General features: G+C 40.2%; 6 protein-coding genes and 2 pseudogenes across 15 annotated transcripts; 3 read left to right on the top strand and 5 right to left on the bottom strand.

The window, feature by feature from the left end:
• Positions 1 to 93652: 93652 nt before the first annotated feature.
• KCTD12 (potassium channel tetramerization domain containing 12) lies at positions 93653 to 95801 on the bottom strand. Its single transcript, XM_062195299.1, has one exon. The coding sequence runs from the start codon at positions 95609 to 95611 to the stop codon at positions 94628 to 94630; it is 984 nt and encodes a 327-aa protein (XP_062051283.1). The 5' UTR covers positions 95612 to 95801; the 3' UTR covers positions 93653 to 94627.
• Positions 95802 to 137502: 41701 nt separating this feature from the next.
• On the bottom strand, positions 137503 to 137934 carry LOC133762061 (protein lin-28 homolog A-like). Its single transcript, XM_062195159.1, has one exon. The coding sequence runs from the start codon at positions 137932 to 137934 to the stop codon at positions 137503 to 137505; it is 432 nt and encodes a 143-aa protein (XP_062051143.1).
• A 40335-nt stretch (positions 137935 to 178269) lies between these two features.
• On the top strand, positions 178270 to 194710 carry ACOD1 (aconitate decarboxylase 1). The gene is made up of 5 exons (XM_062195298.1): positions 178270 to 178343; positions 188985 to 189146; positions 189831 to 189920; positions 192070 to 192275; positions 193151 to 194710. The coding sequence occupies exons 1-5, from the start codon at positions 178332 to 178334 to the stop codon at positions 194124 to 194126; spliced, it is 1446 nt and encodes a 481-aa protein (XP_062051282.1). The 5' UTR covers positions 178270 to 178331; the 3' UTR covers positions 194127 to 194710.
• Positions 181899 to 182730, top strand: LOC133762542 (ZW10 interactor-like; annotated as a pseudogene).
• Positions 194711 to 210903: 16193 nt separating the features above from the next.
• On the top strand, positions 210904 to 218357 carry CLN5 (CLN5 intracellular trafficking protein). Of its 2 annotated transcripts, XM_062194072.1 has the most exons (4): positions 210904 to 211071; positions 214064 to 214229; positions 214804 to 215029; positions 217540 to 218357. In XM_062194072.1, the coding sequence occupies exons 1-4, from the start codon at positions 210920 to 210922 to the stop codon at positions 218049 to 218051; spliced, it is 1056 nt and encodes a 351-aa protein (XP_062050056.1). In that variant the 5' UTR covers positions 210904 to 210919; the 3' UTR covers positions 218052 to 218357. The 2 variants fall into 2 exon arrangements, with proteins under 2 accessions (XP_062050056.1, XP_062050057.1); XM_062194073.1 differs by lacking the exon at positions 210904 to 211071 and having other exon boundaries at positions 214141 to 214229; positions 214773 to 215029.
• Positions 218358 to 224444: 6087 nt separating this feature from the next.
• Positions 224445 to 253842, bottom strand: FBXL3 (F-box and leucine rich repeat protein 3). Of its 4 annotated transcripts, none has more exons than XM_062194069.1 (5): positions 253670 to 253842; positions 247240 to 247588; positions 244262 to 244384; positions 238881 to 239052; positions 224445 to 226978 (listed from the first exon to the last, which is right to left on the bottom strand). In XM_062194069.1, the coding sequence occupies exons 2-5, from the start codon at positions 247585 to 247587 to the stop codon at positions 226335 to 226337; spliced, it is 1287 nt and encodes a 428-aa protein (XP_062050053.1). In that variant the 5' UTR covers position 247588; positions 253670 to 253842; the 3' UTR covers positions 224445 to 226334. The 4 variants fall into 4 exon arrangements, with proteins under 4 accessions (XP_062050053.1, XP_062050055.1, XP_062050054.1 ...); XM_062194071.1 differs by having other exon boundaries at positions 253488 to 253763; XM_062194070.1 differs by lacking the exon at positions 253670 to 253842 and adding an exon at positions 252930 to 253045.
• Positions 253843 to 273487: 19645 nt separating this feature from the next.
• Positions 273488 to 575362, bottom strand: MYCBP2 (MYC binding protein 2). Of its 6 annotated transcripts, none has more exons than XM_062194062.1 (84): positions 574770 to 575362; positions 541055 to 541130; positions 524795 to 525010; positions 514302 to 514455; positions 508803 to 508999; positions 504502 to 504744; positions 504216 to 504287; positions 503452 to 503548; positions 499648 to 499721; positions 499372 to 499510; positions 498087 to 498163; positions 497085 to 497289; positions 494246 to 494410; positions 493172 to 493330; positions 490808 to 491012; positions 483871 to 484016; positions 483117 to 483218; positions 476350 to 476457; positions 468958 to 469077; positions 467943 to 468024; positions 459897 to 460014; positions 454154 to 454358; positions 453378 to 453531; positions 450681 to 450853; positions 449141 to 449266; positions 448924 to 449051; positions 446040 to 446131; positions 437386 to 437520; positions 435737 to 435820; positions 434543 to 434639; positions 431205 to 431397; positions 430444 to 430718; positions 427000 to 427221; positions 423175 to 423366; positions 420238 to 420444; positions 418931 to 419062; positions 417063 to 417241; positions 413201 to 413343; positions 411502 to 411602; positions 410705 to 410923; positions 406645 to 406870; positions 405473 to 405591; positions 404822 to 404909; positions 404250 to 404299; positions 400039 to 400211; positions 398318 to 398462; positions 392713 to 392928; positions 388037 to 388092; positions 382546 to 382661; positions 379338 to 379435; positions 378503 to 378619; positions 377138 to 377278; positions 362657 to 362881; positions 361663 to 361795; positions 356465 to 356587; positions 353746 to 353925; positions 333273 to 334916; positions 331772 to 331941; positions 330487 to 330731; positions 328313 to 328480; positions 323690 to 323847; positions 322421 to 322620; positions 320714 to 320863; positions 316598 to 316758; positions 315445 to 315601; positions 314360 to 314584; positions 311631 to 311696; positions 310028 to 310267; positions 309629 to 309727; positions 304368 to 304448; positions 302746 to 303012; positions 302015 to 302298; positions 298846 to 298942; positions 297241 to 297360; positions 295267 to 295368; positions 293992 to 294120; positions 293483 to 293615; positions 291166 to 291269; positions 290040 to 290228; positions 289136 to 289243; positions 287693 to 287902; positions 278703 to 278810; positions 277945 to 278110; positions 273488 to 274576 (listed from the first exon to the last, which is right to left on the bottom strand). In XM_062194062.1, the coding sequence occupies exons 1-84, from the start codon at positions 575069 to 575071 to the stop codon at positions 274461 to 274463; spliced, it is 14217 nt and encodes a 4738-aa protein (XP_062050046.1). In that variant the 5' UTR covers positions 575072 to 575362; the 3' UTR covers positions 273488 to 274460. The 6 variants fall into 6 exon arrangements, with proteins under 6 accessions (XP_062050046.1, XP_062050047.1, XP_062050048.1 ...); XM_062194063.1 differs by having other exon boundaries at positions 309638 to 309727; XM_062194064.1 differs by having other exon boundaries at positions 353746 to 353901.
• LOC133762704 (U2 spliceosomal RNA) lies at positions 303527 to 303679 on the bottom strand (annotated as a pseudogene).
• Positions 575363 to 576716: the final 1354 nt, after the last annotated feature.

The raw sequence follows: 576716 nt of genomic DNA, 5'->3' as shown, positions 1-576716 counted from the left end.
TTTGTGCCTCAGCTGCACCACTTTCAATCCAGCTCCCGCCTAATGGCCTGGGAAAAACAGCAGAAGGTGGCCCAAGTGTTTAGGTTCCTTCCACCCATATGGGAGACCCAGCTGAAGCTCCTGGCTTCGGTCTGGCCCCACCCTGGCTGTTACAGCCATCTAGGGAATGAGCCAGCCAATGATGGATCTCTCTCTCTCTCTCTCTCTCTTTTTTTTCCAACTCTGCCTTGCAAATAAATAAATAAATCTTTAAAAGAACAAGGTCAAGATAGTCAATGGGTCTATTCCAAGTGGACAACACTGGAGAAAAGGAATTAAGGAGACAAATTTTTTCTTTCTAAACACTGTGAAGCATCTCTGTACTGTGAGATAAGAATCACATTGAATTGTTACTTGTTTTTGCTGTACTGAGACTCTTACCATCTGTCAATGTCCCACAAATCTGTTAATACCTAGCATAAAAACATTAAGAACCTGTTTCCATTTCTTAATTTTTCTACATTTCCCTCTTTGTCCCATATTAGCTGTCTCCACACATTTCCTTCTCTTTCCACATTAGCCATGTCCCACATGTAGCCGTCACTATCCCATGTTACCCATGGTTTCATTTTTAAGCATGGATCAAGTGTTCCAGCTCCAGCACCAACCTCACTAAATGCTATCTTCCCTGTTTACTAGTTGCTAAACTCAGTGCCTATCCAAAGATGAGAATTGCAGACTTGGCTATTTGTCTCACATATATGGGAAAATGAACTCCAGCCAGGGTAGAATAAAATCATCCAGCTTTACTTGAGAAAAGTGATCTTGAGAGCTTGAAACTGCCTGTGACCTATGGAGAAAACCTTGCCCAGGCTGTAACCCCCAAAACTTCTGTGTAGCCAGAACCCTAGACTGTGACATCTGTTGGGAAAGTATTCAAAGAGCTGCTAATACTAATACCCACCCCCCACTCCCACCAACAGCTAAGCTTCTGTAAAAATTCACTTCTCAGGGACTTTTCCAACCCAGAGAGCCAGAAATAAACTCAGGAAAGGTAGAAGTCTGGGAAGCTGCATAATGAAAGGGAAGGAAAAACTTTCCCAAAAAACATCATCTCTTGTGTCACTGTGCCTGGGGGGTCGGCCCTGTGACTCTACTCTCCACAGAGTTCCCTGCAGCAGGCCCACAGATGACATTTTGCATAATGTAGGTGACGAAGATGGGAGCCACAAAGTAACAGATCCAAAGAAATATTTTCTCAGAGAAAAAGAAAACCATGTCTAGGTAAGGAAAATGAGGGAATTACAGAAATCTGAGACAAAGAAATGGCGATATATTCTACTCTTATTCCAGTGGCCAGTTCTTCTGCCCTCTACCACCCTCTTTTCTAACCTGCTACCATTAAGTCCTCCACCTCTGATCCTGAAGGCCAAGTGAATGCTATGGCAGAATCTGAGACCCCAGGCCACAATGACCTGCATCCACTGTCCACAGGAAAGCTACTTACGAAGGTATCTCCCCTGCTCTACTGAAAACTGTCACATGCAACAGTATACTCCTGAGGAATAGTGGTTTTTCTTTACTTAGTGGAGGGTTTAGCTTGTGGTTATAAAATAAACTCAAAGTACATCATTGTAAAATTAAAATAAAAAAAAATGAGGAGGGAAGGGGAGCATGGGAGGGAGGGAGGTTTGGGTAGGAAGTATCATTATGCTCTTAAATCTGTATGTACAAAATACATGAACTTTGTTCACCTTATATAAATTTTTTTAGAAATCAACAACTAAAAACCAATTAAGAGCCTACTAAGTTAATATATGAGAGGAAAATTCTAGAAATATGAATGGAGTGAGGCTGTATCTCCTGACCCAGCCTTTACAATCTCCTCTTTCAGAAATCTCCTTCCTAATTCTCTTTGCAGAAGACACCAGCCAGACTATCTCAGCCACTCGGCTGGTGCTGTTCACTTTTACAAGATGCCTTAGTGCTACCAGGTCAATTACATTCTCAGTGTTTAGGTGCAGCAAGACCACCTTATGGCAGACACCAGCAGCCACCTCCCTCTTCCTTCTTGGACACACTGCTAGACCTTGGTTCCCAACTACCCCCATCACTAGGTATATCCTAGATACCAAATTCTAACAAATGGAATTCATTTGTATAATGGATGTGCAGTACTCACAGGTCTGGCTTCTGAAAATTCCGCTTTGTTATTCTTGCTCTTTTATATTCCATCATCATGATGCAATAAACACAACTACATTGGAAGCCACATGGCAAAGATGGTAGAGCCACAGAATAGAAGGAGCTGGGGTGCCCAAACCATCACTAGAACCTTCCAATCAAAAAACACCCATTAGAGTGTGACATAAGCAATAAATAGACATTGATTGTGTTTGAGCCATTTTACATCCTTTACTCATATTTGTTACAGCAGTAAATCTACATTAGCATGCACCTTCTTTCTGAGGTTCCCACCATGGCGGTTACATGCTTTCCTAAACTTCTCTCCACTAGAGCAATTTCACTGAGGTAATTGTGCTTCTGAAAACACCACAGGTGACATAAGGGAACCCATCCCTTATGGATGATAAAATTTTACTAATTGACAGACTTCATATTATTTTGCAATGAAACGAAGCGAGCTGTAGAGTGAGACAAAGTTTGGATCTTAATATGGTTTGAGTATGTCCCTGAAAGGTCCATGTATTGGAAGCTTAGTCCCCAGTTTGGCAATATTGAGACGTGTAACCTCACGGAAGATAATTAGATTACTAAGGGCACCATCCTTGGAAGGGATTAATAGATGGTCTCACCGAGGGAGTTAGTTCTCAAGAGTGGGTGGAGGCCACCTCACAAGCTTAGTACCTTTTGATCTGTTTCCTTTCCATTTCTCTGCTGTGCATGGCACAGCCAAGGGGGACCCCAACAAGAAGCTGAACAAATGAGACCACCCAGTCTTGAATCTTCAACCTCCCAAACTGTGTGAACTAAATAAATCTCCTTTCTTTACAAAGGTCACAGCCTCTAGTGCTTTGTTAAATCAACAGAAAATGGACTAATACAGATCCCAGTTACATAATATCATGCCCCATTGATCTCGACTCAACGTTAGCTCTGACTAAATCCTTCTCCACAACTGGGATAACTCATTATCACCATTAATTGTCAGGATAGAGTGAAGAGCAAAACTGTACAGAACACAATAAAAGCACTTGGCACAGGGGCTGGTATATAGTAGATGCTCAACAAATACAAGTTATTATCATTATTACTCATATATACTATTTATATGATTATAACCTTTAAGTACAGGACCTGCATCCTTCTACTTGTGCAAATCAACTCCCATGTATTTCAGTGTTTGACCTTCAAGTTGACTTTGTGAGGTAAGCTGGGAAGGCTGTACTGCTTAATTAAACAGCATCAGGCATGATGTTGAGTTGCCAGACCATGAATTCCTACATGACATATGGCATGGCTATTTATATTTGCCCACATTTGAAACAGTGATGATTACTTCAGTGAAGGGAAGTTCTTAGTAGCAAGATTATTATTTAATACCTGCGACCTCCAAAGCATGGATCATGTCTATAAACTTTTCTTTACCATCGGCATGGCTGACTTGCACAGAGTAAGCCCTCAAGAATGGCAGTTAGTCAACTAATTTCTCTCTGATATGTAGGTAATGTAATTCTGGTTGTGGAGATTGGTGGGAGGCAGTGGTTGTTCTGTGGCTAATGAGTATGTGAGAGAACTTAGATTCCAAACTGACAGTAGCCTAGAATTCCAAAGCCTCCTACAGTGAATTCATGGCATCACTGCCTATTCCCACCAGAACATTTGTTTAAGGCTAAGAAATCTCCAGTTCCAAGATGCACCATTAAAGGTAAACACTGTAGCCTTCCCCGTTCACCTACAAAGTTGTCACAAAGACCAACACTGTAAGTGGCATGAAGTGAGGTGCATCAATGGAAGGACACTATTATTGTTATGGCTACTACTGCTACAAAGCCATCTTTATCACTGGCACTCATGTGCTTCTGATCCTTTCCCCTGTTCTGGTAGGAGACCCTGTGTCACAGTCTTCCCCTGTGGTAAGACTTTGTGGACATTAAGGAATGGCCATAAAGTAAAATATTGTCATCAAGACACAGTTCACAGCCGGCGCTGTGGCTCAACAGGCTAATCCTCCGCCTTGCGGCGCTGGCACTCTGGGTTCTAGTCCTGGTCGGGGCACCGGATTCTGTCCCGGTTGCCCCTCTTCCAGACCAGCTCTCTGCTGTGGCCCGGGAGTGCAGTGGAGGACGGCCCAAGTGCTTGGGCCCTGCACCCCATGGGAGACCAGGAGAAGCACCTGGCTCCTGCCTTCGGATCAGTGCGGTGCACCGGCCGCAGCGCACCGGCTGTGACGGCCATTGGAGGGTGAACCAATGACAAAGGAAGACCTTTCTGTCTCTCTCTCTCACTGTCCACTCTGCCTGTCAAAAAAAAAAAAAAAAGAAAAGAAAAAAAAACATAGTTCATATATTACACAAAGACAAATATATCCCATAAAGACAAATTTATTTATTATTAACTGATTCTTGGAAATTTTCCCAGAAATGACTCATTTCTCAAAAATATTGTAATATAGCATTACATTTCATTCAGCATAAGACTGTAATATGTAAGTAAGACTAGTAGGTGATAAGTCACATTTCTCTTTCTCAAGAATAGTTCAATGAATAGACTCATCAGCAGCCTTTGAAATGAAAAGCAACAATTGGCAAGAGAAGGCAGAGCAAAAGCCTAGATGAGAAAAATAGGTTGAAATTAAGTTTTTACATAGCTGGAGGTAATCCAATTACTCAGTATATAAATAATTGTCCTGATTACATCTTAAGTTTTGAAGAAGGTTCAGTCTAGCTAGAAGTGTCACCAGGAAAGCTACCAGGCTTATAGCCCAATCACCCCCTCAAAGTGACATTTACCTTGGGGGATTTCTCCCTCAGACAAGACCAGATTCTCCCATGTGGAGATGCTGATATTTGATGTGACTGGTACCCACAACTGAATGTATCCCTTGAGGGTTTAAGCTCCAAAGATAGAGCATTAAACAAGAAAACCAACATACTCATCTATACCAAGCCATGTAAGTGGTCAGATATCCCCATTTTGTTTCCAATATAGTTGTGTTTATGGCATCAGACTTGGATAGAGAAAGAGGAGGGATTACAGAAAAGGAAAGTTTCACAAGCCAGATCTGCAACTGGTGCACATACATGTCTTGTACAAGTGAATTCCACTTGTTCGAATTCAGGCTCAGGGCCATACCTAACAACAAGGGTAGCTGGGCATTGATGTCTACCAGTGTGTCCAGGAAGGAGGAGGGTAGTGGCTGCCAGCCTGTTTCCAAAAGCCATCCCAGTCTCTGTGAACGTGACTATGACATACCTGCACCTAGGAGCCAGCACATTGAGTCACGGACAGTATGAACTTTTCACCTTCCAGGAGAGAGCGTAAGTGGGCTTAGCCAGCTTTAGCCTCTCTGTCTCTTGTTTTCCTGCATCCTCCATTCTCCGGTCCTTCATTTCCCCACCCACACCTGAATGGTCCATTCTCTCTCCTTCATTATATCATTGATAACATTCTTAAACTTCCTGTTGACAGTACATGAAATGTCTTATTTTTTTAAAAAAAGATTTATTTATTTATTTTAAAGTCAGAGTTACACACAGAGAGGGGAGGCGGAGAGAGGGAGAGAGGGAGACAGGGAGAGAGAGGTCTTCCATCCAACTGTTCACTCCCCAATTGGCCGCAATGGCCAGAACTGCACCAATCCAAAGCCAGGAGCAAGGATCTTCTACTAGGTCTCCCACGTGGGTGCAGGGGCCCAAGGACTTGGGCCATCTTCTACTGCTTTCCCAGGCCATAGTAGAGAGCTAGATCAGAAGTGGAGCAGCCAGGTCTCAAACTGCACCCATGTGGGATACCAGCGCTTCAGGCCAGGGTGTTAACCCCACTGCACCACAGCACCGGCCTGAAATATCTTATTTCTAAGATGCATTTTGCTACTATCTGATCTCAAGAATCACATGCTATTTTATTCATGCCACCTCTGCCTGTAAAAATTAGGTTATTTTTCTCCCAAAGAAGAATGTTTGTCCTGCTTTAGATGCAAATGTTACTCATTTGAAAATTTTCTCTCCAAATTGGTATTCAACTTTTATATGAGAGACAACGATTTTAGTACTTAAATTGACCTCATATGTACAAATTCCTTCCCATGCTAAGAGTCTAGAATTGCAGATTTTGTAACAAAAGTAGCAACTAGTATTTGAGACACACTGAGGTAGTTGAAAGAACAATCGACTGGTCTTCAGATCACAGATTCTTGACCCTGTTTGGTCACTAAAGTACTGGGAAACTTTGTCTGGTTTTTGGCATACCTTTTAGTCTCAGTTCATTATCTGAAAAGTAAAAAGAACAAATGAGATGATTTCTAAGGTTCCCTTGAGCTCTAACTCTTTATGCTTTAAAAATACAGAGCTGGCCTGCTATAGTACCAAATAAACCTTGTTAAGAAGAGAAGGAAGAGAGCTACAAGTGACTGAGCCTTTGTCAAGCTCTAGGTACTTAGCACATACCATCTCACTCAGTCCTTACAACCTCCCTGAGATCAGATCCCATCATTATCCACATTTCTCAGATGAAGGAATTCAGGTCTAGAGAAGTGACTTGCCCAGTGTTATTGTCTAAATGTCTGTCCTCAAGATCCATCTTAAATTACCAACTCCAATGTTACAGTATTTGGAGATAGAGCATTTGGGAGGTAATAGGTTTACATGAGGTCATGTTGATAGGCTCCTCATGATTGGATTAGCGCCCTTAAAAAAACTAAGAGCAGAGTGTTCTCTCTCCTGTAAGATCACAGTCATCTGCCAAGGAGGAATAGAGTCCTAACCAGGAACAAAATTTTCTGCCACCTTGATCTTGGACTCCCATCCTCTAGGCCTGTGAGAAGTGCCTGTTGCTTAAGCCACTAGGGCTATGATATTCTGTTACCTGGGCTGATTAAGATGCACAGCGTCCCATCATTAATTCCAGGTCTGAACTGTGTGAAAAATAGAGACCACAGGAAGGCAGTGGAGGATGGCCCAAGTCCTTGGGCCCTGCACCCACATAGGAGACCAGGGGAAGCACCTGGCTCTTGGCTTCGGATCAGCATGGTGTGCCAGCCGCAGTGCGCAGGCCGCAGCGGCCATTGGAATGTGAACCAATGGTAAAAAGAAGACCTTTGTCTCTCTCTCTCTCTCTCTCTCTCTGTCCACTCTGCCTGTCAAAAAAAAAAAAAAAAGTAGAGGCCAAAGAAAATTACACCAAAATACCTGAAGAAAGTGTCCCCGGTGCAGCCTACTAAATGCCAGCAGTCCCATCCGAGTGCCACTATTCTAATGGCAGGAGGAGAAATTACTTTCTGTCAGTGCCAACCCTACCGATGAATGCACAGCAAATGACCTGGCTGGTCTGAACTGAAGAACAGGCACTTTAGAGTCCACTTTGTTCCAAAGTATCTCAGTGGCCCAAGAGCTAGCATCGCTGAATGCCTGTTCAGTCACCCACTACAAATCCATTCTTCTGAATTAAGTGCTTGTGTCTTGTGTCACTTTCTACTGCTTAACAAATTCCACTGAGTTGGGAGTTAGAAGCTCATTGTTCCCAGCTGGTCCTCCAAGGCAAGAGAGCACCAGATGCCCAGGGTGGGGGATGGGTATTGCAAGTAGAGAACTGACAAAAGGGAAAAGGAAGCAGAGGGAGGAGAGGGAGAGGACACAGATGAGGGCAACAAGCTACTTCCCCTTTTCCTGAGACTTATCCTAAAGAGAGGAAGGAGTCCGCTCTTGCTTGAGCCAGAATGCTGAAGCCATTATTTATAGTTTTCAGCTTCCCAAATGAGACAGCACCACTCACACGGAAGGGTCAGCAGAAGCAGCAGGGGGCGTGTCTTGGTGCGGACATTACTACAGCAGACGGTGGCCATGGGAGCTGTGGCGGCAGCCAAGGGCTTCTCCGGAGTGGAGTCTGCTCCGCTTTAACAGCATCTGTTTCCAGGCTTGGGCTGAGCCTTAAGATCTGCTGACACTGTTCCTCAGGAAACCCAGTCAGTGACTGGCGCATCATCCCGACCCCTCAGCCCTCGGGGCCCTCGGGCAGGCTGCATTGAGTTCAGGCAGCAAACTGGTATTTCCCCTTCCTGCCTGCTTGAAGGAAACATCAAAGTTCCTTTCCCTCCTAGGAGCAATTTTGCCTGAATGCAGTCTCAAGCAGCATCCAATCCCATGATCCTTCCTCTGTCTGGGTAAGGAATGTGCTGGAGTAAGAAAGAAGTTGCTGCACTTGTCCTTAGTCACCGGGGCAATGTTGTCACTCCATCTGCCACTTCACATGCTAAGTGCTGAGGAGGGCAGTCATTTCAAGGAAGGCACGGAAAATTTTTACCAAGCCTGCTCTGCATTTGAGCCTTCATTGAGCACCTCGGGAGCAGGCAGGGCAGACGCCGAGTCACAGATCTCATTGTCTCTACTGGAGAAATCGGGGCATTCAGAATCTCCAGATAATGCAGCGATCACCTGGAGGGAGGTTTTCTCAGGACAACCCCCTTAACTTGCCATTGTATCTGCCAAGCATTGACCCAGCTCGAGATCTGTCGTTCAACAGTGGCCTGGAAAGAGGAAACTAGGAAAATGAGGTCATAGGTCTCCCTCAACCCCCACTGTCCCAAAACACAACGGCTTCTGGCAGCGAGGCTGGCCTGACAGGAAGGCCAGTAGCTGAGGAACCCTGCCAAGCCTTGAACCGAGTCCTCTGTGTTGAAAGGTTTGGTGCACAAGTCCTGAAGCAGAGTCGTCAAACTTGTAGGCAATGGAGCCCCCACACACACAGGTTGCGTCCCAGAAACAGGGTTTATTGGATGATCTCTGGCTCTCAGAGGCCAGGTCTCCATGTGCATCAAGCAAGGAGAAATTGCACACATTCTGCTGCCCATTCCCCACCCACCCCATCCCCTCCCAAAGCGTCGCAAGGTTTCTAGTTCCTGCGGCAGGCAGGCTCCTCTCACTTCCTTCCTGAGCAACGGCTCTCGGCACCCTCTGCTCCACACAGAAGGCGGTGGCCAACTGCAAACCTCTGTGGCTCTCAGGGGAGCAGAGGAACTGGACAGCAGAGCCCTGGCCTCGTATACCAGGCGTACGCACCCCTGTGGAGTGCCAGTCTGTGTGAACTACCCCAAGGGGCTAACGAGTAAGTTTCTACATGCCCTTCATATGCGAAGTCCAGGGGCCAGCGCTGTGGTGCAGTAGGTTAAAACCCTGGCCTGCAGCACTGGCATCCCATAGGAGCACTGGTTCAAGTCCTGGACGTTCCACTTCAGATCCAGCTTCTTGCTAATGCGCCTGGGAAACCAGCAGAGGATGGCCCAAGTCCTTGAGCCCCTGCACCCACACAGGAGGCAAGAAAGAAGCTACTGGCTTTGGATTAGCCCAACTCTACTGGCTGTTGTGGCCATCTGGGGAGTGAACCAGTGGATGGAGGACTCTCTCTTTCAAATAAGTAAAATAAATCTTAAAAAAAAGTGAAGTCTAGACACTTAAGTGTACAGAGACCTCTGTCCACCTTCCTCATTTACTGCTAAAAATACTATGCTGGGGTGGAGGGGAGTGCTAGGGACCCAGGATTACACAGGGGAGAGCCAGGACTGCATTCCGGGTTTTCTGCTGACTCCCTATCTACTCTTTTACTGTCCTTGCGCAGCGGGTGAGAAAATAAAGGAAGTATGGCAAACCTTGAGGCAGAAGAGTTTGGCAACCTCTAGCCTCAGTGTTTTCTGAATGAGAGGTTGTGAGCTCTCATCTGTCCTGCCCACACCCATCACAAGACACCTGGTTGGTGGTGCAGAGATATGGCCTCATTGCATTGTGCCAGCCGAGTGCTATGAGGCAGTAAGAAAATAGCTCGGCCCCCAGGGACAGAGGAAAATCCTGCTGGGGGCCAGAGCCTCTTCCCTGCAGCCTGAGCTACCTGTTGCTCCAGCGGAACCTTGTGAAACTTGCAGAGGGGAAGCTGCGGTGCAGCGCCGGCAGACAGCATGCAGAGATACGGAGCTTTCGAGTTTTGTGCAAACTTCCCCATCCTACCACCTCCACAGCCGCTGTTGGAAGGCTGGCGTGGAAAGCAAGGGTCTCCGCTGATGGCAGACACACAAGTAAATCAGTTTTATGGTTTTGACATTGTGGTTCTATCACGGCACAAAACCTCAACACTGACGCAGGGTCGCGCCATCTTTAGGAATCGTGTATTCACAGAGAATTCCAGAACGCCAAGATTTTTCATGTGGGTTCCTCAGATATTGTGCATGCCTTGTCCCCACTGATGTATCAAGGTAATAATTACCCTTTGTGGTAGTGCCAGAAATTTCCCGCACATCAGACAAAAATGTTATTCCCATTTCACAGGTGAATACGATGAGACTAAGCATTTCTGGTTATGTGAGTTACCCCAGATCATACAGCTCCAACAGGACTTTCAAACTCCGCCCTGACTCTGAACCTGGATGCCTCGCACAGTGCTATTCCTCCCTCTCATCACTGGTATAGCCGGCCAAAGCTCACATAATCAACACTTGCCTCCCCCTCTAAAGCCAGGCACCTAGAACCCCAGTTCTTCCACTCTCATCACACTCCCTTTGAGCAGGGAGACTCAGCAAATGAGGACTCTACCGCTTCAGGCCCCAAGAAATTCCAACCAGAGAAGTGCAAATGACCTCCTTTCCCTGGGGAATTCTAAACGTCCTTCTGATACACGGGGCACAATACTTCCTGAAGGTTGTGACTTCAGTCTCATAATCTGATACGCCAATCCCAGATCCACTCTGCAGTGAGCGACCAGCTGCTAGCAGGTCTCCTGTTCCTAGTATGCCTAATAATGGATGCCCATTTCAATGTGTCTGCTTTAGGTTATTATCTTAAACAGAAGAGATTTGGACTATATTTTTTAAAGATCTATTTTATTTATTTGAAAGAGTTACTGGAGGAGGAGGATACAGAAAGAGAGGGAATCTTCCATCTGCTGGTTTATTTCCCAAATGGCCGCAACATCCAGGATTGGGCCAGGCTGAAGCCAGAAGCCTTGAGCTCCATCCAGGGCATATGAGTGGCAGGGACCCAAGGACTTCGGCACATTAGCAGGGAACTCGATCAGAAGTAGAGTAGCTGAGACTTGAACCGCTGCTTATATGGGATGCCAGCTTTGCAGACAGTGGCTTAACCTCCTGGGCCACAATATCATCCCCTCAACGACATGGTTTTTGGTTCCACATCTACTATGGCTTGTCCCCACTGAAACTCACATTAAGACTTTGTGCTGGGGCTGGCGCTGTGACGTAGCAGGTCAAGCTGCCACCTGCAGTGCTGGCATCCCATATGGCCGCTGGTTTGAGTCCTGGCTGCTCCACTTCCGATCCAGCTCTCTACTATGGCCTGGGAAAGCAGAAGATGGCTCAAGTCCTTGGACCCCTGCACCCACATAGGGGACCTGGAGGAAGCTCCTGGACCCTGCCTTCGGATCGGTACAGCTGCAGGTGTTGTGGTCAATTGGGGAGTGAACCATTGGATGAAAGACTCTCTCTCTCTCTCTCTTTGCCTCTCCTTCTCGGTGTGTGTAACTCTTTCAAAATAAATATTTTTTAAACAAATAAAAAAAAAAAACACTCTGTGCCCCCTGTGGCAGAGGTAGCAAGCAGAGTTTAGTGAGATGTATTCAGCTCATGGAGAAAAGTCCCCATGAATGGAGTAATGCCTTTCTCATGTGAGATGTCACTCCTTTGCAGAACTGGATTAGTTACAAGAGTGGGATGTTATAGTGAGTTCAGCTTCCTCAACTTTCTCTTTCTTCTCTCACATACACCTACTCACCCATCCACTTTCTGCCATGAGTTGAAGCAGCATGAGAATAGCACCAGAAGCTGAGCAGATGCTGGCACCCTGTCCTTGGACTTCCCAGCCTCCAGAACAAAATGAAAACTCTTTCCTTTATATATTGCCCACTCGCGGGTATTCTATTCTAACAGCAAGAAATGGACTAAGCATCAAACAGAAACTCATCCGAGATTAGATACATAATGAATGCTTGCTGTCTACAATGAAGATGATGATGGATAAAGACCCAGGAGGGCCCATCATAAAAGCATTCAGAACTTTTCTTTGAAATTGGCCTTAGAGATTTCCCAGTGTGCTACAGTAGAGGAACCGGGAGACATCGGGCAGTAGATGCTCTATGAACTGGATTTCTCTGGTAGTTTCAGATAAAGGTTTAGTGTTTTCTTGTTCCAAGGATACTGAATGTGGCAGTGGAAGAGGCAACAGGGGCTGACTGCTTCAGGGAGAAGTGCCTGTGAGCAAACAGAAGCATCACCTGCTTTCCATACAGGGAACCAACCATCTCCAACCCATAGTTTATGAGACCCAAGGCAAATGGACAAGCTGGAGAAGGAAGACAACCAAACTTTCCCCGGTGCAAGGGATTACTTGTTCCTCCGATGACATCCTGAGCATGACTCCGAGTTGGGGAAGCCAGTGTAAACAGTCGGCTTCTCGGCTGAGCCAGCTGTCTTGGCTTTCCCCGTCTATGGGGCGTGCTCTGTGTCCCACTGTCAAGCCCTCTGAGCAGGCTAAGTGGGATAGTCCAGAGCCTCAGCCCCTCAACAGTGACAGCCAGAGCTTTGATCTGAACCAGAAACAAGGGCAGAAACAGAGACACAAGCTATGACAACACTTAGGGCAACAGCATGGTCTTCCTCAAAAGGCACTCAGACCTCTGAATATCTTTTAAAATGCTCAGAAACTTTCCCCTCCAATGGCTTTCTACATAAATCAAAAACTACCTTTAGTTTCTAAAGCAATTAGATTTAAGTGATTGTGAATAAGGAATATAAACAGCTGATGTTAAGCATTGAGTCAATTTATCATACATCCCAGACTAATAGCTGTTGCCTTGCTTCCATCTTGCATTGAGGAGTTCATTTTTTTTCTTTACTGCAATCAACGTTTGCTGAGTGCTTTCAGGGAGAATAAATAAAGCTTTGAAAGAATAACACAGGAAATTTATAAATTGGAAGTCTTTTATACTTTTAAGGTAATTTTACACTTACAAACAATCGACTGTCAAGGCATTCCCACCTTCTGAGGAGCTGTATATTTTTGGAAAGGAAATCCACCTTAATATAAACACTTTCTAACTTGCTTTAGAAAGAGGACACAGAAATCCATCAGCAGACTCATCTTTTAACCGTCTCTTGTCACCTTTGTTCTTCTATTCCACAGCGCAAGGAGATGAGAAGTGGAAAAGAATAAAAATGCACTTTTTGACTCATATATCCTTACTTTAATTGCAAGAAAAGATGACACGTCATATTGAAAACATTTTATTAAAACTCAGAAAGGAAAAGGTTGAGTTGAATTATGAGCTGTATAGGACAGAGGCATTGAAAGATGCATGACAAGGAAATTCAGAAAAACCTGTCCGTCCCTTGTGTATGGTAGTGCAACAAGTACATCTGAGTTATGTTGTTCAAGACGCCCACTCAGGTAAATAGCATTGGCTATAAATGCTGAAGGTTTCCTTTGTCTTTTACACCAGAGTACACCTCAGTAATGAAGCCACTGTTTCTGCATGTGAAATCAAGTGAAGAGACTAGCGTGCCAGCTGCTAAGAAGAAGAGCTCTGGCCATTTCTGCAACACTCACATCCAAACAATCACCACGCCTGCTCCATGACCTTAGAGCTTAGGAGAGGGATGCGGGGAAGAGCAGAGTCTGAAGCCAACCTAGCGTCCGATCCTGACTCTACCACTTACCAGCTCTATCACCTGCATAGGCTGGTTAGTCACTCACTCCCTGGCCTCAGTCTGCTCATCTGTACATTGGGAAGAGCAACATGTCCTGTTGGGAGAATTTGATGAATTATATGGAAGCCACTTGGAGTCTTGTCTGGCACATAATAAATGCTACCTAAACATTAGCTCTTCTATGTCAGTGGTGCATTCCTCCACCCCTATATTGACCCCTTCCTTAGTATCTTCTATTTCCACTTTCCGCCAGCCCAAACTGTCTCTTCCTGTTGAATTCCAACAAAAGGATGTGAGCAAGGCTTCCTGCTGCCATTGCATCCCATGTCACTCACCTCCAGTTCATCCTGAATATCCCCCTACTTTGAAGGACACTCTACCCAACAGACATTTCTATCACAGCACCTACTGTACTTGGCACTATATTTCTGTGTGCTGGGACTAAAAAACAAATACCTATTTTAATAACTGATATCAGAAACCTATCCAGGTAAGAAATGGTCTTTGGTTAGGAGATACCTTGATGGGTAAATTATGGCAGGAAAGAGGAGTTCCAAAGACGCAGTCTGTAAGAGGAAGAGAGAGAGAGCAGACTCTAAGGCTTAGCTTCAGTGTGAGAGGGACACTGTATCTGGGGGTAGCAGTAAGAAGTGAAGAATAAAATGAGCAGATAGGGAAAGACACCAAACAACACTAAAAACCAAAGAGAGGGAGGTTGCTACTTGTGGGGTCAAAGAGAGATGCCTGGTGGCAGGGGCTGAGGAACACTCAAAACTGGAATGAGGCATGTTTAAATTCAGACCACTTTCCCGGCTAAGACACGAAAAAGCCTCAAAACGTAAGTGAAGCCCAATGCAAAGATAAAGGGTTTATAGTTAGTTTGGAAAGAAATCAAGGCAAGGGGCTGAGGTGATGAGATGAAGCAGAGAGGAGAGAGGAGCCATTCCAGGTAGTACAAACCACGATGTGGGTGTCCAGGAGCTTATAACTTTAGAATCAGAAGCAAAACCGGAATATTTGCAATTTTTAGAAACATCAATGATGGCATTGAGGTTTCATGATTATGCTCAATGAAAAGGCTAAAGACTGTATTATTTAAGTCCCACAGCCTAAGTGTGTTAGTTGGGTCAGGCAGGGCTAGATGTATAAGATATATTTTCTTGGGAGCACACCTGCAAAGATTTAAGAAATGAGGGACCTAAGTGGAGAAGGTGAGGAAAGACTTCAGAAGGTGATGCTGGCTGGACTCCTCTAATGGAGGGGGGAAGAAAGCCTCCCATCACAGAGCAGTTCTAAGAAAGATACAGCCACCTCTTCTTAGCACTGTTACTAAGAAGTGCTGAATACAGGCAACATGACACCCCTCCTCTCGGGAGCTCCATATGTTACATACAAGCTACATACACATCCATGAAATCATTTGTCAGTTCTACTTCAAATTAGATCTCCCCATTGGAGGTTGAGAGGTAAGCCTGGTGAGCCAGCCTGGGTCTCTGAGACTGACACGGCTTCTTTGCTCAGTCATGAGCTCTGGTACATGGGGGAATACTAGGACCAAGTGGCATATCTGTGTGGGCTTCAGTGTGGGAGCTGGGCACTGTCCCATTCCTAGCAGGGCTGGTACAGCAGGCTTTCTCTCACTTCCTGGCCCTGGAGGTGGGCCAGGCAGGCTCCTGGCTATGCAAGGATCTCTGGGAGCAGGCAGATGAGGGTGGAGAGTAGATGGGGGAAAGCAATGGATTTGTTCACCTTGTGCACCCAGGGGAGACCTTGGAATCCATAGGTGCAGGCGAGTGTTACCTCCAGCCTCCACCATGTTCTCTAATCTCAAAATAAATGTTACCACAGTTTCAGAAAGGCAAATAAACAGAGAATGGAGGGGAGTGGAGGAGAAGAGAAAAAAAGATACAGCCAGGTCAACATGAAGTCCTTGGCATCCCACGGCTTAACAAGTAAAACCACCACCTGTGACATTGTCATCCCAGGTGGCACTAGGTCATGTCTCAACTGCACCACTTCCAATCCTGCTCCCTGCTAATGACCTAGGAAAATCAGCAGAAGATGGTCTAGATATTTCGGCCCCTGAACCCCTATGGCTGACTCAGTCCTGGTTGTTGCAGCCATTTGGAGAATGAACCAGCAATGTAATCAATCAATCTCACTCACTCTCTCTCTCTCTCTCTCTCTCTCTCTCTCTCTCTCTCTCAGTACCCACCCCATAGCTCTGACTCTCACATAAATAAATCTTTAAAAAGAAAAGAAAAAGTCCTGGAGCCAAAATCACTGTTGGGGGAGAAGTTATGCATCTTATGGTAACAGACCAGCAATGTTATCTCCAACATCACCTTTGGGCTCAAATATTGGCCAGCAACTGCCCTTTCAAAGTACTGAGTACAAACGTGGCAGGAGGGCCAGAGGGCAGCAACTGGGTCCCACCCTGCAAACAGAGGAGTGGAGGGGCACACTTTCATCACCAGTAGCTAGGGTCACTGCAAGTGATTAGAACAATGTCTAACGCATCATTCAATATTCAACTCTTCAATGTTTGTTAATAACTGTCTACCCTGCCCACTAAATAATCATTCTGAACAACTGTCAAAATCAGATTTTGTGCACATAAGAATTCATTATACCATACTTACTATTTTGGTGCATTTTAGTTTCATAATAATAGGCTTACTTAAAATATTATTTGAGACACTATGGTGGCTTCCTCAAAAATTAAATATAACAAATCCACTTCTAAATATCTACCTCAAAGCTGAAACTCAGAGTGTCCACACCTATGGGGCTTACAGTACTATTCACAATAACCAAACAGCAGGAACAACCCAAACATCCACTGACAGATGAATGGATCAACAAAATATAGAAATCCTGACACAAGCGCAATACAGATAAATCCTGAGGAGACAATGGGAAGTGAAATAAGCCAGTCACAAAAGGACAAATATTGTGTGGTTCTGCTACCTAAAACAGTGAGAGTACTGAAGACAGAAGGTAAAATGCTGATTTCCAGGCCGAGGGGAGTGGGGAATGGGGAGTTATGGTTTAATGGTATAGAGTTTCAGTTTGGGATGAAGAGAAGTTATTGATGATGGGAATAGTCTCTCAAAAACTGAGGTGCATATCTAAAAGGGATTAGATGGTAAATTTTATGTATATTTACTTTAATAAAATATATTATGTAGAGAACGTATCTAATAAGAGAGAAAAGAAAATAGGGACACACTTCCATCTGCATGAATTCTTCTTTGGCAGAACAGAGAGAAAGAGAGACAGACAGACTTACACACACACACACACACAGTGAGAGGGAGATCGTCATCCACTGATTCACTCCCCAAATGGCCACAATAGCCAGGAAGGGGCAGGGTAAAGCCAGGATCTGAGAAATTCATATAGCTCTCCCACATAGGTAGTTAAGAACTCAAGTGCTTGACCCATTGTCAGTTGCTTCCCAGGCACATTAGCAGGAGGCTGAATGGGAAGTAGAGTAGCCAGGACACCAACCAGCACTTCTATATGGGTTCCAGGTACGGCAAGTGGTGGCTTACCTTGCTATACCAGACTACCTACTCATACCATGCATTCTTGTGCCCCAATCCTGACTGCCTCAAGATCCCCAATGAGGTCAGGGGAGGTAACAACCTGTCTCAGCCCAGCCATCTCCCTGGCAGTCTGGTTCCAGTGTTTTCTCTAATTGTCCTCTTCTCAAAGCCCGCTTGGAGCAATTTCTCAAACTCCACCCAGAAGTTTACTCCTAGAACAGCAGTGGTCTTAGGCCTGTGCCCTCAACATAAGAGCTGCTGGGTATTATCTGGTAGGTCTCTTTAGTGGAGAGTTCTCCAAACATGAGCACAACATGCACAGGTGTTGGGTGGCCAAAAGGATGAAAACATGGCCCTTGGGGGCACTGCTGTCCAACAGCCTACTCTGCTATTTCTGTTGCTCTAGTCTACCCCAGTGCTTCAGGTAAAGCTACCTAAAAATCAGATTCTGTCTTTGCTAAGGAAATGAGAAAGGTCAATGATGTATGATCTAAAACCCTCAAAAGTACCAAAAGTACTCTACTGCCTTCATGGTAATAGGTAACTCCTTAGACCATGGTTGAAAATGTAACACATAGGGTACAAGCTACCTTTCTAGCATTTCTCTAATCGCTTTCCAAAATCTTCAACCCTTCTATAGCCATGCTGGTCAGCTCCTGCTCCCCATCCCGTGATCCAGCACAAGTTTTCACTTTAGCACTGTTGCTCATTTCAAACCCTGAAGGGCCATCCCCCATCCTCTCCAGCTACTTGCAATTCTGTACCCTTAAACACGTGGCTCTGAATAGGGATGCCACACTCGTGAGCCTGGTCCTATTCCATATGCTAATATTCAAGCCTTTTTTTTTTCTTTTTTTTTAAAGATTTATTTATTTGAGAGTCAGAGTCACAGAGAGAGGGAGAGACGGAGAGGTCTTGCATCTGCTGGTTCGCTCCCCAAATGGCTGCAATGGCCAAAGCCGGGCCAGTCTGAAGCTAGGAGCTGCTTCTGGGTCTCCCACATGGATGCAGGGGCCCACGGACTTGGGCCATCTTCTCCTGCATTCCCAGGCCATTATCAAGGAACTGCATTGAAAGTGGAGCAGCTGGGACTCTGGGACTCAACCAGCACCCATATAGGATGCTGGTGCCACAGGCAGAGGCTTAACCTACTACGCCATAGCACAGACCCATCGTGCAAATTTTCTTAAGTAGGACTTCTTCTTAGAGGAGACAGAGAGTAGAAAATCAGCAGTTAAATCTTTCCCCAGCAATCATGCCAGCAGAAACAGACGTTACAGCTCTGCTCGCTCATCTGAGGACTTTGGAACAATTTTTATCTGAACAGTACTGCTTATGTGTTTCACGCATTCTGAGACTTACAATCCTTAAAACAACTTCGACAAATAAATGTCATTCCTCCCATTTTTCAGATGGGAAGCCTGCATAATACAACTGAGATCAAACAGAGTAAGTGACAAAACCAGGATTGAAACCAGGCAGACTGGCTCTAGTAAGAGCACTCTTAACCACTGGCCAATGACTGATGTATCTCTAGTTTGTAATGTAAACTTAACCATGAGCTCTACAGAAAGGATGTAAGCTACGGATTTTCACAAAACGTTTCAACATCAAGAATGGTTCAGAGGGCCGGTGCTGTGGCATAGCGGGTAAAGCCACCGCCTACAGCACCAGCATCCCATTTGGGTGCCAGTTCGAGTCCCAGCTGCTCCACTTATGATCCAGATCTCTGCTATACCCTGGGAAAGCAGTAGAAGATGGCCCAAGTCCTTGGGCCCCTGCACCTGCATGGGAGACCCGGAAGAAGCTCCTGGCTCCTGGCTTCGGATTGGCAATGCTTCAGCCATTGCAGTCAACTGGGGAGTGAACCAATGGATAGAAGCCTTCTCTGTCTCTACCTCTAACTTTCAAGTAAACAAATAAAATCTTAAAATAGATAGATAGATAGATAGATAGATAGATAGATAGATAGATAGATAGACAGACAGACAGACAAGAAAGTTATGTGGGAAGGTTAAAATTTTCTAGCAACTCCCAACAAAAACCCTTCTACTTTCTTCTTTTTCATTCTATTGTGCTTTCTTCATCCAAAGAGGACATTTTTGTTCATCTGTTACTACGTGTTTTATTTTCAACCATTAGTGTTCTCCAGAAAATGAACAAGACAGACATATTTAGATTGGGGCTGGCATTGCTGTGCAGTGAGCTAAGTGGTCACCTGTGATGACAGCATCTCACATCAGAACACTGGTTTGAGTCCCAGCTGCTCCACTTCTGATCCAGCTCCCTGCTAATCTACCTGGGAAGGCAGCAGGGATGGCCTAAATAATTGGGTCCTTGTCACTCAGATGGGAAACCCAGATCCATCACTGAACTCCTGACTTCAGCCTGGCCCAGCACTGGCCCTTGTGGCCATTTGGGAAGTGACCCAGTACATGGAAGAGCACTCTCTCTCCCCCCCTCTCCCTCTCCTTCCCTCTCTCTCTGATTTATTTATTTGAAAGTCAAAATTTAACAGATAGGGAGAAAAAGAAAGAGACCTTTCATCTGCTGGTTTACTCCCCAAGTGGCCACAATGCCCAGGGTTGGCCCAGGCCAAAATCAGGTACCAGGAATTTCATTTGAGTCTCCCACAGCACCTGGGCCACCTTCCACTTCTTTTCCAGGTACGTTAGTGTTATGTGACAATGAAGGCAATATGGGTTCTTGTCTCACATTGAAGAATTTCCACATGGTCAAGGACAATCAGCAAAGCAAGATTTACTGAAGTGAGAATCCTCCTGCTTCAACAGCAGTCAGGAAGGGGACTCCATGGGAGGAGTTGCCCAGGAAACCTAGAGGTGTTGGCTCTTTTATGCACAAAAGTGGCTACCTATATTTAACCAATCAGGAGGAACAGAGTAACAGCTAACAACCAGTCAGGAGGCTAGAATAACAACTAATCAGAGGTTTGGGATAACACCCAGTCACGGGCAGTGATAAATACCCATCAGAAGGCTGGAATTTATAATTATATCTAGCCTATTGTCATGATAAAACTAAGTGTCGCTATAGGCAGCCTCTGGGAAGAAGCAAGCACTTTGTCTACTCTTGAAGGGACTCTGCCCCTTTTCTAAGTCTGGGACCTGATCTAACTGCCAATTAGCCCATCTAACTCCTCACATTAGCAGGGAGCTGATCGGAAGTAGAACAGCCAGGACACAAATTGGCACCCATAGGAGATGCTGGCATCACACGGGGTGGCTTTACCTGCTACACCCCAATCCTGGCACCCCTCCCTATTTTTTTTCCCTCTCAATCTATCACTCTGGTCTTTCAAATAAAATCTATCTTTTTTTTAAAAGACATGAAAAGGTTTATTATAGGGATTCACTCACACCTGTAACTCCCAGGATCTTCCTAATGTAAGCTGGGGAACCAGGGAAACTGGTGGAGTAATTCAACCTATATCTAAAGACCTGACAACCACAAAGCTGCTGGGGCCAGAGACATAAGAGTGGAGGTGGGGTGTCTCTGACACAAGCCGGGCCAGAGGTGGACATCTCAGCTGGAGAAGCCAGGGAATTGGCCCTTCCTCTGCCCTTCTGGTCTATTCCAGCCCTCAAAGAATCAATGAGATCCACCCATATCAGCAACCTTGACTTTCTGTACTCAATCTACGGATTCAAATGCAAACATGTTCCAGATACACCTTCCCAGACACAGCCCGCAGTGCTGCCTCACCAGCATCTGTTCTACCAGTCAGGTTGAACATAAAATTCATCATCATGGTATCAGATAAATAGTAAGATTCAGTGAATATATTACACTTCCAGGTTTCACCAAGGTGAAATATAAAATGATCAAAGTTTTAAAACCCATTTGTTGGGGCCGGTACAGTGGCGCACTAGGTTAATCGTCCACCTGCAGCACCGGCATCCCATATGGGCACCGGGTTCTAGTCCCGGTTGCTCTCTTCCAGTCCAGCTCTCTGCTGAGGCCCAGGAGGGCAGTGGAGAATGGCCCAAGTGCTTGGACCCCTGCACCCACGTGGGAGACCAGGAAAGAAGTTCCTGGCTCCTGGCTTCGGATCAGCACAGCTCTGGCCGTGGCGGCCATTTGGGGAGTAAACCAATGGAAGGAAGACCTTTCTCTCTGTCTCTCTCTCTCACTGTCTGTAACTCTGTCAAATAAATAAATAAAAGTCTTTAAAAAAATTTGTTTTAATTTTAAAGTGATTGCTACTGGGAGTTTTGTTCCCTTTTTCTTTCGGTTCTTTCTGGAAGCAGGACCCACTTGAAAATTTTTTTCTGGATCTTTATGCTAGAAAATGTTTTGTCTCCCCCAAGGAACTGGAATTATTTACCCTGTAAACAGTGAAACATTGGTCCTGTTTCTTATTTTGCTTTGGCCCACAGGAAACTTGGTGCCAATTTGCAAACCAGTTAAATTTGATTCTCTATTGCTTATAACTATAAATTGAATATATGTATAATTGAATTTTACAACCCAAGAGGCCAGATGGAAATCTACTGCTTCTCAACTTTTTTGCCTGCTCTGTGAAAATGGATATGGGCCTTTACATGTGTCTCTGTGGGCGGGCACTCTGTCACCCTGCTAGTGGTTGGCTCTGTGGACATTACGGAAAGAAGGGATGCCATTTCCTTGTTCGGTGCTTGCTCTCCAGGCTCCTGCAGAGTTCATAGCTTCCCCAGGGTCCAGAACCTGCCGCAAAGGCAGCTTCTCTGGACCCAGATCTTAAAAGGCTTGGTGGCCAAAAGTCACCCAGAGCCCACAGCCTCCCCCAAGGCAAGTTCCTGTAAGAAAACTGCACCTTGTGAACAGTTTTCTCCAACAGCTTTCCAGCAAGCTCCTGAAGGGTAAGTGCTAGATGATTCTGCCATCATAGTAACACAGTGACAATTCTGCTACCCCGTCATCCATAGCTGTACCCTCTCCAAGGATGCCTGCACATGGGCTCTGACACACTTAGTGTTTCTACTGCCTCCCTACCCTGACACCTACTCAAACCCAACTTAGCCCTTAGCTCTACTGCTTAGCAAATTCAGCTATCACTGTTTTATTTTACTGTGTATATTTTTACCTTAATCTACTTGAAACAATTTGTGGAACTTAAAGAATTAATTAATCGAAGTGTGTATGTAAATGGGGGTCATGCCTAATTAACTTGCTGTGCACCATTCCCAAAAAAGAATGGGACTCAATGCAGTAAAGCAATTGTCTCTGATGAGATCCTGAAGCTGATGAGTCTATGTCCTTCCATCCTGGGTTAGACTCCCTCCAACTGATCTAAGCCCCTGTGACATTCAATTGTTATCACAAAAAAACAAACAAACAAACAAAAAAACCTGTTAAAGACACCCAAATCAAAATCTCATTTTCCTAAACAACTCCTAAATTCACGTGGCCTGCCTGAGGCTAGGAACTGATTCAGGAGACACTAAGCCCTGAGGGGTGAATGGAGACAGATGTGGAAAACTGTAATGAGAGAGAACAGAGGTTTCAAATGAGTAACAGAGTGCAGGATAATGGTTCTGGATTAACGTGTGATGATGAAGCAGTTAGGTCTCTAACTAAATTCCCCAGGTAGCCCCAGACTGAAAACTTCCCAGCCTAGCCATCACTTCAATCACCACGGCCCAAACGATTGACAGCCTCAATGTGGTGGATGTGGTGAGAGGAGCTCGCGCTTTGGTGAGAAACCCAGGTTCGCTTTGTACTAATGACCTGCTCTGAGCGATTCCTTAACCTCTGTGTCTGACAATGCCTACCTCCAGGGCTGCATTCAAGATAAAAGGAAGCACTGGGGTTGCCCAGCAGTGCCTGGCACACAGGAATTCTTGCCAAATGCCAGTACCTTCTCTTCTTAATGATTCTTAGGGATGCCACACACTGTGGTGACTTAGGACAATAGAAATGCAGTGTCTTTCAGTTCTGGAGACCAGAGCTCAGCATCAAGTGTCAGCTTGGCCAGGTTACTTGCAGACCAAAGAGAGGGCACCCTTCCTCACACCCCAGCTCGTGTTCCTTGGCCGTGGCAGCAACACTCAGTCCCCGCCTCACCTTCCTGGGCCCCTGGCCTCTTCACATCATCCCTCCGGCACATCTGTGCCTGTGTCCAAATGTCCTCTTTTTACAAGGACGCCAACCAACTGAGATTGGGATCCACCTTGATAAGGCTGATTTTAACCTAATCAATTCTCTGAAGACCCTATTTGCAGTAGGGACACAGTCAGAGGTACTGAGGGTTAAGAATTCAACATTGGTTTTCTGCTCAGTGTGGCAACCTAGCATTCTCCCTCATGGTCACCTGTTGGCTACCTATACAGAGTGCCATTTGCACCACACCCATTTCTGTAATGTAGGTCATAACACACTTATCTGGGTATAGCACAGGTAAGCGCACAGCTCAGGGACCTCTTTTGCCTTCTCCACCCCCCATTCTGGACACCGGTCCTTGTGGCTGTCTGTGGCCTCTCTCCCCCAGCCCCTGCCTCGCATTGCCAGTCCTGCACTCACAAGATGCTCATCTCATACCCTCCCTTCCTAACCTGCTTTCTGAAGCTCCAGACACAGAACCACAAAGCAGCTGCTATAACTAGGCTCTGCCAAACAGGTGTCATCTACAAAAACCAGCAGCAACATGGAGGACATCATTTTTAGCTCGTCTAAAGGAAAGTGCCACACAACTGTATGCAGAAGCTCAAATCTTCACCCAAGAGGTAAAAACCTTGGGGAAATAGAGTACATTTGGCCACTAACTCTTTTGATGGAAGTACAGGGCACTGGGCTCCTCTGTGCAGCAAGAAGACTACGGTGGGGAGGCACTGACAGCACCCATGTGTGTGTGTGCACTGAGGTTTGGGGGCAAACCAACCAACTGAAAGGAGACCTTAGGTTTTGTTACAAGAGAAAAATCTTGGGAAGTCAGGAAGCATTGTCATCCTTTGCCCACCTCAAAGCACGTACCTATCTCCCACTCTAGAAATTCCAAATAGAAAAAAAGCAGGAGATAGATGGTATCTGAGAGCCAGCTATAGTAGGCAGTCACAGGCATATTCTACTTTAAAGGAGAACCAAAGATTCCCCTCATACAATATCATCTCCCCGTTACTCAGTGCAGGGCCCAAAGTTCTTAGCACTAGGATCACCCTGAAGTTGAAGACATCTGTCTTCCCGAGACAAATGGTAAGAGTAAAACAGTTCTTAGGGAGAGAAACACCATATCCTTGGGGCCATCTAATATTTTCATGAGCCTTGCAATTTATATTTACCAGGTGTCACCTTAGACTGCTGTTCCAAGGGAATAAATCCAACCATAGTCATGTTTGCTTTGTTCCCTGCCATGTCCTCATAGCTATGCAGATCCCTGGACATAAACTATGACATGAATCTGCCTCTATTAAATGGAAGACAAGATTGGACCTAAAACATTGTGTTGCTAAGGAGAGCAAATGAGCTTATATACCTAAAATGCACACAGCCTGGCACGGAGTCAGCTGCTGAAAAATATTGGCTATTATTACTCTCATTAATGATTCAGAAAACATGCAAGCAGTAGGGGAAGAGAAAAGTCTAGGAAACTGGAACTGGAAGGGCTGAGTTGGTGATGCCAAGGGGAAGGCCTGGGAGGAAGCAGATGGTGACTGAAAGAGAACACAGTGAAACCTGCTTCTATGATGCGAGTGTCCCAGGCACATGGAACTTAGCGAGGGCCCCGCACTGAAAGGTTGCCATGTCTGTCTTGTGTTGAGCTAAAGGCATTCTTCTAGCTGCTTTGCTGTGGCCAATGAGGTATGGTATGCATAACAACATAGAGTGGGAAGGAGCCCCCATAAATTAGAAGAGATTATGTCCTGGAATCTCAGAGACTGAACCAGATAAATCCAGAACTCATAGCACTCACTGCAAACGCGGTGTCCTGGATTCCTGGCTTGGACCCACGGGACATCCTACAGCCTAAAGGAAAAGCAAAGTGCTATAATAGCTTCCTAAAGTAGGGTACAGGTGGTCTCAAAAACAGTATTCAAATTGGATTCTGGGTTAAACAGTGAAAGAGACATCTTTAGAATAATTATCTTAGAACTCTCAATATGCACAAATGCGTTGTAACTTTCCAGTGTTGGATACTCTATGCCATGTTTTCCAAATGCATGAGGGTACTCCAAAAAGTTAGTGGAGAATGATGGCAGGCAGTTGGCCTAGCTGTTAAGATGCCCACTTCCCTTGTTCTACAATAGAGTAGTTCGATTCAGTACTTGGCTCTGGCTCTGGATTCCAGCTTCTGCTAACACAGACCCTGGGAGGCAACAGGTGATGGCTCAAGTAGCTGCATCCCTGCAATCCATGCGGGAGACCTGGATTGAGTTCCCAGGTCCTGGCTTCAGCCTGGAGCCATGCCTTGTGGATATTGTCAATTGGGAAATGAACCAATAAACAGAAGCGTTCTCCCTCTCCCTCCCCCTCTCCCTCTCTCTCTCTCTCTCTCCCTCCCTCTCTCTCTCTCTCCCCCCCTCTCCTCCCTGTTTATAAATTAGAGGAGAAATAGAATTTAAAAGTGAGTTTATTTTCTTGCAAAAAAAAGTTTTGAAATGTATAGTTTTTTCGGGCCAATGCCGTGGCTCAATAGGCTAATCCTCCACCTGCAGCACCGGCACTCCGGGTTCTAGTCCCAGTTGGGGTGCCGGATTCTGTCCCGGCTGCTCTTCTTCCAGTCCAGCTCTCTGTTGTGGCCCAGGAGTGCAGTGGAGGGTGGCCCAGGTCCTTGGGCCCTGCACCCGCATGGGAGACCAGGAGGAAGCACCTGGCTCCTGGCTTCGGATCAGCACAGCGCGCCAGCTACAACATGCCGGCCATAGCAGCCACTTAGTGGGTGAACCAACAGAACAAGGAAGACCTTTCTCTCGGTCTCTCTCTCACTGTCTAACTCTGCCTGTCCAAAAAAATAAAAAAATGAAATGTATAGTTTTTTCATAATGCACATTTTCCTTGAACATTTTGAAGACCCTTGGTATATGGTAAGCCAGGCCTGCTTTTAATGCAGTATCCAGACACAAGTGTCCTCTAGAAAGCCAGAGGGCTGCAGATGCATGCTAAACAGAGTGTCTCCTAGACAAAGTAATCTAGGCTTGTCTGAACTCCATCAATGGTCCTTAGCTAATTGTAAGTCAAACACACTGTAAGAAGCTGGTAAAGGCTACAGGTCCTCTAACAAGGTATATATCTGCCAGACCTTCATATGATTTCAAGGAGTCCTAAGTTCCTTAACTGTAAGGTGTTCTAGGAACTCTTCCATCTCTGAAGTGGTAAATGAACCTGAATTAGAAGGGTGTAATTGACCTCCAGTGCTTCCACTGCCCTGTATCCCTTCCCTTTCCTTTATTTTTTTTCATTTATTAAACTTTTATTTAATGAATATAAATTTCCAATGTACAGCTTATGGGTTACAATGGCTTCCCCCCTCCCATAACTTCCCTCCCACCCACAACCCTCCCCTTTCCTGCTCCCTCTCCCCTTCCATTCACATCAAGATTCATTTTCAATTCTCTTTATATACAGAAGATCAGTTTAGTATATATTAGGTAAAGATTTCAACAGTTTGCCCCCATATAGCAACACAAAGTGAAAAAAATACTGTTGGAGTACTAGTTATAGCATTAAATAAGAGTGTACAGCACATTAAAGACAGAGATCCTACATAATATTTTTTTAAAAACTAATTAATTTCCTATGCCATTTCCAATTTAACACCAGGTTTTTTTTTTTCATTTCCAAGTATCTTTATATACAGAAGATCGATTCAGTATATAATTAGTAAAGATCTCATCAGTTTGTACCCACACAGAAACACAAAGTGTAAAAATACTGTTTCAGTACTAGTTACAGCATCACTGCACATTAGACAACACATTAAGGACAAATCCCACATGGGATGTAAGTACACAGTGACTCCCGTTGCTGATTTAACAATTTGACACTCCTGTTCATGGCGTCAGTAATCTCCCTAGGCTCTAGTCATGAGTTGCCAGGGCTATGGAAGCCTTTAGAGTTCGCTGACTTTGATCTTATTCCGATAGGGTCATAGTCAAAGTGGAAGTTCTCTCCTCCCTTCAGAGAAAGGTACCTCCTTCTTTGATGGCCCCGTTCTTTCCACTGGGATCTCACTCTCAGAGATCTTTCATTTAGGTCTTCTTCTTTTTGATTCTTTTTTTTTCCAGAGTGTCTTGGCTTTCCATGCCTACAATACTCTCATGGGCTCTTCCGCCAGATCCGAATGCCTTAAGGGCTGATTCTGAGGCCAGAGTGTTGTTTAGGACATCTGCCATTCTATGAGTCTGCTGTGTATCCCACTTCCCATGTTGGATCGTTCTCTCCCTTTTTGATTCTATCAGTTAGTATTAGCAGACACTGATCTTGTTTGTGTGATCCCCTTGATTCTTAGACCTATCAGGGTCATCAATTGTGAACTGAAATTGATCACTTGGACTAGTGAGATGGCATTGGTACATGCCACCTTGATAGGATTGTATTGGAATCCCCTGGCACATTTCTAACTCCACCATTGCACCAAAGGGGAAACCTGTTGAAATGAAATGGACACTATAAGAAACAATGACCTGATCAGCTCTTGTCCTGACTCTAGTTGTACAATGTAATACTTTATCCTTTTTAGTATTTGTTGTTGTTGTTGTTCTAGTACTAGTGGTTGAACTCTGTAACTAACACACAATTATTCTTAGGTGTTTAAGTTTTAACTGAAAAGTGATCCCTGTTAAATTTAAGAGTGGAAAAAGAGAGGGAGGAGATGTACAATTAGAGACATGCTCAATTGGACCTGCCCCAAATGGTGGAGTTAGAAATGTGCCAGGGGGTTCCAATACAATCCCTTTCCTTTATTAACAGCACTGCAGTTTCCCTATGTGAAGCCATCTCTTCCCACTCTCAGTCCATAAGTTTTAGGGAGAGGTGATCAACTCCAGAAATGGACATGTCACCCAACTGTGGCCAATCGGAGGGCCTCATTCACCTGATGGCAGTGAAGGAACAATGGAAGTGTAGTGATAACAATTTTCTCTAGGGCATATGCTGGAGAGGGAGGGAGGGAGGGAGGGAGGAAGGAAGGGAGGGAGGGGGAGAAGGGAAAGTGTTTACCCTGTGGCTTCAAGCCAGCAGAATGAAAAGCTGCAGTCATGGTAGCCATCTTTGTCTTTAGGCAAGAAAGCAATACCTAATAACACTGGCTAAATCACCCCGAAATCCTCAACTTCCTCCAAACTATCCCGTTTGTGTGAAGCAATAAATATTCTCTTCTGTTTAACATGCAGCTGAAAGAGTGCTGAATAATTCAGACATCAATCTCGGGACTCCCAGGGCTGCTGTGAGGCTCAATTAGAGGCTCGCAGTGTTAATGCTGAGTCTACATTCAACAGAAAGCAACCATGTGCAGACATTAACAGATGAGTGTGCGGTGGTGAGTGCTGGCAGGACCTGACTGTTGACCCATGTGAGCTGTGCACCACTAAGGCCCCAGAGACCTGAGATAATTTCTTCCACCTGCTACCTACTGCCTGAAATGCCATCAAGGAGCATCTGTGGTCTTGGTAGGGGGTGGAGGGGAGGTGTGGAGGGAGCTGCAGAGCCTTTGGAGAATCTAATGAAAGCTATCCATCTTCTCCCATGAAAAACAAGCAAAAATATGTGCAATTTCAGGGGTTTACACACTCCCTGAAGTCCAAACAGATTTCTTGCTCACTCTGGGTAGAGAAGAACTCCTGGACCCAGTCTCATGAGAGATCTGAAGACTTCAGGTGGAAAGGAAATGGAAAGGGAAATCACTCCCAGCAGGAGAAGAGACAGAAGCGTAGCCCTGGAGTCTGCTCAGACTGCCACTTGAACAGCACGAACTGGACACACCACGCTCCACCTTCCCATTGGGGAAGTTTTCAAGTGAGGAGCAGGGAGCCAGCATAGCTAGCACCCCCTGTGGTCACAGGCTTCATCTGTTGAAAGCATTTCCTGGTGGGGCAGGCATTTGGCATAGAGTTAAGATGCCACTTAGGACATCCACATGCATACCAGAGTGCCTGGGTTCAAGTCCCAGGTCCTCTGCTTCTGATCCCATTGCCGGCATAGACGCAGCCTGGAAGACAGCAGGTAATGGCTCATGTGGCAGACCCAGACTGAATTCCGGCCTCCTGGCTTTGGCCTAGCCCAAATCTAGCTGTTGTGTACCTTTAAGAAGTGAACCAGAGGAAGGCATCTCTCTCTCTCTAACACTTCAAACTCCTATCTGTCATTCAGACCTTCCTAAGGTAACAGATTTTAATAAGGAGGATCATGGGCTCTTTAATAAAGTTGAAGGCAGAACTGGGAGAGCAGATGTCATCTGCAGTCTGGCTCTGTCTGGGACTGCATGATAGAACTAGTTTCTAAAAAAGGGAATTTATTCTAACCTTTGAAACATTCTGCTAAATCATTGTTTTAAGAGAGGATATGTTCTTCCCCATGGCGGGAAGTTTTCTTAAAATTAGCCAAGGCTTCACAACCGGGAAACTACTTATAGTTGCCTTAAATCTAATAACAGGCTCATGGACAATTCCTCACCCACTTTTCTTTGACCTTAAAAAAAAAAAAAAAACACAACTATCCCATGGAAGCCTAACTGTTCCCTTCCCAGCACCCCTCATGAATCCTCCCACTCAGGAAGAGAGAAAGGTATGGAGGTGGGCAGCTCCTGTCCTCTCAAACCACAAGGATTTTATCCTGCCCCCTGAGATGTCCTGTCTAGGGTCCTGGGTTAGAAACACTCAGATGAATCTCTGAGAACAACACAGTAGAATCCTGAGGCTTTTCTAGGAGTCAAGTCTCCTTTCAGTCTCCGATGGAGAGCAGACACTAATTTATGCGTTTGCCTGATTCCTTCACAGCCTGGAAGTGTTGTTCCTTTACCCTCCCATCTGTCTGTTACACTTGGGACCCTGGAGGAGAACCGGTACACTAAATCTGCTTCATAGCAACTGCATCTCTCTTCTGTCAACATGGTCCAAGGAGTCATCATTTCTACCCATACAGATGCAGTCTGCAGGTGGCACAGGGTCCTCAAGTTCATGGCAAAGATGTTGGCACTCAGAGATGTGAATATTTTTGAATGCTTGCCACCATGAATATTCATAAATTAAGAGCAATTTATTTCTTATAAGAAATAAGATGTTGGGACCGGCATTGTGGCACAGGAAGTTGGGCCACTTATGATGCCAGCATCTCATATGGGTGCCAGTTCCTTCCCAGCTGCTCCACTTTCGATCCAGCTCCTTGCTCGTGGCTTGGAAAAAGCAAAAGATGGCTCAAGTGTTTGGGCCCCTATCACCCACATGGGAGACCTGGATGAAGCTCCTGGCTTCTGCCTGGTGCAGCCCTGGCCATTGGGGCATGAACCAGTGGATGGAAGATCTCTGTCATAAATAAATAAATCTTAAAAAAAGAGAAAGAAGCTATTTGTATCAAAAAGCCAAGATTTAAACCAAGCCATCTAATTTCCATTTCGCTTTGAAAGACTTGCTTCAAGATCAAAATCACTGAATCTGGTATATAATAACACCAAGTTCATTTAAAGCTAAGCAATGTCTTTGCAAATACCCTATCCCTATATCCCATCTGATATAAACACATGGCAAAGTCCTGCATACTAAGAGCTGTCTTTCATGAATGACCAGACCCTGGCACAGCCATAGAGTGGACTTCACTGCAGTGTTGCCAAATAAAATTTGCATTTGGTAACTTCTCTGTTTTAGGACTCTCTCTTTTGGTAACTTCTCTGTTTTAGGACCCTCTTACACTGTACCGGATCCCCTGGAAGCATCTCTTTGTTCTCACAGACCCCTGCCTGATCTGGCTGGCTGAAGCCCGTGCTTTGGGAGCCAAAGCCCATCCACAACAAAGGACCCTGGGCTCCGAACTACCTTCTAGAATGGCTCATTTCAAATGCTGTGCTGCAAGAACAAACTCTGTTTGATAAAAAGAGCTCCATGCCGTGGCAATGTCAGGCACCATCTGCCAGGATGCGGCTGTCTCTCCCTAGCAACTGCTCCCACATCCCCATCTCCCGGTATCCTGCCTGCTTCCCTAGTTACCAGCACTCCCAATCCTAGCACACCTCTCACACAACCCCTGTGCACAGCTTCCCAGGTGAATCCTCAGGGGGACAGCCCAGTGAGTCTTCCTCTTGCATTGCAGACTAACTCTGAGCACCAACTCTACTTTCAAATCCTGCCAAATGTATGTTATCAGCTCGCCAAAACCTCCCGTCCCAGCGCTTTAATTCAGTGTTAAACAATCAAACCAATCAACTCAGTGGATCTCAATCCTGCAAACCACTAGTGAGCTTTTAAACATTATTAACCCTTAGGCACCAGTCCCAGATATTCTGATTTAATTGGTCTGGAGTAGAACAGTATCTTTTTTTTTTTTTTTTTTAAGTTCCAAGGGTGATTCAAAAGTGCAGCGAGAGTTAAGAATCACTGATTCAATCCAAGAAATGCAAGTTGAGTCCTTTCCACATGCAAAAAATTTCTCATTCAATAATGACTGGACACAAATACTAAATTAACCCAGCTTAAGTAAAACAAGTAACTCCTCCAGACTTATTATTTTGTCTAACATGTAATAAAATATGATTTTTATGTAAACCCAATTTTCTTCTCTTCCAGGACCACTCCATGGAATCACCCCATTACCCACTGAATATAGACTTTTTCTCTGTGACTTCTTCATTGAATATTATGCACCTTTGGAAAAAATAACTTTCACACCTCCAAGATGCTATGTAAAACACTGAAATAATCAGTTATATAATAATAATGTCATTTGCCATTTTTCCAATTAGATCATCAGTTTTTCACCTCGTCCTCCAACATTTGCTGTATAAGGTGAGGTTCAGGAACCAGTAGCCCATTAGAAATGTAGAATCCATGGCCATACTGTAAATAGGAGTCAATATCTTTCACAAGATCTCCAAGCGTACCACTACTATATTCAGATCTGAGAAGCACTACCCAGTAGAATGCTTTTACCACCTGTTGGTGTTGGAATCACTCTTTTCAGGTTTTCCTTTATGGTCTTAGCCCTTTCTTTCACCAGATTTCTTCCCATGGATGTTCTTATCCAATCAAAGCAACCCCCTATAGCTACCAAGCCTGTGCTCTCCCCTATGCCATGCCCACAATCTGCAAAGCCCTCTCTCCTCCTCTCCACCTCCGGGCAGTAGTCTCACTGCTCAAAACCCCAGTAAAGTCTCTCCCCTCCATAATCTGCAGAGGCTGCCCCTTGACCACAGTGGTGTTGCCTACCAACTCTATAGCACTTCTATACAATGTCATTCAGAACACATGGGTTCCTATGCTACTATCGAACACTTATTTTGGCATTTCCAAATACTTCAAATGTATTTTAAATACATTTGCCTTTTTTTTTTTTCTTCAACTAGCCCACCACCTACCTGTCTTGGTATATGCCATGGGATTTTGCACATAATAGATTCAACAAACATTTGGTGTTTGGCCTTGCTTTCTATCTCTGATGGCAAATTATGTAACACATAAAACCCATCAATCTAGACACCATGGAGTCTAGACACCAGTAAAACATTTAGAGAGCCTTTAAGCTGTGCTGGCATTAAAACTTCTACTATGCTGAACACATGAGTTACAGACAACATATTATGTGAGCAGATAATGGACTATTTTAAATAGCTAGAGAAAATAGGTATCAAAAATAAAAGCAAGACTATAAAATATCTGGGATCAACTTGAGCAGAAACATTCTGTATAATGTTCCTAAAGATAACCAATCAAAAGTCCCTTAACTATCAAAAGCTCTCACAGGAATTAGCAACCAAAGCCAGGCCTACAATGTACACAATAAAGCAGAAAGGCCTCCTGACCTGAATCATCTACATCAGGGCAGGGGCAGTGCCAGGACTGGTCCCATTCACCCCTGGACAGAATGGCACCTTGCATAGCAGCAAGAATATTCACGGGTGTTTTATTCTAACTCCTTCCTTACTCCTTTCATAGAGTTCATAAATATTTATTGAGAATTAACTGTGTGTCCTGTAGGAAGCCCTAGATAACTAAGATATTGTCCTTGTCATCAATTGCTCACAGTCTCAGCAGAAGACCTAAGCAGGTCATTTTAACACAGGATAGAAAATGCAATACTAGGATGCTGTATTCTAACTCCTACAGACTGAAGCACTATATAATACACCCAGTACTAATGGAACACAAGAAAGAGCTGCCTTACTCAATGTGCAGCTCTCAAGAAGCACTCTGTGGAGGTGGTGAGGCCTGAGCTTAACCTTAAAGTAGGCAAAGGGGTTAATCAATTAAAGAATGAAGAAATCAATGCCTAAGTCAGGGCAAAGTATATAAACAAAGGTAGGAACTAACTGATACCATGGTATGTGGAAGTTACTTAGATGGTTCTGTATTTTAACAGGGAGGAGATGAAGGGGTTTCCTCTACTGAGGTCGTAACCACTTACTAGTTGGTAAGTTTGGATGCAAAAGTCTTTGAACTTTATCCTAAAGAATCGTGGAGACTACCTAGGCCTGAAAGAATCAATGAAGTTTCTACATTTAATATACCAAGTAAGATCAGCTCAGACTATACATGATCCACAACCACAAATGCCATGGTATCCTAGTCAATATAGCTAGACCTGGATGAACCTCTCACGGGTTGTTGCCTCTGCAGACAAGTGTTAGAGGAAATGATCTCTCAGAAACCAATGCCTTTCAGCCAAGATTCTGACTCCAAATGCTAAACAAAACTCTAGTCCTATGACATGGTTCTGGTCTTTTGAAGGAACCAAGCCATGTCCCAGGATGAGAGCCACAGTTTTGTCAAGTATAAGAAGAAAATGAGCAGAGCACTGAAAGTGACATGGAATTAAAGACCAATGGAGGTGGATGCCTACTGCTCACTCCCAGCTAACTTTTCTTTCCAGAAAAACAGTCTCTCTCCCATTGCAGCTCATCATGTTAGACAAATAAATGTGCTTATTATTCCTTTAGTCTTTGTATTTTAAAATATTTAATAATTTTTATTTGCAATCAACTAGTTCATTTCTTTGCTTTATACTTGCATAGACTCCTACTCAATTTTTGATAGGTGAGAAACCAGTAATTTGAATATTGGCATTTTGTGAAATTTTATCTCAGTGTAAAAGATAAATTGTTTAGTCTGGATGTTCAAAGCCATTAACACAGAAGAAAATCACTAGCAGGAAGTGATTTCTATTTGGCTCAGTCAGAAGGCAAAATAAATGACACCTAGAGTTATACATAGCTGAAATAATTTGCCTGCCTTTTAAATTAGTCCTATATCTCCAACCTGAACCATGCATACTGCTTTCCCTAATGAATTCTTTTTTTAAAAAAAAATCAAATTTTTTTTTATTTAGTAAATATGAATTTCCAAAGTACACTTTATGGATTACAATGGCTCCCCCCCCCATAATTTCCCTCCCACTCGCACCCCTCCCATCTCCTGTTCCCTCTCCCATTCCATTCACATCAAGATTCATTTTCAATTATCTTTATATACAGAAGATCGATTCAGTATATATTAAGGAAAGATTTCATCAGTTGGCACCCACACAGAAACACAAAGTGTAAAATATTGTTTCAGTACTATTATAGCATTACTTCACATTGGACAACATATTAAGGACAGATCCCACATGAGACGTAAGTACACAGTGACTTCTATTGTTGACTTAACAATTTGACACTCTTGTTCATGGCGTCAGTAATCTCCCTAGGCTCTAGTCATGAGTTGCCAAGGCTATGGAAGCCTTTGAGTTCGCTGACTTTGATCTTATTCCAACAGGGTCATAGTCAAAGTGGAAGTTGTCTCCTCCCTTCAGAGAAAGGCACCTCCTTCTTTGATGACCTGTTCTTTCCACTGGGATCTCACTCGCAGAGATCTTTCATTTAGGTCTTCTTCTTTTTGATTCTTTTTTTTTTCCAGAGTGTCTTGGCTTTCCATGCCTACAATACTCTCATGGGCTCTTCAGCCAGATCCGAATGCCTTAAGGGCTGATTCTGAGGCCAGAGTGTTGTTTAGGACATGTGCCATTCTATGAGTCTGCTGTTATCTCCCGCTTCCCATGATGGATCCTTCTCTCCCTTTTTGATTCTATCAGTTAGTATTAGCAGACACTTGTCTTGTTTGTGTGATCCCTTTGACTCTTAGACCTATCAGAGCCATCAATTGTGAACTGAAATTGATCACTTGGGCTAGTGAGATGGCATTGGTATGTGCCACCATGATGGGATTGTATTGGAATCCCCTGGCACGTTTCTAACTCCACCATTTGGGGCAAGTCCGATTGAGCATGTCCCAAATTATACATCTCCTCCCTCTCTTTTTCCAACTCTTATATTTAACAGGGATCACTGTTTCACTGTTCAGTTAAAATTTAAACACCTAAGAATAATTGTGTGTTAATTACAGAGTTCAACCAATAGTACTAGAAGAAAACAAAAAAAAACCTAAAATGGATAAATTATTACATTGTACATCAACAGTGAGGACAAGAGCTGATCCAGTCACTGTTTCTCATAGCGTCCATTTCAATTCAACAAGTTTCCCCTTTGGTGCTCAGTTAGTTGTCACCAATCAGGGAGAACATATGAAATTTTTCCCTTTGGGATCTACAGCCAACTTTTTTAGATCAAGGATCTAAAACCAATCCCTGGAGTAAGGACAGTCTATTCAATAAATGGTGCTGGGAAAATTAGATTTCCACGTGCAGAAGCATGAAACAAGAGCCCTACCTTTCACCTTACACAAAAATTCACTCAGCATGGATTAAAGACTTAAATCTATGACCTGACACCATCAAATTATTAGAGAACATTGGAGAAACCCTGCAAGATATAAGTACTGGCAATGACTTCTTGGAAAAGACCCTGGAGGTGCAGGCAGTCAAGGCCAAAATTAACTATTGGATTGCATCAAATTGAGAAGTTTCTGTACTTCAAAAGATACAGTCAGGAGAGTGAAGAGGCAACCGACAGAATGGGAAAAAATATTTGCAAACTATGCAACAGATAAAGGGTTGATAACCAGAATCTACAAAGAAAGCAAGAAACTCCACAACATCAAAACAACCCACTTAAGAGATGGGCCAAGGACCTCAATAGACATTTTCCCAAAGAGGAAATCCAAATGGCCAACAGACACATGAAAAAATGTTCAAGATCACTAGCAATCAGAGAAATGCAAATCAAAACCACAATGAGGTTTCACCTCACCCCGGTGAGAATGGTTCACATTCAGAAATCTACCAAGGAGAGGATGTGGGGGAAAAGGGACACTAACCCACTGTTGGTGGGAATGCAAACTGGTTAAGCTACTATGGAAGTCAGACTGGAGATTCCTCAGAAACCTGAATATAACCCTACCATACAACCCAGCCATCCCACTCCTTGGAATTTACCCAAAGGAAATTAAATTGGCAAACAAAAAAGCTGTCTGCACATTAATGTTTATTGCAGCTCAATTCACAATAGCTAAGACCTGGAACCAACCCAAATGCCCATCAACAGTAGACTGGATAAAGAAATTATGGGACATGTACTCTATAGAATACTATACAGCAGTAAGAAACAACGAAACCCAGTCATTTGCAACAAGATGGAGGAATCTGGAAAACATTATGCTGAGTGAATTAAGCCAGTCCTAATGACTTCTAACCTAACCTATGCCAGACTTTTGAAAATGGATGAGACTGAGTAACAATCCTTTCCTGCCAACTTTCCCACATTTGGATTTAGTGCCTCATTCTGCCATCCCACCTGTGCAGGGATCATTTTCCCAGCAGTGGTATTATTTATTGGAGATTGCGAAATGTCCCTATTTACATTGTCATTAATCTTTGTAGGACCATATGATTATATAATTAGGAAAAATAATGACAAAACTTAGAATAATTGGAAAGGGTGTGATGCTTTCAAAAGAAAAGGAGGGGGGGAAGGGGTGGCGCTATGGCACAGCAGGTTAAAGCCCTGGCCTGAAGTGCTGGCATCCCATATGGGCACCGGTTCTAGTCCTGGCTGCCCCTTTTCCAATTCAGCTCTCTGCTATGGCCTTGGGAAAGCAGAATATGGCCCAATCTTTGGACCCCTGCACCTCCATGGGAGACTCAGAAGAAGCTCCTGACTCCCAACTTCACATTGGCTCAGCTGCTGCCATTGCAGCCATCTGGGGAGTGAACCAGCAGATAGAAGACTTCTTACTCTGTCTCTACCTCTCTCTATAACTCTTTCAAATAAATAAATAATAAATCTTAAAAGAGAAAAGAAACAGAGCAGCAGTGAAGAGACTGGGGTCCAACTGCAGGGTTTGACTGATTACTGGTTTCTCCACCTGCTAGACTTCGGTTGTTGACTATTTTTAATTTTTTAGAATGTAAAAATTATACCTACTTAAGAGGTGCCATGTGCCATTTCAATGCAGGCATTTATCATGTAATGTCCAATCAGCATAAGTATGTTCCTCTCCTCAAAAATTTACCAATTCTTTGTGGTTACTTGAATTTGAAAACACTCAAGACCTTCAGATAGGTGGACTTTCGATGGGTTACCAAGCCATTCAAATTTCTAAATAACTCAGTGTGTAAAATGGGGAAAATAATAATAGTCCCTGAAACTGGCATTTAGACAAGTGGCTAAGATACCTGCATTCCATCTTGAGGGCCTGGGTTTGATACCTGGCTTTGGGGCTTGACTCTAGTTTCCTGCTAATGCAGATCTTGAGAGGCAACAGCTATGGCTGAAGTAATTGAGTTCCTACTACCCACATAGGAAACCTGGATAGCATTCTCAGCCCCTGGCCCAGGTCCAGCCAAGCCAATACAGGCCTTAGGGGAGTGAACCAATGGATAGAAGGGTGTGTCTGTCTGTCTGTCTCTCTCTCTCTCTCAAGTAAAATGATAATAATAATAGTTCATAGGTCAAAAAGTTTTAAGATTTGTTTTATTTATTTGAAAGCCAGAGTTCGAGAGAAAAGCAAAGACAGAGATTACCCATTCACTGGTTCACTACCCCAAAGGGTTGCAATGGCTACGACTGGGCCTGGCCAAAGCCAAGAGCTAGGAGCTTCTTCTGGGTCTCCCACATGGGTGCAGGGTCCCAAGGACTTGGGCCATCCTCTGCTGCTTTCCCAGGCACATTAGCAGGGAGCTCAATTGTAAGTGGAGCAGCTGAGACTTGAACCAGTGCCCATATAGCTCAAAAAAATTTAAGTAATTTATCTATCACAACAAATCAGCTGGACACATAGGAAACTCCATTGCTAGCTATCATCATCATCATCATCATCATAAGGCTCTATAATTCACTGACTTAATTTTCAGTAAGCAGTTTCATGAAACATCACAGGATAGTCTATTTCTCACACCCACACACCCTTTTCCTGCATTCTGGGAATGTCTGAAGTACAAGAGAGAAATTCTCAAGAGATCATATCACAAAGATAGCTACCTGGAAACTCCAACCAGCAGACAACGCAGGTCCAATGACTGAGCCTACTTCCAGCCTCGTCCCTGGTCCTCCTCCAGCTTGGAGTGGCCCTGTGACACAGTTTAGCAGGACGAGACTTCACTCTTCTTCTTGCTGACATGGTGGCTGGCCCCATCAGCCTTCCTGTGGCCATGAAGGAAACCCCAAAAGAACCAGAGACCTCAGTGCTAACGTTGCTGAGCCCTGAATCAGTGCCAGAAACCACCGATCTACAGATTTATTTATACTTCAGGAAAGCAAACTCTTTAACAATTAAAACATAAGATGCAGGGTTTCTTTTTTTTAAGATTTTATTTTTTATTTATTTGACAGGTAGAGTTACAGACAGTGATAGGGAGAGACAGAGAGAAAGGTCTTCCATCTGCTGATTCACTCCCTAAATGGCCACAACAGCTGGAGCTTGAGCTGATCTGAAACCAGGAGCTTCTTCTGGGTCTTCCACATAGGTGCATGGGCCCAAGCACTTGGGCCATCTTCCATTGCTTTCCCATGCCATAACAGAGAGCTGGATCGAAAGAGGAGCAGCCGGGACTAGAACCGGAGTCCATATGGGATGCTGGGGTGCAGGTGGAGGATTAACCTACTGCGCCACAGTGCCAGCCCCCAGATGCAGGGTTTCTAACAGCTCCAGCCAGTGGTGTTCCTAACAGCTCTATTACTGGGCTTCCATAGGTCTTGAGGCATCTGTCTACAGCACTCATGCCTTTCCCATGGCCCATAAGACCTATTTATTTTCCAAGTTTTTGGTGTTCTTGTGTCTCTGCACTTGGCCATCCAGGGAGCCCTTCCTTCCTGATCTCCCACATGCTAATCTCACTTCCAGCTGTGGTGCTGCTGGCTTTTACTTTCTGGCCTTCCAGAAGGCCCCATGCTATGTGGTCAGTGTGCCTTCCAATGGTGCTGCACCACACCCACAGGACAAAGGACCCAGGATTTCCCTTCGGTGTCACCCAAGAATACCTGCACTTGTCCTCCTGTAGGCAAGCGACCCCTGTCCCTCTACACCTCATCACTTTATTTTGTTGGCCATATTTGTCATTCTCCCAACTGTCGCAAAAAGCCTCCCTGCCCGCTCAGTCTCTTGCCACTGCTTGTTCTCTGCAGAAGCCTCTTTCTGGCTGTAGACACGATAAAATTAGTTAACAACTATGCAGTTCGTGAGCAGTGCTTCCAAGCAGTGTTTCCAATTGTCATTTTGCATTATCGCTACTTCAACAAACTGTTCACTTAGATAAATACAATATTAACATAATTTTAATGTCTGTGAATTTATTTAAGATAGGATTTCTGAGACAGACATTTGGCAACGTGGTTAAAATGCCACTTGGGACTCCCGCATCCCGTTTTGGAGTGCCTAAATTGGAGTCCTGGCTATGCTTCCGATTCCAACTGCCTAATAATGTGTACCCTGGGAGATAGTGATGATTGCTCAAATAGTTGGGTCCCTGCCCCGCAGGCATGTGGGTGATTCAGATTGAGTTTTAGACCTGGGCCAGCCCCAGCTGTTGCAGGTATTTAGGGGGTCAACCAGCAGATGGGTGATAGATTGATATATTCTCTTTCTCCCTCCCTCCCTTTCTCCTCTCCCTCCCTGACTTTCAAACACATAAAAAAATTAATGAAAATAAATTTTTAAAAGATAGGGCTTCCTCAAATATAAAACTTAATGATTTTGGAAACAACACGGAACAATGGAATTTGGACTAAGTGGTTGTTACCTTTTCTTCATAGAATTAGCCCATATTTTGAAAAACAAATGTTCATTCTGTTAAATATCCTGTGAAAAGTCATAGTTATCTCCACTATGACATCAACATAAGACATCAGCAGTAAAAACATACATTTTGTTGGGTTTGAAAGGCAGAGGACTAACCAGTGTTTGGGGGTGAAATGTTCTGGAAGATATAGAACCTGTCACATATTCTGCTTTGGGCACTAGTGTCAGACGGGAAAGGCTGCCATGGGTGTGGCCAATTCTCTGATAACAAGTGGAGCTTGTGAGGTTTGAGCCAAAGAAACAGCAAAGATCACTTTGCATTGAAAAACCACATATTCTCCTGCATCAAGCTTACCCCTGACAGAGAGCTAAGATTTGCAGGATGTGGGGAACCACATCATTCCCAATACACTGTGATGCAATGTAAGATCTGGAATTGTATAGAGACTGCATGCAGGGGTTGGGGGCCTTTGACACAGCAGTTAAGATGCCACTTGAAATGCCTACATCCCCTCTCTGGGTGCCCGAGTTCAAACCCCAGCTCCATGGTCAATTTCAGCTTCTTGCTAATGCAAACTCTAGGAAGCAGCAGGTGACAATTCAAGTAGACTTGAGAGACCTGGGTTAAGTTTCAGGGTCCTAGCTTCAGCCTGGCTTAGCCTTGGCTGTTGTGGGCATTTGGGGAGTGAACCAGCAGATGGGAAAACTCTGCCTCACTATTTACCCATCCCTCTACATCTCTGCCTTTCCAATTTTTAAATGTCTCCCTATCACCTTATACTCAGCTGTCAGTTAATAAAACCGAATTTTTAAATAAATAGCATGGATTATGAAGGAAGCAGTGGTGAGAAACATCCTTTTTCTTTAAAATTCAATATAATCTTCAAATGGAAGAAGTTGAGCTGATAAAATGTGAGTACTAAAATCATTCAAATTACTAAATGAAAATAATTTAGGAGGCAGGGAACAAAAAAGCAACATTTTAATTTACTTTCTAGAAAAATACATCAAAAAGATTGTAGGTGAGTCAGCAACTCTTCCTAGGTAAGTGTTATGACTTTAAAGTTTCTCTTAAGATAAAAGTCATTTTCAGACAACTACTCAATAACACACTAAGAATGGAGCAAACATTCTTAGTACATAGAATTCAGCTGTAAATCTGTAAGTCTACAGAATCTAGCCTATGTGTGGGTCCTGGCTTTTATTGCTAACCTGGTAAGTTATTTACTATCCCTGTGCCTCAGCGTCCACATCTGTAAGATACAGAAAATGACTAATTCGTAGAGTTTTAAAAATAAATGTGGAGTCTGTATTCATTCACTACTTAGAATAGTACCAGGCACCTAATAAGTAATCTCTAAGTATAAATAACAAATAATAATAGATGAGTAGCTTAGCGGATCTGATAAATTTGGACTGATCTATCAGTGGAGAAACTGGGGAAACCTCCAGCCTAAACCCTTAGCCTATACAAGACGAACCCCCTTGACACACTTCCAGCAGGGGTAAACGAGCTTCCCACAATTCACTCCTTGAATTTTAAGTCAGAAACAATAGGACAGAAAAATTCAGGTTCACTTCCATGTGTCAACCCATCACATATGTTAACCCATCACCGATCTCTTTCTCTTCATCAACCCAAGCGTCCTCTATCCTGTCCCCAACACCTGCCTCCACAACACTGAGTTGTTGTGGTCTCCCATCAAACCCCATTCAATTGGGGTAGAAAGCACCCAGATGTGGTCAATGTAGAAAATCTAGACTCCCATCAGCACACTTGACTTCAACTAACTGCACTTCAGTCGTTTAGTGTCCCTGTCTCCCTCTCACCTTGTACTCAGCTGGCAGTTAATAAAACTAACCCCGGGATCTGCTAAAGCCAAAGCTGCAGACTCATGTTTCCAGGTTTAAACTCAAACTCAGAAATGTATATTTATCTAGATTAACTAGTTCCACTTGGTTATTAACCAGAATAAACATGTGTGTGCATGTGTGTACAATCTGATTAAGCACACCAAATCAGATTTTAAATGCCCTAGGGGAAATTGGAATTTTTTTAACATAAATAGTATGATGAAAGTTTTGTAAGGAAATAACTATGCTCCAATTGATTTTTTAATGTAACTATCTATTAACATTAAATTTGCCTAAAGCAGGATACAAACATATTAAGCTTTGGATTATACCATATTATGTTATTACAGAAGATCTGCCTTCCTGTATTTTGATTAGGCTAATACTCAAATTAGTTTATTTTTCCCAAATACACCATAAGATTAGCACACACAATGCAAAGTCAGGAGGCCATAAGATAATTCAAAAAACTATGTTTATGTCTAAAATTTCCATAAAACACAATCTTCACATGGCAAATCAATGGTGAATTCTTTGGCTTAAACACTTTTTCCCATCCCTTTTACCTAAGTGAAATAACATTTTGAAAGAAAAATAGTATAACTAATTAAAATAAATATTTTATGTTTATTCCATTTCCATGTAATTTGATTCCACTCTTTTCAAGGGCTCTCCTGCAGGTAAGGCCTCCAGAAAAGCCTTCCACGGGCTGACCCCAAAACTACTTCTCTCTTGCCTCATCTCTGATGACACCCCACACCGTGATCCCCTGAGTTCCACTGACCCCACCCTTGTACTTGCAGTTCCATCCATTCTCTGAACTGATACTGACAAAGGAGGCAGTTGTTAAGGTCTCAAATCAGCCCTGCAGTAAAATGGCCAGTATCTTCCTTGCCTGTATGAGTTTCAGAAACCAAAGCTGAGCTCAGACCTTGCAATACACTAACTTTACCCTACTGCTGAGCGCAGTAGGTTTGGCCTGCTCTCTCACTTTCTATTCACTAAACATAGAAATTTAACTGGGTTTAACAGTTTTCCCAGCCCATTGCCAAATCCCTGTTGTTTGGTTATTGCCTGGAATCCTGCCATATACCAGAAAGATCTCTATGCACCATCATGCCATGTCCCGCCAGAATTCTTCCCATATCTGCACTCATGGGCAAGCCATCTCCCATGAGACTGGAGATTGGGGCCAAACTTACCATGTATCTTTCAATATCATATCCCAAAATTGATCTAGATGTAGATAGAATGGGTGTGGAGAGCCTAGGAAACTTACAAGAGGAAGAGTTTCAGGGAAATTGCATAATGATATTTGGGAACATATTAAAAAGCCTTAACATGGAAATCATCGGGGTACCAACTCGAGAATATCAAACAAAAAGTTGGGGAGGGGGTAGAGGACTATAAGAATCTTTAGTACATGAGAGGTCTTTGTTATACAACATATGTGGGATCACAAATTAGATGGAAGTGAATAAAACAGTCAGCAATGTATATTGGGAAAATTAGGGGAAAAATTATGTGGACCTTACTGCATATCTCCTATGAAAATAAATTCTGTACATATTAAGAAAGTGTGCTTCTAAAAATAAAACACAAAGTACTGTAGCAGAAAGTATATACCAGGATATTTGTGTTGGTGGGGTGGAGTGAGTGGGGGAGGGGGTGGCAAGGACATTTGAAATGGAAAAACAGTAGCAGTAATCACCAAGGAAGAGGCTGATAGATTTTACACTACCATCAGGAACACTGAAAGCATTACTACTGGGGGCTAGCGTGGTGGTGTAGCAGGTCAAGCCACTGCTTGTGGTGCCAGCATCCAATATGGCTACTTCACTTCCAAACCAGCTCTTTGCTAATGTCCCTGGGCAAACAGCAGATGCACCCAACATGGGAGACCCAGAAGAAGCTCCTGGCTCCTAGCTTCAGATTGGCCCAGCTCCAGCTGTTGCAGCCATTTGGGGAGTCAATCAGTGGATGGAAGACCTTCCTTTCCATCTCTCCTTCTCTGTATGTAACTCTGCTTTTCAAATAAATACTTTTTAAAAAAGTGTTACTACTGGAAAAGTATTTGCAAAATTTAAGTGATAAAAGGTTATTATCCTTAGTATACAAACAGCATTTAAATGTCTATTAGGAAACCCAAGATCATAATAGCTATATAGACAAAGTATAGACAATTCTTAAAAGCAGAAATATTGATCAAATAAAGTTTAAAGGTTTAAGGCTAACCCTTAATGAAATGTATATTAAATTAACAATGAGGTCATTTAAGAGATCAGAAAAACCTAAAATAGAAATTCAAGAATTTTACAATGAGACAAATGAGACTGAAAATGAACCATTATATTTCAAACTATCTGAGCTTGGGCAAATTATTTTAATTCTTCTAAGCCTTGATTGCCAATCTGTAAAATGGAAACAACAATTGAAACTTGTATGGTTGTTTTCAATATTAAATGAGATGACCCAGGTAAAGTGTGCAGAGTGATGCCAGCCCACAGTAAGCACTTAGAAAGCATCAGTTCTGTGGCCTTCCATCAATGTGCATTCATGCAAGAATTATTTACAGATTTATTAATGAATGACAGGCATTCTACTAGACACTGAGGATACTGTGATAAAAAGAGATCAACATTGTCCGTACTTCACTGACATTAAAACCTCTTTGTGGTAGCAGACAATTTAACCAACAGTTATAATTAAGTAGAACAAATGATAATCAAGTATCATTTCCTGAGACGTTCATAGGGCGAGAGCTATCAAATCTAGGGTGGGGCAAGGGGTCAAGGCCACAAGGTGCAGTCACTGCCGCATAGCAACATTTTGGTCAGTGATGTACCACACATACAACTGTGGTCTATAGGATCATAACGAAGCTGAAAAATTCTTATCACCTGGTGACAGGGTAGCCACCATAGCATCATCACACAATGCACTACACGTGTGTGATGATGCCAATTGTATGAAAATATAACACGTACACTCATGTATAGTACATAATACCTAAAAATGATATATAAGGCTATGTGGCTGCCTTATGTATGTACTGTACTATATTTAACATTTTAGAGAATACTCCTACTTAGAAAGATAAACAACCTATTGTAAAATAACACATTGTGTTATGACAGCAGCAGCCTCCACCATCTTATGTTTACTATGTCTCTTTTTGTTTTTAAGATCTATTTATTGTATTCAAAAGGTGAAGTTACAGAGAGAGAAAGAGAGATCAGTCTTCCATCCACAAATGGCCACAACAGCCAGAGCTGAGCCAGTCCGAAGCCAGGAGCTTCTTCTGGGCCACCACATAAGTGCAGGGACCCAAGTATTTGTGCCATCTTCTACTGTTTTCCCAGGTGGATTAGCAGAGAGCTAAATCTGAAGTGGTGCAGCCGGGGCTCGAACCAGTGCCTACATAGAATTCCAGCTCTGCAGGCAGCAGCTTTATCTGCTATGCCATAGCACCAGCCCCCACTTTATCTTATTTTCATAATTTTCTCTTATACTTAATTTTGTGTTGTTTTGCTCATCATGCCCCTAGAAGCAATACACTATTATATACACACAAATATATATTTATATATATACACACACACATACACCACGTAGACCAGATATGTAGTAATGTAGGAAGGTCTACCATCTAGGCTTGTGTAAGTACCCCTGATGTTCACACAACAAGGAAATCACCTAAGCATGCTTTCTCCGAATATATACCCTTCAGCATATGACTGAACCGAGGAGCCAGCTAACCGCATTAAACCTTCAATTGCATCACTCTACTTGCTGGGAAATTTTTCTAGTCAGCAAAACTTAGGTGTAGAAGACTACTGATTACATTCATCCAGACTCAGAATTTTTCCAAGAGCCATAAAAGAAGTTCCATGGAGACAAAGCATTGATACTGTGAAAAGAAGACTGGAGTGATGGAATGTGACATCTAAACAGGTGGGGAAATGGAGATAGAGGGTATATGACAGAGAAGGAGAAAAACAGAGCGATCAAGGATCTGGAGAGCCTAATTAAATAAATGCAAGATGTATGGCTATCCCTATGGCCAAAGGACAAACATCTGAATAGTGCTCAGTCAGAAAACAACCAAGAGTTGAAGCAAGTTGTAGTTGAAGATGGTAATGCATGAGTCAAAACCCTTAGAAGCCAGAGTCGTGTTGTAAGGGCAGATACCAAAGTCTCCTAGTATAGGACATGGCCTGGGAGTCCACAGAAGACTGAAGACAAAAAAAAGAAAAAGAAAATCTTAGAATGGTGGGAGGATTGGCTCAAGGAGGTAAATAGAAATCAGAATTACCTTTAAATCTTTCAGTTGTAGGGATATAATATTTACAAAAAGGAAGGAAAGAAAAGTTCTTAGCCTAATTTTTCTTATTAATTCCATAAACATAAGCTTAGCCTCACTTAGAAAAGTTATCAAACAGAATTCTTTGCTGGTAGAACACCAGTAAGGCCATATGGTACGGTACACAAGCTTTCGGAGATAGTTATTTCAACTCTAATGGAATAGAATCCATCCTAGAATTGCCTTTAGCATGAAGAGAAAATGAACTCAGAGGATAACCACTAAAACTTAAAATGGAAAAAAAAACCCTTTGGCATATTTATTTCATTAGTTTAGAAAGCTATTTCCAGATCATTAAAATTCTTTAAACCTATCACTAAAAAGAAAATGGTGGGAGAAGGCAGTGCAATTGATTTTAGGATAGAGAATAAGAAATATAACACATTTGTAGAATATTATAAAAAATGAGTATCATAGGAAAATTTCAATCATTTGTAGCCTCTCTATATCATCTATTAATTACCTTGGAAAGGCATTCCATTTTAACAAAGCAATTCCAAGAAGATGTACTTGAAACACCGAAGTTCTAATATCAAACAATAAAACTCAGATATGTAAAAGCAAAAGAGAAAACCCTACTGGCCCTGATTCCTTTGATAAATAACTAAATAATAAAGAAAGAAACTGAGGGACCAATTTCACTTTCAAGGTTCTAGCTTATCCAGATAAAAAGCCACTATCTAAAAATGGCATAGTTGTGTGGGCATGTGGCAATAGTTAAGATGCACTTGGGATGTGTGTCATTCCATATCAGAGTGCGTGGGTTTGAGTCCTGGCTCCACTTCTGAATCCAGCTTTCTGTTAATGTGCACCCTAGGTTGCAGCAAGTGATGGCTCAAGTAGTCAGGTCCCTGGCAGCCATGTCAGAGAACCAGACTGAGTTCCTGGCTCTTGGCTTTGTCCTGTCCCAGCATTGACAACATGTAGGGAGTAAATCATCAGATAAAGGATCTCTCTCTCTTTCAAATAAAATAAAAACATTTAACATTTTTAAATAAAAATGGTATGCCAAATGCTTTTGTTTGGGGGGTTCTAGAGCTTGCTTGATCCAAGAAAAACGTCCCTTATTGTTTTGTCTAAAGTAAGTTTCTCAACAAATACTTCCTATGCATTTTTCTGACTACTACCCACATACCAAAAACACTTGGAAATAATACACTATTAGATTGGGAGGGGAAAGACTGGACAAACGGCAACTGATGTGTTGACATTTAATTTCTCCTACAAGCTAGAATTTTCCCTAAGCTATTCATTCCTGTTTCAGACTACCCCCCCCCCAACACTTACACCCTAAAGTCTTGTACCATATGTAACATCCAAGTGGGAACACAGGAAGGAATCACTGTGGTTACATTTTCTACTTCCTCAATAAGTTCAAATCAGTTTCACCATGGGTTCCTTTGCAATGGAGAGTAAGACTCTCTACCAACCGATCTGGTAGGACTAGAATTTTGCACAGGAAATTAATTTTTGACTAAATAATGTTTTAATATTAATCTTTCTAGCCTAGTCTCACTTTTAAATTTTGTTATTTTTCTTTTTATTCACCTTTTTATTTGAAAGGCAGAGAGACAGAGAAATCTTCCATCTACTGGTTCACTCTGCAAATTCACACAACAGCCAGATCTGGTCCAAGAAGAAACCAGGAGTATGGAACACAACCCAGGTATCACACATGAGTGGCAGAATCCCAAGTACTTAAGCTATTATCATTGTCTCTCAGGATGTGAATTAGCAGTAAACTAAACCAAAAATGGAGCCAGGACACAAATCTATGCATTCCGAAGTGGGATTCAGGTGTCCCAAGCAGCACCTTAACCCTTCAGCCAAATGCCCACTCCTAAGTGTTATTTTAAATAATAAACATATTACACCAAGTCGTTTTTGTTTTTCAGAACACCAGAGTAAAATTGTGCAAAGATTTAGCAGTAGTCACTCTGGAGATAAATTTACCAGGAGATAAATTCACCAGGAAAATCTTATTTTGGTGAGATATTCAAGAAGCAATGCAAAGCTGCAAGTATTCATTTGTCCTTTTCCTCCCTGACAAGTGGGATACCATTCAGCCTTTAAAAAAAAAAAAAAAAGAAAGAAAGAAAGAAGGTGGGGCATTTGTGACAAAGTGGATGGAATTGGAGCACATTATTTGAGTGAAATAAGCCAGGCACAGAAAGACAAGTCCATGATTTCACTTACACGGGCAATCTAAAACAATGGAAGTCATAAAAGCAGAGAATAAAATACTGGTTATGAGAGGCTTGGCTGGACAGAGAGAGAGAAGTTCAGCAAAGGGTTCTCAGCTTCAGTAAGACAAGAGGAATATGGTTTTGTAAGTCTATTGCACGGCATGGTGAATTTAATTAATAACAGTTCACTATACATTTAAAAATCACTGAGAAAATCTCAAATGTTCTCACCACAAATATAATTTTTGAAGTAATGGATGTGTTCATTAGCTCAATTATTATATCTACATATTTTAATTTTATGCCTCAAAAGTATATGTAACTTGTCTACTTACACTATAAGTAAATAAATATGTAGTTTGACCTATTATTTTTGTCAATTTTAAAACCAATTTAATTCATCCTGCTCACATAGGTTGACATAGAAATTGAGGCCTTTAACTGAAACTGATTTTACATTTTTCTGAAATGCTCATAATGTAATATGGAAGGCTCAGAAACCTTAACAAAGTCAACATTTAATACTGATATTTGAGATGATTTTCTGTTTTAGCATTTTAATAAAATACGTAAAATTAAAAGGAAAAGAGGAAAACAATCAAGTTTTGATTTTTCCAAACACAAAAGTGAAGTCAATCTTATCAGTTTATTTTTGAGTAGCATAAAAGTATGTCACATCTTTTTCCATACTGAATTTGGTTTTTTTAGAGAACAATAGGGGCCGTTGCCTTGGCTCACTTGGCTAATCCTCCACCTGCGGCACTGGCACTCCGGGTTCTAGTCCCAGTTGGGGCGCCGGTTCTGTCCCGGCTGCTCCAGCTCTCTGCTGTGGCCCTGAAAGGCAGTGGAGGATGGCCCAAGTCCTTGGGCCCTGCACCCGCATGGGAGACCAGGAGGAAGCACCTGGCTCCTGGCTTCGGATCAGCGAGATGCGCTGGCCGCAGCGGCCATTGGAGGGTGAACCAACGGCAAAAGGAAGACCTTTCTCTCTGTCTCTCTCTCACTGTCCACTCTGCCTGTCAAAAAAAAAAAAAGAAAAAAAGAAAAAAAGAAAAAAAAAAACGCACACACACACACAATAGGTATTTTTTCCACCAGCTTCAAAAATTCATGGAAAAATTGGGGCAAAAAAAAAAAAAAACTGTCCTATCAGTACTTCCTGCTTTTAACAGAACAAAATATGTTAAAGGAAGGGTTAGACAGTTCAGTGTTGTAGTATTGTGGGTTAAACCACCAGCTGAGATGATGGCATCCCCCATCAGAGCACCTGTTTGAGCTGACTGCTCTACTTCCCGTCCAGCTACCTACACTAGTGTCCCTGGGAAAGCTGCAGAAGGAATCTTCTGTCTCCCACAAGGGAGACCCAGAAGGAATTCCTGGCTTCAGTTACAGCCATCTGGGGAGTGTCCCTCCCTCTTTTTGTTTGTTACTCTTCCTTTCAAATAAATAAATCAATCTTAAAGAGGGAAAAAAAAAAAGAAAGGGACAGTGTGTGCAACATAAAAATCACACCACCCGTCTCAGAAATTAATTAGAATATTTTTTCACTAAGAATTAATCTTATTTTTAAATGGACAAAGCAGAGCAGAAGCAAAACAGTGTTCATTCCTTGTTTCATTCTCTGAAATAAATAACTTAACATACAGTCATTGTTCAACTTGACAGAATAACAGTTAAACCATCACAGATCCCAGTTCTGTAAACTCTGTCTTCATTTGACAACCTAATCTCCAAGACTAAGTCTGGAACGCTTGCTGACCAACATATTTTATGAAGTATTCCTGGAATTATTCAAAAGAAAATAATAAAAACATATCACACAGAGCAATTTTTCTTTTCAGAATCCCAGGGTAAAATCTTGCAAAGACTTGATTAAATAGCAGTTGCTCTAGAGGTATATTTAGCAATGACGCTTTGACCAGGAAAATCTTTTTCTGGTGAGATATGTAAGAAGGAATACAAAGCAATAACTGTATTCATTTGTCCTTTTCCTCTGTGAAGTGACAATGTAAGAAGGGGTTATCTATCTTTATTCTGTGTGCAATATTTAAGATAAGCTGCTCCCCCTGTGGACAATCCACTTGTTAGGGAGGCGCAGGCACTTTATTCCTCCAAGTTACTGCTCTCCGAAGAAATTCTTCGTGCACCAAGAAAATTTGTCATAAAATGATACATAAAGTATTAGTACAATTCAGTAATTTTTTCCTTAAAAAAAAATCAGTCATTCCAGAAGACAGGTCAAATTTGTCCTCAAATATCAAAGGATTTATTTTAACAAAAATTTTTAAGATATCTCAGTGAATCAAAGTTGGTAACAGAGCTTAAATCAAGAGAACTACAAAGGATTAGCCGAGTGCTGGAAATCAAAGAAGAGATGACTAGATAATTATCAGCAAAAATTCACAAACACGTTTTCTTATTTTTATGAAAGCGCCAAATATAATGTCATACTAATTCATTTTATTTAAATGAGTTTCTGTGCACATGAGAGTAAAAAAAACGATATAATAGTTCTGTCTTTGTATATATTTTTTCCCAGAAGTTAGCAATATATCCCTTTAGCCTTGGAACAAGATTGGATTTTTCAAACAAAAATATCTCAAAAATTCAAGAAGAAAGGTTTCATATCCTCCTTGACAGTATACCACTCAACTTTCACTAGATTCCCTGCCTTAGCTTTGTTCTTGCATTGGTGAAGCATTTAATCTTGTCTGACTGCCGTCAACAAAACCAATGAAATAGTCATATGGTCTTGCAAGAATTGTTCCTTAGAAAGGTGAGGCCTGGTGTCAAATCAGCCAGAACATGTGCTCCTGTGCTTAACTAGAAATCCGCTGCCAAGAGGATACAATCTTTCTTCTGCAACAACGCTTGCCCTTCCTCCCACTCCAGAGCAGAGCCCTTTGTGACTTTGTGGAGCAGAGAAAGACAGGCTCAGATTAAAACGCAAACTCATGCAGTTTTTGTACACAGACCTATCATTCTATAATATAGAAATCAACTTTAGAATTCAAAGTTTAGATTCAGAATTTGAGTATAAGAATCAAAGATTTTTTTTTCTTGTTTCAAGTACTTCTTGCCCAAATTTTTCAGGAAATACTGCTGGAATATAATCTATGAGTTTAAAATATTGAACTACTTTTCAAAAAAAAATATTGAACTACTTTTCAGTACAAATAGTTTCTATTTCCCATGTATTACCACCTCTCATGTGTCTTCCAGTCACTCCCTGTTAACTTTCTCCTGCCTTCTCTTTTTTTTCCTTTATTCTTATCTTAGTGTAAGAAAGCTTCCAGGATTTCTTTCCTCATCATCCAACTTCTCTCTCCTCAATTTATTAATTTAGGTCATTGCTGAATAGCACTTTTTATGTTTTACAACAGTTATCAGCATTTGACTCTCCAACTCCACGTGATATAATCGCAAAAGATGTTATCACTTTCCATTCCACATCTACCTGAAAATCATACGTCTAATAAGAGGTAACATAAGGTCTTACAAAAACCTTCCAATGATCTGAGTCCCCCTCCAAATAGATCAAGGAGACAGGGATTACATCTTTTTCATCAGTGAGGCTCCAGTAATTAGCATGGTCCCTAGCATACATTAGGTTCTCAATACATGAGTATCAAATGAATGAATGAAAAGTAGCTCTATTTCTTGCAGTTGTATGAGAACTTACACTTTTCAAGGTGCATTATTAAGTCCAAAGGCTACCCAGAATGTTCATGGAAATGCATATTATTAAAAATTATGCACAGATTTTTAAAAATTTGCAAAATAAACTTGTCTTTTATTTGCAATTTTCTAGAAATGTTGTGAAATACTCGCATATAAACTCTGCCCAAAGAAACATTTTATGGATTAGAAAGATCAGCCAACATTGGTCCTTCAAGCAACTGTGGCTCAGGCAAGCTAGAAAACTTATTCATAAATATTAATGGTGTCAAACTAAGAAGCTAGTGCCAATATGATAATTTATGTCCCCATATAAAGAACCCCATGTCCTTTACTATAAGGTTACAGATAGGATAAGTGAGTAATTTCCAGTTATTTTCATGATTCTACATAGTCTCAATATTGGTGTGTATATGTATGCAAATATAATCTTATCTGTTTATGTCACATGTGCTAGGTTATTGGAATATGGGGGAAAAACTCACATATTTTTACTAGCTGATTACCTCTAAGTGTATAGTAAATTAAACCCTATTATTCAATTCCTTCCAAACTTAAAATATGTAACTCAAAGATAGAGCCTAACAATTATTTAAGCTAATAGTTCCTCCTGTCATTATTCTGTATTAATATCACTTTAAATAACAAACTTTCTGGACCTGAAACATTCCTAACCCATGACATGCATGTTCACATGTGTGTGCATGTACATGCATTGTTCTTGGAACGTTCATCATGATTCACAGGCCTGCCTGTTAGCCCTCCAGATGGCCCATTGGCTCTGCTCAAGCTGAACTCCGAGATTCCTCTTGCCTAATTGCTGGCTGTCAGCAGGAGCTGGTTGTGGCAGCTGTTCCCCTGCAGGCAACTGCAACATCGCATTGCCTGGGCCTATGTCTCAGTGCAGTCTTCAGGCTCTTCCCCCACCTACGTAACTAGTCCATAATTACCTATGCAGAAAGGGGAAAGGGGCAATATGAATAATTGAAAATATCATCATCAAAGGAAATTTATTTGAAAGAACAGGATTTATCGTACCAAGTGATACCTATCTCCATTTTTGTCCTCTGTTAGCAACAGCAAGGCTTGTGGAAGGATTTGCTTGTCAAGATAAAATGTGTTTCTCTTAATATTCATTCACTTATTCAATTAATTTTTATAAACAGTATAGAAAATATAAGACCTTATTTAAGTGACAGGGAGCCTGGTGGAGTACAGAGATGCAAAAGAAAGAAGGAAAGAAATGCAAGTCACTACATCCAAGGAAAATAAGCCAAGACTCCCAGTTAACTTAAAAAAAAAAAAATACATGCTCTGCTCTCCTAAGCTCTTTCTGTACCTATTGACCAATCTGCCTGTGTTATTCCTCATGTATTTTTTTTTCAATTCCCTCTTCTAAGAAGTACTTAGATTGCAAAATCCAGTTAAAGGCAAAAGAGGGCCAACTACTAGGTCTGGCAGGTAGGGCTAGGGATGGCAATGTTGGATGTCAGATTCAAGGATGAATTGGCATTAATGAGGCAGGAAGGGAGGGTGTTGTACAGTATAAGGAACAGTACAAGATGAGGGATGACAGGGCTGGCATTGTGGCTCAGCAGGTTAAAGCCCTCACCTGCAGTGCCGCCATCCCATGTGGGTACTGTTGCAAGTCCTCTCTGCTCCACTTCAAACCTAGCTCCATGCTAATGTGCCTGGGAAAGCAGCAGAGGAAGGATCAAGTACTTGGGCTCCTGCACCCATGTGTGGAACCTGGATGAAAGTCCTGGCTCCTGGCTTTGGCCTAGCCATTTTGACCATTTGGGGAGTGAACCAGTGGTCTCTCTCTCTCTTTGTAACTCTGCCTTTCAAATAAATAAATCTTTAAAAAAAATATGTAGCTTTGGACCAGCACAGCTCCAGTCATCGCAGCTATCTGATGAGTGAACCAGTGAATGGAGGACCTCTCTCTCTGCCTCTGCCTCTCTGTAACTCTGCCTTTCAAAAATAAATAAATATTTTATAAAAAAAAAAACTATAAATCATTGATGAAAAAAAGAAGACACAAAGAAATGAAAAGATATCCATGATCACAGATGGGAATCAGTGTCATCAAAATGTGCATACTACCCAAAGTGATTTACACATTTAATGCAATTTACACATTTACACAATTTACACATTAAATGCAATGCATTTAATGAATATGTTCCAAAGACACATATTCAGAATATATAAGGAACTCAAACTCAATGGCAAGTTAATTAATTTATTGAACATGAGCAGTATATCTAAACAGATATTTCTTAAAAGAATATGTACAACTATCTAACAGGTACATGAAAAAAATACTCAGCATCAGTAATCAGGGAAATGCAAATCAAAAACAGGATGCAATATCTCCTCACTCTAGTAAGATTGGCTATTATCAAAAACACAGAAGATAACAAGTGTTTGTGAGGGTGTGGAGAAAATAGAACTCCAGCACAATGTCAGTGGGAATGTAAATTGGTACGATCATTGTGGAAAACAAGTATGGAGATTTCTCAAAACACTGAAAATGAAAGTACCATATGATCCAGTAATCTCACACCTGGGTATATATCCAAGGGAAATAAAATCCATCTGCCAAAGCGACATCAACACTCCCATGTTTATTGCAGTACTATTCACAATGGCCAAGAAATGGAAACAAACTGATGCATCCATCTGCCAAAGGGAGAAAATATGGTACATATACACAATGGAACACTACGCAGCAGTAAAAAGGATGAAATCTTGTCATTCGCAGCAACATGAGCTGAACCACAGGTCATTATGTGAAGCAAAGGAAGTCAAGCACAGGGAAAAAAAAAAAACACATGATTTCACTCACCTGTGGAGTTATTTTTTTTTTATTTTTTATTTTTTTTTTGACAGGCAGAGTGGACAGTGAGAGAGAGACAGAGAGGAAGGTCTTCCCTTTGCCGTTGGTTCACCCTCCAATGGCCACCACGGCTGGCACGCTGTGGCCGGCGCACCGCGCTGTTCCAATGGCAGGAGCCAGGTGCTTCTCCTGGTCTCCCATGGGGTGCAGGGCCCAAGCACTTGGGCCATCCTCCACTGCCCTCCCTGGCCACAGCAGAGAGCTGGCCTGGAAGAGGGGCAACCGGGACAGGATCGGTGCCCCGACCGGGACTAGAACCCGGTGTGCCGGCGCCGCAAGGCGGAGGATTAGCCTGTTGAGCCACGGCACCGGCCTAACCTGTGGAGTTTTTAAAACTAGGTGTTCTCATAGAAGTTAAAAATATAATGTGGCTACCAGAGGCTGGGGAGGAAAGTTGGGAGGGAGGAATGGGGAAACTTCGACAAATACTAGCTTATAGCCAGATAGGAATAAGATGTTCTGGGATTCTGTTGCACAGTAGGGTAGCTGTAGACACTGCTAATGCCCTATTTCTCTTTAAAAAACTACAAGATAGAATTTCTTGATGTCTTCACTATAAATAAGTGTTACACGTTTGAAAGGACAAACATAATTACCTGATTGAACATTTCACAGTGGCTGCATGTAAGGAAATATCACCTAGGACACTAGAAATATGATTTTTACATCTGATAAAGTTTTTAACTGTAAAAAAAAGATTAAAAATGATGTCCATTTTACTTGTGACTAACAGCTAAATGAGTAGATCAATTAAAACAGATTACCCTCCATAATGTGGGTAGGCCTCATCCAACCAATTGAAGGTTTTAAAAGACTGTGGCTTCACACAAAAAAACAACTCTCCTTGAGGTGGTTACACGGAAATTCTGCCTAAGTTCCTGAGCTTCTAGTTTGCTGCCCTGTGGAATTTGAAGTCCAGACTCTGACATCATTTCTTATATGAATTTCAAGATTTCATACCTTACAAATTTCAGACTTTCCCCTCTCCATAATCCTTAAAATCAACCTATTTCCATAGATAAATAGAATATAGGATATATAATTTTACAAATGATTTCTAAGTATGGTATAGTATGAAATGTACAACTATATAACATACTCTGATGTGTGTAATATTGGTACTACCTCTCCAAAAACTGACTGGCACAGATATGTACTAGGGGACCCAGGAGAAGCCACCATCCCTGCCTCACATGGAAAGGAAAGCTGCAGTCAGCCTCACTAAGACCAGGAACATTCTGTTGCCCATTTACCTAGGACCTTTTATAGCAGGAGTTTGAGGCTTCTCATTGAATTTGCCACCAAAGTGGCTGTGCCACTGCCTTTATGTCTCTACCCTTCTCCAGTGACTAGAGATTGGGCCCCTCCTTCACTAATCTGTTTTACTACTTTCTGATTTGGATCAGTTTCCTCCTCGGAAACTCCTCTGGTTCCAACAATGAGAAGGACTGAGTCAGAGATAACAGCAGTATTCTCAGCGCTAATAAAAATTCTATTCACATAGTGCTTTCAGCATTCATAGAATTTTGGTAAGCCCTACTATTATATTCCCACATTGTTATATTGGAAAGTCTGCAAAAATGGTTAAAATTTTATGGGGTGATTTTTGACCAGCAGTAGTCCAAATTCTGGTGCAATGTTCATCTACAACATAAGCTGATCCATCCCCTCTTGAATTCAACTACTTGATATTATGGAAAATGGCACTAAGACATTTAATTGGTCTCAGTGGGATTAATGTAGATCCTAGCAGATCAGTTCTAAATGGGAAATATTGCTGAACTGGACTGCAGCAGGGGCATCACTGAATAGACAGATTTTATAGCCACTGGGTTGACACTGAGTTGCACCATATCAGACAGTCACCACTCACTGTAAGTAGCCAACTACATTTAGTTTAACTTAGAGTAAGCCAAAATAAAATTTTAATTCTAAGTCAAATTGGTCGTGCCTCAAGTACCCAACAGCCAAATTTGGGAAAAGTCCATCATATTGGGCAGCACACATATAGAACATTCCCATCATCACAGAAAGGTCAAAGAGATGGTACTAGTGTGGCACGCACACTGGGATACAAAGGGTGAAGGAAATGGGGAACATGATCTAACAGAGCTTTGCTTACACAAGGATAATCTTAACATTTCCATGGATATACCTGTGGAGACAGTTGCTAGGCAAAGTATTTTTGAGTCCCTTGTCTCAGATATTGAATCTGTAAAGTGAGGATCCATTTCCTAGAGGAAGTTATCACCAAAGCACCAGAATAGTAAATCACCTTGAAATCCCATGACCAGTTGTATCATGAAAAAGGAATACCCAGATCCTGGGGCTAAGTAAGATACTTTCTTTAACAGCTCCTTGAGGAAAGCATACAAATCAGAAAATAGCAATGCTCTAGAGAGACCTGAAATACAAGTCCCTGAAACACAGACATTTTGGAAAGTTTGAGGAAGAAAACCCACAGAATTCAATGGAGAAGTCATGAGTCCTTCTTGTAAAGGCAGCTATGTGTTCAGAAAATACTGAGGATCCTTACCCATATCTTGGAGAACGTGGGAAAGTTAAGCAGAACAATGAAAAAAGCCTAGTAACATTACAGGAAAGATAGGAGGAAAATCATCTGATAAATAACTGGAGATGGGAGGAAAGCTTCCGGGTCTACCACTTCCAGCATGGACAGTTCTAAGAATTATCCCAAGAATTAATCATAGGTGTATAAATCTAATTGGAAATAGATCCCAGTGAAAAATAGGAGTGGGAATAAGAGAGGGAGGAGCTGTACAGTTTGGCACACATTCCCACGGAATTACCCCTAAGGTAAAGCTAAAACTTTTCATGGGACTCCAAATCCCATTAAACTAGGTGGTACTAATGCCATCTTACATGTTAAAGTGGTCATCTTCAGTGTGTAATTGATCATATAGATAGGATTAAGTGTTAAAGGGGTCACATAAATAAGACCAAGTGTCTGCTAATAATGATAGAATTAAAAAGGAGAGAATGTTCCAACATGGGAAGCAGTCCACACAGAATGACAAATGCCCTAAATAGCACTCTGGCCTCTTTAGCCTAGTGAATCAGAAACTGGGTGTCCAATAGTGTAGCCTATGACCAAAGCAAACACATATCCCAGGTTGTCAATGGTTCCAGTTTATGTTGTGTCTTAATTAATGATTATGCCTTTTACTGAAAAAAAGTTCCAGTTGGGACAAAAAATAACATGGCTTACTACCCATTATGCTACTCTGTAGATGTGTTCCAGAATGCCAAGGACAGCATGTGTTGCTTTTCAGAGGCTAGTGGTTTTAGGGCCACTTTCCACCCACAAATGTCACCTTGAATGGAAGACATTACTTCACCACATTGGCACCGTTAACCCATTTTAAAACTACCTCATTTGGATGGCTTTTTTTTAACCTCTCTGTATTTTCAAATTCAATTTTAGTGTCAATTTTGTTTACCACAATCTTTATCCTGTCCTTCATTCTTCAAGGTATTTTTTTTAATTTGGCTTTCTGTGTTCTTATCTCTGTTGTCTATTTTCCACAGTTACTATAATGTGTGCCTTGTTTTTAGTGTCCATTCTTTCCATTTTAATTCATCTGTTGTGTTTTAAATGACTATTTTTTGAGTTAAGGATAGCATTTCACAAACATCCACTTGTACAATCCCTCCATATCCAATAACTAAACTTCTACCTCAAGTGTGTTGTATTGAGCTTCAGTCTGATAGGTTAAAATTCCTGGTGCCTATTGTAATGTCTAAAAAGCAACTGTTTACTGATAAACATTTACCAACCATCTCTGAGGTGGGGGGAGTCCTGATTTGCAGTGTTTTCTAGTTTACATGGAGAAAGAGCCTCATCAGGGGAAAATTTCTGGATAACCACATGAACTCCACCAGTTCACAAAATGTGTAAAAAGTTAACAATTGGCTGTGCTGAGCCTCTCCAGCAGAGTACTTCAAAACCACTTGTAGAGACCCAGAAAGTAAAGTTGCAAAAGCAAATCACATAACAGGTCATTATTCCAATTATTTAAATTTTGTTTTTAGCATAAAATGAAAACAAGCTAATGTTTTAAAAAGGAACACACAAAGTTTTATTTAGTAATTAAAAGGCTCAATAAGGGGATATTTCTGGTAGTTAAAAATGTCAGTGAGTTGAACTAAAGTTTTCCTTCCATTACTGCTCCCCAAAAGATTATTCTCATATCCTAAACATATTACTACACAAGGTTAAAACTCTAGCCTCTACAGTTGCCACACTAAAGCAAATCCATGGACCGGAAAACTTCCATGAACTGGAACTGAGCCCCCAGGGCAGAAAGCAAAAACTTCAGAGGCTCTCAGAGCTGAAGATCAATTTACTAGCTATTGAAAATCCTTTGGCATTCAGTAAAAGCTGTAAGATCGCCTTTTCTCTGCTGTTTGAGGATTGCAGAAGGCCTAAGGTTATATCTGGGATCAGTAATTTTTCACAGATCTAAGCATTATTTCTATTCAAAGCCAATTAATAACCTTGTTTACTTCTAGTGGCTTAATATAAAGACTAAAGCAGATAAGAGGTAGACAAATCCCCTTGAGGAATATATAATTTAAGTACCACTCACATCATTTCAAATGTTTTCATCAATTATGAGAGATCCCATACAAAATCCACTAGCTGGGGACATTTAAAAAGAAGCAAAATACACATTTTTTAGAGAATGTTTTATGTACAACCCAACATAACCTCTAAATTCAAAACACTTGATTCCAGAAAAAAAAAAACTAAAAACTAAATATATTCTGACCCTGCATTTATTAAGATAGTGATATGCTATTAAATAAATATGATTATCTGGGGGCAAACTGTTGAAATCATTACCTAATATATACTAAACTGATCTTCTGTATATAAAGAGAATTGAAAATGAATCATGATGTGATTGGAAGGGGAGAGGGAGCGGGAAAGGGGAGGGTTGTGGGTGGGAGGGAAGTTTTGGGAGGGGGAAGCCATTGTAACCCATAAGCTGTACTTTGGAAATTTATATTCATTAAATAAAAGTTAAATTAAAAAAAATAAATAAATATGATTATCAAATACAACATATTACTGTACATATTTTAAAACCCTTATGGCAAAATATGGTGGTTCCATAAACAATGAACTACTGAAAGAAATCCTGTCATTTGAGACAACATGGATTAATCTAGAGAACACTATGTTAAGTGAAATAAGCCAAGTGGAGAAAGAAAAGTTTCACCTATATGTGGAATCTAAAAGAATTAACCCCAAGAAATAGAGAGCAGAATGGTGATTATCAGACGTCTAGTATTGCTGAGGAGAAGTTGGGTTGGTCCAAGGATAAAACATTTCATTTGGGAGGAATAAGTTCAAGAGATTCATTGTACAAGATGGTTACTACAGATAATAAAAAGGTATGGCACATTTGGTTTTTATTTAATTTTTTTAAGGTACACAAATTTCATACATACAGATTTAGGAACATAGTGATACTTCCCACCCTACCCTCCTTCCTGTCCATGCACCCACTCTGCATTCTTCCTCTTCTTCATTTTCACAATGATCTACTTCCAGTTTTTATTTGTTTTGTTTTGTTTTGTTTTGTTTTTGATAGGCAGAGTGGACAGTGAGAGAGAGATAGAGACAAAGGTCTTCGTTTTTCCGTTGGCTCACCCCTCAGTGGATGCTGCAGCTGGTGTGCTGTGGCCGGCCCAACGCACTGATCTGAAGCCAGGAGCCAGATGCCTCCTCCTGGTCTCCCATGGGGTGCAGGGCCCAAGGACTTGGACCATCCTCCACTGCACTCCTGGGCCACAGCAGAGAGCTGGACTGGAAGAGGAGCAACCGGGACAGAATCTGGCTCCCTGACCGGGACTAGAACCCGGAGTGCCGGTGCTGCAGGTGGAGGATTTTTTTTAATACTCATAAGATTAATTCTACACTAAGAGTACAAAAGTAGTAAGACAACAAAAACACTGTTCCTCAAGAGTAGAGACAAAGGCTATAAACAATCATCAAATCCCAAAATGTCAATTTCAGTCCTATAAATTACACTTTTTGGTACTCTATTAGTTGCAATGGAACAGGTTAAGCATATGGTATTTGTCTTTTGGGGACTGATCTATTTCACTAAGTATAATGGTTTCCAGTTGCATATATTTTGTTGCAAAAGACAGAATTTCAATTTTTTTACAGCTAAGTAGTATTCCATACTATACATTTACCACAATTTCTTTATCAAGTCATCAGTTGATGGACTTCAGGGTTGAATTCATATCTTAGCTATTGTGAATTGATCTACAATAAACATAAAGATGCACGGCCAGCACCACCATAGCTCACTAGGCTAATCCTACACCTGTGGCGCTGGCACACCGGGTTCTAGTCCTGGTCGGGGCACCAGATTCTGTCCCGGTTGCTCCTCTTCCAGGCCAGCTCTCTGCTGTGGCCCGGGAGTGCAGTGGAGGACGGCCCAAGTGCTTGGGCCCTGCACCCGCATGGGAGACCAGGAGAAGCACCTGGCTCCCGGCTTCAGATCAGCATGGTGCACTGGCTGCAGTGGCCATTGGGGGGTGAACCAATGGAAAAGGAAGACCTTTCTCTCTCTCTCTCAGTGTCCACTCTGCCTGTAAAAAAAAAAAAAAAAAGATGCAAATAACTCTTTCATATGCTGATTTCATTTCCCGTGGGTAAATCCCCAGGATTAGGTTGTGTGGACCTATGGTACATCTATTTTCAGATTTCTGAGAAATCTCCATTCTGTCCTTCCACAATGGCTGCACTAGTTTGCATTCCCACCAAGAGTGAATTAGGGTACCTTTCCCCCACCATCCTTGCCAGCATTTATTGTTTTTTGAATTCTGTTTGAAAGCCATTCCACTTGGACTGAGATGAATCCTCATTGTGGCTTTTATTTGCAGTTCCCCAATGGCTAGTGGTCCTGACCATTTTTTCACATGTCTGTTGGCCATTTGAATTTCCTCTTTTGAAAAATGGCTGTTCCAGGCCTTTGCCCATTTTTTAACTAGGGTTTTTGTTGTTGTTTTTTTTTAGCTCTTCGTAGATTCTGGATATTAATCCTTTATCAGTTTCATAGTTTGAAAATATTTTCCATTGTGTTAGTTACCTCTTCACTTTTTTAAGTGTTTCCTTTCCACAGCAGAAGCTTCTAGCTTCATGTAATCTCATTTGTCTATTTTTGGTTTGGCTTCTTTTGCTTCTGGGGTCCTTTCCAAGAAATCTTTACATGTGCCTATTTCTTGCAGAGTTTCCCCAATGTTCCCCTCTAGTAATTTGATACTATCACACTGTACATTTAGATCCTTGATCCATTTTGAGTTGATTTTTGTATACCATGTAAGGTAGGGTTGTTTCATACTTCTGCATGCAGAGTCCAATTTTCTCATCATGTATTAAAGAGACTGTCCTTTTTTAAGGGATTAACTTTAGCTCCTTTGTCAAACATTAGCTGGTTGTGGATGACTGGATTGATTTCTGGAGTTTCTATTCTGTTTCATTGGTCTACATGCCTATTTTTGTGTCAGTACCAGGGTATTTTGATAATATCTGCCCTGTATAAGTTTTGAAATCTGGTATTCTGATGCCTACAGCATTGTTTTGGTAGTTTAAAATTGCTTTAGCTATCTTGTGTTTCCATATGAATTTTAGCATAGTTTTTTCTAGATCGGAAGAAGATGCCATTGGTATTTTGATTGGGATCACATTGAATCTGTAAGTGGTTTTTATACTATGGACATTTTGATGATATTAACTCTACCAATATACAAACATAGAAGATTTTTCCATTTTTTGTCTTTTTTCTATTTTTCTTTTTATTTTCAACAGAGATACTTCACCTCATTAGTTGACTTTATTTCTAAGTATTTAATTATTTTAGCTATTGTGAATGGGACTAATGTCAGAAGTTTTTTTTCCCAGAGTTAAGGGATTGTCTGTGTATAAAAAGGCAGTTAATTTTTGTGTGTTCATTTTAATCCTCCAACTTTACCAATCTATCTTATGAGTGCCAATAGTCTCTTAGTAAAATCTTTTGGTTCTCCCATATATAGAATTATATCATCTGCCAACAGGAATAATTTGACTTATTCTTTTCCAATTTGTATCCCTTTAATTTCTTTTTCTTGTCTATGGCTCTGGCTAAAACTTCCAGGACTATATTGAATAGCAATGCTAAAAGTCAGCATCCTTGTCTGGTTCTAGATCTTAGCAGAAATGCTTCCAGCTTTTCTCTATTCAATATGATGCTGGCTATGGGATTGCCATTTATTGCCTATTTCATGTTGAGGAATGTTCCTTTAAGATTTCATTTATTTATCTGAGAGGCAGAGTTACAGACAGAGAGAGGGAGAGATAGCAAGAAAGGTCTTCCATCCACTGGTTTACTCCCCAAATGGCTGCAATGGCTGGAGCTAGGCCAAGCTGAACAGGGGCTTCTTCTGAGTCTCCCATATAGGTTCAGGGACCCAAACACTTGGGCTATCTTCCATTGCCTTCTCACACCATAGCAGAGAGCTGGATCAGAAGAGGAGCAGCTGGGACTTGAACCAGCATCCATAAGGGATGCTGTTGCCACAGATGGCAGCTTTTCTTGCTACACCACAGGACTGGGCCCAGAATGTTCCTTCTATACTCAATTTGCTTAAGGTTTTTATCATGAAAAGATGTTTTTTGTTTTTTGTTTTTGACAGGCAGAGTGGATAGTGAGAGAGAGACAGAGCGAAAGGTCTTCTGTTTTGCCATTGGTTCACCTTCCAATGGCCACTGCAGCCGGCGCATCTCGCTGATCTGAAGCCAGGAGCCAGGTGCTTCTCCTGGGCTCCCGTGCGGATGCAGGGCCCAAGCACTTGGGCCATCCTCCACTGCCTTCCCGGGCCATAGCAGAGAGCTGGCCTGGAAGAGGGGCAACTGGGACAGAATCCGGCACCCCAACCAGGACTAGAACCTGGTGTGCCAGCGCTGCAAGGCGGAGGATTAGCCTGTTAAGCCACAGCACCGGCCAAGATGTTGTATTTTATCAGATGCTTTCTCTATTGAGATAATCATATGGTTTTTATTCTGTAATTTTTATTAGATGTATCACATTTATTGATTTTGGGTATGTTGATAATCCCTGCATACCAAGGATAAATCCCCATTGCTCCAGTGTCTTTCTGATTTGTTGTTGGAGTTGATTAGCTAGTATTTTGTTGAGGATTTTTGCATCTATTTTCATCAGTAATGTCAGTCTATAGTTCTCGTTGTACTTTTTTCTGGTTTTGGAATTAAGGTGATCCTGACCTCATAGAAGGATTTTGAGATTTCCTCCCTTTACATTGTTTGTGAGAAGAATTGGAATTAGTTCTTCTTTGAAAGTCTGGTAGAATTCAGCAGTGAAGCCATCAAGTCCTAACTTTCCTTTTTTGGAAGGGTCTGTATTAGTGACTCAATCATTGTCTTGGTTATTGGTCTGTTTGGGTTCTCAGCATCTTCGTACCTCAATTGTGGTAGATTATATGTGTCTAGGAATCTACCCATTTCTCCTAGATTTTCCAATTTGTTGGCATATGGCTCTTTGTAATAATTCCTGATGATTCTTTTCATTTTTGTGATACCCATTGTTACATCTTCTTTTTCATTTCTGATTTTATTGAGTCTTCTCTTTTTTTGGTTAGTTGGGTCAATGGTATATCAATTTTGTTTATTTTTCTTCAAAAATCCAGCTCTTCATTTCCCTGATCTTTTGTGTGGCTTTTTCCATTTCAATATTTTGATATTTTCTTCTCTAATTTTTTCCTTCCTCCTACTAATTTTGGGTTTGGTTTGTTGTTTTTCTAGGTCCTTAAGATACATTGATAGCTCATTTATTTCTCTTTCCAATTTATTTATGTAGGCAGTAATTGCTATAAACTTCCCCCTTAACACTGCTTTAGCTGTATCCCATATGTTTTGATATATTTTATTTGTCATCTTCATTCATTTCTAGGAAATTATTTCCCTTTTAATTTCTTTTATGATCCACTGTTTTCAGGAAAATGTTGTTCAGTCTTCTTGTGTTTGCATATTTTCTAGACTTTGAGTTGTTGATTTCCTGCTTTATTCCATTATGTTAAGAAAAGATGCATAGTGTAATTTTTTTTTAATTTGTTGAGACTTGCTTTATGGTCTAGCAAATGGTCTATCCTAGAGAAAGTTCCACATAATAAGAATATGTATTCTTTAAATAACTATAGGATGAAAAGTTCTGTAGATATCAGTTAGGTCTGTTTGATCCATAGTGTTGATTAGCTCTGTAGTTTCTTTGTTGATTTTCTGTCGAGTAGATCTGTCCGTTGCTGAAAGTGAAATATTGAAGTCCCCCATTACTATTGTATTAGAGTCTATGTCTCCCTTTAGAACCATTAACATTTCCTTAAATAGGCAAGCATTTGGTGGATATACATTTATTACAGTCACACTTTCCTGTTGAATTGATCTCTTAATCATTTAATAGTGCTCTTCTTTGTCTCTTAACAGTTTTTTGTTACAGTCTATTTTGCCCAATATTAGGATGGCTACACCTACTTGTTTTTGCTTTCTACTAGCATGAAATATCTTTTTCTGTCCTTTCACTTTCAGTCTGCATGTATCTTTGTTGGTGTGGTATGTTTCTAATAGGCAGGAAATAGATGGGTCTTGATTTTTAATCCATTCAGCAAGTATATATCTTTTTAAAAGATTTGTTTTATTTAAAAGTCATTTATAGAGAGAAGGAGAGGCAGAGAGAGAGAGAGAGAGGTCTTCCATCCACTGATTCACTCCTCAGTTGGCAGCAACAGCCAGAGCTGCACTGATGCAAAGCCGGGAGCCAGGAGCCCCCTCGGTGTGTTCCACATGGGTGCAGGGGCCCAAGGACCTGGGCCATCTTCCACTGCTTTTCTAGGCCATAGCAGAGAGCTGAATCAGAAGTGGAGCAGCCAGGATGTCCATAGAGGATGCTGGCACTGCAGGCAATAGCTTTACATGCTATGCCACAGAACTGGTCCCCAGTCTATATCTTCCTTTTTTTTTTTTTTTTTTTTTTTTTTTTTTTGACAGGCAGAGTGGACAGTGAGAGAGAGAGACAGAGAGGAAAAGGTCTTCCTTTTGCCATTGGTTCACACTCCATTGGCCGCTGCGGCCAGCGCACTGCGGCCGGCACATCGCGCTGATCCAAAGGCAGGAGCCAGGTGCTTATCCTGGTCTCCCATGGGGTGCAGGGCCCAAGCACTTGGGCCATCCTCCACTGCCTTCCCAGGCCACAGCAGAGAGCTGGCCTGGAAGAGGGGCAACTGGGACAGAATCCGGCACCCCGACCAGGACTAGAACCCGGTGTGCCGGCACTGCAAGGCGGAGGATTAGCCCAGTGAGCCGCAGCGCCAGCCCCTATATCTTTCAATCAAGAATTTAGGCCATTTACATTCAAGGTTACTACTGTTAAGTAACGACTTGGCCCTGCCTTTTTCCATAAATGTTCCTATTGTTTGCTATGGATTTATTTCTACTTTTACCAGGAGATTTTCTGCCTTCACATTCTTTCATAATGATGACTATCTCGCTGTTGCTGTAGCACTTCCTTAAGCACCTTTTGTATGGCTCAATGAGTTGGGCCAAATTCTTTCAATTTCTGTTTGTTACAGAAGGTCTTTCACTTCCACTCATAAAAGAGAGCTTTGCAGCGTATAATATGCTGGGTCGATGGCTTTTTTTAAGACTTGATATATATCTCTCCATTCTCTTCTATCCTGTAGGGTTTCTGATAAGTCAGCCTGAATCTAATTTGAGATCCTCTGAAAGTAATATGGAATTTCTTTCATGCATATTATAGAATCTTCATTTTACTGTTGAAAGTTTGAATTATAATGTGTTGTGGTGAAGATTTTTCTGGTCATGTCTATTAGGAATTCTATGTACCTCATATATTTGGACATCCTTTTCTTTCTGTAAATTATGGATGTTTTCTCTATTTCACAGAATAGACCTTCTAATCCATTCTCTTTCCACAACTTCAGGAACTCCTAAGAACATATGTTGGATCATTTGATAATATCCTATATATCTCAAACTTTTAATTTTTCTAATATTTTAATTTCTTTGGTCTCACCTAGATATTTCCAAAGATTTATCTTCTAGATTGGCTATTCTTTCTTCTGTCTAACCTCACTGTTAAGACTGTCCACTGTATTTGACAAATTGAATTCTTCATGTCTAATGTTTGCCTGATTTCTCTTTAAAATCTCAATCTCATGGGAAAGTTTTTCTCCCATGTCATGTATGGATTTCTGTAACTTGGGAGTTTGTTTCTCATTGCTTCTGAATAATCCTATGATCATTCTTTTGAATTCCTTCTCAGGGATTTCATCAACCTCTCCATCTTCACATTCTTTTTTTTTTTTAAATATGCAGAGTTAGAGAGTGAGAGACAGATAGAGAGAAAGGTCTTCCTTCCATTGGTTCACTCCTAAATGGCCGCCACAACTGGCATGCTGTGCCGATCTGAAGCCAGGAGCCAGGTGCCTCCTCCTGGTCTCCCATGCAGCTGCAGGGCCCAAGCACTTGGGCCATCCTCCACTGCCCTCCCAGGCCCCAGCAGAGAGCTGGACTGGAAGAGGAGCACCCCAACCGGGACTAGAACCCAGGGTGCCAGTGCCACAGGCGGAGGATTAGCCAAGTGAGCCGCGGTGCCGGCCTCCATCTTCATATTCTAATCTTGAAGTATTATTGTGTTCCTTTGGGGGAGTCATGTATTCCTTTCCTTATTGTTTCTTAAATTTCTACATTTATTTTTAGGCATTTGTGGAAATACGTATTGGTTTTCTCCTCTAATGGGTTTTATCTTTCAACTGTACCTCTGTGGCTTAGAGGAGTGTCTGCTCTTTCAGTGAATACCAAGAGGCATGTGCTCAATGTGGCTAGGGAACTGTAGTCAGTGCTCCAGGATGGAGCAATTATCCATGGTGACATCCTAGTTGGCCATGGAATATCCTCCCTATTGTTAGCTGGCATGGAGGTCTGATCACCTCAGTAGGCATAATCACATCCTCACCTCCTCTCTTCCAAGGTGATCAATGCCCAGGGTTAGCCCACAACAAGTGCAACACTCACTTGTGACCTGTGCAGTCTTCAGTGTGAGCATAGATCCCTATGCAATGACCCACCCCAGGCAGTCAGGGAGCTTGAGCCCCTGGCACCAAACATAGTGATTGTCTAGAGACCCATCTACACTCTGAGCCCTATCATGTAGTCAGAGTTCCCACAGTGCACTAGACTTGCACAGTCATGAGGTGCACAGGATCTGCCTTGCCCCACTAGCCTGTCCCAACCACGGAGAAAGCAGAGATATTCCCAGAGCCAGCTGCCTGTGAGTACTCTGCCTTGGCAGTTTGAGCCCCAGAGCCTGGGATATGTTGAGAGGATAGGAGTACCTCACAGTCCTACATGGGTTCCCATCCCCCTTTCAACCCTCCCAGCCAGACTAAAACTCAGTGGGGAATATTGATTTTTCACTCTGGTAAAATCCCCTGATCACACATGTGTACAAGGGCCACCACAGCCTCTATTTGAGTCAAAATGATATCTTCTCCCTGCCTATTGCCCGGTGCCTTTATGTAGAGATGGGGAGAAAGAAACATGCTTTTCATTCACCGGATTAGGCAGGTAACCCATTAGGCCCCCATTAGGGCTCCAGGCCAGACTCAAAGACAGCGTGGTCCTCACGTCTCTTCTCCAGGTGATATCACCAGTCTCTCAGGCTGCCTCAGTCTGCTCTCACAAGCTTGTGTCTGCCTGGCTGCAGGGGCTGTCTATGATGTCCACAGCTCATTGGTGCATGTCCACACTGCCTATGCTTCTCTATGGCATCCCTCTTCCTTCTGTAGAATTTTCACTGCAAACTTTTCTCCAACTCCTGAAAATGCATGTCTTCTGCTTTTCCTTTGCTATTTTTCCCCTCATCGAATGCAGTACATCTTTTCCCTATTCAGCCATCTTGGCATTGCTGATATGTCTTTTTCTATCCTTTTAAATCCCATCATTTCTTTAGCATCTTCACTGCTTTTTAAGTGATTCCATGTTACTACTACCAGTGTGATGTTCTAATTATAGTGTTAGCTTTTCAAAATGAGGTTATTCACTTCTCAAAGCAAACAAGAAACAGATCTGGCATTTCTGGAATTATGATTTGTGGTTTTGAATTTGATTGGTTTGCCATGGTAGACCCTGTTCTTTTTCTTAAGATTTAATTCCTGTTTTCACTGAGCTCCTGGTAGAATACACATCTGTATGAATGGATGCCTGGGCAGGAAGAGGAGAGATATGGCCAGTAGAGGTGTTGGGTAAGCAATTCTAAGTGTAGGGCAAAGTGTGGCAAATCCAAAACCTATGATAGCCAAACAGGTAATATGAGCAATTATGAAAGGCAAGTGAGAATTATGGCCACTACTGCCTTTCTAAAAGCAACTATTTGCCATCAGTCCCTCAGGATTACCCTGCTGGGATGTTGCCAATCTTTTTCAAGAGATATCTGAATCCAGATTTGATACACAATCTATTAAGATTAAAAACTTTGCAGCTAATTCTGCTAACTCTATGTAAGTCAAGTAAGTTATATCTATTGCCTACATTTGCAAATACTCAACTCTACCTGCACATCCAGGAAGGGATTGCAGTTAGGAAAAGACAATAATTGAAGCCCTACCCCAACTCTGTTTATCATTTCAAATGAGCACATTCCTCTTTGGAAAGAGAAATCCCTCCTGAGAAATATTAGCTTTATTCATGTCTTAGGTCTGAGGCAATGGGTGTTGAAATCTGGTTGACTGCCACAAACTGCAGGATAGACTAATTCTCTGTGTGCAGAAATGAAAAATGATCATAAGAATGGTGCCCGCAAATGAAGGAATTCCCCCAAAAAAATGCTGCCAACATTCAAATTTGTACTAATCTCACCAAACTCAGTCCAGTTTAGTCTAGCTTAGAAACCAACTTTGCTCCACCTCTGTCCAGTTCTGTCCTCCCTGAGACAAAGAGGGAAGAAAGGGAGAAATGCCCCTAGTACCTAAATATGCATACATATAATGCATAATCAAGTAGCTTTAGGATATCCATGGCCACCAAGAGAGGAAAATTCAATGACCGGCTGAATATAGAGATTTTCTTTAAGGGAGGAAAAAAAAAGGATTGAACACCTAACTACTTACAAATAACTTTCAGATGATGTTATATGTTATTTTATGTAGTTCTCAAATGAAACTCTGAAGTACTTCCATTTTATAGTGAGAGAATTGAAGCACAACAAAGATAAATGACTTGCCAAGGTCACAGATTTTAATAAGTGTTAGTGCTAGGATTCCAAACAAGGTATCCTATATCAAAATCCTGTGTTCTCCACCCTATCACACCTTCTCTGGCTGACAACCAGAAGAGACTGTCAGTCCCAGAAGCCAGATTCTTGGAGAGCCAAGACTTCTGACAGCGTGGGGGCTGGCAGGTGTGGATGTCAAGAACTCAAAACTCTATGAAGTCAGAAATGAGCCGTAGGGCTCACAGCCTGCACAAATGAAGGGCAGCTGAAAGGTTGCAAGGAGAGGCTTAAATTTGATTAAAAAATAAAAACAAAACCAAAAATCCGTGACTTTTCACCTTCCCCACAACTGAGTCCCTGTTTCCTGTCTTTCCACACACAGACCAGGTACCCATATTACTTGTCTGAACACAAAACTCATTTAACTCCCAAGCTCATAGACATTCAAAAAAAGACATTTATTTCAAAGAGTTACACAGAGAGAGAAGGAGAGGAAAATGGAGGGTGGGGGGTCTTCCATCTGCTGGTTCACTCTCTCATTGGCCACAATCGCCGAAGCTGCACTGATCTGAAGCCAGGAGCCAAGAGCCTCTTCCAGGTCTTCCCAAGCGGGTGCAGGGGCCCAGGGACTTGAGCCATCTGCTACTGCTCTCCCAGGCCATAGCAGAGACTGGATCAGAAGTGAAGCAGCCAGGTCTCGAACTGGCACCCATATGGGATGCCAGCACTGCAGGTGGCAGCTCCACCCGCTACACCACAGCGCCAGCCCCCATTATTTTTCCATTCCCCTTTCCATCTCCTCCTACAACCCAATCAACTACTTGATTATCTTAGCTTTGCAAACTTCAACTGTATAGGAGGTCATTTCACTATTCACCTTGGTATTTTTAGTCTATTAAGTAGTTGGTATGTATTGCCTCTGTTAAAGAAAACATATTACCTATACAAATTAGAACAGTTTGGTAAACATTTGGTAAAAATTCTATCTACTTTCATCATAGTTTGTTAACAAAGTTACACATTTAAAAATACTAATCACATACAGCATGGATCTCTAACATATTCTGGTACATGTTTTGACTGCCATATGGCAATTGTATTGAACTAAATGTGGGAAAAAGACTGAATGTTTTAGATTTTTAAAAGTGAATGAACAGAGTGCATTATGAGATGCACTTTCATTCTTTCCAACATGATCAACAGAAAATTCTCAGGAAATTATAATAAGAGATTTCACCAGAAAAGAAAATCTGTCATTTATATGCTACCTCTCTGGTCAATATTCAGATTGTCTCTTCAGAGGAGCCCATGGTTGACCTTTAGCATTTTCATTACCGTGGGTTTATTTTATAAATAAAAAGGGTACATGTGAACCCCACCTTCCAACACGATGAGATGGAACATTCTGGGCTCTGTATGAGCAGAGGAAAATCATTTATTCTGCAACGAGTGGCTTTCTGCTCTCAATCTGCTCTCAGGCTCATCTTGCCCAAATTGCTTTGCAACTCTGGAAATTCATAAGGGCTTTAAAGAAATATTTAATGGCATAGTGTCTTATGTTCTTCATCCATATCTACTGCAGTGCCTTGGATGAATTATGGAAGGAAGTGAACAACTGTATTAAAACTGTAAATGCCGGCCGGCGCCGTGGCTCAACAGGCTAATCCTCCGCCTTGCGGCGCCGGCACACCGGGTTCTAGTCCCGGTCGGGGCACCGATCCTGTCCCGGTTGCCCCTCTTCCAGGCCAGCTCTCTGCTGTGGCCCGGGAGTGCAGTGGAGGATAGCCCAAGTGTTTGGGCTCTGCACCCCATGGGAGACCAGGATAAGCACCTGGCTCCTGCCATCGGAACAGCGCGGTGCGCCGGCCGCAGCGCGCTACCGCGGCGGCCATTGGAGGGTGAACCAACGGCAAAAGGAAGACCTTTCTCTCTGTCTCTCTCTCTCACTGTCCACTCTGCCTGTCAAAAATAAAAAAAAAAAACTGTAAATGCCTAGATACTTGCTCACCAACAAATATCAAGTATCCAGTGTAGATTTCCACTTCAAATGACCCAAATATTTATCTGAAGAGTTCTCCCAGGGCCAGCATTGTGGTATAGCAGGTAAAGCCTCCACCTGTGCTGCTGGCATCCCATATGGGCGCCAGTTTGTGTCCTGGCAGCTCCACTTCTGATCCAGCTACCTGCTAATGGTCTGGGGAAAGCAGTGCAAGAAGGCCCAAGTGTTTGGGCCCCTGCCACGTACATGGGAGACCCAGATGGAATTCCAGGTTCCTGGCTTCAGCCTGACCCAGTCCTGTCCATTGTGCCCATTTGGGGAGTGAACCAGCAGATGGAAGAAATCTCTACATCCCTCCCTCTTTCTGTAACTCTAGCTTTCAAATAACTCAAAAACAAAATTTTTAATTTAAGAAGTTTTCCAATTTCCCTAAGAAAGGTGCTGTAAAGATAGAATTATTTACCATTAACTCAGAATCTACTTAATCATTTTATTATGAAAAAAGCCTTCAAAAATATACTTGCTTATTGATATCTTTTGGCAAACACATGGCCACAGGACCTTACCAAAGTTTGCAAAAGAAAACCGTTTGTTTTTCCAGCTTGATTATAAAGTTCTGACTGTCCCCTGTGAGAAGCAGTTAATCTCTCATGAGGGGTCAATGGTTATAAAAAAGGATTATGTTTCTGTTTGTTCAGTAGAAAAACTCACGAAGTGCTTTTATGAAGAACATCTTTTAAAACTCCAGCAGTTTGCTTCATCCGTATTTCCATGGCCTTTGGCTGAGACTAAAAATCCTTTAGCTCTTCTAGAGCATTTCAGTGGGCATCACAACTTGTATAAAAACAGGTTCCCACGAGAACGCACATTATCTCCAGTGACACCTATATTTCACTGTCTGGTGACTCACAAGCTGGCCCCAGTGAATCACAGCCAAATAGCAGCAGAGGAAGGAAAAGTGAGGTCTCACCCTACTCTGCTGTTGACAAAAGAAAACAGGACATCCTGGTAGTATTTTCCCCACACCAGCCCAGAATCACAATTATCTGTAACTCATACCAATAGCCACTGTCAAGAGTGCAATTCCAATTCTAAGGTATCTTTTAGATCACTCTTCTATGCTGATAAAATACCGTTAGTCTAGCTATCGCATGGAAACCGGAAAGAGAAGTAAAATGGCAAAATGATAAATGTTCAATATGTAGCAGAGACTATTCTCTCTCCTCCCTGGAATATTAAGTCTAAGTTACATATTCACATGTTTTGTTCCATGTTTGGGGATCCCTGCAGCCAAAGGATCCTACAGCTTATCGACCCCCCACGTTTCCTCCCCACATGCCTAAAATATAGGACTCAGTAGAGCAAATGGATCATAAATGAGCCAACAAATGAAAAATATCAAGGAAACTAATAATTCCTTTCCAGGGCGGGGAGCAAATACTGACACAGTGGCATTGCTATACTATCATTAATTCTTTAAATAAACTGCCTGTCTAGCCATGGGGCAAACTCTCACAGATTATATTCGTTTCTTCTGACTGCTATAACAAATCACCACAAATCTGGTGGGCTTAGACAATGGGAATTCATTTTCTCACACTCCAGGATTATGGATGCAGATGGTGCATCAGAAAGTGGCCACGAGACAGGAACAGAAACCAGTACATCCAGGACAGGCCTTTCTTTAACCAGGCCAGAGTCTCCCATCCTAACACCGTCACGCTCAAACGGAACGGAGACTGTATTGGTGTCTTGTCAGACCTCCAATACCCAGAAGGCACCACCAGAAAACAGGAGTCGACTTATCAGAGGACCTAATGCCAAGTGGTCGGTGAAGAGGTCGAGCCGAGCCTCCCAGGTCGATGAATCGGGACACGGGGCCCTGGAACATCATCAGGGGGCGCCTCCCCTATGGCCAGAGCACCAACCTGGAAGGATCGGAGCGAGGTCTTCCCGGAGGTGGTCTCCATATCTCGCTGGGGCCTCCAAAATGTTGTACCTGAGCGAGTATGAACAAAGGAGCTCCACACATTGATAAAATTTGATGGTCCTTTATTTGCCGGCGGTGGAGAGTGGGCTCATGCCCTAAAGAACTCTCGACCCTGAAGCCTAAAGCAACAGGGTTTATAAAGGCAAAAACCGCAAAATCAGGAGGGGAATTCATGGTTGCTAGGAACAGGGGGGAATACATGGTTACCGGGGTCAAGCTGACCTAAAACCTATGGGAAACTAGTATCAATTATAATCTTGACAATACCAGTTACAATCTTATAATCCTGACATTAATCCAGGTATTGGTTTTAATTATATGTAGGACATTGACAAATTACATTTTTATCATTAACCCAGGTGCAACCTTTTTACTTTCAAGCTTGAACAATTATGCTAGGGGTTTTCTATGCTCTGCCAAGTGTGATGTAGTGGACTGCTATTGTTCTACTGTTTTAGATCATAGTTTCAGACCAGAGTCTCATGGGGGGGGGGGGGTGCTTTCCCAGAATGAAGTCTTAAGTGCTCCAAAATGGAGTCCCTACTGTCAAGGTGCTACTTCAAGATGTCCAAAATTACAAGTCTCCTGTGGTCTGCAAGAAAAATCCATCGCTTGTCTCTTACAGCTTCAGGTGGCTGCTGCATTCTTTGACATAGCGTCAACACCACTCCAATCTCAGCCTCTGTGGTCCGTGTCAACTCTCTCTCTGCCTCGCTCTTCTAAGGACACTTGGGATGGCATTTAGGGCCCACCTGGATATGCAAGTATAACCTCCTTATCTCAAAAGAAACAATTGACATCTGCAATTCACAATTACTACAAATGCCAGGATTAGAATTACAGGTACTAGGTGAATGTGCAGGCGCATTTTTCGCTTGAAAATTGCAGTTCAAAAATTTAAATGTAGGCAAAGAAACTAGTGAAAGGAAGGAAACCTGGTCGGGCTGTCTGCCTCCCAAAATCAAAATGCCCTTCTCATGGTATGGCTGCATAGCTTCAGCTCTTTGGAGAGTGATGCTTGGGGTTTTAGTCCCAGTGTTTACAGATTAACAGATTACCTACTTCCAATCATTCACCAGTTAAGAAGTAGATTCCCTTGCTGTTTATCTAACAATAAAGGTATTTATAAAGAGAGGGGACAATATTTTTACCTGACACTGAAGTAGGACCAAATACGTTATGATTATTCTTTAAGGGTTTTCATTTTTTAAGATTTTATTTATTTGAGAGGCAGAGCCACAGAGAGAGGGAGAGAGGGGGAAAGAGGTAGAAGGGGAAAGGGGTAGAGGAAGTGAAGGAAGGAGGGAGGGAGGGAGAAAGAGAGAGAGAGAGGTCTTTCCTTCACTGGTTCACTTCTCAAATGGCCACAATGAGAGGGAGAGAGAGAGGTCTCCCATGCACTGGTCCACTCCCCAAATGGCTGCAGTGGCTTGAGCTGGGCTCATCCGAAGCAAGGAGCCTCCTCTGGGTCTCCCATGGGGGCACAGCCCCAAGCGCTTGGGCCATTTTCCACTACTCAGAGGCCACAGGCAGAGAGCTGGATCAGAAGAGGAGCAGCCAGGAAACAAACCTGCACCCACATGGAATACCAGTGCCACAGGCAGAGGTGCAGCCCACTACGCCACAGTGCCAGCCTCTTTTAGGCATTTTAGAAAAGTGTTTCAGCTCAAAAGTTGCCTGGAAGAGCAAGCGGTTGGCCCTGTTGTGGGCATTTGGTCATTTGGGGAGCGAATAGGGGAATCCCTCTCTGCTCCCTTCCCAATCTTCCCACCTTTCAAATAAACAATGAAGAATTTAAAAGTTGCCTGGCAACCAACTTTTTTTTTTTAATTGTTCACAGAATATTGTCTTGACACAGATTGTTACAAATGAGGAAGAGTTTACTTCAAAAAGTCTAGTGAGGCTCTGAGAAAATATCTGGCCGGATTCTGGGATTCTGGGTTCCTGGTGCGTGGCTCTCAGCTGTGAAGGTATGTAAATGATCCCTCCCAGGGCCCAGCTGTTGTATGCTGAAATGTGCTGATGAAACTAAATTGGGATTCTAGAGAACACAAATCAAATTGTAAGCAAAATTACCAAAATACACCAGCCCTCCTTTGGAGCGTTATAGGCCAACCCAAGAAAAAATGACTAATGGGTAATAATACACAGTCCTGACAGGAATTGTAAGCTAGGAAGCAAGTTGCACGTAAAATCATAATAAAGGATATTAAATTGCCACCAGGCCCTGTCAGAGACAAATGAAATCACAACAGATTCTCACCACCAGTCATTTACTCCCTTTGAAAACGTCCCAGGAACCTGCAAAGAATGCTTGCACTCTCAATTTCCCACCTACTAGAAAAGCATGACTTCTTGGATTTCGAAGAGGCATATGAGGGAAACCCTACTGAAAAGGAGACCATGAGAAAAGCACCATCCTACCCAGTTCATTGTCCTTTCTTGGGCACCGAGGAGAAAACCTGGTTGACCTTCCCAGCTGTGCACTTTCCCCAAGATATCTATGCTTTGATGGCCTTACACTTCTGCTCTTAGGGTGTCTTTAGGTGAGTTAAAATAATGTGTAACTCACGTAGTGGTGTATTTCCTCCCAGGTGACTTCATTGCAAGATGGCACTCAGTCAATAGTGGACTACTGTCCTTTCGAGATGTGTCCCTAAAGGTTTATGTGTGGGAAACTTGGTCCCCGGCGTGGCAATGAGGGAGACAGAGTTTTCATTAGCAACCTAATGGGAGAACATGGGGGACACTGCCCTGAGGGAATAAACATCGTTCCTGTGGGACCCCATCCGTTCCCAAGCCCTGCCTTGATCTAGAAGAGCAATGCGGGCCCCTCCCTGCTCTCCGACTTCCTGTCTGACTGCTTGAGTTCTGGCTCTCACACACATTCCCCCCACAATGCAAAGAAGCTGGAAGAGGCTTCGCAGGAGCTGGTGCCCTGCTGTTCAGACTTTCAGTCTCCAAAACTGTGAGCTGCATAAATGTTCTTTCTCAAGTATCCAGACTCTAGTATTTGGCTACAGCAATGGAAAACAGACTAACTCAGGGACCCTCTGGAAGTTTAATCCAAACTCAGTCATTCATCATTAGTAAGAATTAAGTTCCCACCTGGCTGGCTCTGCCCCCTTCATCAGTAGAGTTTAAGGCTGGAAGGATCCTGTAAAACCCAGCCTCAACCTCCTGGCAAGTACGCGCTTCCAGTTGCAACGCACACGCATCCCTGCAGAGCACAAGCAGGGAAAGAGCAGGACAGAGGACAAGCAGCCCCTGATCTCAAGTGGCAGCTCGTTTAGAGTCCTGTTCTAGTTACTTCTCTTCTTCCTCCTAGACATGATGATCTGGGACGGCACTGCTCAACCCCAGCTGCCCATTAGACACATTTGGAAAACATTGAGAAACACACTTGAAGAACCCACCCCTCAAAAACTTGGATTCAGTTGGTCTTGATGTGGGTAGGCAGGTAGCCAGTGAGTAGCAAGGAACTAAGGACTGCAAACACCCAAGTTCCATGCACCACCAAAATCCCATCACCTTCAGTTCCAATTAAATGTGTCTGAAAACTCGGCACACCCACTCCTGGTCATGCAGCTAAGCCTCACTTTCCATGAAGCACCAAATGCCATGCCACCTTCCTGGAAATCAACATGTGTGCTGCAGGGCCCCTCCCTACCAAACCCTGTCTCCATTGAACATTCAATCAGGATCTGCCCTTAGCACCCCTGCCTTGTCCTATAAAAAGGACAACTGCAGCCTGGGCAATTCTCCCTCATGAGGTTACCTGCACTCATGTCTGAGTATGTGCTGTTCCTTTGCCTTTCAATAAATCCTGTTTTTCTGTTCACCTCTATCTACATCTCCTGGTTGTATTCTTAAATGCAGAAAGACAAGAACATGGACCAAGCCTAACAGGTGGTGTCTCCAAACTCCGGTGGGGCTCATGATCCCCGCAACATAATTTGGGGGTCATGATCTCCATAACAGTCTGAGATGGGGCCCAGGCATTGATCTTTCCTTTAATTCCCTAGGTGACTCCAATGTGCACACAGGTTTGAGGACAATTGTTCTACCCACTAGCTTTGTTGCTTTTTTCCGGCCCCTCAGATAAATTCCTTAAAATAAATTCCCACCCAAAGGTCTGCCCACCCACCCACTATTCTGCTTATCATTTTGGCTCATCTCAAACCTGAAAAGTCACATAACCTTTTCTTCTTGTGACTCAGTAACATTCAACACCTTGATCCACTTTGGACCAAATCCCTCACCATGCCGATTCCCTTGCCTACCCATACATTCTCCTTTCTATAATGGAGGCTCATAACATCAGAACTGTCACCATTTAGGACCAAGAAATTCACCGCATGTTGAGGGCAGGAGGGCTGTCTTGTATATTACTGGGATGTTTAGCAGCAACCCTGGTCGGTGTTCACCAGATGCCAGTAGCATCCTATCCCCAGTTGTGAGAATCAAATCAGTCTTCAGATATTGCCAGATATTCCCCCAGGGAAGGAGAGGAAGTGCCTGGCCCCAACCGCTGGAGAATTGCTGCTCTATCTGTAGGGTCCACTGTCCCAAACCACTTCAGTTGGTTCCCCTGCCATCTGGTATTTACAAGGGTACTTCCCAAAGTTCATGGAAAATGGAAGAAAAAGATAAGCTTATTTTTGTGCAAAAAGTATTTGAAATTCATGCATGGTTTTTCCATAACACACATTTTCCATGAACTCTCTGAAGACCTCTCATATATTCTTCCCAGTGTCCATTTGTATCCAGTTTAAAACCCAATACTGTGAAGCCTTCATCTTTCAGTCAGCTTCCCTCAGGATACCAACGTAAGGCAGCAGAGACAGCATCGTATCTGCAGGCCATCTTTAGCCTTCCCATCACAGGGGAACCTAGCCAAGTCTCTGCAGGGCCTGTCTAGTCACTGGGAATCTAGTTACTGTGAAAGCTCCTTACACAACACTGGGTGGAGAGGAAAAATAACTTCTCGTGTTCTCTAGCCCAGGAGGGTAACTATGGTCAAGAAATGCATTTCAAAACAACTAGCAGAGAAGATTTTCAATGTTTGAAGTGATGGATATGCCAGTTATCCTGATCTGATAATTATGCATTGTATACATGTGGTGAAATATAATATTATACCCACTGTATTCCATAAATATGTTTAATTATTATATGTCAGTTTATAATAAAATATGTATTAATAAAAAATCCAGGGGCCAGCATCGAGGTACCCCAGGTTAAGTTGCCACTTATGATGCCAGTGTCCCATATCAGAGTCTTGGCTGCTCTGCTCCTGATCCAGCTCCCTGCTAATGCTCCAGAGAAGACAGAGGAAGATGGACCAAGTAATTGGTCCCTGCCACCCACATGGGAGACCCAGATGGGGTTTTTAGCTTTGGCCTGGTCCAGGTCCCAACCATTGAGGCAACTTGGGGAGTGAGCCAGCAGATGGAAGATCTGTCTCTGTTATTGCCTTTCAAATAACTTTTTAATTCCAACTGTGATTTCTCTATTACATACCTTTGCTCCATAAGTACTGGCCTTATGCCCTAGACTCCCCCCAAAAAACTAGGTTAATTACATATCAATGAGAATGTTAATAAAGAGAATGCTAACTTGATTTCCAACTCTAAACACTAATTCTTACTCTCTGAACAATGGCTCATTCCATCCTCTGGAATAGGAATGATAATGTTCTTGGGGAGTCCTTTAAAATTCCAAATTGAGTGAGACTTCATTTTAGTTCAGTTTGAGCACCAACTCTTAATTATTTGAGCTAATGGAGAGAGACAGAACACCAAAAACAGAAAATTCATAGAATGCAAATTTAAGCACATACTAACACATGGACAGATTCTCAAATTTTCAGAAATTAAAAGGCATCCACAGGGTAGACGATGGATTATGTTATATGATACATAACCCTTAGAATGATGAGCTGCTCAAGTTTGGGTATTCTGTTGCTGGCAAAGCACAGCGTGAGGGATTTTCCACAGTTCCTCATTGTAATTGGAGGTCATTTCAATGTCAACTTCTTCTGGTAGGTTTATATAAGCAGTGTTACACTCTTTATAATTTTCTACATCTTGTGTTATGTTTATTAAACTCAGTATTTTTGTCTTGTGACAAAACGTCACCTAAGTTTACCATTTTTAAGTGAGCTCTCTCTGCAGCAGTACGCACATTCACATTCTCATCCAACCATCACCACCACCCATCACCAGAACTTTTTCCATCTTCCCAAAAATTAACTTTTTTAAACTCCTGCCTTCTGTCAGCTAATACTTTGCCAAATATTAAGTTGCATTCCTGTAACTCTTATGAAATGCATAAAACAATTATTCTGAAGGATGGTGCTGATATAGGTTTATTCAACTTTCTTCTATGAATAAAGAGATGTTTGTTCACACTTGTGCTTCATACATCTCCACTCAATGCCTGGTTAACCCCGTTCTTCCTCTATTTCTCTTTCAACAATACAACAGAACTGAATATGTACAGAGAACTTCTGGGTATTCATAAAAGCATACTTCAAAAAGTTGGTGGAAAATGGAATTAGAAGACAAGTGTGTTTTGGTACCCAAAAAAGTTTAGAAATCCATGCTTAATTTCATAATATGTGCTTTCTATGAGGTTTTTGAAGGCCTCTCAGAGTATCAAGTTGTTGACTAGACCAATATGTTTTTGCATCTCTAATTTCAAAATTCTTTTAACAAATACACTTCACTTTTTAAAAAGAAGATTATGTTCATTTTTTAAAGAATATTGGGAAAAAGGTAGGTCCATCTGGGAAGGGGAGAGGGAGTGGGAAAGGGGAGGGTTGCGGGTGGGAGGGAAGTTATGTGGGGGGAAGCCATTGTAATCCATAAGCTGTACTTTGGAAATTTATATTCATTAAATAAAAGTTAAAAAAAAAAGAAAAAGAAAACAAACAACTGATACTCTAAAAAAAAAAAAAAAGATTATGTTCATTTTTTAAAGAATATTGGGAAAGGCCAGCGGCGCAGCTTGCGGCACCTTGCGGCACCGGCACACCAGGTTCTAGTCCCGGTCGGGGCACTGATCCTGTCCCGGTTGCCCCTCTTCCAGGCCAGCTCTCTGCTGTGGCCAGGGAGTGCAGTGGAGGATGGCCCAAGTGCTTGGGCCCTGCACCCCATGGGAGACCAGGAGAAGCACCTGGCTCCTGCCATCGGATCAGTGCAGTGTGCCGACCGCAGCGTGCCTACCGCGGCGGCCATTGGAGGGTGAACCAACGGCAAAAAGGAAGACCTTTCTCTCTGTCTCTCTCTCACTGTCCACTCTACCTGTCAAAAATTTAAAAAAAAAAAAAAGAATATTGGGAAAAAAGTAGGTCCATCTGGGCTTTTCTTAAAACAAAGCCTTCTACTTTGATATTACACCATTTCTGTTTTGACAATTGCAAAATATTAACAACTAAGGAGAACATAAGTTTCATAAAGCTTTATTAATGAAGTTTCTTTTAGCTGCCCCTCGTTCATAAAGATTACACAAAATTCTTTGAAACATATCTAGAGCAGAAAGCTACTAAAAATACTTCACATTTCAAAATGAATCATCAAATACGTGTCCAACTGCCACAAAACTCTAAATTTTGGAATTGGGAAAAATATTCTGCAGTGATTTTGGTACTAAAGTCTCCGAAATTCTCTTCTTGTAAGAGAAAACTTCCCTATAAGGTAATGGCGTATTACACTTAAGAGTGCCTCTAGCTCCTTATGTGGCAATTTTAGCTTCAACCCTGTTGTAAGATAAAGTTGCTCCCTTCGGTCTGCTTTTCCATAGCTAATCATCATTGCCAAGAGTAAGGATACAGCTAAGAGAAAACTAATGTATTAGTCTGCTTGGCCTACCCTAACAACATACTGTAGGACCTAAAAACCCAAAATGGATTTCTCACAGTCTGGAGGCTGGGAAGACTTGAGCTGGTTGCAGAAGGGAAATTTCATTCTGAGACCCTTCTTTTGGGTTGCAGGTGCCCAGATGACCTCATCCTTATTGAGGCTCTGGTCTCTTACATTTCTTATAGAACGCTAATCCTATCAGATCAGAGCCCCACCTTTATGACTCCATTCAACGTTAATTCCTTCCATAAAGGGCCTTGCTATAAATACTATAGTCACACTGGGGGTCAGGACAACAGCATATGAATTAGGGGAGGGGGGACACAAAGATTAGTAGCTATTAATATCACCCTTTTAAGTTGGAAATCACTGGTGGATTTAAGTATGTCTAAGCCCATAAATTATAGGTGGATTAAAGACAAATGTCAAAGATTCAAGCCCCTCAAAAAAGTTTTTTCCAACTGTTGGATCCAGAAACTAAAACAAAAATGTTAATTTGTCTTATTTATTCCCCAAATGATTCAAACCTCTAATTAAACTACATAATGATAGTAGCATGAAACTTTTTTAAGAATTCTAAGAGTCTGGGGGAAGGAAACTATCTATTACAGAGAAGAAATACACCAACGATATAATCAAGTACCTTTGTTGTTTTTCGGGTTTTGTTTTACTCAATTTCTAAAAGGCAGACTCCCAGAACTACTCGTAAAAATTTTGACTACAGCTCTGTTTCTGACATTGGTGCAGAGAGAACTGTACTTTGAGCACATGTGGTTCTCAGCAGAGAAAATGAAACACCATATTCACCACTGTAGGTCAGAGCATCATTGCATAGGTTATTTCTTTTTAAAAGTCCTTCCAACTGTCATTTTAAAAAACCCACAACTCTCACCAGAACATTTGGTACAATATACTCCAGCGTTTCAGGAAGGTCAAATTTCTTTCCTACAACTCTTCGGGGCACCTTTTGAAACTTTCCAGTTAAGGTTTTCAAAACTTGTACCAAATAATAGCCCCAGAGGAAAGCTATAATACGGCTCACAGTGAACTTGACTTCCTTCAAAAAATGCAAACATTTCAAGCACTTTCTCCTTTAGCCAGAAATTCACATGGAGCTTATGAGCAGCTGCCACAAAGTATCTGTTCAGAAACAAATACCCAAGTCAGTTGGGTAATATTATCCTAATTCCTGTGACTTTCAAGTCAGATGGTAGGGTAGTCATTTTTATTTAATAAACTATACTTGTAATTTAGCAAATATATACATATTTAGGTATGACAAAGGGTTGTTGATTTTTGGTAGTGTTTTTCTTAAAAGTAAAGGAAGGCAAATTTATTGTTAGTTCTTTTTCTCCCTGATATGTCAAAAAGAGAATGTATTACTATAAGCATTCTTTCACTTATTCAGCAAGTGTTTATTGATGATCTATCATGTGCTGTGTACTGTGGAATCTTGAGGCAAAGTAAGAAACACTTTTTCTCATTTTATAAATAGTCAAAAAGACAGGAGCCAAGGATGGCTAAAGATTAAGACCACATCATAAAATAGAAGCAAGCAACACAAGTCAAAGTGTCCAAATGCTTAGTTGTATTTCTTTCAAACTCCTCTTAAAACCATGTGATGTGTTCTGTTCAATGCTTTCCAAAGAGGAAAGATAAAGCAAAACAATAAGATATTTCTGAGGCAGATGTTAAGCCTAGCTGTTAAGATGTCCAGGTTCCAACTCAGGGATCCTGGGTTTGATACCCAGCTCTGGCTCCTGACTCCAGCTTCCTGCTAATGCATGATCGATGACAGGTCGATCAAGTGATTGGATTCCTGAAACCCACCCAGGATACCTGGATTCAGTGTCTGGCTTTCAGCTTTGGCTTGGCCTAGCCCCAGTGGTTGCAGACATTTAGGAAGTAAACTAGTAGATGGGTGCTCGCTTCTCTTTTTGTCTGTATCTCAGATAAAAAAAAAAAAAAAAAAAAAAAAAAAAAAAAAAAAAAAACCCTAAAGAGAAATTTCCACTGCCATTTCCTTCTATACACAAAAAGCAGGGCTTACTCTAACCTTGGATTCTATCCTCCCTCACCTACCCTGAAAGCCAAATGGAGAAAGTTAAAAAGTGAAGAATCAATAGTCAATAACTTGAGAACTGTCAGTTATGATAAAAACAACTAGCTTCAGGATTCAGCATTACTGTGCTTCATCTTTCTCTTTGAAAAGAGGAGGGAATCACTCTTGATAGCTATTAAGTGTATTTAGAGTAATGGAGCAGGGAGAGATTGTGTTCATAAAATTCCAACCATTCGAAGTGTGGAAAGCCCAAAGATGCTAAGTTTTCTGGAATGTATAGAAGGGCGGGCCCTGTAAATTGGCCAGTTGACCACTCTGCTCTCTGTTGAGAGGGCAGAGGAAGCACACCTGGAAACAGAGGGCTGTATCTCAAATAGATTAAGGGCTCCTTCATTGGTTGCTGAAGCTGAGAGGCTGATTCAGTATTCAGGACTCTTTAAGGGTAACAACAGGTGCACAACAAAGTGCCCACCAAACAAACCATTAAGTCTCCCTAAAGACTGTGATACATCACTTGATGATGAGACATAGGGATTGCGAAGAATTTCTCATTCAAATATGATGTTCCCAATATGAACAAATCTCACCCAGGTAAAACTGCATAGCCTGAGGGGATCAAAGGGCAAAGAAGGGTGACAAAACCTAACCCCACTGTCACAGACGAGTGATCTGCACATGGCTTGATGTGGCCTTCTCAATCGTTTCCTGGCTATGCCTGTTCAACTCACCCCCTCAAACCCTCAAGTGGACTTTGCAAAATCAATTTAACCGATTATTGAGGATTTTAAGAGTTATTAAGTAAACTCTAAGAACTAAATTCTAACTCTTTTTGTAATTTGAGACAAACAGAAGACAAACATGTGCTGGTTCACTCACCAAATGCCCACAATATTCAGGGCTGGGCTTAGGCCCAACTGGGAAGCTCAGAATTCAATCTGGGAGTCCCATCTGGATGGCAGGGACCTAAGTAGTTGTGCCATCACCTGCTGCCTCCCAGGGTCTTCATTACTAGCAGGGAGCTGGTAATCAAACCCAGGCACTCCAACATGGGACACACTTGTCTTAACCAGTAGGCTAAACACTCCCTCCCAGCCCAAACCTTTAGTAGATGAGGCTCACTCTGATGGCTTAGTACCTCTCCATAGTTTGTTTGATTCATTATTTCTGTTTGGTTTGAGTTTTCAGTTCTTTTGGTAGGAGTAGGATTGTTCCAGCAACACAGAGCTCTTTCTGGTCCTGCCTCTCAGTCCCCTAAGATGGCCTGTGCTTGAAGGGACCACCCCTTCCCTTTTCTTTGCTCCTTCTTCCTCTTAAGTTCCCACCCTAGCATCTCCTCCTCTAGCAAAGCTTAGACATGAGCTAAACAAACCCCCTCTCTGACTTCTAATTCCTCAGACTGTCTCAGCTCTGCATTTCCAAGTTATTTTATCATGACTCAACTCCCCTTCTAATCCTTGTGTCCTAAAAATTTGTCACCATCAGCTTCACAGTCTGCCACAGAGTAGCTACCATGGTTTGAACATCCCCTCCCAAACTCCTGTTGAAATGTAATTGGCACTGACAGTATTAAGAGATGCAACTTTAAGAGATTATTAGGTCCTAGTAGGCTCTGCGCCTATGCGTAGATGGATGTGGTTACCTCTGAAGTGGGTTATTTATTATGGGAGAGACTTTGTGATCAAAACAAAACCAAAAAAAAGGAAGAGTTTGGCACAATTTCCTCTAACAGGCTTGCTTGCCCTTCTTCCATGTTATAACACAACAGAAGGCCCCCATCAGATGCCAGTACCATGCACTTGTGCTCCTCAGCCTCAGAATGGTGAGCCAGATAAACCTCCATTGTTAATAACTCACCCAGTCTAGGGTGTTCTTCTACCGAAGTAGACTAAGACAATGGGTGCTCAAGAGTTTGCATGAATGCATGCTTGTTAAATGGCCATTCGCGGGAGGAAGTTGCAGAAGTCAAGAGCTAATGACCTAAAGTTCGAAGACCTTTCTTAGCCCCATAGGCTGCTCTTGGATCAGCAAGTGGGAATAAAGACTCATTTGGTCCCTAGAAGAGCATTTACGTGTAAACTTCTTACATAAGCGGAGTAATACAAAGAACCTAAGAGTTTAACATTTTCTCTAAATGACCCACCATAAAAACAAGGCCAGCATGTATTAACAGAAGTGCTTAACTCTACCACCATGAGGTTCTCATGGCAGAAGAGGATGAACTTACCCATGGCTTTCCACAAGTTCAGTCTCTGTTTAACATTTAGGGTCTTCTCTTTTAAATTCACGTAAACATATTATTCCACAAAATGAGCTTTTGTAATCACCAGTTAAAGGACCCAATGTCCCAGCCCACACACAAACATTTCAGTGAAACTGGTGTTCCAGAAGGTGCCTCATATTTATCCTATAACTTCTCTTTCTTTTCCAACTCTCCTAGATTTGCCTCTTTAGGAAATACAGGATCCTGGGCCAGCATTGTGACAGAGCAGGTAAAGGTGTCACCTGCAATTCTGGCATCACATAGGGTGCCAGTCCTAATCCCAGCTGCTCCACTTTCAATCCATCTCCCTGCTAATAGCCTGAGAAAAGCAGCAGAGGATGGTCCAAATACTTGGGCCGCTGCTACCCATAAGCAACACCTGGATGAAGCTCCTGTTCCTAAATGGCCTGGCTCAGCCCTGGCCCTTGAGGCCATCTTGGGAGTGAATCAGTTGATCACAAAGATCTCTCTCTGTCCTTTTCTATGTGTCACTCTTTCAAATAACACATCTTTAAAAAATGGGGATCTACCATGGCTCTTCTACAGTCATATACAAGAATTACATTAATAAAAACCTAGTTATGGATCATGATGAAAAAAATTCTTAAAAAAGGATGAGGTATAGGAAAAAAGTGAGGGGTACATGTCCCAATATGAAAGCTACATCCAACTTCACACTAATGTACTTGATGACTATAGATTTACACACAGTCCCTGACCTACAAAAATTCAACTTAACAATCTTTTCAATTTACAACAGCACAAAAGCCATATGGAGTCACTAGGTATATCAGGTATACTTTGAATTTGTTTCTTTTTCCCCCAAGGGATGGCCATCCATGGCACAATACTCTCTCTCCCTATGGTGGGCAGCAGCAGTGACCCAAAGCCCCTGGTCAGCCACGCAGTCACAAGAGGAAACAACCAATACTTATAATGTCTACACTATCATGTTTGGTAGGTGGGGCATATTAAGTGCATTTCCACTTATGGTATCTTCAACACACAATGAGTTTATAGGACACAACCCCACAGGAAACCTGGGAGTATATGTATTTCATACCATCACTATCCCCATTTCCTCAAGAGCCTCCAATGAATCCTATTATTTCCATAGTCCCTAAAAAAAGGACAAAGTAGCTCCAAACCATTCCTCACCTGGCATCACTGTATAGGACAAAAATGCAAAACATGTATCTGCATAGTGAGCCTTTAAGAAGATATTCAGGGGCTAGCATTATGGCGGATAAAGCTGCCTGTGTTGCTAGCATCCCTGCTAATGGGAGACGACCCAAGCGCCTGTGCCCAACACCCTCATGAAGACACAGATGAGGCCCCTGACTTCGGCCTAGCACATCCCTGGCCATTGGAGCCAGGGAGTAAAACCAGTGAATGGAAGATTCTCTCTCTCTCTCTCTGCCCCCCTCCCCCTCCCTGTCTCTTTCCCTCTTTCAAAAAAATTTTTAAAAAGATTAAATACAGTGCTCTTTACAGAAGAACAATCTGGTGAATTAAGTGCCTACCAACAAAGGGGTAGTAAAACAAGCGGTAACCCATCTCGATAATGCCATATCAAGCAGAGTATCATGTAGGTATCAAATAAAATGAAACATGTCCATTGCTACATGTTCATGCATTTCAGGAGCTCCAAGATAAACAAAGGGTGAGAGAAGGAGAAAGGGGGAGGAGAGGGAGGTAGAGAGGAAGGGAATATTCTTAGAATTGTACCCACAAACCACATTGAACCTACTAAGAAAAATTTTTTAAATGAAAAAATTTAACAAAAATAGCAGGACAGGTTTAATTCCCACTGAGTAGAAGTGGGGAGGGTGAGTATATCTCTATTTATATAGAATGTCGCTGTAAACATACATCAACGGTTGCCTCTGAAAAGGACAGGGAGATTTCTTACTACATTCTTCTAGTAAATTTTTCAGCATATAAATTCAAGAAATAAATCTTGCATTTCTGTGTACACACATAGACTTTTAAAAACAAAAGCCACCCAGAGGAAGTACAGCCAAGAGAAAAGAGGAAGGGCGAAGCCTGGCTCACTCTACCCACGCCTTCCTGTGCCACAAACCGCAGGCTCCAGTTTCTGTCCTCTCCCAAAGTGAGCCACACTGTTTTCTTTCGAGAGAAGGGACATCAGGATGGCAGACAGCACAGGAAAGAGCTCCTATCCCAAATGTAGGCCCTCTCTCCCAGTGGTCTTTAGAATTGTTTTCAGGAGTTGAGCTTTTATTTAAAACTCAGCTTACAGCTACTATTTCATTGCTACCTACGTTCCCCACCGTCACAGCAGGAATAAGCTGCAGAGATGGAGATCAATGGAAATGCATGTGAAGGACTTTTCTTCCACTGACATCAACCACGTGTGTGTTCTTGAAAGGAAACCGAGGCACAGGGACAGGTTCATGCCTTGCCCAAAGGGCCAGTCACTCGGTGATGAGGTCCTCCGATGGCATCAACTCACCATCAGTTCCACACCAATTTGGGAAGCATTCCTCATACTGGGGGAATGCTTAAATGAAATTAGACCAGCATCCAAGCCAATCCATATCAAGAAGCCAAGAGAATAAAGGAGTGAATGTTTTATTCTTTAGTGTTTAATACATAACATGTCACATAATCAATGATTCATTACTTCACACACAGGGAAGAAAACAGTATCGAGTATTTCTGTTATACAACTGTTTGTGAACAGGAAGAACAAAAATCGCTACAGCACATAGATGATTGAAGAAATTCTCAAATAACTTCATTAGCATCTTTTTGAAAATAGAGAGGTGTGTGGGTTTTTTTGTTGTTGTTGTTGTTGTTTTGGCTTTCTGTTTTGTTAGAAAAGTCTGAAAGCATAGAACAATTTTTTTTCTTATATATTTAAGAAAATGGCCCAATAAACATTTTTCAACAACTTCAGAATCCTAGACAGCTCTGTAGGACTCACCTTATCTAAATGCTTGGAAAACTTTAAGCAACATATAATTTCCATCTTCAAAATTAATATCCACCTTGAAAGTTTTAAACCTTTGTCATTAAATGGTTACTAATAGTGGCCATAAGTGATCATCAATGATCATCATTTATATTCAACAGTAGCAAATTTACCTATCTATAAAGTCACAAAGACAGTTGTATAATAGTTTGCATTACAATTAATGTCCACATACTTCAAAACACACTTAGAATTTAAAAGCTGGCTTAAAAAAAAAATCACAAAACATGTAAGTGACAATTCTTGGTCAACTATTCAATCTGCCTATCACACAAGATTATATTCTAAGGTAAATATTCTGGTTCAATTTCTACTAAGTTTCAAGGGTCCCAGTAGAGAATCTAAATCCTCAAATGTTAACACTTTCAGATTTTTATTGTCCAAAACTATGACAAAAGAAAAGTTAGCTTCAACTTAACTTTTCCCTGACTGTAAGAAAACCTTTTACATGTAGTATAGGTACTGGAAATAAAAGTATTTTACTTCTTTCTCAAGAGACAGGCTTAGGACATCTAATAAAAGTAATTAGTTTTTAAGTGATACATATACTAAGTTAAAAAAAAAAAAAAGGGAAGAAGTCCAAATAAGGTGTTGATTCTGTTAAGTTACAATAAAAATACTCCATTTAGTATTGTAAAAGCTTAAGCCAATAGAGTACTTGTAATTTAGATTATAAAAAAAAATCTTAAGGAATTCAACACCCTCCAGTCAATACTTCTCTAAATGTCTGCATTGTAATTTAGCATTTTTCACACTGGAGTATAAAAATGAGTATTAGATTGGAACTTGCTGTAATTTGAAGAGTAAAAAATTATCAAAGCTTCACCTTACATGGCTTTAATGTAGTAACATTCCATGGAAAATTCCAATAAAAACTGGAATATTTTATGAGCACTGCCAGTTGCCCATTTTGTCTGAGTGTTTGCACATTATGCATTTTCTCAGAGAAGCAGAAGGCTATATGTACATATATGTGTATATGTCTAGTTTTAAAGAGAACATAATGTAGCTAGTATTACTAGCTCTCAATCCAATAAACATAAGAATCAAACAGTTTTAGAAGGAGTAAAAATGTAAGACTCACATCTTTGAGCAATATTTTCCACAATGTATTATTTGAAAAATCAGAATAGGGCTCATAGTCTACATATACTAAAAAACAGTGTGTCCAACATGGTACCTGTTTTTTTAACCAGCACAATCAACAACTCCTTTTTAAAAAATTAAAGTTTTTACTAAAAGCCTAATGTCATTCAGTTGTATTTCTAAACATTAAAAGGTAACCAGAGGAACATCCATAAATGCCTACCTCTGAGTCAGACTAATGCTGTTACAATTATCTGGAAAACCTGATGACAATATCCCACATTGTTTAAAATGTGGACCCTCAACACCCTGGTTCAAGCTCCCAGGTAATGACTAACACTCCAGCCCACCTTGGAGATCTGCTTCCATAGCTCAGAGCTCACAGAGAGCATCATTTTGCCTCAGTTGTACCACCTGTGCAACCTGTGCAATGTGAAATGAGTTTCCCACCCTGGCTCTGCTCTAGGCAAATAGTAGACAGTTTTCATTTACTGACTTCAACTTCAGAGCGAAACAGTCACCCACAGAAAACGGGGTAAGTTGACTGTATATAATCAAGAAGTTTTCAATCTTTTAAGCAATGTAGGGGTACAGGACAGTAAGGATGTGGTGGGTTGAGGGTTAAGATGCCTACGTACAAGAAAGTACAGTAGTTTAACTCAAAGTTTTAGAGGATGAATTCTGAAGACCTGGGTGGCAGAGATAAAACGTTAGTAGCTTCTCCTGACTCCTAGACTTGTGAAGATTTGACGAGAGAAATTAGAATCAGTGAGTGGTGCCATCTGTTAGTGGACTCAATCTGTCCTAAAATGTTCACAATCATTTGTTTTTTGTTGAGCAATCTAACAGGATGTCATACATGTTGGAGAAATCTCTGACACTCACCTCTGGCCAAGTGGGTGGCAATTCTCAATCATTTGAGACTTGAAACAGGGTTAGCTCTCTTGCATTACTGTGTCTGAGACTAAACTCACCACATGATCAAACGCCATTTCCTGGATTTCTGCTTCCATTTCCCTCTCAACTACAGTCTTCATATGGAAAACAACTTTTCTAAAAATGGAACTCTAATAAAAGATCTCAAATCTTTCTCAATTCAAAAAAGAAAAACTAGTGGATTAAAAATACAGGTACCTTGCTTTTAAGTAGGCAGCTAATCAACACTAAATCAGTGTACAACTAATATCCCCCCAGACCAAAAAAAAAAAAAAAAATAGCATGGAGTAAACTCAGTTTTGCAATTATATATTTTTTCCTAACTCAATCACTCATAAACAAGGACATAAGGAAATGCATCAAAACATGTTTCTTTAGAATATACATCATCTGATGCAAGTTACTGGGCATAGGCAATTTGATAACATCAGTAAATGAATCAAAAAACTAAATGTTCAGATATGGTATACGTAAGTTGGGACAGATGAGTCTAAGAACAAAACTGTTCCCATTCTTAACATCCATTATGAACACAGTAAGATACAGTACAAGACTCATAAAAAAAAAAGAAAAGAAAAATAGCACTGAACACTGAGAAGGACTTCTTACAAAATCTTTAAAAAGATACTTCAGAGAAAGGTGCCGAAACAAACGAAAGGGCTTCTCTGTGCTCAGAGTAACTGAAGAACACCTCACAGCCCAAAGCATGACAAGGATCTGTCTCCCTTCACTCACTCACGTGTACACAGAGTATGCACTGGGGACCGCGTCCACGTGGGAAGAAGGGGATAAGGCAACCAGGTCTCCTTCTGTTTGTTACAGTTTACCTCAAACACCATTTTATTGCTCAGCTCGCTGTTAAGTAGTTATTTGCCTTCATTTTAGAAATCTCATTTTACAGCTATCTACAGATGGGTAGCCCCTGGTGCTCCTACTTCTCAGCAGCTCTGTCACTTGAAAAGATTCCACTTGAACTTCAAACAAACTGCATGGGGGGAAAGTGGCATTCTCAGGTTTGCCCCGCAGTCAAGGTTCACTGGCTTTGAAGAAAATGAGGATTTTTAACGAGATCTGAAGTCTAAGAAGCCAAGAGCAAACTCCCTTTGCTCAAGTAAATAGATTCTAAAATCAAGATTGATAACCACAAGGAAATTAAAAGTTCAAAAACTAAAACCCTACTGGGTAACTCTTTGGTTAGATTAGATACCTAGTAGCAACTTCTAAGTTTAGGACTAAAAACAGTTAAATAAACTGCAGTTAAGAGCAGGTCTATTACTAATCTTCACGAAATGCTTAGCTGTGTTTGCATTTTACCATTCGGTAGTTTCAAATATGCACGTATTCAAATGGATGATTAAAACTTCTAACTTTCAAATAATAAGAGTATCTATCTGTCCCTCCCTTCCCACCCTCTTCTCCTACCTCCCCACCCCACCCCCAAAGTCCTAGCTCTAAGACAGGTCCTATTGCCATTCACTGCAAGAATACAGTTCTGCTAATGCCCACGAGCGTCTCCTGGCCCGGTCGCGTGTACAATCGCTTCCAGGTAACCACTCCCCACGGAGCGGAGGCCCGCACGGTTCTAATTCTTAGGAGACCAACACCCCTTCTCCCTCTTGCCCCCAAGGGCTCCCAAGTCACCCCAGGGAACCAAGGGCTCCTGGCACTGAAAGGGCGCCTCGCCAGGCAGGAGGATCCACGCTCTCCAAGTTTCAAGACCCTGTATCCCGTAGGGAAAAGACAGGACCCTTGACCATGTGAGCACCAGGTGCTCCTACGTCTACACCTGCAGCTTTTCAAAACCTCACTCCGTACAGCCGAAGTGCCTCAGCGACGCCCTCAATCCGGCTTCACCGAGGGTCAGAGATGGCAGTGAGCTGTTAAGACACCAACTCTCTCCCCAGGCGGGGTCACCATTCTGCGCCCTCACACCACACAGGCGTCAGAAGGGCTCGCGATCTCCAGGAATCTTCGCAGCACTGCACAGTCCGAACGGGTTCCCAACACCTCGGTTCTCCCCGCCTCCCCACCCCACCCCCCCCGTTCGTGCCGACTTGGTGACCACACTGGCCCGGTGGATCCAGATTGAAGTACAATCTGGGGGAGGAGAGGTTTGAGGCAGTAAAAAGAGGAAGCATTGGGTGGGGGTGGGGGTGGGGACTGGGACAAGCCTGGGCCCCCTGGGTTAGCCGAGTCCGAAGAAAAGCCCAGAGGATGGATTTTCCGCTGCAGATTCTGAAGGGGGGAGGGGGAGTCGGCGGCGGAACGGTCTGGGGCCGGACCGGGACCGGGGATTGGGGACCTCGGGGCAAAGGGAGACAGGGCAAAGGTTAGGGGTGGGGAGCGGTCTCTGATCCTCTCCCGCCGAGGGGTGGGGGCGGGCGCCGGAGCAGCGAGGGGTCCCGGGAGCTCACTCCCTGCAGAAGACGTACTCGGTGTAGCTGGTCCAGATCTTGTCTTCGCTCTGGTCGGTGCTGCCGGCAAAGGCGCAGGTACCGGTGGAACTGCAGGCCACCATGTGGAAGCCAGACTCAGACAGCTTGTCGAAGGCCTGCTCCAGGAAGTTGAACTTGAGGTAATAACGCGAGGTGTAGCGCTCCGGTGGCCGGTCAGGGTCCCGGCTCTCGTTCAGGGTGTCCCCGAACACCTCCTTGGCCAGGGACGTCTTGCCGCACACGGTGATGCGCGCCACCCGCCGGAACTTGGCATCTGCCTGCGCGTCCCGCCCGATGGTGTAGGAGCCGCGGTAGCCGATGGTGATGTAGCCCGAGCGCCGGCTGCCGTCCAGCGACTGGGACGGCGTGAGCAGCGGGCCCGCCGCGCCCCCGGACGGGCTGCGGCTGGCCGGCTCCAGCGTGGGCGACGGCGCCCCGGCCGAGGCGCCCTCCTGCTGCTCGGGCTCCGCGTAGCCCAGGGCCAGCAGCTCATCGCCCAGCGAGCCCTCCTTGGGCACCCCGCGCCGCGAGTGCGGTGGCGGCGGCCCCGGGCCGGGCTGCTGGGGCGCCCCGAGGCGGCGCACGAGCTCGGGCAGCTCGAAGTACTCGGCCTCCCGCTGCAGTCGGCTGCGCTCCGGGAAGTAGTCGGGCAGCACGAGCTGCAAGTCCCGCAGGTAATCCAGGATGTAGCGGAAGAGGAAGCCGTCCCGGTCCAGAAAGAAGCGGCCTTTGCTGTCCCGGGCCAGCTCCTGCGGCTGCTGCTGCGTGAACATCCGCCAGAGCAGCGAGTCCGGCACCGACACCACCGTGCAGCGCCGGGTCACATACACCTGGCCCCCCACGTTCAGCTCCACGATATCGGGGAAGAGCGGCGGCTCGGCGGACGACGATGAGGAGCCGCTGCCGCCCCCGCCGCCGCCCCCGTTGGGTAATCCTCGCGTGCTGTCCGCCAGAGCCATGGCAAAGAGGTGGCCCGGCTGGGGCAGTGGCAGGGAGCCGGGCTGCACTCGAAAGCGGCAGCCGCTTTCCCCGGAGCCCCTGCCCGGGACGCGCGCTCAGCCCTCCGCCCGAGCCGCACGGAGCCAAGTGCAGCTAGCACGCCCCGCTGTGAGCTGCGGGAGCTCCGCCGCGCTCCGGCTACCTCGCCCGCGAGCTCCAGGCGAGTGCCAGGTCGCAGCCCGCGCGCAGCTTAAGTAGAGACGCCCGCTAGGGCGCCGTGGCGCGCAGGAGGCGTGGGCGGCTGCTGAGCGGTGGAGCCAGGCTCCCCCGGCGGGAGGGTGGGGCGTGCTTTCGGGATCCATTTGCATCTTAAACGCTGACGCGGGGCCGCGGCTATGCTGCTGGCTCCACCCTGGTTCAGGCGCACCCAGGGGAGACCTCACTCCCTGCCCACCACACGCCCGGCTCCCTCCCATGCCGGCGCTGTGCTTTCGCCCGACTTTCTCCCTTCTCCCGAAGCGCAAAGAGCTCACGACTGCCTGCGTCGCAAGACAGCAGTGACCACTCTGATTCCCTCCAACCCCGGCCTGCACCGAGGACTCCGGCAGAGGACGCCAACTTTCTGGCGCTCCCAGCCCTGGGACTGGAAGTGAAGGGCCACCTCCAGCCCTGCCGCCCCCGGAATGGGCCCACCCAAACCGCGCAACCCGGGCGCTGCCTTCCCGGGCTATGGTAGTTCTAGAAACAAAAAATCTGGAGACACAGAGAAGGCTGCCCAACCCGGAAGGAGCCACACTGTGTGCACGGTGGCCTCAAAACGAGCCTTGGACACCAAAGGTTCACTCAGTGTCCTGTGCAGGACTCTCTCCCCGAGTTCAAGCTCTGGGTGCAACGCCAGAGGCGCTGGTCAGGGAATCTCAAAGTAGGAAGCTGTGAGCTATTACAGCACCAGGGACTTGGCTGGGCAAAGGGTGTGATGTGGGGGCTGCCGATGCAACCGCCATCCCTCCCCGCAGCGCTGTCCAGACCAGACTGAAGGAAGGGGGTGTTGTAAGGCCATGAGCCCATACCTGACATTGCAAATGATGCAAGAAATCCCAGTGTCTGCCTGATCACTCCCACGTGTGGATCCTGCCAGAGATCCTTGGGCCCCCCGCTCTCCTCCATGTCCCCGTCATTCCCTTCAGCCCTTCCCCAATTTTCCCGAGGGATGGATTTTTGTAGATGGGACAGCATCTTTTAGATCCTGTCTGGCTCCCCAACTCTTGTTACTAGACAGATAGCAGCCCACATGCCACCTCCCCCGGGAAGCCTTCCCTGGCTTCCCAAGAGGGTAGTCTCCAGACCGCTGCCTGCACACGCGCTTCCTACCGCCCCACAAGTCCGGAATGTATTTATGACTTTGTACACAAACAAATATATACGTGCACCTGAGCGTGTCGGGAAGCCAAGGAGAAGCCAGAGGAAGATAAGACGACACGGGTCAGGGTCAGCGAATGTTCGCTGGGCACCTGCTGTTTGCCGCTTCCAGGGAGAGGAGACTCCAAGGTTGAATAATCTCCGGGGCATTTCCCGCGTAGCCCAACAGGCAGAGTCAGGGGTCCGAGAAGCTGTCTGATCAGTTTGAGGTGCAGGCCATCCATCAGGACAAGGCGGCCAAGATCTTCCTTCTTAAATGTTTACCCTTTCTCTTAACTACCCAGCGGGCTTTACAGTCTCGTCACGGATAACTGTCATTTTCGTTTCGAAATGTTTATGTCTGCTGAGCAATTATGGTGCTCGCGTCAGTGTGCTGAAATCAGATCAAGCCCCAGACTGGCTCGCTCAATTGCAAGGACAGATTTTAATACCAAATATATTTCACCACTCTTTTCTTGTTTTGTTCTTTGGGATAAATAATAGATGACACAAAAGTGCTAAGTTCCAGTGCTGATTTTAGAGGTAATTGTGCTATATGTTGTGTAAGTGCCACAGCCCTGACAAAACCAGTCTTTTTTCTGCAAATCCTGAAAAAAAAAAAAAAAAGGCCTGCTGTGTTGGGTCAGTTTGGCTCATATTCTGGCATCAATACCTTTGTGCATTGTCTCAGCAAATCCTATCACATATACATCACAGTACTTCCATGCTACCTACAGGTTCCACCACCACCTGGTGACCAGCTTGTACCAAGCCAACACAACCTCCTGCACCTCCTGCTTGGATTATTGGCTGGGTTTCCTAACTGCTTCCACAGCAGCCCCCTATGGCCTTTTACCACCCCCAACACAAAGAGGGGCCCTGCTGAAACCCCCATAAGATGGTCACTCTGCTCAGAGCAATTCCAAGTATTCCAAGACTTTGTTCTGCTTGATTCATTGCTATAACCCTAGTGCCTAGAATAGAGCTGGCATACCACAGGCATTGGATAGGAGTCCGTTGCTCATTCATTTATTCCAGCAGTATTTTCAGGAGCTACTACTATGTTCTAGGCAGCACGATCAAAAAACAACTGCTGCCCTCTTGGTGCTTACAATTCTGTGAAGGAAATTTAATAAATACATAGATACTTATGTAGATATTTATAAATAAGTCCATGGAAAGTTGTGGAGAATGAGCATTCCACGCAGAAGGACAATCAAGTTTAAAACGCACGGGTCAGGAATGAGCTCAGTGTGCCTCACAGTAGAAGTTCGTGTATTGTTATCTGCTCGTATCCTGCGGCTCTCCACGGTACTCTTACAGTGATCATTTGAGTGTAAACTCACTATGAGAGATACTACACACTTATACACAACAGCACACTACTGCCAGTGCCTGCCTTTTGTTGTAACACCCACCACAAACCAGTCGACTACAGAAGCCAGGTTGCACATGAGACACACGGGAATAAAACAGTGAAAATCTGAGATGCAAGTAACAATTTTCTGGTTAATTTTGTGTGTTCTGTTTTTTGCATCTAGGACGGTATCATGAAATTCAAGAAGAAATGTAATTGGGGGACTTTGATGCTAGGACTTGCAGGCTTGAGTGTTTAAGGAGGAGGAAAAGGGAGTTCTAACTCTTTAGGATTTCCACTATGTTAAATACGCTGAATTGGAAGGGGCAGGGAAGGATTTGGAAAACCAATAACCAGTATTTAGTCTCTAGCCAGTTTCTACTGGATAAATTCAAGATCATTGGTCCCTTTCAAGTAATTTGTTGTCTTTCTTCAAATAAGAAACTGTGTTTTTCAAGTACTTTGTCCTTTGATGCCAAAGTGTAGGACATTGGTAACATCTCCTCTTCCCCCCCCCCCTGCAACTTCTGTTCCAGCCAGCCCACCCCTCACCAATGCACTTAGTCCATATCCTACACATTGAAGACTTGAGGAAAGGAATGAAGAACAGACAGTAAGAAACATGAAGTTCAAGAGGAGGACTATCTGGGGCAAAATGAAGTGAATGCCTCTGAGGACTGAATGAATTTAATGTATGTGAAAACGATCTGTAAGCTGTGAGACAGCATTCAAATGTCAACATCGTTACTTTCCATGACTTACCATGGTGCCTGGCAAGAATGCTCAATAACTACTGAATGAATGAATGAATGAATGGTAGAAACATTAAAACGAGTGCTATGGGGAGCAAGGGGAAGAGACACAAAATTAGAAATTGCCCTGAGCAAACGTTTAGTGCATTTATCATCCTCCTTATGCGTCCATCTTTTCTGTGTGCACGCTTTAAAAATCATTGACTTTTTACATTCAGAGGGAGGAAATAATTGGATATAGGGATTAAGTAACATTAAGTAAATTAAATAACATTAAAGGGTCAAAAGGATCTTAGTAAAGATTGGTTTTTTAAAATGCCAATATCTAATCCTAAGGAAAAAGAGGGGTTTGGTGTTAGGCCTAGGGATTGAGATGCTAGTTGAGGGGCTGACATGGTGGCACAGTAGGTAAAGCTACCGCCTGCAAAGCCAGCATCCAATATGGGCATTGGTTTGAGTCCCAGCTGCTCCACTTCAATGTGGCTCCCTGTTAAAAGGCTGGGAAAAGCAGCACAAGACAGCCCAGGTGTTTGGGTGCCTGCCACCCATGTGAGAAACCCAGATGAAGCTCTGGCTTTGGCCAGGCCCAGCAATGCCCATTGCAGCCACCTGGGGGAGTAAACCAGAGGATGAAAGCTCTCTGACTTTCAGAATAAATAAATCTTTAAAAAAAATTTTAAAAGATGCTAGTGAAATGCCCACACCTCACACTGGAGTACTTGCCTTTGATTCTGGGTCCAGGCCTTGATTCCAGCTTTCTGCTCATATAGACCATTGCCAGGGTGGAGGAGGGGAGAGCAATGATGGCTCAAGTAATTGGGTTCCTGACTTTTCTGTGACTGTTACGAGAGACCTGGGTTGAGTTCACGCCTCCAGACTTTACTCTCCAAATGCCTACAACAGTGGTGAGGGAGACAAACCAGGATATGGGATTGGTCGATCTCTCCTCTCTCTCCCCTTCAAGTAAATAATTAAGCTAATTTTTGAAAAAAGAGTGAAAAAATACTATATGAAGGGCTGGCATTGTGGCATAGCAGATAAAGTCGCTGCTTGCAATGCCGGTATCTCATCTGGGCACTGGTTCGAGTCCCAGCTGCTCCACTTCTGAAACAGCTCCTTGCTAATGTGCCTGGGAAAGCAGAAGTGTTTAGGCCCCTGACTCAGCCTGCCTCCCTCGCTGTGTGTGTGTGTGTGTGTGTGTGTGTGAGAGAGAGAGAGAGAGAGAGAGAGAGAGAGCGCGCGCGCGTGTGGGTGCCTCCCCCTAACCTCTTTTAAATAAATAAATCTTCAAAAAATTATGAGACATTGCCAAAATGCTAGGTCTAAAAAAATTAAATGTTCCAACATTGTTTGATTACCCCTATTATTTTGTACTTAAGAGAACCAAGTAAACAAAATTAATAATGTTGGAAATTTTTAAGTTGTTTCCATATCCTCATAGCCAATATTTGAAGCTTCTCCAGGAAACAAGTAATGGTATCCAGATGATAACAAGCATGTGTATAGTGCTTACTGTGTACCAGCCCTGTTTTCAGAACTGTATGTGCATTTAATTGCGCTTAGTCCTCACCAATAACTCTGCATGGTTGGTATTGTCATTACTTGATTTCTAGATGAGAAACCAAGATACTGAGAAGTTAATTCATTTACCTGCGATCATACACGTACAGCAGATAAGTGCTGGAGTTGATATCAGAACCTAGGCAGTGTGGCCTTGAAATCTGTTTTTCAACATGGCATTTCACAGCCTCTCACCTCTAGGAGTGTTTTGCCTATATGAAAAAGTAGGTGCCTTTATTTACCACATTCTACAGAAAGGAAACCGTAGGTACAAGGTTAATGGACTTGACCGAGGTAACGCAGCTATTTCTGCTGAGAACAGAACTGGTACTCTGAAGTCAGTATGATTGTGCCCTGAAGTGTTGTTGACCAGAAACTCAAGTAGCCACTGTGAAAGATCTAGGGTTAAGGCAGAGTTAAGCCCTTGACTCTCCTCTCTCGCTCAGCTTTTATGATGGCGCCTTCCTGCCTCCAGGAAGACTCTGGACACACCATTATCCTCCTGTTTGGCCAACTCAATCCTGGACACACAATAAGCATGATTTTATTTCTGGCTCCCTAAAATATCATTATGGTTTGCAAAGCAGCAGGTCCTTAGCATGGTCATGTGGCTTTGTTCTGATCTCATTAATTCTAGACAAGAATGAAGTGAGTCCACAGAAACTGCTGAGAGCTAGTTCTGGGATTCCAAAGCAAGCAGAATCCACTGGCCCTCTGGGTGTATGGAATTGAAGAAACGCATTCTACATGTGCCTTTCCATGTCAAACTGATCACAACAAAATAGCTGAACCTCACACACATGGCTGATTCTGGAATTTCTGACCAAGGCTAATTATTAACATCACTGATGCTTCATAAACATTTGAAGACTTTGGTCTCCAATCGTGATATTAAACTTGGTGGTAAACGGTACATGAATTTACCACATTCTAGTGCTTTGTTCTTTTGAGTGCTTTCTTATGTTCAGGTTCACTTACTTATCACAACTTCAGGGGGCCCTCTCCAACCTGTGTTGCACAGGAAGAAACTCAGGATAGATGGCCCATGGTACCTCTTGGGTAGAGCCGGAAGTAGAGTTGGGCCTCTCAGGGAGGGTGGACACACCTGGATGCTTCCCAACTCCACATTCAGGGCTCTCTGCATTCTTTGGCACTCACACTGAATTTATTCAATTTATTGCCCAAATGAGAGCTGACATTGAAAACAGCTTATACACTGTACACTTATTTCAGTGATGTTGGAATCACTCACCATTTTTGCCACCTCTGTTTAGGAATTTTTCTGTAGAGCCAGCTTGCCCAAGAACGTGTTTTCTGTTACTTTATACTTATGCTAAATTTAGAGTTAATCTCTTTTATAGGGCTCTAAAACAGGGCACCTCACTGCAAGACAGACCGGCATGCCCGAGAAGAAATTAGAACAAAACCAGTTTTCGTGAATGTGGAACTAAGGCGATGATTATCAGCCATTCACCTTTTGACCTTGGGTTTTCAAGAGCTCATCCCTGGAGTTCTGTTAAATGCTGAATAGTATCGAGTTTAGGTTACTCAAGGCTGAATCGGCTGCAGAGATTTTAATATGTGGTTCCAGAAAGTCTGCATTCTTTGCTGTGAGGTTTGGACAAGAAGCCAAGCCACTGGCTAGATGATAATGGCCACATTTTTATGTAATTGTGCAATCATTTGTTTGATATAATTAAAGGGGGAGACCTTTCCCCAAGCTGCTTTCCAGTTACTATAGAAATCTGCATAATATTTCACAGCAAGGAAATAGCCTTAAAACACGCTAACATTCAAATTTGTGTTATTTAATATGATGTTTAGAAAATACATTTCTTTTCTTACAGTAAAACACAGATGGGGAAATTTTGCACTTTGGAGACTGAAGACTCTATATTCCTCTTGGCTTTACTTAAATCTACAATGTTGAGGAAAATTACTTAAAAATATTCCAGATGTGGGACAAGCATTAGACTGGGCAGTTAGGCTGCTTCAGATGCCTGCACTGCAGATCAGAACGCTGGGTTCGAGTAGAGTCCTGACTGTTTCTGATTCCAGTTTTTTCTAATGCACACACCGGGAAACAGTAGAAGATGGCTTCAGTACTTGAGTACCTGCTACTCGCATGGAAGGCATGAATTGAGTTTCTGGCTCTGGCTTTGGCCTGGCCCATCGCCTGCCATCGCAGGCATTTGGTGAGATATCAGCAGATGGAGGAGCTTTAACTGTTTCTCTCTTGCTCGCTCTCTACTTTTCAAATTTAAAGTGAATAAAATATTCCAAATTTCACATTTTTATCTTAAAATTGAGCAAAACATCTACCTTTATCAGACTCTTATGAGGTTAAATGACATGTTGTAAGGCACTTCATTTCACAGTGTCTGGCACATAACGCACACATCAAGTATCCTTAGAATCCAAAGACAATGACTTCCACTCTGTGCCCAATCCTAGAGTTATAGGCAGGGAAATTGCTCAAAGCCAAGCCTAAAGAGGCAGGAGCACCCTCACTAACCACTGTAACGTTTCCCCCATCATTTCCAGCCTGCAACAGCTCCTTAAGAGGAAGAACATGTGTAACCTGCAAAGGAAACAGAGGTTTGCCATGGCTGCTGCAGATATCACCAGAAGAAATATCAGTGGTGCAGGAGAAACTTAGCCCCCTTTACACACACTCAACAACACTTCAAATATTTAAGATCTGCTATGTATCTGATCTTGCTGGAAGTCATGGATGGTTCCACCAGTCTGTGGCCCATGAAAACCTGTTTCATATCAAAAGTGATAAGCAATGGAGTGGCTGTAGGAAGTTCCACATGTCATATGTGAATATCACAGGTAGGGCAATTACTTCCTTGTAAGTCAGGAATCTCCAGAGAGACAGAACAGGCAATACAGATAGTCCACCCCAACGAAGTCAAGGTCATAAAAAACACTTTTCTTCAGCATTGCTAATCTCATGCACTGGAGCAATGTAATAGACACAGTTTATTCTATTTTTGCGAGATGTTTGACAGCTCATCCAGGATATCATTCTAGATTAACCAGACAAATGTAGGATGGACATTAACTTCAATTAGAGGGACATGTCAGCTGGTGCCGCGGCTCACTAGGCTAATCCTCCATCTGCGGCACCGGTACCCCGGGTTCTAGTCCTGTCTGGGGCGCTGGATTCTGTCCCGATTGCTCCTCTTCCAGTCCAGCTCTTTGCTGTGGCCCGGGAGTGCAGTGGAAGATGGCCCATGTGCTTGGGCCCTGCACCCGCAAGGGAGACCAGGAGGAAGCACCTGGCTCCTGGCTTCAGATTGGTGCAGCGCACCAGCCGTAGCAGCCATTTGGGGGGTGAACCAACGGAAGGAAGACCTTTCTAACTCTGCCTGTCCAAAAAAAAAAAAAAAAAAAAAAAAAGAGGGAAATGTCTCTGGTAAAACAGGAATATTCAGAGACTGATGAATGGAATAATATCAAATTAAAGAGAAAGAGCTGGGAGCAAACATTCATTTAGCTGTTTCTTGGACTTTCATCAGCAAACTAAATGATTATGTGGGAATCATGCAAATAAAATGTATAGGTGATGCAGATCCTGATGGGCTAAGTAATTTATCAAAGATGGGGTTAACATTTAGCAACAAAGAGAAAAGTACAAGAGAAGATGTCATGAAGGCAAATGTTAAGTCATGCAATTGCTCATGATGCATTTTAGCATTAGGTCACATAAAAAATGACCAGAGACTCTGCATCACCTGCAAGTTCAAGAAGCCAATAGGAGGATATGCCTGTAACACATGTGTGCATGCATGTACACACATATCAAATAGCTTTTAAAAGGGGAAAAGGATTCCAGAAATTATTCCAGTCACAGCCCTCAATGTTTAGATCAAAGCCGAGCATGTAATCATAGAAACAAAACAGCTAACAGTAAAACTACACCTACCATTTATGTATACTTGAGTCTAGGCATCATGATCTTATGAGTTATTTCAATAGGCAAAAATGTATTTAAAGAAGTTGTAAGTGAGATCGTGAATAATCCAAAAGTGATAGAATTGGCAAGTGTTTTTGATACTAGCCTAGAATATCATAGACTACCCTACGAAGGGAGTACTATTTTAGATATGATGACAGCTTGCCTTAGTCTTCTCAGGCTGCTACAACATACTACTGTAGACTGAGTAGCTTCTAAACAACAGAAATTTAATGTCTCAAGGTTCTTGAGGCTGAGAAATCCACAACCAAGTCTCCGGCAAATTCAGTGCCCAGTGTGGCCCAATTCCTAGTGCATAGAAGGTACCTCCTCTTCAAGTCCTTCCATGGTGGAAGAGGCAAATAACCTCCCTTGTGCCTCTTTGATAAGGATAATAATCCCGCTTGTGAGAACCCAATCACCTCCTAAAAGCCCTGACTCTTAATACCATCATACTGGGAATTAGTTGTCACAGGTGAATCTGGGGAGAAACAGTCCATAGCACTACTACATCTTTTTCCAACACCAAAGGACAAACCTGGGAAATGCACAGAGAAGGTATTTAAAGTTCAAGTTTACCTGAAGAAAATCTTTTGAACAACTGGAGCCACCCATTTGTAGGAAAGTTTACTTCAACAATAACTAAGTTGCCATGGATCTAAGCTGTAGACCCATCTAAGATAGGCATCTTAGAAGGCATATGCAGTAACTTTCCTTGCCAACCACTTAGGCAAAAAGTCATTTTTTCTAATCTTCTCTCTCATTTTCAAGACTCCAAACTTGATTTGATGGCCCTCATGTTACAGAACTCAGAATCACAATCAATATCTAGTGTCTCACAGCCTCACTATGCCCCAGGACCTGTGCCAAACAGCAGACCAATTATGCCTTAGATGTGCCAACACTCATCATGAACAGTTTTTGGGGGAAAACAGCATTATTCTTGTTAAATCCTCAGCTTAGTGTAAAGGCAATACTCTTGTCGCCATCAACGTTGCAAACAGTTTTGTTATCAGTTTTATTCATTTATTTCAATAAATCTAACCCAACAAGCCTAACAGTGAGAAGTTACTAATAAATCTGATTTTAAAGTATGTTACAGTGAAAGTAAAAATCTATTACAAAAAACAGCACGAATATGCATAATTTATATCAGTTTATCATGCAAATTGATTTTTACTTATTGGTGTCTCACCTGTCCATTCTTCTAAAACTTTATATTATGAATGAAAGTTGAATCAGTCATTGTATGCTTGGCAAAACCCATACAACTTTACAATAAGGAGTGAATCCTAATAAAATATGAATAAAATGAACCATATCCAATGTATCCATGTTAGTTCATCAGCTATAGCAAATGTACCAAACTAATGCAAGATTTAACAGGAGGAGTAGCTAGAAGAGGAAGGGAGTACCTGCAGGTTCTCCACACTCCCCCACCCATTATTCCGTAAAACTAAAATGACTCTAAGAAAGTTCTCCATTAATTTTTTTTTGAAAATTAAAGATGCTTTCAAAAGTCCTCTGAGTACTTACCCTTCCATAGAGTCTGTCACTCAGTATTCATTATCATTCACAAATACCTCATGCATAGACCTATAGAAAAATAAAACTTTTAGCACTGTCCCAATGTGTCACATTGTCACAATTGACAAGTTTATCTTACCCGATTCAATATAAGTATGACCAGATGCCCTTAATATATGCCAAGGTCATTGGGGTGGCTGTTCAGTGGTTAAGAACATTATACATATTTAGGTTATCCAATTTCCTTTTCTGAAACAATCTCCATCCTTCTTTCCCTTCTAGACTGGAAATTACACTGACCCACCCTAACCTGCTCTAAGTATTCAGGGATAATTTTTGGTCAGTTGAAGTAGCTATCTCTGTTGAGTATCTATCACATGGAAGGCACTGTGTTGGGTGCCGGAGACAAAGAGTTCTTATCTTGAGCAGAGGAAGCAGAAATTAAATGAATTTTACTCTAAATCCACAGCCCTGGGTCTATCACATCCATAACATACACTCAAACTGTTAAACAGATAAGCCTGCTGGTTTAAGAAATTGACCTGGGGGCCAGCATCATGGCAAAGCAGGTCAAGTCACTGCCTGCGATGCCAGCATCTCATATGGGCTCCAATTCATGTCCCAGCTGCTCAACTTCCAACCCATCTTCCTACTAATGGCCTGGGAAAAGCAGCAGCAAATGGCCAAAGTGCTTGGGCTCCAGCTACCCTCATGTGAGACACAACAGAAACTCCTGGCTCCTCCCTGGCCCAGCCAGCCCCAGCCATTATGGTCATCTGGACAGTCAACCAACAGATGGAAGATCTCCCTCCCTGTCTCTCCCTCTATCTGTAACATTTTTTTAAAGATTTGAGAGGTAGAGTTACAGACAGGGAGAAACAGAAAAGTCTTCCATCCACTGGTTCACTCCCCAAATGGCCGCAACGGCTGGAGCTGTGCCGATCCGAAGCCAGGAGCTTCCTCCTGGTCTCCCACGTGGGTGTAGGGGCCCAGGGACTTGGGCCATCTTCTACTGCTATCCCAGGCCACAGCAGAGAGCTGGATTGGAAGAGGCGCAGTGGGACTGGAACCAGCCCATATGGGATGCCAGCGCTGCAGGCAGAGGATTAACCTACTACGCCACGGTGCTGGCCCCTGTAACTCTTTCAACTAAAAAAAATAGATCTTTAAAAAAATAAAAAGAACCTAAGTTAAATTTTTCCTTTACACCACATAGTTTGCCCAGAAAAATTAATAGGTAAAACAATGAATGCATGTTTGACCTGATGAAAGTGAGTATCTTCAAAATAATTGTATAATCTCTTATTTGATATTGCAAGATTCAAATAAGCCCTGGCTATGTTTTTTAAAGAGTAATATCTTCAAATCTAGATAAACAGCAATTTCAAATAACTAAATGATTATCCCTGGAGGTGTTTCATTAGAGCGCTTAAGGAAGGCTAAATATATGTTGACTTTGTTAGGGATGTCCCGATCAAACCTTCAGATGTTCAATCAAGGGAGTAGGGAGCTCACTCTCTTTCCATCCTATCAGCGGGGTGAGGCAGTAATAATGCCCCCCTGTAAAGGAACATCAAAAAGCACGCCTTCTGTTCTTCAGCTATTTTCAGGTACTCAAGTGTAGCTAAGACTTGGATTAACCCAGGGAGAGAGTTGAAGGGGCAGACAAGGGAGTGATTAAAATGATGGAAGGAATCCAAGCTGAAAAATGAGGACAGAGTGGGGCTTTCTCAAAATAGCACTTAAAGAAGCCGGATTATTCTTCGATATTCTTTTCTTCTCAAAGGAGGAGTTCAGAGAGTTAATAGAGCATATAATGGGGTTTCTAACCAGGAGGGGATAATGGGAGGATGGCTTCCCACCTCCAGCCCTTACTGTCTCTGTGTCATTACCCCTTTAGCCTCCCTTAACAATATGTGACTCAATCCTGCAGTTTAGAGCCCATAGTGAGAGCAGAGCCTGATCAGCTTCTGTAGTAATCAATATTTCTTTCATTTAAACTCTTTTGACCTTCAAAGTCACCTTGCTTGGTGTCTTGCTCTCTTGCCTGTGTGTAAGAGGTCCAATAGCTGGGTTTGATCATTATTATGTTTTTTCTTTCTGTTTCAGTCTGGTTGAATTCCAATTTCCTACTTCCAACAAAAAGCACGTGTTTGCTCCTGTTATCAGAATGGGCCCTTACCTGGATAATTCAATAGCAATGAGAAAAACAATAACCAAGCGCTGGTTTTCTGCCCCACTTTCCCTTGACCCAACTAGATCGAATGGGAATCGATCTCTATGGCAAGTGCTATGGTCAAGAGGAAGGCAGGCAGCACCTAATACCCTCCCTGTCCCAGAAGTCCTATTCAACACTATCATGTAAATCTCTTCAGTCAAATGTTGGTCATTTGGCCACATCTACCTGCAAGAATATAACAAGAGTGAGCAGGTGGGAACAATCTACCTGGAAGGCTAATAGACCAAGGACAGCCAACAGGTTCAATACCTATTCAGACAATAGAACTTTTTTGTCTGCTCAACTTCAAGGTGTGTGAAGTCACAGGGAGACCCTTAAGCTCCCATCTGTCATCACACCCAAATGGAAGACAATCCCTTTAGCAGTGACTGTCAATTTTCTCTTTAGATACCTGACCAGCTCTCTTCCTTACCAGCCTAAACTCCAGGCTTTCAGAAACCAGAAGCCATTGTATTTGCTCTCTGTATCCAAGATACCTGAGCTTGCCAAGTTCAGTGAATAAATGAATGTCTGAATGGAAAACCAAGCTAGATAACTGATCCAAGAGAAATGAATGAATGTATTTCAAGCATCTAACTTCCCCCTGTTGACTATTTAAAAAAAAAAGACTTATTCGAAAGGCAGAGTGACAAAGAGAGGGATAACAGAGAAAGAGATCTTCCATCTGTTGGTTAACTCCCCAAATTTCCACAAACTAGGGGCCCAGGACTCCCATGTGGGTGGCATGGGCCCACGTAGTTGGGCCATTTTCTACTCTCTTCCCACATACATTAGTAGGGAACTGGATTGGAAACAGAGCAGTCAGGACTCAAATAAGGGCTTTGATATGGGATTACAAGTAGAGATTTAACCCACAGTACCACAACATCGATCCCTAAGATTTTTATATCTTTACTTTCATTTTATTTGGAATGCAGAGAGCCAGAGAGAAGAGACATATTTCCCTTTCATTGGTCCATTCCCTAAATACCCATGACAAATAGGGCTGGGTCAGGCCAAAGATAAGAGCCTAGAAGTCCACCAAGCTCTCCCATAGGGGTAGCAGGGACCCGAGTACTTGAACTAGCATCTGCTACCTCCCAGGATGTGCATTAACAGGAAGCTGGATCAGAGGCAGAGGAACCAGGACTCAAACCAGGCACTTGAGTATGGGATGCAAACATCTTAAGCAGCTACTTAACCACTCAGCGCACCTCTGTTTTAATTTTCAAATCACAGACATTTAGTTACTGCTTGTTTCCTTTTTATCCATTGAGGGGAGTAATATTTTTTAAATAGACTTATTTTAAAGAGTTACAGAGAGGAGGGGAGACACAAAAACAGAGATCTTCCATCAGCTGGTTCACTCCCCAGATGGTCACAATGGCCAGAGTTGGGCCAACAAGAAGCCAGAAACTTGTTTCAGGTCTCGCACATGGGTGGCAGGGGCCCAGGTACTTTTGCCATCATCCAATGCTTTCCCAGGCAGGGAGCTGGATCAGAAGCAGAGCAGCTGGGACAGAAACCGGTGCCCATACAGGATGTTGGCATCACAGATAGCAGCTTAATCTGCTGCACCACAACACCAACACCAAGGAGAGAAAATGTTAAAGTTTCAATATTTAGAATTGCTGAATTGAAAGTCATATGGCTTAGTAAAATGTATAAATATCTTCCATAATGGACCCAGCATCATAAATATAAAGGGAGTTTTGTCCTCTTAGTTTTCAAAAATGTCTGCTATGCATTCACAAGCAGAGATGGGAAAATGCTTCTAGACAAATTAAACAGGAATCCCTACCTCTTGGCTGCCTACCACCTGCCTCAAATGCCTCACATTTCCTCCTTCATAAATGTACACTGTGCAGATATAATACAATAGGGTAGCTAGAACACCGGAAGTGATAACTTGAGAGTTTCTGTCTTATTATCTAACATGTCAAACTGTTTAAATACAATATGCCACCTTTTGAGAGAAAAATCATAGGAATCTCAATTTTATATTATGATTATATCCCTGTGGTTTCCTTAGATCAATAATAAGTATCAGCATCTAGGTATGTTGATGTTTAATTTTCTTAAATGTGATACAGGGTGACACTATAGAAGGTAGATTTTACATATATATACATACACATAGATGTGTATATATATATATATATATAAACTTTACTTTATACAAAGTGTTGAATATGTAGCCCATTACTTTCCAAATAATTTAGTTACACTAATAGATATTCAAGATAAAGTCATGTCTTGGGTTTAAATAGCAGCCAGGAAATAAAGAACAAGGTTGAGTGCAGCTCCTCCCATAATAGAGGAATAGTACCACCTAGTGATAGAAAGCATCAACTGCACCCACCCAACGCCTGACCAATGTTTCCCTGAAGTCTTTCCGCCACATTTTTAACAATGCATTTCGGGAATTTCAAATGCTGGCGTGTTGGATTCCTAGGAAAGGTGTTTATCATGTCAACTACAGATCTGGAGTCCACTTTCTGTGCTTCAATATTTCCAAGAAAATGTATAGAATGTCAATTTATCCAGGAATTCTGACAAATAAACTTTCCTAACATGTTAAAGATATCTAAAGTATGTTTGGCAAAATGTGCAGATTATAAACAAACAAAAAAAATACAATAGAGGAAGAGAACTATAGACCAATACCCCTGATGAACACAGATACAAAAATTCATAATAAAATACTAGCTAATCACATCTAACACATCAGAAAGATCATTCTCTTGGACCATGTGGGGTTTATTTCAGGTATGCAGGGATAGTTCAACATTTGTGAATAAATGTGATACATCACATTAAAAAACTGAACAAAAACCATATGTTGTCTCGATAGATGCAGAGAAAGCATTTGATAAAATACAACATCCTTTCATGAAGAAAACCTTAAGCCAACTCATAGCCAGAATCTTACTGAATGTGGCGAAATTGGAAGCATTCCCCATAAGATCTGGAACCAGACAAGGATGCCTACTCTCACCACTGCTATTTAATAAACTCCTGAAAATTTTAGACAGAGCCATTAGGCAAGAAAAAGAAATCTAAGGGATACAAATTGGAAAAGAAGACAAATTATCTCTATTTGCAGATGGCATGATTCTATATAAATAGGGGATCCAAAAGACTCTATTCAAGACTATTGGAATGCATAAAAGAGTTGGGTAAAGTGGCAAGATACAAAATTAACACACAAATATCAATAGCTTTTGTATATACAGACAATGCCATGGCTGAGAAAGAACTTCTAAGACCAATCCCATTCACAATAGCTACCAAAAAATTAAAAACCATGGAATATGTTTAACCAAGGAGGTAAAGATGTCTATAATGAGCATTAAAATCATTAAAGCAATAGAAGACGGACTGGGGGAAGAGAACACTGGCCCCACCTCCCATGCATGTGCCCAGCAATAGCAGGGGTCGCCTCACCCCTCCCAAACAGTGAAGGCCACAACAATTCAGAATAATTCCATCCCACTCCATGCAAGCTGTACAGTGGCAGTTGCCTGGCAATAGGAGGGGAAGCACCGCCTATGGGAATCTCCCAACCACCACCATCGAGAAGTGATCCAGGCTCTAGTGGGTGGGGGCTCTGCACCCACGACTCACAGACCTAACCAGAGAAAAGACCCACCCCAGGGACCTGAGTCTGAGAAGAAGTGTGGCTAAGCCTGGGGCAACTACAGAGTGCCTCCCTGCACCACTATCCCATCTCCTTGGTTATGCATACCAGCTCATAACACAGAGAACTGTGCTCACAGGAAAGACTCCACAGATCAAAGAGGCAGTTCATTAAGCAGTGCGAATGAGTACTGAGCACACCAGGGACTAACTCTGGGGCAACCTACAGCTGTGAGGAGAAGGGTGGGTCACACCAACAGAAGTGACTATTCTTCATCCAGTCAGAGAGCTACCAAGCCCAACAGGGGTCTTTCCTTGGATACTTGCTGTACCATAGAATATTGAACAGAGCACCCAGGCCACACCTTTTGGTATTCACTGAAAGTGTACATGTCCCATTTGTCCCACTAAGCCAGAGACAGAAACCAAAGTCAGGTATGCAGTCACCAATTTTTTAAAAACTGTCAAAAAACAAAGGAAGAAATTTAAAGGCTGACACTGTGGTGTAGTGGGTAAAGCTGCTGCCTGCAATGCTGGCATCCTACATGGGCGCCAGTTCCAGTCCCGGTTGCCCCACTTCCTGTCCAGCTCTCTGCTGTGGCCTGGGAAAGCAGTGGAAGATGGCCCAAATCCTCGGGCCCCTGCACCCGTGTGGGAGACCCGGAAGAAGCTCCTGACTTCAGATCAGCACAGCTCTGGCCACTGCAGCCAGTTGGGGAACGAACCAGTAGATGGAAGACCTCTCTCTCTCTCTCTCTCTCTCTCTGTCTCTCTGCCTCTCCTTCTCTTTGTAACTCTTTCAAATGAATAAATGAATTTTTAAAAAAGGAAGCCTAAATAAGAATAAAGAAAATACTATGACCCTCCCCAAAAGAACACTACAACATTTCAACATTAGAAGGTGAAGATGAGGAGATTGAGGAAACGACAGAAATGGAATTCAGAGAACTAATCATCAGATTACTTCGAAGCAATCAGAAACAAACTCATGAACTAAAGAAAACTATACATGATATGAAAATTTCTCCCATGAACTTGAAATAAGAGAAATCAGAATTAAACACTAGAAATGAATTCAATACATCAAATTTAAAAATTCAGTAGAAAGTCTTAGCAACCTAGTAGTTGAGGCAGAAGAAAGACTATCTGGACTAGAAGATAAATCTGGAATTATTACAATCAGACCAAAAACAAGAAGAAATTAGAAAATTAAAAAACACTGTTGGAGATCTACAAGATAATATCAAATGACCTAACATACATGTCCTAGGAGTTCCTGAGCCGTGGAAAGAGAGAAAGGATTGGAGAGCCTTTTTAATGAAATAAAAACAGAAAACTCCCAAATTTGGAGTAAGTGACATCCAAGTACAGGAAGCACACAGAACTCCCAATAGACATGACCAGAAAAGATCTTCACCATGACACATGTAGTAAAACTCTCCACAGTAAAGCATAAAGAAAAGATTCTAAAAATATGCACGAGAGAAATGCCAGATTACATTCAGAGGAACCAAAATTAGACTCACAGCAGACTTCTCATCAGAAATCCTACAGGCTAGGAGAGAATGGTGAGATATATTCCAAGTCCTTAGAGAAAAAAAACCTGTCAATCCAGAATACTGTATCCTGCAGAGCTTTTATTTACAAATGAAGGTTAAATAAAGATCTTCCATAACAAACAGAAAGTCAAAGAATTTGTCACTACCCTCCCAGCCCTCCAAAAGATGCTACAACATGTGCTACACACAGAAACACAAAAAAAGGAACATCACTACAAAAGAAGGTGAAGGCAGAAAATTTCCCAGTGAAAGTACAAAGGAAATCCAAAGTAAAAAAATAGGACTGGCCGGCGCCACGGCTCAATAGGCTCATCCTCCACCTTGCGGCACTGGCATACCAGGTTCTAGTCCCGGTTGGGGTGCCAGATTCTGTCCCAGTTGTTCCTCTTCAAGTCCAGCTCTCTGCTGTGGCCTGGGAAGGCAGTGGAGGATGGCCCAAGTCCTTGGGCCATGCACCCCATGGGAGACCAGGATAAGCACCTGGCTCCTGGCTTCGGATCAGTGGAGGGTGATCCAACGGCAAAAGGAAGACTTTTCTCTCTGTCTCTCTCTCACTGTCCACTCTGTCAAAAAAAATATTTAAAAAAAATAGAACAGAAATATGGCAAGGTGAAGTCATTACTTAACAGTAGTCACCCTGAATGTAAATGGCCTCAACAAAACCATATGATTGGCCGGTGCTGCAGCTCACTAGGCCAATCCTCTGCCTGCAGCGCCGGCACCCGGTTCTAGTCCCGGTCGGGGTGCTAGATTCTGTCCCAGTTGCTCCTCTTCAAGTCCAGCTCTCTGCTGTGGCCTGGGAAGGCAGTGGAGGATGGCCCAAGTGCTTGGGCCCTGCATCCACATGGGAGACCAGGAGGAAGCACCTGGCTCCTGGCTTCAGATCGGCACAGCACGCTGGCCATAGCAGCCATTTGGGGGGTGAACCAGTGGAAAAAGACCTTTCTCTCTCTCTCTCTCTCACTGTCTAACTCTGCCTGTCAAAAAAAAAATATGATTATGTCAATAGATGCAGAAAAAACATTTGACAAGATACAACATCCCTTCATGATGAAAACTTTAAGCAAATTGGGAATAGACAGAAAATTTCTCAACACAATCAAGGCAATTTATAACAAACTCATTGCCAGTGTCCTATTGAATGGGGAAAAGTTGGACGCTTGGAAGCAATCCCTCTGAGATCTGGAACCAGACAAGGATTCCACTCTCACCACTGCTTTTCAAAATAGTCCTGGAAGTTTTACCCAGAGCCATTAGACAAGAAAAAGAAATCAAAGGGATACAAATCAGGAAGGAGGAAGTCAAACTATCCCTTTTTGAGGATGGCATGATCCTACACATAGGGGATCCAAAAGCCTCCACTAAGGGACTACTGAAACTCGTAGAAGAGTTTGGTAAAGTAGCAGGATATAAAATCAACACATAAAAATCAACAGCCTTAGTATACACAGACAATGCCACAACTGAGAAAGAGCTTCTAATATTAATCTCATTCACAATAGCTACCAAAAAAATCAAATACCTTGAAATAAATTTAACCAAGGATGTCAAACATATCTATGATAGGAATTACAAAACATTAAAGAAAGAAATAGAAGAAACAATAAGTGGAAAAATCTTCCACGTTCATGGATTGGAAAAATCATTGACATCAAAATGTTCATATTTCCAAAAGCAATTTACAGATTCAATGTGAGGCCAATCAAAATACCAAAGACAGTCTTCTCATATATAGAAAAAGATTTGAAATTCATATGTAAATACAGAAGCTATCAAATAGCTACAGCAAACTCATACAACAAAAACAAGCAGGAGATATCACAATACCAGTTTTCAAGACATAGTATAGGGCAGTTATAATCAATACAGCCTGGTGCTGGCACAAAAACAGATGAATAGACAAATGGAATAGAATGGAAAGGCCAGGGCTGGCGCCGTGGCTCACTTGGCTAATCCTCCGCCTGCAGCGCTGGCACCCCAGGTTCTAGTCCTGGTTGGGGCGCTGGATTCTGTCCCGGTTGCTCCTCTTCAAGTCCAGCTCTCTGCTGTGGGCAGTGGAGGATGGCCCAAGTGCTTGGACCCTGCACCCGCATGGGAGACCAGGAGGAAGCATCTGGCTCCTGGCTTCGGATTAGCACAGCGTGCCGGCCATAGCGGCCATTTGTGGGGTGAACCTGCAGAAAAGGAAGACCTTTCTTTCTGTCTCTCTCTCTCTCTGACTGTCTAACTCTGCCTGTCAAAAAAAAAAAAAGAATGGAAAGGCCAGAAATCAATCCAAGCATCTACAACCAACTTATATTTGACAAAGGAGCTAAAATCAACCCCTGGAACAAGGACAGTCTCTTCAACAAGTGGTGCTGGGAAAACTGCATCTCCACATGCAGAAGCATGAAGCAAGAACCTACCTTACACCTTTCACCAAAATCCACTTATAAGGGACAAAAGACCTAAGTCTATGACTGTCACCATCAAATTTTTAGAGACAAATTGAGAAGCTTCTGCACTGCAAAAGAAACACTCAGAAAAGTGAACAGACAACCAACAGAATGGGAAAAAAATATTTGCAAACTATACAACTGATAAAGGATTAATTATCGGAATATATAAACAGATCAAGACATTCAACAACAAAATAACCCAGTTAAGAGTTGAGCAAAGGACTTAAATACATTTTTCAAAAGAGGGAATCCAAATGGCCAACAGACACATGAAAAAATGCTCAGGATTGCTAGCTATCAGAGAAATGCAAATCAAAACCACAATGAGGTTTCACCTTACCCCTGTTAGAATGGCTTTCATACAGAAGTCAACAAACACTGGCAAGTATGTGGGGAAAAAAGGTATCCTAATTCACTAATGATGGGAATGTAATTGGTACAGCCAGTATGGAAGACAGTATAGAGATATCTCAGAAATCTAAATATAGACCTAGCATACGACCCAGCCATTCCACTCCTGGGAATCTACCTAAGGAAAATGAAATCAGCATATGACAGAGCTATCTGTACCCTCCATCTTTCTTGCAGCTCAATTCACAATAGCAACAACCCAATCACGTGAGCCATCACTGCTGCCTCTCAGGAGCTACATTAACAGCAAGCTGGAGTCAAGAGTCAGAGCCTGGATCAAATCCAGGCACTCCCAATGTGGTACTCAAACATCTTAAATAACACCATAACTACCAGGCCAAACACTCACAAGGCATTCTATTTTAAAATGAAGCATCAAACCTTCAGTATTTTAAATATAAATAGGAAGACAAATATAAATGGAGAAAGGAGAAGGGGGAGGAGGATGTATTTTAGGAAACCACAAAGATAAGATACGGACATTAACTCCAGACCTCACGGCCTTTGCCCACAGTGCTAGAACAAGTTGCAGGAAAGTTCCTGGGATTTTGCCTCACCCCTGCTGATGGCCACCAGGCCTTGTCCACTTCAGCCCTTCCTTTACCTGTTCATTCTGCACACATCATACACACAGCCAACATTTGCTGGCATTTGCTGGGCCCTGTTTCCTCATGTCCCTGACCCACTTCAAGTTCTTTGGGCTAGGAGAGATAGTCCAAGCTGGCCTTCATGTAGAAAAGATACAACATGCAAAAGTGGCTCTGGCTGAGAGCCTCCCTGTTCCTTCCAGGTCTTCTCCAAGTGGATCTCTGGGTAGCTGAGTCCCCAGGGCAATTGCACAAGACTCGCTCGTCCCCAGGCCTCCCTGAGACCAAGTCAGGGAGTGAGTCTCAGGCACACTCTCCTCAATCCACAATTTGAGAAACTCCAACTTCAAATGCCTGAGCCTCAGAGACTTTTAAGACTAGTGCTTTAGTGGTAGGGCCTAGGTCATTTCTTACATAAAGCCAATTTTTAAAAACTTAACACAGAAATAAATGGGAAGGCCAGGACGAAATCTTCAGAGCTCTCCAGAGAGGTGGGGATGGGATGTTCCTCCAGAAAGCTGGGCTAGTGAGATGCAGCCTGAGGAAGCAGCATAGGGGAGACAGTAAAATGAGGCCCAAATGGTCTAATCAAGGACAAAAAGAGCCCTGAGGAAGGAAAACTAATTTGAAAAATTATGCTAATGTGGAATCAAATGAAAGGAGGGTCCTAAGAACAAATTACAGAAAAAAACCTATTCAATAGGACTTCCCCTTCTTGCAGGCTCTCTCATGCGCATACACACACACACATACACACACACATTTCTCCTTTGCACCAAGCTCAACAAGATTTCTCTAAGCAGATCTTCTTCCTCCTTTGGGAATGAACTGTAAAATGGACAGGGGACTGTTTGCTGCGGGCTCAGACACTGAGCGTGCGCCCCTTTCAGATCAGCTCTACTCCAGTGTCCTTTATGTCATTAACCTGAAAGAGAAGACTGTTTACAACTAGTTGGTATGCATGCTGGTAATTTGGATTTAGTTTTAATAAGAATTTTGTGTGTGTCCCAGAGCGCCCTCGGGTGGAAGCAGTAATGCTGCAGTCACCAGTGTTGTGATAAACACTGCCCGCAGAGCCAAGACCATGGTCAGGGTCGCAACAGTCCTTCACTAAGGTGAGTACTCTGTGTGCCCCATTGTCCTCCTGGTTCCAACCTATTCTGCTTCCCCAGCTGACCAGCCCTCTTCCTTGTGCCCCTCTGCTATTCCATATCTTCTGCGTTTTCAGACTTGCCCTCTGCACTGGCTTTTCTGGCTGTAAATACATTCAGTGCCCCCCTCTATTGCACTTTACAAGGAATCGCCTCCAACCCCATGCAAATTGTCTCTTCCAGTGGGACACTTACACTCCCTCTCCATCACAGCAAGCTGGTCCCATTACTGCGTGTAATGCATTACTGAAATGTTTTGATGAAGGGCCCCAAAGGCCTTTTCAGGGCCAAATCTAATAATCCCTTCTTTCTAATCCTCAGCTTCCTACCAACTCTGTGACAGGCAATTCTGTGAAACCTTATCCTCCTTTAGCCCCTGAGAAAGCTCTCCCAATTTTGTGGGTTTATTGCATTCCTTCTCAGCTGCCTTTGCTGGCTAAACTTGCCATTCTCCTGGGCTCTGCTCTCCAACAATTCTACACCTGCTGTCAAACTGTGGTCTCCAGTTTTGTGACATTCCCATTACTAAGGAATGTGTTGCAATGCAAGTGTTGCCAAATAAAATACAAGACACCTAGTCTAATTTGAATTTTATATAAGCCATAAAAAATTTTATGATTTAAAAACTAATGATAATATATATCTCATGTAATATTTGGGATATACTTTCCCTTAATATAAATGTAGTTATATATGAAATTCAAATTTAATCAGATACTTTGTTTTAATTTGCTAAATCTGGCAACTCAGTGCAAATGACCTGTCCCTGTACCAGACCTATAAGCCAGAAATTCTGATCATGGGATCCATAGTCCGTGTGGTAACAAGCCCTCAGGGTGATTCGCATCTTTCCAGTTCAAGGAGTGCTGCTCTATATCACATGCTCACCTGACCACATCTGCTCCCACGACACTTGCCAAAGTGTAGATACTATGAAATACTGATTTGGGTACTTCCAAATGTTATTTAACCATATGGCCCACCCCACATGGAAAACCAGGAGGAATACAAGAACAAAGCTATCAAGTTCTCAGCTTTAGGACAACTTTTACCCGTCTAGATGTGAGACATAGATCTGGGAGAAGACACTGTCATGGAGAATCCACTTGTCTCTTCCCTGCTGTGCAAACCTTTGAACTTCAGCACAGAGTGAGAAAACAGTCACTGATGCACACTTCCTGCACTTTTCCCCACTCCTCCATATCCGCAAGTGAAGATGTTAGAAGTCTGTTTTAAGTCTAGAGATTCAAGATCAAAAGAACCAGTACCCTCCAGCCTATTTGGAGTTCCTTTGAGCCACCGTGGTGTGGGAAAGAGTAGGAATTGGACTGTGGGAAGCAAAGGCGGATGGGCTGGGCCAGCTTCACAGATAGTCCCCTCATGTGCCACAAAGGAAAGCAAGGGCAGATGGGACTTGGAAAACTAAATTTTTGTAAAACTCCAAAGCTGCTACAGCTGTACTAGGGGGTTTGGACAGCACTGGCCCTGTGGAACCGAGTCCAGATGGATTCTAGATGCTATAGGGAACGATTCTATACGTGTGGAGATACCCAAGGTCCACAAATCTATGCATCAACATAGGTCAGCACTAGATGCCCACAGACAAATCTGATTCCTACCAAACTGACTTTCAGAAGTTTCAGGACTTAAGAAAATGTATGTTGTGGCCGGTGCTGTGGCGTAACAGGTAAAGCGGCCGCCTGCAGTGCCAGCATCCCATATGGATGCCAGTTCAAGACCCGGCTGCTCCACTTCCAATCTAGCTCTCTGCTGTGGCCTGGGAAAGCTGTAGAGAATGGCCCAAGTGCTTGGGCCCCTGTACCCATGTGGGAGACCTGGAAGAATCTCCTGGCTCCTGGCTTCAGATTGGCACAGCTCTGGCCATTGAGGCCAATTGGGGAGTGAACCAGCAGATAGAAGGCCTCCCCTTCTCTCTCTGCCTCTGCCTTCTCTTCTCTCTGTATAACTCTTTCAAATAAATCTTAAAAAAAAAAAGTATGTGAGAAATCGGTGCCATGAATAATTTGACCTGGAGGAGACTAGATTTTTTAGATTTTTCTTATTATGTAAACTTGGAGGCTCAATCAGTTATAGAAAGTATCTTTCAGGATTATAAATGCCAGCATCTGCAACATTCCCTGAAATCTTGGTGGCTGGAAATATGGTAGTTTCCTGCTCACACAAAATTCAGTAAAAACCCAGCAGCCCTCCTCCATCCATGGTTCCAACTCTGGAACACATGGCCTCCACAGTTACCGAGGCTGGGCAAAAAAGGGAAGGAGACAGCATATGTTGGCTGAAGTGACATTTCTGCTCCCAGTCCATTGGCCAGACCTAGTCTCATGGCTCCAAACTCATGAGAAAGAAGGCAAGAGATGTAGAGGAACACTTGGATATTTAGCATTTACTAACTCTGCCATAAAGAAAAACAATGCAAGGAGATGGGGCTGTCGGCACAGTGGGTTAAAGCCGCTGCCTGCGGTGCCAGCATCCCATATGGGCTCCGGTTCCAGTCCTGGCTGCTCCACTTCCAGTCCAGCTCTCTGCTATGGAAAGCAGTTGAAGATGGCCCAAGTCTTTGGGCCCCTGCCATGTGGGAGACCCAGAAGAAGCTCCTGGTTTTGGAACAGCTCAGCTCTGGCCATTGTAGTCACTTGGGGAAGGAACCAACGGATGAAAGACCTCTCTCTCTTTCTGGATCTACCTCTCTCTGTAGCTTTTTCAAATAAATAAAATAAATTTTTAAAAAGGAAAAACAATGCAAGTTTACCTTCACTGTTCATTCAGACTGATGGCCATTTTGGGCTAATGGCTTCCAAATCTCTCTCTTCGTTGAATATCTCTTCTCAATTTCTACTTCTAACACCCTTCTAATACCTACCTCCTGGACCTCTTCACTTTCATACCCTACAAACATTTAAAGCTTTACAAATTTGAAACTAAACTTGTTTTGCCCCCAAAACTACCCCTCCTATGTTTTCTATCCTGGAGTTACCCTAAACTACTCTCTTCTCTACCCACTACAACATCCCATCAGTCACCACATTTAGTAAATTCTACTTCCTTGATGCTTTCATACCCATTTCTTCTATCTATAATAGGGTTTCCTAGCCTTGGCACTGGTTATATTTTTAGGTGACAAACTTCATTGTTATGGGTACTGGCCTTTGCATTGTAGGGCATTTAGTGGTGTTAGTAATCTGTTCCCATTAGGGGCCCGGCGCTGTGGCATAGCAGGTGAAGCCATTGCCTGCAACACCAGCATCCTATATGGGCACTGGTTTGTGTCCCAGCTGCTCCAGTTCTGATCCAGCTCCCTGCTGATGGCCTAGGCAAAGCAGCAGAAGATGGCCCAAGTGGCTGAGAACATCCTTGCCTCTTCCTCTCTCTTTGTAACTCTTTCAAATAAATAAAACTTGAAAAAATAAGTAAAACAAACCTAATCTTTACCCCTTAGATGCAAGTGTTACTCTTTTATGTATAACAATCAGGAATATCTGTAGGCCAAATATCTCTTAGGAGGCAAAATCTTCAACTCCCAATTGAAAACTGATCTGTCGCTTCTTAATTTCACTTTCTCATGTCTCAGAGCTATGTTGTTTGAATAATTATCTTTTTTAATTAGCATCCCTCCCAATGAAATCCATGCCAATACAGCACAATCCAGCCTCTTACCTCCCTTGTCCTCACCATGAACCCATGGCCCATACTACTCTCTGAATAGTCTTCCTGAAACTTAATCTGACCATATCACTCCCCCTACTAAAAGCCCCTTTTGTAGGAAAAAGTGAAAATTCCTTAAGAAGCCATAACAAGTTCTCCAGGATCTGGATTTAACCATTTCACTACGTGTCCTGCTGTCACCATTCTCTTCCTGCAACAATATTTTTAGGGGCCGGCGCTGTGGTATAATAGGTTAACAATCCACCTGCAGTGCCAGCTTCCCATATGGGCACCGGTTCAAGTCTATGTGATTCCACTTCTGATCCAGCTGCCTGCTGATGGACTGGGAGGGCAGAAGGTGGCAGGGGTTTGGGCCCCTGCACACATGTGGGGATCCAAAAGAAGAACATGGCTTCTCACTCCGGATCAGCATGGCTCCAGCTGTTGTGGCCATTTGGGGAATGAACGAGCAAATTAACGAACTCTCTCTCACCACCCTCAAATATGCCTCTCAAGTAAATAAATGAATCTTTTAAAAAAAATCTCTTTGACCACTTATGACTCAATGTTCAAGCTCATAAACTCTGTTTTCACTGAACCTTCCCAAAGAGCCAATTCTTCTCCTTCTCTTTGTGTCTCTAACATGGCTTCAGTAGAGTTTTAAGATTTTTTTTCTGGGGTCAGCACTGTGGCACTGTGGGTTAAAGCCCTGGCCTGAAGTGCCAGCGTCCCATGTGGGCACTGGTTCTAGTCCTGGCTCCTCCACTTCCAATCCAGCTCTCTGCTATGGCCTGAGATAGCAGAAGATGATGGCCCAAGTCCTTGGGCTCCTGCACCCACGTGGAAAACCTGGAAGAAGCTCCTGGCTCCTGGCTTCAGATTGGCACAGCTCGAGCAGTTGTGGCCATCTGGGAGGTGAACCAGTGGATGTAAGACCTCTATCTCTACCTCTCTTTTAAATAAGTAAATCTTTAAAAAAAATTTTTTTTCTGCATAGCTATTCCTGTCTACAAAACTGTGAGCTCATGAGGACTGAAACCAGATCTCTATGAATTCTGTATTTCTATTGACTAAGATGGCCCATAACATATGGAGGCCACCCAAATTAATTTTTAACAAATGATGGAAACAGAAAAGGAGGAACTTTTGATGCTGTAGAAAGAACCAGACAGCAAACTGGGCTATAACAGTTACCTCTTCTTCCCATTCCTCTGCCAAAAAAGCTTTACTCTCAAAGTGTGGAAGAAAAAGTAGCCTTAAATAAAAATCTGACCTTTCAGGGACTGGCATTGTAGCATAGCAGGAAAAGCCTCCACTTGAGACACCAGCATCACCTATGGACACCTGTTTGTACCCCAGCTGCTCTGCTTCCAATCCAGCTACCTGCTAATGTCCTGGGAAGGCAGAAGATGACCCACGTTCTTGGGCCCCTGACACCCACGTGGAAGACCTGGCCATTGCAGCCATCTGGGGGTTCAACCAACAGATGGAAGATCTCTCTAACTTTGACTTTAACTAAAACTCTTTTTAAAAATAGCATTTTTCAAACGTTTGTAGGTTATTGCATCAGATTGAAAACAATGCTTTCCTTCTACACTCAGAATTGAGTCAGGTACTACATAGAGTAACAGTTTTAATAGAAAATTATTGATAAAATAAGAAGTATTGAGAGCTAGATTTCAATTGATTTTAATTGTTGTACAAAAAATAAAAATAAAAGAATTGTGGTCTGTTTGAACATTACTATCATGAAAACAAAAATCTCAACAGAGTAGAGGTCGCTAAAACTAGCAGCATGATTAAGCCTGAGATATTTATACAACTTTAGAATGAAAATGTCAAGAAGGGAAAAGGGAAAATCTCACAAGCAGGAGAGGCAAGTATATTCAATAAACCAGTAAGGCCCCTTCTTAAAGTTTCATTTCGGGTGTAATTGGCACTTGTATGGAATTATGGGATACAATGTGATTTCAATACATGTTTTATTGTGAAATGAGCAAGCCAGGTTACTTAGCATATTAACCACCTCAAATATTGATCATTTCTTTTGGTGAAGACTTTCAAAAGCCTCTTTCAGTAACTTTGAATTACACAATGCATTAACTGTACTTCTCTTGCCATCTAATGGAGCACCAGAACTTAGTCCTGCTACATAACTCAAACTTTGTACTCGTTGGTCAATGTTCCCATTTACTCATTGCCAGACATGCCCTCCATCCACAGCCTTCATTCTGCTCATGGAGCTAAGCCCAGCTTTTTAAAATGCCACATGAGTGATATCATGTGCTATTTGTTTTTCTGTGCATGTCTTACTGAGCATTATGATCCCAAGTTCCATCCATGTTGCCACAAATGACAAGATTTTACCTCTTTCATGTCTGAATAGTGCTTCATGTACAATATATTCTGCATTGCATTTTTAATTCCATTCATCTATTGATAAACATTTAGATTGTTTTAATATCTTGAATATTGTAATAGTACTGCAATGAACATCGAAGTTCAGACATCTCTTTGACACAGTGATTTCGATTCCTTTGGGTATTATATCCACAAAAGAGATTGCTAGGTCATACTCATGGTGATTCTATATTTAGTTTGAGTAACTTATTGGTGTTTCCAAAGTGAGTGACTTATTCACAATACTGTTCACTGTGCTCAAATGGTTCCTTTTCTCTACATCCTCACCAACATTTTTTTATATTATTTATTTGAAAGGCAGTGTTACAGAGAGATAGACACAGAAATCTTTCATCTGCTGGTCCACTACAGCAGAGTGGCCACAATGGCCAGGCCAAAGCTAGGAGCCTAGAACTCCATCCTGGTCTTCCGCATTGGGTGGCAGGAATCCAAGAATTTGGGACATCTTCTGTTGCTTTCCAAGGCACATTAGCAGGGAGCTGGAGCAGCCCAGTGCTCATATGGGATGCTGGCGTTCCATTTGGTAGCTTAATCCACTGAGTTACAATGTTGGCCCTACCAACACTTATTTTTCATCTTTTTCACAGTAGCCAATCTAACAGGCATGAGGTGCTGTCTCATTGTGGTTTTATTTTGTATTTCTGATGATTAGAGAATTTTCACTAAGTTGGCCACTTCTAACTCTTCTTTGATAAATATATCCTTGTGTCTTTCCTCCATCTATAGATAGGTTTACATACTTTTTTTAATGATTTATTTTACTTGAAAGTCACAGTTCCAGACAGAGAAAGACAGGTCCTCCATCCACTGGCTCACTCCACCAGTGGCCACAAGAGCCGGAGCTGCAGCAATCCAAAGCCAGGAGCTTCCTCCAGGTCTCACAAGCAGATGTAAGGGCCCAAGGACTTGGGCCATCCTCCACTGCTTTCCCAGGCCACAGCAGAGAGCTGGACCAGAAGTGGAGCGTCCAGGATTCGAACGAGCGCCCACCTGGAATGCCAGCACTGCAGGCGGCAGCCCCACCCGCTATGCCACAGCGCCAGCCCTGCATACTTGTTTTGAGCAATTTGATTTTGCGTATTTTGAATAGTAGCCTCTCACCCAATGTATGACTTGAAAATATTTCCTCCTAATCTACGCATCGCATTGTCCCTTTATTAATTGTTTCCTTTGCTGTGTGCAAGCTTTTTGACTTTTTTTTTTTTTTTTTTTTTGGACTGGCAGAGTGGATAGTGAGAGACAGAGAGAAAGGTCTTCCTTTGCTGTTGGTTCACCCTCCAATGGCCGCTGCGGCCAGCACATCTCGCTGATCCGAAGCCAGGAGCCAGGTGCTTCTCCTGGTCTCCCATGCGGGTGCAGGGCCCAAGGACTTGGGCCATCCTCCACTGCCTTCCAGGGCCATAGCAGAGAGCTGGCCTGGAAGAGGGGCAACCGGGATAGACTCCGGCGCCCCAACCGGGACTAGAACCCAGTGTGCCGGTGCCGCAAGGCGGATGATTAGCCTGTTAAGCCATGGCACCAGCCTAATTTGACTTTATTTTAAGAGTGCTTGATTACAAGAGCATGTCAGACATTAGAATTTTTATCATCTAAAAAGCCCCGAACAGCACTCTGGCCTCAGAATCAACCCTTAAGGCATTAGGATTTGGCCAAAAAAGCCCATGAGAGTTTTGCAGGCATAGAAAGCCAAGACATTATGGCAAAAACAAACAAACAAACAAACCTAAATCAAAGATCTCTGTGAGTGAGATCCATTCGGAAAGAACGGGCCATCAAAGAAGGCAGTACCTTTCCTCTGAATGGAGGAGAGAACTTCCACTTTGACTATGACCTTGTCTAAATAAGATTGGAGTGTGTGAACTCAAGAGGGTTCCATGGCCTTGGAAGCTCATGACAAGAGCCTCAGGTGATTACTGATGTGATAAATAAGTGTCAATTGTTAAATCAACAACAAGGGCTGGTGCTGTGCTGCAGTGGGTTAATGCCCTGGCCTGAAGCACCGGCATCCATATGGGCATCAGTTCGAGACCCAGCTGCTCCACTTCCTGTCCAGCTCTCTGCTATGGCCCGGGATAGCAGTAGAAGATGGCCCAAGTCCTTGGGCCCCTGCACCCACGTGGGAGACCTGGAAGAAGCTTCTGGCTCCTGGCTTTGGATCGGCACAACTCCAGCCGTTGCGGCCATCTGGGGGAGTGAACCAGCAGACGAAGACACCTCTCTCTCTCTATCTGTGTAACTCTTTCAAATAAATAAATCTTTAAAAAAAAATCAACAACAGGAGTCACTGGGCACTTACTCCCCACGTAGGACATCTGTCCTTAATGTGTTGTACTATGCAAATTAACAGTAAAACTACTACTCAAACAGTGCTCTATACTTTGTGTGCCTTTGTGGGTGCAGCCTGTTGAAATCTTTACTTAGTATATACTAAGTTGATCTTCTGTATACAAAGATAATTGAAAATGAATCATGATGAAGAATGGGATGGGAGAGGGAGTAGGAGATGGGATGGTTGCAGGTGGGAGGAAGGTTATGGGGGGAAAGCTGCTATAATTCAAAAGTTGTATTTGAAAATTTATATTAAATAACAGTTGAAAAAGAAAAAGAATTTTCAGCATCTAGTCCTATAAGAGGTTTTAACTTAATAGATTTAGTGTATTGAGAAGTTAAGTGATTCACTTGCTTCCTCCCATTTAAGACTGGAAAACCAACTTGGTACAGTAGGTGGCACTGCTTGCCCTGGGTTCTCAGGAAGGGTCACCATGGCCATGGAAGGTATTGAGGACTCCATTGTCCTGCTGCACCTCCCAGTGTACCTCCAAGCTCACCCAGGGACACTATGCCCCACATAACCTTAGGTAGAGCTGTGAAAGGCTGTTCATGAGGCTCCCAAGTTTCCCTGTCAGTAACGGCTTTTTCCTCATTTCTACTCATTCATTTCTCTTGAGGTCTTAATGCAATGAAGCCTCTCCTCTGAATCCTGCCCAGGTCTTCCAACCAGAATGTGCAATCCCTATTTCAGTGGTTCCTGAGTTCTCTGTGCAGCACTCCCCTCCTCCTCTGTTGTGCTGCACTAACACATTATAGTCACTCATTTATTCCAGCAGATGCCTGAACTCTGCTCTCAGGAAACTGACAAGTCAGAGGGGGTGACAGAGACATAATTACAGAAAGGTGTGCTAAGGACTGACAAGGATGTGCAAGGGGAGTCTGAGTGATGCTGGAAGGAGGAACAAATTAATCAGCCTGGGGCAGGGCAAGATATCTGGCAGATAGGAGAGAAACCAGAAATGGGCAATGGAAGCAGCAGTCGGCAAAGAGAAGGCAGGGCAAGGCATTCTGGACAGAGAGGGCAGTGGAAAGACCCACAAGTGAGTTACACATGCACGATGTTGGAGAGAAACACAAGCAGCTGGATTCAATGCATAAGGGCATCTTAGAGTTTAATCAAAGATGAGGCTTGTGAGAGGACTAGAGACCCAGACACTCCCATTACTGTAGGGTGCTTAAATTTTTTCTTTTTTAACTTTTATTTAGTAAATATATATTTCCAAAGTACAGCTTATGAATTACAATGGCTTTTCCGCCCCCATAACTTCCCTCCCACCCGTAACCCTCCCATCTCCCACTCCCTCTCCATCCCACTCACATCAAGATTCATTTTCAATTATCTTTATATACAGAAGATCAATTTAGTATATATTAAAGATTTCAACAGTTTGCACCCACACAGGACATAAAGTGTAAAATACTGTTTCAGTACTAGTTATAGCATTACTTCACATTGAACAACACATTAAGGACAGAGATCCTACATGAGGAGTAAGTACACAGTGACTCCTGTTGTTGAATTAACAACTTGACACTCTTGTTTATGGCGTCAGTAATCTCCCTAGTCTCTTGTCATGAGTTGCCAAGGCTATGGAAGCCTTTTGAGTTCTCCGACTTCAATCTTATTTAGACAAGGTCATAGTCAAAGTGTAGTTTCACTCCTCCCTTCAGAGAAAAGTACCTCCTTCTTTGATGGCCCGTTCTTTCCACTGGGATCTCACTCACAGAGATCTTTCATCTACGTCATTTTTTTTTTGTCAGAGTGTCTTGGTTTTCCATGCCTAAAATACTCTCATGGGCTCTTCAGCCAGATCCAAATGCCTTAAGGGCTGATTCTGAGGCCAGAGTGCTATTTAGGACATGTGCCATTCTGTGAGTCTACTGTGTATCCCACTTCCCATTGGATCGTTCTCTCCCTTTTTGATTCTATCAGTATTAGCAGACACTAGTCTTGTTTATGTGATCCCTTTGACTCTTAGACCAATCAGTGTGATCAATTATGAACTGAAATTGATCACTTGGACTAGTGAGATGGCATTGGTACATGCCACCTTGATGGGATTGAATTGGAATCCCCTGGCATATTTCTAACTCCACCATTTGGGGCAAGTCAGCTTGAGCATGTCCCAAATTGTACATCTCCTCCCTCTCTTATCCCCACTCTTACATTTAACAGGGATCACTTTTCAGTTAAATTTCAACACCTAAGGATAATTGTGTATTAATTACAGAGTTCAACCAATAGTATTAACTAGAACAAAAAAATACTAAAAGGGATCAAGTATTGCATTGTACATCAACAGTCAGGACAAGGGCCGATCAAGTCACTGTTTCTCTTAATGTCCATATCACTTCAACAGGTTTCCTTTTTGGTGCTCAGTTAGTTGTCACCAATCAGGGAGAACATATAATTTTATCCAGATAGCAGAGTAAGAATTGCCCTGGGAGCACCATCAAAGTACACATCAGGCACACTAATCCATTGTCGGTGGGAATGCAAACTGGTAAGTCCACTATGGAAGACAGTTTGGAGCTACCTCAGAAATCTGAATATAGCGCTACCACATGACCCAGCCATACTATTCCTCGGAATTTACCCAAGGGAAATCAAATTGGCAAATAAAAACTATCTGCACATCAGTGTTTATTGCAGCTCAATTCACAATAGCTAAGACATGGAATCAACCTAAATGCCCATCAACAGAAGCTTGGATAAAGAAATTATGGGATATGTACTCACAGCAGTAAAAAAAAAAAAAAATGAAATCCAGTCATTTGCATCAAAATGGAGCAATCTGGAAAACATCATGCCAAGTGAAATAAGCAGTCCCAAAGGGATAAGTATATGTTCTTCCTGATCAGTGACAACTAACTGAGCACCAAAAAGGAAACCTGTAGAAGTGAAATTGACACCATGAGAAGCAATGAGTTGATCAGTCCTTGTCCTGACTGTTGAGGAACAGCTTACTGTTTCTTTTTTACTATTTTATTTTTCTACTTAATACCATTGGTTGAACTCTAACAATAATTATTAGGTGTTTAAATTCAACAGAACATTGATCCCTGTTAAAAAATAAAATTGGGAATAAGAGAGGGAGGAGATGTACAGTTCAGCACATTCTTCCTCAGACTTACTCCTAAGGGTAAAGCTAAAAAGTTGCCATGGGACTCCAAATCCCATTAAGTTGGCAGGTACCCATGCCATCTTACTAGTTAAAGTGATCAGTTTAAGTTCATAATTGATCATAAAGATAAGGAGTTACTGTGCACTTGCTCCCCATTGTAGGACATGTCCTTAATGTGTTGTACTATGAGAATTTACAATAAAACTAGTCTTCAAACAGTACTTTATTCTCTGTGTGTCTGTATGGGTGCAAGCTATTGAAATCTACTTAGTATACAGTTGATCTTTTGTATATAAAGATAACTAAAAATTAATCTTAATGAAGAATGGGATGGGAGAGGGAATAGGAGATGGGATGGTTTGAGGGTAAGAGGGTAGTTATGGGGGAGGGGATGACCGCTATAATCCAAAAGTTGTACTTTCAAAATTTATACCCGGGCTGGTGCCATGATGCAGTAGGTTAATCCTCCACCTACTGCACCGGTATCCCATATGGGTGCCAGTTCTAGTCCTGGCTTCTCTTCTTCCAATCTAGCTCTCTGCGATGGCCTGGAAAAGCAGTGGAAGTGGCTCAAGTCCTTGGGCCCCTACAGTCGTGTGGGAGACCCGGAAGAAGCTCCTGGCCCCTGGCTTCAGATTGGCCATTTGGGGAGTAAACCAATAGAGGGATGACCTTTCTCTCTGTCTCTTCCTCTGTCTGTAACTCTACCTCTCAAATAAGATCTTTAAAAAAGAAATTTATATTTATTAAATAAAAGTTTTGTATAAAAAAAGAAAAGAATGGTTGCACACATAAAAAAGTACACATCCCTAGGCTGCATCCCTGGAGGGCTGATTTCAGAGGTCTGGGGAAAGAGTCAGAAATTTACCATTTTAGCAAGTGTTCAGGTGGCTCTGATGCACTTGGCACCACACTTTTAAGGAAGATTTTCTTAAATGATGGGAAGCCTTTGAGGGACTCACAAAAACAAATCATAGCTGTGTGTTTTAAAAGAAGAGTCTTATGGTTAAAAGGAGGGTGGATTTAAGAGGACAAGACTGGAGGCAGGGAGACTACCTAGGAGACCTTTTCAGTGGTGTGTAAGAAATGGTGAGGACTCCAAATAGAGGAATAATCAAAGGGAGAAATGAAATCCCTCACATTTGGGGATTAGATTAGAAGATGAGTGAAAACCCAAAGATGACTGCTAGTTTTCCAGATGCATGTGTCCAAGTGAGATATGGAGTACCTAGGACAAGACATCTTAGGGAGAAAGGTGGTGCATTCATTTTCTTCCCCCCAGTTCCAATAAGTCTTGATTTATTCACTGTATTTTCCCAGGGAATGAAGAAGGGATGGGGAGAGTTGTTTCCCAGGGAATGAAGAAGGGATGGGGCATATGTGTTACAACACCATTGGGAAATGGGCAAAGTAGTACCTAGTATCACCAAAAAAAAAATCTTCAAATAAACACATGCCAGTGATGGGGTCTCCAAAGTCCAAGATGGTTCATCTCCTGTGGTTCAGGAATGAGGGAAAGGGGTGAAACACAGAACAGACACAAGCTTCCCTACCCTCCCTTCCTCCTGCACATTCAAGATTTCACACACAGCTCTGGTTTCTAGCAGTAAACATGGAGCTACATTTGTGCACCTCCTACCAAGCAATCTTGTGGCCACTCTGACATGTTTCTTGCACCTGCATGAAAAGTTCAAGTGACTTGAATATATATTCATAGTCTCCTTCTTGGTCTCCAAACTCCACTTTATACACAGAAGATCCCCAGTAGCTTCTCTTCTTTGGGATACAAGTTAAGTAGGTTTGATCCATCCAAACACATCAGAGTCATAAGTCTTTGGCATGAACCACACCAAGAAGCGGTCTTGACTCAGGAGGTTGGGAACAAGGGATGGAGGTTTCCTATTTTCTTCAGGACTTTCTCATGAATCCTTTAGATGTGTGGAGATACCCTAAGAACTAAGCATGTGTGGGTGTGTAGGTTTCCTTTTGTGGAAGGGGGAATGGAGAAGATGGTAGGGTAGGAGTTGAATTTTAAGGATACAAGATCCAGAACCAGGATAGGGAAGGAGAACACAAGAGAAAAGATGGATGAAGATCCCTGCTTCAAGAAGAGGGTCCCCCCAAACTCATGTTCAGATCCTGTTGCCTGGTGTAGAACCTTCTGTCAAAGCAGCTTTGGCTATTTTTTTTTCCAATATAGAAGTTTGTAAACCATAAAACCCAAAAGAACATGAAGACCAACACATTATATTTACACAAACTAGGCCACCTAGCAGCACCAACTCAGAGACTCAGTTAAGTCCTTCAAAGCCCCAACACAATTACTAAAGGTTGGGGCAGCACGTGGGGAGACAGGAATCCAGAACCAGACAGCCATCACCCAATGTGTTCTATTGCATTTGTTCCATTTCAGACAGTGAGGCAGGTTGTAGTGATCTCTCTGCATGTAAATGAAACCCCCTTTTGGGCCGGCGCCGAGGCTCAATAAGCTAATCCTCCGCCTGCGGCGCTGGCACACCGGGTTCTAGTCCCAGTTGGGGTGCCGGATTCTGTCCCGGTTGCCCCCCTTCCAGTCCAGCAGAGGATGGCCCAAGTCCTTGGGCCCTGCACCCACATGGGAGACCAGGAGAAGCACCTGGCTCCTGGCTTTGGATCAGCGCGGTGCGCCGGTCACAGTGCGCCAGCCCAAGTGGCCATTGGAGGGTGAACCAACGGCAAAGGAAGACCTTTCTCTCTCTCTCTCTCTCTCTGTCCACTCTGCCTGTCAAAAAAAAAAAAGGAAACCCCCTTTTTCCTATGACACAGTAATCATTATGACACAGTATGTCACAGGGCAAGACACTGGCTCCAGATACCACCAATGCCCTCACTTATGGGTCTCCCTGGAAGCCAAGAATTTGCAAGGGTTAAGGAGTTTTAGTTTTTGTTTCTTGTTTCTATTCATGGACAGCACAGAATGGGTACAGGGGTACTGGTCTTCAAACTCATCCTTGGCAGCTCACATTTTTCACACATGTGCATACATGCACATCTACATATATACACACACAGAGGGTTGTGCTTAGTAGACCTCGCCTCACCTGGGGAAGGATGGAATTGTATGCTAGGATCAGGCAACCCTAACCATGGCTTCCTCTCTGGGCCTTTCACCTGGCTTGGCCTGCCTGAACTTCTCAGCACCAACTTTTCCCATCCAGACTAATTTTCCATCTTTCAGGAGGAGGAGATAAAGTCATGGGGCAACCCTATTAACACTTCACCTCCCATGAAATATTTTCAAGGTGGAGGGAGTTTCAAGAGGACACTGTGGCAAAAAAGCCAGCTCCAATTGGCAAAATGAGGTAGTCCAATAGGCTGTGCACTCCAAATAGTTGCTCTCCATGGTGATAAAAGCAACAGAAAGCCTTCCTGCTGTGCAAACCCGGAGCTGCTGCAGACTTATCCCCAAAATTGCTCATGTACCTTAGAACACAGGGCAGGAATAAGGGCCTTCAATTAAAATATATAAAAATACAAACCCAGAATATTTATGTCAAGAAAAACAAGTTCAAATGTACAAGATACATCAGTCGTACACAGTGCAGTCAGTTGGCATCCTGGACAAAATGGGAACCCAAGGTGCAGTTATCCAAGGGAGCAAATAAATCAATCTCATTGGCCCAGAATTGAGTCAGGAGTCAGCTCCCCTCACCACCCTTTTTGCTGATCATCATAACTCATTGCTTGAGACAGTCCCCAGCACCCCGTCACAGGATTGAGTTATGAACAAACAAGATGTGGAAAACCCTGCCTTACTCTTAAGAGATTCCCTCCCACAGAATGTAGTCATTTGTCATGTTGTAATCAAACTCACCACAGTGAAACAAAGAAAAGATCCTAAAATGTGCAAGAGAGAAACGTCAGATTACTCTCAGAGGATCTCCAATTAGACTCACAGCAGACTTCTCATCAGAAACCCTACAAGCTAGAAGGGAATGGCGAGACATAGCCCAGGTACTAAGAGAGAAAAACTGCCAGCCCAGAATACTATATCCTGCAAAGCTCTCATTTGTGAATGAAGGTGAAATTAAGACTTTTCATAGCAAACAAAACTGAAAGAATTTGTTGCCACTCATCCTGCCCTGCAAAAGATGCTTAAAGATGTCTTACACACAGAAACACAGAAACATGGTCACCAATATGAAAGAAGGTAAAGGAAGGAAACCTCACAGCAAAAGATCACAGGAAGCTCAATTTCTCTTTGACATAGAATTAAACTCTGATGCTCTGTTAAAGCAATGTGTTAAAGTAATCTAGTATGTTCTCTTGATGTCTGTTAAATTCTAATTGTTCAAAAACAGCTGAATTTTTATTAAGAGCTATGGGTTATTTAAATATGTGCTTATTTTCAAAGATTTGAATAATCACCTTGTAACAATGATCAAATTTGGTCTATGTTACGTCATGATTTTAAGGAATCTTATTTCAACCAGATATTTTGGATTTTGAGCCTTCTTGGCATTCTTGACAGGCATTCAAAAAATCAAAGTTTCAAACAATCTGGTCTCTAAAATTTCCAGTAAATCCTGGACTTTGGTTTTTCCAGTTTGGGCCCAACTGAAAAAATCGAAGGACCTATGTCTCTCATCTTATAGAGACACCAACTAATCAGTCTATTTGGAGTATATTAGAAGGACTGTCAAGATGTGATGTGGTACCAGACTTTAAGTTTCTATAATGGAAAATGCTATTAATACAAATGTTTGAGAATTAAAAAGTCTAATGATCTTGTGTTACTAGACATGATAGTTATCTTAATGAGAAAACCCCAGAGGCCTAAAGGGTTAAATACTTGTAAAATCCTACAGGTGCTTTCAAAAATACTGTGAAGTAAGCAAGTGCCTCTTGTTGGTTGATGAGTTTATAATTTTAAACATGGCGACTTAAAGTCTTTTGTCATCCACAGTTATATATGATGTGCTGCTCATAAAACTAAAGCGTTGTTAGTTCTGTGTTTAGCTGTCCTCCTATAGGTTCCTAGGGACTTTTTCCAGCCACTTCCATTGTATTCAGTACTTTGGGATGGCTCTGTAAACAGATGAAGCCAATAATGTATTAACAGTACCAACTGAGAGAAAGTATGGTTAACTGAGGTTACTAAAAACAAAAAGCAATTCAAATCCATTGGCAATCTACAAAAAGAGTTAAAGATTTTAAAAGCTATTATTAAAATTGCTATATTGGTCTACTATGCTATGTTATATGTGTGTACATATTGTATGTCCACATGGGGAAATTTTATTAAGAGTTTTATTTTAAATGGCTTATAGATAAGATTGTCCATAAATTTAAGCTGCTAAAATCAATCAAAGATACATTTTAATTTGAGTGACCTGAATCTGTGTATCATATGTTTTAGACGTGTTGGTAGAAAGAAACTAAAAACATTTTAGATGGTTGTGCTTAAGTTTACTGGCTAAACAAACTACACCATGTTAGATATTTAAGAGGTGTTTTCAAATACATGATTCTTAAAATTTATAGAAGGCATTGGACCTTCTGGTAAATGTTTTCTTAAGTTGTTATCTAATGGTTGAAACAGTTTGCTAAGTATTCATGTGATATTGCTATTGTCAGCAAGCGATCTAGGACTTGCTCCCTCATTTCTCTATTCTAAGCCCAACTTGTTCTTTCATTTCTCTATTCTCTTCAAGGTAGGAAACTAATTCTATTATGAAGGAATCTGTAGGATGCACAATTTAATCTTTAGACCTTATAAAAGAGATGGCTAACATTTTTCTGTAATAGCATAGCCAAAATAAGAACTTAAATAATAATCTCATAGCTAGATTCACTTCGCCATCAGCGAAGTATACAGTAAGTAGAAAAAACCTCCCTTTCAGACCAAAGGGAAAGAAAGTTTTAAAGTGAGAATATAATTTTCCTCATGGGCATTGTCTACCTTAGAAAAACTACTACAGAACATGCCTGTGACTATAGACTTGTAGTTCAGGCCACAGAAGATTAGAGATGGGACTTGGGCACTCCCTTGACTTGCATCTTCTGGTCTGCTTTAACACAAACCAGGAGGAAAAGAAAGCTAGGCATCAGAAGCAATGGGTGGCAGGCCTATTAATGGCTGATCTGTACAGTGATCTGCCTCAAAGAGACCCAACAGGCCAGTCCACTGCAGTGGCTTTCAATGTGGTAAGCCAGAGCTTCAGCAGAAGTCAGCTTGTGAAGAGCCCTGGCAGCTCTGCCAAGAGTTGGATCACTGGAAATGGACCTGCCCTGGAGTCAAAGGATGCCCAGGTCAGAGCCACAGATCTTATTGGCTCTAAGCTGAAAAGCCCTTCACTCAGCCCAACTTCCAAAGTGACCACTGCAGCTGAGGGGATGGTCAAGTAGGGTCAGCAACATTGCAGGCAGAACTGTAAATTTCTTGTTAGAGATGCCCCCTGCCTTTACCTGGCCAGCTCTCCTCCCAGGCTAGCCAAGTAATGAAAGTCAACAGAGTGCCTTCCCCTAGGAGGTTCACACCTCCCTTAGGATATACCCCATGTGAAGAGATAGATAGGTCTGGGCCTCTGAATTTACAAGGCCTAAAGCCCACCAGATTATTATCAAGCCCCTTCTATCAGGTTCTATTTGCCTCTCAATCAGAAAAATTACTTGTAGCTTAGACAGCACCTTTCTTAGCTCCTCTAATAATGACTCTGTCCTTTGTTCTAGGCCCTGTCTAGTGCACTTGGGCCTCATTCCTTTGTAATCATAACCTCTACTCTACCACCAATGACTCTACTCCCAACCTGTGTGTACTGATGGTCCTCTTCCCCACTTAATGCTGTATAATTGTTCAAACCTGGTAAATGCCACTCTTAGGATCATTGGTTACTATCCTCTGTCTTTTATGACCTTGTCTAAATATGATCAGAGTCGGCAAACTTGGAAGGCTTCCATAGCCTTGGCAACTCATGACGACAGCCTAGGATGGTTACTGGCGCCATAAACTAGAGTGTCAATTTGTTGGGTCAACAACAGGAGCCACTGTGCAATTGCTCCTCATGTGGGATCTCTGTCCTTAATGTGCTGTACATTGTGATTTAATGCTATAACTAGTACTCCAACAGTATGTTTCACTTTGTGTTTCTATGTGGGTGCAAACTGTTGAAATCTTTATACTAAATTGATCTTCTGTATATAAAGAGAATTGAAAATGAATCTTGATGCAAATGGAAGGGGAGAGGGAACAGGAGAGGGGAGGGTTGCGGGTGGGAGGGAAGTTATGGGAGGGGGAAGCCATTGTTATCCATAAGCTGTACACTGGAAATTTATATTCATTAAATAAAAGTTTAAAAAAAAAAAAACAAAGAATGTAGTCATTTGTGGGTTGGGTCCAGTAATCTGATCCAGCAACCTATCTTCTCACCCTGGCAAGGAAAGCATTATTGCATATTCTTCCTTCAAAGGGAAACTTCCCTATCCAGGTGACTTTCTAAAGCTGGGGATCTTGCACACAGGGCCTCAGATAAAGCATGCAGGTCACAGGGTGCTATCATCCCACCCCCTTATTTGCATTTGAATACAGTGTGGCTGGAATTCCTTTCCATACTCTTTCCTTCCAGCCAGAGAGAAAAAGGAATGATGTTGTGTACCCCATCCTGGGATACACGGTAGTGGCCAGCTGCCCCAAACCCACGCTATCCCCACTTTTTCCACTCTGCAGTTGATGACTGCTTCTTGAAACTTTCAGATAGCAAATGAACAGCTGCCATGCATTGAGCCTCAATTCTGGGCCTCAGGAAGCAGGGAGGGACTGTGGATCTCTGATTTACCCTCCCAAAAAAATGTTGGCTTTTCCCTGGGAGCTGGGGGCTACAGGGAGCGCGAGGCCACCGTATGGCTCATGCTCTGGCAGAAGTGGCACTTCTTGGCCGGATGGCAGCTTGCACTCCTTGGCATGATGGTCTAGACCACCACTGTCTCCTTTAGGTCTGTGCTCTTCCATGTTCTTCCTCTGTGGCTGCCTCTCGCTCCCAATACAGAACACCCCACCAGGCCCCGTGACACAGATGGATTCCAGGCCCTTGTTGGACTTCTTGAATGTGAGCTCCACTGCTTCACTCTCCTTCAGGCTCCAGAAACTCTCCATGAGCAGATTACTGTGGTGCACAACCAAGTCCACCACAAGAGTTGAATGCGACCCTGGCACTGGCCGAACCAAGCTGAACCCCAAGCGCACAATGCAGCACCTGCAGCCCATCACCTGGGCCGTGTCCTCTGGCACCGCCTAGGGCTCCTTCTCCACAGTCTTGGTGCAGCTACTTGCTGGTTGGACACAGAGCCCATGATTGTTGGCAGAGCCTATAGTCCCGGGCACCTACTCAGGCAGCTGCTGGCCCCAGAGAAATCCAGAGGCACAAAGCGCATTCATTGTGGTTCATACAGTAAGCAGCTATGCACATCCAGGTCGAGATACCTAAGAGGCAGCTAAATTTGTAAGCCTGGAGGATGAAGCTACACAGCAAGCCCAGGAGACAGACCCAGGTGTCATCTCCCTGTGACTGGTAATGAGGGTCTAGGAGACCTAGAAAGAACCCCTGCAGAGGGCTCAGCATGAGCAAAGCCTGCACAGGGGTCTGGAAAGCACCAGGCGGAATGAGCTGTGTTATGGTTGGTTATGGATTGGACAGGAACTCGTCTCCCCAAACTCACGCAGACATTTAAACCCTGAAGTCTTTAAGAGTGGAAGGATTAAGGGTGGAGACTTGATCTAATTATAGCCTCCGGTAGGTGGCCTGGTGGGAGATCAGTTGTCATTAGACACTTGCCTTCAGAAGGTAGCGATCACTAAGAAGGATGATTGTATGAGCCAAGTGTGCTGCCACTTTGTTTCCTGGGTCACAATCTGGTTGTTCCTCCACACATGCTCTGCCATTACCAGCCTACACTAGATGCCAAACTAATGGGGCTACCCACTCTTGAACAGTGAACCTCCAAGCTATAAGCCAAAATAAACTTTTCTTCCCAAGGAACCCCAATTTCTGGAAATGAATGAATATGACAGTACAACATAAAAACCTATGGGATACAGCAAAAACAGTGTTAAGAGAGAAGTTTATGGGGCCCACACTGTGTTGTAGTAGGCCAAGCCTGTGCCTGCACTGTAGCATCCCATATGGGCACAAGTTCATGTCTCAGCTGCTCCCCTTCTAATCCAGCTCTCTGCTTATGGCCTGGGAAAGTAGCAGAGGATGATCCAAGTGCTTGGGCCACTGAACCCACGTGGCAGGCCCATGGGAAGCTCCCGACTTCAGAGTAGCCTAGCTCTGGCCATTGTGGCCATTTGGAGAGTGAACCAGCAGGTGGAAGACCTTTCTGTCTCTTCGTCTTTAACTCTGCCTCTCAATTAATCTTTAAAAAAAAAAAGAGCAACATGTGGGGGCAAACTGTTGAAATCTTTACTTAATATGTACTGAACTGATCTTCTGTATATAAAGAGAATTGAAAATGAATCTTGATGTGAATGGAAGGGGAGAGGGAGTGGGAAAGGGGAGGGTTGCAGGTGGGAGGGAAGTTAAGGAAGGGGGGAAGCCAATGTAATTCATAAGCTGTACTTTGGAAATTTATATTCATTAAATAAAAGATTTTAATAAAAAAAAAGAAAGGAGGGAGGGACTTGATTAAAAAAAAGAGCAACATTCATAGCAATTGGTGACAACATAAATACATTGAAAACACACCAAATAAATGATTTATCACTGCATCTCAAGGACCTAGAAAAACCACAAACCAAACCCAAAATTAGGAGGAGGAAATATATCATTAAAATAGAGAACGAAATTGAAACAAAAATACACCAGTGAAATAAAGAGCCCATTTTTTTTAGGAAAAAACAAAATTGATACACTATTTCCTCAACTAACCACAAAAGAGGATAAAGACCCAAATTAATAGAATCAGAAATGAAAAATGAAATATAACAACTGATGCCATAGAAATACAAAGAATCATCAGGAATTACTAACAAGAACCGTATGCCAAAAAATGGGGAAACCTAGAAGGAAGAAATGATTCCTGCACACAATCTACCAAAATTGAGTCATGAAAACATAGAAAACCAAAACAAACCAATAACCTAGATGGAGATTGAACCAGTAATAAAGACTCTCCCAACAAAGAAAAACCCAGGACTGGATGGCTTCACTGCCGAATTCTACCAGACTTTTAAAGAACTAACTACAATTTTTCTCAATATTCCTAACAAATGAAAGGAAGGAAATCCTCCCAAACTCCTACTATTAGGCCAGCATCACCTGAATTCCTAAACCAGAAAAAGAAACAACAGAGAAAGAAAACTTGACAAATATCTGATGAAAAATTCTTCAGAAAATTTTAGCCAATTGATTCCAACACATCAGAAAGATCATTCATCCAGACCAAGTGGGATTTATCCCTAGTATGCAGGGATGGTTCAACATTTACAAATCAATAAATGTAGATACATCACATAACAAACTGAAAAGCAAAAACCATATGGTTACTTCAATAGATGCAGATAAAGCATTTGATAAAATACAACATCTTTTCATGATGAAAACCTTAAGCAAATTGGGGTTAGAAGGAACATTCCTCAACACATCAAGGCAATTTGTGACAAACCCACAGCCAACATCTTATTGAATGATACAAATTAGAAATGAAGAAGTCAAACTATCCCTATATGCAGATGGCATGATTCTGTGAGAACCAAAAGACTCCAATGAGATATTATTGGAACTCAGAGTTTAGTAAAGTGGTAGGATATAAAATCAGCACAAAAATAGCTTTTGTATGCAAAGACAATGCCATGACTGAGAAAGAACTTCTAAGATCAATCCCATTCACAATAGCTACAAAAAAATTAAATAACTCAGAATAAATTTAACTAAGGATGTCAAAAATCACTGATTAAGATTACAAAACATTAAATGAAAAAAAAAAAACAGAAGACAACAAAGTGGAAAAATCTCCCATGTTCATGGACTGCAAGAATATAATCCAAATGTCCACATTAACAAAAGCAATTTACAGATTTGATGCAATCCCAATCAAAATACCAATGACATTTTTCTCTGACCTAGAAAAGATGCTAAAATTCATATGGAAACACAAGAGGTCCCAAATGGTTAAAAGCAATCTTAAACAACAAAAGCAAAGCTGGAGGCATCACAATACCAGATTTTAAGACATGCTAAGGGGCATTTATAATCAAAAAGACGTATGGACCAATGGAACAGAAATAGGAACTCCAGACATAAATCCACACATATGCAATCAACTTATCTTTCACCAAGGAGCTAAAAATCAATCCCTGGAGCAAGGACAGTTTCCAAAAAATGGTGCTAGGAAAACTGGATATTGCATGTAGAAGTATGAAATAAGACCCCCATCTTAAACAGAGATTCAGTCAAAAAGGAATCAAAGATCTAAATCTATAACCTGATGCCATTAAACCACTGAGAACATTGGGGAAATGTTCTGCAAGACATTGTCTGCAGGAAATGTCTGCAAGACATTAGCATAGGCAAATAATTCTTGGAAAAGACCTCAGGAGACCAAGCAATCAACACCCAAACTGACAAATGGAATTACATCAATCCAAGAAGGTTCTACACAGCAAAAGAAACATTCAGTGAAGTGAAGAGGCAACCAACAAAATGGGAGGGAATATTTGCAAATTATGCATCTTATAAATGACTAATATGCAAAATCTGTAGAGCTCAAGAAACTCAAAACAAGCCAGCTAAGAACTGGGCAATGGACTTGAACAAGCATTTTTCAAGAGAGGAATTTCAGTTGGCCAACAGACACATGAAAAAATGCTCATGGGGCTGGCGCCACAGCTCAGTTGGTTAATCCTCCGCCTGTGGCACCAGCATCTCATATGGACATTGTATTCTAGTCCTGGTTGCTCCTCTTCCAGTCCAGCTGTCTGCTGTGGCCCAGGAAAGCAGTGAAGGATGGCCCAAGTGCTTGGGCCCTGCACCCACATGTGAGACCAGGAGGAAGCACCTGGCTCCTGGCTTCAGATCAGCGCAGCGCTGGCCATAGGGGCCATTTGGAGGGTGAACCAACGGAGGAAAGACCTTTCTGTCTCTGTCAAATAAAAAATAAAAAATAAAATGCTCAGGATCACTAGCCATCAGGGAAATGCAAATCAAAACCACAAGGAGGTTTTACTCCACCCCAGTTAGAATGGCTCTCATATGAAAATCAACAAACAAGTGCTGGCAAGGACATGGGGGCGAAGAGGTACCCGAATCCACTGTTGGTGGTAATGTAAACTACTCAAGCCATTGTGGAAGACAATACAGAGATACCTCAGAAAGCTGAAAATAGATCTACCAGATGATCCAGCCATCTCACTCCTGGGAATTTACACAAACAAAATGAAATCAGCTTATGAAAAAGATATCTTTACCCCCATGTTCATTGCACTCAATTCACAATATCTAAGATATGGAATCAACCCAGATGTCCATCAGCTGATGACTAGATAAAGAAATTATGGTGTGTGTATATATACATATGTATATATATAAGTTATGGTGTGTAATATGTGCATATACATATATATACACTACAGAATACTACTCAGTGATTAAAAAATGAAATCCTTTCTCTTACAAAAACAGGGATGCAACTGGAAACCATTATACTTAGTGAAATAAGCCAGTCCCAAAAAAACAAATATCATGTTTTCCCTAATCTGTAGTAACTAATAGAGTACCTGAAAGGGCACATATAGAAGTGAAATTGACATTTTCAAATTTGTTTATAGCCTTTGTCTCTACTGTTGAGGAACAGTGATTTTTTTTCTTCATACTATTTGTTGAACTCTGGAGTTAAGCTTATGAGTACAAATTAAACTGAAAATAGATCTTTGTGAAAATTTAGAGTGGGAGTAGGAGAGGGAAGAGGAAGATGAGTTGGAGTGTGGGTAGAAGAGCGAGCAAGAGGGAGGGTAGACTGGGAAGTTATCATTATGTTCTTCAATCTGCATATATCAAATACATGAAATTTGTATACCTTAAATAAAATATAAGGGGCCAGTGCTGTGGCACAGCGGCTTAAAGCCCTGGCCTGAAGTGTCAGCATCTCATATGGGTGCTGGTTCCAGTCCTGGCTGCTCCTCTTCTGATCCAGCTCTCTGCTATGGCCTGGGAAAACAGTAGAAGATGGCCCAAGTCCTTGGGCCCCTGCACCCATGTGGGAAACCTGAAAGAAGCTCCTGGCTTCAGATCAGCACAGCTCTGGCCATTGCAGCCATCTGGAGAGTGAACCAGTGGATAGAAGACCTTTTTCTCTGATTCTACCTCTCTGTAACTCAAATAAATAAAGTAAATCTTTTTTTAAAAAAAAAAAAAACTTTTAAAAAACCATAATGTCAGAATGAACCAATTCTAAAGTAATTGGAAAGGCTCAAACAGCAGGAAGAAGTTGTTCAGAGTATCAATTGTGTGAGTTCTCTGCTCGTCTGTGCTGGTCGGGATTATTGACACCCGTTCAATCAGAAACGGGTGATCAGGACCATGAGGGGTTGGAAATTGGAGGGTTCACGTAAAGTTACAGTAATAAGGAGCCCTGTCACACATCCAGCTTGTGACCAACTGGCTCTGAGGGTGTGGAAGCACATTGTTCAACTTACACACTCGTCTTGTTGGTTTTTTATGTAGGTCTTCAGCTTGTCAAGACTGTTCAGGATGGCACAATTTGATGAGGTTGATCATCTCGGCCATCTTTTAGCTTGGTGCTATCTGTAAATTTGACTGCACTCTTTCCTACAGCTTCATCCAAAGTTCTCCATGAAGACAGCAGCATGGTCATCTGGCCCAGGAAGTCACTTTACCACTTTGATCTGCTGTTTATTTCTCTATAAAATTTGGTTGGGTGCCATTAAAACTAAGCACAGGATATGGCTTTACCCAAAGCTTTAAGAAGCTTCCTCTGTACAAGCAGACAATATTGTATCTCTGTGATTTTTATTGAAATCCACTGACTTCATGAACTTTTACGCCGAATTTTGGTGACTGAGCATTTTCCAAAGAACAGAGTTGCAATTTTCAGGAGATTCTCAATAAAAGTTCAAGAACCACTCCTGGAAGAAGCTGGCTATCCCAGCAGCCACCCATCCACCTAACTGCTATTTTGGCACACTCCCCATCTCCAGCTTGACCATGTCGAAGCAGGTCACTATTTTGATATAAATAACAGTGAATTCTTATACTTCTCAATGCCTTTGAGTTTCCTCCTTCAGGATGTAGTTGTGTTTTGTTTTTTTTTTTTTAAGTCTGCTCCTCTCCAAAGGGGTTGTCATGGAAGAACCAAAGATACAAATTCCTAGCATCTTGGGCTCAAAGCCTTTGAAAGCATAGACTGGAGGACTTAAGGCCTAAAGTTTACGCTACTAATATTAGATGTATATGGCTAACTGATCAAATCTAAGTTCCATCTCAGAACTAGCCAAATATTCTGCCAGTGAGAGTGGAGTCAGAGGAGGAGGAGAACTGAAATATTGAGCTATCTCTGAAATGGAGTCCCACTCATGCCCCCATAACTGGCAGGAGAGGTAAGTAGTGGGAACTCTGGATGGATGTGGCGCACCTGTAAACACTGGCAACAGTTCAGAAAGGACCATTGAGGTACCCCATATCCAGAATGGAAGCAATAGAGAAGGAATGTGAGGGTATCTGGGCAGACAGGCCTGAAGCATCATCAGAAATTCTTAAACCAAGCGAGACAGAGAGTAAGCTGTGTATTCCTCTTGTGCCCAAGAGGGAGAGGTAAATATCATAAAATGAGCCAACCACAAGGGCCTTTCACTTGGTTTAAGGATGACACAGCAAACACACTAGGGACCAGAGGCTGGGTGAGTAAAGATGTTTCTGCTGAAGCCAGCTTAGATTAACAATGAAAACCGAAGGCCAGATATCTTATGTGTCTCCCAGCCAATGCCCCGAGACAACCTAAAAGCCCTCCCACTTCCTACAATGTACAGGAGGATGGGTGATATGGTGTCACATGGGAAACCCCCATTTCTTATTAGGGTGCCCGGGCTCAAGTTCCAGCTCCACTCCCAACTCCAGTTTTCTACTATGTGCTCCTTATAGATAGTGGTGATGGCTCCAATACCCGAGTCCCTGTCACCCATGTGGGAGATTCTGTTCCTGGCATAAGCTCTTTGGGGCATCTGACAAGTAAACTAGAGAAAGGGAGCTCTCTCTATATATATTTTTCCCTGAGAGTCAGACAGAAAAAGCAAAGATAAAAGATTTTGGGGGGTCAGTGCGGCAGTGTGGCAGGTTAAAGCCACTGCCTGTGGTGCCAGCATCCCACATGGGCACCGGCTCGAGCCCCGGCTGTTCTGCTTCTGATCCAGCTCTCTGCTATGGCCTGAGAAAGCAGTAGAAGATGGCTCAAGTCCTTGGGCCCCTGTACCCATGTGGGAGACCTAGAAGAAACTCCTGGCTCCGGATAGGCGCAGCTCTGGCCATTGTGGCCAATTGGGGAGCAAAGCAGCAGATGGAGGACCTTTCTCTCTCTGCTTCTCCTTCTGTATGTAACTCTTTCAAATAAAATAAATAAATCTTAAAAAAAGATTTTTGTTCTCTTCGAACTTTTACATATGGTTATGTGAGGACTATTCCTTTAAAAATGTTCCTGTGACTTCTCCATGGCAATACTAATTACTGTTAAGCAGCTAAATGTTCCTCATGTGAACACCCAGTTGATAAATTGCTTCTTGAGTCAAGGCAAGGAAAGTCCAGTTTCTGGAAAAGTTTGCCTTCATCCCAAGGTGCACAATACAAATTGCATGACCCAAAAATTCCCCTTTTCCATATCTCTAGGACACACAAAAGTAATTGTTGCTACTGAGTGCGATAATTCATTTATCTCAAGGAACTGGTGACATTAGTTCATTTGTTATATTTATAAGGCCCTGGCCTAACTGTGCATTGTGTTTGATTTTGTCAACAGTTGGGATTTTTCCAAAAATAAGTGGGATGTCATTCTAAATAAACACATTTTAATTTTACCAGGAATTTGTTTCCTTCAAAATGTTTACCTCAATGTTATTTTTAACACTAATTTATCTCTTTGATGAATTTGTCATCTCTGTTAGAATTTAAGTTCCATGAGGGGCAAGACTACTAATTTGCTCAGAGTTCTGCCTTTGGTTCCTACTCCCGTGCCTAGACAGTGGTATCACCTGTATCAATCAAGACTAACAGCACTGCAGTAACCAACAACCTGAAAACCTCAGGGGCTTCCAAGAAAAAGGTTAGCTGTGGTTCTGCTCTTCCTCATAGCTACTGGAAGACTGCCATGGTAGAGAGAAAAAGAGACCTCAAATCACATGCTAGCACTTCTGCCTGACTAGCTAAACCCATCACATGGCCAGGAAGGGGATGTGTAACCTTCCCAGGGAGGGGCCCTGCAGGGTAGGAATGTGAGTGGAACAGTAACGCCATTCATGACAAACCCTAGTGATTAAGTCATCTAAACTTCCAAATTATAATTCTTAAGCTAGGTGCTTTTTGGTTATTTCTTCCCATGCACCTTTTACCTTTGATACTTGAGACTTCCTTGTGTTAGAAAAACATCCATTTCAGAATGTCTCATTTTACCTTCCCCTTCATTATGCTTAGGTCAAATGTATTTGATCATGCATAATACAAGGGTTTTTCCAAAGGTTCATGGCAAGTGCAATTAAAAGATAAGTTGACTTGAGTGCAAAACTGCTTGGAATCTTTGAGATAACATTTTTAATTTATGTTACCATCAAAGACTTAATGTTTCACTAAATATGCTATATCAGACAGAAACTAAAATGTACTATATGAACATTGAATATATGTGAACTTGAATATCTTCTCAAAATGATTATTGTTTATAGCCCTTGCCTAGTTTTCTCAAGTGTAGTCTTTTTTACCTTTTATTTATTGAACTCAACTCTTTAATGGAGCATTAAGCCTTTGTCTATAATGTAAATCAAAAATGTTCTCAAAAATACTGTATTTTTAAAACTTAAAAAGTTTGAAATCCACTCACGAGTCTTCAAAAAAGTTCACCCATATTATGAAATCCTTATGCATGTACTTCAGAAAGTGTTTCACACCAATATTGACTTATTTTTTTCCACTTCCCCACAAACTGTTCGAGATGGCCTCATTGCTCCTTGCACCTAAGAGTGTAACTCCAAGTTTAGAGAACAGTGCGGTCACCGTTCCCAACACTAATGTAGTAATAAAGGCCTCAGCTGTTACAGAACCCAACTCAGGGTTTCCATTTCCTGTGCTAGGGAAGACCCATCATCTGAAAGCCCCTCACTTCACAAAATCTGAAAATGCTGGACAAAATAATCAAGGGTAGGCATCTGTCACAGTAGTTAAAATGCTATTTGGGGAGTTGGCACTGTAGCATAGTGGGCTAAGCCTCCGTCTGTGGCACCAGCATCCCATATGGGCTCTGGTTTGTATCCCAGCTGCTCCACTTCCAATCCAGCTCTCTGCTATGGCCTGGGAAAGCAGTGGAGGATGGCCCAAGTCCTTGGGCCCCTGCACCCTTGTGGAAGACCTGGAAGAAGCTGTTGGCTTCGGATCAGCCCAGATACGTCCATTGTGGCCATATGGGGAGTGAACCAGTAGATTGAAGACCTCCATCTCTGCCTCTCCCTCTAACTCTACCTGTCAAATAAATAAAATCTTTTAAAAAATTAAAAATCCTGGGGTCAGCACTGTGGTGCAGATTAAAACCCTGGCCTGCAGCACCAGCACCCCTGGTATTAGTTCCTATTCTTCTGCTTCTGATTCAGCTCCCTGCAAATGGGTACCCTAAGAAGCAGCAGGTGATATGGGATAGGCAGGCAGCTAGGTAAGATCTGCTGAACTGGAGGTACCTGCAAGTCACAAGCCCCCAACCCCCTGTAACTCTATCGTACTTGTCAATTGAAACACTCCCTTTCCAGGGATACATCGGCTTCATCTGGGAGTTAGGGACAAGGGACAAAGCACCATGGAAATATGGACATTATACTCTATTTGGTATTTTATAGAGGTATCATAAAACTCCCAGACGGCTTTGCCCCTATGGAGGCACCCACCTCTAAGTTCATGTAAGAGTCCAATAACTTGGGGGAGCTTTCTCTTCCACAAGAGAACATGACTGGAAAAGGTGCTAAGTGCTCTCTGCTTCCTCTACCTGCCCCACCGGAAGCCCACTCATCATGGGTGTCTCTGCATATGGTGGAACCCATGTTTGTGTGTGTGTGTGTGTGTGTTCCTTTCAAATACAATTTTGAATTTTAAAAAATGAATTACAAGGCTAGCATTGTGGCACCACCTACAATGCTGGCATCTAATATTGGAGTGCTGATTCAAATGCTGGTTGCTCCACTTCTGCTCCAGTTCCCTGCTATTGTGCCTGGAAAAGCAGATGATGGGCTAAGTATGTGGGGACCCTGTCACCCACATTGAGACCCAGATGGAGCTCTAGGCTCCTGGCATAAGCTCCACCTCCAGCTCTTGTGGCCAATTTGGGGAGTGAACCAGCAGATGGAAGATCTCTCTCTGTGTCCCTCCCTCTCTCTGATACTCTGCCTTTCAAAGAAATATTTTTTAAATAAAAAATTAAATTTTAAAATCTTCAAATATATGTATTCTCTTAAATGCATGCCTAAACTTGGAAAACAGTAAGAATTTCAGGCACCAAAAAAAAAAAAAAGAAAGAAATTGAAATGCCCCAAACATAGCTGGCAGCCAGAAAGCCAAGAGAAAAACCATCAAGTGAATGAAGGACTTTCTGGTTCAATGCTGGCATTACAACCTCGAGGCTAAAATTTCATTGGCATCATGCAAGCAGGAGACCCCGCTTAAGTTGGAAAGTTACAATAGACACAAAATAAAACTGGAATCCACAAAGCACCTGGGCCTAGGTAAGAATTATGCCCAGACTTGCTAGCTTTAGCAAGAAAAAAAAAATATCCAGTTAAACTGGATTGAAAACATACAAGTTTTTAACATTAGATATGGTAAAGCTGTACGGGGGACACATTTATACTGGAAAATTATTTCTCCGAAATTCAAGTTTAATTGGGCAGCGTGTGTTTTACCTGACAACCTTAAGGACACCAGAGAAATTACCCACCGTAATACAAAGTAAGAGTGTTTGCTCATTTCCATGTGGGTTGTGAGTAGTGGGAGAGGGGAGACATTTCCCTACTCAAGAATAAATAGCATAGGTCCGCCCTTCAACAGATTTACAATTCAACATTTATGACTCACATGAGCTTCATTTATACCAAGTCAGAAATTAGTCTAAGAACTGCCCTCCAGACCATGATACCCCAGCACTCTGAAGATAAGCTCACAAGCCAAGATTACAGTTGGGTAGCCTGGGTACTGCAAGTGAAGTAGGCTCTGTGAAAATTGCTGATACAAAGACAAAATCCTTCTTGTCAGAGACAAAATTAAAGCTAGAAAATTAGGCAGGAAGGGAGTTCATGCCTGCCTGTCTGAGATAAGTACCATCTCAAGGACTTTCTCAAAACCCCATAAGAAATTCTTTGTTGTTCTACAAGCAACCCCATGGGGCTTTGCAAATATCACAGGTATGCATATATTTCTGTATCAAGGTTTATCTTCAGCATTCTTTCAGACTATAGCAATTGAAGTAAATTCTCTCACATTTGCCCAACAGAGGCACCTCCAACAATGAGCTGACACCAACTCCTGCCTCAGGTCTCCGAAACCAATTTACTGTGTATCCAACCAGTTTATGTGAATTTATTTTTTTTTCCAAACAAAAACTTTCCCTTGCCTCAAACACCTTGAATAATCCCAGAGTCTCCCATGGCATGTTGAAGTAACATGTTTACAGTAGGGACTCCATTTTGGAACACCCAAGACTCCATCCTGGGAAGGCATTCCCCCCCACACTGTAAGACTCTGGTCTGAAACTATGATCTAAAACAGTCAGACAGCAGCAGTTCACTATGTCACACTTGGCAAAGCACAGAGACCCCCTAGCATGATCACTCAGTCTTGGAAGCGGATAGGCTGCGCCTGGGTTAATGATTAAAAAAAAAAAAAAAGTCATGTCTATGTCCTACATACGATTTAAGCCAATACCAGGATTAATGTCAAGATTATAATTGAAATTGTTAAGAGTATTGTTAAGATTATAATTGATATTACTTTGTTAAGATTAAGATTACTTTGTTAAGATTAAGATTATAATTGATATTACTTTGTTAGGTTTTAGGTTAGCTTGAACCTAGTAACCACATATTCCCCTCCTGATTTTGTGGTTTTTGCCTTTATAAACTCTGTTGCTTTGGGCTTCAAGGTCTAAAGTTCTTTAGGGCATGAGCCCACTCGCCACTGCCGGCAATAAAGGACCGTCAAATTTTGTCAAGTGTGGTGCTCCTCTGTTTGCACTCGCTCAGGTACAACAATGTGTATTCCAATTGCAATACACTCCATTCTAAAACAAATTGATTAACTTTGGGAGATTAGTGTTAGTCTGATATATACTTTTAAAAAATTAAAAGACATGAAGACTTTCAGACATGTTGGTAGTGGGGGTGTTCAAAGGTGATTTCTTCTCTGTTGCTTCTTAAAGTGGGGACAACTCAAGGCATACCCATCCATGGCTTCACTTTGTAATTCTCATCAGGCCCATCATCTGACACAAATCTATCACCACTACTGAGCAAGAAGGGAATAAAAGCCCTTAAGAATATACCTTAAGATCACTTTAAAAAAAAAAATCACTTCAATACTTTTAGTTCCCTGTTGTCAAATTAGCCACTTGGACTTAACTAAAGCTGGAGAGACCTCCAGCAATCTGCCATTAGTAGCTTGCCCCAGCAGAGACACTTGGCCTAGCACAAAAGAGGCCGGTATTCCCCATGGGAGAACCAGGGTTCATTTCTCAGGTCTAGCTCCTCATTCCAGCTTCCTGCTAATGGGCACCCTGGGAAGCAGTGTGATAGCTCAAGTATTTAGCTTCCAGACATCCTTGTCTGGGACCTGGACTGAGGTTTCAGCTCCAAGCTTCATCCTCAGCCCAATCCCTGGGCTTGCAGACATTGGGGGTTGAATCAGGAGATGGGATCCTGATCCCTCTCCCTCTCTCAGAACCTTTAACATAGGCTTGGCCCCAAATCTTATTTCTTGGAAATCCCTGAAGAGTGGCCAGCCATTCCAGATTGTCTGGATCTTTCCTGGTTTTAGCCCTTAAATACCTCAGTCCTGAGCCAAACAAGAGAAACATACTACATTCTAATAAAAGACACATTATTTAAGTCTGTGATGGTTTTTCTCTTTACCTTGCTTTCACACACAGGCAAAATAAGCTAATTGTTGTTAATTCACAAGGTAGGTTATGTCGGGATCAGGCCTCAAAAGCACAGGAAATAAAGCAAAAAAAATTTTTTTAAACAGGATTTTGCACAGCAAGGAAAATAATCAACAGAGTGAAGAGACAATCTACACAATGAGAAAATATTTGCAAGCTATGCATCTAATAGGGGGTTAATTTCCAAAGTACCTGAAGAATTCAAACAACTCAATAACAAAAATCAACCCAATTAGAAATGGGCAACAGATCTAAACAGACACTTCTCTAACGAAGAAATACAAATTCCCTACAGGTACATGAAAAAATGTTCAACACCACTAATCAGAGAAATGCAAATCGAAACCACAATGAGGTATCACCTCATTCCAGCAAGACTGACTATTATCTAAAAGATAACAAGTGTTGGTAACGATGTAGAGAAATGGGAACGCTAAACCCCATTGGTGAGAATGTAAACTAGTATAGCCATTGTGGAAAACAGGATAGAGGTTCCTCCAGAAAACTGAAACTCCAACTACCACGTGATCCAGCAATATCACTCTTGGGCATGTGTCCAAGGGAAATGAAATCCATGTTGAAGCCACAACTGCACTCCCATATTTACTGTAGCAATGCTCGTAATAGCCAGGAAGTGGAAACAACCTAACTGCCCATCAACTGATGAACGGATTAAAAAAAAAAAATGTGGTGTAGCCAGCATTGTGGCACAGCAAATTAAGCCACCACTTGTGACACTAGCACACCATTTACTAGAGAGCTGGTTAGTGTCCTAGATGCAGTGCTTCTAGTACTGCTTCCTGCTCATGTTCCTGGGAAGGCAGTGGAAGATGGTCCAAATGCTAGGGCCCCTGACACCCAAATGGAGGGTAGGAGACCCAAATGGAGTTCCTGGCTCCTGGCTTTGGCCTAGCCCAGCCCTGGCAGTCAAAGCCATTTGGGAAGTCAATCAGCCAAGAGCTTGCTCACTCACTTGCTTTCTCTCTCTCCCTCTCCCTCATCTGACAGTCTGCTTTCCAAATAAGTCTTTAAAAAACAAATGTGGCACACATCCACAATAGAATATGGATGAAATGAAGCAACTTGACTGGAATTAGATATGTTGCATGAAAAAAGCTGATCACAGAAAGTATCACATGATCTCACTCATGTGTGGTCTAAAAATAGTGACTTCGTAGAAGTTATATATATATATATATATATATATATAGAGAGAGAGAGAGAGAGAGAGAGAGAGAGAGAGAGAGCCAGATATCAGAGGCTGAGGAGGAAAGAGGGTTGGGAGAATTTGGGGAAATGTTTTTTGGGTACTAGCCAATACCTAGACAGGAGTAAGTTCTTGGTTCTATTGACAGTAGGGTGAAGATAGATTATTTATTGTATATTTGTCTCTAAAAATAGAAGATTTGGGGTCAGCACTGTGGTGCAGTGGGTTAAAGTACAGGCCAACAGTGCTGGCATCCCAAGTGAACACCAGTTTGAGTCCTAGCTTCTCTACTTCTGATCCTGCTCCCTGCTAATGTGCCTGGAAAAACAGCAGAGGATGGCCCAAAGGAGACCCAGAAGTAACTCCTGGCTTCTGATCAGTCCAGTTTCAGCCATTGCAGCCATTTGGAGAGTGAACCAATGGATGGAAGACCTCTCACTACCTCTCCTGTCATTCAAATAAAAGAATTCTTAAAAAGTGTAGGAATTTTTAAAAACTTGATGTTTTTATTAAAAAACAAATACTTGAAAGGATGATTGTATTTACCCAGATTGGACATTACACAATTTATCTACGTAAAGCACCATCACAGTACATCATAAATGTGTATAATTTTTGTATGTCTGAAAAAATTTTAGTAAAAACATTTTTAAGGACAAGGGCTATATTACAGAGGGTCTATAATTGAAAAATGTGTATAAATATGCATGGATGCATATGCACACACAAACTTCTGAAGCTTCCATTTCCTTATCTGTAAAACACAAACGACCCTAAGGCCATGGTGAGGGTTGAGATTGTATACAATGTAGATACAGCACCTAGCTAAGCTCCTGGCACACGGTAAGCGCTCAAAGTGATTTTCCTAAGCTTCATAGGTTCATAGCACTTAAATCTGATATTTAGGAAAGACTTATTAATGCCTCTACTTTCACATTGATGGTTTGCTAGTATCACTTGATTGTTCTCACACAGCATGTCAATCTGTTGACAAATGCCAAATTTTTCTTGCTATCTTTGGACACTAATATAAACATATAATCTTTGACTTTCAAAATTCAAAAATCTTTCTTGAGACATAAAAGAAAAACAATCAGGTTAAAAAATTTATTTGAAAGGCAGAGTTAGAGAGTGAGGGATAGAGATCTTCCATCCACTGTTTCATTCCCCAAATGGCCACAATGACCAAGGCTGAACCAGGAGCTTCTTCCAAGTCTCCCACTTGGGTGGAGGGGCCCAAGTACTTGGGCCTTCTTCTGCTTTCCCAGGCCATTAGCAGGGAGCTGGATTGGAAGTATAACAGCCAAAACTCAAACTTGCTCCCATATGGGATGTCAGCCAGTACTTCGGGCTTAACCCACTGCAGCACAGCACAGGTAAAATCTCACAGGTTTTTTTTTGTTATTATTCTTAAAAGCTTGATGTGTTTTACTTCTTCTGCCTATCCTCTTTCGTACATTATAAAAGTAACAGTGAAGGTCATTTCTTATCATTAGTGGCCCAAAACTAACAACTTTCAAATAAACAAATAGTTTAAAAAAAGGGACAAAAGAGAAACAGGGCAAGACAGAGCAAGAGCGAGAGCATCTCTCATTCACTTCCCAGATTGCCATAATGGCCAGGGCGGGCCAGGCAAAATCCAGGAGCTTCATTTGGGTCTCCCACATGGGTCGCAGGGCGAAAACAATTGAATCATTTTCCACTGCTTTTCCCAGGACATTAGCAGAGAACTGGATTGGAAGTAGAACAGCTGGGACATGAACTGGTGCTCATTTAGGATGCTGGCATCACAGGCAGCAGCTTTACCTGCTACCGCACAACACCAGCCCCTACAACTTTCATTTTTCAATTTCCAAGGTATTGAGCCTCTAAACAACCTTTACATGAAATGTAGGTTTTAACTAAATCCATTGTTTTATGATTGAAGAGCTACCTACCCATCTTTCCCAGTGTTAGTGTGCACATGCTCAGGGCAGGCTAACAATCTTTCAGACTGCTAACATTGAAACATAACAATAATCCTGAGCCATTGAAGCCAATTGTGACTGACTTGCCCCACTCAAAATCTTACTTAGTGTCCTTGGTGGCCAGAATACAGCTTTCTAAGCACAAGTTCAGATTCTAAAGGACTAGCCCCAGCATTCTGCATTTCTCACAAGCTCCTAGGTGATCTTGGGGCTACTGATCTTGGACCATGCTTCAGTAACACAGGTCTACAGCAATGGTTCTCAGAATTGGCTTCACCTGGGAACTTGTCAGAAGTACCAATTCCCAGACCCACCCAAGACTTTTCTTCATTTATCACAACACAGCAGGTAGCATGAGCTTCACACTTTGCAGAGTCCCTTGCCCCCAACCTCCCAGGAAGGCAAGGCAAAGCAGGTGCAGGTGAATACTCAACTCCCTTGAATCTGTGTCACACCTAAGGCTTTAAACTCAGGAAACTTCCAGTCTTATAAAGAGCTACAAGAGAATGCAGGCAGATGCTACCCTTAGTCTTTCATTCAGAAAGTCTTGGTTTGTGAAAGGTAGTGTCCCAGTGTAGACTTTCTGAGCAAAAGCATCTGGGACAATTTGTGTTAGCACAAGGCCTCTGGGTGCTTCTGAAGCAAATCATGGAGCTGTGAGCCAACTGGCATTACACTCCAAGTAAGTAAATTTGCCTGCCTACATGACCTGTAGTTCCCAATAGAGAGGTAATCAAGGCTATCTTGCATCTTAGACAACCAGGATGATCAAGCCACGGCTACGTTACCAGGCTCCAGCTCCTGACTCCAGCTTCCTGCTAATACAGACCCTGGGAGGCAGCAGTGATGACCCATGTAATTGGTTCCTGCCTCCTCCGTGGGAGACTTGGATTGCATTCCTTGCCCAGTTACCACTGTTGTGGGCATTTGAGAAAACCAGGGAAGGTCCCATTGCACCCCTTCTCTCTGTCTCTCTGGAGCTCAGTATCACCCTCACCTCGACTGTCAGTTCTTTAAAAGAAGATCTGCCCAAACTTGGGAGTGGGCTCTGGAAAGACAGACCCTGCTGCTGGTGCTGGCTGAAACTTCACCATGCAGGTGCATTCTCTACATGCAAATAACACACAGGTAGCATTGAAACCAGCACCCACAGAGCCGCCGCAGTGGCACAGTAGGTTAAACAGTTGCTTGCAGTACTGGCATCCCATATGAGCAACTGAGTCCCAGCTGCTCTACTTGTGATCCCACTCATTGCTATTGCCTGGAAAAGTATGGTGGGAAGTGCTATTATGCTGTTAAAACTGTATATGTGAAACACAAAAAAAGCTTAAGTTTTTAATATTTATTTATTTATTTGAAAGGCAGAGTTACACAGAGGCAGAGGTTGGGGGAGGGAGTCTTTCATTCGCTGGTTCACTCCCCATATGGCCACAACAGCCCAAGCTGTGCCAATCCAAGCCAGGAGTTTCTTTCAGGTCTCCCATGTGGGTACAGGAGCCCAAGCACTTGGGCCATTTTCCACTGCTTTCCCAGGCCATAGCAGAGAGCTAGATCAGAAGCAGAGCAGCCAGAACCCAAACCAGAACCCATAAGGGATGCCAGCACTGTAGGCGGTGGCTTTACCCACTTCAACACAGTGCTGGCCCCAGTTTTGTTTTGTTTTTTTTTTTTTAATTTCAAATAAATAAAAAGTACTGCTGGGAGATCCAAGATGGCTGAGTAAGGAAAAGACATGCTGATTTTGACAATGGTAAGACAACAGAAGAAAAGGGAAGGAATTGCAATCCCAGAGGGCATCTGGAGTGAGACTTGCAGTAGAAAAATCTACAGAAAGATGACAGACGCCATGAAGCAGTGGGGACAATGCATCCACTGGCTGGGGGGACACCATCTTCTTGGAGTGACATGAAAGGAGCATACAGCAGCCCGTGGCATGAATAATTTCACTTCAGGGAGGACCTCGTGGACCCCACTGACTTTCAGTCCAGCGTGGAGCTCTAGCAGGGGGCAGGGTGTCCGCATGAACGGAAAGCACATTGCTTCCTTCCCATCCCCTGACAAGGGCACTTAGCAAGGAAGAAGTGCCATCTTGATACAGCAAGTAGAGGCTGCCGCAGCCTGGAAGTGACTGGGGGATTTCATCAGAGGAGTACTCAGTCCCCATTGACTGTGAGTCTGGCCTAGAGCGTTGGCAGGGGCAGGGGGAGCACTCATGTAGCCTGTCAAGTGCTCCCCTCCCCTCACTCTATCAAGGCATTCGGGCTCCACTAGCCAGAGCACTGACCAACTCTGTCAGGCAGACAGCTGGCTCTGGGAACACCGGCTCTCCACGGATGAGAGGGGCTCACAGGGCTGAGGGTGGATCCCCTGTTCTCTGGGTCTGTGGGAACCCTGCATGCTATGACTGTGGAAATTCTGTGACTGTGTGGTAGGACATGGGGTGTGACTAGGTCTTTAGGAAATCACTGTCCAGCTTCAGAGACTCAGAGTTCCAAATACCTGGCGTGGGTCATCACAAAGAGTTCCTCACCCACGGTGAGGAGTGCAGACACCTGCTGACACTCCAGACCACTGCCCCACCCTCAAGCCCCTTGGCCCTATCTAGAGCAAACCTCCAGATATCCGCTGAAGGTACAGAAACTCCACTAAGCCACAGTGGCAAATTTCAAAGGAAAAAAGCCCTCAGGAGAAAACCAACAGGTGCTTCCACAAATGCCTAAAAGCAAATATAGAAATACAGGAGACATGAACAAGGAGACAATATAACTCCCCAAAAGGAACACAGCAACACAATATTTGAATATGAAGAGAAAGATTGGTGAAATGCCTGAACAGGAATTCAAAAAACTGATCAAAGATTACTCAAAAGGGGCCGGCACCATGGCTCACTTGGTTAATCCTCCGCCTGTAGGGCCAGCATCCCATATGGGTGCGAGGTTCCAATCCAGCTCTCTGCTGTGGTCCGGGAGTGCAGTGGAGGATGGCCCAAGTGCTTGGGCCCTGCACCCACATGGGAGACCAGGAGGAAGTGCCTGGCTCCTGGCTTCGGATCGGTGCAGCACTGGCTGTAGTGGCCATTTTGGGAGTGAACCAACAGAAGGAAGACCTTTCTCTGTCTCTCTCTCTCTCTGTCTATAACACTACCTGTCAAATAAAAAATGTCATCTTAACTGTTAAAATGATCATATTAAATGGTAAAAGTCATATATAGATAGGTTTAAGTATAACATCAAGTGCCTGGTAATAATAGAATTAAAAAGGAAGGAAAGTCCAATAAGAGAAGCAGTCCACACAGCAGACTTCTAGAATGACATTCGCTGTAAATAGCACTCTGACCTCACAATCAACCCTTAAGGCTTCCTGGTCTGGCTGAAAGGCCTGTGAGAGCATTTCAGGCATGGAAAGCCAAGACTATGTGGCAAAAAAATGTACTACAGGAAGAATCTGAGACCTCAGTGGAAAGAAAGGGCCAAAGAAGGATGTACTTTTCTCTGAAGGGAGGAGAGAACATCCACTTTGCTTATGACGGTATCCAAATACCGATGGAATCTACGGTCACAAAAGGCTTCCGTAGCCTTGGCAGCCCATGGCAAGAGCCTCAGGTGATCACTGACATAATAAATAAGAGTGTTAATTGTTAAAGGAACAACAGAAGTCACTGTGCACTTACTCCCCGTATAGGACCTCCATCTTTAGCGAGTTGTACTTTGAGAATCGACTGCAAATCTTGTTCTCAAACTGTTCTCTATGTTGTTTGTGTGTGTGGGTGCAAACTGCTGAAATCTGTACTTAACATGGAGTTGGTCCTCTGTATATAAAATCAAACTAAAGATAAACCATAATGAAGAAGGGGATGGGAAAGGGAAAGGGAGGTGGGATGGGAGTGGGGGGGGGGGGGGCGGAGAGTGGGTATGCGAGAAAAAACCACTGTATTCCTAAAGTTGTACCTATGAAAAATACATTCATTAAATAAAAACTTTTTTAAGTAAAAACTTTAAGTTATATGTATGTCCATGTTTTAGTATCTCAACTCACAATAGCTAAGATATGGAGTCAACCTAGATGTCCCTTAGCTGATGACTAGTTAAAGAAGCTATGTATATATACATGATGGAATACTACTCGGACATAATAAAGAATGAAATCCTGTCTTGAACAAAATAGATGTAACTGCAGACCATTATGCTTAGTGAAATAAGCCAGCCCCAAAATGACAAATATGTTTTCCAATTTTTGGTAACTAAAACACAGAGTACAAAAGATGCAATATGAGTGAAGTTGACATTCTGAGAGTTGATTATTGTTTACAGCCCTTATCTACAATTCTTGAGGAAGAATGGTTTTCCAACTTAGTACTTGTTGAATTTGCTATTCGGTGGAGGATTAAGTTTGTGATTATAAAGGAAAATTGAAAGTATGTCTTAAAAATTAAAATAAAAAATTGCATAAGAAAGAGGAGGGAGGCTGAGAGTGAGGGAGGGAGGCAAGGTATGATGGGTAATATTATGCTCTTAAAACTATATAGGGGGGCCAGTGCTGTGGCGTACCAAGTAAAGCTGCTGCCTGAAGTGCTGGCATCCCATATGTGTGCCAGTTCAAGTCCAGACTGCTCCACTTCCAATCCAGCTCTCTGCTATGGCCTGGAAAAGCAGTAGAAGATGGCCCAAGTCCTTGGGCCCTTGCACCCCCATTGGAGACCCAGAAGAGGTTCCTGGCTTCCAATCAGCATAGCTCTGGCCATTGCAGCCATCTGGGGAGTGAACCAGTGGATGGAAGACCTCTCTATGTCTCTGCCTCTCTAACTCTGCCTTCCAAATAAATAATAATATTTTTAAAAACTCTGAAATATGAAAATATTGTACTATTACAAATTTAAAGGAAAAAAGGGTGAATTGAAGGATGACAAATATAGTTATCTTCTAAGAATTATATCTATGAAATACATGAAATCTTCTCTTTATATTAATATTAAAAAATAAATGAGTAAGTGACCACTTGGTAAAAGCAGAGGTACAAAAATTTAGATCTTGAAAGATTTTGCTCCCAAATGGAATTTCATGTGATCTCCTACTTTGCACAATATGCATTTGATTCTGCTTATTGATCAGATCTTCAAAATAGGAAATATATGTTATGAATAAACATTGATTTCATTTTTTGCACCAAAAAAAATTTTAATTCTCTTTAAAAAAAAAAAAAAGTATTAACATCAGTCCCATGCCAAAAAGTCCATTTCATTGATCAGGGGTATTACCTGGGTGTCTGATTTCTAAAATCTCCAAGTAATTTTATTAGATAGCAGAGTTGAGCATCTTACATCTTTCAAATTTGTCAATCTTGATCCTGGAAGCTGTGATGGGCAAGCTTTAGGCAACTGACAAACTCAATGGCTAGGACAACACAGCCCCCAAGATGAAACTTCTCCATCTTCTCTCCATTTCACATTTCTGCTTCACACTGACCCCCTACCACTCTGCCGTGGCTCAACAGGCTAATCATCCGCCTTGCGGCGCCGGCACACGGGGTTCTAGTCCCGGTCAGGGCGCCAGATTCTGTCCCGGTTGCCCCTCTTCCAGGCCAGCTCTCTGCTATGGCCCGGGAAGGCAGTGGAGGATGGCCCAAGTGCTTGGGCCCTGCACCCCATGGGAGACCAAGAGAAGCGCCTGGCTTCTACCTTCGGATCAGTGCAGTGCGCCGGCCGCGGCGGCCATTGGAGAGTGAACCAACGGCAAAGGAAGACCTTTCTGTCTCTCTCTCTCTCTCACTGTCCACTCTGCCTGTCAAAAAATAATAAATAAATAAGAACCTTGAACTTGGGGAACATAAATCTTTCATTGTGGCAGTAATCCTGCCTGCCCAGTGGCCCCCTCAGATATTATTTCTACCATCAAACTATTTCTATACACCCATCCTGACAAAGAGAAGTTGGAATAAAGGAAATCAATGCCTTTGTTGGCAAAACATGTGACCTGTGGAAAATCGCTTGCCAGCATACTTTTCTCTTATTATCAGAAACATTACTGTAACATGCTGATTACATTAGAATGAAAATGTTTATGCCAGGTAATGTTCATAATACATACGAAGGGGCAGGGCCTGTGGTACGGTGGCTTAGGCTACCACCTGTGATGTCAACATCCCTGAAGAGTACCCATCTGAGTCCCTGTGGCTCCACTTCTGATGCAGCTCTGTTGATATGCCTGGGAAGGCAGCAGAGAGTGACCCAAGTACTCGGTCTGCTGCCACCCATGTGGGAGACTGATGGTGTTCCTGGCTCCTGGTTTCAGCCTTGCCCAGCCCTGACTGTTGTAGCCATTTGGCAAGTGAACCAGAGGATGGAAGTGCTGTGTGTGTTTGTGTCCTTTCTGTAACTCTGCCTTTCAAATAAATAAGTCTTTAAAAAAAATCTTTCATGGAAAACTACAATGCTGACGCAGTTGGAGCCCTCTTAGACATGGTATCACTGAGCAGTTCAACATCCACACAGCTGGGCCCTGTGGCACTGTGTCTCAGCTGTTAGATTCTTATCTTGCTTCCTGTTATTAGTGTTCTTTCTGGAGCAGCCAAAACAAATACCACAGATTGGGCAGCTTAAACAGAAATATGTCTTCTTGCAGTTCTAAAGACTGAAAATCCAACCTAAAAGGTGTCAGCAGGTATGGTCTCACTTGAGGCTTCTCCCCTGACCTTGCCGATAGCATCTTCTTGCTGTGTCCTCACATAGCCTTTACTTGGAGTGCATTCTTGGTGTCTCTTCCTCTTGCCATATTGGGTTAGGGACCTACCCTTGTGACTCACTCAACATTAAATACCTCTTCGAAGGCCTTATTGCTAGTCACATTGAGGGTTAGGCTCCCATACGTTAGTTTTGGGGAGACACAACTCATTCCAGGTATTGCTCAAACATCATTTGGGGGCCCCTAGAGGTCCCTGCATTCAAGTCTTGGTCCCCAGATTCCTATGTGAATGTAAAATTCACCAAATTATGGTGTCTGAAGGTGAGGCCTTAAGAAGTGATTAGATTGTGAGACTAGGACCCTGTGGTAGCATTACTGTGGTTATATAAAGAGACACATGGATGTGAAGAAAGAATGTGCTCCCTGTCTCTCCCTGTTTCCCAACTCACGATGCCATCCTCCCTCCACACACATTCCTCATGAGACACCACACCAATGGAGCTACCCAATTTTGGATTGTGAACCTCCATAACTGTAGCTGAAATATACCTTCTTCCTAAGTAGCTCCTCACAAGTATTTCAGATGTGGCAACAAAACACTGACCAATCCCATTATTAACACTCTCCTACCAGATATTTGTTGATCCCACTTCAGCCTTATTTCCCTAATAATTTTCCTACTCATGTCCAACTTATTACTAATTACTCACCTCAAGGTTTTGATACTTTCAGAGAAGATCATTTCCATTGGCCCCCAGGCCCAATCCTTATTATTAGCATATTGGTGCAACCCAAGGCACCCTAGAACTGGGACACAAAATTCTCTCAAACTAGTAAAATCCACATAGAACAACAGAATTCTGTTCCAATGACCCATGCCAAAATGTAGATGAAGTAAAAAGGTTTATTTTGATTTTTAGTTATTTGAGAGAAAGAGAAGGCAAGATCCTACTCTCTAGTTTACTCCTGAAATGTATGCAAAAGCCAGGACTGGGCTGGGCAAGGAGCCAGGAATTCTAATATAGGTCTCCAATGTGGGTAGGAGGAATCCAACTACCTGAGCCTTCACTGCTACTTCCCAAGGTCTGCATTAGCAGGAAGATGGAATCAGAAACTCAAGTTAGCTATTGAACCCAAGTAGTCCAGTATGAGACATGGGAATCTTAATCACTGACCAAACATTCATCCCAATAATGGACATTTAAGGATTATAATGTGGTGGCAGAAAGATGTGACATGTCACCATGTCTGAAGTTGTACCACAGGTAAGCTTCTATCTTAGCAATTACACGAACTCAAACTCAACCCTACGCGGAAAAGGTGGCCTACCAAGTACATGTGGTCACATGTATGTCGCAACTTCAGCCAGATGATCAGTATGGAATTTTTGAAGGGGAACAAAGAAAAAAAAAAAAGAAGTAAATGATGGTGACTCAGGCTGAATTGCACCACCAGTTCTTCTGGTTCTCCAGCTTGCAGATGGCAGGACAGGGCATCTCAGCCTCCATGATTGCATGGCCCAATTCCCATAGCAACTCTCTTATAAAGCTATTGCTATAGTTTGAATATAGTTCAAGTGCATCCTTTAAAAGTTCATGTGCTAGAAACTTGGCCCCAAGTGTGGTGATGTTAAGAAGTGGTGAAACCTCTAAGAGAAGGGACTTCACAGCCTGGGTGGAGGCAGGGGGGAAGCTGGAGGCTTTGTTTAGTCGTTAGGAGTGTACCCTTAGAAGGTACTGACATGCTCCTAAAGGGACCCCAGTCACTGACTTTACATCTCATTATTTACATACTTCCTTCATGGTGATACCATCCATCACAAGGTCCCTACCAGGGCTTACCTAACACCATTCCTATGCCCTCGAACCTTCAGAACTATGACTTAAATCAACCTCTTCTCCAAGTCAGGTAGTCTATGTTGATATTTCATCATAGTAACATAGAAGAGACTAATAGATCTCTATATCCGTTCTATGGCTTATTTTTCTCCAGAAAACCTTAACTAATATGCTCTTCTGCTACTTCATTTCAGCTCCAACATTGGACAAGTAACATCTTGTTCCTCTTCTGGCTTCCCCAACTCTTTGCCGTAGAAAGGACTTTAGACCACAAAAGCCAACTTGTCCCATGAACTGAAGGAACATCTAATGTAAACTGGCACACTGAATTGTGATCTATGCATCAGCCTCTTGTAAATCTATTGGCGAGATCATCCCTCCACCTGTGGCAGATTACTTCTGGAGTCGAAGTACTCAGGGTTGGCTGCAGCATGGATGCTCACACAGGGGACCTCATGAAGGCATTTTCCCTAAAAGGCCGTGCTGGACTGGCCAACTCCTCCTCATTACATTCCCTTGGTGGCAACTGGTTCCAGTCTCAGCTTTCATGGTAGCCCCAGGCAAATTCCTAAGTTCAAGCTTTTCCTTAAAATTCCAGAGATCTGGGATAAGTATCCAGCATAATGGTTAAGATGTCACTTGGAACACCCATATCACATATTTCAGTGAGCAATTCAATGTGACCAATGCTGCTGTTGAGTCCACTTGAGGACCAGCCACTGTCTGTCTTGGAAACATGCACATAATGGTTGGTACCAGTCTGATTATACAAAAGGATGCAATTTCAATCTGCCTTTGCAATCTCTTACTAGATTGCCTGTGATGGGTGTCACAAGCTGGATTAATGTCTTAATATTAGTGTCTCAACAACAGTAAATGTGTTTTCTTTCTGAATTTCATTTATGGAAAGGATTTCTGAGGAGAAAATTTTGTTTTCAAATATATTCACCAAAAAAATCTCATTCTTCCACATCCATAGTACTCAGCGCAGTGTTTTCTCAAATATAAGAGGTTCCATATTGATTGTGACTATTCTGTTGCCCATTTTCACACATCTAAGATCAAGAATTTAACTGGTATTGAATGGAGGAACAGTGGAAACATTTCCACTGAGATCTGGAACCAGACAAGGATGAGCACTCTCACCACTGCTATTCAGTATAGTCCTGGAAGTTTTAGCCATAGCCATTAGGCAAGAAAAAAAAAAAGAAAAAGAAATCAAAGAGATTCAAGTTGAGAAAGAGGAAGTCAAACTATTCCTATTTGCAGATGACGTGATTCTACATGTAGGGAAGCCAAAAGACTTCACCAAGAGACTACCAAACTCTTTTGATGAGTTTCAATAAAGTAGCAAGGTGTAATATCAATACACGAAAACCAACAGCCTTTATATACAGATAATGCCACTGCTGAGGAAGAACTTCTAAGATCAATCCCATTCATAATAGTTCCAAAAAAATCAAATACTTTGAAATAAATTTAACCAAGGATGTCGGAGATCTCTATGAAGAGAATTACAAAACATTAAAGAAATAAATAGAAAAAAATGGAAAAATCCTCCATGTTCATGGATTGGAAGAATATCAAAATTTCCATTCTACCTAGAGCAATTTACAGATTCAATGTGATACCAATCAAAATACCAAAGATTCTTCTCAGATCTAGAAAATATGATGCTGAAATGCATATGGAGGCACAGGAGATACCGAATTGCTAAAACAATCTTATACAACAAAAACAAAGCCAGGGGCATCACAATACCAGATTTCAAAACATGCTACAGGGCAGTTATAATCAAAACAGCCTGGTATTGGTACAAAAACAGATCGACAGACAAATGGAACAGAATAGAAACTCCAGAAATGGGACAGGCATTGTGGCACAGTGGGTTAACACCCTAGCCTGAAGCACCGGCATCCCATATGGGTGCCGGTTCTAGTCCTGGTTGCTCCACTTCCAATCCAGCTCTCTGCTATGGTCTGGGAAAGCAGTAGAAGATGGCTCAAGTCCTTGGGCTCCTGCACCCATGTGGGAGACCCGGAAGAAGCTCCTGGCTTCAGATTGGCATAGCTCTGGCCATTGCAGCCAACTGGGGAGTGAACCAGTGGATGGAAGACCTCTCTTTCTCCCTGCCTCTCCTTTCTCTGTAACTACAACTTTCTAATAAGTAAATAAAAATCTTTTAAAAAAAAAGAAACCCCAGAAATCAATCCAAGTATATACAGCCAACTTATATTTGATAAAGGAGCTAAAACCAACCCCTGGGGCAATGAAGGTCTCAACAAATGGTGTTGGGAAAACTGGATTTCCACATGCAGAAGTTTGAATCAAGACCCCTACCTTACAGCTTATATAAAAATCCATTCAAAATGGATTAAAGACAAATCTGTGACCCGATACCATCAAAGTATTAGAAGACATTGGGGAAGCCCTGCAAGGCATTGGTGTAGGCAAAGACTTGTTGGAAAAGACCCCAGAGGCACAGGCAGTTAAAGCCAAAATTAACAAATGGGATTACATCAAATTGAGAAGCTTGTGCACAAAACACACACTCAGGAAAGTGAAGAGGAAACCAACAGAATGGGAGAAATTATTTGCAAGATATGCAAATGATAAATGATTAATAATAAGAATATACAAAGAGGCCGGCGCCGTGGCTCAACAGGCTAATCCTCCGCCTTGCGGCGCCGGCACACCGGGTTCTAGTCCCGGTCGGGGCACCGATCCTGTCCCGGTTGCCCCTCTTCCAGGCCAGCTCTCTGCTGTGGCCAGGGAGTGCAGTGGAGGATAGCCCAAGTGTTTGGGCTCTGCACCCCATGGGAGACCAGGAGAAGCACCTGGCTCCTGCCATCGGATCAGCGCGGTGCGCCGGCCGCAGCGCGCCTACCGCGGCGGCCATTGGAGGGTGAACCAACGGCAAAAGGAAGACCTTTCTCTCTGTCTCTCTCTCTCTCACTGTCCACTCTGCCTGTCAAAAATAAAAAAAAATAAAAATAAAAATTTGGAAAAAAAAAAAAAAGAATATACAAAGAGATCAAGAAACTCCACAACAAAAACAACCCAGTTCAGAGATGGACAAAGGACTTACATTTTTCTGAAGAGGAAATCCAAATGGCCAACACATGAAAAAATATTCAGGATCACTAGCTGTCAGCGAAATGCAAATCAAAACCACACTGAGGTTTCACCTCACCCCAGTTAGAATGGCTTTCATACAGAAATCAACAAACAACAAATGCTGGTGAGGATGTAGGGAAAAGGGTACCGTAATCCACTGGTGGGATTGTTGACTGGTAAAACCAATATGGAAGTCAGTTTGGAGATAACTCAGAAATCTGAATATAGACCTACTATATGACCCAGCCATCCCACCCCTGGGAATTTACCCAAGGGAAATGAAATCAGTAAATAAAAGAGTTATCTGTATCCCCATGTTTATTGCAGCTCGATTCACAATAGCTCAGACATGGAATCAACTCAAATGCCCATCAACAGAAGACTGGATAAAGAAACTATTGTATATGTACACCTTGGAATACTACACAGTGAACAAAAAAATGAAATCCATTCATTTGCAGCAGAATGGATGAAACTGGAAAACATCATACTTAGTGAAATAAGCCAGTCCCAAAGGGACAAATACCATATGTTCTTCCTGATCAATGATAACTAATAGGCCACCTAAAAGGAAATCTGTAGAAGTGAAATTGACACTTTGAGGAGCAATGATTTGAACAGCCCTTGTCTTAACTATTGAGGAACAGTTTTTTTTTCTTCTTCATATTATTTGTTGAACTCTTTACTTAAGATAGAGTTAATCGTATATGTATAAAGTCAATTGAGGATGGATCTCAGTAAAAAATTAAGTGGGAATAATAGAGGGAGGAGGAAGTTTTTAACTGTAAAGTTGTGTAATCTGCATACATTCTTACAGACTTACTATAAGAGTACAGTTTAAAAACTTTAAAAACATGGGACCCCCAAATCCCATTAGACTGGGTGGTAAAAATGCCATCTTAGGGTTAAAGTCATCATATAGATAGGATTAAGTGTTAAAGGGAACATATAAATAAGATCAAGTATCTGGTAATAATCATAGATAGAATTACAAAGGAGAGAAAGTCCCAACATGGGAAGCAGTCCACACAGCAGACTCAGAATGACAAATGCCCTAAACAGCACTTTGACCTCAGAATCAGCCTTTAAGGCATCCTGGTCTGGCTGAAAAGCCCATGAGAGCATTTCAGGCATGGAAAGCGAAGATAATGTGGCAAAAAAATGTCCTACGTGAAATATTTCCAAGATTGAGACCCCAGTGGAAAGAAATGGCCAAAGAAAGATATACTTTTCTCTAAAGTGAGGAGAGAATTTTCACTTTGCTTATGGCCTTGTCTAAATACTGATAGAAATTGTGGATTTAAAAGGCTTCCATAGCCTAGGCAGCTCATGACAAGAGCCTTGGGTACTCACTGACATCATATATAAGAGTGTTAATTTTTAAATTAACAACAGGAGTCACTGTGCACTTACTTCCCATGCAGGACCTCTGTCCTCAATGAGTTGTATTATGAGAGTTAACCGTAAAACTTGTTCTCAGTTTTGTGTGCACACGTGCAAATTGTTAAAATCTTTACCTAGTATAGAGTTGGTCTTCTGTGTACAAAGTTAATTGAAAATTAATCTTAATGGAGAATGGGACTGGGAAAGGGAGAGGGAGGAAGAGGTGGTGTGGGAGTAGAGGTGGGAGGCCAGGTATGGTGGGAAAAAAAATCACTACATTCCTAAAGATGTATTTATGAAATTTGTACTCATTAAATAAAAGGTTTCTTTGGGAAAAATGTTTCTTTTGGCATAAAATTTTTTAAAAAAAGAATTCAATTGGTAGAAGAAAGGAATAATTCAAGAAATGAAATCAGTTTGACAATGCTTACAAACTAGATTTTATTAATTATGTTTAATTTCAGTTAAAGAACAATGTTTTTCTAAGTATTGAAGAGTATAGGAGGAGAAAAGGAGGGAAGAAAGAGGCTAAGTAGGGACTCTGGAAGGCAGAAACAAAGCAATCATGGAAAATATCAAAACTCAGAAACATCACAGGACACATTAAATCTGTTACCATTGGGGAAAATACTCAGAAAACACAGAGAGAACTAATTTATAAACTCTAAGTGAATCATAGCAAATATATCAGCTGAAAGGAATTTCTCTCATTGCAACATAACCATAGTGCAACTTGCATTGTACCTTTTAACCCTAGGATTTTCAAACTGTCTGTTGTTATGTAATAATGAACTTGGAGGGTACATCTCTCATTCACTAACTGATAAAATAAGGGTGATGGGGCACATTTTGTGGCACAATAGGTTAAACTACCAATTGTCACACCCATCTCCCACATTATTATCTGGGATTGAATCCTGCCTCTGCTTCAATTCCAGCTCCCTCCTAATACATTCTGGGAGGCAGCAGATGATGGTCCTAGGACTTAGGCTCCTGTCACTCACAAGAAAGATCCAGGATGGACTTCTTGGATCCTAGCATAGCCTGGGTTATTGCAGCCATTTCGGCAATGGGCAAGCAGATAGACAAATAGATCTCTCTCTCTCTCTCTCTCTCTCTCTCTCTCTCTCTCAGTGTGTGTTTGAGTGAGAGAGAGAGAGAGGCTGCTTTTCAAATAAGTAAATATTTTTAAAATATGAAGTAGGTATGTTTGGGGTATAAAAATTTAATCTATGGGAATATCTGATTGCATTTTACTGTTACATAAGTAACATGATTTCACAGAGCAGAGATTAAAAGGCTGACAGAATAAAGATAATTCATAGGGAATAAAATAAGAATTTGACAAAGTACATCTAGGCAGAGAATCTGGGGACCTAAACTTTGTGGGCAGCATGGAGATGGAAAAATACTGTGGCTTTTCCATTCTCTAAGGTAGCTATGGTACCCACTCTTCCACTGATAACCAGAGGAGCATTGCTAGCTTGCCTTTTTTTTCACGTGTGAATTTACTCTATTCTCATGACAATGCATTAGGGCTCTATTATCCATTTGGCATACATTACTTCCCATTTACAGAGGAGCAAAACTAATTTCATATGCTTAAACAAATGATCTTAGACAATATGAAAAGTAAGTAGTAGAATCAGGATTTTTTTCAAGAAGGAAATAATTGTTAATAAAAGGCTTAGTTTATATCTAACATCATACTTTAATATGTCTGTTAATTTTTTTCAACTTTTATTTAATAACTAGAAATTTCCAAAGTAAAACTTTCGGATTATAGTGGATTTTCCCCCTATAACCTCCCTCCCACCCGCAACCATCCCATTCCTCATCAAGATTCATTTTCAATTATCTTTATATACAGAAGATCAACTTAGTAAATACCGAGTAAAGATTTCAACAGACTGCACCCACACAGATACATATAGAGTACTGTTTGAGTAGTAGTTTTACCGTTAATTCACATAGTACAACACATTAAGGACAGATGTCCTACATGGGGAATAAGTGCCCAGTGACTCCTGTTGTTGATTTAACAATTGACACTCTTGTTTATCACCCGAGGCTCTTGTCATGAGTTGCCAAGGCTATGGAACCCTCTTGAGTTCACACACTCTGATCTTATTTAGACAAGGCTATAGTCAAAGTGGAAGTTCTCTGCTCCCTTCAGAGAAAGGTACCTTCTTTGATGGCCCATTCTTTCTGCTGGGATCTCACTCACAGAGATCTCTCATATAGGTGTTTTTTTTTTTGGTTTTTTTTTTTTTTTTGCCACAGTGTCTTGGCTTTCCATGCCTGAGAAACTCTCATGGGCTTTTTAGCTGGATCTGAATATCTTAAGGGCTGATTCTGAGGCCAGAGTGACTAGCTTGCCTTCTTAGGCACCTTGATGCAGAGAAGCACCTGAAATGAAGACTCCCATGGACACCAGAAACTCTAAAATTCTAATTATTATAAATCAATAAATTGAAATTCTGATTGACTCATATGATATGACTTAGGATAGTGAGAATGAGTCCAAGATTCTAAGTCAGCTTTGTATACACTGATAAGAGCAACATCTACCAAGTTAATTACCAATCCTGGGAATGGGTTATCTACCAAGTTGAACCCATAGATTATACTTTCATGGAACCAGCATCAGCAATCATTTAAATCCTTGTCTCTCCCTCCCTCTCTCCCCTTTAATATGATGAAGCTTTTTTTTTTTTAACTCCGATTGCCCATGAAAATATACAAAAAAGAGTAGAAAATAAAAATCATTGTAATGTGGCTCCCTCTGAAGAATAAGTGACCACACAGTAAACTCCAGTGCCCCTACCCAGTAACAGACACTGATCTAAAAAAAGCAATTTATGGACAACCAGTGATCTTGTGGTAGTTCCATTCCAAAGTTCTACCAAAATAAGTTGACAGTAAGTAGCCTAAAGTTCTAAGTTCTGTGACCTATGGATATGTGGGTTTTTTTGTAATGTATATTTTTCTTTTTTATTGAAGGTGAACAAACTTCATGTTTTTAACATACAGATTTAGAAACACAGTGATACTCCCACCCTACCCTGACTCCCACTCAATAAAATGCTAGCTAATTGAATCCAACAACATATTAGAAAGATCATTCACCCAGACCAAGTGGGATTTATCCCTGGTATGCAGAGATGGTTCAACATGTGCAAATCAATATATACCACATTCACAAACAATAAAAGCCATATGATTATCTCAGTAGATGCAGAGAAAGCATTTGATAAAATACAACAATGTTTCATGATAAAAACTCTAAGCAAATTGGGTAGAGAAGGAACATTCTTCAATACAATCAACGCAGTTTATGACAAACCTCCAGCCACCATATTACTGAATGGAGAAAAGTTGGAAGCACTTCCACTAAGATACAGGTGTTCTTAACACTATAATGTGAGAAAATGGCTAAGCACATTAGCCCTGCTGTTTTTGTTTTCTGACTAGTACCTGTCACTTTAGATGAGTATGAGAGTCTCCTTAAGATCTAACCCAGGAGGCCCTGGGATCATGGGAAAATTTTCACCATTAAAACTGAGCCACTTTTGTCAAGCACTAACGAAAAAAAAAAAAAAAAAAAAAGGCTGCCTGTGGGTATAAAGAAGGGGGTCTCACGCCTGTGTGCCTGGAAATAAGAACAAGTGAAAAACTCGGCCAGAACCACAGCATTGCACAAAGGCCACTGCAACCTCACACACAAAAAAAAAAGACTTCCGAGGACGTCTGCCCCACACTTGTCTATCATGTGTAACAACACTCTTGTAGCCAAAAATATGTTTCAAAATAGCTTTGTGTAATCCTCACCTCACCTCTTCAAACTTCCCCTTGTCTCAACCTCCTTGAAAACGCCCATAGTTTACTATAACACACATACTCCCATTGCAATGATCTGCTATTCTCTAAATTCATATCATGACTATGTGGACAATCTATGGTTTTTACTTAGGTTGACAATCTCCACACCTAAGAGTGTTCATTCCAACCCGGGGGGTGGGGGAGTTGATCCTGCAGTTGGGAGTCAGGTCTCAACATCCAAGACCAATCTGATTAACATGGGATTTATCAGTATCAAAGTACACAGAATCACTTGGCACAAACAAAACCAACAGAGGTATCAAGAGGAAGAAACACTGAGGTTCCAAAGGAAACTGTTAGTGTTTGAAGTAGTTTTTTTTGTTTGTTTTTGTTTTTGTTTTGTTTTGTTTTTGACAGAGTGGATAGTGAGAGAGAGAGAGACTTCACCTTCCAATGGCCGCCACGGCCGGCGCATCGCGCTGATCCAAAAGCAGGAGCCAGGTGCTTCTCCTGGTCTCCCATGCGGGTGCAGGACCCAAGCACTTGGGCCATCCTCCACTGCACTCCCGGGCCATAGCAGAGAGCTGGCCTGGAAGAGGGGCAACCGGGATAGAATCCGGTGCCCCAACCGGGACTAGAACCCCTTGTGCCGGTGCCGCAAGGTGGAGGATTAGCCTGTTAAGCCACGGCGCCAGCCTGAAGTAGTTTTCTTGAAGACATTAAGAAGTTACAATATTCATAAAGTAAGAAAACACTGAACTAAAACCTTAACCAGAGAATAAGAAACAGTTATCAGATGAAAACATGATTGCCAAAATTAAAAACTCATTAAAAGAAAATAGCAGAATGGATACAACTGAAGAATTAGTTGGCAATTAGAAGGCCAAGTCATTCAGTCTTACCAGAGCACTGAACAGAAATGGTGAAGTATGGACATGACAGGATTCAAATGGAGATGTGGGGGATAAACAGAGTCCTAATATCTACCTAATGTATATTCAGAAGGAGAGAGAAGGAACTGAATCAAGACAGTGAAATAAAATTCAAGAAGAAAACAGGCTTGATCTTCCAGTAGTCTCTAGTGTGAAGTGGGATTGAAAAGCCTGTTAACTAGATGTTTACAGTATATGCTTAACCGTATTCCTTTTGTATTCCATGATAATTCTATATTTAACTTTGGCTTCAAAAGAGCAAGAACCATCTCAATTCTATCTGCTAAGTGTGCATTAGCAATTACAATTTCTGCATAGAACATTTTTAAAGCCTGTCAGATTTGTTCAAATAAGCCATTGAGCCCTTTTCTCCTACTCTTAGCATCTGCAAAAGGCAAGCCTGCCAATAGATAATCACTCAACATTTGCTAGGTCATTAAGAAACATGAACACAATGTTTTATGCATACAAGAAAGCTCCAACAATATTTTCCTTTGAGATACAGTGCTATGGGGGATAAATTCTAACTACCATATTCTTCCACAAGTACAAAGATTTCTTCACAATAAAGTATGTTGAGTCAATTGTATTTAAGCAATGTTTTTACAGCCACACATTCACCCAATAGTTCAATTCTTCAACTATGATTTCATAGTTCCTGGAACTTCATCTCTACCTGGACACTTAAAAACTTCCTTTCAAAGTTCAATAGATTGGTTTAGAAAAATTAGAAAAATAGAGACAGCATAAAAGAATACACACATGTACAAACATTGACTGTGTGAGGCATTCTTTATATTTGGGATTTCCCAACAGTATTATTTGAGATAACATTTTTAGTTCTCACGATAGTCAAAGGCTTAATACTCCACTAAATAAAGAGCTCAAATAAAAATTTTTATTTATGCTAATATACTTTTTCCTGATATCTTACTGATATGATGATTTCCTCTTCCTCACTGAAGTACCAAAATCTGATTTTGTTTTCTTGCTTAAGGGCTGAGGAAAACAGTAGTAAAGCAATGGCAAATAGAAAATGTTTAAGGTGGGTAAGACTTATGATTGGTATTTTAAGGGAATTCAACATAATTTACCACAAGTTTCATATTTTACAAAAAATATTCAAGGTAAATACATTTTATTTTATCAAATGAACAAAAAGGTAATTCAAGAAATGAACCCTGGTGGCTACCAGTGTGATTTCTCATAAAATGTCAGCTTCTTGTGAAAATGAAACTTAACTACCATGCTGAAGCTGACAGATGAGATTATTCCCAGTAATAGCACAGGAAGGGCAAGGCAGGAAGAGAGAAACTCAAACTCAAATATCCAACTCCGCCCTTCTGAACAAAATTAAGCTGATTAATGTTTTTGTCTTTTGATAGTAACAGCCTGCTTTCTCACAGTCCCAATTTGTTATTTCCAGTACTCCTAATTGAGTTTTTTCTCTGGTGGTTGACAGTCTCCCACAAACAATTCTTTATATCTGGAACTGCTGTTGTCAAAATGAAGATCTGCTCACCGTGTTCTATCTGCTCTCATTCCAGAATAGGATAAGGGCCAGTGTCATTTAAAAGAGGATGTGTTCCTCATACTTTTCCACCGAGAATGAAGTTAGGCTAAACTGGACTCATGCATTAGTAGGAATGACTGGAAGCAACAGGTTTGCACTCATTCAGACATTACATGTTCTTCTAGCACCTACTGTGTGGAGTCCTGTGTGAGACCCTGGGGCATAGTAGTTAACAGAGTATAACTGTTCTCTGCCTAGAGAAATTTCCTGTCTAATAAAGGATACAAAGAGGTCCTAGAGGAATGCACAGGTATAGCACTTAACCTAAGCCTAGAAATATGGAGGGCTTCTGGAAGCAACTTGTATACTTAGACAGGAGTTTCTCAGCTTTTGGGCTATTAGTCTTTTCAGCCAGTTTGTTTTGTTATAAAGGCCTCCTGTACATTTTAGGATGTTTAGCATCCTACTGTATGTCACAATTTGATGACAACCAAACATCTTCAGACATTGCCAAATGTCATCGAGGGGACAAGCTCATCCCTAGTTAAGATCACTATCTTAGAAGAGGAAAGGAATAAAGTTATGAGATGAGGGAAGAGAAAAAGGCACCCCAGAGAGAAGACCCAAGAAGCAAGAGGGAATCACAAGTATGAAGTCTCCTAAGCCAATACATACCATGGCCTCAGAGAGCATGAGCAGATGCAACTACAAAGCTTGCTATGAGAATGAAGTGATAACTAAGTCATAATCTCAAGGACCTACATAGGTCATTTTATCAGCTTGGAATCTGTATTAATTTTATGTGTCAACATAACTGGACACAGGGTGCCCAAATATTTTGCCTAATTTTATTCTGAATGTTCCAGTAGAAATAGTTTGGGTAAGTTGAGCGTGGAGAGTTGATAGGCTGGGTAAAGTGGTCTGACTCATCTAATTAGTTAAAGGCCTGAATAGGACAAAGATAATTCCTCCCACTCATTGCCTTTGAGCTGAGACAAGAGTTTTCTCCTGCCTTCAAACTAAAACATTGCTATTCCAAGCCCCTGGTTTGCTAGTACTTGGTCTGGAACCACACCATTGGCTCTCAGTTGTTTCTCTGGAGAACCCTAATACATTGTGTAATAAATTATCTCAGAAACCCTGCATTTAAAGCAACAAACATGTATTATTCTCCAAAATTTCTAAGGATCAGGAACCTCAGATTGGCTTGGTTGGGTGGCTCTGGCTTAATGTCCCTCATAAGGTTTACAGTCAAGCAACTGGCTGGGCTGTAGTCTCTGAAGCCTAAACTTACTTTGGAAAGGTCAACACTCAAGCTAGCTGTTCAAAGGAGGCCTCAGTTCCACCCCATATGGCTACGTACAGCATTGTTTCCTTCCTCCAGGGTAAGAGGCTCAAGGAGAAGATTTGTGTTCAAAAATAACAGAAAGTGACCTTAGGGGCAGGTGCTTGGTGCCGTGGTTAAGGCACCTCGGGATGGCTGCATTGCATGTTGAAGGGTCTGGGTTCAAATTCTGACTCCACTCTCAATCCCCACTTCCTGTTAATGTGCATCCTGGGAGGCAGTGGTGATGATTCAAGACGCTGGGTTCCCTGTCCCCCGTGTGGGAGATGTGAAATGAGTTCTAGGCTTCTGGCTTTAACCTGGTTTTGTCTTGGCTTTTGCGACATTTGCGGGGTGAACCAGTGCATGAGAACTCACTTGCTCATTCTCCCCCCGCCCCTCAAATGGGTAAAACCAAAAAATTTGAAAAATTAACTCTAGTTACAGAAAATCTTAGTAGTTGTCATGGTTCCATAACACTATTAGGTTTACAATTAAACTAGCAAGTGATTTAACTCTTTTTCTGAATTAACCTGTGGCAAAACCTGAGGCCTAGAAACTTAATGATACAACTCCCATTAAAGCTCAACTGACTTAGGGAAGCTCTTCATTTCTTTATAAAGCCTTTCCACCATGGATGGCTAAAGCCATCCTAGCCCACTCTTCAGTTTCAAGTAAAACTGGTCTTACCAGTCTCAACTCCTAACCTCACTCTGAACTTGAAAAAAATATCTATTTTACCTCTTGGGGTCTTGACTTTCTCTTGTTTAGATTGCAACTAATAACATTGGCAACTCTCAGTTTCTTTGGGCAAACCACAAGAATCCACTTTGTTAACTTGCATATCAGTTGAGTACCTAGATATGTAAGAAAAAAACACAACTTTTAACTGAAATAATAGTTGATTTCTATTTAAAGTGATTGTCAGACTGTATGTTTGTTTCCTTTCAACTTACGATTACCCCAAAACATCAAATTAAACAGATTAATTAGGAATATACCACAGAACCTCAAACTGATCATTCTTTCCCTATGGCCACAAAATATCCATCTTGCTCTTTGCATACTAGAATCCAAGTTTCTACTGATGGTGGCTGTGGAATCCACCAATATTGTCTGTGGATAGATGCTAAGATGCTGGTTAGAATGCCTGCATCCCACATCAGAGTGTCTGGGTTCGGGTCACAGCTCTAGATCCTGATACAAGATTCCTGCTAATGCAGACCCTAGGAGGCAGTGGTGATGGCTCAAGTAATTTTTTTTTCTACTACAGTCATGTTTTGTACATGGATGGATCTAGTTCCTGGTTCCCAGCCGTGAGCCAGCCCAGCCCAACTGCAAACATTTGAGGAATGAATCAGCAGATAAGAACATTTTTGCCTCTGATTTTCTCTCTTCCAATAAGTTAAAAATTAAATGTCTGAAATGGTACCTTGATGTCCACAACAACCATCTCTGCCAATACTGAACATGTGTCTGGGTTTCCTCAATCTGGACCACAGTTCAGAAGCCCACTTTAGGCAGCCAATGCATGATGACTATGATCTAAATATTCCTAAGAACTCATCCTTCCATGTCCCTGTCCCCTATACTATCCAAGTAGTCACAATGCTCACCCTAAATAGTTAAAGAGTCAAAGGGAAGAGTACCTACATTCCCTTGGTTGGCACTGGTTACTTCTCTGACTGGTAACTTCATTTCTCTCTAGTTCTTTTTATTCTGTGCATGAACAACTTCCTCTGCTTTCATTTCCCAAATCTTGGCTAACACTACCTTGCAGTATGTAGCAAGCTTTCCTAGGGATTTGAGGATAACTTTAGGGAACTGTGTTGAAAAGCCAAACTTTAAGTTAGGTATTTTTAAAGATTTATTTGGAAGGCAGAGAGAGAGGCAGAGAGAGACATCTTCCACTTCTGGTTCACTCCTCCAGATGGCCACAATGGGCAGCTCTGGGCCAGGCTGAAGCCAGGAGCTTCATCTGAGTCTCCCACCTGGGTGGCAGGGGCCCAGACTCTTGGGGCATCTTCCACTGCTTTTCCCAGGCCATCATTAGGGAACTGGCTTCAAAGTGGGACAGCCAGGACACAAAACAGCAACTATTTGGGAAACCAGCATCTCACATAGTGGCTTTACCTGCTGCACCACAATGCTGGCCCTCAAATTAGATATTCAATCTCACCATTTTTAAAATCTGTCTATTCTTGTCCTTTCACACAGAGTTCCCTGCTGGGCACCTCCTTCTGCAGCTCTTAACCAATCACCATGGTATTATCCCAATCCATGAGGGCTCCTACGGACCCTGCCCTTGGCCATATCTCCAATACCCTTTTTCCACAGGTTCTAATCAAGAGAAGCAAGATCAACCCACATTATCTCCCATGGACACTACTTGCCCTCAAGAAAAATAGCATCTTGAATTCTCATGCACATTAGTTTAGCTCTTCTTTTTCCTCTCAACACTCCCTTCTATAATAGGATTGGGGTAAAACCCCAAGGCTCATGGAGATCTCCTCTAAAATTGACATGCATTCTTCCCCAAAACAAATCCTGCCACTACATGTAGAACAGGTTCAGATTTTTAAGTAACCTGGCTTTTAGACCCATGGTGAATGCAAATCTGTTGTCCAGGACAAGGGCAGGCCAAGACACTGGCATGTACCAGGTAGGCAGAATTAAGGTTACACAAACCAAGCTATGGGGATGAATTATAAACCTGTATAACCCATGTTGAAGCAAACGCAGGGAACGGCAGGAAGCAATTGAGACAGGCAGTACATCCCCGAAGCCAGGCAGAGGAACAGGAACCAGAGATACGCAGAGAAAGAGTGATTCAAGAACGAGCAAGGATGCGAGCTGAAAATGCCCCCTCCAGCCTCTTTGTCAAAAACTCCCAAGAGCTTCTAATGGCACATTTCTCCCTAGACCAAGAGGATGAAGTATAAAGGGAAAATAGAAATATGCCTTAAATATTGTATATGCCACATCTTACTTCATCAATCCACTATTTGGGGGCACTAGTTTCCAATTTTTAATCTTATAACCAAGACTTCAGATTTTTAACTGTATGTAGCAGTTTTCCTAAGTTTTTTCCCATACATATTCCTTAAGATAAAATTTTTCAAAGTGGAATATTGCAGGAGTAAATATCATTCTGACATTGACATGTGGCATCTAGGCACAAGAAGCAATCCTTGTTTTACCACAAATTTACTTTTCTGATGCCCATAAGGAATTTCATGTGCATCATTAATGCCCTTCCTAGCCTTGTTTAGTTCTTCATCCACCAGCAAAAGCAGCAAAACGTTTCAGAGGAAGTTCAAGTGACTTCAGCCGGGAGGTGTTGAAATTGTGGAAATTCCAGAGTCAGAGCAAAGTGAAAGGGAATGTTTCAAGGCAGTGGAGGGTATAAAGGCAGTCAGCCAGCAAATGAGCGACTCGGCCAGCTCACTCCTGAGCTAACCTTCCTCTCTAGGACAGCATGATGCTCAAGGTACTGTGACATTTGATGCGGCTTACTCGAATTGCTTTTCCAGCAAGCTTTTTCCTTTCTCAATTTCCTTAGTTTCCCTTCCCTTAAGAACTATTGCTCTTGAAAGTTTCTGCTTCAAAAATGGCATTTGAGCTTTTCTCGTAACCTCTGGGCTACCTAATTAACTCCATCTTATTTTCCAATAGCATTGTACAAGAGGTTGATTGTCATACATATTAGGAATAAAATTAATCGTGCAAGTTCATTGAATTTTAATCTAAGTTTTATCTTTAAGGAGCACTCCTGTGTGCTTGTTTATTCTGCAAATGCTTGTGATAGCAGAAGTTGGGCTGAAACTGAGCTGGAAACCATAATCCAGGTTTCCCATGTGGGTAGAATCCAATAACTTGAGCCAACCTCACTGCCTCCCAAAATGTACATCAGTGGGAAGCTGGAGTCAGGAGCCAGAGCTCAGAATGAAATCCAGGTTCTACCAGGGGGCTGGCGCTGTGGCACAGTGGGTAAAGCCCCAGCCTGCAGCACCAGAATCCCATGAGGGCACCAGTTCGAGTCCCGGCTGCTCCTCTTCTGATCCAGCTCTCTGCTATGGCCTGGGAAGGCAGTAGAAGATGGCCCAAGTCCTTGTGCCCTGCACCCACGTGGGAGACACGGAAAAAGCTCCCACTCCTGGCTTTGGATCAGCTAAGCTCTGGCCGTTGTGATCATTTGGGGAAGAGAATCAGCGGAATGGAAGACCTCTCTCTCTACCTTCCTCATTCCCTCTACCTCCCCTCTCTCAACCTCTCTTTCAAATAAATAAAATAATTCTTTTAAAAAAAAAAGAAAGAAAAAGAAATCCAGGTTCTCCAACGTGGGGCACAGGCAGCTCAACTACTAAACACCCACTCCCATTAACCTCCGAGTTTGATGTGTGCCCATTTTGATGTTGCCAGGGTGCATTTATGATTAGGCATTTCCTGTCACAGTCCCCCGTCAAAGGTAAGATTTTTTTTTTTTGACAGAGTGGACAGTAGAGGGAGACAGAGAGAAAGGTCTTCCTTTTTGCCGTTGGTTCACCCTCCAATGGCTGCCGCGGTAGGCGTGCTGCGGCCGGCGCACCGCGCTGATCCGATGGCAGGAGCCAGGTGCTTATCCTAGCCTCCCATGGGGCACAGGGCCCACGCACTTGGGCCATCCTCCACTGCACTCCCGGGCCACAGCAGAGAGCTGGCCTGGAAGAGGGGCAACCAGGACAGAATCCGGCGCCCCAACCGGGACTAGAACCCGGTGTACCGGCACCGCAAGGCGGAGGATTAGCCTACTGAGCCGCGGCGCCGGCCAAAGGTAAGATTTTAAGTACCATACCGTTCTTGCTGGGCATTTTAGAGAGCTAAGGAAAGTGTCTGACAAATCAAAAGAACTTGTGGAATTTGCTGGTTAAATGACATTTGTTATGATTTAATTCCTACATTAATCATTGTATTGAACTAAATAGATATGTAAGTGCCATGAGAAAGGTAAGCTGACTGGGAAAATATTGTAACCACAGAGTGGCGTGAGGCTCCCAGACAGCAGAACAGCTGTTTTTTTTTTTTTTTTCTCTCTCTCTCTCTCTCCCCTCTTACGTTCCTTTCCTTCAGGGGCTAGGAGGAGACTATTTGTTCTTTGGCTCACGAGGTCATGTTCAGGATTTATCTGTTGGGGTCCCACCTTCATAAGTCACCAACAGCATGGTCTCATGTGGATGGATGCCACAGCCACCTCCCAGGTTCCATGTCAGCACCCAATTCCCACTACTCCCCAGACATACACCTTTCCCCATCAGGCAGCCCAGACCAGATGTAACCCGGAAGAGATGGAACATCTGTGGGAATTGGGAGGACAGGAAGAGACTGAAAAATAGGCTCTTTTACCTAATCCAAGGTTCCTTTCAATACTTGAAAGAAGTTTTACCTAGCAGATTGTCAAGCCTGCTATTTTTCCTTCCTACCTTCCTCCATCTGCCCTCAAAGATGTTTACCCAAGTGTCCAGCAGCATGAATGTCAACATTATCGTTATCCTCTCCCCAAATCAGAAATGTTTTTGCCAGCATCCCTTCTGTCTCCCGGCCATCTTCTTTCCATCTTTCTTTACTGAAGCTTCAGAGACATAAAAAGTAGCCTATCCTTTGGAGAAGGGCAGGCATCTGCCGAGTTCTTCTGGAGACTCTAGGAATAGGACTGTCCTGACTTCACTGAAGAATGTTCAAATGGGCCCTGGTTCCATCTCTAACTGTACCCTGGCCCCGAGCTCAGAATTGGAGAGCCTCAGCCAGCCTGGGCCCCAATCCAATAACCCCTCACCCTAAAGCTAACAGTTTAAAGGGACATACCTGATGCTCAGTAAGACAAAGGAAGTTGCACAATGATGTAATGTAACAGGGAGGTTAAGCAGCTGAAATTGACTAAGAGGTACTAAGATCTAGGTATATAGTGAAACATGACAAATCGATGTTTTCAGCCACACACAATAAATATTATCTCTTGTGGAGATGTACAGGAAACAAAATAGCTGTCTATGCATTGAATAATTTGATTTTAAGGCTGGAGCTTTAAGGAGACAGAGCAGGTTAACCCACCACCTGCAGGGCCAGTATCCTATATGGGTGCTGGTTTGACTCCTGGCTGCTCCACTTTTTTTTTTTTTTTTTTTTTTGACAGGCAGAGTGGACAGTGAGAGAGAGACAGAGACAAAGGTCTTCCTTTTGCCATTGGCTCACCCTCCAATGGCTGCCACGGCCGGTGTGCTGCAGCCGGCGCACTGCGCTGATCCAAAGCCAGGAGCCAGGTGCTTATCCTGGCCTCCCATGGGGTGCAGGGCCCAAGCACTTGGGCCATCCTCCACTGCACTCCCAGGCCATAGCAGAGAGCTGGCCTGGAAGAGGGGCAACCGGGACAGAATCCGGTGCCCCGACCGGGACTAGAACCTGGTGTGCCGGCGCCGCAAGGCGGAGGATTAGCCTATTGAGCCATGGCGCTGGCTGCTGCTCCACTTTCAATCCAGCTCCCTGCTAATGCACCTGGGAAAGCAGTGGAGGATGGCCCAAGTGCTTGGGCCTCTGCACCCACCAAGGAAATCCAGCAGAAGCTCCTGGCTCTTGGCTAGGATGAAGATTTATTTATTTGAAAGAGTTACAGAGGGAGAATGGGGGAAAGACAGATATAGAGCGCTCTTACATCCACTGGGTCACTCCAAAATGGCCTTAACAGCTGGAGCTGGGCCAGTTCAAAACCAAGAGCCGGGAGCTTCTTCTGATCAACTTTGTGAGCACAGGGGCCCAAGCACTTAGGCCATCATTCACTGTTTTCCCAGGCAAATTAGCAGGGAGCTGGATCAGAAGCAGAGCAGCTGGGACTCCAACCAGTATCCATTCGGGATACCGGCATTGCAGTCAGTGGCTTGACCTGTTATACCCCAATCTGGCCCCAAGAGTTTGATATTTAAAGAAATTTCGAAGTGCTCCCCTGCTTCTACAATGTAAATAACCCGGAATGCAGCACAGTTATGAAGGCAGCCAGGAGTGAGACTGAGCAAAGATGCTAGAGGTCCTTGATGAAGTAGCAGACACCCTGGAGCCTACAGGCCTGCAAGAGGCTGACCTGCCAGCCCGGGTCTTGACCTAGTTTGAGAGGAACTCACGAAGACAGACAAGCTACTGTGCAGCCAGCTTCAGGTAGCAGACTTTCTACAGGAGGACACAATCCAGGGCCTGGACCCCTTGGCTTCTGAAGACACAAGCCAACAGAAGTCAGTGGAGGCCAAGGAGCAATGGAAGAAGTTGACAGCCACATCCCAAGACAATGTGGAAGCCATCAGAAGTCATGGGACCCGCACTCTAACCCAGGTGGATGAAGCAAACCCAGCTCCAGGAGGCAACAGAGCAGCTCCAGGCCAAGAAACTGGTGGCTGTGGAGCAACTCTGAGCAGCCCAGAAGCAGTGGCAGCTACAACGGGGGAAGCACCTGTACCATCTGGTGGAGGTTTCTGCAGAGGTAAGGGAGCCCAAGACTGGAAAAGAGCAGGGGCTTGGACAGCTGGGTCAGCAACTCAGCATCTTGAAGCAGCAGGCAGGAGTGGTGCAGGATCAGCTGCGGAGGCACCAAGCCTCCCTTCAGCTGCCATATACCCTGCATGGTAAGCCACTGCTCGCTCAGGCTGAGGCAGAGCTCCCACAGGAGCTTCTGCACCTGAATCTTCCTAAGGAAAAGCCCCAGCAGCTGACCTGGCCCCCAAGAGCAGAGCAGAATACTGGAGTGGAACATCGGGGACACCGTGGAGAGAGACCGTGAAGTGTCCTCCAAGGATGGGCTGGGAACTCCAGAGTGCAGCCTGATTTATGACCTGGACTCATGTAGGTTCGTTGAATGATGCAAATCAACAAAGTCTTTCAGCAATTCTAGACCTTCGAAGCCTGTTGCTTTAAAAAATGCATACCTCAGTTTCTATTAACTTCATCTAAGACACACATTAGGCATGAATTAAATTTTCTCATTTTTCTTTGTGTATTTACTTCCTTTTGTATTTATCATTGTTTGTAGGTTGCTTTCTATATCCTTTATTAACTTGTGGTTAGCTAATCTACTTAACCATCAGTTTTTTGAATTTTTGTTTTTCATCAAGACTGTGTAATAGATTCCAATCTACTTTTTTGTATATTTTGTCATTCCAGCTCATGAGTATCTTTTCTTACTTTAAACATAATATGTGTATTTTGTTTATCTTTCTGGAAAAAGCTCATAACTTACCACTTTGTGGGCTCTGTGTTTCATACTGCCTATTTATTTGTACGGCTTATGTAGTTTTACTGTGGGATATACATTTTTCCTGAACTTTGTCATTTGTGCTACTTAGTGGCCTAGAAAAACTGACAGGAATTTTGTTTACTTCTGCAGATAGCTTGGGGGTACTAACATATAACACTTAAAAAATTTAAACTAGCATATATTTTAATACATATGTATGGTATATCTGTCATTTTCATTAATGTTTGTGGATTTTCAAGATTTTTAAAAATTCTCTCAATATCATTAGCTTTTGTACTGCTTTAATGTTTATTACTTTCATATTGTTTTGATTTTTTAAATTTTTAACATTTTTGTAGTTTTTAAACATGAATATTTGTTATACACATTTCTTCTTTCTCATATTATAATAAATGCATGTTTGTTTTAAAGATTTATTTAAAGAGTTAGAGAGGGAGAGCCAGAGAGATCTATTGGTTCACTCCCCATCTCTCCACAACGGCCAAGGCTGGGCCAGAGTGAAGCCAAGAGCTTCATCCAGATCTCCCACATGGGTGTCAGGAGCCCAAATACTTGAGCCATCTTCCACTGCTTTTCCAAGGAAATCTCCCAGCAGGGAGCCGATTCAGAAGTGGAGCAGCTGGGACTTGAACCAGCACTGATTTGGGATGCTACTGTCTCAGGCCTTGGCTTTACCTGCTATGCCATAATACTGGCCCAAGAAAATACATTTTAATTATATATTTTATTATCACTCTTAATAATAGATTTTAACATGTAGGGCATTCATTTTCATACTGATTTTGTTTGAGATCAAGGAAGTTTTATTGCTTTATTTCTCATATGTATTTAGAATAATGTTTAGTTCCAAAGTAGATTTAGATTTTTTAGTCTACCCGATTTGATTTTGTACTTATCAATTTTGATTTCATTTGTATCAAGCAATATAACACCTATTAGTTCTGCAAAAAAAATTTTACTAGTTATATATACAAATATATAGATAGGTCTATGTGGTTTATATGTGTATATGTAGTTATTATATGCTCTTAAAGAGGTTTTATTTTTGTATATGATTAAATCTATAGACAGAAGGAATATCCTTATGGAGGGTAGATACTCATTTATCAAAAATGTCATTGACTAAAAAAGGAACAGAACAGTCACATGAGTTATTCCAAGTTTTTAAGTATGACTTAGAGATTTGCATGAGAATTCACAGGAGTAATACCCAAAAAAGACATTATTGTGCTCTACCTTTTATCTCTTTTCAAAATATTCTTTTTCTGACAGAGATCAAAACACTGGAACTCCTATAACACATTGCATTCATTCTCTGTGAACTTGTCCATTTAACCAATTTTTAGGATAAGTTCCCCCCTCCAAAAAAAAAAAAAAAAACCAGTATGACAGTGATAGAACTTGTATGGTGTGCCACTGTAAAATTCTTTATTATCTGCTATTTTTTGAAAATCAGAGAGAGACAGAATGGTCAATTGATTTTCCATCCACTGACTCACTTTCCAAATGCCTACAAAGGTCTGGGCCAGGCTGAAGACATGAGCCAGAATATCCATCAGGTTCTCCTACCTGGGTGGCAAGGGCCCAAGTTCTTGAGCCATCTTTTGTTTCCCAAACACAGCAGAAAATTGGATCAGAAGTAGAGCAGCTGGGATTCAAACTGACACTCTGATACAGGGTGTCAGTGAAAAAAAGCAGCTGCTTATAACCTGCTGTGCTGCAATATTGGCCCCATGAGTGTCTTATTTTTAACATGACATTTCTGGCAGGCAAATATAAATCCTGGATAATTTCATCAAAGTCTATCCTTCTAATTCCATCAGTTCAATTTTGAAATTAAGATTTTGTTCCTTGTCCTGACTGTTGATGTACAATGAAATACTTTACCCAGTATAGTATTTTTTGTTCTAGTACTATTGTTTGAACTCTGTAATTAACACACAATTATTCTTAGTAAGTGTTTAAATTTTAACTGAAAAGTGATCCCTGTTAAATATAAGAGTGGGAAAAAGAAAGGGAGGAGATGTACAATTTGGGACATGCTCAAGCTGACTTGCCCCAAATGGTGGAGTTAGAAACATGCCAGAGGATTCCAAAACAATCCCATCATGGTGGCATGTACCAATGCCATCTCACTAGTCCAAGTGATCAACTTCAGTTCACATTCGATGGCTCTGATAGGTCTAAGAATCAAAGGGATCACACAAACAAGACTAGTGTCTGCTAATACTAACTGATAGAATCAAAAAGGGAGAGAATGATCCAACATAGGAAGTGGGATACACAGCAGACTCATAGAATGGCAGATGTCCTAAATAGCACTCTGGCCTCAAAATCAGCCCTTAAGGCATTTGGATGTGGCAGAAGAGCCCATGAGAGTATTGTAGGCATGGAAAGCCAGGACACTCTGGAAAAAAAAAAAAGACGACGACCTAAATGAAAGATCTCTGTGAGTGAGATCCCAGTGGAAAGAACAGGGCCATTAAAGGAGGAGGTACCTTTCTCTGAAGGGAGGAGAGAACTTCCACTTTGACTATGACCCTGTCAGAATAAGATCGAAGTCGGCGAACCCTAAAGGCTTCCATAGCCTCAGCAACTCATGACTAGAGCCTAGGGAGATTACTGACGCCATGAACAAGAGTGTCAAATTGTTAAGTCAACAACAGGAGTCACTGTGTACTTACGTCTCATGTGGGATCTGTCCTTAATGTGTTGTCCAATGTGAAGTGATGCTATAACTAGTACTGAAACAGTATTTTTACACTTTGTGTTTCTGCGTGGGTGCAAAATGATGAAATCTTTACTTAGTATATACTGAATCGATCTTCTATATATAAAGATAATTGGAAATGAAAAAAAAAACCTTGGTTATAAATTGGACATTGCATAGAAAATTAATCAATTTTTTAAAAATATCATGTAGGATCTCTGTCCTTAATGTGCTGTACATTGTGATTTAATGCTATAACTAGTACTCCGACAGTATTTTTCACTTTGTGTTGCTATGTGGGGGCAAACTGTTGAAATCTTTACTTTATATACTAAACTGATCTTCTGTATATAAAGAGAATCTTTATATATCTTTATATTGTGATCTTGATGTGAATGGAAGGGGAGAGGGAGCGGGAAAGGGGAGGGTTGTGGGTGGGAGGGAAGTTATCGGGTCAGGGGAAGCCATTGTAATCCACAAGCTGTACTTTGGAAATTTATATTCATTAAATAAAAGTTTTTTTTAAAAAAGCAAATATGTAAAATAAAACAGGGGAAAAACAAACAACAAAAAAAGATTTTGTTCCTAATAATCTACCCTATTAATATTCTTTGTAGCAAGAAAGACTATTTTCTATTACTTTTCATTTCTTATAATAAACTTACTCTTTTTGTACTGGTGCTAATCAGTGAAGGTCATACTCCTAAAAGAAATGCCTTTTATTCCCTGTAATACTAATACACATTCATTTAAAAGTTGGCTTGTATATTCTCTTTTGATATTATCATTTTTAAGATCTTGTTATGCCCAAGTAGAAAGAAATATCTATAAAATACCTAGAATTATTGGTTTAAGATTTTAAAAGTTTCTGTTAACTTTGGAAATAGAATGTCTAGTTCCACACAATGTGTTCATTTTAGAGCTTTTTCTGATAACAAACTCATTGCTCTTATTGAATTTATAAAATGTGATTATTTCTCCTCTGAGCTTCATTATGCCTTTATGTTTTGAAATATTAATGTAGGCTAAAAGTAAATATATTGGTTGTTATTAAAAAAAGGTAACCAACCCTGCAAGTTTTTATTTTCAGGCTTCTGGGTGGGAGCAGAATGTCTTTTCCATTGGGATGACCACAGGTCCTTCATAATCAACAAGTCCACAATGAGCCGATCTTTATTGCCCCAAGTCTGCTGTCTTCCTTCGTTTCTTCTCCAGAACCTCTCCTACTTCAATGATCTCTGTACTGTCCTGGTCTACCCCTCACCAATCAATGCTCTACATAGTTGAATGCAGAGATCCTTGCGAACAATTCTGATCAAACGTCTAACTTTCTCAAGCAGTACAATGGCTTCCCATCCAGGTCATCAACTTCAGAGTGACATAGTGTTTATCATTCAGCCCTAGTCTGCAAATTCACCTTCCTCCCACTACAGTCTCCTACATGCAAGCTCTACAGCTGAAATGTGCCAAACTCAGACTACCTTTAGTTACCTCTATAAACTACTTCTATAAACTCCATCCTCATCCTCTATACCTTCATCTGACTGACTTCCCTAAGCTTGTATAACCAGAGATCAACATCTCCAGGCAGTCTCCACCAATAGGGAAAAAAAGGCCATGGTTTGGGCCGGCACTGTGGCTCACTTGGTTAATCCTCTGCCTGCGGTGCCAGCATCCCATGTGGGCACCAGGTTCTAGTCCCAGTTGCTTCTCTTCCAGTCCAGCTCTCTGCTGTGGCCTGGGAAGGCAGTGGAGGATGGCCCAGGTGCTTGAGCCCCTGCAGCCGCATGGGAGACCAGGAGGAAGCACCTGGCTCCTGGCTTCAGATGGGTGCAGCACCGGCCATAGTGGCCACTTGGGGGGGTGAACCAATGGAAGGAAGACCTTTCTCTAACTCTGCCTCTCAAAAAAAAAAAAAAAAAAGCCATGTTTCTTAACTCATATTTATCTTCTAATTTTCTTATAGCCCTATTTTTAAAAAATAATTTCATTGAAACGATAGACCAATATTGTCATATTAATGATATCAATATGTTGAGTATTGATTTAGCATGATTTTATATTTTAAAATTCTTGACATGCCTTATGTTTTAATTTTATTTGACAGTTATAGACAGTGAGAGAGACAGACAGACAGACAGATAGTCTTCCTTCCGTTGGTTCAGCCCCCAAATGGCCGCTATGGCCGGTGCTGCACCGATCTGAAGCCAGGAGCCAGGTGCTTTCTCCTGGTCTCCCATGAGGGTGCAGGTGCCCAAGCACTTGGGCCATCCTCCACTGCCTTCCCAGGACACAGCAGAGAGCTGGACTGAAAGAGGAGCAGCCAGGACTAGAACCTGGCACCCATATGGGATGCCAGCGCCACAGGTGGAGGATTAACCAAGTGAGCCATGGCACCAGCCCTTGTTCTTTCTTCTTAAATCTTCAGATTTCAGTATTCAGTCTGACATGTTTAGTCTGAACTATCCACATTCCGATTCTTCATAGCCCCACATGGAGAAGAGCTACTATTCAAGAAATAACAGTGCCACAGCATGTAAAAGTCACCTAGAGATACTGAAGGAAAACTCATTCCTGTGCTAGGCTTCTGAAGATTCTAGCTCTGGGGAAGGTCCAATTCTGTTGTCTACAATGGGGGCCTGATACATTCATTCTCAATAGCATCCCACCCAGGTGGTTCTGCAATAGTCGTCTAAACTCCATTTAAGGGCTATGAAAGTCAGTGCCTTCAGCTGCATACCTGCAAAGTGATATTCTATGCACCCACCTAGAAATCTGTGGGTGTTAACTGGATAATGCATTTGAAATATTCCACATAGTCTGGGCATGTATCTTAAAGAAATGGCAGTTACTCCCCCTCCAATGTCAGCTATCTGCTTACTGGGAAAGTTGTTCCTTGCACCTGCTTCTCTTGACTTTCTATAATTACCTTCACTATTATCCATCACTGTTCTTAACTAATCTGAGCACAGAAACCAGCTACTGTGCATTTCCCCATTCTATGCCTCATGCAGAGTAGATGTTTAACACACATTATTTCTTAGAACCTGAATTAAACTTCATCTACTGGGTTTCCACTAATGGAGCCAAACTCCTTACTCAAAATTAGGAAGTGGAATGCAGCACTACTGATCATCTTCCCTTTAAAGTCTGTCACAGAAAGCTTTGCCAACATAATCCATGGCTTGAAAGTGGGACACCTGACAGATCCTGTTATTCGAAGGAGCAAGAGGATGATTCTGGATACTCTGGGCGTGGGGTTCCTGGGAACCAATACAGAAGTGTTTCACATTGCCAGCCAGTACAGTAAAGTAAGTTGAAAGTCTGTTTCAAAGATAAAAGTCAAGTGTGCACACATGCATATTTTGGGATAAATCCCAGGGAGGGGGGCACACATGTTTTATTTACTCTATACTTTGTTTTATAATATAGCATTTTCTACATGATTTATGATTTTCTATGCTTTATCACATTAGTTTTAATATTCATCCATATCCTTTACTAAGCCACTGCCTTAAAACCATACACTGGTAATACCTCAGTTTATTCTTATAGCTGAAAGCACACTTTATCCTGACTGTCTTAGAAGCAGTAGTATCTACCACCGACCATGTGTTTATGCAAAGTCTTTAAGATTATCTGAAGGAAAAGCTGCTCAGGTACCCAGAGCAGAAGATGATATGGATGTGGGAGATACACCATCCACTCTCCATAGGATACACACTTCACCTTCCTCAGTGCTTGTCTCTAAGAAGTAAAACATGTTGTGACTCTGGATCTGATCTGTGATAGAGCCACAGCATCTCTTCTCCTTCCCATGGACAAAGCTGCATACTCTTCTACAAGGAGAGTGACCCAGTGACTAAAGCTTCCAACTAGCACAAAGGGTTCAAGTGATAACCGTTAACATGACACCTCCAAAGGTAACAAAGCCTGAAACGGTGACTTGGTATACTGTGCTCACTCCCTGTCCCACTGGTGTTCTTCTCTTCCAGATCTACACTTCCAGTGTATCCAGCACTGTTTGGGGTCAGCCAGACATCAAGCTCCCACCTACATATGCTGCTTTTGTTAATGGAGTGGCTGTAAGGAGTTTTACATTTTCCCAACTACTAGATCATCATCCTAATTTTGGTGCCAGGAGATGTCTTAGGAATTGCCCCCAGCTTCCATATGGCATAGATGACACAGATACGAGATAACTGAAGTTCAGAGAAGAAATTGCCTGATCTCCATTGTAGACACTAATTTCAGCTTTCATGGTTTTTTCTTTTTTTTGACAGAGTTAGAGAGAGAGAGAGACAGAGACAGAGAAAGGTCTTCCTTCCATTGGTTCACTCTCCAAATGGCCGCTACGGCCAGCATGCGCCTATCCAAAGCCAGGAGCCAGGTGCTTCTTCCTGGTCTCCCACATGGGTGCAGGTGCCCAAGCACTTGGGCCATCCTCCACTGCCTTCCTGGGCCACAGCACAGAGCTGGACTGGAAGAGGAGCAACCGGGACTAGAACCTGGCGCCCATATGGGATGCTGGCACTGCAGGTGGAGGATTAACCAAGTGAGCCATGGTGCCAGCCCATGGTTTTTCTTAAAAGACTTACTTATGTTAAAGGCAGAGAAACAGGGAAAGGGAAAGACAGATCTTTTACTGTTGGTTCACTCTCCAAATGAACTCAACAGCTGGGACTGGGATACACAGGAGCCAGGAACTCATGGGTGTCAGGGGCACAAGTACTCAGGCCATCTTCTGCTGCTTTCCCTGGCACATGCATGGAGCTGGATTGGAAGCAGAGCCCCCAGGACATGAACCAAAATTCCAACATGGGATGGTGGTATCACAAGCGGCAGCTTAACTTCTGCACTGCAATAGCAGACCCAATTGTCATGCTTTTACAGTAATCTACTATTTAAATAAATCATGAAGTAGAAGAAATGCAAGAATTTAGATAAAACCCCCAATGGTGTTCAAAATTTAAACCTTTGAATGTGTATAGCAAGAAAATTATGTAACTCAATACCCAAACATAATTTCTTTTCAGTTCTTTGTTATGGGTGCTGTTTTCCATTTAGTAATATGCTCTTCATTATTCAATAGATATTAAGAAAAAATCCTTATGTATCTATTTTCTGAACAAAAAGTCAACCAGCAATTTTCATCCAGAAGATTATTTTGTGTTCTTGCTTTATGTCAGAGGCCGTCTGTAAGATGTGTAGTTCGGACATGAAAATATTGGGACTTCTGATATATTTTCAGGGTTTACGGGGATAGTACTTCAGAATGTTGAAAGTCAAACCCAGTGGTGCATTCAGGAGGAAACATCCAGCAAGCAGTGGGAAATCCACCAGCCATATCAAATAGACATAAAACTTTTTAAATGAACTTCTGGTTAGTACCAACTATTTCAAAAAAGATGAATGGCTGGGATAAAGAGGAGTAAAACCTTATAGCATAAAATGGTTTTTAAAACTGGGCTCCAGGGTTCCTGTGCTATAATTTCTCTGAAAGTTTGTTATTACTTTGTAATAAACAGGTACACAAATATGACAGGATACAGAATAAATGACAAACTTTCAGTGAGACTTGTTTAGAGGATGAGGTAGGAAGAAGGGAGTCCACTGATTCTGCAGCGTTCAATTTTATTTTCATTTAATTTGAAATGCAGAGAGAGAGAATGAGAATGAAAATGAGAGAATGTGTGTTTATGTGTGTGACAGAGGTCATTCATCCACTGCTTTACCACCCCAAATGCCCATGACAGCCAGGGCTGGGTTAGACCTAAGAAACGATCTACAAACTCAATCCAGATCTCCCAGGTGGGTGGCAGAGACTCAAGCTTTTGCGCCATCACCTGCTGCCTCCCAGCGTGTGCATCAGCAGGAAGGTCGAAGTGGGAGCCAGAGCAGGGACTTGAATACAGGCACTCTGATACGTGACACAGGGGTTCCAAACATTGTCTCAACTGCTGACCCAAAGGCCCCACCCCAGTTTTTTTAAGGGGAGAATATAGATCTTTGGTGGGCTGTGGCAGATAAAGAAGTTGCTCTCCAAGGTCCTGCCCTCCTCTGGGGAGAGGGACAGCGTTTTCAGTGCAATTTACAATCACAGCCAGTTCTCCTATTTTATGAGAATTAGATCAAGAAATCTCACATCAAAGCTGTCGCTGAACTAAATCCTTGCTGATACAAGAAGCCATTTAATTAAAATACGTTTTTTGTCGTTTATGTCTGTTTACCTAGATCCACTCAATGGACTTTGACGATACGTGGCACCCTGCCACACACCCTTCTGGGGCTGTCCTTCCTGTCGTCACAGCTTTATCAGAAGCCCTGCCTCAGAGTCCAAAGTTTTCTGGCCTTGATCTGCTGCTGGCTTTCAACATTGGAATTGAAGTCCAAGGCCAATTAATGCATTTCTCCAAGGAAGCCAATAACATACCAAAGAGGTATGGAGAGAATTTGCTACATCAAGAGATAGCCACGTTCGCTTATTCTGTCAGTCATGACCTCTGAAGAGCTTTCAACTTGGAAAACAGCTCAGTTGAAGGTGTTAACATTAGTGCTGACAGAAAAGCCAATTCTACTCAGATGCCAGACCCCATACCTGTACATAAAAGTATGACTTGGAGAATGCCTTTCAAATTTTTCCTTTCAGTCTAGAGAGCCAATCAGGCAGCTGGGACCATGAAGTAAACTGGGGCCGGTCATCCCAAATGACTCATGTCCTCTGGCACCCTGTGGTACTCTGAGTATTCCTATTCTCATCCTTGAGGCAGAATCTACTCTGCTACTCACAGGGTCCTTCAGGATGATGGAAACACTGAGAAAACCCTAACCAGACAAATCATCCTGTAGACCTAACGTTGGCTGCATGAGAGTCAACCTCAGCCTCAGGCTTATTTTGCCACTTGTTTTGGCCTCCTGGAAGAGGCCTGCACTGAAATATTGGTTTCTGGACTTTCACAGTTCCTACAAGGCCCTCACTTCTTACAGTCACTCACTGAGCTTTCGGCAATCAACAACCTTAGCTTTTCTGGCAATTATTCGCAATGACATTTTAAAAGAATTGATTACGTGTTAGGCACTACTGTAAAACACGTTAATTCCTTTAAGACTCAAAACTCTACAAGGTAAAACTCTATTATTAGTTTATGAAAGACAAGTACAGAAGTTGATCAACTTTCCCAAGACCACACAACTCTCTACCAGCCGAGATCTGAGCCCAGGCAGTAAGACTCCATGATCGATGTTCTCAACCACTACATTGTACTGCTTGCTGGTGGATAAGGTTTGTCTCCAACTCTGCTTCTTTGCTTTTCAGATTCCATCCCCCCTCGGTGGTAGGAGCTTTGGGTAGTGCTGCTGCTGCATCCAAGCTCCTAGGGCTCAGCCTGACCAAGTGCCAAGAGGCTCTGGCTATTGCCGTTTCTCACGCCGGGGCGCCCATGGCAAATGCTGCCACCCAGACCAAGCCCCTTCATGTTGGCAATGCTGCCAGGTTTGGGGTAGAAGCTGCTTTTCTGGCAATGCTGGGTCTTCAAGCAAACAAGCAGATCCTGGACTTGAAGGTTGGATTTGGGGCCTTCTATGACAATTATTCCCCCAAAGTCCTTCCAAACCTGGCTACCTACACTTGGCTGCTGGACCAGCAGGATGTTGCTGTCAAGCGATTTCCTGCCCATCTGGCTACCCACTGGGTAGCTGAGGCAGCCGAGTCTGTGCGAAAGCACCTTGTAACAGACAGAGGCCTGCTTCCCATTGACCACATCCAGAGAATTGTGCTCAGAATTCCGGATGTCCCATATGTCAACAGGCCCTTCCCAGACTCAGAGCATGAAGCTCGTCATTCCTTCCAATATGTGGCCTGTGCCATGCTACTTGATGGTGATGTCACGGTCCCATCATTCCACCATTCCCAGATCAACAGGCCACAGGTGAGAGAGCTGCTCAAGAAGGTAGAGCTGGAACACCCCCTGGACAACCTGCCAAGCTTCAACACCCTGTACTGTGAGGTGAGCGTCACCCTCAAGGGTGGAGCCACCTTTACCGAGCGCTGCGATACCTTCTATGGTCACTGGAGGAAACCACTGAGCCAGGAGGATCTACAGAAAAAGTTCAGAGCCAATGCCTCCAGGACGTTGCCCAACGACACAGCAGAAAGTATTGTAAAGGTAGTAGAAAAGCTGGAAGACCTAGAGGACTGCTCTGTGTTGACCTCACTTCTGAAAGGATCTTTTCCCCAGAGGCCTCTTCAAAACTATTCAGCCTATGATCATTCCATCCGCAATCTCTCCTGAGGCGTATCAACCTCTAAGCGATTTGGCATTTGGAAGGAAGCAGCGAGGATCTGCTGCTTGGTCTGCCCAGGAATATCTGTTACAAAATACAGAGACACCAGAAAGAGAATTACCTGAAAGGAATCTTGTCCATTAAATTCTGCAGGATAGTTCAAATTATCCAAAATCAAGAAAATAAATATCCAAGAAACACAGAAAGGTCGATTTGAAAAGTATTCTTAAGGGTGAAATTCGAGTCACCTGTGGCTTGCCTGTAAAATTAATCTTTTCAGAGGAATTATTTATGAACTTCATGAACCTCAAGGCTAGAGAAGGTGGACTTCGTATTTGCTGTCAATGAAGAGCTCAGATCTATCACGATAACAGATTGCCGAGACTGTGGTTCTTATCAACCACTCCATAGTGTGATGGACATGCTTGCTTCTGCAGACTGTATGCTCTAGTTAAAAAAGACTCTGAACTTTGTTCATGTTTATTAGCTTTATTCCTGTCTAGTTTACATATCATTAAATCATCCATTTCAAGTACTTATTTGTCTGTTTTACTAAGTTTCATGAAGTTGAACAAACATCACCATAATCCAATCTGGGGATACTTTCAATGCAAAAAAAAAAAAAAGACAATCAAAGATACATTTTAATTTGTGTGACCTGAATCTGTGTATCATATGTTTTAGACGTGTTGGTAGAAAGAAACTAAAAACATTTTAGATGGTTGTGCTTAAGTTTACTGGCTAAACAAACCACACCATGTTAGATATTTAAGAGGTGTTTTCAAATACATGATTCTTAAAATTTATAGAAGGCATTGGACCTTCCGGTAAATGTTTTCTTAAGTTGTTATCTAATGGTTGAAACGGTTTGCTAAGTATTCATGTGATACTGCTATTGTCAGCAAGCGATCTAGGACTTGCTCCCTCATTTCTCTATTCTAAGCCCAACTTGTTCTTTCATTTCTCTATTCTCTTCAAGGTAGGAAACTAATTCTATTATGAAGGAATCTGTAGGACGCACAATTTAATCTTTAGACCTTATAAAAGAGATGGCTAACATTTTTCTGTAATAGCATAGCCAAAATAAGAACTTAAATAATAATCTCATAGCTAGATTCACTTCGCCATCAGCGAAGTATACAGTAAGTAGAAAAAACCTCCCTTTCAGACCAAAGGGAAAGAAAGTTTTTAAGTGAGAATATAATTTTCCTCATGGGCATTGTCTACCTTAGAAAAACTACTACAGAACATGCCTGTGACTATAGACTTGTAGTTCAGGCCACCGAAGATTAGAGATGGGACACGGGCACTCTGTTGACTTGCATCCTCTGGTCTGCTTTAACACAAACCAGGAGGAAAAGAAAGCTCGGCATCAGAAGCAATGGGTGGCAGGCCTATTAATGGCTGATCTGTACAATGATCTGCCCTCAAGGAGACCCAACAGGCCAGTCCACTGCAGTGGCTTTCAATGTGGTAATCCTGGGCTTCAGCAGAAGTCAGCTTGTGAAGGGCCCTGGCAGCTCTGCCAAGAGTTGGATCACTGGAAATGGACCTGCCCTGGAGTCGAAGGATGCCCAGGTCAGAGCCACAGATCTTATTGGCTCTAAGCTGAAAAGCCCTTCACTCAGCCCAACTTCCAAAGTGACCACTGCAGCTGAGGGTGTGGTCAAGTAGGGTCAGCAACATTGCAGGCAGAACTGTAAATTTCATGTTAGAGATGCCCCCTGCCTTTACCTGGCCAGCTCTCCTCCCAGGCCAGCCAAGTAATGAAAGTCAACAGAGTGCCTTCCCCTAGGAGGTTCACACCTCCCTTAGGATATACCCCATGTGAAGAGATAGATAGGTCTGGGCCTCTTAACTTACAAGGCCTAAAGCCCACCAGATTATTATCAAGCCCCTTCTATCAGGTTCTATTTGCCTCTCAATCAGAAAACTTAATTGTAGCTTAGACAGCACCTTTCTTAGCTCCTCTAATAATGACTCTGTCCTTTGTTCTAGGCCCTGTCTAGCGTACTTGGGCCTCATTCCTTTGTAATCATAACCTCTACTCTACCACCAATGGCTCTACTCCCAACCTGTGTGTACTGATGGTCCTCTTCCCCACTTAATGCTGTATAATTGTTCAAACCTGGTAAATGCCACTCTTAGGATCATTGGTTACTATCCGCACCCTGTCTTTTATGACCTTGTCTAAATATGAGCAGAGTCGGCAAACTTGGAAGGCTTCCATAGCCTTGGCAACTCATGACGACAGCCTAGGGTGGTTACTGGCACCATAAACTAGAGTGTCAATTTGTTGGGTCAACAACAGGAGCCAATGTGCACTTGCTCCTCATGCGGGATCTCTGTCCTTAATGTGCTGTACATTTTGATTTGATGCTATAACTAATACTCAAACAGTATGTTTCACTTTGTGTGTCTATGTGAGTGCAAACTGTTGAAACCTTTATACTAAATTGATCTTCTGTATATAAAGAGAATTGAAAATGAATCTTGATGCAAATGGAAGGGGAGAGGGAGCGGGAGAGGGGAGGGTTGCGGGTGGGAGGGAAGTTAGGGGAGGGGGAAGCCACTGTAATCCATAAGCTGTACACTGGAAATTTATATTCATTAGATAAAAGTTAAAAAAAAAAAAGATAACCTTGTACCCGCTTGCCATCAATCTCTTTCCTGCCTCCAGTCCTTAGCAAATGATGATCTTTGTCTCTATAGTTTTGTCTTTTTTGGAATTTCATAAATGAGATTATATAGTATGTACCTGGCTTCTTTTACTTAGCATACTGGCTTTGCAGTTCTTCCAGTATCTTTCAGGACTTTTATCTTTCATTGCTGAGCAGCATTCCATTGGCTAGATTATATTTTGTTTACTCATATACTAGTTAATAGACAGTTGAATTGTTCCCAGGTTGTGGCATTATAAGTAGTGCTTCTACGAGCATTCACTTTCAAGCCTTCGTGTGGATATATATGTCCATTTCCCTTGGGTAGATTCCTAGTTGTGACAATGTTGGGTCATTTGGTAAATGTATGTTTAACTTTGTAAAAACCTGTTATCCTAAGTAGCTCTAACATGTTATATTTTCACCAGCAATTGATGAGTGTTCCGTTTCCTTCTTACCCTCACCAAAACTTGGAATTGTTGATTTATTTAAGCCATTATAGTAAATGTATAATTGTATCTCATAGTTTTAAATTTTTTCCTCTAAATGACCAATTCTTGCCCATTTCATTTTTGCCAGTTCTTTTAATTGGGTTATCTTCTTACTGTTGAGTTCGAAGAGTTCTTTATATATTCTGGATCTAAGACCTTTAATATTTTTTTTGACAGGTAGAGTTAGACAGTGAGAGAGACAGAGAAAGGTCTTCCCTCTGTTGGTTCACCCCTCAAACGGCTGCTACAGCCGGCGCTGCACCGATCCAAAGCTAGGAGCCAGGTGCTTCTTCCTTGTCTCCCACGTGGGTGCAGGCGCCTAAGCACTTGGGCCATCCTCCACTACCCTCCCGGGCCACAGCAGAGAGCTGGACTGGAAGAGGAGCAACCGGGACTAGAACCTGGCACCCATATGGGATGCCGGTGAAGCTGGCAGAGGATTAACCAAGTGAGCCAAGGCGCCAGCCCTGGAACTAAGACCTTTATCAGAAATATTTTGAAAATATTTTCTCCTACTTTATGGCTCATCTTTTCATTTTTAAAAAGTATGCATCTTGGAAAAGAGTTCAAAATTTTGATCAAGTCCATGCTACCATTTTTAATAATTGTATTCATCTTTCTTAGGATGTCATAAAAAGTTTAAAAAATCAGTTACAGATTTTATGGAAGACAAAGATACAGAAATGTACAAAACACTAAGAAATATGGATAACAAAATCTGGGATAAACATTAATATTAGACAATAGAAACCAAATGCATTAGAAATAAATTTGATCACTACAGAGTAAGTTCAAATTGCTAAATAATTAAATTAGTTTTAGACCTATATGTACCTTAATCATATTGAACTGCCAACAGATAAATCTACTATACTGAGAGATGTTTAACATGTTTCAGAAATTGATATTTTAAGGAGATCAAAAATATACTTTATATTCATTAAATAAAAGTTAAAAAAAAAATACTAAATTTCCAAAGTACAGCTTACGGATTACAGTGGCTCCCCCCCCCCCCCATAACTTCCCTCTCCCCTTCCATTCACATCAAGATTCATTTTCAATTCTCTTTATATACAGAAGATCTGTTTAGTATATATTAAGTAAAGATTTCAACAGTTTGCCCCCACATAGCAACACAAAGCGAAAAAATACTGTTGGAGTACTAGTTATAGCATTACTTTACAATGTATAGCACATTAAGGACAGAGATCCTACATGGGGAGTAAGTGCACAGTGATTCCTGTTGTTGATTTAACAATTTGACACTCTTGTTTATGGCGTCAGTAATCTTCCTAAGCTCTTGTCATGAGTTGCCAAAGCTATGGAAGCCTTTTGAGTTCTCCGACTCTGATCATATTTAGACGAGGTCATAGTCAAAGTGGAAGTTCTCTCCTCCCTTCAGAGAAAGGTACCTCCTTCTTTGATGACCTGTTCTTTCCACTGGGAACTCACATGCAGAGATCTATCATTTAGGTCATTTATTTTTTTGCCAGAGCGTCTTGGCTTTCCATGCCTAAAATACTCTCATGGGCTTTTCAGCCAGATCCGAAAGCCTTAAGGGCCGATTCTGAGGCCAGAGTGATGTTTAGGACATCCGCCATTCTTTGAGTCTGCTGTGTATCCCACTTCCCATGTTGGATCATTCTCTCCTTTTTTTATTCTATAGGTTAGTATTTTCAGACACTAGTCTTGTTTATGTGATCCCTTTGACTCTTAGTCCTATCAGTGTGATCAACTCTGAACAGAAATTGATCACTTGGACTAGTGAGATGGCATTGGTACATGCCACCTTGATGGGATTGAATTGGAATCCCCTGGTATGTTTCTAACTCTACCGTTTGGGGCAAGTCAGCTTGAGCATGTCCCAAATTGTACATCTCTTCCCTCTCTTATTCCCACTCTATATACTTTATTATTTTGTATTTAAACACAATCAACATGCTTATCCAACAGGATTTCTGCACCCAAAGCTAGAGAATTCAATTCAAAGTCTCACAGAACACTTATAAAAGGGGAACATCTTGTGAGCCACAAAGCAATTCAACAACTTTTTTTTTTTTTTTTTTGACAGACAGAGTGGACAGTGAGAGAGACAGAGAGAAAGGTCTTCCTTTTGCCGTTGGTTCACCCCCCAATGGCCGCCGCAGCCGGCGCACTGCGGCTGGCGCACCGTGCTGATCCGAAGCCAGGAGCCAGGTGCTTCTCCTGGTCTCCCATGGGGTGCAGGGCCCAAGCACTTGGGCCATCCTCCACTGCACTCCTGGGCCATAGCAGAGAGCTGGCCTGGAAGAGGGGCAACCAGGACAGAATCCGGCGCCCCAACCGGGACTAGAACCCGGTGTGCCGGCACCGCTAGGCAGAGGATTAGCCTGTTGAGCCACAGCGCCAGCCAACAACTTTCAAAAGACTGGATCACATAGATTATTTTCCCTCATCACAATGCAATTAAGTTAGAAATAAGTATTAGCAAGAATAAATGAAAAAGCTCACATTATTTGCAAACAAACATTCCTCTAAGTAACTGTTGGATTATAGTGTAAATTATTTGATACTTAGAAATGAACAAGTGTTTCATATAACAGTTAAGGTGCTGTTTGGGCCACCTGGTTTCGATTCTAGCATCCTAATGCACACCTTGGGAGGCAGCAGAATATGGATCAAGTACTTGGGTCCCTGTCACCCAGGTGAGAGACCTAAAAGATCTAGGCTCCTGGCTTCCACTCCATTTAGGGAGTGAACCTGAGGATGGGCAATCTGTACCTTTGAAATGAGTAAATTAAAACAAAAGAAAAACCAGTAACAAATGTACTACATATCAAAAATTGCAGGTCACAGCTAAAGCGCTGCTTAGAAAAGTATAGCATTCTCTTGTTGGCTTGTATTATTTGGATTATGCTGTTCCTTAGGACACATTATGTAACTTATTTTTTTGAACACAGTAGGTCAAATAGGAGGTAGAAGAGGCGATTTCTATTGTGGCCTTGAGGTGAAATTTAATTATTGTCCTGTCTTGTTGCACTTCAAGAGTTTTCAGGAACAGCATCTAGGAACCAGTGATAATATCCTCAGATAACCCCCAATGGATGTCACAAACCAACATCAGGAACTGTGGAAGCCGATCTCTCCTGAGGGGCCTAAGAGCACTCAGGGTGACCTTGGTATTGATTATCACGCCCATGGAGTTAGCTAAGAGAAATGGAGGGAATGTTGGTCTGTAGGGAGAGCTTGAGGCTTCTCTTTATTAACAGGCTTGCATCCCTACACCCTCAGGGAGAGAGAGACAGAGACAGGGACAGGTGCCAGGAGGCAGGGAAAGAGAGACGCCGGGAGGTGGAGAGAGACACGCCAGGGGCGGGGAGGAAGAGACAGAGACCTACACACACACACACACACGCTGGCGGGGGGCCGGGGTGGGGAGATAGAGGCACAAAGGTCTTCCATCCACTGGTTCACTCCCTAAATGACCGCAACAGCTAGAGCTGAGCCAATCCGAAGCCAAGAGCTACTTTGAAGTCTCCCTTGTGGGTGCAGGGACCCAAACACTTGGGCCATCTTCCACTGCTTTCCCAGGCTTTTAGCAGAGAGCTGCATCAGAAACGGAGCAGCTGAGACTGCCAGCCCTTCATAGCTGGTTCTGTAGGCAGCCTTCACCTAGCAATAATTGGAATTCTGAACTCAGAGACAGAAAGCAAGGGCCAGTTTCATGGCACAGTGGATAAAGCCTCCGCCAGCAACACTGGCATCCCATACGGGTGCCAGTTGAGTCTAGCTGCTCCATTTCCAATCCAGCTCCCTGCTAATGTTCTGAGAAAGCAGTAGAGGATGGCCCAAGTCCTTGGGCCCTTGAACCCATGTGGGAGACTCCTAGTTTCAGCCTGGGCCAGTCAGCCATGGCCGTTGCTGCCATTTGGGGAGTGAATCAGCAAACAGAAAATTTATCTATCCCTCTCTCTGCAACTCCAACTTTCAAATAAACAAGTCAGTCTAAAAAAAGCAAAGTGTTCTGCATAAATCCTATTGTTTGCAGTCTAGGCACAGCGAACCACTCCCTGAGAATGAGTCAAATATCAAGTTCCTAGACACCAAAGGGCAACCTTGTAAACCGCCCCATAGCAGCCATAGGCCTGCTGAGTCATTTATTTTCTACACAGCTTTTCCAACTCAAACTTCTCGCCTTCTTGTTCATGTGGTTTTTTAAGGCAGAAAACTGTTACAGAAAAATCGGACTTAACTTGGACACGAGCAACTGGCACTGTTCTATGGCCCTGGAGCCCTGTGAGCTGGGTGCTTCATCACAGTATTCAGTGCAACCTAACCTTCGGTAGGCACAAGGTTCTCACAGACCAAAGAGCTGTAATGATTTTATCCCAACCATTTAAAACGAGGACGTGAGTTTTCAAGGAACCCAACGTCTGAGAAGACTAACGCACAACATCTATCAGTTCCAAAGAAACCTCGCAGAAACCCGATGGGTAGACACAGGCTCAAGCTACTTACAGAAGGGATCCAGAACGAGCAGACGACGATCAGACACAGCGCCTAGGCTAGCGTGCACAGCCTTAAATAACAAGCAGTAAACAAGCAGAATTGGTCGGTCGGCAAAGCAACCGCGTGTGTTCCCCGTGTTCTACAAGGCTGTCAAGGCTACACAAGGCCCAGCTGTATTCAGTTTGCAGCTGCTCCCCCTCACCAGATTCTTCCTCCTATGTTTACCCAGGTGAGGGGAGGCTAGGCCAGAAGCCACCCCTAGGGCATAGAGTGCTCTTTCTCCTGGGTGAAGGGCGGATCATGAGCCTTCCCTACAAGGACTTTTTATAAATCATATTTTAAAACAATTTCATTTGGAAGGCTTTATCTTCAAAAGACATCACAATCAGATGAGTGCCTTGTGGTGGGCCCCAGAGACCACCATCAGGCCTATAACAGCTCATGTGAGGGACCCTCTTAGGGAGTGCTGGGTAAACAGTAGCATTTCATTCCAGTCAAGGGGTGCATGGAGGGCTCAGAATATGCCAGGGACATCCTTGGTACAGGAGATACAGCACTCAGCAAAACAGACAAGAGTTCCTGCTCTCGTGAGCTTCCAATCTAATGTGAGCAGACAGTCAGTAATGAAAACCAGGTAAATAGGACAAAGGCAGTGCTCTGTGCCTGTTCAGGGTGTGCTCTGCTTCCTGCTTTCTCCCCCATAGGAATGTGAGCTTCTGAGAGCTGAGCTGGGTACAAGGCCAAGAGAGTCCAATGCATGTGAGCCTTCTGATATGGCCTGGGCATCTTAATTTCTATTCCAGTTTCTTGGCCCCCACAGAGATAAGAATTCAAAGCAGAGGCTCTTTCCCCACATGGAGAAATACCCATCATGAGTGACCAGAGGGTTACTCATGAAAGAGAAAAAAAGAGAGAGTGTTACCTCCAAACACAATCCATGGTGAGGAGAGAGCTCTCCTCCATCCTCAGCCTCTTTTTATCAGGTAGGGAGTGGTGCCTTAATCATATATACAAATGGGGTGCAATCTTAGCATATACCCTGGTCCTGGATAAGACAGGTGCATCCTGGGGAGGCAGGAGTATCAAACCAACAGTTGAAGAGATTAGGTTACATTGCAGGGTTGCAAGATTCCATCTTGCCTAAACTTTAGTGAACTGCAAAGTTGAACCATATTATGTCTTTAATGAAATTAATAGTTATTCCTGAGCTGTGATATAGCTTATGACTATAAAAGCCCTATGGCACTGTAGAAACGTGGCTTCCTTGTCAATTCTAGCAGGGTTCCCTGCATAGGGCAAACTATAGGGACCCCCAAGGTAGGGAAGATCATGACAAGATGAACGCTTTTCCCTCCAGGTGGCAGAGCTGTGCATGTGTGTGTAGATATGTGCAAGCATCTGTGTGTGCTGGCTCCTCTCATCAACATGAAATCCACCTGCAACACTGCGGTTTTTTTATCAGTCACTAGCGAAAGTGTTTGGCTCGTCCCTCCTTCTCCAACCCTACATTAAAAAAAAAATAGCACAAGACTAGTGCACAAGTGGTAATTCAAAAGACCTCCAAAGCAGATGAGCATCTTATGGGCTGCTACCCTGGCTCCTGCTAAATGGGAGGGGGGGTACCCAGAATTTCACAGTACAGCATACCAAAAATATGTATGATGCATGGTAACTTGTAAAAAGCATCATAGCTTTATCTCAGTCATAAAAAACCACAATACTTTCAGAGAAATAACTAAAATTAGTTGAGTCTTTTTAGTTCAGCTGTAAATGCAGAAATCAGTATTCAGATATCACTGTTTCACATAATATTCTTGCTTTCTTTGTAGTTATTATTAAAAACAAGTCAATGCACCCTAGTTGGTGCCTGTGAAGGAAACAGCCAGGGAGTTCAGGAAAACTTTGAAGAGTCTCCTGAGCATCTGTTTGGAACATGCCCTGATAGCGTTGCTTCTGCCTTTAAACCATGAAAAATAGAAGTGAGAAGGTGCTTGTCAGGAAGCCATGGAGCCTAATGGTTTTTTGATTGTGAGTCAAGATCGCATTGAAAATATCTATCATCAAGTGATTGAGTATGTAATTCATTTGGTTGAAACTAAAATATTTTTATGTGAACAATTTCTTGTAAATATTATAGGAAGAGCACTACCTTTAAAACATGCTATACAATATCCCAACTATTTTGCCCATTCCATCAAAAACAGCAAGCAGAGGGGACAGGCCGTGGAAGCCCACCCTGGTGCCTTTTGTTGGTAGCACCCCTGGGACTGACATCCGTGATTACATCTCAGCACCCATGCCCCAGTGCCTCTGGCATCAGCAGCAAATCTATCCGAAGAGAACATTTGAGTGGGAGAAAATTTCCTAGGCACCAGACAGTATGATTTCGAAATGGGTTAAAATTATCAGTTCATATTGGCCTGTGCACGTAAGACATCTGTTCCAACATGAGGCTTTATTCAAATATCCAGTTAGAAATGAAGGGCTAATACACAAGGAACAATAAGAAATATTTCAAACAAGCACAATGTGATCCATTCAGGTGAATGCTATAATACAACAGAATTGCTACATTGACATTTTTTCTGGCTAGATAAGTTGCCTGGGTCCCATATCATAGTTCCTGGGTTTCATACCAACCCCAGCTCCTGATTCCAGCTTCCCACCAACAGGAAGACATCAGGTGACGGCTCAAATAGTTGGGTCCCTGCCCTCCATGTGAGATACCTGGATTGAATCCCCAGCTCCTGGCTCCAGCCCCAGCCAGAGGCCCAACCCCTACAGGCATTTGAAGAGTGAACCAGTGAATGAGCTATTCTCCACCCACCCCCCCACCCCCGCCTTTCCTGTCTCCTCTCTCTCTCCTCTCTGTTTCCTCTCTCTCCTATCTCTCCTCTAACTCTGCCTTTCAAATAAATAAAAAAATAAGAAGAAAAGAAAAGTCAGTTTGATGCTTTGGGAGGAAGGAAAAGAGGACAGTGCTGTAGATCCTGCTTCTCTGGCTGTAAGATCATCCTGCTCTTCTCGCCCTCCCTCCACGTTGGTTTCCAACCCCCTGGGACTTCACAAGTAGGCAGATTTCAACTGCCACCCTGGGAAAATGCAGCAGCTTCTGACAGGTTCCCTAGCATGGTGCAAGGCATGAAGAATCCTTCACAGAACTATGGCAGCATAGTCCTTCCCAGACACGGCAGTTCTGGGCCGCTTCAGAATCAGCTGCCAAGACAGAGGATCCGGGATTAAATAAGGCAGCTGACAAGAACGTACTAACAGTTTGTCTTTTTAAAATGTTTATTTGATTTTAAAGTCAGAGACAGAGAAAGACAGGACACAAGCACACACACATACCCAGGAAGAGAGAGGGGAGAGGGGAGAGGGGACAGGGGACAGGGGAGAGGGAGCAAGCGAGCAAGCTTGGTTGAGAATGAAAGAGAAATCTTTTCACTGGCCCACTCCTCAAATGCCCTCGGCAGCCAGGCCTGGGCAGGCCAAAGACAGCAGCTCAGAATTCAGTCCAGGTCTTCCATGTGGATAGCAGGGACCCGATTACCTGAGCCATTACCTGCTGCTATCCATTAGCAGGAAGCTAGAATCAGAAACAGAACTAGGACTCAAACCCAGGCACTCTGATTTAAGATGTGGTATCCTGAGCAGCACCTTATGCAAAGAATGAGGATATATAGAAACAATAATACAAGACAGCTTTGAACAGTCATGGAAAAATGGGCTGTAGACATAATGTGGGGGCCAGCACTACGGTGCAGCAGGCTAAGCTGGTTAAGGTTGCCTGCAATGCTGTCATCCCATACAGGGGCCAAATCAAGTCCCAGATGTTCTGCTTTCCACCTAACATCCTGTTAATGCACCTGGGAAAGCAGGGGAAGATGGCCCAAGTGCTTGGGACCCTGTCACCCACATTGGAGACTCAGACGGAGCTCCTGACTTTGGCCTGCCATTGTGGCCATTTGGGGAGTGAACCAGCAGATGGAAGATCCCTCTGTCTCTCCCTCTCACTCTATAACTTTCAAATAAATAAATCATTTTAAAAAATAAAACGTGCATTTTGAAGACTCCATGTGCATGTGGTTAGAACATAAAAATAACATTTCTTTAAGGTCTTCTGGGGTTAATAATAACTTTGAATTAATTCACTATTATTTTTAAAAGTCAGTATTGTAGCTTATAATTGTCAAAGTTTCTCAGATGTCCTTTTGTAAAAAAAAAAAAATGCTACAACACAGGCCCAATCCTTTGGGGTTTGGCTTCAATGCAGCCTCTGTAGCAGAACTTTACAGATAAGAACACGTTGACATATCCATCACCTTAAACATTTACAATGTGTTTGTGTTGGGCATATTCAAAATCCTTTCTACTAGCTCTTTTGAAAATACACACTGAAATGTTGTCCACTATAATGACCCTACTGCACTGTAAAGACATCAGAAGTTACTCCATCCCACTGCACACTTGCTCTCATTAGCCATCCTTGCTCCATCCCCTATGTTCTTGTCTATAAAACAAGGTTCTCTCTTCTCTCTTTAAAAGCCATATATATACATATACCTAAGTGTATGTATTTACATATATGTATGTATTTAAAACCAATGCTTCATCACCTGTGGGAGCGTTTTTCTTCCTGGAAGAAAAGGCCTTGAAAAGGCCCCTGTACCTTCTTCCTTGTGGCTGGCATTGTGATGTCTGTGGCTGGGGTTGTCCTGCAGGTGTACAGCATCGCTTAGTGGTTTGCTGACTTTCTGCTTTGGCTGAGATTCATTTACCCAATTGCTTTCATTGAGGCAATGACATCATTTGCTTTTACTTCTATTTTTGAAGGTGAAGGTATTTGCTTCTAACGCCAAACAGATGCACATCGTTAATCACTTGAAAGGGAGCCCAGCTGAAGAGGAGAGAAATGCGCAGGGGCCAAGTGCCAGGAGAGTCCGTGGGGAGGGACAAGACTTGGCCCACCTGAACTCCAGTGAGCTTGATGCTGTTATTATATCTGGTGAGTTAGCAGAATGCTGCAAAGCCAACTATTCGTTGTAATTAATGCTCTCTGAATTTGAAACCTTCTTCCTAGAAGGATGAATAGTGGATATGTCAAGTACCTCAACCTAATCGTTACACACTGTAAATGTGTACTTCAATACCACACTGTATTCTATAAATATGTGTAATTACTATGTGTCCATTAAATTATATTTTTAAAAAAAAAAGTGTAGGGCTCACAAACATGGGAGAATTATTTCCACAGACCCTTAAAATGCTTTGAAAGCAGTGATTCTCAACTCAGGCTAGCTGGAGAATTTGGGAACCCAGCAGAGCAACTCAGTGACGAGCCAGCCTGGGCATTCCCATGGCTTAAAATCTCCCCAGATTTGGTAACCACTGATCCAAAGCAAATGGGAGAGAAAATTCACAGTTCTGAGTTCAAAACCCAGAAGTCGTAATGTAGAGTCTGGAGCAGAATGTTTGACAGCCCTCATTGACAGATGTCCAAGCATCCAGCCCTACAAGCTCTAGGTTAATAGTTCACCCTCAGAAAGACCTGGCGTGTGTTGCGGGGAAAGAAGGGGTGTGATCCAGCCAATCTCCCTGCCCCCACCCTTACATTCTGGAGGAGCACCGATCTGGGGAAACAGGAAGACCTGGAGGCAAAGGAAGAATTTCAGGGGAGGCCACTGTCTACTGGGGTAGCGGGGGGAGTGTCAGTTCATTTTCTTTACTAAATAGGACCCCTGAGACTAGATAATGTATAAAGAAAAGAGGATTATTTAGCCCACAGTTCCAAAGGCTGGAAGTCCAAGATTGGCAGCCACATCAGCTCAGCTTCTGGTGAGGGCCTCCTGCTGCTGCTCCACTCAGCAGAAAAGCAAACAGGTGGGTGCACAGAGATCACTGCAAAGGAGGCAGCCCAGGAAGCTGAGCACACTTTATAGGCGCGCACTCTGACGATAAGAATCCAGTCCTACAACATGGCATTAATCCATTAATGAGGGCTCCCCCAACCATGACCAAGCACCTCCATTTGTTGCCACCTCAGCCTACTGTTACCATTCTGTGTATTTGAATGTTAGTGTACATTATCATTTTTAACATTCTCTCCTCCATGTTTTCAGTACTATAAAATGAAGTAACAGCTCCTATCTGACATATGTCTGAGACAGACTGTAAGCACATATATATCCTATTATTAGTAGAAACACGGAACATTTTGAAGGGCAAGAAAGATGCAAAGAAACATGGTTTTAGTTTTAAACCAGTAATTCTGCCAGTCGGCTGGCCTTCAGTTGCTTCGTGGAATTAATGGGATCCACCTGCCAAAAAGTCAGACATGTTTTCAATACTTGCATGAACTTTGGAACCTTTCACAAAGTGCTGAGGCATTTGCTACATTGTAATCAAGAGTAAATAAGTCCATCAACCTCCATGGGACTTCACCTCAAGGTCAGAGGCCCAGATTCAATAAACAACCACAATCCAGTGAATGTAGGCCTTGCCCTTTCCCCACTAGGAAGTCAGTACCTACTTGAACAGATTCATGAATGTCATCTGCCTTCAAATTTTAAGACCCGCAGACAAAAGAAAAAAAAGCTTATGAGTAACATAATTTAAGTTACCATTACAAAGAAAGATGTAACTCCTGTAGTGGCAGTTCCTCAAAAAGTAAATTATAGAATTACCAATTGGATCCAGCAATTCCACTCCAAAGCATATACCCACAAGAATAAAAAGCAAGGACTTGGATATCTGCGTGTTCACATTCACAGCAGCATCATTATACCCACAAGAGGACACCAGCCCAAATGTCCATCTAGGGAGTGAACCAGTCATCCAAATATGGCATAAACACACAATGGGCCATGATCCAGCCTTAACAGGAATACAATGTTGACACACGGCACAGCATGAGTGAACTCTGAGGCCATATGCTAACTGAGAGAAAGCCGGTGACAAAAGAACAAATACGGTGGGATTCCTCTTCATGAGGCAAATTCACAAAGCAGGACAGAGGTTCTCCGGCTGGGTGGCGAGGGGAGAGAATGGGGACTTATTGCTTAATGGCTGTGGAGAAGTTCCGGAGGTGGTGGTGGAGAGGTTGCACAACATTGTCAATGAACTGATTGCCCTGAGTTGTACACTTAAAAACGGTTAAAATGATAATGTTATGTCTATTCTTACCACCAAAGCCAAAAGCAAACCAAACACCCTGCTTTTGGCAGAGTGGCAGTGTAATTGGCTGTAAAATAACATAAGCTTTTTTACTTAAAAGTAAAGGCTGATGCTTCAGGGTTTGTCGGCTGGCTTCCGGCTTACCCATGTCCTAAGGCACAAACAGCCTTGTTCCTTCTTTTTTTTTTTTTTTTCCCCCCAAAGCAGGAGAACCTGGTCAGGCCAGACAAGCCTGGTACCCGACACCTGACACCAGGGCTTCCATGATTTCGCCATACCAGCACCTCTTTCTTTGTAGCCCCTTTTTATAAGCCCCAAATATCCAGCAACCAGTGGGGCTGCAGTCTTTGACACCAGGAAGTCTGCTAGGATCTCATCTGTCGGCAGATCAAATGTTCTCTCTCCTTCACCCCAAAACTGTGGCCTCCGTATTATGACTGGCACCAGGGCCAGAGATGGAGCTTTCGGTAACAGTAGCAGCGCGTGGGAGTACGGGAAGGAGGAACGAGAAGGCGTCTGCAGGTGTATGGGGCAGGGTGCTGGGGCTGGCCTTGGGCTCTCTTTCCAACCTCCTTGGTGGGAATCCTCCCCGCCCACCTTTTCTCCAAAGCTCAGTTCAGCAACTGGAACGAGGAGGAGCTTTGGCTACGGTTCTAAATTAGAAAGGCCGAGGGCAGGACTGAAGGCTTGGGGAGGGCCTGCGCTGGCGGAAACCGGCTGCGCAAGCACTGCAGAGCTTCCCGACCTCGGCCTTTCTAATTTAGAACCGTAGCTGCGGGCCAGGACGTGGCCCCGCCGAGCCTGCCGCATGACCAGGCGGCCTGGGCCGCGGCCCTCCTCCCGTCTCAGAGCGACAGCCGCGCGCCCTCTGGCGGCGGTCGGGGTTCTGGCGCAGGGCTGGTTTGTCCACCAAACCAGCTCTTCCGGATCTTAGAGGCTCCAGAGCCCAAAACATAAAGAGCATCACTGGGTACGGAAGAACAGATGGGTTTTGTGAGACAGCAGAGGCAAGGGAACAAAGTACCGACAAAAAAGTGGGTTGGCTCACATCAAGTTATTTCAGCACTGTCTTCATAAGGGGTAGAGCAGAGGATTCTGATTATCATGCTAGCTCAGCTTGTGCCGATTGGTTGCTGTGGATCTCCAGTTCTGGGGAAAATTGATCTGTTCGGGAATTTTCCTGTTTCCTTGAAGTTGCAGTTTGATTCCACAGGCACCTGGCATGACTGACTCCATGTGGGTCTGGTCTGTTGGGGCCTAGTGCAGGAGCTCAGGCCAAACAATGGCCTTCCATAACCTGTACTAAAACAACGTGAGAAGTCTGTCGTTCTGAGGCGGTTTTCTTGAACGTACTTGCAAACTGTTCACAATGGAAGTAAACAGATATGCATACTTGTGTATAAGTAATTAATCCAACAAAAATTAATTTTCAATAATTAATTCAACAAAAAAGATCTGCAGCCAGGTAGGCAGTGGGGGGCCCGTGGCAGCACCGGCTGGTGTCCACCATGGTTGTGGCTGCTGGGTCAGCCGGTGAGAATCAGTCATCCACTCTCCCACCCTGTCCTGGGTCGTCCTCAGGCACGCAATGTTCGGGGCGACGGGGGACCCGGTAAGGTTCAGAGCTCCGGGCTGCAGAACCCAAAGGAGCCCAGAAGCCGAATTTGGGGCTGGTTTGGGTTTGGCGTCGGTGGCGGCTGGGGGAGACCCGGGGTCTCGCCCCCGTCGAGGTCTCCACAATGAGAGACTTGAAGCCGCACTTCAGTCGGTTACTGAGCGGCGACGCCCCAGGGCCTGGCTGGAATTCGCTGGGAGTCCGGACCGGAGCGCCTTCCGCGTCAGCAACGTGTGGAGGCCGCCGGGGCGGAGAGCAGCCGGGGCCGCGCTGAGGCGTCGCGCGTGCGGCCGGGGCCGGGGCGCGGCTGTGCGCATGCTCGCCCCTCCGCGGCGGCGGGCGGGGCCGGCGTCGGAAGCACCGGGAGCCGCCCCATGGCGCAGGTCGGGAGCGCTGGGCGGGGGACGCGGGTCCGAGGGGGCGCGCCGCGGCGCTGGCTCCTGCTGCTGTGCTTGCTGACGGCGACTCTGGGCTGGCCGCGGGCCTCGGGCGGCCTCTCCCGGCGCCGCTGGCCGGTGCCCTACAAGTGAGTGCGCGGCGGCGCGGGGGCGCGCGGAGCTGAGCGCGCGCACGGCCGGGGCCGCGAGAGGGGCTTTTGGGGGCGGAACCTGGCGCGTGGGGCGGGGCGGGGGGGGAGGAGAGAAAGTCGCTGTCGCGCGGCGGCGCTCGGCGGCTGTCGTAGCACTGTCGTGAAGTGGGGGGGCGGGCGCCTGGCCTCGCTCGCCGCCGTAAAGGGGCTCGTGTAGGGTCATCGAGAGACTTTTGATACAGCCCCTGCGTCCTGGAAGACGATGTCAGCGTCGGGCGCATCACTGCTGCGGCGCACTGTCGTTACAGCCTCTCCCTAGCATTTGGCGCATTTACCAGGGCTGCCCGGGACCCGCCGCATTTGGCGTTTAAAAGCCCCGCATCCCGGTCGCGGGCCCCACGGGGCTGTGTTCCGCCCGCGGGGAGGCCGCAGGCCCGCGAAGCGGACGCGAGCCGCTGACCTGCGCGAAGCTCTGGCCTGACAAAACAACGCCCCGGGAGGCGGGGTTCCGGCGAGGTCGGGCTCCGGAGCTGCGTGACACTGGCACGGTTCTGCCCGAGGCAGGAGGAGGAGCGGTGGCCGCCAGGGTCAGTTTCGCACCTGCCAGCCTTGTCACGCCCAGGGCTCAGTGTAGTCTCCCGTGGTTGTGTGTGTTTTGAGGTTTCTTTTGTTTTGTTTTTGCCGGATATATGTAAAAAGGGCTACTTGAGGTTGAAGTTGATTTCCTTGAAAATGTTAATAAGATGTTCTTAACAAGTAAAGATCAAATGTTCAGAAGAGATCTGTAAACCCAAAACTCTTTAATATTAGAGCTAAATTTGACTATGACTTCTTACTGTATCATTGAAAGTTTCGTACTTTTCTTTTTTAAGCCAGAGCCAGAAACTGAACCCAGGTACTCTTTTACTCTTTTTTTTTTTTTTCTTTGGACAGGAAGAGTTATAGACAGCGAGGGAGAAAGAGAGAGAAATGTCTTCCTTCCGTTGGTTCACCCCCCAAATGGCGGCCAAGATTGGCACTGCGCCCATCTGAAGCCAGGAGCCAGGTACTTCTCCTGGTCTCCCATGCGGGTGCAGGGCCCAAGCACTTGGGCCATCCTCCACTGCACTCCTGGGCCACAGCAGAGAGCTGGACTGGAAGAGGGGCAACCGGGACAGAATCTGGCGCCCCAACCGGGACTAGATCCTGGGGTGCCGGCGCCGCAGGCAGTGGATTAGCCTAATGAGCCGCGGCGCCGGCCCCAAAAAGTTTCGTACTTCTAAGTGTATACTGTCTTCTAAGCTCCTCAGTTGAATGTAATATTTAACCTTAGTAAGTTTACACTTAAGTTTTGCCTCTAAAATCATCTTTGACCTAAAACAGACTTTGCTGTGGGCAAGGAAACCTACACATGTAGTTAGTTTTGTTTAAGCCAGCTAAGTGCCCGCGAAAGTGTTCCCCCAGTCTCATACACGTTTGAGAGAGTTGTTGCTGTTTTTAGTTACCATCATGGTTTCAGGTCTTAAAATGGAAATTTGTGTCGACGTGCTAGACTTGTAAAACAAGACATCTGGCTAGGAACCTGGGGATCTTGAACTGTTAGAGGACAGGGGCTGTCTGTCGTTCTGCCTTCTGTCGCAGTGCCCAGTGCTGATGGGGACCCGTGTCTGTCGAGCTGGATTCATCTGTAGCCCTCTAGGCCCTGTCTTCTTGCCTGCATTGTTGCATCACCTCATAACTCAGCTTTAACTTGGACTGGCTCCCCACTTCCTTTTAATTCATGAAGTAAGGTTTACTCAATAGCGAATTCACTCCTTTCACGTCTGCTACTTAAAACCCTTTCCAGCTCACTGTAGGGCTCAGCGCTCCCGGAGTCTGCCTCTAGGGGGTGCTGTTCACAGTTTCTTAGCAACAAAGTGACAGCCTTTGCTGAGCCCTCCCCTCTGCGGGCCTGCTGGAGTCACTTCAGATATGCCATTTCCGTCTTATATACTCTGTTTTCTCTCCTTTCTTCACAAGAACCTTAAAAACCCAAGCCAGGTCGCAATTTTTTAGCCTCCCTTGTCTACCCATCGCATATCAGGTAAAATGATGTCTCCCTCCTTTGTGCTGTAGCACAGGGCTCTGTGTCCTCGGTTTAGCAGTTACCACACTTCACCTCCTTACTTGTGTGATGCCCTCCCAGCCCGCACCCCAGGCTGGGTGAGGAAAAGAGCAGTGTCTTGCCCTCAATAAATATTGGTTGAATGCATGTTGGCTAGTTCTTAAGTAAGCTTAAATATATTCTATTTAGTCATAACTTTAATAACCTTCATGTATGGATTGTTTGGGAAACTGAACACACTGAAAAAATACTCCTTTCTTCTGTCAACTTTTGTACAATGTGTCCTCCGTGGTAAGATCAAAGACATGATCTGGTCTTCAGAATTCTCACAGTGGAACAGGGAGGCGGGGAGCATGTGGTCATCAGAGTGCTTTTCATTCATCATTTGTTATTAGGGACAAGACTGCAAGTTTGTTCACAGGATAACAAGGGCAATGGACACTGTTGTCCCTTAGTATCCACGGAGCATTGATTCCAGGACTTCCCACGGATTCCAGAATCCCCGAATGCCCAAGTCCCTAATACAGAATGATGTGGTGCTTACAGAACCTGTGCACGTTCTCTCATACACTTTGAGTCCTCTCCAGGTTACTTGAATCCTGACTGCTGTACATAGTCGCTGTCCTGTTTACGGACGAGTGACAGGGAAAGCAGAGTCGGTACACGCTCAGTACAGATGCGTTTCTTTTTCACAGATGTTTTCAGTCTGCACTTTGTTGAACCCAAAGACATAGAATCCACGGAGATGAAAGGCTGAGTGTATTTACATTTATTTACCAGGGCCCAACCTCTGAATATGTTCCCTAAAAACGTGCCTGATGGCAAAATTAGAACCAATTCTAAAATGTGTAAGGAAAAAAGATTCCGGTTAGAGTCTGAGCTGATGGTTTCTTTTTTCTGTGTTAGACGCTTTTCCTTCCGTCCAGAGGCAGATCCCTATTGTCAAGCCAAGTACACTTTCTGTCCAACTGGCTCGACCATCCCAGTGATGAAGGATGATGATGTCATTGAAGTCTTTCGTCTGCAAGCTCCAGTGTGGGAATTTAAATACGGAGACCTCCTGGGACACTTGGTAAGGGCGCATCTTGATCTGGCAATGTTGGATACTTGATTTGACTATTCGGTTTCTTTGAGGGAGCAATCACCTATCAGAGGGCTGATTTTACATCATATTTATCAGTGTTCCTCTTTGCATATTTCAAATGAGTAGTCAAAAACATCATAGTTTGTAAACTTGACAGCAACAAATATAATCCCTTTAATCCCTTTAAAATTATGAATCTAAACCCAGTCGCTAAAATCAGCTCCTGGAAATTGAGGTGGAAGAGGCCTGGAAGAAAGGGCAGAGCAGACGTCTTGGTTCCTGAGCACATCCCCCGTGAGGTGGCTAAGAGTTCCTTCCTGAGGCTGGCGAGGAGGCTTCTCCAGTTCGCTCTGAGCTGTGAGGGAACGAGTGTCCTTGTGGCATACGGCCATCCTGAGATGAGCTGCAGTCACCCTGCCCAGGGCGCACAAGGGACAGCTGAACGGCTGTGCTGCTGGATAGGCATCTATGGTCTACCACGTGTTCTACCATAGAAACCAGGGGTTACCTGGACTCCTGCTTACCTCACAGGTGCTTTTCTACACGTGCTATTTTTACGCAGAAAATTATGCACGACGCCATTGGATTCAGGAGTACGCTGACTGGCAAGAACTACACAATGGAGTGGTATGAACTTTTCCAGCTCGGCAACTGCACATTTCCCCATCTGCGACCTGAAACCAGTGCCCCTTTCTGGTGTAATCAAGGGGCTGCCTGCTTTTTCGAAGGAATCGACGATCTCCACTGGAAGGAAAATGGGACGTTAGTTCTAGTGGCGGCCATATCGGGTAAGTTGGAAGAAGGTGGCAGGGTAAGTACTGGGCGGTTGCATCAGCACCCAGACGTAAAGAATGGCTCCTCCTGAGGCGTTTCGGCAGGTTCTCACTTCCCACAGGTCAGCTGTCCACTGTGCTTCTGGAACACTAACCTCTGCCCCTTCTCACGCACGCAGAACGTCACCCGTGGCTGAAGAGGTGCTCATCTCTTGCTCTTTCCACTGTAAAAATGAATGAATTGTTAAAATGCTTTACACAATTAAACTTTCCAGATGAAACAGGGGAAGGAAATCCATACAATGCCCAGTTAAAGGACCTGTTAACTGTACCTCTTGGGTTTTTTAGTGATGTTAAAATATTATGTTGAGAGGAATCAGAGCTGCTGACCATATATTTTTCTGTGGGTCTAGCACTGTTCTGAGTTCTGTGTGTGTGTCATGTCGTTTAGGATCACAGCCAGCCCCCGAGACAGGCACTGTTATTTTACAGAGGGGAAAACAGGGACACACAAGAGGTTAGAGTTACACAATTAAGGAAGTGCAACTCCATCTGACAGTCAAGCCTAAGAGGCCATTCTCTAAACAGCCTTGGTACATGCTACCCAAATGAATATGGCCTCAGACACTGGAGACCCCCTTGAGCAGTTTAATTTCATGTCTCTGAGATTTTCTGTTCTTCTGGATTCACTGGAAAGTTGCTGAAATAGTTGGAACTTGGCTGCGTGTGCTGCATTGTTGGGTAGTGATGAAAGGAGTTCAGCAGAGCTTTCATTGGTAACTTGCTGGGTGACCTTAGGGCGTATTTTACCCTATGGGCCCATGGCCTTGTGTGTGGAATGGGGATGAAACGACCCTTCTCTTTCAGAGGTAGGAGCTTACCCAAGTGGTTTATCAAGCATTGTATTACAAATTGCTGTTCCCTGAAAAGTGAAAGCCTCTGAAATGACAGCACAGTTTGTGATAATTGTTCATTGAACCCGAGGACTTGAGGAACTGATCATGCCTTCTACTTGCAAAGCTTCTTATAAGTCATTTTGAGTTGTGTTAACTCACAGTTCAGTGGGGAGGATAAGATACCCTTCTTCCTTTTGCAAATAAGGATTTAAGGCTCAGCCAGGAAACCTCACTCTCAAGGTCATAGAGGTGGATGTGGTAGAAACAGGACTAGAATTGGGTCTTTTAAACTGAATATGCCACCACTATTCTCTAATCTTTCCTCCTGTTTTCTGATCAGTGTGCCCCAAATCATCCCAACAATATGAAATTCTCTCTTTTAACGATGCTTAGTAAACTATATATCTGCTCTTTAATTCCAAACCAAGTCACATCTTTCCCTTCTCCATTTCCACCTGAATCATTAGCTAAAATTCCTCCTTCTGAAGTAAATGCATCATCATGTGAACAAGCAATCAGAGTTTTCTGTAAAAGTTTATAATAAGCCAACACTTAAATCTTTTAAGTTGCCTATATGTCTTGTAATTCATCCTGTTCATTGACCTTTCTTCATGTTTACAGTGGTGGCTTATCTTTTAAGCACAGCAGTGTCTTTTCAAAGTTGACACTTCTAAGAGTAGTATCCCCAGTTCTAAGAAAATGGGCTTTAGATTATTCTGTAACCTTGATTTCATAAAATTGATAAAGACAACCAGTATCCATTTTACAAAACATGAAGTATTTTATGGAGTCAAGTTGTAGTAACCAAAGAAAGGTTTGCACACAGTGACAAAGTGAAATGCTACAATGCCCAGCTTTATTAGGGAGCATAAATGCCCAGATGAGGCTGTAACCAGACAGAGTATAATGTTTTCTAAGGTGGTAAGAGGCAGGATTAGACACCGTGGAGTCTGTATAATCCATGAAGCTGGCTAAAACCATTTCCTGTTTAGTTGATTCAGTGGAAGAATTTGCTGGGTGGGGAGGTGATTAGCAACATCCTACACAAGCTGCAAGCACAGGGAGACCAGGGAGGTAGCATATATTCAAGGTTGATGGGGCATGGTGCCTTCCGGAGTAGCTAATCCTCCTGCAGCCTTGGTGTACAGTGTGCACACCACACTTTGAGACCGAAAAATTCCACCCTTTGGCCTCTTCAGTTTTCCTGAAAGGCTCTTCTTCACCCATTCATCTTTTCTCTCTCTTCTTTCCTTAGTTTCCCTTTCTTTTGTGCCTCCCTGATTCCAAGACTGGTCGAGCAGGGTAGAGAAAAAGACATCCTTCATTTGTATAATGTCGCTTTGACTACAGACAATGATTATGAGTAATTATAATGATGAGAGAATCAGTATATAAGACTTGTCTGTATACCTGTTATATCTGATGTTTATGGTTCAGCAATGCCCTTTGCCTTGAAGAATGGAATAAAAACTGGCTGAACATGGATTCATGTTGTGAGATGTGCAATTGGAAATTCAAAAACTAGTTCTTACTCATGTGCATCCATGGTCTTAAGCAGGTCAGAACATTTTATTTAAAACTAACATAATTGGCTTTGTTCACACAGGTGATTTTTCTTTTTTTACCTAGGAGACACATTTAACAAAATGGCAAAGTGGGTGAAAGAGGACAATGAAACGGGGATTTATTATGAGACATGGACCGTCCGAGCCAGCCCAGAAAAGGGGGCAGAGACATGGTTTGACTCCTATGACTGTTCCAAATTTGTGTTAAGGACATACGAGAAGTTGGCTGAACTTGGAGCAGAATTCAAGAGAATAGAAACCAACTACACGAGAATATTTCTTTACAGTACAGAACCCACTTATTTGGGAAATGAAACATCTATTTTTGGGCCAACAGGAAACAAGACTCTGGCTTTAGCCATAAAAAAATTTTATTATCCCTTCCAACCACATTTATCAACCAAAGAATTTCTGTGGAGTCTCCTGAAAATTTTTGATTCCGTGATTATGCACAGACAGTTCTATTTGTTTTATAATTTTGAATACTGGTTTTTACCCATGAAGTTTCCTTTTATTAAAATAACATATGAAGAAATCCCTTTACCTGACAGAAACAGAACACTGCCTGCTTTATGAAACCCAAATTCTGGGGCCACTGCCTGCAGTGCCAGCATCCCACACGGGTGCCGGTTTGAGTCCTGGCTGCTCCACTTCTGATCCAGCTCCCTACCAATGCACCTGGGAAAGCAGGGGAAGGTGGCCCAAGGCCTTGGGCCTCTGCACCCACATGGGAGACCCAGAAGCAGCTGCTGGTTCCTGACTTCAGAACAGCCCAACTCCAGCCATTGCAGCCGTTTGGGGAGTGAACCAGTAGATGAAAGATCTCTCATTGTCTCTTTGTAATTCTGCCTTTCAAATAAATATATCTTTTCTTTAAAAAAAATATCCTGAATTCTACTGGTTTCTCTCCACTGCCAGCATCTCCCGTTTTTCAGGGGGAGTGTCTACACTCGATGATTCCTTAGCCTTTCCTTCTTGGGGCAGAACAGTGAAAAGTGCACAGCAGCAAATTGCTGCACATGAACTTCTCAGGACCTTTCTCTTGGAAAGAACGGAAACAGTTACCATCCTGCAGAAGTAAGCCTGCTGGGTGATCTAGATTTCAACTTCCAAGGCTTGGTTAATATGGAGAATTATGGCTCATATCGGACATGTAGAATCTTTGGATCCAGTATTTTGAAGTTGTGGATATTGGCGTGCCAAGACTGTTTAAATGCCCAAGTGACATTTTCATGGTGGGAGTTACATTTTTTTTGTGGAATGATAGTAGCAGTTTTTCACATAAAAGTGCTTTCACTTAAACTTTAAAAAACAAAGAGGGGGAGCTCTCCCAACTTAACTACTTTTACACATCTGATAGTTTGATTGCATTCCATCCACTTAGACTTGTGTGGACACCAGAGCTAGGGGGAGGGAGTGTGGTTCTGGATGTGGTAAATAGTGTTAAAGAGCAGAAACTTCTGGCTAGGATTTTGAAACTAGCTAGTTAACCAGCTTTTTATGATTTACACAGCTTATCTCTAAGCCTGTTTTGTTATTTCTAAAATGATTCACTTGTCAGGACGGCTATAAAGATTGAAGTCATGATTGGCATCATATGGTCGTAATCAGTGGTAGCAATGATTAATCAGAAAAACTGTCATTCTTGATCTTGTCTAATACAGTCCACATGCCAGCCTTTCCGGGGTTTTGTAATCACCTTGACTTTGAGATGATAGCATATCACTTTGGCAGTTCCACAAATATCCAGGACATGGAACTATTTGGCTGCAAACTTGTCTGGGTAAACAGGTAGCTTCTGACTCTTCCACTGCTTCCTCTAGTTCTTCCACCTACCACAAAAGCTGCCAGCACAGTGAGAGAGGCACTTCCCAGAGGAGTTTTTGATAAAGAATTCCAAGTAGCTGTGCCTCATTAGGGCCATCAAATGAGCTTTCAAGGTCCTTTAAGTGTTTGATGATCAACTGAACAGGTTTTTTCTTTTTCTCTACTGATGAAAAAAACACCAGTCAGTAAGATGACTGAGTAGATTAGAGAAGACAACCTATTTAATATGTAAATGTACCAGTTATATTGTTCAGTTTCAGCTATTTGAGTGCTTCCTAAAAGGTTAGTACATTATACCTTTGTTCTCGCAAAATGCCTCATCATCCGTATTTACCTGATCTAAATGAGTTGCAGCTCAGAAAGGTTAAGTGCCTGTTTCGTGGTTCCCCATCTGGAGGTGATGTAGTTGAATTTTGACCCAGGGTCTGCTGACTGAATCAGATGCACTGTACAAGTGGTTGTCCACTAAATGATACTGGTCTGTGAGGAGACACATGTGGATCTTTAAGTAGTTAATTTTAAAGTAATTTGTTGGAGTCTTTTTTTTTTTCTGTTGAATCTAATAAAATTGAGGCTCATATTTTGTATGCCTTTGTTCTTATTTAGGAATTCATGTTTCTTTCTCTCCAAAAGTCTAAGTCTCAGGAGTCTGAATATAAAGACCCAGTTACCACGGACAGCTTGAGAAGTGCTGTGCTGCACCATTCAGCCTGGCATCACTGCCTCCTGTGTAGCCTGTTAAGAGCGCCTGAATTAATTCCCAATTAATCTAATTTTCGGTGCTGGCACTGTAGTGTAGTGGGCGACACTGGCATCCCATAGTTCTCTTCCCGGCTGCTTCACTTCTGATCCAGCTCTCTGCTATGGCCGGGGAAAGCAGTGGAAGATGGCCCAAGTCCTTGGGCCCCTGCACCCATGTGGGAGACCTGGAAGAAGCCCCTGGCTCATGGCTTCGGATTGGCCCAGCTCTGGCCATTTGGGAAGTGCACCAGCAGATGGAAGACCTTTCTCACTGTCCCTCTCATCTGTAGCCCTACCTCTCAAAATATTAAAAAAAAAAGCCGCTAGTTGTCTTCAGGCCATGTCACAACAAAACTTGGATCTTTGCATTGGCTCCATCTAGTGGCTAAATATGGGGCAACACCAACTTCTACCACATTTTTAGAACTGCTCTTGGAGCTCTGGATTTCCAGAACCGCGGTGGAGTGACATAGATACCTACACCAAGTTTTTGTCAACAAGAAATTACAGAACTTAGTTCCACAGCAAAAACAAATGGGAGCCAGCACTGTGGCCTAGCGGGTAAAGATGCTGCCTGCAGTGCTGGCAATCCCATATGGGCGCTGGTTCTTGTCCTGGCTGCTCCACTTCCGATCCAGCTCTCTGCTGTGGCCTGGGAAAACAGTTGTACTTGGGCCCCTGCACCCATGTGGGAGAAGCTCCTGGCTCCTGCCTTAGGATTGGCCCAGCTCTGGCCGTTTGGGGAGTGCACCAGCAGATGGAAGATTTCTCGCTCTCTGCCTCTGCCTCTCTGTAACTCGGCCTTTCAAATGAATAAATCAATATTTAAAAAAAAAAAAAAAAGGATATCTGTCAGTATATGGAACTTGACTTTTTTTTGTAAAAGATTTATTTACTTGAAAGAGCTACACAGAGAAGGAGAGGCAAAGAGTGAGAGGTCTTCATCCGCTGGTTCACTCCCCAATTGGCCACAACAGCCGGAGCTCGCCAATCTGAAGCCAGGAGCTAGGAGCTGCTTCACTTTCTTTCCTGCGGCTGCAGGGGCCCAAGGACTGGGGCCATCTTCTACTGCTTGCCCAGGCCATAGCAGACAGCTGGATCAGAAGTGGAGCAGCCGAGACTTGAATTGGCGCCCCTATGGGATGCCAGCACTGCAGGCAGCGTCATTACCTGCTAGGCCACAGCACTGGCCCTGAAACTTGACTTTTAAAGCAAGATTCAAATAATTATATTAAAGGGGCAGCATTTGGCCTAATAAAGATGCCCACTAGGCATCCCATATCAGAGTACCTGAGTTTGACCACCAGACTCCGACTCCAGTTTCCTGCTAATGTGAACTCTGGGAAGGCAGCTTGGGATGGCTCATGTAGTGATTGGGTTCCTGCATCCCACATGGAAACCTGGATTGAGTTCTTGGCTTTCCTGGATTTGGGCCCAATGGGGAGCCATTACAGGCATTTGGATAGTGACCAGCAGATGAGAGCACACAAATGCTCTTTGCCTGCCTCTCAAATATTTAAAATTTTTAAAAACACATTCAAGATTTTTCATTGTTCCTAAGAATATTAGTAAGTGAAAGATTCTGCAGTTACCATACAGATTCAGGTTGGCTCTGACACAGAAAGCATGGCATTCACATGCGTATGCTTTAAGAATTATCTAACCTGTCAACTGTACTTAGATGATGAAATAGAGCTTTTGAGTAGATAAGGAGTCAAGAACATTTTCAAAAGAGTAGTTGGGAAACCAGACTGCACTTTTGAGTTTCCAAGTAATTTAAAGGTGACTTCTATTTTGCTATTGTTATAAATGTTTTAACATTTTTGTTTTTGTTTTTTTGACAGAGTGGACATTGAGAGAGAGAAAGGTCTTCCTTTTGCCGTTGGTTCACCCTCCAATGGCCGCCGGCACACCGCGCTGATCCCAAGGCAGGAGCCAGGTGCTTCTCCTGGTCTCCCATGCAGATGCAGGGCCCAAGCACTTAGGCCATCCTCCACTGCACTCCCTGGCCACAGCAGAGAGCTGGCCTGGAAGAGGGGCAACCGGGACAGAATCCAGCGCCCTGACCAGGACTAGAACCCGGTGTGCCATGCGCCGCAGGCGGAGGATTAGCCTACTGAGCCGCGGCGCCGGCCATAAATGTTTTAACATTTTCTCTAAGGAAAGCCATTTCACTAAAGTTCGAATTATGTTAGGGCGTTAAAACAAATACAAGGGGGCTTTCTAAAAGTTCATAAAAAAAAAAGAGGTAAGCTTGCTTTGATACAAAGGATTTTTTTAAATTCAAGCATAATTTTTTTCACATTGTCCACTTTTTATTGAAAACAATGCAGTTTCCAGTTTGTCTTGCACCAAAATAAACATCTCTTGTAAAAAATTTATTTGAAAGGCAGAGACATGTTTTCCAGCCACTGGTATACTCTTTTCACATGCCCACAATAGCCCACAAAGACAGGGACTCAACTGGGGTGAAGGCAGGAGCCAAGAACTCCATCTGGATCTTCCATGTGGGGGACAGAGACTCAATCCTGAACCATCATATGCTGCCTCCGGAATGTACATCAGCATGAAGCTGGAATCCAAATAGAGCCAGGACTCCAATCCAGGCTTTCAACATGGGATGCAGCTATCCCAAGGGGCTTAATAGCTGTATCACTAAAACTTGCCCTTTAATTTCATTTTTCCACAAATTTTTTGAACAGTCCTCATTAATCTGGCCCCATAATAGGTAAGTACATGTACAAAGTGTTATCTAATACACTACTGCAGGTGGAGAAAAAGTCAAAAGTGAAAATAACCACTGAATGCTAAATATTTGGAACCCTTAATCAGTACTGGAATCTCTTTTAAAAATGGGGGGGACCCCACAAGCCTTAGGGCGTTTTAGAGTCTATTCCAGTGGCTCTTCAAGATGACTGTTGCCATGTTACAAAAACTGCGATGTTCCAAAACCTACACACATACTGTTTTCTCCCTGTTCACAAAGGGAAATGGGCTGTCTGTTTCTGGCATCTTCAATTACTGTTCTTCAAATCTTCTCGATTTTTCTCTCCCCTGTTTAAAACAAGTTTGGGAGCAGGCAAGTGGCACGGCAGTTAAGTCTCCCACTTTGTGCACTCACATTCCATTTTGGGCTGCCTGGTTCAAGTCCCAGCTCAGCTTCCAATTCCAGCTTCCTGTTAATACACATCCTGGGAAGCAACCAATGATGGCTCAAGGACTTAGGTTCCTGCCACATGGGTCCCTGGCTTTGACCTGGCCCAGCCATGACTGTTGTGAGCTTTTGGGAAGTGAACCCACAGATGAACATCCCTGCCTTTCAAATAAAATGAAAATAAATAAATAACCTTTTAAAAGAAGTGAAGGAGTGGACATTCAGCCCACTGGTTAAGAAGTTAGTTCAGACCCCCATGTCACACATTGGAGTACCTGGGTTTGAGGCCAGCTCCAGCTCCTGACTCCAATTTCCTGTTAATGCAGACTCTGGGAGGCAGCAATGACTGTTTAAAGTAATTGGGTTCCTGTTATCCACCTGGGAGACCTAGATGGCATTCCCAGCTCCTGGCTTTTGCCCAGCCCAGGCATTTGGGAAATGAACCAGCAATGTAAACTCTCTTAAAATTTAAGAAGTTAGGATACTACTTGTATTTCTGTTGGACTGATATTCTAAGGAAAAGCACTTACCTTGGAGAATAAAAAGTTTTGTGGCATTTTAAAGGAAAGTTGTGGATCAGGAAGCAGGTGGATTTTCCTGACTGCTTGATAACATTAAAACCGGCCCCACAGAAAAAACTGGGGTTGGGGTTGGTGCAAAGACTATATAATGTGCAGGGGAGAGATTAACTCTAGCCTCCTAAAGGACCTAGTTTTGCCTGAACCTTCTTCATACTAACTCCTTCCTTCTAGCCTAGGCTTTTCTATAAATACAAAAAATTCTTAGATTGCAGTATATTGATTTACTTGTCAATCATGCCTGTTTTGTCAAAATAGCTCAATTACCAAAGTAAATAATGCCAAGAGTTTAAAAAACTATTCTGATTTATAGACATTTATCTTTAAAAACCTACTAGGCAAAGACCTTTTCAAGCAGAATTTTGTTCTAATGTTTTGTAACTTCTCATTCCCAGTGAAGAACCTTTCTGTAATTTAAAAATTTTTAAGTTCATTAACATTTCATGGTAGATTTTTAATTTTATAAGCATCAGAGCTTATTTCAAGAACAGATTCCACTTGCCTAATCTTGTATCTTCAAAAAAGAGAGCCTACTGTAAATGTTTCATGTTGAACATTATATTTATTAAATATGGATTTGAAGCTAACCCCATAAACTTCTAAGTTAACTAATTTTAAAATCAAATAATTAGTATATATTTTGGTAGTTTTTAAAAATAATACAACAGCATTAGTAACTATCTTTATTCTCAAACTGATAAAAGCATTTAACATATACTTTACAGTATAAACAAATTAAGTGCTATGCATTTTACTTTAAAGTGACAAAGTATTTCAAGCATTATATAATTCAATTTGTACAAAAACTAAATTTCCAAATAAAGCTTTGGTTAGTAGAACTGATTATGTACTGTGAAATCCATTTTCCAAAGTTGTTCAAGAGAGGAAAAATAAAATCATCCACTAATACCAATATGTCTTGTACAAACAAAGGTCTTTACTATTTATCAAGAAGGAAAATAATACAATAATTTATTTTACTTTTCAAGTCTGGATCAACCTTTTTTCTTTCTCATTTTTATGTGGCTACAGGGTAGAATACCATTACTTTTGAAAAGCATACTTTACACAGAAAATCACCTTTTATTTTATTCTTATAAAGGTCATCTATTTTAAGATTCTTAGCTTCCATAACTAACAAGACATCTTCTAAAAGTCACACTACTGAAGAGAGCCATTTCAAATATGACTATATTCCACTGGGGGTAAACTGCTAATTTCCCTTAGGAGGGGAATATTTACTAGCACTAGTGCCTGGAATCAAAGTTTATATAATTTCAAGAAAAAAAAACAAAAACAAAAACAAAATATAGCCCCAAACTTAGTAGTTTTACAGACTCTAAAATGCATGGCTTACCTTTATTCATATGAAAGTAATATAAAATACTACTTAAATAATATAAAAAATCAGCTCAACCAAATTAACAATCACGAAACTGCAGACATTTTTCTATTAAAGTTTTCCAGTTTACTGAGCAATATTTACTCAAAAATATGTTTATCAACTTAAACACAGCCTCTTTAAAATTCACTGTTTATGCTGAACTATACACTGGGTGCTCCTTTTATGGTTTTTAAAATTCTACTTACAATTATATAATTCCAAAATGGAAAAAAAGAGCCATCACTAAAATTCACTGGAAACTAATATTCTTTCATGGAAACAACGTATAAACATTTTAAAGTTCTACCCTTAATTATTTCAATTTGGCTTTTTAAAGTAGATAAGCTTTTCATTTTGATTACTGTGTAATACTTCAAACTAGTTTAAACAAAGATAAAGAAAACCAAGGAGAAATAGTAAAGCATTCCTTACTTTACATACAATGCCTCAAGTGCCACATAAAAAGTAACATCACAGAAAAGAACTTACATGGTTTAGCAGATTATAGAACAAACCTAAGAGTTTATACAAAGCTAAACACTGTCTCCCATTCCATTTATTTTCTTTTAATTTGATCTTGGCTCTGAGTATTATCTTTCTATAGTAACCATTGTGTGACACCTTTTCTAAGGGTTCCAATTATTCTTATGTATTTCTTTTTCTTTAAACTGCTTTGTAACATTAGAGAACATTCAACCAATCTTTTTCATTAGATAAGATATATTCTACATTTTTCTCACAAAATGCTCACTTTCCTGAGCTATATTAAACACCTTATAACAGGTGTATGTATAACTGAAGACCCTAAAATGTCAAGTTTACATTTTTAAAAAATGCATAGAGAACATAACATTTCAGAAAACCTATTAGTACTCATTTCTTGAATATTAAAATATATAGGTTTTGTTTCCTTCAGACTGTAAACTGTTTAACTTTTAAAACTGGTTATTACTTTCATACCTGAAACTACCTCTTTTTTGGAGATTTGATTGTTGTTATACTAAAGAAACAAATGGAGTTTTCTGAAACAATCCTTATATACTCAACTGAAGTTATCAAATTTCTGTGCCACAAAATAGTAGAATTATATCGTAACTACAGCAAATAAACTTTTATTATAATACATTTGCTTGAAGTTAAGGTGCTATTTGTCATGCCCTATTATCATGCGGTCTTTACCAAGTGGGCATCATGTCTGGAAACCATACCCTACCGAGATGCTTAGACACCTCCCAATGAATCTGCTCCAAATTATACTTTTGATCAGGAATTAATACTTCTTCCATAATGGATAACTGAGACAGGCGGCCACCACACATCTTCACAAACTCAACAAAGGCACTACATGAGACTTCACATTCACCTAGTCCAATGGCTGACAAATTTTTGCAACGTTCTGCAATGCGAATTAACTCTTCATCAAGTGGTCGTAATCCATTAGCACATACTACTAGTTCAACTAGCCTGGGGCAGGTCATTCCCACACGGCCAAGCACATCTTTGCTGACTGATCTCCCAAAGTAAAGATGGGTAGCAGGTATTTCATAACGAAAGAATGGGTCAAATTCCTCTTCATATAAAAAAAAATACATCACTAAGTTCACTTTGGGCGAATGTTTGATGAAAGCATCCCAGCTGCTCTTCTGAATAGTATGAAAGTGTGTTTGCCCAGGATTCTCACTGACTACATCAATGCGCAAATGTTCTAAACGAACGTGTTTTTCAGAAGACAAAGCAAGTAGCAACTCATCACTTAGTAAGTGGTAGTTCAGGGCCAGTTCTCGTAAGCCATGACACTGATCAGCCACACAAAGGATACCTTGGAAGAAAAACACAAAGTTACTTGCAAGTTTTTATACAAGTTCATCTGTTTAGAACTTTAACCATGGACACATCCCACAAAATGTTGCTGTAGTTCTCTTACCACACAGCTATACATAATTTAGTTGTATAATTGAATTAGTAGACAAGTCGAATCTATTACTAATTTTCTCTAGAAGAAAATGAAACCAATTCTAAATCCTAATAAAACTCACTTATCACCTCAGAAGAAACATAATATTAATAAGTGTGTCATTTATAATATATACCAGAGCTAATTTTATCCCATACACAGTGTTGTATTTTTTTTTTACTTTGTTAACTTAATTAACTACTGGTTAAAAAAATTCTAACACTAAACTTATAGCTGAAAATAAGAAAAATTACATGATCACTTTAAGGGTCTGAAGGAAAATCTTTTTGAAATTCAAACCCTAATTCTAATAGCTCCTGGCTTCAGATTGGCCCAGCTCCAGCCATTGTGGCCATGTCAGGATTGAACCAGCAGATGGAAGACCTCTCTCTGTCTCTCCCTCTGTCTGTAACTTTGCCTCTCAAATAATTAAGTAAATCTTTTTAAAAAAACTGATTCACATAACTAAATTTACGAAATAAAAAAGGTTTCCACCAAATAATTTAAAGTTTAATTGCTGACAGTATGTTTACCAAATGACTAAGAAAAAAAATAATTAAGATCTCACTAGGTAAGACAGTCAAAAATAACCAACAAAGTCTCATTAATGGAAATACATAGCGCCAGGCACGGTGGCACGCGCCTGTAGTCCCAGCTACTCGGGAGGCTGAGGCTAGAGGACTGCTCAAGTCCAGGAGTTCTGGGCTGTCGTGCACTATGCTGATTTGGTGTCCACACTAAATTCGACATCAATACGGTGACCTCCCAGGAGCAGGGGACCACTAGGTTGCCTAAGGAGGGGTGAACCGACACAGGTCAGAAATACATAGCATGACACTAGGAGCTCTAACACACCCAGAAAGCAGTCCTTTACAAAGTTTTCTAGGGGATTCTTCTTCTCTTAAAGCCCCACCACTCCATGCCACTCTGGCTGGAGGTCTGTGACTCTAATAAATCTTGCTTTTAAATCTCAAAAAAAAAAAAAAAAAAAAAAAAGAGAGAATGCTTTCTGTACTTAGGGCAACACACTTCATAACTACCCAAAACTGTTACCTAGCAACAGATGACTGCCAAAGATCAGTATTTGATCTTCAAAGTGACCTCATGTAAGAATTCTACCCACTTGGGGCCAGTGCTGTGCAATAGTGGGTAAAGCTACCACTTGCACTGGCGGCATCTCATGTGGGCTCTTGTTCGGGTCCCGGCTACTCTACTTCGGATCCAGCTCTCTGCTGTGGCCTAGGAAAGCAATAGAGGATGGCCCAAGTGCTTGGGCCCCTGCACCCGCGTGGGAGACCCAGAGCCCAGAGGAAGCCCCTGGCTCTGGATCGGCACAGCTCCGACCATTGTGGCCAGTTAGGGAGTGAATCAGTGGGTGAAGGACCTCTCTCTCTCTCTCTCTATCTCTGTCTCTGCCTCTCCTTCTGTGTGTAACTCTTTCAAACAAATAAATAAAGTCTTTAAAGAAAATAAAATTCTACCCCAAGAGGCACTCTCTACTAGCTAATAACCTACTCAATACATTCCTTTTTATGTTTAGAAACAAGGAAAATAACAAAACACACACAGTATTTTCATCTACTGTTTACTGTACAAGTCTAATATACTGGGTACTAGCTGTTTTCCCCCAAATCCTGAAAAAAGTTTTAGAAAACCAGTTATTTCTAATTTAGAAGTTGAGGCAGCCAGCTAAAAAAATAGCAAAGTTGGACTACAAACACCAGCTAAATGACTGTTACATTCATGCATTTAACTACTGGTTAAAAAGGGATAAGACAAAGGCCGTCAAAGGTCAAAATTTACAGCAATGGGAAAAGATACAACAGAATCAGAGAAAAGAAAAATTCAATCACCACAATGAGAGTCACCAGAAGAGGAAGTAATGGACAACAGTGCTTTACTATTTACTGCCAAGCTTCTGTCCTCCACAAGGTATGTATGTACTCTGAAATACACCCTGATCATCCTACAAGGTAACAGGAGCACATCATTATCCTTTTGCAGTCTCAAAAAGCTTGATAGAGACAACACATGGGAAACGGTAACCAAAGATGCAAATGAAAGAAACTTTGAGATGCCATTTATTAACTACTAAAGGTGCAGTGGAAGCATAATTCTACAAATGGCTCCCAAGATCCCACACGCTAACACCTGTCATCTGTGAATACAGTAAGATGCCATGTCCATAACTGTATTATGCTGTATAGTACAGTTGGCCCCATAGATTACCTGATCTAAACACATGAACCCCTTTAAAAGCAGTTTTCTGCTGCCACTGTGACACAGTAGCTTAAGCCACAGCTTGCAATGCTGGCATCCCATATCAGAGTGCTGGTTTGAGTCCTGACTGCTCTACTTCCATTCCTACTTGCTGCTAATGCACCTGGAAAAGCAGTAGAAGACAGCCAAATACTGAGACCCTTGTCACTCATGTGGGAGACAGGAAGGAGTTCCTAGCTCCAGGTTTTGGCTCGTCCACATTTGGATGTTGTGGTCATTTCAGGAGTGAATCAGCAGATCTATCTCACTCCCTCGCTCTCTCCCTGCCCCCCGTTGCTCTGCCTTTGAAATAAATAAATCTTTTAAAAAGATAAAAATTTTCTCTGGCTGGTTGCAAAAGATGGAGACTGAGAGAGGCTACAAGTGCAAAGGAGATTCAACATGTTACTCATGGCTTTAAGATGGAGAGGGCCAAGAAAAAAAAAATTGCAAGCAAGTCTGAGACAAAGACTCCCACACACAGCCTGTTGCTGACAGCAATAAGGAAATGAAATGCCAACCTATAACTGCAAAGAACTGAATTCAACCAACGACTTGAATGAGTGTCAGAGCTCGAATCCTTCTTTGTGCCTCCAAAGTAAGAGTCTAGCCTCCTTGCCACTTTGACTTCAGCCTTGTAAGCAAAGAAGGCAGCTGAGTCATGCCTACACTTCTGACCTAGAGAACTGTGAAGGAATAAATAGGTGTTGTGTGCTCACTTGGACTTACCCCTAATGGTAGAGCTAGAAATGTGCTAAGGGATTCCAAATCCCATTAAGGTGGCATGTACCAATGCCATCTTACTAAAGTGATCAGTTTAAGTTCATAATTGATCATAAATATAGGATTAAGTGTCAGAGGGATCACATAAACAAGACTAATAATAACTGATAGAATTAAAAAAGCAGAGAACGATCCAACATGGGAAGTGGGATACACCGCAGACTCATAGAATGGCAGCTACCCTAAACAGCACTCTGGCCTCAGAATCAGCCCCTAAGGTGTTCAGATCTGGCTAAAAAGCCCATGAGAGTTTATCAGGCATGGAAAGTCAAGACACTACAGCAAAAAAAAAAAAAAAATCTAAATTAAAGATCTCTGTGAGTGAGATCCCAGTGGAAAGAATGGGCCATCAAAGAAGGCGGTACCTTTCTCTGAAGGGAGAAGAGAACTTCCACTTTGATTATGGCCTTGTCTAAATAAGATCTAATAAGATCAAGAGGCTTCCACAGCCTTGGCAGCTCATGACAAGAGCCTTGAGTAATTAGTGACGTCATAAATAAGAGTGTCAACTGTTAAAACAACAACAGGAGTCACTGTGCACTTGCTCCCCATGTAGGATCTCTGTCCTTAATGTGTTGTACCATGTGAATTAACGGTAAAACTAGTCTTCAAACAGTACTTCATTCTCTGTGTGTCTGTGTGGGTGCAAACTGTTGAAATCTTTACTTAGTATATACTAAATTGATCTTCTGTATATAAAGATAATTGAAAATGAATCTTGATGAAGAATGGGATGGGAGAGGGAGTAGGAGATGGGATGGTTTGTGGGTGGGAGGGTGGTTATAGGGAGAAAAAAACCACTATAATCCAAAAGTTGTACTTTTGAAATTTACATTGATTAAATAAAAGTTAAAAACAAAACAAAACAAAAAAACACAACCAAATGGAACTTCTGGAAATAAAAAAAAATTGGAATAAAAAATAAATAATAAGCTGCTACATTTGTTAGTTATGTATCACTAGAAAACTAGTAAGGAGTTACAAGTGTTTACTTAACATAGTTACAAAGATAAAAGTGGTATACTATTAGAAATAAGTGATTAAAAAGACAACCCAATTAAAAATAGGCAAAGGATCCGAATAGATATTTCTCCACAAAAGGTATAAAAATGGGGGCCGGCACCATGGCACAGTAGGTTAATCCTCTGCGCGGCGCTGGCATCCCATATGGGCATCGGTTCTCATCCCGGCTGCCCCTCTTCCAGTCCAGCTCTCTGCTTATGGCCTAGCAGTACAAGATGGCCCAAGTTCTTGGGCCCACATCCACGTGGGAGACCAGGAAGAAGCACCTGGCTGCAGGCTTCAGATCGGCGCAGCTCCGGCCGTTGCAGTCATTTGGGGAGTGAACCAACAGAAGGAAGACCTTTCTCTCTCTCTCTCTCTCACTGTCTGTAACTTTAACACTTAAATAAAATAAAAATTTAAAAAAGGTATTAAAATGGCCAAAAAGCACATAAAAAATACTCAACATCATTGTCATCAAGAAAATGCAAATCATAACCACAATGACAGACTAGTTGACAGACAGGATAGCTATAATCAAAAGGATAAATATCAAGTGTTAGGATGTAGAAAAGCTGGAGTCTTCATGCACTAATAATGGCAATGAATGGTCCAGCTGCTATGGAAAACTACCACATGCAAAAACAGTTCATTTTTTTTCTAAAAAGTTTCCTGTTACGGACACTTTTTTTTTTTTTTTTTTTTTTTGACAGGCAGAGTGGATAGTGAGAGAGAGAGACAGAGAGAAAGGTCTTCCTTTTGCCGTTGGTTCACCCTCCAATGGCCGCTGCGGCCAGCGCATTGTGCTGATCCGAAGCCAGGAGCCAGGTGCTTCTCTTGGTCTCCCATGCGGGTGCAGGGCCCAAGGACTTGGGCCATCCTCCACTGCCTTCCCAGGCCATACCAGAGAGCTGGTCTGGAAGAGGGGCAACGGGTTAGAATCCGGCGCCCCACCCGGGACTAGAAACCGGTGTGCCGGCGCAGCTAGGCAGAGGATTAGCCTGTTGAGCCACAGTGCCGGCCTCATTTTTTTAAATCATAGTAAAAGGGCAGGCAATGTGGCGTAGCGGCTAAGGCCGCTGCCTGTAGTGCCAGCATCCCATATGGGCACCAGTTCACGTCCTGGCTGCTCCACTTCCGATACAGCTCTCTGCTATGGCCTGGGAAAGCAGTAGAGGATGGCCCAAGGCCTTGGGCCCCTGACCCACGTGGGAGACCTGGAGGAAGCTCCTGGCTTCTGATCGGCACAGCTCCAGGCATTACAGCCAATTGGGGATTGAACCAGCAACTAGAGGACCTCTGTCTCTCTCTGCCTCTCCTTCTCTCTCTCTGGAACTCTTTCAAATAAATAAATAAATCTTTTAAAAAATCATAGTAAAAAGTATAAACAAGTATACAATCTTAAAAGAACTATAATACAAATGTTAGCTTGTCAGTGAGGAAGAACATTAAATAACTGAATATTCATTTGTTCAGTTAATTCCCCAGAACATACACAATGAGAACCAAAAAACCACAAGACCAAGCAACAGAGAAAAGAAGGTAAGAATAGTATGTTTTCTCATAAACACTCAAATGAGAAAAAAACACAAGCATTCCAAGAACCAACGGAGCTCCAAACACAGTATGAAAGTAACAGAAAATCAAAGGATGAAGCCCAATAAACAGGCAAGGGCCAGAACATACCAACTTTCTAAGACTAGGTAAAGAGTATGGATTTTATTTAAAGCACAGTGATAAAATTTGAAGGAAAATGGAAGGAAAAACCAAATTCACACTTTAGAAGGATTACTCCGGTTGTAATACAGAAATTAGATTACAGAAGAATAGCATTGCAAATTAGGGAATCCATTAAGAGAGTACCATAGAAATATACTGGTGATCTAGACTAGAGTAGTTGTCAAGTAGAGATGGAGAAATGTAGAGACTGAAGGTCTATTTTAGTGATGGAGTTGCAAGACCTTGGTGACTGAGGATGTAGGCAAGGTAAGTAGGAAGAAACAAGGATGTCTGTGAAATTCCTGACAACTGGATCAATGGTGCCACTCACAGAAAGCAAAAGAGGAAGAGCAAGAGATCTGAAATAAAGGGAAAGTTCTTTAGTCCCAAGTACCAGTGAGACATTCTAGAGCACTGGGCTACTGAAAATTTAACACACAGCTCTGAAGTTCCAGAGACACACAGAACAGGAGGTATTAACATACATAACACACCTGAAGCCACTATCCAGAGGACTAAAAAGTCAAAGTCATATAGAATACAAACACCAAAAAGTTAAGGGATGAAAAAGAGAAACCAGCAAAGAGAACAGGAGGGCAATCAGAGAGGAAGGAAGAAATGTCAGGAGTGTAACAAAGAAGCAATAGTCGTTGGTGAACAGCCAGCGGGAGGTGGCGCCCCCTCTATGGCCCAGGGATGGCGGTGCTGCTTCCAGATCTGCTGATCTTCAGGAAGCTGCAGAGATTGAAACCAGAGCTCACCACTGTGCAGGGTGTCCTCCTAGGTATCCACATGACAGGGTTTACAGCTTTAATGGACAGGTGGAGCCTGACCTGCAAGTCGGACCATGACATGGACAAACTGGCCCCCACCTTCAGTTACTACATTAGTGACACTGTGGAGCAGAATGTGCTTCTGGCACTCTGGACAGTGAAACAGAATCCACTGAGTGACATCATTACCTTGGTGACAAAATGCAGTTTGAAGATACAAGAGAAATTTGCGATCTACCACATCAGAAATGGCCAGGACCTGCAGCTAAAGACAGGCAGTAGCTCCTAAAAGAGTGATCTAAGAAGAGAGGAAAAGATATACCTATAAAAATTTCAAAAGAGGCCGGAGCCGTGGCTTAACAGGCTAATCCTCCACCTTGCGGTGCCGGCACACCGGGTTCTAGTCCCGGTCGGGGTGCCGGATTCTATCCCGGTTGCCCCTCTTCCAGGCCAGCTCTCTGCTGTGGCCCGGGAAGGCAGTGGAGGATGGCCCAAGTCCTTGGGCCCTGCACCCGCATGGGAGACCAAGAGAAGCACCTGGCTCCTGGCTTCAGATCAGCAAGATGCGCTGGCCGCAGCGGCCATTGGAGGGTGAACCAACGGCAAAAGGAAGACCTTTCTCTCTGTCTCTCTCTCTCACTATCCACTCTGCCTGTCAAAAAAATTAAATTAAATTAAAAAAATTTTTAGAGAGAGAAATGACAAACCAGTGGAAAACTGTTATAAAGACAAAGGGTGAATTCCTCTATTATATAGAGAGCACCTAGAAATCAGGAAAAGACTAACATTCTAAGAAATATGGGCGAAGGACATGAGTAAATTGTACGCGGACAAAGAAATACATGTATTTTAACATGTAAAAAGATGGGCACCATCATTCATGATGAGAAAAATGCCAGTTGAAAGTACATTGATATATTCTTTCCTATATATAGACAATACTTCAGATGGTGCACAACACACTCCTGGCGACACTGTGAGGATTGAGTGTTCTCACACTGGTGGAGTGAACAATGGTACAACTTCTATGGAGGGTGATTTGGTAATCTTTATCAAAATTACAAACACATTTGTTCTTTAACCCAGCACTTCTGAACCACTTCTGAACAAATGTTCCTATGGGTATACGTGCAAATGACTGAAATAAATTATTAATTATGGTATGGTTTGTAATAAAAGATTGAAGACAACAAAACAACCCATGTAGAGAAGATTAGTTAAATAATAAGTCTACTCCGGGAGATTCTCTGCAACTTTAGAAAAGCTGTTCTAATATGGCAGTATTGCCAAATCTCGTTAAGCAAAAAAAGTAAAATGTAAAACACTGTTTAGGATGATTTCTTTTATATCAGGAGAGAAAATAACTTTTGTTGTTTATATTTGTATTAAACACAGGAAAGATGTAAGAAACTAGTAAAATTACCTTTAGAGGGAATATAGTAGAAACAAGACATTTTAGTGTATATTATTTATATAATTTCAGGTTTGGAGGGATTTATTTTATTTATTTGAAAGGCAAAGTGACAAGGATAGAAAGAGATCTTCCATCTACACTATATTCCCCAAATGCTCACAGCACCCAGGGCTAGTTCAGGCTGAAGCCTGGAGCTCCATCTTGGTCTCCCCACATGGGTGGCAAGGACAGAATTACTTGGGCCATCACACGCTGCCTCTGTAGAGTATACATTAACAGGAAGCTGAGAGGAGCCAGGACTTGAATGCAGGCATTCCAATTTGGGATGTAGGCATCCCAAACAGGTTCTTAACCCACTGTGTCACATCACTCATCCCTGTAGTTTTACTTTTTGAAATATGTTAATGTATAGCACAGTAAAAAATACAATCCAGTATAATAAAAATTAAAAAACCACATCAAGAATTTCACCCATGATAGTCAATATTATAGGAGAAGCTCAATACATGAATCTTCTTCACAGGAGTCTAGAAGCAAGAGTAAAAATTCATGCTCTTTTATGGCATTTGTCCTTTCCTGCCATTCATTTTGGGGATTTTTGCCCTTTTTTGTTTGGTTGTTTATTTGCTTACTGAGAGATTTTTGATACTGTACATAGAAATATTTGTATACTTTTGAAACTATCATCTTAGTCAAAGAACACATTCATTATGCACAAAAGTTTTTTTATACTCCTTGGTACATCTTTCCTCCTGCCAACTCCCTCCTCATCCCTAAGCAGCCACCAATCTCCTTTCTGTCACCAGATGTTATTCTGCATTTTTTAAAGAATGTTATATAAGTAGGGGTCGGCACTCTGGTCCGGCAGATAAAGCCGCAGCCTGCAGTACCAGCATCACATATGGGTGCCAGTTAGAGACCTGGCTGCTTCACTTCTAATCCAGCTCTTGGCTTATGGCCTGGGAAAGCAGTGGAAGATGGCCCAGGTGCCTGAGCCCCTGCACCCATGTGGGAGAGCTGGAAGAAGCTCCTGGCTCCTGGTTTCAGGTCTGCTCAGCTCTGGTACAGCCATTTGGGGAGTGAACCAACAGATGGAAGATCAATCTCTCTCTCTGTCTCTGTCTCTCTTTGGCTCTGCCTTTCAAATAAATAAATAAATCTTTAAAAAAAAAAAGTACTATATAATGGGATTGTACAGTTGTATTTTTTGGCTACTTTCACAGTAATTATTTTGCAATTCACCTATTTGTACTGTGTATCAACAGTTCATTCTTTTTTATTGCACAGTAATATTGTATTGTGTAATTATACTACAATTTGTTTATCCATTCTTATTTATGGGCATTCAAGTTGTTAATTTCTAGCTTTCACAAATAAAACTGTTATGACATCTGTGGGAAAAAAAAAGCAATAGTCATTAAGTGTCAAATACAATTCAGACAACGTAATGACTATATGAAATGGGAGAAAGGTTTAATAAAATGTTCACTGGAGTAGATAATAGCACCTACTTTCAACTTAGAGAAATTGTCTAAATATGCAAAACAGATAGAAGGAAAATATGTACACATGTTAAATTTTAGTATATGTGCTACTGAAGCAAGCACATGTTAATTTTTAAAATAAAATCTCACAGGGCTATAGTCTTCAACTAAAAAGTATTACAAATAGCCACTCTTTTGCCTTCCTTCCTAAACAACTACTCTGAAAGCCATTAGATGGGAGTAGCTTATACTACACTATTAGAACTGATATGCTTTTTTTTTTTTTTTTTTGACAGGCAGAGTGGATAGTGAGAGAGAGAGAGACAGAGAGAAAGGTCTTCCTTTTTGCCGTTGGTTCACCCTCCAATGGCCGCTGCAGCCGGCACATCGTGCTGATCCAAAGCCAGGAACCAGGTGCTTCTCCTGGTCTCCCATGCGGGTGCAGGGCCCAAAGACTTGGGCCATCCTCCACTGCCTTCCCGGGCCATATAGCAGAGAGCTGGCCTGGAAAAGGGGCAACCGGGATAGAATCCGGCGCCCCGACCAGGACTAGAACCCGGTGTGCCGGCGCCACAAGGCGGAGGATTAGCCTGTTAAGCCACGGCGCTGGCCCTGATATGCATATTTAATAGAATACTGAGCTCACAGTTTCACACAGACACCAGAGGCACTAAGGCTCTGATACAATGTGGCAAATGCTATCCATTATGTTCAGAGTACTGTGGAAACATGCAAGTAAGGGATCTAAACCAGAATGGAGGAGGGACAGTAAAACAGCTAATACCTAAGCTGAAATTAAAGGCTGGACTTCAGTCAGCTAAGGAGGCTTAGAAAATTTTAAGTGTTCCACAGTAAAAATGAATTAACCACACACAAAGGTACAAAGAACTGTAGTTTCATTTGGATCAAGTAAAAGCTGCAGGTGAGTGTAGCAAACAAGATTAAAGAGATGGGTGGAGGTCAAAGTACAAATGACCTTGTACAGTATGAAGCTCTGAGGTTTGGACTTTACTCTCATAAGCAGATCTATACAGTACACAGTAAATTGTAAACAAGGTTACATGGGAAGCAACTGCCAAAACCTTTTCTTCCTAAGTTCTACTTTTTTATTAATATCCTCATCAATACAACTTGATGTGGCAGAGGGCCGGCACCGAGGCTCACTAGGCTAATCCTCCGCCTGTGGCGCTGGCAACCCGGGTTCTAGTCCCGGTTGGGGCACCGGATTCTGTCCCAGTTGCTCCTCTTCCTGTCCAGCTCTCTGCTGTGGCCCAGGAGTGCAATGGAGGATGGCCCAAGTGCTTGGGCCCTGCATCCACATGGGAGACCAGGAGGAAGCACCTGGCTCCCAGCTTTGGATCGGCGCAGTGCGCCAGCCGTAGCAACCACTTGGGGGTGAACCAACGGAAAAAGGAAGACCTCTTTCTCCCTCTCTCTCTCTGTCTAACTCTGCCTGACAAAAAAAAAAAAAAAAGACAACTTGATGTGGCAGAAAGGGCTAGGAAAATACCACAGTGTACCCAGAGAATACCACCACAAAGACCTTTCTTGTGGGAGACTTGGGAAAATATGCAAGTAACTTCCATCCAAGAGAAAATCATTCCCTTGGTTTTCATTATGGCAAGGATTTAGAAAGTGTTTGTAAAGAGATCAAAGATGTAACATTGTCACTTAAAGAAAAAGTTTAACAAATGGTACAGCTAAAGATTGGGAAGGATGTCAGTGGGAAGAATTAAGAAGGCAGCAGAGAGTAATACAAAATTCATGTGCATACTTATTTTTGAATAAACCATATGGAATCAAATACATAATTTAAAACTGAATACTGCAGTGATGATTAGAAAATTTCATGTAAGAAAAGTTGAAAAGAGCTTTTATTTGATGGACTCTTGGCCCCTAAATTCAACTCAGAGAAGGCATTTGTTATAAAACACAAGACCACCATTTAAATACAGCTTTTCAGCCTTTACAGAGCGAGAAAAAAAAACAGCTATGTGGCTGTTCTGACTCAAAACCTACCCTGTTAGCTCAATTACAATTAGAGGAGCACCTCAGGCAGACCTCGTATTTAATTGTATTCATTTTCCAGCACATGCTGTATATAAATTGCCAAATAAGATGATTAGAAAATAAGCTAAAAGTCAGCATCAAGGTTACTAACACTAAATAATTTATAGTATTGTATGATGACACTGAAAATATTTTTATGCAAGAGAGAGGAAATAGTCACACTGACAACCCACCTTCAAGGTTAATGATCACAGTTCTACTAAATTTGATAAACACACCAATGTATTTTAATAAAATTTGTCTGATAAAAACATACAACGTACCTGCTGGAGAGACGTGAGGACAGCTGCTCATTTTTAGCAGCTTGAGTGTGTCACTGTTGTTAGCTACCAATACTTTGAGGGATGGATCATCTACAGGAGTATCATCTATCTTAAGCGAGGACAGGGACTTGGAGTTTACAAATACAACCGTCAGTGCAGAGATAAAATGAGACTGAAAAGCAAAAAGAAAAATTAAAAGTTTCAGTTTTCAGAACTGACAATTGAGGGTCTCCTCTTTTAACACCAATATGGTTCGTCTGAACCCTAATTATGTATTTCATGACTGTTTTAGGGATAGCAACTCTTCACTCTGCTGTGTTGTACCAACCAACACAAAAGCCATGAAAGACTCATTTGGAATGTAGAAGCTCATGTAAAATTTCACTCTAAAACTAAATTGTACTTAAATAAAATTGCCAGTTTAAAACTTTCTCAGTTATACTTATTATCTACAGTGTCTTCAAGATTTCTATTCGGTTTTAATGTACTCTGTCCACAAATACACCAAGAGTATCATTTAACATATTATATACAGGTATCTGTGGACACAGAATCTGACAAGAAACACTCTAGGGAAATAGGGGTTAAAGCATGTTCAAAACATGTGACTCTGAATCAGAGCAGAGACAAGAAACTCCAAGCAGTGGGAAAAGAAACCAGGAGAGTAAGGAAAGGAAGGACATCACATGCACCAGTACATTCCTCTACATAATCAACTTCACCTTCATGTAAGCTTTATAAATTGTCAGCAGAGAAAAAGGATCAGGGCTCATCAATCAAGAAACTACAATGAGACACTCATCTTCTTGGTCACTTTCACTAATGTGCTTTTTCTGCTTATGCTGATTAAATAACATGTTAACTACTGAAATTCTGGTTAACAATTTACTTAAATGTTAGTGTCTTCTAATATTTTCATAACGATTATATCTTTACAATCACATTTCTTCATTAATATGCTCATGTTTTGCATCAAGGATTTTGTTATCCATTCCCTTAGTTCTAGTCAAAAACATTTCTTCCACGTTCTCTTTAGTTCTTTCAGAATTTCCAAAATACAGCAACACCTTATTTGAATCTTCTACAAAAGCTATAAAAGGACAACAGCATAGGGGCCGGCATTGTGGCACCGCAGTCAAGCCGCTACCTGCAACATCAGATCCTATATGAGCATCAGTAAGTGAGCAGGAGTGCCAGTTCCAGTCCCAGCTGCTCCACTTCCTATCCAGCTCCCTGCTAACGCACCTGAGAAGGTAGTGGAAGATGGCCTAAGTCCTCTTTCTCTATCTCTCCCTCTCTAATTCTGCCTTCCAAATAAATTAAACACAGACACACACACACACACACAATTTAAGCATTTGGGGGCTAATTTAACAAGAAAAAGGGCAGTCCCAGATGTATCAATAGTTCTCAAACTAGTACCATATATATGCACAGTGACAACCATTGAATAAAAAGAAAAAAGATTACATTATGTTCAACCTATCTTTTAATATGGTATACAAGTTCAATTCAAAAAGTTCGTGGAAAATGGAATTAGAAGTATAAGTTTGTTTGGAGGTTAAAAAAAAAAAAACTTTTGAAATCTATGCATAGTTTTTTCATAATACATAACACTTTTTTCCAGGTATTATTAAAAAGAAGTTATGCACCAAAAGTTAACTTTTAAAAAAATATTTATTTGAAAGGTAGAACTGGGGGTGGGGGGAAAAATTTATCTTCCATCCACTGGTTTACTTCCCAAATGGCCACAATGGCTGGACTGGGCCAATCCAGAGACAGGAGCTTCTTCTGGGTCTCCCATATGGGCACATGCTCCTAAGCACTTGGGCTGTCTTTCTGCTGCTTTCCCAGGTACATTTAGCAGGGAGCTGGATCAGAAGAGGAGCATCCTGCACTTGAACCAGTGCCCATATGGGATGATGGCATCACAGGTAATGGCTTTAACCTTTATGCTACCACAGCCCCAAACTTTTTTTTTTTTTAATTTATTTATTTTTTAAGGAATACAAATTTCATATGTACAACTTTAGGAATAGTTATTCTTCCTATGATACCCACACTCCCATCGCTCCTCCTCCTCCTTTTCCCCTTGCCAGTCCCATTCTCCATTAAGATTCATTTTCAATTAACTTTGTACATAGAACACCAACTCTATACTAAGTAAAGATTTCAATAATTTGCTCTCACACATACACACAAAAAACTGAGAACAAGAATCACAGTTACCTCTCACAACACAACTCATTGCGGACAGAGGTCCTGCATGGGGAGTTAGTACACAGTGACTCCTGATGTTAATTTAAGAATTAACACTCCTATATATGACTTCGGTGACCACCCAAGGCTCTTGACATGAGCTGCCTAGGCTATGGAAGCCTTCTGAATCCACAAACTGTCAGTATTTAGACAACACCATGAGCAAAGTGGAAGTTCTCTCCTTCCATTAGACAAAAGTACATCATTCTTTGATGACTTCTTTCTGCTGGGATCTCACTCACAGAGATCCTACCTGTAGAATATTTTTTTGCCACAATGTCTTGGCTTTCTATGCCTGAAATGCTCTTACAGACTTTTCAGTCAGACCAGAAAGCCTAAAGGGCTGATTCTGAGGTCAGAGAGCCCCAAACTCTTTTAATTCCATTTTCCCATAAACACTAAAGTACCCATTTATTTTATGTAGGCCACATGTTGAGTGTGTATGTGTGTGTGTGTATATATATATATATATTTAACTCCTGAGTATAAAAATTTTCATTAGCACATAATAGTACATATGCATGGGGTGCCTTTAAGTTCCTCTCTTCTAGTGCTTCTCAAGTACATGTTATTGTGAACCGAGTCACTCTACTGTGCTGTAAAGCATTAGGATCTATCTAGTGGTATTTGGCACCTATTATGCAGCATAACCTTCCCAGTGTCTAATAATCACCATTCCACTCTCTTCTACTTTGACAGCAACTTTTATAACTTCCCCATCTGACAGAGAACACATGTCATATTTGTTGTTTCTGTGCCTGGTTTATTCCACTTAATGCTAACATCCTTTAGTTCCACCCAGTTTGCCACATGACAAGATTTCATTTTTTTATGGTTGAGTAATATTCCACTGTGTAAGTATATTTGCTTTTAATTATGGTAGGTACACAGAAAATCTATTCAGAACTTTTCATTTCCATATAAAGTCTTTAGAAGGTAATATATACCAAATAGTACAGTGCTTCTTAGAGCAGAGTTCTGGAACCATGTTAATTAGAAGCATCTGGAATACTTGCAGGAAGGGGAGGTTTGGAGTCATCCCAAATTTGGAATAAGGACAGGAATCCAAACTTTTGGGCATTCCTCAGATGATGATTTTTAGGCACATAAGTCTATGAACCATAGTGATCTAACTTACAAATTCAGAATCATCTTTTTAAGATTTTCTTATTTATTTGAAAGGCAGAGTGAGAGACAATAGATAAAGAGACAGGAAAAGATCTTCCATCTGCTGGTTCATTCAGCAAATGGCTGCCAACAGCCAGGTCTGAGTAGGCCCAAAGCCAGGAGCAATCTTGGTCTCCCACAAGGAAGGGGTCCAAGTACTTGAGTTATAATCTGCTGCTTTCCCAGGTATATTAGCAGGGAGCTGGATGGAAAGTAGAGCAGCTGGGACTCAAACCAATACCCCAATATGGGAGGCGAGCATCACAGCTGCTTAACATGATGTGCCACAACACAACTTAGAATCTTAAATCAAACAGATACTCCTGCCCATATCCTTGCCAATATACTTAATTTAACACATGAGGGAAACGCTAAGATTTAATAAAGCTTTTTTGTTTTGTTTTGTTTTGAGAGGCAAAGAGACCAAGAGAGAGAACACACAGGAAAATCAATTAAAAACTCTGAAATCAACTGGTTCTATATATGGCATTAATATTCCACTCAAACAACCAGCTGGGTGATAATATATCTCAATTTAGTAATATTCCTTCTTGAATCATTTCAGTAAATTAACCTGTTAGCTGTTTATAAAGGTATTTATATTTCAGTTCTTGGTGTCCTCAGAAAAAACTGTCAAATTACTATTGTATATTAACCTACTCAACATTAGCTCACATAATTTAGGGCCCTTTATCAGCTGCATTTCTATAAAATGTGCCCTACTAATTTTCCTATTTTAAGAGAATATTGCATGAGACTATCTCTATGTGTAGGATCATGTTAGAACATACAGGAATACACACACCTCTTCACAAAAATAGTTTTATTTGAAAGTCAGAGTTACACATAGGAGGAGAGGCGGAGTGGCAGAGAGAGAGAGAGAAAGAGAAAAAAAGAATCTGCTGGTTCACTCCCCAACTGGGTGCAACGACTGGAGCTGTGCCAATCCAAAGCCAGGAGCTATTAGCTTCTTCCTGGTCTCCCATGTGGGTGCAGGAGCCCAAGCATTTGGGCCATCTTCTACTGCTTTCCCAGGCCATAGCAGAGAGCTGGATCGGAAGTGGAGCAGCTGGGACTCTAACTGAAGCCCATATGGGATATCGGCACTGCAAGTGGTGGCTTTACCCACTATGCCACAGCGCTGGCCCCCAAAAATATTTATTTAAATAAAACCTCAACTGAAGTATACGAACTCTACTCAAGAATAAACATTTAGGGGCTGGTGCTGTGACACAGTAGGTAAAGCCACCACCTGCAGTGCCGGTATCCCATATGGATGCCAGTTTGAGACCCGGCCACTTCACTTCTGATCCAGCTCTCTGCTATGGTCTGGGAAAGCAACAGAGGATGGCCCAAGTGCTTGGGCTACCACATCTGTGTGGGAGACCCAGAGGAAGCTCCTAGCTCCTGGCTTCGGATTGGCGCAGTTCCAGCCATGGCAGCCATTTGTAGAGTGAACCAGCGGATGGAAGATTTCTCTCTCTCTCTGCCTCTGCCTTTCTATAATTCTACCTTTCAAATAAACAAATAAATCTTAAAAAAAAAAAAAAAAAGAATAAACCTTTATAAATATTTTGTAAGTAGGCTGCACCTGTTCTAGATATTAGCATTTTGACTCTAACTTCACCAATCTGCTCTGAATGCCCCAAAAGACTTACCTATAAAGTCTCTTTTTTTTTCCTAATATGTTTCTGTTTTACTACTTGTTTCCTTTTAGCATTTCCTAGAGAATTCTCTGTGAATTTATTTACCCTTTAACCTTACCAATGAAGAAGTACAAAGTAATTTTTAAAAATCATTCTAAAAAATATCATTTCTCAATATTCTAAATGGTAATTGGCTTTCCATCATATGTGCTACTGTTTTTTCTTTACACTCTCCTTGTCAACTCAAGAAATGGCAGGACTGCACTGGATTTCTCTGTTAACAGCTCATAAAACAAAATCAGTAGATACCTTTGGTAAATCCATAAAGCTTGGCCGAGCAGTCGAAATAAGTCCAAGTGTTTTTAAAGAACAATTCACAAGTTGCGATAATATATCACAGGCTGCTTCAGCAGACTCCTTGCTGCTGTCCACCTTAGGAAAGAAAACAACTTTTACTCCTGCACATACTTACATTTCTTTTGCTTAATTTTACAAAAGAAATACAGTTGTTAGTTTACTGCATTGTAATTTAAAGAACACTCTTTCAATCACCTTACAACTTCAGCTTTTTCTGAGTTCCCCTGAAAAATTTAAATATAATTGTCAAGACAGCTTTCATTATAACATATATATTTAATGTGGAAATGATATAACTTTTAAGTTGATTTATTCTAAACTGACTATATAAGCTAATGGAACAAATTTTTACTCTTTGAAAAATGATGAGTATCTATCTGGTAGTAGATCAAATAATACATGTAAATACAATGTCTATGGTGCACATTTCAAGGCACCAGAAATGAATGACTGCTTACTTAGATTGTTCAGATGCATCACCATATAGTATTCATCATTAATCTTTTAATGGAAAGATAAATATACAGTAAAATCAGGGTGTTCAACCAATCAAGCATGAAAATCTGAACCAAGTAGGTGCTTTCACATATTCTTCTGCCTACACATTCTCTGGGAGAAAGGTAAGATTATCAAAAACTCCATCATTATAAAGTTTAAATTAGTTGTTCCCTGGGCTAAAAAGCATCTCAAAACAAAACAGTTAAAAGGAATACCATTACTGTCTAGATTCATGTCCAATACCTTATCCCAAAAATGCATTGTAAAGCTAATGCACTAATTTATATTACAATTTCAGAACTTGTTCTAAGATTTTTTTTATATCAGTGGTTCTCCAAATATAGTCTCTAGATCAAGAGCATCAGCATCACCTGGATGCTTGTTAAGACATGTGCATTCTCACATTCAACCAAGACCATCTCAATCAGAAACGCTGAAGGGGCCAGTGCTGTGGTACAGCAGGTTAACACCCTGGCCTGAAGCGCCAGCATCCCATATAGGCGCCAGTTTGAGACCCGGCTGTTCCTTTTCTGATCCAGCTCTCTGCTATGGCCTGGGGAAGCAGTAGAGGGTGGCCCAAGTCCTTGGGTCCCTGCACCCTTGTGGGAGACCCGGAGGAAGCTCCTGGCTTCTGGCTTCGGATCAGCGCAACTCTGGCCGTTGCAACCAGTTGGGGAGTGAACCATTGGATGGAAGACCTCCCCCCACCCCGCCTCTCCTCTCTCTGTGTAACTCTTTCAAGTAAATGAATAAATCTTAAAAAAAAAAAAAAAAGAAAGAAAGGCTGAAGGCAAAACCCAGCAGACTTTGTCTTAACAAGCAATCCAGGTGATTCTGTGCACAAAGTTTGAGAACCACTGTTCAGACTAATAACTGACTACAAGCCTCTTTGGCCTATAGTCAGTCCATGGTAATTTAAATATTATCAGGTGAGCCCAGAAGAATCCTGTGATGTGGCTCTTTTCTGGTATGTAAATCAGAAACTATTTCTCCAGGAAAATAAACAACCCCTAATAAACATGTTCAATTTATAGCACCAATGGTTTTATGAGGGTTATATTGAGTTAGGTCCACGTGAATACTGTCACAAGGCTATAAAAGAATAAAACTGACTAGTCAATCTACCGTATGGGATCAGTCTTAAAGATCTACAGAGCAACATATTACGTTCTTTTTATAGCATTACATTATAACACTCTTAGACAACTCATGAACGACTAAAACCAAAGAGAAGGCTTTTCAAGTTTCTTTCCTGGGGACCGGAAAATGAGGGGTTCCTGAATGTTTGATTTCTCCACCACTGCCCAACCCTTGCCTAAAGTTATAGTTGCCAGATAACATACAAGACAACCAATTAAATTTGAATTTCAGGTAAATAACAATTTACAATAAGTACATCCCAAACATTGCATGATATGTATCCATACTAAAAATTACTTAAATCTCAAACTATCCATTGCATATTTTGTTGTTGTTGTTGTTATACTTAGTAATCCTATTCCTAGTGGCATAAATGCCTTTGTGCATTTTTCTGGGAAGGTCACAAGATACCCAACTATTATCATTACCCCTTGGGCAGACACAGAGAGATAAGCAGGTAATCACCAACTAAGAGGAAATGACATTCATGGAAGGAAGACAAATCTTTAGTTATGGTGAAAACATCTAGTTTAAGTACCATTGTTTTATGCAGGTTTAACTTGAGTTGCTTACCAATTGCTACATATGAGTATTGTACAGTTTGTTACCTTTCAACCAGTAATTGTCAACTGTTTGCTACAAAAAAATCTAGAGTTTAGTTAAGGATTCAGGGAACATACTCTTATTTCATTATTCATCCCCAAAACAAACAAACAAAAAATAAAACAGAAAAACCACTGTTTTGTTAAACTATTCTGGACATCTCAAAAATCTACCCTACTTCATTTATCTCATCACTGCATGATTTCCAATGCTGTCCTTTCCAACAATGAAAAGAAACAATTCTCTTTGGCATTTTTCCATGTACCTTTTTCTATTTCGAAAATATATTCATCAAAACTTTTTACATGAAGTTTCTATGCTTCCTTTATATTAAAGATCTCATATCAAAAACCATCAAAGCACGCAAAATTAGTTCCTATTTAATAGAAGTGGCAATCAAGTTCTAGTCAATCAAAATTTTGTTGCTGACAGCTTTGGTCAATGATTTATGCTTATTTAGCAGTCATCTTTGCTCTTTCAAGAAGTTATTAATAATTATAACTGAATAATTTAGCTCCATCAAATATCACAATATTTTTGACTGCTTTTAAAGAATATAATAATTCTAAATCTTCAAGTACCTTCCCCAAAAAGGCAGGTATTTTAAAAACAGAGATGTATTGGTTTAGATCATAAAAGTCACAATATAAAGATGGTTTATTTTCTAAAAGAAGGAGTTGAAGTATTACCTTGAAGCTGACATACTGTAGATGGTTTGAGTGTCTTTTAATAATCTGTTTGATCAGCTCTGGATGGGTGGCTTTCAAATAAGATGTGGCTGGCTGATTCAGTTCAAATTCAAAACATCTCCACAAGTCAGGCATGTGAAATACCTGGTTCCAGCTGCGGCAAACTTGTGAAGCATGAGCCCGGTCAAGAAGAGGCAAATATTTAAACACATGGAGAATAATGTCCTGAAGGAGATTACCCCAATCACAAGTCTGAGAATGCTCATTTGTAGTCCTCAGTTTCTTGGATTTCTCGGCAGGACCTTCCTCTGATGAATTACGGTCACTCTCTCTTCCTCCTCGTTTCATCCTGTTCAGAAAAATAAATCATTTTTTTCTTCATTCCACCTAACTTTTGAACATACACCCAAAACTCAATCTTCTGTCACTGAGATATTTGTGTTTACATATACAAACACAAATATGCAGAACAGGACCAGGAATTCAAGGAGATTACCAAAACAAAAATAATGAAAAATACCAATGAAAACCAAGAAAGATTTTACAAATTCCCTACATTTTTGGCAGGTGTTTTCAAGCAGTTACCTTTATTCTGTACTACCTGGAGGGAAAATTTATTATGGCTTTGAAACTACACCAAGAATCTGTATCTCAAACACCATAATCAACTAACTCGTTAGGGAACCTAAAATGGAATTTTCCAAAGGTTTCTTTTTCTTTTTCTTTTTTAAAGATTCATTGAGTTTACTTGAAAGTCCCAGTTACAGAAAAGGAGAGGCAGAGAGAGAGGTCTTCCATCCACTGGTACACTCTCCAGATGGCTGCAAAGGCTGGAGCTGTGCCCATCTGAAACCAGGAGCCATCTGCTTCTTCCAGGTCTCTCATGAGGGTGCAGGGGCCCGAGGACCTGGGCTATCCTGTACTGCTTTCCCAGGCCATAACAGAGAGCTGGATTGGAAGCGGGGCAGCCGGCTCTCAAACAGGCACCCATATGGGATGCTGGTACTGCAGGTGGCAGTTTTACCCACTATGCCACAGCACCAGCCCCTCCAAAGGTTTCTTAAAAGTCATCTGAGGATATCTGCTATATTTCAGTTCTTGATTTCAAGGCAGGCCAGGATCCCTAGGCATCTCCAGAGAGGCTGTGAATTAAGCGGGCAACAGATCTTGCCACATTGATTTGTCTGTGATATGTGTTACTGCTAGACTTTTCCAACTTGTGTTTAAAATAAACCCATACCTACTACACATTGTTTAGTCTTGTTTGTAGTTCTTTTCATTTTATTTATTTATTTTTTTTTGACAAGCAGAGTTAAACAGTGAGAGAGAGAGACGGAGAGTTATAGACAGTGAGAGAAAGAGAGAAAGGTCTTCCTTCCATTGGTTCACTCCTCTAATGGCCGCCACAGCCGGCGCTGTGCCGATCTGAAGCCAACAGCCGGGTGCTTCCTCCCGGTCTCCCATGCAGGTGCAGGGCCCAAGCACTTGGGCCATCCTCCACTGCCCTCCTGGGCCACAGTAGAGAGCTGGACTGGAAGAGGAGCAACCGAGACTAGTACCCAGCGCCCCACCTGGGACTAGAATCCGGTGTACCGGTGCCTCAGGCAGAGGATTAGTCAAGTGAGCCACGGCACCGGCCTGTAGTTACTTCTAACGCATCATTTCCTATTGCAATGATCCCGCACTTTATTTCTGAATGACACTTTTTTGTGTATTCTTATTACCTTCATTTCACCTGTTTCTTTGAAAGATAATCTTTTCAAGGCCGAATAGCATTATGATTAAAGAAAACAGGTGGGGGAGGCTCTTTCAACTGGCTATGTAGCCCTGAGTAAATCACTCAACTTTCCTGCGCTTGTTTGCAAAAGGGGAATAAGGTGTTCCTGTGAAAAATGAAATATTATGGTTATTAAAAGATGCTTATTGAGGGGCCGAAGCTGTGGCATAGTGGGTAAAGCCGCCGCCTGCAGTGCCGGCATCCCATATGGGTGCTGGTTCAAGACCCGGCTGCTCCATTTCCTATCCAGCTCTCTGCTATGGCCTGGGAAAGCAGTGGAAGATGGCCCAAGTCCTTGGGCCCCTGCACCCACATGGGAGACCGGGAGGAGGCTCCTGGCTTCGGATCGGCGCAGCGCCGGCCGTGGTGGCCATTTGGGGAATGAACCAACGGAAGGAAGGCCTTTCTTTCTGTCTCTCTCACTGTCTATAACTCTACTTGTCAAAAAAAAAAAAAAATGATTATTGAACTCTACTGCAGAAAAGCAGTTTAGTATTAAAGAGTAAAACAGAGGTTACCGGCCGGCGCCATGGCTTAACAGGCTAATCCTCCACCTTGCGGCGCCAGCACACCGGGTTCTAGTCCTGGTCGGGGCGCTGGATTCTATCCCGGTTGCTCCTCTTCCAGGCCAGCTCTCTGCTATGGCCCGGGAAGGCAGTGGAGGATGGCCCAAGTCCTTGGGCCCTGCACCCACATGGGAGACCAGGAGAAGCACCTGGCTCCTGGCTTCAGATCAGCATGATGCGCTGGCCGCAGCGGCCATTGGAGGGTGAACCAACGGCAAAAAGGAAGACCTTCCTCTCTGTCTCTCTCTCTATCCACTCTGCCTGTCAAAAAAAAAAAAAAAAAAAAAAACAAACAAACAGAGGTTACCTACCAGAATGCAAAGAATGAGTCTCTCTTTTTTTTTTAAATGAGGTGTGTGGGTGTATGTATGTGGGGGCAGAGAACGAGCTCAGGTATAAGAAACACAAACCAAAAGTAGATTCACTAAATTATTAACTATTCCTGTTAATTTTTTTTCACAAAGCTTTTCCTTTCTACATTTGACACATTTCTTTTAACATCAAGGCACTGCATTGTGGTAGTATTTTTTAAAAAGGATCATGATTTGTTAGACAAGTACAGCAGATTCTAAACTGAGGTAACGCCACATCCTTTACTGGTACTCGTATTTAGTTTAGAGCCCACTACTCTACAGAGTAGTTCGGGTGGGTAGAGTGTGGACCTAGACTTCAGTCAAAGCCTTTTGAAGGCTTTGCATCTTACCTCTTTTCTGGTACATCAGTGTATAAAAATGTCTAAATCCCGTGTGGGATAAAGGATGTGCATGTGCATCGTTGTAAACCAAGTATGTCTCTAAGACTTTCTTCATCCAGTAGCTAGCAAAACTTGTGAGAGAGAATCAAGGGCTAAAGAGTAGAAAGTTAACAGCAGGCCCACAGGCCTTCATGCCATGAGCATCTGTCCAGGAGATCTTAACACATGTACAATAAACTCTCTATTCATCATCACTCCTACTTACAATCATGAATACAGTGAAGTAAAAATGCTGCCTATTCAGGAGGAAGAAAGGAAGGGAGAAAACAACAGCAGGAGTGACAGCAAAAGGGTAGTTTTATGGAATACAACTCCTCCGTGAATCTAAGAACACATTCTTTTCACTATGTGTTTAGAAAAACAATAGTAGACTCTACAATGTAATCTTTTTGTTATTAAGATTTATTTATTCATCTGAAAAGCAGAATGAGAGGAAGAGAGAGATAAAGATATCCATCTATTGGTTCACATGCCAACTGGCTGCACCACCCAGGGCAAGGGCAGGCTGAAGCCAGGAACTAGGAACTCTTAACAGGGTCTACCTCCTGGGTGGAATGGACTCAAGGAACTGAGTCATTATCTGCTGCTTCTCAGACACATTAGCAAGGAGCTGGATCAAAGTGGGATAGCCAGGACTTGAACCAGCACTCCAATATGCAATTGCAGTTATCCCAAGTAGCAGCTTGACACACAGTGCCACAACACCTGCCCATACAGTGTCATCTTTCATATTAAAAAACTCTAACAATAGTGTCCTACTAGAGGTTGAAATAACCCAGTCATTATGACCCATTTTTATGCTTCATTTATTCTGAAGGTTTACTGTAGTTTTAGCATATACAATATGGGTCACGAAACAGAGTTTACCATCTAGGGCTTATAGTTTCTCTTCTGACTACCTAAAACTATTCAGAATTTTGACAGAGATTCAAAAAGAATGAAGCAGTACAACAAAATGCTAATCACCTGTTTCCCAGAGAAATGTGTTCTAAAACTAGAACTACTCAAAAACACAATGATTCATTTGACTTTGAAGTAGATGGATATATAAAAAAAATAAAATGGCACAAAGTGGGTATTCACTCTAGCAAGTAAGATACTCACATCCCACATTAGAGTACCTTGGGTTCAAAATCCAATTCTGGCTCCTGACTCCAGTTTCCCACCAATGCACACCCCAGAGGACAGTGGTGATGGCTCAAATAATTAGGTTACTGGCACCCACATGGGAGACCTGGATTGCAGGTCTGACTCCAGCCTTAGACCAACCCTGTGCATTAAAGGCATTCAAAGAGTGAATCAGCAGATGAGATCTTACTCTCTTTCTCTCTGATAAATAAAAACTTCAAAATAAATGGCAGTCTTAGTCATGCAATAATTTTTGCTAATGCTTTATTGGTCCTACCAATAGAAGCCTTACTTTGTCTATTATAGTCCTATTTGCAAGTAAATAAGGGAAAAAATCTGACATTTTGAAAAGTATGCAACACTAATGTACAGTAATCTGTTGATCTAGATGTAAAAAGACCAAATGATCATCAAAGCATTTTAAAGCACTTACTAGCTTATGAATGACTGAAAAAAATTCTGGAAATCATCTATTATTACTGCAATATGGCATAATTACATATGGTAAGTACAGGAGAATAATGTAAGGTCAATGCCAAAAAAGATGGTCTCTGTAAGTCTTATTTATGAACAGAAGGTGATGTGTGAACACCTAATAAAACTTTCAAATGTCCATTTTTCCAAGGTGGTTTCATTTATTCACATAAAAACCTGTACTGCTTTCAAAAGTACGTTAAATGTTTACCAATGAAGCTCGGCTGAACAGAAAGTTAACCAATTCAGAGTACCCATTAGTCAACACATAATTTAATCAATGGACTTTATATATCTCCTACTTTTAGTCAAAGTGCAAGCACCCTCGTATTTGAATACCAGGACCACACTGAACAACAAATGCCAATAAGACTTCCTAGAGCACCAAAAGCACAACTCTATAAAACTGGCAGTTTCATCTCCTGCAACGTTTCAGGGCTCCCAATAATGCAGTTTTGACCGCCAGAGCTTTCGGCGAGGCGAGGGGCTACTATCATTACAAAGTGCCAGAAAGCAAGTTAATGAGGACCGACTACAAACCGGCGGAGCTGCACAGGGAGCTGGTGAGCTAACTTGACAGTTCTGAAAACTATGGGAGCGGCAGTCAACTGGATCACCAGTGAAGAGAACAGCAGCTGGGTGTCTTTCCCTGCACCGCTATGTACACCGGACATGCAAGCGGCCTTAAAAGACCATTTGTATTTAGCTCTAAAGGCCCTGTTCGGACATCATTTTCTGCACCAATATCAATACTAATATGCAATCTTTGGCAGGGGTACAAGAATAAAACAAACCAAAGAGATTAACTCTCAGGACTGAATGGTACCGGGAAAGCATGGTGGCTAAAATTTACCCAGTGGTCATAAATAGATAACTGGGAGCCGACTGCAGTCCTTTAAAGTATTTCAGCGAAAGCTGGGGGAAGATTCGAACTCCAAGATCTGGGTCACCCGACCGGAACGATTAACAACAAAACCACCACCTCTCTCACCTGTGTGCTTGGAGCTGCAGGCCAATCGTTTACAGGGCTGCTTCCCGATCCCTGTCTGCAACCCGAGAGCCGGCCGCACGCGCCCAAAGCAGGCGCGACGCTGCTCAACCCAAGTTGACCAAGTTTTCCACTCGGCGACGCGGCGAGCGCGTCCCCGCCTCCCCGCGCCACCTTCACGGACTGGCGCTCTCCGACGATTCCAGGCGCCCCACTCTGGAGGTGGCTTCTGCCATCTCAAGCTACTAGCAGCCGACTAGCCGGCCAGAGCCGAGCAGCGCGCTGGCCCCGCGGTGCCGGACGCCACCCCCGCCCAGAGCCCCAGCGCCGGGCGGAGTTGCCGCCCCAGCCGCGCACGCACCACGCCTTGTTGACATGTTTTGAAGCAGGCACCGCGGGGCAACGCCCCCAAGCAGGCTCCAAGGACTGGGTGCTGGGTGCTGCGGCCCGCGGCCCGCCCGGCACTCCCACGGGGCGGCCCACGCGCGCCCGGGGCCCCGCGCCCCCGGCCCGTCCACAGCGGGTCCGCAGACCCTCCCGGCCCCGCCCGTCCGCCGTTACCTGCTGTCGGGGGCGGCTTCCCCCACACACCACCCCCGGCTCCGGGGACGGCGGCCGCTGCTCCCGCGGCTCTCACATGAGGCCCCTGGGGCCCCCTGCTTCGCGCTCCCGCGGCCGCGGCCCCCCGTGCGACGCCCGCATCCGAGGCGCTGGTCCCCCGGCGGGCGCCAACGCGGCTCCACCTTTGCGAGTCTGGCTGCCCCGACGAGACGCTTCCCTCTCAATCCCGCGCTGTCTACGTCTCGGTCCCGGGACTCCCAGTCGCTGCCAGAGAGACTCCCCCCTCAGCGAGCTGCAGCCGCCGCGTAGGTCTCCAGCTCTTCGGCCCAGACTCCGAGTCCAAAATGGCGCCCGGGGCTCGCGGGCGCGCGCTTTCCCCGGCGCGTCCCCGCCCGAGGGGGCGGGCGCGTGTCCGCCGCGGAGGGGGCGGGGCGCGAAGGAAGCCCCGCCTGGGCGAGAGCGCGCGCCGCGCGGGCGTCCGCCTCCCGGTTCCCCCAGGGGCCGCGGCTCTGGCTGTGAGGGGACGTGGTGTTTGGGAGCGGAATGTGGGCAGGCTGGAGCTAGCTCGACGCGGTTCAGACTGGAACAGTGCAAGGAGGTGGAGCAGCCAGAAGCAGGAGGGCGTGTCCCAGGAGCGCAGGGCACTCCGGGCCGGGACGGCGGACAGTCGCCAGCGGCAGGTACACCCCTCCGCTCCTGCGGGGCTCAGCACGGGCTCCGGTGGAGCGGGGCGTCAGACACACAGATGTGGTGGCGGGAAGATTGCAAGGATGCAAGGACCCACCCCAGCGTAGTGGCAGCCTGGACGCTGGGGTTACAGATAGTTTTCAAAACACTCGTGATTCCCGATTTCCCTCAAGTGGCCTTTATCAACCGAGTTACTACTCTCGTGAGAAACCACCTTTCCTTCATGAAGTAGAGAGCCTCCTGAAATTTGTAGAGACACAGAGGGGAAAGTGCAACGCGTGGCTATGTAAAAGATGGCCCATAGTGAAGCCTTTTGGAAATCAAATCCTGTGTGTCCCTACTACCCAGTTAGCTTGTTTGCAAAATTCGACTGGATGCAACAGACTTTCTTTCTTTCTTTTTTTTATTTTTGACAGAGTGGACAGTGAGAGAGAGACAGAGAGAAAGGTCTTCCTTTTGCCGTTGGTTCACCCTCCAATGGCCGCTGCGGCCGGCGCACCGCGCTGATCCAATGGCAGGAGCCAGGTGCTTCTCCTGGTCTCCCATGGGGTGCAGGGCCCAAAGGACTTGGGCCATCCTCCACTGTACTCCCGGGCCACAGCAGAGAGCTGGCCTGGAAGAGGGGCAACCAGGACAGGATCGGTGCCCCGACCGGGACTAGAACCCGGTGTGCGGGCGCCGCAAGGCGGAGGATTAGCCTAGTGAGCCGCGGCGCCGGCGCAACAGGCTTTCTTAAAGCTAGAAGGTGCAATGCAGTCATTTGAGTCACTCACCACCCCTCACCCTAAAAAACAATAAAAGAAACAAGACGTCGTTTTCCATGCAAAGATGCCTTCTAACTCGGATTCATGGGCAGTAGACTGGAAGGCAGAGGTATCTTGGGAGCCCTTCACTGTTCCCCTTCCCCCAAAGCATAAAACCAGAAGCCACATGTAAAGTAACGTTAAGAATCAGTGTTGGGAAATGTCAGTGCTTTACTTTTCTTTCTTTCTTTTTTTTTTTTTTTTAAGATTTATTTTTCATTTATTTGAAAGACAAAGTTACAGAGAAAGGAGGAGAGCCAGAGAGAAAAAGAGTTCTGCCATCCACTGGTTCACTCCCCAAATGGCTGCAAGGGCCAGGACTGGGCCAGGAGGAAGCCAGCAGCCAGAAGCTTCCTCCGGGTCTCCCACACAGGTGCAGGGGCCCAAGCACTTGAGCCATCTTCTGCTGCTTTCCCAGGCACATTAGCAGGGAACTGGGATTGGAAGTTGAGCAGCCAGGACTTGAACCAGGCCTATGTCAGGTGACAGTAGGAGGCTTAACCTGCTAGGCCACAACGCTGGAGTTTCCTGCTCCTTTTTTTTTTTTAAGCCTAGCTATCAGATGGCCAAATCAAACTGTATAGACAGCTTCTAACAACCTAATAATGTGGATGTACCCGAACTGCCACATTTTTTTAGGTCCCTCAATGACTGAATGGTGAGGGACAATAGGACATTCTAAGAAAGGTAATGATAACATTAGAGGAAGAAAAACAAGCCCATCTGCTTTAAGGGGGATTGAGGGTTTATGACTGGGGCCAGTGTTGTGGCTCAGCAGTAATCCCCAGCCTGCAATGCTGGCATCCCATATGGGTGTTGGTTCAAGTCCCAGCTTCCTGCTAATGGCCTGGGAAAAGCATAGGAGGATGGCGCCAAGTGCTTGGCCCCCTGCCACTCACAGGGGAGACCCAGAGACCCAGATGAACCTCCTCCTGGCTTGGACCTGGGCCAGCCCTGACAATTGCTACTACCTGGTGAGTGAATCAAATAAATAAATCTCTTTTGTTTAATTAAAAATATGACCAACAAAGCAACTAAATCAGCAAACTTGATTAGTACATGTTACATCACATTAATATTTTATCATACTCTAATCAGAGTCCCATCACAATCTTCCTTTAAAGGAGACAAGGATCTTGGCACACTTTACCTATTGAATGCTTCCTCTTCCCTGTTACTGTTAACTAAAGATTTTATTTCACTTTTTTTTTTTTTTTTTTTTTTGAGAGGTAGAGTTACACAGAGAGGGATAGAGAGGAAGATCTTCCATATGCTGGTTCATTCCCCAAATGATCACAGTTGCTGGAGCTGGGCTTATCTGAAGCCAGAAGCCACGAGCCTGGAGCTTCTTCCAGGTCTCCCACGTGGGTGCAGGGCCCCAAGCATTTGGGCCATCTTCTGATGCTTTCCCTGGCCATAGCAGAGAAGTGGAGCAACCAGGACACGAACCATCGCCCATATGTGATGCCAGTGCTGCAGGTGGAGGCTTAGCCCATTACACCAGTGCCAGCCCCTTTCACTTCTTTTTTAAATAAGAAATGTATTTGGAGGCAGGCATTGTGGGGTAGTGGTATAGATTAAGCTGCTCCTTAAGATGCCCAAATCCCATATTTGATTTCGGGTTTGAGTCCCAGCTGCTCAAATTCTGATCCAGCTTCCTACTAATGTGCTTGTAACAACAGGGCTAGGCCCTCTTCCAACCACATGGAAAACCCTAATGGAGTTCTGAGCTCCTAGAGTCAGCCTGGCCCAGCCCTGACTATTGCAGGCATTTGTAGAGTGAACCAGTGGATGGAAAATTGATCTCTCTCCTTTTCAAGTACCTGAAAATAAATTTTATAAGGAAATATACTTATTTTTCCATCAGCCACTACTTATTTCCAATTATCAATTAATATTAATATTAGTCAAGATCAGCTGCCTGGGGCAGGGGTGGGGTAGGGTAGAGGGTAGCACTGGAGCAGGTTGATACAGTGGGGAAGATATTGCCAGTGCCTGGTAAGAATTGCCAGTACCTGTGATAATGAAGAGCAGATCAACAATTAGTCAGCTTCATTATTGCTTTTAAGTCCTTAGTAGTAGACCTCCTCCACCAGGGGCATATCACTCCCACAACCACCTCCCACCATGGTACACCAGTAATCAGGATAGATTAAGGTAATGTAGTAATTTCCTAAAACAGTAACTTGAAATTTCATTTTTTTTAATGGCATAATTTTTGAAGTACTGCTGCAGTATTTTGTAGTATTTTGTAGTGTTTTGGGATTGGTCTCATGTTTTTCTCATGACTAAGCTTGGATTATTGATGTTTGGGAGGAAACCACAAAGGTATAAAGTCCCATTCTCATCATATCATATCAAGAGTATGTCTGTCAACATGACTTATTCCTACTGATATCAACATTAATTAAAGGTTGAGGTCAAGTTGCTCTACTGAAATCTTTTTCTTTTCTCCTTTCTGTGTGGTACTCTTTGGAAGAAAGTCACTACATACAGTCAACATTGAAAGGGTAGAATATTATGCTCCATCTTCTTTGGGCAGAGGTATTTTACAAATTATTTGGAATTTTTCTACCATGATAGATTTAGCTCTGTATTTCTTAATTTCATATTATTAATGTCTTTTTTTCTGTCTTTATAATTTTCTCTGAACTGTCTTCCAAGTCACTATTTATCTCTTAAGCTCTGTTTAGTCTCTGCTAAGCAAATTTTTGCCTAATTTTTATTTATAAATGCTTTTTTAGTGAATTTTTGTTTATTGATTTTTATTTGAAAGGCACAGAGGCAGAGAAAGATCTTCATCTGTTGGTTCATCCTACAACAGCTGGGGCTGGACCAGGCCAAAGCCAGGAGTCCAGATCTCAACCCAAGTCTCCCACATGGATAGCAGGTACCCAAGTATTTGAGCTATCACCTGCTGCTCTCAAGTTCGCTCATTAGCAGGAAGGTGGAATTGGGTGGAGAGTCAGGAAGTGAACTGAGCCATTCCAATATGGGATGTGAATATCCCAAGAGGCTTCTTAGCCACTGCACCAAACACCTGGCCCTGCCTGTTCTTTCTTGATGGTCTTTTCTCCTGTTTTTATTTATTTTTTAAAATCATTTTAGGGACCAGCGCTGTGGTGCATACCAGTTAAAGCTCTGGCCTGAAGCGCCGGCATCCCATAGGGCTCCAGTTCTAGTCCTGACTGCTCCTCTTTTGATCCAGCTCTCTGCTATGGCCTGGGAAAGCAGTGGAAGATGCCCCAGTGCTTGGGCTCCTGCACCCACGTGGGAGACCCAGAAGAAGCTCCTGGCTCCTGGCTTCGGATCAGCGCAACACCGGCTGTTGCGGCCATCTGGGGAGTGAACCAGCAGATGGAAGACCTCTCTGTCTCAGCCTCTCTGTGTAACTCTATCTTTCAAATAAATAAAGTAAATCTTAAAAAAATAAAATAAATAATTTTAATCATATAAAATAAATGAGAATGTAATCCTGACATGTGTCAGTGTTTGCTCAAGGTAGGTTGTTCCTCATGTATTTTCTGATACTGGATTGAGAATTCCTTTTCTGTGACACTTAGTTGTAGGAATCCTATGGTTAAGGGTGTGTCACTAGAGAAAGGTTTCTGTGTTTGTTTCTACCAGGTGCTACAGGGTATTACTAGCCTGGAACAACTATTTACAATGATATCTTGACTTCTGGATGCTTGGGTTGTGATGAGAATATAAAATCAGAATTGGTAAAAGACATTAATACAGACACAGTAGAATTCATAGTTTTAAATAAAGTTATCCAGAAATAAGCCTAATTAAGTCAAAGCTTAGGATTTTACTCAATAAGACAAAAGAAAAAAGAAAGGAACAGAAAAGGCCAAATCATTACAGAGTGTAGTGACAGTTTACAAAGTGGCTGCCATCTTTCCTTCCTTTTTCATTAGCAAATGCTATTCCTCCCATTAAGACATGGACTCTAATTCCTTTGCCCTTGAACCTGGTTTTGGTGATTTGTTTCACTTATAGAATGCAACAGAAATGATGTTTTAACATTTCTCTTTTTTTAAATATTTATTCATTTATTATTTGAATTGCAGAGATACAGATAAGAAGAGGATGAGAGAGAGAGAGAGAGAGAGAGAGATCAATCTTCTATCCACTGGTTCACTACCTACATGGCTGCAACAGCTGGAGCTGGTCCAGACCAAAACTGGGAGATTTTTCTGGGTCTCCCATGTGAGTGCAAGGGCCCAAGCACTTGGACCATCTTCCACTGCTTTCCCAGGCATATTAGCAGGAGCTGGATGGGAAGTGGAGCATCCAGGACTCGAACCTGCACCCACATGGAATGCTGGCACTGCAGGTAGAGACTTAACCGTCTATGCCACAGCACCAGCCCCCAGTGTTTTAATATTTATAAGGCTGATTCATAAGAAATTTCATAGCTTTCATCTGGGTTTCTGGGAATGCCTGTGTTTTGGACACTCTTGGAACCAGTCATGTTGTGAGAAGGCAAAGCCTCACCTAGAGATTATATGTAGGTTGATCTGCAGTTGATAACCCCAGGTGAGCTCCAAGTATGAGTCAGCATGTACTGCCAGCAAAACAAAGTCTCTTCAATGTCCAGCCTCACTGAGCCTTCAGAAAGTTTCATTTCTAGCTGCCAACTGTTGCCAACAAGACCACAAGCAGAAATTCCCCTGTGCTTCATCAATCCACAGTCCCATGAGTGACAATAATAAATGTTTTAAGCTTTTAATAAATTTTTGTTTTAAGTTTTGGGGCTGCTTGTTACACAGCACTGGCAGATTTGAATTCTAGTAGTTGGAAGTAGGGCACTGCCATAAGAAAAACCTAAAATCTGTGCTGTTAGTTTATACCCTTGGGGCAGAGCAACAAGGAGAAGCCAGCAGAATATCCAGGAGATTGTTGGTGAACTCTGAAAATGCCATGAGGAAATTGTTGGCAGTGGTCAGAAAGAATTGTGTCTTTTATATAATAATGGTAAGGATGTTAGTCAGGTTTTTGTTACTACAATGACATACCTGAAGCAAATGACTTAATAAAGAGAAATGGTTTACTTAGCTCAGAGTGTTGGAAGTTCAGGCCCAGGATTGGTTTGGCCCCACTGGTTTGGCTTCTGACGAGGGCAGCAGGGGCAGTCACAGAGCCTGTGCAGAACAAGGTTCACAAGGAGCCAGGAAGCACAAAAAGACAGAGATCGGGCCCAAGCTTCAGTCTTGTTAACAGCCCTGTTGTGAGAACTACCTTCCATATGCATGCCCCCAATAATTAGGGATCTCCTACTAGTCCCATATCCTGAAGTTTCCATCAATCTGAAGCCAGGTTAAAAAATATAATACTAGGGGCCAGCACTGTGGCATAGTGGGTAAAGCCACCGCCTGTAGTGCCAGCATCCCATATGGGTACCGGTTCAAGTCCCGGCTGCTCCTCTTCTGATCCAGCTCCCTGCAATGCCTTGGGAAAGCAGAGGAAGATGGCCCAAGTCCTTGGGCCCCTGCACCCATGTGGGAGACCTGGAAGAAGCTCCTGGCTTCTGGCTTCAGATCGGCCCAGCTCCAGCCATTGTGGCCATTTGGGCAGTGAACCAGCAGATGGAATATCCTCTTTCTCTCTCTTGCTCTCGCTCTCGCTCTCGCTCTCACTCCCACTCTCACTCTCTGATTCTGCCTTTCAAATAAATGTTTAAAAAAACCCTCATCTGCAATCACAGGCCATTTATAAAAATAGGGGAGATGACTCAGAATGCAGAGGATGAGGCAGGGACGGGCCTTCATTATGAAACTGGTGACATAGGCTCTTTCAGAATCACTATGAACGACTGACTGCTCTTTGTTTCCTCTTCTCTCCCTTCTACAATGGGAGTATTCATTATCTATTTTTGCTTCTTAATGGTAAGTGAGATTCATCTAGGTAGATATCTTATCTCTTCAGTTTTCAGGTCTTAAGGTTGAGAGGACATGCGCAAAGGACTGGCCTTTGTGTTTTGCTGCACCACGAGCATGTCCAACATGTTGAGGAAGTAACAGGACTTCTGAAAAGCCTCCCAGCTCTTGTCTGCTTGTTTGAATCTCTTGGAATGCTTGTTCTTTTGATTTCTCTTAGAACCCAGCTGTTATGCTGAGATAAGTCCAAGTACCATAAACAAGGGCCCTGGTTGACAATTCCAGCTGAACTCCCACCCAAAAGTCAGCGTTAGTTGCCTACTAGAAGTAAATCTTTTTTAGGACAATATTTATTTATTTGAGAAGGAGACAGAGCTCTTCCATGTACTGGTTCACTCACCAAATGCCTTCAGTGGCTACAGTTCAGTCAAAGCCAGGAGCCAGGAACTCAATCCAAGTTTACTATGTGGAAGACAGGCACTCAGTACCTGAACCATCACTGCCACCTCCCAGGGGCTAGTTGGCAGGAGGCAAAGGCCAAGAGCTAGAGCCAGGAGTTGAACCCGGGTACTCCAGAAGGGGATGCCCGAGTCTTAACTGCTACAAAACCAGCTGCCTGAGTCTTCCTGGACATCCAGCTCAGCAGCTGTGTATTTACGACCTCAAATCCAAACTGCAAAACTATAAGCAAAGTTCAGTAAACCTACAGAACCCTGGCAGACAACAACAACATATTGCTTTCATTCAGCATGTGTTGAGTGGTTGATCATACAGCGATAGATTGTTGGAAGAGATAAGGACAAAGCAGGAATCAACACGGAAGGAAAACATAGAGAAGACTGTTAAAAACAGAAACTGATTCCCACAAAGGTGAACAAGGTAAAAACCATAACCCTGATCAGACTGACAAATAAAAAAATGACGTTTGAAAAGAGCAAAATACATGGGGCTGGCACCTTGGCTCACTTGGTTAATCCTCTGCCTGCGGCACCGGCATCCCATGTGGGCTCCGGGTTCTAGTCCCGGTTGCTCCTGTTCCAGTCCCGCTCTCTGCTGTGGCCCAGGAAGGCAGTGGAGGATGGCCCAAGTGCACCTGCGTGGGAGATCAGGAGAAGCACCTGGCTCCTGGCTTCGTATTGGCATAGCTCCGGCTGTAGCAGCCATTTGGGGGGTGAACCAATGGAAGGAAGACCTTCCTCTCTGTCTCTCTCCCTCACTGTCTAACTCTATCTGTCAAATAAATAAATAAATGAGCAAAATACAGAATTTTTAAAGGGATGAACAAGAAAAAATACAGCCACTGCAGTAAATTAAAAATAATAAAAGTATGTCCCAAATAACTATTAAATAAGAAAATTGTAAGCTTAAGTAAAATTAACAAATTCATAAAAAAATTTCAAAATTGGCAAGAAGTAAAGAATTTGAGTTACATTGTGAACACTATAGCTATTTATCAACACCTTTTCTTTTGCAATTAACCCTAGAGCCAAATGGAATTACAGGTGAGCTCTGTCAGACTTCAAGTAAGAGTTAATCTTTTCTAATAGATGTTATTTGAGAAAAAAATGAAGAGGTGAAGTTGCTAATGTTATTTTATGAAGCTAATATAATCACAATCCCCAAGCAAAATGCTGAAAAGAGAAAAGCACAGCCATATTTCTTTTATGAAACAGGTTCAACATTTCTCAGAAATTGTAATCAACTCCAACCGTGTGCCAAAACCCAAAGTAAACAAGACAAGAACAAAATAGTGACAGTGACATTCCTGATCCCTCTTGCCCTCTTTTCTTTTTCCACCGCATGCATCCCCTCCTAACTTAATTGCAAGGTGCCTGTGGTTTATGATCTGTTTCCTCAACTAGAATAGAACATCATGAAAACGTGACTCTGTCTGGTTCGTGGATGCTAGGCTCCTAGAACAGTCCTCGGCTCAGTAAATGTTTCCTTGAAGAGTGAAAGGACATGGCAGGTCAGAGCTTATGTTCGTATTATTTCTTGGTGTAGTGACCTAGACTTAAGCCACAGTGACTAATATCTGTCATGGGGAAGAGAAAGGCAATTAGATGTTGCAAGGGAACCGAGAGACTTATGAGGCAAATGAGAAGGTGATGAGAGGACTCAGGCACAAATTAGCTCGAATATGGGTCAGAGGATCCTTATCACGCACGGAAGCCTGCTCTTTTACAATTCTCCGGTTTCACAAGTCTCATGAGGAAGGGCAAATCTACGCCTAGAAAACTGGGACTCTGTTTACGGAACACTGGGGAAAGAAACTATAGCTACCATGTTTTTCCTCCCCCTTTCCCTCACTCCTGTCTAAAAGGTCTTTGGTAGCTGCAGAGGGGAAGAGAGACAAGGTCTTTGCCATTCTATAGCCATCTAAAGGAATAATATCCACCAATGAAAGCAGAAAACACTTCTGCACACAGAAGCTTCAAATCATAAAGCAAACACTGTATGCAAGGGTACTTCAAAAATTTGTGGAAAAATGGAATTAAAAGACAAGTTTATTTTGCTGTCAAAATTTTGAAATCTATGTATGTGAGGATTTTTCAAAAAGTTCATGGAAATGCATGTTATGGTTAAACTATGCATGTATTTAATTAAATTTATTTATTTATTTGAAAGGCAGAGCTACAGAGAGGCAGAGGCAGAGGCTGAGAAAGAAGTCTTCCATTTACTGGTTCACTCCCCAAAAGGCCACAATGGCCAGAGCTGAGCTGATCCGATCCAAAGCCAGGAGCCAGGAGCTTCTTCCAGGTCTTCCACATGGGTGCAGGGGCCCAGGGATTTGGGGTATCTTGTACTGCTTTCCTAGGCCATAGCAGAGAGCTGGATCGGAAGTGGAGCAGCCAGGTCTCGAACCGGCACCCATATGAGTTGTCAGCACTGCAGGCGGCAGATTTACCGGCTACACCACAGCGCCGGCCCCCTATGTATATATGTGATTTTTTAAATACATCTTTTATTTAATGAATACAAATTTCATAGGTACAACTTTAGGAATATAGTGGTTCTTCCCCCCATACCCACCCTCCCACCCCTACTCCCGTCCCACCTCCTACTCCCTCTCCCATCCCATCCCATTCTTCCTTAAGATTCATTTTTAATTAACTCTAAATACAGAAGACCAACTCTATACTAAGATTTCAACAGTTTGCATACTGACACACACACACACACAAAGTATAAAGTATTGTTTGAGAACATGTTTTACAGTTAATTCTTATAGTACTACTTATTAAGAACAGAGGTCCTACACGGGGAGTAAATACACAGTGACTCCTGTTTTTGATTTAACAATTAACACTTATTTATGACATCGGTGATCATCTGAGGCTCTTGACATGAGCCGTATGCATGTATTTTAAATTTTCAGCAAAATAAACCTCTTTCTTCCTTCCACTTTTCCATGAACTTTTTGAAGTACTCATATACCTAAGTGCTGAAGGTACGAGATAGAATAGACTAGAATGGAATAGAGACAGGGAAAACAGACTAGGACAGAGTTAGAGAAAGCTCATTCACTGTTCAAGGTCAGTTTTGAAAAAAACGTTAAGGAATAGAAATTGGCTGAGAAGGGGAAGCAGGCAATCTATCCAAGCAGCAAGAAAAACTCAAGGCCATGAGTTAGCAGGGACAGAAAAGTAATTTGATGATCTTTTCATTCAACTTCCCCATACCCTCCTGCTGGGACTGAAATTTGTTACATCTGTGGTGGATACCTATACATCTGTCCACCCAGCATTTTGGTGTGAGGAGCCCCTCCCCATCTACTGCGTTTTAGCAGTGATTTCCAAGAGCACATGAACCTTGCCCTTGTCCATAGCTGGATAGTCAAGGAATGGACTTGTCCTCCAGGAGAGGACATTTTCTCCCTTGAGAATTTGCAATGAATACCAGAGGAAAGTGAAGCAGTCTCTTCCTTGCCTACTTGGACTTACCCAGGAGCTATCGGTAATCATCTCCTTTTAAAATTTTTAAATTTCTTTTTATTTATTCAAAGGCAGAGAGACCCACAGAAAGAGACAGAGGGGGCTGAAGTTGTGGCGTAGTGAATAAAGATGCCGCCTGTGGTGCCGCCATCTCATTTGGACACTGGTTCGAGTCCCGGCTGCTCCACTTCCAATCCAGCTCTCTGCTATGGCCTAGGAAAGCAGTGGAAGATGGTCCAAGTCCTTGGGCCCCTGCACCCACGTGGGAGACCCAGAAGAAGCTCCTGGCTCCTGGCTTCGGATCGGCGCAGCTCTAGCCATTGTGGCCAATTGGGGAGTGAACCAGAGGATGGAAGACCTCTCTCTCTCTCTCTGCCTCTCTTTCTTTCTCTGTGTAACTCTGACTTTCAAATAAGTAAACCAATCTTTAAAAAATATTTTAAAAAATCCTGCCAAATACTATAGGGGTGGTGGTGGCTACTGACAGCCCCATCGTGGTGGAGTCTCAGGAAAATGACTGGAGAGGACTGCTCCTTGTTTTGAAAGATTTCCTGTTGTCCAAGTCAACAGCTCAACCACAGACATTGCTGTAAGAAAAATGCATGAAACCCTTGCTGAATGGCAAGCAGATCTGCAAAGAGCAGGTAGGCAGGGGAGGAACAGAGCTTTAATGCCATCGAAGTGATTACTTTGACTCACCCAAAGGAAGGGCCTTAGGGATTTGGGGTTTTACAGGCACCATGGCTCAGGTGTACCTTCCCCAATTCCTCTGCTTTTCTTGAAGCTCTCTTTTCTCAGCTCCCCACTCCGGGGTTTCCAGGAAGAGGAACTCTTGTCCCCTCACCTCCTTCTGAACACGTCTTGCAAATTGGAAAAGAGCCTTCAGTCTCCACTGCTTGGTCCAAGCTGCAGCAGAGCAGGAAGGAGAAGCTGGGATCTGGGTCGTCGTGGCTTAGATTTTGAATCTGGTTCTACTGTTTACTGGACATGCAAGTTTGGAAAAGTGACTTCATTTGTGCTTTAGTTTCCTTCTCCACGAGACGGGAGTAATCACAATGTCTACCACGTAGAGTTGTCATGAGAATTAAACATAACATACATGTGACAAATAGGTCAGCAGTGCAACCAGCAATGCCCAGGGAGTGTTAGCTACATCATCGCTGTTAGCATGGGCTCCAACTTCACAAATGAGGACAGATGTGGCTGTTTCAATTCAGGCCTTCTCAGGAGCAAGAGTTGTGAGGTTTTCTCTCTTGTTGGCCTAAGGAGCAGGAACACTGCATCAAAGGGACATTGACATCCTCTGTAGAAAATGCTCTCATTACCGGGACTTTGGCTTTGTTCCTTGAAAAAGCAATTGCCCAGGCAAGTGCTAAGACACACTTGACTTTTTTTGTGGGCTGGGCATGCGTTATGAGAGACATCATTCTAGCTGCAAATGGTTCTTTTTTAGCTTTGCAGATAGAAAAAGTCTCTGTTACATTCCAAATTGTCTTCACTACTGCCCACTCCAAGAGGATGGGTTCCCATTCATTCTGCCATCAGAACACAGCAGCCCTGACCGGTGTCCATCTCCCAGACTCTATGTGAACAGCCTCAGTGATGCGCTCACTGCCTGCCGAGGATATTTGTTCCACTGCTGAACTGAGGCACTGATTAGAATACCCTTTTGTAGCTGTAAACATCGAAGTGTATTTCTTTATTTTTACTCATGGCTTTTTTTTTTTTAATTGCTTAATTTATTTGACAGGCAGGGAGAGAAAGACAGAGAGTTCTCATTTGCTGGTCCCACCCCTCCTTCCCCCCAAATGCCCACAAATGCAGTGGCTAGGACAGGCCAAAGCTGGAATCCAGACACTCAATCCCAGTCTCCCATGTGTCTTGTAGGAACTCAATTACCTGAGCTATCACCTGCTCCCTCCTAGGATGTACACTGACAGAAAGCTAGAATCAGAATCTGAATCAGGATTCAAACACAGGCACTCTGATAAGTGTCTTAACCATGAGGACAAACGTCTGGCCCAAATATTTTGTATAAAGATGGAGTGGATGTTATGATTTTTTTTCACCATCTAATACTTTATTTTTTTCATGTTAGTATGATATTAATACAAAGAGAACAAATTCAATGTAGGTCATAGATACAGTTCTTAGAAAATAATGATATTCCTTCCTCCTACCCTCTTTTATTTTTTAGCTTTTGAGATACCATGTTTTTAATTTACATTCTAGGTAAAGGCTTTACTCATGGCTTTTAATTTGCCTTTCGAGTAAATACCATTAAGGTATGCCCTTTTCCAAGTGTGTTACATTTTTCTTATGCAACCTGCAGATTCAAGGGACTCCAGCTGCTATCATGTTCCATTCAAGTCATCTAGAATTGAATCCAAAAAAACTCAAACCATCTTCAATTGCCTGTTTATCAAATGTGCCATCTCATTAAGCGGCTGTAAATAGAGGACTTGTTGGGATCAGGCCCCAAGCTGTGCCCAAGGTTGGATGTCTGTGTGCACCCACCTGGCTTCCAAAAAGGCCAGGAGATCTTCAGCTTCGACTGGAACTGTTCTTTGCAGGCAGGCACTTCCTCAGAACTCTTAGGTTGACCCCACTGACAACACCTACAATTCCATCAGATTTTCTTGTTTCCTGTTTATATCCTCCGTGGGCACACTGAGGAAATGCTTACTACACACATTTGTAGCATTATGTTCCATGCTGCCCCTTCTACCTGGCTGATAGATCTGACTCTTTGAGCCAAAAAAATACTTTCTCATTGCTGAGTTTTAGTTTTTGGCTGTAACAGTGAGATTGTATTCCTCTACATTATAATATTAGGTCACAGTTTTGTGCCTGCTTTGTGCAGTGGTATACCCATTCTGGACCCACTGTTTTCCCTAGTGCACTGGAGAGTTACTGAACCCTCTCCCTTCTGTGAGAATTACTGGACCACACTCCTTTCAGTGTGGCAGGCCAGCGAATTTCCTGACAAACACTCTTTCCAGAAAGGCACTAGGAATAATTCTCTTTCTAGGAACTCAGCATTCTGAAATTAAATGTCGTGCTCCCATAAATCAAAGCTTTCACATTGACACTGCCTTTATTCATCGTGCGACACTGAGTCACTCACTTTGACTTCAGTAGTTGAGAGAAGGCAGTGGCTGATGCAGTGGGCAAAGTAGGCAGTGTCTTGGAAGGCACGTCAGCGCTTCTTGATCATCTGTGTGAAGCACTGATTGGGGGGCCGGCGATATGGTGTAGTGGGTAAAGCTGTTGCAGGCATCCCATATGGGCACTGGTGTGTGTCCTGGCTGCTCTACCTCCAAGCTAATGGCCCGGGAAGGCAGATGATGGCCTAAATACCTGGGCCCTGCCACCCATGTGAGAGACACGGAAGTTCCTGGCTCCTGTCTTCAGACTGGCCCAGTGCAGGCCGTTGGGGACATCTGGGAGTGAACCAGTGGATGGAAGCTTTCTCTCTTAACTCTTTCAAAATAAATAAATCCTGATTGGAATTTTTCCCCCACTCAAAAGCATGCAGTACTTCTCTCTTTACAAGCTTGGAGGCACGTTCTCAGGCCTGATATCTGAGCTTATGTATAAGCTGGCCTCTGCCCAATCATCTTCTATGACTTTTCCCCTTGTTTAGCCCAGGTATATATTGTAGACTCTGAACTGAATGCTCCTGATGAATATGTACACTGTGCGCATCCATGCAACCATCATCCTGATCAAAGTAGAGACGATTCCAGCGACTGCTGTTTCCTCCCAAACCCTTCCAGCCAATGCCCTCTCAAAGGCAACCAATATCCCGAATTCTATGATCATGGACTTGCGAACAGCTCTTTTCATACCATGACTCTCATGGAATCATATAGCATGTGCTCTTTTGGGTGTGGCACTTTTTTCTGCACAACATTTTATCTGTGCGATTGTATCCATTTCAACTACCGCTTGACACGGAGCTCAGCATCACCTCAACATACCTGTTATCCCGTTACAACATTTGTGTTGTTGCCATTTTCCTTCCCTGATCAGCTTAGGACTCAGTTTTCATTTGAATGATACCTGAAAACAGATGATAAAAATAACCAACCTGAGGGAAAGTTCTAGAGATCACTGGAGTCTTACAGAAGAGTTCCGAGGCATATCTGAGTGGTCTTAAAAAGTTCAAGGAAAACATGTACAATTTTTAACTGTATTTCCATAATTTTCTGAAGTACCCTTGAATTTTTCTCCAAGGTCGATTTGAGCCAGGCCTCCAGCCTCAACAGCCCCATTTCTCCCCTTGGAGTTACTCCAGATGAATCGCCCACCCTGGTCCATAAGCCTAACCAACCATTTTTATCATATTCTACCTCTTCCTGTGTTAACCTGTCTAGGATTACTGTACACTCCTCAAAAGAAAGGTATGTGATTTGGATTCTGACAAGAGCTTCGGCCAACTTCTCCCAAGACAGCTGAAACTCCCCAAATGAGCTTCCCAAGGAGCAGCATCTACAAAGCCACCTCTGACCTACTTCCTTTTTTTCATCCTCAGCATACATCGCAGCATGTGTTTTGTTAAAAAAAAAGTTGTGGCCGGCGCCATGGATCAATAGGCTAATCCTCCGCCTAGCAGCGCCGGCACCCCACGTTCTAGTCCCCATCGGGGCCCCGGGTTCTGTCCCGGTTGCCCCTCTTCCAGGCCAGCTCTCTGCTATGGCCTGGGAGTGCAGTGGAGGATGGCCCAAATGCTTGGGCCTGCACCCCATGGGAGACCAGGAGAAGCACCTGGCTCCTGGCTTCGGATCAGCGCAGTGCGCTGGCTACAGCGCACCGGCCATTGGAGGGTGAACCAACGGCAAAGGAAGACCTTTCTGTCTCTCTCTCTCTGTCCACTCTGCCTGTCAAAAAAAAAAAAAAAAAAAAGTTGCGAATGAGACTCTAGGCCAGCACTACTCATTAGTAGATGCAAGCCAACTATGTAATTTAGAAAGTTCTAGAAGCCACATTTTAAAATAAAGTAAAACAGGAACAGCTAAAAATTATTTTATTTATTTAATGTAGTATATTAAAATGTCATTTCCATGTATAATCAACAAAAAATTATGGAGATATTTTCCATTCTTTTTCTCTGTGGGACTCAGTTGTTCCATCTGTAAGAGAGCAAGGACAGTTTATAGGCTTATGAAAGACAAAGCGATGATGCCCACAAAGCCCTCTGTATTCATTTCCTATGACTACTGTAACAAATTCCGACTTGGTGGCTTACAACAACACACAGTCCTTCCTGTAGAGGTGAGAGGTTCCAAATGGGTTAAATCCAGGGCTGGCAGGCCTGCATTCCTCTGAAGGCTCCTGGGGGAGAACCTGATTCCTTGACTTTTCCAGCTTCTGGAGGCCACCCGGCCCCTTCTCCCAATGTCAAAGCCAGCAGGGAGTGTCTTCAAGTCTCTATCTCTGGCCTCTGCTTCTGGCATCACACTTTCCTGGACTCTGACCCTCTTGCCTCCTCCTTTCCATATTACTGGGCTCACCAGGTTAATCCAATACCATCTCCCTGTCTGAGAGTCTATCACCCTAGTCACATCTACAATGCCCCTTTGCCATGTACGGTATCACCTCCACACATCCTGAGCAGGGGGAGATGTGGTGTGTGTAGGGTGTCATTCCTGCCTACCACACTCAGCACTTGGACACTGTGAACCCTCCGTACATGTTTTTTTCTTAATATAGAACATAGATTACTGCTCTTAATAACACCGTATTATTTACACGTTTCTGTGTTCGTGTTCTGTGACTGTCTCACCTGCAACACCTAGCCTGACACATTGTATGTGTTGATTCCCTAGCCCACGTCGTTCACTGTCAAGCATCTTCCATGCGGAATTCAGTTATGGAGCCATGGGGAACAGAGTTTCACCCTTGAAGGAGTGGACCGTCAAGTGTGGACCTGGAGTGGATACTTCAGTATTGATTAAATGAATGAGTGAAGCAAAAGAGCTTATTATGCTTCTCAGGAACACATCTGTTCTCCCTGGAGTGCTTTCTCACCTTTTGCTTGTTAAAACTTACCCATCCTTCCAGACTACCGGCATTTTTTTTTTTTTTTTGAGGAAATGCACATATTATGTAATTGAACACATCTGCCTTTCTGACTTGGTTAGGAAACTTATTCTTACACAGTAGCGACCCTTCAGCCTGTATGGCTATAGACACTGACCTCTAACCTTTGCTTTTAAGTTTCTTTCCTAAAATTCCTCTTCACTGTTGCTCCTACCAGTATTTATATTTCTGTGCACTGCTTTTTCTAAGCCACCATAAGTCATTAGTGAAATAATGATAGGCAAGTCATTTAAAATCTATTAACTTCCTGTGTTTTAGGGATGCAGATGTAAGATCAAGGTAGAAGTGTGGATAATCTGCTGGGTGCAGTGGCTATGAAAGACAAGGGGTGAGGGAGCAGGAGCTGAGAAGCGAAGCCTTCAGGTTGTGATGCAGGGTTTTCTTTTTCCCCCCCCCAGGCAGAGTTAGATAGTGAGAGAGAGACAGAGAGAGAGTTATAGACAGTGAGAGAGAAAGAGAGAAAGGTCTGCCTTCCATTGGTTCACTCCCCTAATGGCTGCTACGGCCAGCGCTGCGGCGATCCAAAGCCAGGAGCCGGGTACTTCCTCCCAGTCTCCCATGCGGTGCGGGGCCCGAGCACTTGGGCCATCCTCCACTGCCTTCCCAGGCCATAGCAGAGAGCTGGCCTGGAAGAGGGGCAACCGGAATAGAATCCGGCGCCCCAACCAGTACTAAAACCCGGTGTGCCAGCGCCGCAAGGTGGAGGATTAGCCTGTTAAGCCACAGCGCCGGCCGCAAATAGTGTCTTGTTACCTTTGTGACCTTGCTCACATCACAAGTCTCCAGGTACTATCTCATAAGTTAGTTCTTTTCATAGAACCACTGGCAATTATGATTACATTGGGCTCATCCCTTATCAATAGCATTATGAGATAGAAAGTACTTGGGCTTTAGAGACAAAGTTCTATATTCACATCTCCGCACCTTTTCTTTCTTTTTTTCTTCCCAAACAGAGCTGGAATCTATTGCAAATCATTTGGCTTCTTTAAACAGCTAAAATGGGATTACCAATGCTTTACTCCCAGAGTTGCCGGGTGGATTATATACAAAGCCCAATTCAGTGCCTGCCATTTAGGAGGTGTTGAGTCAATGTTCATCTCTCCTCTGCTTCTCTCTTTTGAACAATATTTTATTGTGGGCTAAAGTGCTTTTCTAAATACTTTCTCATTTTATTTTGATTTAATATTGTTTCTTAGAAACAGAGACTGTAAACTACAATGGGCTGATTCAAGGTCACACAGGCTAAAAGGAGAAAGAACTCAAGTCTTTCTGGTTTCAATGCTTGTGCTCTTCACAGGCTACTGGTGGTTTACGGGAAAATGCAATGTCCCATCACCCAGTCACTGTCAGAAACACAGGCGGAGGGCGGTGACAGTGGGGGCAGGGAGAGATGTTGGAGATGAAAAATCTGAAAAAGGCAAGTCAGTAGCCACTGTGAACAGGAAGTGAATGAAGACGCTACTGCATGTCTTATCTAATTAGCTTATGGATAGAATAGGGAGGCTTCAGGTCCAAACAGTGTAGACAGAAAATTGTTTAAGGAGAATGGCTTTTCCTAGGCCTGAAAGTCTAACAGGAAAAGAGTTTCTTTCCAGGAAGATCCAGTAACATCCACTACAGTAACTGCTTTCTACTTCCTGACTGCTAGGACACACAGAGCATTTGCAGGATGGTCTTGTGTATAGCATGCTTGGGCCAAATACCTGCCACAGCCTCAAGATGCTAGACACTGTGATTAAAAATGGCTTTGTCATACAAGAGGGTAAGGGAAAGTCATTGTGAATATACATGCTAGAGCTTTGCTACTTTATCCCTTTCATTAACTAGAATATTAACTTGAGCTGGCTCAGTCTACCCAAGCCATCTCAATCAGTTCCTGCTTCCCTTCTTTTCCATCACAATTACAAACTGGAGCTGATCAATCTGCCAGCAAAGCTAATGGATACAAGATGATATTGTTTATGGTCAAGTGTCTACAAAGTCTGGTATATGGATGGCGTTCTGAAAGCCAGTTTCACTGCTGTGGCCTGTGGGTTTCATTCAAACGTGTTAACAATGGCCTTGCTCTGTTCTCTGTCTTCTGGGGAGTACACTCAGCAACAGTTTTAGTCTCTGTACCAATTTTTTGTTTTCTGGGAACATTTTAAGTCAACCCTGAGCCAGTATTGTCAGACTATTTACTGTTCTTTGATCCCATTCTAGATTTTTCTATGTTTTTAAAAGTACACTTTTTTCCTTATGCCTTTCTCTGTATCTTTGCTCCTTAAAATGTTCCTTACTTTTCAAAGATTGTTTTAATCTCCACATAAATGTTCAACACAAACATTATTAACTTGAGGATCATTTCAAAATTGACAAATTAACTTCAATTACTTCCAACAGTGGGAATTTAAAATAAAATGGAGCAAAACCTTTGTCTGATATAGATACCATGACTTCTGATGAGCTATAAAACAATACTTTGGCAATTTCATGACTCAAATAAAAAAAATAAAAATCTACCTAACTGTAGCCTATAAAAGATAATAGACTAGCGATTTTATTATTTTGTAAAATTTCAAAGAGCCATTGGTTAAGAAGACAGACAGTGAATAATTTCTAAAATGTTTCCTTCTGTCTTTGGTATAAGTCTGGCTTATGCATATGTGAATGTATATTCATGATCTTCTATTAGAGTTTAACTAAGATTCAACACTGTACTTTTTTATTACTCTTGTTTTCCTTAAGAAAATTATGATTGTGCTGCGTTGGTAGATAAGTAATTTTACAAGGCAAACTGGATATATTTTTAGATCTTAAAGGTGTTTAAATATTGTTTCTCAAAACAATACCTTAGACAAGTGTCAGACTTTATCACTGTATAAAAATGTACAGTGGTTTTATTGACATGTACATTCCAATATGTTTATAGCTGCAAGATAATGAGGCACACTCAGTATTGCACTTCATTAAAATTTCAGGCTCAAACTTAACCTAGAAGTTTAAATGAAACTGCATTGTAATTTAGTAATTCTTATACAGGACAAACATTGATATCTTTATATACAGTGTGATACTTATTACATTTATATGCTGTCCTAACACAATTTTTTTTAAATAACAGTCTAGGAAATAAACCAGAATATTCCTCTTTTTTTTCTCCCTACCCGTGATGCAATTGTACAGGATTACAAAAAGGCAGTATACAATAAACAATGATTATTTTTCTTTTTTGCTTAAAAGCCAGCATCATTCTTAGTCCATGGGCGTGGCGATTCTTTTATTATATCAATTATCTATAAATGTCCAATGCTTCACAGGCCAATGACGGTAATGGCCACATGCAAACACCTCACAAGTTTGATGTCTTGTTTCAAAAGAAGATAAACCAAAATAATAGGGAAACTTTCCATAGCAAGAATTATGTACATGGTATTTGGCATCCTTCTTGCACTGTGAATGGTTCATTTTCATGGATGTAAAAATGGTCCCATCCTTATCCTGAGCAGAGTTTAAACTTCATCGCATCCTCCTGGGGGATGAAGGCAACTGTTCTCTCTGTAGACAAAGGATCTGAGTGTTCTAAAAAGTGTGGGCATTTCTGCACACTCCACAGCCCAGAGCAAACTCCTCCCCGGTGGGTGGATGAACAACATGGAGTGGACATTCAGTTCCTTCTAACTGCTTGCCTTTGGGACCTATATAAGTATTGAAGGAAACAAAGGAATAAGTGATAAATATACATGGACATGTAAATCTCATAACTTATTCAAAGAAATAATATGACTGTAATTATACAAATAAAGAATTCAAAATTTTTAATGGTTCTCTAACTCACTAGTAAAAATGTTACCCATAAGAAATTCAACACGCTAGATATAAATAGCAGAGGCAGTAACTGTGTCCCTTACCTATAACATCCTGCCTAGAGAGAACCACTGTGAGCTACAGAGCTTTTTCTATTAATAAATGATTTTTCTATAAATAAATGACTGACATAAAAGATGAGTCATTTTAAAGCCAAGAGAAATGAATCAAAATGTTCATAAATATCCTTCAATTTAGTTTAGCAGAAAATTATTCCAGATGAGACTTTTTCTGTAAGTGAAAAAAAATTTAAATGGGAAGACTCATTATTAGCATTATTTTTTTAAAAAAAATTTTAAAAGGATTTATTTATTTGAAAATCAGAGCTCCAGAGAGGCAGAGGTGGCGGTGGGGTGGGGGTGGGGGGGTGTCTTCATCTGCTGGTTCACTCTCCAGATGGTTGCACGGCTCAAGTTTTGCTGATCCAAAGCCAGGAGCTTCTTCCAGGCCCCCCATGTGGGTGCAGGGGTCCAAGGACCTGGACCATCTTCTACTGCTTTCCCAGGCCATAGCAGAGAGCTGGATTGGAAGTGGAGCAGCCGGGACTCGAACCGGTGCCCATATGGGATGCCGGCATTGCAGGTGGCAGCCTTACCTGCTATGCCACACCACCGGCCCCATCAAGTAGTATTTTACTGTGTGGATATACCCTACAGTGCACATATCCATTCTCTAGGTAAGGGACACTGAGATTGTTTCAAGTTCTGAGCAATTATTAGGAAAACTGTCGAGTCCTTTAGTTGTATGTCTATTGTTACTTCTCTCTGGGAAAAACCTAGCAGACATGCTTTTGGTCATTGGATAGGCATACGATTCATATTTTGAGAAACTTATTAGCATTATTTTTAAAAAGTATCTGGGAGAATGCATTTGACTTGGCAGTTAAGATGTCTAAATCCCATATTGGAGTGCTTGGGTTCAAGTTCAGGCTCTGCCTCCAAATCCAGCTTCCTGCTAATGTGCAAGCAGCTGATGGCTTAAGTAATTGGGTCCCTGATACCTATATGAGAGACCTGGATTGAGTTCCTGGTTTCTGCCTTTTTTTTTTTTTATTTGACAGGCAGAGTTAGACAGTGAGAGAGAGAGACAGAAAGGTCTTCCTTTCGTTGGTTCACCCCCCAAATGGCCGTTAAGGTCGGCGAGTTTCTGCCTTCGGCCTGCTCTAACCCTAGTTGTTGCAGGCATTTGGGGGAGTGAATTGACGAAGGGAGATCTCTGACTCTCAAATAAAGTAAGAAAATACTGAAATTAAAAAAATAGAAAATAATTTTTAAATATCTGAAAGGAGATTAGTAGGAAAATAGGGGCCAGCATTATGGTATAGTAGGTAAAAGCTGCTGTTTGCTAATGCCAGCATCTCATATGGGCACCGGTTCAAGACCCAGCTCCCCTACTTCCTGTCCAGCTCCCTGCTAATCTGCCTGGGAAAGCAGCAGAAGATGGCCCAGGTGCTTGGGCCCATGCCACCCACTGAGGCCATCTGTGCAGTCAACCAACTGTTAGAAAATCTCTGTGTCTCTCCCATCCTGTTACTCCACCTTTCAAATAAATGAATCAATTTTTAAAAACAAACAAACAAACAAAAAGAGGCCGGTGCTGTGGTATAGTAGGCTAAGCCTCTGCCTGCAGCGCCAGCATCCTATACGGGCACCAATTTGAGTTCCTGCTGTTCCACTTCCAATCCAGCTCCCTGCTATGGCCTGGGAAAGCAGGATAACATGGTCTAGGTGCTTGGGTCCCTGCACCCACGTGGAAGACCCAAAAGAAGCTTCTGGTTCCTGGCTTTGAATCCGCTCAGCTCCGGCTTTTGTGGCCATTTGGGGTGTGAACCAGTGGGTGGAAGACCTCTCTCTCTCTCTCTGTCTGTAACTCTCTGAAATAAATAAATAAAAATTTTAAAACAAAAACAAAAGCAACAAAAAAGAGGAACTTATGTGACTGTGCTTCAAGCCATGAGTTTCCTTTCATATAAAAAGGATTTTTAGCTTCCTTATAAACAAGGCGCTTTTACTGTGTTTTGGGACAATAGGCTAGGTTTATGCTAGAATGCATAGGCCCTGCTTATTAGCAGAGGGAGGAATGGGAACAATGCTTTAAGGTTCTTTCTCTTTTATTAAAATTTATTTATTTATTTGAAAGGCAGAATTAGAGAGAAGGAGAGGCAGAAGCAGAGAGAGAATCTTCCATCTAGTGGTTCACTTCCCAAATGGCTGCAACAGCCAAGGCTGGGCCAATCAGAAGCCAGGAGCCAGGAATGTCTTATAGGTCTCCCACATGGGCAAGCACCTGGGCCATGTTATACTGCTTTCCCAGGCCATGGCAGGGAGCAGGACTGGAAGTAGAGCAGCAGTGACTAGAACCAGCGCCCATATGGGATGCTGTTATCAGGTGGTGGCTTTACCTGCTCCACCTGCCGGCCCCAGTGCTTTAGATTTCTATAGCTGGCTTTCAACAAAACAAATGTGAAATCTAATAGTGTTTTGGTAGAAAAATATCAGATGGAACAAGCTTATCCAGTTCACTGGGGGATGAAGTCCTATTTAATTTACCTCTTTGGGACTTAAAACATTTCTGATATAAAAGGGGGAAACTATAAACACATAGTATTTATGAAGTTCTTAGCCTGGAATGGTTTAAGTCTACACCAAATATTAGCTATTGTTACTATTACTGAACACCACCACACGGAGGCCTGGTGTAGAGGAATAACAAGTTCCATATAAGAGGATATGAAGCATATTAAGTGATGCCTAATTGCAACCTTTTTACTAGTTTTCACCCTAGGGCACCTGGACTTTCTCCTTCATGGAGAAAGCCGTAAGCTTATGAAGGGGTCAAAAAATTCCCTTTGCCTCTCTGAGCTAGTTTAGCTTGAATTGGGTTTCCACCACATGAAGCAAAGAGTTCTCCTTCAAACTTTAAATAAAAGTAGATGCCATATGTCAGCATACTGGAAAAAGTTCATGGAATAATGGAATTAAAACTGAATTTACAAATATTTTGGCACAATAAATGTTTTGAAATCCAAGCACAGATTTTTTATAATGCACATTTTTCTGTGTATTTAAAGCCAATTTTTTTTGCCCCAGAAATGTTTCTGCACCAAAATAAACCCCTATTTTTAAATTCCATGTTCTCATGAACTTTTTCAAGTACCCTTAGAGATCACAATTCTGATTTTAAAATATTAAAAGCATACCTGCAGGACAGTGTGGTAGTTCTTCCTTAGGAATGCTAGTCATTCTTTGAAAATCATCATGACAAGCATTACAAAAATGTGTTGTTCCAAAACAGAAAAAGACAGCAACTGAGCAGCAGTAGCGACATTTATATTCCAAAAAGTCTGTGCCATGTTTGGGACACATCTATAGCAAAAAAAAAAAAAAAAAAAAAAAAAAAAAAAAAAGAGAGAGAGAGAGAGAGACAGATTCAACGTTATAGTGAGACTATTTCAATTTTACTTAGGATAGTCATATACATAGCTCATTAGTTCCTATTTTGAGAGCATACGTAGCCTGCAAAAACCCAAGTTGTCTGGAAAAAGCCCCATGTTCTGAACCCATCTCCATCAACTACTCAATTTCCTTGTGAATGTTTCCTGGTCTTTCAAGTTGAAAATTTAATACTATTTCATCTCTCTCCCAATTGTACAGATATACTGTGAAGATTTGCTTGAAGAGAAAACCTAAAAAGCTTGAGAAAATGTGACACATACGTTTATTGCTTGTTCAAATATGGTGACCATTTCACAGAAAACAAAACTATGAAATGAAAATAACATCCATGGGAATGATATCTATAAAATAATTTAAAAAAATAGTACAATGTGATACAATTATCAGAAAACACCATGGGAAAAAACCTGGTTTAACTTTCCACAATACTGGCTTTATATTTATTAAAAAATATAATTTTAATGTTTCTATACTATCCTTTTTAATAAAATGTTCTGCTCACCTGAGCCCTTGACACATCAGAGCAGGCACCACAAATGAGCTCTCTGGGGTCATAGTCATCCCCTTGTCCAGCTTCAGCATCACAGCGAGCTTCACCACCAAAATAGGCCTGAAGAGGAAAACATTTAGATGACAGCAGAGAAAAGACAACTCTGACATGAGTGACACACTATAAGTGTATATTAGTCAGCTTTTTGCTATTTTAACTAAAACACCTGAGAAGAGATTCTTGGGAAAGAAAAAGTTTATTTTGGCTTACAGTTGAGAGGTCACAGATCAAGACTGGTTGGGGCTGGCGCCGTGGCTCAATAGGCTAATCCTCCGCCTGCGGCGCCGGCACACCAGGTTCTAGTCCCGGTTGCCCCTCTTCCAGGCCAGCTCTCTGCTACAGCCCGGGAGTGCAGTGGAGGATGGCCCAAGTCCTTGGGCCCTGCACCCGCATGGGAGACCAGGAGAAGCACCTGGCTCCTGCCTTCGGATCAGCGCGATGCACCGGTCACCGCAGCGGCCATTGGAGGGTGAACCAATGGCAAAAGGAAGACCTTTCTTTCTGTTTCTCTCATTGTCTACTCTGCCTGTATTAAAAAAAAAAAAAAAAAAAGACTGGTTGGTCCCATTAGTCTGGCATCAGGTGGACGCTAGCAGTAGTAGATAGGTACATAGGGAGCCAGGAAGCAGAGGGAGAGTTGGGCCAAACTTGGTCTAAATAATCAACTTTCTTTTGAGAACTATTGTCCAAGATCCTTATGACTTAAGGACCTCCCACTGCAGCTAGATCCCATGCAGCCCACGTCCCAGCCACTGCAGCTAGATCAAACCTCTACCTTAATTAATCCATTAACTGCTAACATGAGATTTTGGAGTTTAAAAGTCTGCATGAATTTGGGGAGACAATTCCTGTTCAATTCATAGCAATGAAATGAAAGTAGTGAAAGTAAGACCAAGAGGTCTTAAAAAAATACAACTGCTGCATATGCTCTACATGCTCCTGAGTGAATAGTGGATTATAGAAGCAATCAAAAATGAAATAAAAACATTTCTGATAACAAATGCAATGACAATACAACATACCAAAAACTTAGGGGATACAGCAAAAGCAGTGTTAAGAGGAAAGTTCATAGCTATAGATGCCTACATCAAGAAATTAGTAAAGCACCAAACAAATGAGCTATCATTGAATCTCAAGGATCTAGAAAAAATACAGCAAACCAAACCCAAAACTAGAAGGAGAAAAGAAATAATTGAAATTAGAGAAGAAATCAACAAAATTGAATAAAAAAGCAATGCAAAAGATCAGCAAAACAAAGAGCTGGTTTTTTGAAAAAAACAGACAAAATTGACATGCCATTGGCCCAACTAACCAAAAAAAAAAAAAAAAGGGGGGGGGGAGAGAAGACTCAAATCAATAAAATTAGGGATGGAAAAGGAAATGTAATGACAGATATCACAGAAATAAAAGAATCATCAGAAATTACTACAAAGAGCTGTATGCCAACAAACTGGGAAACCTAGAAGAAATGGATAGATTCCTGAACACATATAACATACCTAAATTGAGCCATGAAAACACAGAAAACCTAAACAGACCCACAACCAAGATGGAAATTAAATCAGTAATACAGGCCCTCCCAACAAAGAAGAGCCCAGGACTGGATGATTCTACCAGACGATTAAAGAACAACTAACTCCAATTTTTCTAAAGTTATTCAAAACAATTGAAAGAGAGGGAATCCATCCAATTTCTATGAAGCCAGCATCACCTTAATTCCTAAACCTGAAAATGATGCAACAGAGAAAGAGAATTACAGACCAATTTCCCTGATGAATATAGACCCAAAAATCCTCAACAAAATTTTAGCCAATTGATTCCATTAACACATCAGAAAGATCATCCACCCAGACCAAGTAGGATTTTTCCTTGGTATGCAGGGATGGTTCAACATTTGCAAATAAATCAATGTGATACATCACATTAACAAACCTCTGAACAAAAACCATAGGATTATCTCAATAGATGCAGATAAAGTGTTTGATAAAATAAAATACCCTTTCATGATAAAAGCTCTAAGCAAATTGGGCTTAGAAGGAACATTCCTCAACACAATCAAGGCAGTTTATGAAAAACTTACAGCCAGCATCATATTGAATGGGGAAAAGTTGGAAGCATTCCCACTGAGATCCGGTACCAGACAGGGATACCCACTCTCACCACTGCTATTCAATATAGTACTGGGAGTTTTAGCCAGAGCCATTAGGAAAGAAAAAGTAATCATAGGGATACAAACTGGGAAGGAGGAATTCAAACTATCCCTATTTGCAGACAGCATGATTCTTTATTTAGGGGATCCAAAGAACTCCACTAAGAGACTACTAGAACTCATAGACGAGTTTGGTAAAGTAGCATGATATAAAATCAATACACAAAAATCAACAGCCTTTGTATACACAGACAAAGCCATGGCTGAGAAAGAAATTCTAAGATCAATCCCATTCACAATAGGTACAAAAAAAATCAAATACCTTGGACTAAACTAAGGATGTCAAAGATGTCTATGATGAGAATTATAAAACATTAAAGAAAGAAATAGAAAAAGACACAGACAAAAAAAGAAAAATCCTCCATGTTAATGGATTGGGAGAATCAGTATCATCAAAATGTCCACTCTTCCTAAAGCAATTTACAAATTCAATGCTATACCAATCAAACTACCAAAGACATTCTTCTCAGATCTAGAAAAAAATGCTGAAATCTATATGGAGCATAGGAGACCTCAAATAGCTTAAGCAATCTTACACAACATAAACAAAGCCAGAGGCATCACAATACCAGATTTCAAGACATACTACAGGGCAGATACAATTGAAACAGCCTGGTAGTGGTACAAAAACAGATGGATAGATCAATGGAACAGAATAGAAACACCAGAAATCAATCCAAACATCTATAAGCAACTTATATTTGATCAAGGAGCTAAAACCAATCCCTGGAGCAAGGACAGTCTCTTCAACAAACGGTGCTGGGAAAACTGGATTTCCACATGCAGAAATATGAAGCAAGACCCTTACCTCACACCTCCCACAAAAATCTACTCAATATAGATTAAAGATCTAATCCACGACACCATTATTAGAAAACATCAGAGAAACCCTGCAAGATATTGGCACAGGCAAAGACTTCTTGGAAAAGACCCAAGAGGCACAGTCAGCCAAACCCAAAATTAGTAACTGGGATTACATCAAATTGAGAATACACAGGAAAGTGAAGAGGCAACTGACAGAATGGGAGAAATTATTTGCAAACTATGCAACTGATAGAGGATTAATAACCATAATCTATAAAGAGATCAAGAAACTCCATAACAACAAAACAAACAACCCACTTAAGAGATGGGCCAAGGACTTATCAGACATTTTTCAAAAGAGGAAATCCAAATGGCCAACAGACATATGAAAATATGTTCAGGATCTAGCTGTCAGGGAAAAGCAAATCAAAACCACAATGAGGTTTCATCTCACCCCAGTTAGAATGGCTTTCATACAGAAATAAACAAACAACAAACGCTGGTGAGGATGTGGGGAAAAAGGTACCCTAATCCACTGTTGATGGGAATGCAAACTGGTAAAGCTACTAATACCCAGCCATCCCACTCCTCGGAATTTACTCAAGGGAAATGAAATCAGCAAAAACAGAGCTATCTGCACCTCCATGTTTACTGTAGCTCAATTCACAATAGCTGGAATCAACCTAAATGCCTGTCAACAGAGGACTGGATAAAGAAATTATGGCATATATACGCTATGGAATACTACATGGCAGTAAAAAAAAAAAAAAAGTGAAATCTGGTGATTTCCAAAAAAATGGATGAATATGGAAAACATCATACTTAGTGAAATAACCCAGTCCCAAAGGGACAAATATGTTCTCCCTGATCTGTGACAACCAACTGAACACCTAAAAGGAAACCTGTAGAAGTGAAATTGCCACTATGAGAGAAGCAATGACTTGATCAGCCCTTGTCCTGTCAAGGAACAGATTATTTTTATTTTTTTTTACTATTCTTTTCTATTTAATACCATTGGTTGAACCCTTTATTTAACACATAATTATTTATAGGTGTTTAAATCCAATTGAAAATTGATCTCAGTAAAAAATAAGAGGAGGAGTAAGAGAGGGAGGAGATGTACAGTTCGGCACATGATCTCACAGACTTATCCCTAATGGCAAAACTAAAAACTTGCCATGGGACTCCAAATCCCATTAGGATGGATAATACTAATGCCATTTTCTAGTTAAAGTGATTTTTTAAGTGTATAACTGTTCATATATATATAGGAATAAGGTCAAAGGGATCACATAAATAAGACTAAGTGCCTGTTAATAACGATAGATATAATTAAAAAGGAGGGAATGATCCAGTATGGGAAGCAGGCCACACAGCAGACTCAGAGAATGACAAACACCCTAAACAGCACTCTGGCCTCAGAATCAGCCTTTAAGGCATTCAGATCTGGCTAAAAATCCATGAGAGCATTTCAGGCATGGAAAGCCAAGACACTGTGGCAAAAAATGACCATCATGAAGGATCTCTGTGAGTGAGATCCCAGTGGAAAGAAGGGGCCATCAAAGAAGGAGGTACCTCTCTCTGAAAAGCGGAGAGAACTTCCACTTTGCTTATGGCCCTATCTAAATGCTGATGGAGTCTGTGGACTCAAAAGGCTTCCATAGTCTTGGCAGCTCATGACAAGTGCCTCGGGTGATTACCGACATCATAAGTAAGAGTGTCAATTGTTAAATCAACAACAGAAATCACTGTGCACTTGCTGCCCATGTAGGACATCTGTCCTTAATTAGTTATACTATGAGAATTAAGAGTAAAACTTGTCTTGAAACAGTACTTTATACTTTGTGTTTGGGTGTAAACTGCTGAAATCTTTATTTAGTATAGAGTTGGTCTTCTGTATATAAAGATAATTAAAAATGAATCTTAATGAAGAATGGGATGGGAGAGGGAATAGCAGGTGGGATGGGAGTTTGGGGGGAGGGCAGGTATGGTGGGAAGAATTGCTATATTCCTAAAGCTGTACCTATGAAATTTATGTTTATTAAATAAAAGCTTTCAAAAAATTACAACTGTCTATTATCTCTTGCAAAGCCAAGTACATGTCCATAATGCTGACTTAGGGCAGATGTGGGTAGGAAATAAAGGTAATGCATTTCTGGGATGGATTCATGCTTATGGTAGGGAGCTCAAGCATTGCACTCTCAAATAAATGACAGAAGAAGGTACAGTGCTTTAAATGAATATAAATACAGGATAATAAATACATTAACCACTAAATAAAAATAGCCTTTTCAGGGCAAAATTTGGGTAATTTCCACAGTTTGAAATGTTAACATATTCTCTTTTATTGCTTTTAATATTGTAATTTAGAAAAATATGTTTAGAAACCCCCAAGTTATAGTACTGTAAAATAAAAAAAAAAAGCCTAAAATAAGTTATTACTGGAGAACAATACTAAAGCTAAAGGGAAAGGAAAAAAAATCAATTTTAAGAACCTTCTAATCATATCAACATTTTTAAAAAGAAAGGCAAATTTGGTAATTCTGTTGGGAATACTACTCATATTTATATGATTACATTATATCCAAGAACTCAAGACTATCCAACACAGATACTCAAATAAATGAAATTATCATGATGGATGATTTGCTACTTGTATTTTCTCTGGGTACAAAATAAATGAGGCCAAGGAGTTGGGACAATTTGCATGCACACAATGTCACACAGTCAAAAAGCTATATCCAAATTGGGAATAAACAAGCTGAGTCAATATAAAGCCATTATCTGCACTAGAAAATCAGGTCAAAAGAAAGGCTCCATTGATGTAAAGGTTATAAATGGTCATCTATCAGCTAAATTTGGCCCTAAATGGATTTCAATTGGTCTTGGGGGCCTACAGGTTATTCCAGATGTTTCACTTTCCTGTGTCCTCTGCCTGGTTTCCCAAGCATGTGACTGACAATCCTGTGGTAGCACAATATTCACTTATGGTGTTCAGCACATTAAACATGGATATGATATTGTATTATTTTAACAATGCAAGTATTATAACTATATGTTAATGGTTTTTGGCTATCATCTATTATTTAGTCTTCCATTCACTGATGTAATTTCTTTTTATTACAGTGGGGAACTACACATGTTTCATCTAGTCACTCCTTCACACATTTTTTCATTATCTAATTAACTTAGTACATAGTAAGCGACAAGTAGTAGAGATAAAAATGTACTAGAGACAGAAAAACGAAAAACATTGGTCTTTGTATGAAAAAACACAGTCTTTGGTTTCAGGGAATTTATCAAGTTGGGCAAAGAGACAAATGAATCAGTAATCATAAAACAGAATAATGAGTGCTGTGATGGATGTATGCAATATAAAATCATATGGTGGTGGCAGTGGTGGTAAGTACTTTACAGAGGATGTGAGATATGAGCTGAATTCTGAAGGAGGATATGACAGGTTTGGCTGTGCATATAAGCATTATGTATATGGGGATGGTGGTGAGTGAGTAAAATGTTCACAGTGAAGAAGCAAAGAGCATTCCATGAAGAAAAATGGCCTGGGCAGTGGCTTGGAGATGTGAGAGTGAGCAAACATGGTTGAGTTTGGGGATATGCAAGTTGTTCAGTATTTTGAAGCATGGAGTGTAAATAGCAGCAAACTGGGAGGTGAGACTGTAGAGGTAGATGGGGCTACAGGATTATAAGCTGAAGAACCGGGCAAGACCTAGAAATACTAATCTACTAGTAGCACTGTTAAGTGTAAAGTATGCAATGGAGGCCTTAGCAGTGCCAGAGAAGGGCTCAGTAAGAAAGCTACTATTAGGCCGGCGCCGTGGCTTAACAGGCTAATCCTCCGCCTTGCGGCGCTGGCACACCGGGTTCTAGTCCTGGTCGGGGTGCTGGATTCTATCCCGGTTGCCCCTCTTCCAGGCCAGCTCTCTGCTATGGCCCAGGAAGGCAGTGGAGGGTGGCCCAAGTCCTTGGGCCCTGCACCCGCATGGGAGACCAGGAGAAGCACCTGGCTCCTGGCTTCGGATCAGCGAGATGCGCCGGCCGCAGTGGCCATTGGAGGGTGAACCAATGGCAAAAAGGAAGACCTTTCTCTCTCTGTCTCTCTCTCTCACTATCCACTCTGCCTGTCCAAAAAAAAAAAAAAAAAAAAAAAAAAAAAAAAAAAAAAGCTACTATTGATTACCAAAGAAAACGGTTACGGTTGCTGAAGATGAAACAGAAAAAAAGGACTCAGCAGAGAGCTAGTGAGAGAACTGACAGGCCTTGGAAGTAAGGATTAGACATCAGGAGACTCAAGGTTGATGAATACAATACAAGATGTGAAAACTTTGAAGTATCTGGGGGGATTCAAATGTCTGATGGACAACTGGATATTTATATCCATATGTCAAATGTCTTAGAAGGTCATAACAGGACTGGTGGTGGGCAAAGAAAGGCATGGATTAATAGATATCACCAAAGGTTAGGTTAGTAGTAGGCAAGAGCTCTAGAAAAACAAACACTTTAGTGGTAGGTAAATAAAAAGAACCCAATGAAGGAGTTAAAGTCAAATGACTAGAAGGGAAGGAAGACATCAGAAGGGTACTATTCTGAGAGGCAAGAAGAATTTTAAGGAAAGAACAGTTAACAGAGTCAAATAAGAGAAGTTTACTCAATAATCAATTGTATCTTCACCTACTGCTGCCCCAGCCGCATCAAGACCATGGACTCAACAAGGTGCTGTCACTTATCTACATGGTGGTCACACCCATGTGCAACCCTGTCATCTGCTGTTTGTGGAACAAGGAGGTCCATGCAGTGCTGTGGAAGACTCTCACTTTCTGATTCAAATCTTACATGACCCACAGAGACCTTAAATAATCGTCAAGGACAAGTGAGAAAATGTTTTGCTGCCCAATATGCAGTGAGCTCATACTGAGTATTAAGTAAATCTGAACTGCCAAAGAGAAAAATAAGGAAAGTTCTATGAGAAAACACAACACTCAGGATAAATTATAAGTATCTGATAATCTTCCAAAGCAACAAATCCATATTTAATATGAATATTTGAGCTTTTAATAATGTAATTTTCATCCCCACAAGACTAATAAAATTTATCCAATGAATTTGTAAATTCTCACAAATACAGATGGATATGTGTACAATCAGAAGCAGCCTAAATGTTCACAGATATTGGATGGTTTAGATGTATTATAGTACATTAATTATGATAAACAATCTCTTCTTAGATAAAAAGATATGTACTTGTATATTTTGATGTGGAAATAAGACAAGGTACATATGTTAAATTAAAAATCAAGTAAAACACATTAAAAATAATAAATTGGATTGGGCAACAGGAGGTTGTTAGTGCTGGGAAGCAGCTTGTGTAGAGACATTACACATTTTGGAGAAAGTCTATTTACATAAAAAAACCCAAAAAAATTAAGTAAGTTCAACTTGAAACACCGTATAGGGGCTAGTGTTGTGGCATAGTGGGTGAAGCTGCAGTCTGTGGCAGCAGTATCCCACATGGGCACTAGTTTGAATCCTGGCTGCTCCACCTCCCATCAGCTCCCTGCTAATGTACCTGGGAAGGCAGTGGAAGATGGCCCACGTCTTTGAGCCCCTACCACCCACGTGAGACATAAAGTTCCTGGATCCTGGCTTCAGTCCTGCCCAGCTCTGGCTGTTCTGGCCATCTGGGGAGTGAACCAGTGGATGGAGGATCTCTCTTTCTCTCACTCTGTCTCTCCTCCTCTCTCTGTAAACTCTGCCTTCCAAATAAATAAATCTTAAAAAACAAAACACCGTACCAAACTATTTCAATTTTAACTTCAAACTTAAAATGTTAGAAAAATCAGACATCATTACAAAATTTGACCTCTTAAACATAATCTCTAGTTCCTAAAACATAGTATAACTTAGAGCATACCTTTCTGCATTTGTAGCATACATAATATGCATATCTATTCATGGCATAGCCAGCTGGATCATTATAGAACCTCACACCAGGTGTTGTGATGGCTTCACTCTTATGCAGACCTTCATATTCCAACCTCATTAAGGCTTTTCTTCTGACATCCTCATAGAGTTCTTTGATTGGATCAAGCAGGTCTTTTAAAACTATATGATTAATTTTGTTCTGAAATTTAAAAAGTTAAATTCTTTAACAGAATTATTAATTAGTTAATTCAACAAACATGAGCATTCATTTAAGGACTAAGCACTGTATCAGAAGACATCCTGTCAGTGAATATATTCTAAATAAACTGCTGCTTAAAAATATTCCTACAAAGTCCTTATAAACACATATTTTCCCAGAAGCAGGAAAGATGGGCAACAAATGAGGGAAACAGGGCCCAGAGCAGGAAAATCCTATTTTATTGGCTTCATATTTCCTGAATCTGAAATATATCTCCCACTGCTTAGCTGTGCTGGGAATAAATGTTACCTGGCTGCCACAAATATGGTACCCTCCCGCTTTGTTTGTTGTTGTGGTGGTGGTATGTGTGTGTTTGTGTGTGTGTGCATGCATGCTCTGGTTCCTTGAAGACAGAGCAGAATGCCAGGTGACAGGAATAAGCAGGTAGTATTTTCTATGCCACCTTCATGTAACTTTCCAGATTCCTAACTGTGACTTTTCTCTGTGGCATCCATATTAAAAGGGAGAACAAGATACTATAATCTTTTTGATGATTCCTCAGTCTAAAAAGAAATGACTGCCTTCTCCCATGTTATACTTCTTACACCAGTCTGCAATTATGAAGACAGAAAATAACAGGGAGAGTTTAATAGAACAACAAAAAAAATAGAATGAAGTAGCAAGATAGGCACTGTCACATTTCTTCTTTAACAATTTTTTTAAGCCATGATTAGCTTGCCAAAATAACTTCCTACTCTGCTTACTACTTTCATAGAAACACGTCAAAATGTCAAGGGTTTTCTGCCTATTTAGCTAGCTCTCAAAGACTCTAATGACACTGAAGGTTCTGACTCCCTCTTTAAAGGTAGGTATCAGCATCTCCAAGTACCTTCTTCTATCTGTAGTCAGCCCATGTTGTGTCATGTGATGTAGACCCTTAGGAGGTCTGAAAGAGTGCTGCATGATGATGTTTACCTGAACTCTACCATGGGAAACATTTAATTTAGTGGAGCCATCTTTTCATTGACAATAGCTGTTTTGAAATGCATGGTAGCAGTTAGGAAGACTTCATAATATTCTCAGGGATCACCTGGAAACTGAGGTTGAAACTTATGGGGACTGCTGTTAAAAAAAATAAACTGGGAAGCACACAGAGATGCTGATGTATATGTATTTCTGAAGTCAAAAGATGAAAATAAATAGGAAGGAGATAATTTCAGTTTCTTCCCATACCTTGCAAATTGGACAAGATATAAATCCAAATGTTATCCTTGGACCAAGCCATCTGTTTTCCAAAACTCGTCGACAGCATTGCAAGTGGAATATGTGACTACAGTCCAGCTTAAATAAAGAAACAAGAAGGAGGTAAGCACATGAATTAATGATAAACATCTATCTAACTGGGAGGTTGTTCAATGTAATGTGCTACTTAAAGAAGGTAGAAGCAAAATTTATAAATAAAGATAATGAAATTTCACCACTTCTTTATATTATTTGAGACATTTTAACAAAGCCTTCAGCTTTTCTCAATTTTTGCCATTCATATATTAATGCCACCTGTATAAAATGTCACTGATACAAAGTAAGCCAGGTTAGAGAGAAATGTGTCATTATTCACTTTTCTATCGCTTAGAAAGAAGAACCACCACTGATTTAAAGATTTAAGATATGTTTGAGAATATTCATTATCTTGAAATCACAAGAACTGAAAATATATGTATAAACTTGTAAAAGTTAAATCCCTTATTTAGCAAATCCAATGGTGACTTCTATTATGTATAGAAGTATATGTCATTATGTGTAGATCAATTATGTAATGCTATGTAAAAATCATTCTGGATTTCAGAAAATCAGGAGAGACAGCTCCTGGACAATCTAGCAACTCTGCCTTCTTATGAACAGTTTGTACATGTCTTAATTACGCAGGTTCATACAAATCACAAGGTAAAGCTGGGCACACGAAAAGGAAAGCAGAGCATGAAGAAACAGGTTTTCTCTGAAAAGCCTGGTAGATGAATATATTAATAGAACCTTTTGCCCCATGACATAAAAGGAGATTTCAATATTTTTAATATTTGACAAATCTATTTAGATTTCCCCATGCTAGAGATCAGATGCATGTTAAGGCAGAGGCAACCTGAATGGCAGGTGCTGCTGAAAGCGCTTCGGTGAAGCAGATCATGCACATGTCATCAGCATCTTGCTTCAGGCTCGTGGCATTCTTATCACAGCCATGTAGACAGGGCAAACAGTGCTCTTCATTTTTAACACCTCCACATGGATGGCCACAAGGATGGGTCTTACTGCAGGCTATCTTGGCATATTCCTGTTAATGATGAATTATGATGATAGATAATGATCAACAAGGCAAACATCTTGGTAGTTATAGCTATTATGACTAATCATGAAGCAAAAGTTCCTGATGTAAAATCTCCAAGTTAGCACTCTCCCTGCCAAAATAGAGATTAAAAAAATTATTTCTGAATATCTGAGCATTATCCATATTCTTATTTATTGAACTGAGGAACCAAAAATATTTAGAAAGCATGGAATGATAAAATACATATTCAGGACAAAGAACTCTCAGATATTAGAAATTCATTTTAGGGGCTGGCACTGTGGAGTAGCAGATAAAGCCGCCGCCTACAGTGCTGGCATCCCATATGGGCGCAGTTTCAAGTCTCAGCTGCTCCACTTCCAATCCAGTTCTCTGCTATGGCCTGGGAAAGCAGCAGAAGATGGCCCAAGTACTTGGGTCCCTGTACCCACGTGGAGACCTGGAAAAAGTTCCTGGCTCCTGGCTTCAGATTGGCACAACTTGGGCTGTGGTGCAAATTTAGGGAGTGAAACAGCAGATGAAAGACTTCTCTCTCTGTCTCTGCCACTCTGTAATTCTGCCTTTCAAATAAATAAATAAATCTTAAAAAAATTCATTTTAGGGAAATAAGTGAACAAAGTACATAAGATGTACAGAAAATGCAGTCAATAAATTTTTAAACTATTTCTAGTACAAAATTAAACATTAAATACATGTAATGTTTGTAGTTGGGAAGTACAGAAAGTCTGATTTGCGTTTGAGAGCCTTATATGATTAATTCTCTAGCTTCCATAAAGCACTTAATGTTGACAAAAGTAATAAACTAGTTTAGAAAACTGCAGTGATGCTGAGCTACAGCTCTTATTTACCCCAAGTCAAAGTGTCCCGTGGGCATATGTGCTATTTTCCTCGCCAGGCAGGCCTGACTGCCCAACTGCACGCTCACCTGGCAATCTGCATCAGAACAGACACTGCCGACTGCAGACAGCTCCGTACCATTCCTGGACCCACAGAAGCGGCATGCTTCGGAGCTACTTGTGGTGGGTTTGCCTAGGTTCGAGCAGAAAAAAAAAAGTCCTTAAGGATATGTTTCTTACACGTTTTAAGATAGGTGGTCATTTTTTAATAGGCAAACCATGTTTGTGTCTCAGTTGATATCCCTGGGAAATTGCCTGGCATCTTTATACTTGAAGGCAAGCAAGCTGTCCTAATTACAAAGTAAGTAATCATCAAAAAAGGGATAAAGGTTAAGTATCACTATGTCCCTAAATCTGTATATATGAAATACATGAAACTTGTATAACTTAAATAGAATTTAAAAAAAAAAGGATAAGAAACTGAAGACCTACTGAAGCCAAATAAATCTCTGATTTATTAATATTTTTTCAGTAAAAGACAGACTAGATGACTAGCCAAACGAACAGACTGAGCAGATATGGCAAGCCCCTGCCACTCCAAATACAATACCAAGTAGGTAAAAATTTAACATATACAAAATAAAGGGAATCTTTAATTATCTTCATATAATAACACAATTATAAGGCAATAAGAGAAGTCTATAAACAGAGTATGAAACTTGAAAAACAGAGGAATTACTATCCAAGGGACTCTGCAATTTGAAAAGACATTTCAATGTCTGAAATATTTAAAGCCGCAACAAAGGGGCCGGCACTGTGGTGCAGCAGGTTAAAGCCCTGGCCTGAAGTACCGGCATCCAATATGAGCACCAGTTCTAGTCCCGGATGCTCTTCTTCTGATCCAGCTCTCTGCTATGGCCTGGGAAAGCAGTGGAGGATGGCCCACGTTCTTGGGCACCTGTACCCATGTGGGAGACCCTGAAGAAGCTCCTAGCTCCTGGCTTTGGATTGGCATTGCTCCAGCCATCGCGGCCATCTGGGGAGTGAATGAGCAGATGGAAGACCTCTCTGTCTCTACCTCTGTAACTCTTTCAAATAAATAAAATAAACCTTTAAAAAAAAAAAAGCAGCAACAGAAACCATAAAGTAAGAACAGAACAACAGGAAAAGCGAGCCCAGGAAGATCTGAAAATTAAAGACCAAGCTCATTTTTAAACAGATAACCAAAAATTCAAATATAATATTAACACACTGAATTCAGCAATAATTACAGAAAATAGTTTTTTTATTAAAAGGATAGTTCATATTATGAATATAAGGACAGTTCAGCACTAGAAAACTAATGAACAAAATATATGGCACATAAAAATCATAGAAAAAAAAAAAGGCAGCAGTGCTGGCATCCCACATGGGTGCCAGTTACAACCCTGACTGCTCCACTTCCGATCCAGCTCTCTGCTATGGCCTGGGAAAGCAGTAGAAGAAGATGGCCCAAGTACCTGGGCCCCTGCACTTGCATGGGAAACCTGGAAGTAGCTCCTGGCTCCTGGCTTCAAATTGGCTCAGCTCTGACTTTTGCAGGCATTTGGGGAGTGAACCAGTAGACTGAAGATCTCTCTCTCTGCCTCTGCCTCTCTGTAACTCTGCCTTTCAAACAAACTAATAAATCTTAAAAAAAAAAAAATTCAATGCAACTTTAACCTGCTTTAGGAAAAAAAAAAAAAAAGCAAAAAACTCCAAGGCATTATACTTTGGAGATAAAAGTATATTAAACATACACAGTTCTTATTTGTTTAAAATAATATCTGCTCACTTTTGCTATTATTTTGTTACTATCAGTGGGAACAGTACCCTTCAAAAAAATTCTGATGATGCAATAGGTCTACAAAAGCCTATGAAAATGTCATAAAATCATGTAACCTTATAGAGAAAAGAGATCTCCGGGCTCACACAGTGCTGCAATTCTTACTGTGAGGCTACAACTCACAATATAGAAATGGGCTACAGGGGAAGTGCATGGTAGCTATGGAGCCCCCATAGTGTGTGAGGGCTAGTTATGGGAATATATCTAATACTGTTAAAGACTGTCAGTCATGTATGTGTACCTCTGTACAACCACAGGCTGTCAGTCATGTGTGCCTCTGCACAACCACTTTACAAATGAAGACAAGTTCTAGAGAGGTTAAATGATTTGCTTAGGTCCCACAGCTAATTAGTGTTTCCTGATAACTAGTCTAAAGTTCTTCCTATCACAGAATACTGTGTCTAGTAAATATAATACAGATTGTGATCAATGATGTCATAGTTAAACCTCAGAATGTCACTCAACACTATTCATATTAATTGGAAAAACATCTAGTTTAGTCATAATAAATAGGCACGGCTCAATCTTTAGTCATTTTTTACCTGTATGTTCTCGGAATTCCACCATAGCCTTCATTGTTTTAGAATCCGCCAGTGCCATCAACCAGAACAACTTGGTTCTACCACAACCTTCATGAAGGTCAACCTTTATAGCTTCTTCTTCTTCTTTAAAGACCTATTAGTTCATTTAAAGAAAGGAAAAAATATATTTATGTATTACCCTGAAAGAGGAAGTATAAAACTGAATTATTCAACAATAATGACTTTTATTTATGAAGCTCTCTAAGAAGTTCCAGGTATTCTCAACCTTCTCTATAATCTTCACACCACCCCCACTTTTAATGGGGAAACCAAGTCCTGAAAAGATTAAATAAGTTGCTTAACTTACAGTTGAAAGTAAGTGAGACATCTGGGAATTCAGCCAAGGCCTTTGATTCAAAAAGTCACTTTTCCCCACTACTCCAACCTCCTGTCCCACATTTATTTCAGAATTTACTGAATATATTTCATGTTCCAGATACCGTTCTAAGTATAAAGACAGAAACGTTCACCTGTCTTTGATGAGTTTTGGTTCGTCGATGAAGATGAAGAAATCTGTCACAGTCAGTACATAAATTTCCACAAACATTGCATAAAATAATAGCTGCAGTTTCACCATCATCATGGTTATCACACATAGGCTAAAGAAAGACATTTCCACATGTTACATTAGATTAACAAGAACACGTCAAGACTATCACGTAAATCGGATGTACATCAATCACAGACTGTTGCTCTGAAGTCTATGAAGAATTTAGAATATGAAGATTCAACAGAATGGGGACTGGCATTGTGGCACAGTGGGTTAAGCTGCTGCCTGTGACACTGGCTATTCCATATTGGAGCAAAGGATTGAGTCCCAGCTGCTATGCTTCCAATCCAGCTTCCTGTTAATGCACCTTGGGAAGCAGCAGAAGATGGTTCAAGCACTTGGGCTCCTGCCACCCATGTGGGAGAGCCAGATGAAGTTCTGGGCTTCCGGCTTCAGCCCGGACCAGCCCAGTCCTTTATGGCCTGGGCACTGTGATCATTGGGAAGTGAACCATGAGATGGAAGATTGCTATCTCTTCTTCTCTATCACTCTACTTTTCAAATAAAAATATATAAATCTTAAAAAAAAAAAACTGAAACAGTAGAAGGATGGCGAGTATAACTAACTATAAATGTCTCAAGACCTTAAGTTCAACAATTAATGTATTATACAAGTTCAGTGATGAATAAAATGAACACATATGCTCTGCTTAATGACTTAAGACATACTTTACCTGTTATGTAGCTACACATTCCGTATGCTAAGTGAATAAATTATTCAGTTTTGAAACTTGAACATGAATAAGAAAATGTTGAGAGTGTGTATATAAAGGTTTCCACTGCAGTGAATTTGACTAAATCCATCATGCCCCCTTTATGTAGGCTTGTGAATGAGGGTGTCACATTGATTCTCTTATTGCTTTCCTTCCTACCTTAAGACTGATTACATTTAGTACAAAATATAGACATATAGTCAAGAGTCAGACTGAAAACAAATTTTGATATGATGGAAACATGACTCAGAGATGAATTATAAAGTTCTTTTGTCTAATTAAATAAAAGCTCCTAAAGTTTCTTGACATACTATGAAGAAGAGACTAAGTGAAAGATCTGTGGAGAAGCTCTTGGCCAACTGGATATAATATTTGAAGAGTTCTACTAATTGTACACTTTTATTTGCTAATTTTTAAAAGCTAAGCTATAGCTTACTTTGAAGAAAAACATGATAGATTCTTATAAAATAGTTCTGATCTTACCATTTGTTTTTGCTGTCCATCCTTTCCCATCCATCTTCCTGAAGAGAGGCGGTCTACATGGTCCTGATCAAGAACACACAGTGATGCTAGAGCAAGCCAGAGCTGTGGAAAGGCAAGGCTGTTAACACTACCGAATTACAAAACCCACTGTCAGACGATAGCAGCCAACAACTGATGGCTGAAATGGACATACATCCTCAGTGGCACTCAAGTTTTCCTGGTGTTTCCACATATCAGGCATATGTGGTTGTTGCTGTATGAGTTATGTGCACAGTAGGTACTCAGATATTTACTGAACACCAGCCTTTCTCTGATGAACCACCCAGTCTTCCACCTGGCATATGAAATTATCCATTATTGGTCTAATATGTAAACAACATATAAATAAGCGAATTTCCACATTTAATAATTACTACACCAAGGCCTTCACATATTTTCCCATCCAATACCATTGTCAGAGGCATTAAATTCCAAAGAAGGTGACACAATGCCTGCTTAATTTTGCCAAATCCCATGAGTAGTTGAGGACATATTAAATCCTTTTAGATACTCTTTAGAAATCTCTTTTTTTCTCGAAAGGCCCTAGCACTGTATTTGGTGTACTTTGTCAGAAATAAATATCCATTAACTTCCAAAACTGCCCTTAAAAGTAGATAAAAATTTCTGAGGCTTAAATGATAACCTTTAATTTTTATTAATGAAAAATGGAAAATCACTCAACTGGCTCAACTCTAGGAAGTACATATGAGTATCACTGGACATGGATAATAAGAGAAGGTAAAACAGGCAGAAAAAGAAAATGTAAGATTAAAATGGAATATAGAATACAGGGGCTGGTACTGTGGTGTAGTGGGTTAAGTCGTCGCCTGCAGTGCCGGCATCCCATATGGGCAAAGGTTCAAGTCCCAGCTGCTCTACTTCAGATCCAGTTCCCTGCTAAGGTGAGTGCAAGATGGTCCAGGTCCTTGGGCCTCTGCACCCACATGGGAGACCCAGAAGAAGCTCCTAGCTTCAGACTGGCTCAGCTCCCGCCATTGAGGCCATCTGGGGAATGAACCACTGGATGGAAGATCTCTCTCTCTGACCCTCCTTCTCCCTCTCGCTCTGTAACTCTGCCTCTCAAATAAATAAATCTTTAAAAAAAGAAAACACAACTCTCTCTTAAAAAAAAAAAAAAAAGAACGTTTGAGTGGTGGGAAAGCGTTACTGCCAAAAACGACCTGTGTCAGGTGTGGCATATTCACAAGTAAGATAGCACAAACTGGTTTTTCCTGCTCTACGGAAATACACTTTATCTTCTTTTTTAGACTTCTAAGGATTGACCTAAGTAATTTCTACTAGCATTCACTTGTTTCTAATGTTGTCACACTGCCTTGCTTTAAGTATATCTCCAGACCTCTTTTGGAAGGATATGGGATATGAAATCTAACAGGTGAAAATTTACTACGTTCATCTCATCTGAGGAACGCAATCTCACTTCCTCAAAGATACCACCCCATCCTGGGCAAGCACTTCTTGTTTTCTGAAAGTAAGATCTATGAACCCAGTGAGCAGGCTATGAACTCTGTATTATTAACTGGGTCATCAGAAAGGAACAGAGAGGGGCCCTGTCTTCGAAGGACCTCTGGTTATCATGGCACAGAGCTTCTGTGGTAAGCTACACTAAATAGGTCAATAGGAAGCTAATACACACACAGAATGTAATTTAGCCTTTTCTAACCAGTATATCCTTAGCTTTCTTAACAGTTTACAAAAACAAATGATTCAGAACACCAAACAGTGAAAAATGATGACCATAGTATTTAGCTTTTAATTCATAAACATCCTTTGTACCTTTCAATGAATATAACATTTGGTAAAAAAACAAACAAAAAACACCATGTATTAAGTTAATTTATCAATTAAAATTTGTTCAAATTCATTACTAGAAAGGAACAAGTAATGATTCAGATCACATTTAACAACAACACCTACTCTAGTTGTAGCAATACATCTCACAGGAGACCTGAATTCTTCTTCCATCTTGGTCAAAGCAATGATAGTTTCTGCAATAGCATTTTTTGTCACTCGGGACCAAGCTTCTGATAGATGACCCTGTTGAGCCAGACAGAATATTTTAATAAGTAATCTGAAAAGTGTTATTATAAGTAAACTCTTTTCTCTATTTAACAGTTAACTTATTTGAGAGGCAAAGAGAGGGAGACAGAGTCTGATTGACTCCCAAACATGCTGGATGGCTGAGGCCAGGCTAGGCCCAATGCTGGGTACTGGGATCTCAATCCAGGTCTCTCATACAGGTGGCAGTAACCAAATTACTTGAGCCATCACTACTGCCTCCCAGCGTCTGCATCAGTAGAACTTGCAGTCAGAAGTCAAAGCTAGGAATGAAAGCCAGGTACTTGGATGTGGGTTGTGGGCATCTTAACTGTTAGCATAAATGTCTACCCCTCTTTTCTCTCCAAAAACATCTCACAGCAAAAGAAAACATTTACTTCTTTTCATTAAGCTGAGAGATGGGTATGGATTTTGAATTAAAAATGCTTCACAGTTCTATGAAAAACTTAACTTCTAATAATTAATTTAATGATTTAAAATAAAATAAAAATTTAAGTTTTCAATATCCTTTTCATGTAGATTCCAAATGGATTTCTTCTCCTATCTGGGGGAAACTCTCTCAAAGATACTAAGGTATTCATGCTTGAGAAATTTTGTTTATTTAACATGAAATTTATATAGCTATTTGCTTTAGATAAATATTACTAGAATCCCAAGGTAAAAAGTTCAAACTAAACTACCTTTACCTGCTTTGATTTTTAACTAACATTAACACTTATCTTAGGATTTAGACGTTCCTAAACATTTTCATCCAATGAACACCTTCAGAAAGCCTGTTTGTCACAAAGACTGAGAAAATATCCATGCTATTGGGTAAAAAAAGGATTCAATTTCATCTTTTCTCTAGAATATCTTCTCACTTCCCATTTGTACTTGGTATCAGTCTTTTAATGGGCAGTTCAAGTCCTTCTCCAAAATGCCTTCTATTTGCTGTGTCTGTTGGGGAACTACATTCCATAGGATGTAACCCTCTTCAAGCGAGTTCCACAGAAATACAGTGGAATGTGAGGAAACTGACATCCCTGGGGCAATCAGGAAGAGCCAGGCACTCTCACATAACTCCCTCTCCTCCACGCTCTCAGATCAACCTCCAAAGCCAATATCTTAGATAGTGATACAGGACACCAATAAAGAAGAAGAAAGGCTTCATCAACCCTGAGGACTAAAGCGAAAGAGAAACTCCCATTTCTAGAAGTTTTATTGGCTTAAAGTTTTAGAAGACTTAGACAACAATTTGCAAGTAAATTAACTGGGGAGTTTGAAAGGAACATAGCTTATGTAAGTGACAAATTTTTCATTCATAGAAGAGCAATGCCATAATACTGAACATAATAAAAAACAATCTTGAAGTAAAGCAAAATAATACTAAAGCACTTCTATCAAGTCAGCAAAGCAAGGTGGTTTTGTTTTGTCTGATTCCTGCTGCACTTCTCTGCCAGAATGGTCAGGAGAATGGAAACTTACTGATGCCATGTCCTTAATAAGTTTGATGATGATCTCTGAGATCTGGGTAGGTGTTGAGCCTTTCATCCACCAATGACTCTCACCTCGTCGAAGATAACTACAAAGAAAGATCAGTGTTTATAAACCAACAAACTATCAGTGAAATTGTTACCAATAAAAAAAGATGAAGATGTTACTTCATCATGCATCAATTTAATTATTCAAGTGACTGAATTAATACAAATAATTTAAAAGTCTATCAAAACCCATCTTATCAACTCCAAGAAAAGCACCATTCTGATTTATGATCCGTCTCAATTTTTCTGTTACATATTAGTTTTGTGTGCATGCTCTATAACAGTGATATTCAAAGTATAGTCCATGGACTGCAAACCATTTGTTTCAGGTATACATGGAAATAATAAGGAGCTTGAGCTAAAATGCAAATCAACTATATCACTAAGAACACTACTATTCAGTTCAGCTGACTTTTAATTTTTTTTTTTTTTTTTGACAGGCAGAATGGACAGTGAGAGAGAGAAAGACAGAGAGAAAGGTCTTCCTTCTTCCACTGGTTCATTTCCCAGTGGCTGCTACAGCCAGCGCACCGTGCTGATCCGAAGCCAGGAGCCAGGTGCTTCCTCCTGGTCTCCCATGCGGGTGCAGGGCCCAAGGACTTGGGCCATCCTCCACTGCCTTCCCGGGCCACAGCAGAGAGCTGGACAGGAAGAGGAGCAACCGGGACAGAATCCGGCGCCCCAAACGGGACTAGAACTCGGTGTGCCGGTACCGCAGGTGGAGGATTAGCCTATTGAGCCATAGCGCTGGCTGTTCAGCTGACTTTTAAAAAAAATTTTATTTTTTATTTTATTTATTTGTTTTTTTATTTTTTTTATTTTTGACAGGCAGAGTGGACAGTGAGAGAGAGAGACAGAGAGAAAGGTCTTCCTTTTGCCGTTGGTTCACCCTCCAATGGCCGCCGCGGTAGCGCGCTGCGGCCGGCGCACCGCGCTGTTCCGATGGCAGGAGCCAGGTGCTTATCCTGGTCTCCCATGGGGTGCAGAGCCCAAACACTTGGGCTATCCTCCACTGCACTCCCTGGCCACAGCAGAGAGCTGGCCTGGAAGAGGGGCAACCGGGACAGGATCGGTGCCCCGACCGGGACTAGAACCCGGTGTGCCGGCGCCGCAAGGCGGAGGATTAGCCTGTTGAGCCACGGCGCCGGCTAAAAAAAATTTTAAATCCCAGCAAGACTCTCTACACTAAAGAAGTAATACACTGATTAACATCCTGGTGGTATCTGCTTTCTGTCATGGATTGGCTCTGAGTAGCACTGTTCCAGATATCTCCAACACTCTGTTATAAACAGTTGCAGAACACCCTTTCATATATATATTTATATATATGTATCAAAGCTTCAGAGATAGAATCTATGCGTTAAAGGATATATATATTTGTGAGATATTATCAAACTGACATCCACTGAGCTTGTAGCAATTTATATGAGATGAAAATACTTTATTAAGCATCAACAACATTTATAACTCTTTGAATCTACATTTGTTTACTGGCATTTGTAATTGGTTCTCTTTGAAATTACTGCTTCTGTCATTTATTTTTCTATCAATTGTTTACCCTTTTCTCATGGATTTGTAGCTATTATGTCTAATAATTCAATATTTATTATATGGGCCTAAATATTTTTGCAAGTAAGTTAGTTTCAGAAGTTTTCATGTTGCCAAGTTTTTGAATCCTTTCCCATATGACTTTTAGGTTTTGTGTTTTGCTTAAGCAAGTCTTCTCCAGGGCTGGCATCATGGTGCAGTGGGTAAAAGCTCCCACTTGCAATGTTAGCATCCCATGAGCACTGGTTTCTGTCCTGGCCTCTCCACTTCTTCTTCTTCTTCTTCTTTTTTTTTTTAATTTAGTTGACAGGTAGAGTTGTAGACAGTGAGAGAGTCAGTGAGAAAGGTCTTCCTTCCATTGGTTCACCACTCAAATGGCCGCTATGGCCAACGCTGCGCCAATGCTGAAACCAGGAGCCAGGTGTCTCCTCCTGGTCTTCCATGCGGGTGCAGGGGCCCAAGCACTTGGGCCATCCTCCACTGCCTTCCCGGGCCACAGCAGAGAGCTGGACTGGAAGAGGAGCAACCGGGACTAGAACCCGGCGCCCATATGGGATGCCGGCACCGCAGGCAGAGGACTAACCAAGTGAGCCACGGCACTGGCCCCCACTCCACTTCTGATCAAGCTCCCTGGTAATGTGTTTGGAAAAGCAGCAGTAGATGGCCCAACTGTTTGGGCCCCTGCCACTCATGTGGGAGACCTGGAAGGAGTTCCAGAAGGCTCTTGGATTCACGCTAATGTAGCCCGGGCCACTGTGGCCATTTGGGGAGTAAACCAGTTGATGGAAAATCTTTATCGCCCTGTCCCACTCTATCTTGAAGGCTATACCAATGTTCTTCTATAATTTGTTCTACTAGAATTTTAAAAGGAAATACACAATACAAAAAGCTTTAACTGATCATAAGTTTACTTTCCCCCTACTTGTGTTATTTATTTAACTATGGTAAGAGAAATATATTAACATAAAACTGAAGCTTATTTTTATATACCATGTGAGGGGTAGGGGTCTACCATCTTTTTCTTTAAGGATTTATTCATTTAACTGAGAGGGAGAGAAAGAGAGAAAAGTCTTCCATCCACTGGTTCACTCCCTAAATGGCAGCAACAGCCAGAGCTGGACTGATCCAAAGCCAGGAGCCAGGAGCTTTTTCCGGGTCTCCCACCTGGGTGTAGGGGCCCAGGCACTTGGGCCATTTTCCACTGCTTTCCCAGGCCATAGCAGAGAGCTGGATTGGAAGAGGAGCAGCTGGGACATGAACCAGTGCCCATATGGGACACTGGTACCACAGGCAGAGGCTTAGCCCACTGTGTCACAGTGCTGGCCCCCTAGGTCTACCATCCTTTTCAACATGCACATCTAAATATTCTAACATATATTCAGCCAACTTTCCACACTAATTGAAAATGGAACTTTATGACATTCAACATTCTTTTTATACATGGGTCTGTTTATGGATTTGATGTGGTGAGTAGGCCAATAAAGTGAAATCTGAAATCATTTCTTAAATCTTTGGAACAGCAGTGCTATTGTATTTTCATACTCACACAGAGGCATATAACTGACCTGGAATTAAAGATCATTGGAAGGGTAACTGTTGTAACTCCTTTGCCCACAGTGGTACCAGTTGTCCCTGTGATGGTGGTTCCTTTGGCTTTTAGCTGTACAGTGAGAGCTTTGGCAATGCATCCTAGAAACATGTCCAAGATCCCCAGCTTATTCCAGTCTCCTTTCTCTGTTGAGTGGATGATATCACTGATGTCCGCTGGGGGGAGGGATTTCACTCCTATGATGCTGGCCAGTCGACTGGGGGTCACTTCAGGCAAAACTCGTCTTAGTAAGGAGGTCACCTGGAAAGAAACATAAAAGGAAAAGATCCGCTTCAAAGATTTATGTTTTTAAGTTTTCATCTTTTTTCTGTGCCTATCATTCTGTAACTTTAAAATCTTTGAGGAAGACAAAAATTATTGAAACACTATTTTTAATTTCCTGCCTGGTTCAGTGGGAAGAAACAAGCCTTTTAATTTTGATCAGGACTAAATGACACTATATATTTAATGGTAATAAGGAGGCCTTGTCACAACACATTAGTAAAATGGATCACACTTTGGTCTTCTATACTCTTATTACAAGGTCAAAAATAAGAAACAAGGAGCTAAAAATATAGGCTTGTAATGAAATAAAAGGTAAATATCTATATTTAAAGGCCCTCACAGTGATTCTCTTTGCTTTGTGATTTTTTTTTACCAAGTTCAATCAACAAGAAAAGCAAAATGGCTAGTGGTACGATCAGTCACCTGTCTCTGGACTCTAGGAGAGGCGGTGTGAAGCAGTGAAAAGAGATCCTGCAGCAGAGTCAGCTGCTGAGCCAGATACTGCCTGCCGACATTAGAGCCACTCAACGCTAACACCATGGAGAGCAGCTCAAAGCAGTAAGCATCAGAAGAGGCATCCTCATCATTTGGCTGAGAATTGGCATTTTCTTTGCTTGAGATGGCATGCTCCCATTCCTCACGCACTCTGGTGGCTTCCATGCGGATAGCCTGGACGATGTGAGCACACACCTATTTACAGGCAACACAGAAAATGTAAAATTAATCTGTAGGTTTGATTTACCACTAGTGAAACAAATAAAGAAGAGACAAGAATATAAGCTGATGCTCAAGTTAATATATTCTTTCTCTTAGTTAATTCTTCATCATATCATTATCTTAACTAACCTTAAAAAAAAGTTAAAACCATGGGAATCATGATAAAAAATCAAGTTATTTAAAACTACTATGTGGTGGGGTTGGCACTGTGGCTCAGCAGGTTAAAGCCTCTGCCTGCAGCACCATCATTCCATATGGGCACTGGTTTGAGTCCCCGCTGCTCCACTTCCAATCCAACTCTTTGCTATGGCCTGGGAAAGCAGTAGAAGATGGTCTAAGTCCTTGGGCCCCTGCACCTGCATAGGAGACCTGGAGGAAGCCCCTGGCTTTTGGTTTTGGATCAGCTCAGCTCTGGCCATTGTGGTCATCTGGGAACGAGTGGATGGAAGACCTCTCTCTTTCTCTCTCTCTGTAACTCTTTCAAATAAATAAAATAGTTTTTTTTTTTTTAACAAAAAAAAAAAAAAACTACTATGTAGTAACTGCCTGTGGTTTAGCACATCAAACAAAAATCAATCACCACATTTTTCACCTCTAAGGCACTTTACACTTGATCTTAGCCAAAAGGCCGAGAAGCGATTCACCTCTAAGGCACTTTATAAAACCCATTTCAACATTTATTTCCATAAGGTGTTTCTATTTGGTGGAATTATAATTGGCAGCAATTTTTGTTTTTCAGTAACACATAATAATTTAAGATCCAATAAAATGTTTGCAAATGAATTCTTTTTATTTACTTTAAAATATTTAATGATGTTGAAGGTTGAAATAGTCTAATTAAAATCAATGTTTCCTTTGCTTTTTAAGTGCTATTTTTATGTCAGTCAGCACCCCATTATGTGAACATCCTGGCACTACTCCCTGAGTTACATTTAGAAACCTTAAACCTGGTTTAGTTTAGCACAGTTAATTTCCAGGAGAGAAACAAACAAACAAACAAAAAACAGAAAAGGGAGGGGAGGGAAAGAACACAACAAATACAAATGAAACTTGATACAGCTGGCTATCTGACACCAATATACAGCAATCTACCTTAAAAAATGAGAAATAACAAAAAGCAGCAAGGTAAGAAAGTTAACAATTCTAGGAAAATCTTTAAAGTAATGCAGATTTGACAATATATTCCTTCTTTTCTAGAAAAAGGCACACACATTTTGCAGGACCTATAAAAACAGTCAACATAAAAAAGGCTCCACATATTTTGGGAAACATTTTATACCCTAAAAACAAACAAAAGCTTGAAGATGATGAAATGGCTATTAACACACCTGTTTTTGTAAGTTAGTCAGTTTACTCCTGCTGAATATGATTCCAACCATATGTTCTTTCAGGTCGGCATCTGATGTTGCCTTCACATAGAAAAAAAATGAGACAGATTCTTAAAATAAAATTTGTGTATTTGGCATTTTAAAGTATCCTAAGAAATAATTATGAAGATTAAGGTGAACTTATTTTAAATTGAAACTTATAACACAATAAAGGACAAAGGACAGAGTTTGAAGAAATCAATATTGACCAAAGTGACTATAAAAAGAACGAAATTCTAAGATTTATAATCTAGAGCAGGGGCTGCCACTGTGGTGTAGCTGGTTAAGCCACCACTTGCAGTGCTGGCATCCCCCGTGGATGAGTCCTGGCTGTTCCACTTCTGATTCAGCTTTCTGCTTATGGCCTGGAAAAGCAACAGAAGATGGCCCAAGTCCTTGGGCCCCTGCACCCATGTGGGAGACCCGGATGAAGTTCTTGGCTTCTGACTTTGATAGGTTCCAGCCCTGGCCTTTGTGGCCATTTGTGCAGTGAACTAGCTGATGAAGGACTTTCTCTCTCTCTCTCTCTCTCTCTCTCTCTCTCTCTGCCTCTCTTTGTTCCTCCACTTTCCAAATAAATAAATAAATCTTAAAATAAAAATAAATCTAGAGTAGCATACTCCCTTCTCACAGAACCATTTAATGTGGTCAATTTGAGTACTTTGATTAGATTCATTTTTAAACTGAGAATATTAGCTCACATTCTGCATTCAATTAGGAGAAGAGCAATTAATGTAGGAAAATAACATGTGATGAAAAGAAATGTGTCCTAACAAATCTTTGTAATACTGGGGACTTTAAATTAACCTATTCTCCTCTTCACAGTCATCAAAGAAATATATAAGAGGAAAAATACAGGGTAAAATTTTACAGTGTTTATTATGTACATGGCACACTTCTATGTGACAGGTAAATAAATGAGAAGTATTGAAAAAAATAAAAACACACTAATTTTTTTGCATGATTACCTATAAGAAAGACGGCAGTCTACAAAAAGCTTCTAAAATTAATAGTACATGTAATCACAGTACACAAAAGTCAACTGCATTTTTCTATACTAGAAATGAGTTACTAGAAGGTGAAAAATTACCATTTACAATAGATAAATAAAACATATACAAAACTTGTAGACTTAACTACAAAACATTGTTAAAAGAAATTAAAGACCTAAATTAGTGAAGAGTGATATTGTATTCATATACAACAAGACCCAACACTGAGACTTAGATTCTCATAAAAAAATATACGTATCAACTTGGTGCAATTTCAGTGAAAATTCCAGCAGGTTAAATTTTTTTAAATTTATTTTCATTTTATTTGAGAGGTATACACACAGAGAGAAGAATGAATGACAGAGATCTTCTATCCGCTGGTTCACTCCCCAAATGGTAGCAATGCCTAGGGCAAGGTCAGGCCGAAGCCAGGAGCTTGGAACTCCATCTTGGTCTCCCACATGGGTGGCAGTGGCTCAAGTACTTGAGTTATCATCTGAAGCAGTTTTTTCTTTTTTAGAGGAAACTGACAAGCCCATTCTGAGCTTTATATGGGAATGCAAATGATCTAGAATAGCCAAAACAATTTTAAAAAACAATAAAGATGGGGCTGGCATTGTGGTACAGCAGATTAAGCCACCATTTCCAACTCCAGCATCCCACATTTGCAAAGTACACGTCCCAAGTCCTTGGGCCCCTGCACCCATAGAGGAAACCTGGATGGAGTTCTCCAGGCTTTGGGCTCCAATCTGGCCCAGCCTCAGCCAGTGTGGCCGTTTGGGGAGCATACCAGCATATGGAAGATCTCTCTCTTTCTCTCTCTCACCTGTCTCTCCTTTCTCTCTCTCTCTCTCTCTCTCTCTCTCTCTCTCTCTGTAACTCTGCCTTTCAAATGAATAAAAAAATCTTTAAAAACAACAACAAAGATTTCACAATTCCCATAAAGTTACTAAGATTTTACTATAATCAGGATAGTTTGATGTTGGTCTAAGATATATAAACATCAATGGAGAAGTTACAGAATCCAAAAACTGACCTAAATATTCAATGAGGGAACTGATTAGTAATAAAAGATAGTCTTTTCAACAAATGGTAGTGGAACAATCTGCATGCAAAAAATTAATCTTAACTTTTACCTCACACAGTAAATAAAAAATAATTTAAAACGTATATAGCTGTAAATGAAAGAACTAAAACTATAACATTTCTATAATAAAACAGAAGATATTTGTGACTTTTAGTTCTAAATGACACAAAAATCATGAATTATATAGGGAAAAATTCAGATGTATTTGATATCATTAAAATTGAAAAATTCTGCTCTTGAAAGATAAGCCACAGACTAGATAGAAGAAAATATGTGAAAGCACATATTTGTAATGAAGAAATCTTACAACTCAATGAGGAAAACAGCACAACTTAAAAGAACAGAGTTGAAATGGTTTATTCTCTTGGAAACAGTTTGTCAGTTCTTATAAACATATGCTTACCATGCAACTCAACAATCCTAATCATTGGTGTGTAAGAGAAATAAGAACATATCTACACAAATATATGTCTGCAAACATTCACAGAAATTTTTTTCTTTCTTTTTTAAGTAAATCTTATTTATTTTCAATAGACTACCATACATTTATTGATTTGGAAGGTAGAAGGAGGAGTATCTTCCATTTGCTGGTTCACTCCCCAAATGTCTACAACACATAGAGCTGGGTCAAGTTGATACCAGGAACTAGAACTCCTTCTGGGTCTCCTATTTGGGTGGCAGGGGTCCAACTATTTGGGCTATCACTTGCTGCTTCTCGGGGCACACATTAGCAGGAAGCTGGAACTGGAAGCACAGCCAGGATTTGAACCCAGGTACTCTGATACGCAATATGAGTGTACCAAGTGGTGTATTAACTGTTGTGCCAAACAACTACCTCCAAGTTGTTTTTATTAATAATAGCCAAATGGCAGAAATGACACAACTATCCATCATAAAATGAAATGATAAAGTATGAATACTTTTCAGGAACCAAGAGATCAAACCACTGATACCTGGTACAAGGAGTTTGAATCTGTGGGCAGTTCCATTTACACACTGGGAACAAATAACATTACAGGGGCAGAAAATAGTTCAGTGGCTGCTAGGGTCTAAGTGTGAGGGGAGGGCAGGGTACTGTATGCAATGAAGCATGAAGGAGTTTCTGGGAGTAATGTAGTCTTAAAAATTGATAGATAATGATTTTACTACAGCACACATGGCAAAATATATTGAAAGATACATTTTGAAAGGAGGATTTTTTGTATGCAAATTATTATTCAATAATATGACTTGAAATGTTTCTCTTAAAAATGTCATTGCACAGGTGTCTATTAGCATGACTGTTACTATTTAACCTTAACTCAACACATCACCTCCTAACAGCCTCTTCAGTGAGTCCTTACTTTCATCCTCTCTACTAATCTATCTTTTATGTACCTTCTTTTAGATCTAACTCAAGACCAAATTTCCCCAGGAAGCCTTCTCTGATCACTCTGGGGCATAAATAATATTAATGTCCTTGAAATCCTGTGTCATGCACAATTTTTTCATGCATTTAATAACTTGATTATATACTATATGGTATCCTTGCCGTTTATACTTATGGAGGGGGATGAAATGGCAGGTTAATATCCAAGAACAAAATAAAAGCTTTCTAACAGATCTGACATGTGAGCATGGGCATTTGCACATTCATTAAGATGCTGTTTTGATGCCTATATTGCATATCTGAATGCCTGGGTTAGAATCCTAGCTCTGCTTCCAATTTTAGCTTCCTATTAATGCACACTCTGAGAGGTAGGAGGTGATAACTCCTGTACATGGGTTTCTGACACCCACATGGGAGTCTAGGATTGACTCTTGGGCTACTGGCTCTGTCCTGGAGCAGCTCTGGCTTGTTACTGATATTTGAAGAGTGAACCAGCAGATGGAAGATCTCTATCTCTGAATTTCTATCTTTCAAGGAAATAAAAACAAAAATATATGTGTATATATCTCTCCATATTTTTTTTTTAAAGAATTGACACTGCTAACATTCAATTGATTTAATGGAGTATCCAGTCTCAGAGTCACTCAGACAGTATCTTTAAAACATGTACTTAAAAATTTGTATAAACATTTTTTGTTATGCATACTGTCCATGTACTGATTGCAGATTCTTCCCATTAAAGAGTGGTTAGATTAGTAAATCTGAAAATTTTCTTTCAAAGGGCTGCCATGGTGATTATGAGGGGTCTTCAAAAAGTTGATGGAGAACACATTTTTTTTGCCCCAAAATAAACATATCCTTTAATTCCAATTGTCACAAACTTTTGAATACCTTAGTGTTTGAAACATTTAAGAAAAAGGAATACTAAGACTTTAAGAACACTATAAAATATATATTCTGGTAAAAATTTATAGACTGTATATGTGATTATGGTATGGTAGATCTAAAGACCAGTACAACATGCACTCCGTCTTTGAGGACCTGTAGTTCAGCAGAAGAGATAGACTGCACATGCAGGTAGGTACAGCAAGGGAGAAACCAAGAACAGATAAACTGTGATAAAGTTTAGCAGAGGGCAAACCTTTTGTTTAGTTTGGAGGAATCATAAGGATGTTTCATGGAGAAGATACCATTCATGAATTGGAAGGGCAGAAGAAAGAAGACAACTGATGGGGGTTGACTCAGTTGATCTCATAAATGCCAACAATTAAATATGATGGCTGAAGGTAAAGAGCAAATTTTGCTGTTTCTTAAAATATCGGCTAATTATACATGAATGAATTGTGAATTTCTTTGAGACAGTTCCTTTATATTCTTTCTAATTAAAAAAAGTAAAAAAAATATGTAGGGGCTAGTTTGATTCCCAGATGCTCCACTTCTGATCCAGTTTCCTGCTAATGCTCCTGGGAAAGAGGCAGAACATGGTCCAAATGCTTGCACCATCCCTGCTACCCACGTGGGATACCCAGAAGAAGATCTTGGCTCTTGGATTTGGCCTGGCCCAGCTCTACTGTTGCAGCCATTTAGGGAGTGAACGAGTGAATAAAGATCTCTTGCTCTTAACTCTTTCAAATAAATAAATGTTTTTTAAATAAACTGCATATGAACTAATATCACATACCTAATAAAACATCTAACAATATAAGGATTATTTCATGGAACAAAAATATGAAAATGAAAAAGGGAAATAAAATTTTAGAATACAAATAAATACATTGTATACTTTTTCCTCTCCTTCAGGTGATGATAAGAGTGCTTTTTCCTCTTGTTCTGGTGTTGGTTCAGCATCTCCAGAGATGAGTTTTCCAAATACCTGAGGAAGAAGACAGGCATGTGAGAAGGAATGAATGACAGGGATTACTTATGTCAAAGCTACAGGACTCAAAAACTGGTTGTGTAGGACTTATAATATGCTATTCCTGCTGTCTCCACCACTATTTTTCTGAATTATGAAAGCAACATGAAACATAGGTGTTTAGGGCTATGAGAAGTAAAAATGGGTCACAGTTGGAGCTAGCAGTCTCTAATAGATTTTACAAACTCTTTTGTTATCCTCTTGAAACATATTATGTCAATTTATAGCATGCTAGGGATAGGTGGTTAGGACACTCACTTGAGATGTAATAAGTCTGAATACTCGGAGAGTCTCAGCTTCGCAGTTCCTCTGCTGGGCCATGCTGGCTGAAATCTGGCCAGCGATTTTTGTGCTCTCACCATCTTTCCAGCCCAGGACTTTTACTTGTCGAACTCTTAGTGTATTTTCTGGGCCCTTTAATTCAATTTTGATGATGTGATTATCCCCTCCTGGAAGTTCACTTGTTACCCAACCAATATGCCTGGAATCCAGATCAACCTAGAAGAATAGAAAAGGTACAGGAACATGATACAGCTGAGTCACTTTTATCATTGTCCTAGAGTTAGCATAAGTAACAGCAAGTTCAAATAACTACTGTACAGAGAGTAAAGGTTAGTAGGCCATATCACACTGATTATCTTATTTAAACCTTGCACAGATAAGTAATATTACTTATAGTAGCTATTAACAGATGAAGAAATTGAGGTTAACACAAGTTGATTGATTCTTGGTAAGTGATAGAGTTGAGAATTAAAATCCAAACCTGATTACCTATGGCTTTCTGAGACAAGTTATATTAATGACAGCATTACAAACAATTTACATAACTGTACTTTATACCTACTATGATTACAAACACAAGATCAGCAGTGGGGTCCTGTTTTGTGAATCCTTGAATTAAAGCTCCATTTAAAGATATGTATTTTCAATGTGCAATTATGTAATATGCTTTAATTCTGAAGGAAAATTACATAGTATGTAACTCTACACTTGTGATTCCATACTGACTTTCACTGGAAATACAACTTTTTTGAGGATTAGTATCAATATTCTGTGAAATGATTTTTCACATTATTCCCTTGATAAAATGAAAACTGTTCTGTGGCATTGAGTAACCCAGAAATATCGATACACACGCACACACATGGATATATATATATATATATTTATATAGAAATCTGATATTATTTCAACTGATAATGTCAATTTTCTAAAAGGAGTACTGAGCATAAACAAATACTATCTCACCATATAGGATTATTTTCCCAAATTCTTTTAACAATTTAAAAACAATTTTTAGATCCAATTCACTTTCCAATATAATTTGGAAAACAAACAACTGGTCAACTTTTGTGGGATAAAGCAGCCACTGAAGAATAGTTCTGAAAGTTTTACTCCTGCAGGTAAGGAAGCTTGTACACAATCTCAATCACATACCTAGATAAAAGTTAATTTGTTTTCAGAGTTGGTTTGTGGATTTATTTGCAGCCTAGATATGGTTGCAGTGTTACAAACGATAGATTTTTCAGGCTAGGACATAGCCCATTTTAACCTGAAGCACAGGTGAACTAAGGTGTTGTGGATTTTTAAAGCACTCTGAGTCTCTGTAGGAAGTGGGGGTGGGAGACAGTAGGCACAACGTAAGGGCTCATGACTGGAAAAGGGACAGCAGTGGGTGAAAGGCCCAGCCCAGGAATGGCTGTTACTGTTCCTCCATGTGGCACATTTGCCAGTTTAGTGCTTTGCAAATGAATGATTTCCTAATAACACTATGGTAGTGTGTGAAAACTGTAAGCCAACAGTGAAGTCTGAGAGGAAACTTTCTAGGTAACAAGACATTTAAAGACAAAGTGTCAATTACCTGCTTTATTCTGCACAAATCTTCAACTGCTTTGCCAGTTAAGAAGGTCATTGAGGTAACTTTATTCTAAAACAGACAATTCAAAATAGTTATTATGCCATATTCCTGCTTCAGAACTTACAATGACTTCTTATGACCTACTGATGCCACAGCAACTCTCCCACCTGTGTTTACAGTCCTTCCTAACTGGCCCCACATTGTCCAATTAACCGCAATGCCTGCAATTGCAGTCTGTCTTTATTCTCGCAAACTCCATTTTAAGTCTCACATGTCAGTCTTTCTCTGTGTGTTCTCTCATGGCTTGACAGTCCCTCTCTTAAACCAAAGTGTAAACATTCAAATTCTCTATCTTCATAAAGCCTTTCAGCAATTCTCCTTGGCACTCATGTCCCACTCTTGTAGCTATATTCTCATTACTTCCAGAAAAAAAAGGAAGCAAGGTACTTAAATAACACTTATGAGTGTCTCAATGTACCCAGACTGCCTTACAGACCTGGAGAAAGATATAGGAGAATAATGGGATTTATCCCCTCAAGAAGCTTGCCAAACTAGGGAAAGTAACATTAATGGACACAATAAATATGAAACTTAAGTTCAGTGCCTTGAGGTACTGAAGAGGAGACATGTTGGTACTAGAGCCAGAGATCTTAAGGTTGAATAAGTTTCACACAAAGTACATCAATTCCTTGCATAGCTGCATACCGTGAGTGCTGAAGAAAATGCTGTGTGTAAGGCACCATATTAGGTAGGCTGGGAGACACAGGAACATGGGCTTGAGGACCACCTATACTCAGAGAAGGTCTCTTAAATGGAAAGAAGGTATCAGCTTACACACTAGGGATTTCTTTTTAAATGAATGCTATTAGGATTACCTCCTCTTAAAAAAAAGACAAAATGTCCAATTGATTCTAATCTGAGGGAGAATATGTCCTGGCTTAAAATTTATCACAAGTCAAAGATAACTTTGTTCTGAGCAGTGAGTCCTAAAAATGTTTTGATTGATTACACTTGAATAGAAATTCAAGTCGTTGTACTAACTGAAATTCTTGGGATAGAAGAGAAAATGAGCTCTTAATACATTAGATTAGCTATGCTCCTTTATCTTTTTCAAACCCAAGGGAAGAATTCAATCTGTACTGAAGGACAGGAGTTAGGAGGGCTCTGACTGCAAATCAGATCTTCTTTCTTTGTTTACTGCCTTTGATCAAACAGAGCTTGACTTAGCTGAAACACATAGACAGATTGGGGCTATAGAGAACACACAGAATGATTATTTAGGTTGGTCCAGAAACTTTTTTCCCCCCCATGAGACCTGGGAGTAAGAAGCAGAAACTTTCAAGCTAATAACAAAATAGGTCAAAGCCTATGAAGTGCCACCAGAGTCATACAGAAAGGAACCCCACAGAGAGGAGAGAAAATTTCACAGGGGAGTCACTCCAGAGAGGGTTTCTCTGCTGTGTCTCAGAGATCTGTGGAAGAATCAGAGTTTAAAGAGAAAATTTCCAACCCAAGGAACAGCTGAAAGAAGGTCATGGAAGTAGAAATTATGGGGTGGAATTTTATTTTGCTTAGTGGTAGCTATGGTGTTTTTTTCCTTTTTTTTTTTTTTTTTTTTTTTTGACAGGCAGATTTAGACAGTGAGAGAGACAGAGAGAAAGGTCTTCCTTCCGTTGGTTCACCCCCCAGATGGCTGCTACGGCCGACATGCTGCGCCAACCCGAAGCCAGGAGCTAGGTGCCAGGTGCTTCCTCCTGGTCTTCCATGCAGGTGCAGGGCCCAAGCAATTGAGCCATCCTCCACTGCCTTCCCGGCCCATAGCAATGAGCTGGACTGAAAGAGGAGCAACCAGGACAGAATCCAGCGCTCCAACCGGGACTAGAAACTGGGGTGTCGGCGCCGCAGGCGGAGGATTAGCCAAATGAGCGGAGGTGCCGGCCCAGCTATGGTGTATTTGTAAGCAGATCTGTTTTTCAGAATTGTTATTCCACCATGTCCCCCATTATGTTGACCTGTTTTTAGATTGAAGTTTCAGGTATCAGTGTTTTGCTAAGCTCAGAAATGAGGGCACACGCAACATCACTAGCCATAAGGGAAATGTAAATCAAAACCACAATGAGATACCACTTCACGCCTGTCAGAATGGCAAAAATCCAAACCAGAGAGTAACAAATGCTGGCAAGGATGTGCAGAAAGGGGAACACTTCTACACTATTGGTGGGAATGTAAATTAGTACAGCCACAGTGTGGACATTTCTTAAAAAACTACAAATAGATTGCTATTTGATCTAGCAATCCCACTGGGTATATATCCAAAAGGCATGAACATGTTGTATCAGAGATACCTGCACCATCATGTTTATAGCAGCACTGTTCACAACAGCCAAAATTTGAACTCAACCGTCATAAAACAAATGAATAAAATACGGTACACATATAAAATGGAGTATTATTCAGCTATAAAAAGAAATTCTACCACTTGCAGAAAAATGGATGCAACTAGAAGACATCTTATTGAGTGAAATAAGCTGGACACAGAAAGACAAACATCACATTCTCCCTTAAATGTGGGAGCTAAATTTTAAAAAAAGAAAAAAGAAATGCCTGTGTATATCACTTTAAATGTACTTTTGTGAAACGTGTTTTTTTAAAAATGAAATAAAGTCAAGAGTAGATGATTATTAAAGGACTAACAAGAACAAATTAGCCATACATTAGCTGTCCATTCTTACCCCTAGGTCTCGGGAGTTGTCCACATGAACAGACACATAACGGGCATTGATGCCCTTTATACAGTTGATGGTGATGTTCTTAGTTTTGTTTTTATCTTCATCTCCTGATTCCCAAAAGGTTTCTGTGGAACCATCTGTCAAACTGCCAATCATGGCAGGTCGGCTTGAAGTTTTTATGTCAACAATGCTGGTTAAGTCCTTTAAACACATTACTATGCATAATTCCTATCAGAAACAAATGCATGTATTTATAAATACTCAAAAAGAAATCTTTCATGGCGACAAAACAAAAAGATATAAATCAAATAGTTTATGAGTAACCTACAATTTTTCTTTGATACACTTTTTTTTTTTAAAAAGACTATTTTTTTTTTTTTGACAGGCAGAGTGGATAGTGAGAGAGAGAGACAGAGACAAAGGTCTTCCTTTTTGCCGTTGGTTCACCCTCCAATGGCCGCTGCGGCCGGCGCATTGCGCTGATCCGAAACCAGGAGCCAGGTGTTTCTCCTGGTCTCCCATGCGGGTGCAGGGCCCAAGGACTTGGGCCATCCTCCACTGTCTTCCTGGGCCATAGCAGAGAGCTGGCCTGGAAGAGGGGCAACCGGGATAGAATCCGGCGCCCTAACCGGGACTAGAACCCGGTGTGCCGGCGCTGCAAGGTGGAGGATTAGCCTGTTAAGCCACGGCGCCGGCCAATACACTTTTTTTTTTTTGACAGGCAGAGTTAGACAGTGAGAGGGAGAGAGACAGAGAGAAAGGTCTTCCTTTCCGTTGGTTCACCCCCCAAATGGCCGCTATGGCCAGAGCTGCCCTGATCTGAAGCCAGGAGCCAGGTGTTTCCTCCTGGTCTCCCATACAGGTGCAGGGCCCAAGCACTTGGGCCATCCTCCACTGCACTCCTGGGCCACAGCAAAGAGCTGGACTGGAAGAGGAACAACCGGGACAGAACAAGCCCCCCAACTGGGACTAGAACCCGGGGTACCAGAGCTGCAGGCGGAGGATTAGCCAAATGAGCCGTGGTGCCAGCTGATACACTATTGACTATTAACTAACAGAACAACAAATAGGACAGTTAAGTGACTGACCTGACTCATAGCTTCCAAGCCAGACTGTATACTGATGCTGAAACTCTCTTCACTATCTCCATCATCTGATTTTGACAAAATGTTGTTAATGTGATGAAAGACGTTGCTCTGGTGGAGGAACTGATGATCAGATTGCTTGAACTTGAGACTCCAGCATCTAAAAAGGCAATACATAAACAGTTTATGATACAAATATTTTCCATTAATATCTAAGGAACATCTGAATAGTTGATATCTCTAGAAATCTTAATGTTTTTGTAAAAGGTAAACATTTAAAAACTTGGGGAACAAAATCAACACTGTTGGCATTTTTGTTTTTAGGAATTAAGGTAGTTTTTCAAAATAAGGCAAGTGCTAAGGAATGTTTACACATTTTCAATATAGAAAAACTGGACGTATGAAGATCAAGGCTACAAAAGCAAGAAGGCAGTGATTCGTTGTGTAGATAAGCATAATAAACAACTCAAATTTATAAGTCTGGCAATTTCAAACTTATTCATTAGGGTGTAATGCACCTTGTACTTCAAAATCTCATGAGGACCAAAAAGAAACCCTTCCTTCTGCTGGTCTTAACATGCATTAGGGATGTGTGGAGTTCAATCGTTCCATCAAACTAGATCTTACATCAATCAAGGGAGGATTTATTTATATATCCAGTCCAGTGTGGAGATCTACTAACAAGGCAAGAGCAAGGCTACATACTCTACAGTTTCCAATTTAAAATTATGTGGTGTTCTTAGTTCTTAATCTCATTTTAAAATGGGCTGCACATAACAGAGCTCCATGTTTCTTGAGATTCAAGTTAAACTCCATTGTGAATTTTGTTTTTGAGATTTCACTTTTCCTTTTAGTGACATTTAAATGATTTGAGGTAGGAAAGAGTGAAAAGTGAGGAATACTGTTACAGAGATAATAACCTGGATCACTAACAAGTATATTATGCACATTTTATGGAAAGGAAAACAGATGTGAGCTAAGAGGAAGAACAATTCTAAATTATGACATAAGGAGAAAGATACCATTGACATAATGTAAGGATTACCTCTATGTTTCTATTTAGGGTTTTTTTTTTTTCTTTTTAGAATTTAGTACTTTGAATATGCTAAAAAAATCTCTTCTCCAGTATACCTGCAATATTTCAATACTAAATTACCTTAGGGCCATTTGCTGCAATGAGCTGCCACTGGGGAGAGACATCATAAGATCGGAAATGGTCTGGAGCAGACGGTGGAAGGTATGTGGTAGAGGATGAGCAGCTTCACCTGCAATCACTATATCTGAGAGTGGATGTTCACAGACTCTTGTATCTCTCTCCTACAACAGAAATTGAAAGCAAGTTTATCAGACTGTGTGCTGGAAGGAACTTCGATCACAAAAGAATATCATGCATATTTAAAAAATTATGTAGGGGTTACTAGGGTTGAGATGATGTTTGTGACACCAGCATTCCATATCAGAGTGTCCTTTTGAGACCTGGCTACTCGGCTTCTGATTCAGCTTCCTGCTAATGTGCAACCTTGGAGGCAGTAGACAATGGCTCAAGTACTTGGGTTCCTGCCACCCATGTGGGAGACCAGTATGTAGCTTCTGGCTCCTGGCTTTGGCCTGGGCCATATCTTGCTATTTTGCCATTTGGAGAGTGAACCATCAGATGGAAGATCTCTCCTGCTCTCTCTCTGTTTCTCCCTCTTTCTGTTGCTCTGCCTTTCAAATACACAAGTAAATCATTAAAAATAAGTAAAACCTTACGAATACTTTAGAGATATAGAAATAAAAATGGCAAGACTAAACTGTACACAATACAAAAAGATTAACTAGTTATGTTTGCCTTAGTTTTAGGGAAAAGGTGATAGTTACAAATAAAATCAGCAAAGAAATGAATACCATAAACACTATCAATTCTAGCATATCTTCAAATCCATTAAGATGAATCCACATGTGTATGCACTGAGGTATATTTGCATATGGGTGTTATATATGTGTGTGTGTGTGTGTGTATAAGAAAATATAGCATGTGTTTTAGAAGTTGTGGGTCACCACTAGTATATGTGGCATTTTTATGTAACTTAGACATAAAAGCTCTTACCAGCAGGCAGATGGACCACAGCTTGGAAAGTCAAACAGGGGTTGAATTTCATTCCCCATGCAAACCCTCCATCAGATGTTCATATTAATATTATTATGTATGAAATAAAACTTATAATGGAAGACTAATACAGTACTCCAAATCTTCAAAGAAAGGAGATTTCTTAACATCAAAAAACTGATAAAAAAAATTGACTGATTATTTAAAACTGGAGCTTCACAGATCATGAAGTAGGTATTTTTTTTTTTAGATTTAGTTATTGGGGTTGGCCTGGCCTGTAGTGCCGGCATCCCATATGGGTGCCAGTTCAAAACCCGGCTGCTCCACTTCCAATCCAGCTCTCTGCTATGGCCTGGGAAAGCAGCAGAAGATGGCTCAAGTCCTTAGGCCCCTGAACCTGTGTGGGAGACCCAGAAGAAGCTCCTGGCTCCTGGCTTCGGATCGGCACAGCTCTGGCCATTGCAGCCAATTGGGGAGTGAACCAGCGGATGGAAGGCCCCCCTCTCTCTCTCTTTCCTTCTCTCTCTGTGTAACTCTGCCTTTCAAATAAATAAATAAAATAAAATTTTTATTAAAAGATTATATCATTTTAAAAGGCAGAGTTACACAGAGAGAGGAGAGGCAGAGAGAGAGAGAGAGAGAGGGGCCTTCCATCCGCTGGTTCACTCCCCAACTGGCTGCAATGGCTGGAGCTGTGCCCATCCGAAGCCAGGAGCCAGGAGCTTCTTGTAGGTCTCCTCCGGGGGTGCAGGGGCCTAAGGACTTGAGCCATCTTCTATTGCTTTCCCAGGCCACAGCAGAGAGCTAGACAGGAAGTGGAGCAGCCGGGACTTGAACCAGTGCCCTTATGGGATGATGGCATTGCAGGTGACGGCTTTACCTGCTGTGCCAAAGTGCCGGCCCCAAAGTACGTATGTTTTAAAGCAGGGTTCACAAGAACCACAAATCTACCCCATGGAGTCAAGTGGGACGAGTAGATGACATATGTGCATAGCTGGGGAGGACCTGGGCCATTGTGGAGCTCAGCCAAAGATGAAGGGCTTTCTTTACCAATTGATGCTATGCAGGAGTTCTGGCTCATGAGGAGCTGTTCATATATTCATGTATTCTAAAACAGACACTAAAGCAAATGTACCAGCTAATTTGTGTGGTAGAAATAAAATACCTTCACTTCTAGAACTCAAACCTACACTTCAGTCTGTGTGCTGCTTCCTTTATTGGGAGAATCTTGTACATAGCACAATCAAAATCTATCCTGTGTTATGTTCTTCCAAGGGTACTTCAACAAGTTGGTGGGAATTGGAATTAAAAGATAAATTTATTTCCATATGAAAAAACCTTTTGAAATTCGTGCATAGTTTGTTTTATAAAATTCATTTTCATGAACCTTTTGAAAAAAGAATGCATGGATTTCAAAATGTTTTTGCATCAAAATGTAGCTTATCTTTTATTGCCATTGCTCAAAAATTTTTTGAAGTACCCTCATATAATAATTTGTGTCACTCCACCTAATCAGAAGAAATTGCTCCTTTCTTGTGATTCAAATGTCATGTTTATATCATAGATTATTACCCTCTATAAAGCAGTGACTGTCATTTGGATTATTCCCAGTAATTTTGCACACACAATAATTCTACATAGTATCTAAGACTTGCTGAACTGAAATACATCTGCTTAGGCACAAAAGTATCTATTTTACGGACTATCTATCATGATCTAAGTTGCATATTAGGTTTCTAATTTAAGACATTTATTCTTTTGAGTAGGGAATATATGTTCTAATAATATATTCAAAAATATATAAAGATATCATAAAAAGAAGTCTCCCTGTCCTAGTATCCTAGCCACTCAGATGCCCCACTGCAATTTCTAGTATAGTGTACTAGATTCTAAGCACACTGAGGAGATAATTATTACATATATTATATGTATATATAACATATTATCTAGCTGCATAGTATTATGAGGAATGGAATACCAGCTTATTTCATTAGTCTATTTTAGAATAATCATTTAGGTTGTTTTCATTCTTTTTTTTATAAAAAACTTATATATCTGACATTTCACACATGCCAACAGGATTGGAAAAATTCATAGAAATGGCATCACTGAATCATTTCTAATGTGAATTTTGATATATTTAGCCAAATTCTTCTCCAAGAGGTTGTTACTCCACAGCAAAGAGGGAGTGTGCTTGATTGGTAGCAATGCAAACTTATCCAACTTTGACCCTGTCAGTGAGCTAAGGAAAGATTACACATCATTGGTTTATACTGTCTTCTTCTAACAAAGGAGTTTTGATCTTTCAGGGGGTGGCAGGCTCTGTAGATTCCATCAAGGCTTAGCATTCAATTTTGTTACATAGGGGATATTTCAATTTGTCCCTTGATTTTAGGCAATGCCCTCTTCCTAAGGCACGGTCCATTTTCCTCAGGCATGGCCTTTCTGAGGTTTCAGTTGCATGCCAGGGGCGTTCAATGTACTTGCTCTATCTCTGGTTGGGCTAGAACTCAAATGTCTTCCCAACTATTGATTTTCTATGCAATAATGTTACTCTATCATGTGTTAATATTATATACACAAATATAACTATAATCTACATATGTTTACATATATTAATATAGTATATTCTTTCCAGCTGCTTAATGAAAAATCAGATGTGACTATCAGCATCTTTTCTAAAAATAGCACTTTTTAATTTTTTAAAAATTTTTGACAGGCAGAGTGGACAGTGAGAGAGAGAGACAGAGAGAAAGGTCTTCCTTTGCTTTTGGTTCACCCTCTAATGGCCGCCGTGGCCTGCGTGCTGCGACCAGCACACCGCGCTGATCCGAAGGCAGGAGCCAGGTGCTTCTCCTGGTCTCCCATGGGGTGCAGGGCCCAAGCACTTGGGCCATCCTCCACTGCCTTCCCGGGCCATAGCAGAGAGCTGGCCTGGAAGAGGGGCAACCGGGACAGAATCCGGCGTTCCGACCGGGACTAGAACCTCGTGTGCCGGCGCCACAAGGCGGAGGATTAGCCTGTTGAGCCACGGCGCCGGCCTTAAAATGCATATAGCCCAGAGTATTGAAATGTTATTCTTGCTTTCAGGTTTGATAACCTGTGAATGATTTCATGCACATTACTGAACTATCTGCAGGCACACTACTCAGTTTCTGTAAAATGTAAATAATTAATACTTACTTGCTCTGCATTTTCTTTGTTTGTTTTATTTTCTTCCTCTTCTTCTTCTTCTGGTTCCACTGGAGCAGGAGTGAGTGATGCCACAAAATGCCACAGAATATCATGGAGAGAAGTTGTTTGGATGACATTACACAGAAGCCAGTTGAAAGCCTGAATAAATGATGATTAAATCAATCACATTAAAAAGATCATCTATGATTTAAAAAAATATATAGGTCTTTTCTCAACTAGAAACAAATTACCTCCATGGGCTAAGTATTTCAAGGAAACATACTAAAAACAGTGACTTTCATTTCACTGAAAATACACTGAACTTGAAATGTTAAATACTTTTTGGTTTAATAAAAAAAGAAAATAATATATATAAAATATAGTATCAAAAAACTTTTTCAAACCACTTTTATTTTAAAAACTTCCTCCTAATATTAATTTACTCAAGCACTTGTTTTTTCAACTTGCATTTAGGGATTAACTTAGAGTGTTTCCCAAGCTCTAAACTTAAAGGTATTTATATCATTTACTTATATGTATTTACATAATTCTCATCAATGAAGTGGTGGGTTATTTACCACATTCATAATAAAGAAGAAAGATATACAGGTTTGTCATATACAGCAATCCTACTATTTTCAAGGAATGGAGGTACAGATAAGTTATTATGGGTAAATTTATAACTGAAGAGTCCTATGTCTCATTCTCTTTGCATAATTATTCTGTCATTTCATTAGGGTGAAATTTTACTCTAAATTTAAATTACTCTAGGGTGATGGCGCTGTGGCATAGGTTAAGCATCTGTCTGCAGTGCTGGCATTCCACATGGGTGCCAGTTCATGTCCTGGCTGCTACACTTCCTATCCAGCTATCTGCTATAGCCTGGGAAAGCACAGAAGGTGGCCTAAGTGCTTGGGTCCCGGCACCCGCCTGGAAGATGCAGAGGGAGCTTCTGGCTTTGGATTGACCTGGCTCTAGCTGTTGCTGCTATTTGGGGTGTGAACCAGTAGATGGAAGACCTCTCTATCTCTCCCTTTCTCTGTCTATTACTCTGCCTCTCAAGTAAATAAATAAATCTTAAAATCAAAATTATTCTAAATTTTACTCTAAATTCTGAGTACAAAAAGATTTTAAAAAAAGATAATCCCAGAATTCAAATAATAAAGAAGTAACAAATTTATTTATACTGACTAAATATGGAATTCTAATAAGATATATATAAATCTCAAGAGCTGAAATTTTATAGAACACATTCTATTTTTGATTGGTTAGTATCTCTTTTATTTGGTGCAATTTATGTTTAGTAGAAAAGTGGCATCATTAGGGGCTGGTGCTGTGGTGCACTGGGTTAACATCCTGGCCTGAAGCATCGGCATCCCATATGGGCGCCGGTTTGAGACCCGGCTGCTCCACTTCCTGTCCAGCTCTCTGCTGTAGCCTGGGAAAGCAGTAGAAGATGGCCCAAGTCCTTGTGCCCCTGCACCCACATGGGAGACCAGGAAGAAGCTCCTGGCTCCTGGCTTCGGATCGGCACAGCTCCAGCTGTTGCGGCCATCTGGGGAGTGAACCATCAGATGGAAGACCTCTCTCTCTCTCTCTGCCTCTCCTCTCTCTGTGTAACTCAAATAAATAAATAAATCTTAAAAAAGAAAAGTGGCATCATTAAATGACTGTAGAATCATCACATGATCAGTAATTCCATTATTGTATTCATACCTCCATAGCAAAAACTCGACAAGCAGATTTCCTTAAGGCTTGTTTCATTGCTATTTCAAGACCTTCTAGATCGTGATGTTGTATAACAAAAGCTAAAACTGGCCACTGGAAATTTCGTTCTCCTTTAGAAAGAGAGCTGTGGGCTGAGATTAGCCGGGAAAGCTCAGGAGATGGATGTCTCAAGAGGGAAGAACCAACTTCTAATAAAAAAAGAAACAAAGAAAGAAACTATTAAACAAAGAAACAAAGACACTGTTAATGTACACAGGCAGGACTTATGCTTATTAAGATGTTAGTGATATTATCTAGCTTATTCACTTTAGAACATCCCCCTTTTTCTTTTTAGATGACATAAATTATGACAATTCCAGTTTTTACTGAGGAAAAAACTTAAGTCTTAGAAAGATTAAATATCTTACTTTCCTAAAGTCATAGAACTAGTAAGTTGTAGAGCTGTTTGAATCCAGTGCAGAATTCAGAGCTCATGTTTTCTAAAGCACTCTAAATGCTAAGTGATTTATAATCTCCTAAATGGAAACAATATCTCCATCATATTCTAAAAGACTGCTTTGTAACAAAGATGTCTCAGTAAGAGCTCAAAAATACTTGCTGAATGAAAGCATAAAAATCATAGGGGATAACTGGTATTTTTTTTTTTTTGAAGGTCTCTAATTAGCATCATCATCCACTCATAATTTTTAGGCCAAACAAAAATTCATTTTAGTAAATCTACCAGATAAATCATCATATTATCCTTTTCTCTTACGTTTCTTCCATTTTTCTTGAAGCTTACCCCCACCACCCCCAACCCCCCCAGTTTGGGGCTGTGGATAATTTGTCCAGATCACATTATTTTTATGCTGATTAAGAGCTCCTTCTATCTCCAGTTTTATTAACTATTCAGAGAGCTGAGAGCTGCATGTGTTACATGATCTACTGTAGGTGGGGAGACAGCACTGAGGGTATTGGTCACTGGAACTGCGGGTTCACTAAAGCTTAGTGGAAAGAAGAATGGTAGTAACGTTTGGCTGAGATGCCTAACAAGTAAGACTGTAAAGGTCAATTTATTCTTGAACAATCACTGAACAATCTCTATCGCTTCCTATAGATGCAAAATTTAGAGAGGCACATTTATGGTTGAGTAACTCAGAAGCAGTATTTATCACAAATTAAAGATTAACCCATTAATTTCTCTTTCAAAATTAATTTAAAAATTATCTGCAAATAAAACCACTTTTAAATTTTTAGTATTTGGATCATTATACTTACCAGTGTCTCCACTGTTAACTCGCCTTCTAGGAATGGCTTTAACTCGTGCAGGTAAGATGGAGTGCTGTTTATCATACTCAGAAGCAACAACTGAGTATGACCTTTGGAACACAGTTCTCTTTGCAAGATCAGTGTCAGTTATGGGACTAGTTTCCAGACTGTAGACAGAACAAGGTAACAGATGAAAATTTGGGAGAAAAAGTGAATGAAGTATAATTATAGCTATTTTATAATAGCATGGTCAAATATGAGAATTTATATTTTATGTGGAGAAACAAACTCAGGTCAATTTGACAATCTCTCTTGAAATCATAATTTATCTTTTCAAATGCAGTAACACTTTGATTCATTTCAGAACTACATAAGAGGGAGTTACATTTACTTTTCATTTTAAGTGAAAAAGAAGAAAAAGCAATAACTGTCCTAAGTTCCTTTCGAAATCAAAGGTGCTGGGGTAGAACTTACATGTCATGAGAGTCAGGAAAAATAGGCATATACAATCGTAAGCACCCCAAAGAGAAAGAAAAGGGACATGCACATGCAGGAACCTAATGAAACAGAAAGTTCATTTTTCTTCTGGTACTTGCATGTTTTGTCAGGTTTCTCATTCTTGGAAAGTACTGCCCCAAGCTCTTTTCAGAGCATGGCCACATCAAAGTGTAAGGAGAGATGACAAACTGAGTTTCATCATCAATATTATATTAGGCTTACATTCTATGAAACAATTCATGGATTTTCATTCGAGCTTATGTAAATGAGTAGCTTTTCTATTCTCTATAGCAACATGAAAGAACGAACTCTTTAAAAAAGAGAAACACCTTCCCTTTCCTTGTCTTTAAGGCAAATTTATAAACCATTCTTTCCATGTGCTCTTTTTTCTGTCACCTCATTCCAAATTAAGACACTGTGCTCATCTTGAGTGCTGGAGGCCCTATACACCTTGCTGCCACTCAAGCCAGGGGTGAGATCCTATGTCCGAACTATGAGATCCTATATAGCAAACTTTCAGTGTGTTTTCTCTACCTACTATTGCTCTTAGCTTATGCACATTCTTGTTTGAGTAGACCATACATACTCATATAACTAACTGGGGTAAATGTGCCTGAGTATCAGTTTGGAATGTTTGGCTCCAGCACTACTGAATTGTAAGGATATAGTAACTGAATTTATTTTATACATTGTGTTACTATGAAATAGGGACATTTGTTCTGCTTCAAAAGAGTTTCCACCAACTTAAAAGAATCATTACAGGACTTAAAAAAATAACTTGTTCTTATACAAATAACTGGTTGTGAAACAATTCAACAATGTAATAAAACTCAAGGGAGGAAGCAAAGATAACCATCATTAGCTCAACCTGGGCTATGCTGGCCTGGATAATTCCTTTCACTAGAGCTGTCAGAGTCAAGGGTCCTGTGGGAGGTTTAGCAGCATCCTTGGCCTCTACTCAACAGGATTCTGGTTGAATGTAGTCCAGCTGTCCTACTACTGCCACATGTCATCTGGGAGGCAAAAGTCACCATCACCTCCAACTGACAACTACTCTTCTAATGGAGTCTTTATTTATCACTTTTTATAACTTGAGTTTGTCAAGGCATTTTTTTTTTTCAAGACTAGTTCAGACGTGTTATACTTCCTGAATTATTGCACACTTAAGAATATCTCAATTTGGCTGAATATAAATGCTTGGGTCAATTTCTCTTCTTTAGGACTCTGTGAACACTTAATGTGCTCTGGTACATTTATACTTTCAGTATAAACTTGACACCCTTTAAAAAATGTTTGTTTATTTTTATCTACTTGAAAGGCAGAAAGAGGGAAGGGAGGCAGAGGGGTAGATGGAGGAGAAAGAGGGAGAGATGTCTTCCATTCACTGGTTCACTGGAAACAGCCAGGAGCTAGGAACTCTGTGTTTCTCAGTTGGGTAGTGAGTGCCCAAGCTCAAAAGCCATATCTGCTGCCTCCCAGAATGCAGCAGTAAGAATCTGAGTTGCAGGAAGAGTAGCAGAGTCCTGAACCAGCATTCCAGTAGGGATGCAGGTATCTTGAGTGGCAGCTTAACCTACTGAACTATGCCACGATGCCCATCCCTACTGTGTACTCCTTTAAACAGGCTTTTCATTAATTATTTATCTGATTAAAACAAAATTGATCATGGGTTTTGCAGTAATTTTTAAAATTTTTCTTAACTACTCATGAATGGGCACACAGGTGCTGATGTTCTCAAGATCTTCTATATTTGAATGTGTCTGACAGACACTGAGTAAAAGTAGTGTTTTCTTGTTGGGGGACTTTAGAGACATTGTTTCATTTGCTCCTATAATTCAGTTATTAAACAGACAATTGAATTCAGGCTGATTTTCCAAGATGAGTTTCCTTTGCTCACATACTTGAAAAATTCTCATTTTTTTCTTGAAGTTTCAATTATAGTCACCTGCAGTAAAAATTTCATTTTAATCTGGAAATTCAACACTTTCATTTTTAGGGGTATCTTTTCATATTATAGCTTTAGATAACCATTCTATTGTATATGTTGGTTTTCTCCTTCAAATATCCTAGTTACACTTATGTTGAATTGTCTGGTTTTCCACATCTTTAATTGTTATAATCACTTGGTCTTTTTCTTCTTTATTTACTGTGATGATCTCAAAACTTTCTTTTATGTCAATAATCCAATTTATTCTTCTAAACATTTCTAATTAATCTGTCAGTTTTATAATGGCATTTAGTTGTCAGTGTGTCCTCTTAGCTTTGTAATGTATCTTTTCACCTCATTCTGCTTTCTGGCTTAATCTCACTTTTGAACTTTGCTTTTATCAAATTTATGCCATTACCAAGGTTTTTGGTACTACAGAGTGTTTATGGAAAATTTCTTCTTTTCCATGAGATGAGTTTCCTTCCATGTTGGGTGTTTCAACTGACTTTCACATGATATACCACTTGTTTTCAATGTGCTAATGCTTTCAGTGCACAGCTCATGTTGTCCTGGTACAGTAGGGGCAGATTTCCCCAGACTTCCTTTCCTATCTTATTTGATATCTCTCTTACTCCTACCCCACCAATAACATGTGATTTTATTTAATACTGTACTCCAAGGATCATTCCATCTCAAGGCAGTATGCCCTATTTCTGTGGTACCACTTCTTGCAACCTTCGACTGCTGCTCTGCTTCAGTAAGCATCCAGGAAAACAGGGTTCTCCAGAAGGTTTCCCATTTCCACTGAGATTCTAGTGATGACACCACGGCCTGCTATAGGAGAGGATTCCACCTTGAATTTGCCTGGGGTTTCCATACATCTCCTTAATCTACTTTTCTCAACACTGGAAGCTGTTTGATTTCTCAGTATGATTTTAGAGATGATACAAAAGTATGTCAAAATCCTGTTTCTTCTCATGGCCACACTTTTGGGAATTTATGGCAACATCTTGGAGCAGGGAAACATTTTTCTTGATTTTAACTTTCCTAAAGTTCAGTGGTTACTTGGAATGGGAATTTCTCTGATAAAGCTTCATTTCACTATCCTTACCTAGAAGCTGATGCTGCTGGATTTTGATCCTGAAGCGTATTAATAACCTGAGGAAACACACTTACCAGATTTGTTTCAAAAAGGTTCCTCTAAGTCTACCTCATTTAGAGATACTTTATTATCTTCAAAGATATGAAAGGCTAATTGTACTCCTTGTAGCAAATATCAACAGCAGCTTCAAAAAAACTGGTAAGTAATCCACATGGTTGGGGAGAAACTAACAAGTATTTTCAATGGAAAAATACTCATTGGGACACAAAAGTTCTGCTATGTTTGTTAAAACACTTATTATATGACTTATTATATAACTGCAGAACATGAGCACAGCAGTATATTTTATCAAGCATGTTCTCTCTTCCTTCAGCAAATGTCTTCCTTTCCCGTAATTACAGCATGTTCTTGGTTATTCATGGCTAAAATCTTCATGTTGTCTTACACTTATCTTCATTATCATCCAGTTAGTCAACAAGTCACATTAATTTTTCTGACAAAGTATCTCTTTTTTTTGGTGTTTTTTTGGTAACCACTACCAAAATAATCCAGCTCTATACTCCTAGCTGCGATCTTTGATTAAATGTGTTGGCTTGGTTAGTTGACACTGGGAGACTATCTTTTCATTTCCATCCTGTCATTCCTCCTCTAAAAGTTTCTGTGAGTCTCCGCCTTGTGCATTCTATTTGCATGCTTCTATTCAAGAACCTCTTTATCTTGGCCTCATCATACTTAACTGAGGAGGCACTGCAAGCATTAATTCAAGACAGCTAAGAATTATTTTCAGTGCCACTTCTCCCATGAAACCTTGAAGTATTTCCTGAAAGCAATCTCTCCTTAAGTGAGAGTAAATAATATAAGACCATACAACGTAATTTATTACTTCATTAGTGGTATTTTTTTCTCCAACCAATCTTTCTCATCAAACACCTTACCTTATTCTCATACATATGCTTTTTCTTGCTGTTACAACAGTTAGCAGGGCTGACTCAAAGTCCTGAGATGGAAGGACATAGTAAAGAACTTCCAGAGCATTCTTTTCAAGTTCAAAGTCTTTCTTCCACCAAACCCTGGCTATTTAACAGAGAGGAGAGAACTAAAATACCTTGGTGGCATAGACTTCATATTGCTTTCTGGCTCTTCAAACACATTAGGGCTTGCATCAGGAGTTACTGATATGTACGGGGCAGGTACAGATGTTGAACGAAGATATCTCATTTCATCTTGGAATAGGTTGTCATCTTGATAACCCACAAAATTTTCATGATGATGCCTGCATTAAATCAAACCCAATAACTTAAAGTATGATGAGAATACAGAGACTTTCCACTTGTAATTTCCTTCGTTAAAGGTAAAGCAGCACATGTAAGTCTATAATTAAAGGCAAAGTATTAAAATAACCATAAATGTGGGTATGTCAAAAGAAAAGTCTGATCATTTTACACACAGATTCTACAGACACTACACACATTTCAAAATAAAACTGAACTCGCTTTGCTTCCTTTCAAGGACTTTTCCATCTGTTAGTGCGTTCATAAACAATCCTGCCAACTATCCAGTTGCTTAAGTTAAAATACTTCAATGCCATGTTAGGTTTGGTTCCTGACTTTTACCAGTCACTCAGGCCTATGATACCAGGTTAGCTCTTAAAAACTATTCTCTTCTCATTCTTGAACATCACTGTCTTGGTTCAGGCTCATATCATTTCTTGCATGGACTACTGAAATACAGGCAGTCGCTTTTTGGGTAGGAACACATAAAAGTAAAATTTGAATATTGGATATATGAAATGATCTATTTGTTGGGGGAGGGATTTTCCATTCGCAAGAGAGCAAAAAATATAAAATCTATAATTATACTATGTTACATTTTTGTGCATGTTTCACAATTTGATTTTCCTTTTTAAACTGGAACAAAATGCCGTCAACTGAAGTCCACTGAGTGGTCTGTGAGGAGCCAAAGATTCGCTGCATCTGGCATGCCTGATTCCCACCTTGGTCTCAAATGTACTTTGTCTCCCACACTCATTTTTGTTTCTTATTCACTTTATTCTAATACTAAGTACAAAATTTACAAAAACAAACAAACAAACAAACAAAACCAAAACACCATATATCTCTGCTATACAAATAAGGAAGGCACTTTCCAAAATGGGAACTGTTGGTTGGCAAGCCATGCCAGCAGGTAATATTTACAGATATTCATTTGTCAGCTGAAGAAAAACATCTGAACTTGTTATAAGAAAGACTGTCATGGCAGGTTAGTGTATACTGTGTGAAAACTGCAGGCCACACCCTCCTAATTCAAGGAAACAGTACACGACGAACAGGCTCCTCTCCATGTTCAGTTATGCACTTGACTCAGTTCCACTTTAATTTCCACAGTGTGACCGTTTAACTGCAAACTACTTCATGCATTGACCAGTTAAAAATTCTTTCAGTATTTCCTCTGCCTTTGGTATACATTTAAACTCAGCAGGGCTACAGAGAACTACATTATCTGGCTCATTACTTCACATGGCATTCATGTGTGTCTTCACTCACGTGGGTTACTCTGTCAGAAATTGCTTTCCTCCCATCAGCTCCCTGATGGATTTCTATTTTTCTTTTAAGATTCTGCTAAAGAGTTAGACTCTCTGGGAAGCCTTTCCTGATTCTTTGGGAAGATTCAGGGATTCACCCTCTGTTATGATGTAACAGCATCCTAAACACACTTCTACTATGGCACTCCTAACATGACATTTTACATGTTTCCTTTATATGTCTGTATTCTCAGAGTGTGAGCACATGGAAGCCAGAATTTTATTAAATTCATCTCAGTATTTTCAGGGCCTAGAACAAAGCTGGTATCCAGATGGAACTTATTTAAATGCCAACAGAATGAATAGCTTTAAAATGAAAGAATTCCAATGGAAACATTAGTTTCCATTTCAGCACTTCTCATTATTAATAGTCTACTAATACATGTCTTAACAGTCTACCAAAGAATAAGAGTCTACCAGTCTTAACTTTCTGAGATGCATTTTGCTCTAATAACAATACAAATTGACAATGTATTTCCACAGTTCTTTTAATTCTTTTAACAATAAAATATACCCTTTACCAGTCATATGCAAGTCGAAGCTACTAAAAAAATAAATTCCTGGAGTTTTCTTTGTTGTACACTATGTATTACATAGTGTGAGTATTCAGTGCAAATAGTGAACTGCCTTATGATACTGGTTAATTGACAGTAGCTATTAAACCGGAGGTGATAAAAGAAATAACACAGTCTCATTACCTAGCTAATGTCTGCAGGTAGAGACAAGGCATTTTCACAGGAAGATCCTCAGAAATGCCTTCTTTCACGCTGGGCAGCTGTGACTGGAACGGCTTTGCAGGGTGGTAGCACAGGATGCTTGGCTCGGCTGCGCTGCTCAGCGACAACAGGAAGAGTGCGTTGGCTTTAATCACCTGGTGAGCTTCCATGGTGGGCAAGGCACGAGGGGTCTTGACTTGCATTGGCTTTCTCCTAGACTGTTTGACCTGGCAAAGAGAAGTGATCATTTCCTACTTGGCATCTTTACATTTCTTACGCTAAGTACTTTAAGTTTTTAATAAGAATTATTACTTTTAGAACTATTCTGAAATGATGATAGTCATTTTCAAAACAACATTTACTTCATGCTTCTCCTGAACTGAGACTATTTTTTATTGAACACAAACTGTATTTTTTACCTCTGAGAAAATCTAGAATCTATTTAAATATGAATGCAATGCCTTAATATACTTGTTTATTCAGCTAAAAGGCACACAGAGAGTATGAGAGAGAGAGAGAGAGAGATCTTCCATCTGCTGTTTCACTCCTTAAATACCTGCAACAGCTGACGCTGGGTCAGGATAAAGCCAGGAGCTAAGAATTCAATCTGGGTCTCCCACATGTCTGGTAGGGACCCATGAGTACTTGAGCCATCATCTGCTGCCGACCAGAGTGCATATTTGCAGGAAGCCATATCAGAAGCAGAGGACTCAAACCAGGCTGTCCAATATGGAATGTGGGTGTTCCAAGTGGTGACTTAATTGCTGCACCAAATAATCCACCCCAAAATGTAATTCCTTTTTTGTTTTTTAAAGTAATCTGTGTGTGTTCTCATCAAAAATTTTCAGTTGAGTGTCTACTTACTGAGAATGATCTTGATTTTCCATGAGTCCAATAATGTAATAAGGTATTAAGGAAAAGAGAGAAAAGGCAAAGAACAGAGGGAAACAAAGGTGCCAAAGAGAAGGAAGAGTAAAGATGGGAAGAAGAGGGAAAGATATGCATATACAGATAGACAATTAATAATGAACACTTACATGACAAACACTTGCCAATAAGGCACATGTGCTTTAGTTTAATGGTCATGTAGTATACCAAAATATAATTTATTTTTAAAACTATGTGTATTATTTCTGTTACACAAGCTGATCTTAAACATCAGCTATGTGGAATTAACTACTGTAATAATTTGATCATATGGAGAGTTTTTTAAAATAAGTTATAGTCATATCACTAACTGAATAGCCCCAAATGCAATAAACAATACCTTCTCCCTTGCAGCAGCCTGCTTTTCACGAAGGTATTTTTCTCTGCAGCGATCACAAACCAGATACCAGGTGCTTCCTCCAATGCCACCATCACCACAATTACCAGCCCATCCTCCACAAAAATGCCCAATGCTATTGTAACCCTGTCCACCAGCATACCGGCCACAACCTTGAACAACAAAAAATAAATGTTTAACACTTTCAGTATCCTTAATCATTTGTGCTGTACTACTTACACATCAATGACAGATTTACCTTATCCAAGTAAGCAAAATCTTGAAGCAAGTATCTGTACTCCACCCCCAGGCTACTAACTATAATAGAAAAATAGCACACCTTACTGAAAAGCCACCAATTAAATAGTGCCCAAAATATTAGAGAGAGTCTATTTATATTTAGGCAGACAAAAAGAAATATGTGATGTGAGTACATGTAGATTTACTTAAGTATGTTACTATAACTAGACAAAACAAGCTTAAAGTATTCTGTAGAATTATATATTTTCAGGAATCACATACTTATGAAATATTTGAGATTTAATATGTAGAAGGGAAAAAAATTAACAAACTTTGTACTTGGTTAATTTTGGAATATCAGTCAATGTTATAGAAATCCTCACATTTCCCTAAAATACAATCTATAATTGATATCACCTCCAAAGGAAAACTGCTCAAAGAAATCAGTATAATCTATTTAATTTGTGATTTTGAACAAAACACCCACTAAAAGGAAATCCAATACTGGATCTACCCCATATGAATGGACATGCCATGACTTCTTTTTCTTTTTATTCTTTTCTTTCTGCCATAATTTCTGAAGTAACTTAGTGACATCCTTTGAGTACCACAAAATCATTTTAAAAATAAACAATATTTCAAAAGGTGCTACATTAAGATAAAATACTACTAAATTACTTTAGCACTATACTATTCAAATTTCTTCATCTGTTTTTCACAAAAGTTTTATTATTAATGTAGTTTTAAGATAACATTATAAGGGCCGGCTCGCGGCTCAACAGGCTAATCCTCCACCTGTGGTGCCGGCACCCCAGGTTCTAGTCCCGGTTGGGACACCGGATTCTGTCCCGGTTATCCCTCTTCCAGCCCAGCTTTCTGCTGTGGCCTGGGAGTGCAGTGGAGGATGGCTCAAGTCCTTGGGCCCTGCACTCCATGGGAGACCAGGAGAAGCACCTGGCTCCTGGCTTCTGATCAGCACGGTGCGCCGGCCACAGCGCGCCGGCTGCAGGAGCCATTGGAGGGTGAACCAACAGCAAAGGAAGACCTTTCTCTCTCTCTCTCACTGTCCACTCTACCTGTCAAAAAAAAAATTTTTTTTTTTTAAAAAGATAACATTATAAGATGTTGTAAGTTCAGGGCAATAGTTTCCCTCTACTTTGACATGATCATTTATAGAACAGGTAGAGTTAAAAATAACCTAACCTGATTTAACCCCTCCCCCTAACCACACACACACACACGTATGTGCAACAGTATCATTTACCTGGGTGGGCTTGTCTCATGTGATAGGTCACTGGGTATGGATGTGATTCTCCACACAGCTCACAGATGGTATCTTTCTCTGGTCCTCCTACTGCCAGCTGGGCCATCTCACCAAACAAATTGCCCCTGGGCCTAACTTCTGTCTTTTCTTTTTTCTTTTTTTCCTTTTTGGCCTTCTTATTCTCTTTCTCACACTCTTTCTTTTTAAGGACTGCACAGGATCCAGGACTTGGGAAAATCATATTCTGGGAAGCAGCTTTGATAGTGGCCAAAGAGATATCTTCCCAAAAAGCCACTAAATGTTGTAAAGTCAAGGGAAGAGGCGATTTAGACTTCATTGTGTGATGCATGGACATTTCAAAAGCAGTCTCTGTTTTCCCATCCTCACATTTTTCATGTAGAGGTGGCTCCTTCAGCATAGACAACACCTTATTTTTGTTGATGCTTCCCATCTTAGATATATCTGGTCCATGAGGTGCAATATTAAACATGTTCAATGCGGATGATATTTCCAGTGAGTGTCGGTTTTTTAACTTGGTTTCCTTTTCCTCTGTAGGCTGTTGGCTATTTAAACTACTTCGTATGGGTGCATGCTCTTTGGAGAGTTCAGGATTAAATTTTAGGAAAGAAGAACAAGCCATTGCATCATGTACTATGCCTTCGTGCCACAGGAAAGAAGCAAAGACAGCTCTGGCACACTCAGCCACGGAAGGAGACATGGCTTGCTTGGCTGGCTCCAACGATTTGGATCCATCTCCTTTGAAAAGAAAACTAGATTTTTCTTTTTTGGGCCTGGTGTGCCTACTGGCACATTTACGACTTATTTTCGGCGATGCTCTCATTTCTTGTTCATCTTTCAGCGGTGCTTTCCCGATGCTGAAATGCACTTTGTTGGAACCTTCATCCACACTCTTAAACTCGCTGCTTTCATCACAGGTGCTGTCTGTTATACTATTTGTTTTTAAAGTACTGGAAGTGCAGACTTCAACCACCTCACTGTGCAGGTTTTCCTGCACCACGTGGGGAGAGGGAGCTCTGTTTTCAGATCCGGGGGATTCTTTAGGGTCTTTTGGTACTGGTTTTGGTTTTGGTGATGTTGACCGTCCCCTTAGAGGTTCTGTGATGGGCATTTTTTTCTTGCGGAGGGTATCTGGGTCCAGTGTGTAAGAGTCAGATTTGGAACGTTCCCGAGGAGGATCCAGTTTTGTCTTCACAGGAGCAGTGCTTTTCTGAGGTAGATTTTTATCATGTGGTGAGGAGGAGCGTGGGGAACTAGCGCCAGATGGGCTAGACCTATTGGCTGGGAGTGTCTTTGGCTTAGGAGATGACGACCGAGACCCTGGTCCTGGGGATTCAGCTCTGAAGCTAGAAGACATCCTCCCGTCAGATTTCAGCGTCTGCAAGGTGTTATGATTGGGAGACAGTGACCTACTATGGGAATCTGACCTCAACTTGGCAGCATCAGACTTTAACATGAGGGATTCCCCAGCAGATAACCCTTCTGTGCCCCTTGGCTTCTTCTGATCTGCAGCTGTCCGGCTCATCCGCCCATCAGGCTTAAGGGACCTGCTGTGTTTAGAGGACAGGTCTGATTTTCCTGATGTAGACACTGGTCTAGAAGCTGTTGAGATGTTTCCTCGGTCACCTGTATAGTCCATTTCACAGTGAAACTGGTTAATAAAATTCTGATTTACTGATAATTCAGCACTAACTATTGAAATGAAATACAGCTATAAAATTTATATTGCTTATTACACAGAAAACACTTGAAGAACAAAAAGGGAAAATAATTTTTATAAAATTTCTGCCACGTTATTATGCAACCATAACCACTAAAAATTGCTTTCATGATGTAAAACAGACTCAACAGAGTACCTGTGCATCAGCATAAATTATCAGTGGTACCTGAACCTCAGCTCTAGTAAAACAGTTAACTGAATTTGATTCCAGTGAGGGACTAGAAAGAAAAAACAGCTAATGTTTTTAGAAATAAGAAATTATAAACATATACATATCTTCAATATGTAATAATAAAGTGATACCTCACTTCTTTAGGATAATGATATAGGTCTTGTTGAATTAGGGAATGAAATTTATACATAGACTCACCTTATCAAGTGTACAAATAAATACAATTAGGCTAATCAAGAGCTGCTTGGAGACACTAGATTGTAATGATTGGATTAGAATGATTTCATATTAACATATGAATACCTTAGCTATTATTTCATTACAAGTAATGCAGGCAAACTATTATTTATAAATAGATTACATTCCAGTTCAGTAAGCTTATCTAACTAGAACTCAGAGCTCACATGCCCTTAATAAGAGAAAAAATAGGATTCTCAGATTGAGCAGTATACGTCTGAATTGTTAGCCCTTGTAACAAGGAGTTTGGAGAATGACAGAAAAAGAGGATAAAAAGAAACATCTCTCTTCTATCTAAGGCAAAGCACTAGAGAGTTCTACATGGATGTCATTTGCTGTTAGCATCCTGGCCTTCATTCAGTGTCTCTCCTTCCTGCTTTTCATGCTTTTCTTTGAGGCCTTAGGGTCAGGCTGTCTTTTCTCAAATGACATAACCTTCAACATCAACTTTCCTCCTTACAGAAAACAAAACAAAACTATTACTCTTAGTGCAAAAGATGATAGTTGTGGGGATGAAAGCAATCTGATGGAAGTGACTTAAGTGGTGTGAAAAACTGAAACCCACAAACATTGCTAGAAGTATTTCATATTTTGAAGGAGGGTTCCAAGTGTTTGAGATTAATTTGTTAACTGGTTGTGGCTACAAGTTGGTCTTTGATTCTGCCACAGAAAAACACATGTGGACAAATTTGGATGATGTAGGAGAATGACTTCTTTTTTGTTTGTGTACCACACTATAGGTATTTCCAGGTCAGGACAGTAGTGCTGTCCCATCTGCCTTCCTCAGGGAAGGCCTGTAAGGGTAGGCATGTTTGTCTGTGATTCTTCAATGAAGTAATGTCAGAATGGGTCCTGGAACACAGTGGATGCACAATAAATATTTGTTGACTGAGTAATAAACTCCCATTTTCTTAATTTTTCTTTCTTCTGCTGTTATCAATCTTCAGATTCTCTGCAAATCTCCTTTTTACAATTCTGGCTCCAAAGGCTACAGCTCAGAGGTGACAGAGCCATTTTTGTATAAGGGTTAGATGCTTGCAAGCTGAGAAATCTTATGGTAAAATAATAGGGTATGGCAAAGAGCCTATTCAGTGCATATTGATCAACTGAATATTTAAGTCACAACATGCCAATGTCTAGAATAATTATTTTGGTAATATAGATGAATAAAAGAAACTTTACTGAACATAATGCTATTCAATTTCTTATAATCCTTTATTATTCTACCATGAATTTTCTTTTCATACATGCACTTTTTTGAAATGCAGTATAAAAGATTAGGCTGAACTTGGGTGGAAATTGGTGGGAAAAAATCACTACAGAAAAGAATTCTAAATACATATTTTTTAAAGATTTATTTATTTACTTGAAAGTCAGAGTTACACAGAGAGAGAAGGAAAGGCAGAGAGGGGGTGGGGTGGGGGGTGGGGAGAGGTCTTCCATCTACTGGTTCACCCCCCAGATGGCTTCAATGGCTGGAGCCTGCACTGATCTGAAGCCAGGAGCTTCCTCCCAGTCTCCCATGCGGGTGCAGGGGCCCAAGGACTTTGACCATCTTCCGCTGCTTTCCCAGGCCACAGCAGAGAGCTGGATTGGAAGTAGAGCAGCCAGGTCTTGAACCGGCACCCATATGGGATGTTGGCACAGAAGGTGGTGGCTTTATCCACCACCACAAGAATTTTAAATACTGAAGTTGTCTTGGGACAGCAGAGATAAACAAATGTGATCCTGGCAGACAAGTGTTTTCAAGCTTTTCAAAAGTAGTTTAAGAAACTACTCATTTCATACAAATTGACAAATGATATACAGAAAAGTTTATAAACAAATAAACATCAGTGTAGTCCTGACCACTAATTTGAGTATATGATATCTATTATTTGAGAGCTGGAATCATTTTTATCTCCTTTATCATCACACTTCTTTTAGAACCTGAACCATATATAATGATGAATCTAGACAAATTAGTAGTAAATCTTTTAAATTTGGTACATGTCTCTCTCAAAACAAAAATCAACTTTGTGAACTAAGAGAATTTTTTCCCCCTCATTTACATGGAAGGACAACTTGTTTTAGGATTGCTAACAATGAAAAGGGTTCCTGACAAAGATTGTCTACTGGCCTCATATATGTCTTAAAGGTTGTTCTGCACATATGTTGCATGCAAAGTAGTGGTGAACCCATGCTGACACTACAGATAATCCTTGAAAGGTATGCATTCACAATGATGGGTATTTTCTTTTCTTTTTCTTTTTTTGTTTTAATGATGGGTATTTTCTCACAGAGGAAATATCCCCTGCGGCTGGCTGAACAATGGAGTGTGTCTTATACCTGGAATACCACTTCTCATATGTAAACACAAATGTTTGCAACAGAGACAGAAGAAAGTATACCTTGTTTCTACAGCTCTAGTAGTGGCGAATATTTTCAGGTCTGAAAGCTAAATACCTGCTGGAGTTCAGGTGCATGGATAACAGCAGAGGTGTTTATTTCTTAGATGTATTTATTAAATCATAATGGAATCCTTTTGAAATACTTTCAAAATATGTCACATATTTTTAAATGTTGTTTGTTGAGGTTTAAGTCCATATGCTAACTAATTTATGCTTATCTTTATAATTTGGGTTTCAAATGTTGTGCTTTCCACAGTAAATATTACTAACATTTGTCTGTAGCAGATGCTTAAATAATCAAAAAATATTAAAAAAGATTTTGTGGGTGCCGGCGCTGTGGCGCAGCAGGTTAAAGCCCTGGCCTGAAGCTCCAGCATCCCATATGGGTGTCAGTTTGAGTCCCAGATGCTCCACTTCTGATCCAGCTCTCTGTTGTGGCCTGGGAAAGCAGTAGAAGATGCCCCAAGTTCTTGGGCCCCTGCACCCACTTGGGAGACCTGGAATTAGTTCCTGGCTCCTGGCTTTGGACTGGCGCAGCTCCGCCTGTTGGGGCAGACTGGGGAGTGAACCAGTGGATGGAAGACCTCTCTCTCTCTCTCCTTGCCTCTCTTCTCTCTGTGTAACTCTTTCAAATAAATAAATAAATGTTTTTTAAAAAAGAGTTTGTTAAAATTCGTCATGCCATACATAATATTTTCACACCCAAAAGTGATCATATTTTATAATGTATAAGCCACAGTGGGCAAAACGTTTTCTAACTTCAAAGGTCCACAGAATAAACAGATACAGATTTAGTATATTTAAACACATCAAATGTTAAGTATTCATTCATTAAATGACCTGTGCAATTTTTTCTACAATAAGGAATCATTCCTGATAGGACATGTAGGTTAAACATACATGCTTCCTGATAGCAAATGAAACTACAAAAACTTTAATTATCAAAATGTTTCTCATAATAAGCTAAAAGATAAAATAGTTTTACATTAGATAACAGCAAAATGAGTTTAAGACTAAACTGTCACATAAAATACTATATTCTTATAGAACACAATGTGCTTTGTGTCTTTCACACATGTCATTTTGTTCTGACAAGAATTATTTTTAAAACTCCCTAAATTTGGCATTACTTTACTTCTATATCCCTATTTTATTTTTTAAGTTCTCATAAAACTTAAAACTTAAATAAGGCTACTATTTACCTTACAGATATAATATACATGCATAGCAATGAGGACAATCTATACTATAATACTGAAAAGATATGTCATAAATTACCCTAAACATATGAAATTTTAAATAAAATGATAAACTTTAATTTTAAAAAATGGAATGGGATGAAAATGGTTGAGGTGAATTCTAGCTTTTTATTGACACTTCCCACATTCACTAAGAATGGCCCATCCATGAATGCACGTATACCCACCCTTCAGTTTGTGAGACAGAGATGAGAGAGCAGAAGCAGGCCCAGCTACACCATAATTTTTGTAAATGCGCTCACGAGAAGCAAGGTTGCGAGATGGAGATTCTACAGTGGAAAACATTGGCAAAGAAGCAGCACAGATTCAATGGAAAAAAAATTTAGCAGAGAACACAAGCAAAAACAAAACATTTCAAATGGTATGCAACTAAACACTATTATTAACAAGTTTCTATTCAGCTATTTTTCCAACAAGTTTAAATTTCTCTAAAATTAAATCTGAAAAGATATATCTAATTAATCAATTTAGGCTGATAATTGTTAGTATGTACTAATGTGATAACTTACTAGTTTGTAATGCATTAACTCTGATAAATTAAATTTGAACATTTCTTTTATACTAATATTTCTTTAGCTCAGTTTTCTTTAATTTGGTGCTCATTTACAAATAAAATAAAGGATAATAATAAGCAATTTTTAAATAGTGCGAGATGAAAGTATGTTAATCACAGTTTAACCAACTATCATTTGGATTTCTGAATGGACTCATGCCATGATTTTCTAGTATGGGTCTCAGAATGGACCCATGTGGATATTTATGTTGGGTTACTTTCCTGAGTACCAACCTCAGTATTCAGTGTTTGCTTTGTAGACCCTATCTCTGAAATACCAAATTTTGTTTACAGAAAGTCTTATAACAAAAAAACAAAGAAAATTTATAAGTCACCAGAAAATGTTAGACACGCTAATGAATCATGGATAAAATGAAGTATCTAACAATAGATGTTTTTCAAAGACTGAAAAAGACCCTTGAAATCAGTAAGCTAAAAAAACCTCTATCTAGATCTGTAAAGAATTCACTATTTAAACTTTTAACTCATGACATTAAAAATAAAATTAATCACATGAGTTGGAACAAATAAAGGTTAACAGGAGATATCTTTCTTAATATCATTGAAAAAATAGACGAAATATATACTTTTTCTAAAATAGCAGAAGTACTGCTTTTGAGTAATTCACAATTACAGCAAAGGTGATGGGTAACCCACACTTACAAACGTCATTCAGTGTAAGACACTGAGTTTGTGTCAGGCATTGTTTTGGGCATTGTAGATCCAGTGATAATAGGACCAAAGTCCCTGCTTTTGTAGAGTTTAAATGTGGGTGATGGGAGGGAGAGAGAGAGAGAATGAGAGAGGTGAACAACTCTCTATTACATTAGGTACTGATCAACACAGGAATCATAAGCTATAGATGTTGTGTAATCCTCTATGACCACGTCAGCTCACTTCAGGAGTGGGGCCTGAAGAGGCTAACGCCCTTGGATATTCCTGGGATATGCAATAGATGGGTATGCAGAAAGGAGACTAGAAATGAGCAGGTGGAGAAGTAGGAAACACCTTGTAGGCAAGTGAAGAAGGAGAGATCGTTCCATCAAATACTGTGATAGGTAACTATAATGAGATCTTAAACGCAACAACTGAATTTGGCAAGACAAAGAAAGCAGACTGACTGGTGCAGTTTCTGTGGATAGGGATTAAAATTCTAATACAATAGGGTTCAAGAAGGAATAGGTGGCGTGGACAGTCACATACATGCCATAATATCATTTTAATATAATTTTAAAGACATTAGGATTTTAATATTTGTGACCATCTTTCTTTCTGAACAACTCTGTAAAATGCCAAAGGGATCAGTTTCTGCAAAATGAATTCTGATGTTTTTTAACATCCAGTGCATAGTCTGGAACCATCAGTAAAAACACAGAAGGGAATGAAGTATTTTCATTTTGAAGACATGGAATGGAAGGGCAGCAGCTTCTGAGTGGAAGAGTTAATTTGAGGGGAATTCATACTGCCAGTGTAAGGACAGTCTCATGGCTTGGTTGCTAAAACCAATGAGGAGCAAGTATAGCAGAAGACACAGAAGCAGGAACTCAGAAGAATATTATTTTACCCGGAAGCACCCAGAAACAGAAATGTGAAAACGTACAAGCACACTTCAAAGATAAGATATTAGAGGCTCAAGGACAAACTATGGGATAGGGTTTGAAGCCAAATGGCCTTGAAAGCTTTTCAGTAAGTTACAGAGCCTTGAGAGATGCATCCTGAGGTATTATTCAGAGTGGAAAAGACGAAACATTGGCCGGCACTGCGGCTCACTTGGCTAATCCTCCGCCTGTGGTGCCGGCACCCGGGGGTTCTAGTCCCGGTTGCTCCTCTTCCAGTCCAACTCTCTGCTATGGCCCGAGAAGGCAGTGGAGGATGGCCCAAGTGCTTGGGCCCTGCACCCGCATGGGAGACCAGGAGGAAGCACCTGGCTCTTGGCTTCAGATCGGCGCAGCTCCGGCCGTAGTGGCCATTTGGGGGGTGAACCAACGGACAGGAAGACCTTTCTTTCTGTCTCTCTCTCACTAACTCTGCCTGTCCAAAAAAAAAAAAAAAAAGAAACATTTACTTTCTGAAGTGGAAGTCTAAAAAAAAATTACTATTAATAATGACTAAGAAATTAAGCTGTGACTGGAAATAACAATTGTTCTGTATTTGATTTTTCCAAAATCTGTTCATGTTTGATCATACTGTAAAAAATTACAGTCAAGTTTTTGAGGAATTTATATTTTTCAATTTAAAAAAGAAAAGCACTCTCAAAGAGGTAGTTATGTCTGCACAAGAGAAAAAAAGCTGATCTGCTTTTTATAGAACACTTGACTGGGATTAAATAGACATGTTCTTCATAATAAATCCCACAATATAGAAAAAACAATCTATTATTTAATCTATTTCCATAAAGTTTTGATTCTTTTAATGTATGATGTAGTTCACTGAAGAGAATAATATTAAAAATGATTTTCAAAAATCAGAACTTTCCTCCAGTCTCCATTTGAAGTTAATGTTGTTGCTTAGTATATAATTTCCCCTCACAAACACTATGGTTTTTTTTTTTTAAGTTATATGTATTTATTTGAAAGGCAGAGGTACAGAGAGAGAGGGGAAGAGAGATTTTTCATCTTGTAGTTCAGTCCCCAAAGGGCTGCAACAGCTAAGACTGGGTGAGGCCAAAGCCAGGAGCCTGAGACTCCATCAGGGTCTCCCATATGCGTGGTAGGGACATGAATACTTAGGCCATCCTCCACTGCTCTTCCAGGCACATTTGCAGGGAGCTGGATCAGAAATGGAGTAGCCAGGATTCAAATTCGTGCTCAACGCTGCACGAGTATCATTTATTCTTTGTTTTGGATCCCAAGTATCATGTTCCTTGGGTCTTTTCATTTAAATAGTCAAATAAAAATATGAGTTCATCATAAATTGTACTTTAAAAAATTAGAGCTGGCATTGTGGTGAAATGGGTTAAGCTGCTACTTGCAATGCCAGATTCCACATTTGAGTGTAGGTTCAAGTTTTGGTTGTTTTGCTTCTATTCTAGCTCCCTGATAAGGCACCTGGGAAAGCAGCAAAAAGATGACCCACGCACTTGGGCCCCAGCACCCACATGGAAGACTCAGATGCAGTTCCTGGCTCTTGGCTTTGGCCTGGCCCCAGCATTGACTGTTGCAGCCATTTGGGGAGAGAATCAGCAGATGGAAGATTTTCACTTTCTCTCTGGACTCTGCCTTTCAAATAACTAACTCAATCTTTTCTTCTAAAGAAAAAAAAAAAAAAAGATGCCACTAGGGATCCTTATATCACCTAAAACTTCTTTACATATTGATGATAATAAAAGAATGTACTTTTTTTTAAATGGAGAGAGCACCTCACTTCAATTTAACAAAGAGGAAATGTAGTTCTGCTGTGAATATCAGATTTTTTTTGTGAATATCATTGGATTCATAAATTACCTATGGAAAAATCAAGAAACATGTTACCATTTGGTTGCATTATACACAACTGCAGGCTAGGAGATTTAAAAAGCAGCATTTACTATACTCTTTTTGAATGTTGAATCATTAAGCAATGATTATAAAGTTACATTTCACAGCTCAAAGTCAGTGGTCCATCAGGGTTAACTTTTCACAGATTCTAATATAAAATCTCATAAGTACTGTAATTTAACAATGTTTATCTTTGGTAAAATTCCAGTTATAGTAGTTATTCTAGAAAAGGGAAAAAGGGGCTGGCTCTATGGCACAGTGGGTTCAGCTCCTGTCTGCAGCTCCAGCATCCCACATGGGTGCTGGTTTGAGTCTCAGCTGCTTTACTTCTGGTTCAGCTGTCTGTTAATGCACCTGGGAAACAGCAGAGGATGGCTCAAGTGCTTTGGTCCCTGCACCTAAATGGGAGACCTGGATGAATTTTCTGGCTCTTGGGTTCAACCTTGTTCAGCACTGGTTACTAAAGCCATTTGGGGAGTGCACCAGCAGATGGTAGATCTCTCTTTCTGTACCTCTCCCTCTACTTCTTTTCTTACTCTGTAACTCTGCCTTTTCAATAAATCTTTTTTTTTTTTGTAGGGTAAAATTTGGCAGTAAATTCAGTTTAATTAATTTTGTTAATTTCCCATTATATGCTATTATCAAGCTGTGATACAACTAATAATTTACTAAATTACTAGTGGGATGTGTTAAAAGAACTGTGAATGGCATATTAGGAAGGGCAATATAATGGCAATACATTACATTCAAGAGGACAGGAATATAATCACAGTATGTATGTCATCATCACTACTACATATCCTGAGAATGGGAATAATGTTGATGAGAATTTGCTTTTTCAAAGAACATTCTATTATGAAACTACAAATAACAGGTAGAAATCATCTTCAGTATGTATCACTCTTCTCATCTTGTATAGTACTTGATTTCTGTTTAAAGATTTGAAAGGCAGGGTGACAGAGAGAGAGAGAAAGAACTTCTACATGCTGGTTCATTCTCCAAATGGCCACAAGAGTCAGGGTTGGGCCAGGTCAAAGCCAGTAGCCGGAAATTCCATCCTTGTTTCCCATATGGTAAGCACATGGCCAAGTACTTGGGCTAGCAGGAAGCTGGATCAGAAGCAAAGTATCTGGGACTTGAATAGCCTCTCTGATATGGGATGCTGGCATGCAAGCAAGTGGCTTAACCTGTTGTGCTACAATACCAGTCCTAGTTCTCAATTTTGAGAAGATAGTAAATACAGGAGTTATATATTTTATGGTCTTGGTAAAACTAGTAAATACAATCCTAACAAAGATTTAATAGAACCTGAGGAGGTTTCATAAGTAAGTCTTATAACAGTGTTCAAATTTCACTGTATTCCGTTCATGCTATACATGTCTATAATTATGATAGAATGTCATTCTTTTCATAGCCAAATAATATTCCATGGTATCTGTGTGTATGTACAATACCACAGATTTTAGATGCAATGTCACTGTATTATCAGTACATACAGTATCCTTCTTTAAAATATATTTATAGGGAGATAAATGGAATTATGTGAATGGTACAGGAGCTTATCATATTAAAGATGGGAAAAATTACAGAATAATGAAAGCTAGAACAAGATTGTCAATTTAATGATACCGTATACAGGAGGAACCAAAAGACTCTACTAAGAAACTATCAGGGGGCCGGTGCTGTGGCTCACTTGGTTAATCCTTTGCCTGCGGCACCAGCATCCCATGTGGGCACCAGGTTCTAGTCCCGGCTGCCCCTCTTCCAGTCCAGCTCTCTGCTGTGGCCCAGGAGGGCAGTGGAGGATGGCCTAAGTGCTTGGGCCCCTGTACCCGCATGGGAGACCAGGAGGAGGCACCTGGCTCCTGGCTCCGGATTGGCGCAATACCGGCCGTGGCAGCCATTTGGAGCGTGAACCAACGGAAGGAAGACCTTTCTCTCTGTTTCTCTCTCTCACTGTCCATAACTCTACCTGTCAAATGAAAAAAAAAAAAAAAAAAAAAAAAAAAGAAACTATCAGAACTCGTAAGAGTTTGGTAAAGTTGCAGGTTATAAAATCAACAAATAAAAATCAATAGTCATTGTATACATAAAAAATGCCATGGCTGAGAAAGAACTTGGAAGATCGGTACCATTCAGAATAGCAACAAAAAATTTTAAATACCTTGGAATACATTTAACCAAGGACGTGAAAGATTTCTACAATGAATATTAGAAAATATTAAAGTAAGAAACAGAAGAAGACACAAAAAAATGGAAACATCCTCCATGTTTATAGATTGGAAGAATTAACATCAAAATGTCCATACTATCCAAAGTGATTTACAGATTCAGTGTGATCCCAACCAAAAGGTAAAGATAAAAACAAGTTTTACAATGGTCTATAACATCAATTCAATCTAAGTTTAGAAAGGAAAATGGAAGGAAATACATACAACAGATACTGCTCAAAATATATTTCTCTAACTGACTTCTAGATATAACTTCCCTTTCATAAAACATACACAGTACATTACTGAATACATAGCAAATCTCTAGTAAACCTGGCTAGGGGAAATAACATTTGGAAAAAGCATATCATTTCAGAGTTTGGGATGACCTATGCTTTGGAAAAAACAGCTTCAAAAACTTCCAAGAAAATACAGGCATTGATCCTCAACCAATAACTTGGGATACTCTCAGAAATAAATATTTGTTTTCCACAAATTGCAAATTTGTTGCAAGGGAAAAGTAATAAGTACACATGACAGAACACAGGCCCTCTGATCGAGTGTTACATTTAAACATAACATGATTCTGCTTCCAGATGTGATACTGTGAGGATATAATACTTATTTGGCACAAAGAGTGCTAAAATCTAAACCACAAACAAAAGTGTTTTCAAAGTAATATCTGGTGAAAGAAGAAAAAGGCAGGTAGCAGTTCACTACATCAGAATAAAGATAAGTGTTTACTACAGATAAAGTAGAGGGAAATGTTCTATTTTGTCTTTCACTACGGGGCGGGAGGGGGGCAATGATCATTTTCCTGCCAAGTGCAGACAAATTAGAACAGCCCATGATACCAAGAATCATCCGTCATCATCCATCTTCAAAAGGTTGTCAGGGATGTTAGGGATTTGAGGCATAAAATAAGAAGGCTAGAGGGCAGGTTTTTGGCGCAGTAGATTAAGTCAAGGTTTGGGATGCCTGCATCTCATATCCAAGTGCCCCCTATTCAAATCTGGCTTCCTGCTAATGTGCCTGGGAGGCAGCAGATGATGGGTCAAATACGTAGAACCCTGCCATCCATGTGGGAGACCCAGATGGAATTCTAAGTCCTGGCTTTTGCCTGGACCAGCTCTAACAGGGAATTTGGGGAACGAACCAGTGGGTGAATAATCAATCAATCAATCTCTCTCTCTCTGATAACTGTGCCTTTAAAATAAAATAAAATAAAATAAAGTTGGGTTACATAATTTCTTGTTGTTTTCTAATTCTTACAATCCATGTACAACTACTTGAGATGTAGTTGGAAAAAAAATGTCACTAGAGTTAGATTGTTAGAATTTGTCAGCTAACTGTAAGACGTGAGCAAGACACTGAGATCTCTCTCAATTTCAAATTGATAGGTAGACAACTTCTTGGGCCTCTGTTGGTGTAGATTTCTCAAACTAAAGGCAGAATGAGATAATTTATTGCTAAGGATGAGAAGCTTGCGCTAAAATATAAACATTTAATTTTGCTCAGTGCAAGTAATGAGATACAGTGCAGAAGTTCTGGAGTTTATTATATAATAGTAGTTTTACCTATATGATGTCAAAAGTGAAACCCTTTTTATTTCTCACTAATAACTTGATCCTGTTGCAATTCTCTTTTTAAAGATTGATTTATATATTTTATTTATTTCAAAGGGAGATCAACAAAGAGAGAGGGAGAGATACAGAGAGTGATATCATCCATCTGTTGGCTTACTTCCCAAATGGCTCCAACAGCTAGAGCTGGTTCAGGCCAAAACAAGAAGCCAAGAACTCCACCTGGGTCTCCCACAAAGGTGGTAGGGGGCCTAGCACTTGAACTACCTTCCAATACCTTCCCAGGTGCATTAGCAAAAGGCTGAATCAGAAGCAGAGCAGAGTGGAACTCAAATTAGAACTCTAATACGGGATGCTGGCAACAGTGGCTCCACCTGCCGCATCAAAACAATGGCTCCTGCTGCAATGATCTTAATAAATGGAACTGTATTCTTCTAAATGTCTGATCAGAAAACTTAGATTAATCTTTTACTACTTCCTTCTTACTGTTTGTTTATTCTAAGCAAATCTTAGTGATAGCCCTTCAAAATATATCAAGTATTCCTATTACCATCTCCTTGGCTACTGCTCTTGGTAAAGCAACCATCATTTTTTACCTGGATTACTGACTGGATTATAAACTGGCCTCTTTGCATGACCAGTGCTTAGAACTATACCTGGCATGTAGGTGGTGCTCAAGAAATATTTACTGATTTAATAGATCTCTCTTATAGGCTCAAGTTATATTCACAGTTGGAATGCTAGTTTTACCTTCTTTTCCAGCCCTAGCCTCCCATTCCTGATAAATGACTGTGAATCCTTTAACATTCTGATTACAAGCTGCCTCTTTCTTGAATGCCTTCTCCAACCAAAACTCTCCTAGTTGAGCCAAGAATGTTTTGTGTTTCCTTTACATCCTGTAGCATTTAAACCATGTTATCAATTTTTCTCTTAAACAACACAGAAGCCAATAAGGAGGTGGGGAGAGAGAAGAGATAGAAGATCAAATCTAGACAAGAGAAGGCACTAGCACACAATGCCTTATAAACAACCTCGGTATTCCCTTTAGTGTGAAATCTTAGGATGAAGTGAACAGAGGATGAAGAAACAAGGACTTGGACCAGCGCTTTCCTATACCGCAGAGGAGATGGCTCAGCTGAAAGAAGTCGACACACATGAGTAAAACAATAAGGATCTGAAGAGATGCTGGAGATGTTACAGCCAAAACTAATCTAAATCTACTGGCTGCTGTGACAGATGGCATAGGTTCCAGTGTGAAAACTTTTATTGAACTTTAGTACTTGAACAAAAGCTGGCCTTCAGTTCTCAAATTCTTGATAGAAAGCCATAGTATCATTTTTCTGTAGGAGCAGAAAAGGAATTTAGGAAGCAGATTAGCATAAAAAAACTAGTTGGAGGGGAGAATAGAGAATAAAAACACTGGTGTTGTCCTAATCCTAAATCAAGTGCTCTATTCACACACCTTCACAGCAAGCAAACAGATAAATGTTGTGCTGTGACTGCAGTCCAGGACAGAAATGTCATCCAAGTCTTACACAGTAAACTGATACTTCTATTAAAATTCAAACTAACATCTGCACATAATCTCATTATAGTAAATTAATCTCAAAACAAAAAAATATTCCATATACACATTTCTTTTTCTCTCTCCTGCCCTTGCTGTAAAAATTGACTGAGAAGTAGGTAGGAAAACTCATTTGTCTCTTTTAAAATTCCTTCTTACAATTCATTCTACACTGAGAATAGACTGCTTTCCCAGACAATGCCTTCTTCCACATCTTCCTGAGCTCATGAGAGACACGAAGTATCTGCACTTAGGGCAACAATATTATCAGGTACCATTTACCAGGTATCCCATTTTAGGGATGAACTAACCTTAGGGTTGGGAAACATCAAATATCTCTAAGTTGCTTGGAGAGGAAATCAGATCAAATGACTGCATCTCTACAAGTCATGCAGACATAGCACTTTTGTACATGTTAATATTTTCTTATGTAAATAAATATCCATGCAGATACCCAAATGAGACTTCTGCCACATTTAACAAATTTAAACATTTTTCATATGAGTATAATAGGAAAACTTTTGTTGCAAGGGCTTGAAAGTATTACACCAGCACACACTGACATAAATTATACATTCCAAATTCAAAGAATCTGAGAGAACAGTAAACTTAGACTTTACCATTTCTAATGGTAAACTATTTAGTCTCTTGGATGATGGGTAGAAAATGACAAAATGCTATACTACACATAATCATCTGAAATAGCTTTTACTTCTGAGAATCTTGCTTAGAATTCACGTAAATATAGAATTATTAGACATCATGGTATAGCTGGTTTTTATTATTTCAGTAATTTAATTACTTTACCAATTTACTGTTGAGAGAAATTTATTTTTCTTCTTTAAAGATATACTATACTCTGAGTAAATATTGGAATATCTATCACAGGATTACAAGAAATGCATGATATCTATAGTCAAATATTCCCTGAATATTTATAATTGTGAGGTACTATTAGGAGCTAAAAGACATAAAATGATACTTCTAAAATAATAGAAAAAAGTTAATGAAAACAAGGAATGTAATATCCATTAAGAAGGTTGGCAAGCTTCAGTCCACTGGAAACTTAAAGCCAAACTGTTTACAAATTCCAATTTTAGAATAAAAAAAGTAAATTGTAGTACAGTACAGAAAATTTTTATACGTACACTTCTCTCACTCTCTTGCATGCAAACCCATTTTAAGCATGGAAGATTTTCATTGCTGTAATTATTCTATCTCATTAGAATAACAGTTGAAAAAATATGTATTTATAGTAAAATAACTGCTAATTAAGAATTACCAAATTAATTTAACATGCTGGATTACTTTATTTTTTTTTTAATGATTTTATTTATTTATTTGAGAGAGGGATAGAGAGACAGACAGGTCTTCCATCTGTTGGCTCACTCCACAGACGGCACAAGGGTCAGAGCTGGGCTGATCTGGAGCCAAGCACTTAAATCATCTTCAGCTGCTTTCCCAGGCCATAGCAGACAACTGGATCGGGAGAGGAGCAGTAGGAACTTGAACCGGCATACATATGGGTGTTGGTGGAGGCTTAGCCAACTAGGCCACAGTACTGGCCCCAGATTACTTTAAATTTCAAAGACTAGTGGAAAAACCTACTTGTTAGGGAAAAAACTCCAAATATTGCTGATAATAATGCTTACAGAAATACCTAAGTTTAAATGTGGGGCAGTTAATATGTATCTTTGTAGAATTTACCTAGTTGATGGGAACTTGAGTTAAAACATTGAGAAAAATCTTTTTTCTTTAATATTAGTGCTACATCTTAAACTAGGGGCCAGCACTGTGGTTTAGTGGAAAAAGCCGCTGCCTGCAGTGCCAGCATTCCATTTGGGTGCAGGTTCAAGTCCTAGCTGCTCCACGTCCAATCCAGCTCTCTGCTATGGCCTGGGCAAGCAGTGGGAGATGGTCTAAGTCCTTGGGCCCCTGTACCCACGTGGGAGACTGGGAAGAAACTCCTGGCTCCTGGCTTCGGATCGGCACAGCTCTGGCTGTTGTGGCCATCTGGGGAGTGAACCAGTGGATGGAAGACCCCTCTCTCTCTCTCTCTCTCTCTCTCTCTCTCTCTGCCTCTCTGTAACACTGCCTTTCAAATAAGTAAATAAATCTTAAAGAAAAAAAAAGAAGATGGCCAGCGCCGCATCTCACTAGGCTAATCCTCTGCCTGCGGCGTGGCACCCCAGGTTCTAGTCCTGGTTGGGGCGCCGGATTCTGTCCCGGTTGCTCTTCTTTCAGTCCAGTTCTCTGCAGTGGCCCGGGAAGGCATTGAAGGATGGCCCAAGTGCTTGGGCCCTGCACCCGCATGGGAGACCAGAAGGGAGCACCTGGCTCCTAGCTTGGGATTGGCACGTGCGCCGGCTGCAGTGCACTGGCTGTGACGGCCATTTGAGGGGTGAACCAATGGAAGGAAGACCTTTCTTTCTGTCTCTCCCTCTCTCACTGTCTAACTCTGCCTGCCAAAAAAAAAAAAAAAAAAAAAGAAAAAGAAAAAAAAAGAAGTTAAACTATGAAAAGCAAAAGATAAAATTAAATGAACAAAGCTAATAGTCGAGATGCTAGAACTAAACAGAAACTTTAAAAATATATATTAAAGAATACATTTTGCATTATCTATGTAGGCAAGGCCTTTAAAATGGCCTTTGTAATCAGTAGAACTGGCCTTGAGTCCTGGCTCTCCTATTTTACTATGTTTGTTACTAAAGCAAATCATTTATCCTAAGACCCTTAGTCCTTATTGTACAGTGGAGATAACAGAGCTTTCCCCAGTGAGCATGTCTGGGCTTCAGTATGGTGTTTAGCACATAGTGGTGACCATCAGTACAAGCAAATCTTAGTAAACATGGTCTTCTACACATGTTTTATTTTAGTATCCCAAAATAAGCCCAAGACAAAAATCTAAGACAGAAATGATGCTCATTTTATTCATCAGTACAGGGAAGTTTAGTATGAATGAGTGATTTAAAAGCAAGAGGAAGTGCTGATGGGATACACTGTAGTGAGACTCCACAAGAGTCAGGTTACCAGGGAAGTGTTAACAAGGAGCATCCATGGGGCCAGCGCTGTGGCATAGCAGGTTAAGCTGCCACCTGCAGTGCTGGCATCCCATATGGGCGCTGGTTCGAGTCCCGGCTGCTCTACTTCCTATCCAGCTCTCTGCTATGGCCTGGGAAAGCACTGGAAGATGGCCCAAGTGCTTGGATCCCTGCACCCACATGGGAGACTCAGAAGAAGCTCCTGGATCCCAGCTTTAGATCGGTGCAGCTCTGGCAGTTGGGGCCAACTGGGTAGTGAACCAGCGGATAGAAGACTTCTCCCTCTCTCTTTCTCTGTCTCTCTAACTCTGATTTTCAAATGAATAAATAAAAAAAATGAGCATCCTGTCACAATTATTTTTCCCGATATGACATGAAAAATGCAATTCTAAGTCATTTTCAGATTCTGTACCTTCTTCAGCTATGCTAAAGATTAAGAGCAGCTTAATGGAATTTCCATGATATTCTGTTGAGAATAAGGTTTATAAAAAGATCAAACTTACTATTGGAGCACAGGTAAGAAGTGATTCAGAAACTTGGCATTTGAGAGATGTCTAGGCCATGATTTCAAATTTGCTCCAAGATGAGGGTAATGGAACTGGTGGAACTGATACCTCTATGTACAACATATATCACATTATGCTGACACAATGTCCCTTAGAAACCTGCTATTCTCTATGAAAACAAATCTCATTTTATTATTATCTTTATATTGTTTTGAAATAGTTTACCAAATAAACTGGTAAGCAAAAAAAAAAAAAAAAAGTACTTATACTTTGCTTCTGTGAAAACTTGCAATGACCCTCTAGGTGGAACAAAAAGATCCTTAGACCTTAGGTCTTTTGTGTGCTATGACACTACCAGAGCAATTTCTCTTTAAAAACTGAATGGGAAAAATGAACAGAGTTGGATTTTCTAAAATGACTTTTCTGTCTTTTCCCTTCTCCCCTGCTCCCAGTCCTTTAAAACTTCTTACAACCTGAGTATGTCTAAATGTAAAAATTTGTTGCTACATAAAATTAGTAAGCTAAGTCTTCACAATAATGCTTTTCTCAGAGGAAAAGTTATTTCACATATAGGTCAAAATTGTTTCCCTGAAATTCTTGTGTTAAGACAATTCAAGTGAACATCATGTATGAATAGAGATGATGATAATCTAGAAATCAAGAGTATTTATATTTCCAAACTAATTAATCTCATTAATTAAACTTGCCTAATGTAAAGTGCAAACGTGAAAAAGTTAATCTTTTGTATTATCATTACCTAAGATGTTTAATAATAATGAGCAGCACAATTTTCTAATTATATACTTCCCTGATTATTAATCAAAATGAAATCAGCTGGCATTCTCTTAAGTCTAGTAACAGTTATCAAAATATTTTTGTAGATAAATAACTTTACCCTAAGCATGAATGCACTTTCTCAAAGCAAAGAGGTCATGCATTTGAATCCAAACAATGGGTGCACAAATTGAGACTTTCGGAAACTTCCTCATGCAGTTAATGTGTTTATATATTGGAGAGTCAGTATAAGAAATAAATGCCAAGAACACATTGTTGTCATACTGCCTAGGGTTCTGAGAGGTCTATGTGGAACACTCAGGAGGTTTTTAAGAAAAACTAACTATCAAGTAAGTGTACTTGGTTTGGGTCTATGTTCCAAACTAAGGAGAGTTACATTCATGGGTGAAAGGCAGGCCCAATCCTAGAAGGCATAACTGTAACCAAATAACAAATTGTAGCTGCACCAAAATAAAAAGAGAAAACACAACTTGAAAATATCTGGAAACCTTAATTGCTGTATAATTCATATATATCAAATGCACTTAAAAGCAACAGACAAATCTACCCAAGGAAGTACAGTTTCTCTTCTACTCACTGGTGTAGTGAAATAGACCTATTCTATCGGAGCATCTCAAAGTAATAAAAATCCAACATAAAGCAATGAAAGTTATCCCTGTAACTGATGCTTACCATAGTCATGCATAGTAAAGAAAATTTTGAACCACAAATACCTTTCTTAACAGGTTTTATAGTATGTATTTCCTGATACTGCAATTAAAATAGAGCATAAATAGTTATATAATGCCTTAGCTAAGAATAGCTTACATACTTCAAAAATGTGGGTGGCCACAACATCCCAACCAAGCAAAACCAGCCTGGGGAGTTGATAACTAATTATTAACTGCTAGACAACTAAGAACAAAGCTTCAGAAATGCTTCATGAGGCAGGTAAGGCTGACAGACTTACTCTGAAGCTGAGGCTGCTGGAAGGAAAGGGGTTGTCCGAACACAAATGGGCTGTGGACTAGGGAAGAGGGAGGTTTTGCAGCTTGATCAAAGATGGAAGGAGCTGGGAGATTGGGCCGTGACTGAATGGAATTCAATATGGCACTCAGTTGGTCACCTGCAGCGGGCAAAACAGTCAAAACTACAACTTGTTATCATTAACATCCCAAATGGCAAAGAAAATGGTGCTTTATGACATTCAGTTAAACACTAAATAAACCTGGGCCAATGAATGCAGAAATGTGTGGAAGTTGCTGATCATTGTCCTCAAATTAGGGACTAAACTTTGCAACCTGTTTTTTTTCCCCCAAATGGAAGCACTCCACCGAATCTTATATAGTAGCTTACCTACAAAAATAAGTTTATTTAAATTCACAATTTCCGCATTACTTATGGGAGGATAAAGAGTGTATGAAGAATCAGTGACAAGTTGCTTCGACAGTGTACAAAGGTAAATAAAGATCTCAGTACTGTAAATCTTCTCCATGGTGCCCAACAATGACAAATGCCAACCTGACTCATCGGCAGTGTCTTTAATGCAGAAAACACACAAATCATATGAGTAGTTTTTCGTTAAAATCTACAATCAACGGGGATGAAGTACACGTTATTAACTAAACATTATATTTACGTTAAAGGTAGAAATTAATACTTTCCTTTTCTATGTTGTTACTGCCAAAGAAATTCTAAAAAACATGAGCTTTTTGTTTGGATGGGTAATATAAAAATCCATAAATCCTAAAAGATAAAAAGGAATGTAAGTCTCCTAATTTGAATAGTGACTTAAATATGATTCTGCTATTTTTTCTTCTAACTACATAAAAAGGAATTTAAGAGAAAATATTTTTAAAGATAAGAAATAATATAATTCTTTATTTATAAGGATATGTAAATTAAGTAATTTAAATTATGCTAGAGAGGGGGAAATCATATCCAGATAAGTTGATGTAGAAACTAGAAAACAATAGTTTTCCAGTCATATTTCTTAAATATAAAATTTCATAAATGAAAACTTCAACTGAAGCACCAAATGGGACAGATTTATATGGAAAGAACTCTATGTACAAGGTATCTACTTTTGTTTTTTATTAATAAATATTGTAGATTACATAGAATAGTTAGATTATAAAGAGTTTAATAAAATATTGCTTTAAGGTTAAAAAAAAACTTTGTACAAAAATAATTCCTTGGTCTTGGATAGGAGAAAGTTAAAACAATGGGAGTGCCCATCAAAAATAATAAATAAATAAAATTTAGATACATTTAATCAAATTTGGGTTCATTAATACTTATTTGCTCCATCAAAATATTTTTAGCCTATTAACAAATGCATGCCATTTTTGATTATTGGCAAAATCACATTTTAAAAAGTTAATAATTTTTTATTTTTATTTAATAACAAATGTTGTCAGCAATGTCTATTTCTCTTGAAAATTGATTTTATTTTTATGCTTTAACAATTAAAATTATATTTTAAAGACTGACTGACACTGAGAGACATTAGTACTATGAGATTTTAAACTCTGAAAGCATACAATTTGAATTAAACATGGATTTAAAACAGGTAACTACAGAAGTAGAGTAGTCGTAAGTAAACACTGAAATTTTAATTTAAGAGTTGACCAACAGTAGAGAGAAAAGGACATAAAGAAAACACCAGAGCATTAATTCTACACAAGTACGAAGACCTGGGTTAAATTAACAGAAACCGGAGCTACCAGAAGTGAGCGAGATCACACCCATGCATCTAGGTTTCCTTTGGAAAAGAACTTTGTAGGAAGTAATGAAGATATCCAACAGTAAAACATTTTATTTTCAATTAAATATTTATTACATATTGATATAATTTATGTTTTTTTCAATTGTTCTTTAAGTCAAGTAGAATGACATGATATTTTTTTCCTGAATTCAAGTCCAATGAATTCATATAAATAAACATGCAGTAAAATCATTCCCAAGTAAGCTACCCATCACCGAGCTCTATGCTACCTACTGACAATATGGCAGATACTGAAAAAGTTGTGATCAGGAGCACAGCAAAAAATAAAAGTGTGCCCGAATTTATAGAAAAGTGAAATCTGGGATGACATCAAGTATTTATTTCTCCGAAATAACTAGTGTTGGGATTGTCTTTGATGTTGTTCTCTTCAATTAATAAAGCCAAAACTGCTGTATGGATTTTATATTCCTAAGGTTTAGTTTCTTACAACTTTCTGGTTTCATTATATATACCAAACCCAAACACACAAGTTCATATTATCTTAAATTAGCTAAGATAACTGGGTTAGATGTTCAAAAACACACATATTTAGGAAATCTCATGTGTAACAGTATTTTAAGATATTATTTAAAAGTAATATTCTGATTTAAAATGGATCAGTTGGGAAAGTTCTTTGTTGTTCATTAACATTACTCTCCTAAATAACAGAAAGATGTTAAAATAATACTTATTTTACTATATTTAGTGACACAGAATCTTTGACATAAATTCAAATTAAGTACCTTTAGAATTAAAAAAACTCCCAAAAAAGTAAACTAAAAGTGATAAAAGCAATATTGTAAAAAAAAAATCTTTATAAACACAGTAAAAATTAGTTTTCTAAGAGCAAATTATAATTTAACAAAGATTTGTGGCTGAACGGGAAAAAAACTAGTATAAAGATTCACTTTCAAACACCTACCTTTATTATTTCCAAGTCCATAATCAAATCCTTGGGCACTGCAACTTGCGCCTTTATTAAAAGCTTGTACTGAGAAGGGGCTTGGAGGAGGAGTTTGAGAATTTTGATCCAGAAGAGCTTGTTCTACAATAAAAGCCACAGCTATACCGTTAGTTTCTTATGTGTTATTCTCTATTCATACAACAAAAAGAAAAAAAATTTTATTAAAAAGATTTTATGATGGTTAGATTTTAAAATAATCTCCTATTTAGATTCAATAGGTCTAAACACCAATCAAGTCAGCTTGACAAAATCTTAGAAAGAGGATACCCTCTTATGGAACCAATTTATTTTCCTTGTGGCAGGATACATCACTGAATGTATACTAATATTTCTGGACAAGGAACTCTAATATCTGTAACAAATTTACACAAGAGCATTTTATAAAAAGTGGGTACCCTATAAGCTAGAAAGCAAACATTTTGTAATGAGTACTGTGAGATGAAAAAGGTTGCAAAATTACTAAGTGTCCAGTACTGACAGCACTTTTCATTTGTAAAATATTTTAAACCATAAATGTGAAAATTTAGAAAAATCCAATTTTTACTTATTATATAAGTTGTTCTTCCCACAGGAAAGGGATGATACACCTGGTCATATAATCAGCCTATTAACATATTCTGAAGTTAACAAATTATCAAAACTCTTATTTCAAGAAGGAAGGGGCAAATACTTATTGTTTACAAATGGAAAGATGCAACATGTAAGATAGATAAACTAATCACCTATGAACAATTCAGTAGCTCTAAGAGTCTAGCTGACATAATATGAACAATAACACATTACATCCTGTTTAAAGAACCAGCAGGAGAAGAGCTGGTAAAGAGAAAAGGAAATAAGAAGGCTCGTTGCTTGACTTGATTGGTTTATGCTATGTATTTGGGTTGAAATATTGCAGTGTCCCATAAAAATGTGCAAGTGTTACATGTTAACCAAAAATTAAAAAAAAAAATAAAAAACTCATACTAATATCATACTAATATTAATGGTCATGTTAATGTCAGCTGAAAAAAGACAAAATAAAATATGTTAAATGAACAGCAATAGGTAGAAAAAGGTATTTATTTCATGAAAATAACATTATGAAAAGTAGAATGTTTTAAATATATTTAAAAAAAATCAATATTCCTTTAAGCTAAACATGGAAGTACTAGAATGTGGTGCCATGTTTACTCCTTATCTATAAAACAGAATTCTGCTGTACCAGTGGTCCTGTTTGGTCTGTACTTTTACCAGCATTCACAGACTTAAAAAAAAAAAATACACCAACTCTAGCACTTCCCTTAGGCAATACTCTTCAGTATGAGATACTTCAGCAGTGGAGTATTTCTTCTGGAAAACACTGATGAATAGCAATGGACAGAAAAGATTGCATGATTCCACCCCTGCAGATTCACAATGATTATGCATCAAAGTGGAGCCTCATTTTTTTCCTTTTTCTAAGATAAAGATTTGCTGATTTATTTGAAAGCTAACAAGAGGGAGAGAGAGGCAGAAAGAAAGAGATCTTCCACCTGCTGATTCACTCCCAAGATGGGCCAGGTCAAAGCTAGGAGCCAGGAGCTTCATCTGGATTTCCCACATGGGTGGTCAGGGCCCTAACACTTCGGCCATCTTCCATTGCTTTTCCTAGGCCACTAGCAAGGATTTGGATTGGAAGTGGTGCAGCTAGGACTTGAACTGGTGCCCATATGGGATACTGGCATCCCAGGGGCAGCTTTACCCACTATGCCATAATGCCGGCCCCTGGAGTCTGATTTTTCCATGGCATTAACTGTCACCTTTCCTACAGATATCACAGGCCAGTGAGTTTTTACAGAGGAAAACTTTTGTTTTCTTACATTACTTCATAAAAGTTAACCAAAATGCCAAGTCCTTTTATTTCCATTTTAGATATGTACAATTACATACTAATACCAATGAGAGGACTATTAGGTTTATCACATTAGCTAATTGTAGTGATTTTAAGGCGCTAATATCATATCACTCTTCCCCTTATCATTCCAGTTTTATTTTAAAATATTAAGATTTGCGGGCCAGCATTGTGGCACAGCGGGTTAACACCTTGGCCTGAAGTGCCAGCATCCCATATGGGCACCGGTTTGAACCCGGCTGCTCTACTTCCTACCCAGCTCTCTGTCATGGCCTGGGAAAGCAGTAGAAGATGGCCCAAGCCCTTGGGCCCCTGCACCCACGTGGAAGACCCAGAAGAAGCTCCTGGCTCCTGGCCTCGGATTGGCGCAGCTCCAGCTGTTGCAGCCAAGTGGGGAGTGAACTACTGGATGGAAGACCTCTCTCTCTCTCTCTGCCTCTCCTCTCTCTGTGTAACTCTTTCAAATAAATAAATAAATCTTTAAAAAAATTAATATTTACTATGTAACCAAATATACACACACATATACATATATATCAAAAGAGTAAAGATGATTGATATAGATAAAAGCTTAAACATCTCTTAAATCTCTTTTAGAGTTCAATGTATATCTCACCAAAAATAGTATCCTAATTTAAGAAGCAGCTTATTTTAGAGAACATTCTTCCTTCTATGTTTATGAGAACACAATTTTCCATGTTAAAACTGGCTCCTTAATATGGAAGGTTAAGCTTACCTTCTACCAACTTCATGTATTAATTTGCTCATTTAGTTTTTGTATTGAAGTTATAAGGTCATGATTTATGAGGTCATAAGTGGACATATATATGAGGGACAGATACACGAGGTTAACTTGGCCAAGGTCACAAAACTAAAAAGTTGTACAGCTAAGATTAGTACCTTGGCAGTTCAGATCCAGAATTCACTCTTACACCTTATGCTATGCTGCCAGTTAAAAAATTACTTAGCTTGAAAGATCCCTTGACAGTCACCTAAGCCGTTCTCATGTATTTAACTGGATCTTACAAAGCAGATCTCACCGTAGATATTTTCATTTATATCTGAGTCTTCTGTATAAAGGAAAATGTTCAAAAATTATGACTGTGATAAATATGTAGAAAAAATACAGTAAATTAAAAGTTTATAATTGTCTGATTTACATCAAATGGAGCCATTTTTAAAACATAATAGCCAGTTGTTCTACCATCTCAGGATATTATTTTATGCTATCATCTTTGACTACAAAGTTTATTTTTATAATGGGAGGAAGTAGGTTATTAAACTGTGTTCAGTATGCAACATGGTACAAAGAGGATAGCATTTAAAATATGAAGATTCTGGCTCATATGTTATATTGGCCACATAACCAGCTATATCACCAATCACATGAAGTCATTTTAAAGTCTACAATCTTTAGTTTCCTTATCTATATATTGAAGATAGTATATCTTACCTCAAAGGCTTATTGTAGAGGAGAAATAAAGAGATAATATATATATTTAAATGTACTCTGCCATTCATTCATTCATGTTTCAAATCTTTTTTGGATCTCTTTCAATTAATGGCCCTAATGTCCCTGTGGTTGTAAGCATCATACATTAATTATCTTTTGGGCAAAGCAACACATTCTCCTACTTATCTGACTTTATCTTAGAAATTTTGGGATTTCGGCCGGCGCCGCGGCTCAATAGGCTAATCTTCTGCCTTGCGGTGCCGGCACACCGGGTTCTAGTCCCGGTCGGGGCACCGATCCTGTCCCGGTTGCCCCTCTTCCAGGCCAGCTCTCTGCTGTGGCCAGGGAGTGCAGTGGAGGATGGCCCAAGTGCTTGGGCCCTGCACCCCATGGGAGACCAGGAGAAGCACCTGGCTCCTGCCTTCGGATCAGCGCGGTGCGCCAGCAGCAGCGCACCAGCCGCAGCGGCCATTGGAGGGTGAACCAACAGCAAAGGAAGACCTTTCTCTCTGTCTCTCTCTCTCACTGTCCACTCTGCCTGTCAAAAAAAAAAAAAAAAAAAAAAAAAGAAATTTTGGGATTTATTAGAAAACTATATGCTTTGCTTACCTACTTATTTTGGTATCTTACTTTTTTTTTTTTTTTTTTTTTTTAATTTTAGTTACTTATTTAGTAGGCTGAGAGACAGGGAGAGGGTTCCCATTAGATGGTCACTCCCCAAATGCCCACAGCAACTGAATTGGGCCTAGCTGAAGCTGACAGCTAGGAAATCAACGTGGGTCTCTCAAGTGGGTGGCAGGAACTCAATTACTTGAGTCATCATCACTACCTCCAGGGTTTGCAGTGTCAGGAAGATGGAGTCAGGAATGAAGCTAGTTATCAAATTTGGGTACTCAAATAGGGAACATGGGCATCTGAAGGCAGGGTATTAACTTTAGTTAGGCTAAACATTGGCCTGTCACTAATTATTACTTTTATAATTCAGTTTGTATTCATGAAACGTTATAAGCAGTAACATGTGTCAAAACTGTTTTAGAACCAGGAATACATAGATAAAATTCCTGTGCCTTGTACATAAAGGACTCAAAATCTGGGTTTTAAGAGACAAAACAAAATAAAACAAAACAAAAAAGCACTAACTAGACTAAATCAGTTTGATTCTAGTGGCAAAAATGGTTCTTTAGAAACACAGAGGGAACTCTTCGGCTCTGTCAGTACCAGCTAAAACTTCATAAACGTGATGACATGCTATGAAATTTGAGGAACAATTTCTGTCACAAGGAGAATCAAAAGCAGAAGACAAAAAGGAAAATCTTATAGAACGAGATCAATGTTGAAAAAGGTAAATAAAGCTTAACGTTGAAAATCTAACAACAAAACGGGAAACTCCAAAGAGAGTCTATGTGTTTTTAATGCTCCTTCCCTGAGATAAAATTCAATTAAATGAAGTTGCCTGGGAGAAGCACTGTGATTGGTAGTTTGATAACTGAATGTCCGCTTGGTAGCAGAAAGGGTAGAACCTCCAGTCCTGCACTGGTACAGAAGAATGAGGCACATGAATCCCTATCAACGAAATAAAAACAAGCTTTATAAAAGTGGACCCATTTACTTCAAATGTTCTTTTCCTTTTCTTCCTTTATGCATATTAATTTAGTACTTATGTATTCTACAAACTAATTTTAACAGTTCACAAGATTTTTTTTAACCTTTAATTTTGCTTTTATTTAAAAAATAAACATATTCAAATTTTTAGGACAAAAGCAATAAAACACACGTTAAATGCCTGTATTTTAAAGGTTAATGGGAATAAATCACAAATGGAAGCCAACTTGCCATCTTCATGACGGAGGTACTGGTTCCCGCCTCTGTCTCTAGCTAGGGACCATGCCTCTCCTTCATCGCTCTCACAGAACTCTACCATGCTGCTCTGATCCAGCTGCACCCACGTACCTTCAGCATTGGTCACCTGGCACATAACAGAAAGCACCATTGATTGGCTGTACACTTTCAGGGTATTCAGGTTGAAAACCAGTAAACAGCTTAAAAGTGAATTTTGTTATCATTCCAATACATTTCTACCATGAAATAAGTTTCTGAAATTAAGACCACAGCCTGAGGTAAGACAGAAATCAATGAAAACTTCTGTAAAACACTGTTCAAGATTCTGGTTAAAATAATGATTTTAAAGCACAAAAAGATAATCTCTAAATAACTTTAGGCATTACTAAAAACATATGGCTCATTTTCATTGTTTACATATAAAATGTCCTTATATTGTTTATATGTTTTCCTTGTTTAGGTTGATAGTACCTATAGAGCAACCTCAAAATGACCCTGACACTGAGAAATAGCATGACACACTACATCTTCAAGCTTGTCAGCTGGGGCAAATGCCACAGTGGCCTAAACAGTAAATTTATTTGCTCAGGACTTCAGTGAGACCTATAAATGGGGGAGGAAAAAATGAAACTCTTTGTATACGATCATATCTCCATACTGATTCACGTAAGTACTTTAAATGCTGATAAACCATGACAGTACAGTACATCTGTAATCATGAAGAAATACATGCAAATATTCAACATTTAAATATACAGTTAAAATCACTTAATATAAATACTGTTTTCATAAGGATAATTATGAGAATAACATTATTAGAAAATAGGTACAAAAGTCATGTTAGTATTTTCAATAGGAATAAAGATAAAGAACATTAACATTTAAAAACCTGGAACAGAAATGGCAACCTTTAGAAGAAAGAGATGCTTTGGTTTTATGATATTAGAAATGAGAATCGTAGAAGTCATGAAGCTACAAGAATCCATACCTCTCCCACTGCTTTGACTTTGTTTCCCAGAACTAACATTCCAATTGGGATACCTCTAAGGTTAGGGCAGCTTCTGATGTTGTGACCTGAAGGTCCGGTCTTCACTACCTTGTACATGCCTGGCCCTCCTCGCAAGAATGGCATGTCTTGTTCTTGCATTGTTGCTTCCTGTGGGCAGCAGGTGTTTATGTCTTTGAAAAAGTCATCAGTATTAGTTTTAGGTTCCTGAAAATTTGAATAGGAAAGAAAACAATAAACAAAATACAATTGATGATCATTTTCAAAATCCTTCTAGTAATAGTTTCATATCAAGTTCTATAATATTGTTAACTAAGAAAGAAAATGCATACATAAAGAAAACTGAAACATTAGTCAATATCCCTATTATAAAAGTCTTTAAATTTTACAATACTGAATGATATTTAAACTAAAATTATATAGAAGAAAATATAGCAGAAGAGTGAATCTCTGATTTTTGCCACCACAATTTGGGAATAACAGTATGGTAAGACCTGATATTATTTTTATCTTTTAATGCAGCATATAACAAAAGGAGAAGAAAAATACCTTTCTACACGAATCATGAATAATTCTATTTTATTTTGGTATGGGCAAAAAAAGAATAAATATTTCTTCCCACTTTGTAATAATTTCTTATAGAGAAAATAGATATAAGAACACTGGAGGCTTAACTATCAACAGAGATAACCATGATGAAAAATACACATAAAACAGAGTTAAGTCTTTATATTTGCTAGCTATTAATAAAATACAAATGCTTACAAGACTTTAAAAAAATTCATATTTGCCTAATATTCTACAAATGAGATTGTCTTGCTAGATTTGCTAGGCTATTACTACACAGTGATACATTAATGCTAGTAAAAGAAAAGGTTATATTTTAGTAGAGAGGAGAGATGAACATTAAAAATGCACTTAAAGTAAATGTAATGATTTTAATTTAAAGCACCAAGAAGTCATTTCTAAAATTAAAAAAACAAACTTATCCTAAATTTTCCAATGATGCTGAATGCTATGATGAAATTGTTCCCTCTGTGAATGTAATAAAGAGAAATAACTTTTCCTAATTTTCTTTCCAACTAAGTCTAAATAAAATTTCCACCCTAGGGGTTCTTCTATTGTCATTATTACTCCTTTAAAACAGATTCACAATTTGCACTTTTACAGTTATATGGATTGTACAAATTACTTAACAGTCAAATAGAGTAAAAGATAACTACAATGGGATATTCACACAGGTTAAATAATATTTAATAATGCTGTAAATAGAATATTTGAAAAATTAATATATAAAACAAAAAATTTTACTGAATAGTTCTCTCTCCAAGTAGTTTCATATTAAAAGATAGCTACACATGTCCATATACATAGAACATTAAAAATAAAACATAAAGTTAAAAAAAAGTGGATTCAAGAATTCTTTGTACTTGTGATTTTATTCTTTGTACTGTGTGTTCAGGGAAAATTTCACACCCACCATTAACATTTCTGTAATATTTTATAAACCTCATCAATTTTTACTTGAACAAATGCTGAAAAATATATACTATGGACAATAATTTATTTACATTTACTGTAATTATCACACTGAATACTTAAATTAGGTATGAGTTAATTTTTTTTGAAGAGAATTTCACTGGCTCTACAAGCGAAAATAAATTTAAAATATGCATTTCATATAAACTTATCTATATGTATATCTATCTAAATAGAGCATTTAAGATAAAAATTGAGAATAAAACATATGGAAACCAGATGATACTGTACTCACAATTAATGAACAATTAAAAATGTTTAGTCATTAATGATGCTTTATTAAGTATATCACATCATTAGCTGGAAGAGGAAGTTTTAGTCCTATTTACAACTATTAAAATTTTCAGTGATGTAAAAAATAAGTAAATGTACATAGATTTATCAAAATAGCATTTTTACTCATATTTAATGATATTACAATAGTAATTCTAACTTTAGATCAGGCAGGATAATACTAGGAATATAAATGTTGGCAAAACTAATAACTGCAAACAATTAACTGTAGGCTAACATATAAGAAAGATTAAAATAGTTAATATTTTTTGGATAATAATTTAATTAATAACTGTCAGATACCAAATCGTAGAACTATACCTGTCATTCTCAAGCAGTCCTAAAACATACTTTTTTTAATCACCCCAGAAACGTGAGATTTGGGCACCAGTATATGAAAACTGGTGAGTTTAAATATTATTGTTTTCTCCCTTCATTCCCCATTCTTAGATGAACATCCAAAATGGCAATGTGGAGGAGTAGGCAGTGGAAAACTCAGAAAAGCTATAAGGTCAGGACAATATCATCTAGATAAATTATTTCTCTAATAGCTAGACTTACAACTACTATTGCTGAAACAAAATAAATACAGCAACTGAAGGTAGGTCAAAGTTTCACATAAGCCATTGGCAGGATTAAAGGCACAACTCAACTGCAGCACTTTGTACAGATGTTTTCATTGGTAAAATAATTTTTTGTTAAACTTATAGAATTTGAAGAGGTAATGTAAAATTTGTTATACATACTGAAATACCTGAATAACGTATAATTGTTCCTTACAGTTAACTCACCTGGGGGAAAAAAGCTTTGGAAGTCCATGAAAATACGTCCAAATCCCTGACTCCTTGGCTAGCATTAAAGATATTCTGAGCAACAAAGTTTAAGAAAGAGAAATATCAACAAAGAAAGGGAACAGGATATCAACTGCAGAAAGATGCGTTCACAGTACAACATTTTTCTGTGTTCTAGCACCAAGAGAGAAATGTTATTTTACTAAAGGGAAACTGAAGCCACCTGAGTAAACCATACATCAAGGAAATTCTGTTAAATAAACTTTTTTGGTCAAAAGCTCTCCACGGATATAGTGTGTCATGCCATTTACTAAATTAAGAGCCAGACAGTGTTATAAAGCTTGAGACAATCAATGCAAGGAAACCTCAAAGCCCCTTAAATCAGGATGTATATGTTCTAAAACAAGCTAGATTTGTTTTATGACAGAAAACAGTCTGCTGTTTCATAAAGAAAATTTGAGTAATGTAGACTGTATAGAAAATGCAACTATTATTGTGACAAATAATGGCATGTAGCATATGTGCAATAATTACTACTTTTTAAAGTACAAAAATAAAATGGTAATATAAAAACCAAAAATCTAACTTATTTTGCAACTTTCTTCCCCTCTGTGAATGGGAAAAAGATTATTTGGAAGTGTTTCAGCAAGCAATATGCAAATTTGTTAGTAATAAAGGCATTAAGAAAATCTGACTGTTTTATGAAGAGGCAGGCCTACTTTTCTCCATCTCAAAGTTTAGGAAATGCACAGGGCATTTAGGATTTCTATGGTAAAGTCTGAAAAATGTTTCATTAACAATACATTTCCAGCAACATGATCATAAAAAAAAATCAACATTTTCAAAAAATGTCTTGAAAGTTTTTCTACGTACATATGTTATCAGTTTGTATCTATTCTTTTGAGTAGCAACTGCACAATTTTACTACTTATGTAAATATTTTGATAAATGATTGTTTTATACCAAAAATAGGAAACTTGAAATATTCATAAAAATAATCATCTAAGAATGCAAAACAAAGGATACATCAGGGTTCACAACCAATAGTAAGCCACTTTAGACAATAAGAATTTATTTACTATTCTCTAGTTCTGCTTTTCTCATGTACATATGAGTATTGATGGATGTAGATACACACCCACAAACATACATATATGCTAATTCAGAAATATAAGACATATAAAATCCAGAAAAAATGAGTTTCTAATAAATAAAGCTAAACAAAATAAAAAACCAATACTACCCTTTCCCTTTATGTTGGAAATGGTTAATAAATAGGATTCTTCCTCTGTAGAAGGTGGAAACATCGCAAAGCACTTTGAAATGCTATTGTTTTTAGGAAAAAGATGTCTTTACTGGTTCATTCATCTATAAAAGAATTTGTGGAATATTTGCTTAATGATTTTTCTCCATCACAAAGAAGAGTGGTGCAGACCTTTTGACATAAAACAATATCAAGTATTTTTAGCATCTTCTAGTTTTTGGCATATATTATTCTACTATCAGAAGTAATATAAGAAGCAACAGATGAAGTTAGTGAAAAAGAAGCAATGTGGTGACTGATTAACAACATTTCCACTTTATATCTGTTTTTTATTTCAACGAGCAATCTCAAATGTTTTATGAGTTGCTCAAAAGTACAATGATACTTTTTTGAAAAGTGATACAACTGTTAACCATGTTGATAAATTACCAATAAAATAAATTTTGTACTAAATATGAATTCAAATTTGATACTTTTGCTTTTATTCTGTAGCTGCAGAAAATTCTTAGCCCATGTTAATTTATGTAAGATTATTTTCAAAATGTAGTCTCCTAATAAAATTGCATTAATCAAATTTCAAAAAGTCACTAAACAGGAAGCTGGAGTTTAAAATTAAAGTATATTTCACTAGCCTTCTTTTAAAAATTTAGCAATATTTTAGCCTAAAGATATGAACATGCTTGAAAATACTGACTTCTCCAAAGTCTCAATTTATATATATACAGATATATATAAATTAAAATCATTTTATTCTCAAATGCTATTTCAAAAGCAGAAAAGTACTATCGAGAAAATTAGATAGGTAAAGTACACTAGAAACCTAACTATATTAACAAGCACCAAATTGCAACTCTGAGCTAATTATCTTTCAAGGCATAGAAGAGATCAAACAAGTGAATAATCATACACTGAAAATATATGATGAAACATGCCAAATGCTCATGCAAAAAAAGACTGTACTAGATATGCACACAGCCAGGAATTGCCAGTTTTAAAGCAAAACAAAAGCAAAACAAAATGAAATAACTCAGGAAAATCAAGCATAGTATATGTGTGTGTGTGTGTGTGTGTATAAAAAATTCTAGTATTATTTGTCTCCTATCATTCTATTTCAGAAACTTAAATGCTAAGCTGAAGAATGAAAGAGGCTTTTTATATCCATCTAAAGACAGTACATTTACTAATGCTATATTAAGTGAAAAACAATAGCATTGAGATTAAAAAACAGGTTATATGTACACACATACAAAACTATTAACAAAACAAAACTAGGAAATTGTGGGTATGTTAAAGCTGTGTCTGCCACGCATTATTAAGTATCCCCAAAGAATGAAATTGGCTATAAGTTAGAAAAAAATATTAGTTATTTATGCCAACCATCCTGGGTAGTACTGTAAGTGGAATCACCAAATGATACTTTCTCCTTATTTCTAAATGTTTAGGGCTCCAAATTTCAGAGTTTGTCAGTATGCTTTCTATATATGAACACCCATCTACCTAAATAGAAATGAATGTGCATAAACATATGGATATGTTTAAAGATCCAAGAGGCTTCAGCAGGAATTCAGATAATATGCAGATCATAAAGATGTCTCAGAATGCTATTATTAATTTATAATCAACTTGAGATAAACTTCCCTCTACTCAACGCCCTTCAAAATGCAGAAAGATCTAATTTTTAACAAAGCACCCAAGAAGTGGACATATAAGTTTCAAATCATTAACTCCTATCAAGAAATAAATATGCTTTTTATAAAATTAAGTTCTTGATTCTAAGTAGTTAAATGTCTTCCATGCCATGTATATATCATGTCACATCATGTGGTTCTCTATTCTTTTACTTGCATTTTCCCTAATTTATGAAACATTCTACAAGTTGATATTCCCAATCTTTTGGTTTTATTTTGTATTGAAACCTAGGAACGAACCAGGGAAAAATCCTTAGAATTTTAATTTAAAACCAACATTCCTCAGATATGCTTTCTCAGATTGACTCATGTCACCATCAGTATTTAACATAGTATTCATTCTCATTTAACCACTAAGGATATGAGAAAGTACACAGTTATTTTTATTCTTTTATATCTATAATTATCTTTATCTCTCACTAGATCAAAGCACATGGAACATAAAACCATAGGCTTTGGAATCTCATCAACTGCAGTTTTAATACCAGCTCCACTATCTTCTACTTATGATCTTCCTCACTGGAAAAATGGGAATGATTATACACAGAATCATCAAAGGGTCAAAAAGAAAATTAATTGAGATAACAGAGGAATTATTTTAAACAACATGATCGTACCAAATTCAAGGAACTAGATTCGACCACCAACAAATGTTGAGAAACTATGAGCAAGGTGTAATATTTAATGCTTTAGAAAAAAACAAATATGAATAAGAAGGGATCACTAATGAAATCTTACTAATGTGAGATTTAAAAATAGAAATAGTAGGTATATAAATACAAATGGGATGAAGGCAAGGAAAACAAACTAAATGTTATATGCATCTGGATAAAGAAATCTGCCTTTTCTACTTTTGTAGATTGTCACCTGAGAAGGGAGAGGGTAATCTAATGTCTCCAGCACTCATCTGTTTTCCATCTCTAATCCTTTGCTTACAAATCAATTTGCCTCCCTAACTTTGGACATTTGATTCTCACTGGAGAGATTTCTTCACTTTTTCCTAGCAATTTTTATGCCAATAATTCTGGGTAATGCTGTAAGGGGAATCACCTTCTTCAAGACCTTCTTTTAAAAAAAAAAAAAGATTTATTTTTATTTATTTGAAAGACAGAGTTACAGAGAGAGGTAGAGACAGAGAGAGAGGTCTTCCATCTGCTGGTTCACACTCCAGATGGCCACAACGGCCAGATCTGCGCCGATCCGAAGCCAGGAGCCAGGAGCTTCTTCTGGGTCTCCAAAGCGGGTGCAGGGGCCCAGGGACTTGGGCCATCTTCCACTGCTTTCCCAGGCCACAGTAGAGAGCTGGATTGGAAGAGGAGCAGCCGGGACTTGAACTGGCACCCACATGGGATGCTGGTGCTTCAAGGCAGGGCTTTAACTTGCTGTGCCACAGTGCTGGCCCCTCTTAAAGACCTTTTCAAATGTCACCTCCTAGAAGAAGTGATGGTGTTCACAAAGCAATCTAAATAAATGCTTGTTAATGAGCAATTAATGAATTATTGGGAAGATTGAAGAATAAAATTCTCTACAGCCAATTCTGAGTACAATCAACTAGGAAAGCACTAGAAAATGTAAATGAAAATATTCTAGATAAACAATAGAAGATGTAAAATTTTAAAATGTGTGATAAAAAAGACAAAAAATTATAATGAATATTTCACAAATGATCTATATTCATCTTCTCTTTAACCTATCCTTAACTTAAAAATTGTTTTTGAAAAACCTAGTCATAACATGAATGTCTAATGCTATTTAATCTTTAAACTCAAGCATTACTAAAGTGCTAAAACAGTAAAAGTTACATTTAAACTAAGTCAGGATACCAATTTTTTAAAATATTTTGTTATGAAGTAATAGTATTTAAACAGAACTGCTAGGAAGACCAAAATTTAGCTTATGGTATACATCTGATTCTGGGGCTGGTGTTGTGGTGCAGTGGATTAAGCCTTTGCCAGGAACATTGGCCTCCCATACAGGTGTTGGTTTGAGTCCTGGTTGTTCCACTTCTGATCCAGCTCCCTGCTAATTTGCCTGTGAAGGAAGCAGAAGATGAATCCAGTGTGTCGGCAGCTGCCAACCATGTTGGAGACCTGGATGGAGTTCCAGGCTCCTGGCCTTGGCCTGGTCCAGCACTTGTTGCCATTTGGGGAGTGAACCAGCAGAGGGAAGATTGCTCTGGCTCTCTTCCCCTTTCTGTAATTCTTCATTTCAAAAATAAACAAGTAAACCTTAAAAACAAAACAGAAGAGGAAGAATTTACAAAAAAGAAAACTAGCTGGGTATTTGGTACAGAGGTTAAGATGTCTGCATTCCATATTGCAGTGTCTGGGTTTGACTCCCAGCTCAACTCCCAAATCCAGTTGACAGTGTCAGATGATGGCTCAGGTACTTGAGTTCCTGCCATCTATGTAAAAGACCTGAATTTAGCTCCTGTAACCTGTCTTTAGTCTGGCCTAGATAGGACTTTTGAAAGTGTTTTGGAGGAGTGAGTTGGCAGATAGGAGGGGAGATCTCTCTCTCTCTCAAATAAATAAAAACTAAAGAAAAAGAGGGTGGGGTGGGGAATGAAAATTTTAAAATTTAAGTAAACAAACAGTGTAACAAAATCAATGTAAACTTTATTCAAAAGCAGGTTATTTATGGTAATTTTTTAAACAAAAAGCTTATCAAATATTCAATTTTCAAGTTTCCAAATCTGGCCTGCATTCCCTTCTATAGTTCTTTTTGAGTCAGGATTCAAACAAAGTATATACCTCGATATGACTATAAAATTCTTAACTAGAAAAGGTTGAACAGCTAGATTGTGGAAGGAAACTTTTCAGTACTTTTGTGTCTATTTTAGTGACATTCGTCCTTGATTATTTCTAAGTTCATTTCAAATCTAGCTTTCATTTCTAATTCAGCAGTGTTTTCTGCATTATCAGTCAAGATTAAAGCTGATTTACTCACAATTGGAATTAAGTGAGGAGGGTAAACAGATGGCAAGTATTTTCCCCACAGTAAATGTAGTAACAAAATGCAATTATTTTGCTGTGTAACTTCCTTGAGGGGATGAACTGGAATATCATTCCCTCCGTGTCCCATCATGTTTAGCCATGCAAATTAAGGTACTTATTAAAAACCTACTGACTAAATAACGGGCCTGCACTGGTCACTACAGGCAAAACTTGAAAAACCAGGGCTGGCACTATGGCATAGCACTAAAGCCTGCAGTGACGGCATCCCATGTGGGCACTGGTTTGGTCCCAGCTGCGCCATGTCCCATCCAGCTTTCTGCTATGGCCCAAGAGCGCAGCAGAAGATGGCCCAAGTCCTTGGGCCCTGTACCCACATCCGGGACCCGGTGGAAGCTCCTGGTTCCTGTCTTCGGATCGGCTCAGCTCTGCTGTTGTGGCCATTTGGGGAGTGAACCAGTGGGTGGAAGACCTATCTCTCCCTCTCTCGCTATGCCTCTGTAACTCTGCCTTTCAAATAGATTAAAGAAACAAAAAATAAAAACCAAGGCTGTTCTTCTCCATACCTGGCCTCTGACTATGTAGGTCCTCTTCTAACACCTGCACTGAAGCCATTTCACACTAGATCTGTATGGAGCCCAGGCTAGCTAATTTTGCTATACTGTAATGTACCCCTCATGACTCTGAACATCACCCAAAATATAAGCTCTCATGTCATCTACCCATTCTCTCCTTTTTATACCAAACCACTTTGTGCTTTTCTCTTATCCAACATCAAACTATCCCCTCCACCCATCCAATTACTTTAAATTATTATGTCTGGGGCTGGTGATATGGCATATTGGGTAAAGCTGCTGCCTGAAGTAATGGCATACCATATGGGCGCCAGTTCAAGGCCCAGCTGCTCCACTTCCAATCCAGCTCTTTGCAATGACCTAGGAAAGCAGTGGAATATGGCCCAAGTCCTTGGGCCCCTGCATCCATGTGGGAGACCCAGAGGAAGCTTCGGGCTCCTGGCTTCAGATCGGCCTAGCTCTGACCTCTGCAGCCATTTGGGGAGTGAACCAGTGGATGCAAGACTCTCCCTCTCTCTGCATCTGCTTCTCTATAACTCTGCCTTTTAAATAAATAAATAAATAAATCTTTTAAAAAAAGTTATTATGTCTGATGAAACCCTTCCTCTAATGGTAAACATACTCACTTTTATCCTTAACCTTGTGGCTCATGGTGCTGCCATGATCTGTGTGTCTTCACCTCTTTGGGAATGATCTTCCAAATGCATAGGCTTTTTTGAGGAGACAGAGGCAGTTCCACTGAGTTTCACTGCACTGTACTTCAGTCATCCTCCAATGGAAACATAATGGACCACCACATGTGTTAATTTACTTTAACTATACTCTAGTTTGTGGCAGATATTTGGCACAGCTTAGGTAAAGACACCACTTACAATGCCCACATCCCGTATCAGAGTGCCCAGTTCTGCTTCTGATTCCAGCTTCCAGCTAATGCTTACCCTGGGAGGTAGTAGGTGATGGCTTGGGTGCTTTCACCCATGTGAGAGACAAGGATTGTATTCTGGGATCTGGGCTTTGGCCAGGTCCAGGCTCAGCTGTTGCAGGCATTTAAGGAGTGAACCAGCAGATGGAAGACTTCTCTCTCTCTGTGTCTTTCAAATAAAATTTTTAAAAATATTTTTTAGGGACCAGTGTTGTGGTGTAGCAGATAAAGCCACTGATTGCAATGCCAGCATCCCATATGGGTACCAGTTTGAGTCCAGGCTGCTCCACTTCCAAACCAGCTCCTTGCTAATACATCTGGGAAGGCAGCAGAGGATGGTCCAAGTGCTTGGGACCCTGCACGCTTATAGGAGATAGGGATGAAGCTCTTGGATCCAGGTTTCAGCCTGGCTCAGTCCTGGCTGATCCGGCCATTTGGAGAGTGAACCAGCAGATGGAAGACCTCTCTAACTCTGCCTTTCAAATAAATAAAATAAATCTTTAAAAATATATTTTACTTTTTTTTTTTTTTTGACAGGCAGAGTGGACAGTGAGAGAGAGACAGAGAGAAAGGTCTTCCTTTTGCCGTTGGTTTACCCTTCAATGGCCGCCGTGGCCAGCGTGCTGCCGCCGGCGCACTGCTCTGATCCGAAGGCAGGAGCCAGGTGCTTATCCTGGTCTCCCATGGGGTGCAGGACCCAAGCACTTGGGCCATCCTCCACTGCCTTCCCGGGCCATAGCAGAGAGCTGGACTGGAAGAGGGGCAGCTGGGACAGAATCCGGTGCCCCAACCAGGACTAGAACCTGGTGTGCTGGCGCCGCAAGGCGGAGGATTAGCCTAAGACTAGTGTCTGAAAATACTAACCGATAGAACAAAAAAGGGAGAGAACAATCCAACATGGGAAGTGGGATACACAGCAGACTCATAGAATGGCGGATGTCCTAAATAGCACTCTGGCCTCAGAATCAGCCCTTAAGGCATTCAGATCCGGCTGAAAAGCCCTTGAGAGTAGTTCAGGCATGGAAAGCCTAGACACTGTCAAAAAAAAAAAAAAAAAAAAAAAAAAAAAGACCTAAATGAAAGATCTCCACGAGTGAGATCCCAGTGGAAAGAACAGGTCATCAAAGGAGGTACCGTTCTCTGAAGGGAGGAGAGAACTTCCACTCTATGACCTTGTCTAAATATGATCAGAGTCAGTGAACTCAAAAGGCTTCCATAGCTTTGGCAACTCATGATAAGAGCCTAGGGTGATTACTGATGCCATAAACAAGAGTGTCAATTTGTTAAGTCAACAACAGGAGTCACTGTGCACTTACTCCTCATGTAGGATCTCTGTCCTTAATGTTCTGTACATTGTGATTTAATGCTATAATTAGTACTCAAACAGTTTTTTCACTTTGTGTTTCTATGTGGGTGCAAACTATTGAAATCTTCACTTAATACATACTAAACTGATCTTCTGTATATCAAGAGAATTGAGAATGAATCTTGATGTGAATGGAAGGGGTGAGGGAGCGGGAAAGGGGAGGGTTGCGCGTGGGAGGGAAGTTATGGGGGTGGGGGAAGCCATTGTAATCCATAAGCTGTACTTTGGAAATTTATATGCATTAAATATAAGTTAAAAATATATTTTTAAAAATTTTACTTTATCACACAGATTACCTATGTCATTCCAGCTGTTTAACCACAGTGCATGCACTGAATTTTCTAGGATTTCATTATGTCCTCCAAGTCTCTTGGACCCTCCATTTACCCTTTCACATTCTAACTTAGGACAAGTACCCCAGGGACTTAATTGCTCTTTCATTAGCAACAGCAATTCCCTTTTTTCCCTATTTCCCTCTCACAGCAGCCATTAATGTTCAAACCAATATCATGTTTTGCTTTCTTGATTGCTTTAATTTTTTACACTTAGGACTATGATTGAGTAGAACGGGGCTCCAGGTTTAGTCCAATCTACTTTACTTTACTTTAGTTGTTTTTGGCCATTCATCTCTTAACATTGCTGCCAATCTTCAGGGCACTTCAAAACATTCTAATTTGACTCAGTCTTTTCATTATCACCAGATGGCTTTCGTTTATTTATTTTAAGAAAATTGTGGTCTCCCTCACCTGTTTCCCTTCCTCTCTCCCTTCCAAATTCACTGCTGTAAGATCTCCTCTTTTATGGAAACAACCTCTCCAAATGTGCCTTTGTTTCCATCTCCTCCTTTTTCCAATCTTCAGCATTCTTATCTACATTTTTAATTTCTCCTCTTTCCACTCATGCCTTTTCTTCAACCCATAAGGAACTAAGGTCACAAGAAAAATGTCAGCCATTTGGTGATACCAGACATACTGAGCTATTTGCATGAAAAAACAAAGCATGGGAGTGGACATTTGGCCTAGCAGTTTAAAACCCTGCATTCCACATTGCAGTGCCTGGTTCAATTCCCAGTTTTGCTCTGACTCCTGCTTCCTGTTAATGCTGCAGTGATCACTCAAGTAAGTGGGTCTCTCCCACCCATATGCAAGACCTGGACTGAGTTCCCAGTTCTCAGCTTCAGCCTTTGTCAGCCTGGATCATGGTGGGCACCTGGGGCATGAATTAGTGGATGAAAGCTCTCTTGTCTTGTGTTTCTCTCAGTCTTTCTACTTCTCAAATAATAAAATAAATATAATAAACAACCCCTCTCCCCAAACTCATGCTATTCCTTAAAAGAAAAGGCACAGAATACTGAAAGTAGCTTTACTTTACTTTCTACTTTCAATATTCTGCATCTAGATTTTTTCCCAGTAAGACAGAACCTCCTCATTCACACTGCAGTAAAAACCATGTAATGTTGGTAATGCGCACTGCAAATTTAGCTTCCTCCTTTACCTCTGTTGTCCTTCCCTCTCTGACCTTAAGAGTATACTACATAAAGGATTATAAGGAAAACTGAAGGTATGTCACTGTAAAATGAAAAAAAAGAAAAGGACGAAGGAGGAAACTGAGGGAGCAAGGAAGGGTAGGGTAGAAAGTATCACTATGCACTTAAAACTGTGTAAATGAAAAATGTGACATTTGTTCCCTTTATATACATCTTAAAAACCAGTAAAGCAGCAGGATACAGAAAAAAAATAAAAGGAGTGTACTACAAATTGTGAACTGGATGGGTTAAAGGCATTAAAAAAATACGTTCCAAAATAAAACTTCAACACATGGCACTTCTTGGAGCTCCTTTCTACCTGTGTTTATTCTCTTGCTTTATCCGTGTGAATATCTTCCCCTTCCAAAAAGATCTCCTCAAATGAGCAAACAAAGGTGTCAGGAAGAAAACTTTGGAGTGGAGGAGGTAGAAAAGATAATATACACTAATATGCTTAATAGGGACTGAGGAAAATCTTCTAAAGTAAAATGTACAAAAGTATAAGTTGGTTAAAATAAAAAGTTATACAAAATGGATATTATAGTTATCTTACTCAAAACACACTTATTGCAATCCTGAAGAGCATCAGATAACAGTAATAGAAAATAGTTTCTAATTATATAAGGCCAATTTCTTGGCCATAGATGATAAAGAAATATTATTTTTTCTTCCAGAGTAGTCAGTCTCTCTTTCCAAGGGGGTCAAAATCCTCTTGGTTTTTAATTGCAGATACAAATCTGAAGAAAATTTACGATCTGCTTTTACTTAAAATTAATATTTTAATTATAGATGTTTCATTATACAGTTTGACTTTTGTAAAGCAGTAGGCCAGTACTCTCCAAACAACTGCCTTGGTCATACATCTGCTAGCTGTGTGTGTGTGTGTGTGCATGGAGTAATGTAAAACATACATAAAACAATATAAAAACTAATGAGATTAGTAAATATAAATAGAAAGTCCAGTATTTTCTTCCCCAAAGAATCCTATATAACCAGTACTTTGGAGAGTATTATTGTGGACTATCAAGAAGAAAAATAAACATAATGTATATCAAATAATTTGACACAATACAAAAAGTTATCTTCATACACTGATTTTTCTATAGCACTATGTAAGTTCAGAAAGAAAAAGACTCAAAACGTAGACAAAACAGAGAGCTAATACAAAACATCAAAACACATATAAACATTTATAGATGTTTCTGAATGTATAATAATCGTGAATTAATTTTAGTTTGGAATTTATTTCAAATAGTAATGTGAATATGAAAGGAAAAAAAAAAAATGCAACCACTTTCATTCCCTGCCTCTTTGAATGGAATTCAGTAGGCCGCGTTTTAATTTACTACTTCCTGCCTGTGATGGATCATAACAAGCATCAAGAACTTGACTTAACTTTGCCAAATTCCATTTTATAACAAAAAAGACCTTAAAAATTCAAACACTTATAAGGTAAAAGTTATTCAATTGTGTGTTACCTCAGAACTGAAAAGCCTTAATTAAAGAAAGTTCTGAAATGAGGACAGAGTGTACCTAGAATGTTTTTTAAAACCACCTTCTACTTACGTCAACAGGGACCAGAAGGCTCTTGCCAAGATGCTGGTTAAAAGAGAGGCACCAGGCTTCAGTGTAACCATTCATGTTAGGAACATACTTCTTTATGGTCTCATCATTCAGTCTCAGCCATACACCATCATCATTGTGGATCTATGGGAAACAAGCAAGAAAAACAAGCCATGCCCCCCTGTGACTCCTAGGAGGTTAGCAAGGCTGCAAGGTTGCAAACTAGACAAATAATGGTGGACATGGGGATTAGGCATCTAGCTTTTGCAGAAGATAAATTTCAGAGAACCTCTAAGGAAAACTGCCACATGGAATGCAAAAGCAATATAATTTCCATGGTAAGAATGTAAAAACAATTTCACTTAGGAACAGAAGCACAAAGAAATCATACTCCAAATAAATGGTAAAACAGGATGCTTCCCGAAAGAATGCAAGTCTTCTCATCTTTAAATTTAAATTTTAATAATCAGACATTACTTGGTTGTATTATTTAAAAATATATTGTCTGAAGTTAAATACAAGAAATAATTTAAAAATGATATTTTTGAAAATCATGAAAAATACACATTTTTAGTGAGTACTTGTGCAGGTTCTAACTATGTTTAATAGTGTTCTTATCTAGTTTGAAATATAATTTTTGCAGTGGAGGATGGCCCAAGTGCTTGGGCTCTGCACCCCATGGGAGACCAGGAGAAGCACCTGGCTCCTGCCATCAGAACAGCGCGGTGCGCCGGCCACAGCGCGCTACCGCGGCGGCCATTGGAGGGTGAACCAACGGCAAAAGGAAGACCTTTCTCTCTGTCTCTCTCTCACTGTCCACTCTGCCTGTCAAAAAAAAAAAAAAAAAAGAAATATAATTTTAACTTTGTTTAATTGATAGATATTTTAAACCCAAAAAATACATTCTGCAAAAAAATTTTCAAAAATATTTCTTGGGGTTGGCGTTGTAGTGCAGAGAGTCAAACCATGGTTTGCAGTGCTGGCATCCTATATGGATGTTGGTTTGAGTCCTGGGTGCTCCACTTCTGATCTGGTTCCCTACTAATGCACCTGGGAAAGCAGCAGAAGATGGCCCAATTATTGAATTGTTGCACCCACGTGGAGATCCAGAGGAATCTCCTGGCTTCGGTCTGGCCCAGCCTTGGCCATCTGGGGAGTCAGACAGTGGATGGACGTTATCTCTCTCTTTCTCACTGTCTCTCCCTCTTTCTGTAATTCTGATTTTCAAATAAAAAAATAAATAAATCTTAAAGTTTTTCTCAAATGGCATAAAATATATTCTAACAGAAAACTTAGCAATCTTATTGTGCTAGCAATTGAAACACTTTCCACCTAAAACCAATTGCCAGGAGTATTTCCATAAATTACCTCATCAATAAAAGTGATGGTTCCATTGACTTTCACTATGCCTATCTGCTCACTCTGAAGGGATGGGTGGCTCCGGATTCGGAGCCCGGCACTGTCCTTAGCCACAAATTTTCGAACCTGAGAAAGGCCAAGATAATCAATAAGACAGGATAAACAAGGAAAAGACATCTCACATGCAGCATGAGATATAATTAAATGGATTTGAAAGTACTGTAATTCTGACAAAGTTTTCAAAATTGTTTGTAGCTGGTTTTCCTGTGCAAATAATAGTGGTTAGTTTATAACGACAAAATTTAACAGTATTAAAATAAATTATTATAATACACTTAGCTAATTTTATTAACATGAATTTATAATATCCTTTCTGAATGCTGAAGACATGACAAAAAGGATAAATGAACCATTTTTTTCTTTTAGAAAAGTACAATCAATTCCATTACTAAAGTTTTCTTTTTTTAACAAGCCATTCAGCAAAATTCCTCTTTGAGATTTTAGGGAGTTATTTTTTCATGTTAATAGCATGGGTATTTTAATCCTGTGTACTACATTACTCTTAATTTCCGTAAACTTTTTGTTAACTATAAATTTTCAATAACATAAATTATGCAACTCCTATAAGTTATTACACCATTACACAAAGAAGTTAAAAAGGAGAGGTTATATGATATAAAATGATTAACATTGCCATGATATACTATCCAAATATATTAAAAAAATAGATAATTAGAACACTGAAATCTAGTAAAATAATAGATTGATGGCCATTTTGATGCATCAGTGAAAAGATTTAAAAACATTTTAAACAGCTCAGCTTCTGGCTTCATGCTACCCTTACCTTATTTGGTTGAGGTTCAGTCTTTGGTTTGACCAGCTGAGTTCCTGGTGGAATCATTCCTTTGGGTGGGTCTTTTACTTTTACTTCTAGGCCAGCATCTGTAAGCAAAGGAACGGAACTGTAACATTTGAGAAGAGAGGGAGGATCCTGAAAGCTAATTGTATAAACATTCAAGGCTATTTTAAGCCATGAAATATCTGAATTCTGTGGTAATTAACAGGCTAAAAAAAAGAGAAAAATGACTCTGCAATTTTAAAGGAGTTGTCTCCAGGTTGACAGAAAAGAGGTGCTCCCATTCTTTAGTTGCAGCATATAATATGATGCTGAAAAAATTCAAAATAATGAAAAAATAAATCCTCATGTGATTAAACGATCTCTGACAGCGTCAGGGCAGAGCACCACTCATCATTGACACCAGTCACCGCTGTGACTGACAGGCAACCCAGCATACCTGATAGCATGGCTGACAGGTGGTACAATAGAGTATACTGGTTAAAAGTTGAAGTTCTCATACTAAACTGCTTGGGTCTTTTCTCTGCCACTAACTGTTTGACTCTTTGAGGCTCAATATTTTTTTATCTATGAATTGGGAATGTTAACAACGTTGAGTTATTATGAGAACTATATTATATGTACATTGAGTGATTAATGTTAGCTATTAAAAATATTTTTAATGAATTATTAACCATCTTTGTCTATAGTTAAGCAAGGTCCTAGCCTCCTGATGGTTTGAGAGAAAGTTTAGTTAAGGAAGAGTAGGGAAGAAAATGGATGATTCTAAATAAACGATGAATTTTTTCTTCAACTTCATTCCCCCCCAAAAAACAAATATAAATGGATTTTTCTTTTATTTCTGTACCTTGGTTCAGATTAATTCACCCTACTATTAGATGATTTAGAAAACTTTCTATACCTACTGAAATCTCACCAGCACTTTGGAAGAAAAGAAAATCTCCTTCATTAAGTCATTCTTGACTACTTATGCTTTTGAATTTTTGCTGTAATTTGTATCCCCTGTGTGTGACTAATTATATTCTACTTCATATAAGTTTCATTTGCCTATTTTATCCTAGCAATCCTCTGTAAGTTGTTACCACAAAAGAATTGTATTACCTAGAACAATATTTTGCTCAGAACCAAAAAACATTTGCTAAACTAAAAGCTTGATGGATATATTAAGATAAAGGAAATACAGTAAAGACTGTGAATAAAAGAATCTGGGGTGGTGTAGATGAATTTTATATATCTGATTCTATACAGGTATATTAGTGTATAGTCTATACACATCAATGGAAAGTATCTCTATGCCTCCAATGCAAAAACCAACTACTTAGGGCAAGGTTTTGCAAAGAGCATTTTGGTGGAATGGTGATCAATCTTAGAGTCAACCCTCAGTATCTGTTGAGGACTAGTTCTAGGGCCTCCTTGGTTACTAAAATCTGTAGATGCTCAAGTCCTTTACTATAAAAATGTATAATATTTGCACGTAACCTACACATATCCTCCTGTATACTTTAAATCTTCTCTAGATCACTTATAATACCTACATACATGTGAAGTAAATAGCTGTAACACTGTATTGTTTAGGAAACAAATGACAAGGAAAAAAAGGATGAATATGTTCAGTACTGATACAATTTTTGATGAATATATATATATATATTTAAAGATTTTTTTTTATTTATTTGGCAGGTAGAGTTATAGTGAGAGAGAAGAAAACAGGGAGAAAGGTCTTCCCTCCGTTAGTTCACTCCCCAAATGGCCGCAACGGCTGGAGTTGTGCCGACCCAAAGCCAGGAGCCAGGAGCCAGGAGCCAGGAGCTTCCTCCTGGTCTCCGGTGCGGGTGCAGGAGCCCAGGGACCCGGGCCATCCTCCACCGCTTTCTCAGGCCACAGCAGAGAGCTGGACGGGAAGAGGAGCAGCCGGGACTAGAACTGGTGCCCATATGGGATGCTGGTGCCGCAGGCGGAGGACCAACCCACTGCGCCACCACGCTGGCCCCTGGTGAATATTTTTGACATATGGTTGACCGAATCTATGGAGGTAGAATTCAAAGATACAGAGGCCTGAGTGTACTTCTCTCTCTTTTCCCACAAGAGGTCTCATAATGAGGATTAAATAAAGTTAAATGGCTGGCGCCACAGTTCACTAGGCTAATCCTCTGCCTGCAGTGCCGGCACCCCAGGTTCTAGTACCGGTTGGGGCACTGGATTCTGTCCCGGTTGCTCCTCTTCCAGTCCAGCTCTCTGCTGTGGCCCAGGAAGGCAGTGGAGGATGGCCCAGGTCCTTGGGCCCTGCACCCACATGGGAGACCAGGAGGAAGCACCTGGCTTCTGGCTTCGGATCAGCGCAGTGCGCCGGCCGCAATGCGCTGGCCATTACGGCCACTTGGGGGGTGAACCAACGGAAAAAGGAAGACCTTTCTCTCTCTCTCTCTCTCTCTCTGTCTAATTCTGCCTGTAAAAAAAAAAAAAAAACCTGACAAGAGTGTTAATTTCATAACATCTCAAAATAACTAATATGTTAATGCAGACTACATGAATGTCTATGGTGAGACCACAATACTACTAGGTTTCTAAGTCATCTGATAAGAGGAAACCGTTTTTCTTGAGAAGCATCAGCATGATAGTGTTAAAAAAATTCACAAAGATAAATACCAGTTTTTTTCAGTCTATGGTTATCCTATTTTACAGATAGTTTATAAGTATAGAAAAGAAAAAGATTAATGAACAAACCAAAAAAAATATACTTTTCAAAATTAATGGTAGATAAAGAAAATTCATTACTTCAACAGTATTTGCTGAGCATCCATTATATGCCAGGCACTGAGCTGGACTGGGAGTTCCAAAGATGAATGACATGGACTCTGCTCAAGCCAGAGGGGAAACAGATATACCCCAAGTGGGGGTTTGCACATGTCATAGAGCAGCATGGAGGAAATCATACCCGATTAGTACATGAGCAAATGGAGGGAAGGAGCTGTGACAGCTACAAAGCCTGAGCAGACACTATGAGTCATTACAAAATGATAAGACTCTAGAGAACGCACTAACCAAATACTCACTGATAAAGCTAGAAATAAAGCTACAAAGAATAATGAAATCTGTCCATGTGAATGATACAAGTTAATGGGCAAAATCAGAACAGAAAGATGATTTTGACTGTAATCCTTTGCAGTTCATAAATGATGTCTTAAAAAAAAAATACCTATTTCAATGCCATCGATGGTAACATGAATAGTGTAGAGTCCAATAGCCCCTGGAGTCCAGTTTGCACAGTAAGTGCCATCATTATTGACACGGATCAGCATATTCTCACTGGGTCTGAAAACAAGATGGATATTGGAAAACATATTTGTAGTTAAACAGCAGACATCATAACACTTCAGCAATTATTTCAATTCTATTTGTATTATCACACTGCCTGCCATTCTTAGTGTCCTGCTCTTCCTACTCCCTGAAAAATTTCACTGCTCTTTTACTTCAAAACTCTACTCCCCCTCTTCCTTACTCTCAGCTATCATGACTTCACCTCTTTCGTCAGTGATAAAACAGAAGTAATAAGACACACCCCTCAAAACTACAATCACATTAAACATCTACTTCCTCTTGATTTCTTTCCTACTGCAATGGAAGGAGCATCCTGGATTTTATCCAAAGACAGTCCCTTCTCTTGAGCAGTGAATCTTATTCCTTCCATGCTACAGCTACCTTGCTCTCTTTCATGCATCACTCATTCTTCCCACTTTACTTGTTCATTTGCATTAGCAAACAAACTTAGTCTCCCATCCCTTTGATAATACAGGCTTCTTTAATAAGGTCTCATTATCTCTTCTCTCACACATTTCTATAACCACACTCTCCATTTTTTAATTTCTACTTCTTTTCTACAACTTCCTGTTACTAGATTATTTCCCAACACTTTGTTACAATCACTGATGTCGAAGCCACCAATAACTATCACACCCCCAAATTTTATGGTCAGTTTTCTGTCTCCAATAATCTCTTGGTAGTATCTAATAGCTGACAATTCTTACTACTCTGAAATCTTCCTTCTTACAGCTGCCATATTCTCCTGGTTTTTCCTCTAACCTCAGTGGCCATTTGTGTTCAGTGTTTTGTTGGCTCTTCCTCTTCTTGTCTACCCTTTAATTTAAGGTAAGTCCCAGGACTAGGTTCTAGGTCTTCAATTTTTCATTCTACATCATCTCTCCAGTTCATCTTCATCCATTCCTCTATTTTGAATACCATCAATACATAGATGATTCTCAAGTTTATTTTTCTCATGAGTTTCAAAATATTTAAAGTTGTTTAGCTGGCATCTCAACTTTAAGATCTACCAATTTATCTCCTAACAGCTCATTTCCTACCCTTGTACACATACATCTTATAAGATAAAGCATGACAAAAAAAGTCATTCCTCAGACTTATTGGATCTCACAAAAATCAAAATACTCTATATCTGGAATGAGTAAATCCATGAGTAATAGTATTTTAGTTTATTAGGGCAAAAAGCCTTTGTCACAGCTATTTAACTCTACCATTGCAGTGAAACAGCAACCACAGAAAATGTACAAATTAATGAGCAAGGCCTGTGTTTTAATACAACTTTATGAAAACAGGCAGGAGGTCAGATTTGATTTATAGGTCAAAGTTCCCCAAACCTGTTCTATACTGCTGCTGAAACCAAGTCATTCTGGATTTTTCTCTGTCCTTCACCTCATCTCCATTTTACTAGCAAGACCTGTTGGCTCTACTTGCCAGGCATATTCCACTGCCAACTCCCTTCCACCCCTTGTCCAAGCCACCCAACAGTTTTGAACATCTCTCTTTTCCTATTCTTGGCTCCCTAGAATTCATTCCACAGAGAGCAGCCATTTAATTACTGAAAATAATCAATATAACAAGAAAAAAATGAAGCTCATAAAATCAGGGACTAAAATGGTTAATATGCATCATATGCCTGAGTCCATATCTCTTCCCAGAGGTCCAAGGTAATGTGAACTCAGAGACTACATCTTATTCACAACAGAATCCTACTGCACTGCTCCTAAGTCTTACACACAAAGATAACTCTTTTTTTTTGACAGGCAGAGTGGACAGTGAGAGAGAGAGACAGAGAGAAAGGTCTTCCTTTGCCGTTGGTTCACCCTCCAATGGCTGCCACGGCTGGCGCACCGCGCTGATCCCAAGGCAGGAGCCAGGTGCTTATCCTGGTCTCCCATGGGGTGCAGGGCCCAAGGACTTGGGCCATCCTCCACTGCACTCCCTGGCCACAGCAGAGAGCTGGCCTGAAAGAGGGGCAACCGGGACAGAATCCGGCACCCCGACTGGGACTAGAACCCGGTGTGCCGGCGCCGCTAGGCGGAGGATTAGCCTGTTGAGCCACGGTGCCGGCCTCAAAGATAACTCTTATATATATTCAATAAATATAATGAATAATGAAAAAGTAGGGAGTAATTTCGATGAAGGTAGAGGCTACCTACTAACTGGCTGCTAAGATAAGAATATTTTCTCAAAGCATAGCTAAAACATGTGTTGTCAAACTGCAGCTAAAATTTTACTGCATTCCAACCTTATTTTCTATAAATAAATGTTTATAGCCTTTATTAAAATTTCTAGTAGAGATTGCCCACGTATTATTATAATGTATAAATTTGCAGGTAGGATATAATTATATTCAACTATAATACAGCCAATATGCTACCATACTAATAAGGTACTAGAAAATGAATAGTATAGGATGAGCATTACTTTTACAAAACGCTTGGGGCCAAAAGTGTGTCAGTTTTGCAGTTTTTGGGAATTTTGAATAATTACATAGTCTTTACCAGTTGAGCAGCCCTAAACCGACAATCTGACATGCTCCAAAATCTTATTTCAGAGCATTTAGGGTTTTAGATTTTTTTAAAAAATGATTAATTAATTTATCTGAAAGGCAAAGATAGAGAGGGAGAGGTAGTTACAGAGTGGGAGACAGAGAGATCTTCTGTCTGTTGGTTCACTCGCCAAATGGACACAATGGCCAGGGCTGGACCATGCTGAAGCCAGAACCCAGGAGCTTCTTCTAGGTCTCCATTGTGGGTGCAGGGGTCCAAACACTTGGCTATCTTCTGCTGCTTCCCCAGATACATTAGCAGGAAGCTGGATCGGAAGTGAAGCAACCGGAACTTGAAACAGTGCCCATACGGGATGCCAGTGTCACAGATGGTGGCTTAATCCACTATGCATGACACCAGCCTCAGGGTTTTACATTTTACATTTTTGGTTTAAGGATGTCCAACCTAAAAATGTAATAATTGTCTTTGTCTAGAGCTGTTTAATTGTCTTATGCTTAATTTTTAAATTTTTTTCTTTTGCCCAGTGAGTTGTGGAGAAATTTCTGTATGTAATATACTTGTATTTATTTATGATGGCTTAATTTTTTTGTTCCTCAAGTAACTGTTTATTCAAAATTTAAGATTTTTATTAATTTAGTATTTTATTTGTTGATTAAAGTGCTTTTTAAGAATTGTTGGTAAAAATAATTAGATGCATCCTACTTGAGAGAGATCATCTACTTAGAATTTAGAGAAAGCCTTGAATCTAAGAAAGTGTAATTACTTACTGTTTTCATTGTATTACATATCAAATGATTTACTTAAAATTAGCAGGTTACTTTGACTTTATTCTAATAAATATGCACAATAGGGTTCTGACAACTTAGAAAGTTTTCTGTTAGAGTAGCAGAGTTTTAAGAATTTATTTTTGGATATAGGGAATAACATTTTTCCCTGGCTTAATGACGGTTATAGAACTTTCAAGCTGTACTTTGGAAATTTATATTCATTAAATAAAGATTAAAAAAAAAGAACTTTCAGTATAGTAGAAGCATTTTTTTAAAAGATGTATTTATTTATTTGCTTGAAAGGCAGAGTTACAAAGAGGAAGAAGGAGAGGGAGGGAGGGAGGGAGAGAGGGAGAGAGAGAGAGAGAGAGAGAGAGAGAGAGAGGTCTTCCATCCGATGGTTCACTCCCCAGATGGCTTCAACAGCTGGAGCTGCAACGATCCAAAGCCAGGAGCCAAGAGCTTCCTCTGGGTCTCCCATGCAGGTGCAGGGGTCAAGGACTTGGGCAATCCTTCACTGCCTTCCAAGGCCATAGCAGAGAGCTAGATAGGAAGTGGAGCAGCTGGGACTTGAACTGGTACCCATATGGGATGCTGGCACTGCAGGTGGCGGCCCCACCCACTATGCCACAGTGCCGGCCCTGAAGCATATGAGTTTTATAAAGTAAATGTGGGCAGTGTAAATTTTCTCAAAGCATAACTACAAAGTGTGTCATGTAAAATAAGAACAACTTGACCATTTGCTATTAAGTAGGTTTCCATGTACGTCGGATATTTTAAGCCTAGTCAAGATAGTATCTTATCTAAGCTAATTTATTATGCTTTCAGCAAACACTCAAGTGTCTGCTAAATGAAAAGTACTGGTGCATGCCCTAAGTACATTTATGAACAAGATAAACATGTTAGTGGTTCTCATGGCATTTACATTCCTGTGAAGAAATAAACTATAAATAAGGCAGGAAAGTACTACCAACAGTATGATTATTTGATAGAGAGTGATGAGGATGGAGCAGATTGCCAAAATATTGCATGACAGCAGAGGCCAGTTTGATATGTTATCTGACTTGAGAGCCAGAAGGTAGTTGGCTATGTAAAGATTTGGGGGAAGTTGATTGTAGGCAAAGAAAACCTGGGATGGGTGGAACTTGATGTCTTTGAGGAGTAGACAGATAGGTAGTGGGACTGGGGCAGATTTTTGGTACAGCAGTTAAGACACGCTTGGGATGCTCACATCCCATATCAGAGTGCTTGGGTTCAAGTGCTGACTCCCCTTCCAATTCCAGCTTCATGTTAATGCATACCCTCTAAGGCAGCAGGCTCAAGTATTTTAGGTTCCTGCCACTCACATGGGAGACCTGGATTGAGCTCCTGGCTCCCAGCTTCAGCTGTTGCAGGCATTTGGAAAGTGAACCAGCAGATGGCAGATCTCTCTCTCTCTGTCTCTCCCTTTCAAATAAATACAAGAGGGTGGGGCTCAAAATTGGTGGGCAAGAGGCAAAGTGGTCAAAGATGAAGTCAAAGAGTTAAATAACATCTGTACTGAAAAGTTATGTTAAAGAGAGAATTTTTCCTAAAATTGTACTTATGAAATGCATGAAGTTTGTATTCCTTAAATAAAAGGTTTCTGGGGGAAGAAAAAAAAGAGAGAAACTTACAAAAAAGAAAACTCTATTTTGGGGTGAGAGCTGTGCGCAGTGGGTTAATCCTCTGCCTGCGGTGCCAGCATCCCATGAGGGCGCTTTGAGAAAATGATCCTGGCCGGTGCCGTGGCTCACTAGGCTAATCCTCCGCCTTGCAGCGCCGGCACACCAGGTTCTAGTCCTGGTCGGGGCACCGATCCTGTCCCGGTTGCCCCTCTTCCAGGCCAGCTCTCTGCTGTGGCCAGGGAGTGCAGTGGAGGATGGCCCAAGTGCTTGGGCCCTGCACCCCATGGGAGACCAGGATAAGCACCTGGCTCCTGCCATCGGAACAGCGAGATGCGCCGGCCGCAGCGGCCATTTGAGGGTGAACCAACGGCAAAGGAAGACCTTTCTCTCTGTCTCTCTCTCTCACTGTCCACTCTGCCTGTCAAAAAAAAAAAAAACACCCTTACCTCTTAGGAGTTGGCGATGCAAAACGCAGTTCCTCAAAGGAGTAACTTTCATAAACCTTTAAGAAAGAGAACAGGAACAATCATAAATTAATTAGAAACATCCTCAGAGGAGCAGTAAAATATACAATAAATGGTGCTAAGATAACTGATTACTCATATAAGAAAATAAGAAAAAATTCAATGATCTACTTCAGACTATTTACAAAACTAAATTCTAAAATTCTAGGTATGTTAAAGACTCCAGGCTGGCGCCACTGCTCACTAGGCTAATCCTCTGCCTGCGGTGCCGGCACACCGGGTTCTAGTCCCGGTCGGGGTGCTGGATTCTGTCCCGGTTGCCCCTCTTCCAGTCCAGCTCTCTGCTGTGGCCTGGGAGTGCAGTGGAGGATGGCCCAAGTCCTTGGGCCCCTGCACCCCATGGGAGACCAGGATAAGCACCTGGCTCCTGGCTTCGGATCAGTGCAGTGCGCCAGCCGTGGCAGCCATTGGAGGGTGAACCAACGGCAAAGGAAGACCTTTCTCTCTGTCTCTCTCTCTGTATCCACTCTACCTTGTCAACAACAACAACAACAACAAAGACTCCAAAGTAGAAAAGTTTAAAACCAAAAATTAAAGGAAAAATAAAAGGCTTTTTAAAAAAAGTTATTTTAAGCTGTAAAGTGTTCCAAAATAAAGACCTTATAAACAACAGGGAAAAGCTTCCACCTGGAAGAAGGCGATTTGTAATTCATACACCCAACTGGGATATGCATCCAAACATAGAAAGAGAAACAGCATAAAATTATAAAGACAATCCATTACAGAATTAGTCTGAAGAGCAGAAATTTGGTGCAGTAGTTAAGATGTTGCTTAGGATGCTGGTATTCCAGACCAGAATGTCTATGTTTGAGTTCCAACTTTGCTTCTAATTCCAGCTTTCTGCTAATGTGCACCCTGGCGGGTACCGAGTGATGGCTCAGGTAGTTAGGTCCCTGCCACCCAGGTGGGAAAAATGGATTGGGTTCCAGGCTTCTGGTTTTAATGTGGACAAATTGGGAGTGAACCAGTGGATGGAAGCTCTCCTTATGTGTGTGTGTGTATGTGTGTGTGTGTCTGTCTTCCAAATAAATAAAAATAAATGAAATTTTAAAAAGAAGAAATCTAAAAAGTCAATAATCAAAAGGAAAACCTGTTCAATTAAACTGAGAATCAAGGAAAAGTAAATTAATATTTCAGTCATCAAATTGTGCTGGTAAGAAGCAAACAATGATGAGAACACGTAGTACCTGGCAGTTGCATACACTGTTGGTTGGAGAGTATGTTTTGGTAAAAATTAATGTAGAGGAAGGTGTATATGTGCTACAATCTAGCAATTCCATAGAAGTCTCCTAAAGAAACTAAATTATAGTCATGTTTTATAATTATCTATCTGCCCATTTACCCTGCCCATATTCCATCAGGATCTCTATAAAATACAAATCTAATTATGCCATTTCCTACTTATAAATCTTCAATGGCTCACGACTACTCTTGAAAAACGTCCAATTTCCCAACTCCTGCTGCAAATAATGACTGTTTTGCTAACTTAGACTAACATTACCTCTGAAGATAATTTTTAAAAACTTGAAGAAATAGGAGATCAAAGAGATGCATGTGACATTTGGGTGAAACTAAAATCTGAAGGGGCCTAGGTAAATCCTACAGAGATGTGTCCTTGCTGTACAGCAAAGTGAAAACAGACAAATACTTTTGTCACAAATGAATAAGTTTTTAATTAACACATACTACTGTACATATTTATGGAGTACAGTGTGATATTTCAGTATGTGTATATAATCTGTAATGATCTCATCAGGATAATGGCATATCTATCTAATCTCAGACATTTACCACATCTTTGTGCCAGGAATATTTAAAGTCCTCTCTACTAGTTATTTTGAAGTATACAATGAATAATTATCAACCATAGTTACCCTACTTCATGGTACAACATTCAAAGCTATTTCTCCTATCCAACTATACCCTGTACCCTTTAACTATCCTCTCTACATTCCTCATACGTTCCTCAGGCTCTGCTATCAGGCATCACACTCTCTATCAGGTCAATTTATAGCTTCCATGTGTGAGTGAGTACATACTTGTCTTTCTTGTTTTTGATTTACTTCACTTAATACAGTGTCCTCCAATTCCATCCACATTGCACTTAATACAGTGTCCTCTAATTCCATCCACTCTGTAGTAAATGCCCAATTTTTTTATGGCTGAATAATATTCCATTGTGTACAAGTATGTATGCCACATTTTCTTTGTCCATTCATTCAACAATAGACACCTATGCTGATTGCATACCTTGGCAATATACCTTGTGAATAGTGATATAATAAGCATCGGAGTGCAGATGTGTCTCTTCGACATCATGGCTTCTTGTCTTGTGTATGGTTAGCAATGGCATTGCTGGAGCATACAGCAATTCTATTTTTAGATTTCTGAGGAACCTCTATACTATTTTCCATAATGGGTTTACAAATTTACACTCACACCAACAGTGTATGAGAGTTCCTGTTGCTTGGCATTTGGCCAGCACTTGTTATTTATTTATTTATGTCTTTCTGATTATAGCCATTCTAACTGGGGTGAGATGATAATTTATGGAGACTTTGATTTTAAATTACCTAATAATGAGTCATAGTGAACATCTTCTGATATATTTGGCTAGCTGTATAATTTCACTTGAGAAATTCTAGTCAGGTTATTTCGCCAATTTTAATTGGATTACTTGTTTGTTGTCCCTGTTGAGTTCCTTACCCATTCTGGATATTGGCCCCTTGCTAGATGAATAGTTTGTAAATAATTTCCCCAATCTCTTAGGTTGGTTCCTCACTTGGTTCAGCGTTTCCAGTTCTGTGCAGCAGCTTTTCAGTTTGATATAATCCCATCTGTCAATTTTTACTTTGTTGACTGTGCTTTTGGGGTCATCCAAATTTATCTCTACCTAGATCAACATCCTGAGGCTTTTTGCCTATATTTTCTTCCAGTTGTTTCACTGTTTCAGGTTTTACAATTAAGTTTTTGATCATTTCTGAATTCATTTTTGTATATGATGAAAGATAGGGCTTAGTTCCATTCTTCTGCAATTGGATATCCAGTTTTCCCAGCACAATTTATTGAAGAGAATTTCCTTCCTGTAATGCATATTCTTGTTCCCTCTTGAAACTTAGCTGTCAATATATGGATTTATTTCTGGGTTACCTATTCTGTCCCACTGGTTCATGTTTCTGTTGTTAACCTAGTACCATGCTGTTTTGGCTACTATTACTTTGTAATATGTTTGAAATTTAGGCATACATAGTAATGCCTCCAGTTTTGTTCTTTTTATTGAAGATTGCTTTGCTTATTCTAAATATTTTGTGGTTCCATATGAATTTCAGAACTATTGTTTTTTCCCTTTATTTCCATGAAGAATGTCACTGATATTATTCCAGAAACTGCATTGAATTTGAAGATTTTTGGTATTAGGGACACATTAACAGTATTAATTCTTCCAATCCACAAACATGGGTGGTCTTTCAATATTTTTGTTTGTCTAATTTTTCACAACAGTGTTTTACAATTTTCATTGTAGAGATTATTCATTTCCTTGGTTGGTTTAATTCATAGGTATTTTAATTTACATACTGTGGCTGTTGTGAATGAAATTACATTCTGGATTTCTCAGTAATTCTGGATAAAATGCTATTAATTTTTATATGTTGATTCTGTATGTTGCCAACTTACTGAATTCATTTATCAGTTATCACAGTTTTTTGGTGGAGTATTTAGATTTTTCTCTATACAAAATCATACCATTGCAAACAGGAGTATTTGCACTTCCTCCTCTCCTATTTGAATGCCCTTTATTTCCTTCTTCGCCTTACTGCTCGAAACCTTGCAATAACATGTTGAGGAACAGTGGTGAAAGTGGACATCCTTGTCTCGTTCCTAATCTTAGGGGAAATGATTTCAGTATTTCCCCAGTCAGAAGAGTAGTGACTGCAGATTTATCAAACACTGCCTTAATACTGAAACTCAGTTCTAAACCACCTCAATCTCTGTTTAAAATAACTTGGTCTATGGCTCAATAGGCTAATCCTCCACCTTGCTGCGCCGGCACACCAGGTTCTAGTCCCGGTCGGGGCACCGGATTCTGTCCCGGTTGCCCCTCTTCCAGGCCAGCTCTCTGCTGTGGCCCGGGAGTGTAGTGGAGGATGGCCCAAGTCCTTGGGCCCTGCACCCCATGGGAGACCAGGATAAACACCTGGCTCCTGCCATCAGATCAGCGCGGTGCGCCGGCCGCAGTGTGCCAGCCACGGCGGCCATTGGAGGGTGAACCAATGGCAAAAAGGAAGACCTTTCTCTCTGTCTCTCTCACTGTCCACTGTGCCTGTCAAAAACTAAAAAATAAAAAAATAAAAAATAAAATAAAATAAAATAACTTGGTCTGTAATTAGAAATCTCCTGTAGACATCCACCAAAAATATATATATATAAATTCTATTCTGGGGGACGATAACATGCTCTTTAAAAATATGCTACAAGTGTAACATCCATCAATAGCTCTCTTGGTCTATAACTTTGTATCTGCATTTAAATCACTGAAATATTTATTAAATGAATCAATAGCAAAATAGAAAATTTCTCTGATGAATAAAATACATTACCTTCATCATTGTTATGGCAATATACCGAGCTTCCTTCACTATCATTGGTTCGTACGAAACATCCAGTTTTGGTGATGCAAGCCCGCCAAAAGTCATGTCAGTGTTAGAAGATGGAGTTGTTACTGCAGGACTACCAGGAATCCTCTGAGCTTTCTTTACTTGCTCTTGTTGCAAAGATGTTTTTTTCTGAGAAACAGGGACGGCTTTGACCTCCACCTAACCATGGTGTTAGAAAAACCAAATATTATTATTATGTAATTGTCTTTGACACATCAAAGGAAGCAACTTGCAGTTAGAGACACAGAATTATATAAGTTTTATGTTAACAATGATCTCTGTCTGGTTTCCTTAAAAGGTTTACTTAGCTGGGTCAGAGGGACCTCACAATGTGTCTGTAATATGGACCCTGAAAACAGCATAAAAGATGATAAAAAATGATAAACATTCTGCTTTTTTATAAACTGTGCTGCTCTTAAAAATTGTTATTATTATTTTATTTCATACTTTTTTCTTGTCATTAAGTAATATATCCTTGGAATAATGATTTTATAGGTTAAAAAATATAATACTAGGGGCCAGCACTGTGGCATAGTGGGTAAAGCCACCGCCTGTAGTGCCGGCATCGCATATGGGTACCGGTTCAAGTCCCGGCTGCTCCTCTTCCGATCCAGATCCCTGCAATGCCTTGGGAAAGCAGAGGAAGATGGCCCAAGTCCTTGAGCCCCTGTACCCATGTGTGAGACCTGGAAGAAGCTTCTGGCTCCGGACAGGCGCAGTTCCAGTCACTGCAGCCAACTGGGGAGTGAACCAGCAGATGGAAGACCTCTCTCTGTGTCTCTCTGCCTCATACTCTCTGCAACTTTGCCTTTCAAATAAAATAACTAAATCCTTAAAAAATGTATAATATTTACACACATATATAAAATACATATATGTACATATACTGTATATATATTTGTTATGCATAATGATAATATATAATAAATATGTATATGTATAAACAAGCTATATGCATAGATGCACATATATGTGGTATTCAATATATTATATGTAACATGTCTAGGATGTGCATATATATGTATGATATATGAATTAAACAATATATATATTAAGCTCTATAATAGGTATAGTAGCTATGGGATGTCAGGTTACTCATTAAGATACATGTTCAAAGGTATAATTGGGCCCAAACTTAGCCCTATTTACCTCTTGTCTCCCCAGGTTACAAGGTGATTTAACTATGGGTAGCTCTACATCTGCTCCCTTGGAAACTCCCTTAGGATCTATACTTAATAACTGGGAGACCCTTAGACCAGATGGGATTAAGGAATTATAACTAATGCAATGTATCCATGTAAAATGCTTAAGGATAATTAAGCTCATGAAGAGCTGTGTCTGTTTTTATCTTCTCATTTCCTACAAAGAGACTGTAAGTCTGTATAGCTCTGCTTACATTCATACAGACTTACTTCTAAGGGTATAGTTTAAAACTTGCTATGGGATCACAAATCCTTTTGGGCTAGATGGTAATGCTAATATTAAGTTTCAAAGTGATCATATAGGTGAAATTATTGTTAAAGTGATCATGTCAATAGGATTAAATGTTTACAGCTAATGATAAATAGAATTAAAGAAAAGTCAATGTTCCAACATGGGAAGGAATCCATACAGCAGACTCATAGAATGGCAATCACTTTAAGTAGCACTTAGTGACCTTAGAATCAGCTCTAAAGGCATTATGGTCTGGCTAAAAAGCCCACAAGAGCATTTCAGGCATGGAAAGCCAGGATACTCATGCAAAAAGTGTCTGTACATGGAAAACCTCCCTGGTGAAACCCCAGTGGAAGGAGCAGTCATCAAAGAAGGATGTACTTTTCTCTGGAAGGGAGGAGAGGGCTTCCACTTTGCTTATGGCCTTGTCTGAATATTGATGGAGTTTGTGGATTCACAAGGCTTCTATAGCCTACGCAGCTCATGTCAAGAGCCTTGGGTGATCACTGACGTCGCACCTAAGAGTGTTAATTGTTAAATTAACAGCAGAAGTCACTGTGCACTAATTTCCCATAGGACCTCTGTTCTCAAAGAGCTACGGTATTAACATTAATGGTAAAACTTGATCCCAATGATTTACCTTGTTCTAATCTGTTATATTCTTATACATCATAAGTTCTAGTTATGTCTAAGTGTCAAACTCCATTACCTGTATTCTTTTTTTTTTTCACTGTTTAAGGAATTTTTATTAAAGCAAGAATTTTATAATCCAAATTACGTTTCCTCGCTCAGTTATCAATTCTGTTCCTTAAAACAGAGCTAACATTCTGAGCTATTCCACAGTAAAGAATTACAAAATTAAAGAAAGGAATGCTTTAAATTTTTGTACTTTGCTGAAAATTCTTTTTTCCAGGGTCTATAAAACATTAATTTGTTTTTATATTTTACTATTTTTTGTGGTTTTTAAATCAATAAGTAATCTAGGACTAGCATTATGCTTGCTAGACCTGACATTTGCTCGGTACATAAGGTTCAAAGTTTCCTTTCCTTTTTTTTTTAATTTATTTTATATTTTGCAATGTTTTTTTTCCATAATATTTAAGTTTTTCGATGTTTAGATATTTTTCTTCGGTGAAGCACGAGTTTCTTTACGTGGTCCCTGATCAATTCTAAACAGCGGGAACGCCGATGGCACTGTTCACTGCTTTCTGGGCAGCCTCTTTAGCTTGGTGGGCTTGTAGTCCAGCTACAGCTTCATCCACTGTAGAACGGAGAGACTCTGGAGACTCAAGCATATGAAGAAGTTCTGAATTATCGATCTCCAACAACATGCCGGTGATTTTACCAGCAAGAGTAGGGTGCATGGCTTGGATAAGAGGAAACAGTCGTTCACCCAACGTTTGCTTTTGCTCTTGAGGAGGGGCAGATGCTTAAGTGTTTCTTTAAAGTTAAGTGCCTAAAACATGAACTCTTGCATATATGTCTCTCTGAAATTCCTATCTTGTATGTTTTATCATAAGGTCAGATATTTAAAAGGCAGCTAAGGATATTTCTAGAAATGGCAAGATTCTGTGGGATATGAATTCCAAGATTTAGGTTCTAAGCTTTCGTATATGGCTTTAAAATGCCCTGATTCAGACACTGTGCTGGACAGGGTAGCTACAAAAGTTGTTTCAGAAAACTAAGGAGCTTCTAACTGAAGCTCCGACATTGGGAATCATTGGGAATTGCTGATGACAGGATTCTATGGAATATATATTCCAGGATTTGGATTCTAAGCCCTGTATTTGCTTAAAAAGCCCCTGACACAGACACACTGTGCAGGATGGGGACTACAGAAGGTATTCCAAGGAATTAAGGAGTTTTTGACAAAAGTTCCAACATTAGGAATTCCTGAGCAAGCCATTTATAGGGAGTACCTCATCAGATCAGTTTCAACTTAAGTGAAAGGGACCTTACCAGGTGCTATTGAGCATGGCTACCCCAGTAAAATTAGGATTAAACTTCTACCTCTTAAGTCTTCACAGGTGAATTCAAAAGACACGCCTGAGTTTTCCTGTAAGCCAATCAGATACCTTAAGCATCTCTTCAAAGCAAACAGGATAAGTAAAGCTTTAGCTTTCATCACATCAAGCAGCAGACATGCTGTACCTGACTCTCTTGATTCTCTCTGGGAATTGTTATTGATGATAAAACTCCTAATGGGTTCTTCTATTTTAATTTTCTATGCTCAAGCTAAATGGATTTATAATATACATAAGGGTAGCCTATCACCACCTACTATCTGGGAGTCTGTAAAATACATTCTTTTTATCTTAAGGGATGCTCCACTTAGAATTGGTTTTGTTCCAGTTTTGCCTTTGCTAATTAACACACTTAGACATTTCAGAACTCGACTTGTGGGAGCAACTGACCATGCAGGGGACACAGACATTGGCAGTGACCGAGATTGCTCTGGCTCACAAAGCAAAGCTGTTAGATAAGACAGAGACTTCCAGGCCCTGGACAGGCAGGGCCTGCACTACACCCCTCATGAGCAGGAAGCAGCTACAGAAGATGGATAATTTTACGCCCTTCAAAATCCCTCAGGATTAAGGGATGGAGTCTCAGTGGGGAATGATGTAGGCAAGCCTACAGGATAAAACTGTTCAGGTTTGTGAGCTGGAAGACCATGCCTTCACCACACCCCTGTGTGACCGCATGCCTCTGTATGACCACACCTGTGTGCCTATCAGGTTAATTAACCACTCCCCTTTGAAAGTGGATTAAAAGCCTCGGAAACAGTGTGTCTGGCTCTTTTGACCCTTTTTCTTTTCTTTGGCCTTTTGCCATTTTGCAGTGCTGGCCTGCTTGGGCTAGCTGCCCCATGCTTCCTGGCCTACATGCTCTTCCATGTGGCTGGCTCCTGATACTTGGTATGAATCTAGATTTCCCTCTCTCCTTTAGATAGGACCCTCACACTCTCCTACGCATCTTTCTCTCACTGAATAAAAGCTTAAAATGGAAAAAAAAAGTAAATAAAGAATTCTACATTCACTAATTCAGCACACTATTTCCATTCTTTTACAATCCAAAATTACATATTTATAATTTATTAAGTATATCATTTAAAAATATTATAATTGAAAGGCAATTAAGTCTTTTTAAGAAATATAATTTTTTTTATTTTAGAGAGAGACAGAGAGAAAGGTCCCCCTCTGCCAATCCACCCCCCAAGTGGCCGCCATGGCCGGCATGCTGCACCGCTCCAAAGCCAGGAGCCAGGTGCCTCCCCCCAGTCTCCCACGCGGGTGCAGGGCCCAAGCACCTGGGCCACCCTCCACTGCCTCCCAGGCCACAGCAGAGCCAGACCGGAAGAGGAGCAACTGGGACCAGAACCTGGCATCCACAAGTGATGCCAGCGCCACAGGTGGAGGACCAGCCAAGTAAGCCACGGCGCTGGCCTCAAGAAATATAAATTTTAAAATGTATTCTAGGGGTCAGTATTGTGGCACAGTGAGTTAAGCTGCCATATGTGACACTGGCATTCCATTTGAACACCAATTTAAGTCCTAGTTGCTCCATTTATGATCCAGCTCCCTGCTAACATGCCTGGGAAAGCAGCAAAGGATGGTTGCTGCTACCCATGTTGGAGATGCAGGTTCCTGGCTTTGGCTTGGCCCAACTTCAACTTTTGGGGCCATTTGAGGAGTAAACCAGAGGATGGTAAATTTCTCTGTCTCGCTCTCTCTCCCTCTCTTTCTCTATAACTTTGACTTTCAAATAAACAAATCTTTTCTGGAAATGTATTTTAGCATTCATTTACTCAATCACTATGTGTTGAGGGTCTTTCCTTTATCTGCCTTGCTCTGGTTATACACTTTCTTATCCTTTCTTTGCATTAAGCACAGCACCTAGTGAAATATATAAAAAACAAGACAACACAACAAAAATTAAAAGGGTCATTTGGAAACTTAGACATTAATTATTTTAAACAGTTTTTTTGTGTCCTCCATTATTTAAAGAGGGTAGTACAAATAGATTCTAAACATTTACCATATGTGAAATCTGGCAGTTATAATTGTAGTCAGTACACTGTTAGTACAGTCTGTTAATTCAATTCAGATGTAATTACCTTCATATTGGGAACATGGACAACATCCCCATACTGGTCTTTTGTTTGAACAGTTATGGTGGTAGGCCAACCACAGCGAATATCATCCTTATTGAGGATCAAAGATGTTTTCTGAGGATCTGCATAGGAATCTGGCTGAAGCCACCTAACAGTAATGAAACAAACAAAAGACAAGCACTCATCAGCATCTTCAACAATTAACATGAAGTTAAGCCAAATGTACAAATTTGTATCAAACAAAATGCTATAATATCTTCTTTTCAATTTCAGTGATAATCACTACCTCCCTTAGAAATGGTTAATAACAAATTCATCAAAAAGCATGCCAAAGCAGAGACTTCTAATGTTTACATACCATAGAGATGTAACTTTGAATTGGGACACTTTAAATGTGGCTAAGTTAAAATAATCAAGAAAATGATGTACTAGTGTATAGCTGAAAAAAGAATAGCTTCTCTGAAAACAGGAGTAGAAAAGGTATCCTGCTTCACTGGGCATACCTAGCTTCAAAAAGCACTGTCTATGCTTTTTAAAAACTCATTTCTCAGCCAGCGCTGTGGTTCACTAGGCTAATCCTTCGTCTGCGGCGCCAGCACCCTGGGTTCTAGTCCAGGTTGGGGCGCCGGATTCTGCTCCGGTTGCTCCTCTTGAAGTCCAGCTTTCTGCTGTGGCCAGGGAAGGCAGTGGAGGATGGCCCAAGTGCTTGGGCCCTGCACCCCATGGGAGACCAGGAGAAGCACTTGGCTCCTGGCTTCGGATCAGCGCAGCGTCCCAGCCGTAGTGGCCATTTGGGGGATGAACCAACGGAAAAAGGAAGACCTTTCTCTCTGTCTGTCTCTCTCTCACTAACTCTACCTGTCAAAAATAAAAAAAAAATAAAAACACATTTCTCAATGTTCTTTTCATTACCTTTCCTTCCATGTACAATCTGTCAGCTTTCTATAGTCTGTGGAATCCATTCCTGAATTCATTACATTATCTACATTCCAGTCATCCTCTGAAAAGTATAATAAGTAATTCTATTATGTATAACACAGAAATGTCTGTAAAGACAACTGTGAGGCTGACTTAAAAGATTTGCTCTTCCTCTCCAACCACCACTGTCGATTTTAAAAATTAAAGAGTAATCTATACAATTTTAAACTTAAAACCCGGAGTGGTTGTTTAGTCTAGTGTTTAAGACACCTGTTAAAATGCCCATATTTAATGGCAGAATGCCTGATTTTGATATCCAGCTTTCGTTTCTGATTCCAGCTTCCTGATAATGCAGGAGGTAGACAGTGATGATGGCTTAAGTCATTAGGCTCCTGCTACCCATGTGAGAAACCTAGGTTGGGTTCCTAGCTCCTGGCTTCAGCTTTGCTCAGTCCCGGCCATTGAAGGCATATGGGAAGTAAGCCAGTGGATGGGAGCTCTCTGTCTCTGTTTCTAAATCTCCCTAATAAAAAATAAGATAAATTTAAAACCAGAAAGAAATTATATATTTTTCTACTAGTAAAATCACACCAGTCAATTCATTGCTTTGATTTTCATTTCTGAAAAAAGTGAACAGTAACAAAATAACAATTACATTTAAAAAAATTTATACTTCAGCATGTCTAAAATCCATAAACCAGATTATTTTATATGGTGTTTTAACATCTTACTGACTCCTTTTGCATTTCTACTCAGAAATGAAGCTTAAGAAAAAGTATATGTAATACTCAAAGTACATTAATTACCTTGCAAGCCTTCCACCACTTGATCCTGGAACACAAGCAATAAAATCATCCAGAAAGGACTGTTCATTGCTTTGGATTTGAAGTGGTAAGTTTCCTTCAAGTGCCTCTAATATGGTAGGTGAATGCGAAAGTGCTAATCCCTTTCCAAGAATACCAGAATGGGTTTTGCACACCTGTTAGATAAAATAAAATATTTACTATAAATATGAAATCTTCTTTGAAGTTTTTCAGTGTGTGAACACTTTAGGTAGGCCTTCTCAGGGAAAGCATTTTATTCTCATCCCCCAGGGGTCCTTCCTTTAGCCTGTAAATTAGGAAATTCTGAGAGAGAAAAACATGGCATAATACTTCCAGTGTCTCTCTTCCCTCAAAAAAAATTATGACTTGCTTGCTAGATGAAGAGGTGCCTCCCTTCCCAGGCCAGCCCCTCAACATGGTATAATCTCATTTTTCAGGATCAGAGCTCCTTCTACAGGCAGCTGAGGAAGTCTCATTCTCCTGGAGTCCCCATTATTGGTAGCTAGCGTGGCTAAGTCATGTATGCTGTCTTGGGTGAACAGATAGTAAGGTGTTCACTTGGGTAAAAAAAAAAGGAGGTGAATGTCTGACTGTGGCTGCATATAAATCTCACTAGCTGTCTGAGCCTTATTAACTAAGAAAAAGAGCCACATAAAAGTGTAAGTTTACTTTCACCTGACAAGTAAACCTATGTTTTCGGGAAGAACTGCTTTAAATGTTCAAAGTTGAAAAACTTCTTAATAATAAATTCCAAAAAATATTTTCCACAGAAAATGATAACAGTTCCAGAAAATGTGTACAATATGTTCATATCAAATTTATACACTAATAATCCCTAAAAATCTATAAGGAATGCAATTAAAAAATCATTGTCTTTAGAATCAAATAGATTTAAGTTCAAACCCTGACTCTGGACAAGTTGTTTGCTGTCTGCTTATGAGCTAAGAAGAAACAATTTAGCATCTGCAGGTGTATTATCTGGTGATCAAATAATATCCCTTACATGAGTACTATAAAATTTAAGTTAAATAAAATACATAGTATGCTGTCTAACAAACTGTTTAACACATGTTGGAACACAACAACGACCTTACATGCCAAAAAGGTAAGCAATTCGGGACATAAATTTTTTTTCTTAAATAACAGAATAATAAACATTTCTTTGTGTCTGGCCTAATGACATTTTATATACCATAATAATCTCTAATGTTAGTTCTTGAGGATTCTCCTTAACTAGGACGTTTCCAATCATCTATTAAGTGTATCTTAAATGTTTGCTTAATTAATTAATTATTTTTTTACCTAAGGTGCAATGATTTAATGTTAAAACACACACACACACACAAGCTAGTGTTTTTTAAAAAACTGAAGTATTTTTTTATTTTTTGACAGGCAGAGTGGACAGTGAGAGAGAGACAGAGAGAAAGGTCTTCCTTTACCGTTGGTTCACCCTCCAGTGGCCGCCACGGCTGGTGCGCTGCGGCCGGCGCACCGTGCTGATCCGAAGGCAGGAGCCAGGTGCTTATCCTGGTCTCCCATGGGGTGCAGGGCCCAAGTACTTGGGCCATCCTCCACTGCCTTCCCGGGCCATAGCAGAGAGCTGGCCTGGAAGAGGGGCAACCAGGACAGAACCGGCGCCCCGACCGGGACTAGAACCTGCTGTGCCGGCGCCGCAAGGCGGAGGATTAGCCTGTTGAGCCACGGCGCTGGCCAAAACTGAAGTATTTTAACAATACCGAGGATACCATAGTTCCCTATTCAGAAATACTTATCAAAATCATGGACCTTGTCGCTGCATGGCCAGAGGTCAAATTCCAGCTGAGCTGACTGCCAGTTCTGTGATCCTGGGCAGGTTATCTAGTTGTATGTGCTTTAGTTTTCTCATTGGAAAACTGAGGTAAGAGTCTCTAATTTGTAGGGTTGTTGTGAGGACTCAATAAATTAAAAACATCTACAAAGTATTTATAGTAAGGTTTGATAAAATAAATTCTTTTATGATTATTGCTTTGACCAATGCACCTCAGGAAATAAACAGAATGTAAGATACTAGCCTTAGGGGTTAGAAGTCTTGAGTATTAGACTTTATTTCCCAATTGAGTTCTTTGATAGGGTACATAATTCTACTGAACTGTTTTGAAAACATTTACTTATTTATTTGAAAGGCAGAGTTAGAGAGAGAGAGAGAGAGAAAGAGAGAGAGAGAGAAAGAGAGAGAGAGAGAGAGAGAATCTTGCATCTGTTTTTATTCATTCTTCAAATGGCTGCATTAGATGATAATGAGTCAGGTCAAAGCCAGGTGCCTGAAACTCCATTTGGGTTTCCCACATGGGTGGCAAGGGCCCAAGCACTTGTCCATCTTCTGCTGCTTTCCCAGGTACATTAGCAGGGAGTTGGATTGGAAGTGGGGCAGCTGCGACTGGAATCAGTGCTTGCTTATATATGATGCTGACATCACCAGTGTTGGCTTAACATGTTATGCCACAACACCAGCCACAGTTTCTTTGAACTTTGATGATTGTAAGATGTAAGAAAAAATACTGACTTCTGAGTATAACTGTAAAAACAAATAAGTAATATTAAAGATGCTGTAAACCAGGAAGTGCTCTAAAGATATTAGTTAAGTTACTACTACTAAATACATTCACCTAGCACAGAAAATAAGCATAACCTAAATAATGCAAAATCTAAATTATGCATCCCAAATGTAGCTTCTGTTCCATGGCAAATTCAGAAAAAAAAAATGACATAATATAGCACAGGCAATTGACATAGCAGGTAAGATGCCACTTGGCACACCCATATCTCATATTGTGAGTGCCTGGGCTCAAGTCTTGGATCTGCTCTCGATTCCTGATTCCAGCTTTCTGACAGTGTGCACCATGGGAGGCAACAGGCGATGGCTCAGGTAGTCACATCCCTGTCACCAAACTGGGAGACCCAGCTTTAGCTTGGCTGAAGTTGAACTGTTGAGGGTATTTGGAGAGTGAATCAGTAGATAGGAGATAGCTGTCTCTCAAATATATAAATAAATAAATAAATATTTTTAGACAGACATAACATAGTATAGGTCATTCTAAGAATAAAACCCTTCTACTCTGGACTATTTACAAAACCATTTATTTTATAAGAAATTGCTTATCATTTTTAGTACATTTTTGAAGAGTATTTTCAACATAAAGATCTACCAACCTCAGCTCTGCAAAAAATTTTTGGAAAGTTTATAAATTTATGCTATACTATGAATAGCACTTATCCAGTTAAGTGACTTTGAATCTAACATCTACCTTTGTGGCATTTCAACATGGAAAATTCACTCAACACTGATGGTCTCAGCACAGAGCATGTACCCATGTTCCATTAGCAGCACATCAGAATCTCTGGTCTACACTAAGTAGATACTCTAATTTGAAAAATGCTGCCTACGGATTCTGATGTTCCCATCCTATTAATGACTGTTAGTTTAGACTGATGAAATTAAGAGAGTACTATAATAGTCTCTAAGTACTTTCAAGCAATAAAATATTACAGATTGAAAAGCAGATCCAAAAGAGCACTTCACTGAAATACAGTACTTACATACTTCAAATTACAATACCAAATGGGCTATTTAATTAATGTCAATATAAGCAAATCACAGCAGCAAGAAACAATGTTTCCTAACTTATAGCCAACTAGTTCCAAGCACTTCATATAAATTGATCACAGTCTGAATTCACCAACTGTACCTTCCTCATCTTTGCTACATCCTTCCAAAATTTGTAATATAACCATACCCCTCCAGGTTCCTTTGTGAAATGCCTTTCCACTTTTTTAGCTCACAAAATAAAACATCTTTCAAGATGCAGCTTGAATGTCCACAGGTCTGCAAAGCCTTCTCCACACTTTACATAGCTTCTTTCCCTTGTTCTGTCCATCTTTGAAATGTTGATAAGCATTCCCCTCATTCTTGGCACTTGGTTGCTCTTCTTTCTCCCATTGGATTTTTGTCTAATTCTAGTTACTACCCACCACAGAGTACAGCAAACACTCAGTTGGGCCTCTCATATCAAGGGAAACAGTTATTAATTATTTGTCTCTATAACTCTCAATGAAAAGATAAAGTCTTATGTTAAAGAAAAATAAGGAGGCTAATCTGAATGAAAAATACTGCTTTTACATTAGAACAAAGTTTATCCCTATGTTAAGGACCATACCTGTAATGCAGCCTCCTCAAGAATTTCAAGATCTTCTTCTAATTCATTGCCTGTTATACAAATACAATATATAATAAAACATTAGCATTTAGTTGAATTTTATAGTTGTTTGCTACTATTATGCCACTTTTATCATTCTACCATTCCAGATTGGGTAAATACCAGTGGTTTAAAGTTTAAAATGCAAAGTATCTTACATGTGAATATACTCTACAATTCTCAATAAGCATCTATGAAGTGATTTGCAAAAGATATTATATTTTGTACCTTTTTAATTTTGTGTATACACATTTTCGGCAAAAAAAAGGGAGGACACTTATTATGCTGAGTCTATTTTTTTTTTTTTATGATTTATTTATTTGAAAGTCAGAGTTACACAGAGAGAGGAGAGGCAGAGAGAGAAAGAGAGAGAGGTCTTCCATCCAATGGTTCAATCCCCAGTTGGCCGCAACGGCCGGAGCTGCAATTTGTTTTGCGAATGTATTTTTAGATGTTCTGAAACAGCATTTTATGAGTACTCTTAAAATTAAAAAACATTATCAACAAATACCCAAGTACATGACCAGACTCACCAATTGGAAGTGCTAGATCCTTTTTCATTAAAGCTGCTGCGCAAACCCCACCCAGATTGGCTAATTCTTTTTCGAGCTGAATGACTCCCTGTAGGATTACATAAAATTTGCTGCTTTAAAATACGTTTGGGAGATAATATGCATTATCAACAGAATTCAACCATTACTTTGGACATAAGAAATATGTATGTGTAGCTAATGGTTCAATTGAGAGTACAAGATTTAGTAGTATGCCTCATGCTGGTTATAATGTTTAGGTTTACAGGTTCATTGACAAAATAACCATCATTAGTTACTTTGAAAGAACATGATTTACAACATTTAGAAAACATGGTAGTAACTTAGTCCCTCTGTGACATTAGTGTCTACTATTTGTTCAGATGGTACAGCAACCCACACAGGATCAAGGCAAGCATGATTTTACTTCAATGGTTGTGTTCTGATGCAAAAATCCATTCTCTTTGTGCATTGAAACTAGCAAAAACAGACCACGGCACATAACTAAAGTATTAAATATTTAAAGTTATACCCTCTTTAGCTCAAGATAAATTCCTGATTTCATAAATAGAGATAATAATACAATTTACATCAACAGCAGCCCTTAAATATACCCTCTTCCTTAATAGGAATGACAAGATAACTTACTCTTACCTCATCAGGTCCAGGGCTAAATTCATATCCAATTGCAAAACACTTAAAACCATAAAAAGACGCTTTGTCATCTTTCACATAATCAGATGCAGTCTCTAATGAGAAAAGGGCCTCGTTTCCTTAAGAAGAAGGAAAAAAAGGCCGCAATCAAGTTAAAACCCAAAACAATTTAATTAAAATTTCCCCACCCATCTCAAGATGTGCCACAATATGAATCAGACACCAAAAAAGCCTAAACTGACTCTTCTGGGGGCAGCTCCTGTATCTGCTTGATCAAACTGTGAGAAAAACAACACATAGGACACTGGAAGCACTGCAAGTGTGTTATTTCTTTATGATCAATTTTTCCCTCCTTAATCAAATATTCTACCTTTAAATGACATAGGCATTTTTCATTTTTTAATTATCTGTCAATTAACTGAGATGATCTTGTTTCAAGGTAGACACCCTTTATCCTGGCATTTGGCCATGTTTTATCTCTTCACAAACCAACAAACAAAGCACTTGAGAGTAGAAGGAAAAATTTCTGAATCCAAACTAGCTTTTCGTTGAAAGGATTAATTATTGGTTAAAACTACAACAGACTGGGGGCCAGCACTGTGGTGTAGTGGGTAAAGCCACAACCTATATAGGCACCAGTTTGAGCGCTGGCTGCTCCACTTCCAGTCCAGTTTCCCTGCTAATAAGCCTGGGAAAACAGCAGAAGATGGCCCAAATGCTTGGGCCCCTGCACCCACATAGGAGATCCGGAAGAAGCTCATGGCTTTGGATCCATCCAGCCCTGGCCATTTAGGGAGTGAACCAGTGGATGGAAATCTCTGTCTCCCCCTAAGTTTCAAATAAATAAAATCAATCTTAACAAAAATACAAAACACAACTGACTATACAATAGTTTTTACAACTTACCAAAACTACACAGACACTCACTCCTCAACGTTAGAACTCTGGTTTGGTCAAACTAATCTTTTACAAAATCATCAAATCACCCTCCACTCCAAAACTTGGATCATACTATGATCCCTTGCCCACGTGTATCATTTATTCTTCCCGTGTCTTTATTATTCCTTTAATAAATGCCTTTACATAGTTTAGAGACATTTTAAATGATGCATTCTTACTAAATACCCATAAATGCATATGTTTATCACATAAAACGTAAGAGAAATACTCACCTGGCAACACTAAAACCATAGTAGGCCACCCAGAGGATCCTGAAAATTTCTTTAACTCTATCCATGAATTAAGATTTTCATGAACAGATGTCAATTTTGGTCCATATCCTGAATTCTGGACAGTTCTGACAGGAATCAACAAACGGAGAACATCTTCTGACTGCGCAGTACCACACTGAGGGTCAAATTCGATTGTCATCCACCTGACACATTCTGGGAATGTCACCTGAGGTCAACAGGCAAATGGTCATGAATACAAACACACACCCTTCTGCATCAGTATATGTGTGTGTCAATACTTTTAATAAATGAAACAAAGGAAGGATAAACTATCAAATTTAAATGAAAAAAGCTACCTATGTCAGAGAAGCAGGGAACAGAGTGATGGGGACAAATATAAAAGCTTGACTTGTTTTATAGGTGTGACATTGTACAGAACAGTTATTTAATTATGAAACAAAATTTAAATTTAAAAATAAAGTTCAAAAATCTTAAGTAAATAAAGCAAATGATATCTGCTTAGTGCATAACCACACAAAAAAGAATCATTTCAGCTTAATTTTAAACACAGTAGCTGATGAGTACTTTGAATATTGATCATTGTTGGGATATAACTCAAAGGACAAAACACAAATACATATGCACACACACACACACAGAGCAAATGAATAATTAAATTACTTCCTAATTTTCATATTCACAGTATCATTGAGAACAAGGGTTCTAGATGTATAAAAAAGCAGATTCAGGTCTTTCTGTGGTCATTATTGTGAATTATTATCAACAATACAAACTCACAAGGTATTTTACTTTTTAAAAAATTACACATATAGGGGCCAGCACTATGGAGTAGCCTGTAAAGCTGCCGCCTGTAGTGCCGGAATCCCATATGGTTTCCGGTTTGAGTTCTGGCTGCTCTACTTCCAATCCAGTTCTCTGCTACGGCCTGGGAAAGCAGTAGAAGATGGCCCAAGTTCTTGAGCCCCTGCATCCACATGTGAGACCCTAAAGACATTCCTGGCTCCTGGCTTCAGATCAGCACAGCTCTGGCCGTTGCAGCCATCTGGGGAGTGAACCAGTGGATGAAAGACTTCTCTCTCTTTCTCTGCCTCTACCTCTCTGTAACCCTGCCTTTCAAATATACAAATCAATCTTTAAAAAATATTACACATATACAAAAATCTATTTACCTGTGTATAAACATACCTATAAAATGTGTGTGCGTGTGTGTGCGTGTAAAAGGAACCAGAATGTTCTGAAACAACAGCTGGTTCTACATCTGAAGCAGGAAATGTGTAAGGTAAGTTTGATCGTTCATTTTTGGGTGTCAAATTGGCAGGATTGAGGGATGTCCAGAGAACTGGGAAAGCATTCCACTGCGAGTGTCTGCAAAGGTGTTTCCAGAGAAGACTGGTGTGTAGGTCAAAAAAGTGAGTTGGGAAATCTCAAGCTGTATATAAGCGGAAACATCCAATCAGGCAGGGGCCTGTGCTAAGCAGAAAGGAAGAGAGAAACACTGCCGCTTGGTCTCTGGTCCTTTCTCCTGGAGTGGGTGAGTTTTCTGCTGTTGCTACTGCCCTTGCACACCAGATTCCAGATTCTTTGGCCTTTGGACTCAGGGACTTTCAGCACTGGCACTTGGGTTTTTTTAGGACTTGAGATGTATCACCAGCCTGTCTCTCACTCTGAGGCTCCAAACTTCCTGGATTGAGCTGCTACTGGCCTCCCTTGCTCTTCAGCTTGCCATGTTAGCCAGTGTCTTAACAAATCTGCTATTTTATCAATATATTTCCTGTATTTATACAATATAAATTATGCAATTTGGAACATCTTAGCAGGCAGAAGGCAGGGAAGCTAGTGATGATTACAATGAGCATGTCTGAAGGACTCAGCAAGTCAGCTGAAGAGGCTTCCATGTAACAAAAAGATGTAGTTTCTACAATAAATAAAATTCACAAAAACAGGGATCAATGTTGTGGCACAGTGGGTAAAGCCTCCACCTGCAATGCTGGCGTCCATAGGGGTGCCAGTTTGAGTTCCAGCTGCTCCACTTCTGATTCAGCTCCCTGCTGATATGCCTGGGAAAGCAGTGGAGGATGGACCAAGTACTTGGACCCCTGTACCATGTGGGAGACCCAGAGAAGGCTCATGGCTTTGGATCAGTCCACCTCCATTGTGGCCATTTGGGGAGTCAGCCAGTGGATGGAAGATCTCTCTCCCCCTGCCCCTACCTCCCTCTCTCTGTGGCTCTGCCTCTCAAACATAAAAATTAAATTAAATAAAAAAAAAAGATAGAGATGGAAGGGGGTCTATATACTTAGGATTAAAAGGGACTGGGGGTCAGTGCTTTGGCATAGTAGGCAATGCAGGCATCACATATGGGCACCGATTTGAGTCCCTGCTGCTCCACTTGTGATCCAGCTCTCTGCTACGGCCTGGAAAATCAGAACACAGCCCAGGTCCTTAAACCTCCGCATCCTTGTCGGAGACCTGGAGGAAGCTCCTGGCTCCTGGTTTCGGATCAGCTCAGCTCTGGCCGTTGCAGCCATCTGGGGAGTGAACCAGTGGATCTCTTGGCCTCAGCCTCTCTGTAACTCTGCCTTTTAAATAAATAAAATAAATCTCTTTAAAAAAATTTTTTTTTTTTGTTAAAAGACTTATTTACTTGAAAGTCAGAGTTACACAGAGAGAGAAGGAGAGGCAGAGAGAGAGAGGTCTTCCATCTGCTGGTTTACTCCCCAATTGGCTGCAGTGGCAGGAGCTGTGCCGATCTAAAGCAAGGAGCTTCTTCCAGGTCTCCCATGCGGGTGCAGGGGCTCAAGAACTTGGGCCATCTTCTACTGCTTTCCCAGGCCATAGCAGAGAGCTGGATCAGAAGAGGAGCAGTTGGGACTCAAATCAGCACCCATATAGGATGCTGGCACTGCAGGTGGCAGTTTAACCTGCTACGCCACAGCGCTTACCCCTAAAACAAATTTAAAAAAAGATTAAAAGGGAATTAAAAGATATAACCAATTACAATGTCATCTGGATTCAAATTAAAACCTAAAAAATTTTGCAGGACAATTTAATATCATTAAGGAATTGTCTGCTATTTTTCAGTGAGATGATATGGTTATTTTTAAGGGTCCTTATATTTTAAACATACATATAAGGAAATATTATGAATGTGCTTTAAAACACAAGTGGATGGGAAACAATTGAAATAGGTTTGATTAAGGACTGAAGACTACTGATCTGGGATGATGGATAGATGGGGTACTCTGGACTAACTCTTCTGCTTTTATACATTTATTTTCAACAATCAAATGCTGTACATTTTACAAGCACAAAAATATAAATTTATAATTATATTGATGATTTGGATGATTGTTGCTTTTCTTGCTTCCTTTATACGACACAATTTAAAGACTAAGGAATAAGGATTTTGAATGCTCCATAACATTAAATTTATGAAGGCTTTAAATATATAGCAAATGCATATGTACATATGTACATATATTTCTATTATGCATAGCTGAATATCCCCTACCTGAAATGTTTGGGACTGGAAGTTTAAGATTTCAAATTTTTTTGCAACCTGGAATATTTCAGAAACCTTCTGAGCATCATGTCAGTTCAAAAAGTTTTAGATTTCAGAGCATTTTGGATTTCTGATTTTCAGATTAAGAATACTCAATCAGTACTTTAAATTCTACACTGAGTATATAAATTTTCAGAGCTCAAGCTGTGGTACAAATAATGTCAACTCAAAAAACATGATTTAAAACCTTTAATGCTTATATACACTACTATCACATTATTCTAAAGTTGGGCATGATATAATATGCTGTACTTGTAAAAAGATTTGAGAACAACCCTTTCCAACTGATAAAATTTCATACTATTTAAGGTAAAAAATTGTCTTATATCCAACAGAACTTAAATACTTGCTAATTTTCTAAATGTAAGTATCATAAGAGAAGTTACACTACTGAACACAGGCAACGTGCTATTCAAATCATTACAGAGCCTCAAACCAAGCTTTAAGTTTAAGTTCTCACTAAGGACAGGTGTGTACCTTGTAGTGCATCACACAGGCAGGTTTATACGGGTGCTCACTCTCTATGACGGCATAATGATTAGAGGTTGTACCAGCAGAGAGGCCTTGTTCAGGTTGGTTTCCAGTGGTGCTATCCGTGGACTGATTAGGATTGAATGCAGGGGGTGCATACTTCTGATTCAAAATGGCGACGGAGGGAAGCAACTGTTGGACAAGGCCAAAGACTTCTACAGCCACCTAGTGTATGCAAATAAAAATGACTAAATGAGAAAAGAAGTGTGCATGTGGATTTAAAATGAACTGCTATAATTGCCGGTTACTGTTACTAATAACACATCTACAGTTTCTACTAACCTTTTAATCTTAGATGTTATATGAAAATAACTTTGTAATTTTAAACAATTTTGCCTTTTGGTGATTTTAGTGAATTAGACTTTACTAAATAATTATGCAAAAGAATCAGTAGTTTGTGATTTCTTCCATGCCATTAATATCTCATTATTTAAAACACTCTTATCATTTTACAGTAATGTGATTTAAGATGAAGAGGACTTGGTATCAACTCATAAACTTAAGAAATCTGTTAATTTAATTTGTGCTTATATGTCAAATTTCTAAAATATATTTCCCACTCCCAAATTCTTCAAATGTATGGGTAACTAGAAAGCTTTGTAATTAGTAAATAATACTAAGAATAAACATGTCTGTTTATTTTCAGAAACCCAGGTGCCTCAAGGATTATAATATCTTTAAAGAAAAGTTAAAAAATATAAAGATTTAAAAAACCACCAAAGTTATAGAATTAAATTACACACCTTGGGAATAGCAGCAGCTACTGGTCCTATGTAGGCTATAATAAGGGGAAGCAGCATGGAAAACAGACTGGAAGAGCTAAGCAGTTCTGGAATGTCATCAGCTAAAAAATGCATTAAAATTATAGTTAGAAAGTGGTTTCACTGAAGTGTATACATGCTATTCTAAATCTATATTTTGTTCTCTTGAGTAAAATTATAGTTGAGTGTATATAAAAGACTTGGTACTATGCTAAGGGCTTTATTTACATGTGTTACCTTAACTAATCCTCACACTAAGGTACTTTTATTAATCCCTCGTTTTTAGAAGAGGAAACCAAAGAACACAATCCATAAGTATCCCTCTCAATAATACTTAATGTGTATTAAGTGTTTATACTTATAAAATGATAGTATCAAGAATAGAACATGGGGTAGCAAAGCCATGAATTTTTTTTTTTTTTTAAAGATTTACTTTGAAAGAGTGACAGAAAGGAGAGAGCCAGACAGAGAGCCAGACAGAAAGAGATCTTGTATGTGGTGATTCATTTACCAAATGGTCAGGTTACAACCAGGAGCCTGGAATTCCATCTGGGTCTCCAATGTGGAAGATAGGAACCCAAGAACTTGGGGAATCCTCTGTTGTTTACCCAGGTGCATTCACAGAGAGCTCGATTGGACACAGAGGAGCCAGCACTTGGAATCAGCACTCTGATATAGGATGCCAGCACGGCAAGCCACAGCTTAATCTGTTGCACCACAGCACCAGCCCCAGTGCCATGATTTTAAACTACTACTCTAGCATCAAACATGGCTACCTAAGTGACGTAAGAAAAATTACTTAATTGTAAAACAGGATAATAACAATATTCCCCCCCTAGATTTTATGAATAATGAGCTAATATGTGTAAAACACTAAGAATAATGTCTGAACATATTAAACCACTCAAAAACAGTTTGATGGTCATTAAGCTATACTATTTTTTCAAGGAAAGCATTTTGCTGATGGACACATTAGTCACTTACCCATGTTATGGTGCTACAAAAATAAATTTAGTAGATTGTGAAGATCTTTATATTATAGGCCAATTATTCTCACAAATATTGGTTTCTAGATCTACTGTTGAATCACAATAGGCTGAGAATTTGATTCCTAGCTTAGCCAAAACCTCTTTGAAAAAAGATGTGCGAGAAGGCTTAGCAATGAATGCTATAGATAACAGTAAGGGAGTGAAAGCAATGGTGCATGTTTTACAATGATAACTCTGCTGCCAGTGTAGAGGATGATTAAAGAACTAGATGGAAAATAGGAGAAAGGTGACAGTGAAATGATTAAGATATTATCCATTGATGACAAAGAGGAAATGCACTTGCACCATGGCAGCCTGAACTATGACACTGGGAGCAGAGATGAGAATACAACCTAGAGAATTTCCACTGGAAGAACTACTAAGTAAAGCTGAGGGGTACAGGGTAGTTTAGACCTCTGGATGAACCAAGATAAGAATGTTCCTCATATTGGATTAATTAAGGAAATAAAATTATTAGATAACTGCTGTGAACATTTTAAGCAATTCTGAATTATAGTATGACTAATTTAAAATTAATCTATGTGCAGATCTAAACTGAACAAAACACTTTGGGATTCTTTAAGACAGCTTCTCTTCAGCAACTCTGCATATGTAGGGAATAAAAAATTGTAACTAACAAAAAAAAGTCTTACCATCAACAGCAAGAGCTCTGTGCAAGAGATCCTTGGCAGCTCGAACAACAGTGCTTACCACAGAGAGAGCTCGGCTACAGTTTTTATCTTCCTCATTGGCTTTACTCAGAAGCTGGGATTGCAAATCTCCATCAAATTCACTCCTGTAACATGGTGATATGAGATTATTTTACAATCATGAGTAATGCTAGGAGTAATATATAGATAAGTTGTTCTCATTGAATTTATGGTTCAAAAAAGCTAATTTGTTTAAAAATTTAAATGGGTAATTATATAATTTCAGGAAGTAATTAAGAACTTTCATGAAAAAAAAAAAACCAGCACACAGCACAAAGTAATGGGTGTTATTGTAAAGTTCCTCTCTGAGGAACTGGTATTTAAAAAAGACCTGAATTACGCTTTAAAAACAATGAAAAAAAAAAAAAAAGAAAAAACAGACCCATGCTAAGGGAAAAGTGTCGGGGCAAAGTAAATAGATACTTGAGTTAAGGGAACAGATGAAGACAAAGTAGGACAAGGGTGAAAGGAGGAGTAAAGGGCGACAGTGGGGAAAGGGAAACAGGAGTCAGATCATGGGAGGTTCATGAGCCATGGTAATTTTCCACATTTTATACTGGTTTTTTGTTTGCCTTTAAGCAGTAAGTATGCTATCCAAGTTTAACGAAATACCCCTGACAGACCAGGCAGTCATCACAGAAGAGAACTGAGAGGCCAGCCTGTATTCAGACTGGAGTTTTTATGGATATGGTTATGGGTCCTCTGTTCCCGCTGCCCTGTCTTCTTCTTCTTCTTCTTCTTTTTTTTTTTTTTTTAATTTGACAGGCAGAGTGGACAGAGAGAGAGAAAGAAAGGTCTTCCTTTGCCGTTGGTTCACCCTCCAATGGCTGCCACGGCTGGCGCTCTTGCGGCCGGCGCACCGCACTGATCCGAAGGCAGGAGCCAGGTGCTTCTCCTGGTCTCCCATGGGGTGCAGGGCCCAAGCATTTGGACCATCCTCCTCTGCACTCCCGGGCCATAGCAGAGAGCTGGCCTGGAAGAGGGGCAACCGGGACAGAATCCAGCGCCCCGACCGGGACTAGAACCCCGTGTGCCGGAGCTGCTAGGAGGAGGATTAGCCTATTGAGCTGCGGCGCTGGCCCACTGCCCTGTCTTCTGAATCATTGCTGAATGGAGGGCTTCCTGGGCATGGGAAGCCACTGGGTTTTGAGCAAGGGAAGAACTTGGTATGATTATATTTTTATGAAGTCACTCTGGCTGTGCTGTGGATAGCGACCCGCAAGGGTAGCAGCAAAAGGAGGGAGACTTGCTTAGTCGACATTACAGTTTTCCATATGGAGACAGTGGTGGCTTGGTCTAGACTGTTAATTTTGACAGCAATAGAAAAGGTCAGATTTAGTACAGTTTATAAGCATAGTTGCTAGGTTTTACTGATGAAAGAGTGACAGCACGAAAAGCTTTTCGGTGTTCAGCTCTACCTGAGGACAGAAGTAATATGAAGGTATTTATCTAAGATGTCTATTAATCAATCACATAAAGCATTGTTGAAAAGGGCAGACATGTGGATAGGGCTTAAAGGTATGTTACCTGGTATCTGATATCCTGCCTAGGAGCCCCTGTACCATAATTCACTAAGAAATACGACTCTGGGCAAGTTGTTTAGGCACTGGTTCCTTTATCTGTAAAGTAGGGGTAGGAAAAGTGCCTACTTCGTGGGGTCGCTGAGATAACACGGGCAGAGCACAGAGAGCACTGCCTGCACAAGGCAGTTAACATGTTAACATTCATCATCACTGTTAGTGTTACCCAGGTGAGGATATCAAGGAGGGACCTGGACATTCTGTCTAGGGCTCGGAGTCACAAAGGCCAGCATACAAACTTGGGAGTCATCAGAGAAAGATGGTATTTAAAGCTAAGGGACTTTATTTACATTTTCAAATTTAAAGCAAAGGGTACTGAAGGATTGCTTGGGAAACAGTAAAACTCCTAACACACTCTACTTTGAATAAGATAAAAAGCTTGGATGGAAGGTGCTGTTTCTTATTATTTATTTGTGTATTTATTTAAAATGAAGGGTATTAAAGCTTGTTGGGAAACAGTAAAACTCCTAAAACATTTTATTTTCTGTAAAATATAAAGCTTAGATGGAAGACAACGTTACTGGTTCATCATCTCTTTGAAATATTTGGCTCTTCCTTAGTATATACTATAGTTTATTTTTTTTTTTTTAAGATTTTATTCATTTATTTGAGAGGTAGAGTTACAGACAGAGAGGGAGAGACAGAAAGGTCTTCCATCCACTGGTTCACCCTCCAAATGGCCATAACGGCCAAAGCTGAGCTAATCCAAAGCCAGGAGCCAGGAGCCAGGAGCTTCCTCCAGGCCTCCCACATGGGTGGAGGGGCCCAAGCGCTTCGGCCATCTTCCACTGCTTTCCCAAACCATAGCAGAGAGCTGGACTGGAAGAGGAGCAGCGGGGACCAGAACTGGTGCCCATATGGGAGCCGGTGCCGCAGGCGGAGGACTAAGCTATTTTGCCACAGCACTGGCCCTCTACGCTATAGCTTTTAATATATGATTTGAGAAATGAAAAAATGTACTACTTCTAATGCTTATGTAATAGAAAAGGATTTTTGTGATGGGGTAGAAAAAAAAAAAAACAGAATGCTTCTGTATCTCAGCAGCAACTTTGTAATATTTACTGCCTATACTACTACTATTTCACCTGGAGAAAGGATGAAGGAAATCTCTATATAGAGAAATTATTTTATACTATCTAGGAAGTATCACAGCGTCTGCAAATTGTTTATGAGTGAAATGCAGGAATCAGTAAGCCTCAAACTTTAGAGACTTGATACTAATTCAGGGTGAATACAAATGCCATCAGAGAGACTCATTACTGCTTAATCCTTCAGATACACAGCTTAAAAAAAAAATCAGACCCAGTTAGAAATATGTATTTGAAAGTTTTTCCTAACTGAAAAGTTTTTATTATTCTTTATTTCCCACTGTTTATATAAGGCAAAGCTTTTGCTAAAATATCTATAATAAGGAAAACATAATTATAAAGTCTAGAGCCCCAAGGGCTTAGATTGGGTAGATACAAGATACATAGACACCAAAATATTCTGTAGACTGGAAAACAGAATGCAGGTAATACCACTACCTAGGCAGAGTAGATCTGATCATTAATTTAATGTATTTTATAGGAAGAAATGAATGATTTCCATTTACATTAAAACGGTGGACAACAAAAGCCACATGTACCCGGGACTAGCACGGTGGTGCAGCAGGTTAAAGCCCTGGCCTGAAGCACCAGCATTCCATATGGGTGCCGGTTTGAGTCTGGGCTGTTTCTCTTCCAATCCAGCTCTCTGCTATGGCCTTGGAAAGCAGAAGATGGCCCAAGTCCTTGGGCCCCTGCACCCATGTGAGAGACCTGGAAGAAGCTCCTGGCTCCTGGCTTCGGATCGGTGCACCTCTGGCTCTTGCAGCTATCTAGGGAGTGAACCAGAGGACAGAAGACCTCTTTCTCTGTCTCTACCTCTCTCTGTAACTCTGACTTTCAAATAAATAAAATAAATCTTAAAAAAAAAAAAAAAGACACATGTACCCAGTACACAAACATTTCGATGATATTAAGGAAATGATGGAAAAAAATCATTTTAAAGTGTTCACCTTTACACTAAACACTGAATTGATATTCTACAATGAGACATCTTTATATGAAGTAGTACAAGTATATGCTAGCAAAATACACTGTATAATTTATGTATAAGTGTCCATTTAACATTTTTAGTTTTAGTAGTAAATTATATGTGTTCTACTATTTAAGTATTTCCCTCATCTCTATACACACACCTACCTATAGTAGAGTATCTGTGGAATCTGTCCTCTGGTTTGGTTTGTGCCATTACTACTCAGGCTGCATGTGCTGAATGTAAATGTCACACCATCCGGGCACTGAACTGTGGTCATTCCTCCATCTCCGTTGGCTGTACGGCTGCCATAGTTCCTCAAGCGCACAGCATATTTAACATTTTCCTTCATGATAAAGATGTAAAACATGTTCATATTTATTCATAATATATACAAGATATACTAAAAGAAATCTAGCAGTAAACTTAGCACATATATTGAGCTTCCTTGTCATGTTTGTAGACATTTTTACTGAATGAGTTTTCAATGAATCAAATATGACATACAGCCAATACTTATTAGATGCCTATTGTGTAACAGAAATTGTTCTAAGTACTGTACATGATTTAATTAAGGTGATTACTAAAATGACCTCAATAGGTAAAGATCCTAGCATTATCCCCAATTTATAGTTGAGGAATCTGAGGTACAGAGAGATTAAATAAACACTTGCCCAAAGTCACAAAGCTGGTAAGTGACAGAACTAGGATTTGAACATAAACAGATTATTCAGTTCCTGCTCTGAAGCACATCCCATGAATATTAACCATAATAAAGAATTTTAAATACTCAAGTTAGTATTTTCCTTCAGTCAGTTCATTTCCTGAGATAATTCTAAATGTAAGAAAAAGTAATGATAAGCCTATTATACCCAGAGACAGAAATAAACAGACATGAGAAATACATCCATAAGAAAATAAGTGTCCAAAATATGATGTAATATACACTGTTAATGTGAGCTACAGATACTGATGTTTTTATAAATCTATGACAAAAAATCAACAATGAAGGCTCTTTGGATTTTCAGTATCCAAACTCTTTTGAATGGTATCTCTGATGAACCTACCTTATTGAAAATTCTGCTCTCATGAAATTTATTTCAAGTGAATTAAGAAATACTTTAATGTTACTTTAACATTAATAATTACTTCAATATATGTTGCTATATATTTATTGTTAAAAATTATACAAAGCAATAATTTTAATAGTTAACACTAACTTTTTTTTTTTGACAGGTAGAGTTATACACAATGAGAGAGACAGACAGACAGAAAGGTCTTCCTTCTGTTGGTTCACGCCCCAAACGGCTGCCACGGCCGGCGCTGTGCCTATCCGAAGCCAGGAGCCAGGTGCTTCTTCCTGGTCTCCCATGCGGGTACAGGGGTCCAAGCACTTGGGCCATCCTCCACTGCCTTCCCAGGCCACAGCAGAGAGCTGGACTGGAAGAAGAGCAGCTGGGACTAGAACCGGCAGCCATATGGGATGCCAGCACCACAGGCTGAGGATTAACCAAGTGAGCCACAGTGTTGGCCCCAACACTAACTGTTAAGATCACTTGTTTTTCAAATGAGTTTTGGCACAATAAGAAAAGATAAGGACCAGTACTCATTAAGTTTCTATTTTATGCTAGACATTGAGGCAAATGCTTTATTTCTACTGTTCAAATGTATCTCAACAACATTACAATATAGGTATTATTCTTTTCACTCTACAGACAATTCTCTATGAGGTTAAATGATGATTTGTCAGCATCTAATATGCATACAAAAAAGAACAGGTATCTTGAACTTAATGCTTGAATCCAAACCTAACAGTATTTTATACTATACCAGATTTTAAAAGATATTATGCAAAAATAGTATACAAAACATTAAATATCAGGAACACATTAGGTATCCCACGAGTACCTGAAGCAACACACAGAGGATAACTTAGGAATAGCTATATCCAACAAAAGAAATTAATGAAATATCCTTCACTATTTTTTAACTACATAATTACTTATTTACAACAGAAACATTTGGTTGAAATTACCTTTAGAGGAACAACTTTGTCAAGTCTGATTTCAGCTATATCACTGGGTGAATCATCTGTTGTATAAGTTCCTTTGACTAACTCTAGTGAAGTCCATCTGTGGGAATGAGTTGAATCTCCTGCATGTTCACTCTGTTTAAAACAACAAAATAAAATTCACAAGTTTCTTAATTTCATTGTATAAACAATTTTGGTTTATAATTACTATTTTTAAAAAGTTTATTTCCTACATATAAAATTAGTAATTAGTATCTCATTTCTCCACACATATTAACAAAAAAAATTTTATTCTCTATTTCCAAAGATTATAACTTAAATGGACTTTTCTTACGTGCTATCTTAAACTGTTCTCATTTCCTCATAAACAGAGTGAGGATCTAATTACAGAACCAAATAAGATGGAGCCTGCAATGTGGCGCAGCAGGTAAAGCTGCTGCCTGCAGTGCTGGCATCTGATACGGATGCTGGTTCAAGTCCTGGCTGCTCCACTTCCAATCCAGTTCTCCATTATGGCCTGGGAAAACAGTGGAAGATGGCCAAAGTCTTTGGGCCTCTGCACCCGCACGGCAGACTCAGAAGAAGCTCCAGGTTCCTGCCTTCAGATGGGCCTATCTCTGGAGGTTGTGGCCATCTGGAGAGTGAAACACTGGATGAAAGACCTCTCTCTTTGCCTCTCTGTACCTCCTTCTTTCAAATAAATAAATAAATATTTTTTTAAAAAAGGAACAAAATAGAGGATTAATTCAAATTAATTGGTCAAAAGAATCAAGTTATACATAAGTTGCTATTTATTCGGAAGTTATTTACATGCTACCTTTCTGTCCCATCTATAAAACTTTGTGGAAACTCAGATAATTTAAATGATTTAGAGAATATAAGCATTAAAAAAAAAAAAAGATACAGGTAAATCAATCAATCAATCAATACTGTCTTTACTAAGAATCATCTATCAGTACTCTTTGACAAAGCTGCTTAACCATTAATAGAGGTAATAATACTCATCTGAACATTGTTTGGATAAAATGCAAAAAAACAAATTACTCAAGACTTGCAACAGAAGCTTAGCTATGTACTTTTTGGTCTTTAATTTCCTTAAATTTCTTTCCCTTTCTGAAAAAGCAAACCATATGATGCAGGAGTGATTCACAATGGCACTAAATCAGGTTACTCTCTCTTCCAATTTCTTTAATGTTGTCCACCTGTGATTGTTCTGCTACATCCTTGAAGGTTAGAACCCACCACAATTTGATAGTAAGTCCTGATATACAGCCCCCACAGCAGCTAAACACTGTAACAGTAATACTTACATCATCAACCAATACCTCTAATTCATATTCATGAATTCCTCCTCCTCCATAGACAGAGAAACCAACCACAACTATTCCAGGTTTGTCTACTGAAAAACAAATTGCATCAGGGGATCCATTCCCAGTGTTCCAACTTCTGCCCTGACTTGTTTTTGTGAAACGGTTAGCACTGGCTTTTACAGAATGAAGAGAATTAAGTCCATCAACCTGTGAACAATAAAAGAAGTACACCAGTAATCTGTATCTGAATATTAATAATACTTCTTTAATGAAACTATCCAAAGGTTTCTAAGGTTAATAAAACATATTTAATATGTGGATTCAAACCTTCCTAAACGTACATTCTATTAAGAAATTAATCCATAATAAAACCAGATCTTTTAATTCTAAATTCACAAATTAATGTTACTTGACATTCTTTTAGTCACATTTTCAAAACCACAAACCTTTGAGTTATCAGAGTAATACATATGAAATAAATTAACACTTTCTTTAAAAAGTGACACCAGGCTGGCGCCGTGGCTTAACAGGCTAATCCTCCACCTTGCGGCACCGGCACACCAGGTTCTAGTCCCGGTTGGGGCGCCGGATTCTATCCCAGTTGCCCCTCTTCCAGGCCAGCTCTCTGCTATGGCCCGGGAAGGCAGTGGAGGATGGCCCAAGTCCTTGGGCCCTGAACCCACATGGGAGACCAGGAGAAGCACCTGGCTCCTGGCTTCGGATCAGCGAGATGCACTGGCCGCAGCGGCCATTGGAGGGTGAACCAACGGCAAAAAGGAAGACCTTTCTCTCTCTCTCACTATCCACTCTGCTTGTCAAAAAAAAAAAAAAAAGTGACACCAAAAATTTTGTCAGTGTTCTAAATACCAATATTTCTTATGCTACATAGAGATAGATATGCAAGGGAGTGGTGGATTTCAGATTACTGTCTTCAATCAAACCATCTTACTCTTATCTGAATTCCCAAGACTTTAATTGAAGAAAGTGGTCTACTATCCAAAATCGGAATACCACTAGTGCATAAAGTAATTTTATCATAATTTGGCATTCAATGTTTGAATGAATATATGAATATGAATTTATGAATATATAAATTTGACTGAATACTTATGTATTCATACACATGACAGACATCTAATTACAGACTTTTATTTGAGAGGATCAGATAACTTAGTTTGGTTTGAAACTGCTATTTTTAATCACAGAGACTTGCTTCTAATCTTAGCAGGCCACAAACATTTAGGAGATTAAAGAAAATAAAAAATTAAAGTTCATAATTCTAGCAAGCATCCCAAACTGTTCTGAGAAAGAGAGAAATGTGAATATCTAGGTCAGTTCGTGTGGGAACATGTGGGAACACATACAGTGGTATATTAGATACACTGTAATGCACACTCCTTCTCATAAGAAAGGTAAGGTTACAGAAATAATTTTTAGTAAAGTTCAGAAGGGTACCTATGCATTACAGACTTTTCTGTATTCTCCAGAGTCTATCATAAAAGGCAAGAGTACTGTACACTGAGTGAAAACATTTCTTAAAAAATTAAAAGTTTTCTGACAAGGGCTTCAATGGCCTCCTAGGCCAAAATCAAAGCTAGTCAAGGAGACTTCTCAGTGTTTCTCGGGGCAAAATTCCAAAATTTGCTGAGGTGCATGGAATTATTCAGAATTCTAAAGGGTGAGCTGTCACTATAAATTAGTGATGAATCTAGGTTCAGTTTAGAAAAGGTTCTAAAATGCATCTAAACAAAGAAAAAGCAAGGACTATGAATTATAAAAGTAAAACAAAGGTAAGAATTTCTTTGGCAATAAATTTGAAGACTGGGGCCATTGAATATATGATGGCTATTAAATATTATTTGCATGATAAAATGCATCTCATTAAGACCCAATGAGTTTTCAAAACCAATCAACTAGCTGCTTTTTGGAGAAAAAAATAGGACACTAAATTCATTTGAAACATTCAGATAGGTGATGATGCAGAATGAGGAAGGCAGTGAAATGGAGACAAATAATGTTAATTTACAAAATGTAAAGGTATTTTAGGCTGGCGCCGTGGCTCAACAGGCTAATCCTCCGCCTAGTGGCGCCGGCACACCGGGTTCTAGTCCCGGTCGGGGCGCTGGATTCTGTCCTGGTTGCCCCTCTTCCAGGCCAGCTCTCTGCTATGGCCTGGAAGTGCAGTGGAGGATGGCCCAAATGCTTGGGCCCTGCACCCAATGGGAGACCAGGATAAGCACCTGGCTCCTGCCTTCGGATCAGCACAGTGCACTGGCCGCAGCGCGCCGGCCGCGGCGGCCATTGGAGGGTGAACCAACGGCAAAGGAAGACCTTTCTCTCTGTCTCTCTCTCTCTCTCACTGTCCACTCTGCCTGTCAAAAAATAAAAAAAAAAAAAAAAAAGTAAAGGTATTTTAAAATGTCTCAAAGTGATTTTCTCATAGTGTTCAATATTTTCAAAAACTTTGTGATAATGGCTGCATGAAGTAAATGTACTTGATGCCACTGATCTGTATACACAAAAATGACTGGAATGACAAATTTTTATTATGCATATTTATAACCATGACACCATGTGTTCACTTATTAGTAGTCCTGACTTTTTCAGTATTACTCATTCATTACCCTGCAATGGGAACTACTTTTGCTTTTATTGGCTATGGGGTTGTAAAATGAGGCAGATGAGAGGAGAACCAAGTATGACAGGAAAACATACACTTTGTATTATTATGACATTCTGGGTAAACTGGTGAGGAAGAGGAAGTGAAAGCAGACAAGAGGCATAAGAAAAGACAAAAAAAATACTGAATGTTGAGCAAATTAAAAAAAAATGCAATGAGACTACCAACCTGTTTTTGAAATTAGTTTCCACAAACGTAAAATACATGAAAAAAGAAAATATGTGGTTACTATCCAATCTCTAAGTATCACTTAATACCTCGGATCCCAGGGCGGACGCAGTCAGCTCGCTGACAATGCTGGCCAGCAGTCCACAGGTGTTGGAGACCAGGTGGGAGGAGAAGAGCTCATTTTCTCTCCTCAGACTGTTCCTGACGGGTAGTACGACAATAACCAGCATTTTCTCCAGGACTTCTCGGAAGCTTGTCATTCCTGAGATGTTCTCTTCACTCTATCACACATGAAAAGAGGAAGTTCCAAGGTATTGCTTTATTTTCCTTCCCATGAGTCTTCCTCGGTCTTTCTACATGGTACCCTCAAAACACAGAAGTGCGCCCTCAAAATCCAGATGGGGCTCAGAGTTGACTGTTCTGAATCAATCTAATCCAACATGGAGCTACTCTACTTTTCACTTAATTACTTTTTTGAATTATTGGCCTCTGTATGGTAAAAGTACCACACATTTCAAGGTACTTGTATTTTATTAGCTTTCAGTTTTCACATATGCTTATTTAACTTTCAGTCACAATACTCTAATAGAAAGAAAAATGCTCTTCCCACTTATAAAGCTTATTCTATAGACAAGATTCCAATTGCACATCACTTCTTTTGGTGTGCTCAGAACTAAAGCCATCCTGGGGCCAGAATTGTTGTGTAGTGGGTGAAGCGACCACCTGTGACATTGGTATTATTTATAAGTGCTGGTTTGTGTCCCAGCTGCTCCACTGTTGATCCAGCTCCCTGCTAATTGCCTGGGAAAAGTAGTAGAAGACGGCCCAAGTGTTTAGGCCCCGCCACTCATGTGGAAGACCAGGTGAAGCTCCTGGTTCCTAGCTTAGCCCTGGCCCAGCACTGGCTTTTGTGGTCATCTGGGGAGTAAACCAGGGTATGGAAGATTTCTCTCTCTCTGTCTCTCCCTTTAACTCTTTCAAAACAAATAATAAGAAATCAGAGTTCCATTACACTCAAAGGAAAAACTTTTCTCCAGAAAATTAATTTAGTTGACATCCAGCATTAACAGTATTTTTCTCCTTTACTATATGTTATATCTTTTCAGCTTATCACGGACAGAGATCAAAACACATCCCATTTCATCTGGAGGTCTTTATGGCTAATGAGCCTATTGTGCGCTGGGGAGTGAAACAATTCAGGTTCTAGTTCCAGTTTTCTTCATCTATGAAATCAGATGGACTGAATTAACAAGACAACCTGGTTATCCCCCTGAGCAAGTCTGTCCAGAATATTTCTATTCCACAAGGTACAACATTCAATATAGACAACAGATTCAACAGACTTCATAAAACTTCGGTATGGAAAATAGCCTTAAAGTTAAATCACTCTCAAATCACATGCACCGTTGAGTACACTTTCCATTAGGAAATTAAGTAACTGCTCAGTTAAAACCATCATATGCATTACTGTGAATCACTCAAGTTCCTTTCTAATGTACCAGCTGAGGCTGGAACAAAAATGTCACTTATAGAAAATTGCTCAGGGGCCGGCGATGTAGAACAGCGGGTTGAAGCTCTGGCCTGAAGCGCCAGCATCCCATATGGGTGCTGGTTCTAGTCCCGGCTGCTCCTCTTCCGATCCAGCTCTCTGCTACGGCCTGGAAAAGCAGTAGTAGATGGCCCAAGTCCTTGGGCCCCTGCAACTACATGGGAACCCAGAAGAAGCTCCTGGCTCCTGGCTCCTGGCTTCAGATTGGCACAGCTCTGGCAGTTGCAGCCATCTGGGGAGTGAACCAGCAGATGGAAGACCTCTCTCTCTGACTCTACCTCTGTAACTCTTTCAAATAAATAAAATAAATCTTAAAAAAATACTTAAAAAAAGAAAATTGTTCATATTTATTTCTTTCATCATTTGAATAATATTCCTGTAACACTTTGGTTAATTTCTTGCATAATTAGATTTTCTGAATTTAAAATTATCAATGACTTTGCTAAAATTATGATTCTCCTATCCTGTAAATCTTTTCATTCTTCAGAAACTTTATTTTTTGGAACATCCCAGAAAGTTATTAGGTTTGATAAAACTCATTTCCCAATGGTACCCAAAAATCATGGCCTTGTGGCACTCTACTTGTGGGTGTGTGTAAGTGGCAAGTATTTAATTATGCCTGCTGAGTTTCTAATAGTTACCAAGATTAATACAAGATATTTTCCATACACCTAAATATGGCATTAAGAGTTTACCAATAGGCTTTTGTTGAAAGACATAAGACAAGTAGCACATCACTGGCCACTCAAATTTTAAAAAAAGGAATTCTTTTTCACTAGTGGTAGAGAATACAAGCTGATAGAAGCTTTGTAAAGGGAGTTTTGGCAGTTGTTAACAAACTTTAATGCACTTTCCTGACTTAGGAATTTTTCCATCCCTAAAGATTTATACTGGGGAATTCATTATGAATATGTATAATTTAGTCAGTGATATTTTGTTTAAAATGTGAAAGTACTGGGAATAAGATATTTATATAAAGGATTGAATAAATATGCTATACTGTACCAAAATGGTGTAGATATATAATGTACATTTAAAAGAAGGAGAAGATACATACTAGCCAAGACTTAACCTTCATAGACTGTTACTAACAAAAATGCATAAATATACAATAATAATCACTAAATATGAGTAATTTTCTAAAAGTGCTGTTAACATTAAAATTACTGTATTTATTTATTTGAAAAAAAAAACACCCTAAAATACTAAAGAAAATTTCAAAGAAAATACCAGATTACTTATAACTTTATCATTCATGCATTATTTTCATTTTCCACTATTTTTTCCAATCAACAGCTTTTTGCATACATATTTTATACAGTCATCATTACATATATATACTTTTGTTTCTGTTCTTTTAACTAAAAAATTTAAAACATCTGCCTTTATATTATTTATAAAGACATTTATTTGCAATGGTTGAGCCATATTCATAATACATGCAAATTCACCTATGCAAGGTTTTCAATTTTTCTTTTTAGTAAAATGTACATAACTCTTAGTCTTCCAAATACTTGAGCGATCTGCTCTCTCCCAGTAGGGGCATTAGCCAGAGCTGAATCAGAAGTGGAGCAGTCTGGACCAGAGTCAGGCATCTGGACATGGGTTGTAGTTTTCCCATGCAGGGATTTAACTATTGTGCCAAATGTCCAACCCCTCTATAGTATTTTCTAATAAACCACAGCAATTAGTAAAAAATAATCCCCATTGTTTTACATATAAATGAATTTATAAATAAATAAATAAATAAATTTACATATAAATAAATTACAAGTAAATATATTATTTTACAGTGCTTATTTTAACAAACTAAAATGTTTCACAAAAGATATTTTGCTTCATTATGTTTTAAAGGTTTGTTTATCTGAACGAGGTTCAGAGAGAGAGAGAGAGAGAGAGAGAGAGAGAAGGATCTTTCATGCGCTGATTTGTTCCCCTAAGGGCCTCAACAGCCTGGCCAAAGCCAGAAACAAGGAGCTGCATCCCAGCCTCTAGATGGCAAGGTGCCTGGCACTTGGGGCCATCATCCACTGCTTTCCCAGACACATTAAGAGGGAGCTGTATGGGAAGTGGAGAAGATGGGACATGAAATGGCGCTCATATGGGATGCCAGTGTTACAGGGAGAGGATTAACCAGCTATACCACATTATCAGTCCTTCACAGAAAATATTTTAAAAATTATTTTTCCCATGAATCTATCATGAAAATTTTTAAATATTACAAGATAAAAGATGGCTTTTAGTATCTGGGACTTACTTTCAAATGGTGCTGCAGAAAACAAATATACAAGAACTCACCACATAAGCTCAAATTATGGTTTACCATCTTATTGCCTCATTATAAAAGATTTCACAAAAGACCTACCTGGCTGAGTTTTTCCATATGTGCCACCAAAAGGGGAAAACGATGAACTAGGGTTGAGTCGTTCTCTGTGCTTACTTGTTTAACAATTGACCTTAGTAGTACTTCTCCATCATATGCAATAGGGAAAATAGAAGTCAGCTTCACAGAAGTGTGACACAGAGCTGACATAACAGCTGCAAGGAGGCGGCTACTTGATGTCTTGAAGTTTGCTTCTTGGATATCCTTTAAAAAACAAAAATAGGCCCCCACCCCCCAAAATACTGCATAAATATAATCCAAATTTCTGGATACGTATAATTTAAACAATTTTTTAAATCCCACCAAAATTTTCTATCACAGTTATTTAAGTTCCACCAATGTATCAGACAGATTATATCAATAGTTTAAAACTTAACTTTTAATTTGCTACCCAACGAAGATGGAAAAATAAGTACAATCAAAAAAACTCAGCTTCCTATCCTACAAGTAAATCAGATACTGAGATATCCTCATAACCTTAGTTTTCTCTGGCACTACATTAAAGGAAGATTTCATAAAGTTCCCAACTAGAATACATTTAAGGTATTTACAATAACTGCCCAAACTATTTTTTTTCAAAATTATAAACTATGAAAATGTAATTCTGGGCTACTATAATAACATTTCAATAAGGTCAGAAAAATAGCCATCACATTCCATACAGTACATCTAGAAAAATATCACAACAGAAAATGTTATATCAAAATAATATAAACCTATCCATATCAGAAATCCTAATTCAAAAAAATCATGTACACGATACTTAAGTTCATCAAGTATTTGTGTTACAAAGTCAAGAATAAAAGCTGGGCAATGTTGCTTGTGTTAAGCCAGCGTTTGCTAAACCTGTTCTGCTGTTCCATAGCAAAGGAAGGCAACAACCATATTTGGCTGGTAAGGTTGAGAGAGAAACAGGGAGACAAGTTAAGGTGTTCACTAGTCCATACAACAATCTTGCCTAAGGAAACTGAGGGATAAAACACACTGTAACCACATGGACCCAAAGTTGTCTGGAGTGTCCTGGTGATGCCTGAAGGTGAGGCTAGGACATGGACATATACACACTTCATCACAATTTGCTAACTAATTACTAATTACTAATGTAGCTGGTGAGAGGATCCTACAATCTGCCCTTTTTATTCAGTTAATATGGGGACTTACATTGGTTTGTTAATGTTTTATTAACCTTGTATTTCTAAGATAATTCCTCTTGGTTAGGATATATCATTCACATTGTAAAACTGATTAGATTATGTTAAGAATTTGTTTCTCAGTGATATTCATCTGTAATTTTTTCTTGTAGTGTCTTAGGTTTTCATATCAGGATAAGGCCAATCTCATAAAATTAGTTAGGAAGCGTTGTCTCCTATATGTTCTTAAATAATTTGCTAATGACGAGTACTATGAATATTTCTTAAACTTAATAGAATTCATTAATGCCAAAAGCTGGGCCAGGAATTCTTTGTGGTAGTTTTTCATGATGAATTCAAATTTTTAACAGATACAATAAAATTAATATTTTTTATGTAATATGTCAGTTTTGGTTGCTACATTTTTCAAGGAATTTGTGGATTTTTTTCTAAATTTGTAACATTCATTGCTATATGGGGGCTGGCATTGTGAAGTAGGGGATTAAGCAGCCTTCTGCAGCACCAGCAACCCATAAGGGCCCGGTTTGAATTCTGGCTGCTTCACTTCTGATCCATCTCCCTGCTAATGTGCCTGAGAAAGCAGCAGCAGATGGTCCACATACTTGAGCCCTGGTACCCATATAGGAGACCTGGAAGAAGCTCCTGGCTCTTGGCTTTGGCCTGCCCCAGTCTTGACCATGTGGCCACCTAGGGAGTGAACCAGCAGATGGAAAATCTCCCTCTCTCTATGTGTAACTCTGCCTTTCAATAAAATAAGTCGAATCTTAGAAAAAAATTCATTGATATAAAGTTTTCCAAAAATACTTGTTTGTTTATTTTCATCTACTTGAGAGTTAGAGAAAGAGATCTTTCATCTGCTAGTTCAATCCCCAAATGCCTTCAACAGCCAAGACTGGGCCATGCTGAAGCCAGGAACCCAGGACTCCATCTGGGTCTCCAATATAGGTGGAAGAGGTCCAAGCACTTGAGCCATCACCTCCTGCTTCCCAGGATGTATTATCAGGAAGCTGGGTTGGAAGTAGAGTAGCCAGGACTGGACTCTGAACTGATATAAGATGGTGTTTCAAGGTGGCTTAACTTCCTGTGTCACAACACTCACCCTTTCTTTTAATGTCACTTGGATATAGAGTGATATTTCCTATTTATTTTTGATAATGGTATTTTGTGTTAGATTTTCCTTTCTTCTCTCAATCAAGCTTGTTAGGAATGCATCAATTTTCTCCCCCAAGAACTAATACTTTGAGCTTTGTTAATTTTCTCAATTTTCTATCTCACTGATTCCAATTCTTATGTGATTTCCTTCCTTCTTACCCTTTGTGCTTGAAGTAGAAGTTCAGATCATTGATTTTAAGCCTTTTTCCTTTGCTACCATATGCATTTAATGTTTTAAATTTCTCTATAAATACATTTTAGTTACATCTCACAAGTTCTGCTATTTTATCTTATCTTTCAATGTAAAAGATATTAAAATTTTCTTTGTAGTTTTTTTCTTTGATCCACTGGTTACTTAGGAGTGTGGTCTACATTCTAAACATTTGGTGCTTTTGATATTGAATTCTAATGTAATACTACTGTGGTCTGAAAATATACTGATTAAGATGTTAATTTTAATCTTTTTTGAAAATACACTAAGGCTTACTTTATGGCCTAGGATATGATCTGTCTTGGTGAACATTCCAAGACACACTTTGAAGAGAATATGTGTTCTCCCAGTACATACATTTTATAAATGTCAACTGGATTAGGGTAGTCAATAGTACTGTTCAAATCTTCTATATCCTTTAGTTCTGTTAATTCCTGCCAGAGGAGCGATGAAGTCTCTAATTATCAATGTGAATTTGCCCAGTTCTCCTTATAACTGTCAGTTTTTCACCCCAGTGATTTGGTGCCTACACACTGATGAGGGCTCTGGTTTCTTCAGGAAAAAATTAATGTTAGTTTGTCCCTTAACATGAGGTTCTCTCCTTCCTGTTTCTGCAGATGTGGGGGCAGCAGGGGCTGCTATTCTGGAGCTATCGAGCTCATATACTTGCTTAAACACAGAATCACTCACAGACTCTAAACAGCAGCTGCACAATGTGCCTGCCAATGTTATAATTAAAAGGTTGATAAGGCCAGTAGAGAAGAAAACATATTTTTGAGCTGGGATTATTTGTCACATATACCAAGCTGATCTCCTAGTTTACCATTTAGAAGAGCAACACCAATTTATTCTCTTTAAGAATACTAAGAAATATATCTGATTTTCAACTAACATTTTACAAACTCAATTTACCTGATCCAAACAGTTCAGCAGATCACAAAGGCAAGCCCACTGTAAGGCAGGAGTTGGGTAGAAAGAATGAAAGCAGGCAGTGAAAGTGTTGTGACACTCCTGAAGTACGGCCTCCAGGAGGCTCAGGGGCTGACTGAGATACCCCTGAGGGTCATTATCCAACTTCACCATGCAGTGGTCAACTCCTTCCGATAAAATTTTTCTTAACAAAGTTCTGGTTTTTCCAATACATTCAGCTAATTTGCTAGTTTCTTCTACAACTGCTTTTCCTGTAGCTTTAGGATTTAAAAAAGCAAATTGATCTTGAAGTAAAATACCAAATGTCCATGAAAATAATCAATATAATTCAGTAATCTCCTATATGGCTTAAGAATTACAAGTATTTATAATATAGAAATGAAACAATTTAGAGATTAAATATTGCCCCAAATTATTTCTTTTTAAAAATCTAAATGGAAAAATAACTGGTTTCATCATTTAAATCCAAATCAGCTGTCTTACTTGACAGACTGTACTTAAAATCACCCTTTACTGGAGTATTTAATTTTAGCTCACTACAATGTCAATGTCTTATTATAATGACATGCAATAAATTTTATTCTTTGTTAGCAAAACCACAAGCACAACAGCAAACTGAGTTTCTCCTCTTATTTTAGGAGCAGCCTGAACATAGTCAGTTATATCTTGGTTATATCTATGCAAACTTTCTCAATGTCTCAAGTATTTTCTCCCTAAACTCATCTGAAAAAAATGTATCATACCTGACACTGGGTAAATTTCACAGGTATAGACACGCAATAACCTCAGACAACAGGTACCCACAAAGCGCAGTCTCTCTAAATCTAGAAGTGTGGCTGTGAACTGGAATCCTTTTAATCCTCTAAGTTCTTCAACTCCTAAGACTAGGGTGGTCCAGCTCCAGTGAAGAATACTTAAGAGTGATTCAAAACATTCCTAATCGAGAAGATGAGAAAACATACAACAGTTAGTTCAAATGACACCACAGGTTGAATCAAATAAAAGATAATGACACGTACCGTCAAAACTTTGTTTCAAACTTCTTTTATAAGTTTCCATAGCTCAAATAATAGATATTCTTAATTTATTAACTTACTAATAAAAGAATATCCAAAGTTTAACAAAAAAAGCAAAGTAATTACCCATACATAAAACCAACACTGTTAAACATTTACCAATTTGAAAATATGAAGCTACTACTTCAAAATTCCATGGAAAAATGCAATCAAAGATATATTTATTTTGGTGAAAAATATTTTTTGAAATCCACATTTTTATAATATACACATCCCATTAATATTTTAAAGAACCAATATATGTATTTCAATTTTTTTGTACAAAAATAAACTTACCTTTAAATTACATTTTCCATGAACTTTTTGGAGTATCCTAATATTTTTAACTTTCCTTGCTACCACCCTATCTAGTATATTAAATAAAAACAGAAAAACATGAAAAATACTATAAATTCATGTTGACTTGAAATCTTATAGTCATTTATTTAAAAAAACCAAAGTAAAATAAAAAAATTGGGGGCTGGCATTGTGGTGTAGTGGGTTAAGCCTCTGTCTGCAGCATTGGCATCCCATATGGATGCTGGTTTGAGTCTCAACTGCTCCACTTCTGATGCAGCTCCGTGCCAAAGTGGCTGGGAAAGCAGCAGAAAATATTCCAAGTGCTTGGGCCTCTGCACCCACGTAGGAGACCTAGAGAAGGACTCCAGCTCCTGGCTTCTGTCTGGCCCATTTTCGGCCATTGAGGCCATCTGGGGAGTGAATTAACAAATGGAAGCACGTACATGCTCTCTCTCTCTCTCTCTCTCTCTCCCTCTCCCTCTCCCTCTCCCTCTTCCTCTCCCTCTGCAACTCTTCCTTTCAAATAAATAAATCTTTAAAATTGATTTACTATTGGGTATCAATGACAGTATCAAATAACTTATATCTACGTATTAAAATTTATAATACAAACTATAGCCAATTCTTGATAAACAAATTAATAAAAAATAAAAACTGACTAAAAATGCTTAAAAATTCCTATTGGATTTTTACAGCTCTAGAATATAGATTTAGGATGGTGGATTTTTCATATAGCTTGAGCTGGTCTCCAGGTTTTATAAATGACATGACAGACACTACATGAAACTCAAAACCCAGCGCTCACTATCCCCATCTCCTCAAAATCTCAGAACTCTAGTGATGATAATAATATCAAAAAGGAGTCTACAGCTTCACTGTTTCAATATATATTTGAAAAATTTTTATAGGACTATTACAAGTAACTAATGACCATAAACTACTTAGATATAACTATAAAAGGATTACCAAACAAAGAAAAAAAGAGATCACTGAAAAAGATAAAACAGATTTGAAGGGTCTTATTTTGATCAACAGTTACCAAACCTATCTAGTACTAAAAGAATGGAATGGTATCAAGGAGCCAAAGTCCTTGTATGTGTTATTCAAAGCACACTTGCTGTAAACTGCCGTAGCTCTTCTGGAAGGTCAATTTGAGGAGATAGAGCAAAATTTAAATGCAATTATCTCCAGTATAAATAAAAATAGAAGTATATATGTCATCAGAGATGTGTATGGATGGTCATGAAGTGAAATGTTGTAACAGTAAGTAAGAAACAAAGTGGTTCCTGGTAAACGAGAATATAACCATTCTCTGGGATAATATGCAAACAGGAAAAATAGAGAAAGAGCCAAATGTACCTACAGAGAAAGGTGCATAATGTTTCCTGGGAAATTTTTAAAAGGAAGATGAGAACATTGAGTATCATGAAAAACAAACAAGAATGCTATACAGCATACTGCAGACAGACACTAATGTAAAATCCTGTGTATATAAAAACATTTTGAAAGGATATATATAACAAAACATGAGTAATTATTATATAAGGAGTCTGTAAATATGTGCATGGATTTCAAAAAATTTTTTCACCAAAATAATTTTATTTTTGATTCCTTTTTTCCACAAAAGTTTTGAAGTACTTTTGTATACAGTAATAACTAGGTGATGTGAGAAACCTTAATGTACTTTTAGTATAGTTTAATCTCTAGCCCATTCCTACTAGGGACATGTATTAATTTCATGGTTTAAATGAAAAACAGGATTACAAAAATTTTTTCTATGCATTTTACCAACATGAGAGATTTCTAGCTACATCAGTAATCCATGTTCATGGGGGTGACTGTGGCGTAGCAGGTAAGGATGCTGCCTGTGGTGCCGGCATCCCATGTGGGCGCTGGTTCGAGTCCTGGCTGCTCCACTTCCCATTGAGCTCTCTGCTATGGCCTGGGAAAGCAGTGGAGGATGGCCCAAGTCCGTGGGCCCCTGCATCCACATGGGAGGCCTGGAGGAGGCTCCAGGCTCCTGGGTTTGGATAGGCGCAGCTCCAGCCATTACGACCATTTGGGGAGTGAACCAGAGGATGGAAGATTTCTCTCTCTTTCTCTCTGCCTCTGCCTCTCTGTAACTCTGACTTTTAAGTAAATAAATAAATCTTAAAAAAAAATCCATGTTGACCTAAGAGTTCAAAAAATCATTTCTGCCACCTATGTCATTAGAAATTTATACTGATATAGTTTACCTGAATAACTTTAAGTAAGAATCTTAAATTAACAAATGAAAGTACAAGAACTTAACTTAGATGTTCTGGGCAAACGTGTTATGGCCTTTTAATTACATCATGATCACTACCAATTCTACACTGATAACACAAACAGTCTGCACTTCAATAAACTTTCTAGTTAGATATGTAACTCTTCCACTTTGCTCAAGCAGTAAAGGAACACCTTCAGCAAATGCATTCTTACGTGATTTCATAGAAAAAAATACCATTTATTTCACAAATAGCAAGGCCAACTCAGCACACATGCTAAAATCATAGGCAATATCTCCATTTTTCCACTCTTTAAAGAGTGTATTATCTTTGGCTTAGAATGCAATTGCTAATACAAAACTAAACCTGAGCACTAAAGCTATATTGAGATAAATCTTAGAAGAAAGTCTAGACTCTAAACCTTAAAGTGCAACTGAGTACTAAATACAAAAGCTGAAATGTTAAAAAATGGCTTACCACTGAGACAGTTCTTGCAAAAGATCTCTTTAAAATGTGTACAGGTTCACTGGTTTGCTGCTTGCCTTTTGAAGCACTGCCATCACTTGTTGGAAGTCTTAAGTTAGGAAACACACAAAATTATATTGGAAAGTCCAATGACTTTTTTCTGTTAAAGCACACATTTTTGCAATACCAAAACAAATTATACACACTTTTTTATTACCAAATAAAATGCCAATCTTTTAGGTTTTCTTGAAATATTTTTAAAGTTAAACAAGTTGTTAGCCAGGTCATGTGAATACTCCCCTTAAATTCCATCTTACTTGTCTTGGATTTAAAGTAACTTACATTCTCAAGTAAGAAGAGAAAAAGTCTTTATAAATAACTGAAGTTATGAAGTCTTACAAATAACTTAAGCCTATGTGATATCATCTTACAAATAACATAACTAACTGTTGTTCTCTAATAATGCTACTATCAAAATTATTCAATCAGTAGTAACTAAGAGTAGTGCAATGCAACTTACTATGTTCATAATGCTACATATTAAAATAATAAATTGCATTAAAAACCAAAAAGAGGATATAGTAGACAATCACTGTTCTCAAAGTAGTTCCTTTGGGTTTCTGTTATATAAATTAAGAATGGCAACAACATTTTTGGTGAGGACTTAGATCTATTTGAATTCTTTAGTTTAAAATTACTGTAGTAATCTGGAAATAGACGTATGCCCTCCTACATGTGTGAATTACTGTAAAGTAACTGAAATTCTTAAAAATTGTCATACAAGGAAGTTATTATTTGATATTTCAATTAAGGATGGACAATTATCAACAGTTAGAATTTTCCAATTCATTGCATCATAAGATAAACAAGAAACATAGACTACAGTAAGTCAATCAGGCCTGTTTAAAGTTTTCTTCTTCCCCAATTTCATTTCTCTAGGACAAATTTTATTAACTTATCACATTCTAAAACTAGAAAGAAAACCAATAGGCATCTAAAATGTCATAAAAATATTCATTGGCATAATACAGATATTAGAGTACACTTAAACAGATCATTAAATACGTTGTTAAATATATTTTTACCAGTATAACTTGATGAAAACTGCAGGTAATTTCTTCTTTATCATGCCATATTTTATAATGATTCTACCTCACCACAACAAAAGAATAAGCAATATTTACTAAGTATAAATGCGCTAAGTACCTGTATAATAATTGAGGTATCTGACCGGCATTAACATCTGTACCATTATTTGACTTCTTTGAACTCTTAAACTGGAAAACAACCCTAAAAAGAAAAAAAAAAACAAAAAGGAGATGGTCAAATATTCATGGAAGGAAATAAGAGATTTAACATGTCTTTGAATCTCATATTAATTAGAATGATTTCTTCTTTAAAGCACAAAAGCAGGAATGTCACAGCTCTGAAGGACTTAATCAGTAAAAGCGATTGACTGAGACCAGGACTCCTAGGAGAGTAGCTCTCCTACCTTGCCCCAGCCCGACAGCTGGGCCTTAATCAGGAGTTTTCCACCACAAACACTAGGCAGTTGAATCTGCTCAACTAAATGCATCATAAACTTTAGCCTCAAAGAGCAATGATAATCCAAGTTTAAGCAAATAGTATCTGAGAGTTACACAGTCCAGGGTCAAAGCAGGTTCTTTAGTTCTAGCACAAACTCTTGAAAGTGAAAGGCTGCACACAACTGCTTTAATTTTTTTTACAGCAGTTCCCTACAACATTGAGCAATAATGAATTCACCTCACAAATCAGTTTGTTTCTATACTGTCAGTTCTGTTTTGAGGTGAATTAAACTGAAATATATTATAATACAACTTCTACCTATTTCAAATCATTCATGCTCAAAAATAACTATTTATCTTAGTAATGATAGTCCTTTTGAACATACTAAACAGAGTATAAGGAATGTGGGAATTATAATGGAAAGAGTCCAGGTCTCAGATTTAGTTCTGCCACACAGTCACCATGTGCCTGATAGAAAATTATTTCATCATTTTGTTTCCTCAGTCTACTGCTTCCAAATTTACTGAGGGCATCAAATGAGACAGTATACTTAAAAGTATTTTATAAATTGAAAAGCACTTTATACACAAGTCATTTTTAAACAGCAAAATTCTCCTTATATTTTATTAAAACAGTATTATCTCATGACGCTGAAGCTTTTCATTTTATAAACTGTTTTAATATGCACTGTAAAATTTAAGAGCAACTGCCTTTCTTTTTATGATTCTTAACTCATCACTATTCTTTGTCATCTTCTTTTATATAATTTCTAATTTGGCCATAAGGTTTTTAAGCAATTTAACAATAAGAAATACATACTATCTTCCTGCTCCATCTAGACCTATATTTGACATGAAGTTACAGGATTTTTAAAAAAATAATTGTGTATTTGCAGAGAGAGACAGAAGGATGCACACACATGGAAAGCGAGGAAGAGAGCTCCCACTCCCATCTGTTGGTTTAAATGCTGGGGCTGGGTTACAGCCACAGCTGAAGCCTGGAGAACTCAATCTAGATCTCTCCCGTGGGTGGCAGGAACCAAGTTACTTGAGCCATCAGTGCTGCCAACCCAGAGTCTGCCCTAGCAGGAAGCTGGAATAAGAAGAGTCAGAAATCGAACTAAGGTACAGTACCCCCAAGTGGGATGTAGTCATCTTACTCAGTATTATAACCCACAATGGCAGAGGCCTGCTCTATACTTTAGCAGTTATATTACGATCGAGTTGTACCAAGCTTTTTATCCTACTGAAAGTTCCCTGAGCTTTCAAAACAATATTCCACAAATAGACATGAGAGTTGCTTAAGTAATATTCAGCCTTTCTGCTTACCCATCATCTGTGGTAATAGAAGCTTGCCCATGAGATCCACAGTCACTGCTGGGTCCTGATACTCGAGCCCAGGCCACATACCACCACCCTGCTTGCAGGAGGACTGGTTCATCAAACATCATTGCATATTTTTCTCTGGGAAAAATGAATCAGTCAAATACGATGCAATGCCTGTGTACTTCCTTCTACATATATTAACTTTAAAAAAAAATTCTTATTGACAAAAAGCGTAAATTATAAGATCCTTGTCAAACAACATTAAAGAAATACTTTTAAAACTCTGAACAAGAACACAAATGACAATTATTTGTGTTATGATAGAATTACATTTCTTCCCCCTCTTCCTGACTTCTAGAACATAGTAAAGTGTTATATAATAAACTATTAGAATGAGACATTTTAAAAACTGATGTAAAACATGCATATTTCACTGGAAAATGAAAACTTGAACTTGAGGGTTTTTTTTTTAAGATTATTTATTTATTTATTTGAAAGAGTTACAGAGAAAAAGGGAGAGACAGAGAGATCTTCCATCCACTGGTTTATCTCCCAAATGGTTACAACGGCTGGAGCTGGGCCAGTCTGATGCCAGGAGCTTCTTCTGGGTCTCTCACATAGGTGCAGGAAACCAGGCACTTGGGCAATCTTCCACTGCTTTCCCAAGGAACTGGATCAGAAGTGGAGCAGCCAGGATTTGAACTGGTGCTCAGATGGGATGACAGCGCTGCAGGTTACTGGCTACACCACAATGCTGGCCCCTGAACATTAGTTTTAACATTCATCTACTCGGCCAGAGTATTTTGAGAGGTAATACATTAAGAAAACGGTTCGGGCCAGGCAGCCTTGTTTCAAGGCCTAGATTGGTGATTTGCAAGCCGGGTTACCTTGTGGAAGTTCCCACAAGCTCTCAGTAACTCAGTTTCTTCATCTAAAATCTCGAGTGAAAATCATGTCTGGCTCATAGAGTTAGGACTGGATTAATTCACATAAAATGGAACTGAGCCTGTCACAGAGTAACTACATTTCAACATTCATTAATTGAGGGGCAGAGAAAAGATCTGTATGAAAGTAAGAGCATGTGTTAAAGAAAAGAAGCAAATGAGAAAGTTCTATGTAATGGATTGGAAGAATTATGAATTTGTTGTAGCTAGGACTGAGGGAAAAATAAAGGACACATAAGGAAGGGTGAAACATCATGAATGCATCTCAAAATATACAAAAGGACAAAGGAGGGTTTGGAAATGGCAAGATGTCCTCTCACATCAACACATTAAGACAGATGAAGAACAGCAGTGGGTACAAAGTCAAAAAACATGCTATGACAGAATATGGGAAGGTCTTAAATGCTAACTTCAGGAGTTCAGGTTTTGTTAATAAGCAAATGAAGAAAACAAAGATGATTTTTTTACACATACAACCATATACTCTATTTCTGACTAGCAATCGTATGTACAAAAATAAAGATTACAAAATGTGTACAAGAGAAAGGCCAGATTACCTTCAGAGGATCCTCAATTAGACTAATAGTTGCTTCCTCACCAGAAACCCTATAGGCTAGGAGAGAATAGACATAGTCCAAATCTAAAAGAAACTGTCAACCCAGAATACTGTACACAGCAAAGTTCTCATTTATAAATGAAGGTGAAATAAAGACCTTCCAAAACAAAGAGAAATTGAAAGGATTTGTCAACACTTGCCCAGCCTTACAAATGATTCTTATAAAGATGTGCTACATTGGGGCCTGTGCTGTGGCACAGTAGGCTAATCCTCTGCCTGTGGTGCCAGCATCCCATATGGGTGCCAGTTCCAGTCCTGGCTGCTCCTCTTCCAATCCAGCTCTCTGCTATGGCCTGGGAAAGCAGTGGAAGATGGCCCAAGCATTTGGGCACCCTGCACCAGAAAAGAGCCCCTGATTCCTGGCTTCAGATTGGCAAAGCTCCAGCTGTTGCAGTCATTTGGGGAGTGAACCAGCGGAAGGAAGACCTTTCTCTTTGTCTCTCTCTCTCTCACTGTCTGTAACTCTACCTCTCAAATAAATAATAAAATAAAATCTTTAAAAAAAAAAAAAAGAGATGTGTTACACTCAGAAACAGAGAGCGATAGTCATCATTATGAAAGAAAGTGAAGGCAGAAAATCTCCTAGTCAATGTACAAAGGAAATCCAAAGCAAACAATAGGAATATTTATGGGAAAATGGTAGGACCAAATCATTACTTAGCAATAGTAACCTTGAATGTAAATGGCCTAAATTCTCCAATTAAGATACAGACTACCTGAATGGATTAAAAGACAAAACCCATCTATTTTTTTGCTTATTAGAAATACACCTCACCAACAAAGATACATGCAGACTGAAATGTCAAAGGATGAAAAAAGATACTCCATGCTAACAGAAAGCAAAACTGAGCCGGTGTTGCCAACCTAATATCAGACAAAATACACTTTAACACAAAGGAAAGACAAAAAAAGGCATTATGTAATGATTAAGGGATCAATTATACAGGAAGATAGTACTATAGTAAATGTCTATGCACCCAATGCCAGGGCACCTGGCTATTTAAAACAAATGCTAATGGATCTAAAGGGAAACAAAAACTTCAGTACAGTAGTAATGAGGGACTTCAACACTGCACTTTCATCAACAGATCAACTAGACAGAAAATCAACAAAGAAACCAGCTAAAGTTCACTCTAGACCAAAGGAACCTGATATTTACAGAACATTTCATCCCACAGTTGAAGAATAAATATTCTTCTCATCAGTGCATGGAACTTCCTCTAGGATGGACCAATACTAGGTCATAAAGCAAGTTTCAGCAAAAAAAAAAAAATTGAAATCATACTATATATCTTTTCTGCAATGGAATAAAACTGGAAATGAATAAGAAACTTTGAAAAATATACCAACACGTGGAAAGTGAACAACATGCTCCTAAATGAAGAGTGTCATAGAAGAAATCAAAAGGGAAATAGAAAAATCCCTGGAAACTAAAGAAGATGACAGTACAACATATTTAAACTATGGGATACAGTAAAACCAGTGTTAAGGGGAAGTTTATAGCAATTACTGCCAACATCAAAAAATTAGAAAGGCATCAAATAAATGAGCTATCAATGCATCTTAAGGACCTAGAAAAACACCAAGAAACCAAAACCAAAATTGGTAGGAGGAAAGAAATAATTAAAATCAGAGAAGAAATAAAAAAAATTGAGACAAAAAATTACAACTAAAGTCTTCTACTTTGTTGAAAATTAATTAACTAATTATTAGCTTTCCTAAAATTTTACTTAATGTTCATTTGTATAAAACATTAAATATGGAAATATATCTCATGATAATGGCTAATGTACAGAAAGAATAAAAATATATCTTAGGTTTACTCTTGTTCTCAAATGTGTTCTCAATGTGTTACTATCCTTCTTATTTTAGAAAACATACACTATCACTAGCAAAAAGCCTATTCATACACCCAAGATTTTCTTCATATAGTTACTAGGGTAAGTAAATGTTACTATTATTATTACAAAGCTCAGCTTATTTTTTTTCTTGTCATATTATTCTCTTATTAGAATCACTAAATTGTCATAACAGTACTGAGATAATTCTTCGATTTACATAGAGAGGACTGATAAAATCTACTTCCTTTTACTTACTGAATCTTCACAAATAAGCACACTCATTCTGGTAAGCCCCCAAGAAATTTCAGAAAGCTGGTTATTCCCAACTGTGCTGTTATGAAGCATATACTACTGGCATTGTGTCAGGGCACATATAGGTGATCTGAATTACAGTTTAGCATGATGGTTTGCCACAACATATATACATGATATGGTTGGTGATAAAACTTTATAAATCCCTAGAACACTGGCATACTTGATATCTATAAGAAATACATGGAAAGGAGTACAAAATATATGTGTATTTCCATGGCATCTTTAATGTTGAAATAGTTTTTCACTTGAAATAAAATTTGAAGGATTCTATTGGTTTACATGAAGCATTGTTTAAAGTGATACTTACCTTACTTAATACATAATTTAATTTCTCAAATATCAGATATTTAGATTATTTAAACCCCCATAAGTTACATTCTCTAATTTATACTGATTTTTTAAAAAAATTTAAGTATGGCTCTCTTTCTCTCTGCCTCTCTGTAACTCTGCCTTTCAAATAAGTAAATAAATCTTTTTTTAAAAAAAGTCGATTTTTGATGGAGGAGAAATCCAAGATGGCGGAATAGGAAGGGAGCACATTGATATTCTTCAGCAAGACACAGGTTAATAAAAGTGGAGATACTGCAGGGTCAAGGAAGAGTAGGGGAAGAAACAGCAGAGGAAACTCTTCCGGAACTAGTGATTCACAGTGGACCTGCGTGGAGAGCGTGGGAGCCCAAGTTCGGGACACCAGCAGCAGACTCAACGCACCAGCGCTGGAACACGAGGTGAGCCGAACCTCCGTAGCCCGAGACACCAGCGGGCAAGCGGAAAGAGGAGGCTAGAGGGAACGAGGCTTGAAACTCCGTGGGGAAAAGTTCACCAGGCTAACTAGAAGAGAGAGAGGGAAAAAAAAAAGTGACCGAAACGGACACGAGTTTCTCTCTCTCCGCTCACCCCTCAAGGGCGAGCAAGACAAAGAGCAGGCGCCATTTTGGACATACGTCATAAGCAGGGCGACCTCAGGTCTGCACCGGCCCTGAGCCTAGCAGAAAAACCTGACTCTGGGAGGAGGGGTGAAATAACTGGAGATTAGCATCTAACTTGGCAACCCAGTGGGAGACTGCAGGAGAATTGGAGCCCACACCGAGGGCAGCAGAGATTCCCTGTGTGGTCCTTGGGAAAGAGCTTCCAATCTCTGGCTCCTGTGAGTATATCATTTGCCTGCTAACTACCTCCAATTACATTCAGCTGTGCGGAATTACTTCCCTTTTGAATCAACAAAAGAAAGAGACATTTACCACACCTAACCTGGGAGTGTCATCTTGACACACCCTCAACCCTGAGGAACCAAACACAGCTCTCAGTCCACACCCATCTCAAGCCTCTAAGGCTCCACCAAAAGCAGACAGTCCACTTAATCTAGAGTCATAGTATAACAAGAAAAAAAAAAAACCACAGTGAAGAAACCAAATATCTCCAACATGCCATACAACAAATGCAAAAACCGAGGTAACAAGAACAAGGAAGACACTATGACGCCCCCAAATGAAAAAGACACCCCAACTCAAGATTATGAAGATGATGAGATAGAAGAAATCCAAGAAGCGGATCTCAAAAAATTGATAAGAACATTAAGAAGTTCTCAAAAACAAATTCTTGAACTACAGAAATCCTTAAAGGACAAGATAGAAAATCTCTCTCGTGAAAGTGAAATATTAAGGAGGAATCAAAATGAAATGAAACAACTAGTGGAACAAGAAATGGTGATTGTGACGAGAAATCATAATGAAATGAAGAATTCAATAGATCAAATGACAAACACATTAGAGAGCCTTAAAAACAGAATGGGCGAAGCAGAAGAGAGAATATCAGACTTAGAAGACAGAGAACAGGAAAGGAAACAGGCAAACCAAAGAAAAGAAGAAGAAATTAGAAATCTAAAAAATATTGTCGGGAATCTACAGGATACTATTAAAAAAACCAACATTCGGGTTCTAGGAGTTCCTGAAGGCATGGAGAGGGAGAAAGGATTAGAAGGCATTTTCAGTGAGATACTAGCAGAAAATTTCCCGGGTTTGGAGGACAGAGGCATCTTAGTACAGGAAGCTTATAGAACCCCTAATAAACATGACCAAAAGAGATCCTCACCACGACACGTCATAATCAAACTCACCACAGTGAAACATAAAGAAAAGATTCTAAAAGGTGCAAGAGAGAATCGTCAGATTACTCTCAGAGGATCTCCAATTAGACTCACAGCAGACTTCTCATCAGAAACCCTACAAGCTAGAAGGGAATGGCGAGACATAGCCCAGGTACTAAGAGAGAAAAACTGCCAGCCCAGAATATTATATCCTGCAAAGCTCTCATTTGTGAATGAAGGTGAAATTAAGACTTTTCATAGCAAACAGAAACTGAAAGAATTTGTTGCCACTCGTCCTGCCCTGCAAAAGATGCTTGAAGATGTGTTACACACAGAAACACAGAAACATGGTCACCAATATGAAAGAAGGTAAAGGAAGGAAACCTCACAGCAAAAGATCACAGGAAGCTCAATTTCTCTTTGACATAGAATTAAACTCTGATGCACTGTTAGAGCAATGTGTTAAAGTAATCTATTATGTTCTCTTGATGTCTGTTAAATTCTAATTGTTCAAAAACAGCTGAATTTTTATTAAGAGCTATGGGTTATTTAACTATGTGCTTATTTTCAAAGACTTGAATAATCACCTTGTAACAATGATCAAATTTGGTCTATGTTATGTCATGATTTTAAGGAATCTTAGTTCAACCAGATATTTTGGATTTTGATATTGGTCTATTATGTTATGTTATATGTGCGTACATATTGTATGTCCACATGGGGAAATTTTATTAAGAGTTTTATTTTAAATGGCTTTTAGATAAGATTGTCCATAAATTTAAGCTGCTAAAATCAATCAAAGATACATTTTAATTTGTGTGACCTGAATCTGTGTATCATATGTTTTAAACTTGTTGGTAGAAAGAAACTAAAAACATTTTATATGGTTGTGCTTAAGTTTACTGGTTAAACAAACTACACCATCTTAGATATTTAAGAGGTGTTTTCAAATACATGATTCTTAAAATTTATAGAAGGCATTGGACCTTCTGGTAAATGTTTTATTAAGTTCTTATCTAAGGGTTGAAACGGTTTGCTAAGTATTCATGTAATATTGCTATTGTCAGCAAGTGATCTAGGACTTGCTCCCTCATTTCTCTATTCTAAGCCCAACTTGTTCTTTCATTTCTCTATTCTCTTCAAGGTAGGGAACTAATTCTATTATGAAGGAACCTGTAGGATGCACAATTTAATCTTTAGACCTTATAAGAGATGGCTAACATTTTTCTGTAATAACATAGCCAAAATAAGAGCTTAAATAATAATCTCATAGCTAGATTCACATCGCCATCAGCGAAGTATACAGTAAGTAGAAAAAAAAAAACCTCCCTTTCAGACCAAAGGGAAAGAAAGTTTTAAAGTGAGAATATAATTTTCCTCATGGGCATTGTCTACCTTAGAAAAACTACTACAGAACATGCCTGTGACTATAGACTTGTAGTTCAGGCCACCGAAGATTAGAGATGGGACATGGGCACTCCCTTGACTTGCATCCTCTGGTCTGCTTTAACACAAACCAGGAGGAAAAGAAAGCTCGGCATCAGAAGCAATGGGTGGCAGGCCTATTAATGGCTGATCTGTACAGTGATCTGCCCTCAAGGAGACCCAACAGGCCAGTCCACTGCAGTGGCTTTCAATGTGGTAGTCTGGGCTTCAGCAGAAGTCAGCTTGTGAAGAGCCCTGGCAGCTCTGCCAAGAGTTGGGTCACTGGAAATGGACCTGCCCTGGAGTCGAAGGATGCCCAGGTCAGAGCCACAGATCTTATTGGCTCCAAGCTGAAAAGCCCTTCACTCAGCCCAACTTCCAAAGTGACCACTGCAGCTGAGGGGATGGTCAAGTAGGGTCAGCAACATTGCAGGCAGAACTGTCAATTTCTTGTTAGAGATGCCACCTGCCTTTACCTGGCCAGCTCTCCTCCCAGGCAAGCCAAGTAATGAAAGTCAACAGAGTGCCTTCCCCGAGGAGGTCCACACCTCCCTTAGGATATACCCCTTGTGAAGAGATAGATAGGTCTGGGCCTCTTAACTTACAAGGCCTAAAGCCCACCAGATTATTATCAAGCCCCTTCTATCAGGTTCTATTTGCCTCTCAATCAGAAAACTTAAATGTAGCTTAGACAGCACCTTTCTTAGCTCCTCTAATAATGACTCTGTCCTTTGTTCTAGACCCTGTCTAGTGCACTTGGGCCTCATTCCTTTGTAATCATAACCTCTACTCTACCACCAATGGCTCTACTCCCAACCTGTGTGTACTGATGGTCCTCTTCCCCACTTAATGCTGTATAATTGTTCAGACCTGGTAAATGCCACTCTTAGGATCATTGGTTACTATCCTCACCCTGTCTTTTATGATCTTGTCTAAATATGATCAGAGTCGAGGAAATTGGAAGGCTTCCATAGCCTTGGCAACTCATGACGACAGCCTAGGGTGGTTACTGGTGCCATAAACTAGAGTGTCAATTTGTTGGGTCAACAACAGGAGCCACTGTGCGCTTGCTCCTGATGTGGGATCTCTGTCCTTAATGTACTGTACATTTTGATTTAATGCTATAACTAGTACTCAAACAGTATGTTTCACTTTGTGTTTCTATGTGGGTGCAAACTGTTGAAATCTTTACTTAATGTATACTAAATTGATCTTCTGTATATAAAGAGAATTGAAAATGAATCTTAATGTGAATGGAAGGGGAGAGGGAGCGGGAGAGGGGAGGGTTGCGGGTGGGAGGGAAATTATGGGAAGGGGAAGCCATTGTAATCCATAAGCTGTATACTGGAAATTTACATTCATTAAATAAAAGTTAAAAAAAAAAATTTAAGTATGTAAAGGTTGCTTTCAACAATGAGCAAATCATTTACCTAGCAGCGCAGTCATAAGCCAACACATCTGTCTCTGCAAGGAGGTCTCCATCAGTTTCATGATCTCCTCCGTCAGGACCCAACTCAAACAGCTGGGGAAAGGAGAAAAACATTTTTCTCAACCATTCAGTTATGTAAGTCTACTGAATAATATGCATAATTTTCTGCATATCCAATACATGTTGGATCATATAGAATGTAAAAAATTAGGGGTATCTGCTTTTTTAATGTTATTAAGTGAAATATATAAATATACAGATTTAAATTAAGAAACCATATACAATTGCTTTATGATCTATAGCAATCTCAGTTAGCCAAATTTATATATTCATCTGTTAATCAAATGCTCTAAATATACATAAGTGCTTTGAATAGCTCTATATAATAAATTTCACCAGGAGATGAGCGAACAAAACCCAAGCATTTTGCCTAGGATGTCTAAACAGGGGAGAATCCTGCTTCACCAATTACTCACTCTAACATCCTGGGACCTGGCTTCCTGATTCATTAAAAGGGGGAGGATGTTAGTAATATTTCATGGTACTTGAGAAAATTAAATAATACAAGTAGAACACTTAGAAAAATACTCAGCTAAAAAGAATAGGAAAATACTAGCATGCACATGACAGAGAGAGAGAGAGAGAGAGAGAGAGAGAGAGAGAAGGGAGGGAGGGAGGGAGGGAGGGAAGGAGGGAGGGAGGGAGGAGAGGGAATAATTGAAGACAGGATTCTTAAAAAATAGGTAATACAAAATACTTCAAATAAAATGACTCAGAAAAAGAAGAGATGAAGAGCATGGGAAGAAGTAATTTTTACAAAAATGAAAAGATCAGAGTCTAGATAAAGAAAAAAGAGAAAATAACAAATGGGAAACAGCTATGAAATCAACTTATTATAAAGCAAAATAAGAAGTCTTTTTAAAAATGGACTCACCTGTGTAAAAAAAAAAAAAAAGGCCAACAACTTATTACTCTGGAGAATTACAGCAGGTGAATTGCAAAAATTTTTCAATTTTATACTAATGATTTATAAATCTGTCTCTAGTCCAGAACTTACTCTCAACAGGCATTTGGACTTCACTAGTTCTAAACTAACTGATCTCTTTTCTCCTGCCATCCCTATTCTGATTAATGGTATATTCATTACTTAGATTAAAAAAAAAAAAAACCTATAAAAATCATCTCCCCATATTTCTCTGCCATTACTATATTATCTCTGCTGCTGGTACCAATGCTTGTCAATGCAACTATATTTCCTGTTGCTAGCTAGAATACCTCAGTAATGATGAATTAAACTACTTCTTTCTATTTTATTCTTGCTCTAAGTCATATTTTACAAAATCGAGTGGTTTCACATCTCCTTATTAGTAATAGGATATAAAGTTCCTGAATGATATTCCCTTAAACGGGTTCCTTTGCTTATTTTCAACAAATATTTTTAAAACACAAACTGCATGTCAAGTAGACTTTTAAGAACCGGGTGTATGGGGTTAACAATACAAACCATAAAAATGAGGGCTACTGGAAATAAGTCTGTGATATGGAATAGGATTCATGATTTTCAAAGGGCACAGCAGTCAGTCAGGACTTGATGGTGATACTGAAGTGAGTCACACAGCTGCTGAAGTGAAGAGAATTGTAGTGATGGCAATACCAAGAGCTAAGGTCCTGAGGCATGACCATGTCTAGTATGCCTGAGGAACAGTGAACAAATTCAGCGTGGCTAGATCACAGTGAAGCATTTAGTATAAGGTCCAGTCACAGAGAGGGAACTTATAAGGCCTTTGGCTTTTATTCTAATGTAGGAAGACACTAGAGAAGTCTGAACATGGGAGTGGGACTCTCTGGTATTTGTTTCAAGAGAATCACTCTGTTGCATTCAACTGAGAACAGACTAAACGGGATAAGGACAGAAGCAGGATGCAAGTTGGGAGGCTATTGTATAAATATATGTGAGAATGGCTATGGTATGGACCAAGTTGGTACAGTGGCAGTTTTTAGAAGTGGGTAGACTCTAGACTTATTCTGAAAGTAGAATCAACAATGTTTTTATCCCTAGTTTTTTTTTTTTTTTAATAAAAAAGATTTTATTAATAAAAAGATAACAAATTTAATGTATTTCATGTTTGTAATTAAAATAGATGCTGGGTGAGAATAAAAGAAAGGAGTAAGGATGACAAGATTTCTGGCCTAAGCAACAGCAAGGCCAAAGTTAACTTCATTCTAAGTTAGTTAACTGGCATGCGGAAGAATGTGGGAATAGCAGGTTTAGAGAGATCATTAGAAGCATGGCTTGGAACATGTCATCTCTAAAATGCCTATTAAACATTCAAGTAGAGACAAACAGAAGGAAGTTTATACACGACTATTGAGTTCTAGGGTGGGATCTTTAAGTCTGGAAGTAATCTCAGAAAGAATGTCCCCTATAATCTACCTCTCATTTCATCCCTGGTCCTCACTCCTGGGTTGAAAAATAAAGTCTGCTTACAAAGTATTTCACACTAAAAATACTAAAACCTTTTTCAAATATACCAGAGCCTCTCTGTATCAAAACAGTCATGTACATTGTCATTTCTATGGCTCTAAGAAAGTCACTGCATAAAAAGCTGTGGCTGCTGATAGATCAGTAGGAGGTGTGTCACAAAGGATCGACATCAACGTCAATAGTCCTTTTTAGTCTTAAAATTCCCTTTTACTTCTTAATATTTTTGATTTTTAATGAGTTATTATTTAGTATCATTTTATTAGATGTTATCAATGATTCCTCTATCTCTTTTTAAGGGTGGCATTAAAAAAAACTTAAAAAGAAAAAAAAAGAAGCATGAGATAAACTAAGTCAAAAGCAATCTTCAAGTAGAAAAGGCAACAATGTCAAAGAACTTTACCTTAATTTTAGCAGTATATTCTCCTCTACCTCCAAAGAGACCAAGACCACCAAGTAATATATCAGTGTCGGCACTAAAACGTATAGCTTCTACTGAATGGGCAGAGTAACCCCAGCCCCCTCCATGACCTAAGAGATAGAGATAATAATCTGTGTTTTAAAATATCCATATATACTTCAGTTATAAGATCATATTCCCTAAACTTAAGTATACATACTTTCAAACCTGTTGACTATGCTATAATCTTCTTTGGAATAAACCTTCATTACTGCTTGAGTCTCCTCCTCTGTACTTGCAACACCCATTTTTAAGTCCTGCATAGCTGCCAAGGTGTCAAGACAACCTAAAATAACAAATACAAATAAAATTCATGAAGTGAAAATTTCTTACAGTATTAGTGATATTAAATGCTATAGTGAAAATTAAAATTAGGAAACAGATGCTGAATGTGCTCAACAAATTTTAAGCTTTAAACATTGTTTCATGGAAGAATACTTAACTACCAATAGAAACTTCCCTCTGCTTAGGTAATTGTCATATTTGTACATATGCTATATGACAATATTTTACATCTCTGAAAAGTTGGAATCACTCTGAATCCCTAGAAGGTTCTTTATTTCATGACACTCTTTGGATTATTTTGATTCTTAAAAAAAAGCATTAGAAAGAAATAACCTTGATCTATGATAGTTTTGAATGTTTACACTGATTACAAAATGAAATTTGTGAAAAGAGAAAAAGGGAATTATGTTTATGATCTAGCAATAATGCTTAAGAATGTCATTTCACAATTGTAAATGCTAGATCAACACAAATGAGCCTTTTTAAAGATAATTTTTAAAAGCAACAACATAAATGGTTATGTGGATAAATGAACATTTCCAGCAACAGGAAAAAGATATATATTTCAAGTGTTATAGCTCAAAGTAATTACATAGGAGTGAAGTTGTTGTGCTATAGAAAACCACATTATGTAAGAAGAACCAGAAGCAGTACTAAAAAATTTAGTAAATTTTACAGAATTTATTTTACAATAACATATATAAATTAATTACTATAATTATACATCTGAATATTTGATTTTTTTTAAAGATTTTATTGAGTTATTTGAAAGGCAGTGTTACAAAGAGGCAGAGAGAGAGAGAGAGCGAGAGAGAGAGAGAGAGAGAGAAAGAGAGTCTTCCATCCACTGGTTCACTCCCAAGATAACTACAAGGCCAGAGCTGTGCCGATCCAAAGCCAAGAGCCAGGAGCTTCTTCTGGGTCTTCCACATGGGTGCATGGGTCCAAGGACTTGGGCCATCTTCTACTGCTTTCCCAAGCCATAGCAGAGAGCTGGATCAGAAGTGGAGTAGCTGGGACACGAACAGGTGCCCATATGGGATGCTGGCACTCAGGCAGGGGCTTTAACCTGCTATGCCACAGCACCAGCCCCTGATTATTTGGTTTTTAATCTCTGAAAGTTTATACATTCAAATTAAGTAAAAATAGTGTTTCTTAGGAATATGCCTATTTGGAAAATTATATTCAGGATTGCTTTATTTTGGACATACACAAATCATTCATGGTGCTGGTGTAGTACTCATGTGTAATTTTCTCTAGGATGAGCCTTGAAAAGGATTTGACAGATTTTGTATATCAGTATAGTTTAACAAACATGACAAAATGAAATTAAATTGAAATACTCTAAAAAAGTCCAAGCTTAAGAAGCTGTAAATATTAATGTAAGTTAGCTGCACATTAAATAGTAACCCTACCTAGAATATGCAAAGCTGCATGAGATCGGGTAGTAAGAGCCCTTGATCCTGTTGGTAGGGCAAGTTCAGGACTTAGAATACTACATCTGGACTGCATGTCTGTTGCAGAAGGCAGCCTGGCATCAGCAACCACCGCATTGTAACACCACAGTTCTTTAGTATTTGGTCGAAACCTTTCAAGAAAAGAGAATAATTATATGATAATTACAAGAACTACCTTGATACATAATTTGTTTTGTTTTATTTTTTGACAGGTAGAGTGGACAGTGAGAGAGAGAGACAGAGAAAAGCCTTCCTTTTTCCATTGGTTCACCCTCCAATGGCCGCTGTGGCCAGCGTGCTGCGGCCGGTGCACCGCGCTGATCCGAAGTCAGGAGCCAGGTGCTTCTCCTGGTCTCCCATGCGGGTGCAGGGCACAAGCACTTGGGCCATCCTCCACTGCCTTCCCGGGCCACAGCAGAGAGCTGGACTGGAAGAAGAGCAACCGGGACAGAATCTGGCACCCCAACTGGGAATAGAACCTGGTGTGCTGGCGCCACAGGTGGAGGATTAGCCTATTAAGCCGCAGTGCCAGCCCATAATTTGGTTTTTAAAAAATCTTTAAAATATAATTGATGATACAGAGAAGCTATATAGTACCACTAGTGTAAAGAGAAAACATGCAGTTCATTATTCCCACGTCTAAATTTATAACTAAAGCAATTTAAATAAGAGATAATACTTCATAAATAATACAGTAACTGCACACTTAAAATTTTGATGCATATTTATAAATATGAAGCTTTTCTTTCCTAAGATGTATTAATGATTTATTTGGATAGCAGACTGACAGAGATTTTCCATCCGCTAGTTCATCCCCGAATGTCCACAACATCAAGGGATGGGCCAGGTCAAAGGTGGGAACTGGAATTGCATTTGGATCTCCCATGTGGGTAGCAGGAACTCAAGTACTTCAACCATCATTTACTGTCTCCTAGGCACATCAACAGGATGCTGGGTCAGAAGTGGAGAGAGGACTAGATCCGCACATTCTAACATGGGATGCAGGCATCCCAAGCAGTAGCTTAGTCTTTTGTGCCCAAAGCCTACTTGTCAGTTTTTATGCAACACAAATGCAACTGAAAAGTTTAGGGTCAAAAGACAAGTTGAAAGAAAATATGTCAAGCACATATGGCACAAAACCACAATATTCAAAATGGTTCATTTAAGAGTTCCTTCAAACCAGAAAGATTCAATAACAAAAACAAGTAAAGGACATGGAACGCTATTCTCCAGAAGGAAGCATAAAAAGAATAGAGTATATGTGCAACCAGACTAATAGACAGTAAAGCATCAATAAAAGTAATAAGTAGCCCACAATGTCCCTCTGCCATTACCCCATTTCTTTTATCTCTTTTCTAACAAAATAGTCAGAGAGCCGTTTCTTTGTGGGTTTAGGGAAAGGGGAAACAAGACCTCAGGGAAATGACTCTAGTTCAAGTAAAGTTTTGCTCCTAAAACTTAGTTTTATTTTTTTTATTCCTAACTTAATGAATGTATCCAGACACAAATTTCATATTGCCAACTTTCATTTTTGTTTTGTTAGTGAAAATTTATCTCATTCAAAAAGTAAACATATAGTAACTACCAAAAATTTCAACTTACACCTAAATTCAAACCATATCCTACTCTTCAGTACCTAAGTATCATTTACACTGACTTTTAATCAGGAAATAATTACAGAGAATTTTAAAATTTTACACCTACTCTCCTCTCCATCTCCTCAATTCTGCTGCACTATGACCACTGTAACTTTGGTTCTTGGTATCTCATATCTTCATAAGAAAAACTTTAAAAGATCATTCAACTGTAGTCTTTGATTACTTAATCCTCCCTGTACAGAGCTGCTGCTGGGGAGTTAAATCTGAAAGCACAATACAATCCAATTCTGGCCTTTAGAATTTCTTTCAAAATGCCCAAATAAGGTAGGAATCTGGTCAGCAATGTTTTATAACAACACTATAATTCCTTCACTCTGAACACAGGCCTCATAATTAATAGAAAATCTGCCCAGTTTAGACTTGACTGGCTGATGGAAATACAAGTAGGCATGGGTAGAAGAACAAAGACAGAGAAAAACTCTCCTTCTTCTTTTCACTCATACACTTGCAACTTACTAGAATTCCTGCTCTCAGAGGCTGGCTAAATGAGCACCGTAAGAGGAAAGGAGAAAGTATTTAGCATGTGATGAGTCACTCTGAAAATGGTGGGGTGCACCTCCCATTAGTACCAAAAGCTGCAAACACTGAGAAAGAGGAATCTTCTCTATATTCATTATGATAAATTTTATCCAAATACTATATAATTTTCTGAGTCTCTTATATACTTTTAACTATCTGAATTTTTATAATTTCCAGAGGAATATTTATCTTTCAATAGAATATTCTGTTACACACTTTGCTAAGTGGAAGGATCATTTATTTATTCTGTATTGTCTCTGGTGCAATTTCTGCCACAGAGTTGGTAATAATTTGGCCAGAATTGCATGATCTTAACCACTGTACCATACAATAAATGACCCCATGAATAACTATGACAGAAGTACAGTTTTCAGTTAAACAGAAAAGTTCATATTTGCAAAAAGTCTACCTGCACAGGAGTTTTACATTTACCCCAAATCAAAACTTGTTTACTACTCTTATATGTGGACACACTTACCTCCATATTACATCATATACAGGATCAAGACACACACCAAATCCTTGTAGATCCTCTTGTTCAGAATCATTAAAAGTTTTACAACTCCCATCCACTTTATTGATTAAAAGGCATTTGAATGGAGGGGGTTCTGATATAGAAGCAGGAACCAAGCCTTGGGAGAAAAATATTTATATAAAATTTTAAAACAGATTACCTCTTGCTATGTTCCCAAAACCCATAAGGGAAGAATTATTAAATTATTATCTCTACTTCACAGATGCAGAAGCTGAGACATAGAGGTTAAGTAACTTAAAAAAATATATTCAGTGGCCAAATTAGGTCTAAAACATCAGGCTGTCTAAATCTACAGCACATGTTCCCCATATCTATGCCATACTACTCAACCACATAATTATTCATAGTGTCATGGGTTGAAACCTTGATCCTAAAGAAACTGCAAGATTTGATTTATTATAACCTACCATAATGATTAATTTCTATCATTTATATAGCAAGAAATAATGAAGAAGAAAAATACAAAATACCTCTCACTCCAACATAAGTTTTGTCCCGCAACAATTTAGCTCACATTTCCATCACTGTCTAGCTTATGAATATTCTTTTCTAAATCTCCCTTTTATTTTATTCATTCAGCTAAAAGACACATTTAACTAAACAGACACTCAGAGGCTTCCTTTAAATTTCTTCAAACAGAAAGAAAAAAAAAAGCCTCATTACAGGGAACTATCAATCAAGAGAAGGGTTGTGGGGTGCATTTGTATGTTTTGGTTTACCTATTATGTGTTTACTGGCAAAAATCTCTGATGTAGCAAGTACATGAGAATTAATAAGGGCTTCATCAATTCGTAAGAAAGTCTGGTCCCCACTTGCACCTATCCAAGTAGCCTTTCTTCCATATTTTGATCCAATGTTAGGCATGGCAGCTGGTTTTGCATTCCAGTATGGCACATCCAAAATTGGTCTGCCCAGTTGTCCTTTCTAAAAGATTAAATAAGCCCATATTAAAAACATTTCTGGAGAAACAATCAATAATTTTTAAAGTTATGGAGACAGTGGTCAAAAGTAGCTCAGCTTTTAGTGTTTTTTTTTTTTTAATAAATGAACTACATGTGAAATTTGGGTCAAACATTTATAAAGTAAAACAATTTCTATTATTCATGGCAAGTCAATACCCAGCAAAGCATAAAGTACATTTTTTAAAAAGTTAAAATATTTCTACATGCAAATAGTTTGTATTCACCAACATTTAAATGAATAGTATAATGTACAATATATTTTTAAAAATTAGTATTATATATTTTTCATTCAAAAATTATTTTGACACTGTAAGATGAAAGTACAAAGGAAAGTCACTGTTGAACTCACAGAGTCTGAGACTATCTGGGTAAAAGATCAAGATAATAAGTACTGGAACTGTGAATACAATTAGGAAAATACATAATGTAGTTTCACATGATGTATTAGTAAGTTACTCCTTCTATGTTTTCAGATACACAACAAAGTCAGTGGTAAGGTCTGATGTCTTAAGTAAATAACTATTAACTCACTGAATCAGTATGAACTGTCTATAGATACCTGGCTACGTAACAGTTTAATTTGAAAAGTAATAGGATGTTCCTCATTACTAAGACCATAGCTGAAAAAGAGTAAAAGTATGTTGGTGTTGGATCAGTAGACATTCATTCAGCCCTAGCTCTGGAGCCCTCTCCCCTATAGCACTGCCCTTCCTACAACTGCAGGAGGAAGAAAATGCTGCTTCATGGAACCTGGGGTTATTGACAAGAATCTCAGCAACCAGAATGAGCAACAACAGCAAAAACCCCAAAACAAGGGAGTCCAGAGCATGGCACCCACTCTAGCCAAGTTCTTATCCAACTCTCAGGTTCCTATTGAGTTCTATTATGCCTTCAACATCACAGAAAGAAAACACAGACACTTAACTGCAGAAGCAACTGAGCTTAAATCCTTGTGCTGAATCAGGGGAAGGAAAAGTGGAAAGCACATACTTTAGAAGGAGCCAAAACACTTAATGTTTCTTTTTCACCCCCTTTCAATGTATATCATTATTTTCTGACCCACTGTGCTCCTCCAAAAAAGGGTATAAAAATGTTGTCAGTGAGAAACATATATCACATTCTAGGATATAGTTAGCTTTTAGAGGAAAAAGAAATTACACTGATTATTGAAAAAAATAAAGAGTACATATTTCCTTACCATCAAGCAATCAACATGAAGAAAAGTAGTTCAAAAATATGATGAGGTGCCTGGATAGCCCCATAGAGACTCAGCATATGCTCAGAAATAAGCACAGTTAAATTCATATAAGCTTACAACTGCTGTAGATTTCTGGGGCTAGAGGACAATAATCAACTGATTTCAAAGCTTACCACTCATATCTCTCCCTACCAAGAGATGCAGAACCAACACACACAGCAAACAAATCAACATATGAACCCAAATCTTCAGCAGGATATCAAGACATTTAAGTTACCTGTAAATAGAGGCTGAAACCAAACTCCAACAGAGTTTTCTCTCCTCATCTGCCATGGCAAGCCTGAGCTTTTGGAGAGGCTTAAGAAGGGGAGACAAGGAGAATAGAGGCGTATGGAGGACTTAGAAAACGCACAGGCAAGACCATGTCCCCAGAGAGAAATCCAATTCTTAATGCCAAAATACTAAACTTGGGTATGGACTTGAACATTCATAGCACCAACATTCATACCCTGATCATTTCTTATCTATCAGGGTGGCACAAAGTAAAAGAAGTGACAACACATTCTATTGGCAACACCGTAGAGAAACAGGTACTCTCATACACTGCTGGTACAAATGCAAACAAGAGGTAAACTGTCAACATCTCATGACACACAGGCCTAAACTTCAACCCATAATCTTACTTCTAGGAATTTATCTCAAAGCTAGATCTCCAACCATATTCATTATTATCACTGCAAAATTCAGAGGAGTATTCAACTTTCTAATTTTAAGACAGTGATTGAATAAACTATAGTATATACTTACAATGGAGCACTGTGTAGAGGTTAAAAAAAAAAGAGCAAGGATGATATTTCTGAACTGATGGAGTGATTTCTAGGGGATATATTAAAGTGCAAAGAGCAAAGGGCAAAAGAGCATATACAGAATATTACCTTTCAAAAAGCAAAAGAGAAATAATTCTATAGTTGTATTTAAAACAGTGTGTATGTGTGTGCCCGTAATCACTTATGCTTCTTTACAAGTAGAAACACAAGAAAGACACACTATGATAAAGATAGTCATCACCTGTGAGTGCAGCGTGGAAAAGTAGGGATGCCAGGGACATGGAAAGGAGTGACACTTCTGGGCATACTGCTTTTCTGTAACTAACTTTTAGGAACATTTTAGTGTTCTCTATGTTCAAAAAATTAAATTAAGTCAAAGACTGTAGAGGGGACCCTTAAATTAAAAGCAAACTGAAGCCGGCGCCGCGGCTCACTAGGCTAATCCTCCACCTTGCGGCGCCGGCACACCGGGTTCTAGTCCCGGTCGGGGCACCGGATTCTGTCCCGGTTGCCCCTCTTCCAGGCCAGCTCTCTGCTGTGGCCCGGGAGTGCAGTGGAGGATGGCCCAAGTGCTTGGGCCCTGCACCCCATGGGAGACCAGGAGAAGCACCTGGCTCCTGCCATCGGATCAGCGCGGTGCGCCGGCCGCAGCGCGCCAACCGCGGCGGCCATTGGAGGGTGAACCAACGGCAAAGGAAGACCTTTCTCTCTGTCTCTCTCTCACTGTCCACTCTGCCTGTCAAAAAAAAAAAAAAAAAAAAGCAAACTGAAACAAATGAACCCAGCTCTATTCCAAAGGAATCACATTGTGGAATCCAAGCAATTTACAAACACAGAGTTTGACTTATATGCCTTCAGTCTTGGTATACAAGCGGGAAGAAGGCAAATCCAAGATAAACAAATTCTGGACCCTTTTTAGAGAGTTTGTTGTTTTGTATTAGTATACAAGTACTTTTAAGACACACTTTATGACTGAAAGAATGAAAAATAAATGTATTGATACTGCTGAAAGCCAGGATTCTTATGTGGAAAAAGGGACATAAATATAAAATAGAACATGGTAAGAAAGAGTACTGTGAGAAAGGATTGGAACTGGAGGTACTGGTGCAGGCTTAAGATTTCTGAAGTATACATATATGTAGACTTTATGCACTATATGTATATGTGTACATTTTATGCACATACATGTGTGCTGGGGCTATAAAGACACCCTGTAGCAATGAACATATCTACTGTCAGTTGGTATCTAATTCTGTTTCCCACTAAAAGAACCAGGGTTCTTTGTGATATGGCTGATTTCAGGACAATACAGCACCTGTACAAGATGAGCCTCAAATACTTTGTTAAGCCAGAAAGGAAGATAAGTACTCAAAAAAATGAAGGAGCTCATCGCAAAAACACAGAAGCCAGCAAGCACTCTCAATGGTCAGAACTGATACAATCTCAGTAACCAAATAATTAAGGACAGTAATAAAGGGAATATGAATACCTCAGTCAATGCCAATTATAAACAGAAATACAAACAAATAAGAAAGGCAGACTCTCTTCTTACAGTCAAGTGTAAAGTGCCTACTGGTAATTCTGGAGGTGGTGCTAGAGTTGGCAAAAAGAAATCATTATGTAATCTCACTGCAAAGACTTGTTCAGGCAAGAATGATCAATAGATGTTAAAGTCCAGGACATTCTGATGAAAAATCTTTGTCTTAAAAGTGTCAATTTGCAGATTGCTTATTAGTTGCAAAGGAGAAAAGATACTAACTATCCAACAGAGAAATCAGACAACATGTGACCAGGTAATCCAAATGTGCATCACCAGTCAGGAGTAAACGGACATTCTATACCTCCAGATGTGATGCTCTGAGAGGAACACATTACTTCTGGAGTATTTTGGTCTGTATGCACAACACAAATCTAAACATGAGGAAATATTAGAGACTGAAAATGAGGAACATTTTATTTCTTAAAAAGTTCCATATTATTTAAAAATGCCATTGTCATAGTACATGAAGAAAAGCTATGGAAACATTATAGATTAAAGGAGAATAAAGAGATATTTAAGAATTGAAATGCTTGATTCTAGTGTGGAGGAGTAAAAGTGCTACCAAAAAAAAATGTTTTGGTCAAGCAACAGATACAAATTATAAACTATTTAGTTGTAAAGGACCATAAATATTGATATACAACTATTCCTAAAGGATACAGAGAAAAAATATTTTATATATACAGACACATGTAAATATACCCCTACAAGCACAAAAAGAATGAAAGAAAGGGAGAGAGTAAGAACATATAAAAAGTAAAGCAAACAGTGGCCAGCATTGTGGCGTAGCAGGTTAAGCCACCACCTGCAGAGCTGGCACCCCCCGCCCCCTGGCCCGTATGAGTGTTGATTTGAGACCCAACAACTGCTCCACTTCTGATCCAGCTCCCTGCTAATGTGCCTGGGAAAGTAGCAGAAGATGACCCAAGTGTTTGGGTCCCTGCCACCCACAGGAGAGACTAGAGAAAGCCCCTGGCTCCCGGCTTCAGCTTGGTCCAGCCCCAGCCGTTTTGCCATTTTGGGAGTGAACCAGTGAACAGAAGAGCGCTCTCTCTCTCTCTCTCTCTTTCTCTCTCTCTTTCTCCCTCTCTTTCTCTGTAACTGCTTTTCATAAAATTAAAATAATTTTTTAAAAAAAGATATCCTTTGAAAAAAAGGAAAGCAAACAAATCAAATTGTTGATAAGTAAATTTGGTTAAAGAGTATATAAGTCATCAATGTACTACACTTATTATTGAAATTCTTTCCCAACAAAATGTTTAAGTAAACCTTTACATTTTTTTAAAACTCACAAATTACACCCCAGAGACCCAGTTTCTAGAGTTCTGAGTCCACCCACATCAGAGATGGTATAGGTTTATGAGCAAGCACAGCCTCAGTAAGATTTCTCTTAAAACCTAGAATGCCCAAACCAGACAAAATTTTCAGAGCATTCTCACTCTTTGTGAGCTTTGGTGGGGGCAGGAAGGAGTTAGTGGGGTCATAAGCAAGCGAAGGGAAGAGCGAGAAACAAGAAAAGCAGAGCAAATTGGAAAGTATAATTTTAAATAAATCTAAGAAAAAATAGCCTTTAAAAGCGCTAAAATAGAAATAGTTCTATATGTTAAGAAAAATTAATCTTTACAAGTTAGACAAGAAATAATCCTTCAAATGATAAAACCAGGCCTACCAAAGAGCTTTAATCTGAAATAAACAAGTCCAACTCTTAGACAGCTGTTAAATTCAGTAAGTTCTAATACTGAGTGAGAAAAGAAAGCTACTCCAAAGACTGTCATTCAGATTTTTTATAAGGTGAAGGTGGAAGCTGGAAATATGCATATGAAATGATTATAAGAATTTCACTGGAATCAGAAAAAAAATAGCTACTGTAGACAAACAGACAAATGACAAGGCAATGGTATAATGCAACATTATTAATGTTTTAAAATTCCTTACAGAAAAACTTCCAAATGTGAAGACCTGTCCATCCATTAAAAGTACTGCCGTGTGGTTGCTGCCAGCAGTAACTTGTGTGCTAGGGCCTGGCAATGCTTGAACAAGAGTGGGACATCCCCTAGGTTAAAAAAAAAAATTTTTTTAAGTCAGTTTCTTACAACCCAAAGGAATTAAAAAGCAATAAATAAACAATGCCATAGGAGAAGAAAAGATAAAAGACACTAATAAGAATATTCAGCAAATACTTATTTAGGTGTTATATGCTTGCCTCAATTCTAAGTGCTAGGTAAACTAAGATGGAAAAGACACAGTTGCTGACTTTAAGAAGACTATTCCAAAGATTTTCTGAATTTACCATGTTAGTCATGGACACATACTTCTTAATTTTTTTTCTGAAAGATGGTCCTATCTTTATTCTAAAAGAAAAAAAATCTGTTACTTTATTTCTGAATAGCATATTAGAGAACTTCAAAAATATTTTTTGGATGAAATAAAAATAATGTGAAATAATAACAGTAATTAAATCCTGGGACTACATGAAATAGTTAATGTAATCCTCCTCTCTTTCCTTTTACCACTAAGCTATAATTTTATAAGTTAACATAGAAAGAATTGAGTCAGAAGATACAATCATGAGAGCAGTGGTAACAAATTCAAGTTCTAGAGTTAGATTTTCTAAGTGCGAATTCTGGCTCCACGACTTATTAGTAATATGGCCATGACTTTGAACAAGTCACTCATCCTATTTCTGTTTCAGTTTCTCTGAAACTTCACTTATCCCATAAGGTTCCTGTGAACAACAAAGAAGTTCATGTATGTGTCAAGTGCTTGGATTAGTGCCTGATCCACAGTTGATATTTAATAAACAGTAACTACTCTGATAGGTGATATCTTAGCATCTTTTCCTACTTATTAACCATTTATTAATCAGTTTTATTAACTATTGTCTGTAACTGGAATAATAACCTCTATAGAAGCAGTTCATACATAACAGAGGAGCTCTGTTTTTGGACAATGTAATAAGGATACATCAAATCTTTAAAAAAAATAGGCAAAACATATTTTTAAATGATTATTCAGGCTGCAAGAAAAAATGAATTGGAAAAGGCTAAGACTTACAACTGTAATCTGAGTTAAGAAAAGTATATCGCAATCAGAGGGAATTATGATAAAGGCCTGAACTAGGACTAGGGCAAAGTGAACAGAATGGATAAGTTTATAAATTTGACAGCTATGGAAGGAAAATATCTAACCAGTAGGACTGGGAGAGCGATCAACACGAGGCAAGGAAGATTATTTTTTTGCTTACACAACAAGGTAGATAGTGGTAACACTTACATAAGCTCTGAGAATAAATGTGATCTGGGTACACTACCTCAAAGCGAAAAAAAGGAGATTCTCGCTCTCATTTTAGGTAAGGACCCAGGAGAAGAGCTCATACAAATCTAGGACAAGCTGGAGAGAAAGAATATTGTTGGAAAGTGTGGCAAAGGGAGAGTTACTGGAAGAGGCGGTTTCAAGAGGAGAAAATACAATAGATGCCAAGTGCTCTAAAGAGACATACAAGTAACCTCTCCATATAGCAAAGACTTCTTGGTGGAAGCAGGCATCACATTGTGGCAGATAAGGAATTAACTGCGGGATCAGAGAACATGAAAAATGCAATCAAGTACTCCGCACTAACAGGAATAAGAGAACCAAAAAGGTGCTGATGGATAGGCTTGATCTTTAAGATTTATTTTATTTATTTGACAGAGTTACAGAGATAGACATACCCACAGTGAGAGAGAGAGAAAGAGTGAGGTCTTCCATCCACTAGTTCATTCCCCAAACTGCTGCAATGGCTGGAACTGAGCCAATCTGAAGCCAGGAACTAAGAGATCCTTTGATGTCTCCTACATGGGTGCAGGGGCCAAGGCACTTGGGCCATCCTCTGCTGCTTTCCCCAGCACGTTAGCAGGGAGCTAGATCAGAAGTGGAGCAGCCAGAACTTGAACCAGCCCCCATGTGGGATGCCAGTGCTGCAGGCCAGGGATCTTCTTAAGACAAAAATTTGAGCAAGTTGAATAACTTGAGTAAAGATGCAGAAACTAAAGGTATGGGTCATAAAGGAGCCAGAAATCAACTAGATCCATAAGGAAAGGGCAGATTCCCTATGGACAAAGTAGATAGGTTTCATAGCACAGCAGGCCGCTCTTTCACCATAACACAAGGGGCAGAAACATGCTGTAGGAAGGTGTGCAGTTTCCCAGCTGAAAATGTTCCTATGTAATGGTTTTTATTTTTGTTGTGATATGACTGGAGGGCCTGTGCTGAGAAAAACAGGAAATGGATGAACCAAGAACTTAAAGACTGGAGAAAGTGTACTGTGATGAACGAAGCAGATTAATACCCAGACCAGTAGTGTTTAACCTAGCTCTAAAGGACTTCTAAGATGACCATGAATGAGACACAGGAGATCAGTGAACTCCCTATACATATAATTTTATATATGTATTTTATATGTATATTTTATATTTATGTACATTTTCTCTTTATCTGGACAGACACCCCATTTCCTTCATCAAATTCTCAAAAGGTGTTAAATAGTTTAAAATGATTACAGCCCACTATAGAGGAACAGGTTCACTCTGGGAATGATCCAACAATCTGCACAGGCTTTCTATCCAGAAGTCTATGCATAGCATGAAAAATACAGACAGACTCACTCATGCTTGAAGTTTTACCATGTCCTAGTACCAGGACCAAGAGGGTGAAAAAACTGAGAAGGCTGGGAAAGGTACAGGTGAAGAGGTAAAATAGCAATCGCTAAGGTAGGTGTAGGAAATAAAGTGAAAAAGGATGAAAGACTCAACAAAGGTAGGGGGCTTAAAGAATAAACTAGTGATAAAGCAAAGGCAAGTAAAGTAGGGCTACATACCAGAAAAAGAAGTTGGCATCGGGTTACACATTTTTAACTTAAGAAGTCCAGGATGGAGCTACACTAGATTCTGCAAGGGGTCATTGAAGGACCTCCAAGATCACAGAAATATAATTCATTAGATATAAGGGGGTCAAGAAAATAACATTATATAGAATCAGCCCCATGATATTGAATTCACTCACAACTATAACAAGACCCAGAGTGAGAAAACTGTGCATCAATGGTAACTTTTCAATGAATAAAAGGCAGTGACTAATCAGCATAGAGCAGAATGGCCACGTCTCAAAAGAGCTGTGTTTTCTCACTTGAGGATGGAGCCAGATGCCTAGGAACATCAGTGAAAAGGCAAAAGGTTTGCAATTTTGAAGAACAGGGTTTTGATAAATGAACACTTACTAGTTCAAAGGGCTATGTGATGAAATAATGCCCTCACTGAAGCATCTAATTCAATTCCAACAAGGAATTGAAGGAGAGTTCCTGTAACTATTTCCTTGTCTGTAGTTTATAGAGCACTCTCATATAAAATGTATGGTTCATTATCAAAATAACTCTGGTGAGTATGAAGAGTTTAAAGGATTTCTGCAAAGGTTGATGCTAAGTCTTCTAGCACATACTCTTGGAACTCTTCTCATAATACAAGGGAGCCCATTCTTTAAATTATTTAGAAAACAAAAGAACAGCAAAGGAAATTACATATGTGTACATGCCAGACAATTTACATACATGAATTCTACAATAATCCTATAGGATATGAAAACTAAAGCTTACAGAAACTACAGTAGCATCATAGGTAAGAGCTGAAGCAAAGATCTGAACTTCTCCTGTATGGCTGCAAACACTACGATTGAGCAGAAGGAGGGTAGGAGTGCAAGAAAGTTGAAATTCATAGCCATGACAAGAATTATCAAAATCCTACTGACCTGTGGCAAAAAATATCCTACAAGAAGGATCTCTGTGAGTGAGACCCCAGTGGATAGGGGCCATCAAAGAAGGATGTACTTTTCTTTAAAGGGAAGAGAGAACTTCCATTTTGCTTATGGCCTTGTCTAAATACTGACGGAGTTTGTGGTCACAAAAGGATTCCATAGCCTTGGCAGCTTGTGGCAAGAGCTTTGGGTGATCAATGACGTCATACATAATGAGTGTTAACTGTTAAAATAACAATATAAGTCACTGTGCACTTATTCCCCATGTAGGACCTCTGTCCTTAATAAGCTGTACTATGAGAATTAACTGCAAAACTTTTTCTCAAACAGTACCTTATACATTGTCTGTGTTTGTGTGTGTGTGGGGGTGCAAACTGTTGAAATCTTTACTTAGTATAAAGTTGGTCTTCTGTATATAGGATGGGAAAAGGGAGTAGGACGTGGGACGGGATGGGGGGGAGGTGGGCTGGGGGAAAGACCCACTATATTCCCAAAGTTGTACCTATGAAATTTGCATTTATTAAATAAAAGCTTTTTAAAAAAATCCTACTAGCAAAAGGAAAATAAAAGCATCTACACTATATAGTTTCTGTCCTAGTCTCAAGGTTTTTTATTGAAATTGGCAAAAGAACTAGAATTCAAAAATTTAGGGGCCGGTGCCGTGGCTCAATAGGCTAATCCTCCGCCTTGCGGCGCCGAGACACCAGGTTCTAGTCCCGGTCGGGGTGCTGGATTCTGTCCCAGTTGCCCCTATTCCAGGCCAGCTCTCTGCTGTGGCCAGGGAGTGCAGTGGAGGATGGCCCAAGTGCTTTGGCCCTGCACCCCATGGGAGACCAGGAGAAGCACCTGGCTCCTGCCTTCGGATCAGCACAGTGCACTGGCCGCAGCGCGCCAGCCGCGGCAGCCATTGGAGGGTGAACCAACAGCAAAGGAAGACCTTTTTCTCTGTCTCTCTCTCTCACTGTCCACTCTGCCTGTCAAAAAAAAAAAAAATTTAGGAGTATACTGAACAAACTAAGCAAATAAACAAAAGAGCTGGCAGACTCATGTCATGAAAAAGCCCACAGGGGCCTCTGACATTCATTTTAAAAGCAGCAACATTAAGAGTCACCATTTAGTGACCACTTACTATGGCTTGAGCTCTAAGTACATTAGTTGCATCATCTCATTGAAGTCTCATGCAACCCTCTGGGGGAGCAGTACTTACCCCTGTTTAATAGAGGAAGAAACTGAGACACAAGAATTTCAAGTAATTGGGCCAAGGTCATAAAGCTACTAAGTGATAGAACCAATAGCCAACCTAGAGTCTAAACTCAATCATTTTGGCATGAAATCCCATTAAATAAAGAGTATATCAATAACACCTTCCTATCTCCATCATCATTGCATACTATAATATTTATCTTATGTTAATCATACCATTATTAATGTGTGTTATAAAACAAATTCCTGTTAATAGCACTTGATCTCTATCAACAGTTCAAAAATACCCTCCAATTGTATATTTATTTCAATTAAACATGTACAAGCATATTGCTTTCTGGTAGTTAGTATATATCCTGTAGAGGCTTTGCTCCTCTTGGGTTGTCCTTCCACAAGAGTGATCCATTCCTTAGTCATTAATAATTCAGTTTTTGGTTTCTGCCTTCCAAGTGCCATATACATCCAGGCAGGATATCTAGAGTGCTTAGCATTGAAGCAGTCTTGATAGATTTCTAAGCCACTAGGCATAGTGTGTAGGTTTGACTGCACTGTTATCCCCAGTGTAGTGCTTCCTACAACCACATGTAATCAGCCTTCCAGTTCCAACTAAATTAATGGAATGAAATGTTCCATGCTGGAAAAGAACAACTTTGAGAAGTTAAAGCAAATCCACCACAATTTAATCTTCTGTTTAAACTCTCATATTCTGCTTCAACACTAAAGGCTTTCATATTTCATGAAGATGGTACATTCAAGCTATTCAAAATACTGAGTTTATTTCTATGATATTGTCACATGAGGAAGTCACTGCAAATCAAGGAATGTTGCTCACTGGTATAATCCTTTTTAAGGCAAGTTCTTTAAGTTTTATTTACTAATTTTTATTTATTTGAAAGATGGAGACAGAACCTCACAACTGCTGGCTGATTTTCCAGCCTGCACACATCTGGGGATGGACCTGACCAGACTGGTCAGGTCTCCCCTGTGGGTGGCAAAGGCTCAATAGCTTGCTTTGCCCACTGCACACTAGCAGGAAGTTGGATCAGAAGCAGAACATGGGCCTGAACCCAGGCATTGCAACAGGGTATATGGGGATCTTAACCACTATAACCATAACCCTGAACTGAGCCCACTCCCTTTCAATAGCCTGGAGCTCAGTGAGGTGTGGCTAGCTCTTGTGCTTAGGCTGTTCATTCTGCATACCAGACAGAACATAATCTAACACAATCTGACAGCTGCTACTGCATTAGTGTCATGATTTTCACCATTCCCCCACCAACTCAATCAGGACCAAGAAACACAGCTATTTAGAGGAATGACATCCAAATCCAAAGTTTGATTTATGAATTTGCTACACTCAGGATTTGCTGCACAAAGGTCTGAGGCTACACCCAGTCCAGCTGCAATGCAATATTCCCTGTTTATGTTACAAAAGAACCACAGCTTAAAAACAAGGATAATGGTGATGATGCTGATAACAAAACATCTTTTCTGTCTTCTCTGTCTTAAGTCTCCATTGAAAAACTAACAAAGAGTTGCTGACGAGGAGGAGAAGGAAGAAGAAAAGTGGGGTATTGCAGCAAGTTGAATTGCTGTGTCAAGTCTGGCCTGAAGCTGCCCTATATTTATATTAAATCTAGTTTCTAAGGTGGAGAAGTAATAGGCATGAATCACTCAGACATCCTTGAAAACAAGCTGCTGCAGGGAGCAGAGTTAACCAACAGCCTCAGGTACTGTACTCTTTGGATCCATGAGGCCATCGGTCTCCTGGGATGTGACCTATCAATAGGCATGGTGCAAGTGTGAATGCTAGCCTGATCCTGACCACTGTAGGATTCTTTCAAAGGCAACCTCAGCTTGGGGAGGCCTCTGGTCTAGCTCAAACTCTCTCAAAGTTGTACTATAATCCAGACCCTTCCTACCCAACCCTTCCTCTTCCTTGTCCCCTTTCATAGGGGTCACACTTGTGCCATGTCTGAGGATTCTCCCTGTCTATGCTTGCTTTTCCTCCACTTTATGTTTCACAGCTTTCCTTTAATTAGTTCCTTTGTATATCTAATGCTATCTTGTTATCTATTACTTGGAAGACCTAAGGGATTTTTCTGTTAGTTCTGGCCAAAACACTGTCTTAAGTAGGATATAGACTTTGCTGCTGTTATTATACAGTCACAGGAACTGAGGAAAAAGTTTATTTCTCACTTAAACAATATCCAATTGTAAGGAACTGATGTGGCAGTTCTTGGGGTCAGGCATCCAGGCTATTTCTACAGTGTAGCTCTGTCATTCTCAATACACAGTCTCCAACATATGATCTCTGTGACAACCTTTCATGTTCCCCACACCACGCATGCATTCTAGATAGCAAGCTGGAAGTGGGGTGGGGGAGGGTGTAGAAGGAACAATGGCGAGGCTTGCCCTTTCCTTTTAATTTTGGTCCCAAAGTTTCATTTATCTCTGAAGTTCAAATGGCCACATCTTTGCTGAAATGGAGCCTGTGAAAGTACCTTTAGTCACCAAGTAAAATTCTACTACCAACGGTACTAGGAAAGAATGGTTATTAGGAAATGACTATTAGTAGATGCTGATCATTGTCACAATTAGTACACTATTTGAGATAAGTCAAAATACCAGAGACAAATAGGTTTTGTTTGAAAATTATTCAAAAGCTTCAATGACTATAAGTTAGTATTAGACAAAAATTTCAAAACAAACAAGATTAAAAAACGTGACTAAATCCATTGCTGAGCTTTTTTTTTATGTAATCTTGGGATACTCACTGTTTTCTATTGCCATGCATAGCTTTTTAAAAGATAATAATCATTAAGAATATGGTGCAATTTTGTGATAATTACTTATCCCTATAAAGCCAATAACCAAAAATCAGGAACTGTCAATAATTCATGGGCCACACTCTGCAAAATAGTGGCATAAATACAATACTTTTAGAACTAAGACATTTAAAAGGAAAGAAAGGAGAAAAGAAAAAGTCAGCACCTGGAATTGACATCTCCATGTCCTAGTTGCCCATGTTGCCCATATCCAAATGTATAGACATCTCCATTTTCCATTAAGACCACTGAAATCAAAACATACACCTTGAGTTTTTCATTATATGCATTTTGTATTTACAACACAACTATATTGAAAGCAGTGTAAATTTCACTTATTATTTAAAGAGACATTAAAAGTAGGAAATGAAAACACATACAAAATTTATAATAATGAAAAATATAATTTTAATGCTTGGAAATATTTTTATAAGTCTAAAAATAAATGCTTTTCATAATACATACATAGATCTTACAAATACCATTTAATAATACTAGTACTTTATAACACTGGCTCAAGTCACCTATAAAATCTTAACAAAAAGTATTATACCTGAAATATTGTTATCACATCTTAGATAATAATAAGTGACTTGGAGCTAAACACAATTATGTATGACACCTATCAAAATGGTAGGATGTTATATCTATCAATAACATCAAATAATACATTGAATCTCAAGAAAGAATTTAACATTTTTTCTCTTATTAGTGATCAAAATGGTATAACCTAAGCTACTGAACTCAAATGTTAATAACTGTTAAGAATGTAATTATTTTCTACATTTTAAGATAAAGAAATCTGTTGATGCACATTTCTCATTGAACATTAATTAACAAAATATAGGGTGAGCCATGTTATAAAAGCCATAGCATTCTAGAATAGAAGAGAGTTTCAGAGATTATTTCACCCTCAGGAATTTCCAGAGTTAAACTGTAAAAGAAGCCTGTCTAAAATCAGAACAGAAATCAGTTCTCTGGATAAATACACTAACTATTCCATCATACCATAGTTTTTTACAAAAGACTCTATAATCAATATGAAGCTCTTACTGATTTAGGAGATACTGCCACATACTGCTTTAACACATAATTAATGACTAGGTTCATCAAAACTAAACAGCTAAGTTATTTAGCACAATTGTAAAAATGCAATTATACCCTAAAGTTCCAGCCGCTACCTGAATGGTGAAATCCACAGCTGACTTGTATTGCTCGGAGCTCACAGTCAAATCTCACAGAGCCTGGAGGGTATGTTGTGATTTTGCTTGCATCCTTTTCTCCTCTTTCTCCACTTCCATCTGTAAGTGTTATAATTTACAATTAAGCTATTATTCATCTTCAAAATAAAATTTTAAATCAGTTTACTAGGAAAAGAATTAGAGAAAAATGTTAAAAGGAATTAAGCAAGAAGAGTCTGCAGCTGTTAAAAGTGATAGATAAAGAATCTACCTGCAAAGAAGCAATTTCAAATAGACAGTTTTGCAGATATTGCTAAACCAATAAAAAAAAATGTAAGATCTGGTTATAGATAAAACCTATGAAGCTCACCAGCTATATAATGAAAATGGGTCATTCAGTTATAGAAATAAAATTTTAAATGAAAAATTTTAAGTTTACATGGAAAATTTAGTTTGCATTAAAAAACTGCATGCAGAGTCACTTAACAATTACTTTAAATTTAGTGATACTGTTAGTACTAGCCATTTTTAAAAAGCATTTCTACACTCAACTGAACTAGTATTGAAAAAACATATGGAGACATTTAAAAGGAAATGTATTCAGGAGTTGTAGTTGGGTAGCCTACTCTCACTCATTTTTCCTGTCCCACCTTGCTTTTCAGACTTTCTGCTGTGGTCTTCCTCCCCGTCCCAACCACTACCCTCAGTAGGGGCTCTGCTTTCACTCCTTTCCTCCATCCTTCTTTTTATTATTCCCTCCATGAAACTTGTCCAGGCCATCTCTCCAGTCCTGGTTTCTACACTTGACTTTGAATTTTCTCACGTTCTAGTCATGACAGCAAAAAACACATCCACAATATAAAATCCTTAGCTAGGAATGTGTAATTAAGGAAGAAAGCATACTTTCCCTAAACAAAATCTATGCATTACTAAAATCTGACTTTCATATCATCTTTGCACCCCGAATAAATATAAATCTGGAAGAAATTTCAAAAAGTCGGCAAGTCAGGGCCGGTGCTGTGGCATAGTGGGTAAAGCTGCCGCCTGCAGTGCTGGCATCCCACATGGGCACCGGTTCGAGTCCTGGTTGCTCCACTTCCAATCCAGCTCCCTGTTAATGTGCCTGGGAAAGCAGTAGAAGATGGTCCAAATCCTTGGGTCCCTGAACCCATGTGGAGGACCCAGAATAAGCTCCTGGCTCCTGGCTTTGGATAGGCCCAGCTCCAGCCGTTGCAGCTATTTGGGGAGTGAACCAGCGATAGAAGACCTACCTACCTCTCTCTCTCTCTCTCTCTGCAACTCTGGCTTTCAAATAAATAAATAAATAAATCTTAAAAAAAAAAAGTCAGCAAGTCTAAACCACTCTTGGAATAGCAACCTTAAAGAGGTACACATTCTATAAAGACACATAGTGAATCCACAGGCACACATTTTTAATCTGTGTTTTCATTATCCATCTTAGAATGCTAAACAGAATTTCAAAAAATCATTTCATGTTCACTTTTCCTTTCCTTACTATCTAATCTCTAGTAATAACCAACTAAAACAAAATCATCCTAAGTTGTGCTTTCCCTTTCTAAAATGAAATGACTCTCAATTGTTTCAAAAGTTTTAAACTCTTTATAACACTAGGACAGTAAAACCTCACCAATTCGGAATAACAGAAAGGGTAAGCCCATGTGACTTAGTGAAAAAAAGTCTCAATCATAGAACACTTAAGAAAAATTCAGTTTTGTTACGTTCAGGCAGTACAGATGATAGATTAAAACAAATGCTACAATAAATAAAATGTGGTCACCTACATTATATTTCAAAATATGTCAATATTACATAAAAATGTACCAAAAACATAAAAGTCCTTTAACATACAAGAATTAACTGCTGGACCCAGAGGTTGAAGGCACGTTGAAGGAATCCTTCATTTCTTGAGCCCTTGGTTTGAAAAGCTAGTGATTTTAGACAGGTTTCCCCTTAAAAGTATGACCCTGAAAATTCAGAGGAAGAAATTACTTTGAATTTCTTTACTCAAAAAATATCACAAATACTGCATCTGCCATATCATAAATTCTGAATTAGTGAGAGGTTTTACTATAATAGGATAAAGAATAAGATTTCTGCTCAATTATCTAACGCGGGTTTGGCAAATTAAATCAAAACACAAAGCAAAAACACAATCACAACTTTCAGCTTCATTTTATCACATAAAATGTACTCGTAATTTGAAGACTCCTCATCGTGGGAAGCCAGGGGAACGGTAAAGCACATGTGGCAGCCTACACTAAAGCATTACAGTACTTCCCAAGGGCTACCTAAATAAGACACGAGATGTAAAGACATTTTACAGTTTTATCTCAGTTAATATCAAACTATTGAAGTCAAACCTTATTTAACAGAGAAAATAAATTATGCTCATATAATATTGTCAGATTTAACTAAATTATCAAGTATCATTCTACTTTGCATAAATGTATTGATGCCTCCTTACAATTTTTTACCTTGAATTTAGCATTCTGTCCCTAGCTGAGCTGCAAATTAAGCACAGATACAAATCCCACAACAGAAACAGTGTCAGGGAAGGAGAAAAGAGAATTCTAGTAATTTACTTTGTAAAAATCATAGTAACCCAAACAGTAATAGCTATTATTTAGAGATTAAAATTATACTAGAAACATGATATTCAAGTTCATCTAAACATCTGCATCTATCTGAAGTAGTTTCTCAATTATTATAAATGAGGAAAATATTATAAATAAAAAATATGGGTGAGGTTTTTGAACACTATCAGCAACAACTGCAGATTTCAATATATGTATGTATGTGTGTGAAAGCATGTATATACATATCCTGTATTTGATGTAAAAAATTTTTTGTACAATTTCCAAAATTTAGAAATTTAGAAGCATGTATCAAAGTAATAAATAGCCAACAATTTAGGACAAATTCAAGAATAGCCAACTGAAATTCACAAAATTAATTCTGCTCATGTTTGTTATTCAGCAAAGCCTTAATGAACAGCAATAAAACTTCATCTCAGATTTGCAGTAAAAATAGTTGGGTCTGAATAGTCTTGCAATAGTCATTTAAGTAATAAATATAAATATAAATATAAATATAAATATAAATATAAATATAAATATATTCCTCAATATGAATATGTTCCTATGTACCTATATGTCACCTAAAACTAAAACTATTAGTATCTCTTAGCTATATTATTTTAGCAGATATGGATCTAAAATGTTGTGCATATGTTGTGCATAGTATTTTTGTAAACATACAGAGAAAAGAGAATTCACTATCCATGTGGCTTTTTAAGTTAAATTATTACTTCAATTTGTATTTTATTAGGGTAATCCTCATCATGCAAATCTATCATAAACACAGTTAAGCACTTTAAGAAAATTGTTCAAACAAAATAGCAGGAGAGCAAGACAGACTACAATTTTGCCCTACATTACACCCTGTAGAAAGCTGAAATACCATAGTGGATAAGCATGGAATCCTTGCTTTGCCACTGACTGGTTGTGTGACAAGTGGACAATGGCCTTTTTAAGTCTTAGCCTTCCCATCTACACAAAAGCAGCAATGTTGAATATCTTACAAGGTCCTTATGAGGACCAAGTGAAATGATTTATAAAAAGTGTTCCATCAATATTCACTACTATTGCTTTTTTATAACCAATAATACAATAATCTTATGACATAGGTATCATTTTCTCATTTTTACAGATGAGAAAACTAAGCCATAAGGGGTTCAATAAGTAAATTAAATTAAGGGATGATGTGGCCATTCATAAATGGTAGCCACAAAGTTGGAGATTGCTTATAAGTAAGGCTCATATACGTTTCTGCCACAAAATGGTTGACAGCATGAATCTTTTTTTTGTAAAATTACATAAATTACACATTTAAGAAATCTTAGATTTTGTACCTTTAGGATAATTCTAAAAGAGAAAGCAAAGAATTCAATTTAGAGAATTGAAGCTAGTATTCATGGAGATGCCTATGTACAAAATCTATATATATTTATATATATGTATATATACACATACACACATTACATATATAATCTTAATCTAATCTTCATAGTGGCATGATCACTTTTTAATTAATATTCTGGTTTTTAAAATACAGACACCAAAGTCAAAGAGATTAACAAATTTATCCACTGCCATGCAGCTCTAGTAAATGATTAACTTAGAATTAAAACTGAGGCCTAGTTCCGAAGGCTATAATATTTCCATTACATCACACTATTCTCCAACAGAAAACAGGTGCAAAATACACTCAGACATTTATCAGTTTGCCTTAGGATTTGCACATTAGCCATTCTGAAATAGATTTCAAAAAGACTGGACTAACTAGGTATCCCATATTAAAAACTTTTTCTGTGCAAGGCACTGAGTAGTTGAAACAAACGTTAATCTAAGTATTTATTTGAAATATAATGGTCACATTTTAGAATAGCATACTATATGTATGCTATATGCAATTCTACTTACTGATTTAGCTCTTTGTTCTCTAACTTGCCGTTAGCCAAAATGTTCCTCTATAGGATGGATTTCATGACCTTCTCTGAATTCTCTCCAATTAGTCAGAAGCTCTCCAATTTTCCATCTTAGAACTCACTCTTGTTAACAATAAACTCACAGTTTTTAACCCTCCTCACAGCTTTGCAAATAGTCATAGTCTAGAAACCTTTAACAATTATCATCCTACAATCTGTTCCAACAACAGAAACAATCTAAGACAGAAAACAGCATTTAATATTGTGAACTTCTCAATGGATAAACTGTAAAACAGAGTGGAAAAAAAAGAAAATACACATACAAAAATATTTTTACAAGACTATGAAAAATGGAATATGTAGTAAGAAAAAAGGCAACAAATAGATGATTAAATGATAGAACAGTGATTAGAAAGGATTAGTGAATGGATAGGAATTAGTCAGAAATAAATTAACAGTCTACATAAAATAAACAAGTCTCCACTTAACAAATCATAACTTACATTGTAAATTCATTTTGGGAGTAAAGAGATCAAACTATCACTCTGCAAAGTCATAAAATCTGATAAAAATTAGTCCTGCACTATAATACTAAAAAAAGTAGGTTCTTCCAAAGTGATTGCTTCACGTGTACAAAGAACCTTTTTATAAAGAAACCTCATGGAAATAAAAATTGAACTATGGCTAGTGATTGCTGAAAAACTTGTATAGCTAATCATTAAATTATATTGGAAAATTTGCTTTAAATTTGTAAAACTGGTCTTCATTTACCATTTCATTTAAAAACCTGGGAAAAATAAAGTTGCTAGTCCATAAGACATTAACAAGGAACTAGAAAAGTTTTATTAAGTAGTTTTATGAAATGTGAGTATTTAACCTCAGGTAGTTTTGGGAAAATTACACTTTGATATAAATCGGAATAAGCACATTTAGAATATCTGTTTTAATACTGGCATATTGGCTGGTGCCGCGGCTCACTAGGCTAATCCTCCGCCTGTGGAGCCGGCACCCTAGGTTCTAGTCCTGGTTGGGGCACTGGATTCTGTCCGGGTTGCACCTCTTCCTCTCCAGCTCTCTGCTGTGGCCCGGGAGTGCAGTGGAGGATGGCCCACATGCTTAGGCCCTGCACCCTCATGGGAGAGCAGGAGGAAGCACCTGGCTCCTGGCTTCGGATCAGCACAGCGCGCTGGCCACAACGCACCGGCTGTAGCGGCCACTTGGGGGGGTGAACCAACAGAAAAGGAAGACCTTTCTGTCTCTCTCTCTCTCACTGTCTAACTCTGCCTGTCAAAGAAAAAAAAAAAACTGGCATATTAAAAATCATAAAAGAACACATATTCTTGCAACAATCATACTTATTTACCTTGCATGCCCCAAATATTCTTTCTTGGATTTTAAACATTTATGGCATTATTAGATAGCTTGGCAAATAAAGGAATCACAAATTTATCATGGCTAATTATGCTGTATTTAAAACACTCTTGATTTTTATTTCTTCAGAATATATTGTTTTCCTCTATTTGTGCTTTTACTAAAAACAGAGGTTTTGTCTTGTGTTTTTGCTATGCATGGCAAGCTGAGAAATGCTAATAAAAGTCAAGTTGACTCGGGGTCGGCAATGTGGCATAGTGGATATCCCATATGGGCACCAGTTCGAGTCAGCTGGTTGTTCCTCTTCCAATTCAACTCCCTGCTAATGCCCCTGAGAAAGCAACGGAAGATGGCCCAAGTGCTTGGGCTCCCCGTTAGCCACATAGGAGACCAGGAAGGAGCTCCTGGTTCTTAGCTTCAGATTGGCCCAGATTTGGCTGCTGCAGCCATTTGGGCAAGACAACCAGTGGATGAAAGATTCTCTCTCTCCCTCTGTCACTCTGCCTTTTAAATAAATCTTTAAAAAAAAAATAAAGCTAATTAATCCTATACTGCATATATACTATTACTGTATGTGATAGCTTTTAAAAACTAGGTTCTATGTTTTTGCAGTAAAGAAAAAATAACATACAAACATGAATTAGATTAATTTGTCTATATGAAAGCTCTGTTTTTAAAAGTTCCTATTCCACTGTTCAGGGCTTATCTTGGGCATTTAAGAATACAGTGGCTGTGTACCAGCAATGAAAAGCCCCTGGTTAACATGCCAGTTTCAAGTCAGAATTTATATATAAATTTATAATTTCTTTAAATGAAATTCTTTCCTGATGTTAGCTGAGCCAAAGATAGTGGCTTAACAGAAAACAAGCATGCTTTACAACATTTAGAACTAGCCCCTCACAAATTTGGTGGAAGAGGCCAGAGGACTACAGGAAGCCTACATGATTCACACTTTGCTCACCCCTGTTTATACATGACCCTCAAATGTCAAATATTTATACATTCATGTATGTTGTATATATAATGTAGCACATTAAAATAGTAAAAAACTATAAAGGCAGTCTTTGCAGTTTATATACCGAACTTAGTAACTTTGTTAAATCTAGAGCATATAGACACCTTCTTATTCACTCCCCCACTAAAAAACCAAAATAAACCCTAAAGACTGAAAAATGCCAGATCACAGTCACCTAACAGCAGATAATAAAGGACGAAAAGTAAAAAGCAGTGCTTATATTTTTCCACTTTCCCTTAACTTCACGAAAATTGAAAGGAAATGGAAGATTATAAAATGTTTTCTTTATAGAAGTTTAACAACAACAAAAATTGAAACAAGAAGCATGCTAGTCACTGACCAACAGTACCACTTTCAGCATGTTCTTTCTCCTCAGGCTACATAATAACGACAGAAGCAAAGTAGAAGAACCGAGTTTGTGCGTTTCCCATAGATGAAATTCGAATGAGTGGAGAAGCTGGCAAAGTACCCCACCTCATTGATAAGGAAGACCAAATACCTTTGTGCTTGTCCCGTTTATGCTTTAGCTGTGCTGGATGGGATCTGAGTCTGGCTAGAGCCTGTTCTCGATGGTTCATAAAAATAGGACCAGCAAATACAAGGGGGCCTGAGGAGAAACATTTTGTATGTGCATAGAAAAGCTCACAAGATGAACACACTACAATGAACAAAATAATTCAAACTAAAATACATAAAAATTTATTCTTAATTGCTTTGGAATTATACTTTCTTCCAAATTCCCCACCACGAAACATAACCGATTCATCCTTCTACAAACAAGTTAATACCTTATAATACATAAGATACAAATCTCATCTTTTATACTTATAAAATTATTGAGCAGTGACTACTTTCAAACAGATAATAAGCTCAATTCAAATAAATTATCTTACAATTTTTAAAAATCATATACATTTAATCTGAGTAATCCATATAATCACTGAAAAAAAATCTTATTGAAATACCAAAAACCAACTAATGTTAAATTAATTATTAAGTTTTAACAAGATCTTCCAGGTTTACTGTCTGAGTCAATCTTGCAATACAACCAAGATTAAAATATTCCTGACATGTTGTAACAGAGGTTAAGGGAAACCAGCTGATCAAAAACAAAGGAAAAATTTAAACTTTCTATGGCCCTGTGTGTGTGCAGAAACCAAGACAACCACAGCTTGACATTGACAGTAAATAGTATCCAAGTAACATTTTAGAAGACCATTAACCATGTTTCATTAAACCATTTCTTTCTGAAGTATCATAAAGACACATATATACATACACAAATATATTCCCACACAGATTAGTTATTGTAACTTACTTAGTATTTAAGCAACAAAATCTGCAGTCAAATTATTTTAACAAAATTTTAAAAAATCACTTCTTCCCATTAACATTTTTCTTGGGGAAAACAGAAATTTAAGTTAAACCTTAAATTTTTGGGTTTTTTTCCTTACAGAACAGAATTAGTTTCCCTGAGTTTTAGCAACATTGAAAATGCCTTCCTCTGGCCTCAGAATCAGCCCTTAAGGCATTCGGAACTGGCTAAAAAACCCATGAGAGTATTTCAGGCATGGAAAGCCAAGACACTCTGGCAAAAAAAAAAAAAAAAAAAAAAAAAAGAATGACCTCACTCTGTGAGTAAGATCCCAGCAGAAAGAACAGGCCATCAAAGAAGGAGGTACCTTTCTATGAAGGGAGGAGAGAACTTCCACTTTGACTATGGCCTTGTTTGGAGTTGGCAAACTCAAGAGGCCTCCATACATGACAAGCACCTCGGGTGATTACTGACACCATAAACAAGAGTGTCAATTGTTAAGTTAACGACAGGAGTCACTGTGCACTTACTCCCCATGTAGGATCTCTGTCCTCAATGTGTTGTACTATGTGAATTAACGGTATAACTAGTACTCAAACAGTACTTTACACTTTGTGTTTCTGTGTGGGTGCAAACTGTGGAAATCTTTACTTAGTATATACTAAGTTGATCTTCTGTATATAAAGATAATTAAAAATGAATCTTGAAGAATGGGATGGAAGAGGGAGTGGGAAAGGGGAGGGTTGCGGGTGGGAGGGAAGTTATGGGGGGGAAGCCACTGTAATGCAAAAGTTATAATTTGGAAATTTATATTTATTAAACAAAAGTTAAAAAAAAAAAAAAAGAAAATGGGGCCGGCGCCGTGGCTCAGTAGGCTAATCCTCCACCTTGTGGCCCCGGCACACCGGGTTCTAGTCCCGGTCGGGGCACCGATCCTGTCCCGGATGCCCCTCTTCCAGGCTAGCTCTCTGCTGTGGCCAGGGAGTACAGTGGAGGATGGCCCAAGTGCTTGGGCTCTGCACCCCATGGGAGACCAGGAGAAGCACCTGGCTCCTGCCATTGGAACAGCGCGGTGCGCTGGCCACAGCGCGCCTACCACGGCGGCCATTGGAGGGTGAACCAACGGCAAAAAGGAAGACCTTTCTCTCTGTCTCCCTCTACTGTCCACTCTGCCTGTCCAAAAAAAAAAAAAAAAAAAAGACAATGCCTTCAAATTTTAAAGCACTCCTAATTTGACAGGTAAGTAACAATTTTTGAAAAAGAAATTATAAGATACAATAAATGGGCATTTTTAACTAAAACAAATTTTTTCATGACTTTCAATTGATCTTCAGTGTAATTAATTTTTCCTAATGACAGAACAAATGGAAACTACTGCTTTGTAATAAATTTGACAAATGTTTAATTAACTGCCAATATCTTTCATTAAATATTAAAATGGGTAAAATAAACCTTTCAATTATGTTTTTAGAAAGACAAAAATGCAAGTAGCACCATTCTATGAAAAAAACAGAATAATATATTCCATGATTCATGTTAATGTAATGTTAACAGAAGAATTGTGTTGTTTCCCAAAAATGTGGTACCAATTATTTTCAAGCTATTGAGCTTTCTTTCTTTCTTTCTTTCTTTTTTTTGACAGTCAGAGTTAGAGAGAGAGAGAGACAGAGAGAAAGGTCTTCCTTCTGTTGGTTCACCCCCCAAATGGCTGCCAGTATCCCATATGGATGCCGGTTCAAGTCTCGGCTGCTTCACTTCCGATCCAGCTCACTGTTATGGCCTGGGAAGATGGCTTCTGCACCCATGTGAGAGACCCAGAAGAAGCTCCTGGCTCTTGGCTTCGGATAGACAGAGCGCTGGCCATTGTGGCCATTTGGGTAGTGAACCAGTTGATAGAAGGCCTTTCCCTCTCTACCTCCCCTTCCCTCCCTCTCTTTCTCTCTCTGCCTCTCTGTAACTTTGCCTTCAAATAAATAATAAATGTTTAAAAAAAAAAAAAAAAGATCCACGCCCGGACAGTTGGCATAAAATGGGAATGATCTGGGCAAGCCAGGACAAACACTTACCCCATCTATAACTCATCACTATGAGACTTTGATTTGACTCATAGGAAGAAAGAAGGAAGGAAAAGTAACAGATATTGTTTAGGTTTCCAAATAATAGAATTCTGAAACAGGAATATAAAGATAAGATCATTGACATACTCATCCATTAGTTACTCTGTAGATTTAGAGTTTTATGGTTAAGAATTCCACTGAGTAAGCACTTCAGTTATTAAGTTATTAAGTTAACAGAAGTACTAGACAATCAATCGACCCCATGTAATCTAAAAAACTAATCATTGACACTATTGAAGATTTGTCAATGAGTACTGTTGATACTTAAGAAGATAAACAAGAAAAATGTTATCTGGAAGATTAGTAACATATAAATTTAAAGACAAAAGTTCTAAATTTATCCTAAAAGTAATAAAATTGTTTATGGTTGCAATAATACATTCTTGTATAGGAGAACCAGAGACTAAATTACAACAGGCCTGAGGCTGACTAAGTGAGGTTACAGTCCAAGGCCTAGGTCCTGAAATTCTGATCAGTTTTGAAACAGTCAACACAGATTTGGTAAAGAATGAGACAAGTCAATAAAATGATTTAACATAATCTACTTTAGAAATTTTGAAACATTAACACACAGAAAAGCCAATTACTCAGGAGCATAATGACTAGAATACCAAGCAGAGACCAAGAAACAAAAGACAAATATATGTGGCAGCTGGAACACCAAAAATTTGACATTTGTTTTCCTCATGAGGACAGAGCAAAATTGACGATCTTCTCTAGCACAACACCAGAGAAGAGCCACAGAATGTGGTCCATTTCCAGGACGCTGAACCCCGAAAGTTGTTAGGCACAGATGATTCTGACGTAAGAGGCCAGCAGAACAAACTGTGAACTACATTGACCCAGTGCAGTGACCTAGAACACTATCACCATCACCCAGAAGATGGTTAGGACAATTTTCTGTGCTCAGATGTGGGGTGGGCCTGAGAACTGGGCTTGCTAACAAGGGCCCAGAGTGATGCTGGCCTCTAAGACAAAAGGCACAGCACCTGACAAGGACTTCTCCATCTGCTTAGAGTAAAAATATTGTTAGAAAATTCCTTAAAACTTATCTATATTTTGTAAGAAATGAAAACTCAAGTTTAATATGTAACTCCTATTTTATTTATGAAGTCATGATTATTGGAAAATTCATAAATGTTAATATGCTGGTATTTACTATCAAGTTATTTCCCTATGTAACTGAGTGTATATCTGCAAATACTTCATTTTATTTATAAAAACTAGTTTTCTTATAAAATTCCTTTAAGGGGGTGCTAAGAGGAAATAAATAAGATCAATGAAGTGTCCTATAAGATACTGTTTTTTAATGATTTCATGTAAGTAGTTCCAAAGTCACTGAGTATGATTTTGAAGTTGGACCTTTTAAAAATGGATACATAAGGCCGGCGCCGTGGCTCAACAGGCTAATCCTCCGCCTTGCGGCGCCGGCACACCGGGTTCTAGTCCCGGTCAGGGCACCGATCCTGTCCCGGTTGCCCCTCTTCCAGGCCAGCTCTCTGCTGTGGCCAGGGAGTGCAGTGGAGGATGGCCCAAGTGCTTGGGCTCTGCACCCCATGGGAGACCAGGAGAAGCACCTGGCTCCTGCCATTGGAACAGCGCGGTGCGCCGGCCGCAGCGCGCTACCGCGGCGGCCATTGGAGGGTGAACCAACGGCAAAAGGAAGACCTTTCTCTCTGTCTCTCTCTCACTGTCCACTCTGCCTGTCAAAAAAAATAAAAATAAAAATAAAAATGGATACATAGTTAGAATTCTTCTTTAAGAATATTTTTATGAAATAAGCAAAAACTAAAAGCAGAAAATACTTTTCACAGTACTGTGTTAACTGAAACACATATATAGGAACTATGTCCTCCCTCTGCATGATTCCACAGCAACTGTGATGACATTACAAAGAAAGGTTGTGGTTCTTGTATGTATACGTTCTGGTTAATTTCAGTACCACACAAAGCAAGCACCATGGTAACTGAAATCCTTAGTGAAGAACTCAACTCATCAAGACAAGATATTTATTACATATTCTATTTTAACAAGCATGAAGGAGATAATATAAGTACAAAAGGGTTCAACCAAAAAATGGAGATAAGACAAAATTTTGTGCACCAGTAATCTGAACAAAATGTTCTCACTGAAGTGTCTTTATATATTCACAACTGCACGTGAAGCCTACTTTCACAACATATACACCAAAAGCTTAGAACCAGTTTGTTTGAAAAAATCAAATACAGGAATATCATTCTTCTTAAAATTTCACTAAGAGGAGTTTCTTAACCTTTATGTGGTTAGAGCTTAAAATTAATATTTTAAAGGTCTATGACACCTTTTAAAATAAATGGTAAAAGAATATTCTATAGTCATCAAGTTTTGCTGAATTACCAATACATAATTAATGTTTCTTTACTTTGAATACACAGAAATATACTATACATAGAGAAGAATAGCCTATTTTTGCAAGAGGAAAAAACAGTAACAAGATACACAGCATTTTGTAAATAAATACCATTATATTGACTGGCTATTCTTTGCAACCCATGAGATTGCTGGAATTTTAAGTCAACTCATATGACTCAATCTAATATCCCCGAACAAAAAAAAACACATGTTGATAATGTTGATATTAACATTAAGCAAATCATGCCATTAATATAAAAACATTAGTGTCTAATTACAATTTGTTATAAAGACCCAGAACTTACATGCTACTCTATTTCCTAGGAAACATCCTATATATTCATATTATGGAAATAATGTCAGTATCTCTTAAAGGCAGTGATTTCATATAAACATAGCTAAACTTAAAAGCCAACATTCACACTGTTTATTAGATGTCATGAAGAAAAATTTGTGTTCTAAACATGTTTTATAATTTAAGTTTAATAAAAAACGAATTTATCATATGTACTATATATTTTAGTACTTATTTCATTTTACACTAAAAAAAGAACAGCTTAAAAAAAGTGCATGTTTATTAAATGGATAATATGTGAAATGTATCTTGTATAGCAAATACCAAATCATTTCTAGTAAGTATTTTTAAAATTCAGTCCCAATGACTATTTCTAATCTAGATTTTTGCCTAGCAGCAAAATAAATCACAGACCGCTGAAATAATCCATCTTAATCTTAAAAAGAAAAGATTCTATTGGGCAACAATAGTTTTAGTAATGAAAGATGTATCTCAGCTTGTTGGTTGTATACTTTGGAATACCAGTTATAATTTTCAAGCCAAGAAATGATCACAAACAATGAAAAGATAAACACTAACCGTATCTTTGCAAAAAAATAAAAATAAAAGAAAAGTACCTTTGGACTTTCCTATTAACTCTTTTTGCAGATAGCTAAAATCAGCTTTTCACAAAAACACACACAAAATTATTATTAGTGAGCTGGATTTGAAGGAAGTGTATGGGAACTACGCCTAGCTAATAAAAGACCTGAATGACAAAGGACACAGAAATGAAAAAAACACATTAAACTGAATTTTGTTCCTTGGTCAAACAGATGAATCCTAAGTCTGGGTGAAGAATGAAAGTTCCTAGAATCTAATTTTGAAGATTTTCCATTCATAATATCAGTGATACCTGACAGAAGGCATATTTTAAATATGGTTGTCTTATGGTATAAAACCCCAATTGAATTAAGCACATCTTATTAGCATAATTTCTAATATCCTGAAGAGTTTCACCCATTATTTACATGATTTGTCAGATTGTTATCAATTTCAAGTGTAATGGTTTCTTAACAAAGCAGCCTAGTCCATGAACTTTTCAGTAGTCTCAGTCTAGGGTAAGAAAATGGGTTTTCATACACTTTTTCTCTGTAGCTACATCTTACCTCTTCCCTCCTCTAGCCTGTGTCTTCTGAGTACACGCTGCCGTTTTTCTTCTTGTCGTAACTGAAGATGTTCTTCAATGTTAACCCCGGGTACTGGAACAGCTAGATGATTAATACAAAACAAAGTCATATAACATATGTTATATAATAGCTATTACAAACCTAAACAAAACTCAAGAAAAACATTGTCCAGGCCAGCGCCGTGGCTCAACAGGCTAATCCTCCGCCTTGCGGCGCCAGCACACCGGGTTCTAGTCCCAGTCAGGGTGCCGGATTCTATCCCGGTTGCCCCTTTTCCAGGCCAGCTCTCTGCTACGGCCCGGGAAGGCAGTGGAGGATGGCCCAAATCCTTGGGCCCTGCACCCACATGAGAGACCAGGAGAAGCACGTGGCTCCTGGCTTTGGATCAGTGCGATGCACCAGCCGCAGCGGCCATTGGAGGGTGAACCAACGGCAAAAAGGAAGACCTTTGTCTCTGTCTCTCTCTCTCACTATCCACTCTGCCTGTCAAAAAAAAAAAAAAAAAAAAAAAGTCCAAAACATCAGATTAGTTTTACTACAAGAATTCTTAGCCAAAAAAAAAAAAAAAAAAGGAAAACAAATCTTGTTCCTTAATGAACTGCCTGTTTTGTTGGTTACCATAAGGATGATACTGATTACTACTGTAATATTTAGCATGTATCCAACAGAATTGTGTACACTACCAGAGTTACTGAGTTGAGGACAAAATGGTTAGTACACTCAACCAACTTACCTAAAAGAAGATCTAAAGGTATCATTTCTTTCACTGCATCGAGAATTCCTCTTTGTCGTGCTTCTTGACCATCCAACTCTCTTGCACAAGCCTTGCAACATCCACACACAGCACATCCTGATTCTCCAGAACCACAACCACAAATCCTTTTAAAAAGAAGAGGTTAAGTGAAATCCTTCTGGTCTGTACTTAAAACTCTATTCTGTGTACACTTCTATTCCATATTTGTTAGATTAAATTAAATGAGTCCGTAATGAAAATACGCCCATCAGATAAAGATTTCAATTTTAAAGAAAAGGTATGTACAGAAAACTAATTAAAAACAAGAGTTCATTAATCTCTAATAGATACAACTGGTATTTTTTTAATGATTTATTTATTTATTTAAAAGGCAGAGAAAAGGAGAGAGGGAAAGGGGGAGAGATCTTCCATCTGATGGTCAATCTCTAAATGGCTGCAATAGCCAGGTCTGGGACGTTTCAGAGCCAGGAGCCAGGGAACTCCACCCCAGACCCCAACATGGTTGGCAGGTGCCCAAGTATTTAGGCCACCTTCTGTGCATTAGTAGGAAGCTAGATGGGAAGCAGAACAGCCAGAACTTGAACCAGCACTCCAATATAGCATGCCAGCATCATAAGTATGGCTTAACGTGCTATGCAACAGTGCTGGCATCATAACTGGTATATTTCTATAAAAATTACAAATTGATTCAGAGATTGCCAAGGCCCCTATCAACAGTGAATTAAACTTTTCAACTTTAGTGAAGCACAGTAGTATTAGGTGGCCAAGATGGATTGGTTGGCCAAAGAAGAAGCACACACTATATGCTATAATGGAGGTGTTGGCCACATTCAGTGAATGAGCAGAACATGTTAACCTCACAATTTCCTTCCCCTTCTTCCGCTTTATATGCAATCAGTTCCCACTCTGCCTTTCCATTGTGTCCGATTTCCTGTTTTTCCTCTTCTTTTTGTCCTTTTTTGTTTGGCATTTGTCTATAACAAATAGAAAGTACACCCCAAGAAGTTACAGAGAGGGTCAATGAAGAACTAATGTGTTAGTCTCGTATTTTGTAAATGTTTGCAGACATCATAGTTTTCATGTCATTTATTAGATCAATCTTTAAAAACTTTGGACAGCCTGGCCAGGCCCTTGATTACACTTATATGTACAGTACAAGAGGAGATCTATCTGCAACAGTTTGAAAGATATAGTTAGGCACCTATGAACTCCTAGCTGTTAAAAACAGGGATATTTTTGTTTGTTAGTTTTTTTAATATTTATTTGAAAGACTAAGAGAGAGAGAGAGAGAGAGAAATGGACAGAGAGGGAGGGTGGGAGGGAAGGATAGAGAGAAAGAGAAAGAGAGAGAGGTCTTCTATCTATTGGATCGTTAGTCCAGTGGTTGCAATAGCTGGGGCTAGGCCAGGCCACCAAGAGCCAAGAACTCAATCTGAGTCTCCCACATGGGTTGTAGGGACACAAGTAGTTGGCCAAAAGATTAATAACAATTTGGAGGATCATTTACTATAAAGTAAAAACTATGAAACGATAATATGCCCTAATGAACTAATGAACACTATTTTTTAAATAGTGTTTTTATAACACCAGTCCTTCTCAAACTTTTTCATAACTCATTAAATGAAGCCACTATTATCTGATGCCAAAGCCAAAGATACTACAAGAAAATAAAATCAAAGAAACTTGCAAACCAATATTCTTTATGAACATTAATGAAAAAGTCCTCTACAAAATACTAAAAAATAGAATTCAGCAGAATATTAAAAAAAATAGACCAAAGTAGAATTTATCCCTGGACTATAACATGTGAAAATTAATGTAACATATCAAATTAACAGAATAAAGTGAAAAACTGATATCAACTAATGTCGAAAAAGCAATCAAACAAAATTCAATACACTTTCATGATATTAAAAAACTCAAAAAACCGAAAATAAAAGGAAATCATCTCAACATAATAAAAGCCATACATGAAAATCAAGTATCATATTTAACAGTGAAAGGCTGAAAACTTTTCATCTAAGACCAGGAATAAGACACTTCTGCCACTTCTATTCAATATGTTACAGAAAGTATAACAAGATCAATTAGGCAAGGAAAAGAAATAAAAGGCACATAAACTTGAAAGGATGTAGTAAAACTGTAGCTGTTCACACATAATATGTTCTCATCTGTAGAAAACTCTAAAGAGTCCACATGAAAAAAATGGTAGAATTAATAAGTCAATTTAGTAAAGTAGCAGAATACAAAGTCAACATGCAAAAATCAGTTGCATTTCTAAATATTCACAATCTGATACAGAAATTACAAAATAACTTTAAACCATATAAAAGAACAAAATATTTAGCAGTGTATTTTTATATTATATTAGTATTACTGTATTGCCAGTATTATATTAGTATATTGCTAAAACGTCAATATGATCCAATGTACTCTATAAATTCAAGGGAATAACAAAATCCAAGTGAATTTTTGAAGTGGTAGAAAAACATATCCTAAAATTCCTACTGACTCTAAACAACCAAGCAATTTTGAAAAAGCCGAACAAAATAGTCACATTTCTTGATTTCAAAACTTTCCACACAACTACAGCTATCAAAAATGTGCTACTGGCCTCAAGACAGTCATGTAGGCCAAGGGAATACAACAGGCAGCCTAGAAATAAACCCTCAAATATATGATCAAACAACTTTCTGACATGGGTGCCAACACCATTCAATGGGAGAAAGGTCAGTCTTTTCAAAAAATAGTACTGGGAGAATCAGGTATTTATATGCAAAACAATGAAGTTGAGCCCTTACCAAACACTGTATAAAAAATTGACTAAAAATGGATTAAAGACCTAAATTTAAAACTTAAAACTATTAAAACTTTAGGAGAAAACAGGACAAACACTTTTGCAATATTAAATCTGGTAATGATTTCTTAGTTTTGGCACCAAAAATATAATAGCAACAAAAGAAAAAACAGAGAAATTGGATTTAATGAAAAAATGAAATTTTTTGTGTATCCAAAGACAAAACTGGGGCAGGTTAAACTGACATTTGGGATACCTGCATCCCTCATAAGTTCAAGTCCTGGGCTACTCCACTGCTGATTCAGCTCCCTGTTAATGTGCCTGGGAAAGCACCACATGATGGCTTAAGTACATTAATTCATGTAATCCAATTGGGTGAGTAGAATGGAGAACCTGGCTCCTGGCTTCAGCTTGGCCTGTCCCCAGCTGTTTGAGGCCATTTCGGGAGTGAATCAGTGGATGGAAAATCTCTGTGACTTTGCTTCTCTAATAAATCAGTCTCTTTTTTTTTAAGGTGATATCAACAAACTAAAAGATAACCCACAGATGTAATTTTTCATTTGGTATATATTCTAGAATATATAGAGAACAAAAATTTCAACCAAAAAATACATGATTCAACTAAAAAATGAGCAAAGAACCTAAGTAGATAATTCTCAAAAAGAAGACCTTAATATAGACACTTAAGGACATGAAAAGATTATCAGTATTACTAATCACTACAGAAATTCAATTCCAAGCTATATCATTAGGATGGCTACTACCAAAAAAAAAAAAAAAAAAAATCACAAACAGCAAGTGTGGGCAAGGATACAGAGAAATTAGAACACTTGTGTTCCATTGGTGAGAAGGTAGAATGATAGTCACTGTGCAAAAACAGTATGGTGGTGCCTCAAAACATTAAAAACAGAAAAATTATATAGTCTAGGACTCCTACTTTTTGGTATAGGAGGTGTTTTCAAAAACTTCATGGAAAATGTGTATTATTAAAAAACTTCCCAAGGAATTCAAATTGTTTTTACCCTAAAATAAACATATCTTCTCATTCCATTACTCTCCAAACTTTTTGAAGTTACCTAATATATCCAAAAGGCAAGCAGGGTCTCAAAAAATATTCACAAATTCATGCTCACATCACATTATTCACAAAAGTAACAATCTGGAAGCAACCTAAGTGTCCACCAATAATCAATGAATGATAATCAAAATTTGGTGTGTATATGTACAGTGGAATATTATTGGCTATTAAGAAATAAGGAAATCCTGACTTATGCTACAACATGGTTAAATTAAGGACATTATGCTAAGTGAAATAGCTGGTCAGAAAAAGACAAATAATGTAGGATTCCACTTATATAAAGTTCTTGGACAAAACTATAAAGACAGAAAGTAGAAAGATGGCTGGCAAGGGCTATAGACTGGAAAGAACTGGGAGTTAATTGTTTAATGGGTATAGTCTCAGTTTTGCAAGATGAAAAGAGATAAGAAGCTGGATGGTGATAACAGCTGCAAAACATTATGAAAGTATTTAATATCACAGAACTGTACTCTTAAAAAGTTAAGATGGCCAATTTTTCATCATGTATATTTTACCACAACAAAAAATTGGGAAAATAGTATTTTGTGTTTTTTTTTTTGCCAGGCAGAGTTAGGCATCGAGAGAGAGAGACAGAGAGAGAGAGAGTTATAGATAGTGAGAGAGACAGAGAGAAAGGTCTTCCTTCCATTGGCCGCTACAGCTGGTGCTACGCCGATCAGAAGCCAGGAGCCGGGTACTTCCTCCCGGTCTCCCATGTGGGTTCAGGACCCAAGCACTTGGGCCATCCTCCACTGCACTCCCAAGCCACAGCAGAGAGCTGGACTGGAAGAGAAGCAACCAGGACTAGAACCCAGGGTGCCGGCGCCACAGGTGAAAGATTAGCCAAGTGAGCCATGGCGCCAGCTGGGAAAATAGTTTTCAACTTCAAATCTATTCTAAGATATATAATTACAAATTTCTAACAGTTGAAGTCATCTTAAATAACTTGCAGTGTCTCGTGATATATTCCTATGTTACATCCATCATATACTCATTTTCCTTCATTGAAAAAGAAATTGCATGGAGCAGGGGCAGGCATTTTGTATAGTGCTTGGGATGCCTGCATCCCACATTGGAGTGCCTGATTCAAGTCTAGGCTCCTCTGCTTCTAATCTAGCTTGCTTCTAATTGGCACTTTGGGAGGCAGCAGATGATGACTCAAGTATTTGGTTCCCTGACAACCATGTGGAAGACCCAGGCTTCTGCCTTTGGCTTGGCTGCTGGGAATGTTGGGGACACATGAGAAGTGAACCAGCAGATACAGGATCTCTGTCTTTCACATAAAATGAAAGTAAATAGGGGCCAACACTGTGGCGTAGCAGGTAAAGCCACCGCCTGCAGTGCCAGCATCCCAAATGGGCACCAGTTTGGGTCCCAGCTGCTCCGCTTCTGATCCAACTGTCTGCTTATGGCCTGGGAAAGCAGTGGAAGATGGCCCAAGTCCTTGGGCCCCTGCACCGGCGTGGGAGACCTGGAGGAAGCTCCTGGCTGCTGGCTTCAGATCAGCGCAGCTCTGGCCATTGCGGCCAGTTGGGGAGTGAACCAGCGGATGAAAGACCTCTCTCTCTCTCTCTCTCTCTCTCTCTCTGCCTTTCCTCTCTCTGTGTAACTCTGAGTTTCAAATAAATAAATGAATAAATCTTAAGAAAAAAAGAAAGTAAATAAAGAAATATTCTTTAAAAAAAATTGTGAGTGGGGCCTTTCCTTAAGATGCCCATGTTACATATCAGAGTAGTTGGGCTGGATTCCCAGTTCTTGCACCTGACTCCAATTTCCTGTTAATGCACACCCTATGAGGCAACAGCGATATCTTAAGTGGTTGGGATCTGCTACTCATTGTGTTCTCAGTTCTCGACTTCCACCCCAGTGCAGTCCTGGTCATGGCAGGCAATTGAGAAATGAACTAGTAAGTAGTTGGAGGTGCTTGCTCTCTGTCTCTCAAATTAAAAAAAAGCTTTTGAATTATTGTACTTGGGTATGCAATATACATACAAGCCTATGAATAACTTTTAGAATCTGTCTCTGAAGATAAAAAGCACACAAAGAATAATTTCAGGAGAAAACAAAGAATTCAGGGATTCACTTAATATATTTATCAGTTGCTCAAGCTAAGAAACTGGGGATAGTGTATTTTAATGGAAACAGTTTGGGAAAAGATCAGGAGAATAAACTTTATTCGACCACTGTTTGAAAAAAAAAACTTCATAACCTTTTTATTGCATCCAAATTAAATTTTAAAATAAATATTAGGTCCTTAAAACTAAAAAACAGTGCCAAACATAAATCTCCATGGAATAGATATTGTTCTTTAATAAAGAGTAAAATAATTTGCTTATGCTATTAAAGAAAGTGCATTTCTAAAATAATAATTATATTTAAATAGCTTTAAAGAAAAGGTCTATTAGATAAGATCTGGTTAAGGCCAAGTATAAACCTAGAAATAAACCCAACAGTAGATTCATGCAGTGTTTGGGAAGAAGCACTTGACTACTAAAGAGTAATGGTTAAAATAAATGAAAGGAAAGAAAATCAACTTTAGAGATAACACTAAATCAGAAATTAGTAAAATGGTAAATAATTACAAGAATTGTTAAATATTTGGGACCAGCCTGTGCCCCAGCAGACTAAGTCACTGCCTGCAACACCAGCAACCTATATTGGAGTGCAGGTTTGTGTCCTGGCTGCTCAGCTTCCAATACAGCTCCCTGCTAATGTGCCTGGGAAAGCAGAAGATGGTCCCAATACTTGGTCCCCTGCCATCCTTACTGAAGACCAGGATGGAGTTCTGGCTTCAGCCTGGCCCAGCCCTGGCCATTGTGGCCATTTGGGGAGTGAATCTGTGGATTGCAGATCTCTGTGTCTCTCCTTCCTCTCTCTGTTACTCTGCCTTTCAAATTAATAAATTCTAAAAAAAAAAAAAAAAAGAATTGTAGGTACACAGCAATATGCATTAAAGAAACAATACGGTAGAGTTTACTCTGGAAAAATTTAGAAAAACAAAGTAGTCTGCACATTTCCTTCAGCAACAATCCTTGTCTTACCCTCCAGGAACTCTGTCTGGACGCCCACTACTGACACAGCTGGCTCCATAACCGGTACAGTCTCCACATACAGTGCACACCATGCACTGCTCCAGCTTCCATTTATGCATGCCTGGAGGGCACATCATGGACTTCTCATCTTTTTCATCTAATTCTTCCTCCAGGTCTTCATCCATTGCTGTTGCCATATTTTCGATTCCAAATCCTATTTGACAGATCAATTTATAATTTTATGTAGATTATTTCCATGCCTTAAAAATGAGTAATTATATTCCCCAATTTTTTAAAAAAAAGGACACCATAGTAATCCAAGTGATTTTTACAACATAATAATAAAATGTAAGAATGACAAAAGTACATTTTAATTTAGAGAACACTAAATGCTATCTTCATTTCCTCGCTACACAAGAAAGCAGGGAAGGCTATTGTCAAACAGCTCTTAGCTGTTCCTTTCTACCAATAATACTTCTAAATTTTTTCTGGTTGTAGTTTCTCTTTTCCACTCTTAGACCAACACTTACGTTCAACAAATCAAAGAAGCCATCCTAACCACACCACTCTACTCTCCCACTGCCAGCAATCAGCTTCCTAACACAGATATTTGACCTGATAAACTGATTATATTCAAACTTCCAGTATCTCCCAATATCTTTGGAAGAACAAAACCTCCCAGCAAGAGACAGTCACAACATGGCTCCCCATTTCCTTCAACCTCATTTCTTCCAAGGAAACCATAATCCACATGAACCCTAAATTCCTTCTATTCTTCAAACATCCTGTGTCCTTATATGCTCAGGGTTCTTGGGCTCTCTTCCTCATTTATAAGATGCCTCTCAGAGCTAGTATTGTGGCACGATGGGTTAAATTGTCACTTGTAACATTGGCATCGCATATCAAAGTGTGGTTTTGTGTCCTGGCTACTCTGTTTGATTCAGCTTCCTGCTAATGTGTCTAGGAAGGCAGTAAACTTTGGTCCAAGTGCTTGAGTTCCTGACACTCATGTGGGAGATGTGGATAGAGTTCCTGGCTCATGGTGTCAGCCTGATGTAGACCTGGCTGTTGTGGACATTTGAGGAGTAAATTAACAGATGGAAGATCTCTCTCTTCCTGTCTCCCCTCAACCACCGTGTGTGTGAGTCTGTCTGCCTGCCTCTCCTCTCCCCACTATTCTGCCTATCAAAAAAATAAATCTTTAAAAAAGAAAAAAAAGTCTCTCCTTACCTCATCTACCAGCAAAACTCCTTTATAACTGCCAAAAATTTGCTCAGAAGACATTCCTATGAAAGAACTTAGCACATTTTCCAGGGAGTAAGTCACTACCTCTTCCAATCTGTTTATATCTTAAATACAACTTTTATTTTTTTTAAGATTTTATTTATTTATTTGACAGGTATAGTTACAGAGAGAGAGAGAGAGAGAGAGAGAGAGAGAGAGAGAGAGAAAGGTCTTCCTTCCGTTGGTTCACTCCCCAAATGGCTGCAATGGCCGGAGCTGTGCCGATCCAAAGCCAGGAGCCAGGTGCTTCTTTCTGGTCTCCTATGCGGGCGCAGGGGCCCAACCACTTGGGCCATCTTCCACTGTTTTCCCAGGCCATAGTAGAGAGCTGGACTGGATGAGGAGCAACTGGGACTAGAACCGGCGCCCATATGGGATGCCGGCACCACAGGCGGAGGATTAACCCAGTGCACCACGGTGCCAGCTCCTCAAATACAACTTTTAAATTGTGGTACAACACATTCAACTACTTTTTTTTTTTAAATACATAGTACGATCCAGGGATTTCTTCATGGTAAGAATCAGCATCACACTTTTTGTAAACGGCCAGATTATAAACAACCTACGATTTGTGGTATACATAAATCTGTCATATTTTTAATAATGCTTTACAAATGTAAAATTCATTTTTAGCTTACTGAGTTATATATAGAAACAAAGCATCACTTATTTTGAAAGACGTAATATTTGGGGCTGGCGCTATGGTGCAGCGGGTTAACACCCTGGCCTGAAGCGCCAGCATCCCAAATAGGCGCCGGTTCGAGACCCGGCTGCTCCACTTCTGATCCACCTCTCTGCTATGGCCTGGGAAAGCAGTAGAAGATGGCCCAAGTCCTTGGGCTCCTGGCTCCTGGCTTTGGATCGGCACAGATCCGGCCACTGCAACCAACTGGGGAGTGAACCATCAGATGGAAGACCTCTCTCTCTCTCTCTCTCTCTCTCTCTCTCTCTGTAACTGTCGAATAAATAAATAAATCTAAAAAAAAAAATTGTTTTTTTTTTTAAAGAAAGAGGTAATATTTTGCAATATATTGTTCTCAAAAACTGATGAGAAAACACAAATTTTAACATAAAACGTTAAACACCTACCTTTCCCTCCTTGGTTCATGGCACCTGTGTCTCTTCCACACTGTCCTTTATTATTTACACCAAATGTCCAAACTTCTCCATTCTTCATTAAAACACAAGTGTGAGCCTTACCCATAGCTACCTGAGTTACAAAATGGCCCTTCAAATCAGTTACCAAACCTATAGAAAAGATTAAAACTTGGTAAAAAAACAAAACAAAAATCTAAAAAGCCTTTCTAAACCTAGTAAATCAACTATCACAATGTAGAACTTTTTACTTCTGTGGCAAGATAACTCCCCAAAAGTGAAATGAGTAGCCAAAAGACTGGCAGCATATTACTAAACTAATTTTGCTAACTTTGTGAAAAATGTAGGTTTATCTTAAAATGCTATCATCTAGACTTGGGACAAGTCTTTACTATACCATCAGTTCAAGTTTAGGCTTCCTAACAGCTTGCTCCAAATACCCATACCTCCTAACAACACTCAGGAGGGTCAGTGGTTCTTCAGCTTTTACTGGTCTGGGAAAAATGGAGTACTTAATATTTTTTAAATTAAAATATTTGTCTTACTAAACTACAAACAGTATCAATCTCCTATCACACTTTGAGAAAAAGTGTTCTACATTATTAGCTCAGATACCATAAAGATAGTAGTATGAGGTGAAAGGGAAGACTAACTTAAACTTAGGTTCACAATTACAAATTTCAGTGATTACACTAGCTTAGTCAACTAGAATAAGTATCAATGACTATAAATCAACTTTGCTAGGAGAATCCTTGTCCCAAGACATGCCCTCTAACCCATGGATATGCCACATGAGCACCTGAGTCTAGCAAAGACTTCCACAGAAATAACAGCTAAGGCTGGACACCCAGGTTCTGTGATTAGCTCTGCATGGAACTATGGACAATGCTCCATGATATGAAATTAGATTTCTTTGTAAAATGCTTTACCTTTGGAAGGAATTGGGAAACATGAATAGACAATATATAACAACTGTTAATTTTCTAGATATATCTTTGTAACACATAATAAGGTATTAGACCTTCTTTGCATGAAAGTAAAATGATGCTTAAGTTTTTTTAAACTTACTTGAACTGTCAGAGTAAATGGCATCTTTTCCAAACATGTACAGCTCTCCATCTTTAGAAATAACAGAACTACTTCCATTATTGCATGCTGTATAGACTACAATCTTTCCTTCCATCTTAATTATCTTTTTAGGTTTATAGGGTTTTGACTGCCGTCTGCTCTTAGCTTAAAAAGAAAAGTAAAATTAATTTAAGGCATCTATGTAAAATTAATAATACTCACTTATATATAAAGCCTAAGGAGAAAAGCATTATTTGCACTAATGATACATTTTGTTTATTTTCACAAAGGCCTCGGCTTCTCAAAACATGAATTATAGTGAGTCAACCTGACAACCTCTTCTGGTCAGTTAATATTTAGGCTATTATTGTCAGAACCTCCTTCTTTGCAGCACACTAAAAATTCCAATGGAAAATATCAGTTTTCTACTAAATTTCTGGGGGGACACAATAGGGTTAGCTTTCACATCATCTAAAGGATTTAATTACCTTATATTATAATATATATAACATATAATATACAAATTGTATCTATATGTATACAAATACACCCATATCTCCATATTCTTTTCTCTCAAGCTAAATCACAGGTATTCTTATGCTACATCCTGGAATATAAAGTAAGTTCCTCATTCACTCAACATGTATTTATCAAGCAGTCACACCATAGCAATGAGATGGTAAAAAAAGAGATACATGAAGGGACTTCAAAAGTTCATGGAAAATGGAATTAAAACATAAATTGGGGGAGAGAGGGTTTTGGCCTGGCAGTTAAGATGATGGCTGGTTCAAGTGTTCAAGTCCCAGCTCCAGCTCCCAATTCTAGCTTCCTGTGATACAGACCTGGGAAACAGCAGTGATGCCTTACGTAAGTGGTTGAGTTACTGTCAACCATGTGAGAGCCCTGCATTGAGTTCCTGGCTCCTGGATTTGGCCTGGCCTGCCCCACCCATTGCAGGTCTTTCAGAAGAGAACCAGTGAAAAGAGTGCTCATCTCTCTGTCTCTCCAATAAATTAATAAAAAGATAAAGAGAATAATAAAAGACAAGTTTATTTTGGTGTGAAAAATTCTGGAATCCATGCATAATTTTTTGTAATATGCAGCTCCATGAAGGTTCTTGAAGACGCTTTATATAAATGGAAGGAGAGGCCAGCACTGTGGCTCACTTGGCTAATCCTCTGCCTATGGCACCAGCACCCCGGGTTCTAGTCCCGGTTGGGGCGCCAGATTCTCTCCCGGTTGCTTCTTTTCCAGTCCAACTCTCTGCTGTGGCAAGGCACTGGAGGATGGCCCAAGTGCCTGGGCCCTGCACCCGCATGGGAGACCAGGAGGAAGCACCTGGCTCCTGGCTTCGGATTGGCACAGCACGCTGGCTGCAACACGCTGGCCGTAGCGGCCACTTGGGAGGTGAACCAACGGAAAAAGGAAGACCTTTCTTTCTGTCTCTCTCTCTCACTGTCTAACTCTGCTTGTCCAAAAAAGAAAAAAAAAAAAAAAAAGAAAAACAACAACAACAACAAAAAAAAAAAACAAAAATGGAAGGAGAGCAAATAAATCTACCTGTAGGAGATTCAAGCAACCTCTGTTCTCAAAAACTAAGTCCTTGAAATAAGCAAAAGACGATAAACTTCAATCAGTTGCTCCCTCAATCAACCTTTTTCCTCCATACTTTTCAGAGTAAAAATATATTGCTGTGCTAGGGCTTAAAACACTGTTTTTAAAAATCTAACATAATCTATATATCAAGCAAAGCAAGGACACTGTTCTTCCACTGTTAAAAGGAAAAACTGGCTGGGCTAAAGCTTGTGAGTGATGGTAATCTATTTTATGGCTAATTTTGGAGATTTTTTTCTAGGATAAATCATTTTATATAACTTTTATTTTATCTACTAACTTCAAAAGCAAATCACTAGAAAAGACTACTCCGATGTGTTACAATGTATAAAATAAGTGAGAAGTTACAGAAAGAAAAAAAAAACTTTGTTACAAATATAGCTTTGTAAAACTGTGTTTCATACCTTTGTCAAACCAATGGTACTACTATAGTTTTAATGATGTGTTTACCTTAAAATTTAATGTATATGGGTGAAACGGTCATTTTTCCATTCAATTATTGTTTATAGCCTATTGTCTATATTCCCACTATACTAGGTTCTTTTTGCTTTATATTTGTTAAGCTTCTCATTTGGTGAAGCATTAAGCCTTTTTACTGTAATGTAAATTTAAAATGTTATCTCAAAAACTTAAAAAAAAAGAAAGGGTGGGAAGGAGGAAGGGAATATCATCATATTCTGATAACTGTATCTATGAACTATATTATATTGCATATGTTAACAACTAATTATTTTAAAAAAACACTTTGAAGACTCTGAAGTATATAAAACTAAGAGATAAAGAAAATTGTTCATATTTTCACTGCTGAGTGATGATTTCATCCTAGACAAATAAGAATATTAACCATAACAAACACTGTTATGCAAGGTCGCCTAACATTTATCTTCATTCTGAAACATATTCCTTTTAACGTTCTGAGTTTCCTAAAATAATCTTTTAGAAAAAATAAGCTTTAAAAATAATACTGACACAATATAATAAACATATATTCTCAGATGGATAGCCATATATTCATAAAATATAAAAATCCATGAATACAACCTCCACGATGAAATCAGAAATCATATTTCTTCAATGAACAGCTTACCACCACCATTAACCAAATACACCCCAAATAAAATCCTCTCCAAACTTGGGAGAGGTTGGTGTTATGGAAATTGATAAATTTTATGCTAATAAATTCCCCCAGTGCTTTACTAAATGCCCAGTTGTTCAGTCAACTTACTTGACTCTCCATCTTCTCCTTTACTAGCAGATCCTGTAAAGAATATGCTTCCATCTTCTGCAACTAAAAGGGCATGGGAGCCATCATGTCCCACTGAGAAGTGCACTATCTTTGGAGATTTCGTAATTGGTAGTTCAACCCATTTTCCTGCTGAAGGACCACCTTGCTTGATTCCAAGACTCTGGTATTTGCCAGTGTAATATATCTTATATAGTAAAAGAACAACAACAAAAAATTATACTGCCTTTTGGAAGAGTGTACCATGTTTCAGAGGAAAAAAAAGCTTCCATATTTTATTGAAAAAAAAAAAAATATCAAAGAACCCGAACTCTAACACTATTTGGCTTCTGTGAGCTAAGCAAGATCTCTGCAAAAAGATACAGCTCAAAATGGCTTTTTTATATCTATGCAAAATACTTAATTTTTCTTGTTCATATTTATCTTGATAAATCTATTTTATAAATATGTTCCAAATTCACAATAGCGGGAAATATATGAAATTTTCAAGATATTTTCCCTAGTTGTAAAAACCTGCATGTACAGTGTATCTGCCTAATAACTGCAATTTTCAGAATTCTTTTAAGTACCTTCTCTTCACATCCACTACATAACAAAAAAGCTTCTATCTCAATGGATTGATCTGACCCCTCAACTCTATTACACATGTTCCTACTTCCCCAACTTATAGTCTGGTTCTACACATTTTTAAGAATTTACAATCAATCACTAACCTACTCATCAGAACAAGCAAAAAATATTAATTCACTCCAATTTAAAAATTATAAAATTCCATAATTAAATATTTTAAAAAATATAATCTTAACTGTCACAACTTTGTCTTATACTATTTCAATATGAAGAAAGTTTTACCACATTAAGAAAATTTAAATCAAAATCAAGATTAATTTCAAACATGCAAACTATATAAACTAACCAATGGATTTTAGCAATCATCTCTTAAAGCAGAGAATGTTCATTTTTAATCCAAGAAGAGTAATTTACCTTTCCATTTGCTGTTTTCATTAGTGCAAACTCTCGTCCTGCACCAAGAATTGCTGATTCCTCATCAAATCCTGTACCTAAAATGTATGACTAATAAATACTACTGCATTTCTAACATGAATAATTTCAAGTACAACATGTACTATTTTGAGTGATTGAAGTTATTTTAATTAGTATCACTCAAAATCAAGGATGATAAAATTTTATGTCACATGCCTGAATTTTAAAAAATATTAATGTTACTACAAGGAAAGATACGGTTATTACAGTCTTCTTACTTGTTCTAAATGAATTTTTAAAATATAAGTTAAAAAAGTAAAAAATTCAATGCCAGCAATATTTCTCTAATTCTCTGTTCCATGCTTTTTTTCTACAGGACATTTTTATGTAGCTGCTCTATAAATTTGAATACACGTATTTGTACAAACACATACAAATGTTTATGCACATTTTCAAATTATAAAACTCTACTTAATACTTTATATATGGCACATTTTTATGATTTTATCCAGTTATATACACTACTGATTAATTTCTGGGCTTTTAAAACTTATAACCTGTTATCTCAATTCAATATGTTTCCTACAGAAGGATTACAGAAATACTATAACTAAATTTAAAAATTCAAAATGAAACACTAAAATCAAGTTCATTAAAATTACTGAGATAACAGTTCAGAAAAAAAATGGGTCTTGGAAAGAATCCCACAGTTCAAGAACAGCACTTACATTAAACATTGAGGGGCATGAAAAACCCAACTTGGGCCCTAATGAGAACTAATGTTCCTAATTACTTCTAAAACATTGTGAGAGTAATTATACTAAGCCCAAGAAATGTTCTTGGGATGCTACATTTCTGTATCTAAATGAAAGATGATTGATCAGTTTGCTAGGTCAATTACATGCTCACAACCTACGGGATCATCCTGTGGATACCCTGCAATTGTGTTCAAATAAAAATTAAGAGAACTATGTTACTGTTGTAGTAACATTTAAACTTTCAAAATTTTTACATAATGGGATAAAGATAGAATGTATAAGCTAACAATGATCAACAGTACCCATTTTTGCTTCTCATTTCAATTATTTTCCTTTGTTCTAATCAAAATTAATTCTAATGTCATACCATATTTTTTAGTTACTTACACATATCAAAGTTGCATTTTATATTTTAACAACTATTTTGTGTTACTATAAGACAAACTGCTGAAAATACAATGTTCTTTTTTAAAGAAAAAAGAATCTGAAAATTAAAATATGGATTAAGCCCTATTTTGCCATCTTACTTATAATATGCAAGTCCTTTTCCAGATCAAATAGTGAGATACCACAGGCATGTAAACACTTTCTGGCCAGTTTAAGTTGTAATTCTTGTTGCAGCACAGGTTCAGTGCTTGTGGCAAATATTCTGACAACAAAGCCATCCTAAAAGAAATAAAATATACACAAAATTATGTTTTTCACAAATTGGTGTTTTAAGGTTATATATTCTAATAAAAACAAAGTGATTTAAAATAAGGGGGTTCCATTTACACCAATTACTCATGATTCAGAGTACTTACATCTCTTGAGGCAGCAATCTGATTAATATATTCTCCATCAGTGAATAAAATATTTTGACCCTCAGTGTGGCAATCTGTGCAAAGGAAGAAAAACTAATTAATTACATTACAGTATAAATGAACACCTCACAAAATGACTTTAATCCTCTGCTGAAGTCAGAAAGAGAGTTCTCCACGCAATAAGGACAAACTTAAACTCAAAGAGACTGTGCTTTTTAATAAAGAGTTACAAATTAGCAGAAATTAAGTAACTAATGACTATTGTTACAAATTGTGCTTACATTTATAAATCTTCCACAGTCAAGGACCTGACAGCCCACCTAATTTCAAAATGAATTAGTATTAGCTAAGAGTCTGATAGCAAACATGCACCACGATGAACAAACTATAATGTTGGTTATAATCATTTCAACACAATCACATGCAATGTAGGCAACACTCTACCCTCAGACATCACAGTCATTAGTGTCACAGGAAAAAATACAGACAGACCTAACGCTTCTGTATTTGAGGTCTATGGTGTCCAAATACAGGTATCCCTTGCTTTATAAAATAGATGATATTCAAAACTAGTACATTTCTCACCTAGAAATTCAATGTTTATTTCCAGCACTTTTATCATTTAGTATGCTCAAAACTTTTAAAATGTTCATCCTCCAGAGAAGACAAATCTATGCTTCTTTCTTTCTTTTTGTTTTAAAATGGTTATTGATCTTGGCTAGAGTACCATATTTTGTTAACATCTCTATAGAATAGTGCAGTACACACTTTGACCAAAATAATGTACGAGCTCAACTACAGCAACGGATATCAGTATTACAAAAGGACCACCAAAACATGTGTTAGTGATTGCTACTAAGTAACACAAAACTAACAAGCAAAATCAGCATTTAAGTATAAACTGTATACTTTTAGAAAAACCAATGTTCAGCAAGCAAGTATAAAGGCACACACACTTCCCAAGTAACTGCAGAGAACTAGGATGAATCTCTCCATTAATCACAATACCAAAAAAAGAGCATTTCATTTCTAGTTGCACCTGAGTCAACAAAACATAAAATTCTGCTTTTTGGAATGCAGTAATGGAGCCCACCCAAATAGATTATTCTATATCTTTGCCCAGGAGTTTCATACTAGCATACTTCCTTATTATCAATATGCAAAACACAGGCAGACCCTTACCAAATAGAGAATTCAGTGATCACAAACTGGAAATAGAAACTGGGAGACAAGGCCCACTGGTAGCCCAAGAGACTTGGTAATCAAAGAGAGGAGAAATCGAAAGAAAGAGTTCCTAGTCCACTGTACAGAATACAAAGAGGCGCAAGAAAGATGCTTCTCAAGCTCTAAGCAGTAAGATTTTAAACTAAAAAGCAAAGAAGAAAAACTCATTATAATTTCAGATAAATGCAAGGGTGAGGGGTGAAGCGGCGCAAGAAGAGTAGCAAAAGCCTCATCATCTGAGGCAACTTGTCACCAGGCTTGGAGTGTAACGACACAAGGACACAGTCTGAAAAGTAAACCAAGATATAAAGAATAAAATGACAATTATCAGGAGCATAAGTATGTTTTAAGTTCATCAATACTAGCTTGCATTTTTTTATTTATATATAAACTAGACTGTAAGGCTTGCTGGAACATGAAGCTCAAGGAATTGTCTGATTTAGGTCAATCTTAGGGTATGCACAACCTTCTATAAATCTGACAATTCACTTCTGCTGAGTCTCAATGGGAAAGCTACAGAGCAGAGCTGTTAAGGTACTATGAAGAAAATGCAGGCCGGGTCAAAGAAATGAGAAAATGACAACAGGCTTCTTCAGGCTTGCAGGATGAGTCTTTGTGCCACGTGATTTCAAGATTTTCTCTTAATGCATTCTTTATCAGTCGGGGAACATGACAAGACAGTATCTTCAGGGACTATTCACCCAAAGCTTGCTTCATTCTTCACCATGAATACAGCACATATTTATCAAACACAGAAAGCCACACTTGTACTGTTAAAAGTTGCATGTCATTTGTTAAGTGATACAGAGGGACTTATACTGAACAAGGACATTTAACAAATCATTTCTTTAACGCATGGTGGTATAAAAAAAGAGCTTTCGGTAGATATTTTCAAATTGTCTTCTCAATCAAAATCTATTAAATGAGTAGGTTTTCTCATGAGTAAATCCTTTATATTAGTATCCATCTGTTGGGGGTAGCGGATGGCACTTGTTAACTTAAAATTTTTATTCTATGACATCCATCCTCAAATGACTTGCACAAAGAGAGTGCAACAGAGATGCACATTACAGAAACCTCCCACTTCACTGTGATAACCAATGGAATATATTTTGTGAACATGGAACCAATGGAATATATTTTGTAAAATGATGCTGTAGAAGATTATTTAAGGGCCTAAAAACCAACTGAGGATATTAAGTGAAAGGAAATAGGTTTAAAAGCAATATGTAGCATATGATAACTTTTTTATAAATATGCAGCTATGCATATAGGGAAAATACAAGGCAGCTATTTATCAATATGTTAATAGTGTTTTTTATAAGGGAAGTCAGGTTATAATTATTCTCTATTTATTCTTGCTCATATTTATTTTTCTATAATACAATTGCCTTTAACTTATGTGCATGTACACTTTAATATATGCATATTAACATACACAAACACACACATACCCACACACACATATATATATACCCATGGAGAGGGGACATGTCAATATTAAACAAACATAAAGTTACAACTTTTGTTGTTATTAGGACAACAGACCTGGTCCAAGACATGTGACTAAAAAATAAGAAACAAACAACAACAAAAAACTTGTAGATCATCTGCAGATAGTTTTGACAAAACTACTTTATTACATCATCTGCTTTCCAAAGCTGCCTTATTTGTAAAGTGGACATGAAAATGTGGCATTGACTTTAATATGATATACATGAATTTGGATACATGTATAGATATCAAGGTTCATAAATGTTTCATAAATGTTATAAGAATATTTTAAAAATTAACAAGCAATCTGAGAGTTGTCATCATTCTCAATGTATTCCTATTCAGATAGTCAAGTATCTAGAATAATATTGCTGCTTACCATGAAACTACTGCTGGACATATTTAAGATTTCAATATAAACAACTTGAAAGTATCAAAGGCATAAGCAAATTCAATGACCTTACATTAGAGAATATTTTATGCTTTTGCCCAGTATACCACAAAATTTGAGATGTAGTACTTCAAAATACATATTTATCTGCCACCATCACAAAATCAAAACAAATGAATTGTACCCAAAGTGCCATATCAGAGCATTACTAAAAAGCATATATGATGGCCTTTTTAAAAAAATTTCCAACCCATCCTGAACTCTGTGCCACTCAAAATTCTGTCAAATAAACAGGAAAACTCAAGTTTATTATTGTTAAAGTAAAACTAACCACAAGGTTCTTTGTATAGGGTCATATGGGAGCCAGAGCTGTAATTTTGTCAGGAGCAACAGAGTAACATCACTCCACTAATTCACAGCTCAACCAATCTTGGTGGGGAAAGGTTATGTTCAGGATTAGGCCACAGATGTGGAAGACTTCAAAAATAAACATTAAAACTTATTATACTTATCTCTGATGTCATCACATGTATTAACTTTATATAGACCATAACCCATCTTGCATGTCAAGATTTTTTAAACTCATTTGTAAGCAAGCATTATTTCTTGCTAGTCATTATTTATGTCTAAATAGCCTAACATGCACATTTCTTAAAATCATTTGTGAAGGAAAGGAATGACCAGTGGAAACATACCTGGTAACATTACAGTACCATCCTGCTCCAGTGTTTCAGGGCTTATTCTTATGGCTGTCATGCTGTGGTTATTCATATCTCTATACAATAAATAACCCTGATGACAATAAGATATTTCCCAGGTTAAAATATTTTTTCAGTACCAACTCAGGAGAAAAAGCAGTGATAGAGTTCCATATTATAATTTTTTGAGATATGAACCATCAATATTGATGTCCAAAAGACAATAAAGACTAACAATATAAGAAATTGGTATATTCTAATAAAAGGAAGGGTTGTATAATACTGGAAGTCAACTTACCATATTTCCCATAATAAATATAAGGTATATGAAGAAGAGGAGAATACCGATATTGTATCTAAAATGACAATATCACTTGCCAAATAATATAAACGATCACTGATACTTTAACAACTATTTTAAGGAAAAAATAATTGAAATTTCCAAATGAATACATAAGTGGTTTTAGATAGGATGATATGCCCTTGAATTCTGTATCTTTTCCATGAAGACACTTTTATTCCCATTTTTCTGCTAAATATCAGAGGGACAGGTCAGTTAACTGAGTTGCCCAAAGCCATATAGCAAATAAGTAGAGCCAGAACTAACATTGAACTGCTTACGAATACTGCATCATTGTTACAGACATCAAAATATACCACCTCTGTTTCAACAGAAGTGCTATCACTTATTCTTTAAACAGGTTTGACCCACATATTTTAAAAGGTAAGGAAAATTAGGTATATCATGGATATTATCCTACCTGAGCATACCCTAACCAAGACTTTTTTTCTTTTCTGTTTCTGATGCGAGATGTAGAATTGTATATATGGCCCTGCAAAACAACAAAAAAATAGTCTTAACAACAGTTTCATGATCAATAATTAACAAAAATAATATAAATGGATAACATGTGTTGCATATTTTCAATTATGATTTTTAAAATTACATTAAAATTAGTACACTAAAATTGAAGGTAGAAACAAAGAAAACACAATTCAAAACGGCAACAACTCCACAGGATTAAGAACTGTAAAGAACCACATTACCCTAACTGTTCCACTGTATCCAGAGCCTATTTTGTATAATCCATCCTTGCATAAAAGATAAAGAAAAAATCCATCATTCTGAAGTAGACACTGGTCATCTTCATCAACAGTTATTTCTTTTAATGGCCACTTGTGCATTAATGCTGCTTTTTTAATGCCATTGCTAAACCAATCCTGAATTTGAATTTTTCCCACCAAAACTGCTTGTACACTTCTCTGTAGTGAATTTAGTATTGTTGGCACCTATTCAATAAATAAGAAAAAAAAATTAAGTGCATTTTTTCAAACACAGAACAAAGATACTTTTGTAATGTATCATCATTTGTAAAAACATTAACTGTTCAGAAGTATGTTTGGCATGCCTTCAAAAAGATCAAAAAACTAAATGTTCCTCTATTAGAAGCAAATCTCAACTAAACTAGACTTCCTTAATCTAAGCATTTTTGCCATTCACCAACTCCATAGAATCATAGCCATTATTTCAAGTACCACCCTGTCTCTATAAATGTATCCTTGCCTTGTGGAACTCAGACTGTAATAATTCATCAGACTTTCTCACTCCCTATCCATGTTTTGTATCATTCAAATTTTATCTTTAATATTTCTTCTCTTTATCTCTCTGTGTTGTGTACTGGATTTCTTCCTCTCCATCTTTCAATTCTGTATTTCTACCTTCATCCATCTTGTATTTTTTTTTTTAAGATTTACTTATTTATTTGAAAGGCAGAGTTATAAAAAGGCAGAGGGAGAAAGGTTTTCCATCCGCTGGGTCACTCCCCAAATGGCTGCACAAGGGACAGAGCTGAGCCAATCTAAAGCCAGGAGCTTCTTCTGGGTCTCTCATGCAGGTGCAAGGGCCCAAGCATGTGGGCCAGCTTCCACTGCTTTCCCAGGCCATAGCAGAAAGCTGGGTAGGAAGTAGAGCAGCCAGGACATGAATCAGTGTCCATATATGGGATACTGGCACTGCAGGAGACAGCTTTACCTGCTACGCCACACTGCCAGCCCCAAGTTTCTAATTTTAATTACTTGATTTTCATTTCTAAGTGTTCAATTTCTTTTCTTTCTTAAAGATTTATTTGAAAAGCAGAGTTACAGAGAGAGAAGGACACACACACACATACAGAAGGAGAGAGAGAGAGAAAGAAATTCTTCCATGCGCTGGTTCACTACTCAAACGGCTGGGGAGGAGCCAGGAGCTTCATTCAGGTTTCTCATGTAGGTGGCAGAAACCCAAGCACTTGGGTCATCTTCTGTTGCTTTCCTGGGTATACTAGCAGGGAGCTGGATTGGAAGTGAAGCAACTGGGACATGAATTGGCACCCATATTCAATTGCCAGCATTGTAGGTGGCGGCTTAACCTGCTAAGCCACAACAGCAGCCCCATTTATTTTCTAATCTGTCTGAGTTTTAAAAACGTATTTTTTATTTGAGGAGAGAAAGAGAGAGATCGATTCCATCTGCTAGTTCAATCTCCAAATGCCAGCAACAGCCAGGGCTGGACTGGGGACAGGACCAAAGCCACAAACTGTAAAAGCAACCCAGGTCTCCCATACATGTGACAGGCATCTAAGAAACCGAGGCATCACCACTGCCTCCCAGGATCAGAACTGGAGAAATCTGGAGTCATGATAAGGAAGCAAAATTGAACCCAGGTACTCTGATGTGGGATGCAAGTGTCATAACTCTTAGGTTAAGATTACTTTTTATATTTTTATTCTTTAATGATACTGTTGACATTTTCTCTTATTACTTTACCCATATTAAACACACACATACACACACACACACTCTCTCTCTCTCTCTCTCTATATATATATATATAATAATTTTAATATCCAAAGACTTGGTAGGATAGCAAACTCTGAATGATAGTGTCTTTTTTTCCATGTGCTCTTTTGTTAATTTGAGAGCTAAAATGTAGTAATATTTTCCCTGCAAGAAACCTGGAGTTCATCCCTCAAAAAAGGATCTTAGTCTCCTCCCCAAAAGGCACCTTGTGGAGCAGGAAGTTTGGATCACAGCTTGCAATGTTGGCATTCATACTGCAGCAGCAGTACCAGCTGCTCCACTTCTGATACAGCTCCCTGCTAATCTCACTGTCAAAGCAGTGAAAGATGATCCAAGCGCTTGGGCTCCTGCCACCCTCCTGAAAGATCTGGATGAAGCGCCTGGCTTTCGCTTTGTGTTCATTTGGGGAGTGAACCAACATATGGAAGATCTATCCTTTTTCCTTCCCTCCCTCCCTCTCGGTCATCCTGCCTTGGAAACAAATAAATCTTTTTTAAGATTTTTACTCATTTGAAAGGCAGAGTGACAAACAAGAGATCCAGAATGAGGGAGAGAGAGATCTTCCAATCACTGGTTCACTGTTTGCAACCTAACTAACTCTCAGTTAAACTTTTTGGAATAGAAACGTAATAAGTATTTGAGTTCCAAAACAATTTAAGAAAACTTAAAAGACTTGGGGAAGACTTTTCTTGCTCAGATCATGAAGCTGGAAGACAGAAAGGGGCTAAATCATGAAGAATGTTGTAAGCTACATTAAGATAATTAGTTTCAATATGGTGTTTTGGCTGGGATCGTAGTAATATGGCAGGTCTGCAGAGAACCTCAGTATTCGATCTGGAGATCTTTTTGGTTTGAGTGGATGTGCATAGAATTAGTCAGATATGCTCAAATTCTGCCTTTGTTATTTGCAGGTCTCCATGCCATAACTATACTAAACTTCTTTCAGACTTCAAAAATTCTACTCTTAATCTCACCTCCATAGCTCAGCACACGAGGACCTAGAACATTCTCCGTCCACATCCCCAACAGCAACACTTTCTCTCTCTGGAATGGCTAATTTCAACTCATTGTTGAGATCTCACCTCGTCCTCTTGGAGGCTTTCTGTGAACCTAGTTCATGCACTCCTGTTATGGCCTCAAATATCATTCCTAAGTCTTTATAAAAATGAATCATATGCAAGTGTAACAAGCTCACACAGCTGTGGGCACTATCCTGTTAAAATCTGGCATATGACAGCTGAGTGTTATCTTTCTGTACTTTTTTTTTTTTTTTGACAGGCAGAGTGGACAGTAGAGAGAGACAGAGAGAGAGGCCTTCCTTTTTGCCGTTGGTTCACCCTCCAATGGTCACCGCGGTAGCGCGCTGCGGCCGGCGCACCGTGCTGTTCCGATGGCAGGAGCCAGGTGCTTATCCTGGTCTCCCATGGGGTGCAGGGCCCAAGGACTTGGGCCATCCTCCACTGCACTCCCTGGCCACAGCAGAGAGCTGGCCTGGAAGAGGGGCAACCGGGACAGGATGGGTGCCCCGACTGGGACTAGAACCCGGTGTGCTGGCGCCGCAAGGTGGAGGATTAGCCTATTGAGCCGCGGCGCCGGCCTGTGTTATCTTTCTATGATTTAAGGAGTAGTTACATATCTTAAACATATGTTCAAATTAAACATTTGCTGAATCCCGCCAGCACATCCACAGAACACATTCCCTGCATTATAGGAACTTCAAAACCATTAAGGACTATTCAAAAAGAACAGGAGGATTCCAAGCAGGGCAGAAGAGGGGGAAAGAACAGAGCAAAACTCTGGAACGAAAAGTACTGTTCATGTCTGACAGAGCATTCAAGATCATTGACTAAGTCACAGAAAACAACCAATATACTCCTTTTGCTATCTTTAGCCTGCTAATAACAGGATAGAGGCAGCCCTTCCACCTGCCTTGAATGTTGTTCAAGGGGCCAAAGAAGAACAAATAATCAGGACTTAAAACTATAGCTACTTTCTCAATTTCCAGAACAGTCCAAAAGAATTCAATCAAATTTGACAATAGGGAGGATCCCATTTCCCCCCATAAACAATGCTGAAGAGTTTATTTATGGTATAGTATTAAAATAAAATCATTAAAAATCATAACCAACCAATCAAAAATACAGAAGACTGATATTATATCCTTTTGCACTAGAAAAAGATACTTAAAACTACGGAGATCTAGAATTGAAAATTCTGGGAAGATGGGAGCTGGGGGGGAAGGAAGAAGGTAAGAATGCAAAGAAAGAAGACTGAGGTATTAATACAAAGAATAGGTGAAAGATTTAGGAGATTTTTTCAAAATTCATTTATTTCTCTTCAATAATTCACAGTTAAACACATATGTACCTTAACTCAACTACAATAGATTATTTATAGTTGAAACAACTATAATGATTAAGAAAAAGCCAGGAATTCCTACTAACAGACACTGAAATCAAACTCCAACTTGACATCTTACAAATTTCTAAGCACCTGTGACTATAAAATACCTGAATAGCTTGGCAAGCATGGCTACCATTGTTGGTGAGGATAGCAGAGATGGCTTGAAGTGTCCTTCCTGTTTCTCCCCAGGAAGCTACCAGACTAAAGAGGCAAGCACAGGAAAGTGCTGTCAGGGACTGGCCTGTGCTGTCATTCATTCCAGTACTTCGAACAGTGATTTCCAAAAGGAGCTGGAAGAGAGACTCTGTGGATAAAATAGGATTCAATTAGGTTCACTTCACAAACAGAACAGTATATGTGTATGTTTATTTATTCATTTAGTTTTACTTTGTCTCATTATAAATCAAATCTAAGGCACCTGGAACACTTTGTATTAGTTTCTTTCTAGTTACCCTTCTTTCCCCAAAACTTTATAAACATTTAAGTGACAAGGGCCTTCGGGAACATTTAGTTCAACTCCTTCATTTTTAAAGTGAAGAAATGAAATCTAAGGTCATTTAAAGTAACCTTACCTAGAAGGATTCACATATTCAAGAAACTCATCCAATAAAGTAATAGGTTACTCATTGTATTTTACCTTTCACATTGAGAGGAGTATGTGCTTCTTAAAATGTGAAGCATCCATAAAACTATATATAAACTTACAAAGCAACAGCAGAATACTTACAATATGTGCTATAGTTGGCTTCAATACAAAACAAGTTTTTAACGTTGACAAAAACAGCGGTTCATACTTAGAAAAGGAGTATGTAATTGATTTTTACCCTAGAAAAACCTCTAAGTTAATAGGACAAATATCCTCCTCCTGTAATAGATAATAAAATTGAGATACTGGGAGGCTAAATAATTTTTCCCTATATCATAAAGCCATTTAGTGGCAAAGATGGAAAAATAGCATGTGAATTTCTATGACCAGCAGAGGTCTCCACACAAAACTCTTCAACAACTCCACTCAAGACTGAACCAAAGACATTTGCTGAATTTTCTTCCACGGAATTGAAGGGGGATTTTAAAAGTCCTTAAAGAGGTAAAAGTCAGGCCGGTGCCGTGGCTCAATAGGCTAATCCTCCGCCTTGCGGCGCCAGCTCACCGGGTTCTAGTCCCGGTCAGGGCGCCGGATTCTGTCCCGGTTGCCCCTCTTCCAGGCCAGCTCTCTGCTGAGGCCTGGGAGTGCAGTGGAGGATGGTCCAAGTGCTTGGGCCCTGCACCCCATGGGAGACCAGGAGAAGCACCTGGCTTCTGCCTTCAGAACAGCACAGTGCGCCGGCCACAGTGCTCCGGCCGCAGCAGCCATTGGAGGGTGAACCAACGGCAAAGGAAGACCTTTCTCTCTGTCTCTCTCTCTCACTGTCCACTCTGCCTGTCAAAAATAAATAAATTAATTTAAAAAAAAAAAAGAGCTAAAAGTCAGAGACAGAGAAAAAAAAATCAGAGAAAAACTGAAAAGATGGAGAGAGAGGAAAGAGGAGGGATGGAGACAGGTCAGAGAATCAATGTATCTTAATCCTCTGCAAACCAAAAGGGCCACCTGTGCTTTATTTGGTTCACTCAAAGCTACCCAGGGTCCCCTACCAATCTGTAATCCTCCAAATCTAATCTCATATTAAGCCCTGCCTATTTTACTTTCTAATACAACCCCCGCCCCGCTTATCTCATCACCATCTTCCCAGTCCATGTGATCTATCATCATCTCTTAACTAAACTATTGAAGTGTTCATTATCTCTGACCATTAATTTTGGTCTATGATCAAAGACAATTTTCAAAACAAAACTCCAGCTGTCTACTTAAAATCCATTAATTCCTTTAATTCCTCCCTCATTCCCTCCTCCTCTTTCCTTCCTTCTTCCACACGCTTTTTTGTACATCCTTCATTTCCTTTTTCCTATCAGTTTTTCCCTTTTTCCATTAGTCCTTCATTGGTTTGTACACTCTTCTTAACCTTCCTCCCTCCACCCTTCCTTCTATCTTTTAATAATTCAGCAAATATTTACTGAATTCCTACTGCACACTAGAAACTACTGTAAGTTGGGGTAGTACAGTGGCAAATGAAGTAAGGAGTGTTTCCACCCTCAAGAAAGTTAGACATAATTGGAAGAACACAGTCAATAATTTTAAAAATCAAGAAAATAAGTGCTACTAAATAAATCTTTAAGTGTAATGAGACAAAGATTTTTCATTCTTCTCAGCACATTAACCACAGTCCCTAACATGGCCTATAAAGCTACACTTGTCCTTACCCATTTTGTCATCTATAGCAAGGCCTCCCCTCCACTCTCCACATTCTAGCCATATTCATCTTTCTCCATTCTCCTTCCTGTGTCAAGACCCTACCACAAGCAGTCCCTTATGCTTGAAACAAAGAACCTGGTTCATTCTTTCCTATTCATCCTACAAATTTTAAATGTCACATCGACAGGAAAGCCTGTTAAAGACTTTCAGAACTCCCTCTGCTTTCCTCTATACTTTTTACTTGTGTCTGTAATTATACTCTATCTGGTTGTCTGATGCTACAACAGCAGAGAACATAGGAGGTGCTATAACAGTTCAATGAATACCTGGGAACAGAAATTTTAACTTTAAACTGAACAGAAAAACATAAGGAAATGACTGTTTTTCAAGTAGGTGAGTTAAAAATCAGAACCCAGGAGACAAGCATCTGGCCTACTGCTTAAGATGCCACCTGTGATGCCGACATCCCATACTGAGGGGCTAGGTTCAAGTTGTGGCTCTGCTCTTGATTAGCTTCCCACTAATGTAGACTGTGGGAGGAAGCACAAGAACCCACACAGTTCTGTCACTCACATGAGAAACCCAGACTGAGTTCCTGGCTCTTGGTTTGGTTTGGCCTGGCCCATTTTCAGCAGGCATTTGGGGAGCAAACCAGCAGATGGGAGATTTCCCTCTCTCTTCCTCTGTGCTTCCCTCTCAAATAAGTATATTTTTTAAAAAATCAAAATCAATTTGCAAAGAGAAGCTTGGTATATACTAACCATCAAGGGAGGCTAATAATAAGTTATAAAATATACATATATTTCAGGAATAACATGAAAGTAAGAGGAAAAAGTATAACTAATAGGATTGTGAGAGCTAATCAAAGGCAAAAAGTACAGACAAATTTCAAGAACTAAATTAAAGAACTAAATTAAAAAACTAAATTATTATTTGTATGAGGAGTTTCCAAAATGTTCATAGGAATGTGTGTTATGCAAAAATTGCATGGATTTCAATACTTGTTATGAACCAAAATAAGCTTATCTTTTAATTCCATTTCCATGAACTTTCTGAAGTACCTTTACATCTCTAAGCTAATTAAACAAAATAAAAAAATCAAGTGATGGTAAATTCCTACACAGAAAAATAATTCAAAGCAATTAAGAGATCATAAGTAAGCTTTGGAAAAATAAAAGAACCTAAAGACAGTGTAGCAGCATTTGAAACTAGTAAGAAAATTAAAATGAACAAATTAACATTAGATGAGCACTTGTTACAATTTTAAAAAAACTAGTATTAAGACAAGATCAATTTTAAAAAGAATAAAGGAAACATAACATATATGTAGAAGACTGGATACAAAGGGAAAGTATATAGCAACCACGAGAAGACAACAGAGTGGTAGATAATCTAGGAGGAAAGAAATGATTAACATGGCGTTCAAAATAAAAAATATACAGGTTTCAGTGTATATTTTGAGCATTTCAATTTTGCTGACAAAATAGAGCTAAGATAACCTAGCAAAATATTGCTAAATGAATCAAATCCCCAGCAAAATGCTATCCAGCCAAGTAGCACACGACAATATCAACATGACCACTGGTGCTGCCCTAACAATAAACACAAGTTGCTTGTTTCTTAACGTATTACAATTTTTATTTGGTAACAGCATTTAATAATCATGTGAGGAGCACCTGTTGTTTCTGCAAATCCTCAGCTTAATGACCAGTATCTCCCACCCCTACTAAAGCAGAACAAAATCAAAAAAGACTATATTATTACAGATGACCAAAAAAGAAGCTTGTGACATGCAATTAGGTTCTTTTTTTTTTTTTTTTTTTTTTAATTTATTTGACAGAGTTAAGACAGTGAGAGACAGAGACAGAGAGAACGGTCTTCCTTCCATTGGTTCACCCCCCAAATGGCCCCTACAGCCAGTGTGCTGCATCGATCCGAAGCCAGGAACCAGGTGCCTCCTCCTGGTTTCCCATGCGGGTGCAGGGCCCAAGCACTTGGGCCATCCTCCACTGCCTTCCCGGGTCACATCAGAGAGCTGAACTGGAAGAGGAGCAACTGGGACTAGAACCCAGTGCCCATATGAGATGCTGGTGAGGCAGGCGGAGGATTAACCAAGTGAGCTACAGCATTGGCCCCACAATTAGGTTCTTACGTATGAATCTAATAAACTCCAAATAGCCAAGTATTGAAAAAGGACCAAATGGTAGTCCGGACCTGGAGAATCAACATCATTCAGAAACTCACTCCAAATCAAATTCTTGGGCCCCACCCCAAATCCACTGAAACTCCATAGGCAGGGCCTAGATAACTCTGATAGAAGCTAATGGTTCAGCATCACAGCTCTAGTACTTCTGAGATATAGTTTCTGACTGAGGCCAGACAATGATATGTACAGGAAGCCTCCATAAACTGGAAACAATTTTAAGAGAAAACTTTCTTTCCTCCCTTCCTCCCTCCCTCCCTCCCTTCCTTCCTTTCTCTCTCTCATTCTTTCAATTTATTTATTTATTTGAAAGGCAAAAACACAGAAAGAGGAGGAGACAGAGAGAGATCTTCCATCTGCTGGTTCACTTTCCAAATGGCTGCCAACAGCCAGGCCAGGCAGAAGCCAGGAGCTAGGAGTTCCTTCCAGGTCTCCCACATGCGTGCAGGGTCCCAAGCATGTGGCCACCCTCTGCTGCTTTCTCAGGCGCATTAGGAAGGAGCTGGATTGGAAATGGAACAGCCCAGGCTCAAACTGGCAACCATACAGGGTATCAGTGCTGCAGGTGGAGGCTTAAGCTTCTACACCACAGTGCCAGCCCCTAGAGCAAATACTTTGAAAAATTTAATGAAAGTCACTACTAAGTCAGAAGGTCTATCCATAATACCAACAGATTATTATTTACAATGATATAAAAGAAATGCCCTCTATGTTTAGAAACTAACTACATTGGTTTGAGTTTGTGACATTTATTCTCTTTTTCCTTATTTTTAAAAACTATCCAGAATAATAAGTAAAGTTAAGAAATGAACATTAACTATTATTTAATAAGAACTATCTAGGTTAATGGTGACTTTAAGGTTTGAGGACTGTTTCTGGATTCCAATGATTTGTTTTGCTTTTCTCTCATCACTGAAATAACTGAGAAACCGCTGTGCATGCACCATAACTCTTAAATCATAGCTCCAGTGAAACAGTAAAATTCCTTAAAACTTACATCCTTCCTGTTTGAGCAACACAATTACAGACTGCACTACAGGTTGTTACGTGTGCTTTACACGTAAGAGAAGCCACTCATAGTAAGTGCTTCACTCCATAAGCCTAAGATCTCACCGAGGACCTCAGGAGGCTCAGACTGGAGGCCTTCCGGCTGCTGTCCCTGAAGCACGTTGAGCAGGGCTTGGAGACTCCTGAGACACAGGGATGGATGAGAAAATCGTGTCTCCTTGATCAATTCAAAGACTTCACAAAGTCCAACCTCAATAATCTGTTTAAGATTAAAAAAAAAAAAAAGTACACTTAATAACATGAAAACAAGTAACATTTCCTAGGCAATTTAATTGATACAAGTTACTCCCATAGCAAATGAGAAATGATTGAAATCTTTGAAAGGCAGAAATAAAAACAGTACACTAAAATAAGAAGAAGAAGAGGAAGAGGAAGAAGAAGAAGAAGAACAGAATGCTTAACATGATTTTGAAAAACCATTTGACTATAAAGAAAACTATAAAATAGTGGGTCTGGGCATTTAGTCTAGTGGTTAAAACACCAGTTAAGATACCCATTACCATATAAGAGTTCATGGGTTTGATATCCAGCTCTGACACCTGACTCCACCTTCCTGCCCCTGCACAACCTGGGAGGCAGCGGTAATGGTTCAAGTGATTGGGTTTCTGATAACTCACTTTAGAAACCTAGCCTGAGTTCTCGCTCCTGGCTTCAGTCCCAGCTGCTATCAACTGCTGTGGGCATCTAGGGAAGTGAATAAGCAGATGGACACATGTTCCTCTTTCTTTCTACTTCTCAAAGTAATATATTTTTAAAAAATTTTAATAGTGGTATTGTTTAAAAAGTATTAATATAATGAAACCCTAGTAAAACAGTACAAAAATGGTTCATAACAGTGAACTACAGATCAAATTACATTCACTCAGAAGAAACAAATGGTATAAACTTATAAAGTTCACTTGGTTATACTCAAGTAAAACTTGGTACTTTCTTTCATTAAATGTCATTTTATTATTATAATCTGAATTAAAACAAAAAAACCACATATATAGTTTTAAAATGAGTATCTTTTTTTTTTTTTTAAAGGCAGAGTTAGGGGACTGGGTGGAGGGAGGAATCTTCCATTCATTGGTTCTCTTCCCAAATGGCCACAACAGCCAGATCTGGGCCAGGCTGAAGCCAGGAACCAAAAGCTTTATCCAGGTTTCCCATGTAGGTGGAAGGGATCCAAGTACTTCAAAATGAGTGTTTCATTATGGCCTTCCCTATAATGGTTCAACGACCATACTACTATTTAATAGGTGATATCTCTTATTATTTTAAGACAATCAAAAGCTGAATTTAAAACTGCTTAGCTAAAAATATCACTAATGTTTTTATTTTAATTATTCTGTCATTCCTCACTGGGATCAAGAAAAATCCAACTTAGTAACTAGCAAAAGAGATAAATCTGTAACTAAAGAAGGAGAAAACGAATGAATTGTAATGAACAGGTATATACATACACCTTAAGAAGACTGATAAAAGAACATTAAACTCCATTGTGAGAAACAGATTTATAAGATCTCTTTAGGAGGCATCAAAGTAAATTATTTGGAAAGGTTATAGAAAAAGTTAAAATGAGACTAGTGAGGTAGAAACACCTCAAAGCATTAACACTGGTGGACAAAACAGTTGAAGAATATTCTCTTAGCTGAGATTAAATATATATATATATTTGGGGCTGGTGCTGTGGCGTAGCGGGTAAAGCTGCCGCCTATAGTGCTGGCATCCATATGGGAGCCGGTTCAAGTCTAGGCTGCTCCACTTTCGATCCATCCCTCTGCTATGGCCTGGGAAAGCAGTATAAGATGGCCCAAGTCCTTGGGTCCCTGCACCCATGTGGGAGACCAGGAGGAAGCTCCTGGCTCTTGGCTTCAGATCGGTGCTTCTCTGGCCGTTGCGGCCAGGTAGGGAGTAAACCAGAGGATGGAAGACCTCTCTGTCTGTGTCTGTCTGTCTGTCTCTCTCACTCTCTCTGCCTCTCCTCCTCTCTCTGTGCAACTCTGACTTTCAAATAAATAAATACTTTTTTTAAAAAAAAAAGGCGTGTTTCAATTGACTGAATACACGAAGCATGAAATTCTCCATTTGATATAGTTCCTTTTCTTGGAATGGACTAGAAAATACAAGTATGTTGCCCAAGTGAGGCTTTATTGTCAGGCCAACAGGATTATCATTCTTTAAGACTGATTATTACCAACCATGACTTTTCATAATTCCAAAAAGATTTGCCATAAATGACAATTTTGGCCAGGGCTCATTTATACAAGTAAGTTTCCTACAGTAACAGAAATCACTGAACCTTGCCAGAAACAGTGAGGCTATTTAATGACATAGTTCCCCAACTCTCTGGTAAGCTACTTGGGTGTGCTGTCCAGAAACAGTGCTAGCTGGTTTCAGTGGGGCACACCCACAAAGCTTTAGTCACAAGGATCATGACACAGAATTCCCCACTTGCCCAGGTTAAACATTGTTGATTCTCATTAAGCATCCATATCTTGGTTTACTGGACATAAACTGTTTAATAAATAGTAAAACTAACTCATTCCCATAATAGTGATATTCAATATAAGGAGAAATAAAAATCAGCCATAAGTTTCCTAACCATTGAAGAATTATTAATATTTAGCTCCAAATTATAGAGCAGCAGTTCCAAATATATTCCTTTATGTATTTGAAAGGCAGAGCAACAGAGAAAAACAAATGGAAAGATAGAGCTCTTCCATCTGCTGGTTCATGCCTCAAAGGCTGCAATAGCCAAGGATGGGCCAGGTGAAGCCAGCAGCCAAGAACTCCATCCTGGTCTTCCATGTGGGTGGCAGGAGCCCAGGCACTTGGTCCACTTCCCACTCTTTCCCAGGCATATTAGCAGGGAGCTGGAATTCAAGCAGAGCAGCCAGGACTTGAACTGGTCCGCTGATATGGGATGCTGGTGTTGCAGATGGTGGCTAGCCCATTGCACAATAGCAGCCCCAAAACATATTCTTAAATAAGTATTTTTCTGTTGTTTGGCTGAGTAAAGAATATTTTCCAAAAGTATACATGTTAGAATTTGACTAAAAACTTGAAGCCTGTCTTATAGTCACTGAACACACACTTATACATTTTCCTCCTTCAATATTAGGAAGATAAGGAGAAGAAAAAATATATATATACGTACTACAAATACAATATGATATCACTTGTTTAGAAATAAATATACTTTAACATGTACACTGAAAATTAAAAAAGAAATATAAATATCTGAATATTTTTGGTTGATGAGATTTCAGAAATCATATATTTTATTCATCTATTTGACAGGCAGAGGGAGAGAGGAGAGGGAATGAAAAAGAGAGAGAGAGATTAAGCAAGGCAGCTCTTATCTACTTGTTAACACCCCAAATGCCCACAAGAGCTGAGGCAGGGCTAGGGCTGAAGGCAGGAGTTAGGAAGGCAATACAGGTCTCCCACGCTGGTGGCAGGAACTCGACTATTTGAGCCATTACCAGCTGCCTCCCAGGGTCTCAGATCCATCAGCTGGAAACTAGTCAGGAGCCAGAGCTGGGTTCTGAATCTAGGTATACCAATGTAGGACATGGGCATGTTAACAGCTAGGCTAAATATTCTTTACTAGAAATGACTTCTCATTTCTATTTCCTCTTCATACAAAATATTTTGCACTTTCAAATTATCTACAATGAATAAGTACTGATTTTCTAATCAGAAAAATAAAATAATCATTGTGACTTTGAAATAGAATAATTAACCATAAGATAAAACACATGGAAAGCTTCATCACTGTCAAGGATAAACTAAAACTAACCACTAACATGACTTCCTACTTCAAAAAACAGTCTTTGATAAGTTTATGATATTTTACCCTCACTGTTGCTTTCAAATAATTAAATTCTGAAGGCTCTCTATTGTAATTGAAAGATGAAGGCATATAAAACCTAATAACTACATGATACAGCCAACCCAACGTCAATGCTAGGAGAAGTTGGAAGAAAACACGTGAGGACTTCAAAAAGTTCATGGAAAATGGAAAAAGATAAGTTTATTTTGGTACAGAAATAATTTTGAAATAAATGCATAGTTCCTCCATAAAATGCATTTCCTATGAACTTTTTGAAGAACCCTCATACTTGGCCAAAGAAAAATGGCATAGTGGGTTTTCCAAGGTTTTATTCTGCTCTCTTTTAATCATGTTCTTAAATCCTGTTGAATCAGTTCTAATACAGAATACGTTTGAGGAAGTTTAAAAGGAAATCAAAAGTAGATTGAGATTTTACCATGAAGTATTCTGCTTTTAAAACTGTATACAGCAAAGATTTCATAGAAATAATATTTACAAACAGAAGATTTAGAAATCTAGATGGGAAAGTAAAAAAGGAAGAAGACAACTGTAAAGGAAAAAGGAGAAGAAAAAAAAAGAGAAGAAGAAGAAATCTGCCACTCAGAAAGTTTCAGTCTCAAGGTTTTTAGCTTCCTGTCCTCAAACATGCAAACTGACCTTCTACTGTTACCATCTTCCCTTTTCTTCACACCCAGAGGGAAAAGTGCTCTTCAAGTTTTTCTTTTAAAGATTATTTATTTATTTGAAAGAGTTACACAGAGAGAGGGAGAGACAGAGAGATCTTCCATCCATTCGTTCACTCTCCAGATGGCCAGAGCCAGGAGCTTCTTTCTGGTCTCCCAAGTCACCCAAGGACTTGGGTCACCTTGTGCTGCATTCCCCAGCCCTTAGCGGGGAGCAGGATCAGAAGCAGAATAAACAGGACATGAAATGGAGCACATATGGATCGCACAGTTGCGGGCGGTGGCTTTATCCACTATACCACAACGTTGACCTGGTCTTTCAACTTTTCTAAGCAAAATTTTCTTGACCTCAGCCCCTCCCTTCTCTTACAGAATTTTATTTCATTTCCACCCACACAGTGATAACCCCCATGCCTCAATTTCCAGCTGGCACTTCTTTTCTACTCCGGCCCTCATAATACATGCTGGACAAACTCCCAGCTACCTCAAAATTTTGTGCAGAACAATCATTGTCCAACCAAGCACTGTTCCTCTTCCAGTCCTTCCTCTTTCAGTAAACAGCATCACCACCCAGAAACTTTAAGAATACACTTAGACGCCATCTTCTCTTTCAAGCTTCACAGCCAAAAAAATCACCAATTCCTGTCCATTTTGCTTCCTTAATGTCTTGTGTTCACAACATTGTCACTACCATGATTCCAATACTCATTAACACTCCTAACAACTGCAATAACCACGCATCCTCTGCCTCTCATCTCACATCCATTAATGCATGTGCCTTACTAGCAGCGAGGTAGCCATAGTAAAATGACAGTCTGGTTATACTCTGACTTAAAGCCCTCAATGTGTCCTAGGTACAAGACAACAAGTGAATCAGTTACATGACACAAACAGCTCTTCATGATCTTGGATGTGATCTCCTTCTCTCTCTCTCCTTGCTTGATCTCAGCCAGTGTTGCATCCTACTCCATTGTGTCCTATTACATACACCTGGCAGGCCCTATCAGTCTTTACAGCACCAGAGAGCAGCTGTTATTGATCTGTGTGCTGCCCTTACTAGACAATGCTGTTCTGAAGGCAGGAACTGTGTCTCACCCTTTTGTTCTCAGAGACTAACACAATGCTGACTGGAAAACCAAAAAGAAATCACCAAATTATGAAATAAATAATCAGTCTGTATAAGTCTACACCATTTAATAAAATATGTGGCATGACTAGCTACCAATGAGTTCATAAAGTTAGTATGAAGCCTAAGTACAATTATTAAGAAATTATACGACTGGGATTGTTGTGGTGCAGGGGGTGAGTCACCACTTGGGACGCCCACATCCCAGATTGGAATAGTAGGATTTGAGTTCAGCCTCCACTTAGAATCTGTTAACATGCCTGGCAGGCAGCAGATCACGGTCTAAGAAGTTGAGTTCCTGCCACCCATGTGGGAGGCCTGGGTGAAGTGCCTGGCTCCTGGCTTTGAATTGGCTCATCCAGAGCTGTCTGTGGGCATTTGGGGAATGAACTAGCATATAGAAAATCTGTCTCTCACTCTCTGTCATTCTGCCTTTCAAACACGTTAAAAAAACAAAACATACATTAAAAATATTGTATATTACAAAACTTGGAATCCTTTAGAGGATTTGGATAATAATGACAGCTTGAGCTGGGTAAAAATTATAGAAGCAGCAAGGTCAAGAGGCAAAGGTAATCAACGCCAGAATGGACAAATGTGATTACATCAAATTGAGAAGCTTTTGCCTTGGAAAAGAAACACTCAGCAAAGTGAAGAGGCAACTAACAGAATGGGAGAAAATATTTGCAAACTATGCAACTGATAAAGAATTAATATCCAGAATCTATAAAGAGCTCAAGAAACTCAACAGCAACAAAACAATTCACTCAAGAAATGGACAAAGGATTTGAACAAGCATTTTTCAAAAGAGGAAATTCAAATGGCCCACAGAAACATGAAAAAATGCTTAGGATCACTAGCCATCAGGGAAACACAAATCAAAACCACAATGAGGGCCAGAACTGCAGCTCATTTGGCTAATCCTCCGCCTGCGGTGCCAGTATCCTGGGTTTTAGTCCTGGTTGGGGCTCTGAGTTCTGTCTTGGTTGCTCCTCTTCCAGTCCAGCTCTCTGCTGTGGCCCAGGAAGGCAGTGGAGGATGGCCCAAGTACTTGGGCCCTGCACCCACATGGGACACCAGAAGGAAACACCTGGCTCCTGGTTTCGGACTGGCACAGCGCGCCGGCCGTAGCGGCCATTTGGGGGGTGAACCAATGGAAGGAAGACCTTTCTCTCTGTCTCTCTCTCACTGTCTAACTCTGCCTGTCCCCCCCACAAAAAACAAAAAAACAAACAAACAAAAAAAAAACAAAAAACACCACAATGAGGTTTCACCTCACCCTGTCAGAATGGCTTTCATACAGAAATCAGCATATAATAAATGCTGGCGAGGGTGTGGGGAAAATGGTACCCTAATCCTCTGCTGGTGGGAACGTGAACTGATGCAACCACTGTGGAAGACAGTATGGAGACACCTCAGAAATCTGAATATAGACCTATTCTCTCTCTAACTCTGCCTGTAAAAAAAAAAAAAAGGTAACCTATAGAAGTGAAATTGACACTTTCCAATGGGATGATTTTGAACAGCCCTTATCTCGACTATTCAGGAATAGTTCCCCCTCCTTCATACTACTTAATGTAGGGTTAATCTCATGTGTATAAAGTTAATCGAGGGACTGGCGCTGTGGTACAGCAGGTAGAGATGCCGTCTGGAGTGCCTGCATCCCATATGGGCGCTGGTTTGAGTCCCGGCTGTTCCACTTCAAATCCAGCTCTCTTCTACAGGCTCAGATGGCAGTGGAGGATTGCCCAGGTGCTTGGGCCCTTGCATCTGTGTGAGAGACTTGGAAAATGCTCCTGGCTTTGGATCAGCCCAGCTCTAGCCTTTGCGTCCATTTGGGGAGTGAACCAGTGGATGGAAGACCTCTCTCTCTGCTTCTGCCTCTCTCTAACTCTGCCTTTCAAATAAATACATAAGTAAATAAATAAATCTTTAAAAAATAGTTAATCAAAAATAGTCTTTGTTAAAAAATAAGATTGGGAATAGAAGAGGGAGGAGCAAGAAGGGTGGGAGTAGATGACAGTCTACACAGAGATATAATCACTTCCTCCTCTCTCTGCAGAGCTCATTCATCACAAGATCACATTGAGCCCACAAGGTTCATTTCTTTGGACTCAAGTATTTTTAATGAATTGAAAAGCTCCTTGAAAAATAACTGAAATCCACTGTGCCTGTATATTTTCTTGTTTGCCCCTGACTGGACACTTATAACTATAACTATCACTTACTGAGCACATACTATGTGCCAGGTACTGTTCTCTGCAGTGACATCCATTAATTCATTTAAACCTTGCTACAACACTATGAGGTGGATACCAATCCTAATTTGTAGATGGCAAGATAAAGGCACAGATATGTTAAATAATGGTGAGTATCTGATCCCAGGCAGTCTGACTTGATAATCCATGTTCTTAAACACTATATCTTGTTTCCAGATAGGCATTATAGAGTGAAAAACTCAGTTTTAATCACTGGAGCTATCCTTTAAGTTTCCTTGAAAGAATGCCTTTTGACTCTCCGTCATGCTGAAAACATGTTATCTTAAGAAAGCCCAGGGAAAAGGCTTTTTAGTCTAGCAGATAGGATGGTGGCATCCAATAGCAGAATACCTAGGTTTGATACCCAGCTCCTGCTCCTTATTCTAGATGGAATCCCCGGGGAGGCAGTGGTGACAGCTCCAGTGGTTGGGCAGCCCACATCAGCCCTGGCTTTTGACATCTCAGATGTGAACCAGCAGACAAGAGTTCTGTCTTCTCTGTCTCTCTGCCTTCAAAAAAATTTTTTAAAATAATAAAAAAGAATGCCTGCAGCGCTGTGGCGCAGCGGGTTACAGCCGTGGCCTGCAGCACCAGCATCCCATATGGGCACCGGTTCGAGTCTCAGGTGCTCCACTTCCAATCTAGCTCTCTGCTATGGCCTGGGAAAGCAGTGGAAGATGGGCCAAGTCCTTGGGCCCCTGCACCCATGTGGGAGCCTAGAGGAAGCTCCTGGCTGCTGGCTTCAGATCAGCTCAGCTCTGGCCATTGCGGTCACTTGGGGAGTGAACAAGCAGATGGAAGACCGACCTCTTTCTCTCTCTCTGGCTCTACCTCGCTCTGTAACTCTGTCTTTCAAATAAATAAAATAAATATTTAAAAAATGCCTGATACTTTATTTAATACTCATTTATCATGATGTTATAAAACAATATAAAATCGGTTATTCTTAATTACTTAGTATCTTTTCAAAATCTGCACACTCATGCAAAAGATTTCTCTGGGCTTTTGTTTTTCTTCCCAATACTGAACTTAAAAACAATGATTACTACAGAGCTGAGTGTCTTACCCACACACAGACTGGAATCCTTACTTAACATGCATTATCCAGATCTTGCAGCCTTATATCCAAACTACACTTTCTCCCCCTCAACCTTTTCTAATTAACCAAAAAACTTACAATTAGAGACCACAATCTCCACCGCTTTCAGGAGGGACTTATGTGAAAAAAGCAAAGCATGTTTGTTTTTGATTAAAGCAGTGAGTAGAGCATGTGTAGTTAAGACACTGGAAAGAGAGAAAACAAGCAAAGTGAAGGGTCTCCGCTCTTAACACAGGAAACGATAAGGACATTTGAAGATGAATGATTAAGAAACTGAAGACGTTCACAAAATCTACAAAACAGAAAGCAAGTCACCTGCTGAGAATAAGAACCAGCCTATAGGAGGAAGGAGGGCCTTAGCACATTTGGAACTAGCCACCATGCAACAAAATAGAGAAATAGGACAGGGGTCAATGCTCTGGCACCTCAGGTTAATGCCCTGGCTTGAAGCACTGGCATCCCATATGTGCTCCAGTTCAAGACCTGGATGCTTCACTTCCGATCCAGCTCTCCGCTATGGCCTGGGAAAGCAGCACAAGATGGCCCAAGTCCTTGGGCACCTGCACCCACGAGGGAGACCCAGAAGTTCCTGGCTCCTGGTTTTGGATCAGCACAGCTCCAGCCGTTGTGGCCAACTGGGGAGTGAACCATTGGATGGAGGACCTCTCTCTCTCTGCCTCTCCTCTCTCTGTGTAACTCTGACTTTCAAATAAATAAATATTTTTTAAAAATGTAAAATGCATGAATCTTCTAAAAGTTATATTTTTAAAAATGCCTATATTTCACCTATTCTGTTTAGAAATGACATCTACTCTAGAAAAATATATATAAAATAACATTACAGTCTTGAAATAAACCAATAATTAAAGTGAACAGAGTACATTAATAGTTTGCTCTAAATGTTTCTACAACATCAGTTTATTCACATGTTTTTGGAGAATAAAGAAGCGATCCCAGAATCATGTCCAAGTTGGATCAATTCACATACAACTTTTTCCCTAGGCAAGGGGAGCCAAAATAGCCAGAGCATAACTATAAGCTTAGGCTGTTGCAGAGCCAGAAACCTCTCTGCTTCTATTTCAAAGAAAATTAAAATGTACTTACCCAGGGCTCCTCCCCAAGGGAACTCTCCAAAGCTCTTGACTGAAGGCAGTTTGTGCTTCCTCTAGTGCCCACCTTAGTAGCTGCTCACTGGCCCAGGGCTCTACTTCTACTTTGAAAGGCTCAAGAGCCTCCTTACCAGCTGCCTCCAGCCTAGCACAGCCACTCTACTGCTTCTGTACTTTTAGCCTCATAACAGACTCTAGCCCACTGACCTCTGTCTGGGGTGATTAAGTATACCCCTCAGACTTACCAGTAACTGGCTTTGTTAGCATCCTGATTACAAAGGCAGTTTGTCTAGCCTGCCTCAAACCTATACTTACATGAATATACTTATACTTGTTTTTTGTTCATAAGTTTTCAAAAAGCAAGAAACTTTAGCAATGCACACATATGTAATAAATCCAGAAAAGCTGTAGGTTGTGCATCTAAAGAGAACGTAGCAGCTTACCTTTGGAAGCTTGATAGGAGGCTCTTTGGATTCCTCCTCTTCATCACTATCTGATTCTCCACTCTGCACAGAGTTCTTAGATGCAAGTGCCAAGGAGGTTTCTTTCTTCTGCCATTCCAGAACGCAATGGCGTACATTGCAGTAAATATTGAAAGCAGAAGGATTACTATGTAGTTTGATATCTGGTATGATTACTGTATTCTCCAAGTTTTCAGACTGCAAATACAAGATAGAATATTTCAATTTCACATTTTTTTTTTTTTTGACAGGCAGAGTTAGACAGTGAGAGAGAGAGAGAGAGACAGTGAAAAAGGTCTTCCTATCCGTTGGTTCACCCCTGAAATGGCCGCTACGGCTGGCGCGCTGCGCAATCCGAAGCCAGGAGCCAGGTGCTTCCTCCTGGTCTCCCATGTGGGTGCAGGGTCCAAGCACATGGGCCATCCTCCACTGCCTTCCCGGGCCATAGCAGAGAGCTGGACTGGAAGAGGAGCAACTGGGACAGAATCCGGCGCCCCGACCGGGACTAGAACCCGGGGTGCCGGTGCCACAGGTGGAGGATTAGCCTAGTGAGCCACGGCACCAGCCAATTTCACATTCTTTCCATCATCATCAATTCTTATTTTAAACAAAATAAAACAGCAACAAAGTTCAGATAGGCTAACTGATGTGTAGAAGTCATGTACATGACAGAACAAAGACATGATAAGTCTGTTGACTCAACTTCTGGAACACTTACCATCATACATCAGTATTTTTTTAGTAACACAGGAATATTCAACCTGATAAAGGTTGGAAGGGGACAGGCAGAGAACCTAACAAAAAGATCCTTTTATCTCTACAGCAGGCATACAGCAAACAGAACTCAACTACTAGTGTATTATATCAAAGCATATTAATTTGGTGCCTCTCTAAGGGAAAACAAAGATATTGCAGAGTATTAATAACCTACTACAAATACTGATTCATGTTTTAAAATCTTTTAAAACTGATTTAGGAAAAGAGGCATTCTGGTGCAACAGGTTAAGCCACTGCTTGAGAGACTTGCATCCCATTTCAGAGTGCATGGGGTGGAGTCTAGCCTCAGCTTCCAATCTAGCTTCCTGTCAATGTACCCAGGAAGCAGCTGATGATGGCTGCAATATTTGATTCCCTGTCACATATGTGGGAGACCCAGATGGAGTTCCTCGTTTCTGGCTTCCTACTGGCCCAGCACTGGCTGTTGTGATCATTTCTGTCTCTCCCTCTCTCTGTGTTATGATGCCTTTCAAGTAAATGAATAAAATTGTTAAAAGCAGATTTAGGGATTTATTCAGAAATTAGATCTCATGGACAATAGTTAAAACACCACCTGGGCCACCTACATCATAAACTGGAGCACCTGAGGTTGAGTCCGGACTGCGCTTCCAATTCCAGCTACCTATTAATGAATACCCTTCGAGAAAACTGGATTTCCATGTGCAGAAGCATGAAGCAAGACCCCTACCTTTCACCTTACACAAAAATTCACTCAACATGGATTAAAGACTTAAATCTACGACCTGACACCATCAAATTATTAGAGAACATTGGAGATAACCTGCAAGATACAGGCACAGGCAAAGACTTCTTAGAAAAGACCCTGGAGGGACAGGCAGTCAAAACCAAAATTAACAATTGGAATTGCATCAAATTGAGAAGTTTCTGTACTGCAAAAGAAACAGGAGAGTGAAGAGGCAACTGACAGAATGGGAAAAAATATTTGCAAACTATGCAACAGATAAAGGGTTCATTACCAGAATCTACAAAGAAATCAAGAAACTCCACAACATCAAAACAAACAACCCACTTAAGAGATGGGCCAAGGACCTCAACAGACATTTTTCAAGAGGAAATCCAAATGCCCAACAGGCACATGAAAAAATGTTCAGGATCACTAGCAATCAGGGAAATGCAAATCAAAACCACAATGAGGTTTCACCTCACCGCAGTTAGAATGGCTCACATACAGAAATCTACCAACAATAGATGCTGGCAAGGATGTGGGGGAAAAGGGACACTAACCCATTGTTGGTGGGAATGCAAACTGGTAAAGCCACTTTGGAAGTCAGTCTAGAGATTCCTCAGTAACCTGAATATAACCCTACCATACAACCCAGCCATTCTACTCCTTGGAATTTACCCAAAGGAAATTAAATTGGCAAATAAAAGAGCTGTCTGCACCTCAATGTTTATTGCAGCTCAATTCACAATAGCTAAGACCTGGAATCAACCTAAATACCCATCAACAGTAGACTGGATAAAGAAATTATGGGATATGTACTCTATAGAATACTATACAGCAGTAAAAAAAAATGAAATCTGGTCATTTGCAACAAAATGGAGGAATCTGGAAAACATCATGCTGAGTGAATTAAGCCACTCCCAAAGGGACAAATAGCATATGTTCTCCCTGATCAGTGACAACTAACTGTGCACCAAAAAGGAAACCTGTTGAAGTGAAATGGACACCATGAGAAACAATGACTTGATCAGCCCTTGTCCTGACTGTCGAGGAACAACTTACTACTTTATTCCTTTTAGTATTTTTTTGTTCTACTTAATGCTATTGGTTGAACTCTTTAATTAACACACAATTATTGTTAGGTGTTTAAATTTAACTGAAAAGTGATCCCTGTTAAATATAAGAGTGGAAATAAGAGAGGGAGGAGATGTCCAGTTTGGCACATGCTCAATCAGACTTGCCCCTATTGGTAGAGCTAGAAATGTGCCAGGGGATTCCAATTCAATCCCATCAAGGTGGCATGTACCAATGCCATCTCACTAGTCAAAGTGATCAGTTTCAGTTCACAACTGATCATAATGATAGGATTAAGAGTCAAAGGAATAACATAAACAAGACTAGTGTCTGCTGATACTGATAGAATTAAAAAGGAGAGAATGATCCAACATTGGAAGCAGGATACACAGCAGATTCATAGAATGGCAGATGTCCTAAACAGCACTCTGGCCTCAGAATCAGCCCTTAAGGCATTCGGATCTGGCCGAAGAGCCCATGAGAGTATTTCAGGCATGGAAAGCCAAGACACTCTGGCCAAAAAAAAAAAAAAAAAAAAAAAAAAGGACCTAAATGAAAGATCTCTGTGAGTGAGATCCCAGTGGAAAGAATGGGCCATCAAAGAAGGAGGTACCTTTCTCTGAAGGGAGGAAAGTACTTCCACTTTGACTATGACCTTGTCTAAATAAGATCGGAGTCGGTGAACTTAAGAGGCTTCCATAGCCTTGGCAACTCATGACAAGAGCGTCGGGTGATTACTGACGCCATAAACCAGAGTGTCAATTGGTAAATCAACAACAGGAGTCACTGTGTACTTACTCCCCATGTAGAATCTCTGTCCTTAATGTGTTGTACAATGTGAATTAATGCTATAACTAGTACTCAAACAGTACTTAATACTTTGTGTTTCTGTGTGGGTAAAAACTGTTGAAATCTTTACTTAGTATATACTAAATTGATCTTCTGTATATAAAGATAACTGAAAATGAATCTTGAAGAATGGGATGGGAGAGGGAGCGGGAGATGGGATGGTTGCAGGTGGGATGGAGGTTATGGGGGGAAAAGCCACTATAATCCAAAAGTTGTACTTTAGAAATTTATATTTATTAAATAAACGTTTATAAAAATTCTAAAAAAAAATGAATACCCTTCAAGGCAACACGTGATGGTTTCAGTACTTGAGTCCCTGACAACCACGTCGTTCAGCCCCAATGCGGGCATATAGGGAGAAAACCAGCCGATGAAAGATCCCTATCTCTTTTTCTTTCAGATAAATAAAACCAACATTTCAGCTGCTTGAGTTGGAATTAAACTGGTGCTTTAAATCAAAAAACCTTAATTTTCATCAACTGCTGTAATTTCATTCTCATTTAAATTGCAGTAAGGCCAAGAAAAGTGAGTATTTTGGACATAAGCTTCCCTAAGCTCTTTCTCAACTTTCAGTCTTCACAAAAGCATGGTAAACAATTTATACAATGTTTCCTCTATTTTATTTTATTTAAAAGGCATAGAGATAATGAGAGAAAGGGACAGTGAAACATACATTCCGTCCAGTGGTTCACTCCCTAAATGCCCACAATAAGCAGGGCTGGGCCAGGCCAACACCAGGAGCCCTGAACTCAATCTGCATCTTCCACATTGGTGGCAGAGATCCAAGTACTTGACCTATCAGCAACTACCTCCGAGGGTGAACATTAGCAGGAAGATACATCAGAAGAGAAGTTGGGACTCAAACACAAGCATGCCAATATGGGATGCAGGTATCCCAAGTAGCCACTTAATCACTATACAAAATGCCTGCCCCTGTGCCCACAATTTTATTCCTCTGATAGTCACTGTACTTTCAGGATCAACATTGACATCACAAAGAAAGGTTTTATGACATTTTACAAATGTAAATTGCCAGGATTGCAGAATGTCCACAAAGAACCTAAGATAAATAAGATGATACCTCCATGTGCCAAAAGCGTTTGGGCACCAAATTCTATTCTTTTTCCATAAAGAATTGGGGAAAAAAAGAAGTATGCTTGTTAAATAACAAATATATTAAAGCTTAAAGTGGCATGTGAGTTGTGGGCATGTCTCCCAGACTTCCGAATAAATATTAGCAATCTAAATATCTCTCTAAATAAACCAAATATAAAATAGTTACACATCATGACCAATTGAAACAATGTTGTTACAACTCTAGAAAAGCACTCAGAGTAATCCCTATCTGAACGAAAATAACAGAGAAAAAACTTAAGGTGCTAAAAATAAGCATGGGAACAGCACTTGACAAAAACCCAGTATCAACTCTTTAAGTAAACTGGGAATAAGAGGCAATTTCCTCAACTTATAAAGAGGATCTAACACATATCCATAGCTAACACAGTAACAGATCAAATGCTTTCTGAATTCTAAAACTGCAATCAAAGCAAATGCATCTACCCTCAGCAACTCAATTCAGTACAACAAGACAAGAAAAAAAGAAAAAAAAGACACAATTAGAACAGAAATATGAAAGTAAATGTTTCCATTTGTAGAGGCATGAAGATAATCTTAAAGAATTTGCAAAAATCTACATATTAGAAGCAGTATGTATTGTGAGATATAAAATCAGTTTATAGCCTTGCGGCGCCGGCACACCGGGTTCTAGTCCCGGTCGGGGCACCGATCCTGTCCCGGTTGCCCCTCTTCCAGGCCAGCTCTCTGCTGTGGCCAGGGAGTGCAGTGGAGGATGGCCCAAGTGTTTGGGCTCTGCACCCCATGGGAGACCAGGATAAGCACCTGGCTCCTGCCATCGGAACAGCGCGGTGCGCCAGCCGCAGCGCGCTACCGCGGCGGCCATTGGAGGGTGAACCAACGGCAAAAGGAAGACCTTTCTCTCTGTCTCTCTCTCACTGTCCACTCTGCCTGTCAAAAATAAAAAAAAATAAATAAATAAAAATAAAAATAAAAAATAAAAAAATAAAATAAAATAAAATCAGTTTATAAAAATAAGTAATGTAGAATCTGAAAAACTGATCTCACATAAGATAAAAGTATAACGGTGGTTACCAGAGGCTGTGGAGAACAGGGAGAAGGATAGAGAATGGCTGATTAACAGGTATTAAGTTATAGTTAGGAGTAAGAAGTTCTGACATTCTATTGCACACTAGACATGGATAATATACCATATATAAATATTCTAACTAGTAGAAATATCTTGAATGTTTTCACCATAGAAAATGTTAAATGTCTGAGGAGATAAATATGCATATCCTTATTACACATTACATAACATACACAGGCATCAGAATTATCTATTTGAGAGAGAGAGTTACAGAGAGACAGAGAGAAAGGTCTTCAATCTGCTGGTTCACTCCCAAAATGGCCACAACAGCCAGAGCTGGGCTGATCCAAAGTCAGGAGCCAGGAGCTTCTTCCTGGTCTCCCAGGAGGTACAGGGGCCCAAGCATTTGGGCCATCTTCCACTGCTTCCCAGGCCATCGCAGACAGCTGAATCAAAGAGGAGCAAATGGGACACGAACCAGTGCCCACATGGGATACTGGTGCCACAGACAGAGGCCCAGCCTACTTTCCCACAGTGCCAGCCTCCGTACAATTTTTATCTTCAGTTAAAAATTTTAAAAATATCATTAGTATATTCATATATTAGGAATCAAAATTGGAAAATTTTTAAATAATACCACTAAAGTCACAAACTGAGAACAAAGACTTGACGTGTCACTAAAGAAGATACCACAGAGGGTGGTTATTTGGCATAGGCATAAAGATGTCACTTGGGATGGCTGCATCCCATATCACAGAGCCTAGGTTTGAGTCTCAACTGCATTTCCAAATCCAACTTCCTGCTAATGTACACCCTGGGAAGCAGCAAATGATGGCTAAAGTGCCTGGGCCCCTGTTATCCAGATGGGAGACCTAGACTGAGTTCTGGCTCCTTTTCCATTAGGAAAAGGCAAATTAAAATAAAATGAGATACATTATACCTTCAGCAGAATGGCTAAAATAAAAGACAAGGATAACATCAAATACTGGTAATTATGGAGAGTCAGTGGAATATGCATACACTCCTGGTGGGCAGGTAAAGTGACATAGGCACTCTGCAAAAAAGTATGGCAATTTCTTGCATTACTAAAAATGTGCCTACAATATAATATAGCAATTGTACTCTTAGGCTTTTATACCAGAGAAATGAAGACTTATCTTCATGAAAAAAATGAGTACATGAATGTTTATAGCAGAATTAATCAAAAATAGTTAAAAGCTAGAAACAATCCAGATTCCTTTTATGGGTAAGTGATTATATAAACCATTTACATTTATATCATACAATGTTAACTCAACAATAAAAAAAGGAATGATCTACTGATAAATGCAATAACTTGGAGGAACCACAAAGTTCTGAGGAACAAAGCCCATCCTAAAAGATGATATAACATATGGTTCTATTTTAATAATATTCCTGAAATGTTAAAATTATAGAGATGGAAAAGAGACTACTGGTTGCTGGAGACTAAAGAAAGAGTAAAGGGGCTGGCGCTGTCCCACAGTAGGTTAAGCATCCACCTGTAGGGCCGGCATCCCATATGGATGCTGGTTCGAGTTCTAGCTACTCCACTTCCAATCCAGCTCCCTACTAATGGCCTGGGAAAGCAGTGGAAGATGACCCAAGTGCTTGGGCCCCTGCACCCACGTAGGAGACCCATAAGTTCCTGGCTCCTGGCTTTGGATCAGCCCAGCTCCAGCCGTTCAGGCCATTTGGGGAGTGAACCAGCAGATGGAAGACCTCTTTCTCTGTCTCTCCCTCTCTCTGTAACTCTGCCTGTCAAGTAAAGGAATAAATCTAAAAAAAAAAAAAAAAAAAAAAAAAGAAGAAGAAGACAGAAACAAAGAAAAAAAAGAGAGAAAGAGAGAGGGAGATTAAAGGAAGAATATAGCTATGGCTATAAATAGTACAAAGGATCCTTGTATTGGAACTGTTCTATATCTTGACTGTGATAATGGTCATATAGACCTATGCATGTGATAGAACTAGGTGGACTCACACAAATGACTGCATGCAAAGCTGGTGAAATATGATTAAGATTGATGGACTATATCAATGTTAACTTACTGGTTTTCAGACTATACCACAGGTATACAAAATTTTACCACTGGGAAAATGGTTAAAAGGTATAGAAGACCTTCTGAATTATTTCTTAGAACTACATTCATAACACAAACATCTCAAAACAAAATAAATGTTTTATAACTTTATAACTTTAGAACTTATAACACCAAACATATAAAAGTATTATAGCTATATAATGACAACTAAAAAAAATTCCCTGAATATAGAATGTTTAAATAAATGGAGACATATCATATTCATGGATTAGAAGGTTCTATGTCATTAAAATTATACTTCTTAGCAAATACATAGATTCAACCCAACCTCAATAAAGTTTCAGAAGCTTTTTAAAATGAAAATTCAGAAGCCCATTTTAATATCCCTATAGAAATGTGAAAGACACAAAGTAGCTAAGAGAGTCTTAGAAAAAATGACCAAAGTTGGAAAGCATGCCATCTAATTTCAAGAATTACTATATGAGGTCACTGTTATCAAGACAGTATAGTACTGGTTTAATAAAAGATACACAGTTCAATTCCAGAAATTGAAACAAACACAAATAACTGATTTTTACAAAACAGCCAAGATCAATAGAAAAGTCACTAAACAAATGGTGCTGAATCAGCTGAATAGATTATCAGTGTGGCAAAAAAAGTGAACATCTATCTTACAATACAAATTAACTTGAAATAAAATGACAAACCTAACTGTAACAGTTAAAACTATAAAATCTGTAGAAGACACTACAGAAAAAAGTCCTCGTAATCTCTGGGGAGATGAAAATTTCTTACAACAAAAAAAAAAAATCCATGAATTATATAAGGAAGAAAATCAATTACTTGGATTTATAGTGAACTTTTGTTCTTGTACAGCACTGCAAGAAAAGGAAAAAAATGTAAGCTGCAGAACAGGAGACATTCTTTGGAATGCAGTTATCTGATAAAGGACTTATATCTAGACTATGTAAAGAATTCTGACAATTCAATAATAACAAGACAAAACCAATTATAAAAAGGGAAGGCAAGATGTGAAACAGATATTTCACAGAAGGATATCAATGGCCAAAGGCACATGAAAATACACTCACATCATCAGTCATTAGAGAAAGACAAGCTACAGCCACTGTGATAAACTCTTACACATGGCACAACTGCTTTGGGAAAAAGTTGTTCATTTTCTTAAAAAACTAAACATACATTTACCACACCACCTATAAGGAAAGTGGTAACACTGCAGGGATGACCGGTGATTCCTGGTATTCTTCCAAGGAAACAATGATTGACCCTTGGCCAATACCTGGGCATGTGGAGTTTTATGATTTGGTTATAAACACCTGGAACAATGGACCATGACTCCTGGCTTGTCAAGATTGATGATCTGCATCTGAGTTACACTATGCATCTAGACCTACATGAAGTCTCAGACCCTAAGACTCACCTGGGTAGAGGCATTCCACACAGTTCTCTGCAGCTCAGCTCCAGAAAGCAAGCATGTCCTGTGTGCTCAGACAACAAAGGACTAGAAAGTCTGTGTTGTAACTCTTCAGACACCACCAATATGTATGTTTTTCCTGTTGTTTTCTCTTTGTCCTTTGTTGTAATTAATCTAAGCTGTGAGTGAAAATTGCTTTGGAGTCTTTGTGAATCTTTCTGGCAAATACCACTCCAGGGTATTCACCCAAGAAAAACAAAAAATATGTCCATACTAAAGCTAGTATGCAGGAGTTCTTAACAGTTTATTTGCAATGGCCAGCAGCTAAAAATGTCACCAAAATGCCCATGAACAGGAGAATGGGTTAGCAAATTATGATGTATCCATACATGGAATACTAATATGCAAAAAAGGGATGAATTGTTGACACACACAACAATATTAACACAAATCATTATGTTAAAGGAAAAGAAGCAAGAAATAAAATAGTATGGGGCTGGCATTATGGCTTAGGGATAAAACTGCCACCTGCAACACTGGCATCCAATATTGTACCAGTTCGAGTCCTGGCTGCTCCACTTCGAATCCAGCTCCCTGCCAATGGCCAGGGAAAAGCAGCAGAAGATGACTAAGTGTTTGGGCCCCTGCACCCATGTGGGAGACCCGGGAAGCTCCTGGTTCCTGGCTTTGAACTGGCCCAACTCTGGGCATTGCAGCCATTTAGGGAGTGCATCTGCAGATGGAAGATCTCTCTCTTTCTCTGTGTCCCTTCCTCTCTCTGTGACTCTGCCTTTCACATAAAATAAATAAATCTTAAAACAAAAACAAAACAAAACAAAAAAAACACAACAGTATACATGGTATGGTCTATGACCAGATTATATGAAATTTTAGAAACTGAAAACAAATCTACAGTGGCAAGAAATAGCCAGGTTTTATAGCCAGGGCAATAGACAGGGATGGAACACAGATGAGAAAACCCAGGGTGGTGACAAGAATGTTCTGAGCCCAAACCTGTGAGAATGGTATCTTACATAGCAAAGGGACTCTACAGATTTGAGTAACTTAAGGGTTTAAGATCAGGCTTGGATATTTGGGAAGGCCCAGTGTACCCACGAAGGTCTTTATACCTGAAAGAGAATGAAATGCACAGCAGCACAGTGTCAGAATGATGCAGCGTGACAGAAGTCAACCAAATGCTGCTGCCTTTGAAGATATAAAGGGGCCACAACCCAAGGAACATGGGCAGCCTCTATGAACTATAAATGGCAAGCAAACAGATCTCCCTACAGCTTCCAGGAAGAACACTGCCTTATCGATAGCACAGTGAGATCCATTTTGGACTTTAGACTTCCAAAACTGTAAGACAATTTGTGTTGTTTTGTAAAATTCGTTACTGCAACCATCAGTAACCAATACAGTAAGTTAAGCAAGAGGTTTTTTTCCTAAAAACCAGTGTCTACGACGGATAATAAGAAAGTTAAATAAAGGAAGTGGCTGATGTATGAGAAGAAACAAGAGAGGTCAATGACAGCAATAAAGAAAGATATGTAGCATCACTAAACGACATTGTAAAAATAACTGTGGAGGCTCAGGCAAGAGGGTGGCTAAGGAAGCTAATGCCAGTACCAAACTCTCAATGGAGATACCAAGCTGAACAGCTAGTCACCTTCACAAGAGCTACAGAGGCCAGGTGAGAGACCACAGTGCCAGATATCATTGTAATAAGAACAAAAGTTGCATTAAAGAAAGTAGGAAAGAAAGATTATCACCCCATCCTCCATCATCAAGTAAGGCAGTAAAAAACAAACAACAAACAAAACATGAACAGAGGCCCTACAGCAAACCTCAACATAGGGACTATCTAGAACTGAAACAGAAGTGTCCACTAGCTCAGAGAAAATAAACAGACTGTTTAGAACTTCTGCAATGATGGCCACAAATAAAGCCAGATTATGATAGCTAGTCTTTCAGTGGGCAGGCTGCATTGTACAGCAACCAGTATCAATAACTTTCAGGAAAACATGAACTCTAACAAGCAAAGTAAGATGCTAGAAACCCACCATCTGGAATTGTAATTTTGAAAGCTTGGATGAAGATGTTAAATTATTCTTTTCTTTTAAAGATTCATTTGTTTATTTGAAAGGCAGAGTTACAGAGAGGCAGGGGGAGGGTGAGAGTCAGAGAGAGAGAGACAGAGAGAGATCTTCTATTCCCTGGTTCACTCCCTAAATGGCTGCAACAGCCAAGGTAGGTCTGGGCCAGGGCAAAACCAGGAGCCTAGAACTCTATCCAGGTTTCCCACATGGAGCAGCACTTGGGCACAAGTACTTGAGCCATCTTCTGATGCTTTACCGTGCACATTAACAGGGAGCTGGATTGTAAGCCAAGCAGCCAGAACTCAAATGGGTGATCGTATGGGATGCCACATGTTTTTTTTTGTGAGCCTCATGGTATCCAGAAAGCAAAAATCTGTAACAGACTTAACAAAAATGTTAAGCAAGGTATTAAAACACACTACTGGAGAAAATCACTTAACTACCAAGAAGATTATAAGAGAGGAATAAAGAAAAAAAGGAACTACAATAAATCTAGAAAACCAGTACCAAAATGGCAGCATGTTCTTGGATTGGGAGAATCAGTGTCAATAAAATGTCCATATCACTGAACAGGATTTACAGATTCAATGCAATCTCTATCAAAATTTCAATGACATTTTTCACAGAACTTTAAGAAATATTACTAAAAACTGTAGGGATCACAGAAGATCCCAAGCAGTCAAATCAATCTTGAGGAAAAAGCACAAAGCAGGAAGTAACACATTATCTGACTTCAAAATATATTATACAGTGCTGGCACTGTGGTGTAGTAGATTAAGCCTCCGCCTATGGTGCCAGCACCCCATATGGGTGCCAGTTCAAGTCCTGGCTGCTCTATTTCTGCTCCAGCTCTCTGCTAATGACCTGGGAAATCAGTGGAAGAAGGCCCAAGTGCTCCGGCCCCTGAACCCACGCTGGAGACCAGGAAGAAGATCCTGACTCCTGGCTTCTGATAGGCCCAGCCCAGACCATTGCGGCCATCTGTGGAGAGAGCCAGAGGATGAAACACCTCTATTCTCTGTCTCTCCCTCTCTCTGTTGGTAACTCTGCCTCTGAGATAAATAAGTCAATCTTATAAAAATTATATTACAAAGCTACAATGATTAAAATAGCATGGATTGGGCCAGTGCCGCGGCTCACTTGGCTAATCCTCCACCTGTGGCACTGGCACCCCAGGTTCTAGTCCCGGTTGGGGCGCTGGATTCTGTCCCGGTTGCTCCTCTTCCAGTCCAGCTCTCTGATGTGGCCCAGGAAGGCAGTGGAGGATGACCCAAACGCTTGGGCCCTGCACCCACATGGGAGACCAGGAGGAAGCACCTGGCTCCTGGCTTCAGATCAGCGCAGCGTACTGGCTGTAGGGGCCATTTGGGGGGTGAACCAACAGGAGGAAGACCTTTCTCTCTCTCTCTCTAACTATGCCTGTCAAAAAATAAATAAAATAAAAATAAATAAAAAAATAGCATGGATCGAATCTATAAACAGACCCATAGACCAATGGAAAAGAAAAGAAACCTAGAAGTAAATTCATACATCTGCAGCCAATTTATCTATGAGAAACATGCTAGGAACACACACTGGCGAAAGGATAGTCTTCAATACATGGTGGTGGGAAAACTGGATATTCACATACAGAAGAATGAAACCAGATTCTCCTACCTCACCAAATACAAAAAGAAATTCAGAATAGATTACAGACCTAAATGTAAGACCTGAAATTTTGAAACTTGTAGTAGAAGAAAACTTAGTGGAAATATTTCAAGACACTGGGACAGGCAAGAACTTTTTTGATCAAAACCCAAAAAGTATAGAAAACAAAAGCAAAATTAGACAAATGAAATTTCATGAAATTAAAGAGCTTCTACACAGCAAAGGAAACAATCAATAGTCAAGAGACAAACTACAGAATAAGAGAAAGTATTTGCAAGTTGTATATTGGACAAAGGATTAATAATCAGAGTATATAAGGAAATCAATAGTAAATAAAATACTAATCCAGTTAAGTGATAGCAGACCTAAACAGACATTTCTCAAAGCAAGTCATACATGTGCCCAAGAACTCCATGAAAAATGTTCGACACTGTTAATCATCAAGGAAATCAAAATGAAAATCATAATGAGATATTACCTCACTCCAGTTAGACTGCCTACTATCAAAATGATAAAATAAGTGCTGGTAAAGATATGGATAAAGGAGAACCTCTGTATATTGTTGGTAGGAATGTAAATTAGTACAGTTATTATAGAAAACAGCTAGATACTTCCTAAAAACCTAAAAATATAACTGCCATATGATTAAGTAATCCCACTAATGGGTATGTAAATCCAATAGAGATGGAATCAGTTTGCTGAAGAGACATCATCTGCACTTTCATGTTTATTGTAGCACATTTACAATAGTCAAGAAGTGGAAACTACCTATGGGTCCATTCACTGATGAATGTATAAAGAAAATGTGGTACATACATACAATTGAATTCTACTCAGTCATAAAAAAAGAATGAGATCTTGTCATATGCAACAACATGGATGGCCTTTGAGGTCATTGTGTTAAATGAAGTAAGCCTAGCACAGAAAGACAAATACCACATGATCTCTCTCACGCTGAACCTAAAAAAGTTTATCTCATAGTAGTGGATTATAATACTAGTTATCAAAGGGTGGGGAAAGCAGGCATGGAGGGCTGCAGAATGGTTGATTAGTGCGTACTAAGTTGCAGTTAGATGGGACCAAGAAGTTATGGGTGAGGGGGTGGCAGGCATTGTGGCATAGTAGGTAAAGCCACCACCTGAGACACCAGAATCCTATATGGGTGTGGATTTGGTCCTGGCTGCTCCACTTCCAATGCAGCTCCCTGCTAATGGCCTGGGAAAAGCAGCAGATGATTATATAGTGTAATGTATCTTTCTCTGTTAAAAACAAAAACAAAACAAAAAAACTTAAGAGATAGATTTTTGAATTTTTCACCATTAAGAAATTTTAAACCCTTGAGTAGATAGATTTGTTTACCCTGACTGAACAATATACAATGTATACATTTATCCAAATGTCACACAGTACCCCATAAATATGTCCAACCTCTGTGTCAGTTAAAAAATTCTTTTTAATTAAAAATTGAAAAAATAAGAAACTTTGAAAAAGGGAGGGCAAATGAAAAAATAATCCAGAAAACGGATTAGAAGCAAAGAGAGTAACAATAGCATTTTACTATGTTATATGGTTACCAAGAGCAGGAAACATTTCCTACTCATTTTTTTATCCAAAGCACCCGCATATAGTCAGCAGCATGCAATTAATGTGTGAATAATAAATGAATGAATTTATTTATTTTACTCGTAATACAGATGCCCCTAAAAAGAAAATATAAAATACCGAAAGCAAAGGAAGAGTGCTGACTTATTAAAGACACTTAGTTTCTTAGCGACCAAACTGAAGGGCATGAAAGACCTTTAATTCCCTCCTCGTTCTGGTTAGCACATGCTACCATGTTAGGAAAATCATCAAATGGAATCGTAGAAGATCCTTAGAAGATGTCTGTGATCCTGTACATAGCACCAACGAGTAGAAGAGGAACAGAAGTTAGAAATTTGAACTATGTATTTATTCAAAGAATTTTTAAAAATATATAAAGAGGCAGAGAGACAAAGACACAGAGAGTTCTCATCCCACTGGTTCAATTCCCCAGATTCCTACAATGGCCCTGGGACACAAGCGTGGAGGAGAGAACTCAATCCTGTCTGCCATGTGGTGGCAGAGACTCAATTCCTGGAGCCTTTACCTTTTCCGCTAGTGCAGACCCTAGGTACTCCAACATGGAATGTAAGCATCTTAGCCCCTAGTCTACCCATTAGAGGTTTTTTATATATTAAGAATGCTATTTCCCTATTTTATCCCCAAACCATAAGTAATTACAGGTGATATAATGAACAGGGCAAACACCCCATCCCCATTCCCCGTGGCCTGCTCATCAGAGTGCTCACCTACTGTTTCCTCACAGGATTACAACTTTTCTCAGTCTGATCCATCAAAGCACCCCATCTCTATGGCCAAAATGAATGATGCAATTCAATCAAAAATCCTACCCGAAACTTTCTGCTAGAACTAATAGAAGAGATTGTCTCTTGCTCAAAGAGCATGAAGTTGGTTGGAGTTGCCAGTAGCTTTATTTCTCAGCCACAGGCAGTACAGTACACCCACACAAAGAGGAAGGCAGAACCTAGAGATGCAGGCATGGATTTCATGACATTATTTAACCTCAGGATCCAACTGCTCTCATGATAGAGTCACCAAATAAACTCCATCTCCCATTCTTTTATTTTATCTCTGGGTTACTATTTCAAAGGACATTTCTCTCAGTTACAGCACCAAGAACACTAATTTAAAAGGGCAGGCAACAACTGCTTCTGGAACATGAATATGATATATGGGCCCAGCTAAGCTACTGCTGCTTTAATCCACAGTGGAGTTGTTCAGAAATTGTAGTTATGACTACTCTCTTTCTCCTGTCAAGTTTTCTTAATGCTGGTATTCAAGAGAAAAGAGACTCATATTTAGAAAGTGGGCAATGGTAACCAAAAACGCTTAAGAAAAAACCAGATGGTTATTATACAGAAGACATCTACATCAGGTATAAAATGAGACCCTTAATGTCTAAGGTCCCACCTACTTCAAATATTCCTAATTGCACAGTCACCAGCATTCAAAAGAAATCTTGAAAAATTCCAAGAATCTCCTTAATTGTTGTCAGAAAAAGTCTATGATGAATCTAAATCTCAGTGCCAAATCCCAAGCCAGTTTCACTCAGGTTCCACTACACAACATCACAGTGAAAAAGAATAGAAATGACTGCTCTCCCAAAGGACTGAAAAAAGATAATAAATAAATAACAAATAATTTTTAACACCTAGATATTAACTTCTAGGAAAAAAAAAAGATGAAACTAAAAGTGGTACCAAATAATGAGGAGCTTGTATAAAAATGCCTTCAGAACATAAAAACAAGAATGATTTGCTACTTATACTCATATCTTTTCAATCTTGTCATTTTTAGTCCAACTACTTTATGAAAAAATCCTATTCCCTCTAAATTACTGGAAGGTTTACCTTGCCTCTTGTCTTCACTTTTGATTTGCTCTTCTGTTTTCTTTTCAACTTCTTCTTATTTAGAATTTTCTTATTCCTAGAAATTTTTAAAAAGTGGGAAAAAATGAGTATTTATAATAGGACATTCAAATTTATTAAAAACATATATTTTCAAAATAGACATTTGAATATTGCTTTTATAAATTTTCTATGAAACTACATACTCTACATAAACATACAAATTTCCTATGAAGAAATACACATATACACACAAGTATAAATAATAATATGCAAAGTAGCTATTGAGATGATAACACAATACTGGACAGCCAGAAAATACATATTAAGTGACAAATAATTACCAAAATGTGAATAATGCAAAATGCTTTTATAAATTTAAAACATAAAAAGGCATCAAATGAAGTTTTTTTTTAAGCTGTACTCAGCAGTGAGGATGCTAATGAACATCAGCTATAACCCCTGTCTTCCAGCCAAAAACTGCTCTTTATGATACTGACGGTTATGGATGGTGCCAAAAGGCTGAATCACATTTTACTAAATTATTATATGAAAATTCTGAACAAGCACTTTACAACAGCTAGTTTTTTCAGTACTTCACACTCTTAAGACTTTATTATGCTTTAAGGAAAAAGAAGCTTCTGAATGACATGGTAAAGAATAAAGAATTGGCCGGCGCCACGGCTCAACAGGCTAATCCTCCGCCTTGCGGCGCCGGCACACCGGGTTCTAGTCCTGGTCGGGGCGCCGGATTCTGTCCCGGTTGCCCCTCTTCCAGGCCAGCTCTCTGCTGTGGCCAGGGAGTGCAGTGGAGGATGGCCCAAGTCCTTGGGCCCTGCACCCCATGGGAGACCAGGAGAAGCACCTGGCTCCTGCCTTCGGATCAGCGCTGTGCACCGGCCGCAGCGGCCATTGGAGGGTGAACCAACGGCAAAGAAAGACCTTTCTCTCTGTCTCTCTCTCTCACTGTCCACTCTGCCTGTCAAAAATAAATAAATAAATAAAAAGAATAAAGAATTGCAGTGGCAGAAACAAGAGGCAAGGAAAACACCTTATGTTCATTTCATGACAGATGTTTTACACTCAGCATGCTGAGATGCACACTGCTAGGCAGCAAAGATACAAAATGAAAGCGACAGTTCCTGCCCTCAAGGAACTCAGGGACTTCAATGGAAAGCACCATATAATGATCTAGCAATGGATGCCACCACTGTAACAAAGGCCAAAGGTGAAGAGGAGGCAAAGATGAATCTAGATGTTGAACCAACAGGTTAAATTCTTGAACTAGGACTTGGTAATTAATTCAGTGGAAGTAATGGCAAAAGTAATCATAAGCATAGGTCTTTGGGGATAAAAAATACATAGGGAAGTGAGGTGAAGAGCTCATTTGAAAAAAGGAATAAATGAGTTAGATTTTGAAGATGTTTGAGTTCAAGAAGATCCAAAATGTCAGTAAGGTAGACAAGAGCAACCAGCATATGAAAATTGCATTTCTGACACTTTCTTCAGCTTCACTCTTCAAATCAAAATAGTCTACAAAATCTTATCAGTTATATCTCATAAATAGTTCTTTAAGCTGTCTACAGCATCTGTATTGCTGCCACACCAATAATATAAGTTACTATCACCTCTTTGCTTGGACCACTGTAAAAGCTTCTTAACTAAGCTCTGCACATCCACATTTATATTTTTTTATTTACTCTTCACACACAAACCCAAGTCAACTTTTAAAACACAATTCTGAGTAGATAATTCCCCACTTAAAACTCACTTTCTTCTCATTTTTCCTAAGACAAAGTGCACATGCACTGACATGGTTCGGTCAATCCTCTTCCAACAGTGGAACTCCGCCAGCTCCTCCTGACTCATTTTGCATTCCTCTCCATCCACCTGGTTCATCCTACTCCAACCACAGCGCAATGCTTTCAGTTGATTAAACCTGTTAAGCTCACCAGGGCTTTCACAAAGGTTTTTCCCTCTGCCTGGAATTCTTACCTACATCTTTTCCTGCCAACCACCACTCATCTTTGAGTTCCTGATATTGTCACTTACTTGGCGAAGTCTTAGTAACTCCCCAGACAAGGTAAGTTTCTCTAATGTTCACTCAGAGTTCATCTTATATTTTTGATTCATTGTTTAACCTTTAACTGTATATATGGGGTTTTTGTTTAATCTAGCACTCCCTTACCAAGCTGTAGGCTCTGACACTACACAGGCCATGTCTCTTCTGTTCATTGCTCTAGCCTTTTTTCCAGAAAGGTGTCTGGAACGTACCAGTCAATAGTATTTTGAAAGAAAGGAAAAATAAAGGGGAAAAGGGGAGGAGGGGGAGAAAACAAGGAAGTTCAGAGATATACACAGATACCTTACTCAGACAGCAAAAAACACACCAAAGACCAAGGATAGACATTAGACTCACAATGCATTTAAAGGTTATCTAGCCAAATCCATTAAAGGGATTACATTACACAGATTTTGGCACAAAGGTGGTACTGGAAATCATGCATGCATTGAGATTTCCCTGGGAAAGTATGCTACAAAAGTAAAGACAGTCAAATGTTAAATACGAATAGATAACCCTGCTTATACAGTCTATTCAACTATAAGCACTGTGAGTATGCAGATGTCTGTTTCAACTTTGTACTTTCAGCATCTGCATTAGTATCTGACACATGATGGATGTTCATGAAATATCAAGTGAATAAGTAAATGAAAAGCAGTGAGTATTTTTCCTGTGAGGTTTAAGAAATCAAACTTCCTTTATACTAAATCTTAACAAAAGTGATATTTGAACAATAGGAATATGTCACTGCAAAAAGGTTTGTCCTTTCTATACCATTTAGAAAAGTTCTAAAGTTTATTCAAAAGCAGTTTTCAGAGAAGCAGAAAACTTAAATGCAAATTCAGATAGACTTCCTGGAAGATTAGCTATCACTGACTTCAAATTTCTCAATATGGCCCAATGTCTTTGTTTTACTTAATAGACTTATTAAATAAAGTTCAAATGACTTCACATTCAGTCTTAAACTATTTCTTTGAATGGTCATTTAATTAGTTACAGTATTAATGGGCTCTGAACTCAATGATTTTTTAACATAAAACATCTTTAGAACCAGTTTTCCCCAAATTAACTGCAGATTAATTTTATTGTGCTTTCGTTGATTTGGCTTGTTTTAGAGGAAGGAGGTTATCAAAAAGAGCCATTAATAGTTGAAAATTATATGGATAAAACCTGTATTTAACACTGGAAAAGAAAAAATACTATTTTCTAGTAACACAACATCGCACTGAATTACTATATTTGAAAACTAAATAAATTTTCCATGATACTTTAGGATGGATAAAATAAAAAAATAACTTGATATACCAGTCTTACACATTAACAGTTCACCTTGAGACTTCTAATGACTGAGAGCTTTAAACCCTAAATCAATAGGAAGCTTTATGAAGAATGCCTGGAATTGGTCCTGTAAGACTTTTCATCTTCTCACGTACCGAGCATTATACCCAGGAAATTTAACAGGATAATGATTAAAATGAGATTTAAAAGGCTATTAACTTGTCTTAGATATTTATTTTAAATAATTCACTGAATTCCAAAGAAGAAATTTTTTTAATAGCTACACTGTATAAGGAAAACCAAACACTATATAAGGACAATTCTGCAAGGTATTCAGTGAATTAGATCATTATTTTTCTCTATCAGCTTATTACTGAATCTATTTTCTAAGAAAACAAAAATCAGTCATACTTTAAAAATATGCTCACTCAAATTTGCTTCATTTGTCAAATTTAGGATTGGAAAGAGATTGTTTGAGGTCCTTTATAACTCTAAAATGACTGGTTTTAGTAAATACTCATTAAAGAACTTCTGGAATAAAAAGATCCAAATTTCCTACTTAATTTCACTTAGTAATGAAAGATGCAAAACCCAGAGCCTAAGCTGAAAGCAGGAAGAGACAACTGTTTTCTATAAAGGGCCAGAGAGTAAAGATTCTATGCTTTGGGATCCAAAGGATCTCTGTTGTAATTACTTAACCACGGTAGCACAAAAGCAGCCACAAACAGCACATCAACAAATGAGTGTGGCTGTATTACAGTAAAAGTTTATTTCTGAACACTGAAATTTGAATTTCACAGCATGTTCATGTGTCACAAAACATTCTTCTTAATCTTCTAAAAATGTTGAAAGTATTTTTAGCCCAGAGACCGTATCTAAACAGAAATGGGACCAAACGGGGTCTGTAGACCATTGTTTGCTGATCCAGAAAGCCTCATATCAGAAGTAAAACAAATACTGTTATTAGTGTGCAACACAGATCAAACCATTCAAAACACCACTGTGCTAAAACAAATATGCACTCTTAAAATTATCTGCCTTTTCTTCCTGTATGGATAAAAATCCTGACTTGTACTTCCCTAAAGTAAGATTTCTGAAAATACTGTAACATCATCTGAAAGAAAGTAACTGTTCTTTTACACACAATGTTAGTTAAGTCTAGTTTTGGGGCACAAAATAAACATACTAAGAGACAATCAAAGAAGCAAATAAATGTGGCAGATAGATAATCAAGACAAAACCAGAAAGCTGAGCAGATTTACAGATAAACCAGATATTAGAGTCAGGAGGCATCGAAGCAAATGTGTGGACCTTCTCTGTTCAATCAAGGGTCACCTACACCCCTGTCTACTGGGAGACTTTGGAAAATGTGCTGTTCCTTTTGGGCCCAGCCTGCCTACCCTCCTTCAGTGCCTCACATCTGAGACACACCCTAGGGAACACAGGCCATGCAACTGTGAGTTCTAGATAATGGTCATTCCAACCCATGCAGACACCAGAAGCATCATTAGTTTTTGTTTGCTTTAGTATGATTCTTCTGACTAACCAAGCTCACTGCTTACTCATGTATAAACTCTGCAAACGCCCCCATGGAGGAAAATGCCAGTGGCCTCAGCTCACTTTTGAAGTGCTCTTGTCTCTGAATTTTTAGCTCACCTAGTCCTTATTGCTTCCACAGCTCCATTATGATACTCTAGTCTTTGAAGAGACCTGCTGTTGTTTACTATCTCACTTAAGGGAAGTGGAAATTAGGAGTTTTATCTTTACAGAAAGAAAGCCTTTCTTTAGTAATTACCATGTCATAAATTTTAAATAAAAGGACAAACAAACTAAAAGTAAATGTACGGGCACTGGAGTTTTGGTGGAGTAAACAATACAAAAGAATATATAAAGGGAACAAAAGTTGAGAGCAGACATCAACAAAATAGAAAACATTCAATTTAAAAAGGAAAAAAGACTTGGATCTCTGAAAAGATTAAGTGTAACAAGCCTCTGGTAAGACAGGTGAGGAAAATAAATAAAAACATGAATTAAAAATATGAGATATAAGAAACATCACTACAGATGTTGGCCATAAATCTGAAAACTTTAAAACAGGGAAAGTCCCTCAAAAATATAATATCTCAACACTAAACAAGGGGAAAATTTCAAAATCTGAATAATCTTCTATTTAAAAGAACAAAACAAAAACAAACAAACAAAAACCTGGATCCCTAATTAACCTACCTCAAAACAAACCATAGACTCAGACAGCTTCACTGGTGAATCCTACCAAACACAGGATTCACTGAAATATTCTTTCAAACTCTGTCTTAAGACTATCTCTTACAAAGAATATAAAAAAAAGCATATCCAAACTTAACAGTTGCATAATTTTGATACCCAAAATTCAAGATATGAAAATTTCAGACCAGTATCTCCTATGAACACAGAAAGAAAAATATTACATAGCCCAAAAACTGGAAACAATCCAGTAGTTCTGTGATTAATGAGTGGACAAACAAAACACAGCACTTCTATTATAATTGAAGAATATTATTCAGCCATAAAAAAGAATGAAGTACTGACTCATGCTCCAGTGTGAATGAACCTTGAAGACAAGCCAAATGAAAGAAATAAAGGCTACAAGAGGGTACAAATTGAATAGTTCCGTTTATATGAAATGGTTAGATAGGCAAATCCATAAAAACAGGAAGTATATTAGAAGTTGCCAGAGGCTGATGGAAAGGAAAACAGGGAGTAATAGCTAGAAGACAAAAATGTTCTGCTAGTATAATCTACCAATCTACTAAAAAAACACAAGTTGCATACTTTCAAAGGGTGGATTTTATGTATGAGGATTATCTTTAAAAAAAAAGATAAGGGAAAAAAGTCATACCTGAAAATTTCAATATCTAAAAACATGTAAGAATATATAATATGCAAAGTTCAATCAATGTAATTCAACATAATAAGAGAATGGGGTAGCCAGACACATGGTCATTTTAAGAGAAGCAGAAAAAAAATTTTTTAAAAGTTCAATAACCTTTATGATAAAATTCCTCCATAAACTAGGAACAGAATTTATTTTATCTGATAATCTATGAGGGGAAAAAAGCCTACCTTTAACCAGGCATTCAATTATACTAAATGATGAGAAATTAAATAGTTCCACTAAGTATGGGGAGAAAAGAAGGATTTATACTATAATTACTTCTATTTAACACTGTACCTGAGGTCAGTAAGTGAAGAAAAAGATGTAAAAGTCACAATTATTTTTTTAGAAAATACAAAATGATTCACAATTAAAGAAATTGTAAGTAAATTATCCATGTCCCTGGATACAAGACCACTTTTTAAAAAGCAACCAATTCATAAAACACTGTATGTACCTGAAGTTTTTCTACAGAAGCCAGACTAATTCTCCTATGTAATTAATATAATGATATGTTCATCATTGTATACAAGCATCACTGAACAAATTAGGGAGAAACAGTAGTCTGATTACTATGTAGAAAACTTTTATTTACTTAACCTAGCCTGATAATTAGTAATAAGAAATAAGGAAAGAGATATCAACAATTCAAGTTGATTTAGGGGAGAGATGCAAACAGATTTCCTATATATAGCTTTAGGATGCAAGTCTTATTTGGAAGTTTTCACATAGGGAGAAGACTATAAATAAAACTACTCTGGAAATGGGCAGAGCAACAAAAGAAAAATGAAAAGACAGTAGGAAGTGGGGAGAGGATAGAGAGGGGTAGGCAAGTCTCCACAAAGTTGTGGCTACAGAGAATGCCTCATGTACATTCACATTCCAGGTACACATAGCCAAAGGGGGCCAGGAAACTCAAGCCATGAAGCAACTGTGAAACATAATCAATTGATCCCAGGTCTCAGAAAACCACCTCAAGAGTAATGAGAGCTAACAGCTAGGCAAAGATACAAGACCCCAGGAGTGTAAAAGAGACAACCAACACAAAGATACCCAAAAAGACTTCAGATGGTAGAATTTTCCAACAGATTGTAACATGACTATGTTTATCAAGCTTAAATAAATTAAAAAACTAGCTTTAAAATATCTGTAGGCGTTTAAAATTAACAGAAAAGTGATCTCTGTTAAACATAGGAGTGGGAATAAGAGAGGGAGGAGATATATAGGTTGACACAAGCTCACTCGGACTTACCTCCAATGGTGGAACTAGAAATGTGCCAGGAGATTTCAACTCAATCTTACCAAGGAGGCAGGTACCAATGCCAGCGCACTTGGTAAAGTGATAAGTATAAATACACAACCGATCAAAAAGATAGGGTATGTGTCGAAGAGATTTCACAAATAAGACCAGTGTAAGCAAATAATGAAGGATAGAATTAAAAGGGAGAGAATGATCCTGTGGGGGAAGCATGACACACAGCAGACTCATAGAATGGCAAACGCCCAAAACAGCACTCCTGCCTCAGAATCAATCCTTGGGACATTTGGATCTGGCTAAAAGGTCCATGAGAGTCTCACAGGCATGAAAAGCCATGACATGGTGGCAAAAAACAATCTAAATGAAAGATCCTGGTGAACAAGACCCCAGCAGAAGGAACAGACCATCAAGGAGAGAGCCGCCTTTCTCTGAAGGGAGGAAGGAACCTCCACTGTGACACGGCCTTGACTAAACAAGTTCAGAGTCGGTGAACTCAAGGGGCTTCCATAGCCTAGACAGCTCATAGCAAGAGTATCGGGCGATTGCTGACATCATAAATAAGAGTGCCAATTGTTAAATCTACAACCGGAGTCACTGGGTACATGCTCCCCACATAGGATCTCTGTCCTTAATGTGTTTTACTATGAAACGTAAAAAGACTACTAGTCGAACAGTACCCTATACCTTGTGCGGTTGTCTGAGTGCAGCCTGTTGAAACCCTTGCTTAGTATATACTAAGTTGATCTTCTGTATATGAAGGTAATTGAAAATGAAACTCGATAAAGGGCGGGATGGGAGAGGGACAGGGAGAGGGGAGGGTCATGGGAGGGAGGGAGGTTGGGGGGGGGGAGCCACAACAATACAAAAGTTGCACTTTGTAAATTCACATTTATGAATTAAAAAAAAATTTTAAAAAATCTGTAGGAAATGGGGAATAGAGGACATTTCACAAGGAAATCATGAAAAACAATAACTGAAATTAGACTTAATAAGTATGATTTGTCGACATTAGACACAGACCAATAGAGAATTCAAGATCCAGAAAACAGATCTAAAAAAAGTATGTACAATTCTACACAGAAAAATAATACAACTGAAAATATGTCCTTCTGACCTTAAACCTCTTCCTTCTATGCCTTCCCCCATTCTAAAAAAAAAGATAGGCCTTACCCTATGCAGGTACTTGTATATTCTTTCTTTCATACACTTGACCCCATCTCATCTACCAGCTTTAAGATTTCACTCAACCATTGTTTTTAAAGATTTTTTTTTTTATTTATTTGAGAGGTAGAGTTACAGATAGTGAGAGGGAGAGACAGAAAGATCTTCCTTCCATTGGTTCACTCCCCAAATGGCCACAATGGCTGGAGCTGTGCAGATCAGAGCCAGGAGCCAGCTACTTCTTCCTGGTCTCCAATGTGGGTACAGGGGCCTTGGGCCATCTTGTACTGCTTTCCCAGACCACAGCAGAGAGCTGGATTGGAAGAGGAGCAGCCTTGAATCAGCGCTCATATGGGATTCCAGCACCACAGGCTGAGGATTAACCTACTACACCAGGGTGCAGGCCCCTCACTCAACCATTAACACATTCTCCTTGTACACTCTTTAATCCCTCATATTTCTAAGGTTTCTGATTTTAGAAGTCTACTGTGCTCCTAAAAGTAAAAATAAAACAACAACAACAAAAAAAACCTTAAATGATTCTCTCTTCCTCTTACTATCATTAAATGTCTTGAAGAAAAAAAATCTTCATTGCCTTAAACTTTTTTTTTTTTTTTTTTTTTTTTGACAGGCACAGTTGGACAGTAAGAGAGAGAGACAGAGAGAAAAGCCTCTATGGCTGCGCTGATCCGGAGCCAGGAGCCAGGTGCTTCCTCCTGGTCTCCCATACAGGTGCAGGGCCCAAGCACTTGGGCCATCCTCCACTGCCTTCCTGGGCCACAGCAGAGAGCTGGACTGGAAGAGGAGCAACTGGGACAGAATCCGGAGCTCCAACCTAGACTAGAACCTGGGGTGCTGGCGCCACAGGCGGAGGATTAGCCAAGTGAGCAGCGGCGCAGGCCACCTTAAACTTTTTCAACTATGCATCACTGAATCCCTGCAGTCTGAAAGTCTATCGTAAACTTTCAAGTCGCCAATACCCCCACCTTATAGTCTTAATCCTTCAATTTCTTCTGTAAATGACTGCTGTCAAACAGTACCAGATGTTTTACATATTTCTACCCCGACCCCCTGCCTTGGCCTCTATAACAAACCTTATTTTAAGGTTTCTTCTACCTTTGATGATTCCTTCTCAATTTTCTTCTTCCTTTTCCTGTACTTCAAATCTTTAGAATCTATCATTTCTAACAGAAGGTATTCATGTTCTACATGCATTTCTACAAATTTTAAACAATAAAAACTATTAGGGTCCTTGAGTATCATCAGAATGATGGTCTGTTATTAGTTATGTTCTCTGACAATAAACATATTCTAACTATGAAAATCTACAACTATTCTGGCCACTTCAACCCCTACTCATCACCATAGAGCTGATGATCCAATACTTGCTTATCTGATGAAATGGCTACATCATGAGAAATGTACTCCATTTATTTCCCTTCTACTCATACTGAAGTGATCAAGTATCTCTACCAGATCCTCATTCTATTAATTATCTGGATTCATGTTCTCTCTCTCCATCTCTTTCCTTCCCTCTCTCTTTATTCTTGACCTTCTCCTTCCGCTTACCTGGTTAAGACCACAGAATTCAGACACAAATGGCTTTAATTCAAATGCAGGTTCTGTCATATACTTGTATTTGAGATCTTGGGAAACTTACTTCTCTGTGCCTAAGTTCTCTCATCTGTAAAATAAGCTGCAATTAATATATCTCATTGGATGAGGAAGCACTTAAGAGTCATGCTTGGTATTTAGTTAGTGCTAAACAAGTTTTATTTATCATGATTCTCATGCTAAAGTATCCATCTTCCCAGAAGCAAACCTTGATTCAGATTAAAGTGCAGCATATGTTTTCAGAGGTGATCTCAGGAAACACATTAGTAGGAGAAATCAGAAGCGAAATAGGGAAGGGAAGGGAAGAATGTTTTATGAACATTTTTTATGTTACCCTGATGGGCAACTAGAGCTTGGTGCTCCTAGAGAACTCTAATAGGTGACACAGAATATGGCTCAGAGTTATCCCAAAAATAAGTGAGGAAAATGAGGTTTTTTATCTCCCAATTTCCCATTTGTCCTGTTGAAAGTTTTTCTGAAGGCATTAACTCTATGGTACTTCTGGCTTGCCCTGTACACAGACCAAGCATTTTTTTTTCTAGGAAGAAAGTCATAGATATTTGCATTGGACAACAAGTAGATGCTACAGGAATACAGCTAGGACACTAAAAGTATCTGCCACAGTGTATGTAATCCAAAAAACAAATTAATTCTTTGTCTCCTTCCTTAAACTATCAATTTTGGGGCCAGCATGGTGCAGCAGATTAAGCCACAACCTGCAACACCTGCATCCCATCCCATCCTGGCTGCTCCACTTCCAATCCAGTGCCTGGAAAGGCAGTGAAGGATGGCCCAGGTACTTAGGCTTTCTGCCACCTTATGTGGGAGACAAGCATGGAGTTCCTGACCTGACCTAGCCATGGTTGTTGCAGCCATTTGGGAAGTAAACCAGCAGATGGAAGATTCTGTGTCTCTCTCTCTGTCGCAGTAACTCTGCTCTTCCTTTTCAAAATAATAAGTAAATAACAATAAAACAAAATGACCACTTTGTTTCCCATTATGCACTATTTTCTACTTTTCTATCTTTCTGACCTAACCTCACTTTCCCACTAAAATGCAACTTCTGTCTTCTGGAAAGAGGAGGTGGGGCTCAGAGAATGTTGTTCATTCATTATGATCTCTTAATGTCAGTTTCATGACCCCAACTCAGACATCTCTTTAATGAACCTACAGGCAGAGAGACAGTCAGTAAGTGACAGTATGTTAATGAGAAGCCCTTGACTATACAGACCATAATGTATCTGAGACAGGATTGAGAAAATTCCAGCAGTCCCCTCCACAAACTATATTCCAGAGGTTAACAGAAGAAGTCTTTGGGCACAAGCCACAGACTATGAAGTCAAATGCAATTAGGTGATATTTGATAGCACAAGACTGAGATAACCAAAGAAGAAAAGCCAGAATACTAAGAATGAATTCTTGAAGAAACTAGTTCTTCTTACCTTCCTATCCAGAAGAAAGGCATTATTTTTTCTAAAGATGTATTTATTTATTTACTTGAGAGGCAGAGTTACAGACAGAGAGGAGAGACAGAGAAAGAGGTCTTCCATTCTCTGGTTCACTCTCCAAATGGCCGCAATGGCCAGGGCTGAGCCAATATGAAGCTAGGAGCCAGAAGTTTCTTCCATGTCTCTCACATTGGTGCAGGGGCCCAAGCCCTTGGGCCATCTTGACTGCTTTCCCAGACCATTAGCAGGGAGGTGGATCAGAGATGGAGCAGCTGGACTTGAACTGGTGCCCATATGGGATTGCCAGTGCTTCAGGTGGAGGTTTAATATACTATGCCACAGTGCTGGCCCCACATCATTATTTCTTAATAGAAGATCTGGTCTCCTATTACAACTGTCACTTCTTCATTTTTCTAATACAAAAATATCTCAAATTCATGCTTTTCTTTTTTTTAAAAAAAGATTTTATTTATTTATTTGACAGGCAGAGTTATATAGAGAGAGAGACAGAGAGAAAGCTCTTCCCTCCACTGGTTCACTCCCCAAATGGCCGCAACAGCAGGAGCTGCACTGATCCAAAGCCAGGAGCCAGGTGCCTCTTCCTGGTCTCCCATGCAGATGCAGGGGCCCAAGGACGTGGGCCATCCTCCACTACCTCGCCAAGCCACAGCAGAGAGCTGGACTGGAAGAGGAGCGACCGGGACTAGAACCGGCACCCACACGGGATGCTGGAGCCGCAGATGGAGGATTAACCTAGTGCGCCACGGCGCCAGCCCCAAATTCATACTTTTCATCTATTCTTTTATTCAGCATTTACTTTCACGTGTCAAAGCTACACTAACTGCTTCCTTAAAATTAGCACTGCTTTTCACTTATCCACTAGATACCTTTACAAACTGAATTTAAAAATATATATTAATTTATTTGAAGGCAGGACAAGAGAGAGAGAAGGATAGAGATCTATCAATCCACTGGTTTACTCCCCAAACAGCCACAACAGCCAGGACTGGACAAGGCTGACATCTGGGGCCTGGGACCCCATCTGGGCCTCACACCTAAGTGGTAGGGGCCCAAGCACGTGGCTATCTGCTGCTGCCTTCCCAGGCACATTAGCAGAGAGCTGGATCAGAAGCAGAGCAGCTAGGACTTGAACTGGCATTCTAATATGGGATTCCAGCATAATAAGCAACAACTTAACATGCTGTGCCACAATGCCAGCCCCTGCAAATCAAAAGTTTGTCACTATGCTACCTAAAAACCTATGATGATTCCATACTGTTCTTAAATAAAGCAACATATGTAACACAGTAACCTGGTCCCAATGTATCTTTTTAGTCTCATCTTCTACAGCCTTACTCTCATTCACAGATCCCACACTGTAGTTAATATCAATACTGGTGTTTTATAATTCTTTTATTTTTCCCTCTCACTTCACAGTGTAGCTCTGGCAACTATTAGCACCTACCTCAAGGGTTAGCAGACTATGTATGATCCCCAGGCCAAATCTATCCTGCCAACTATTTTGTAAATAAAGCTATGTTGCAATGTGGCCATATGCATCTATTTACATACCACCCATGATGGTTTTTAAACTAAAAGTACACAGCTGAATAGTTACAAGAGACTATATTGCCCACAAAGCCTAAAGTATTTACCTACCTGGTCATAAATACACATCCTATACAGAAATGCCCTATATGAACCTTCCAATGGTATACTCCTATATGTCCTAAACATGATTTTTGAGCTAAGAAGCTCAATGAATACCAAGCAAAGTAAATACACACAAAAGCCACATTTTGCCAAAATGGCCAACTTGCTTAAAATCACAAATAAAGGAAAAAATCTTAAAGGTCATATATACATAATACACACACCATACACATCACCCATACAGAGACTTCCTGAAGTGTTCTTGTATATGTCAATATATATACATATACGTATATATAGTCATACACATAAGGTCAAACACGAATGCACATATGATATCAAACAGTATCAAATATGTCTCACTGGATTCCCGGAAGTAAATAAAAGAGAGATTGGGTATGAAATAACATTTGAGTAAAGACCAAAACTTGTCAAATTAAATGAAAGCTAATATCACAGACATCTAAGAAGCTCCATGAATAACAAGTATTTTTTTCAAAGATATTTTTGTTTATTTGAAAGTCAGTTACAGGCTGGTGCCGCAGCTCACTAGGCTAATCCTCTGCCTGCAGTGCCGGTACTCTGGGTTCTAGTCCCGGTTGCTCCTCTTCCAGTCCAGCTCTCTGCTGTGGCCCTGGAAGGCAGTGGAGGATGGCCCAAGTGCTTGGGCCCTGCAGCTGCATGGGAGACCAGGAGGAAGCACCTGGCTCCTGGCTTCGGATTGGCACAATGCACTGGCAGTAGTGGCCATTTGGGGGGTGAACCAACAGAAGGAAGACCTTTCTCTCTCTCTCTCTCTCTCTCTCACTGTCTAAGTCAGTTACAGAGAAAGAGAGAGAGAGAATCTTCCATTCTACTGGTTCACTTTCTCAGATGGCTGCAACAGACATCATCGGGCCAGGATGAAGCCTGGAGCCAAGAGCTTCATCTGGGTTCCAAAATCGGAGTCAGGGGCCCAAACACTTGGGCCATCTTCCACTGCTTTTCCCAGGCCATTAGCAGGGTGCTGGATGGGAAGAGTAACAGTCAAGACACAAACCGGATGCCATATGGGATGCCGGTGTCTCAGGCAGCTGCTTTACTGAACTCCCAAGCCACAACTCTGGCACCCCAGAAGACCATGTTTTGGTAGGGCCAGCACTGTAGTATAGCAGGTTAAGCTACCACCTATTAGAGTACTGTTCGAGTCCCAGTTACTCTCTTTCCAATCTAGCTCCATGCTAATGTGTCTGAGAAAACAGCAAAAGAGGCTAGACTTGGGCCCTTGGCATCCAATGTGGGAGACCCAGATGGAATTCCTGGCTCCTGCCTTCAGCCTGGCCCAGTTCCCATTATTGCAGCTATCTGGGGAGTGATCCTGTAGATAGAAGATCCCTTCTCTCCCTCCCTCTCTCTCTGCCTTTCAAATAAGTAAATCTTTTCTTTTAAAATGTTTTGCTAATGTTGCTAGATTGTTAAAAATCAGAGAAAAAGAAAAATCTTAAAAGGAGCCAGGAAAAGCTGTTCTGGTTCCAGTAAAGTGACATGAACTCCAATATAGCCTATTTTCCCCACTGTTTACTAATACTATGGACAAGTTAAAAAAAAAAAAAAAGAGAAAAAGTTACTTTAAAACTGTAAAACATTCAAAAGAAAATTGTGGTTGTAAAAGCAACCCACTTAAGAGTGACTTTCCTCTTTATTTTTTTCTCCTCTCTCTGTAACATCTTTGCCCAAAGAATAGGAAGCAATCACTGCACTACCAGGCAACACCTTGTAAGTAAAAACACTAAGAGGGGTCAGTGCTGTGGCATAGCCAGTTAGGCTCCTGCATCCCATCTGGGACCTGTTCAAGTGGCCACTCCACTTCCCATCTTGCTCCCTGCTAATGTGCCTGGGAAGGCAGCCAGAAGTGTTTGGGCCCCAATACCCATAAGGGAGGCCTGGAGGAAGCTCCTTGCCCCTGGCTTCAGCCTGGTTGTTGCAGCTGTTTGGAGGAATGAGCCAGCAGATAGATCTCTCTCTCTCACTCTGTCTTCTCTTGTAATTGCCTTTCCAAGAAATAAACAGATCTTAATTAAAAAAAAAAATCAAGAGAAATCAAATCTTTTGGGTCAGATGAACTGGGAAAAGGAGTTCATGGATGCTAGAGAATGCACATTGAATCCTTAAGAGGAGAAAGATGCACAAGTCAGGGGTTTACTGGAGACCAACCCACATCAGCACAGCAAAGACTCTGAGGTTCGAACCACCAGCAGTAGAGGCAAGACCAAATTTCCTGTCTCAGACTAAATGCACTGAGACTTTGTTAAAAGAAACAACAACAAATCAACATTCACCACATATATATAACATTTACAATTTCTAAGATATCATCCAAATTTCCCACGTTGCAAAAAGCAAGAAAAGTATGTGATCAATTTTAAGGGAAGAAACTATCAAAAAATATCAACTCGAAGAGGACCTCTGTATTATTATCTAACACCAACTATAAAGCAAGTACTATAAATATGCTCTATCGGTAAAGGCAAAGACAATGAAATTCAATGGAAACAAGTTCTCAGTAGAAAAGAGGAATTAGGTTTTAAAAAAAATCAAACGTAAATTTTAAAATTGAACAATACAGTATGTATTGTTAAAGTAAAAAATATACTGAATGGGTTCATTAAGAAATCAGAAATTACAGTAAAGAGTCTATGAACTAGAAAATGGGTCATTAAGATTACAAATCCAAAGCACAAAGAGAAAAATGTTGACAAAAGTCAGAGATGGGAGACATTCTCTAAAGTATTATCATAATGGACTATCGGGAATATCAGGAGGTAAGAAGAAAGAAATCAGAGCAGAATATTTAAAGAAACAATGGTTAAAAAAAAAGTACTAACTTTGGTGTAAGATACAATTTATACAACCAAAATGTTCAGCATTCCCTAAAGAAAATAAATTCAAAGAAAACACTGTCAGACATCAAATAAAACTGCCAAAAATAAAAAAACAAATAAACAAAAATCCTTGAAAGCTGTTAGTAAAAAATGACATGCTCCATTATAAGGGAGTAAAATTTAAATTACTAAAAACTTCTTGTCAGAAGGCCGGCGCCGCGGCTCACTAGGCTAATCCTCCGCCTTGCGGCGCCGGCACACCAGGTTCTAGTCCTGGTCGGGGCGCCGGATTCTGTCCCAGTTGCCCCCCTTCCAGGCCAGCTCTCTGCTGTGGCCAGGGAGTGCAGTGGAGGATGGCCCAAGTGCTTGGGCCCTGAACCCCATGGGAGACCAGGATAAGCACCTGGCTCCTGCCTTTGGATCAGTGCGGTGCGCCGGCCACAACACGCCGGCCGCAGCGGCCATTGGAGGGTGAACCAACGGCAAAAGGAAGACCTTTCTCTCTGTCTCCCTCTCTCTTGCACTGTCCACTCTGCCTGTCAAAAAAATTTTAAAAAATAAAAAAAAAAAGTAGACATAAAATATCCAAATAACACTATCACCCAACTTTAACTGACATTTATAGAACTCTACATATAAAAATGGAAGAATAGGGGCCGGTGCTGTGACACAGTAGGTTAATGCCCTGGCCTGAAGTGCTGGAATCCCATATGGGCGCAGGTTCTAGTCCTGGCTGCTCCACTTCCAATCCAGCTCTCTGCTATGGCCTGGGAAAGCAGTGGAAGATGGCCCAAGCCCTTAGGCCCCTGCACCTGCATTGGAGACCCAGAAGAAGCTCCTGGCTCCTGGCTCCTGGCTTCGGATCAGCGCAGCTCTGGCTGTTGCGGCCAAGTGGGGAGTGAACTATCAGATGAAAGACCTCTCTCTCTCTCTCTCTTTGCCTCTCCTCTCTCTATGTAACTCTGACTTTTGATTAAATAAATAAACCTTAAAAAAATGGAAGAATACATTATTTTCAAGTGTATATGGTACATTCACAAAGAATGTTATACCCTGTGTAATAAATATATCAAAAAATACTAAAAGAGCAAAATCATATAAAGACTAGATTAGAAAGGAACAACAATAACATATATAGGAAAGCACAAAAAATCAAAGTTAAATGCATAGATCAAAGATAAAAATCACAAAGATTTGAAAATATTTTTAATTAAAGGCAAACATACTAAAATCAAAATATGTTGGATGCAACTAAAGCAGTGCTTAGATGAAAATTCATAGCTTCAAACATGTATAGTAGAAAAGAAATATCTAAAACCAATCACCTAAGAATTTACCTTATAAAACTAGATAAAAGAACAAAGTAAACTCAAAGTAGAAAAAATAAATTATAACAAGATAAAGTCAATAGAGAAAAATTAGCAATGCAAAAGGGGACTCATTGGATTTAAAACTGATAGACCGTTACCTAGAATGATCAAGGAAAAAAGAAAAAATATGAAAAATGAAAGCAAATGATGAGAAATCAAAGAGGGGATATAATGATAGACTGACTGCATGGACACTAAAAAATAAAAGTACACTATGGACAACTCCATGCTCACAAATTTGATAATCTAGATGAAATCTGTCAGTTCCTTGAAGGACACAATCTGCCAAACTCACACAAGCAGAAACAGATAATCTGAATTGACACTACACCAATTAAAGAAACTGAATCAATAATTAATAATCTTCTGAAGCACAAAGTGCAGAAAGCTCACTGATGAACTATTTTTAAAAATTTAAAAAGATGTATTTACTTATTTGAAAGGCAGTGACAAAGAGAGTGGTATCTTCCATTAGCTCCCAGAGAGCCCCAAAAGCCAAGGTTGGGCTGGGCCAAAACCAGGACAAAAAAACTCCCATGTGGGTGGCAGGGACTCAAGTACTTGAGCCACCACCTACTGACTTCCCAGGCACATTCGCAGGGAGCTGGATCATAAGCATAACAGCTGGGTCTCAAATGGGCGATCTTATATGGTAGGTCGTCCAAGCAGAAGCTTAACTCACTACACCAAACTGCAACCCCCTTACTGTGAATTCTGGTGAACATTTAAGAAAGGCATTATACCAAATCTCTATAGTGTCCTTCAGAGGATAGCAGAAGGAATATTTCCTAACTTATTCTATGAAGTCAGTGTTACCCTAATAATAAAACCAAACAAAAATGTTACAAGGAAAGAAAACTACAAACCAGAATCTCTCTGAAACAGATGCAAAAAATCCTAGTTAAAGTATAAGCAAATCAAATCCAACAATGTATTTCTTTTTTTTTTTTTACAAAGATTTATTTATTTTACTTGAAAATCAGAGTTACAGAGAGAGAAGGAGAGGCAGAGAGATAGAGAGGTGTCTTTCATCTGCTGGTTCACTCTCCAGCTGGTTCACTCCCCAACTGGCCGCAATGGCCAGAGCTGCGCCGATCCAAAGCCAGGGGCCAGGAGCTTCTTCCGGGTCTCCCACGCTGGTGCAGGGGCCTAAGGGCTTGGGCCATCTTCCACTGCTTTTCCAGGCCATAGCAGAGAGCTGGATCTTAAGTGGAGCAGCCCAAACTCAAATCGGCACCCATATGGGGTGCCAGCACTGCAGGCGGTGGCTTTACCCCCTATGCCACAGCGCCGGCCCCCCAACAATGTATTTCTTAAAAGTGTATACCAAAGGGCTGGTGCTGTGGCATAGTAGCCTATGCCTCCACCTGCAGCACCAGCATTCCCATATGGGTGCCGGTTCCTGTCTGGCTGCTCCTCTTTGATTCTAGCTCCCTGCTTTTGACCTGAGAAAGCAGTGGAAGACAGCCCAAGTGCTTGGGCCCCTGCACCACATAAGAGACCTGTCATAAGCTCCTGCCTCCTGGCTTCAGATCGGCTGAGCTCCAGCCATTGTGGCCACCTGGGGAGTGAACCAGTGGATGGAAGATTTTTCTGTCTCTCCCTGTCTGTAACTCTACCTCTCAGATCAATTAATAAAATCTTAAAAAAAAAAAAAAAAAAGTGTATACCACAACCAAGTGGATTTATCTGGGGTATGCAAGGTAGCTCAACATTTGTGTGTAACACAGCACATGGACAGACTAAAAAATACAAATCACAAGATTGTATCAATAGATGCAGAAAAAAGCACTTGAAAAAAATCTAACATCTATTCATGATAAAACTCTCAGTAAACTATGAATCAAGGTCCATGGCCTTAATTTGACAAAGAACCTTTACATAAAATCTACAACTCATGCTTAACTGAGAAACTATAAGCTTTTTCATTAAGGGCAGTAACAAGGCTCTCTCATTACTCCCTATCTAATACTAGGAGTCTCAGCTAACAATAAAACAAGAAAAGGAAATGAAATCTATACAGATTGAGAAGGAAGAAATAAACTATCTTTGCAAATGGCATGATCAGCTTTGTAAGAAATCCAGACACTAACAAGAAGAAAAAAAAAAAAAGCCCTCTAAGAGCTAATGAGATATAGCAAGGTTGCTTGATACAATGTTAATATACAAAAATTAACTGCTTTCTTAAATACCGGCAATGAAGAAGTGGAATGAAATAAAAAAAATCACAACACTATTTTTATGACCAGCCCGCAAAATGAAATACTAAGATACAAATCTAACAAAGCATGTACAAAGTCTATATGAAGAAAGCTGTATAACTCTGACAAACAAAATCAAAGAAAAATCAACTGGAGAAATATTCCATGTTCATGGATAACAAGGCTAAACAAATTTTTTTTTTTTTTTTTTGACAAGGCAGAGTTAGACAGTGAGAGAGAGAGACAGAGAGAAAGGTCTTCCTTCTGTTGGTTCACCCCCCAAATGGCTGCTACGGCCGGCGCTGCGCTGATCTGAAGCCAGGAGGCAGGTGCTTCCTCCTGGTCTCCCATGCGAGTGCAGGGCCCAAGCACTTGGCCCATCCTCCACTGCCTTCCCGGGCCATAGCAGAGAGCTGGACTGGAAGAGGAGCAACCGGGACAGAATCCGGTGCCCCAACGGGGACTAGAACCCGGCGTGCTGGCTTTGCAGGCGGAGGATTAGCCAAGTGAGCCGTGGCGCCAGCCAAGGCTAAACATTTTCAATATGTCTGTTTTACTCAATCTACATATTGAATGCAATCCTAGTAAAAATTCCATCAAGTTATTTTGTGGATTCCAAGAAATTAATTCTGGTTTACAGGGATAAGCAAAACACTTAGAATAGCTAACAAAATATCAAAGAACAAGGTCAGAAGATTGACACTGCCCAGCTTCTAGATGTACTATGAAGCTACAGTAAACACAAACACGTATTACTGGTTTAAAAAAGGAGACAAAATAATCAACAAAATAGAGTATTGAGCCTACAGACCTATGTATAAACAAAAGATATTTGACAAAGGAGCAAATAAAGGAGCAATGAATAAGTATTGCAAATTAATCTCTTCAACAAATAATGCTGAGGCAGATGTTATGGTAAAGCCGCTGCCTGTAATGCCATTGTGCGGAGTGAACAAGTGGATGGAAACTCTCTCTCTCTCTCTCTTTTTCAAATAAATAAATAAATATTTTTTTAAAAATGGTGCTGCATGATCACATGCAAATAAATGAATTACAGACTTTAAAATTCATAAAAATTAACTCAAAATGCAAAACAATTTATATGTGAAAGACAAAACTATAAAGCTCCTAGAAAATAACACAGGAGAAAACCAGAATAAAATTGGTATGGCACTGATTTCTTAGGTTCAATACCAAGGCATATCCATAAAATAAATGATTAATAAGCTGAAATTCAGTAAAATTAAAAACTTCTGCTCTGCAAAGGATAATGCCAAGGGAATAAGAAGAAAAGGCACACATTAAGAGAAAACCTATATAAAAGACACATTTGATAAAGGAATGTTATCCAAAATACAGCAACAGCTCTCAAAACTCAATAGACAACTTTATTTTTCAAATGGGCCAAAGACGGAACAGAGTTGCGGCACAGTGAGTTGAGTCCCCACTTATGATGCCTACACCACGTGTCAGAGTGCCAGTTCAAGTCTGAGCGGCTCCGCTTCCATTCCAGCATTCCTGCTAATGCGCCTGGGAAGGCAGTGGAGAATGGCCCAAGTGCTCGAGCCCCTGCCACCTATGTGGAGGATCAGGATGGAGTTCCCGGCTCCTGGCTTCCAACTGGCCTGGCTCTGGCTACTGGGGACATTTGGGTAGTAAACCAGCAGACAGAAGATCTCTGTTTCTCCCTCTCTGTTTATCACTGTGACTTTCAAATAAATAAACAATTTAAAACAAAAATGAGTCAACAACTTTAACAGACGCCTCACCAAAGAAGGTATACAGATAGCCAATAAGTATATGAAAAGATACGCCACATCATATTTCATTAGAGAAATGCAAATTAAAACAACAAAATACCCCTACATACTGAAAAAAATGATCAACAATCAGAAATGACAACACCAAATGCTGGTGAAATATAGAGCAACAAGGACTCTCATTCATTGCTGGTAGGAATGCAGAATGTATAGGCAGTTTCCTGGAAAATTAAACTTACTCTTACCACATGATGCAGCAAACACACTTTGTGACGTTCATTCAAAGGAGTTGTAAAGCTTCGTCCACTCAAAAACCTACTTCTGGATAATTACAGCGGCTTTCACCATAATCACCAAACTTAGAAGCAACCAACATGTCTCTTAGTAGGTGAATAAATTCTGATACATCCAGACAATGGACTATTCTTCAACATTAAAAAGCTATGAGCTATCAAGCCACAAAATTATGAAGGAATCTTAAATGCATATTACTAAGTGAAAGACTCCAATCTGAAATGGCTACACACTGTAGGTTTCCAACCATCTGAGGTTCTGTCATATCTTTTTGTGGAGGTAGAGGCAAGAGGATGAAAATGAATAGGAAAATCCTTGAGAGGCTACACATGGGAGGAGGCAAACTGTGTACAGGAAAGGCCTTAACCTTCCTCTCAATTTCAGCAGGAACCTAAAAATGTTTTAGAAAAATTCTATTTTTTTAAAAAAAAGGGAATTATAACCATAGATTCCACAGACTTGAAAGGATAACAAAAGAACACTATGGACAACTTTATGCCAAAAATTTCAACAATTTAGGTGAATGGACAAATTTCTAAAAAAAAAAAAAACAAGGTAACAAAATTGGCATGAGAGATAAGAGACTCTGAATATCTTGTATCTATTAAAGCAAATGAATTTGTCAAAAGTTTCCCCAAAAGATTTCAGGACCAAATGGTGCCCCCTGGTAAATTCTATCAAACCTTTGAGAAGCAAACACACTTGGGGCCGTTGCTGCGGCGCAGTGGGTTAACGCCTTGGCCTGAAGCACTGGCATCCCCTATGGGCACCGGTTCTAGTCCCGGCTGCCCCACTTCCAATCCAGCTCTCTGCTATGGCCTGGGAAAGCAGAAGATGATGGCCCAAGTCCTTGGGCCCCTGGATCCGCATAGAAGACCCAGAAGAAGCTCCTGGCTTCAGATAGGTGCAGCTCTGGCCGTTGCGGCCAAGTGGGGAGTGAACCATCAGATGGAAGATCTCTCTCTCTCTCTCTGCCTCTCCTCTCTCTGTGTAACTCTTTCAAATAAATAAATAAAAATCTTTAAATTAAAAAAAAAAAAAAGAAGCAATCACACCAATCCTGGACAAAATCTTCAAAAACCCAGGAGAAGGGATTACAAATTAGTAACCAATTCAGTTCATGTGATGAAGATAACTATGACACTAAAATCTAACAAAGATATAACCCCCCAAAAAAGAAAGTTACAAACCAATGTCCCTCATGAACAAGAACAACAACAAAAAAAAATCTTAACAAAATAACAGTAAATCAAAACCTAGCAATACATTCAAGAAGCTTTTATCCCAAGAATGCAAGATTTAACATTCAAAAATAAATTGACATAATGGAATTTTCCTCTTATTCTCTTAATATATTACCATTTCAATAGATACAGAAAAGTATTTGACAAAATTCAATACACATTTAGGATTACAACTATCAACAAAGCAAGAATAACAGGGAACTTACTCAAATTGATAAAGGCCTACAAAACACCACAGCTAACATCATACTTAATGATGAAATACTAAAACACTAATTTGTAATTGTTTCCCTCTAAGATTGGCAATAAGGATGTAGCTCTTCTAACTGGAATAAAGCAGGGGCCAAGCAACGAGGGGCTAGAGATCACAAACAAAATATAATGAGTTATACAGAACATCCCAGAAAATCCACAAAACTATTAAAATTAATAGGTGAGCTTAGCAAGAATACAGAGACAAGGTAAATATACAAGAAGAATTGTATATCTATATACTAGTATTGAACTAAAAAATAATAATTACAGTTCCACTAAAAAACATAAAATGCCTCCATGTGCCAGTGCAAGCAGGCTGTCCCTAAGAATGGTACATCACCTAGGGCAGGGCAGTTCCCAAAGGTCAGGGAAGACTTCAGTCAACCAACAATTCCAGCAACGGGGCAGAATGAGACCCTGCGCTCTGACAGCTGTTCTACCCAAGAGCACTCACTATAGACTATCTAGGATTCACTGCTTCAAATACATTCTGTGAAAAGTTCTTCCAGAATTCTCATGTGTCATTTCCTAGAGAAAACTATCCTGAGGAACAAAATGGGACAAACTGTAGCCACCACACACACCCCCATTAATGGTGATTTCAAGGCCCAACCTGACACTGATAATCCCATCTGCACTAGGCATTCTGCTAGTCCAAGTGGCTGACCTCATGGGGTGGTCATTAGGCCTTTCTCATGTTCATTCACCATCAACAATGGACAAGGAAATACCAAGAGAAATCCAGATCTCTGTGTACCAATCTTCCTGCTCCAATGTGTAAGACCATCCCTACCTCCTCCAGATGAATGGTACATCAGCCATGTCCAAATCAATAATTTTTTTTTTAACAGAAACCCTATACAAACCATGACTGTTTTCTTTATAAAAGGAGCTGCAACTGGCGCCATGGTGCACTAGGTTAATCCTCTGCCTGCAGCGCCAGCATCCCATATGGGCACCGGTTCTAGTCTCGGTTGCTCCTCTTCCAGTCCAGCTCTCTGTTGTGGCCTGGGAAAGCAGTAGAAGATGGCCCAAGTCCTTGGGGCCCTGTACCCGCATGGAAGACCAGGAAGAAGCACCTGGCTCCTGGCTTTGGATCGGCTCAGCTCCAGCCATTGTGTCCATTTGGGGAGTGAACCAGCGGAAGGAAGACCTTTCTCTCTGTCTCTCTCTTTCACTGTCTGTAATTCTACCTGTCAAATAAATAAAATCTTTAAAAAAAAAAAAGAGCCCCAAGTCCCAGTGACAGCTGACAGCTGTAGCTTAAAGTATAACAGGATTCTTGCCATATCTTCTGTTGGAAATGTTTCTCTTCTGAGAACTCAGATTTTTTAACTGCTAGTGCTCAGAAGCGTATATTCCCCAGATGGATCACTGAGAGTGATGCTAATTGGAGCTAATCCTACCTTCAGGTATTCTTACTGGGATAACTGGAGGATGGCACCTTATCCTCACAGGGTATCATGTTCAGCATATCATCATTGTTGTGCCATCAAAATACATTGTTTTACTACTCTGTCAGGTCAGCAGCTTCTGGATGGTGTGGTGCATATTGGGACAAAGGGATCCCATGGAACCTCCTTTGCTATATATAAAGAGGGTGTCTTAGTCTGAAACAACTGCTATGATGGAGAAACAAATACTCTATCAATCCACAAATAGTGGTGGCGGCCACACTCTGGAAGCTGGAAAGACAAGCTTATGCCTAGAATATATATCAAATATAGCCCAAAATACCAATGGCTTCATACGTGGAAGCTAAAAAAGTTGTTTTCACAGAAGTAGAAAAGAGAATAGTGATCAATAGTGGCTAGGAAGGATGCAGATGGGGGGAATAGCCATTGAATAATGGGGAGCAAAATACAGTCTGTTAGGATTAAATTCTACTATTCTACCACACAGTAGGGTGGCTATAGTTTATAACAATTTATTATTTATTTTACAAAGATCCAGAAGAGAGGAGTTCTAAAGTTCCCAACAAAGAAATGGTAAGTGTTTAAAGAGATGGAAATGTCAATCGTGTATATACATGGATCTGATTATTCTGTACCATGTAAATATGTACAATTATTTTATGCTAGTTAAATTTTTTAAAAAATAAATAAGAACAACAAAGTCCAGCCAAAATGAATCGCATTTCTTTCCAGGGCTTAGGGTCTGGTTGGTTTCAGCTGCTGTCAGACATTATATCTAGCAGTAACAGTCACTAGATGAGCTTAGATCAATGGAACCCCTTGGCTGGGCCCAATTTCCTCATCAGTAATTTCTCCAAAGCACTCATAGGTAAAAAGAAACATCTAACAGTAGTGTTTATTTACTGAGCAGTTAGTTCAATAATTAATGAGAGTGTATGTGCTAGCAAGTTGGTAGCCACTTACAATAATAATATGCAAATACTGGAAGAAAAATATTTGTTTTTCACTCTTAAACAACTACAGTTGCTTAATAATAGGACATGTGGGTACTGTACAACTTTTCAAAGTTGAAATGAGAGTGAGTATGTCACCTTCTTTTCCTGTTCCACACTGATTTTTGTGTGGTATTTGATTTATAGCATAGCCAACTACCAAAAATCCAACTTTGTAAAAAATAAGACATATCAAAAGGAATGTAGCATAATCTAATGTCAAGACTAAAATTTAACTCATACTAGTAATCTGCGACAGACACTCCTATGCTTCCTTGGAAATGTCCCTTAGTATTCCTGTATCTGCTGAGGTGTTTTCAGTTGCCTTGGTGCAGAATTTGGGAACCACCAGGTGGGTTGTATGCATCTCTGTGTATTTGTACTGTGTGGGTCCAGCACCCCCAGTAGATTCTGCTATGACTGAACCCGAGGTACTAAAGGCACTAAATGCAGAATGATCTGCATAGCCTTCAAGCAGCTACTTTTTAATCTAGAAAATCAGGCCATTTCTACTGGTACAGAGGGGTGGGGGACAGTTGAGGTTTCAAGGTTTTCAAGGGCATCAACTCAGTTGTCCCATCTCAAGGGCAACAGTCCCATTCCTTCCCAACTGAAGCAGTGACCGTGGCATAGCAACCTTGCTGAGAATCCAAGCCATCCTGGTGCTCTGCTGTCCTGCCTTGAGCTTAATTAATCCTTAGTTTCCTTCCTCCAGCTGCAGACATTTCTTTACACACTGCTGAAGAAATTTCCTTTCACATTTTGTCCTCAATTATCTCCAGCCTTCCACGATCTTTGTCCAGTCTATCAATATTACTTACCAACAGCCATCTGATTACACTGCCCTGTCAATAATTTCCCTGGACTTCTCAAAACCTAAGATGTTGTACCCATCAGAGCAGTCACTTCCACAGGAACTTCATCCCAATCCACCACCTGTGAAAGTTGTTTTGTTTTTGTTTTTGTTTTTTTTTTAAATTTGACAGGCAGAGTTAAACAGTGAGAGAGAGACACAGAGAGAAAGGTTTTCCTTCCTTTGGTTCACCCCCCGAATGGCCGCTACCGCCAGCGCGCTGTGCCGATCTGAAGCCAGGAGCCAGGTGCTTCCTCCTGGTCTCCCATGTGAGTGCAAGGCCCAAGCACCTGGGCCATCCTCCACTGCTTTCCCAGGCCACAGCAGAGAGCTGGACTGGAAGAGGAGCAACCGGGACTAGAACCCGGCGCCCATATGGGATGCCCGCGCCACAGGCAGAGGATTAACCAAGTGAGCCTCGGCACGGGCCCCATACCTGTGAAAGGTTTAACAGTTGCACAGCTACCATGCATGCTATGGGTTATCAACATTGTGTTCCATCTTCCACAGGAATGGAGCTTTCATTGCCATTCAATAAATAATCTGAATCCAAAAATCTCATTTCAAATTAAATTCTAATTCCTCAGACCACACCTGGCACCAACTGTCCCAAGTAGGATTCTCTAGGAAACAGACCCTGAAATGGAGACTTGCACATCAATAGTTCATTGGATAGTGTCCCTTGAATCAACAACTGTTGGGGAGTGAGGTGGGACCAAGCACAGGAAGGGACAGAACAGCAATGCAATTTCAGGACAGCCTCAGTCAGTCCCCTGGGGAGTTGGGATAGACCTTCAAAGCTGTCCAAACTTAAGGCAAAAGTGCCAGGCATTTATGCTTTCACACAGAATAAACTTTGGACACAGGCTTCCCAGGAAGAGCCATGACTTTGCAGAAAGCATTTCTGCTTGCTTGGGGCAATGCCTGGAGAGGCACTTAGCTGCAATCAGTTTTAGCTGTCAATATTCCCAATGGCTAAGAGATCATGTATCTAAATGGGGGACATGGGTGGCTAACCATAGCACCAGCCACACCACCAGAGGACTGTCATACCAACCAGACTAATGGTGGTGGATGGGAGGTGGGAAGTAAACACATGTCCTATTTTCTTAGGAAGAACTACAGTTCATCACTAGTCCACAGGGAAAATTCCTCTTTGCAGAAGAGCATCAACTAATATAGGAGGAATAATAGAATTTTTTTAAAGTCATTATTTTGAAACCCTTATTGAAATTACTGCCTCTGACAAGGATTATCAAAGAATGCCAAAACCATTAGGTGAATGAAATTCACAGTGTGCCTGCAAATGGAAAGAGCATATACATGGAGAGGACAGAGCTAGAGGGTACCATCCTACACAAGCAATCACACCTAGCACCATTCAACAGTGAGATAAACCAACAACCTCTGGATGGGAGGCAATATGCAGTACTCAGCACAATATACAAAATATTCTTGCTAAAATAAAATGTCTAAAAAAAAAATCCTGAAAGAAGCCTGAAGGTCTAACTTCCAGTTACAAGAAATACAGGGCAGAGGACAGAAGAGATCAATGATATCCAGGACCCTGCCCTAAGGAGTTAGATTTATGTGACAGTGTAGATAAGGTAAAACATTAGTGATCAGTATCAGTAACCAGGGTCTAGGAATTGGAGGACCTGAAGAAACTTCCTGAAGTGACAGAAATGCTCCATTATTGCCTATGGTAAGTTTCAGGACACTTCAAATGCAAACTAGAGGATGAATAGTATTGCATGTAACCTCTTCCCACAAAAACTTACATGTTTAGTCTGTTTTTTCAGGAAAAAAAAATGAGGCTATTCTGTTGATATTTTTAAGCAAATATTTTAAAATATGAATAATAAATAGAGATATACATATAATGACTCAATCCCACATAATTCCTAACTCAAAACCATCAGGGCTGATCAGTGTCTCTCTTCAAGATGCCCTACCCGTTGGGCAAAGCCTCCACTTTCAGAATGGAATCTCAAAGCTCTCCTTCATGACACCTGCCATAAAAGAATTCCCACCTCTACCTACACACAAACTGTGCTTTATCAGCTCTGCTCATGCATTTGAGCAGATGCAGAATGCTATCCTGTAAGTTAAGCTTTGAGTCACTTTAGTTAACACGTTCCTAAGTAACTGTCTGTATCTTTCAGCCACAGACAGATAATAAACTCAAGTCTGGGGTTTGCATCTTACAAATCATTTTAGGCTCAAACATTAGCGCCAATTGCCCCAAAACATTTGTGGGGTTGATTATCGACTTAACCTCTAATAGCCAAGATCCCATGCACCTGCAGGATGGAAACAAGTACCATTTATAACAAGAAAAGATTTATAACTTAAAGGATTCAATGGGGGCGGCCATTGGAGGGTGAACCAACGGCAAAAGGAAGACCTTTCTCTCTGTCTCTCTCTCACTGTCCACTCTGCCTGTCAAAAATTAAAAAAAAAAATTAAAAAAAATTAAAGAATAGGTGGGTTTAGCTTAGAAAAGAAAAGCAACTGCCCATTTTGTTAACAATCTCCTGTACTGTTTTCATTCACATCGTTCTCCTACCACTTCCCGACCCAGATACCCTGACTCCTCTGTATCTCCCAGTCTATCAGTTCCCTCCTGGCATCACTTTCCTTTTAACCATATAGCCAAACATTGTCACCAGTTTCATTTTTTTTTCTTTGACTTCCAGTCACATGTTAATCCTGAACAACTCAATTAGAAGTCCTGAGTGGAAAATTTATAATGCCACTCTGATGACAATTTTCAATGTGATTTTAATATTGACAACAGAAAACATTTAATGGCTTTTACCATGTGCAGACACAATGGTCCATCCAATAACCATGTATGATTACCAGTAAAGAAACAAAGAAAACCCATTAACTTGCTCAATTTAACACAGATGGAAAAAGATCATCTGCCTCTGCCACTGCTACCAAGTGCAAGACTAGACTGTCATTCAGACTCAGAACTTTTCAAATATTCCTTATTCATTTCCTGTCCAACTCCTTGTCCCACGAGAATGTTCCAATTTTGATGACTCTCATTCATTCAAAAACTGCATTCTCTATGCAGTTACTGAATTAAAGTTACGCTCACACTGAACAGTCACTGAGACCAAAAAAAAACATGATTCTTGCACTTTATTCAACTTCCCAAAGCCTTCTCTTTCAGCCAATAATAATAATAATAATATACTGTATGAAGAATCTTACATATATTGCTTCATTTACTTTACAAAACAATCCACATTATTATTATCCCCCCTCTACATATTAAAAAACTGAGGCATAGAAGTTACATAATGTCCTCAAGGTCACACAGCTAACACATGACAGAGCCAGTATTTAAAACTAGTCTAGATCCCGAGTCCAAGCTCTTAGCCACTTTGTTCAGTGCCAAAGTCACTGATTCCTCTAGGATTGAATTCTGTTTCTCAACCCTACACCTACAGCATAATCTACAGTATTTAATCCATTCAACATTGACTGGAATTCACTTGCCACGGTTTTATTCCTTGAATACAAGAAGTCTGTTCCCACCACAGGGCCTTCACAATTCCCAAAACATTCTTCCCACAAATCGCTCTCCTCCTCATTGTTTCAACTTAAATGCCAACTCCCAGAGAGACCTTTCCTGACAACAATAACTAAAATAAAACAGCCCCACTATAAGTCACTCTAGCATATGAAATCAGTTTTATTTCCTTCAGAGCTTTTTATCATTAACAAAAATTATCAGATTCAAGGACAAGCACTCAGCCTAGTAGTTAACACATCTGCAACCCATCTTGCAGTACTTGGATTGAATACCCAGTTCTATCTCTGGATCTTACTCCAGCTTCCAGCTAATGCAGACTCGCAGAGGCCAGCACTGCTGCCCCAAGTGATCTGAGTTCCTGCCACTCATGTGGGAGACTTGGAATGAGTTTCTTGCTGCTTGTTTCACCCTGGTCCAGTTCCAGCCATCCAGCCATTGTGAGCACTTGGGGAATGAATCAGTGGATGGGAATGATTCTCTCTCTAAATAAATAATTTTTAGAAAAATAATAATAGGGGCTGGAATCATGGCATGGCAGGTAAAGTTGTTGCCTGCAACACCAGCATCCCATATGGGGTTAGTGTCCTGGCTGCTCTACTTCAATTACAGCTCCCTGCTAATGGCCTGAAAAAAGCAGCAGAAAATGGCCCAAGGATACAGGCCCCTGAATCCAGACCCAGCTGAAGCTCTTGGCTTCTGCTTCGGCCTGGATCAGCCCTGGCCATTGTGGCCATCTGGGGAGTAAAGCAGTGGATAGAAGATCTCTTCCTCTTTCTTTGTAGCTCAACTTTCAAATAAACAAATAAATATTTTTAAAAAATAATAAGAGGAAGAATAAAATAAAACTATCAATTGCCTATTTCTCCCACTAGAGTGAAAGTTCCAAAACAGCAGAAACTTTGTCTGTCTTGCTCACTGCCGTATCGTCAGCACCTGCAACAGTGCCTGACACATAGCAGGCACCTGACAATTACAGAATGAATGTCAAAAATCATGCCAGACATTAGGATTACCAAAGTGAATAGTACACAGTTCCTCGGTCAGTAAACCAACAGTCTTTATATTTACAAACACTTATCTCATTTTCTTTATATTAAAGGAAAACCAGCCCTTAACTTTTCTCTGTGGCTAATGTCTCCACCTGTCCTTTGACTTTTCCCTACCAAACACCACCCCCTCACTTCTTTACTCTCTTGGTTTCGACTTACGCTCCCACATATGTGTAACCCACTTACCCTCCCATACTTGATACCCTTTCTTCAAATCTGAAGCCCCCCAAGTGACCCCAACCCCTTTCCATTCACTCTTCATCACATTCCTCTTCTATGACCACTTCCTCAGAAGTTCTCAGTGACCTGAAAACTCTTTTCACTTTCTTCTCTTCTTAATTTTCTGACCTCTTTTTTCATTTTCCTTCATTGTTGCTTTTCTCTCACATCTTTAAAACATGATGCTCACCAGTTTCATTTGCTCCATTCTGTCTGAATGATCTCAACTTCTCTAATGTTATCCACTAGCACCCTTCAACATTCACATCGTAAATCCCAGATGTACTTTCCCCATCATTTTTAACAAGATATGTGACTGCACTCTTAATCAAATCCTCAATAATGAGGATCTGAAGGCTAAAAATTGAAAACAAAATGAACTGTAATAAACAATGTTATGAACAAGCAGCAGCAAGCAAAATCATGCAACATAAGGCTGGTTTCCATGGGTATTTCTGGAAAAACTTGAACTACTTCTTTATTCGTTGTCATTGACAGTTTGTACAAAATGGGCCAAAGACTAAAATCATTCATAAATTTTGGGTATATGATTAATGTACATTAGTTCTGCTTAAAAGTGTGAATACAATTCTACAGATATAAAATCATATTATTATACAAGTATAGTAGTTGAAAGTTAAAAAAGGAATACAGTAGTCACAAATTATTGCATAAGTCTGGAAACCACACACCAAATAAATTTAAAGTCTCTGAGGAGACCTGCACAAATACAGCTGCAGAGCCATAATTCAGAGACTCATAGCTCAAAATTACACCCAATTATCAGAAAAAAAGCTGTCTAATGTGGTTCTGTGCTATTTTCAAAAACACTAGCATGAAACAAACTTGTGCCACTGTGGCCTTCATGTTAAAGAGCAAAGGGCGTTGTTTATATACATTTCTGTCCATATGACAAAGCCACTCACATGCCTAATCCAGTAAACAATCACAGAACTGCCACGACTGGTTTACCCAGAAAAAGTGTGAACAAACCTCCATCTTTACAACTCTCCTCAGTGAATAAGTCACAAGACATAGTGACAGACTATGAATCTGCGATTTACACCTAGCCCCTTGCACAATGGAAGAACAGGACACCTGGTTACTGCCTAATAACCTGCACATGCAATAAACACAATCAACCCTTTAACTCATTCGACAAAATTCTACTATGCTCTCCTCATGCAGTGCAAGAAGCTCCGTGAGAAGGGATGAAGCCAACTCCCCAGAACCACCATCAAAGCCGGTGAAACAAGTCAGTCACCATCCCTCAGGGTCCGTGGCATGTTAAGGCAAGGAGAAGAAAACAATAGGAGAGCCCTCAGCAAAAAAGGCACCCACGTTTTGAGAAAAAGAAAACGAAAGTGATTTAACATCTACATCAAGGAAACTGAAGGTGCAGCCAGCCCAAATGGAAGAGATCCAGCAGCTTCTCAAAATTTCGAGCCGGTGGCAGCTGAACACTACACCAGCCGTCATATTTTGAAGTTCTCCGGTGTTCCCTGTTTCCCTACGAAATCGCTTGCCCTCTAAAGCCTGCAAGTAATAGAGGAAACAGAACAGAAGATGAAGAGAAATGGCCGATGGGACAGCAGAACACAGGAGCAGCTGCAACCACATTTCCAGAAGACCCAAAGGCCCAGTTATCAAAGAACAGATCTAAACCCTCCATCAGGCTCCCTTCACACCTACAGAAATCTCCATTTGCATCTCTTATTCATAAATCTTTGAAAAGGAAACCTCGTGCCTAGCCTCCAGCCTGATTATCACGAATTCATTCTATAAAAAAGGCGCTCTTCTTCATCTATAGCAGTGTCCTCCTTAATGAATGGCAGATATCTTTAAAGGGGGGCGGAGGTCTGGCTAGGAAAGGGAGGGAGCAATGGCATGCGGGCGGGGGGGGGGGTGCGGCGTGCAAATAACATTGCGGCAGAGACACTGCGAACGCCACTTCCTTCACCACTTCTCTTCGGGTATTACCCCAGCGTCCTCGACCATGCCTCCTCCTTCCTCAACAATACACACACGTGTCAGGACCGACCCAGCACCATCATCGCGTCCAGCATCACACGCGACTGCCGCCCTCAGTGACCCCCCACATGGGCAGACACACACTCGAGAGCAGAAACTGCAGCCACCGCACCCTCCCGAGATCCTGGGAAACGTTTCTGCGGCCTCGCATCAATGAAAGCTCGAGACTCGCAGACGTGAACACACACACACACACACAGGCGCGCGGCGCAGGGACGGCACCCTTGCAGACTCACCTGGAGGCCGGGTGTCCGGAGCTGCTGCCCCCCTGGTCCCTGTCACTGAGCGCGGCGGTGTAAATCCTCCGGTAGCGGTCGGCCAGGGCGCGACCTGACAGCAGCAGCTGGTACTGACCCCGGGTGTCCGCGGCGGGCAGCCCCAGCCCCAGCCCCGCGGCTGCCACGGAGCCATCGGGAACCGGCATGAACAGCGCCCCCGCCGCCGGGGAGGAAGAGAAGGTGGCGGCTGCGAAGAATCCGTCCCCTCCGGGCCCCGAGGAGGCGGCGGCGGGGGAAGCAGTCGCTGCGCACATCATCATCTTCGCCGCCGCCGCCGCCTCGTCCCCGCGGGCCGGGCGGGCAGACACGCGCGCACACACACACACACACACAGCCCTTTTCCAACGACGTCGGCTCCGGCGGCGGCCTCTGGCTCCCGCAGCGGGGAGACTACAAAGACAGCGACCTTCTCCTCCTTCTCCTTCTCCTCCTCCTCCCCCCCGCGCCGCCCTCGCCGCTACTGGGGTCGCTCATCTAACCCCGCCACCCGGGGAGTGTGAGGAGGAGGCGGTGCCGCCGCTGCCGCCGCCACCACCGCTGCCACCGCCGGGGCTACCCGCAATGGGAAGCTGCCGGCCGCACTGAGCATGCGCCACGCTTCGCACATGCTCAGTACCTCGGCCTCCCCCCCCACCTCCTCGGCCACCACTCCCTCCGCCCCCAAGGCTTTGGGTGTGGGGCGACTGGGTGGTGGTGCGGTCTGTGAAGGAAATCCACTTCTCCGGGATTTCCTAGCAGCTTGAGGAAGAGTGAGGACAGTGTTGGGCAAGGCTGCCTGCTACTGGCGTTTCAGGTAATGGGTTGCCTCCAGGTGGGAGACAGAACCTGAGGGAGAGGCCTGGAGCCCCGCGCAGGAGCGCGCAGCACTGCTACCTGCCCCCCAGCTCTGTGCTGCAGGCGCCAAGGTCTATTGTGAGCAGGACTGGTTGATTCAGAATTCTAGGGAGAGAAGGCCGTCCGAATTGGAAGTCCCCTTGACGCTCTTTTGCATTTGTTGGTGTTTAGGAGTTAAGTCTGTTTAAAATAGCCCTTACTTCCAAAGACAGGTGGAAACCTAGGACAGTCTTTTTTTAATGTTGAAATATAATTAGGGGGCGGCGCTGTGGGGCAGCCGGTTTACGGGACGATCTGCAGCGCCTGCAGCCCATAGGGACGCAGGTTCAAGTCCTGGCTGCTCCACTTCTGATCCAGCTCCCCGCTAATGCGCCTGGGAAAGTATCAGAGGACGGCCCAAGTGCTTGGGCCTCTGCACCAGGTGAGACCCGGAAGAAGCTCCTGGTTCCTCGCCATTGCGGCCATCTGGGGAGTGAACCAGCGAGTAGAAGGTCTTTCTGTCTCTCCTCTTTTTCTTCTCCTTTTTCTCTGTAATTCTGTCTTTCAAATAAATAAATCTTTTTAGGAAAGAAAAAAACCAGACCTAGTATTCACAAATCAGTCATTTATGCGCAGGACATCACAGCTGAATCTTGATGCAAGAATGTTTTCTTGTGTGTTGTGTTGACTCCTCAGACACACTAAGGGTACACTATGTTCTCTTGATGGTGGTCCCTTAACAGCTTATCTTTTTCTGCCAAGACTCCTGTTATTAAAGATGTCTTAAATATGACCTGAAACTATGATTGTGACTAAGATTGTATAACCTCTGCTTATGTCAGATCTACCAGAGATCGCACCTTTGTTATGTCAAAAAAGTGACATGGGCTGAATCATCTGTTCCAAGCTAATCTGCTAACCTCATCGCATGCTTTATAAATAAATGCACCAGTGCACCCTGATTCCTGTTAAGTTTTATCCTTTTGACTCCAAACCCTAATTTACAGTCATTTCTAAGTCTTATAAGCCCAGTACTACATCCTTCAACTATTCAATTACTCACTAGTTCTCATCTCTGTGCCTGTTCTTTGA

Source organism: Lepus europaeus, chromosome 6, assembly GCF_033115175.1.
Source record: "Lepus europaeus isolate LE1 chromosome 6, mLepTim1.pri, whole genome shotgun sequence".
NCBI lineage: Eukaryota > Metazoa > Chordata > Mammalia > Lagomorpha > Leporidae > Lepus > Lepus europaeus.
This window is presented reverse-complemented; position numbering and strand designations above follow the sequence as displayed.

Excerpts from the sequence above, each read along its gene's own strand:
- LOC133762061 (XM_062195159.1), bottom strand. The coding sequence starts at position 137,934 with ATGGGCTGCAGGTGCTGCATTGTGCGCTTGGGGTTCAGCTTGGTTCGG.
- MYCBP2 (XM_062194062.1), bottom strand. The coding sequence starts at position 575,071 with ATGATGATGTGCGCAGCGACTGCTTCCCCCGCCGCCGCCTCCTCGGGG. Across the intron at positions 499,722-503,451 it reads TGGTACTGTAATGTTACCAG|ATTGCCACACTGAGGGTCAA; the intron begins GTATGTTTCCAC and ends TCCTTTGCACAG. Across the intron at positions 434,640-435,736 it reads ATACCTCAATTATTATACAG|ACTTCCAACAAGTGATGGCA; the intron begins GTACTTAGCGCA and ends TCCTAACTTAAG.
- ACOD1 (XM_062195298.1), top strand. Across the intron at positions 189,921-192,069 it reads CTTTTGTTAATGGAGTGGCT|ATCCACTCAATGGACTTTGA; the intron begins GTAAGGAGTTTT and ends CTGTTTACCTAG. Across the intron at positions 192,276-193,150 it reads GCCAATAACATACCAAAGAG|ATTCCATCCCCCCTCGGTGG; the intron begins GTATGGAGAGAA and ends TTTGCTTTTCAG.
- CLN5 (XM_062194072.1), top strand. The coding sequence starts at position 210,920 with ATGGCGCAGGTCGGGAGCGCTGGGCGGGGGACGCGGGTCCGAGGGGGC. Across the intron at positions 211,072-214,063 it reads CGCTGGCCGGTGCCCTACAA|ACGCTTTTCCTTCCGTCCAG; the intron begins GTGAGTGCGCGG and ends TTTCTGTGTTAG. Across the intron at positions 214,230-214,803 it reads GAGACCTCCTGGGACACTTG|AAAATTATGCACGACGCCAT; the intron begins GTAAGGGCGCAT and ends ATTTTTACGCAG.
- FBXL3 (XM_062194068.1), bottom strand. Across the intron at positions 244,385-247,239 it reads TACAGTATGTCAGCTTCAAG|GTGGACAGCAGCAAGGAGTC; the intron begins GTAATACTTCAA and ends TTCTTTCCTAAG. Across the intron at positions 226,979-238,880 it reads TCCTCACGTCTCTCCAGCAG|GTATCCTTTGTGTGGCTGAT; the intron begins GTACGTTGTATG and ends TTTTCTTCCAAG.
- KCTD12 (XM_062195299.1), bottom strand. The coding sequence starts at position 95,611 with ATGGCTCTGGCGGACAGCACGCGAGGATTACCCAACGGGGGCGGCGGC.